Here is a 576716-nt window from a genome sequence, read left to right on the forward strand (position 1 = left end):
TCACCCTCAACCAGTCACCCTCAACCACTCACCCTCAACCAGTCACCCTCAACCAGTCACCCTCAACCAGTCACCCTCAACCACTCACCCTCAACATCTCACCCTCAACCACTCACCCTCAACCACTCACCCTCAACCACTCACCCTCAACCAGTCACCCTCAACCAGTCACCCTCAACCACTCACCCTCAACCACTCACCCTCAACCACTCACCCTCAACCACTCACCCTCAACCACTCACCCTCAACATCTCCCCCTCACTCACCCTCAACACCTCACCCTCAACCCCTCACCCCCAACCCTCACCCGCAACCCCTCACCTTCCACCCCTCACCCTCACTCACCCTCCATCACCCTCAACCCCTCACCTACATCCTCAACACTTCACCCTAAACACCTCACTCACCCTCAACACCTCCCACTCACCCTCACTCACCCTCACCCTCACTCACCCTCAACACCTCACCATCACTAACACTCAACCCCTCACCCTCACTAACTCTCAATTACTCAATCACCCTTACCCTCACTCGCATTCAATATCTCACCCATACTAACACTGAACGGCTCACTCACCCTCACTTTTACCCTCACTCACACTCAACACTTCAACCTCACCCTCACTCACATTCACCCTCTCCCTCAACACCTCATGCCATTTGTTAAGCGTAACTTGGATCAGACAGTTACAGTCAAATTACAGTAAGGTTGAAATTGGCGACTGTAAACTTTATTGTTTTTTATCAAAACTCCTCCACTCACCCTCAACCACTCACTCTCAACTACTCACCCTCAACTACTCACCCTCAACCACTCACCCTCAACCACTCACCCTCAACCACTCACCCTCAACCACTCACCCTCAACCACTCACCCTCAACCACTCACTCTCAACCACTCACCCTCAACCACTCACCCTCAACCACTCACCCTCAACCACTCACCCTCAACCACTCACCCTCAACCACTCACCCTCAACCACTCACCCTCAACCACTCACCCTCAACCACTCACCCTCAACCAGTCACCCTCAACCACTCACCCTCAACCACTCACCCTCAACCAGTCACCCTCAACCAGTCACCCTCAACCAGTCACCCTCAACCACTCACCCTCAACATCTCACCCTCAACCACTCACCCTCAACCACTCACCCTCAACCACTCACCCTCAACCACTCACCCTCAACCAGTCACCCTCAACCACTCACCCTCAACCACTCACCCTCAACCACTCACCCTCAACCACTCACCCTCAACCACTCACCCTCAACCCCTCACCCCCAACCCTCACCCGCAACCCCTCACCTTCCACCCCTCACCCTCACTCACCCTCCATCACCCTCAACCCCTCACCTACATCCTCAACACTTCACCCTAAACACCTCACTCACCCTCAACACCTCCCACTCACCCTCACTCACCCTCACCCTCACTCACCCTCAACACCTCACCATCACTAACACTCAACCCCTCACCCTCACTAACTCTCAATTACTCAATCACCCTTACCCTCACTCGCATTCAATATCTCACCCATACTAACACTGAACGGCTCACTCACCCTCACTTTTACCCTCACTCACACTCAACACTTCAACCTCACCCTCACTCACATTCACCCTCTCCCTCAACTCCTCATGCCATTTGTTAAGCGTAACTTGGATCAGACAGTTACAGTCAAATTACAGTAAGGTTGAAATTGGCGACTGTAAACTTTATTGTTTTTTATCAAAACTCCTCCACTCACCCTCAACCACTCACTCTCAACTACTCACCCTCAACTACTCACCCTCAACCACTCACCCTCAACCACTCACCCTCAACCACTCACCCTCAACCACTCACCCTCAACCACTCACCCTCAACCACTCACTCTCAACCACTCACCCTCAACCACTCACCCTCAACCACTCACCCTCAACCACTCACCCTCAACCACTCACCCTCAACCACTCACCCTCAACCAGTCACCCTCAACCACTCACCCTCAACCAGTCACCCTCAAACACTCACCCTCAAACACTCACCCTCAACCACTCACCCTCAACATCTCCCCCTCACTCACCCTCAACACCTCACCCTCAACCCCTCACCCCCAACCCTCACCCGCAACCCCTCACCTTCCACCCCTCACCCTCACTCACCCTCCATCACCCTCAACCCCTCACCTACATCCTCAACACTTCACCCTAAACACCTCACTCACCCTCAACCCCTCCCACTCACCCTCACTCACCCTCACCCTCACTCACCCTCAACACCTCAACATCACTAACACTCAACCCCTCACCCTCACTAACTCTCAATTACTCAATCACCCTTACCCTCACTCGCATTCAATATCTCACCCACACTAACACTGAACGCCTCACTCACCCTCACTTTTACCCTCACTCACACTCAACACTTCAACCTCACCCTCACTCACATTCACCCTCTCCCTCAACTCCTCATGCCATTTGTTAAGCGTAACTTGGATCAGACAGTTACAGTCAAATTACAGTAAGGTTGAAATTGGCGTCTGTAAACTTTATGGTTTTTTATCAAAACTCTTCCACTCACCCTCAACCACTCACCCTCAACCACTCACCCTCAACCACTCACCCTCAACCACTCACCCTCAACCACTCTCCCTCAACCACTCACCCTCAACCACTCACCTTCAACCACTCACCTTCAACCACTCACCTTCAACCACTCACCCTCAACCACTCACCCTCAACCACTCACCCTCAACCACTCACCCTCAACCACTCACCCTCAACCACTCACCCTCAACCACTCACCCTCACCCACTCCCCCTCAACCACTCACCCTCAACCACTCACCCTCACCCACTCACCCTCACCCACTCACCCTCACCCACTCACCCTCACCCACTCACCCTCACCTACTCACCCTCAACCACTCACCCTCAACCACTCACCCTCAACCACTCACTCTCAACCACTCACCCTCAACCACTCACCCTCAACCACTCACCCTCAACCACTCACCCTCAACCAATCACCCTCAACCACTCACCCTCAACCACTCACCCTCAACCACTCACCCTCAACAACTCACCCAACACATCACTCTCACTCACCATCAACATCTCACTCTCAAACATCTCACCCTCAACACCTCACCCTCAACGACTCACCCTCAACACCTCACCCTCAACACCTCACTCTCAACACCTCACCCTCAACAACTCACCCTCAACAACTCACCCTCAACAACTCACCCTCAACAACTCACCCTCAACAACTCACCCTCAACAACTCACCCTCAACAACTCACCCTCAACCACTCACCCTCAACCACTCACCCTCAACCACTCACCCTCAACCACTCACCCTCAACCACTCACCCTCAACCACTCACCCTCAACCACTCACCCTCACCCACTCACCCTCACCCACTCACCCTCACCCTCATCCACTCACCCTCAACCACTCACCCTCAACCACTCACCCTCAACCACTCACCCTCAACCACTCACCCTCAACCACTCACCCTCAACCACTCACCCTTAACAACTCACCCTCAACCACTCACCCTCAACCACTCACCCTCAACCACTCACCCTCAACCACTCACCCTCAACCACTCACCCTCAACCACTCACCCTCAACCACTCACCCTCAACCACTCACCCGCAACCACTCACCCTCAACCACTCACCCTCAACCACTCACCCACAACCACTCACCCTCAACCACTCACCCTCACCCTCAACCCTCACCTACCCTCACCCTCACCCTCAACACTCACCTACCCTCACCCACCCTCAACCCCTCACCCTCACTCAACACCTCAGCCTCGCCCTCACTCGCCCTCACCCTCAACCCCTCATGCTATTTGTAAGGGTAACTTTGCGCTGACAGTTCAAGTCGAATGACAGTAAGGTTGAAAAATTCTATAGTCACTCACCCTCAACGCCTCACCCAACATCTCACCTTGACTCACCATCAACATCTCACCCTCTCTCACCCTCAAAACATCAGCCTCAATTCCTCACCTCAACCCCTCACCCTCAAACATTCACCCTCACTCACCCTCCCTCACCCTCACTCACCCTCCCTCACCCTCAACCCCTCACCCACACCCTCAACACTTCACCCTACACACCTCACCCTCAGTAACTCTCAATCCCTCTATCACCCTTCTCCTCACTCACCCTCAATACCTCACCCTCACTAACACTCAACCCCTCACTCTTACTTTCACTTACACTCAAGACCTCAGCCTCACCCTCACTCATCCTCACCCTCAACCCCTCATGCCATTTTTAAGTGTAACTTTGAGTACACAGTTCAAGTCGATTTACATTAAAGGAGAAAATGGTGTCTGGAAACGTTAACAAAACTCCTCTAGTTTACATACCATGCCGTACACACACACCAACATAATTGCTAGCATTTAAAATTACCAACAGACACATTCAAGGGCCGCATCCTCAGCAATGCTCACGATTTTTATACAACAAATAACAACACAACTTTGATGGCAAATAAATCAGCTCAGAACATTTCGCCACACTTATCGCTACATTTATCTATTGGCAAACAAAATCATCGACCAACTTTCTCAGTCTCCTACTGTATTTCTATGCTGACACTCACACATATTAATGGAGGCATCTGCAGCAATGTCCTGTCTTTTCATACTAAACATAAACGCCACAACTTTGAGCCTGTATATTACAAGACTTACATTAAGGGACGCACCCGCAGCCAAATTCTGTATTTACAACACGTACACACACAGCCAAAATTATCCTAGCATTTAAAAATACCCACAGACACATCTTTCTCATTCGCCCACTGGACGGCTCCACAGCAATGTTCAGTATTTGCATACTAAACATAAACGCCACAACTTCTGCACATCTTTCAGGCTGTATATTACAAGATTTCTATGTTTAAAAATGAAACTTTGTATACTTTAAAATCTTTAGATATTCCATTTTTAAGGCTAACTTCGAGTAAACAGTTGAACTTCAATGACACAAACGTTAAATAAAACAAACGGAAAATAAAAAAAGTTTACTTTGTCAGTTCCGAGCTAACTCTTATGTGCGCTTAAGCGAGTTGGCCAGGGAAGTCTACTGGCGCGCCAATGTCGAAACTCCATTTGCATACACATTCAAACATTCACACTTCCAATTCGCGCACATCAGATAGTGTGACTTTTCCTTGGGGCAAGGGAAGGACTGCAAGCCGGGTGTTAGCTCGAGAACAACAACAGACATCCCACCCCCACCCCAAAATCCAGTAGAAACGTGAAGTTTTTTCGCTAAACTTAAACAATCCCACTGAACGTAAATACGAACATTAGAAACGTTATTTGTTTTAACAAAACTTATTTAGTTTACATAACCAGGCCTAGTTTTTCACAATTTTGAGGTACAACGTAGTATGTAACATCGGCCTATTTTACTTCGACGCTTGTACAGACTACAGATTTTCAATGTTGCCTTCAGTGAAAAAATTACGATGTTGCCTTCTTTTGGATAACAACCAAATTTCTTATCCACACACATTAAGGGACGCATCCGCAGCAGCCTCACTCTCACTCACCCTCAACCGCTTTTTATTTCTATTTAGTTAAGGGTAACATGCAGCCAACCTCTCTTGCTATTTTGTTAATGGTCACTTGCAGCACACATTTCAAGACGAATTACAGTAAGGCAGAAAATGGCGTATCGAAACGTTTTTTTTTTTACATCAAAACTCCTATACTTTAAATACAATCTACCACTCTATTTAAACATTTCGCCACACCTACTCACCATCAACCTCTCTTTCTATTTTCTTAAGGGTAACTTGCAGCCAACCTCGATTCCTACTTTGTTGACTATGGCGCTTTTACAGACTAAAGATTTTCTATGATGCCTTACTCAAACATTCCCTTATTTTGTATTCTTTTGGATAATCACCACTGTATTTTAACGTTACCACACACACATTAATGTAGGCATGCTATAACACAAAAACACACAACTTCGATGGCAAATACATCAGCTCAAAACATTTCGCCACACCTGTCTCTAGATTTATTTATGCCATAAAAAATTCTGTACCATCTTCTAAATCCCCCACTCTATTTTAACGTTCCCACACACACATCAACCACTCACCCTCAACCACTCACCCTCAACCACTCACCCTCCACACCTCACCCTCAACGCCTCACCCTCAACGCCTCACCCTCAGCCACTCACCCTCAACCACTCACCCTCAACCACTCACCCTCAACCACTCACCCTCCACACCTCACCCTCAACGCCTCACCCTCAACGCCTCACCCTCAGCCACTCACCCTCAACCACTCACCCTCAACCACTCACCCTCAACCACTCACCCTCAACCACTCACCCTCAACCACTCACCCTCAACCACTCACCCTCAACCACTCACCCTCAACCACTCACCCTCAACCACTCACCCTCAACCACTCCCCCTCAACCACTCTCCCTCAACCACTCTCCCTCAACCACTCACCCTCAACATCTCACCGTCAACATCTCACCCTCACTCACCCTCAACACCTCACCCTCAACCCCTCACCCCCAACCCTCACCCGCAACCCCTCACCTTCCACCCCTCACCCTCACTCACCCTCCATCACCCTCAACCCCTCACCTACATCCTCAACACTTCACCCTAAACACCTCACTCACCCTCAACCCCTCCCACTCACCCTCACTCACCCTCACCCTCACTCACCCTCAACACCTCACCATCACTAACACTCAACCCCTCACCCTCACTAACTCTCAATTACTCAGTCACCCTTACCCTCACTCGCATTCAATATCTCACCCACACTAACACTGAACGCCTCACTCACCCTCACTTTTACCCTCACTCACACTCAACACTTCAACCTCACCCTCACTCACATTCACCCTCTCCCTCAAATCCTCATGCCATTTGTTAAGCGTAACTTGGATCAGACAGTTACAGTCAAATTGCAGTAAGGTTGAAATTGGCATCTGTAAACTTTATGGTTTTTTATCAAAACTCCTCCACTCACCCTCAACCACTCACCCTCAACCACTCACCCTCAACCACTCACCCTCAACCACTCACCCTCAACCACTCACCCTCACCCACTCACCATCACCCACTCACCCTCACCCTCACCCACTCACCCTCACCCACTCACCCTCACCCACTCACCCTCAACCACTCACCCTCAACCACTCACCCTCAACCACTCACCCTCAACCACTCACCCTCAACCACTCACCCTCAACCACTCACCCTCAACCACTCACCCTCAACCACTCACCCTCAACCAATCACCCTCAACCAATCACCCTCAACCACTCACCCTCAAACACTCACCCTCAACAACTCACCCAACACATCACTCTCACTCACCATCAACATCTCACTCTCAAACATCTCACCCTCAACACCTCACCCTCAACGACTCACCCTCAACGACTCACCCTCAACACTTCACCCTCAACACCTCACTCTCAACACTTCACCCTCAACAACTCACCCTCAACCACTCACCCTCAACCACTCACCCTCAACAACTCACCCTCAACAACTCACCCTCAACAACTCACCCTCAACAACTCACCCTCAACAACTCACCCTCAACAACTCACCCTCAACAACTCACCCTCAACAACTCACCCTCAACCACTCACCCTCAACCACTCACCCTCAACCACTCACCCTCAACCACTCACCCTCAACAACTCACCCTCAACCACTCACCCTCAACCACTCACCCTCAACCACTCACCCTCAACCACTCACCCTCAACCACTCACCCTCAACCAATCACCCTCACCCTCAACCCTCACCTACCCTCACCCTCACCCTCAACACTCACCTACCCTCACCCACCCTCAACCCCTCACCCTCACTCAACACCTCAGCCTCGCCCTCACTCGCCCTCACCCTCAACGTCTCATGCTTTTTTTAAGGGTAACTTGGCGCTGACAGTTCAAGTCGAATGACAGTAAGGTAGAAAAATTCTATAGTCACTCACCCTCAACGCCTCACCCAACATCTCACCTTCACTCACCATCAACATCTCACCCTCACTAACTCTCAATACCACAATCACCCTTCCACTCACTCACCCTCAATACCTCACCCTCACTAACACTAAAACACTCAATGACCCTCACTCTTACTCTCACACACACTCTACACTTCAGCCTCACGCTCAATGACACACCCTCAACACCTCACCCTCACCCCCTCAACACCTCACCCCCTCAACATCAGTCGCCCTCACCCTCAAACACTCACCCTCAACACCTCACACCCTCACCCTCAAATCCGCACCCTCAACACCTCAACCTCACTCACTCACAACTACTCACCGACACTCACTCACCCTCAACACCTCACCCTCACTCACTCACACTCAATAACCCACAAAACTTCACCCTCAACACCTCACCCTCAACACCTCAACATCAACACATCACCCTCAACACCTCACACACAACACCTCACCCTCACTCACTATGACTCACCCTCACCCTCACTCACCCTCACTCATCCTCACTCACAATAACTCACACTCAGTCACCCTCACTCACCCTCACTCACCCTCGACCCCACACTCACCCTCACTCATCCTCACTCATCCTCAACACCTCACCCTCACCCTCATCCACCCTCAACCCCTCACCCTAAATCACAATAACACTCTCTCATCCTCACCCTCACTCACTCTCACTCACACTCACCCTCAACACCTCACTCACCCTCAAGACCTCACTCACACTCAACTCCTCACTCACCCCCACCCTCACTCACCCTCAATCCCTCACCCTCACACAGTGCTATAGGTCTCGCAGGATTTTTAGTTAAAGCTTTTACATTTGCTTATTGCTTTTTTGATTTGTAATTCTTTTGCATTGCCTAAAAAAAAAAAAATGCAAAAGATTTACAACAAAAAACCTATTAACAATTCTAAAAGCACTAACTCTAATGCTGCGAGACCTATTGCATTTCTAATGCTTGTTTCTTTGAAAGTTTTTGTTGCTGGCTTGTCTCCATGTTCACTTGGATCATCGGAAAAGTCATCAAAGTTGATAAAATAGCCAGATGCTTTTCTGTCAATTGGTGGGATTGCTTCCGGATTTCCATTGATCTTTGCAATTTCTTTTGTTACATTTGTACATTCTGATGCCACATCGTTATAGATTGGTGTATCATCACAAATTGTTGCAATTTGGGTTTCAAGAGGCACAAGTTCCATGGCTTTGTTGCATAGTCCCTTGTTATTCGCTGCAGGTTTATCGAATGTGATTAGTCTCTCAGTTTGAACCTCTTGGATTGTAGCAAAGTTTGGTCTTCTGCTATTTCTTGGTAGTCCACTGGGCCTGCTATTTATTATCAGCTACATGCTTGTGGTTTCACCAGATCGATGGAAACAATTCTGTTTTTCTTTTTACCAGCAAGTGGCGGTAGTACTACTGATCTTGTTCCGCTGACAGCTAAGACAGGTACTGCTTTTCTGTAAGAAGCCCAAATTCCTTCTTCACTGCAATCTTTTCTCTGACCAGATCCCCAATCTTTGGAATCCAGACAGGTCTTGCTGGGACAGGTGGTTCTTCAGTGGTTCTTGGCTTAAACTTTAGGTTACAATGACTCTTTCTTGTTTCATTCAAGTCCTGTAAAATAGCCAAACAATCTTTGATATCAAAGATTTTTTCTTCTACCACTGAAGTTTGACAATCTAGATCCTGGATAATCATTCTAGTACCAAACAAAAGTTCGTACGGACTGATACCTCCTAGAGAATTTCTTGGCATGTTATTAAGACTACGTTGGACAATTATTAAATGTTTGACCCACCCATCACCCGAACCTAATACCCTCGACGTTATAGATTGCTTTATGTCACGGTTTTTTCTTTCCACTACCGCATTTCCCTCAGGATGGAAGGGAGAAGAGTACCGCAATGCTATGCCCATGATGGTCATGGCCTCTTTGTAAGCTCGAGAGCTAAACGCAGGACCCTGGTCAGAATGTAGCATGCCAATTGCGTATGTGCCGATAAAGACTCGCAAATCTTTTATAACAGTTCTGGCGTCAGCCGAGCGCTGGTGGTCTACATTTTCAAGTTAATTTTGTCTTAATAATTATAGGGACGCATTTCTCTGGTTCGATTTCTGCGTTATAGATCGCCTGATGCTTTCTAATAAAGGTGTCCTGGCAATAGTCTGGTCCGGTTAACAACTGCGATCTCTGTTGCAGTCTGGACAATCCATTGTGAATTTGTAAATTTGCAAGCTCATCCCCGGCCACCAGTATTCTGATTGTAATTCTATTAGAGATTTCAAGATCTGTTGGTGCCTCGGACCCAATCCCATATGTGCGTCTTCAATCAAGAAAACTCTCCGGTTCGTGTTTGGAATTACTCTATCCCCCACTCAAGGGATTTGAGCAAAAGGAACGGAGTTTGCATCAATTATGTATGTATTACTGAGTGGATAGTTGAGCTGTAATGCTGCATAATCACCTTTTAGTGAGGCTTTTACTGCCAGCATGGTTTCTCCATCTATGTGTTTTTCTGAACACTTTTTTGTGGCTACGGAAGCCGGTTAAACCGCTTCCGCTGTGGCTGTGTTAGCCAATGAATTCCCTGCAACGTGAACGCCATCACGTTGATGACTCAGTGTATGTATCACGTGAGTCTTTTGTAGTTCTTTCTTTAAAAGAACTAATTGTTCCCAAAGCGTTTTATGCTTTATTGTGGCACGCGTGTCATCTTTGTAACCGTTTTTGCTCCATGTCTGCATGTCACTGTTGTATGACTTGACGCAGAAATGCGAATCGCACACTATTAGTGTGGGGAATTCGCGATCGGCATTTTCAAGCGCCATCTTCAAAGATCTTATTTCAGCTCATTCAGCTGAACAGTTTCTGAGTGATTCAGTTTTGGTAATCATAGGTCTGAATTTACCAAAGCGCCATCGACCTTTGACAATCGTGCACGCGGCATTGTAGGATTTTTTATCTACATCGTAGTGTTGTGTGAATCTGTCCATATAGATTACGCAGGTATATTGTTCTAGAGGCTGAATTTCGATTGACAGAGGATATTCTTGTTCATATTCTAGATCATCTAGTTTTTTCAATTTTGGGTCAAAATAGTATTTCAAGTCTTCTGTAGCAAGAGAATTTTCCCATTATATCCATTTTGGATCTAATGCCACTGTATTCAGATTGTGTGGACTTGATAATGCCTCAAGGGCTGATTCTGCTGTATAAACAGTTATTCTTTTGCCTTGGGCTAGGGCTCTTTCTTTTGCTACAGCAGTTTGAACCGCAGTCAGAATTTTTTCTGTAGAACTGAATTTCATTTCAGCTTGAGTGTACAAATGTGATTTGTAAGCTATAGGTACCGTTTCTCCCTCATTAGAGGTCAGGTATGTGAATCCGCATCTTCCTGGGATGACTTGGATTACAAGGTTGCGTACGTTTTTTGCGAGTTTGCAATTTTGTTTTAGCTAACATGTCTGTTTGTAGTGATCTTAAAATTTCTGTGTGTTTCTGAGTCCAATTTATTGGTTTGAAATCAAGTTTTATTAATTCATAGAGAGGTTTAACCCTCTCTGCATAATTTAGAATGCGTGTTCTACCGAAATTCAGGAAGCCTAGTATTGATTGTACATTTTTCAGCGTCTTTGGTGCTTGGAGTACTGCACACTTCTCTAGGAAGTTGTCTGCCAGGCTATAATTCATATCCTAAAAATAGGACTGCTAGATGGGCAATTCTTGACATTTTAAAGTTGAATTTGTAACCCACTGATGCGAACCCAAGTATTATGGTGTTCACTCTTTTTAAGTGAGTCTCCAGGTCATCGTCTGTAAGATAGATGTCATCGACATATAATAATGCCTCATCATCATATATTTGTAGTAACTCTGTTACCCTTGCTGAGAATAATCCTGGGCTATTCTTGAATCCCTGTGGGAGTCGGCAAAATTGTTTTTGCGCCCCTATTATTGAGAAAGCGGTCAAATACCTGCTTTCAGGTGCAATGTTCTGACAGAAGAATCCATTAGAGATATCTAATGTTGTTTTATATTTTTTGTGCACAATGGTATTCATTACTGCTGCACTGTGTGAGTTTTGTACTGCAAAAGTTTTGCAGCAGGAGTTTTAATGTCTGTTGTCCAAAACTAGGCAATATGAATTGTCTGGCTTGGAGACAGGAAACAAAGGATTGTTCATTTGTGAGGTGCATGTTTCATTCACCCCTTGATATTCAAGTTGATCTAAAATCTCCCTGACTTGTTTTTTAGATTCTTGTTTAACTGGGTACTGCCTTTGTGCAGTGGGTTGACATTTTAATTGGACTTTGTGGGGAGGAGAATCCTCATCCCATCCTACATGATTTTTGTATAAAGCAGGAGCTTGGGCCACTGCCCATTTTCTTGCCAATGTGTATTTTTTATGAATTGGAATATGATTTGAGAAGGCAGGCATAATCATTTCTTCGCCATGAGGGCACTCCCTGACAAACTCTGGTGGCCAATCATTTTCAGCTAACAGGATGTCATAGCCTTTAGAAAGTTTCTCCCAAAAGAGACCTTTTATTTTCCTAGTTTTATCTCCCTCTATACGTAATGTTATTTCATATAGTTTATGGGGAACACTAACTTGTGTGTCTGTAGTTTCCACCTGAATGTATTCATTCGTGTCCACTGTCTCCAGAAGATTCATCAGGATCTTGCGAGCTATTGTCACTTCTGCTGCGCTGTCTAGCATTGTCTGGGCCCACTCTCCGTTTTTCAGTTGTGTCCTCAGAATCCTCTGCATATTTAATTTTAATACTTGCTACCTTCTTTCTGGGAAATTCAGATTTTTTACTTTGATGAGCAGGTTCTTTGTCTTTGGACTTGACGTGCTCTTCCTTGTGTTCTGACTGTCCTCTTCTTTTCAATTTCTGTGAGGAAGTCTGAAAAGATCGAGAGGGACGTGTATCAATCTCTTGATATCTATCAGGTTTTCTCAAGTAATCCCTATCTCTAAGAGTGTATCTTTTCTCAGAGGGTTCCCTTTGGGGAGACTTGCCTCCTCGGCCTGGAGATCTTTCTCTCTGTTGAAGAGACCTTCCTCTGGACTGGAAATGTTTTTCCTTGGGAGTGGAATGTTTATTACCCTCCCAACCCTTTTTTGGAGTATTTAGATTATTTTAATAAATGTTTTTTCATGATTTTCAGTTAATTGGGGTTTTATTGGTTTCCCACCCAAACTGTCTCTTCCTAGCTCTTCATAGGATTTTTCTATGATTCTGGCAAGTTCAAATGGTTGGTCTCTTATATCTGTCTCCTTCAATTCTGGCGGATTGCCACACATGCTGCTTCTCCTTTTATGTTGGCCAATAATATAGCCGAGACCTGCTTAAAGTCTTTTAGTAATTTCATACCCAGAGTTAAAGCAGGTTCTGGACCGTATTAATTTTGAATTTGTCTTAGTACATCTGGTATGACTGCCATAGACGGAACACCATGTGTTTTTGTGTAGATGGAAGCAAAGACCGTGCCCCAAGTGTCACAGTCCTCTTCATGTGGTGCAACCCCAATTGAGAGGCAGATAGTCAGAATTCTGTGTTTCTCATGAGGTGTAGTATTGGGAAATACTGCCTCTATTTGAGTTATTTTCTGAGCTAACCAGAATGGAATTTGTTCCTGTTTTATGGGTGTTTTACCAAGACATGATTGTATGTTCCGTGGTGTAATTTTGTTTGTATTCCCCTGATGAGAGGTCAGTTGTGGGATGTTAATTGCTGGTTGGACTGTTGCAGTCCGCATGACATGTTGGTCTAATTGTCTATGTGTTTTAATTAATAGTCTTAGCTGAGCTAAAAGTTCCATGTCTGACATGTTATCAATGTCTGGATGTGGTGTGTAGCTGGCTAGAACCGGCCACGTGGCTCCTGGTCTACCTAGTGGACCGTGCCTGGTGATGTGATTTTGATGTTTTAGGGCGCCTTTAAACCAGAGCAGGTGCTCTTGGTAAGTTAGTGGTATTTCAACGTCCTCGAAAGGAGTATATATATCCGGAGGTTCCTCTATTTTGTAATAGTGGAGCTCTTTTGTCACAGCGTGTGCTGCTGGAAAATGTATCCATGTGTAGAACACCTCTGTCTGCCGAAACTCATGTGCCTCTATCACGAATATGACCGTACCACCTCTAGGTGATAGTCCATTTTCTATAAGTTTAAGAGTTATAGTTCTTCTTATGTTGACCGGAATGAGTATAGCATTCAGATCATTTTCTTGGATGGTTGTGTCATCCGCTATGAGTTGAGGTGTTATTCTAGCTTGTTCCCTTTTGTCTTCACTTTCTCCCATCTTACTGACAGAAAGTTTTGTTGCAGATCAAGTTTCAAGGAACCAAAGGTTAGGTGCACAATATTCTGGAACACTGTATCTTTCAACGTTGACTAAACCAAGAATTAATACATAGGATTCTCATCCTACTAAGTTCCGGCGGATATTAACCTTTCACCCACTCTAGACGTCTATTGGAGTTTTTACGGGAGAAAGGGGTCTGTGTGAAAAGCACGACTGAGTTACTCTAGTGTCTTGCGTTAGTTTTATCGCCTTACCAAACGTTGGGCGTCATGTAGTTCCTATGTTCCCAATAGGCTCTGCGCATTGCATTGGAATAACATAAACAGCAGTGTAGACATAGGACTGAGGTCATCTAGGTCTCTACTGACTATGTTAGACTTAATTAGTTTTGCCAGCTAGCTCAGAGGTCACTAGAAACTTTCTCGAATGTTCAGGAAAGGGTTAACCCTCCTGATTTAGACAAGAAGGGATTAGTTTCTGACAACCGCATAAACATGACAACTTTGCTCCCCCAGAATAAAGAGTGCATCTCCAGAGTCGTGTGAAAACAATAGACAACTATTTCACTCAGTCAGTCGTGCATGCTTAGTTCCACCAGATTTCAGAGAAATAGAAAGACAGGCGTTTTCAATAAAAGGTGTTATTTTATTGAGCAGTCTTCTTTCTCATGCAAGAGAAATGAATTGCCACAATTGCAATACTTATCATAAAGTAAAGTGCGTACAGTAAAAGTAGTATTATGAAATAATACTGTAAAAGCATTGATATGGTTTTTTAGCCATATGATACTTTAAAACGGATAAAATATATACATACATAAAAACATTGACTAACGAACTCAACTGGTGCTTCTAAATACGCCTACCCGGTGTACCTGACCTAAGCCTAATACGTAGTTAAGTTTTTGCCAAGTATCGGAATCAAGAATTCTCTCTAAGGTTTTAATCAGCTCCGTACCTTGGTTATAGAATGAAGGAGGCCTTGTATCTCGCTTCTCAGGACTCGATCTCCCAGCAACCCGCGAGGGTGACTTGGGAACACCGGAGCTGGATTTTCTCGGCTGGAGAAAAAGACAGCGTCTCTCTCAGTGCGTCAAAGGGAGGGGCGGTTTCCGTCGGCTCTCATAACAGCTGGGCTCCCGGGCAAGTAGAACGTCGCTCTGGTCCCAACCACCGTGTGTTTGCTTAAGGCAGCGTTGGTATATTTATACCTGAAATGTGCCGGGTTTGACGTAAAGTTGGGCATAAGACGTCACCGAGAACTAACAGTTCTTTCTGGACTCTAGGAGTTCTTGTGCAAATCAAAACAAAAGCAGGGTTTTTTTCTGGGCTGCTGGAGGCTTGGTTTGTTTAAAGAACGCGTTGTGCTTTCTAGGAGTCTATGGGAGTAGCCTTGCTGTGTTTTGGACTGCATGGGCTATTACTAAATATGGATATGATTCTTATGCCTTTATAAGGATATTATTTATTATAACCACATAAGGGCATGAATCTGGAATATCAAATTAGTGTCCTAGATAGGAATGTCGTAATTGGCCCGATCGGATTAGCGATTAGCTGAACCTACACGTTTCACTTCTAAACTTGGCTATATACGATAAACGCCATTTTGAATGTTGCAGCAGCCATCTTAGACCATGAGCGGCCTCGTGGCCGACGTGCCCTTTAGTCCTTTGTCCGTTCCACTGACCACTCTCATCTGCCCAGCAACAGGCTATTTTTAGTACTGGTCAAGCCACACATGCGCAGTTCTCACTGACCCGTAAACCTTCAGGAATGTGCCGCCAACTGACCAGTGGGTTTGAAACTCTCCAATGAGCTGGCAGTATTCCAAAACATGACCATATATGTCTCTAAAACTGTGTCTTAACTTGTGCCGCCTAAACTTTTATTGCCCCAAAACTGTATATAAACGGGGTCACACCGGTGTTCGGTGTGATACCTCTTGCATTACCGAAGGGTGCTGTTTGAGTGTACCACCACCCCATGGGGTCCTAATAAACTTGTTCTTTGCATTTTACAGTTTCCGTGCCAACAGTTCTTATAAAGTGGGTAATCTCTGGAGCGTGTAGGCCTTGGGAACCCCAGAATACTTCAATTGGCGACCACGAAGGGACTCATCGGCGACTCGGATGCCCGAAGGAGAGGTCGTGACGAAGGCTTGGAAATCCGCCATGGGCGCGCGCTGCCACGAGTGACCCGAGTCTTGGCTGCCACGGTGTTTTTTCCTTTCCTTCCGATCTGACCTTCCAGGTGGCGCCGGTCTCCGACTGAGTTTCCGAAGTGTCCGCATCACTGAGAGAGTGCCGTTTGGCTGATTTGGCTTACAAGACCTTGGCAGTTGGAACCTGGACAGTTGAGTATTTGGTAAGCTTTGTGTTCGGTAAGGTAGTCTTCGGACGCTTACTGAAGTTCTACGAATTGTGTTCGGTAAGGTAGTTTTCGGACGCTTACTGAAGTCCTACGAATTGTGTTCGGTAAGGTAGTCTTCGGACGCTTACTGAAAAATCTGTGCTTTGTGACCGGTGAGGACGCTTGCCGAATTCTATGAACTTTGACTTGAGTTAGCTAACATTGTGAATTTGTGATCTTTGAACTTATATGTGTAGTGCACTTCACATAGGCAGGCATGTAGAGATGTTTCTCTAACTTTGTTTTTTTCCCTTGAGCGGCACGATCGTGTGGAGAATTGTAAGTGCCATTTTTCCTGGTGTCACGCTTTCGTGATACTTTTCGAACATGCCTGTTTTTAGCACACTCCGAGGAATGTGTTGTTTTGGGGAAAATGCCTCAATTAGGTTAGCGGAATCACAGCCGGCTCCCCCAGAGGGGACTCCAAATAGGGAAATGTATATCAAGTTCGGCCTCCCCCCTATTATGTACAGTAAATTGTGGCATAAGTACACTAAGGCCGATCCCGAATTGCAATGGCCTCTACACGGGTCATACGATTTGGGTAAAATCCAATTTGTGGAGCAATGTATGTTTCAGCGCAGGTCTAGACAAAATATGTTTGATTGTGTGCGAATGTGGGAGAAAGCAGCGCGTGAACGAATGAAGCATGAGGTTGCCTTGGCGGACAAAGAGCAGCGCAAGGCTGCTCGGGATAAGGCTTTACAGCTTGAGGAAAAGGAGGCTCAGGAGAAGAAAGAAAGGGAGGAACGGGAACGTAATTTGCAAACTGCTGGTCAGTTTCCTATTCGCCGACCACTTTATCCTGTCCTTAATAATGAAGTTGATGATTTTTCTTTGTTAGATCGGTCACCGCCTCCGTATGTTACGCCGACGGCCCCAGCTGTGGACTTTGATGATGACGGACGGGATAAGTCGGGCAAGAAGGGGGTATCGGCTCTCAGGTTTACTGCGGAGAGGTCCGCTCATTTACGTAGTTGGGCTCGCAAAGTGAATAAGCATAGTGTTACTCAGGATCAATTGATATCAGAGAAAGCAGGGTGGACGGATCTTGAAGTGATGTATTTTTTGTCTTCCTTGGCTGATGAAGTTGTAAGTGCATATCGAGATCTTTCTGATACGTTAGAGCCAAAAGTGTTGTCGGTGTACCGTGAAAATTTAGCTAAAGGTGACTTTGATCTTTCAGATGTTGACGACCTGTTCAAGCACTTGATCAAGCTGCGGGACGAGACAACCCAGTTGAGGCAGGAACGAAAACGGAGGCAGAAAGAGTCCGAGCCGGGAAATGACGGGGCGGTTAAGGAGTGTTCTCTCCGTGGTTCAGATAAGAGTTCTGCGTTGCATGTTATGCCTATGCGTGAAGCCGCGCCTTTGTATGTTCCACCAAAAGGGGAAGGTACGGATGATGATAAGTTGTCGAAGGATGCGAAAGGGTATTTTGTGTATAATTGGGTATATACGCCATGGAATAGGGCAGATGTCATGGCACTGAAAAATTCTTTACCTGATCTCCGAAAGAACCCAGCGGCATTTTATGAGGGGGTGGAAGGGGCTATATCGTCTTGTGTGATGACTCTTGTAGATATAGATTTGTTTTTTGGGCTAATTTTACCACCTGATATGTGGAGGCAAATTCGTAAGACTAATGATGAAACGATTTTGGGGGGAACCTGGAAAGAAATAAACGCTGCAGATTTAGATAGGGAACCGGCATGTAAGCCTTGTCCGCTAATTTTAGATCTTCCGGCAGCTATTTTGCATAAATTAAAAACGCTTGTTCCCGCCAAAAAGATTGATTGGACTATGTTAACGTCGTGCAAGCAGAAACCCGATGAAACAGTCTCTGATTTCTTTACACGCTTCGAGGAGGCATTTCATGATTACAGTGGTCAATCTTTAACAGACGATACGGGTCGGCATCTGTTTGTAGATAAGTATGTAGCTAATCTCCTACCAGAGATTGCAAAGCGATTGAAGTCGAGTGAGAGTTCCTGGGCCACGGCGACCCCTGCGTCCTTGTTAACTATGGCTCAGTATTATGAGCGGCAGGAGGTGGAAGCTAAAGAAAGTGTAGAGAAAAAGACGAAGGAATTGAAAACGAAGGTGATGTTGGCACAGGTTCGGGGAACACAGGGTAGAGGGAATGATAGAGGTAGACGCGGTGGGGGAAATGCATCGTATGGTCGTACGGACATTGCAGAGGATCAGTGTACTTATTGTAAGGAGTTTGGGCATTGGGCCGAAGATTGTCCGGTACTTCGCGAACAGCGTAGTCAGCGTGGTCGAGGTAGTGGAAGGTCAAGAGGAGGTTATACTGGAACGAGAGGTGGCGGAGGTGATCGTAGACAGGTTGAGGAGAAGAGCCGTGGCCAGGACGAACGAAATACGTTTGATAGACGGAATCAATATCAGATTTCGGAAGGAGAGAATGTGGAACATCAGGATTACGTGCATGCATAGGATTGCGTAGGATGGGGTAAGGAATCAGTTGAAGTGCCAGTAGATCAGCAAGGTCCATATGTAACAGCGGGTATTTTGGGTTCTACTGATCAGTTTCTAGTCGACACAGGAGCTACTCGTAGCGCTCTATCGAAAAACTTGGTTCCGAGGGCTCCCCTGTCTGGCGAAATGATTACGTGTGTAGGGTTTGATGGCACACCCTCCCCCAGCCCATTGTCCAAGCCCCTTGCACTGTGCATTGACAAATACTTTAGCTTTGGCCAATTTTTGTTATCGCCCCATACCCCAGATAATATCTTGGGCATTGATTTGCTTAAATATTTTCGAGCAACAATACGCTGCGCTCCAGAGGGAGTGCGGGTTATTCTGAATGACAACTACCCTGACCCCGATGATTGCCCTGACCCTGACAGATTTTGTGTCATATTAGATATTCCCGCTCTGGCCTCTCTGCCGCACACGTTGTGGGCGACATCAGATACGGATGTGGGAGAGATGCGCATTCCACCAATACGCATTACTGTTAAGGAGGGGGCCCCCCTACCACGAGTGCCACAGTATAAGATCTCGAAGGAAGGTGAAATTGCACTGACGCATATTGTTCAGGATTTGATTTCCGCAGGGGTGGTGGAGGAGGTCCCTTATAATGTTTGTAATAGTCCTATTCTACCGATTCTTAAAAGAGATTCAGATGGCAAGATCTATCGATTTATTATTGATTTGCGTGAAATAAATAAAATTGTCATTCCCCAATACCCAGTGGTGTCTGATATCACGACTTTGCTTACTTTGGTTCCACCGACAGCCACCACTTTTAGCGTTATTGATCTAAAGAATGCGTTCTTTTCTATCCCTGTTCACCCAGATAGCAGATATCTGTTTGGTTTTACGCTCAATAATAAATCGTATAGATTTTGTCGTGTTCCCCAAGGTTACACTGAGAGCCCTAGCATCTACAGCCAGGCTTTGAAACGTCAACTAGATTCCTTTACATTGCAGTCTGGCGTGGCACTCATCCAGTATGTGGATGACCTTCTGCTCGCCGCCGACTCCTATGCACAATGTGAACAGAGTACGCTTGCATTGCTTTCCTTTTTGGCACACATCAATCACAAGGTTTCCAAGAAAAAGCTTCAATACTGTAGACCCCAGGTGACCTATCTCGGTCATCTGTTGTCTAAGGAGGGGCGGGCATTAACATCTGATCGAATTCAGGCAATTTTAGACACACCAGTCCCCCGCACACAGAGAGATGTGCGTGCCTTCATAGGGTTGACATCTTTTTGTAGACAATGGATCATGGGTTTTTCACATATCATAAAACCTTTGCTAGCATTGTTGTCCAAAACTACACCGATGCCTCTTGAGTGGACAGACGAATGTCAGAAAGCCTTTGAGCAGTTGAGACAGGCTCTTTGTTCTGCACCTGTGCTAGGAACACTAGATTACACGAAACTTTTCACATTGTACGTGCATGAGAATGATGGGTGCGCATTGTCAGTGTTAGTGCAGTTACACGGGGATAAGCAGAGACCATGTGCATACTTCTCTGCTATTTTGGATCCTGTAGCACGAGGGTTGCCTGGGTGTTTTCGAGCAGTAGCGGCAACAGCAGTAGCCATACGACAGAGTGAGGGCATAGTGTTATCACACAAATTATTGGTGTTAGTTCCCCACGCAGTAGATGCCCTGTTAAACCAAACAAAGACCCAATATCTTACGAGCGCACGACTTACAGGATATGAGCTGACGCTTTTAGCGCCTCACATAACATTGAAAAGATGTGCTACTTTGAACCCCGCGACTTTATTGCCCTATCCGGCCGAGGAAAGTCAGGAAGAAAAACATCATGACTGTGTTTTCCTGACTGAGGAACAGACAAAGGGTCGTGTTGACTTACAGGATGTGCCACTTCCTGATGTAGATGGGGAACTGTGGGTTGATGGATCGTGTTTGAGGCTGCCAGATGGTACGACTTCTGCAGCATATGCGATCACGACTCTTAAGACGGTGGTTGAAACAGCTAGAATACCACAAAAATCGGCTCAGGCAGCAGAGCTGATAGCCTTGACAAGAGCCTGCGAACTGAGTGCTGGCCTATGTGTGAACATATACTCGGACAGCCGGTACGCCTTTGGAGTGGCCCATGACTTCGGGCTCCTCTGGAGGGAACGTGGGTTTCTGACGTCACACGGGGAGCACATTATGCACGGAGAGTTAGTGCGTGATCTCCTAAATGCGTTGCTTTGCCCTAAGAAAGTAGCGATAGTGAAGTGTAGTGCCCATAAAAAGATCATGGATAAAGTGGGTCAAGGAAATGCCTTTGCAGACAGTATAGCAAGGCAGACGGCTATGTCCCGAACTAGCTCCCCTATGTATGTGGTACAATCACAGGCTGAGAGATGGAGTGATGCCAGAGCAGAGATACGGGACATTCAAAAATCAGCTACAGAATCTGAACTTGCGGCTTGGGCAGTAGATGGGGTACTAGATGACGAGGGTTGTTGGAGAAGCAAAGATATGGAGAAGTGGAAATTGCCTGCGGCTTACTTGCAGGCGATGGTCCAGATGACACATGGACTGGCCCATGTTGGAGCTCTTGCAATTACTCAGCTTTTACAACGAGTTTGGGAGCATCCCGAGATTGCGAATACTGCAAAGAGAGTAGTGGAGACCTGCCTGGTATGCTTGCAACACAATCCTGGAAAGGGGACCCATACTCCGAAAGGAGGGTTCGTTCCACCTTCTGCACCATTTGAAGTGCTTCAAATGGACTACATCCAACTCGAGCGCTGCAACAATCTGAAGTATGTCCTAGTGGTGGTGTGTGCTTTTAGTAAATGGGTTGAGGCCTACCCCACGAAAGACAATACGGCTTTGACAACAGCTAAGGTGTTGCTTAAGGAATTCTTTCCTCGCTTTGGAGTTTGCAAATTTTTGTGGAGCGATAATGGGCCCCATTTTGTTGGGAAGATTGTGGAATATGTACTAAAGGGGTTAGGGATTCAGCAAAAGTTCCACGCTGTATTCCACCCTCAGTCAGCAGGTTTGGTCGAGCGGTACAATGCCACCTTGAAGCTTAAGCTGGCCAAAATCGTGGCGTCTACATCGTTGAAGTGGCCAGACGCATTGCCGCTAGCACTGCTCTCTCTTAGATCAGTACCCCACTCACGAACAGGCCTTACGCCCTATGAGGTGGTGTTTGGCCGCCCCATGAATATCTGGGGGGTGCCCAAGCCGCGATTAATACATGATGTGCCTTGTGTTATGATGAATGATTATTTGGCACGATTAACAAATGATTTCCTCTCTATTCATCAACAGGTTCGAGAAGCGCTCCCTGATAACTCCACTGGAGAAGGCCACGATCTTCGTCCTGGGGATCATGTGATGATCCGCGCGTTTGAGAGAGCAAGCAGTTTGGAGCCCAGGTGGAAAGGCCCCGAGCAGGTCCTCTTGGCGACCCGCACCGCAGTACGAGTGACGAATAGAAAGCGGTGGGTGCATTCGACCCATTGTCGCCGTGTCTCTCCGGACCTGGTGACTCCTGCTGTGCTGACTGATTACAAAGAGATCTTGGAGAAAGAAAAGAGCCCAGCTGTGACGTTGGCCGAAGTGGAGGGAGTCTTCCCGGACCAATCTGCTACTGGAAGAGAGCGCTACAATCTACGACCGCGATAAAGAAGATTTTTGTTCCTTTTTAGACTGGTTGGTAACCGCTCCAGGTTTGTGAAACGGAAACCGGGAATTCCAAGGGGGGGGGATCAGTTCTGCCAGAGTAGCGACACCCGTCTTGGCCCGGAGAAGAAAACAACGGCTACCTCGGAGTTCAGCACCGCATTTTTCTTTTTTAGGGGATACACGTACGTGTATCAAAGACTATTTGTGAACAAAAAAAAACTGTGAACAATTTGTGTCGTTTGAGACTTTGTACAGATTTCCTTGAACTATGGCATCAATGGCATCGCGTGATAAGAAAATACTGGGTGCCTTTCTTTTTGTTTTCACGATTGTAGTGATAGCTGTTATTGCTTGGGTAGTTGAACTTGTGGTGCCTGTACGAGAACATTTGCTGCCGACTACCCCGGCACCGTCTGAACATTTCCATTTTACATTGCCATTCCATGAAGAACGCCATCGCCAAACGTATTTAAATAACAGCTTCATTCAGATTCTTCACCACACGCATAATATGACCAATACCTCTAACTGCTGGGTGTGTGGAATGTTGCCTGGGCACCAGAAGAGAGGGGGCACCCCACTTATTCCACTCCCGTTTTCGCACAATGGGTCATGCAACGCCTGGTACACCCTCCTCTTTACTTTGAGATGGCCAACAAAAGGGGGGGTGCTTTTCCGTTTGAATAAAGTATGCTCCCATGACAAGGATGGGTTTCCCCGGGCTGAGGGTACACGTTTTGAATGGGAAGAGTACAGGCCTGATAATGTATCTGCTCCACGAATATATAGCAATCAGCGAAATGCGAATGTATCCAGTGCTCATGTTATAAACGTCATTGCCACAAAGGCCGATTTATGTATCCGAAACAAGGGCACGATTGCAGTGGGGAAAAGCGAATGTAATATTACTCTCACGTTTGATAGCCCGAATGGCATTTCATTTGTTGCATCTCGAAACACCTACTTCATCTGTGGAACGAAGGGGTACCATCAGCTTCCAGTGGGGTGGTTGGGCACATGTTATGTATCGTTTGTGCTACCTCCTGTATTCATTGCCCCTCCGATGTACCACAACGACTATACTCTGTACCATGATTTTGTTTTGAACAGAGTTAAACGAACTGTTGCCCTAGAGGACATTGATCAAACGGACACTGCATTACAACAGTATGTGGATTTCAATCTGGGACTATTCTCCTTTGTGGGGGCTGCATTAAACAGCCGGAAAATCAGACGGCTGACTCGTGTTGTTGAGGCTGTTGCGAATGACACTGCTGTTGCCCTGGGGAATATTACCGAAGAGCTGCAGATTTCTAGAATTGTCACCCTCCAAAATCGGATGGTGCTGGATGTTATTTTGGCAGATCGTGGGGGGGCATGTAGAATCATCGGAAGCAGCTGTTGTGTCTATGTCCCTGATAATTCTCCATCTGTGTATGATGCGATTTCCAAGCTGCATAAAATTGCTGCCGAAATACACCCGGACAATGGAACTTGGACACTTTCTGGATGGTTCTGGTCCATGATTGCAACTTGGGGCTGGAAACTGTTGACAATTCTTTGTATACTTATGGGAGCAATGTTCTTTATATGCTTGTGTATTCAATGTGGCCCTGCCTTATGCTCAATATGTCTATCAGCTTGTTTACCATCGAGACGAGCTCTTGCTCAGGATAAAATGATGCTACACAAAGAGGTGACAAAAATTATGTTAATAGACATCGAGGACGAACATCCAGATTATGTTCATTATGAGGTAGATTCAGCTAAACGCTAAAAGGGTCGTCTGTCGTAATTGGCCCGATCGGATTAGCGATCTACACGTTTTACTTCTAAACTTGGCTATATACGATAAACGCCATTTTGAATGTTGCAGCAGCCATCTTAGACCATGAGCGGCCTCGTGGCCGACGTGCCCTTTAGTCCTTTGTCCGTTCCACTGACCACTCTCATCTGCCCAGCAACAGGCTATTTTTAGTACTGGTCAAGCCACACATGCGCAGTTCTCACTGACCCGTAAACCTTCAGGAATGTGCCGCCAACTGACCAGTGGGTTTGAAACTCTCCAATGAGCTGGCAGTATTCCAAAACATGACCATATATGTCTCTAAAACTGTGTCTTAACTTGTGCCGCCTAAACTTTTATTGCCCCAAAACTGTATATAAACGGGGTCACACCGGTGTTCGGTGTGATACCTCTTGCATTACCGAAGGGTGCTGTTTGAGTGTACCACCACCCCATGGGGTCCTAATAAACTTGTTCTTTGCATTTTACAGTTTCCGTGCCAACAGTTCTTATAAAGTGGGTAATCTCTGGAGCGTGTAGGCCTTGGGAACCCCAGAATACTTCAGGAATACAACAAGGTAAGTGAAACCCACCGTCCCAGGGATGATTCTTATCACCAGGTTGGTGTGATTATCACAAGTCAATAAGTATTTAGAAGCGAGCAGATGAGCATGCAAAGATTGCAGTATAGCCGAGTGCTCCGGCAGCCAGTTTGATTTTGTAAAATGTGGTTGTATCAAAGCATACAAAGGCTTGATACGCTGGGCATATTCAGGTATGTAAGCCCACCTGAAATTTAAAAACCCCAGCAAAGACTGTAATTTTTTCAGAGTTGTTGGAGCGCTCAATTGTGCGCATTTCTCCAAGAAGTGAGGAGCCAATCCTCGACCTTCATTGTTGAGCTCGTAGCCCAGGAACAATACTGTGTACTCCGCAATGTGCGATTTTGCAAAGTTGAATTTGTAACCGAAGTCCACAAAGCTACAAATCAAGCGGTCAACGCGACACAGATGCTCCCACAGTTCGTCATCCGTGAGATAAATGTCATCCACATATGAACAAGCATCTGGGTCAATCCTCTCTAAGAGAGAGACTATGCGGGCAGCAAACACTCCAGGATTATTCTTGTAGCCCATCGGTAAACATTTGAAATGTTTTTGGACACCGCGTAAGTCTAGTCTCATACTCTCCTTTTTTATAAAGGCAAACCATGGCAATTTCTCAGACCCAGGGAGTCCCAGTACCTCTTCCATTGCAAGTTTAAAATGTATTAATTCAGGGGTTATCCAAAGTCTGCGCCAATAAGTAACAGGGCATAGGGCGACTTCATCTTGTATTGGTCTGAAACCTAAATCCATTCTCATGGGGGTATGGGGGGTACTAGATGGCAAAGCCAGCAATGATCTTAAGAATTGATTTTCAGTCTTACTGATGCCATCAACCGGGCGATGGCCCCAAAGTTCTTCCCCATATAAAATTGCTCCCCTTGCTTGTGCTTTGTAAATTTCTATAATGGGAGCAACCGGCTTAAAAGTGGATTCTCGGTGCAATTTTAAAATACCACCCGAGATCTGGGCTAGTCTAAGTTTGGCCTTTGCAAGTTGAGGCCCCATATCCATTTTATCAGTAAGAGTGATACCTAGATATTCAAAAACTGTGACCCTGTCCAATGCTACGCCATTTAAAGAGGGATTGGTCCATCTGGTCTTAGATGGATTATAGACCATAAACTTGGTTTTATGATTATTAATCTCCGACCCCCTATATGGCAAAAATTTACAAAGCTGTCCAGGGCACGTTGAATACCCATGGGTGATTTTGACAATAGAAGAGTGTTGTCCCCAAACATCAATGCCACCACCTGTTCGTTTTCAGTTTAGGGGCGTCAATGTCTTTGACCCCCTTAAGGTGGGCAATCAATGCATTGACGAAAAGACAGAATAGGGTGGGTGCCAACACACACCCCTGTCTAACTCCTCTATTGACCTGGATTTTAGATGTAAGACTACCCCATTTACTACTCCTGACTTGAGCACAATTATCTGAGTGGAGTCTCTTGATGATGTGAAGGAGATATGCTGGTACCCCCATATCCTCCAAAACAGCCCAAAGGGTTTTATGGGGCACCAAATCAAAGGCCGTTTTGAGGTCAACAAAAATTAAGTAGAGGCTGCCACCCTCTACTCTCACAGTATTCCAGTAAAGAAGTTGGAGCCTTAGTAACTGGTCAACCGTGAAAGTCTTTCCCTAAAACCGGCCTGAAAAGGGCTGAGAATCTGATGTTCCTCCATCCAGATCTGAAGCTGACCGAGAATAATATGTGAGAATATTTTTTGGCTTACATCGATCAGACTGATCGGATGGTAATTAACCGGAAGAAGTGGAGAACCTTTTTTAATCGACGGTATGATCTCAGCTTCTACCCAGGTAGCAGGTAATTTAGAGCCCTGAAGTATAGCATTGAACAAGATACACAAATAAGGGACCCAGATCCCTGTTTGGTCTTTAAAAAGATCGCCGTGGATTTTGTCAAGGCCAGGTGCCTTGCCAGCTGGAAGCCTATTTATAGCAAGTTCAAGCTCCTTCATTGTGATTTTGGTCTCTATAGATCCGTTGTTAGAAGAAAGTATTGGTGGAAAGTCCAGATTGCTGTATAGCTCCAAGTCCTGTAATGGTAGCTGTTCCGGAGGACCTACTAGGAGACTTTCTTCAACCGGAGCGGAGTATAACTTCTGATAATGTTCAACCCATCTCTCCGGTGCGATATTAGAGACATCTTCCTTTTGACCATCCTTGCTACCAGAGCGAACTATAATCCAAAATTCCCTCATATCCCTACACCCAAGGGCATTTTTAATAGCAGACCATTTCGTATCCTCCCAGGTCTGTTTGGCCTCAGACTGCACTTTCTTATACTCAAGCCTCTTAGTTTTTATTAATGGTCTATTCATGGCTTTAATTGCAGCCAGGAGTGCCACCCTGGCTATCCTACAGTCGGAATCATACCATGAGCTGGCCTTCCTATTATTCCTTAATTTGCCCATAGGGGGATTAAGTATTTCCGTGAGAGTGGACACTACACCTGTATGTATATTATGGATTTGATTAGGAGGTGCTTCCTGCCCTTGTTCTAGTAAACCATTTAGATCATCGAGTGCCCGTAGAACGACTTGGTAGAGGGTACTCATTAATTCAGGGCATCTATTCACCATTGGCCATTTAAGCCTTCTCCTATTATTAGATAATAGATGAGTCCCACAATTGTCCACTCTTTCACCCAAGTTTAAGCCTATCTCGGGAAGGCCTAAGTCGAGTACCAGGGCATTATGGTCACTATCATGGCGTGAGAGAACCACAAAATAAATGACCTTAGACCAGGAACTAACCTCAACCAAAATGTAATCAATGCAGGAGGACTGTCCTGGGCGATTGAAAGTACTAAATCAGATTGAGTACGACCATTACAGGCTCTCAAAGAGTGGGCCAAGGTAATGGAATTATTTTGAAGGGCTATTGGTGTCCATGCCCCAATCAGGGGTACTTGCAAATCTGGAATGGACCATAGAGAATCCTCTGCGCTAGAAATGGGTTTGATCATGCCCGGGAGCGGTTCATATTGGCAATTAAAGACTCCGGCAACAATCAAAGTACTCTCCCCCTTAACCTTAGCAATAAGGTTATCTAAGCTATCCAGAGTATGAGATTCTTTTCCCAGCGTGATGAGTCGGGAATAAACATTGATAAGGATCACACTAAATTTGGCTGTAAAAGAAAGTCTAATGCATTGAAGATCTAACAAGGAGGAATTTAATTGCGTCACTGCACATCCCAGATGGGAGCCTACGAGGATGGTCATGCCCCCAAATGGTCTTTCCCCTCACACCAATCGAGGCCAGATTATTAACTGACAAAAATCCCAACCTATGGAAATTTTCCCTAGACCACGTCTCCTGAAGGAGACAAATATCAAACTTATCAATAAAAAGTCCCCAATCGCCCAGCCGAAAGATTAGCAGTATTTTCACTATCAACATTGATAGTTTCCATCTCTATATAACCCCTTGAACAAGGGACGAGCTGGTGGTGGCCTTCGGTTGTACCTAACTCTGGTTCAATCAAACTTACTAAAGGGTCCCCATTGGGAGAATTGGTACCAGACTCTAGGTTACTAGGGAACGGACCCTTGATGGATGGTACTTCAGGTGACCTGGGTGGGGATATAACAGAATTTAGAACGTCCCGCCCAGTCAGTCTGTCAACGTCCTCCAATGGGGCAAACCGATTTGATACGGGGACACTAAAAAGAGATAGATTTGGATACAGAGAAGTAAATGGGTTATAAAAATTCTTAGCCCATCTATCAAGATCTTTTAGGGGCTAGGGAAAACCCACCCTCCATGAACCTGGGTAGAAAAAATCTAGGGTAAGGGCTCTAATAGGCGAGAAATGATTAGTAGGTAATGAAGCATGTGACGCTACTCTTTGGGTGATTTCTGGATTCCTAAAGTTGATGACTACACAATCTCCACCAATAGACTTATGAGTGGGGCCCACCCATGCAACCCTCCTAACCATCAAGATCTCTCTTGCCTTGTCATACGGAAACTGCTTATTCTTCACCAGCCAAAACAGCATCTTGTTGCTGAGGTCTAGCTGGGATTCTTTGAGGCCTTCCTTAAGTTCCGGAATTCCTGCCAGAATAATTACGTAAGGAACAGCCTCAGGGGGGAGGTTAATTATAGGAAGAAGGGCTTGCTGAATCATACCACCACCACCCCCTGCATTCCCATCAGCATTTGGCAAAACACTTGAATCACCATCAGTTATATCTTTACCAGAGTGGGTTTTACGCCCAGTGGACGGCTTCTGCAGCTTTGAATGATTCTTCTGCAATCCTTGGGTTAACACTAATCGAGCGGGACCTTGCTCAGGGATTGGAGACCCTCCACTGCCTGTTGTATTGCTAACTACATGAGTTGAAGGAACCTGATTGTGGGACACTTTACCAGCTTTGGGTAGCTGAGATGGCTAACTCAAAAGTGATTCCTGGGATGTAAGAGGCCCGCGTTATATGGACTACCAGTCAAGTTAACGGTAGCTTCCTTATTAGGATGTATTTTCAATGGATGTTTAGAGGATGTAAGATTCTGCAGATGTTGAAGAATAGGCTTGATCTCTTCCCTTACCATCATTCTACACTGGGCCATAAAATCAACCATCATAACCTGGGCCCAGGGGGGGTAGGTCTCGTCTAGCGGGGATTTGCTAACATTCGACTAGGCAACACCACTTTGGTTGACTTCTCATGGCCTCTAACGGGCACCCCTTGATTTTTTCCCTTTGGGGCTCCGATTACTGCCTACATTCCTTTTCCTTGGTATATGGGCAGTAGGGGAAGAACCCTCAATCTAAGATCTAAGCTTGGTGTAATCATGGGTTCATTACTGACTGGAGCTGAATTTTGGCACACATTTTGTTCGGGTGAGCTCATTACATCAGTTAAAAGGGGTGAAGCCAGTGAAAAACAATCAGGTGTAATTGAAAGGCGTCTTTCAGTCGATTCAATTTCAGAGGTTACCACTCCTATCGCCTTTTGTAGCATTAGGTCAATTGCTGTAGGGACTGTTGGTGAAGGAGGATTGGCCTTTGGTATAGATCGCTTCATTGCACAAGCGCGTTTCCCTTGTGCACATAGAGGGGGAATCGGTGGGGCCATCACAGGAATAAAAGAATTAAATACGACAAAAGTCAGGACTACAAGAGATTTTAAAAGGGGTCACAGTACCTTATGTTCCGCAAGAATAGACAGGTCCCACGATTCCAAAATTAAGGGGTGTGGCCCAGCCCAGCCTCTTCCGGGTGATGACGCCGGTGCGTGTCCTGTGCTGGGAGAGGGCTGCGCCGGTTTTGAGGGCCTCCGGCGCCCTCCAACAGCGTCACAGGCTCTGCGCCTAAATATTAGCAATAAATGTTATATCTGCTGCATTTCCTGTTCTTTAACGGTATCAAAGGTTTCCTCCTTAATATTTACATCTCTCATAGATGGTTTTGTGATGTTTTGCTCACTGCTTTCCTACCACGGTGAAATTGAATACTTATGTAAGTAAGGGCCTATACAGAGCTTCATTTTTTAATATTATTTTCCAAGAATTTTCAAGTTCCTAGAAACATATGACTTGGTTCAGCAAAGAAAAAGTTATCACCCAGAAATTAAAAACATTCTTGTGTATGCTTTACCTCTGACTGGCTTTTAAATCCAGTTATTCACTACTATTATGCTGCACTGCTGGAAGACAAATCTCATTCCCATTTTCCACTGAGGTGACATCACAAGGTGAAGAGTCTTCCCACACCTTGCGTCTACTTTGAAATAATGAAAGATTATCTGATCCCCAACCAGGTTTAAAGAGACCAAAAGAGGCACTTGAAAGGTAGATGATGTAAGGAAGTCTCTACCACATTTACTCCTCTATCTTGAACCTCTGCAGATCAAAGAGGGGCACTGAAAGCATAGCACCTGCTTTCTCATTGAGAGTGGAGAGTATGGTCTTGGACTTGGAGTGGGAGGAAAGACCATGTAAAAATATCATGGCACGCACATACATAGCTAAAATATGGGGAGTACAACAAAGAAGCACTGAGACTTTATAGTCATGTTCAAGAAATTGAATCAGTATTGGCGAAGCTCACATAGATCAAGAACTGTTGTTGAATTTTAAAGATTATATGAGCCTAAGAAACAGTTGTGAATGCTGCATGAAAAGTGCTGCAGCTGTGAACATTGTTTTGAAACACATCAGTAGAGCGAGACCACTTGCGAAGAACATTCACCTAAGGCTGGAATTCAGATTTGGCAAAGAGAGTTTCTCGTAAATTATTAAGGAATACAAGCTTAGACAGTGGAACCCTACAAAGAACTAGCACCTGACCTGCTATCCCTATTTAATATGCATATATTGGGAAGTTCCGAGGGTTTGTGTGCACACAGTTAGCACACACACTGTCACGGTGCAATCGAATAGGATGTATGTCGTTACAATGCATACTTTTACAACGCATACCTTTACAACGCATTCTTTGCACCGCAACATCCATTACAACGCATTCCATTACAACGCATTCCATTACAACGAATTCTTTGAAACTACCTTTACAACGCATTCCACTACAAAGCATACTACATTTACAACGCATACCATTACAATGCATACCATTACATTGCATGTATGGCAAGTATTGGATAGTGTAGGGGTAAAAATTACTATTCTAACTCCAGGGGTTGCAACAGTCGGGTAAGTATTGGATAGTGTAGGTATGCGTTGTAATGGTATGCGTTGAAATGACTGTGTTGTAATGACATGCGTTGTAGTGGTATGCGTTGTAGTGACATGCGTTGTAATGGTTGTGTTGTAATGGCATGCGTTGTAATGGATGTTGCGTTGTAAAAGTTTTGTTGTAAAGGTAGTGCGTTGTAAAAGTTGCGTTGGAAGTGTTGTTTCCCAATCCAATACTGTAATTAACAATTTCTAGCAAAAGGTGCATCACTAAAAGATAAGCAACCACACATCAAATTATCAGATCCGTGTCCAGAGAGGTTTCTTCAAATTCTTCGTTTATTCGAAAACTTAAAACCGATCAAGTTGAAATGAACAGCCAACGCGTTTCGTTCAGAAAAATGGACTTCTTCAAGGCTTTAGGTTGACAGATACATATACATACATCAATATGATACAATACAAATTGACATTACAAAGAAAGGAAAAAAACATGACACTTTTACAATATGTCTCGAACAATGAAAACATAGCGACAAGACTGCTATATGCATAGGTTATCACACATTAATAACCACATATGCAGTAACTCACCAAGACATAACACACAACATTCATATATTTACCACACAAGTACATAGAAATACATATATGACTAAAACACAATATTTATATCACCCTTAAAAAAAGGGGTAATTATGAACAAGTGAGAAATGAAAGGGGTCAAGCAACAGATATCCCTGTGCAAAAAGCATTACTATAGGGATATAGATAAAGGGACAATCATGAGATTTTGAGAGAGAGAAGAGAAGGAAAAAGGCAAGCAACCAAAATAACCCACCGAAAAGGCAGCCGTGAACGATCATTACTAATATGGAGTCGAAAGTGTCAATAGCAAAGAAACTAAATGAAAAAAATCATGAATATGTAGTCAATATACCCACCATCAATGAGGCACTCCTAAATTATAACGTCAGAGTGTTTGTGATGGATGAGATCAGCACAGAAGGTGGCAAATCCTGTCCCCTATATCTATACAAGAAAAGAAATGAAATTATAAGGCTTAGTGACCCCCTGAGGTATGTAGATTATATAGATTATATAACTGGTAAGGATGGTGTTATTAATAAAGCATCTTAAGTGCTCGCTTATTATGAGAGCGAAATGCGCTTCACGTAAGTGAGAATAACCAGAACCAGGGTAAGTCCAGGTAAAAATATATTCAATCAGTTACACCAAAATAAGAGGGACCATATAATTAGGACAATCACTGGTTCCAACCTATAACGTAAAAAGATTGTTTGTATCATTAATAAGCAATTCACTCTTAGCAGATGGTGGTAAATCTGATTCTCTAGTAAAATAGAACAGTAATGTTAAGCAGCCATAACCATGAATGATAGCATGAACTTTAGTCTTATGCATAGGGCAATCTAAGACCATGCATAAGCATACATGTATAAGAGATTCCGCAAAAAATTATGGTCAAACAAACATAGATAGCCATGTAGTTGGGGGCGTGGCTTCGGCGCGAAGTGTGATGGCTGCCTGGTGAGGGAGCTCCGCTAGCCTATACATCCATCCTGTAGAAATATCCTGTTGTGGAGCCCCCACCGCACACAATTCGAGGAGTAAATATAGCCTGGTGTGTCAGGGTCCATACCGGAGCGGTTACAGCGGCAGAAGTGGGGTAAATAAGAGGAGATTGCGACCGGCAGCTTGGAACAGTCTCGGGAAGAAAATGGCGGCGGCGCGACGGTGACGGGCGAAATCGAAAGCGGAAAGTTCCAGGAGGAGCGCGAGCTGTCCGACATATCCAGATGCCCAGCTGGGATGGACCGAGAGAGGTGAAGGTGCTGCACTGAGTGACCGGCAGAAGACACAGCGGAGGGTGCCGGGGCTTCCGACATAACGTGAGCCTGGGCGGAGGTGGTGCAGAGAGCGGAGGCGAAGCAATGTCGGAGATTGTGCGTGGTGCCCCTGAGATACAGCAGCAGCTTAGAACACTATTGAGGAGGCAGAGCGGAACAGCAGCGATTCTGGAGGGCACAGCTGGAGGAGCCCAGACAGGGTGAGTGGGGTGACGGAGCGGGCTGGGCCTGGGCTGCCGAGTGGCGCAGTTGGTGCCGAGCGCCATCTTGTTTGGTGTACGGTGCAGTGCGAGCCGCTGGGCGGTGTGGGGCGCAGGTCCTTGGTCGCCTTCACGGTGACCCAGGAGGGGCCAAGGGTTGACTCCTAGAGGCTGGGGGGCTCTGACTGTGGTCATCGGGACCATCCCTGATCCGAGTTGGGGTTCGGGGGGGGGTCTAAGTGGTTGCGGGGAGTCCCCTGACTGAAAGGGAGAGACGCTGGCGTAGCCTGGTGTACCACTAAGTGTGCAGGTACAACGAGATATTTCTGGGTTCTGGGGCCGGCCCACCGGAGGGTCTGAGGCTGACTGAGCTCCTGTGTTGACAGATAGAAGTGGAATAAGCCAAGATCTATGACAGTGCGTTCCTAGCGGTGTTGAGGCTGGCATTGGGACAACACGTTACATAGTGGTGAAGCGAACTGAGCTGCTCTAGATCAAGTGCCGTGAGTGGTGTACACTTGGCTGCGATAGCTGGCAGTTGGCTGAGGACATACAAATAAAGGTACATTGGGGTGCGCGCCAGAAGCGGCACTCATCATGGGAAAATGGGACCCCAGGCAGGCTAAGTTACAGTTCGAAAACAAGCGCAACACACAAGCTGCAGATGGCATGGGCGAAAGTGGAGAGCAGGGAGGGGCACAGGGTTCGGAGGATAATACAGCTGATGATAACAGATCCATACTGTTGGAACTCCGAGCTGGTATGAAAACCATTGACAGTAAAATAGACGTGCTTGCAAGTGGGTTGGATATGGTAAAATAAAAGGTTGAAAAACACGAGCACAGACTGGATGTCCTCGAAAACCTGGTCTCGGACACCCATGATGAGCAGGCCGAATGCAGAACGCAGATTCTGCAGATGGAGAAGATCCTTACGGTCATTAGAGCAAAAAATGAGGATTTGGAAGTGCACTCTAGGCGCAACAACCTGCGCATTTTAGGCCTATCGGAAAAAAACCATATCCAAAATGAGACATTTGTGGAGGAGCTGCTGCGCGAACTGTTGGGCCCTGCACTCTCCGCAATAATGATAGTTGAACGGGCGCAGAGATCCCTGGGACCTAGGCCCAAGCTTGGCGCGCCGCCCCGCCCTATCATAGCGTGTCTCCTGAACTATGCCGACAGGGATGTAGTGCTGCGTGAGGCCAGGACTAAGGAATCGGTGATGTATAAGGGCGACAAGCTATCCTTCTTCCCTGACTACACACCAGGAGTTCAAGTGGCCAGGAAGGAGTTTGTACCGGTGAAAAAGCTGTTGCGTGAGGCCTCAGTACCATATGCCATGTTCTATCCCGCTAAACTGAAAATAACTCACGAAGAACAGGCGCACTTCTTTACCGATGCAAAATCGGCGCTCAAATTTACGAGGCATATTTGCAAGGTCAAGCCGGCGACTCGTATGAATGAAACAACTCCTGATGACTCTGGTCTGAATGATACGGACTAAATAGACGGTGGTATCTCACTATCAATCTGGAGCATCGTGAGGGTAGTGGAGTTACATGGGGGTGAATCGGAAGAGCTAGGAACGCTGCCCACGAGACTGAACTAAAGGACATGGTGCTTCGGGACTCACTGTCACTGTGCATTGACTGTTTGATTGATATGTGGCGTTTGCTCCTTTACGATGAGGTCTGATAGGAACTGGTGGGTGGTGGGGCACATAGTTGAAGATCGGCAACCACACTACGGTGTGGATACTCGCTGCTGACCCGCTTCCCCTAGCGGGAGCTCCCCGACTGATGGGTTCCCATGGAGTTCATTAACTATTGTTGGGAGGGTACTGGGATCGTATCTCAACCTGATTGGGAGGTTGGAGTGGGTGGTGAGTGGGTGGGACTGATGGGCGTTTTGATGCTAAGTTTGGGTTGTATTTATTATAATTTGTTTTTCCACATGATCACCATGGCACATGCGGCGAACAGTTGGTTGTCTAGAAGGCTGAACTGGCATGCGAGGCACCCTTCCAGAAATGGGCATTGTAGAATTGGATAGCATTGTTTCACAGGGTAGGTTATTGACCTGGAATGTTAGAGGCCTGAATTTGTCGAAAAAAGTCAGGCAGGTGTTGGCATATCTAGATAGGCACGCGATCCACATAGCGTTCTTGCAGGAGACACATCTCACCAAGTATACGGATGGCAGAGTGGCTAGCAGATGGGCTAGTTTCAGTCTGGCTGCGTCATACTCTTCCTATGCCAGGGAGGTCCTGATCCTCATTAAAAGAGGTGTGGATTTTCATCCTCTGCGAACATATACAGATGAAGAAGGTAGATGTGCTGTGGTCTGTGGTCCTGCGGAGAAGTGTGGCTCAGGGGTTAGAGGAGGCAGACCTGGAAGCTGAGATCGGTCCTGGACCAGGGTTCAATTCCCCGATGGGTCTTGAGCTCAAAAATTCCATGGACTCGCTAATTCTCGCTCCGGTGCCTTCTCGACTCACGGGATCACACTCTGCAGCTCTGGGCAATAGCTTGCTTAATCTCCACTACGGCCCCTCGCGGCGGGATGCCTGGCTTTCACCTTGCGGATGCCCTGTTGGGGTTATCTCACAGGGGAATACCAGGACGGGTTCCCTAAGCAAGCGCCGAGATGCCTACGGGTAGTCGTGCGCTATATAAGAGCCTCTACATTTACATTTACATTTACATTGAAGGGTCGAGTGGTTACCATTGTGAACATGTATGGTCCTATTGCGGATGATGCGACCTGTGTGGGGCGAGTGCGTTGGGTGCTGCGAGATTGCCCGGAGACCCCAGTGTTGATGGGTGGCGATATGAATACATTTTTGAATGTGGAATTGGATAAGTCTAATCCTCTATCTCACCGTACCCCTAAAGTGGCCCAGATGTTGAACAGCATGATGGAAGAGTTTGGGATGTTGGATGCATGGCGTGTTAGAAACCCACAGATGAAGGCGGGCACGCATGCGACGCCTGCGCACTGTAGCTGGTCGAGGCTGGACTACTGGCTAGTAGGAGAGGAGGTGATGAGCTGGGTACGAGAGATTGTTCCACTGGCTCGCACATTATCAGACCATAATTCCATTAAGCTGGAGGTGCTCTTCCCCTCGGTGAGGCGCCCCCCATTCACATGGCGCCTGCGATCCGAAACTTTGTTAGACCCAATATATGAGTCGACAGTCAGAGACGCCATTACACAGTACTTCGAGCTGAACGAGGGTTCAGTTGTGGAGGCTGCCACCCTGTGGGAGGACTTTAAGGTCACGATACTCGGAGTTTGCATAGGCACGCCGGCGGGCATATTGAAAGACATACGCACACAGCTGGGGAACACTGAGGGTGCACTCCGCAAACTGGAACGAAGGTATGAGGCGGACCCTAGAACGGACACGCTAGCTGCCATAGAAAACTTGCTCAAGGATTTTGAGGAACTGGCGGACACTGAAGTCAAATATTTATCGCACAGGCACACAGCCAGACATTACAGGGAAGGAGGCAGACCGGGGCGGGACTTGGCGTTTAGGATTAAAAAATTTATAGAGCAACCGAGAGTAGATAGGATAGTGGATGAGCTGGGGGATGAACATCTTGGGCAAAAAGACATACTGGAACAGTTTCGGAGGTTCTATGCAGACTTGTATAGGTCCCGCGGGAAGGTGCCGGAGGCGGATATTGACAACTATCTGGATGATGTGGCATGCGCTTGGTTATCCGATGTTCATAGAGAGTATTTGTGCCTGCCGATAGACGAACAGGATGTGAAAACTGCGATTGTGGCCTTGGCTAATGGGAAAGCGCCCGGTCCAGATGGACTGACAGTTGAATTTTATAAACAATATGCAGACCTTTTGACACCCATCTCCTCGAAAAGTACGCGGATGCCCATGAATCTGGGGAGCTACCTCCATCACTGCGTGAGGCGCTGATGATAATGCTACATAAAAGAGATAAACCAATGGACAGATGCGATTCCTATCACCCACTGTCTCTGCTTAATATAGATACTAACATTTTGGCCAAGATCATTGCGACTCGCCTACAGCCATTGATGCAGAAACTGGTTCTCCCAGATCAGTCGGGATTCATACCTGAGCGGTCTACGTCCTATGATCTGCGAACGGTCTTTTCCATGTTTCATGTTCTGGAGCCGGATCTACAGGCGGCGGCTGTGTTCTTGGACACAGCCAAGGTTTTTGACTCGGTTGAATGGCACTATCTGCGATATGAACTGCACCGTATGGGATTTCCGCCATTGTTCCTGCAGTGGATTTCGGTGTTGTATTCCAAGCCGAGTGCACGGGTGCGGGTAGGGGGTTTCACATCGGACTCTTTTCCCATTGCGAGAGGCACACGTCAGGGATGTTCCCTGTCGCCCCTAATCTTCTCTTTGATATTAGAACCACTGGCGTGTGTGATCAGACAACGACATAGAGAGGCAGCACTCAATTTTAACTTTCGACTGGTGGGTATATCACTCTACGCCGATGACATGGTTCTTTTAGTTCGGGAACCATCTAAAAATCTGGCACAACTGCTCAGAGAATATGTCCGGTTTGGCCGCTTGTCCGGGTTGGCTATAAACTGAGATAAGTCTTTTGTGATACCGCTGACCACTTCTACTACGTGCCCAGATTTGGAGTTCCCATTATTATGGACCGCGGATCCGGTTAAATACTTAGGAGTCTGGATACATAGGGACCCAAAGATAGTGGTTAGGGAGAATTATGGCAAGGCGTATGCAGCATTGGAAAGTCAGGTAGATGCTTGGACAGCGTTGCCGTTGTCGCTAGTGGACCGCATTGCTTTAATAAAGATGGTGGTGCTGCCGTGGTTCCTTTACCTGTTCCTTACCATTCCCATAGTACCCACACAGCAATTCTTCAAGACGTTAAGAAGTCAGCTGATTCGGCTAGCGTGGGGTGGTAAACATGCTCGTGTGCAGTGGGCGATATTAGTTAAAGGGTACGAGAGAGGCGGATTTGAGGCTCCAGACTTTTATGTGTGTTATTTGAGTGCGCAAGCTCACTATTTGTATTACTGGTACAGGCCGCACTGCTTCACACCACACGTTGCGGTGGAGGAAGGAGATGCGGCCAGATCCCGCTGCATAGTGTGATAACTCAGCGCAGGTGTGGCACCCCGAGGGCAGAAATTAACTTGGTGGACGCTACAATATCTGCCTGGTGGAACATTGGGCATTTGGCGCGGAAATTGCCGATCTATGCACCAGCTCTATATTTGGAGTGTCATGCTGCATTTTCTGTGACACAGGAGAAGCCGTCGCTCCGCTTGTTGACAGAGGCGGGACTCAGAACTATGGCAGATGTTTATGTGGATGGCTCCGCTCTGGCAGAGGAGGATCTGGCTTATATTTATAACCAATCGTTGTTGTTTTGGTTTGCAATACACCGTTTGAGGCAGGCACTCAGGGTTCACTATCCTACATACCCACAGAAGTCACCGGCACTGGCGTCATTCCAATACGTGCTCACCACCCCCAGAAATAAAAGTTTTGTCTCAAAACTGTATAAGATGATGAAGCTTGAAAGTGTGGAGGGCCAGGATTGCAGTTGGGAGCGTTGGTCTGCTTGTCTGCCTGAACCCGTTGCTGAGTCAGACTGGAAATATATCTGTGGCCTTACTGTAACGCTGAGTATGAATGGAAGTTTGAGGATAATCCATTTTAACTATATACACCAAGTATACTATACCCCACTAAGATTGCATGGATACGGGCTGCGTGCATCTGCAGAGTGTAAACGCCGTGATCGTGAAAATGCGGATTTTATGCATTTGGCCTAGGACTGTCAAACAGTATGGGAATTCTGGGAGAAAGTGGTGAATTGTTTGAACGATATGGTGAGTGTGGAGCTGCGCTGCGATCCGCTCGCCTGTTTATTAAGTTGTGTGCCAGACATCAAGGGAGTAACCGGAAAATGTGTGCGCCTTGCATTGCTGATGGCAGCTCGGAGAGTGGCCATGACGTGGGGGGGGGGGGCAGGAACAGGCCGAAAGCGGATTTATGGATCAAAGATCTGGTCTATTGCAGGGACAATTTGGTGACCTATGCAGAGGAGTTGCCAGAGATCTCGAGGCCTAGGGACAAATGGGAGCCGTTGAGGATGTATCTGCTTAATCAAGAAGAGTCTGCAGAGATTTAGTTTTAAATGGAGGGGTGTGTTTACTCGCTACGTTCGGTTCGCCTACAGCTGCTATGAGGTTACAGGACTAGACGCAGTGTGTGGGAGTTGATGTGGAAAGTTTATTTTCTTTTTCTTTCCTTTTTTTCAGTTGCTTTCCTCCTTTGATTGGGGGTTCCTCCTTGTTTTCTGAGGGAATATTATATATACGTCAGAAGTATTATATATGTTTTGTTAAGATGGTAGGATTCTGTGTTAAAGGATGTATAAGTTCTTCAGACATTTGAAATTGTGAGGACACCTATTGTACTAATGACGAAGAAGCAGTTTGATTTTGTAATTGACTTTATATTCATTTAATGAAATCTTTTAAAAAAATAGATAGCCATGTAGTAGTCATAATTACTGGATTGCAACAGAGAAAGGAAAAGAACATATACGCGTTCTGAGGTTCTGTAAATTACGAATTTGTTCGTGCTCAGCCTCCATTTTGTGATCGCCGCCATTTTGTGTTGCCCTCACTCAGGCAGCGCGGCGAACGCGATGTTTTTGTCGTTTCTGCTTTTGCGTGTCAGGTGGCTTCTTTGCTTATGTTTACTAACGAGTGTCAGGGTCTGGCCGAGTACACTAATTCCTGTCTGAGCTGATTAAACCCTCTCCGGACTACATGTTGGTTCACACCATTGTTTCCTTTTAGTTTTCTTATCTGCTGTCCTTCGCTACATGTCTCATGCATTCTCCTGTTTCACGACTGTCCTTCTACAACACGCAGCTGTGTTTTCTCTACTAGTAAACCGAATTGTGTGGTTCCATTTTTAATTTACTTATGGTGTCGAGTGACAATCAGAACCGGGAACTTGAGTTGCCTTAGTCTTAAAACATTGTCTATAACGTTTGCCTATAGCTCATGCTCTTGTGTGATTGCATTTTGCATTGTATTGTATTGTATATAAACATGTGCGCCACGGAGTTAAGTGGCAGTCTCTTTTGAACCTCCTTGTACTGACGACTTCTAAGACCACTGTACTAGCTGCAGCTAACAAATACCATCTTCTGCGCCAGACTAAGAGTCTGTGTCTCTGTTTTGACAAGGCAGGTGAATCCCGGGGATTTCAGGCATAGCCTGAGCCACCGGGCCATAAGGCTGCGGTTCTCCAACTGGCGCCCAACATGGGGCGACTTCAGCGGTAGCGGTTGAGCCTGAGGGTCGTGAGGAGCCCCGCAGGAAAATTCCGGAGGAAGCACACCACGTGATCGACCCCTGTATGTCCGAAGTGGACCGAAGGTCTTTGACAGCACGGCTACTCCTCTCCGACGGCTGCTGACGACTGCTGCCCTGACTGTTGCCCTGCCTTGGACCCTTCTGATGATGTTTGGAAGAGCGAGACGATAGACGGACCTTCGCTGGTGTAGAACGATTCTTAGTTAAGTATTTGGTGGGTCGCTCCCACAGACCTTTGTTTTTGTTTTTGGGTTTTTATTCAGGTATTGCAATATCTGAAGCCAAGGGGTAAGTACTATTGTTCTGTTTCACCGATCTTTACTCCTTGTTGTTTGTGATCAGTCTAGAGAAGTGACTATGCTTGGGCTGAGTAAGTTTAAGAGATTTTGTTGTTTAGATTGCACGAGGGATTCCCAGTTGGAGGAATCATGTCCGATCCCTCCAGTTGGAACTCCCACTTATGAGCTCTATTCGAAACACGGTATTGGTCCCATTACCTTTAACGAGACATGGGTCCGATACACGAAAAATAGTGGAGTTTTGAGATGGCCCCAGAATGGTAGCTTTGATCCCGCTATACTAGATAATTTAGAATCAATTTTGTTTAGAAGAAAAGCCCGGCCGGCTATGTTTGACTCCTTTTGCCTTTGGCGTAAAGAAGCCAAACAGAAAGAAATCAAACAAGCGAAAAAGGATAAGAAAGCATGAGACATGTTGATTTTACAGGCTGCCCAACAGTTCAAAGATAATGAAGTAGATGGTGCAAAGGAGGTATTAGAGAGACAACATCGTATGGCGATAGATAGATGCTATCCGGTGTTGCCTACTTCCTCTTCAAATAAAAGTAAGGAATTAGAAGAAGACTTCCTAATGTCTTGTTTATTGAATTCACCTTCGCCCTATGTCCTGAATGCTAATGCACCCCCGTTACCTCCTCCCGTTGCCCAACAAGTGGTTGCTCAAGTGCCTATTGTCCAACAACAGGCTCAGCCTTTTAGTGCTCCTTTGCCTGCTTCTGCTCCATCCTTGCAGTCTGTGATTCAGCCCCTACCTTCTCCCGCTCCTACTCTTCAGTCTGCTACGTTTCAATCTCCATTGCCTTCTTCATCTGAAATGCCTCCTGTTTTCTTAAGGGATTCTCCTACTTCACAAAGAAGTAGATGCTGTTTCGAGTTTCTTCTCTCCCTTTGTTAGGTCTTTAAATCTGTCCCCAGCCTTTTCTAAACGACAATCTCGTTGTCAACTTTCCCTTACGGACGGGAAAGTAGTGTTGGGTTCTCTCGCTCGTAAATGGATTGAGCACGGATTAGAATATAGTACCAAAGATATCATGAGTTGCTTCTATCAATGGGGAGAGCCCACGCAGAGATATGTCTTCAATGTTATGTGTCAAACTCTTATTAAAGGTTGGGAAGATATGGAGTTAGATACAGTTCCTTCGGAGCTACTGAAATTACAAACTGATTTTGATGAAGGTTTTATCATAGGACATCGCGTTGAAGAGGCAGTGAATAGACTCATTGCGATTCGAACAATGTTTTTGTCCCTGTCTTTTTCCGAGACTAATCTCACCAATAAACAAGGTAGTAAGAATTATCCGATGCGTGAAGTTCCTCCTGTATGGAGAGAAGAGGTGCTTGGTCCACCTCAAGTCCCTGCTCATTTCCAGCGTATATGGGTTCACGAACCCTGGAAAAGGTCTGAAGTATTGGCGCTGAAGCAAACTCTTCTGGACCCCCGTAAAAATCCTGCTGGATATTACAAAGAATTGTCCCAAACAGTTGACGCTTGTATTATGAATCTGGCTGACATTGATATGCTATTTGGAAATGTTGTTCCACAAGGTATATGGGCACGGATTCGTAGGGAAAATCATGTGGTTGAATTTGGTGGTGATTGGGCTTTTATTAGAGCCGCGGATGCGAATCAGGTGGGTGGTGCGAAACCTGAGAACTTGATTACGGCTCTTCCAGGTAGAATAATTTAATTGATGAAGACAATGATGCCTGCGGTGCGAGTAAATTGGGATAAGCTGGCCGCATGTAAGCAAAAGAAAGATGAAAGCATCGCGGATTTCTTCACTCGCTTCGAAGAGACGTTTATTGACCACAGTGGTCAGGATTTGAGTGTAGAGGGTGGTCAGCGATTGTTTGTGGATAAGTTCGTATATAATTTGCTTTCCGAGTTATCGAACAAGTTAAAGAGTTCCGAAAGTACATGGGCTGTCTCTTCCCCTGCTAAAATATTGGCTACTGCACAGTATTATGAGAAAAGGGATAAGGAGGAGAAGGAGAAACAAGAAAAGAAAAACAAAGATTTGAAAACAAAGGTTCTTCTACAGCAGGCGTATCCGCCTCGCTCGAACCAGCACCAGCAAAATTCCCAGTTTCAGCAACCTCCACAGTTTCCGAGATTGCTGCAGAAGCCAGAGTATTTTACGCCACGACCTTCGTTAGGTCCTAATCAATGTGCACATTGTAGGGAAGAAGGACATTTCAAGAATAGTTGCCAGGTTTTATTACAGCGTAATAATGGGATGTCCGCTCCGCGAGGCCGTGGTAATTTTCAGACAGGATCTAGAGGTAGAGGACGAGGTGCGTCCTCTCAGGAGCAGCGTTCTTTCCCTTCATCTACTTCGAATTACTTTGACCAACAGACAGTTCCGTCCACCCAATATTACAATGATGATTATCATGTTGAAGATAGGTTTGACAATTTTCAGACTGAATAGGACAGCCATGGACAAAGTAAGGGAGTTGTGTCGATTCCAGTAGATTAAAATGGGCCATATGTCATTGTCAATACTATGGGTGTTTCAGAACCGTTTCTTTTGGATACTGGTGCGATGAGAAGTTCTATCATTCATTCTAAACTACTTGGGGCACCTTTGTCTGGCTTAATGAATACCTCTGTGGGATTTTCTGGCACTCCAGTCCGTAATCCGGTTTCTTGCCCTTTGCCTGTCTCGATTGGTCCCTATGATTTGGATGCTCCACTTATTCTGACGACTGGTTGTGGTGAGAATTTACTGGGTTTGGATCTGTTGAAAAGACTACGTGCAACATTGTATTGTTCTCCTTCTGGTGTGCATCTTACGTTGGGAAAGAGATTGATGTCCCCCATGTATTTATCCCGAGACCAGTTTCCACCCGAGTTGCTTTCTCTCCCAGAAAGTCTTTGGGCCACGGGCCCGAATGACGTGGGTCGTCTTGCGATCCCACCATATGTCGTCACAGTTAAAGATAATGTTAGGATGCCACATATTCCTCAATATCGTATTTCTAGTGATGGAAAGAGAGCACTGTTGGCTATTGTTGATGATTTTATTCAGAAAGGTGTGGTCGAAGAGACCAGAGGCAATGTGTGTAATAGTCCTGTTCTTCCGATTCTTAAGAGGACGGTTCCTTCACAACCTCCTGTCTAACGATTTTCATTGACTTGAGGGAAGTCAATAAAATAGTGGTACCACAGTTCCCTGTTGTTCCGGATATTACAGCTTTATTGACAATGATTCCTACTTCGGCAGCTTGGTTTTCGGTGATAGACCTCAAGAACGCTTTCTTTAGTATTCCTATTGCTGAATAAAGTATGGACTTTTTTGGTCTCTCTCTGGGTGGCCGAAGTTTCCGATTTAAAAGAGTTCCTCAAGGCTATTGTGAAAGTCCCTTCATCTATAGCAAAGCTCTTAAATGTCAACTTGATACTTTTTCTTTGCCTCCAGGCGCTACGCTTGTTCAGTATGTGGATGATTTGTTGGTGGCTGCCGATATGGAAGATGTGTGTAGGAGTGTGACTGTCGCGTTGTTGCATCATTTGGCTGCTTTAAATCATAAAGTATCACCCTCCAAGTTGCAGTATGTCCGACAAGAAGTGACCTATTTAGGTCATCTCTTGTCGAAGGAGGGAAGGCGATTAACCCCAGAACGCATTCATGTTATTTCACAGATGTCTGTACCTACGACACAGAGAGAAGTGTGAGCCTTTTTGGGTATCACTTCCTACTGTAGACAATGGATCCCCAATTTTTCACTTCTGGCGAAACCATTGGTGGCACTAACGTTGAAGGATACGCCCCATCCACTCCCTTGGACGGATGAATGTCAGAAAAGTTTTGTTGATTTACGCAGTGCCCTATGTTCTGCTCCAGTGCTGGGTACCCCAGATTATAGCAAGTCCTTTACATTGTACGTTCACGAGAAAGAAGGTTGCGAGTTGTCAGTTTTGACACAGCAATTCGGAGATAAGCAGAGGCCATGTGCCTATTTCTCAGCTACATTAGACCCAGTAGCTAAAGCTTTGCCCAGTTGTCTCAGAGCTACTGCAGCTGCCGCAATTTCTATTAGACAGTCTGCCGGATTAGTGTTGGATAACACACTCATTGTTATGGTTCCACATGCAGTGGATACCTTGCTGAATAGAACTAAGACGCAGCATCTCACGAGTGCTCGTTTGTCTGGTTACGAGCTGACACTTCTAGCGAGTCATGTTCTTATTAAAAGATGTAACACGTTAAATCCAGCTACACTGTTGCCACTCCCAGATGAGAAAGACGATCAGGAAAAGCATGATTGTTTTCTCTGAACAGAAGAAGAAACGAAGGGCAGGATTGATTTAAAGGACACTCCGCTCAAGGACCCGGATGGGATCCTATGGGTAGACGGTTCTTGTTTTAAACTTACAAATGGAGAAACTACTTCTGCCTATGCTGTTACCACCTTATGTACAGTTGTTGAGACGGCATGTATTGGACATAATTCAGCCCAAGCAGCTGAGTTGAAAGCTTTGACTAGAGCATGTGTGCTGTCGAAGGGAAAGAGAGTGAATGTGTACACAGATAGTCAGTACGCTTTCAGCGTCGCACATAGTTTTGGCAAGTTGTGGAGGGGGAGAGGGTTCTTTACCTCCCACGCTACAAAGATTCAGCATGGTCAGTTAGTCACTGACCTTCTTGAGTCACTTACCTTACCTGCACAGATAGCGAATATAAAGTGCAGCGCACATAAGAAAGTTACAGATGATGTGGGTCGTGGAAATGCGTTTGCAGACGAGGTAGCGAAAAATACAGCTAGAAACGCCACTAGTCGAATGTATGTGTCAGGTCCTGCAAACTGGGTGAAGGAAATCGGAATGTGTGAAGACACGATTGAAAGTGTGAAAACAATTCAGGGAGAGGCTACTGAGAAGGAATTGAGTACGTGGAATGAAAGTACGGGAATGTTAGATTCGATGGGTTGTTGGACAGAGTTGTCGGAACATCAACGATGGTTGTTACCGGACGCTTATGTGTTGCCAGTGGTGACTATGGCTCATGGTCCAGCTCATATAGTGCAAAAGGAATATGCAAGCTTTTGGCTCCAGTATGGCAGAATGAAGGAATTCCGAAATGTGCAGAAAATGTGGTTAAGCATTGTATTGTTTGTTTAATGCATAACCCAGGAAAGGGTACCCCAACTCCGGTAGGTCATTTTTCTCCGCCGTCATATCCTTTTAAGGTGTTGCAGATTGATTACATTCACATGGATCGCTGCAACAATCTCAAGTATGTTCTGGTGGTGGTATGTGCCCTTTCCCGTTGGATAGAGGCCTACCCCTTGAAAGATAACACTGCTCTGTCAACTTCTAAAGTATTGATTAAGGAATTCTTCCCTAGATTTGGTTTGCCGCGCATTGTCTGGAGTGACAATGGAAGTGAATTTGTGGGCCAGAATATGCAGAAAGTATGTTCTGGTCTTGGTATTAGACAGAAATTCCATGCGGCAAACCATCCACAGTCAGCGGGTTTGGTTGAGTGTTACAATGGTACACTCAAGCTTAAGCTGGCCAAGATTCAAGCCAGTACAGGTCTTACTATGCCTGATGCGTTGCCCCTAGCTCTTTTGTCAACCAGAACTACTGTGCACTCTCGTATGGGACTTAGCCCATATGAAGTAGTATTTGGACGCCCAGCAAATGTTTGGGACGTCCCTCGCCCCAAAAGATACTCAGACATACCATACCCTCTGTTAATTCACTATTTGCATGATTTGACTACTAAATTTAGTGTTATTCGCCAACAGGTACAAAGTGCTTTGCCGGAGGCCTCCACAGACCCAGGTCACCCCATCTTGCCCGGTGACTGGGTCTGTATCAAAAATTTTCAACGGACAAAGAATTTGGAGCCCCGCTGGTCTACGCCTACGCAAGTTTTGCTCATCACCCGCACGGCTGTGAAAGTGGTCGCAAGCGTAACTGGGTACATGGAGTGCACTGTAAAAAGGTGCCACTACCATTGCCCTTCGACCAGTGGATTCGCAGTGGTGTAAGGGAATCGTACACTGCAGCGGTTCCTTGTTTTGTTCCTTTCAGTGACGCTCAAATTTATGAGACCCAGTCTGAAAAAGCAGATGATGATATTCTTCAAGCCGCTGTGCCTGTGCATCGTCGAATAGACACTACCAATCCAGAAACCTTGTTCAGAGATCAGACCGTGCCGAGCAAAACACGTTACAACTTAAGATCAGGAGCCAATAAACAGAACAGAATTTTTGTTGGAACACTCCTTTTCATTACTTAAAGACATTCCTTTTTGGGTTCTTTTTTTTGCTTCCTTTTTGTGTGATATTAGTATTAGATGTGCCATCTGTCTCCGTCACAGGGTCACGGTAGGAGACTCAGACTGTAACCTGAATTTTGTTCTTTTAGTGAGTGGCTAGTGCCTCAGGTATACAGAAGTGACTAGCTGAGTGATTAAGGAAGATTGCCATGAGCAACATTTTTTTTTAGATAAAGATGGATGGTACAAGGGAAAATAGGAATCAGGAAATGAGATCTAAGTATTGTAAATTATTGCGTAGTCGATTTGGCGTAACTTTGTGTGTTCTTATATTTTTATGTATTTTATTAGCTTGCACAGGATGGATCGTACATATTTTTCAATCAAGAAATGTTGCTAATTCTACAACTTCTTTGCCTTCTCGTCTTTCTGTCTTTTCACACAAAATGCATACTCTACCCCCTCGTGAACAGATAAGGAGAGCCGAGTATAGGAATAATACGTTTATTCAGTTGCTGCACCAACACCAGTTGGCCATTAATATGACTGATTGTTGGGTGTGCGGACTCATGCCACACAATACACAAAAGGGAATGCCCTATTTGGTTCTTCCTTTTTCATACGAAGGTTCAGCTTGGGCCTATTTAACAATGTTTTCAGCCACATACCACAACAGTCTTAGAAGCCCTGTGAGAACTTCTGGGAATGGACTAGATTTCAGTCACAGCTCTTTGATTAAAGGTACAGTGGTAATGGCCAAGATTATAGAGAAGAGTAAGATTCCATTAGATGAGAAGAGAGCTTATGATGGATGGAATTTTACCCTTGGTGACAAAAATAGAAAGGGTGAGTCTTCTCCAGTGTGGACAGTGCCCCATCAAGGTAATTTTTGTCTCCAAGTAAACAGCAAGAAAGCCGTTGTCAATCAGAAATGTTCGTACACATATATTTTCTCGTCCCCTGATTTCCCTCCTTTGGTTCCGTCTCAAGGAACATATTTTGTCTGCAACGACCGAGCTTATACTTGGCTACCTTCCAACTTTTCTGGAACCTGTTATATAGTTTTCTTCCTTCCCCCTACATATACGGCTCCGTCAGACCATCACACAGTTAGACATAGCAGAGGTGTATTTGATGCCAAAGACACGGCAGAACAAGAGGGAGGAGATTTCCTTAAAGGATTCCTTCCCTTTTGGGGCCCGATGGTCAACAGCAGACACATCAGGCAACTGGTTCGAGTGGTTGCGACCACTATCAACGTTACTGCAGGTGCGATAGTAACATTACAGCAGAACTTCAGGCTGACCGTCTTATGACGTTACAAAATCGAATTGCGCTAGATGTGATCTTGGCAGACCGAGGAGGTGTCTGTAGATTGATCGGATCTAGTTGCTGCATTTATATTCCAGATGACGCCCCGGCAGTATACCAAGCCATTTCCAAATTGCACACTGTCTCCGAGTCGATCCATCAGGACGAAGGAGATTGGTCTTTTATGGGATGGTTTTGGGGAATATTGTCAACTTGGGGATGGAAGATCTTAACGTTCCTTGGAGCAATTTTGGCAATCATATTCTCTTGTTGCCTATGCGTTCAATGTGGTCCTGCAGTCTGTGGCCTGTTGGCTACTTTATGTGTTCCACAATCTGCTACTCAGAAGACAGAGAATATTAGAATGATGGTACAGCAAAAGCTTGAGGATCTTATGAACATCAGTGTTGATTCCGACTCAGATTAACATGAGTTGGTTTGTTGTTGCCTGAGTAATAGCAAAAGGAGGGTCTGAGGTTCTGTAAATTACAAATTCGTTCGTGCTCAGCCTCCATTTTGTGGTCGCCGCCATTTTGTGTTGCCCTCACTCAGGCAGCACGGCGAACGCAATGTTTTTGTTGTTTCTGCCTTTGCGTGTCAGGTGGCTACTTTGCTTATGTTTACTAACGAGTGTCAGGGTCTGGCCGAGTACACTAATTCCTGTCTGAGCTGATTAATCCCCGTTCGGACTACATGTTGGTTCACACCATTGTTTCCTTTTAGTTATCTTATCTGCTGTCCTTCGCTACATGTCTCATGCATTCTCCTGTTTCACGACTCTCCTTCTACAACACGCAGCTGTGTTTTCTCTGCTTGTAAACCGAATTTAGTGGTTCCATTTTTAATTTACTTAAGGGGTCGAGTGACAATCAGAACCGGGAACTTGAGTTGCCTTAGTCTTAAAACATTGTCTATAATGTTTGCCTATAGCTCATGCTCTTGTGTGATTGCATTTTGCATTGTATTGTATTGTATATAAACCTGTGCGCCACGGAGTTAAGTGGCAGTCTCTTTTGAACCTCGTTGTACTGACGACTTCTAAGACCACTGTACTAGCTGCAGCTAATAAATACCATCTTCTGCGCCAGACGAAGAGTCCGTGTCTCTGTTTTGACAAGGCAGGTGAATCCCGGGGATTTCAGGCGTACCCTGCACCACCGGGCCTTAAGGTCAAAAGGGGAAAGGCAACATGTCCATCTGATATCCCAAGAATAGATATTTATATAATGCAATGGGGGGAGCAATTTCATAGCCCCGCCAAATGGCCAAGTATTTAAAAGAACACATATACCAAGAACACGTACGGGAACTATCACTGCAAGCGCAAAGTAAGGTATCTGAAGTGGGAAACACTGTAGATTCGAGCCATATTGTAAAAGTGTCATGTTTTTTTCCTTTTTTTGGAATATCAATTTGTATTGTATCATATTGATGTGTGTGTATATATATATATCTGTCAATCTACAGCCCTAAAGAAGTCCATTTGTCTGGAGGAAACGCTTCGGCTGATCATTTAAACTTGATCGATTTTAAGTTTTTGAATAAACTAAGAATTTGAATAAACATCTCTGGACACAGATTTGATACTTTGATGTGTGGTTGCTTATCTTTTAGTGGTGCACCTTTTGCTTTTGTTAGAGTTTCTTGTAAATTTCACCAAGGGATCAGGCTATACTCAAAGAATGTGTGTTAGATGTGTAAAGGTATGTGTGGAGCATCACTACGTCTAAGGAAATTATGTGGTAACTGTGCTTATACTACAGTCTGTAGTATATTTTGTGTCTAATATTACCATTAATTAGACACAATAAATAGAAGGTTTCCGCTTAAACAAATGCTTAAGTGAACCAGAAAACCAGAGTGAAGGAACTCAACAGTTCTGTTAAAGCTCATATGTTCCCTAAAATCCTTCTTCTCCCCTTCCCCGCGACGCTGTCTAGTACAGAGTGTTGATTTAGCTCACCCATAGGAGCACAGTTGGACATTGGAGACCAAGCTTCATTCATTGCTTCTGCTGGATCAGAGAATCCCAGGTTAGTCAATCTGTTCCTATGTCCAGAAGACAATCTGTGTATGACAGCTGTAGTGGCAATATACAACTAACAGAGTTTCTCACAGAGGGGTACACTGCATATGTAAAACGTGTTGCATTCTACTACCAACAGAGGACCTCAGAGAAGAGTGCAATGGAGATGGAGCTGGAAAGCTGCAGTTCCACTAAACTACCAACAGAGGTCGTCAAAGAAGATTGCAATGGAGATGGAAAGATGCAGTTGTGCTATATTATTAACCAATGTCATCACAGAAGAGTATAATAGAGATGGGAAGCTTGTTCTCTACTACCAATTGAGGTCCACACAGATGCAGAAGAGTACAACGGTGTCATATCCTTTCCTGGGTGTTTGCATACACTGTGGAAGATCGAGTTATGCAGAAGGCACACAACGTTAACATCTTGAGAAAATACATTCAGCACTGTTTTGTACCTATGTCCACATTTTCCTCAAAGAAAAACAATAAACAAACATATTAACTTCTGCAAGATCACCACATTTGACAGGTACTGACTTCAGCCATTAAACGTTTCCTTTTTTTAAAAAAGAATTTGGATGTGCACCCTAAAGGAGAATGACAACTGCACAACTATCCCAAAACGACTCAAATATCCTGGAATTTTTGCACCCAATGTTTACATGTAACTCCAACCCCAGTGTAACAGCACGAAGTGGAAGGGCTGCAAAGCTGCTGCAGTGTTTCAAGTCCTTGCTCTAGGTCTCTTTCAATTGGAGGCAAGATGGCCGCCGTGAGGCCGTAGGGGACGGTCGCTCTCAACCTCCTCTCCCGAGGAAATTAATGTGATCATTTCAGTTACTGAGTACTCCTGCTCATTCACTTGGAATAATGTACCTGTGATATTTAAAGACACCCGGCTAATTTAGACCCCCTGATGCGGGAAATGGAAGGTTGAAAGCAGGTTGAAAAGCAGCAAGTTGCATCAAAGCTATGGAGTGTTAGGAATGCTGGAAGCACTCTCTTCCTGGGTGGCCCGCACCTCATTCTTTTCACGGAGGTCGACTATTTTGCTGGGCGCTATAAAACACCGTTATTTGGGGTGGAGAAGCCTGAAACGAATCATGGCACCAAAATTCCAGAAGTCTCTTAAGGAACAAGGGGGTGCATGAGAGAAAGAGGATGAAGAAGAAGAAGCCTCCAGCGATGCCGGTGCCCCAGCAGCTAATCTCAGAGCAAAGTCCTGGCTGCGAGCGCAAAATCGTAAAGGAGCGCTCAGAGGTGTCGAGGGGGAGAAGGCGGCTAAAGTACCAAGTGTCCAGAAGGTGAAAGAGAAGGAAAAAGAGGTCGATAGGAAAAATACGGGCTCGAGTAAAAAGAAAAAAGATCTAATAATGGCTGCGGACATAGGAAGCGATGCGGGAAGAGAAGTGGTTCTTCGGCAGCCTACCTTGTTCGAATCTTTCCCTTTGATGCCTGTGAGCGCGCCGCCGAGGAGTGAGGCTACGGGGCAGATGCGGATTCAAATCTGTCCTCAGCTATCGGCACAGCCGCTCCCTCCGCCTTCCCCGCCCGAAGTTACAGAAGCAGCTGGTATGCCTGTGACTCATAGCGGAGCACGTAGCGGCAGGGAGAGCATCACGCAGACAGCTGAGACGCAGGTGATGGTGTCGGCTACAGAGCGCGAGATGCAGGACATGCGAGAGATGCACAGAGGGATTAGTGCAGCTACGCCGGAGGCTGAAAGAACGAGAAAGACGGTGAAAGGCCCATGTACCGTGACTAGTGGTGTTCCCAGTGCACCCCAGCAGACGCAGGCAGCAGGTGAAAACGATTCTTTGGATACTCGACCGGCTATCAATACACAGGTACAGGGGCACGGTGCAGAGCAATCTTTGACTAATATTGGGGCGCTGGCAATCATAGATGAAGCTACTATGCAAGACTGTGATATTGTGAGTAGAGAGATCAGTCACCCCTGCAATGGCATAAGCAGTGAAGTCAATGGCAACAAGGTAGCACAATCTGGTAACAATGGCATTATGTGCAGCGATACAACTGGTTTAAAGGCAACTGTTACAATTACCGGTTCTCCAAGGGGGGCTCTCGGCAACAAAGTGGAGGTACAAGTCAGCGATAGTGTTCTCGCTCCAGAGGCTAATTTTGATACTGATTTAAGTGTTATGAACGCGACACACTTGCAAATTAACCCTGGGGGTCAAACAGCGACAAAACCGGATACTATAAACACAGGGGTGATACAAGTTGATACTGGTTTGTCGGTAGGAGATCCAAACAACACTGCTTCATTAGCCATGGGCTCGCCTAGCGATGAATGTTTCTTCACTGGAAATGATGGTGAAGAAGATGAGGAGGAGGAGGAAGAATCAGAGTCAGCTTTAAGCGAGGGCCTGGACACAGACACGGACACGGAGCCTGATTTAATGTCATTATCCCCGGAGAGTCAGGAATCAGATTCAGAAGCCTCAAAAGTAGAGCAAGATACTGTACACAAGGGATGTGCAGGTCGAAGAATAGTTAAGTCAAAGCACAGGCTGCGTAGTAGAGCTAAGACCTCCTTGAGCCCTGTGCAATCGGGAGTTGCAAATAAACTCGATTGGGATTACTCTGCCACTTCGCAACAATACCTTGAGGGAACTAGCGGCTCACATCAACCACATCCAGAGACAATGGGATCAAGTCCTAAATCTAGTTCTAAATCCAACTCTAATTTTGATCTCTTGTTTACAACTTTAAAACAAATCCAGAGTGAAGCCAGAGCTGGGAGCCGCAGGGCAAGACAAGCTAATAAAAAGATACAGGGATCATTACGAAAAGTAAACAAACTCTATGCGGAAGTGGCAGGACGAGTCACAGAGGTGGAGGAAAGAACAGGCAAAATGGAAGACGAGGTGGTGAAATTGCAGGAAACTAGAATGGAACAAGAAAAGACTTCGTCAGACGTGCTTTGGAAGCTTGAAGATTTTGAAAACAGACAGAGACGCAATAATATAAGACTACTTGGGGTGGAGGAAGGAAAGGAAGGTCAAGATGCGCGTGCATTTGTGGTCGATTTACTTAAGGGTGCATTCCCGGAAATAGATACGTGGAATTGGGAAAATGAAATTCAGCGTGCCCACAGGTTCCCATTGATACAGAAAAAGGGGAGCACGTTTAGCAAAACACGGGCAATCTTGGTGTACGTGGGCAATTACTTGTTAAGAGAGGAAATAATGAGCAAGGCAAAGCCACAGTCCAAGCGTACGTATAAAGATATAAGCTTTTTTGCCCGGCCTGATTTTTGCCATGCCACCGTCGAAAGAAGGTGGCGCATGGGGCAACTAATCACTCCATTCCAAAATGCAGGTTGTGAGGTGTATCTAATGTTTCCATCACGTCTAAAAGTTGGTGTTAATGGTCAGTTCAGAGTATTCTACTCTGAGATCATTGCTCGAGAGTACCTTAACTTCCTCAGACAGAATAGGGGGGAGAATAGCCAGACGGTTGCCGTGAGGCAACCAGCTCGTAAGCTGTAGTTATAAGCTCGGAGCAAACATGTGGGGAAAAGGGGTCCCAAAAAAATAAAGAAAAGAAAAAAGGGGAGATACTTGGTGTGAATTTGGATCGTACTGTAAGGGATGTGAGAAGTAAGAAGGGAGAGGGGAAGGGGGGGTAACCCAGGGGCCCTGGCTGTCAGATATAGGTCAGGATTTACCTATTTGCCAGTATGGGGGAGGGCATCCAAGGGTGGGTTGTCAGGGGAGGGGGAGGGGGGGAAGGGGTACAGAGCACTGCATAACAAGAAAGTATAAGGACGGAACAGACAGATTTAGTGTACAGGGAAATGAACTGTTGAGACTAGGCAGAGACATGTGGTTTAAAATTAAGATTGTGAAAGGTGGTTCAGGCTCAAAATCATCACAGAAAGGCCTTATAGATCCTATAGTCAGGAAACTTATCGGAAAACAGGAATGGGTACTAGGTTAGTAACATGGAATGTCTGCAGACTGAATGATCGCCAGAAAAGGCAAAGGATCTCTATTGCACTAAAACAGATGAATGCAGATTTTATTTTTTGCAAGAAACACATATCATAGCTTCGCAAGAATATATGTTGGATCAATTGGGATTTCACGTATTAGTTTGCTCGAAGCAAGGTGCTAAAAATCGAGGGGGTCACTATATTAGCAAGAAATAAAAATGTGATTACTAGGAAAAAATTGCAAGATCAGTGGGGAAGGAGGGCACTTATTGAATGTCTATTGGAGGGTGAGTGGACCACTCTTGGGGTGGTATATGGTTCTACAGAAGATGACCCTGAGGTTTTTGATTTTTTAGATACGGAACCTGCTACATGGGCCCCCCGAGTGATTATTGCTGGCGATTTCAATATCAATGGGGCAGATGGGCTAGGGGTAGGCTCTTTTGGAAGAAATAAAGGTAGGAAAAAAAGGGTACACCAAGCGCTGCTTAGTATGGCAACGAATAATGTGAAAAATAAGACCAAATGAGAAGGGGTTTACATACTATTCAGCCCCAAATTGAATCTGCGTAAGGCTGGATTACTTCTATATATCAACTGCATTACTCTCTAAGTCAAGGATCGACAGGCTCCCACGTATATTTAGCGACCATAATCACCTTATTTTAACATTAATGTTGCCTACAGTGAGAAGAAAAGAGAGAATATGGACTTTTGAAAGAGTGTTCCTACAAGATGATAAATACATATGTCACATGAAAAAATGGATCAAAAGCTTTTTTGAAATAAATAGGGGTAGTGCAGCAGTAGGGATGGTCTGGGATGCCTTTAAGGCTGGGGCTCGTGGTGAGTCTCTGAGCTTCAACACCTTTAAACGTAAGCAAGAGCAACTCAGGAATAGAGAATTAACCAATGCAATCCTTGATGTTGAGGAAGAGCTGCATCAATGTGTACTATCAGGGGCTGCATTGGATCATTTGCTCACCAAGCTTTTAAAGGTCAAAACGGAGGCAGAAGAGGATATCGCAATCAAGGCAGCTAAGAGCTTTATTATAAAAAGGGAGAAATGTTATGAACTTAGCGAGAGGATCGGGCGCACATTGGCCATCCGCACTTGGCAAAGAGCGGCATCAGGAGTAGTAAGGGAAATCAGGGATACAACAGGTAATATACATTCAGATCCTGATGAGATACGGGAAGATTTTAGGAAATTTTATGAGACACTATATAATGACAGGCAGGATAGAGATTCAGGAGAAATAAGGGATTGCTTGAGTGAAATTCCAGTTGAAAGACTGACAGAGGAAGAGGCAGAGCAGTTAGAAGATCCGTTGGATTTGGAAGAGATCAAAAAAGCCATATCAAATCTTCCCTCAGGAAAAGCTGCTGGCCCGGACCAACTGCCAATTGAATTCTATAAGGTATTCTGGGACATACTGGCTGACGACATGGTTACAACAATGCAGTCGGCACAGGCAGGCGTATCCATACCAGGGACCTGGGGGGGAGCGGAAATTGTGATAATACTAAAAAAGGGAAAACCTGTTCCTGAGCCTGGGTCTTATAGGCCGATTACTTTAATGAATACGGATACGAAGATCTATTCTAAGGCGCTGGCCATAAGATTCGCCTGAATAATAGGAAACCTTATGACTGATAACCAACATGGTTTTATTCCAGGAAGGGGCACCACCCACCATACACGTAAAGTAATAACTTTGTTTGATGCAGCAGAAGTCGCAGGAGATCGGATGGCAGTTATGTTACTAGATGCCGAGAAGGCTTTTGATCGGGTCTCCTGGGACTGTCTGTGGCAGGTTTTAATTAGAGCAGAATTCTAAGAAGGATTTATTAAAGCAATTCAGGCGCTATATACTGCTCCAGCGGCTTCTATACGGGTCAATGCAGGATCTACATGCCCATTTCAAATAAGGCGAGGAACGAGGCAGGGGTGCCTGTGTTCCCCACTTTTATTTGCAATGTACATGGACCCACTGATTCGCAGAATAGAGCTCAGCAAAAGAATCACTCCATTGGATACACGCAAGGGTCAATGCAAGATACTTGCATATGCCGATGATGTGGCAGTGATTACACCGAACCCCACGGAGGCTACAAGGGAGGTAGAGTTTGAGGCCCAGAGATTTGGTAATATCTCAGGGTATGCGTTAAACTCCACCAAGACGCAGATAATTAAAAATCACCAGACAGATTGCTCTGATAACCGAGTGGCCCAGACAGGAATATATTTTGGAATGACTATCACCGCTGATCTCAATACTATAGTTGAAAAAAATATTACTCCCATAATAGCTAATGTAAGGAAGGAGTTAGATAGGCTCGACAACCTCCATCTAGCAATTGTGGGTCGCACTAATATTGTAAAAATGATGATACTACCTAAGTTTTTATATATCTTTAGAGCCATTCCACTTTTGTTTGAAGCCAAGTGGTTTAAAAGCTGTGAGCACATGATCAACAGGTTCATTTGGGCGAAGGGGAAAACAAGGAGAGCTCTTCGATTCATGTCACTTCCTCGGGAAAGGGGAGGGTGGTCCCTCCCAGATCTCAAACTTTATTATTGGGCAGCGGCCCTTCAGTATATGGTGGGTTTTTGGGGGGAGCGGAGGTAGAAGGGCTTGACGAACTGGGTACATTAGCCATTTACGGCCTGGTTATGGGGGCAGAAGCAGAAAATGTATTCCTGAAGTTTACTGATACGAGCTACTTTAAAAGGACCAGATTCAAGACAATTCAGGCTGCACATACTGTCTGGAAAGCATTTGCTAAAAGGTTTGGTCTGGGGAAATACAACGCCTACACAAGAATGAATGGTAACCCTACTTTCCCGAGTGAGGTATTTTCTGGCCCAGCTTTTGATGAATGGGGGAGAAAGGGAATAACCATGGTTGGTAATGTTGTTCGCCCGCAAGGACTGATGCAATTTTCAGAATTACAGGCTATATATGATTTAGACATGAGACATTTTTTTTAAGTATCTACAAGTTAGAAGTTTCCTTATCACGAAAAGGGGGGGGTCGGCTGGGTTTGGGAAAAATCCAATTATGGAAATCATCCAAAGGGGTGAGGACTGCACGATTAAGAGATTTTATTCTGAACTGATAAAACTAAAACAGGACGATATGGAAAAATGGGCAGACAAGTGGGCAAATAGCCTGGATATTGGGGGGGGAAACCTTTTTTCAGTCATTGGAGCTGGGGCAGAAAATATTGTGCTCAGCTTCACTCCAGGCACAACATTATAAAATCTTGTATCACTTATATTACACACCTGCAAAAATAGCCCAATGGGGAGGGGTATCGGGTATTACATGTTTTAGATGCGGGAGTTTAGAGGCAGATTTGGTGCACGTTTTTGCTACATGCCCCCACTTGCGAACAACAAAAAAAGATATTGAAACTTTTTTAAACATAATACTAGGAAATGAGATAGTATTAACTCCCGCGATAATACTTTTAGGAGTTAATAATGAGGACATGCAGATGCACGGTAATAGACTCATTTTCTTAGCCATGGCAGTCCTGAGATTATGTATAGCCTCGGCATGGTTAGATCCTTTGCCGCCGACATACTCCCAGTGGTTAGGTAAACTGTTGTCAATCTATATTCTCGAAACTGCAATATATGCACGAAAGGGGAAAAAGCTGGGAATACAAATCTGGGAACCTATTACACGATGGAAGAAGGGAAATATTAGTTAACCGGACATCTCTAACCTATCTTACCTAAATGGTCCTTTTTCTTTTTTTTTATGTTATATTTTTTTTCTACCTGCTTGATTGTCTTTTCCTGCCTGGTATTTAAATGTATGATTATTCAAGAATGTAATGAAGGTAATTACACTATATCAGATTGTACTAATTGTTGTTTAACATTATTTACAAGATAAGTGCTCTGTACATGTTTATAGGGGGAAAAATGCTTAATAAAAATATTCAAAACAAAAATCAATTCAGATACAATTGCTTGAAATGACCATCACAAAGCTGAGGAGGTGTGACTTCAACCTAGAAATTTGTATATACACATCTTCTGCTCAATGACTTTTGCTCATTTTTCTGAAGGATTAATACATCTATCATACTTGGTTGATACTGATAAGTCAATATTGCAACTCACAATAGGTGTCTTGAGTGTTAAAGAAAGAGTTGCTGATACCTTACTGTACACTAGGAAGTGCAAGTGTCAAAGATTTTCTTTTTTTGGTAAACAACATTTTTAGGTTTAGGTATACATGTGCTCACTCAAAGTGAAGACATGCAGTGGCTGAAGTGGGTTGGTCTTTTGAACTATACTTTGTGCTGTGGTGGAAGGGAGCATTATTTGAGTGATGTTTGCTGTTTTTAGGCCAGACCTAAAACGAATAAAGAATGCAAAGAAGAAAGCATTGGCAAAGTAATGTACGGGCCCACCAGCCCTGACACTGAAGTGCACTTCTTTTTAGGTTTATGGTATCAGGCAAAATGTCATTGCTGCAGTGCAAAAGAGCCAATGCCTGAAGTGGGCTGACCCATAGCCCAAGCTGCATGGTATGGTGGGAAGAGTCACCATGTGAATGACAGTTGAACAGACCAATAGATGAGGAGAGCTGACCAAAAGTCACTGAAAAAATAACCCACAAAGGTTTCAGGGGCGTTAAAGTTAGGTACACATTATACTCACACAAAACCATAGAAATGCAGCACTTATAGTTATACTTGTGTTAAGAAACTACAATTGGTGGCCTAAAGTTACTTAACAACATGAGTTATAGTTTTTTCAGGTAAATATACCTATAAATATAACTATAACTGCTGAATTTCTGTGGTTTAATGTGGTTAAAACATGAACCTAACTATATTGCCCCTGTGACCTTTGGTCTTTTTAAAGAATTTGTATGATTTGTTTAATGTAAAGTAATATATAACTAGATCTGTGGGTACCCACGGGTCTGCAGAGGATAGACATCCCTAGATATTCAAAGTTTTATTTCTTTAACAACTCCAAAACTAGTTAACAGATTTACACCAAATTACAAAAAGGATTCTTTCTGGACCAAGAGCTTGGTTTATGTCAAATTTTGTGTAAATCCTTTCAGCAGTTCGGCCTGTAGCCATGTCTATGAATTGCAAAGTCGCCATAGACACTGCATTGGGAAAAATCCTTTTCTCAGACCCCGCTTGGAGAATCACACCAAAACTTTACAAGCAGAACTAGGCAAAGTAGGCAACTTTTTTGGGAAAGGTTTGGGAAGATTCGTCAAACAGCGCCAAGGTTATTAGCAAAATTAAAAACACTTTGTCTAAGGAAAAGGTTGGTCTCAACTATAATTACCTACTGGCTATTGCTAATAGGTAATATATGTCTTTTTTATTTCATGAGCCTGGCAATGCATATAAATTTGTCCCTAGACTAACCCTGGGCGTAGGACTACGCTATGCTCACATAGCTTGCGTAGTTTGCACAACTCTGCGCTACGCGAATTGCAAGTAGCACAGTGCAAAAACGCATAGCGTAGGAGGCATTTTTTGCTTGCTCGCTGTCCTCAACGTCAAGTTTGCGACCGCGAGTGAGCAAAATGACATCCCAGCGAGACTTTTTTCTCATTCGCGATCAGCAACATCAAGTTGCGATCGCAAGCGTGGAAAATAAAAATCCCGGTGAGATTCTCAACGCGACAGGTCAGGTTTCTCATTGCGAGTGGTCGCGTCTGCTCGTGACCGCTCGTGATGAGAAACTTCCAGTCTGCGTTGAGAAAATTGCTGCTCGAGTACAAATCTACTCGAGCGGCAGAAAATGACCGCTTGCACTGTGCAAGATTCTGTTTGCAATGATTGCACAGTGCGGACAAGCATCCGGCACTGTGCAATCAGTGCGAACAGCATTTTCCCTACTGCACTACGCAGTTCACGTAGCTAAGCATAGCTTGCATAGTGCAAAGAGCACTTCGCGTAGCTACTCGTAGCACGACTACGCGAACTACGCCCAGGGTTACCCTAAACCAGACCAAAATTTATAAAGTAGTGCTCACCAAAAAGAGAAAAATTGAATTAACAGCCAAAAGGCTGTTAAAATAAATGTTTCTTTTATGAGTTATAAAATAAAACATGAAAAGCCTGTTCCTAATACTAATCATACATAGAACCCAAACACAAGATAACATTGTAGATGAGAAGCAGTCAATAATCAGAATGTTATTTCACTTTTGGCTTGTGAGTGACATCACAGACAACTCAAGCTTCGCTATGCTGTGTATGATGTCATTGGAAACACTCAGTGAAAAACAGCTACCCATCTACCTTTCTATGTATTCTGTCAGAAGTTTGCTGGCACAAGCATCAACATTTCAATTTGCAATTCCTTATTTGCAAAAAATAAGGAATCGCAAATAAAGAATCGCAAAATGAAATGCATCACATTTTTCTTCTTTTTTTTGCGAATCGGTAAAAATCGCAATTTTTACCGATTCGCACGATTTATGCGATTCCTTGTTTGCGAATACGCATTTTCCGATTTCGCAAATTGCGAATTCGAAATTGATGCATTCAAATGACATCTTACCCAGGAAGCCAGGAGACGAATTTCACACACCTGTACCCTTGCTTGAACTAGAGGAGTGGCAGTTGGCAGTTGGAGCTCTGCTAGGACCAACTAGAGCAGTGTGTTTGTCTGTAGCTGAAATGGCCTCAGAAAATGCTGGAGAAGACCTGCATGCTAGGAAAAAAATAATTAAATTTAGTGACCAGGAGCTGGAAATACTGATTGAGGAGGTCACTATGAGGTAGGGCCAGCTTTTTGGGAGGTCACTATGAGGCAGGACCAGCTTTTTGGGAAGCAATCTTTGAAGGTGCCTGAAGGAGTGAAGAGAAAACGGTGGCTTGCAATACAAGCCAAAGTGAATGCTGTGGGGGTTGCACACCGGGATATTAATAATTTACAAAAACGCTGGTATGACCTGCGCAGTCGTGCTAAGGAATGAATTGCAAACCGTATTAAGGCTGCAAAAAGGACTGGTGTCGGAGCACCCAGGGACAGGCCTAATACCCCCCTTGAGGACATGGTGGAAGGAACCCTTGCAACTGAAACAGTAATTGGAGACATAGAAATTGACACCTCAGAGCATGCTGGCTCATCACAAGGTAAAAATTCATACATGTGTTTGTCTTTAAAATGTGAGTGAAAGAGACCCCTAATGATGTCCTAGCTGCTTATTAATGGTCCCCCTCATGTACTATTTTGTTTGTTGTAAATAGCACTACATAATACCACTTTTAATGAAAGAAGCAATGCATCATGGGAGTTGTAGTCCATGTACCATCAGAAATTCAAATAGTTAGGCAATGAGTATTTCAATGAAATGTACACATCAACACTGTTTGAATAGGAGACTAGCCATGCAACATGTGATTTTTATTTCAAATTTACTTCAGTTCATGCTACAAAAAGTGCAAAATACAAAAGTAACATACTGTTTGCACTCTTTTAATCATAGATACAGAACAGGACACTAATACAAATGAATGGGCCGAGTTACATACTCGGGAATGTCAAAACACAGAAGAATTTAATTCAGCCACTTCTTCACCCACTATACAGCCAAGAAGTCAAAGAAACAGAGTGCGCCAACTGATGCACTCAGAGAGTGATGAAGAAACAAATGTCCATGTCCAAGAACCACAGACTGCTCAAACCCCAGCAACCCAACACACACAGCAGAGCAGGCGGAACAGGATACAACAATTTTATAGGCACAGGGCACGTCCATTACTACATAGACCAGCTGTAGAAGATGACAGCAACGTCAGTGTTGTGGAGTTAAAACTCCTGAAAGTCCAACGCCTACAAGGGAAAGGCATACGTGTAATGAAGGGCAAACCTATTCACATCAGTAATGATATTGGTGCTATACACAACAGTCTGACTCACATGACAAATGTAATAGAAATAGCTCATAGAGTGTCATCTGAGAAACTTGATCGTAGGGCAACAGCTATGGAAACAATGTGTACAGCTATACAGGCACAGCAAGTAGGAAGTGCCAGTAGGTATAGTAGGTCATTGACCAGCATGCAGGGTTACACCAGGGCAATGAATCGTCTGTCCAGCACTACTGCATAGTTAACCAAGCATACAATTGCCATGCAAAAGGAGATGACACAATGTTGTGGAGAGATTGCAAGAGGAATGATGACACTGAAGAATGTTGTAGATAAAATGCAAAATGATAAAGCAACTGCAAACATACTACCAGTTGGGTATAGTGATGGATGTGCAAAAGTCAGTAGCCAACTTGAACCTGCTGTTCCTGGTGGACGCCGTAGCTCCAGAAAGCAAGACTATGCAAGCAGCATAACCATGGGCGATGTGAGATTTGCAGGCAAGGCATTAGGGGTGTGAGGACGCAAAAAGTAGTATGTGACTTAGGAAAATACATGGCTGAGTTTTGCAGGACGTCTGAAGATAAAAGCATTTCTATGACTGAAAAAAGTAAATGCTATACAATTTACTATCAGAACAATGCATGAAGAAAGATATCCTGAGTACTATGAAACCTTGATGAACATTGAAAAATAAATTGATTAAAGTGTTGCACAAGATTGAGTTGTGTGGTGCTTACCTCTGTTAAAAGTAATGTTGAGTTATCTCTGCCCTTCTTCTTCTCCCATCTGCTGCGTCTGGTCCATGTAATCTTGGTTGAGGTTGTTGAGGCTGGTTGTCAATGTTAGGTAGTACATCCTCCACCTCCAGTTCTAGGCCTCTCCTAGTGGCTAAGTTGTTCAACATGGCACATGTTTCAACTATTTTACACCAAACATCTGGACGATATTGTAATGCTCCGCCTGTCTTATGTAATATGCGAAACCTAGGCTTCAGAACACCACAAGTTCTCTCTATTACATTGCGGGTTGATATGTGCGCATGGTTGTACTGCTGTTCTTTATGGATTGCTGGATTAAGATAGGGTGTGAGTATGATTGACCTCACAGCATATGCACTGTCACCTATGGAATGGGGGAATGAAGGATACAAATTATGAGTAAAATGGGACAGCTTGGTACAGAGAGTAGTAACAATTGAATGAAATATATTTACCAAGCAAATATCCATCTCCAAAATCTCCAGCAAGCAGTCGTGTGTGGATGGCACAATGTCTAAAAATATAAGAATCAAGGGCACTTCCTGGGTAACTTGCAACTAAGTCAGTGATGATAGTTTTTGAATTGCAAATTGCTTGAATGTTAAGAGAATGGTAGCATTTCCGGTTGCAGTAAATGTACTCATTTTCAGATGGGGGACAAATGGGAACATGTGTGCCATCTATGCAGCCAATAACATGGGGAAAATGTGCCATGTTGTAGAAATCTAACTTTGTTTGAAGCAATTCCTGTTGTGTGCTTGGAAATGTAATGTGATGCCTTATCCTTTGCAACATGGCATTGAGAAAATCATTAAAAAAACGTGAAAGGGAACTCTGGGACACACCACCAGCAATGGCTATGACACCCTGGAAGGACCCCGAGGCAAGGAGGTGTAGGGAACCCAATACCTGTACATGAGTAGGTATGGCTTGTGTCCTACGTGTATGTCTCTGCAAGATTGGGTCCAATTCATCTATCAAATCTAAAATTGAGTCAGCATTTAGCCTATACTTATCATAGATTTCTGCCTCTGTCTGGCCTAGTAAGGTGATGCACACTCTGAAAATTCTCTCATGAACCATCCTTCTCCTCCATTCTGCTGCTCTCAACCTCAACCTACGTGCCACGACAATGAGTGCTGCCATTGTGAAACAGTCTTTGATGCATTGTGGAGCCCCTTAAATGCACTCCAAATGAGTTTCACCTGCATTGGTTGTTTTTGTAAAATTTACCACCTTGTCTGACTTCTTCTAAAAATAAGAATTCCAAATTGCGATTTTTTAAGGAATCTCTAATTGCAATTTTTGATGCATGCACTTTTTTTTCCAAAATTCTGCCATTCCTTACATTTGCGATTTTTTTAAGGAATCGCAAAAAATGTGCGCTTCCTTAAATTGCGAAAACACAATTTCAACATGATGCATCCCAGAAGTTGAAATTGCATTCGCAAACGGGCGAATTTTGCGATTCGCACGCTTTGCGAATTCAATTTCTAATGATGCATGTTGCTGTTAGTTTGTAAGTGTAGTTTAGATGCTGTGGGAGAAACAAGATATACCGGTGCATGTCCATGGGGATTAGAATTGTATGAAATCCATACTTGCCCCAAACAGGAAACTAGATTTACTTCCATTCTGCACCAAAATTATGATCCAGTTTAAAGTATTAAAGGGTGACATTTTCCCCGAAAATAGACAAGCATTGGATACATGTATTTTTTGTGCATCGCAGCTAAGTTTAACAAGAAAACAACATTCTCTATATCTTGGGTTACAAACCTCAAGCAAATTATAAAAATGCGTAAGGCATGTTTTTTCTTAGATATCATCCAGGCTCCAATGCTGTACTTTAAAACAACAAACACGTAGGGCACATTTCAAAATGCTGGCTGGGTTAGCACGCTGGGTCACATGAGTAATAGGCAGATTAATCAGAACTGCATGCAGTGGCTAGCTCATATAATACACAATGACAGGTTCTTAATCCTTAAAATCCTAATTTATTTGGGATAAATGGCTTTTCCTGCAATTCATTGCCTTTATTATTTTCAAGATACTAAAGAAAACGATTGCTATCTGGTGTTGAACAAAGGTATGCCGTGTTGGTTGGTTTATAATTTATAGACTGACAGGATCTGCACCTTATTGAGATTCTAAGCACTCTTGAATTTCCCCTCTGGGATGAAAAGCACTGTAAAGGTAACCGCAGTCATGAGAAACCAGTACAGTTCAAGTTCGACTTGTGGCCTTCTGCCTCTAAAAGCTATTGCTCCCTTCTGATTGCTTAATTTTGAGAGCTGCTGAAGAAGGTGAGGGCTTGGCAGTCATTGTCTTTCAGTAGAGCCCTCCAATCTCCAACTGCAAAACAAATTTTAATCTACTATTACGAAAATAAATTTGTGTTGAAGTAGGGACCAAACATTAACTACCTTAATTGAGGTCTTTTAAACCAAAACCCTCTGTACATCTTGCAATTCCCGTCTGACAGAGAACAGCAGAAAAAGCTGTTTGCTTTGTGATTTGTGCTTTAACCCCATGTGTGCTCGAGACGGCCACCTGACGTCCTATGTCACGCTGGGCATGTGCTCCGGACGGTCGGGGGCCGTCCAAACGCAGCCGATTCCCCAGCGCGGCGCAAATTTTGCACCTTCGCTGGATAATTAATTAGTGGGTGGAGTTCCGACGGCCTGGGGCCATCCTGAGCACACGACCAGCGTGACATCAGACTGCCGTCCTGAGCACGCAAGGGGTTAAGCCCCCTAATTATATCCCCACACCGGGGCGAAATTCTCGCCGCAGGGAAGGGGTAAAACATTGTGGTGTTTGTGTTGTACTGAACCTACACAGCTGTGCATCGAATGGCATCAAGGCCATGACAGGGCCATGGTGGGCTCCACCCACCTGCCCTGATTGCACCACTCCATCAGTGGTTTTTGAGATGTCACAAGCACGCCCACAAGTGAAGGTGTGGCAAACCTTTCAATTAAGCTGGAAGTGTGGTCAGGACATTGTAAGCCCATGTGCACCTGTACTGAATGTATCCATCTTCATGAGTTTGAGAGCGTCATCACATGGGTAGAGATTGGTCCGCAGGGAAGGCTGACCTACACCTATGCCACTCTACCATGCACTGCGTTCTCACAAAAGATATGCTTTGCAATGTTATAACTATTATTATAAAGGATATTTTTTTAGATGGTATAACTTTTATAATATAAAAGGGTATAAGCAGTGCATGGAGAAGGCACACATTTTAATTAATGTAGTGCGGCTACAGAGTTATAATAATTTGAAGGTGTTGCGTAAACTTTAAATTAAAGGTATAAGTATAAGTTTAGAAATGCAACTATTGTGTACTTTAACTTTAGTTTGTAGCTAACGAATAGATAAAGTTATATAAATTCTAAGGTGGCCCACAAATGATAAATTTGAGGTAAAACTATAACTCAATAATTTCTAATGCATGTGTATTTTAAGTTTTGTTTGTATAGCGAATATAAATAACGTTTTCCTTCTATAACAAAAATGTAACCTTGGTGTTTTTCATTGAATTTCAATGGTTCTTTATTTTTACTAAAATGTTTTTAAAATCCTAGAGTTTACTGTCACCAAGCAGAGTGTTATTAAGTGCAGTGCAGTGGCGGCTCCTCCGGGGCAGGGCTGGCTCTGTGACGCCAGAGCAGGGGGTTGTGGTCTGGATGCCTCTAAATGCACATGACAGTTTGGCCGGCCCTAGGGCCGGCCAAACCGTCATGCACACTTGCCATGTTCTCGATTGGGCTGTGTTGCAGAGCCCCATGGAGAAAATTCCCATCCTCCCCAGGCACTGCCTGAGAAACCAAACAGGATGCTCAGACCAATCACGTCGCTGGTCCTGCAGTGTTGTGATTGTCTGGGAGAGTCTGGAAGCCTTGGTGCCTCTGGTGCTTCTAGCTGACAGAGGAGAGGCGTGCATCTGCGGGAGAGGCGTGCATCCGCGCGGTGGACAAGGTATATTCATTTTTGTAATTTTTTTAATCCCCCCCACCCCACCCCCCATTCAGAGCTAGCCGTCTCTGGTGGAGTGTGGTAAGGTACAGTAGAGTACAGTGTTGTAAAGTGTACTGTAGTAGAGTATAGTGTTATAGAGTGGAGTAGAGTGGAGTAGAGTGGAATATGGTACAGTAGAGTGGCCCACAGTGGAATAGCGTACAATGGCATGGTTTAGAGTGGAGTGTTGTACAGTGCTGTACAGTAAAGTGGTGTAGTGTATAGTGGAGTGGCATATAATGGAAAAGTGTAGAGTAGATTGTTGTAGCGCAGAGTAGTATAGAGTGGAGTGGTGTACAGTAGAATAGTGTATAGTAGAGTGGCAATGAGTGGAGTGGCATAGAGTGTAGTGTGGTAGAATGTAATAGCATACATGGGAGTAGCATAGATTGCAGTGGCATAATGTGGAGCAGAGTACAGTGGGGTGAGGTACAGTGTAGTGGCATACAGTATAATAGTGTAGATTGATGTGGTGTAGAGTTGAGTGGCATAGAGTGAAATTTCGTATAGGGGCGTGCTGTACAATGGAGTGTCGTAGAGTGCAGTGGCATAGAATGCAATAGTGTATAGTGGAGTGGAGTACAGAAGAGTGGCATAGAGAGGAGTAGTGCAGAGTGCAATAACGTAGAGTGTAGTGGCGAGAGTGGAGTTGATACAGTGGAATAGCGTAGAGTGGTGTAGCGTAGAGGGGACTAGCATAGAGTGTAGTGGCTTAGACTGGAGTGGCATAGAGTGGAGTAAAGTGGAGTGGCATAGAGTGGAGTAAAGTACAGTGGAGTGGGGTAGAGGAGAGTGGTGTAGAGTGCAGTGGAGTACAGCAGAGTGGTGCATAGTGGAATACAGTATATTAGAGTGGTGTACAGTGGAGTGGAGTATAGAGGAGTTGCATAGAGTGGAATAGCATAGAGTAGAATAGTGTACAATACATTTACGTGAAGTAGAGTGGTGCACTACAGTGCAGTGAAGTACAGTTGAGTGTGTTCGAGTGGATTGGCGTACAGTGGAATAGCATACAGTGGAGTGGTGTACAGTGGAGTGGCTGAGTGGAATGGCGGTGTGGTGCGCGGCCCCCTCCCTTTTGCATGAGGTTTTCTAAAAATGGGCCAGGCCCCAGGGGATGGGGTCCCCTGGGCCCAAAATGGCCCTGGGAACAGGGGCCACTCAGCCCCCCTTCCTAAAAACAATAGGCCAAAAAAAACAGCTGGTAAACCACAGAGGCCCCACCCCCCTTTCTCCACCACTCTGCAAACTATTCTTCTGGGGCGCTGCTGAGTGGTGAATTATGTCCCTTTGGCTGCTGAAGGTCCTTAGGGGCCAACTAGTCCACCTGTTACCTCCAGTAAGTCTCACACAGTGGGATTGCTGAGAGATGGTCAGAGGCCACACCCCTTTTTCACCACTCTACAAATGCGCCTTTCGGCGCACTGCTGGTGGGGGGATGAGGTCTCCTTGCCTCCCGAGGGCCTCAGGGCTAAAATGGACTTCATCCTCCAAGCAGCAGTGCACCAGGAGGTGCATTTGCAGAGTGGTGGAGAAAGGGGGAGTGGCCTCTGACCACCTCTCAGAAATCCAGCTGTGTGGGCCTTACTAAAAACAAAGGTTGCACGGACATTATAGTTAGGCTGACACTTCACTTATTCAAAACCATAGAAATTAAGTTGTTATAGTTACCTGAGTCAACTATAACTTGCGCCCCCGCAATGCACTGCTTATGACCTTATGAGGAAAGGGGCAGCTGATGGGCACACGAAAGCAATTGGAGATGCATGAAGAAGATACATATGTGGTTTGGACAATAGAGAAACTTCGAACCCATGTGGCTGGGGGTGGATTGGCTATAATCAAGACAAATCCAGAAGGGGAAACCTGAGACTGAACAGCAGAGACTGGGCATGTGGCTGAGACAGTGTAAAAAATAACCCTCAGTGTAGTATCTACCAATAATAACCTCCCATAGGATGCAGGTGGATGAGAAGTGGTAGAATACACAAGCTAATTCTGCCTTTCACAGCGACATTCACATGAGTGAGCCGCAAACTGCAAAAAGGGGCAGAGTCACATTGGTACGTATTACATGACAAACAACAGCAGAAACACATGACCTTGCTCAGTCGAAACAAGCAGGAAATGAAAAATGGTGGTCAAAAAGTAAGAGGAGATAAAAACAAAAGAAGATTTAGGTGTACAGTTACAAAACCTATAAAAGGAATGGCGGGCTGACCTGAAACAGAAACTCTATGAAAATTCTCAAAAGCTTGGCACACATTATCTTGGTATTATGTCAACATGAGGATCATGGAGGACAACGCCTAGTAGAACTAGATGGAAAACAGAAGAGATTTGTGTCATAAGTCACACAGTGCAAAACAAAACCCATGAAATGGACAAGCAGGTAGAACTGTTGCACTCAAAGTATGAAAACGTGTAAAGCCAGGAGAAACAATATCAGGATCAAACATGTTTTAGAGGAGTCAGAGGAGTCACAAGAAACCTCCATGGAAAGGTACATAACACGCCTCTTCACATAAAAACTGGAACTAATAGGTGAGGAAATGAGTACTGAAAGGGCACACACAGTATTCCTAAAAATAAAAGCTGAATGAGACGCCGCCTAGGGACCTAATAGCTAAACTGTCCTCAAAGAACTACTAAATAGAGAAGCCCGCTGTAAAGGACAGATAAACTTCAACGGGGATAAAGTGACATCTGGTGACAGACACTTTACCCAAAAGAAATTCCTTCTAATTTGTAGCTGAGGAATGAACAAATATCATGAACTTTCAACTAGAGGGGGTGCCCCTTCGGAGACTGTAAGGGATGAACAACGCTTATTGTGCCTCAAGAGAGAGCACGGATGGACAACATGTTATGCAGTGGTGGAGTGGTGTGGCTCACTGGTTAGAGGCGGCAGACCCAGAAGCAGAGAACGGCCCGGGACCAGGGTTCAATTCCCGACGCGGCAGGGTCGTGGACCAGGGTCAGCGGACTCGATAATTCTCGCCTCGGTGCCTACTCTAACCAGGGATCACACTCGGCAACTCTGGGCATTAGCTTGCCTCATCCCTACAACGGCCCCCCACATTCGCCGGGGATGCCTGGTTTCACCATGGAGATACCCAGTAGGGACCATCTCACAGGGATAGCCAGGATGGGTTCCCCAGCGGTCTACAGCGCCACAATGCCTCAGGGCAGCAGTGCGCTTTACAAGACACATTACATTACAGGTTACACAATTGGGCATCCCAAAAAGAAGAGTAATGATTTATGGAATCAAATGCAACGTGACGGTAGGAGACACCGATCACAAGACCATGAAAGGAGGAGAGATGATACACAGGTGCACCACTACAGTGATGCCAAACAATTTGAGTGCACACAAATGTTGCCATATGTAAGGTGCTAACTGAAGCTTTGCACAGCGGCTTAAAGCAGAGTCTGGTAAACAAAGGCGTTGTGTATTTCTGAACTGTAGGCTGAACAAAGAAATACTTACCATAGCTTTGATATACAGACTCCAAATCAGAGCCAAGATGCATTTCTCCAGAGCATATTGAGGAATCTGAGAGGGTTTGCAGAAAGACCATAATGGGGGACATCAACATACCAATGGATGATTAATTAGACAGATTTAGAAATGTGAGGAATCAAACAAGTCAATGTCTTCAGGCACTGACTTCCTGTATATAAGAGGGGCTCTGGTAGGCACCTGAAGGGGAAAAGGAATACACTTATTACTTGCACATACACGAGGGTAGATGCCACATTCCTATGCGGGGTTTAGCGTGACTAATAGTAGGCTTGTACATCCAAGCTTTTACTGTCTCTGATCATGCTGAGGGAAAGGTTACTTTAACCCCTTCACTGCGGCGGCTAATCCGCCGCAGTGCTAAGGGGGTGGGGCGGAAATGCGGCGGGCGCATGCTGGTGACGGAACCGCTCCGTCACCAGCGTCGGTTGCCCTGGGCTTATGACAGAGCGGTTCCGTCATGGCCCCGCCCGCTCAATAGAACGCTCAGCGCAGGCGCGGAATTCGCGCCGCGCAGGAGCGTCGGGCATGGCATTACGGAACAGCTCCGTCATCAGCACAGCGCCACCGCAGCTGATGACGGAGCGGTTCCGTCATCAGCAGGGGAGGGGTTAAAATGTATAGAAAACTACACCAGGGACAGGAGAACAAAAATGTGAAGGTACTTTCTGCAGGATGCTGTGAAATGGGCTCAAACAGCACAGACTACAAAAGGCTGACAATGAGAGGACTGATATTACCATGGACAAACTAATGGGAGGCACTTAAAACAGCAAGACTCTGTAAAATAATGGCATTCTTTGCAGCAGGAAGGAGAAATAGAAGACTGGTCCCAAGCAAAATGGAGGCAGAACTGTGGAGGATGAAAACTGAATCTACAGCAGACAGGAGGACACTTCTGGCTACATGGGGACAATTGAGGAACCTCCCACTAAAATGGTCACAAGGTGCTCTCCTGGCTCTTAAACATAAACACTATGAAATATAAACATACAGCGCACTGGCAAGAATTTGGAAAGCTAATCAGAATGGGGCAGAAAACTCTTTTGCACATTAATGGGGACATAGAGATAGAAGGGGCAAGGCGGAGCGGAAATAGAGATAAGTGAGGGGTTTGTGGTGCAAAGCTTCAAGAATATGACAAATATGGATAAGTCAAACTTTGCCTGCACACTGTCTCGGAAGAGAAAGAGCTACTTAAATATTTAACATCCTTTAGGATTAAAGGTATGTCCTTGAAATATCTGGGGGCTCAAAGAGTATATAAAATCCCAGACTTTACAGAAGCGTTATAGCAGCCCTTTTGCATCTGATATACTGAGGACCTACATAAATGGTACCCCTTGTATGTGTCCTGGCTCTGGAGATTAACAGTGATGACAATGCTCATAATACCAACATTTTTGTATGTCTTTCAGGCATTACCTATAAAAATAGAAAACCCAACATTCAAAATGCTGGAATTTGTATGGCTAAAAATCCTCAAGGATTTCCCAGAAAATCCTGAAACGTCTCTAAATGACATACTCAAGAGAGACTGTGGGTTACTGTTGAAATTTAGAAGAGGACAGAGACCTTTTAGTCATGTTGTCTTGTATTGTATGAATTTGATGGTTCTTGTCACCACTTGTCACATTAGTCACTATAAGTTTTTTGTGTTATTGTTATAATGTCATTATCTGTTGTAATGTGTTTGTCAGCCTGTTCAAATATTCAAAAATTCAAAAACTCTGTCTGATAAAAACAAAATGATTTATTTTATTAAAAGACAATAATAAGTGTTTAATCGTTTTTGATTTTTGTGTGCGGTCTAAAGTAATTGAACAACCGATATTTATTTTCTTTAAAAGTATTGCTTCACGGAAAAAAACTTTTTGGTGATAGTAACTTTGGAATTGCAGTTTGTTAATAGCAATGTGAATGCTCTTGTGTGAATGGGCTTTTTGATTTTTGAATGCCACTTTGCAACCCCCAAAGCGATACCAAAGGGGATGATGGACAGAGCGTTGGAACAAATCAAACAAATCAAACACTCACCCCCAGTCCACTGATCTGGGTTTAATCCATCATCATTCTTTAGCTCACTCCACCACCCCAGTTCAGACATGGCCATATGCAAATCAGTCTGACCCTGTGCCTCATGGGAGCAGTCCAGCCCGAACTGCCAAGCCATGACTTCTCTGGACCAAAAACAAGCATCCTGGGACCGGTTTCTGGCTAATCAGCCGTCATCAGCCATCATCAACCCCCAGCTTACATCTCTGTTAGACTTGTCATCATTAGGGTTGTCTTCCCCCAAACTTTTTACCTGCTTACCACCTCGACGGGGATGAACAGTCATAATATCGACTGGACAGAATATCAAGTTTTTTTACATAGAATGGACAAAATATCTAATTGCTAAAATATAGTGGTGCAGAATATCGAAATTCTGGTAAGAAATATCGATGTCCATAATAACTAAGTTAGTAATATCGACTGTCATAATATAGTTGTTAAAAATATTTAATTTTGTAATAGTGTTTTAAGTGTTAAAAGTATGTATTATTTTTGTGATGTATGTTTGAATTTTTTTAAAGTTATACATTTTATATTATTTAATTTTTGCGTAATTAAATTCCGTAGTGGGATGTGGATTTATAGGGGAATAGGTTGGGAAGTACTTTAATTATAGTAAATTAATATTAATTTTTTGTAATTATTAATTATATCTAATTTAATTTTGCGTTATAGTTCCATAGCAGGTTGTGGGTTTATAGTGGAATAGAGTGATAAGTAATTGAATAGTTATTAAGTAATTATTTAAAAATAAATAATTACTTAATAACTATTAAAATTACTTACCACCCTATTCCTCTATAAACCCACAACCTGCTACAGAACTAAAACGCAACAGACCAATCTTCTAAATACCCATTTAATACTCATGCAGTGTAGAAATCGTCCAGTTTGTCCCATGCACTTCTTTAATTACTTACTCCCTGCAGTGTTGTAAAACCATTCTTGCCCCGGTATTGCTTGAGGTGATTTCTCAAATTGGAAATACAGGATACATATCTGATTCATGGAACATGGCAAATATAGTTGTCTTCTTAAAGAAATGGAAACCCCCAGAGGAAAGGGATTCTTACCGCCCAATTTCATTAATTTATTCTGACGCAAAAATATTTGCTAAGATATTGGCCGCCCAGTTAGCTCCAATGATGCCTGCCTTAGTTTCTCCCCAGCAACATGCGTTTATGTATGGAAGAGATACCACTACTCATGTAAATATAGCAATAGCTGCTTTCGATGTTGCTGGGAAGCTGAAGAAGAGACTGGCCATGGTACTATTGGATGCTGAAAAAGCATTCAACTGGGTGGCCTGGGATTATCTTTGGTCAACTCTTACAGTATTTGGGATCAAAGAAAATTTCTGCAAACTGATAATGGCAATTTATCAGAATCCAGTAGCTACGTTACTGTATTCGAATGGCCAAACAACTCCTTTTCCTATCCGACCGGGGACGAGACAGGGATGTTCCCTCTCGCCTCTCCTATTTGCTCTTTATAGTGAGCCATTCATTCAAGCACTCTTGGATAATAATTTGATTTGTCTATTTGAAATAGAGCAGCGATCTCTAAAATTAATGGCATATGCTGATGATATAGCTATCTTCTCTGAAAATCCAAAGGAGGCTATAGAAGATAGAGATAGAGAGGCTAAATGGTTTGGAAGCTTCTCTGGCTACAAACTGACAAGGAATAAAACCCAAATCCTACTTAACTATCAACCAGAAGATGCGATAGATGGGGTGTGCTCTAGTGCTACATACTAAGGGGTACACATTTCTTCTAAAATTGAGCTTATATTTGCTTTGAATTATGATTTTTTATTAACTAAAGTTACCAAACAGTTAAAGATATGGCACAAACTCCCACTCAGCATTTTAGGAAGATGCAACGTCATCAAAATGAACATACTTCCTAAATTTCGATACCTCTTTAGGTCAATACTGCTACGTATTTCAAAATGCGTTTTTAAAGAAATTAGATGGAGTCCTCAGCAGTTACATATGGGGGTCTAAAAAAGCTTGACAGGCAATAGCAGCAATGAAACTTCCATATTATCAAATGGGCCTAGACATCCCCAATTTTAAACTTTACTTTTTGTCCGCTTTTGCTGGGTGTTTAAGGAGCCTTCTTATTCTTGAGCTAACCAACTTTTAGCATTGTCTGGCCCTGGGGGCAGACAGTCAGATGCTCCTCTATCGAATTAATGACCCTAACTATTTTAAACGAGTGTGATTCAAGACAATTTGGGATTGTGTATATATATATATATATATATATATATGGAAAGGCGTTGAGACTAGACTTTCCCTATCTTCAATGCATATGAGATTTCCGCTGTGGGGAACTCCAATGCTGCCTGGAATTTTTCAAGATAGTACCGCTTTGCGATGGGTTAGATATGGGATATATTCACTGGGGCAATTTTATGACTGCAATGGTATTAAGTCTTTTGAGAACCTCCGGGCAACATTAGATATTCCCCAACTCATGTTTTTTAAAAACCTACAGATTCGAGACCACTTGATTAGAAGTCTGGAACTCCGCAAGATAGTTGGCTTTGACATGTGGGATTTCATCTATACTCTAAAACAGGATGCCACTATCAGTAAGGCATACAGAATATTCTGTCAACAACAAACAGAAGGGTGCGAGAAGCTGGCACTTAGATGGAGTGAGACGCTGGGCGAAAATATTACAATTGATAATATGCGGATAACCTTAGTTACTATCACTCGATCAGTGCACTGGGTCAACTTATGGCTACAGCAATTTTGCACACTTTGCTTATTATATTATACACCCGAAAGGATTGTTAGGTGGTCTAATGGCCGAGACACATGGGGAGGGACTCAGTGTGGGACACGTCAGAAATGCCCTAAATGTGGGTTACATGCGGCAGGTATCGTCCATATGTTTGTCACATGCCCCTCGCTGGAGAAGTTTTGGGATAGGGTGCAAGGCGCAATTCAGAATAGATTAAATAAGGATATTATAATCACGGTGACTGAAAAGATGCTGGGATATAAATAAGATGGGGAGGTGAAAGGCCAATACTGACAATCATGCTAGTTGTTGCGCGCCTAGCAATAGCTAGAGCTTGCATTTCCCCAAAACCTCCTACTGAGATAGAATGGTGGCTAATTCTTAAGGAAACTGGCAAAAGGGCTTTGGTTAAAGTAAGAGGGGTCAAAAATATGCCTAAATATAGGTCTATTGGGGGAGCATTGGAAGTGCTCTGAAGCTACCCATAGCTGGTCAATTGTAACAACTGTTAGCTTCTATTAATAGCTCCGGAAATGGCTCAGAAGAAAATGTATTATTCGCTTATTATGAGCTGTGCTGCTTATGTTCTTCTACCGCTTTTCTTCTTTTTTTTTACTGCTGTAAGTTAATGTTAATTTGTATAATTTTGGAATTTCATGTATATTCTCCCTTTTTTGACAATAAAAATATATATTTTTGAAAAGGTAATTATTTATGTTCATTTATTGGTATTAATAATTAATTTATTGTTAATTATGTATTGGTAATTACTTGTTATTAATTGATAATTATTTTTAATAATTGGTAATTAATTTGTATTAATTGATAAATATATTAATTGTATTAATTAATTGTTTGGAGCGGGTTGCGAGTTTATAGGGGAATAAAGTGGGACGTAATTTAATTGTAAATAAGTAATTATTGAAATTATTTTTGTGTATTGATCATTTACTGTTAATGTATTATTAATTGGTAATTTCTTTATTACTTATTAATTTTCTGTGTTGAAAATTAATTGGTTGTTAATTATTAATAGGTAATTAATTTTTAATAAATAAAATCGATTGGTATTTAAAATTAAGTATTTATTAAATATTTTGTAATTGGTAATTAATTGTAATACATTTATTTTTTATTGGTATTGATAATTAATATATTTTTATTTCAATATTAAATCATTACTTTCCCTAATGTTGCACTCACTGGAGTGTGAATAGTAATTCTTACCCCTACGCTATCCAACACTTTCCCTACTGTTGCACTCACTGGAGTGGGAATAGTAATTTTTACCCCCACGCTATCCAACTCTTTCCCTACTGTTGCACTCTCTGGAGTGGGAATAGTAATTTTTACCCCTAACCTATCCAACGATTTCCCTACTGTTGCACTCACAGGAGTGGGAATAGTAATTTTTACCCCTACTGTATCCAACGCTTTCCCTACTGTTACACTCACTGGAGTGGGAATAGTAATTTTTACGCTCCTGCTATCCAACGCTTTCCCTAATGTTGCACTCACTAGAGTGGGAATAGTCATTTTTACCCCTACGCTATCCAACGCTTCCCCTACTGTGGCACTCACTGGAGTGGGAATAGTTATTTTTACCCCTACGCTATCCAACTCTTTCCCTACTGTTGCACTCTCTGGAGTGGGAATAGTCATTTTTACCCCTTCGCTATCCAACGTTTTCCGTACTGTTGCACTCACTGGAGTGGGAATAGTAATTTTTCTCCCCACGCTATCCAACGCTTTCCCTACTGTTGCACTCACTGGATTGGGAACAGTAATTTTCACCCCTACACTATCCAACACTTTCCCTACTGTTGCTCTCACTGGAGTGGGAATAGTAATTTTTACCCCTACGCTATCCAACGCTTTCCCTACTGTTGCACTCACTGGAGTGGGAATAGTAATTTTTACCCTCCCGCTATCCAACCCTTTCCCTACTGTTGCACTCACTGGAGTGGGAAAAGTAATTTTTAACCCTATGCTGTCCAACGCTTCCCCTTCTGTAGCACTCACTGGAGTGGGAATAGTAATTTTTACCCCTACGCTATCTAAAGCTTTCCCTACAGTTGCACTCACTGGAGTGGGAATAGTAATTTTTACCCCTATGCTATCCAGCGCTTCCCCTACTGTAGTACTCACTGGAGTGGGAATAGTAATTTTTACCCTCCCGCTATCCATCGCTTTCCCTACTGTTGCGCTTACTGGAGTGGGAATAGTAATTTTTACCCTCCCCCTATCCAATGTATTCTATACTGTTGCATGCACAGGACTGAGAATAGTAATTTTTACCCTCCCGCTATCCAACGCTTTCCCTACTGTTGCAGTCACAGGATTAGGAATAGTAATTTTTACCCATACGCTATCCAACTCTTTCCCTACTGTTGCACTCACTGGAGTGGGAATACTAATTTTTACCCTCCCACTATCCAATGTATTCCATACTGTTGCACTCACTGGAGTGGGAATAGTAATTGTTACCCTCCCGCTATCCAACGCTTTCCCTACTGTTGCAGTCACAGGATTGGGAATAGTAATTTTTACCCATACGCTATTCAACTCTTTCCCTACTGTTGCACTCACTGGAGTGGGCATAGTCATTTTTACCCTTCCGCTATTCAATGCTTTCCCTACTGTTGCACTCACTGGAGTGGGAATAGTAATTTTTCCCCTCCCACTATCCAATGCTTTCCCTACTGTTGCACTCACTGGAGTAGGAATAGTAATTTTTACTCCTCCGCTATCCAATGCTTTTCATACTGTTGCACTCACTGGAGTGGAAATAGTAAATTTTACCCTCCCCCAACCTATGCTAAAAATATTGAATATTTTTTAGTACTATTAAGTTAATATATATAATGATTAAATAATAAAAATGCATGTTTATTTTTTTACTTACATTAATAATTTATTCATTTTAAAGTTATTTAAGTATTTTTAAGTATGTATAAGTAAATTATATTTATTATTTCATTAATTTTACATTACTTTTAAGACATTTAAAAAATTCATTATTTTAACAAACTATATTATTTACAAAGATATTTTAGATTCGATATTTTTGTACTTACCTGTTTGTAGATAGGAATTCGATATTCCTCCATTCTATATTTTTTCCTCAATATTTTGGCATGTTGATATTTTGTTTCTCGATATTCTGTCAGTGATCCCTCCTCTGGACCTCCCAGGGACGAATCTCACAATCAACTATAGAAGAGTTAAATTTGTAGACTCATCAAGAGGAGCTTCCTGCAGACCGCAACACTCCTCTTTGAGTCACGGACAAGAACAAGTGAAACTGAGAAATGGGAGAATTTTACCACCACAATGGCAGAGTCTTTCACCGTCCCGATTAAATCATGGGCACCCCTCAGCCACAACAGTATGAATCGCATTCCAAAAGCGCAAAAAAAAATCAAGTTCACTAAAAAAATAATCTACCGTACGTTGAGATACCTTCAACACAATCCAACTGACAAAGTTCATTCGGCACTGCTCCGACAGCAGAAAGCTCAGCTAAAGAGATGAAAATGGACAGTCAATAGTGCTTTAGAGGAGGAGGTCTGGGCAAAACTGCACGCCGATATCAAGCAGAAAGACAGCGCAAGATTCTGGGGATCAATAAACTGCTTTATTCGCCCCACACACAATGGCATTTCAACCAACATCTCAGAAGAAGACTGGGAAATTATATGGAGACCACTTCCACCAACATAATAACCTACAGGCCACAGAATCAAAATCCATAATCAGGGATGTGGAATTCCTATAGCCCGAGGCCCGAGACCTATAGTTTGGGGTTAAGGGCAACATGTTTTTATGTGTATTTTGTCTTTTGGACAAGTAGGCCCAACCCCTGCAGCACAAACCCCTTTGACTGCCAGATGCAGTACCACATTATGGATCAGGGTAGGGCACTGTCTGCAGTTAAGGTAATATATGTGCCAGTATATTAATGCTGTTAAAACTTGTAATTATGGTTCATTCATTGAAAGCCTTTATTATTATGGTGCGTGCTCTAGGTAAATGTTGTAAGCTCTGACTGCACTACTGACAGTGGTTCCAGTATAAAAAAGTGTACACACTTTTTCAAAGTTTTGTAATATGAGGCTTTGTATAATGCTCCGAGAATGCTCTCTGATTTTATGCAATTATTTGCAGAAGCTTGAAAGCAAGATTGATTATTCTTTGCTTTCAAGATAAAATGTTCATAAAAAAATGAAATCAGGAAAACATTTTGCCAAACTACTGTAACATTTCCAGTACCATTTCCCTGCAGCTTCATTTAGTAACATGTGTTGATGCATGCTAGTGTTTCTAAAAAATGTTCATAATGGAAAATCAGTGTAACCAGTTTTATTAAGATTATGAGAAACACAAATAAACTAGCATTGGCAAAGCCAGTAGGTCTGAAATTGGTAGTCAGATTTTTATTTTTGTCAATGTGTGAATTTTTTTGGCATTGCTTTTGGGAAACCTTTTTGGTGTGGGAGCTGCCGGCCCTCGCCAATATAACAAACATTGGCAAAGGCAAAAATTGGTTTTGGTCTCAAAAAGCATACACTGTGACAGTAGTTCCTGGCACTGAACAAACCTACTTTGTGTGCCAATATGCTCCTTGTGAAAGAACACAAAGCTGTCTATCACAGTGAAGCCAGCTGATACAGAGAGGGACAGAATTTTTATAAACTCAAAAATTCATGGTCAACACCAGACCAAATTAGGGGTCCAATTATTGAAGAAAGTCTCAAAAGTGCACCCATGGTATATGTCTTGCATTAAGGCAGATATACAGCTTTTGTGAGTTCCCAAGAATTTACAGAAGTAGGACAAGAAATAGGACTCCTAGAAAATATTTGTGAACTGCATTTTAGCATGAACAAATATGCATGTGCAGATTTTCTCATGCGAAATCTGAGTGTTTGCAAGTTCACTTTCCCGCCAACCACTTTTTTCCCAGCTCTGAAAGAAGGTTTACATCTGCCATTGTCCGGAATACATTTTCAACCTTTGTCAGTATGGGAAAAGATTAGAGAAGAGTTGTTGAAAACCCTTAAAACATGCAAGTTAGTAGGTTTGCACACGCTCAAAAAGGCATTCTAACCCTTGAAATATTGCTTACCACTACCGTCAGTTCGGTATGTAGCTCTGCAGCAATATAAAGGGATTGCAAGTATTCAAACACTTCTATGGTATGAGTGCTGGCATAATCAGAGAGGCCATATAAGAGCTCTTATTTAATTAGATTGCTGTCATAATGTATTGCTGCACTACATGGCACCAAAGGGACTAGTGGATTTTGTTAAAGGACTAGTAGATTTATGAAGCAACCTGCCCCATGGACAAGTAGTTATTTTATTACATTCCACACCCCTGATAATACACACAGGGAGAGTGTTGTAATGAAGACTCTTGAGGCAGAAGAAAGTAAGAACTCATCTTTATTCTGTTACCCACTCTCCAAGACTGCCTGAGAGATGCCAACATTCTAAGGCAAGCTCTTGCAGGACATACCAACAGTAGAGGGGAGAACAGGGGGGGAGGAATGTACCACCAGAAAGAGTAATCAGGAAAAAAGATTACAACACATCTCCCTTCCCCAACCTAAGAAAAACAAGTTGATGCCTGGAGAAGATCGTCGAGGAGCCAGCAAACAACAAGGTCGTATCTGTAAAAAAACAGACAATGTGGAACAGAAAAGGAAAGAGGGCAACTCCACCATTGACAAGGACAGTGACGTATAAAACAACCATAGCTCAAAGGTAACATAAGAACAATAGGGTAGCAATAGATCATAGGTCACATAAGTGCAGATTTTAGTATCTAGATAGCTTCCTAAACAGTTGACCTGGAAATACACTAGGACATCACATTACCAAACTACGTGACCAAAGGTACTAGTATGCCTCTGGATATCTTGACAAGCTTGCCTTTCCTCCCACAGAATTACTTTCCCACTCTACCCTGTTTTGTTAAGGCAGATGTTTGATCGTGAATACTTCTACTCAGGCAAACTTGATCTTCATTTTTGGGGTCTAGTATTATTCCTAGCTCTCTTACATGGTGCCAGCCTAATAGGTTAGACCCATATTTTACAATATAGACCTTTCCACTGGTGGATCTTCCTCTGAAATCTATACACATCCTTACCATGCCCACCAGTGGTATGGGTTCCCCAGCATAACTAGTAGGAGATATATCAGGTTCTAACATATTTAACTTTGAAGCACTGAAAAGATCATCCATCACAAGTTGGTTAATCAACGTAAATTGAGAACAAGAATCTGCGTAAACAACCAAGGGTTTTTTGTTCAAGAAAATGGTACATTCAGGATACAGATGTTGTAAAGTATCACCCTTTGAAGTCTTCTCATCCTCATTTTTCTCTTGGAAAATGTACCGGGGAGAGTGTTCCTCACTGCTGCAAATTAGTTTTACCTAGTTATTCTCCCCCTCTCTGCACACTCTTGTAAAGTGCCCCTTCCTGTTGCATTTCATGCATGTCGCATTGCGGGCAGTGCTATGAACATTATTCGCAAGATGGTTACTGCTGCCACACCTAAAACACTGTAATCCTTCAGTTACACTCATAGGTTTTTCTGTTTTGACTTCTCTTGCTTTGACTTTAAGAATCTCACTGTCATTGTTGTCATCCTGATACTATTTTGTATTTACTACACTACAAACCGGTTTCTTGGGTGGGTTCATTTCTAAAATGCACTTAGCAGTATGTTCAATAGATTGTGCCATACTAATAGCTTCTCTCAAGGAAGTGTTTTTTGATAGAAGTTTCTCTCTAATGCGAGGATTGTGGGTACACCTAACTAACTAATCCCTGATAAGGGAGTCATTCAGTTCACCAAACTCACATAATTGAGTTTGGCCTCTGAGTTCTGCAATGTAATTGCTGACAAATTCTTGTTTGCCCTGAACTCGAGTAAAGACCTTGTGCCTCTCTAGCACGACGTTAACCTTGTCACCAAAGTGAATTTCCAATTTCAACAGTGTAACTTTGAAAACATCTATATCCACCTCATCATCTACTAATTCGGGATCAGGTAGGGTATCATATATTTTCCTACCCTGAACACCCAGGTTGTGTAATAGGACATGTTGTTTACGAACAGCAGAGAACTTTCCCCCCCCCAATGGCAATCAGGTAAGAATCAAACAGGTTAAGCCAATCCTGCCAAAGGATTTCAGGATCCCCGATATCATTTAGAAAAGAGGGTGGTTGACTCATGCACGAAGCAGCCATAGAGTAGGGAAAGGGGAGGGCAGGTTTCCCTAAAAGCTTTGGAAGATGGAGAGGTACTACGTAAGAGCTCACTATCAAAAATATACCAGACTTGTGGTGGCACCCAATAGAACAGGAGGTTCACCCAACAGTTAATACATAAACAACTACTGAGGTGGCAGAATCAAAATATAGGTGTAAGTGTAGAGAGGGAGGAACCCACCAAAAGTGAAATCACTATAGTGCTATATTAACGTGCTAGCAATTACAAGAACTGAAACTACAGAACCTTCTAGAGGACAATGTAATTCTTAACTGAATGGAATTTCACAGACTGTACAATAGCACTGCAATGTGAACTAGGATATACCAAATTAAATTAGTACAATCTAACATATGACGTAGGTACCATCAGAACATGTTATCCAGAATAATCCTGAGAAAAATAAAAACACGGCAGAGTTTTAATAGGTGATAACCCAGGATGCAGGAGCCCTTCTGTAAAGATAACACAGGTTAAAATGATCTAAATATGAATGTTTACGTGTCCAATAGATAAGGTAAGCATAAACAGGCGAATACCACAGTTGTAGAAGGATACAAAAATAAAAATGGTGTGTGAATCACAGTGATGAATGTTCACAAAGCACTCCCAAGGGTCAGAGCTATACTAGACCAGCACAGATTTCCACTATTTGTGACGCCTATCTAATATTTGATTCCTTGTGCGACAGAGTCAGTGATGTGACCCATATATACCCCCTAATCGTGCTTAAAAATCACTTGAACACTTGACAAAAAATTACCCGCACCAAGGTACATGTATGAACATTGTATTGACAAAATTCTATAAATCACAATATCAGTTGAAAATTCATTTGGAAACTTCCCAAAGATAAACAATTTCAAAGTCTTGATTGAAGGTTTCAAATTTTCTTTATTCAATATTTCATTAAAAGATTACAGAATTGCCTGTCGCCAACGCGTTTCGTCACATCCGTGACTTCTTCAGGGCTCAACTTGTAATTTTCTTGAAAAAATCGCATCAACCTTCATGCAGTGTCTGTATTGACAGTGTCTTATATTCTCAATAGGTAATCATGGTTTGTGCTACTCTATCCAATTGTGTGTGACACGGAAAGTGCATCCTGCGTTAAACCAGCCTCTAGTAGTCCTGTTATCCAGTAGCAAGCATTTGTACGTTTCGTCGTCGTCCAGTCCCGAGGTTGTGGTTTTGTCGACCGTGAAGAATGCAGTGACATGCTGGCGAGGGCAACAGTCCAATGGTGGAAGAGCGTAGCTTGAATAGACAATTTCAACAATGATGGATGGAAGGTGTGCATATCACCGTTAAGACACGCACTGCAAACGTAATAGGATGGGACAACTCCTTACTGGATAAAGTATGTGTGATGACCTGTCATCCTGTGTTTTCTGGTTCTATGTTGGAACCTAGAGTTTGGAACCACATGATACCAAGGTTCCCATATCTTGTAATTCCATGTTTGTCAGTTGTTAGCTGACTGTTGGTTGGTGCTGATTAAATATAACCTACTGAACTTAATCCTGTGTGAATCTCTGTGAATAAATTCAGGAAGTTTGTTTGGGGTTCCTCCTTTACCGTCAGGTCTGATCACAAACCGCTAAAGGAAGTGTTTGAAAAGAAGGGTTTAGACTCCATCTCGGATAATTTCTTTGCAGGAGTTTATGTTCAAGTTTGAATATATCCCAGGAAAAACTAATGTCTCGGCAGATTGTCTGTCTAGGTTGGTGGATGTTGTAGAAAATGTTGAGGAGGTTTTGGCTGACGATTTTGAGGCTGAATTAAAGGTGTGTGATGTTACCTTGGGGGCGGTGAAAGAAGATGCTTGGAGAGAGGAGCTGAGTAAGGATGAGGAATTGTTGGAGGTCATTAAATTGTTGGAAGATGGTAGGTCTCGTTCTTTAAAGAAGCCGTGGTCTTTGATTGCTGATGAGTTGGCAGTGGTAGATGGTTTACTCATGAGAGGTACTAGGTTAGTTCCTCCTATTAACCTCAGAAGTGTTCTGGTGGACATGTCTCATGAGGGTCACTTGGGTATTTCCAAGACGAAAGAACGCATACGAATGGACTTCTGGTGGCCAGGTATCGATTTGTTGGTGGAACGCGCTGTTAGGGATTGCTCTTCTTGTCAGGCAAGTGATAAAGTTTTGAGGACGAGGTCTTCTCCTATGGTTTGCAGGAGATTGCCCAGGTCCCCCTGGGATGAAGTTGCAGTTGATATTGTGGGGCCCTTACATGGCGAGCATCAAACTCCATTTATGTTGGTTTTATTGGATTTGTATTCTAGATGGGTTGAGGTCACTTTGGTAAGCGAGATTACAAGTGAGTCTGTCATCTCCTTTTTGGAGTCTATCTTTAAACGTGAGAGTTTTCCGAACTCAATTCTTTCTGACAATGGGCCTCAATTTTGTTCTGGGAAAGTCGAGGAGTATCTCAGTAAGTGTGGCATAGTTCACAAGAAGATTTCTTTGTATCACCCAGAAGCAAATGGTGCTTTGGAGAGACTCAACAAAACTTTGAAGGAAAGTATTCAGTTGGCGAGGGTTAACAATTTGGACTGGAGAAAAGAGTTACAGAACAGAATTTCAGCTTATCGATTCTCTCCTCACTCTACCACAGGAAAGACCCCGTTTGAACTTTTCAAGGGTAGAGCACCAAATACTTGTTTGTGTCCTGCCTGGATGGCTGCAGACAAGGGTGTAAAAAATAATGGGGTGGGTGCATGGAGAGAAAGGGAATTGGAACTTCAGAGAAAAAGGAAAATTTATGTGGATAGGAGAAATTCTGCTAAGGATTCCAAGTTCAAGGTGGGGGAGGTAGTAAAAATCAGGGCTCCTGTGGGCTGTCAAAACTGGTCGAAGTTTTCTGTTCCTAGAACCATTGTGAAAATTTTCAAAAATGCTGTAAAGACGGAGGATGGTCGTATCTGGAACAATAGTCGTGTTTCTCATTTTGGTGGAAAGGGGAAATGTGATGATGCTGTTGCTGTTCCTGATCTGCGTTCTAATTATTCTCGCAAGAGTGTGAGAGTATGTAGGCCTCCTGTTCACTTGCGTGATTATGTTTAGATAGTTTCTTCTTTGCTTTACCTTTTCTTTCCGTTGCCTACTTCATTGCTGGACATGTAAACCTGTTTAGTGTTTAAGAGGGAGAAGTGTGATGACCTGTCATCCTGGGTTTTCTGGTTCCATGTTGGAACCTAGAGTTTGGAACCACATGATACCAAGGTTCCCATATCTTGTAATTCCATGTTTGTCAGTTGTTAGCTGACTGTTGGTTGGGGCTGATTAAATATAACCTACTGAACTTAATCCTGTGTGAATCTCACTTTATTACAGTATGCGTAACCCTGTGGGGTTTCTTCAAAAATGTAATGTACCAATGTGAGATACAGACAGCAGGTGCTTCAGTACATCGGAAAAAAAAATACAATATGTCTTACTTGTGACCTAGTGAAGATGAAGCTTCATAAGAATTTTAGGCAGCTCTGCTCACAGCCGATAGAAGAAAACCCCAGAAGTGGTGGCCCTGAGGAGCTTGAGCGCCGGGTGTGCTTCACGCAGGTCCTTGTGATCCCAGTGAGGGACGAAAAAAAAACTCACTTATGAATGGTAGAGACTCTAATGGACGGCTTGGGGGGAGAACGCTCAGGCTGATGCGAAGGCTGGCACTAAGGTACCGTAGGAATGCTAAAAAGCGGCTGGGGCGTAGATGTCTGTGTCTACCACAGAAAACAACCGGGGCAACGACCAGTGCGCCTGAACCTCTCCAGAGGAAAGAAACCACGCCTCCCTCACTGATTGCTTGAAGGGAAATAGGCAATCGAAGAGGGCTACGGAAAAATCCTCTGAGAGGAAAAGAACCCCCTCGGCCCGCCAGGCACCCTAAAACAAAACAGGGAATGTTATGATACAGCGCAGCTGCACGCTAGTACAAAACCCGCGAAGCAGCTGACAGAACTTCAAGCAGGAGACACGCACACGTCACCGTGTACTCCCAATGTACTGTACCAGGCACATAAATCTCCTCAAGAACCAGCAGCAGGGCACAAGGCACTCAGTATTCTCATTCAGAACGACAGGATAGCTGACGACAAGACACTAGAGCCTCCTCAGGAACCGGCATCATGTGGCAGAACATAACCCCGAACTCCGGGTCAGGCCAAAAAGGGATGTCTTAATCAGGAAGCACACACAGAGGATGACGGTCCTTGGGGCTGATCCACAAGCAACAGCCGTACTCACGCCTCCCTGGACTCCTGGGCAGCTGATTTTAGATGCACTGAGTTCTCCACCAGGACCCTCACCATCGGCAGCAGTACCGTATGTCCATCACCAAAGGACCGGGCACCAAGGGCTGCGCAAATGCAAACTCTCCAACACCAGGAGGGAAATATTCACAGGAGAACTTCCAATAGAATCTCAAACTGAAGCAAATGGAGAGAGTACTGAAAGGGGAAGTGACAGCACAGCCCCCTGCGCCGGTTTCGTCGCCCGTGTTGTAATGAGGACTCTTGAGGCAGAAGAAAGTAAGAACTCATCTTTATTCTGTCACCCACTCTCCAAGACTGCCTGAGAGATGACAACATTCTAAGGCAAGCTCTGGCAGGACATACCAACATAGGAGGGGAGAACAGAGGGGAAGGAATGTACCACAAGAAAGAGTAATCAGTAAGCAAGATTACAACAGGGAGCCTCTCCAGAGATCCAACGGGAGGAAGGGAGCACTTCAGAACCTCCGAAGCAGACGGAAATACGCTAATTTCTGTATCCTCCAGTTGTAACATCATGGCAAGCAAACAGGAAAGGTAAGGAGAGGGGCCCTGTTCTTAGCAGTTCTTGTACCGATACTGAATGCCTGCAACTCACACGTTCCAAGATTAGGAGGTTTAGCATTACCATGTTTCTGGCATTCCAGTCATCTTCAGCCCGGCTTGCTTGAAACCAGTGGCAAAGTGAGCAAGGGACTCACGTCTGAGCATACCCTGCCACACTTATGGTGGCCAAAAGCGGTACAAAAGGGGGTGGTGATGGACGGAGCATCTGAATCAATCAAAGACTCACACCCAGTCAAAAGATCTGGGTTTAATCCATCACCGTTCTTTAGCCCACTCTGCCACCCCAGCTCAGACATGGCTATATGCAAATCAGTCTGACCCTGTGCCTCATGGGAACAGACAAGCCCGAACTGCCAAGCCATGACTTCCCTGGACCGGAAACAAGCTTCCGAGGACCGGTTACTGGCATTCCAGCCGTCTTCAGCCCGGCTTGCTTGAATCCAGTGGCAAAGTGAGCAAGGGACTCACATCTGAGCATACCCTGCCACACTTATGGCGGCCAAAAGCGGCACAAAATTGGGTGGTGATGGACGGAGCATCTGAATCAATCAAACACTCACACCCAGTCGAAAGATCTGGGTTTAATCCATCACCATTCTTTAGCCCACTCTGCCACCCCAGTTCAGACATGGCTATATGCAAATCAGTCTGACCCTGTGCCTCATGGGAACATTCCAGCCCGAACTGCCAAGCCATGTCTTCCCTGGACCGGAAACAAGCTTCCGAGGACCGGTTTCTGGCATTCCAGCCGTCTTCAGCCCGGCTTGTATGAATCCAGTGGCAAAGTGAGCAAGGGACCCACGTCTGAGCATAACCTGCCACACTTATGGCAGCCAAAAGCGGTACAAAAGGGGGTGGTGATGGACGGAGCATCTGAATCAATGAAACACTCACACCCAGTCAAAAGATCTGGGTTTAATCAATCACTGTTCTTTAGCCCACTCTGCCACCCCAGTTCAGACATGGCTGTATGCAAATCAGTCTGACCCTGTGCCTCATGGGAACAGTCCAGCCCGAACTGCCAAGCCATGTCTTCCCTGGACCGGAAACAAGCTTCTGAGGACCGGTTTCTGGCATTCCAGCCATCTTCAGCCCGGCTTGCTTGAATCCAGTGGCAAAGTGAGCAAGGGACTCACGTCTGAGTATGCCCTGCCACACTTATGGCGGCCAAAAGTGGTACAAAAGGGGGTGGTGATGGACAGAGCATCTGAATCAATCAAACACTCACACCCAGTCAAAAGATCTGGGTTTAATCCATCACTGTTCTTTAGACCACTCTGCCACCCCAGTTCAGACATGGCTATATGCAAATCAGTCTGACCCTGTGCCTCATGGGAACAGTTCAGCCCGAACTACCAAGCCATGTCTTCCCTGGACCAGAAACAAGCTTCCGAGGACCGGTTTCTGGCATTCCAGCCGTCTTCAGCCCGGCTTGCTTGAATCCAGTGGCAAAGTGAGCAAGGGACTCACTTCTGAGCATACCCTTCCACACTTATGGCGACCAGAAGCGGTACAAAAGGGGGTGGTGATGGACGGAGCATCTAAATCAATCAAACACTCACACCCAGTCAAAAGATCTGGGTTTAATCCATCACCGTTCTTTAGCCCACTCTGCCACCCCAGTTCAGACATGGCTATATGCAAATCAGTCTGACCCTGTGCCTCATGGGAACAGTCCAGCCCGAACTGCCAAGCCATGTCCTCCCTGGACCGGAAACAAGCTTCCGAGGACCGGTTTCTGGCATTCCAGCCGTCTTGCTTGAATCCAGTGGCAAAGTGAGCAAGGGACTCACGTCTGAGCATACCCTGCCACACTTATGGCGGCCAAAAACGGTACAAAAGGGGGTGGTGAAGGACGGAGCATCTGAATCAATCAAACACTCACAAGCAGTCAAAAGATCTGGGTTTAATCCATCACCATTCTTTAGCCCACTCTGCCACCCCAGTTCAGACATGGCTATATACAAATCAGTGTGACCCTGTGCCTCATGGGAACAGTCCAGCCCGAACTGCCAAGCCATGTCTTCCCTGGACCGGAAACAAGCTTCCGAAGACCGGTTTCTGGCATTTCAGCCGTCTTCAGCCAGGCTTGCTTGAATCCAGTGGCAAAGTGAGCAAGGGACTCACGTCTGAGCATACCCAGCCACACTTATGGCGGCCAAAAGCGGTACAAAAGGGGGTGGTGATGGACGGAGCATCTGAATCAATCAAACACCAGTCAAAAGATCTGGGTTTAATCCATCATTGTTCTTTAGCCCACTCTACCACCCCAGTTCAGACATGGCTATATGCAAATCAGTCTGACCCTGTGCCTCATGGGTCTGCAGCACTAGTCGTGCCACCCACTCAAGTAGCCTTTTAAGCCTGTCTCAGGTCTGTCATGGCAAGGCATGTTTGTGCAGGTTACTGCCATTTGAACTTGGCATTTATAACCACTTGACAAGCCTTCAACTCCATTTTATTACACATAAGTCACCCCTGAGGTAGGTCCTGGTTCGCCTTAACCACTTGGATGCTAGGCGTTTTCCCGCTGTGTGCTGGAAAATGCCATTTTAGTGGCACCATGACGAGCTCAGCTCGTCATCAGCACACGACCCCCGTGGGTGATGACGAGCTGAGCTCGTCATCAGCATCGAAGGGGTTAAGGGCACGGTGCTGTGCAAGTAAAAGTTAGGACCTGTGTGGGAAACTGGCTCTCTATATAGTGCACTAAAAAAAGTACACTGTGCAGAGAGTGCAGTGAGACCCAGATTGGCATACAGAAGCAAAAAGTAGATAATGCTAACACTTGTGCCACCTTTGAAATGCAACCCAGGCTGCTCCAGCTAGTGTAGGATTCCAACCCTCCTTTCCTGCTCAACATTTGGTGGAAGGACAGGCGGTAAAAAAAAATGTTTTCAATTCTTTTTATTAACCCCTTGGATACGTCGGATGGCCGGGGGCCGTCCGACGTTACGGTGGGAGTGTGCGGAGGACGGCCGGGGGCCGTCTGAACCACGCCCATTTTTTATTTCGCACGCACCGCGGCGGAACTTCCATCGCGGTTAAAGGGTTAAACAAAAGAACATACTTCAGAAACAAACCAAACCCCGACATACATATACAGTTTATATGACACAGCAGTTACATAGTTCCTCAGCACACAGCATGCAATTACCTGTTTCACAATTTAGCACAATACCAGATTGAATTATTCGTCTAGCTCCCACAAGATAGCATATACAACACACCTTATGGACCCCCTCACAGACCTCTATCAGTTTCAACGCCCCCCATATTTTCTCCCACTTGCAAGGGCATCCATGACTTTGATAAACCACCTGCTCCGCATTATGACTCCAGTCCATATCGCACAGCCATGCTGTCACTGTCGGGGGGCTCCTCTGCCCCCCTTGCACAGGCGATATTCCTCTTGGTGACCTCCCCTGCTAAAGCTAGCCATAGATTGGCTCACTGTGGCCATGTAATCTCTCCTGCGACGCCCAGGATGTGCCATCTGGACTCCATTGGTTGGAATCTGCTTGCCCACTTCGGCCTCCTTTATGGGGGTTGGGCCCCTCCAGTACTTTTGAATCCTGGGACAGGACCATAATATATGGAGGAAAGACCCCTTCTCACCACACCCCCTGGCACACAGCTCGGATCCACAACTACTAATACAGACCTGTACCATTCTCGAAAATCATGACCTGTGAAGGATGCGGAGTAGAACAAGCCTAAAGTGCGCTCTGATGGCGATGCCTCTAGGGCTATGAAGGGCATCCTTCCAGTCGTCATCCTCTAAAAGTCCCACATCAGATTCCCAGGCCTCCTTGAAGGAACCCAGGCAGTCCGGGGAGTTGTTTGCCAGTTTTTTATAAGTAAGAGACACCGTTTTCTCAATCATGGGATCTAAGAAGAGTTTATCCTCCAGGGGGGAGTATTCTGATATCAGAGTCCCTTCTTTCAAATAACAATGAAGTGCCAAATGCAGTTCTAAGGAATTCACTTCCTCCCATTTGAAAGCACTCCTTAGGATACCAAATGTCACCATTTTGTCTTCCTTCCAGACGTCCCCGAGCATGTCGATGCCAATTAGGCTCCACTTCCGGAAACCCTGAAGCTGTCGTACTTCTTTAAAAAAATCTCCCTCTCATAGTGGAGTCTGCTCTGTGAGTTTCAACTCCCAGCCCATCATTTTAGTTGCCTTATGCCAAATGCCAATTACCGTCTTTTTGTGTGTTGGAAGATGTACAGAACCCTTAGCCCTATAGTACAGTTCAGCCAGATGACTTCGATTGCCCAAAGCCAGTCTGTCCCTCCATTGACATTGATGAGGTGAGTGGCCTAGTAGTATTTCCTAATATCCAGAATTGCCAGCCCCCCTTTATACACACCATTCTGTAGCTTCTTGAGTGTAATTCTGGGGACTCCCCCTCCCTCTCCCCCGTAACAATTTGCGTAGCTCAGACTCGATCGCTTGAAAGAACGTTTCCCAGATCCGGTAAGGGGTGTCCTGGACGGCATACAGTAAGCGTGGAAGAGCCATCATCTTAAAGAGGACTGCCCTGCCCATAAGGGAGATCGGGAGCCCCCCCCAGTGTGCCTCATCGTCCCATAGTCTGTTAGGTTGCACCTGCAGATTCAATTGTGTGAACTCCTCCACAGACTTTGTTATCCAGTTGCCCAAGTACTTAAACTTATCTTGCAGTATCAACTACGAGCATGCCGAAGTCAAGACTGGAGGGTCACCCGTCAGTGAGAAAACCAAGGATTTGTCCCAGTTGATGCAGTTCCCAGAGTATGAACCAAAAGACCGTATTATGTGAATGAGCCTATTGAATGTTTGTTGGGCCTGTGCGCATAGAGAAGGATATCGTCCGTATACAAGGATATGGGCTCTTCCCAGCCCCTCCCTATGTCTATGGCCCTCACTACCGGGTATTTTCTGAGCCACGCTGCCAGTGGTTCCAGTGCCAGCACAAATAGTATCGGTGACAGTGGGTACCCTGGACGCATCCCCCTGTGTAAAGCAAAGCTCTGGAAACGACCCAGTTGACTCCGATGCGTGCCATATGAGCAGTGTATAACAGCAGGGTCCACTTTTGCAGATCTGGGCCAATGCCCACTATCTCCAACACAGCAAAGAGGTAGGAACAATCAATGCTGTCGAACGCCATCCTCGTCTCCAGTGATAGAAGGGCAGCCGGGATGTCTGGCTGCTTTTGGGTCATGTGCATGACTCCATATAAGTGCCTCAGATTGAGCCTGGTGCTCCTATGTGGCATAAAGCCAGAATTATCTGAATGGATCAGGGATTGCATGACAGGGCTCAAACAGTTCGCGATAATCTTGGCTAGAACCTTGGCCTCAAAACTGAAAAGGGAACTAGGTCTGTAGAACCTACAGAGGTCTTGCGGTTTGCCCTTCTTGAGGAGGAGCACTATAGTTGCCATTCTCGTGTCCTCAAGCAGTTAGACCTCGTCAAATGCCTCCAGAAACATGTCGAACATGTAAGTAGCTAGCTTGCCTGCCACACATTTAAACAACTCTGAGGGGAGCCCATTCGGACCTGTCGCTTTCTCTGATTTCAGGTCTCGCATGGCATTTTCTACTTCTTTCAAATGAAAGTCAAAATCCAGCACCTCCCTGTCCTCCGGCCCAAGGGTCGGTAGGGAGATTTCTCTTTGGAATTCAATACAATTTGACTCCCCCGCGTGGATTGTTACTGATAAATGTTTTCATAGTACTTGGCAAAGATTTCTGTCAGGGCCGACCCTGTACCACCCTGGATTCCCTCTACCGAACCTCGGAAACACAGTTGCAACTCCTGTCCCTCCTTTTCAGCCATGCTATCAGTTTGTTGGCCTTATCACCCTGATCATAAACCTTTCTTTGTGTGGCAATTGTGTGAGCCCGAGCCACATTTTCTGCTAAGTCTGGAAGGGATTTTTCCTTGAGTCTGAGAGTGTGCATGAGCCCGCCAATGCCCCCAGTGCCAGCTCTTAAGGTTTGCTCCTAATTTAGTATCTCCTGCTCAAGTTCATCACACTGAGCTTATTTTTCTTTACGTTGAGCACCGCTCGCCACCTTTACATAGCCCTTAGCCACCTCCTTGCATGCTTCCCAGAGAATGCGGGTGGAGATCACAGAGCCGGCATTTTCGGCAAAGTATTGTTCAGTGCACTCTTCAAAGCGCTCATGGAATTTGTGATCCTGAAACATGAAAGAAGATTCTTTTAATTTCCATTTCTTTTCTCTTCATACATCAGAATATTCTTCATTTCATAGTCTTCATCAAGTTCATACAGTATGTAGCCAATAGATCAAAAAAGACCAATGCCAACACGTGTTTCGTCAAAGGGTACAATCACCCAAATGACTTCTTCAGGGCAAAATGTTTTTTAATCCGTTGCGAAATCATACGGGCCAATTCCAGAAGACAGTTATTCCTCAAATATTAATTAGAACTCAATCCATTTTCCTATCTCAGAGTTCTTCTTGTAGGGTAATATATGATTTAGATCAAGGAGAGTGCTCCTCACGCCGTCAGAAAGGATTCCGTTTTTTTTTCATTGATGAAGACTATGAAATGAAGAATATTCTGATGTATGAAGAGAAAAGAAATGGAAATTAAAAGAATTTGACTTAATGGACTTTGAAAGAACATTGACTTAACTGTGGTTATCTTTTCTCTTCAGACAATATAAGAAGTTGCATATTTGTGCTCGGGACAACCTATATTCTGTCATTGAATTCTCTGTTTACAGAGGAGTCATTTTGGGGACGCAGGTGGACGCTTTCCCCTGTTCTCTTGAGCCATCTTATTAGGAGAATACTAAATTAGTTGTTGTTGCGCAAAAGTTACCCAGCCACTATCTGTTTTGTTCTGAAACATGAAAGGATCCAGTCTCGGAGGAAGAGACCAGTCGCAATCTGGCCCGTGCAGCTGTATCTCAACGAGTGAGAGATGTGATATTCCTTGCGCCATGTGGCACCTTCCCTGGAAGAGACCTGCCAATGTAGTGCGCATAAAAATATAGCCTAATCGTGCTCCAGTGCCATGTGCTGCAGAGATAGAAGTGTAATGTCTTAACCTGGGGTTGTGGCACCTCCAAAGGTTCACCAGTCCCAGTGCTCGCGCGCATGTGTACAGTGGTCAGGTCCTTGTACCGTGGGGGGGAGAACATCCCTATCCACTTCCGTTGTCATTGCATCATTCATGCCGCCCCCCATAAGCAAAGTTCCCTGTAGGAATTCCAGAATGAGTTTGCTAAGGTCCTAGAATGTAATCTTATGCAGTCGCAGGGAATATACACACTGCACAGATTCAAAACCTGCTCCTCCCAAGTTCCTGACAGGGCCACGTAATGTCCCAAGTGGTCACACAATGTGTGCTGTATCACCAAAGGTATCGCATTTTTAATGAGTATGGCAGTGCCTGGGAACCCTGACGTGAAACCAGCGTGTGCCTGTAGTGTATAACCATATCTATTAAGGGCTAAGTAGTTATTGCCTTTGTGGTGTGTCTCTTGAAGTAGGACAATGTCCAGTGAGTGCCTATGTAGATACTGTAAAACCATAGTGCGTTTAATTTTGCCCCCCCAGGCCGTTCATATTCAAAGAAAGGATTGTCAGTTTTCTAGTAAGTCGTGTGGCCATGTAACAAGCCGATGGAATCCCGGTCCCCCCAGCAATCATAGACACACACATTACGTGCCGCAGCACCCAACCCATGGACACAAATCTGAAGCTACAATTGTTGAAGCGCCTGTCCTAAAGCAAGAACCAACAAACAAAAAACATAAAGAATACAAAAACCCCAACAGTGCCCCCCGCCCCTGCAACCCTGCCTTGTTGATCTAGAACTTCCCACATCCCAAATAGCAGAGCGCCTGTCGCCCAATAGAACAAATACCTAGTGTAGGGCTGACTGGAACCACCACTTGGTAGCCCCTTCTCCCGGACCCCAGATTCCACCCCGCAACGTTTATTGCAGCTGGAGCACTCGTGACAGCATCTCCTCAGCAGTGTCCCAAACTTTATTGTCCCTCGAGCCTTTTCACTTCACATTATCAGTAAATTTAGGTCTGGACCTTAAGTCTCCCAGAGACCATGCAGCAGTTTACAGAAGAGAACCATGTCTCTTACTTTCCAGGATACATTGCTTTGCTCATGGGGCTTACAGAACGGGAGCTTCTGGATCTTGATTCTGACCTCTCTCCCTCTCTGTGTCGGGTCGGAGGCTCGAGCTTACGATAGTGTCTCACACACCAGTCCATTTCTGCACGACGCCAGTGTGTTCGGGGAAGCCCCACATCCAGCCATTGTTTGACCTCTGCCGGTGTAGCAAAGAACTAAGATTTATCATTGTCGAGGACTTTGAGCCCAGTCGGGAAGAGCATCATATATTTTATCCTCTTCTCTCTTAGAGCTCGTTTCACCCCATCGAATGTGCAACTCTCCTGCTGCACCTTTAGAGTGAAATTAGGGAAAAAGTACTGTCAGGTTATCATAGGGGAGATCGTCTCATGCTCCAGCCACCTGCAAAATGGCATTCTGATCTCTGAAGTTCATGATTTGAATAATGATCGGCATGGGGAGGGGCCCTGGTTTCGGCTTAGGGATTGGAGCCCTATGTGCTCTCTCAACCGTAAACAAGATGGACAGCCTCTAAGGCTTAGGATGGTTCAAAATAAGGTCTTCAATGACGAAGTCCATTCTGGGGCCCTCCACCCCCTCTGGCATTCCCACCACCCTGATGTTGTTGCAGCACCCCCTCCCCTCTTGATCATCCAACCTCAGGGCAATCAGCTTATGTTGGTGCGCCAACTTTTGCACGCGTTCGTCCAGTTTTCACATGACAGATTGGAGCTCCACTATGTTCTCCTCAGTCGGTGTGACCCACTCTGAGGTCTTGCGCATGTCCGCTCTCATCAGGTTCATTTCAATTGTGACCTTGTCAATATTTGTCTCAATCGCCGTACCCAAGTATTGAATCGCAAGCATAATCGATCCCAGGGATGGCTCCTCTCCGGCTGTTTTGTCGCCAAGCGCCCCATCCTCAGATGCAGGTGACGCAGGACAGCATATTTGTCCAGTTTATTAGATTGCACAGCAGCAGGGGCCCCCTTTGGTTTGGTCATGAATATGGGTTCATTCTGTTTGAGTTCAGAGATGCACTGCACCACCAGCCTGTCCCCTTCTTCCAAGTTATCGCAGAGTCAGTCACCGGCTATTTACCCGCTTGTGGGGGCACTTCCAGAAGAGACCAGGGCACCCCTGACCCACAGCGTGCAGCAGGGCTGGCCCACTCCATGCCACTGTCGTGGCCTGCTGATGACCTCGAGGTAGCGCAGGAGTGCACTTCAGTTGATATGCCTACCTTTCCTCAAGGAGTGCCAGACGCCCTGCCTTCAGTTCACGTGGGCCCCACAGAGTAGGAGGCACTGTAAAGAGATCTCAGGGCAGTCATAAATAGAGCCCCCGGCCCCTCACACTCCTGACCCACCTAGACCGCAGGTCAATCAACTTCCCAAATGTACCTCGACAGAGGGTCGTACAGGGGAAAGTGCAGATTGTCGCACCCAGGGATGCCTCACCGTATAGCGCCCCTGCCACCTACCATGACGGCTGAGTCCCCACTGAGGCCGCTTTTCACCTCCTGCTGATAGCACAGACCCGCACCAATCACTGGCCCATGTTAACGCTGTTAAAATAAAGGTCCCGTAAGTGCTCCTGCGCACTCCTCTAGTCGGGAGGGCCCTCCCACCGTTCGCTTCACTCTCAGCCTCTCCTCCCCAGGCCGCACCAGCATAGCACTGCAATTGCCAGCAGGCTCACCTCAGCAGATGGCAGGTTTCAGGGAGCTCTCCGCAAACAACACTCGATCTGCGTGGGCCCTGGGAGCAGCAACACAGGCACAGAGTCCAGCGCAGACCGCTGGCCTCACGCAATGGATCTCGATTTCAGGAGATCCCGAGCCGCACCCTCTGCATTCGGGTCATGGAAGTATGCTTCCATGACCTGACTGCATTGGGTCACGTCACTGCTCCCAAAACAGGCCCTTCTTTGCAGCACATGAGCAGCTGCAGAAACACATCCTCCGCTCCAGGACACTGCCAGAGTAGCAGTGCCGGCCATTTTGGACCTCTGTCAGATCAATAACGGATAATTCGGGCTTTATCAACGGCCCGATCGGAGCAGGCAAACTATGCTGCCATCTTGCCCTATGCCAGGCCACACCCCGACAGGCGGTATAATTAGGTAAATCATAAGGCGGTCCCCATTCAGCCAGCACCACACCTAAGGTGGGGCAGGTGGTGTGAAGCTAACTTTTCATTTCCCTCCATTTTTATTTATGAGGGAGTTAGCCATTTAGGGTCAGGGTGGTTCCCCTTCACACAGAATGTGGTCACTTAGAGGGAATAGGCACCCTAAAGGTAGGTACCCTATTGGCTACCACCTGTCACCCCCTTTAACACCCTTACATTTAGTATTTAGGAGGCATCCCTTGACCCTAACCTTTAGATTCAACAGACACAGAGAAGAAAAAGACAAAAAATAACTACTGCTGACCCAAGGACTGAAGCACTTCTGCAGAAAATTGGTGCCAAACCCTGCCTGCAGCCTTGAGGAAACGTGGTGTGCTGTCTCATCCTAAAACTGTGAGGCCTCCAAGAACCCCAGAGCTCCTCCAGCCTTGCACAAATCACCAAAGAACTTCCTTGAAGTAGAGATACTACTCCCCAGCAGAGCTCAGGCACCAAACCTGAAAAATCTGGTTTCCTGACTTGCTGCTCCTCTGCGACTTTGACTCAACACTCAAAATAAAAGTGGTACACAAGCGCCGGAGGGTCAGATCTGTCTCCCCACCAAGTTTGGAGACACCAGCACCTACCGGAGCTGTACCACATCAATAACTGTGGTACTGGACCCTCTTTAGCACTCACCAAGGCAAGTAGTCCTCTCCAGACTCCACTGCCTAGGAAGCAAGCACCTGTCGAGGAACATCAAGGGACCTGAGACCCACTTTGTGAGAGGCCCAGCTGTCCCTGAATCACCTCTATTAGCTGCCTGCTCCTGACTGCGAGGGCATCTTGATGTGCGCCGCCCAATTGACCTATCTGCTCTGCACCCAGTCCGCTGGGCACTGACAAGCCAGCTGTGCTCCGTTGGTCTTGAGGACCTTGTGACCTGCTACCTCTAGTGTAACCTCTTGGACTTACCTTTCATTCCACTTGTGCAGTGTGTTTTCATATGGCTCCCTTCTTTTAGCACCAGCAACCTCAGCACCCTGCTCCTGGACGAATCTGGGATGCTCCCGAGAAATGAATCCGCTGGTGGAACATTGGGCCTGTTCTTGCTACTTACCTAAATCCTGAAGGTGAGCCTCGAAATCCAACTGTATGATTTCACATGTATTTTTCTATTTTCTCCCATTGACTTCAATGGTGCGTAATTGCGCACAAAAGTAATCTATTATTCGAACTTGAAAAATTAATATCCTAAAAAGTACTTGGTCTGAAAAGTTACATAAAAATCAGTGTTATTTTTTATAAATTGGTCTCGGATTTATTTTTGCCTCTCTGAGTACAACAAATGCTTAGCACTACTCTCTGATAAGCCTAACTGCTTGCCCACACTACCAGCCGCTGTCCGTGCGTTACACAGCACCCTGCTCTTAGGACTAACTTTCGCCTACCTTAGGGGTAATGTATATGAAATAAAAGGGAGTTTAAGGCTTTGCAAGTGGTTTTAAATGCCAAGTCGAAATGGTAGTAAATTGCACACACATGACATTAAATGGCTGGCCTGAGACAGGTTTGAAAGACTGCATGTGTGGGTGGCACAATCAGTGCTGCAGGCCCACTAGTAGCATTTAGATTACAGACCCTGGTTATATGTGATACAACACTTCAAGGGACTTATAAGCAAACCAAATATGGCAATAATGTATACACCAATGTCACTGAATTTAGGGGAGAAACACATGCACTTTGGCACTGGTTAGCAGTAACAAAGTGCTCAGAGTCCCAAGGCCAACAAAAAGACACCGCAGAAAGAGGAGGTAAGCAGGCAAAACATTTGGGGAAGACCACCCTAAAGATTACAGGTCTAACACGTGTCCTCCCCAGCTGAAAGTGGGGAGATCTACCCAACCTTTAGTGGGTTCTCACCAATGAGGTGGAAGAACCTAATAGACGATCAGCATTGGCGTTGCCTACTCCTGGTATGTGTTGCACTCAAAGTCCATACCCTGTAGGGAAATGGACCACCTCAATAAGATTGAATTATATTCAGTCATTAGCATGAGCCACCTGAGGGGCCTGTGATCAGTCTGGATAAGGAAGTGAGAAGAAAAAACAGGTATGGCCTCAGCTTCATCCAGGCCCAGACCACAGCAAAAGTGTCTCTCTCTATAGCACTCCACCTCTATTCCCTGGGGAGTAACTTTCTGGCGATGAAGGTTACAGGTTGGTCCTGGTCCTCTTCATTTAGCTGTGATAACACTGCCCCTATGCCAATGTTCTAAGGCATCTATTTGAACGATAAACTACTGAGAGAAGTCAGGGGCCCTGAGCACAGGAGATGTGCCCAGATGTGGGTTCTGCACTCACTGTGCCACTGTAATCAAGCTAGTCTGGCTGGCAAGGGGTGACACCCCGAAACCGGTCCTTGGATTCTTGTTTCTGCTCCAGGGAGGACCTGGCTTGGTAGTTCGGGTTGTACTATATGGCTTGGTCCTAACTGGGGTGGCATGGTGAGCAAATGCATTTTTTCACACATTAACCAAACTGTCTTTTATTGCTTAAATAACGTTCTTTTTTTAATTAAGATTTTCATCAGTTATAAACCAGCATTAACAATACACAGTAGAGATCACATTATGTATATGTTCTCAGGGGAGAGCAGTTCAATCAACAATATTGGATAATAATACAGTGAAAGAGTAGTTACAGCACCATATTTGTCCACGTCACCACACATCCAGTGTTATAGTAAGTCCAAGAAAGTGAGAGAGATGGGCATAACCCAGACATTACAGTCCCAAGGGGAAGAAGATAGACAAAAAAGGAGGAAAAAGGTAAAAATATTTTTTTCCAAAACAGGACACAATGACATAATCAAGTCATATCCAAAAGGGCAAATATTGCCATGCAGGTCTGTGCCCTTTTACCATAAGCCCCAGAGGTTTGGGTGTTCAGCTCCACTCCTCGGCTCCACCCAAACCACCCTAATTCTGTCTCCTCTGGATGCAGTAGTAAGTAAGAACGGATTTTCTGCCAAATATTTTTGGTTCTGGACGAAGGGGGTTGCAATGTGGCATTTATAGTGGTACGACCCTGAGTGTTAGGGAGGAGACTTGTTTAGGCCAGTCAGAACTGCATTCCTTATTCCCAGGCGAGAGATAACCACCGCCTGTCCTGGCCCATTGTGCACAAACCTGTCACTGGAATAAGATGATTTGGTTTAGGAAAAATGTAATAAGTTAACAGCTTTGTCAATGCCCCGTTTGTAAGATTTCAATACCAGTCCTGCGTACGAAATGAAACCGAAATATTTTATCTGGATACACAAGATTAGAAAACCTCCACCACAGGCAGGCATCCGAACCAACAACGTTTGTATCTGTATGGCACACATTCACCTCTGGGGCATTAAATAACAGACGTTGATTTGTTACCAAACTCAATGGCCCACATTTCATCAAACTAGGAAGGATATAAGGCTGAATTGACACTCCTCGATTTGAATCTGTGACCATGAATTAAAACACATTTACCTGAAGTGGATGACTTATTCCACTGAACCAACACTCCAAGTACTGCAGCGGTAGTAACCAGGAGACACAGAGATGAAGAGAAGTAATGTCCTTGAGAGATGCTACTCGTAGAATCACTGGACCAATCATTTAGCATAACCTCAGGGCAGTGCCTCAGTTGTTGGGTAGCTCTAACTGATGGCACACCAAAATTTCTGTATATACTGAAAAAAAGCTAATACTGCGAGAATAGAGCCCTAGGGTGCCGTGTATGGGGAAGAATATAATAGTCAGACTCACCCATCTACAGAAATCAGGCAAGTAGGTTTTTTAATGGTATTTTAGGTATTGGAAATAGAGTAAACCTGGCTCTACTAGTGGATGGTTGCAGAGAGATTTTTAGTGCAGGAGGGGCATGTCACACATCAGATATTTTATGTAGAATGATATTGCCGGTGTGGTTAATTAAAACCGAATCACATAAATGAGACAGTGGGAAATTACACACCGTACAGTTTTATTATGTACCACGTTTTCTGTAGACCTTGCACCTATGTTACATTTTGGGGTAAATTGAGGAAAAAATATTCTCTACATACAGAACCATCTAACATTGTAACATCTGCACAGTGGACATTTCTTTGCTAAACTTTCCATGATGAAGGTGTCATTTTGGTCTGACAACTAGATGGCGCTCGTCCTCCGCCTTGCATGAGGTTTGGATGATTAAAAATGCACACCAACTGTACCGAGGAGTTGTCGATTTGTCTAAATGAAACATTTTACTTCTCCTTTAATGAAAGAGTAATAGATGAGCACAAAGATCAACACATTGCTTTATGCGGAGCAGTGTACAATTTATAAGCATGATATTTCTCATTGACATTAACGCTGTTGTAAATACTCACATTTAGAGTTAACGGCCACATGCATCAAGGTATTTAGGAATCGCAAACGGTGCGATTCGGTAAAATCGGCCGTTTGCGATTCCTAAATACCTTTTTAGTATGCATCAATCATTTTTGGAAAAATCGCTATTTTTAGCGATTTCCAAAAATGCGATTGCTTCTAAGGAATCGCAAATTTGCGATTCCTTAAAAGCAATGCATGATTGTTTTTAAAATTGCGAATTCGCAATTAGGGGGGGCAAATTACCACGAGGGTGAACCTCGTGGTAATTTGCGAAAAAGGTTTAAAATGCTCAAATTAGCATTTTAAACACTGTCATTTACAGACACACGTCCTTAGGACATGTGTGTGTGAAACATCCATTTTAAAATACATTTCAGGGGTGCGGGGGTGGTCCTTTGGACCCCCCCTGCACCCATGGAATGCATTAACATTTTGCGAATTCCAATTTGCGAATCCGCAATTCCCATAGGAATCAATGGGAATTGCGAAATCGCAAATTGGAATTCGCATAATATTTGCGATTCGGTAAAAATTGCGATTTTTACAGAATCGCAAATTTTATGCAATTTCAATCATGCATCCCATTTTTCGATTCCTTATTTGCGATTCCCAAAAAATTGCAAATAAGGAATCGCAAAAACGGACTTTGATGCATGTGGCCGTACGATTTTTGCAAAACTGCTTCTAAGAATTCACAGGGTTCAAACGAGAAAAAGACATTAATAAACCCTATGATATCCTCTATTAAGGGGCACTCTAAGTAAGTTTTGTTGACTTTTGGGATCCACTTAATATAAATTGTTTTAAAATATTCAGGCAAAATGATATGGCAATATCATATATGATATGGCAGAAAGAGGCTCGCGTGCCTGATCGGTTTTAGTCAGTGGATAAAATGAAAGCGGTGACACTATTGCCCACATGCATCAAGGTCAATTGCATTCGCAAACGGTGCAAATCGCAATTTTCGGCCGTTTGCGAATGCAATTGACTAATTTGGAATGCATCATGCATTTCGCAATTTTAGGAATCGCAACCATGTTGCGATTTTCTAAATTGCGATTGCATTTAAGAAATCGCAATTTGAGATTTCTTAAATGCAATGCATGATTATTTTTAAATTGCGAATTCGCTATTTGGAAGGGGTAAATTAGCATGAAGTTAAACTTCATGCTAATTTACCGAAAACTTTCAAACATGCACTAGTTTCATATTTGAAAGTTTTAATTTACACACACACATGTCCTTGGGTCATGTGTGTGTGTAAATTGCACTCAAAGTTAAATTTCAGGGGTGCAGGAAGGGGTTCTTTGGACCCCCCCTGCACCCTTGAAATTGCATTCACATTTTGCGATTCGCAAAATGAAATTCGCAAAATGTCAATGCCTTCCCATTCATTCCTATGGGCCTTTTGGCCCATAGGAATCAATGGGAAGGGTGTCCTTAATTGCGATTCACAAATTGTGAATCGCAATTAAGGAAAAATACCGAATCGCAATAATAAATGTGAATTTTTCATGCATTGCCGTTTGCGATTTCTAAATTGCGATTCCTTAATTTTCGCAATTTAGGAATCGCAAACGGCAACAATGATGCATTTGGCCGTTGCTTGAGGCAATGGAGAGTATTGCAATCCTTTCTTTGGTTGAAAGCTATAGGAGCTTGTTCTGTTCAAATAAAATGTTTGGTTTTAAGGTTGTAACTCATTCTAAATTTACAGGTGAATGATGTATTTTGTCTGCTAAAAATCCTTGACATCCTTTACTTTCCCTCTCATTTGTACAGGATTGTAGTGCTCTCGGCTAACATCTCATTGTGCCTGCATTATGGAAATTCTCTGCATTTTAGTACGCCATCCGTCTTGAGCAGATGCCTAAAGATGGTTGAAAAATGGCGCTACCGAGATGCTGTAAAGGAGCTAGCAATAGTATCACATACCCTCTGTGAATGCAGCCTTTTCCTTGCAGCCGCGGCCCATGCAGTTAAGAGCGGTGAGGTTGGGTGGTGTGGGGATTTCCAGACGATGACAAGGGAAAAGTAAATAAATAACGAATTTACCCTCGTTGTCGTGTGTCGAAATCTTCCTCTCACCTGGCACCACCGCCTCACCGCTCTTACCTGCACAGGCGCAGCTGTTTTCTTGGCTTTAATTTGGTAAGCACATTGTGTTTAAAACACTGTGAATTGCTTACTCAGTGGACTACGAGCAACCCCTTTCATTTCTGTTACATTTTCACATTATCTTCTGTACGAAATTGGGTTATTAGTTGAGTGGGTGGTAACCTTACACAAGCAACAACCACAATCCTTGTCAGGGTGAACACAAAAGTCACTAAATTGACCTGTGCTTAACCCTCTGGTAGCTTGGCACAAAAGCAGTCAGGCTTAACTTAAATGCAAAGTGTAAAGTATTTTTGGAGTATACAAACAGTAATAAATTGAAAACACAACTTAAGAATAATTCCAAACCACTTTAGAAAAATGGAGAAAATTGTAATCAATAAAATGAGACTAAAACATCAAAACCCCAATCAGTAGAACCGTAGATTTTAAATTACAAAGATGTAGGTAAGAATAGCGCCTAGAAGCACAAAGCGCCACTTGTAGTAATCTGGTCGTGCTAGACTGGGATAAAGTTCAGGCTGACTGCGATGGAGTGTAGGCTGGATGCAGGGACCAGGTTACTCCTACTAAACAAGCATTTGCAATGTAATAGGTCTCGCATTAGGGAAGTTTGAGCTATTGGTATTATAAAAGACAAATATTTTATTTATGTGTTGGTTTTGAAAATAGCGAAATTAATAGCTTTGTCAATTACAATGCCAATAGTTTTAACTTTCACAAATGTGACACCTATAGCATTTGTTATGCAATATGTGTTGTATTTACGTGACTTAGATGTATTGATATTTCAATTAACAATGGATTTTAATTTTTTAAATAATTAATACTTAAATAAAAGTTATTGTAATTTATGATGGCAATAGCTTTAACCTTTGTAAATAACTTGTGTGAAGATTATGTTCAGTGTATTTTATTGTGAGGAAAATTCAAGAACAGAAGTGAAATATTAACATCTTTTTGTGACATTTGTAATAAAGCTTGAAACATTGAGAGAACATATTTGAACCAGTTGTTGTTGAATGGTTGCACAGATTGATGCTGTGGTGGCGCTGAGTGATGTTGTGGTGGCGACGAGTGATGCTGTGGCATTCAGTGATGCTGTGGTAGCGCATAGTGATGTTGTGGTGCCCCTGAGTGATTCCGTGGTGGTGCTGAGTGATGCTGTGGTGATGCGATAGATAGAGTGATTGCCATAGATAGAGGGCGATAGATAGATAGAGTGAGGGCGATAGATAGAGTGAGGGCGATAGATAGATAGAGTGAGGGTGATAGATAGAGTGAGGGCGATAGATAGAGTGAGGGCGATTGATAGAGTGAGGGCGATAGAGTGAGGGCGATAGAGTGAGGGTGATAGAGTGAGGGCGATAGATAAATAGAGTGAGGGCGATAGAGTGAGGGGCGATAGTTAAATAGAGTGAGGGCAATAGAGTGAGGGCAATAGATAGATAGATAGATAGATAGATATAGTGAGGGCAATAGATAGAGTGAGGGCGATAGATAGATAGATAGATAGATAGATAGATAGATAGATAGATAGATAGATAGATAGATAGATAGATAGATAGATAGATAGATAGATAGAGTGAGGGCAATAGATAGAGTCAGGGGCGATAGAAAGAGTGAGGGCGATAGAGTGAGGGCGTTAGAGTGAGGGCAATAGATAAATAGAGTGAGGGCGATAGAGTGAGGGGCGGTAGATAAATAGAGTGAGGGCGATAGATAGATAGATAGATAGATAGATAGATAGATAGATAGATAGATAGATAGATAGATAGATAGAGTGAGCGCGAGAGATAGAGTGAGGGGGGATAGATAGAGTGAGGGTGATAGATAGATAAAGTGAGGGCGATAGATAGATAGAGTGAGAGCTATAGATAGATAGAGTGGGGGTGATATATAGAGTGAGGGCGATAGATATATAGATAGAATGAGGGCGATAGATAGAGTGAGGGCGATAGATAGAGTGAGGGGCGATAGATAGAGTGAGGGCAATATATAGATAGAGCGAGGGCGATAGATAGAGTGAGGACGATAGATAGATAGAGTGAGGGCGATAGATAGAGTGAGGGCGATAGATAGATAGACTGAAGGCGATAGATAGAGTGAGGGGCGATAGATAGATAGAGTGAGGGCGATAGATAGAGTGAGGGGCGATGGAGTGAGGGCGATAGATTGAGGGAGGACGATAACTAGATAGAGCGAATGTGAAAGGCAGGAAGGAATCTATTTTGAGGCGGCGAGTGGGGAGGGACCATCTTAACAAGTGGCAGAGGCATAGGAGTGGCCATTTCTCTAAAGGGAAAAAATACGTTTTAGTACAGAAACATTTATAAATGCATTTTACATCAAATTTTAGCAGAAGTGTATACAAGAACAGAGTGACACAAATGTGAGTATTTCTGGGAACGTCTGGCAGAAACCACTTCCAATGAATATGGCAAAAAATATTGTGAATTGCTGAAAAGTCAGCAATATATAAACTGTAGGTGAATTTTATGAACTGGCATTGTTAATATGAGCAATTTAACGTAGTGTGTGTTTCCCGCGAAATGACATCCATCGGGTTTGTGCTGTAAAAAACTGCAAACAAAGCAGAGCCTCACGTAGTGCCAGTGTTGATCTCTGCAACCTGAGATCTTTTTTGTTTCATCAGCGGGAACATCAGTGCTCTCGGCACTGGCATCTAATGGTCAACACCATACTTAGAACAGTCTACCATTTGGTGGCACTGCTCATCTAATTTAGAGATGAGCAGAACAGTTGTTTAGGAATAATGTATACATTAAAATTGCTAATACCTGCTGCCCCAGCCATTCCTTTAGCTTTGGGGACCTGGAATAATCTGAGCTGTCGCATTTACATGCAAGAGATGGTTAGTAGTTTTGGCAGCGATGAAAGGGGCGATAGGTGGTGGAAGCTGCAGTGGCCTCCTGGTCAGAGCCCTGGCGCTTAATATTTTACAAATTAAGCACTGGGAAACATGTAAGGTATTGTGGACTATTCACAACTCCACCCATCTGTAGAGCTTCCTCCTTATACAGTGGATAAAGTGACCTTCACGAAAATGCTGATCCCGTTATGACTGTGATTTGGGGGGGGGGGTTGATCAGGCAGAACTGGGCAATGAAGAGGCTCTGGCGTAATGGCGCATCCCTTCTGATTTGCAGGGATGCACCAGGAAACATGAATCTGCCCCCTTGTATCTATAACGATCATAAGCAGATACAAATCCTAAATGTTGTTTCCATACAATCCTTTTGGGTCCCTCTTTTCCATAAATATGAATGATTAATTGAAACACTAAATACATTCTTTAATATTCATTTTGTTTTCAGTCAGCCCACTTTTGACTATGTTTGGTGCTTTGCTTTTGAAATAGAGCAGGAAATGCTTCATAATTTTGATATGAGCCTCTAGGGACATTTTGTGAGAATTTGAATGTCTTAGGAGAGTCTGTACTTGCTATTTTCTAGCCTTAACTTCCACGTTATTGCCTTACCAAATTGTTTTTCAAAGGTCTTTTAATAGCATAAAGAAAAAGGAAACAAATTACAAGGGCAGTAACACAGAAAAGTGCAGATGCAATCTGATGCTGATTTCACAGGCAAACGGAATTGATAAGCATTCATACTTCTCTCTGAATAAATGCTGGCTATGCTCTAGAATGAGGCTGATATGTTGTTGTAAATGTAGATAACCATCAAAAGTAAGAGCACTCAGTGCCAACAATCATGCACACTTTTAATGACACAGAACAGGATGAAGCAAGCAATTCGAATCTGGGCCTTCACTAAAAATCAGCAATTAATGGTTAACTTTCTTATGTAAAGACAGTGCTGCATACCCCTCACGAAACTATGCACGAATAAAACTTGCAGCAGAAGCATCAGAAGTATGACCAGAGACGAGATCAGCAATGACACCACACCACCCCTCCCGGGTAGAGCTCTAGAAAAACTGCAATCAAAAGACAACTCCACAGATAAAGGCCACACCAGTGAGTGATGTGGAGAGGACACTAGCATGCCCTTCCAGCGGTTCCCAACAGAAGCACTATTACTCATCCGACTGAGAGGTGCACCAGGCGCTTAGAAAGTATTCTTGAGAGAAACGCTCATCAAAGGGTGGCATCGCAAAGATAGGGACTTGGCAACACACAGACACATTCCATCTCTAACTCCTGACAGTAGCTTGCGGCTCTCACTAGCTCTCAGTGCAAACTTCTTCAGGAAAATTGATCATTAGAACAGGAGCACAGCACACAGATACCAACTCCCGTTTATTGCATAGTCAAGCTCTAAACACCTTAAGGCTTCATAGCAGACTCAAAACAGGAATACACCTAGCGAAAACACCTCCTTTTCCATCAAGGCGAGCGGCTGCACATTCACAGTCTGAGCCGAGAGTTGCACTGTGCCATTGATAGCACTCTTCTATAGTGCCTTCCATTTCTACCTGCAGCCTGCCTGATTCAAAATGACTCACTCCTTCTGCCATCCATCATTACGTGTGGTATTGGGTTCCCAAGGCCTACATGCTCTGAAGATAACCCACTTACATCGAAAGAACTGTTGGCACGGAAACTGAAAAATTCAAAGAACAAGTTTATTAAGACCCCATGGGGTGGTGGTACATTCCTACAGCACCCTTCGGTAATGCAAGAAGTATCACACCGAACATCGGTGTGACTTGCTCTTTTATACAATTTGCAGGTAATAAAACAATGGGCAGTACAAAGTTACAAAGCGTTATGTACATATATGGTCATCTTTGGAACACAGCCAGCTCATTGGAGGGGTTACAACTCCGCTGGTCAGTTTAGGCGGCACATTCCAGAGGGGTGACTGGTCAGTGGGGACTGCGCATGTATGGGCTTGACCAGTACTAAAAATAGCCTGTTGCTGGGCAAACTCAAGTGGTCAATGGCACGGACAACGGACTAAAGGCCATACTGGCCACGAGGCCGCTCATGATCTAAGATGGCCGCCGTAACACACAAAATGGCGTTTCCGATTATGGCCAAGTTAAATGGGGAAACGTGTAGCACAGCTAAGCGCTAACTCGGCCATCGCCAAATTACGACAGACGACCCTTTTAGCGTTTAGCTGAAGCTACCTCATAGTGAACATAATCAGGGTGTTCATCTTCAATATCGATCAACATTATTTGGGTTACTTCTTTATGAAGCATCATTTTATCGTGAGCAAGAGCTCGTCTTGATGGTATACAAGCCGATAGGCACATAGAACACAAAGCAGGGCCACATTGAATGCATAAGCATACACCAAACAGTATCCCCACAATGATACATAGAATCGTTAGCAATTTCCAACCCCAAGTGGTAAGCATTGACCAGAACCACCCTGAAAGAGTCCAAGTTCCATTATCTGGGTGTATTTCAGCAGCTATCTTATGCAGTTTCGAAATGGCATCATAAAGAGATGGTGAATTGTCAGGTACATAGACACAACAGCTGCTTCCGATGATTCTACATGCCCCCCCACGGTCAGCTAGAACTATATCTAGAACCATTCGGTTCTGGAGCGTGACGATCCTAGAAATCTGAAGTTCCTCAGTAATATTCCCCAGTGCGATAGCAGTATCATTTGCTACAGCCTCAACTACACGGGTCAGTCGTCGTATCTTTCGACTATTCAAAGCAGCCCCAACAAAGGAAAACAGTCCCAAATTGAAATCCACATACTGTTGCAAAGCAGTGTCCGTCTGGTCAATGTCATCCAGAACAATAGCACGTTTAACACGATTCAGCAAGAAATCATGATACAAAATATAATCATTATGATACATTGGTGGGGCAATAAATACAGGAGGTAGTACAAAAGATACATAGCAAGTACCTAACCATCCCAACGGGAGCTGATGATAACCCTTCGTTCCACAAATAAAATACGTATTTCGAGATGCTACAAACGATATGCCATTCGGGCTGTCAAACGTGATTGTGGTATTGCATTCGCTTTTCCCAACCGAGATCGTACCTTTATTGCGTATACACAAATCAGCTTTGGTGGCAATAACATTTATAACATGTGAGCTGGAAACATTAATGTTACGTTGGTTGCTGTAAACACGTGGGGTAGATACATTATCGGGGCGATACTCCTCCCATTCAAATCGAGTACCCTCAGCTTGTGGATACCCATCCCGGTCATGATAACATATTTTATTCAAACGGAAAAGCACCCCCCCTTTTGTTGGCCATCTCAAAGTGAAGAGAAGAGTGTACCAGGCATTGCAGGATCCATTATGTGAGAACGGAAGTGGAATGAGTGGAGTGCCCCCTTTCTTCTGGTGCCCGGGCAACATCCCACACACCCAGCAATTAGACGTATTTGTCATGTTATGTGTATGATGCAGGATTTGAATAAAACTATTGTTCAAATAAGTCTGTCGGTGCCGTTCTTCATGGTAAGGCAAGGTGAAATGAAAATGTTCAGATGGAGCCGGGGTAGTCGGCAGCAAATGTTCACGTGCAGGCACCACAAGTTCAACTACCCAGGCTATTACTGCTATCACCACAATCGTTAGGGCAAAGAGGATGGCGCCAAGTATTCTTTTGTCCCGTGATGCAGAAGACGCCATAGTTCAATTATTGTTCAAAGTCTTAAAAGTTCAAAAAGTTCACAAGTTCTCAAATGTACATATGTGTGTATTACACCTAAAAAGGAAAAATACGGTGCTGAGCTCCGAGGTAGCCGTTGTTTTCTTCTCCGGGGTCAAGACGGGTGTCGCTACTCTTGGCAGAACTGATCCCCCCCCCTTGAGATTCCCGGCTTCCGTTTCACAAACCCCAGAGCGGTAACCAACCAGTCTCGAAAACCAAAAAAATCTTCCTATCGTGGCCGCATATTGTAGCGCTCTCGTCCAGAAACAGTGTGGTCCGGGAAGGCTCCCTCAGCTTCGGCCGATGTCACAGCTGGGCTCTTTTCTTTCTCCAAAATCTCTTGGAAGTCGGTCAACACAGCAGGATTCACCAGATCAGGAGAGACACGACAACAGTGTTTTGAATGTATCCACCGCTTCCTATTGGTCACTCGTACAGCTGTTCGAGTTGCCAGGAGGACCTGCTCGGGGCCTCTCCACCTCGGTTCCAAGCTGTTCGCCCTCTCAAACGACCGGATCATGACGTGGTCACCAGGGCAAAGATCATGGCCTTCTCCGGTTGAGTTGTCAGGGAGCGCTTCTCGAACCTGTTGATGAATGGAAAGCAAATCATTTGTTAATCGTGCCAAATAATCGTTCATCATTATACAAGGCACATCATGTATCAACCGCGGCTTAGGCACCCCCCAAATATTCATAGGCCTTCCAAACACCACTTCATATGGTGTGAGGCCTGTCCGAGAGTGTGGCACTGATCTGAGAGAGAGCAATGCTAGCGGTAAGGCATCCGGCCATTTCAATGACGTGGACGCCACGATCTTAGCCAGTTTTAGTTTCAACGTGGCATTATACCGCTCGACAAGACCTGCCGACTGAGGGTGGAACACAGCATGAAACTTCTGCTGGATCCCTAACCCCTTCAGCACATATTCCACAATTTTCCCGACAAAATGAGGCCCATTATCGCTCCATAAAAATTTGCAGACTCCAAAGCGAGGAAAATACTCCTTGAGCAACACCTTAGCTGTTGTTAAAGCTGTATTATCTTTCGTGGGGAAGGCCTCAACCCATTTGCTAAAAGCGCACACCACCACTAAGACATACTTAAGGTTATTGCAGCGTTCCAACTGGATGTAATCCATTTGAAGTACCTCGAATGGTGCAGAAGGTGGAACAAACCCTCCTTTCGGAGTATGGGTCCCCTTAGCAGGATTGTGCTGCAAACATATCAGACAGGTCTGCACTACTCTCTTGGCAGTATTAGCAATCTCGGGATGCTCCCAAACTCGTGTTAACAATCGAGTGATTGCAAGAGCCCCCACGTGCGCCAACCCATGTGTCATCTGGACCATTGCTTGCAAGTAAGCTGCAGGCAATTTCCATTTCTCCATGTCCTTGCTTCTCCAACACCCTTCATCGTCTAGCACCCCATCAGTTGCCCATGCCGCAAGTTCTGATTCAGTAGCTGATTTCTGAATGTCTAATATTTCCGCTCTAGCATCATTCCATCGCTCTGCTTGGGATTTTGTCACGTACATGGGGGAGTCAGTTCGAGACATAGCCGTTTGTCTCGCTATGCTGTCCGCAAAGGCATTTCCCTGACCCACTTCATCGGTGATCTTTTTATGGGCGCTACATTTTATTATCGCTACTTTCTTTGGACAAAGCAACGCATTTAGGAGATCACGAACCAATGCTCCGTGCATAATGTGTACTCCATGAGAAGTTAAAAACCCACGCTCTCTCCAGAGTAGACCGAAGTCATGTGCTACTCCGAAGGCGTACCGGCTGTCTGTGTATATGTTCACACATAGGCCAGCACTCAGTTCGCAGGCTCTTGTCAAGGCTATCAGCTCCGCTGCTTGAGCCGATTTCTGTGGTATTCTAGCTGTTTCCACCACTGTCTTAAGTGTCGTGATTGCATAGGCTGCGGAAGTCGTGCCATCTGGCAGCCTCAAACATGATCCGTCAACCCACAGTTCCCCATCCACATCTGGAAGTGGCATATCCTGTAAGTCAACCCGACCCTTTGTCTGTTCCTCGGCCAGGAAAACACAATCATGATGTTTTTCTTCCTGACCCTCCTCGACCGGATAGGGCAATAAAGTGGCAGGGTTCAGAGTAGCACATCTTTTTAGTGTGATATGTGGCGCCAACAGTGTAAGCTCATATCCTGTTAATCGTGCACTCGTGAGATATTGGGTCTTTGTTTGATTTAGCAGGGCATCTACTGCGTGGGGAACTAACACCAACAATTTGTGCAATAACACTATTCCCTCACTCTGCCGTATCGCTACTGCTGTTTCTGCAACGGCTCGAAAACACCCAGGTAACCCTCGCGCTACAGGATCAAGAATAGCAGAAAAATATGCACATGGCCTCTGCTTGTCCCCGTGTGTCTGCACTAGCACTGATAACGCGCACCCATCTTTCTCGTGTACGTACAATGTGAAAATCTTCGTATAATCTGGTGTACCTAATACGGGTGCAGAACAAAGGGCTTGTCTCAGTTGATCAAAAGCATTTTGGCATTCATCTGTCCATTCAAGGGGCATTGGTGTAGTTTTGGACAGTAACGCTAACAAAGGCTTTATAATGTGCGAAAACCCCATGATCCACTGCCTACAAAAGGACGTTAACCCTATGAAGGCGCGTACATCTCTCTGTGTGCGGGGGACTGGTGTATCTAAAATTGCCTGAATTCGATCTGATGTTAATGCACGCCCCTCCTTAGACAAAAGATGACCGAGGTAGGTCACCTTGGGTCTGCAGTATTGTAGCTTTTTCTTAGAAACCTTGTGATTATTCTGTGCCAGAAAAGAAAGCAGCGCAATCGTACTCTCCTCACATTGCGTGTAAGAGTCTGCAGCAAGCAGAAGGTCATCCACATATTGGATTAGAACAACCCCCGATTGCAACTCAAAGGAATCAAGCTGTCTTTTCAAAGCTTGGCTGTAGATACTCGGGCTCTCAGTGTAACCTTGAGGAACACGACAAAATCTATACGACTTATTATTTAAAGTGAAGCCAAACAGATATCTGCTATCGGGATGGACAGGGATGGAAAAGAAAGCGTTTTTCAAATCAATTACACTAAAGGTCGTTGCCGTTGGTGGTACCAGTGTGAGCAAGGTCGTAATGTCGGACACCACCGGGTATTGGGGAATGACAATTTTGTTTATTTCTCTCAAGTCAATAATAAAGCGATAGACTTTGTCGTCAGTATCTCTCTTAAGGATCGGAAGAATAGGGCTGTTACAGACATTATAAGGAACCTCTTCCACCACTCCTGCAGTTATCAAATCTTGAACAATGCGAGTCAGGGCAATTTCACCTTCCCTCGAAATCTTATATTGTGGCACCCGTGGCAGAGAGGCCCCCTCCTTAACAGTTATGTGAATAGGTGGAATACGCATCTCCCCCACATCCGTATCTGAGGTCGCCCATAACGTGTGTGGGAGAGAGGCCAAAGCTGGAATGTCTAGTATGGTATAAAACCTATGCGGGTCAGGGTAATTGTCATTCAGGATAACCCGCACTCCTTCAGGAGCGCACCGTATCGTTGCTCGAAAATATTTAAGAAAATCAATGCCCAGGATATTATCTGGTGTATAGGGCGATAACAAAAATTGACCAAAACTAAAAAATGTGTCAAGACAAAGTGCAAGGGGTTTGGACAATGGGCTAGGGGAGGGTGTGCCATCGAACCCTACACATGTTATCATTTCGCCAGACAGGGGAGCCCTCGGAACCAATTTCTTTGACAAAGCGCTACGAGTAGCTCCGGTGTCGACTAGGAATTGATCAGTAGAACCCAAAATGCCCGCTGTTACATATGGACCTTCCTGATCTACCGGCACTTCAATTGGTTCCGTACCCCATCCTACGCAGTCCTATGCATGCACATAATCCTGATGCTCCACATTCTCACCCTCTGATATCTGATATTGGTTTCGTCTATCAAATGTATTCCGTTCATCCTGGCCACGGCCCCTCTGCTCAGCCCTTCCACGATCACCTCCGCCACCTCTCGCCCCCGTATAACCGCCCCGTGACCTACCACCTCCTCGACCACGCTGACTACGTTGTTCACGAAGTACCGGACAATCCTCAGCCCAATGCCCAAACTCTTTACAATAAGCACATTGATCCTCCGCTATATCCGTACGACCATACGACGTATTTCCTCCACCTCGTCTACCTCTTTCATTCCCTCTACCCTGTGTTCCACGAACCTGTGCCAACATCACCTTCGTTTTCAATTCTTTCGCTTTTTTATCAACACTTTCTTTAGCCTCCAACTCCTGACGCTCATAATACTGAGCCATAGTCAACAAAGACGCAGGGGTCGCCGTGGCCCAGGAACTTTCACTCGATTTCAATCGTTTTGCAATCTCCGGCAGGAGATTAGCCACATACTTATCTACAAACAAATGCCGACCTGTATCGTCTGTTAAAGATTGACCACTGTAATCGTGAAACGCCTCTTCGAAGCGTGTAAAGAAATCTGAAACCGTTTCATCTGGCTTTTGTTTACACAAAGCTAACATGGTCCAATCGATCTTTTTAGAGGGTACGAGCGTTTTTAATTTAATCAAAATAGCCGCTGGGAGGTCTAGAATCAACTGGCAAGGCTTACATGCCGGTTTCCTTTCTAAATCAGCTTCATTTATCTCTTTCCATGTACCCCCGAGTATTGTTTCATCATTATTTTTACGAATTTGTCTCCACATGTCAGGCGGAGGGATTAACCCAAAAAACAGATCTATGTCAACAAGAGTCATCACACAAGACGAAATAGCCCCTTCCACCCCTTCATAGAACGCTGCCGGATTTTTACGAAGGTCAGGTAAAGAATTTTTCAACGCCATAACATCCGCTCTATTCCAAGGCGTATACACCCAGTTATATATAAAGTACCCCTTCGCATCCTTTGACATTTTATCATCATCTGTACCTTCCCCCTTTGGTGGAACATACAAAGGCGCGGCTTCCCGCATAGGCATAACATGCATTGCAGAACTCTTATCTGAACCCCGGAGAGAACACTCCTTAGATTGCCCATCAAATTCCGGCCCGGACTCCTTATTCTTTTTCCGCTCGTCCCGCAATTTGGCAGTCTCATCTCGCAGGTGGATCAGTTGCTTGTAAAGGGCATCGACATCTGCAAGAGCAAATATACCTTTATCCAGATTCTCACGATGAACTGACACAGCCTTAGGTTCTAACGTATCTGAAAATTGACGATATGCGGTAACAACTTCATCTGCCAAAGTAACCAAAAAATACAGTAATTCTTGGTCTGTCCAAGTACTCCTTTCAGCAACAACTTCAGACTGGGAAACATACTTCGTATTCACTTTACGAGCCCAACTACGCAAATGTGCGGATCTCTCCGCAGAAAACCTGAGACCAGATACACCCTTCTTTCCCGGCTTATCCTGTCCGTCCTCGTCCGATTCTGCAGTTGGAGCCGTAGGCGAAACGTACGGAGGCGGTGATCGATCTAGCAATGAAAAATCATCAATTTCATTATTAAGGACAGGATAAAGCGGTCGACGAATAGGGAATTGACCAATCGTTTGCAATTTCCGTTTCCGTTCCTCTCTCTCTTTCTTTTCCTGAGCCTCTTTTTCCTCAAGCTGTAAAGCCTTATCTCGAGCAGCCTTGCGCTGCTCTTTATCCGCCAAGGCAACTTCACGCTTCATTCGCTCACGCACCGCTTTCTCCCACATTCGTACACAATCAAACATATTCTGTCTAGACCTTCGTTGAAACAAACATTGCTCCACAAACTGTACTTTACGTAAATCGAATGACCCATTTAGAGGCCATTGCAATTCAGGATCCGATTTGGTATACTTATTCCATAATTTACTGTACATTATAGGTGGAAGGCCAAATTTTATATACATTTCCCTATTTGGTGTTCCTTCTGGGGGAGCCGGCTGTGCTTCCGCTAACCTAATTTTGGTACCATTTCCAAGACAGCACATCCCTCGGAGTGTGCTTAAAACAGGCATGTTCAAAAGGTATCACGAAAGCGTGATACCGTAAAAAATGGCACTTACAGTACCTCACATAAACGTGCCGCTCAAAGGAAAAAAAACAAAATTAGAGAAACATCTCTACATGCCTGCCTATGTGAAGTGCACTACACATATATATATATTCAAAGTTCACAAATTCACAAATGTTAGCTAACTCAAATCAAAGTCATAGGTCATAGGACTTCGGCAAGCGTCCGAGGACTACCTTACCGATCACAAATCATAGAACTTCAGTAAGCGTCCGTAGACTACCTTACCGATCACAAATCTTACCCAAAAGCCTCAAAAGGTCCAGTTTCCAACTGCCAAGGTCTTGTAATCGAATCAGCCAAACGGCACTTTATCCAGCAACACGGACGATCGAGGACTCAGTCGGAGACCGGCGCCACCTGGAAGGTCAGATCGGAAGGAAAGGAAAAACACTGTGGGTGCCAAGACTCGGGTCACTCAGTGGCAGCGCGCGTCCATGGCGAGTGTCCAGACCTTCGTCACGACCTCTCCTTTGGGCATCCGAGTCGCCGATGAGTCCCACCAGAGTCGCCAATTTGTGGTATTGGGTTCCCAAGGCCAACATGCTCCGAAGATAACCCACTTACATCGAAAGAACTGTTGGCACGGAAACTGAAAAATTCAAAGAACAAGTTTATTAAGACCCCATGGGGTGGTGGTACATTCCTACAGCACCCTTCGGTAATGCAAGAAGTATCACACCGAACATCGGTGTGACTTGCTCTTTTATACAATTTGCAGGTAATAAAACAATGGGCAGTACAAAGTTACAAAGCGTTATGTACATATATGGTCATCTTTGGAACACAGCCAGCTCATTGGAGGGGTTACAACTCCGCTGGTCAGTTTAGGCGGCACATTCCAGAGGGGTGACTGGTCAGTGGGGACTGCGCATGTACGGGCTTGACCAAAATAGCCTGTTGCTGGGCAAACTCAAGTGGTCAATGGCACGGACAACGGACTAAAGGCCATACTGGCCACGAGGCCGCTCATGATCTAAGATGGCCGCCGTAACACACAAAATGGCGTTTCCGATTATGGCCAAGTTAAACGGGGAAACGTGTAGCACAGCTAAGCGCTAACTCGGCCATCGCCAAATTACGACAGACGCATCTTATTGGCTCCCTCAGACATCTGAGCTATTTGAACTCAGAGCAGTGCACTGCTGTCTGCAATTGAGACATGAGTCAGCAGTACCATAGACACAGCCCTTTACGCATCCATGCACATCCTTATAGCCTTCACTCTCTCACACCAAGGTAAAGACAACCTGCCAGCTTCTAAACCCTGGCCCAGACATCTCTGCAGCCCACTAACCAGATACTGTTGTGCCTTGGCTCATATAATACCCGTCTCTAATCAGGACATAGTTGGAACACCGCTGTCTAAACCACGAGTGTTCGACTCTGCAAGCCCTACCATTCATGCCTTAACCACGCATGTGTGTTGTTAAGGCATATGCCCGGTCCTGCTGAACAGACAGACGGAAGCAGGGAGAGGTGAGGTAAGTGGGGTTGTTTTTTGGGAAGGGGTGGGTCAGGAATGTTTTGTGGGTTAGGGGTGCGTCGCAAATGTTTTGTGGGCTGGGTTTTTGTAAGCTGGGGTGGGTTGGGGTACTTTTGTGCGCTGGGGAATCTGGAGTTGTTATGTGGGCTGGGGGTGGGTTGGGGTTGTTTTGTGGGCTGGGGGTGGGTCGGGGGCGTTTTGTGGGCTGGAAATCTTTTGTGGGCTGCATTGGACGGAAGCAGGGAGAGATACGTAGTGAGGCAAGTGGGGCTGGGTGGGTGCATTGGGATACTTATGTGGGCTGGAGGGATCGTGGTAGTTTTGTGGGCAGGGCGTGGGTTGGGAATCTTTTGTGGGCTGGTTGGGTCGGGGTTGTTGTGGGCTGAGGGTGGGTCTAGGGCAGTTTTGTGGGCCTTTGGTAGTTTTGCGGGTTGGGTGTGCGTCGGAGGTAGTTGTGTGGGCTGGGGGTTGGGACAGGAGTTGTTTTGATGGCTGGGAGTTGGGTCGGGGTAGTTTTCTGGGCTGGGGGTTCGGGTAGTCTTCAGGTTTGGAGGTTGGAGGTAGGTTTCAGTACTGGGGAGTTTGGACTAGTTTTCAGGGCTGGGGGATGGTGCTAGTTTTCAGGGTGGGGGTGTGGTGCAAGTTTTCAGGGCTGGGGGTCAGGGGTAATTTTCAGTGCCGGGGGGGGGGTTGGTGTTGTTTTTAGGGCTGGGGGAGTGTTGTGGTTGTTTTTTAATTAGTTGTTAGGGTATTAGGCCTCCGGGAAGGGTAGGGGAAGGGGATTGGGTAGTCAGGATAGTTTTTAATGCTTATGGAGGGCGGGGCAGTTTTTAGGTCTGGGTCAGAGATGGGCATGGCCCGGTTAAGGGACAGGGTTTTAGGCATAAAGGCAGGTGAAGGCCACTGTGTGGGGGTTGGTAGGGGGTAGGGGTATTTGCTCCTCAGAGCAGGAGGGGGGAGTTTGCACCTTAGGGCGATGGGGAGGGTGGTGGCGACCTTAGCCACACATGCCCCTTTACCATATAGATAACATGTGAGGCTTAATGCCGGTAATGGGACATTACCCGTGTGGTAATTGTGCAGCTTGCGCAACCACATGTGTAGCCAAAACGTGTAGCTTGAATGGAAAGGAATGGAAACTATGACATCACTCGAATTGTTTGACAAAAAATGTCATCTATTTCAAACAATGTCCGTGTTCTCTGTTGTATATTGGTAAAACAAAGCAAGAGGTGAAGAAGCGCATTATGCAGCATCAATCGAGGATACGTTGTAAAGTAACAACGGCACCTTTGGTTGAGCATTATTTACAAAATTTGCATACTCCTTTTGTATGAAATGGTTTGTGCTGGAGATTGTTAAAAGTTCAAAGAGACGGCAGAATGTCGACCGGCTGCTCACACTCAAAGAGAACAAATGGATTTGGTCATGTGAAACTGTCGAAAAGGGATTGAATTCTTTTGTTGAATGGCACGCACTAGCCACTTTGTAGTTTTCAATGAATGTACCAATACTGAGTTCTCCCAGCAACCAGTTTTCCCCAAATGTACCACTGTTGAAGTTTTTTATTTGACATGGGTCATATTATGAAGCAGTCATGTAATGGAATTGTAGACACTTGGGTAAGGTTAACCGTTATGTTGTCATTTAGAGTGTGCTAATACATTACCTCCCCGTGGAGTGAGGTTTTAATGCTTACTATTTCCTGACTGTGCCCACCGTGTTCTGACCATGCTCTTTTGACTTGCTTATGGTAGTGTGATTCTTGTGTTCCACACACTTTAGATATGATGGAGTGGTTAATATAACTACTTGTGCAATGTAGACTGATGCTTTGATCTGGTGAAATAGGTTATTTTGATTACTGATTGGTTTGTTTATTTTATGATGTCCCTGAGGCACGGGGTAACTCATGTTAACCTGATTTCCTTGTTTTAACACCTTGCGTGTGGCCCCGATTTCCTCAGTGTGCTGGACATTCCATAACTGGGTGTGGTTGTGACGGAACCATTCCGTCATCGGCACAGCTCAACCGTGACTGATGATGGAATGGTTCTGTCACAAGCATCGAAGGGTTTAATGATCGTTCTGATTAAGGTGTTGTTAGAGTGACTAGCATCATGGTCAACTGATGCTCTTGCACTGGAGTTATATTGGAGGCAGTTAGAGTTGTTCTGTTTAGTTTTATTCTCATGACTGTGGTTATTGTTGTTTTGTTTTGGATCAGACTGCTTAATAAAAATCAGACCGCTTAATACACACGTGTTTGCGGCAGATACTCACTTAAGATGACTGCCACGTACGCGACGTTTTAGGCGTCTGCTTACGTTTTGAGGTTGAAGTTCCTTTCTATGTTGGCGCCGCACTCGTCCCTGGAGTCGAGTGGAGAACTGAGCACTGCCGGTTCCTAATTGAAGTAAGACCACACATCATTTTTGAGCTTTTGATTATGTGATTCTGTTCCATTTTGGAGTTAGACATCAGTTTTTAATAGATGACGGTGCTCTATTTTCAGGCCTTATTTCGATGTTTAACTCGTGCGGCTCAATTGTGAGTATTGTGTGTTTACTACGTTTGGAATTGATGGATGACTTGTGGTTAGATTTAGGCGTAATCTTCAGTGATACGATTTTATTTCCAGATTTGGAGACTTACTCTGAGGTAAGAGGAGGTTCTTGGGGTGCACTTAATGTATTAGGTGCAATGCAATTGCTTTGGAGTGATGTTTGGAATAGTTTTATGCCCACAAGAGGATATGATTTGTCCTATGAATAAATTCGATATTTTTTTATTTTTAATATTTTTATACTATGTAAGGTCATAGTAGCACTAGTTGGTGTGGTGCAGGGCACGTTGAGGGCCAAAAAGCATGTGTTTTTTTGGCCATTGGTGACACTTTGTATAGATTTGTGGCACTTTGTGGTACTTCACTTATACACTTAAACACATTAGAGACAAGATGTCTTCTTTGAGTGATGAGCAGATGATATCTTTGAACTAAGGTTTTCCTCCATACATGTTGTTTTATTTTTATATTTTTATTGTATTAGATTGAATGTGCAACTCTTCCGTCCTGAAGATGGTATCGGGGATCTTCTAGACCATTAGATAGACCGAAACGCGAAGCTTTGGCACCTTTTTGTCTGGATTTATGTTCTATGAGGCATAATAGAAGCAATATAAAAGGATCTGTTTAATTTTGACATATGGTGATTTTCGTCCATGTGTATGAAAAGCAAAAGGTGTTTTGTTACTACTGTGTAATTGATGGAGACTATCAGTAGTATTTTGGTTGCCGTACATGTCTAATTGAATATTTTGTCTAAAATTACATTAAACAAATATTTATGCAACATTATTTTATGAGAAATTCCCGAGTTTGTGATAAAGTATGCTCACATATGTCTCATGCTTTCAAGTAAGAAATAATATTTAAGTGATTCCTCTAGGGACATTTGTCGAGAAGTGTGGCTCAATGGTTAGAGCGGCAGACCCTGATGCAGAGGTCTGGTCCGGGACCAGGGTTCAATACCCACCTCAGCGGGTCTTGGGCTCAATTTCCTCAGACCTGGTAATTCTCGCCTCGGTGCCTATTCTAATCATGGGTCCCACTCTGCAACTCTGGGCAATAGCTTGCTTAATCTCCACAACGGCCCCAACAGCGCTGACATGCCTGGCTTCACCTTGGGGGTGCCCAGGAGTGGACATTTCACAAGGAAAAACCAGGAAGGTATACCTATATGGACAGCGCCGGGATACCTCGATTGGAGGTAGCTGTGTGCTTTAGAAATGGCATTTACATTTGCATACTGTGTCCTTTACCATATATGCCTTTACCACAACAGTTTGTGGTAACGACATGCATGATAAAGGAATGCATCGGCGTACAAATCACTGTGGCCAGAGCGCTGCTACAAATAATCACGGCCGGAGAGCTAAGGATTAATCATGGCACCCGGCTGTGACGCTCGCAGTGCTACCTGCTTTACCTCGCATCAGCCCTAGCCGTCGTGTGCTATTAACTACTGTTTATTTTACCGCCACCCAGCAGTCGAGGGAGATGAAGACTGGATGGCCCTGCCCGGGAGTCAGGACAGTACAGCGGCCTGGACTGCTTTCACTGGAGGCAAGAGTGGGGGCCAACTTGAATTGCCGAGGCCCGCGGTGACTCAGGCCTGAGCCTGCCTTTCACAGCCTGCTGTAGACCAGAGACCGTGGCCTGGACGGCTTTCACTGGAGGTGGGCCTGGGGGCCAACTTGGTTATTGCCATGGTGCTCAGGCCTGAGCCTGCCTTTCAGCCTGCTGTAGACCAGACTGCAATTATAGAGCGTGCAAGGCAGGAACTGGTTTAAGAAGTTGTAGGAGCCCGTAACCAATCTGCTGCTTCTGTAGATGTCCAGGGGACTCTTGAGCAGGCATTTGACATGCATACCTGGATGGTGGTAAGATAATTTTTTCTTACATTGATATTGTGACGTGGTTAGTGAGATGGTCTAACATCGAGCTTTGCGAGGGAAATGTTGGTGTTTTTGCTGAATAGAGGTCTCCAGTACAGTGACCATTTATTAAATTAGTTTAAAGCAAGATCTGTATTATATTTTATTAGCTCTTCTGCTTTTGCATTCACAATCCTGAAGCACTGTAAAACTGACAATTGTAACCTGCATTAGAGTTGTTTAGCAATATAATTTGAAAGGTAATCCTTCCACAAGAAACTATTTAAAACAGTGCACATTTTACTTTATCGCCCAGCATCAGTCCACAGACCCTCAAGTCCCCGAACTTACTGTCTCTCAAGTGCTGCTCTCCTCTCTCTCTCTCTCTCATTGTTGTTATGAATGACAGCTCTTACCTGTTTATGTGCTATGGTACATATATGATATGTTTCCCTCGACTTCATTGCTTGATTTTGCTCATGAGAAAGTGTCACTCATAGCCGTTGAAAAGTCACTCATAATTACACTGAAATTATGAAAATGCCACACATGCCAATCTGGAACATTGGCAGCTATGCTGGTGGCCCGTTGTGGCGGCCTTTATAATTTATTTGGGGACACTCACTGACAATACAGTAGTGTCAGTGTTCCCAAATAAAATATAATGGCCGCCGCAACGGGCCGTTAGTGCCGTGCGGCCGTGTTTCCGTTTGAAAGCGCACGCGCATCTGACCTGCTTGTTGTAAGCAGCACCCACTTCCTGCCTTGAATCCACCCTGGTTGGTCTCCCGTGGCTGCGCTTGGACTCTCCTGTCAGCTCTACCTTCCTTCTCAACTCTGCAATCTGCCATGCCCATCAGTACACCTGACGAAGTTTTGTTCTGTTTGGCATTTTATTTATAACTTGTAACTCCTTTACAGATGAGTGACTCGTTCAGTATACCCAGAAACATATGTACTTATTACCAAGCACAGAGATACCAAAATACTATGTATTTCTTTTATATATCAGTTTTCCGCCCCTATCTACAAATGAATAAAATAAAATAAAGTAAGGCACTGAGTTGGAGGACAAGGGGACAAGAAAATGAAGGAGCCGCACTGCAGTGCACTTTATTAGAGCACCAACAATTTTAAACCACCAGGATGGCATTTTTACACTTTATCAAACTTTGAGTCTGTGAATTTGGTTTGAAGAGAGTTAGATGAGTTAGATGAAACATCCAGGCTCTCCTTTCTTATCTGTGCTCCGTTCATGCTTTGATTGGAGTGCTGCTACTTCTCAGTTATCCATTGGTCCGTTTCTCTGACCTTTTCCCAGGCAGTGAGTTAGGATGATTGTTGGAAGTCTTGGAGTAAAGGGAAAAAAAGATTCTTCTCTCACCATTTATCCTGGTATTAAATGTTTACTTATCTTTCTCACCCTCTACATGAAGTGCTATTTTAACCGATTCATCATCATTCCTTCGTAGAGAGCAGAACTGCCTCCTTCATACTTATTTTTGTAATGACCTCCCCAAATTGCGTGACATTGTTCCTGCTGGCATTAATCGAACATCGCTGGAGTGATCACGCTATTGCAATGCTTAATATTTTCCTGGAAGTACCTATTGCACCCAGGGAAAGATGGGGGCAATGGAGAAAGAGTTTTGAAGTGTACCTGGTAGCAATAGATGGGGACTCAAATATAGTCCTGAATGCACAGCCGCTCTCTTATACAATTGTTTAGACACTGAAGGAAGATGAATCCGATAATCTGAATCCTGTTGGAAAACCTAGAGGAGAAGAAAATTGGAATTCCTATATTGAGGCTAAGAACATGAAAAATTACTTTGATACAACCCTCAGCATTATAATGGAAAAATTCAACTTTTATTATAGATATCAAGCTCAGTGTGAATCTATTGAGGCTTAAGCTGCTACCCTACTCATATTGGCATCTTAATAAATAATAATAATAAAACCATTTCTAAAGCGCCTGGTTACGCAAAAACAGTGCGTCCCGCGCTAAATACTGCAAATTAGCTCAAAGGAAAGAGTAAGGGGGAGCTGGAAAGGAGCGGGGAAAAGGAGAAGAGGTTATTCACGGGGAAAAAGAAAAGTTTTAAGTTTTCCCTGGAACCTATTTTCAGAGGGTTCCATCCGGAGCTCGAGCGGGAGTTCGTTCCAACACTTGGCAGCCAGGTATCTGAATGAACATCCTCCCATCCTAGCTCTAGTGATTTTGGGGAGTTTGAACATCATAGTTCCAGAAGATCTCAGGTTCCTGATGGTGCGGTGTATTGTGATCTTCATGTGCTTTACAGAATCCAGACAAAATGATTAGTCAGCGGCGTAGCTAGGTGGGGGTGGTCAACCCCAGGTGGCACTATTTTGGGAGCGCTCTGGTGGCCCCTTGCGGCAACCTTTATAATTTATTTGGGGCAACTCACTGACATGACAGTAGTGTCAGTGTTTGAAAGCACAAGCGCACCTGACCTGCTTGTTGTAACTGCTCACTGATGCCAAGTGCCGCTGCACCGTACTGCTTTAGTGGTTGCTTGTGGTCCGTTCCAGGGCCGTCAATCATGTAGCGCGTGAACGCTGACAATCACGGCCCTGGGCATCATTTTGGCCAGCCCTCGCGACGAGAACATAGTAGTGCGGCGTCACGCGCTTCACCACTACGCGCTTTAATGAGGAGTCGATTCTGGGGCAGTGGCAGGGCTGGGTCGATTTGCTTGCTGCTGCAGCAGAAGTGAACCAACCCTGCCATAGAGACCCTGGCAGGCTGGCTGCCACCACTGTGGAGTGCTGTGCTGCTGGACTCAGGCTGAGTGAGGTAAGAGTTTAGAGCTAAACTTTTCAGAGGGGATATTTAGTGAGTGGCCTAGTGGCAGCATAGCTGCCAAGAATTCAGATTGCTATGTGTGACATTTTCATAACTATGTAATTATGAGTGACATTTCAACGACTATGAGTGATACTTTCTCACAAGCAAAATCAAGCACTGAAGATGAGGGAAACATACAAATATCAGACATTACACCCATTTGTGAAACAACAAACTCTAAGACGTTCTTAAAACTGCAGAGCATCACAGCCACAGCGTGGACTCCACGGCCTCTCTGTCCCACGAGGGACCCAGCCCAAACAGTATTTGAGGCCCCAACAACATTCTTTTGTCAGCCTCCTAGTAGTGTTGCAGGTCAGACTGGCAGAACAACAATAACATTGATTCCTGCCTTTGCCTACTGGGCCACTGGATCCTCCTAGTGGCAATCAATCAAATCAGATGCTGCAGAGCATCACTCAGTGGACTCCAGGTCACTCTCTGTCCCAAGTGGGACGCAGCCCAGGATGTGAGCCCTCAACAGCACGGATCTCTCTGTCTTCACAGCTGCAGTGCCTAATTAAAACTACAAGTTAGTCAACACAGTAAGCTGACTAGTCAGGGCCAATGAGCATTGGGCAAGCCTCGGGGTAAGCCATACAGTCATGTCACATAGCTCACAGCCGGCAGCCAGGGGATATAGTGCTCTCAACCAAATTAACATGAAGTGGTTATGGTCGGTGTGCAAACTTCTGGCTCCAGTCCTGCAATCAGCAGCATAGATGAGCTCTCAGCCCAGCTGCCTAAGTATAGTAAATATTAAGAGTCTTGCTGTCAGCACACAGAGTCAGTACTACCCGCTGACTGACTCGACAGCAGCACCACCAGGCTGCATTGACTGGGCAAGTCTCAGGCTAAGGCACTACAACGCAGCAAGTGCTGTATTATTTCAAAAAGTACGTCTTCGCGTGGCTCGTCCCTGAACTATACAGTGTGTGACCTAAGTCCAGACAGAATGAGACTCTTGTTGTCTCACTGTGTGTGACTGCAGAGAACTTCAGGGTATCACAGAAGCGCAGGCAGCTGATGCAGACTGTGCACTAAATTTATGAAGCAGTTTTAATAACAATCAGTAATGTGAAGTAACAGAGGACCCCCTGATACGGATTGGTTTCCTGGGTCAGGGCATAAAACAAGTGTGGGAAAATTACCCAGGCAAATTTCCCGAACCAACTAACACATGAAAAAATAAATCAGTACATATTTAAAAAACGATACTACACCATTGCATGTACATATAAAGGTACAAATTTAATAACATGATATTTGATAAAATTGATGCATAATTATACAAAAAAGATAAAAAGATTAGTGGCATATAACTATGTGCATATTTTCAATCAAGCGAATAGTTCATCGGATATAAAAGATAGATGGTTTCCTGTTTTTTGTCAAAAAAAAAAATTATGCATCAATTTTATCAAATATCATGTTATTAAATTTGTACCTTTTTTTAATATGTACTGATTTATTTTTTCATGTGTTAGTTGGTTTGGGAAATTTGCCTGGGTAATTTTCTCACACTTAATAACAATCAGTGACATCATTAGTGCGCTCTCACACTCAGTCTTATTTACTTATATTTGCAGCAAGGTAAAGGGTGCGCCAGTACGGACATTTCGTTTTTTATCGGCCACCTACAGCCATGGCAGTGGAGTGGCCGCAACAAATCATCCAGCGGCAAACACGGTGCTTGGGCTTGCATGATCGAGGTAACTATTAGCGGCGATACTACGTGTCTCTCTGACCTCTTTCAAGTGCTCGCTGTCCTTTTTCCCCAGCACCCCTCACCCCCAGGGACGGCAATCTGAGGGATAGCCCCGGGCGCCACAAGCTCTAGCTACGCCTCTGAAGGAATGCATGGTTAAGACGCAGTCATTATTCAGACTGCGTTGTTTAGGCATGCAGGGTTGAGGAATTCATGGTTGCATCATACAACCCCTCTAATCTCATTTCCTGTTGAGGACGATAGCAACACTTTAAGATATACTTACAGTGGGCTTTGTGTTTGCCCCCTGCTCATGAGTGGTTCGCTTTCTTATTTATTTAAATTCCCTGCTGCTGATTCAATGGCTTTCCTTTATATTCAAATGTCTGTTCCACTTCTCAAGCATTTATATTTCCCCCTGCGTTTTGATTGCTTTTGTGAATCTTTACATTAATGAAGTCAGAACACTATTTTTTATGTTGCAGGTTTCCTTTTTATTGGTGTTGCAGCACTCCATTGAAGTGCTTGGCCTTCCTCGCTGTCTCCCCACTCTTCTTATTCCCCTGTAGATCTGTACCCCCCTGTAATCTCACTTCCTGCTCCCCTCCCACTCGGCCAATCCCCCCAGCTCTTTCCCTTCCCATCGTCCACTTTATTGTTTTCTTTTTAAATATTTGTTTTAATTATTTTTGCAAAGGCCTGGTAGATGCACACTGCTATTGGATTCCTCACTTCTATCTTTTTGTCTGTAATTAGCTAATTGAAAATTGAGTTCACCCAACTCAGTAAGGAAGATTAATTTTAAAGTAGAATAAAAAAATCCAAAACGTTCACCAGCATACTCCTGCAGACAAATGAGCATGCATTTGCATCCACTTTGAAATTACTTTTGTGTATGACAACATCATTCCAATGAGCATGTATAGACATGAGTGGCTATCTTGGAATGTTTATTTTTTAAGCAAAAGAAAAAAAGCAATTAAAGATGGCCACAAGTGTTTGCACATAAGTCCATGCTTTTGGCACAGAAGCAGACATTTTATTTTGAACTTTTTTCCTATGTCGTGCAATGCCAAAGCAAGCAAGGATTAGCAAACAAATACCCCTGCACCTGGTTATTACAGTTGGGACCAAGTGGCTTTGGAAAGGATTGTTTTATTGCAATTTGGTGCACACGTATCTTGTACTCTGGATCCAACAGGAGCTATTGATTCTTCCACCCCTTATCAGAACCAATACTGAAAAATACCACAAAGTGAGATGCGAGACAGATTGTAGAATCAGGGAAGTTGGAATATGTTAGACCCGACAGCCTCATCAAACGTTCTTTTTGTTGATCTTAGGACTGCACATTTTATCACTGATGAAAGTGCAAAAGTGTTTCTCCCCTAAACATGATTTTATTGGCTAATCCACAATTTGAGTATTTAATGTATCTGTAATTTCCTAATAGAGTGCACTACCTGAGCTCAGGGTCTGTAAATGAAATGCTCCTAGTGGGCCAGCAGCACTGATTGTGCCACCCACACAAATAGCACTTTACAAATGTCTCAGGCCTGCCACTGCAGAGCCTGTGTATGCCGTTTACACTGCCTTGTCAACTTGCCATTTAAAACCCTTTGCAAAGCTGTAAACCCCCTTTTACTAAATAGACCTCACCCCTAAGGTAGGCCCTAGGTAGCCCATTGGGCAGGGTGTTGTGTAACTAAAAGGTAGGACATGTTCCTACAAGTTTTGCATGTCCTAGTAGCAAAAACACCCAATCAATCAATCAAATAATTTGTAAACGCGCACTACATACCCACAAGGGTTTCAAGGCGCTGAGGGTGGGGAGAGGGGGGGGGGTGCTGTTGCTACTGGTCGAACAGCCAGGTCTTGAGTTGTCTCCTGAAGGTTAGAAGGTCTTTGGTTTGTCGTGGGATGAGGGGGGAGGGTGTTCCAGGTCTTGGTGGTGCGGTGGGAGAAGGATTTGCCTCCGGCTGTGGTTCTAAGAATGCGTGGGACGGTAGCCAGGGAGAGGTCTGCGGAGCGTAGTTTCCTGTTGGGTATGTAGAAGGAGAGTCGACTGTTGAGATGGGCTGGGCCGGTCTTGTGGAGTGCCTTGTGTGCATGGGTCAGGAGCTTGAAGGAGATACTTTTGTCGACAGGGAGCCAGTGCAGGATCCTCAGGTGGGGGGTGATGTAGTCGCGGCGCGGGACATCGAGGATCAGGCGTGCAGAGGCATTCTGGATTCTTTGCAGTCTGTTGATGAGCTTGGTCAGGGCTCCGGCATAGAGGGCATTTCTGTAGTCGAGTCTGCTGCTGACTAGGGCCTGGGTGACCGTTTTCCTTGTGTCTGTCGGGATCCATCTGTAGATCTTGCGGAGCATTTGGAGGGCATAGAAGCAGGTGGAGGAGACAGCGTTAACTTGTTTGGTCATGGTAAGTTTTGAGTCGAGAATGACTCCTAGGTTGCGTGCATGGTTGGTGGGTGCGGGGGTGTCCCCAGGGATGCAGGCCACCAGGAGTCGTCCCATGCTGAGGGGTTGGGCCCGAGGATGAGGATCTCCGTCTTGTCTGTGTTCAGCTTAAGGCGGCTATCCTCCATCCAGTCAGCGACGGCCTTCATTCCCTGATGGAGGTTGGATTTGGTGGTGAGGGGGTCCTTGGTGAGGGAGAGGATCAGTTGCATGTCATTGGAGATTATGTTGAGGTTGTGATGCCGGGTGATGCCTGCGAGAGGTGCCATGTAGAGGTTGAACAGCGTCGGGCTGAGGGAGGATCCTGGCGGAATGCCGCAGATGATCTCGGAGGCTTCGGATCAGAACGGGGGAGGCGGACTCTCTGGGTTCTGCTGGAAAGGAAGGAGGAGGTCCAGTCCAGGGCCTTGTCTCGGATCCCTGCATCGTGGAGTCGTGTGCGTAGTGTGCAATGGCAAATGGTGTCGAAGGCGGCGGAGAGGTCCAGAAGGATGAGGGCCGCCGTCTCGCCTAAATTCTTTTTTCATTACTGTGAGGCTTACCCTTCTTATAGGTTAACATTGGGAATTTCTTATTATACTTTTAAGCTGTAATTCCTGATTAAGACAGAGTAGCACTGTCATGTTTAATATCATTGGAATGGTAACGATAAATGCTCTGTGTGCGTGCAGTCTCCCTCCAATACACATCTGGGGTGGGTGACAGCTCGACTTTCTGCATTCCCTTTAGAGAGCCACACAAAAGAAAGGGTATGTGTGACTTAGTGTGCATCAGCATCCTGATGGCGCATCCTGGGCAGGATGGGAGGGAGGAGCTGACACAACTCAATGGGCAGTGCCCTGGCTCCACACAAAGGGTTGATTACCCCCATGTAGTGAGCCTGGGCTGGGAAGTGAGGACCCCTGCCCTGTGTACTTCAGAGCCCCTCTTTCAAGTCAGCTGCACTTCAAAGTCACAACTGGGTATAAGTGCTGGGTCTCTGACCCCACCAAATCAAACACTTCTGGACCTGTAAAGAAACTCTGCCAAGAAGAAGGACTGCAGTGCTGCTACCAAGCCTGTCACTCTGCTGGACTGCTGCTCGGGAAGAACTGCTTTTCTACTGCGCTGCCATTATGCCTGATACCCTCCGCCCCAGCTGAGGAAGAACTGGAATCTTACATGAACCCAGAGTTATCTCCAAGGGCATTCTGGCTTGCCTCCTGTTTTTAGACTCAGGAACATCAAAGTCTCACCTCCTGCTCCCTTGTCTGGTCCATTGGAAGTAGATCCTGGTGCAAGCTCGGTGGAACTGACGCATCCTCTGCTGTGTGAAGCAGAATTGACGCATCGCCGCTACTGCTGCAGTGTGAAAAGATCGGCACGTCCCCTTGACTGCATGGAAAAACCCATCACATCAGCATTGGAGCAAACACTTCTCGGCTTCGGCACTTTGTCTTTAGGACTGGCACATCACCATTGTTGTAAGGAGAAAAAGAAATTCTCCTCGACCTCATGGGTTGTCACAATCCATCAATGTATTCAGCCCACTCTCCATTACAGTGATCCTGAATTTTTGACTTTGCCCTGGTCCAGAGTGACCAGACACCCTCATAGGCGCTTACTGCTTCTACATACTATTTTTACATTTAAGGGCCGATTCCTATTTTGGGTGAAAATCGGACCAACCGACTCTGACTCGGAACGGAATCCAACCGACACCCACAGGCACCGTACGACCCGTGCAGTACGATGATAAGCCCGTGAACTACAACAGACCCGTCCGGAAAACAAGCCGTATGACCGAGCCATACAGAAATCAGCTATCTAGCCAGAAAATGGACACGAGCCGCACCGACCAACACAAACCCAGAATGAACCCGACCGAGACGTACTGCGACGTCCGACACGGCCAGTACGATGCAATGCGTCTGAAATCAGACTGACCCGCACAGAGCACAAGTCGCATGACCGACACACACAGACATCAGGTACCAGAAGCAAGAGAGAGCCCTGCTACCGACTCACATGCAACACTGAACAAGGCCCTGCTGGGAACTATGCACCAACCAACAGACAACAGGCCAACACTGTCAGCCACTGCTGACACACTCCCTCACAGGAAAGCAGAGTCAAATGTGAACAGGGATGACACTCCTTTGTCAGCCGCCTGATGGCCCTTGAGTACCAGTGACCATGTACATCTAAATACATACATAAGCTGGCCATGTACACACTCCAACATGCACATTGAAAGGCATCATGATGGCTGGACAATGTGCAACAACAATATCAATCTCTGTCTATGATGACTGAAGACTATGCAGTGAACATGCACGCTTCCTGTTGCAAATGCCATGTACATGAACCATTGATCCAAATATCGAGGCGGGTGGAATGGTTCACTTGTCCTGTGCAACCTGGGTCATAACATATTGTGTTGCCTCCATTGAAAACCTCACATACGTACACATGCGTAATGCGGAATATCTTGGTTTCCTGCATCAGTGTACTGCAGTAGTAGTTTCATTGGGTCACCATTTTAGAAAATATGCTGTGCCCCCACCTGGATGTAAACTGGCTGCTTTCTCAAGAGTGTCCAGAGATGATAATTAAGAGTGTGTGTCTGTGCCACGTGCTGTGAGTCAAAACCACTCACATCACCCAAAGTCAAAGGTAAAATGGTGAACTTTGTGATGTACAAAGTTACAAACAAAGCTGTTGCGTGTGTGGATCCTGCTACTGATACACCGCACCAGGGTTGTTCACTGTTGGACAACATGTAGCAGCCCCATGTGATCCTAGAGCCTTTTTCTTCTCTAGACAAGCTTGTGTAAGCAGCCAGTCCACCTCCAGGTGGAGGCAGAGCATATTTGCACAAATGGTGACCCAATGGAGATGCAGCTAGAGTACACTGAGGCGGTGAAGCGAGGTGTACCGCTCCATTCCTGTGTACGTATATCATGGTATTTAGTAAGGAATACGTAAATGCCCTTGTGGAGGACAAGCTCTCTGGTGTGGATCTGACTCTGTCCTCTTCAGATGACGAACAACAACCTGGCACCAACGGTGTTACTCGTCATGCAGCCCCAGCAGCAATGACATCAGCACCCACGCCAACAACAACTGGTAACAGACCGAGCCCCCCTTCCAACTCAGACAGACCTAGGACACCAAATCTAAACCGTACAGGGCCACTGGCCACCCAGGAAGCAAAGGACAATAACACCAGTAGCAACACCCAAGGTGTCCCAGGGTCACCTGTGAGTGCTACTGCAGGTCCTGCCTGTGTGGCTAGGGGTGGTTGGAGGGGTGTTAGGCAGAGGTCACGGCCTACAGAGGGGTCTGGCCTGTATGATGACCCACAACTGCCATGCATCATAGATGTGTACCATGATAGCACCGGAGGATTCAGCCTGGTAGTGGGGATCCTCAAGGACATGCAACAGGAGCAGGCTGGCCACCATGCACACATGGAGTCCAAGTGGGACAAAATTACTGCTGTGCACAGCAACATCTTTACTTGTCTCCGCCAGATCAGCAGAAATATGTCCACACCTCCCTGTGTGCCCACAACATCTGTTGCTGCAACATCTGAAAATGCCACAGGGAGGGAGTATGAATCTGGTGGGGAGTCTGATGCACTGCCAAGGTCTGCATTTGAGGATTCCCCCCAGAAGAAGAGCTTTGGGGTCTGCTCGACACCTCTGCCCCAGTCTTGGCATTCCTGACCGAGACCTGGTGGAACGACACCTCGGCGCCCGACATCGCAATAGCCATCCTGTACGGCTACAAGATCACCCGCAGGGATCACGCCAACAGAATCGGAGGAGGAATAGCCATCATCCACAAGTCAACCCTCAAAGTCGCCCCCTACGCAGACGACACCCTCAACACCGCCGAACACTTGCACTTCCGGATCCACACCGACCCCAACACCACCCTCAGAGGAACACTCATCTACAGACCCCCCGGACCCCGGGTAAAGTTCAGCGACTCCATCGCTGACTTTGCCAGCACCCACGCACTCGCCTCCATGGACTACATCCTCCTCTGGGACCTGAACTTCCACCTCGAGAACAACAACATCAACTCGGCCACCCTGATCGACAACCTTGCGAACCTCAGGCAACTCATCACCACACCCACCCACACCGCCAGCCACACGCTTGACCCCATCTTCTCCACAGGCTCCCACGTCGCCTTCGACCATACCACTGAACTCCACTGAACTGACCACCGCTACATCCACTTCACCTTCAAGTAACCAACCACACACCATCGCACCCAACAGCTGCCTCACCGCTGCTGGAGCAAAGTCAATGAAGACCAGCTGCTCTCCTCCCTTGCAGAGAACCCACCCATCGACCACACCAACTCTAACGTCGCAGCCCACAACCTCATACAGTAGATCAACAACTGCGCCAACACCCTTGCCCCGCTCAAGAAACCCTCCAACAGCCACACCAACAAGAGAGCCACATGGTTCACCAACAAGCTCCAGGCCTCCAAACGTGCATGCCGAAAACTGGAGAAGATATGGCTACACGAACGCACACCAGACAACCACGCAGCCCACAAGGACGCCAACCGCAGGCACCACCACCTCATCAGACTAGCCAAGAGATCCTCCTTCAAAGACCGCTTGGACAACAATGCGCACAACAGCAAAGAGCTCTTCAGCATCGTAAAGTAACTCTCCAACCCCAGCACCAACACCAACGACATCCCGCCCTCACAAGAACTGTGCGATTCACTAGCCATCTTCTTCCACCGCAAGATCGCTGACATCCACGACAGCTTCAACACCACAACCGCCGACTACGCCAGACTCCACCTCCCCTGTGAACACCACCAGCGCCAACCGCCTGACCTCCTGTTCCAACGTCATGGACGACAAGACACCCAAGGTCATGAACTCCATCCACTCAGGATCTCCGTCTGCCCAAACCACGTATTCAACAAAGCAGACGCAGCCATCGCACCCCAACTACGGAAGTTCAGCAACCTCTCCTTTGAAACAGCAACTTTTGCGGAAAGCTGGAAGCACGCCAAAATCAACGCCCTCCTCAAGAAGCCCTAAGAAGACCCCAAGGAACTCAAGAACTTCCGGCCCATCTCCCTGCTCCCGTTTCCAGCAAAGGTCATTGAGAAAATCGTCAACATGCAATTGACCCGCCACCTAGAAGACAACAAAATCTTGGACCCGTCCCAGTCCGGATTCAGACTAAACCACAGCACCCAGGCAGCCCTCATCGCAGCCACAGACGACATCAGGTGCAACTAGACAATGGTGAAACATCAGCCCTCATCCTCCTGGACCTGTCAGCCGCCTTCGACACGTTCTGCCATCGCACTCTAAAGACACCGAGTTGTGCCAGGGCATGAAGATAAATAAATAAGTGTTGTTTCTTTGGAGGAAATTCCAATAATTCACATCGGTTATGTTAGAAGTGTTTCACCCCTACATGGCCATCTGGCCTGGGGCTTCTTCAGGGCAGTAATACGTTGAAAAATAGTTCAGCTGTCAGCGTCCTGTAAATTTCGAATTCGATTTTTCAATCGCGGCGTAATGCCTGGTCTGTTTCTCTCAGGGCCATCAAGGACCTGAGAGAAGCAGACCAGGCTTTACGCCGCAATTGAAAGATTGAATTCGAAATTTACAGGATGCTGACAGCCGGAACTATTTTTCAACTTTTTACTGCCCTGAAGAAGCCCCAGGCAAGATGGCCATGTAGGGGTGAAACACGTGTTGGCTGTTCACTTGTTGCACCATCCATGACTTCCAGAAGTGCAAATAAATACTTCTAACATAACCGATGTGAATTATTGGAATTTCCTCCAAAGAAGCAACATTTATTTATTTATCTTCATGCCCGGGCACAACTCGGCTACTTTCTACTCAAACAAGGGGGTCAGGGGTGTCCCCCTGCTGAGGGCCGAAGTACAGAAAGATCGGAAGCTCATTGAATTGGCCAGTAAGGGATTGTGACCTCCTTACCCCTTCAACCCATGCAAGCACTCTAAAGACATGCCTCCTAGAAGCTGGAATCCAAGAGAAGGTCCTCGACTGGACCACGTCCTTCCTCACCTGCAGAACCCAGAGCGTCCGCCTCCCACCCTTCCGATCGGAAGCCACTGACATCATCTGTGGCGTCCCCCAAGGCTTATCACTCAGCCCAACGCTGTTCAACGTCTACATGGCCCCCCTCGCACTAGTGGCCCGCCATCACAACCTCAACATCATCTCCTACACCAACGACACCCAGCTCATCCTCTCCCTCACCAAGAACCCACAAACCGCCAAAACCAAACTCCACGAGGGAATGAACGCCATTGCCGACTGGATGAGGAGCAGCCGTCTGAAGCTGAACTCGGACAAGACGGAGGTCCTCATCCTCGGATCTACCCCCTCAGCCTGGGACGACTCCTGGTGGCTGACCGCACTAGGAATAGCACCAACACCCACCGACCATGCACGCAATCTAGGATTCATCCTCGACTTCTCCCTCTCCATGTCGAAACAGGTCAACGCCGTCTCCTCCACCTGCTACAACACCCTCTGCATGCTCTGCAGGATCTACAAGTGGATCCCGAACGAAACAAGAAGAATGGTGACACAGGCCCTCTTCAGCAGCATACTCGACTACGGAAACGCACTCTACACAGGAATCCCAGCCAAACACCTACGACGACTACAATGCATCCAAAACTCCTCCCCCCGACTGATCGTCAACGCCCCCGCCGCATCCACATCACCCCCCACCTGAGAGACCTACACTGGCTCCCCATCGACAAGAGGATCACCTTCAAGCTCCTCACTCATGCACACAAAGCACTTCACAACGCCGGACCTGCCTACCACAACAGGAGACTCAGCTTCCACACCCCCACCTGCCAGCTCTGCTCCGCCAGCCTCGCCGCTGTCCCCCGCATCCAACGAATGACCTCTGGCGGCAGATACTTTTCCTACCTCACCGCCAAGACCTGGAACACCCTCCCTACTCACATACGGCAGACCCAAGACCTACTCACCTTCAGAAGACACCTCAAGACCTTGCTCTTTGAGCGGTAGCAGCGCACCCCCCCTCAGTGCCTTGGGACCCTCACGGGTAAGTAGCGCTCTCTACAAATACTCTGATTGATTGATTGATTATGTCAGTGAGTTCACCAGGGCTAGGAAACCTGATGTATGAGTTAAGGAAATGCAACATCCCCTCCAAGACATCACGAAGCACATGGCTGAACATAGTTTGTGACATACCACCAGCACTAGCCACAGTGTGTTGAAAGGTACCGATGCCCTTCACCTTTGGTGTCAGTGCTGTCTGGTATGTCCGGCCAGGTAGCAGATTTGCCACCAACTGCTCCACCAACTCTTCGATCAGTCTCCTGGTGAAGCGGTACCGTCAGATTCTGTCGCGTTCCACCATGGTCTCAGGGTCCTGGAATGGTCTATGGACAGCTGGTGCCATGCAGTACAGAGATGGGTAAAGTAAGATTATACATTCATCTACCCATGTGGCACTCACCTTGAAAAAAATCACATGATACATCATAGCAATACACAATGAACTGAGGTGTGTGCTGTTGGTCATGGACACATATGTCACCTACATGCCCATCTTCTCACATATCAATGAGACATGTGTACATGATTTCCATGGAGTGCAATTGCAATGCATTGGGCTGTGGCACAGTACGTATGTACTGCTGTCATGTTCAAAACACACAACACAGTGACATGTGAGGGCTGATGTTTCACAGGCATCACAACTCCATGTTTAGGGAGATAGCAATGGTCCCTGTATTGCCCCATGTGCACTAGAATGACATGGTGTATCATGAACATCCCACAGCCAATCATGAGTCCCACAGGTAGTGGCCCCTATGATCCCTTCAGGCCATACATGGATATCCCTGAGCCACACACACACACAGCATAAATGTTGATGCACAAGGTACATGGTGGACACTGGCTCCCATTGGGCACATGGAACCACAAACATCACAGACACAACATGCACACAGACTGTGGGTGTACATCATGAATGTGTCCAAGGGTCTTGCTGTGACGTACATAATATGCAAATCTATACTCATGGTGTATGTGACTGGTCATACTCATCTCCAAACTGGTACTGTGTCCATGACTCATGCCTATAAGCGAACACTTGGACATAACATTTTTGAGGTGCACAACACAAAAAGTATTCTGTCCCCATAACCCTGTGCCCAGCCTGGGAGTGGCTGAACCTAAGTGCCACACACGAATAGAAATGTGTCCCCCCATACACACACAGGTGAAGCAGCCTTATATGCCATGGGATGTAGTGTGGGACACAGGCCTGCCAAGTGTCACATACCAAGCATGACCCAAACGCAATTCAGTGTGGTGTTCCCGCATCACCGCACTGAAATGCATTGTCACGCATTTCCCACTGACCAGCCGCAGGCACTCTGGTGACAGCTCTGGAACTGGCGCCTGATCACCTTGCTGTGACAGAAACTGAAAGCTGCAGTGGAAGCTATGCCATGGCATGTGCGCTTCACTCAGCAAGCTTTTGTGGGCTGGCTGAACGGATCTACAGTGCTACAATGTAACAATATGATTCCCAACATGACTTCAGAGCATTACATTCTCGTGCGATTGACGTCATGATAGGCATTTGACAGTGGCTATCGCTATATCACCACTCCTAACGCATACTTAAATAAGCTCCACATGCTCTGCAGGGCTCAGGCAGCAGTTCAACATCATGATAAAGTGTTAGGAGTCTGCGATTTAATCATCAAATCAATGCTGATCCTCCCCTCCGCCATGACCGGACCCAATCCCATGGACCGCGGCACGCGGCCTGGAGCCCACAGCACACCACTGAGCTGCTTTGCAGAGCTGAGTCTGATTTCCAGTTGGCACGACCTGTTGTTGCAGGAGTCAGTCTATGCGCTTCAGGGCATTAATGTAGTGTTAGAGTATAATGACTTACATCGGAGCGCCCTGGCTGCCGGCTGTGAGTGACCTATGTGACCGTGTGTGCCTCAGCCCGAGGCTTCTCAATGAATACCCGGTGCCTGTCAGTGTCTGCGAGTCAGCTGACTGTGTTGAGTAAGTGTTATCTTTTGCATTTTAACTGCTCATGTCTGCTAATGTGTACTAACATTTTCTAAAGTACTGCCTGCTTAACAGTACAATCAGGTTACAAGGGGACTAGGTTAGTACTCTTCTATTTCTGGTGCTTTGCAGCAGTTTATACATCATCTTAGAGTTTCTTGTAGCTCAAATGGGTGTTATATTTATTTATTGACATGTTGCATAGTCTTAATTGCTTGTTTTTGATTGTGAGAAACTGTCACTCATAGTCGTGCACATGTCAATCATAATTGCACTGAATTTCTGAAAATGTCACACAGCAATCTGCAACCTTGGAACCTATGGGGACATGCTGTGCTGTTGAAGGTGTGGCCATGGCAATTAAATCTGTGTGATTTCCGTATGCAAGTCACACCAATGTGAACAGATGCGGGTGACTAGTATGCAGATGCGCCGTACATGCATGGACAGAGTAGTGCGCACACCTTGTCCACTGACTGCACAATGCATATGCATTACAGTCACCTGCGTTGGGTCACATTGACTACAATGGGCTATGTGTGTGCAGGGCTCAGTTCATGCATGTACGACGCGTATGCAATGTGACCTGACGTGGGGGACTTCTACCGAGACACATCGTGCAGTTCTGGACCGAGCCGTGCGCACAGCTTAGCCATGGATTGTAATCTGAACCGACGCGGTTGACTTCTTAGCAGACGCGTCGTACAGGCATGGACCGAGATGTGCGCACACATAGCCCATAGAATCGTATTGCGATGGGTGCATTAAAAAAATACGCGTTGTATAGTCAGTGTACTGAGCCGTGTGCACTTATTGGCGATGGCAATGGGCTGTCATGGATACAGATGCAAATTCAAAAATCGTTCGAGTCGTGCACTGGAAAATCAGTTGGATGCCTACAACAATGTTGCAATCCTAGGGTGTCCTGAATGTGAAAGTTTTGAACCATGCGGAAGACATGTATGAGTTTTACATTTCCATGGATTGGACAGATTCATAGAATGCAACCGTGTCGGGCCTATCAGTAAGTGGCAATGTTACAGAATCTGCCTCTGCAACACTGACTTTAGGCTGGCAGGCCCCCAGGAAGCTCACTTGCCTGCACTGCATGCTACAGGACCACATATCTGATTCCACTGCTGCTGTCTATACTACCTCTGGATCCTGCAATGGCACGTACTCTGGAGAGGGCCCCAACGTTCACAGTGGGGGAGAACCAGGCCCTGCTGGACGGGATCCTCCCAGAGTACAGCAAGCTGTATGGGAAACCAGGGTAGCAGGTGAGTGTTCAGTCTACTGCCTACCATTTCCTGTAAGTTGTCTGACTAGCAGTAATAGAAGTGTGTATAGCAGTGGGAGGCATATGCATTTAGTACTATCAGCAACCAATTTATATGGGTACATGTGATGAACAGGTGTCCTGCTGCAGTAGTGCAGCAGTGCTAGCCTTTAATTCCTAGGCAATGTTACCATTTCAGACCGGCAGCACACATGCACATTTCTATGTGTGCACTACCTGTGTACCACATTTAGCTTTGTGATGACTACATGTATTTTAAACTCATGCAGCACAATTATGTGGTATGTGTTCTAATGTCCTCTTCACTTTGTCATCCTCACAGGTTGATATTCACCAGAAGAGATCTGTCTGACCATCGCCCGTTCAGTAAGATCTGTGGGGGTCTACAAGCGCCGGATCCGCAACTGCCAGAAGAGGTGGCAGGACATATTTGGCTGGACCCAGAGGATTGCAAGGGTCCTGCTGAAGCTGTCGCCTCCTCGCCGTAGGGGCGGACACCGGACCTTGACCCCCCACATGCTCCGGATTCTGGCGGTGGTCTTCCCGGACCTGGATGGGCAACTAAAGGCCAGACAGCAGCAAGGAGGGGGTAAGTCCACGTCTAATCTGTAAAGATGTCTGACATGCTATTTGCAGTCTTTTGGCCTGGCAATACTTCCATATTACTTTGGTCTTTGAGTCCTGGACTCATGTCCCTCAATTGTGTAAGTCACACTTCTCATCTGATCCACTGTTGTGGCCCCGACAGTCTGTGACTTTTTTTCACTTGGGCACTGTGTCCCGTCAGTCAGCTATGATGAGGGTCCTGCACAGCATATGTTACTGGGACTCTGATGTGTGCATCGTGGGTGGGTCTATTTTTTGCGCTATGCCTGGTCTCTGACATGTGTTCTGTGTGTGCCTTTCATATGTGTTCCAATTGCTGGTCTGGCTCACAACATGTGTGTGGGGTTTTTAAAACACACCCATGCAGCAGGTGAGTCCATATAGTGTACCCAGGAGTATGTATAAGAAGTATTTCACACTAGCCCAGACACCTGCCTACTGTCCAGGCCAATACACAGTTACAGGTTTACCTGGTCAGTCATGCCCACTCCACGGCATTGGGAGACCCTGTACTCAAACTCACCCACTCACGTGTATGGGCCTACTGATTATACTTCCTGAAATGTGCCATCAGGTGCTTGACACAATGTCATTGTGGTGTGGCTTCCTTTTTGTGATAACTGGTGTGTCGAGGATTTTAGGTTCAGCAGGACATCAGAGTTGTGACAATGGGGATGATACCTGTGCAACATATAGGGGTGTGGTCAGTTGACTGTACACAATGCTGTATGCAACAGTGACATTCACGCAGCCATGTGTCATTAGCAGCAGACTGTGAGGTGCTCATGTTCAGGTAGTTGTGTTTGCAGTCACTCATATGTCTGATTTTAGTGATGTGGGTTCATCATAGTCCAAGAACAGTGTGTGGCAGGAGACAGACAAGTGCACTTGTCAGCTGCAGAGTTTGGTATGGGAATGACCTATGATTGTGACACAGTGCAGACTGATGTTGTCCGGACGCATTGCCCCATGACATGTGGCAGTGAAGACTGACTTACCATGCATGTCTGTGCCAGGGCTTTGACTTGAGAAGAGGGATCCTGCATTGGAGTCAGAGGTGCTCCATGCACCTCATAGTGTCATTGACATTCCGGACGTGAGGACATCATTGTGTGTGGTGCTGTAGGCATAACAAGATTGTGAAATGTGACTGGTCATACATTCATCCTGACACCTGTGATTGGCATGTGATGTATGTTTATAGTAATGAATTTCTACATGGTCATTTGCATTACAACAACTGTGCATGTGTGCACTTTGGGGTATTATCAGTCAGCATGCAACAGACATATGGGTACAGGTCCAGGAGGTATATGGGTGCCATGGTTGATGTTCAGACTGGCTATTGCCCTATGTACACCTGTGTGGGCATTTTGATCAAGTGCATGCCCTGCAATGTGCTGCATTTACAGTGGTGTGTGCAGTCAGTGCAGGCGACTAATGTGGGCCTTGCTTTCCTCCTTACATGAAGATACATCCACGGGCACAGGAGACAGTGCCACAGAACTGGAGGAGGCACAGAGCCAGCCTGGGCCAATGACTGAGGAGTTGGAGGGACCCAGTGGCACAGAGGGTAAGGGGAGCCACACCGAGGAGTCCTCAGCTCCATCCACCTCAGCTGAGGACCACAGCAGCTCGGAGGATGGCTCCCTTGTGGCGGCGGGTGTCAGCAGCCAGCAAACCACAGATAGAGAGGCTGTTCCTGCCACCACCACCATCACCCCCTTCCCCTCAGCTCCCAACCCAGAGGTCCGTGGCAGCTACCGTGTTTGGGAGCATTTCTCCTTCCTGCCAGGCACCGCAACCACTGCCCTTGTGGTCCCTGCTGCCCTGAGTGTGGAGTCTGTGGACGTGCTTAAACAGATCCATGTAGGGCAGACATCAATGCTGATTGTCCTCCATGCATATACAAATATAAATAAATAAATCATACGTTCTTATGTAGCGCCTTTCACTGTAAGGTCTCAAGGCGCTTGCTTTGGGAACCCGTCCTGGCTTTTCCCTGCAAGATAACCCCTACTGGGCCTCCCCAAGGTGAAAGCCATGCTTCCCATCGTGGTGGGGCCGCAGTGGAGATTAAGCAAGCTATTGCCCAGAGTTGCAGAGTGTGAACCCATGATTCGAGTAGGCACCGAGGTGAGAATTATCGAGTCCGTGGACATTTTGAGCCCAAGACCCTGCCGCATCGGGGATTGAACCCTGGTCCCGGGTCTGACCTCTGCGTCCGGGTCTGCCTCCTCTAACCAGTGAGCCACACTTCTCCTGACACCAGTCTGCTGACACAACTGGTGTCGTTCATGAAGGGCATCTCATCGGGCATGTCTGCCCTACAGAGGACCAATCACAGCAGTATCCCTCCTCCAACAGTCCCTCACCTCTTCAGCCTCTGCCCCATCAACAACTCCTAGAATCCTACCTGTCCCCAGCATACACACAGCAGTACAGTCACCCAAACACACAGACACAGACAGCACACAATCACACAAACAAAAGTCAAAACGTGCACACAAGCAAAGTCAGCAGATCTAGACTACAGGGGAAGGGGAAGTCCACACACAGAGAGTAGAGTGCCCATCACACCTGGACACCCTCCCCCAGGTGCAGGCAGACTGAGGCCCCCACCCGCATGTCACCCCATACCCGGAAGAGCAAGACCCCACCCCCACCCCCAGCTCCACTGCACAGTTTCCTTCTTCCTTCCCCCAGGTCAGCACACCACAGGTTCCCCCGCCGCTCCCTGTCCCAGGTTCCCCCACCCACAGATACATCATCCCCAAAATGCTCGGGCGCTCCCAAACTCCCACTTGCTCTTCCACTGACACCACCACCAGCCAGTCTCTAAGTGCAACTAGTGCGGGGACCATGCCCCCCCCCCCAGCTGTGCTGCCAACCTCACCTGCACCCCTTTCCAATCCCATGGGGTTAGGCACTGCAGTGGAGTCCACGACTACCCAGTCTGACAAGGGCACTGCAGTGGAAATCATGTCCACTACACCTGACCTGCCCACTGCAGTGGTTCCAGCACCCACCCCATCAGAGTTGTGCCCCACAGTTGTGACTGCACAAACCATGTCAGACACCTCCACTGCAGTTCCCACTGACTCTCTTGTACACACCACCCCTTCACAGCCTCCTTCTGATGAGCCCTGATCTTGCCCCTGCGGTGCCTGGCCTGCTCCATGTAAGCCCCTCAGAGTGGATTTCCCCAGTCCTTAGCAGTGCAGGCAAGCAACGGGTGACACATGTCACTCACACCCTCATTGGACTTTGCATTTTGCGAGGACATTGGACTTAATTTTGTTTTGGATTTTTCCTTTCAGCTTTGAATTTGCTGAATAAAGCATTTTTTGTTATCCTTGTGCATTTGATTTAGCTGTACATTATGTTGATGCTGTTTACCCTGACCTTGCTGTGAGGATGCAGGGTTTAAAAATGTCTGATACCGAGGTGTTGATCTGATATACTCCATGTGGACCATGAGATATGTATCCTGTTCAGGTTGGTATCCAAGTCATCCTTTGCAGCTGACTGGGTGTGTCATGATTAACTAATTTAGCACAGGGATGTTAACATTTCATTAGCATGGCCACATCTGTGGCTTGCACCCATGCACAAATGATGAGCTTCACATTGTATAATTTGTCACTTTCCCTGACTGTTGGCCCATCTCCACTGTACATGCAGGTATGGGCATCATTGGTGTAAAGTCAACTGTGTCCTCTGTGCAACTTGCTAGCCATATGTATTGTGTATGTGCAGGTGACTTAAGGGGCACTACCGTACCCAGACGGATGTGACCAGTGCCTACATTGCGTGATAAATGATGGTCTGTGACGTGCTGTATGTAGCGACCCGTCCGGAACGTAGCAACTACGCATCGTACTTGACCGGCCGGAAGTAGCTGTGTTTTATGGAGCCCTTGCAACGTGAATTGTGTGTTTATGGGTCAGGCTCGGACGGAAAATGTGGATGGAGTTGGAGCATACGTGTCAGTCGGGAATTTGGCACTTTTCCGCATAGTACTTCATCGCCCAGACAGTCCCGCTCCTGGTAAGATTCGGCCATACAGTAAGGCTACTGACACGTCTCGGAGGGCTCACCGACCGACATAGGAATCAGCTACTTAGTCTTTAAAAATTCATATCTGGCCTTCTACTTATTGGATTGTCGTCGTTTTGGTCTTGGATTCATAAAATCATAATCTAGTTATCTATGCTGCTGTGGAGTATTCTTGTGATGTTTTCACTGTGTTACTGTTTGAGGTTTTGCAAAAATACTTTAAACATTTCCTCTTACACTAAGCCTGCCTACTCTGCGCCAAGCTACCACAGGGTGAGCACAGGTTAATTTAAAGTGGTTTCTGACTTACCCTGACTAGGATTGTGGTTCCTACTTAGACACAGTGCATACCTCTGCCAACCAGAAACCCAGTTTCTAGCACCATGTAATAAGAGAGAAAACAGAGACATCTGATATCGTTGTCACGCTACAGGTCAAGGACATCTGCGAATTGATATGCATATCTTTAGACAATCTCTGTGTCTTTATTATAATGCTGACTTTCATGATACTGGTATTTCATATGTATGCACCTTCATATGTTGAGTGGCTTCATTTCTGTCTTGTCTTTGGTGCAAATTCATAGAAATGTTATATACTCATACCATAAATATTGTGCTTTGATGTCAGAACTCTTCTTGTTCCTTCACAAAAATCCAAGTTAAAAAAAGACCAAAGTCTAAATCAAGAAACAATCCGAAAGGTTATCTTCCAAATGACTTATCTTCCGTAATTTCTCTCTGTAACATGGATGTCATCTCAGAAACCTTTCAATAGTATATTGTTTTCAAAAAAAATTACAAGTCAACGAAGCATGAGTCCAGTCTGCAACAATTAGTAACTCGATTGCCATGCAAGAACGCAATGAAACACAAGGGAAGTTGTATCCAACAATCCAAGATGGCTATTGCCATCCCTAAACCTCATGAGAGTTCAGCAAATCCTGGGAACTCTACTCTAGCACCTGTTCAGGAGGCGTCCTTTACATGAGCAAGAAGCCTTTCACCAGGCTACATCAACACTCGATTTACAATGCTAGTTTCTGTGTCCCCTGAAAGCATGCGGTTCAGGGAGATCTGAAGAACAGCATTCCCATCGCTCTCAAAATCTTGTTTTTTGACAATTTTTTAATCTCAAATTGTATGTACCTAATATTTATTCTCAACATTCACTAAATTAGCACAGGATTACATTAAGATGTGTCCTGGCAAGACTTGGTTTTAACAAACATATATGGAATACAGGATAAAGGATCATGGACTGGGTAGTTTCAATGATACAGCAAAGGCAATTTTGCAATCTGTTGAATAGAAAATGTATCCACAAATTTGGATTCAAGCTTTCTTCAAATATATATATATATATATATTCGCGAAGATTCCTCAAACGGCGCCATCAAAAAGCACTTTTCCTATGGAAAATAGGTTCTAACTATAACTACATCCTGGTGACCGCCAGTAGGTAATTTATATATATCCAAGCCACAGGAAATTGCACCGCCATCAAAATCAATGATGGATCTGCCGGGACTCGAACCAAATCGGGCCAATTGACAGCACTACAGCGTTTATGAAAATTGACAGCGCTCACATGCCTGGAGCCCACTGGAGGGCTAAAAACAGAAAAATTAAAGCTGCAGAGAAATCGGAATCCCACCAATGGGGAAGTCATGCTGTGAAAAGAAACCACAAGTCCCAACATGCTTAGTGACTCACCTGGGAGAAGAAAACGCCCATTGAAGGACCACACCCACTGAGAGTCACTGAAATAGGAGAAGCATGCTGCCTTTGGGTTTCACAGACGGAGATGGCCGATGGTGCTACGGACAAGCCTATGAGTAAGGAACAGGAGGCTCTGAAACTGGTCAGGCAAGAGACAATGAACACACGGGCATGAGAACGCTGTTTCCTCCAATAAAATGTCTTGAACAGACTCGCTGAGTGGAGTGCATTTCTAAGCAGTTGGACACCTTTGGTGAAATGTTTGTATGCAGCACGTCCAAGCCGCAGGAAATTGCACCGCCATCGAAATCAATGATGGATCTGCCGGGACTCGAACCAAGTCGGGCCAGTTGACAGCACTACAGCGTTTATGAAAATTGACAGCGCTCACATGCCTGGAGCCCACTGGAAGGCTAAAAACAGAAAAATTAAAGCTGCAGAGAAATCGGAATCCCACCAATGGGGAAGTCATGCCGTGAAAAGAAACCACAAGTCCCAACATGCTTAGCGACTCACCTGGGAGAAGAAAACGCCCATTGAAGGACCACACCCACTGAGAGTCACTGAAATAGGAGAAGCATGCTGCCTCTGGGTTTCACAGACGGAGATGGCCGATGGTGCTGCGGACAAGCCTATGAGTAAGGAGCAGGAGGCTCTGAAACCGGTCAGGCAAGAGACAATGAACACACGGGCATGAGAACGCTGTTTCCTCCAATAAAATGTCTTGAACAGACTCGCTGAGTGGAGTGCGTTTCTAAGCAGTTGGACACCTTTGGTGAAATATATATATATATATATATATATATATATTCACTGAAAAACCATAGGTTTTAGGCACGTCATAGTTAGAAACTAGTATTTAAAAAACCTTAGACATTGACTGAAAAAAACATAGGTTTCAGGGGTGTTATAGTTAGTTGTACATTTCACTTGTACAAAACCATATAAATGCCCCCATTATAGTTAGTTTAGCTGACTATAACTCGCACACCTGCAATGCACTGCTGATAATGTCACATATTACATTACTCATGACATGGTCAGTGACATCACTCATGACATCACTGATGACATCACCGATAACATCATCCTTGTGACAGAGTGGGAGACCTCATCTCACCCTAATATAACCTTTGATACACACACTCAAAAATAGAAATTAACATTTTCAAAACAATGGACATACCAATACTAGTTACAACAACCTATTCAGTAATTCTAAAATCTACACACACATCCACTCATTCACCAACAGTCATATACACTAACTCATACAAGTACTCACTCATCATATGCACTCATACATATACAGCCTATTACACACCGACACTCATCCATAGAGTTACTCACACCCATAGTCACACATATAAAGTATCAAACATCCATTTTACTTACATATACAGTTATACACACACCAACACACTTACTTCTACAGAAACTTACACATACTTACTCTCTTAAACAATCCCTTATAGAAATACATACTTATTTATACAGGAACTTTTCCAGACTGATACATGTATTTACATATTTAAACATCACTCACTAACCCATGTATTCACTAAGATACACTTAATCAGTCAGTTATACAATCAATTTTACAAAACAAATCATCCATTTAGACACCTATATACCCATTTAGTCTTCCATCGACCTTGAGATGTACATATATAAAACATATTTAATTTTCAGAAAAACACACATTCACTGGATGATGTCATCAGTAATGTCATTTGAGATGTCATCAGTGATGTCATCAGTGATGTCACTGACCATGTCATGAGTGATGTAATATGTGATGTCATCAGCAGTGCATTGTGGGCGCGTGAATTATAGTTAGCTGAACTAACTATAACGGGGGAATGACGATTCTCCAATTATTATGCAGAGAATCTTGATTTCATTAAAGACATACGGAGGCTACCATTATGCAAATACTTTTATTTGCGGCCCAACATGCAGCCTTTTAACGAATGTTATTACATCACAATAAATAGAACATTAGTATCATGACAAGTAGGCTGTGCAGGCTCTCATCTTCCTCGAGGGCTGCATTGACACAGGTGTACAACATGACGTTCCAGTAAGTCTGGTTAATCCTTAACATTGTTATCTGAGAAGGAATGAAGAGCACTGTATAGTAAAATGTATAAAGACAGACTAAAGCTGAAAATAAAAGCAGAATGTGCAATATAAGAATATTAAACATAAACATTACCGGACCTAAACCTCTCGGGGAGAGGAGGGTGGGATAATGTTAGCCTCCTTCCAATTTGGGTGACCGGTGAGGTTCCGTGACGATTTGAACCCGTGTTTTCAATATTGTCGGAAATACATAATATTGGTATCAGCGAACCGCAAATGATCCATTTAGCATGTCCTGGTGTTTTCGCTATGCTACGAGCAAGAGTACTCCTGTTACAAACACATTTCCAATCTACCCATGGCATCCATCTTAGATCATGGCAGCCATTTTGTGTTTCTTGCCCTCACATACGCAATAATCACTGATCACTTCATTTCAATTAAGGACACGTAGCCTTAGCCGGCGATTCACCTCTTTAGTGACACGTGCACCTTGGAACAGAACACGTGGTAGCTGCATGACTCGACAAAGGCTGCCTCCTCTGCCCGAGGCCAGTCCTGCTATACTGGTTCTTGGTGGTCGTTGGCCTGATCATGATTAGGTGGCCGAAGCCAGTAGCCTTGCCCATTTACAACCCACAAACATCCCTTATCCTGCTTCTCTATCTTCTGCACCTGGCTCTGCTCCTTTCCTTCTGGGCCTTTATTAGGGGGAGGTAACGAAATTTACGATGAGGCGGTCCGGGTCTTGAATGAAAAGTTGACATGAGATTATGATGGAAAAGTGGGAACCCCTCGTTCGTAATGTTTTGACATCAGATATTGTCAACGATTCCTGTGCAACGCCAAATATTTATTGTTTAGGACACAAAGGTTTGGGAATGTACTAACATGTAAAGAATTTGCCCGAAGCCTAATTTTTAATATATAAGGAGCAACCCACTTTGTACAAATCGAACAGGCTCCTAGATACTGCCCATGCGTAGTTTCTGTGACTTCTGTGTCCCTGCAGTAATAAACCTTTGGTCTTTGACGCCACCATCGAGAAGCCCGTGTTTCTGTTTATTTGTGCACCAAGGCAGGTGGAACTCCGGGGTCTTCGGGTGTTGTTCTCTGACACCTCTGGACGGAACCAAAAAGTCCAGAACTCCAATTGGCGCCCATCGTGGGGCGACGTCATTCGGTACCGGTCCAAAAGCCTGAAGAGTTCGAGAAGCTTCGTGTGAAGATTCCTGAGGGAGGCGCCCCACTTCATCGATCCCGGCATATCGCAAAAGTGGCCCGAAGTTCTCTTCCACGAGGGTTCCCGTTCAGGACGGCTGCAGTGGGCCGTTGCCTTGACCGTCGCCCTGTCTTGGACCCGAGGTGCAGTCCTTAGTACAGCGAAACGTGACGGGTTTCTCCTTGGTGACGTCTTCAGTACCTCAGTTAAGTATTTAGTGGTTGCTCGTTGGTTACTTCGTGAGGGTTGTTAAAATCCTTTTTGGTTCTTGGTTTGGTTTGGTTTCGTAAGATTATCACTGGTTGTCCCGGTTACGATAATCTATTGGTTTAGTTTGGGTATCGATACATCAGTTCGCTTTTGGTAGGCCTAAGTTCTTGGTTCAAGTGCACATATCTGTTTCTTGTTTTGTTTGTTCTGTGTTCCGGATTACAAAATGGTAAGTCGGAAAAATTGTATGTTGTCTTGTTTTGGTTGCAACAGTGATTCACGATTGGAGGACTCATGTCTGGTTCCTCCAATTGGGACTCCTCTATATGATTTATATTGTAAGTTTGGTGTGGGTCCTATATCTTATAATGAGGTGTGGGTCCGCTATACGAAAAAGGATGGTGTCCTTAGTTGGCCACTGCATGGTAGTTTTGAACCCGAAATCCTTGATAATTTAGAAGCGACATTGTTTAGGAAGAAAGTCCGGCCGGCAATGTTTGATTCTTTCCATTATTGGCGAAAGGAATCCAAACAGAGAGAAATTAAAAGGTTAAAGAAAGAACAAAAAGAGCAAGAGTTGACTCTAGAGCAGGCTGTTAAGCAGCTGCAAGTCAACGAGTCTGAGAAGGCCGTAGAGGTGGCCATTAGAGAGCATAATTTAGCGATCGACAAATGCTATCCTGCCTTGCCATCGAAAACAAGTAAGATACTGGAGGACCCCGAAAACGATCCTCTGTTGTCTTACTTGTTACAGTCACCTCCACCATATGCACAGGGTGCTACGGCTCCGCCCGTACCGAATGTTCAATTTCTGGTTGCTGGACAACCTGGTATTCCTGCTCCTGCCCCTCAGAATCAAGTTCCTGTACCTCCTATAATTAATGTGAATATTCCTTCGGCACCTCCGCTTCCTGGGTTGCCAACTTCTTTACCTGTACCTGTATCGCTTACACCTACTATTCCACAAGCTGTCTTACCTGATACTCCTACTGTCCCGCTATCTATTCCTACTGCCTCTGTGTTCTCTGCCTCTGCTAGTATTATGACTCCGCTTACTGTTCGTCGAAGAATCACTGATTCCGTCTCTAATATTCTGTCTCCTTTCTATAAAACCTTAATTAAGACTCCTGCCTCTGACTCTGTACAGAGACGCAGTCAGCTCCCAAGTACTGAGGAATGAGGAATCTTGGATTCCACGGCTCTTAGATTGATTTCGAAGAGTAGGAGATATAGTACGAGAGATGTACTAGATACTTTTATGCAGTGGAAGGAACCAACGCAACGATATGTTTTTGACGAAATGTGCTCTCTGTTGCGTGATGAATTAGAAGAAGATGATTCTGAATCGAACCTAGAAGAATTAATTAATGTTCAAAAAGAGTTTGCTGCAGGTATGATAGTGGGTCAAGATATAAAAGAAGCGATGGAACTGATCTTAAGTTTTAGAAATGATCCATCTCTTCGTTCACCGAGAGACTTAGAGAAAAGTAGTACGAAGCGGACTGGCCAATATCCAATGAGGGAGGTTCCTCCAATTTGGCGCGAAGCTGTGCAAGCTGATGCGGTCCATGGTATTGCAGCCGTTCCGGCGCAATTCCAGAGAGTGTGGATACACATTCCTTGGAAGCGAGCTGAAGTATTGGCAGTAAAACAGGCTTTGCCAGATCCGCGTAAGAATCCTGCCGGATACTATAAGGAGTTAGCACAAACAGTTGAGGCTTGTGTCATGAATCTAGCGGACATCGACATGTTATTTGGGAATGTAGTTCCGCAACCAATTTGGGCTAAAATTCGTAGAGAGAACCATCCAGTTGCCCTAGGTGGTGATTGGGCAGCTATTATTGCCGCAGACGGTCAGCAAACAGGTGGTTCCAAACCCGAACCTCTAGTTGCTAATCTTCCAGGTAGGATAATTGACTTAATGAAGACTCTGATGCCAGCATTGCGCGTTAACTGGGACAAGTTGTCCGCATGCAGGCAGAAGAAAGACGAAAGTGTCTCCGACTTCTTCACGAGGTTCGAAGAGACTTTTGTAGATCATAGTGGTCAGGATATGAGCACAGAAGGAGGACAGAGATTATTTGTCGATAAATTTGTACACAACTTGCTACCAGAGCTCTGCAACAAATTGAAAGATTCCGAGAGTGCGTGGGCTGTCTCTACAACTGCGCAAATACTTGCAACTGCACAGTATTATGAAAATAGGGATAAAGAGGAGAAAGAGAAATCAGATAAGAAAACGAAAGATTTAAAAACTAAGGTTCTTTTGCAACAGGCGTATCCGCCTCGCACGAATCAGACTAATACACAGCAAGGGTCATATCAAAGGATAGATTATAGTTCACCGAGGCCACAATATCAATGGAATCAGTGTGCATACTGTAAGAAAGAGGGTCACTATAAGAATGAGTGTCCAATCCTAGCGCAAAATAACGCAGCAGCAGCTCAGAGAGGTCGTGGTGGTTTTGTGCAGAATTCTAGAGGTCGAGGACGAGGTGCTATGCCTCCACAGACGAATGATCGCCCTTCCAATCACTTTGATCAACGTAATGGACAGTCTGCCCAGCAAAATAGATCTCAGCAGTATCATGTTGAAGACTATTGTGAAGTGGATGAGGGATTTCAGCAAAATGGGTACTAGGACAGCCATGGACAGAGAGAGGGAGTAGTATCAGTTCCAGTGGATCAGAGTGGGCCTTATGTCGCAGTAGCAACATCAGGTGTAATCGAACCGTTTCTGTTGGATACTGGTGCCGCAAAAAGTTCTATCATTCATGCGAAACTCCCTGGCGCACCTTTGTCCGGCTTAACGAATGTTTCTGTAGGTTTTTCAGGCGCCCCTGTTTACAACCCTGTATCTGGTCCTTTGTCCATTTCTGTTGGACCGTGTCAATTGAAAGCACCCTTGATTTTGACGACAGGCTGTAATGAAAATCTGCTTGGTTTAGACTTATTAAAACGCCTATATGCGACATTGCACTGTTCTCCGGAAGGAGTACAGCTTACGTTGGGTAAAAAAATAACCTCTCCGATGTACTTGTCAATGGATGCACTCCCGCCAGAGCTGTGTTCACTCCCTGATACTCTTTGGGCGACTGGTCCTAACGATGTAGGCCTTTTGGAAATACCACCGTATGTAATCACTTTGAAAGCAAATGTAAAATTTCCACGAATTCCCCAATACAAAATTTCCAGTGAAGGTGAACGTGCACTTTTATTGATCATACAAGATTTGATTAAGAAAGGTGTGGTTGAAGAAACTAGAGGAAATGTCTGTAACAGTCCTGTATTACCGATTTTGAAACGTACTGACCCGACAAAGCCTCCAGTATATAGGTTTGTCATTGATCTCAGAGAGGTTAATAAGATTGTGGTTCCACAGTTCCCTGTGGTTCCAGACATTACTGCCCTGTTAACATTGATTCCTGCAACAGCCACATGGTTTTCAGTCATCGACTTGAAAAATGCCTTTTTCAGCATTCCGATAGCCGAGGAGAGCAGGGATATTTTCGGCTTCTGTCTAGGAGGTCGAAGCTTCAGGTTCAAACGCGCTCCACAAGGCTATTGTGAGAGTCTGTCCATTTACAGCCAGGCATTAAAAAGTCAGTTAGATTCTTTTGTACTTCCTCAAGGTTCTGCCCTAGTGCAGTATGTAGATGATCTTCTAGTGGCTGCCGATGACAAGGAAACTTGCAAAGCAGCTACGATCTCGCTATTGCATCATTTGTCTAATCTGAATCACAAGGTGTCACCTTCGAAATTGCAATACTGCTGCCAAGAAGTGACCTATCTAGGTCATCTCTTGTCAAAGGAGGGAAGAAAGTTGACCCCAGAGAGAATAAAAGCAATTACGCAGATGAGTGTTCCCCGCACACAGAGAGAAGTACGTGCCTTTCTAGGTATTACCTCTTACTGTAGGCAATGGATCCCAAATTTTTCTCTTTTAGCGAAACCATTGGTAGCTTTGACTGGGAAAGGTGTTCCGAGTCCGGTGCCATGGTCTGATGAATGTCAGGAGAGTTTTTCTGAGTTACAAAAAGCATTATGTTCAGCTCCTGTATTGGGTACACCCGATTACAGCAAACCATTCACGCTTTACGTTCACGAGAGAGAAGGTTGCGGGTTGAGTGTTCTGACACAGAAATTCAGTGATAAACAACGCCCCTGTGCGTATTTTTCATCAACATTGGATCCGGTAGCTAGAGCGTTACCTAGTTGTTTGAGAGCTACAGCGGCAGCTGCGGCTTCCATTCGACAATCTGCTGGTTTGGTGATGAACAACATGCTGGTGGTTATGGTTCCTCATGCTGTGGATACACTCATGAACCGAACCAAGACACAACACCTTACCAGTGCGAGATTATCTGGTTACGAGCTGACATTACTAGCGAGTCATATTCAGATCAAAAGATGTAATGTATTGAATCCAGCAACATTGTTGCCGGCTAATCAAGAGTCGAGTGATTCCGAGCCCCATGATTGTTGTTTTAGAACAGAGGAAGAGACAAAAGGACGAATTGATTTAAAAGACACTCCGTTGTCAGATCCAGATGGCACGTTGTATGTGGATGGGTCATGTTTTAAATTGGAAAATGGTGATGTGACTGCTGCTTATGCGGTAACGACTTTGAGGACGATTGTGGAGACTGCAAGAGTGAGTCAGAATTCTGCCCAAGCTGCAGAATTAATAGCTCTAACAAGAGCGTGTGTTTTAGCTAAGGGAAAGAGAGTGAATGTGTTCACAGATAGTCAGTACGCGTTTGGCGTGGCCCATAGTTTTGGCCGGTTGTGGAAAGAAAGAGGTTTCATTACGTCCCATGGGACTAAGATTCAACATGGTCAGCTAGTTAACGACTTGTTGGAATCTCTAACCTTACCGACTGAAGTGGCAATTGTGAAATGCAGTGCTCATAAAGCAATCACGGATGATGTTGGTCGTGGGAATGCTTTTGCTGATGAAACTGCTAAACAGACAGCGAGAGATATGATGAGTAGAATGTATGTTGCTACGTCTGCAAGATGGATTTCTGAGTCTGGAATGTGTGAAGATACAGTGGAAAGTGTGAAAGAGATTCAGAAAGAGGCAACTGAGGAGGAAAAACGTGCATGGAAAGAAAGTACGGGCAAGTTGGATTCGAGTGGGTGTTGGATTGACTTGTCGGAACAACAGCGTTGGATGTTGCCTGATGCGTATGTGCTTGCAGTAGTGACGATGGCGCATGGAGTAGCGCATATAAGTTCTAAAGGAATCTGTAAAATGTTGGCTCCAGTCTGGAAGAATGATGGGATTAATAAATGTGCAGAGAGAGTGGTGAAAAATTGTATGGTATGCCTGATGCATAATCCTGGCAAGGGTACTCCAACTCCTGCTGGTCACTTCGCTCCACCTACTTGCCCCTTTGAAGTGATTCAGTTAGACTTCATTCACATGGACCGGTGCAATAATTTAAAATACGTCCTGGTGGTAGTCTGTGCTTTTTCCCGATGGATCGAAGCATATCCACTAAAGGACAATACTGCCCTATCAACTGCCAAAATTCTTCTCAAAGAATATTTCCCTAGGTATGGAATGCCACGGATTGTATGGTCAGATAACGGAAGTGAGTTTATAGGGAAAGTTATGCAGAGTGTGTGTGCCGGTTTGAACATTAAACAAAAGTTCCACAGTGCAAACCATCCCCAGTCGGCTGGTTTAGTCGAGGGCTACAATGGCACCCTCAAACTAAAATTAGCTAAAATACAGGCATCCACGGGTTTATCCTGGCCGGACGCACTACCCTTGGCTTTGTTATCCACAAGAGCAACTGTGCATTCTAGAGTAGGGCTTAGTCCATATGAGATTGTCTTTGGCCGCCCTGCAAATGTATGGGGTGTGCCAAGGCCAAAGGAGTTTTGTTCTCTAGAATATCCAATGTTAATTGATTACCTTTACGACTTGACTGCTAAATTGAGTCTTATTCACCAACAGGTTTTCGATGCATTGCCAAAGCCTCCGGAGAGTCCAGGGCATCAGCTGAAACCCGGCGACCACGTTGTGGTCAGAAACTTCGCGAGGACAAAGAACCTTCAACCGAAGTTTGTTGGCCCCTTCCAGGTGTTGCTTGCGACAAGAACCGCTGTTCGTGTAGCTGGTCGCAAGCACTGGGTACATGCGTCTCATGTCAAACGTGTACCTTTGCCACTTCCTTACGACGATTGGGTGAAGAAGGGAATTGGTGCCTCCGAATTTGAACAAACGCCAAAGTTCATCCCTTTCAGCGATGCCGAATTGATTACCGACACTCCGAACTCTGACTCTCCTCCTGAAAAGACTCCTCCGAACTCTGAACATTTGTCCTCTGCATCAGAAAAAACTCTGTCATCTGTGAACCTGAACACTGCAACAGCTACTAGTGATACGTTATTTGCCGATCAAACAGTTCCCGCAAAGCAAAGATATAACCTACGACCTCGTAACATGGACAAATAAAGCAGGAAACTGCCTATTGTGATATTTGAAATATTGAACTTTTGCCTTCAGCCAGGAAGTTTGCTATTGTTTTATTGTTTTTAAAATTGCCTTGCCGTCTGGGTAGCCGTAGGGTCGTGGCTGTGTGCCTAGTTGAATTTGCGGGGGTCTGACACAAGGTCGATCTTTCTGTTGGTTCTGGGAACTCCCAGGGCTGATAGAGGCATTTTCATCTACGTACACATCATCAGTGGTCGCGAGCGGATTGTAGAAGATGGAGCTTCCTGCGCTGCAACGAGAAAATGTGATTTATTTTCGCAGAAACAGACTTTACAGAATCCTTCATAGCAAATGCTTTTTGATGCAATGTGCCATTACATTTTTAATTGTTTTAATAACGTTGGTGGGTGGAATCGTCTTTGGTATAAATTTGATCTTTGTGCCAGTAACTACAGTCCCTCCCCTTGATCCTGCTACTTCTACTGTTTCTTCTATGCACTCTTTTCACTCGTTTCCGGAACATGAGCAAGCTCGACGCTCAGAATTTATCAATAACACTTTTGTACAGCTCTTGCACCAACACCAACTAGTAGTTAACACTACAGACTGCTGGGTGTGTGGCTTGATACCCCACACTATAGATAAAGGTATTCCCTATCTGGTTTTGCCTTTTAGCTATAATGGATCATTTCAGGCCTTTCAAACCATCTTTGCTTATGCCCTTGAAACCTATCCTCCACGTCCACCACGTTCCACTAAATATAACTCTGTCAACAAAGCTTTAGTCCAGGGTATTATTGATATGATCAAGGATGTCAATAACACTCCATCTTACCCTAGAGACGAATTACAAGTATATTTGAGTTGGAATTCTTCAGAGTATCGCCTTAGTTTGGGAGAAAGCAAGCGTCTGCTGTGTCTTTATTCCCAATAATGCTCCAACAGTCTATGAGGCGATCTCTAAGCTACACAAGATTTCCGACTCTATTCATGTAGACAAGGGAAACTGGTCCTTCATGGAGTGGTTTTGGACTCTGATATCAGCGTGGGGATGGAAGGTTCTAATGGTCGTTGGTGTCATCTTAGTATTCCTATTCTCATGTTGCCTGATTATCCAGTGTGGTCCAGCTTTGTGTAGTCTTTGTACTGCAACCTGTTTTAGAAAACCACCTGTGTTTGGAGAAAAGGCGCGAGAAAGGATGATGATACAACAACATGTAACTGACCTGATGAGCATAGAACTAGATTCTGATATAGACTGAGTAATTGCCTATGTAAGGGCAAAAGGAGGGTCTGAGGTTCTGTGACGATTTGAACCCGTGTTTTCAATATTGTCGGAAATACATAATATTGGTATCAGCGAACCGCAAATGATCCATTTAGCATGTCCTGGTGTTTTCGCTATGCTACGAGCAAGAGTACTCCTGTTACAAACACATTTCCAATCTACCCATGGCATCCATCTTAGATCATGGCAGCCATTTTGTGTTTCTTGCCCTCACATACGCAATAATCACTGATCACTTCATTTCAATTAAGGACACGTAGCCTTAGCCGGCGATTCACCTCTTTAGTGACACGTGCACCTTGGAACAGAACACGTGGTAGCTGCATGACTCGACAAAGGCTGCCTCCTCTGCCCGAGGCCAGTCCTGCTATACTGGTTCTTGGTGGTCGTTGGCCTGATCATGATTAGGTGGCCGAAGCCGGTAGCCTTGCCCATTTACAACCCACAAACATCCCTTATCCTGCTTCTCTATCTTCTGCACCTGTCTCTGCTCCTTTCCTTCTGGGCCTTTATTAGGGGGAGGTAACGAAATTTACGATGAGGCGGTCCGGGTCTTGAATGAAAAGTTGACATGAGATTATGATGGAAAAGTGGGAACCCCTCGTTCGTAATGTTTTGACATCAGATATTGTCAACGATTCCTGTGCAACGCCAAATATTTATTGTTTAGGACACAAAGGTTTGGGAATGTACTAACATGTAAAGAATTTGCCCGAAGCCTAATTTTTAGTATATAAGGAGCAACCCACTTTGTACAAATCGAACAGGCTCCTAGATACTGCCCATGCGTAGTTTCTGTGACTTCTGTGTCCCTGCAGTAATAAACCTTTGGTCTTTGACGCCACCATCGAGAAGCCCATGTTTCTGTTTATTTGTGCACCAAGGCAGGTGGAACTCCGGGGTCTTCGGGTGTTGTTCCCTGACACCTCTGGACGGAACCAAAAAGTCCAGAACTCCACCGGGACTCCTGAGCCAACCCCCGTGAAAGTTCCCAGGTGGAGAGGCAGCTGCAACAATATGTGGAGGACTCGAGGGGGCACCGGATTTTGAATTTGTCTTACCTCCCAACTTGCTTCACGACTGTGCCTGCTCTCGATTCCCAATCCGACAGTGTCATCCCGTCGAGCATTCCCTTACCTGGCATGCACCATACAGAGGCATTCTGGGACTTGAGGTCCAGTCTCACAGGACCACACAGGTGTGCTCAATGACAACAGGGGGCGGAGCAAGGTTCTTACATCTCCTTCGAGGCAGGGTTGCCTACGCCACAGCATACGAAGAGGTCGGAGAGGAGCGCTGACGAAGGCTCAATTGCCAGGCGCATTGAACAGCCAGCCCTCAACATCAACCAACAAGAGACGGACCTAGTGGTCAATTTAACCCCCACCCCACTTACTGACATCCAAACAGCAGTATTGAATAAAGGTTTAGGTTTTGTGCCTACCAATAGACCATACATATTTAAACTCAACATTGAAGTACAGGAGTTTATCAGGAAACTGAAATTACAAGTATTTTTCCAAGATAAAGAGGTGACTGATGTCGCCACTGACACTGGTCTGAGGCCCAGATCAACGTTCACTCCTCCAGACTCAATGTTACCAATCGAAGTATTGACTTTTGAAAAGGCAAACATGACCAAATTGCGTAAAATAGACCCTACACACACAAATTCCTTCCACAATACCAGCACAATTGAGCAACAAACAATCAGGGAATTGGCTGGCAACCATGATATCGTAATCAAGCCAGCGGACAAAGGGGGAGCCATAGTGCTACAGACTGCGGCAGCCTACGATGCTGAGTGTATTAGACTCCTGGCAGACAGACGGAATTATACTGTTTTATCGGAAGACCCTACGGAGTCTCTTCGCATTAAAATTGGGGGCATGATTGAGGAAGGATTAGCACACAATTGGTTGAGTAAAAAAGAGGCTGAGTTTCTGGTACAAAAGTCACCACAAATTTCATATTTCTATTGTATCCCCAAAATACATAAGAATATGGAAACACCACCCGGAAGACCCATTGTCTCGGGGATTGGCTCAATCCTTGAGCCTCTGTCTAAATTTGCCGATGCCTTTCTCCGTCCCCTTGTACAGGCCACAGACACCTACTTGAAGGATACAAAAGCAGTCCTCCAATTACTAAAAGATCTGCCTTTTGATCCTACTACACAACTACTGCTCAGTTTAGATGTAGAGAGTTTGTACACAAGTTTGCAACATGATGAGACTTTGTCCATCATTGAAGAGATACTATTTACCACCCCATGGCATAACCAAACACCCAGAGGATTGGTTTTGGAATGTATCTCCTTAGCTCTCCCAAAAAACTTTTTCCATTATAAATCTGCCATATACCTACAGAGCCATGGGACCAGCATGGGCAGTACTTTTGCCCCAACTTTAGCTGGCCTTTACGTGCACCACCTGGAGACCAACAAGATTTTGAATCTACACAATCCCTTCAGAGAAAACATAAGTGTCTGGAAAAGGTACATAGACGACATTTTTGTCGTCTGGCTAGGAGCCCTACAATCATTGACTGACTTTGTGAACTGGCTGAACGTCCAGAATGCTTTTCTAAAATTTACTAGTTCAATATCAAACGAGTCACTAGTGTTTTTGGATCTTAACATATACTCGGAGGATGGAGTGCTGAAAACCACCACTCATTTTAAACCGACAGCAAGGAACTGTCTGCTCAGGTTTGACAGCTTCCATCCGCTCCACATAAGGGAGAATCCACCATATGGACAATTTTTACGTCTCAGACGTAACTGCACGGAAGTAGCTGTGTATAAAACACAAGCCATTGACCTGAAAACCAAACTAAAAGCAAGACAATACCCTGAAAGGATAATCGACTTAGCCATGAAAAGGGCTAAAAACAACAACAGAGAGGCCCTACTTGAAGATAAGATACCACAGGATACTGGAAAAAGACGACCTATATGTGTCACAACATATAACACCATCTCCAATGACGTCTCCAAAATAGTAAATAGACACTGGAGCATTCTGACATGTGGCAACCTGGATTTGGATAAACCCATGTTTGCACACAGGCACAGCTGGAACTTGAAGGACATATTGGTCCACACACGCCCCCGTAAAACACAAGAAAACACGGTGTACATCACTGGGGTCCATGGCCATTTCCCTTGTGGAAATTGCGGCAGCTGCCATTTGACACGTAAGAGCAAAAAATTAACATTCAGCAATGGGACCTGTTGGGAACAGAGAAAAATGACCAGCTGCAACAGCAAAAATGTTATCTCATCACCTGTCCATGTGGCCTGGAATACGTGGGCATGACCACTAGGGCTGTCAAAACCCGCATGAATGAGCATAAAAGCAATGTGCGCTGCAACAAGACAACAACCAAGATGGCCACCCATTACCTGAATGCCCAACATTGTGTTAATGACCTACAATGGACAGTAATTGAACAATTACAAACAGAGGAAGACCTTTTCCAAAAAGAACAGCGCTGGGTGTTCTGCCTGTGGACGCATGTAAATTGCCTGAATGATGATATACCGTGGGGCCAACTAACATGAGAACCAGGAACTAATAAGATAAACTGTACATCCCTCAGCAATGGCCTCTTGCAATCATACTGTACAATGAACAATGTAAAAAAACTATCTCAATTACCAGCATAACAGACAACCTGCCAATTTGTCTTTTATTAATTCAATTTTTTTAATAAATCAGTTTCCCATTCCTCTCGGTAACTATACCAAAGACCTTTGGTGCAACACAAGCATAAGATTAGCAACATCTTCATACTCTGTCTAAATACGCTGCTTCCTCACTGTTTGACTAATAAGAAACCAACCATCTACAATGCAAAGGTCTTAGGCATGCGCTCCAACTAATCCGGCAACCAGTCTACTTAGACGCATGCGCGGAGAGCTTCACACCACACGCATGCTCCCGCAATGAACACTAATATGACAAACTGTCTACTTAGACGCATGTGCGGAGCGCTTGCACGCTACACACATGCTCCCGCAACAAACACTGCCTGCGGTTCCTTGAACCCCCCCCCCGAGATCCCAAGAAATACTTACATGGGCACTATGGCGACATCCGGGCAGCCTCTTAATTGATAATTAAATTACCACTTAAACACGATGAGTGAGTATAAATAAAGGACGCAAAGGCCTCCATCTCCATTCCAGCGGAGCCGCGGATGGGGCAACATGGATCAGAACTCCCACTGAGTTCATGAGTATGACACAGAGTGATTTAAGAGACTACCATCTGGAAGTAAGTAAACCGTGTTGTTTACTACTGCAATTATTTTTAGATTGCAGATTGGCAATCACCACCCCAGATGTTCAGGAGGCTCATGATGCTTAAAACATTATAAAAACAAGTATGCCTGATACCTACTTCTCTTTCCATTGCTTATTCCGCCACCGCAACAATAGAGTGTATGCTTTCTGTTTACTGTTTGTATGTCATGTATATGTCTCTTTTTTACAGGGTTAAACGTTCACATTCAGTTTGACCCCCCCCCACAACATTTTTTCTAGGTGATTGTACCAGATCAATAATGTTTTGCTGAGGTTTACCAAATGTTTTTTTCTCATATTTTTCCTCAGATATTGCAATTCGCATTTTCTTGAGCATTACCGCTGTAGGTACATTGTAACCTATAAATTATACACATATTATTGTTTTTCACTTTTTTGTAAATACACATCATTCTTTGTGTAATGAAACGTGAGTAAGGTGGGGAAGTTGTGCACCCTGTCCTGAAGAAGAAGCTCTGTCTCCGAAACATGTCGACGCACACATGAGGTGATGTACATAATCACTACATTAAACACCTCACACCATATTTCTTTTAACAGCACCAGCCCGGGGACCTAATAAAAACTTTTTAAGAGTCCAACGAGCCAGGTACTTTTTAAACTTTTCACTCATCCCACCACTCACTCACATAATACCCTCACATGCACCATATATAGTCGATTATCAGTGCTCCCGCTTAGTTGTAGGTCGTAGCATGCCGCATCCCGTAGAGGGATGCGAAGACTCCAATGATGAAGCATGACACCAAGGGTCCTTTTGGTGTGTGAGGGGTATTTTAAGAAACACTAAGTGCTCCCCACCAATGTGAGGAACACTTCCATACATTACTAGGTGGATTCTCTTTGGTTATGTAACTTCTTTAGGGAGTACAAATCCATCAGTGATACTCACCCTCCCTCTCTCTGCTTTTTCGATGACGTCACATACTACATCACTCATGACATGGTCAGTGACATCACTCATGACATTCCTGATGCCATCTCAAAGGACATCACTGATGACATCACTGATGACATCATCCAGTGAATGTGTGTCTTTCTGAAAAATAAATATTTTGTATATATGTATATCTCAAGGTTGATGGAAGAATAAATGGGTAAATAAGTGTCTAAATGTTTTTTTTTGTAAAATTGATTGTATAACTGACTTATTAAGTATATCTTAGTGAATACATGTATTAGCGAGTAATGTTTAAATATGTAAATATCTGTATCAGTGTGTCACTTTGTGTATAAGTGGCTGCATGGGTTAGTGAGTAGCTACATGAGTGTCTATATGGGTTATTAGTTGGTTTTTGTGTATCAGATTGAGTGTCTGTATGGTTTGGTGGGGGTATTACTTAGCGCACAGATGCATGAATGACTGACTCACTGTTTGTATGTGTTTTGAAGACAGCATGTGTGCAGGACTGTATGGGCGGATGGTTGTGTGTATGGGTGTGTTAGTGAGTAAATGACTGCCTCAATAGTGTCTTTATGAGTAAGTACATATGTTTTAAACAAGTATATGTGAGTATTGATGTTTATAAGTAAGGATATATGAAAGTTACAGATTGGTAGAGATCCTGTATAAATAAGTATGTGTTTCTATAACTGATTGTTTAAGAGAGTAAGTATATGTACATTTCTGTAGAAATAATTGTAGTGCTGTGTGTAGAGCTGTATATGCAAGTAAATGGATGTTTGATTGCATTAGTGAGTATATGTGTGAATAACTCTATGTATAAGTGTAGGTGCGTAATAGGATGTATAGGTGTATGAGTACATATGATGAGTGAGTACATGTATGAGTGACTATATAGAACTATTGGTGAATGAGTGGATGTGTATGTAGATTTTGGAATTACTGAATAGGTTGTTCTAACTGGTATTGGTATCTCCATTTTTTTGAAAATTTTAGGTTCTATTTTTAAATGTGTGTATCAAAGGTTATATTAGGGTGAGAGGAGGTCTGCCACTCTTTCACAAGGATGATGTCATCAGTGATGTCATTTGAGATGTCATCAGTGATGTCATGAGTGATGTCACTGACCATGTCATGAGTGATGTAGTATGTGACGTCATCAGCAGTGCATTGCGGGCGTGCGAGTTATAGTTAGCTGAACTAACTATAACAAGGGAATTTCAATGGTTTTGTATGAGTGAAATGTCCAGCTAACTATAACATGTGAGAAACCTATGTTTTTTTCAGTGAATTTCTAAGGTTTTTTAAATGCTAATTCCTAATTATAACGTGGTTGAAACCTATGGTTTTTTCAGTGAATTTCAAAGGATTTGTAAATGATAATTTTTATATGTATAAATTATTATATATATTTTTTTTACTAATTTCTTACATTTTTATTATACATATTTATATTTATTTTATTTTTTAAATTATATTTTATATTCTTAATGTAAAATAATAAAACTAAATCCCACATTTTTTTATATATGTCTTTTTTTTCAATGCATTACAATTAAATTCTGTATAACTCCTTTTTATTTTTTTTTGGGTAATCGCACCGTACATGTACAGTGATCGCACCACACTCTGTACGGTAAATCGTCCTCTGCGCGTAGCCACGCACTTGTTACGGAAACGCTTTGACCTTGCGCGTCGCATCAATGCTTCTGCGTGATGTCATGGACGGCGCCCCGTAAGCGCACAGCGCGAAAGTTTCTAATTGTTCAAAAACATATATTTATGTATTTAATGTACATATTAAGGGAAGACATTATCTGGGACAATCATGAAAATTGTTTTTTAAAACTTTTAATAAGCGAATATTACTTTGAAAAGCAATTACGCAAATCGCAGAGGTACGTCGTACATACTCGCATCTTAAGAGCACCGTAAGAGCACCGAAAGAGTACAGTAAGCGTATGCAAAGTCATGTGACCATAAAAGGAGAGTTTTGATTGGTTCATAATACAACTATTACGACTATTGAAAGACCCCTCTCATTTTGATCATCCTACTTGGACTTTCCCTGGAGAAACATCTATTCTGTGGAGATGTAGTCTTTTTAAGAATTGGCTTGGTAGTTTGGTCTGCCCTGTTCCCATGATGCACTGGGCCAGGGTCAGACTAATTTGCATATAGCCAAGTTCTGAGCTGGGATGGTGCAGTGAGCTGAAAAACGGTGATGGATCAAGCCCTGATCTTTGGACTGGGTAAGAGTGGTCTGCTTAATTCGGACACTCTGTTCATCACCACCCCCTTTTCTGAGTCTTTTGGTGCAAAAGATGTGCCATGGTGTCTGATATTTACAATGTGAGGCATATGGAAGGTGCATCACATTCTAAAGCCCTTCACCAGAAAGAGGCTTTCCTGCGCAGAGAGTGGGGGAGGGAGTGGAGGTGTTCTGGCATAGGAACGCCTCCTAAAAGTGACTGAGTGAAATCTATAAGATTTCATTCAGTCACTTTTAGGCCTATGCTATATCAAAACCAAGCACCTGCTTAAGGATTGACACAGCATTGTGAGCATAGAACCCCAAGAGCATTGCTGGAGCTGCGTTGCACTTGGAACGCAAGTCACACAATGCACCACCTTCACTACACAAATACATCACATATCTGTGCCGTTTTTGCTTTATAATACACCACATTGTAAATACGGTGCATCCATTGTGGTGATATCACAGTGCAAAATAACTGGCATTTCTCTGGGTATTTACCACTTATTGTACATCTGCTGAATACTGTTTGAATGTAGTAAATGGATTACTACACACTGATCAATGAGTCACTACAAAACTATAACAGGAATGACAGAGTGCTTGGTGGAAGTGTAAAGATAAAGACTGAGGAATTCAAAATATAAAAGGTAAATTTGCAGGTGCATAGAATAGTACATGCATAGTAAATAGGAGTTTGAAGCAGTCCATATTCTAAGGCCCACTTTGCTCCATAATTACTTGGGTACTGACTGCATGATTACAGTTCTGCAAAGAGAGTGCATGACTGAATTTATAAGAGCTTCAGTTTTACCACAGTATATATATAAGGAAATACTGCTGAATGGCTCACTACAATATTGAAACAGTAGAGTGAGAGTGATTGTGAAAGTCTAATGATACAGACTGGGGAATTGAATGTATAAAAAACAAATGTGCAGCTACATAGAAGACTGCATGCAAAGTCTATACAGGTTTAAAGCAGTACATGGCCTAAGGCCTACTTTGCACCATGATTTCTTAAGTACTTACTGGATAATTACAGTTTTCAGGAGAGTGTCTGTCTGAATTTAAACGAGCTTCATTTTTAGCACAGTGCATGCATAAGGGCATTCTGCTGAATAGCTCACTAAAATACTAAATCAGCAATCACAAAGAGTTTGCTGGAAGTGTAAGCATAAAGACTGGATAAAAAAGCTATAAAAGACAAGTTTGCCCGTGCATAGAAGAGTGCATGCATAGTGTATAGGAGTTTGAAGCAGTCCATGCCCTAAGGCCCACTTTGCACCATGACTACTTGGGTACTGGCTGAAATATTACAATTCTGCAAGGAGTGTGTCTGGCAGAATGTATAGCAGCTTCACTTTTAGAACAGTGTATACATAAAAACATACTGCTGAATGGCTCACTACAATACTAAAATAGCAGTACCAAAATGTTTGGAGGAAGTGTAAAGATACAGACTGGGCAATTGAAAGTTTAAAAGCCAAGTTTGCAGGTGCATAGAAAAGGGCATTTATTATTTATTAACCTTCCCAAAGCCCCAAGCGCCAGCACACCTTTCCGAGGGTAGGATTACGATTTACAAATGCTAGCATTTTTTAAATTAAGAACCATAAAAATACCAAATATTAAACCTTTTTTTCTTCTAATGATAACAATATTTTTTTATACGTCTTCTATTTAGATGCTTTTAATCATGAAAATGCAAAGAACACATTTTACTAAGTAACACTTTTTAAACTCTCCAACGTATGTAGATAATAATACCTTATACGTGTTACTATCGAAATCGAAACCTTTACAGCTTCACAGTTTGTAACTTTTCCGAACACGTGCAGAAGAAAAACAGTTAAAACGTGGGCACGTGCAAACTGCAAAACGTACCATCTAAATAGGCGGAGCCACATCTTCCTTTCATAGACTACTAAACAACCAAAAACAATATAAACGACACCTACTGTGCAATTAGTTTCGTTTTTGCGAGTTATTTATGAATCGCCAATCTTTGTCGCAGGTTCCGTTTTCTAGCATAGGATTCTCTTTTTGCGTCAACAAACATATTCCGGAGTTGTAAGTTGTTTCAATATGGCATAGGCATAGTACTTAGTTATACATTGTGGCTATTTGTCAATATTTAAACATTTATATGTAGAAAAAAATGTTATTGCATGTTTTTCGCTTTTTCTCTGTAACGTCAGTAGCTTGTTTTTAGAAACAGATAGATTATAACAAATATTGCTCCTTTTCTGGCTCCTTTCACCTTATATATAGTGACTTTTTATATTATAATATTGATACTATACTTCACTTGAGAGGTGTTGCTGACCCGTTGATGCAAACCCTAAAGATTTACAATCAACTTCACAATCTTACACTTGTTATTGTGTTTTCCCCTAGCGATCACATACTGTTAATATTATAACATTAACAGTCTTGGGGAACTTAGTGGAATTTACAATCCGTCGTCACAAACAGTAACGATAAGTAAGCAACGTTACCGTCTTGCGGCTTTCAGTTTATTTTCCCCTTGTGATCATATGCTGTGAGAATATATACATATTATTATTCTCACTGTCATGATCTCAGAGGAGTTTATGACCCATCGCCACGAAGATCAAACTTTTTCACCTCCCGGAGAAAAGAAGTTCAGTAAATAATTACCGCTCGACAGTATTTCATTATGGATGTTCTGTTAAATACATAACTTTATTTTCCTTTTCTTTTTACTGTAACAATGATATCAATTGTTATATTATAACAGATTGTCCTATTGCTACAGAAGAGGAATGGGAGATTTTTCAGCAGCATCTGTAATATAATTATCAAACATTAAGAAGTAGTTGATCAGATATTTTTATATATATTAAAATATAGCTATCATGCATACTTTGTTACTTTAAAGATTTAATAAACCCTACATTTCTGAATGTTATTTTCTAATTTCTATTCTTATTTGCAATTCCTATTCACCTTCTCCCTAAAGAATATATAGGGCCTGTACTATATATTATAGGAGTACCATTCTATATATTCTTTAGTAAGTATGTGATTTATTAGCGGAACAGTCTGCAACCTGTAAACACTACAACAGCACGTTTCTGAATTTGACAGAATACACATTTGAAAAATAATAATGCATGCATTTCTATGTAATATGAAATAATTTATATTTAACTGTTTTACTTGTTCTCTTGATTTGAGGTAATGTAGTGCGGGAGTGTTTGTTGTAGCACTTCTATTCTACTTTATCTAAAAGTAACTGATGCCCTCTTACATCAACAAGAATGTGGGTCAACACTTTTACAAACTGTAGCACAAAAAAGAAGTATATAGCCAAGCTTAACTGATATTTTATGAAATTCCATTTTTAATTGTCACCCCTTTCATATATACAGTGACAGTTTCTGAAGAAAGTTTATTTGTGTTTGCTGAATAAAAACTGTTTCAAACCTAGACTGAATTTTTTGCTGCTCAACCACACCTCCCCATCAGGAAAGTAAACACCACATTATAAGTAAATAGTACTCCTAAGAAGTATGGGCCCGATGTAGGTAAATCAGATTTACCGCTTCATAAATACCGAATTTTACCGATTCGGTATTCATGAATCAGTAAATCTGATGTAGGTATTCATTCGGTAAAAAATACCGAATCGGTATGATTCAGTATTTACCAATTCTGTAATTACAGAATCGGTATTTGCCATTGATTCCTATGGGCCTTGAAGCCCATAGGAATCAATGGCAAATACCGATTCGGTAATTACAGAATCGGTAAAAATACTGAATTGCCAAGGGGGACAGGGTGTCACTTTGACACCCTGTAGCACCCCTGTTTTTGGCTTGTGTGCAATGCGACACACATACATGCCCTTAGGGCATGTATGTGTGCCACATTGCACAGGTGTACATGCACCGATGTGCATGTAAGTCAAGTCAAGTCAAGTCAAAATTTGTATAGCGCACTACATACCCAGAGTGTCTCAAGGCGCCTGAGGAAGGGGGGAGGTTTACTTATCGAATATCCAGGTTTTAAGCTGTTTTCTGAAGGCTAGGTGGTTTTGGGTAAGGCGGAGGTGGATGGGAAGGGTATTCCAGGTTTTGGCCGCTAAGTAGGAGAAGGATCGTCCCCCCATGGTGGCTTTGTGGATGCGCGGAACAGCGGTGAGGGCTTGGTTGGTCGAACACAGTTGGCGGGTTGGAGTGTAAAAGGAAAGGCGCGTGTTAAGACAATCAGGTCCAAGTTCGTAGAGGGCTTTGTGTGCGTGAGTGAGGAGACGGAACTTTATTCTTTTGTTGACGGGGAGCCAGTGAAGGTCTTTCAGGTGAACGGAAATGTGGTCTGTGCGGGGGATGTCTAGTATGAGTGTAGCTGAGGCGTTTTGAATGCGTTGGAGTTTTTTCTGAAGTTTGGCGGTGGTGCCGGCGTAAAGGGTGTTTCCGTAGTCCAGACAGCTTGTGACCAGTGCGTGGTTGACCATTTTTCTTGTTTCGGTGGGGATCCAACTAAATGTTTTTTTGAGCATGCGTAGGATGTTGAAGCAGGATGATGAGACGGCGTTGACTTGTCTGGTCATCGAGAGTGAGGAGTCCAGAAGGATACCCAGGTTTCGTGCGTGGTCCGTCGGTATGGGAGCTTTTCCTAGGGCCGTTGGCCACCAAGAGTCGTCCCAGGCGGAAGGGGAAGTTCCTAAGATGAGGACTTCCGCTTTGTCCGAGTTCAGTTTCAGGCGGCTTTGCTTCATCCACTCGGCTACTTCTTTCATCCCTTCATGTAGGTTGGTTTTGGCGGTGTTTGGATCTTTGGTGAGTGAAAGAATCAGCTGAGTGTCATCAGCGTAGGAGATGATGTTGAGGTTGTGTTGACGTGCGATGGTTGCGAGTGGGCTCATGTATACGTTGAAGAGGGTAGGGCTGAGAGAAGATCCTTGTGGGACGCCGCAGATGACTTCGGTGGCCTCTGACTTAAAAGGGGGGAGGCGTACTCTCTGAGTTCTTCCAGAAAGGAACGAGATGATCCAGTCCAATGCTTTTCCTTGAATTCTGATGTTGCTGAGGTGTTGTATAAGGGTGCTATGACAGACTGTGTCGAAGGCTGCGGAGAGGTCGAGGAGGATGAGGGCGACTGTGTCTCCGTTGTCCAGTAGTGTTCGAATGTCGTCTGTTGCTGCGATGAGGGCGGTCTTTGTGCTGTGTTTGGCTCGCAAGCCAGATTGTGAGGAGTCGAGTGATTTGTTGGTTTTGAGGAAGGCGGTGAGCTGATTGTTGACGGCTTTCTCAATGACTTTGGCGGGGAATGGGAGGAGCGAGATGGGGCGATAGTTTTTGAGTTCGGTGGGGTCAGCTGTGGGTTTCTTCAAAAGGGCGCTGAGTTCGGCGTGTTTCCATCTTTCTGGGAATGTGGCGGAGTTGAGGGAGCAGTTGATGACGTCTCGAAGATGGGGTGCGATAATGGAGTCTGCTTTGTTGAAAATGTGGTGGGGACATGGGTCTGTAGGGGATCCTGAGTGAATGGAGTTCATTAGGCGAATGGTGTCTTCTGTGGTGATTGGGTTCCAGTCGAGGAGGTTATTTGGAGGAGGTGTAGGTTCGGAGGTGAGAGGGGTGGACTGGTTTACGGGTTGGTTGTCAAAGCTGTTATGAATGTTGGCGATTTTGTCATGGAAGAATGAGGCGAGGGCGTCGCAGAGGGCTTGGGAGGGGGTGATGTCGTTGGAGCTGGCGGTGGGGTTGGTGAAGTCTTTGATGATGTTGAAAAGTTCCTTGCTGTTGTGGGCGTTGTTGTCTAGTCGGTCTTTGAGTGCTGATTTCTTGGCTTTCCGGATTAGTTGGTGGTGTTTGCGGGTGGCGTTTTTGAAGGCGGCTTGGGTGATAGTGTTTGGGTCTTTTTTCCAAGTTTTCTCAAGGGAACGACAGAGCTTCTTGGATTTCTTAAGGTCATCGTTGAACCAGGGGGCGTTCTTACTTCCTTGCTTGATTTGATGGTTATTCAAGGGTGCTAGTTTATCGGCGGTTTGGGTTAACCATTGTGTGAGGTTGATGGCGGCTTGGTTAGGGTTCGTTGAATAGGCAGGGGGTTTCTAAAGAAGTGATGTGGAAATCTGGTCTATGGTGATTTTGTTCCAATTTCTTCGCAGAGTTGGTTGAGGGTGGTTGTGGATCGTGATCTTTTTGTAGTTGAAGTGAATGCAACTGTGGTCCGTCCAATGGAGAGCTGTGATGTGATTGAAGGAGATGTGCTTGCTGGAGGTGAAGATAGGGTCGAGTGTGTGTCCTGCGTAGTGGGTGGGGGTGTTAACAAGTTGTTTGAGTCCAAGATTGGCGAGATTGTGCAGGAAGGTGGAAGTGTTCCTGTCGTTGCTTTTTTCCAGATGGAAATTGAGGTCTCCCAGTAGAATGTATTCTTCTGAGGGGAGGGCGTGTGGGGGAGGAAGTCAGTGATGTCTTCCAGTATTACATGGTAAATAACAAATTTCTAAGAGCCTGTGGCACTGTAAACTGTGCCACCTACATTTGGAATAACAGAATCAGTATATTTACCGATTCGGTAATTTACCGAATCAGTAATTTTACCGAATCGGTAAATATACCGATTCTGTAATTTTCAGCCCCCTACATAGCAAAATCCAAATACTGGTCGGTAACGGCGGAAATCGGCCGTTACCGACTGGTATTTGGGCTCCTACATCTAGCCCTATGTCACCTACAAACTTGATAAAAGAAAACAGCGCAAAACACTGTCATTTTTCCGCCGTGATTTATACACCACACAGAAATTATATAAATGGTCCTTAAAACATATAAAAAAAATTGTTTCCTTCATAATTCCTCTCCACCACCTTATGGGCACTGTACAGAGTTAATAGTGTTCCTAACCTGTCCTCTACTACTTTCTTTCCCCATACTCCTTTGTAAAATGCATCACAATATCACTGACAACAGTGAACCGTTCCCACCCAATAAGGAGCAAACTTGTGCTCGGAACACTTTAGCCAATAAAATGTCTATGTTGTTCCACAGATGAGCAAGGAATGACTGCTAAACCTTCTACTTTTAATACTTCACTGCCAATGAACATTAAACTTCGTAAAGTCCCGCTTGGAGCACATTACCCTAATACTCCCCGAACAGGAAGGAATCTCTAACAAAACGTTTCCACTGACTTCTTCAATGAGTAACCGTTCCTATGAAAAAAATACATATAAATCTCCAGCACAGTAACAATTTGAATTAGCAACATATTGTGATGAACTTCTAACCTTTGTACTCACGCAAGTGATCCATGAACTGTTACTATGGTAACAGGCAGAAAGGTAGTGGCTGTACAAAAAAACGATATATTTACCCTAGATCCTCTACAAGACAGAAATGTAAGCAAAATACCACATTTACAACCCCTTTGCACAGTTCTTTTTAATAAAAAGAGGCCCCGGGGGGCTCGAGTGGGGAAGGAGGTGGTCCCCGGAACTCCGGGGGGCCATGAGCCCCCCGCATACATATAGTTAAAGATACGGGGGTAGCGATCCCCATGCAGGGGAGACCCTCTAGGCCCCCCATTATGAAAAAAAATTGCCACAGGGATTTGGCCCCCCCGGAAGGTAATTAACAATAAAGCGGGCTTCACGTTTTTTTTCTTTTTCGCCCAAAACGTGTACCCTGCATTTAAAAAATATAGATATATATCCCGTGTGACGTCATATACAACGCCCCGTACGCATACATCCGGAAAGATTCTAATTGTTCAAAAACATATATGTATGTATTTAATGTACATATTAAGGGAAGACATTATCTGGGATAATCATGAAAATTGTTTTTTAAAACTTTAAAAAAGCGTATATTACTTTTAAAATCAATTACTGAAATAGCGGCCGTATTTCGTAAGAATAAAGATCGTTTGAAGACTTCTACATTTTATAAAACAATATAGTACTGCACGCTAAAGGAGAAAAGTCAGCACAATTATTGAACCCTCTCCCAACATTTAAAAGCCCCTTGGGGAGGTGATAAATTAATCAAGACTGAATATGTTAGTACAGCCTACTGTGCTTACTCTACCAGGAAAACACAACAACAGTACAAAGCCCAGATTTCCATTGTAGTGATTTCTTAGTTGCAAGTCTAGTTGTCAGATCAACACACACTCTCTCATGGCTGGTATACACCCACACCACACCCATCCAGCACATCCGTCACTACACACGTGACCCTATGTATAAAAAAGACGGGGCACACATGTTCTACGCCATTTTAGAGTTTTTCCCAAACTACCATACAAGGGGGCCCACTACTTCATGCGTGGCCTCTTTGGTCACTGAGTTAGTGGTGCCCGAAACACTGAGCGAGTAAAGAACCTGCTATGATAGTCATGGGAGCACCAGTATGTCCTTAGCCATATACATTTACCACCCATGATAAAGGCATAAGCATGATATTGGTTTTCTGGTGACGGACACGGATTGCAATGGCTGTGGCTTACGTGCTTCAAATTAGTTTTTAGGTATGCGTGTGACCAAGTCTGATAACATCGGAGGCCAAGGACAAACACCGTGGTGTCTGTGGTTGGAAATCTGATCGATCACAGACAAGATAGGCGGAGGGTAAAATGAAAGTAACAGGTATAATAAAAATAACAGAAGAAAACTACTAAAATGGCGGAGGACGGAGTATGCAATCAACGTTTGGCGCCTCGGCAATATGATTATTTAATATGTTACAAAAGTATAGCAGCATATAACACACACGGCCCGGGAAAAGAAAGCAGCAAATTTAATACCTGAAATGAGGACAGCTTTGCTTGGGGAACTTAAAGAAAAAGAAAGAAACATGGGCTTGGAAACGAGGCTGCTCATGCATAGAGAGTACAACTGGTGCTCAAAAAAACTGGAAAGTTTCACATACTATCATAGAAATAAAGCTCTTTTTTTCACCAGTAAAGTTAGTTCTCAAAAAGAACTGTTTTTTTTATCCCCAATGCCCTCACGATCCTCCCTGCGTCCTTCGAGAGCCGGCATTGCTTTGTCAGAGAGAGCAGTTTACATGCTGCTCTCTCTAACAAAAAGCAATCTGCTTTCCTACTTGAAAGAGAGAGCAGATTAACTTGCTCTCTCTTTCAAATAGGAAAGCGGTTTGCTGTGTTAAAGTGGGACAGGGACGCTCCCGCCCTACCATAGCAAACAGCAGTGTCCCTGAGGTAGGTACCCCGAGACACTGCAGGAGCCGGCCCTGGGAGGTGGTGGTCACCATGGCCATCAAGGGTTCCCCTCCCTCCTCCCCTCCCAACATTAAAAAGCCCTGGGGTGAAGGTCCCCGAGGCTGAAAGGTCATTTTACATATTACTGCCCCAGGAAGGTGGCGGTCCCCGGGAAGTGTACGGGGGGAGGGGAAGCTGAAAACATATATATATATAAATATATATATTTTTTTAACCCTGAGGGGGCTGCAGTCACTGGGGTTGCGGGGGGCCTTACAAGCCGCCAATTATGGAAAAAAATTGCCCCCGAGATTTGGCCCCCCGGAGGCTAATTAAGAATAAAACGGACTTCTAGTTTTTTTTACCTATACGCATACCCCGCGATCTCTTATTTAAAAAAAAGGAAAAAATGGGGGCCTCAAGATTCATGTGGGACCCCCTGAGCAGGCCTAGAAGGTCAGGATGTTTCTACTCTGCCCCCTTTCCTTATTTTTCAACTTTGTTTTACTGTTTTCTTGTGACTCGGTTCTACTGAGGCACAAGATGGCTGCCAACACTTCCTGGTTTGGAGTGTTGACAGACAGTTGACATCCAAGCAGCATGCAGCTCGTGCTCGTACTTGTATGGATTTCTGTATGCGTGCAGTACTTCATCTCTAGATATCACTATGATTTTACTTTTGATTTTCTCAGGAACTACTGAACGGATTTACACCATTTAACAAAAAGCTCATTCTGCGAACCGAACTCTACCTCTCTGCCAAATCTGGTGTAATGCCGTTCAGCCGTTCGGGCTGTAGCCCTGGCTAAAGGTCCCTATGGAAAATTGCATGGGGAAAACATGTTTTGGGACCCCCCTTTTTTCTCGGCCCCCACTTGACGAATCACCCCCAAACTTTCAGGGAAGGACGGAGCAGAGCAGGCCATTTTCTTGGTAAAATTTGTGAAGATTCGTCCACCGGCGCCAAAGTTATTCCAAATAGAATGTTGTGGATTTCCTATGGAAAGTAGGTCCTAACTATAACTACCTACTGGCGATATATATATATATATATATATATATATATATATATATATATATATATATATATATATATATATATATATATAGGACTTGAATAAATCTATTGCCAATAAACGTAGATGCAATGCTGAACTACGTTATTCCTCACTCATGCGCAAGATAAAAGATCATGGTAATATCATTGTGAATAAGGCAGACAAAGGGGATAATATTGTTTTATGGCCTCGAGATATGTATATTTTGGAAGCAGAAAGACAATTGAATGATTTGTCATGCTATGGGAAAGCCTCATTTAATTAACTTAACAAGGTTAAGGAGCTTGTACACAAACAATTGGCTCAGTGGAAATGGGATGATCTTTTGTCTAAAAATGAGTATCTATTTTTGAAAAAGGACCACCCCATTACTCCCGCATTGTATTTATTACCTAAAATACACAAAGGAGTTTCCCCTATACCAGGGCGTCCTATCATTTCAGCACAAAACTACCATTTTATTGTAATGGATATTTGCTCTTTATATACCTCTATAAAACATGAGGATGGATTGCATACTATTCAACATTTTTTATCTAAACGTGACATTCATTTTTATGAACACAACAAAATGTTGGTGAAAATGATTACTCTTTGCCTTCAGAATAATTTTTACGTGGGCTGGTGGGAGGAGTGTGTCCTGGGTCACGCCTTGAATGTTGATGAGAGTCTAGAAACGGGGATGATTCATCTTTGGCGTTTCATAGATGATGTGTTCATAATCAGTTTGTGAATAATATTGGCAATAATGAGTTGAATTTAGAATTCACTGCCACTATTAGCAATGAGAAAGTAGAATTCTTAGATGAAGAGGTATATATTTTAAACAACAATATTCAAACTAGACTCCACAGAAAAAGCACCGCTCGAAATTCCATTCTCCATGCCTCCAGTGCTCATCCTCATCATTTGATTAAAAGCATCCCCTACGGGGAGTTTTTGAGGACCCAAAGTATTTGTAGCAATGAACAAGATTTGGATAAATGTCTTAATGAATCCTTTCAGAGATTCCTAATACGTGGTTACAAAGAGAATGATTTGAACAATGCACTTAAGAAAATGATTTCTACTACTCAAAAAGCCCCCGCTCGAATGTTAGAAGTGGAAAGTGTCCCTTCTAACATGGAAGTGACACCATTAAAAGAAGAGATGGAGGTTAGACTTATTACTACTTACAGTAGGCATCAACGTAAGATCCGGAATATTTTGAAATCTAACTGGCCAATTCTAAAAACTGATATAACTTTGGCATCTCTATTGGATGTAAATCCTGGTATCACTTTTAGGAGGGCTCCCTCCATGAGAGACATTTTAGTTAAGACTAGTCCAGAAGTGGCTTGTTCATCCAATTGACTATCCAACCATACAGGATTTTTTAAATGCAGTTCGTGCAGGGCCTGCAAGTTCGGATGTAACACTAGGGAATACAGAGATGCTTTCAAGCAAGAGGCTATTAAAATAAGAGGCATGTTTTCCTGCAAAACAGATTATGCTGTTTATGTTTTGCAATGTTCATGTCAATTACAGTATGTTGGAAGCACTAAGCTTCAAGTATATAATTGCATTCTGCAACATCTTCGGGCGATTGTCAACTCTGACCCTAGTTCCCCTGTGGCATGTCACTTCAAGCTGGTACACGGTAATAACTTGAAATATCTTAGTTATTTTGTCATAGATGCTGTGCCCAAATCTAAGAGGGGAGGTGACAGAGAATGCAAGCTCAGGCAATTGGAAAGCCAATACATTTTACTTCTCGACACAAAGATTCCTAATGGTCCGAACATGGGGGAGTATCTTTATGAATACAGGTGTGGTTTTAGATATTTATATATTTATTATATTATATTTAATACAGTAACCACTGAGATGTATATGGGGGGCAGGCTTGTCCCCTTGTATGAGATATTTATGGAAATGTGTAATTTATTTTTTCCCCCTGCCACATTGTTGACATTGCTGATACTGACATGGATACATGGCGGTGCTAATGAATTATTGGAATTTTAACTTGGGTTTTGTACTGATACATGAATTTTGGAGTGAATCATGCAATGTATTTGGGCTGAGAATTTGTAACTGTAATTTTTTGACTATAAGGACATATTATTTATGATTCTTGTAGTGTCAATGACTGTTATTTGTTAATTTTTCACTAGCACTTTATATAGAATAGGGTGTCGCTACAACAAACTTTTAAGTATAGATACACAAAATAAGGATTCTTTTCATAAATTTACACACAATAATTTCTTTTCACTGTGATACAGGAGTTCATATTATTGGCTCTGATATGGACTTGATAGTGACATTTGACCCTGTGTACGACCATTTGAAGATTTATGACTCTGGGCACTTGCCCTTGATTGTAAAAATCTTGTAAAAATCTTTTAAAATATTTTAGAATGTATGGTGTATATTTTATTATAGTATATTTGTTTGTATAATGTTTTGTACATCATTGGTAACTGCTTATTTAAAAGCTATAGGATGGTTGTTCTTAAGGGTAGTCTGATTTCTAGTCCATGACAATTGGGGCAGAGCAAAGACGTTCTACCTGTATTTAATCTCGCTGGTTTCTGGTCTCGTCATGTGATCAAGACCAGGTTGCTCTGGTCGAAACGCATCCTGCCACCAGATGGAGAAATAAAAGCACAATTTCACTTTAACGCTGGAGTGGTCTGTACCTGATTGCTGTGCTGCTTCGAATTTGCTTCACTTCAGGATCTTGGATTCATATATATATATATATATATATATATATATATATATATATATATATATATATATATATATATATATATATATATATATATATATATATATATATCCAACCAAACGAGTCGCTGTAGACCCCTGCCGCTTGTCAAAGGCGGGCCTCGGATGAGATAGCGAATCCCAATACATCCAACCAAAACCTTCTCCAGTCAAGAAAAAGAGATCCGGGCCACTTGGAAGTGCAAAGCGTGTTTTATTTAATGGCTTTCTTGACGCGTTTCGCAGTGAAATCTTTCATGAAAAAGCAGATTTCACTGCGAAACGCGTCGAGAAAGCCATTAAATAAAACACGCTTTGCACTTCCAAGTAGCCTGGATCTCTTTTTCTTGACTGGAGAAGGTTTTGGTTGGATATATATATATATATATCCACAATCCTGAGGTGCCAGCAACAGCGCACGGACACAGACCAGGTACAGACCACAAGACGAGGAGTTTAAAAGTGAATGAAGTGCTTTATTCCATCGATGGGGACGGCAACATGACGCGCTTCGTCCGGGAAACCCGGACTTGATCACATGACACACCCAGAGATACACGTGGTTAAATACTGGTTATAACGAGACTCCTCCCATACTTCAAACAACATAGAAGAAATATCCTATATAATCAACTATGGTCAACCAATATACAATTTTAAAACACAAAATATATATATATATATATATATATCCAAATAAGCTGCTACGATAAGCAAAGACACGCACTCAGAAAGGTGCAGCTAGTGGTAGTTTATTCACAAGGTAACGCTACGCGTTTCAGCACAAGGGTGCCTTGATCACACGTTAACCTTACACCAATCAGGAACAACTTATGTACAAACACAAATGACCACCATGTTTAGTAAACATAAGAGAAGGACACTTTACATTGTAAGAATTGCGTCGGCCATTAGTAACTAGTCATTTCATATTATATATCTATTACTTCATAGAAATATAAACATAGGAACGGTAATTGCACATAATATGCAGTGGGAGACTAGACTCCTTCCCAAGAAAAGGTCCAAAATCAATTGTAATGGAGCTTATTATGCCTGGTATAACATTATAATGGGTGTGCCATACGCATAAATTAGTCATATTTACATTCTATGCTCTAAACGTAATCATGAAGAGCATATCCAAAACATACAGGATCGTGGGAAATTTAAGGGTAATTAACCACTTGATCCCAACTTATTCACACATATATCCTGATTCCACAGTGAAAAACGGCATATGAATAACAGCGTATACGGAATAAATAAACGCTTGCTGCCACAACATACAAAGACTGTCTAAAACATTTCAATCATGTAATGCAGTCAGGGTCAACTATGCATATCATTGTTTTAATTTTTTATTGCATTTTTTTATTTGAGAATTGTCTAGTTAAATGAATTAATAGTATTATATAATTTTAGGTTTCTTTTTTGTTTTGGGTGTGTAATTTGTTAAATTATATATTTTAAATGTTTCAAATATGTTTGTGAATTGTACAATTAAGCATTTCATTTTTTATAATGTAATAATGTCATTTATTGTTTGGGTTTTGGCATTTTAAAGGGGTTTGGATGGGTACTGTATAACATTTTTTAATTTAAATGAGAACATTTTGTTTTGGGAATTTTCAGTTTTTGTAGGCTTAAATATGTTTTTTTTTACATGTTATGCATGTTATTTATTCTATGGGCCTTGAGTTTTAAACAGCTGTTGATGGGTATTGTTTTAATTGTATTCAAATAAATGTGAATTTCAATATTTATTTATTGTTGTTTATATAAATAGTATTTTCTATTTATTTGGGTTGTTTGACATTTTTAGGTTTTGGTGGGTAGTTTATAAAATTATGTTAATTTAACTTAAATTTTTACTTTGGAGGTTTCATTTGCATACTTTTATAATGTTATATATCAAGCTAGGTTGCTGAGTTTAAGATTGGTTTTTAAGTAGTGTTGAAGTGTACATTATTTAAAATTAACATATTTAAATGTTTTATGTTAGATAAAAAATATTTAATTTATTGTTCTGTTGTTTTTAGGTTTCATAAGGGTTGAATGGTGGTTGTTAATAATTCATTTTAGGGATCAGGGATGGGTATATCACTAGGTTGTTTAGTGCACCATGTTGCTAATTAGCTAATAGGGTGCAGGGGTGTTTATTTCACCAGGTTACTAATTAGTTTTTAGGGGGCAGGGAAGGGTGATGTACCATCATGCCAGTTCATTTTTAGGGTGCACAGATGTGTATTTAACTGGCTTACTAGTTAATATTTAGAGCGCAGGAATGGATGTTGCATCGGGTTACTAATTTGGGCCAAATTTGAGTCAGTTGTTGTTTGACTGCCAAACTCGCGGTGGCACAATGGTGGCGGTCCTGTGGCTGCCGTCTTTCCAATGTGGCCATTTGGACCGCCATCATTGGGCCGGCTGTGCTGGCTGCCCTATCTGTATTTGTATGTATTCAGTATTTGTAAAGCGCAGACTGTCGCTCCGAAAGGAGCATCCTGGTGCTGAGGAAAGTGTGCATCACATTTATGGGATCTAGATGGCGCCCATTACATAGACATCCGACAAATTAAAAATCCAGGATTTTAGTTGCTTCCTAAAGACATTTTCCCGATCAAGGAATTTGAGATCTTTGGGCATGGCATTCCAAACTTTGGAGGCCAAGACAGTAAGGGTCTTCCCACCATTGGTTTTATAATGGAATCTGGGTATGTTAATCAGGTTACCGCCTGATGACCTCAACACTCTAGAGGGATTGTAGCCGGTGTATCGTCTGGAAAGATACCTCGGTCCTGTGTTGTTAAGAGCTCGAAAGGTAGTCACCAGGATTTTGAACAAAATCCTCTTGTGCAGGGGTAACCAGTGCAAGGTCTTAAGGGCAGCTGATGCAGAAGATTTTCTCAGGAATTTATGTTCCAATCTAGCAGCGACGTGTTGTACGCTCTACAGTTTTTTTAACGTGGCCTTTTTTTCCCCGGCCATCAAGCCATTACAATAATCTAGACGGGAGAGTATGAGAGCCACCGTCACAGCCTTTCTTGAGTCATTGGGAAGGAAGTCAAAGAATTTCTTTAGGGATTTAATAATGCTAAAGCAACTTCCTTCCACATTCCTCACATGCTGATCAAAGGAAAGTGCGGAATCGAATATAACCCCCAAGTTTCTAGCTGTTTCCACTGAATGGGGCGGTGCAGGGGAGTCCTCTGGCCACCATTTATTAGGGCAGAAGTGGACATTTTTGCCTAAAGGCAAAATCTCTTATTAGCATTGCATTTCAAATTATTGTTTTCCATCCACAGGAAAACATCCGTCAGGCAGTTCTTTAAATTCTCAACAGCCAAAGGGTATTAAGTATACAGGAAAAATTGGCGCACAAACAAAAGTAAGCGTGTATATCAAATGCAACAGATAACAATCACTGGTGCTGGCAGGGAGGGGAGACCCCAAGAACCCCTCAATTTAAATGTGAAAAAATCACATCTAAGAGTTAAGAAACAAAATCCCGCGCACACAGATTAAGTGCAAGCAAGTAGAGTACTGCTTGATATGATTAACAGTAACAAAAGTCCCACGTAGATTCAATGAAGTATATCTCCTTTTATTTGGTCGTCACATAAGTAGAAATTCACGGCCAGCCGACACGTGTTTCGTTATAGGTCTATACAAGTCTAGACACTATAACTCTTCAGGGCTCAATGACTGGATCATTATCTGTGAGGGCCCTAATCCAGTGATAATTCCAACCGAGCAGGGTAACCTATTAGTAGGAGGATGACGGCGTAGTATTTCAAATGTAGAGGTTCAATTCACTATGTCTTGAAGGGGCGCCACACTGCAATGAGTCTGTACAAAAAACCAATCTACGGTTCCAAATCGCAAGGTGAAGAAACTATTTCAATGTGCAGCACACGGGTACGTGTGGAGTCCAGAATCTGGGTCGAATCACCCTCGGTAATGTTCGCGTCCCCGAACCGGAAGCAGCAGTGTGGCGCCCCTTCAAGACATAGTGAATTGAACCTCTACATTTGAAATACTACGCCGTCATCCTCCTACTAATAGGTTACCCTGCCGGGTTGGAATTATCACCGGATTAGGGCCCTCATAGATAAAAATCTCAAGAGTCTGATAGAAATTAGTCGCTTGTACATCAGTTTTAGATTCCAACTGTAGGTTGAAATCGCCCAAAAGTGTGAAGTGTGGGTAATGGAGAAGAAGCTGCCCTAGAGAATCCCCCAGAGAATCTAGAAACATAGTTGCACTGCCTGGGGGGCGATAAACCAGGCCTCCCGAGAATGAGGAGGACGCATTTAGCATGATGAAAAAGGCCATCCCATCCGCGCCTTTAAGGGAGCTCAAATTGAATGTGTGACACTTCAGGGAGCTTCTAAGAATTAAGGCCACCCCGCCTCCTCTTCCACTCAGCCTGTCCTGCCCAAAGATGGGGAAACCGGACGGAAGAGCAGTCCCCAAGTCTGGATTGCTAGTGTCATTTAACCATGTCTCGTTATAAAGAGAAAATCAAGATCAAGGTCAAGGATTAAATCCTTGATGTCTTGGCTATGGCAACACATAGAGCGTGCATTGATGAGCCCCCCTTTGATATTGGGAGGACAAGCAGAAGTAGTGTCTAAATAAGGCAAAGGCTCCGGTGAGGACCATGGTGTAGTCCATTTGCAGGCTCTACATGAAAAAGGGCCCCATATCCGTCCCATGGAAATGCAACACGGACACTTAATAGGAACATTGAGCCTAAGAAGGTCACTATCATGATAGGGTTGTCTTGACGAAATTTGTCCTGCCTGGTCTGCGCCTGTCGCGGCCTTGGCGGGAAGGGCGCAGACGGGCTTGCCTTTGGCGCGCCACCGGCACGCCCACTGCGCGGACGGAGATCGGTGCTCATTTTATAGTAGAGGAGGAGGGTGGGAGGCAGCCAACAGCTGGTTCGCTACCCTAGTTCTCCACCTAAGATGGCGGCTACCCCTCTCTCCTACCGCGTCAGCGCCTATTCGCCTGCGCGGGGAGCGGGGTTTGCGGTGCGGCGAGGGACAGGAGTGAGTTAAAAAGAGAACACAAAATGATAAATTTACAATGCACCAAAATAAAATTACAAGATTGTTAAAAGTTAATAGCAGCCTAGACCCCCGGCTTTCCGCCTCAGGGGAGAGTTGCACACTTAATCTGTGGGCGCGTGCTTCGGCGCGATTTAAGTATCAGGGAGGGCGGGAGGCAGCCAACAGCTGGTGCGCTACCCTAGATCTCCACCTAAGATGGCTGCTACCCCTCTCTCCTACCGCGTCAGCGCCTATTCGTCTGCACGGGGAGCAGAGTTTGCGGTGCGGCGAGGGACAGGAGTGAGTTAAAAAGAGAACACAAAATGATAAATTTACAATGCACCAAAATAAAATGACAAGATTGTTAAAAGTTAATAGCAGCCTAGACCCCCGGCTTTCCGCCTCAGGGGAGAGTTGCACACTTAATCTGCACCAGGGAATTCTTGTTCCCTGGCAGTGGCACAGGGATAGCCACGGTCCGCCCAGCATATTTTGAGTTTCCCCACCTCCAGCCTTTTCATGGCAGTGAGCCTGCCATCAAAAGGTTGGCAGTAGGGACACAACCCTATTGCCATGGAGATGCATTCAGACTAATGTATTGGTCACTTGCTGGTTCACCTCTGCCCTGAAGCAGCGGCGTAAGGAAACCTTGGGGGCCCTTCCTTTATTCATAGAAGGCTGGGGGGCATTCTGCAGGGGTTGTGGGGTGTCCGTTACGCCCCTGCAGCTCATCAGTCACTTAATAATAATGCAATATAATTACAAAAGGCTGCTCATTTCCTCCAGGATTCCAGGGAGAGATGGAAGCGAACCTTTACACTGGGATCTACCTCACAGTTATTCACATTCAGTGCTATTGGAAAGCCCTTTGTTCAAAAATTTGGTCATCACACAATTTTATTGCAAGGGGTTCACTGATAGAATATCAATGGTAAAAATATTGAGAAAAAATATAAATAGTAAAAATAACAACTCCTTATACTTAAACAGGTACAAAAATATCAAATCAAAAATATCGAAGTTAAAAGTATAGATGCAATACATATCGATTTAAAAATATAAATAAAAGAACATAATATATATTAAATATATAAAATATTAACATCGTTAACAAAATAACTAAAATGTAATATACATTTTAACTAAATATAACAATGTAACTTAATTTAGAAAAATATAAACACGTAAACATAATTTATACATATATTTATTTTAAAATATTGTATTAACTATTATCTTTATTTAATTTTTAAACTTTTAAATTATATAAAAATAAAATATATACATATATCAGTAATAAAAAAATGCTATCATTTATTAAAACATTCAACTATTAAAACAAAATTAAAACATACATTGCGCAATACAATAAATACAACAGTAGGGAAAATGTTGGATAGCAAAATAATGAAATTTACTATTCCGACTGCAATGAGTGCAACAGTGCGGAAAGTGTTGGATAGCTGAGGGGTAAAAATAACTATTCCCTCTTCCCACTTTAAAGAGTGCAACAGTAGGTAAAGTGTTGGATAGCGAAAGGGTAGAAATTACTATTCCCACTCCAGTGAGTGCAACAGTAGGGAAAGTAATGGATAGCGGAAGGGTAAAAATGACTATTCCCACTCCAGTGAGTGCAACAGTAGGGGAAGTATTGGATAGCAAAGGGATAACAGTTACTATTCCCACTCCAGTGAGTGCAACAGTAGGGAAACTATTGGATAGCAGAGAAACAAAAATTACTATTAATATTTAAACAATTAAAAAAATATATTCTTAAAAATAAACAATATTTTAAAAATATACAATTAAATATATTAAACATAAAAAGAACACATATTATAATGCTAATTACATGCAAATATTGACAAACAAAAAATGTTTTAAAACATAAGTATTTATGTTATTTACAACCCTATAACACCACACCAATAAAAAATCTAAGTTTTATTTAAAACTATTTCCATAATTAACAAAATTATTGAATTTAAAATATATTATTAATAAAAAGAAGATAATAATAATTCATTAATTTCAAATTCTTTAACACTATAATATCCACAACACACCTAAAATTAATTACACAATTACCATTTTAATAACTAATTATTTACATTTAATAATAAATAATTAATAAGTCATCAATAAAAAATACATTACTTCTCACCCTTCACATCATTTACATATATAAGCACAACAATAGACACCTAAAATTAAGTCTACAATTACTCATAATTAATTACTACTACATTTAAATTAATTAACAAATAATTAGTCATTCATCAATAAAAAATCAATTTCTTCCCACCCTTCACACCATTTACACATATAAACACCACAACACACCTAAAATTAATTACACAATTACCATAATCAATTACTAATTTAAATTAATTTACAGCTAATTATTAAACAATTATTAATAAATTAATTTACACATCTAACACTTAGGTGTCGATTCCGAATTGGGAAACATATCCGTACGACAATTCGAATTCGTAGCCGTTTCCGTATGAGTCGTACAAATCCGTCCGAATCGCGTAATACGATCCGTAGGAAAAAAATACTTCCGAATCTTTGCGAACCGTATGAAAAGCAACGGAAAATCCGTACGATACGGACCCTGAAAGTGAACCGTACGAATCGTAAACATGCTGTACGACCTGACAAGAAAGATACAGACCGGGGAATCAGAATGTGATTCGTATGGAAAACGTCGCGTATGAGCTGCGATTTGTATGGTAAACTTCGCGTATGAGCGACCCACAAAATCAAATGCGAGACAAACCCACACTGAACGAAGCGAACGCGAACCCCGTAAAAACGTCGTGTATGAGCGAGCCACAAAATCTAATACGAGACGAACCCACACTGAACGAAGCGCACGCGAACCCCGTAAAAACGTCGCGTATGAGCGAGCCACAAAATCGAATACGAGACGAACCCACACTGAACGAAGCGCACGCGAACCCCGTAAAATAGCACAAGGAGGTAGAAAACGACCCGTACCACGATAACGTCGCGTTGGACACACAAATAAATAGAAGCAAATACAAGTAAACGAGCCGTACTGAACCACGCAGACACTGTAAAACAGCACAAGGAGGGTGAAAACGACTCACACAACACCACAAACTACGTCTCCAATAAACAAACCATGGAAATGAATGTCCTGAGCAGATCCAAACAGGCAAACAGAGGGGCTAACTCAGAACCACCCCTTATAACACACCCACCAAAAATTCAAACTAAGCCCCACCCACAAATGGACCAATAAAAAGGGCCCACACACACAACACAAGATCCTTTGCAACAGACCCAATTTGCAAGAGACACTGACAACACACTACCAACTGCACACATCCACCTCCACACATACCCCCAATCACATTCAGACCCACACACCCCCATTCACATTCAGACCCACACACCCACATCCATACACACCGTCACCCCACACTACATCCGCACAGAAAAATCCAAAGTGCACAAAGGAGGAGATGGAGATCCTTGTAAATGAAGTCATCAGAGTCGAGCCACAGCCATTTGACGCATTGGTCGGAACGACCAGCATAGCTGAGAAAACACACCTGTGCGAGAGGATAGTCAATAGGGTAAAAGCTGTTGCACCCATCAGACACACAAGGATGGAGTGCCAGGCCAGGTGGTATGATCTGCGGAGGATGATCAAGCAGAAAATGGACAAAGAGTACCTACAGAGCCAGCACACTGGAGGTGGTGGTCCCTGCAGACCATTACAGTACCAGCCCTCGGAGAAGAAGGTGATGACCCTGCTACCACCGGTGGGAGTACATGGAATTGAAACAGTCATAGAGCCTGGTGAGTAAACAACTCATTTAACATGGGGGTAATGGCATCCACACCCCAAGTACAAAAAAATGCTCGCACCAATCCCCAAGCGCCCACTGCCCACAACTACATCCAAAAACAACTCTAATGCCACTGACATGTGTATGCCCCATTGAGAAAGCAAGGCCATGCTATGTCTCATGCTACAGGAAGCACAGACCCAAAAATGGACGTCCGGTATGCTGGGAGGGTGGGTGTCACAAACTGCATTGTGGGACTCCAAATCTGACCCAATTGCATAGGCTCCCGCAGGGGAGGGCAAGGGGGGCTATTGCCCCTCCTGGATCACCAGTGCGTCTGGTGTGGGCCCTGCCAGGGCCGGACCTAGTCCATCATGCTTTTGAAATGGTGACATTGTTCCAGGTGGCAGCCCCCTCCATGGTGTGGAAAGTCTGCAAGGGGGTGTCCGAAAAGGGTGCAAGGCAGATGGCGAGAAGAGTACAAGGGGGAGCGGAGAAGTGTGCAAGGCAGAGGGGAGAAGGGTGCAAGGTAGAAAAGGGTAAAAGGCGGAGGTAGAGCAGGGTACAAGAGGGAGAGGGAGAAGGGTGCAAGGGGGAGGGCGAGAAGGGTGCAAGGGGGAGGGCGAGAAGGGGCACAAGGGGGAGGGCGAGAATGGTGCAAGGCAGTGGGGAGAAAGAAGTGTGCAAGGGGGATGGTGATGAAGTAAAAAATGTGCCCACCCCTATAAACATATCTGTGGATGCCCATGCCCAATTTCCCTTATCCCATATGGCCCAGGTACACACCCATGCACCATGCTCAATGCACAGGGAGTGGGAAAGTACTGACAAGATAGCTGACACTGGGCCCTGGTGTAGGCAGCACAAGACCCTCCTGTGACCAATGCAAACACAAACACCAGGACAACAAGGTTAGATATCTTTGACAGGCACTCACAACCAATGTCATGGCAGCATGCTCCATGCGGGGACAGCCACACCACAAGGGGCCAGTTCAAAATCAGACTCCAACTACCAGCACAGCCTTTCACACACACACACACCTTACACAAGCATAGCCTCCTGGGACAGGCAATGGAGTGCCCCACTGTCACAATGGCCATGTAACACAACAAAACTAATACAGATCTGCTGAAGCATCCAAGCAAAAAATGCACGGCACAGATTCACAAGCCCCTTGCACTTCTTTCACGCCCCGTTGCATCACCTTTGTGATGCAGCGGCCGCACAAAAGTGGCGCCATGGTGCTGAGTATTTACAAGGTGATCCATCTGGGAGATGTGTCACGTTCTAAAGCCCTGCGCCAGAGGTAGGTGTTCTGGTGTGGGTGGGCGTTCTGGTGCAACAATGCCTCCCAAAAGTGGCTGAGTGAAATCTACAAGATTTCACTCAGTCACTTTTAAGCACATGCTGCATCAAAACCCTGTGCATGCTTGAAGCAGGCATAAGGATTGACGCAGCATTGTGCACATAGGGCCTCACAGAGCATTGTTGGAGCTCCGTTGCGCAACTCCAGCAATGCGCCAATTCTACGGCACAGATGCGTAACGCAGCTGGGCCATCTTTCCTCCATGGTGCTCCGCATTATAAATGTGTTGCATCCATGCTGGCATAGCTGTGGTGCACAATGACTGGCAAATCCCTGCTGATATGCAGGGCTGTGCCAGTGATTGTAAATGTGCCCCAACATGTCAATGACTCCTGAGCACAGATGAATCTGACCCTACAACATACCCATCCACAAGTGAACATTGAGGACAATCCAAAGCATAGACAGCTACCAGGTGGAACAGTGCCAACTACAATGTGTATGAAAAATGGATGTTGCATTATATGACATTAACATTGTCTGTCTCTCACACCCACAGGGCAACGTGCAGAATCCACCCCCAACAATGGGGGAGATGAATCACAGTCCCAGGCTACGCAGGACCCTGATCCCACTGAAAGCGACGCCTCTCACCACTCCACGGATGACCCAGACCAACCTGGCACCTCTGGTTCCCAAACCCATGCAGCATCTGGATCAGGATCATCTGTGCCAACCACCATGACCATTCCTGCCACATCCCAGCAGATATCTCGGAGCCCTGCCTACAGTCAACAACTGAGCCAGTCTGACAATGAGGGACAAGGTTTGACGGGCACCCAGGAGGTGGCAGACAACACCACCACTGCCATCCCTCAGGGGTCCCGTCCACACAATGTGCCCCCAACAGCAGGCCAGGCTCGTGTGGGCAGGGGTGGTGGGAGTGGCGCCAGGCGGCGTCGAGAACCTGGACAGCCAGCTGTAGGGCGCGGTATGTCTCACCTACGCAACATCATGGAGGCATACCGGTGGGACACCAGGGAAATCAGCCAGGTAGTGGGGACCCTTACAGAGATCAAAAACCTGCAGGCCGAGCAACACGCCAGTCAACAAGAACACCAAGGACGGATGGAGGCAAGACTGGCTGAGCTCCTGGTGGTGCAAAGGGACATAAGCCATTCACTCCGTCGGATCGCAGACAACATGGATCACCCTCCCTGTGTCACCAGGCAAGACACTCCTAGGCGAAGACCGCCACCAGGAACAGGGAGGGGGGAGGAGAAGGAATCGTCCGACGGAGCATCCCATGCATCGTCAAGGCCTGCATATGAGGGTCCCCCAAGGAAGGTGGGTCATCCACGGAAAAGATAGTGAGAGGCAGCGGGCCATGCGCATCTCCCAGGTCACCTGGTCTGGCACCTGAACTTTGTGTGCAACAGCATCACCTCATTGACTGTCCTACTCTGCCACATGGACTTGCTGGTTGCAGTCTGAACAATGATGCCAAGCACTGTGGTCTGGACTCTGGTGACTCCAACTGCAAGGCATCACATCTCCCTCTGTGAACTTTGGATTCCCGGCATTTTTGTACAGCACCTATCACTTACTCACGATTCACGCACTTGACAGATAAATAAACAAAACAATCACAATGAAAATTGATGTTGCAGTCATTTTGCATGAGTCAACAACAAACATGTGGGGACATGTCAAAGTATGCCTGAGTATGGAACAAACTCAACCCATCCACACACTGGGATCTGAGTCCGGTCATGGATGCACATAGATCACATTGCATCATCAAATACATACATGGAGCGCAAAACCCACCCATGATGGTTTCAAGCTGCTGAGGGGGGGCTTGCCATACTGCTCGGACAGACAGGTTTTGAAGAGTATCATGAAGGCGAAGAGGTCATGGGTCATGTGGAGGTGCCCGGGGAGGGAGTCCCAGGTCTGTTTGGTGAGGTGGGAGAACTATCTCCCGCATGCAGTTGTTCTGTGGATGTGATGAATGGTGTCCAGGGCAAAGTTGGCTGGACGGAGTTGGGGCAATAGGGTGTGGGATGAGAGACGTCCATGGTCGTTTTTGGGTCTGGGGTTGTGGAGTGCCTCCTGAGTGTGGCTGAGGAGTCTGAAGGTGATCCTGCCATTGACAGTGACCCTATTTTAAGTATCTCAGGTGGACGGTCATGTGGCTGTGGCAGGGGATGTTGAGGATGAGGTGTGCTGATGCACCCTGGATGTGTACAAGTCCTCCTGGAGTCCTGCTGTTGGTACTGCGTAGAGGGCGCTGCCGTTGTTGACCCGGCTTGTGTCGTGGACCTGGGTGACTGTCTGTCTTGCCTAGAAGTGGATCTATCTGAGGATCATTTGTAGCATGCGGAGGTTGTTGCAGCATGAGGTAGAGTTGCATTGTAATTTTGAGCGAGGAATCTACGATGAACACCAGCTTGCATGCGTGTCCACTGGATGCTGGTGCACTGCCTTGGCCAGTGGGACACAAGGAGTTGTCCAAGCCACAAGGGGACAATCCTCAGATGATGACCTCAGTCTTGTCCAAGTCCAGCCTCAGGTGGCTGATGTTCATCTATTCGTCAACGGACCTCATGCCTACTTGAAGGTTCTGGGAGTGGCTGGGTCTTTGCTGAGGGTGAGGAGCAGCTGGGTGTGAATGGCATAGGACATGATGATGCGGTTGTGTGCGCATGTGATGGTGGAGAGGGGGGTCATGGAGACACTGAATATCATCACGCTGAGAGATGAGCCCTGCGGCATGGGCTAGATGACCCCAGTGTACTACGTGCTGAAGGGGGGAGGCAGACTCCCTGGGCCTTGCTGGTGAGGTACTTGGTGATTTAATCCTGGGCCGACCTCTGGATCCCAGTGTTGGAGATGTGTGATTTGATAGTGTGGTAGCACATGGTGTAGAATGCCATTGAGAGGTCGAGGGGGTGAGGGTGGTGTTCTCACCATTGTTGAGCAGGGTCCAAAATGTTGTTGGTGGTGGCAATGAGGCCAGTTGCAGTGGTATGATTACTGTTAAGATGGACTGGGGCGGGTTGCCTGGAGGTGTTTGCTTGGAGGGAGTTGGTCAGTTTCTCGTTGACTGTCTTCGAGATGACATTTGCCGGGTAGGGAAACAGGGTGATGTTCCAGGAGATCCTGCGGCATTGCCGTCCGTTGTTTAAGATGGGCCTGGGTCTCTGCATGCCTCCAGCTACCATGGAATGTGGCGTACTCAAAGGAGACATTTATGACGTGCCGGAGGTGGGCTTCAAGGATGGGGTATGCTGTGATTGCGATGTTGTGTGGGATGGGTCCTGCTGGAGACCCGGAGTGGATGGTGTACATGAGCCGGGTGGTGTCTTTGCTGCTGACGGGAGTCCAAGACCTGAGGGGGGTATGTCCCATGGATAATAGCGCTGTCTGCCTCTGTGTGGCGAGGCTGTCGTGAATATCCACAAGCTTGCAGTGGTAGAATGTTGCAAGGGATTCCCCTGGCCTTGCAAGGGTGGGATGTCTTTTGGATGGAGAGCTGGGGTTAGATAGTTCACTCACGATGCTGATGAGCTCCTTGATGTTGTGTGTGTTGGTGCCCATGCCCTACCTGAAGGATGTCCTCTTGTCCATGCTGATGATATGGTGATGTCTGTGTGTGGCGGGTTTCAGGGCTGAAAGGTAACTGATGATTGTTTTGCAAGGTATGTCCGCCAATGTGGTAAGAGTGTAGGATCAGTCACTGATCCAGTGTGTGAGGTTGTAGAGAGTGGCAGTGGTGTTGGTTGGAGTGTCCTGGGTGAGGGAGCCACACAGCTCCTATGTGGTGACTTAGATCAAGCATCTTTGGGGGATCTGTAGCGGAGTGTGGGGCAGTGTGTTGCTTATAGGAGAACTGGATGCAAATGTTGATGTACCAATAAAGGATGGTGGTGTGGTTGTCCTCTAGCCAGAAGTTGCTGTCCCACAGCCACATGTAGTCTGCAGGTGTGAGGACCTGCGTGCTGATGTATTTGTTGATGGCTTAGCGGAATTGTGGGTGGAGGCCTGGAGATCTGTAGATGACTGTTAGTCCGACGGTGGTCAGGGTGTTGGTGTGAAACCTGAAGTGCAGGTGCTTGACAATGCTGAGTGTGTCCTTGGTGTTGTATGTGACTCTGAGGGTGTACTTCTGAATGAATTGCAATTCATCCTCTGGGATTTATGGCGCGGTACCTGCAGGTGATCTTGTGTCTGTGATGGCAATGTTGAAGTTGTGTGCCGAGGATGTGTTCAACCAGGTTACTGTAATGAAGGCGATGTGTGGAGCTATTGTGTCGAGGAGGTAACAGAGCCCAATGGTGTGCTGGTGGACGGAGCGGGTGTGGAGTAGTAGGCACATGACCTGGTTGTACGGACAAGGTCTGGTAGGCGGTGCAGCGTTGTGTAGGCAGTAGGAGTTGCACACCCAGCATGCAAAGCTTTTGTGTGTGCACTTAGGGGTTGCCTGATAGCAGGTGGTTGATTATCAGTAGGCAGCAGCAGGAATGCATGAACACCAAAAACTAGCACACAAAGACAAGGAGGTTAGAAAGCCACAGTGTAACAGGTGTATGGAAAGGAAGGAGCGTCTGGTTACTCATGGGTCACTCAAAAAAAAGGATGAACAATAACCAAAAATGACAGGCACAGGATCAGGCTCCAAAAGGCCAAGCTGCGCACAGGACACATAGCATCAGCAGATGTGGCCTGCCCGTTGTGGGTCGCAAGCAGCACAAATACATACACAACCAAGTACTTCATACACAATAGGGATCATTAGACTCGAAGAACTGCATGCATGTTGCCAAAGTACACATACTCCCATATGCACTATCTTTAACAGTTATGCCACAGATGACGCATGCAAAGTGGCAAGAGATCTGCGGTGACAGAGATGAGGCACATTGTACTGTGGTGAACATATTTACTACACCAACGGATCAAGTATGTGTTTTTGGCCATGCTGCATGAGCCAATGTCCATGGCCAGTGCCATTGGTCTGCGGAAATTAACAGTAATGTAATGAGTCTACCTGTACTGCTGGTGATCCAATGTGCACAGGACTGCCTGTGACTGTCAGGGCCTTGAATCGTCGGAAACGTGCAATACTCAAAGGGGTCCATCTCCCGATAACCCCTCAGTCTGAGTAGAAATGATTCAAAAGGGTGATCAGGCGAGGGAAGGAAAGGAAGGGAACAGCAGGGAGGGAGATCTGAAACAAGGGTAAACAAGCATAAGGATTCTACACTTCTTGTCACTGAATCACAGAATACCTCAGGACCTATACTGTAACAGTAATACCTGTAAAGAAAAACAACAGCCACTGTATCCTAGTTGGGATCACAGTAATGAAAGTGCTAGTGGATCTGAGGATCGAACAAGGACATTACTACACACTTACAAAGAAGGCAGTTCCATACGTTTCCATGTATTTATCCAGCAGTTAGCAACATACCCAAAAAAGTCTTAAGAGCCACGTACCTGGGGAATTGGAGCTTTCTTCCGGACAAGCTCTACAAGCCTCTGCTGTGAAAACAGAGATGAACAATCCACATGAATTCATAGCACATGTAAAGTTGATGAAACACCATAACACACCAAAGATAATGTTGTACGAGATGCAAAATAAATGACAAATATTATGGTCCTGTTCCAATGATTGTGCAACTAGCACAGGGATCACAGTAGAAACATAAAAGATAGCAGAGTATTGCAGCGATATGAGGGGGTATAACGCTCTGCAGGCTGCTTCAACAAAATTAAAGGCATGCAGTAATCCAGAAATTCACAGTGTATGAATAAAGTCCAATAAACAGAAATTCAAATGCACTGCTGCGCGTCTCACACAAAGCCAACAATCTGTAGTTCCCCCAGGGAATCAGTGAGGGTCAAGAATGGAAATTACACAGCCCCCGCAAGAGCCTTAAGAAGCTTGTCCAACGAGGGAGGCAATTAGGTAAACACAAGGAAGCCCCACAAGAGCCAATCATCGACTCGTCCAACTGGGCTTTGAAATGCCAAACATAACAAGGTGCTGGGTCGGATCTCAACAGAGAGTAATGAGGACTGATGGCGCAAATGCACCCCTACCGTGACCTACCGTGACCAGGATATGCAGCACGCCACAAGAGAATCCTGGAATTAACGGCACCCAACTGGTGCCACGGAAGCGTTTACATTCGCTTCCGTGCAACGTTGTGATGTCATCAGCGCCAAGATCTTGGCTTCATGGGAAATGAAATTTCTCATCCACTTACCGAGAAGGCTTGCCCCGCAGTGTTCTCCACCGACCATGAGGAAGCGACGTGACAGTGGCATGACATACTGGCACAAAGGGCAATGCATCCATACGAACAGATTCACAGGACAGTTGACAGAACATGTGGGACATACGCTGGCCCCCACCTTCACAACATGGATGTTGGAAATCCAATTGTACTTGCACACAAGATTAAGTGGATGAGCCAAACACATCCTGCTGCACACAGAGAGGCTGCAATTCCCCATAGAGCCTGTTGTTGTAATGTCCCACACAATGCCAACCCGTGGCATCCGCAATGTGTCAGTGGCAAGGTTTTCACACATTGATGCCTTCACCAGAGTCCACACTCCAATACAGATGACTGTCACGAATGGTGATTGTCATGTCATGAGAGTGGTGCAACATGTAATTTGATCCATGGTGATGAGACATGTATGCATGGTACTACAACATGCACAGAAACAGTTTCCACACATTCCCAAAGCGTACCAACACAAAAAAGCCTGTTCGGATCTCTTACCCGAACTGACATTTACACATGTCCGTGCATGGAACGCTGATTCAGCCTACATTGCAATCATCATGAGGAATAGTAGGAGGACAAAGATGACAGGAGCAGACAACAGGCACAGCAACCTGGGAATGTCAGGCACACAAGAGGTCACCGGTAAAAATCTTTGCAATAGACATGGTCAGTTATGAAACATGAACAATGTAGGACACATGCAAATTTCAAAGAAAGTCATTGCGCATTACTGTGTGGCCTGACATCAGCACTCGAGTGACACATCAGAACACACATCAAAATCACTTTGCATACAGTGAGCTGGACACACACATTGCTTTTTGGAAACAACAAGGGAACCCAAAGAAGTCGGCAAGGGACCTTGGGAGCCAATATTATTAAGGCACCCGCGATGGAGCAGCACTGCATCCTGACTATCGGTTACTGTACTATCTTGAATGTCCCTATATTCCAGATTGTGGCCTGCCTGACGTTCTTTGACTGGCCAAACCTTGGCCTTTCTTCAGTCTTACATAAGCACATTGCTAACTGGGATCCAATCCAAGTTGACCCCAACAGGTCACAGCAACAGCCCGCCCGGAAATTCCTGTGATCGGGTACACAATAAGCCTTGAACCCCTTGGCTTCCCCCTTGGGAAATGAGGCTGCTTTACTATTAGGCATACATTAAATGTCCTGATGAGATCCGTAGAATGTGTTAAACGGATCGAAACGCCGTCGACAACTATGAGCACCTTACACACATAGAATTATTTATTTGCCCTTTAAAAGTGTGAAGGTGTTAAGATTGTTCTGTTTTATAATCAAAACTGTGCAATTAACAAGTTTACAGAACGTTAAGCTCTTGCCTAAGCCCCTTTGTTTTTTCCCTTTAATTGTTCCCTGTCCTGATATTTCTTGTGTGATTGACTGGGTACAGGCTTGTGCCCTGTCCTGTATATTGTGTGTTATTCATGTTTTATATTGACTGAAAAGTAAATACCAAGACCTCTGCCTGCCTGGGCATATCGTTTTCAAATATAGCAACCACTTTGTCTATATTTATTGATTAAGCATTATTATTTGTAATGGACACACACATTGCAACACATGCCACTCAATGCTACAAGCTTGCTCACTCATACCCAGTGACTCACAATTATGAGAAGAAGTTGCGTATGAGCTGACTCCGGATATCACCCTCCTCCTCCTCATCACTTGCATCGTGACCAAGCCCTTGATCCTCAACGGGTGGATGTTTCTGCTCCTCAGGATCCAGGATGAGTGGCACTGCCTTCTCAACTGCCATGCTGTGCAGCATGCAGCACACAATGAAGATCTTACAGACCTTGTTCGGTGCATATGGGAGGTATCCGCCGGTCTTATAGAGTCACCGGAATCGGCTCTTCAGGAGGCCAAACGTCCTCTCAATCACTCGCCTGGTCTGCCCGTGTGCATTATTGAACCGCTGATCTGAAGCTATTCTTGGGTTGCGAAAAGGTGTCATTAGCCATGACATGTTGGGATATCCTGAGTCCCCTACATAGATACATCATGTAAATAAGTGGGTCAGGAGATGCTGTTAGAGCAAAAGATACTGAAACACACAGGACAAATAGAGTTTACTCACCAATAAGACATGCCCTCTCATTGTGCAGCTGCAGCATTATTTGTGGCAGCCTGCTACACCTCGTAATGAATGGATCATGTGCCGATCCTGGAAAACGTGCACAAACGTGGGAAATCAGCATGTTAGCAAGACACACCACAAGGGCATTTATTGAATGGTAATGTTTACGGTTGCGGTAAGCCTGCTCCTGTGCCTCTGGGGCACCAAAGCCATATATGTCCCATCAATGGACCCAATGACATGTGGCATCCATCCCGGGGCATATAAATCACCCTTGACATCTCTTAACACTTCAGGAGTCGGAAATCTGATGAATTCATCAATGTGCTCTAATATGGCTGCAAAAATGTCACGCAGGACTCCGCTGAACATCGTCTGTGACATTCCACCAACATCAGCTATGGTTAATTGAAACGTACCTGTTGCACAAAAATGTAGGGCTGCCATCACCTTTATCTTGGGGGTCAGCACAGTAGGATACCTGTGTTGGGTTTGGAGATGTGGTGCCAGCTTGTTTGTCAACTCCTGAATCAACTGTTGAGTGAATCTGTAACGTCGGTTGCAGGCACGTTTCCTGCATTTGCAACAGCGTGTGAAATGCACCGTACTGCTGCATTCTCAACAGCGTGTGAAATGCACCGTACCCCTGTATTCACATCAGGGTGTGAAACACACCGTACCCCTGCATTCGTATCAGTGTGTGAAACGCACGGTGCCCCTGCATTCTCAACAGCGTCTGAAACACACCATACCCCTGCATTCGCATGAGCGTGTGAAATGCACCATGTGAAACGCACCATACCCCTGCACTCGCATCAGCTTGTGAAACGCACCATACCCTGCATTTGCATCAGCGTTTGAAACGCACCGTACCCCTGTATTGGTATCAGCGTGTGAAACGCACCATGTGAAACGCACCATACCCCTGCATTTGCATCAGCATGTGAAACGCACTGTTCCCCTGCATTCGCATCAGTGTGTGAAATGCACTGTATCCCTGCATTCGCATCAGCGTGTGAAACGCACCGTACCCCTGCATTTTGCATCTGAGTGTGAAACGCACAGTACCCCTGCATTCGCAACAGCGTGTGAAACGCACCATGTGAAACGCACCATACCCCTGCATTTGCCTCAGCATGTGAAACACACTGTTCCCCTGCATTCATATCAGTGTGTGAAATGCACTGTATCCCTGCATTCGCATAAGCGTGTGAAAAACACCATACCCCTGCATTTGCATCAGAGTTTGAAATGCACCGTAGCCCTGCATTGGCATCAGCGTGAGAAGCGCACCATGTGAAACGCACCATACCCCTGCATTTGCATCAGCATGTGAAATGCACTGTTCCCCTGCATTCGCATCAGTGTGTGAAATGCACCATATCCCTGCATTAGCATCAGCGTGTGAAACGCACCATACCCCTGCGTTTTGCATCTGAGTGTGAAACGCACAGTACCCCTGCATTCGCAACAGTGTGTGAAACGTACCGTACGCCTCATTCACATCAGCGTGTGAAACGCACCATGTGAAATGCACCGTACCCCTGCATTCGCATCAGAGTGTGAAACGCACCGTGCCCCTGCATTGACATCAGCGTGTGAAACGCACCATGTGAAACGCACCGTACTCCTGCATTCGCAGCAGCGTGTGAAACGCATCATACCCCTGCATTCGCATCAGCATGAGAAACACACCCTACCCCTGCATTCGCATCAGCATGAGAAACGCACCATACCCCTGCATTCGCATCAGCGTGTGAAACGCACCATACCCCTGCATTGGCATCAGCGTGTGAAACGCACCGTACCCCTGCAATCGCAACAGCGTGTGAAACACACCGCACCCCTGCATTCGCATCAGCATGTGAAATGCACTATGTGAAACACACCGTACCCCTGCATTCGCATCAGCGTGTGAAACGCACCGTACCCCTGCAATTGCAACAGCGTGTGAAACACACCGCACCCCTCCATTCGCATCAGCGTGTGAAATGCACTATGTGAAACACACCGTACCCCTGCTTTCGCATCAGCGTGTGAAACGCACCGTGCCCCTACTTTCCGGGCATGTGTGCGCTTCATATCACTACTGTAATGGCGCCATACGCGAGCACGCGAAACGCAACATACATATGTGTGGATCTCAAAATTACTTAGGGGAGCCATAGTGGAAGAGTCGTAGGCCCTGAATGCATCCTGGGTGTCATCGATACTGAGTTTTGAGTAGCTATGTGTCCAACAGGTGTCCTGCAAAAGTCAGTTGGCCCAAAAAATACAATGTTGCAAAATGATTGTTGAGCTGAAGCTCAAATTTTAAACGATGCGAATGCATGTCAGAGCCGTATGTCTAAACGGATTGGAGGAAACGTACGATGCCAACGAATCTGACCTATCACTCTGTACTCCTCAAACTGAAAGCCCTTCTGCAGCACTGATTTAAGGCAGCATGAACCCCTGAGAGGGGACTTGCCTGCACAACATTGGAGTGGATCACACTGCTGCTGTCTCTGCATCCTCTGGCATATCATGGCACGTACTATGGAGAGGGCCCCAGCCTTCACAGAGGAGGAGAACCAGGCCCTGCTGGACAGCCTCCTACCACAGTACAGCAAGCTGTATGGGAGACCAGAGGAGCAGGTGAGTGCTGACTCCACTACCTTTGACTGTGCACCTGATGTGTGAGTGTCACAACAGTCATTGTGTACTGATGGGACAGACTTGCAATGTGGTTTGGAGTGAGTCCCAGGGGGTGTACATGGTGGTGTCCCTCATGCAGAGCATGATGTAGTGCATAGAGGTGGAACAGTGGTCCCCCCGTGTGTTAGGTGACTGTACTCACAGATGTTTATGACTTGAGGGGACCTGTGGTGAGATTGTCCAAATGATGTGTTCAACCTCATGGACATTGATGTGTGTGAATGTGCCTTGTCATGTGGGTGAGTGTGTATGTGATGTGTTGCACCACTGCTGCATGGTGTATGCAGTAGCTCTACCCATCTGATGTGACAAGTAAGCAGTGCTGTGTGCCTGACTTGCAAAGCTGGCACGACACCTATGACACCCCAGTGGCAAGTGACACATGTGCAAAGTGAGGGTTTTATCCGCTGCTGTCAGTGACAGACGAGTGATCTGTGCCAAGGTGTGTCTGTCTGGTCTGCTGAGGGTTCTTCAGTGGAGTGGGATATGTGACTGCTTGGCACGCGCCGTCCCACACCCTGCTGTTGCATGTGTTGCCCAGTGTGTGCCATGATCAGTGAGTGTGTTGCACCCATTACGCCATCTATTGGCTTTCAATGCCATGTAGTGCACTGGGGCTTGCACACAGGCCAAATTCTCATGGACAAAGATGCAAGTCCTGTCAGCATCCTATGCCCTGTTCAGATTATCAAAGATGTGCAAGTGTGTTTCTCTGGGACATGGAGCAGGTGTAGTGATGTTGTTTCACTGTGTCTTCCTGACAGGTAACTGCCTACGAGAAGGGGGAAATCTGGCGGGACATCGCCAGGGCCGTCAGGTCAGCGGGGGGCTCTTGCCGGCGCCTGAGGAATGTGCAGAAGAGGTGGCAGGACAACCGGTGCTTTACCCGGCGTATCGCCCGGGTACAGCTGAAGTTGTCACCTCCACGCCGGCAGGATGGATGCCGTCACCTGATCCCCCACATGCTCCGTGTCCTGGCGGTGGTGTTCCCAGACATCGATGGGCAGTTGCAGGAGAGACAGCAGCAAGGAGGGGGTAGATACATGGCTGTTTGTTGTTTTGTGTGTCACCTGCTTTTTTAAGTCCTCTGAAGCCAGGCTACACTCCCACAGTTGGTGTATCAGCTCAGACAGGTTATATGTGCAGTGCCTTTTCACCTCCCCATAGTCACCTGGTGCTCATTTTCATCCCTTCCCCTCCTTAAAACGTGTCCCCTAGTCTGTGTGTAATCACATTTGCACATGTTCATCTAGGGTGCTGGAAAATCAGACTGCACATTGATTTCCGCATAATGTGGGGGGGTGGTCTGTGACATGTGTTGGGACCTTGCCTGTGCCATGACCTGTGCACTGTGTTGGGGCTCCATATTTGTTGGCACTGATGATGACTCTCAACATAGGAGTGCAAGGTTTCAACTGTACACCCTTGCAGCAAGCATAACCTATGTAGTGTCCTCAGACATGATGTACGTCAGTGGGAGATATGCATAGTGCCATGACGGTTGCCCATGGTACAGTCAGCTCATTCCAGACCCACGGATCAGTGTGCCCACTACAGTCCCCTAAGACACCCTGGCCTCCTAATCATGCATGTCATCCAACACTGTGCCCATTCTATGTGGGTTCAGCATGGGTCTGCCTCTGTGGCATTGGTCCCTGCCATAGTTTGTATTTTTCCTGTGTCTGCTACATGTGTCCACTGGACAGGGATACAACATTTGGCTTGTGCATACTCACACTGGGCAGTGCCTGTGTGCCTATTCACAACAATCTGTTGATGGTTCTTTGTCACAAATAGGTATTGCTCCACAAGGTGATGTTGGGTTACTTTTGGAATTGTTGCTGCACATTTTTTGTAACCCTGATTCAGAGGTCTCACTTCTTGAGCTGTATCAATCACATTGACTGAGGTATGGGGGTGTTGTGCGTGAGAGGTCTACATGGGCCCGCCTGATTTTGCCTTGTCAGGTCTGACCTGTGGGTGAGAATTGGCTGAACAATGATTCACCATGCACTGCCCCTGTGATGGTGGCCAGGGATTTCATTCGGAGCTTTGCAGCCTATGTTGTTTTGTTCCAGACATGATTCAGACTCATACATTTTTGCCACATGTATGTAGTTCAGATGCAATGCTGTTTTGTCTTTGTGTGCAGACATCTGTGTCGACATTTTGCCTGGGGATAAGGGTGTGTTCACAATGCAGCAATGATTTTGTTCATCACAATTGCATGCCCATTAGCTTAAGCATTGTCCTGAGTTGGGACATGTGTGCTACTCCACATGACAGCCAGTATATTCTATGTGCAAGCAACTGTGTCATCAGGGAATGGATGCCCATGTGAGGACTGACATATTTGAAGTTGTGTCACATAAATGATAGTAACTTGGCACTCACAACACTTGTTAAAAGTTGTTCATGTTTAGTATGTGTTAATATGACGAATTGTGTAAATCACACTTATGTGCCTGCATGATAGATGTCTCACAAGGTAGTGCATGCAAAATGACATTTCCACTTTCATGTAAGACGCTGGCACCTTTTCAAAGAGGCCAGTGTTAGCGATAAATGGTGTGCCTTGATCTCCATATATATGTTCCCACAGTGGTCTTGGGGTTTTTAAAGTCCTTTGTTGTCAATTATACAAACTAAGGAGTGTCAAGACATTAGGACCTCTGTTGGCCCATATATATGGACAATCTGCAACGCCATTTGTTTCTAACAGTTTTTTATTTTGAAGGGTGCCAGCTTTTTCAATGAATGTGGAAATGTTTTTTAGTGTGCATTTCCTTGTGAGACATCTTTCATGCAGGCACATAAGTGTTATTTTCTCAGAATGGCGAATTACCACATTCAATACATGTCGATTGTGTAAAGTTTTTTTATTTAAATTTAATTTTTGACCAATGTACTTACAGGGCTCTGAGTGTGGTGACACCTTGGGGAGTGAGGTCGTTTAGTTTGCCCTGAGGGGCACCACTACTGTTTCTTTCTTGGTGAACAAGAGGTGGCATCACTTCATTGAATTGATCTGCTCTCCTGTAAACAAACACTAGCTTCTCTGTGTATTTCTCATTCAAGTTGTGGTCTGGTGTGTTCTTTGGATCATTGTATCCAAGTAGTATTGTGTCTATACCAACTGGGCAGTACAAGGCTCAAATATGTGCAGAGTTATCAGGCTGTAACTCATGATGCATGGCATGATTTGCAGTGTGACCTATTGATTTTGTGATCATGTGTCAGATGTGTACAGGTTACTGGTGCATTTCTGTTTCTTCTCCTTGCTCACAGCATCATCACCCGAAACTGGAGGAGACAGCTGCACAGATCAGGAGGAGGGACCCAGCCACTGTGCCACCAGCGTGGAGGAGTCAGAGGGAGCCTGTAGCACGGAGGGTGAGGGGAGTCAGTCTGCGGACCTGTTGGAAGGCGACACATCTTACCAAGCGGATGGATCCAATTCTGATTCCCCGGAGGAGGAGGAATTTTCAGCAACACCGGGCAGCAGCACTGAGTCTGTCCCTGCCCCCTCCAGCACCATCTCCACCCTCCCAGTTGCTCCAGTCCCGTCTGTCCATGAAGTCCCCCATGTCTCCTTCAGCCCCGGCACCGCAGCCCCTGCCCCTGTCACCCCTGTTGCCCTCAGTGCGGAGTCTTTGGACTTACTCCACCAGTTACAGGTTGGTCAGACATTGATGCTGAATGTCCTCCATGCTAACACACAAAACCTGACACAGTTGTTGTCTTTCATGGAGGGCATGTCAGCAATGATGTCTGACCAACATCGGATCATGCAGTCCATAGACTCATCACTGACGGCAGCAGTTTCCCTCCGGAAGCGGTCCGTCCCCCCCTCCTTCGGACCCATCCACACTCCCCTCTCCCATATCTGTGCTACGCACACGCAGGAAGACACCATCACGCACCACAACAGACACAGGCAGCACACCCCCACAAAAGGCGAAGCGCACACCTCCTGGCACACACACTCAGGGGGCTGCAGGCACAATCACAGGGACTGGGGTTAGACCACATACACTCAGCCAGAGTCAAACTCCACAACCCTCACAGCCTTCTCCCTCCACTCCCATAGTGTCCTCAGGTGCAGGGGTTGGTCTGGACGAACTGGCAGCAGTGTGCAGTGCAGAGTATCTGTCCACCTTTGGCGCTGCACAAGCCACTGAGGAGGATACGTCCACCCCTGCACCCACCACACTTACCCTTCCTACTCCTGTCTCTATGGTGCCAGGTCCTGCCCCCGATGATGCCCCCAAGGGTCAACATCCCATTACCTACTCCATGTGCAGGCAAGTTAGGGGTAGACGGCCTAATCAACGTCCCCCTACAAGGACATTTGTGTGGACTGGCTATTCGCCTTATTTGAGCACGGACTCATTTTTGCACATCTTATTTTTTTCCAGCTGAATAAAGCCTTTTATTTTACGTTCAACACTATTGCATTTCAGGTACTTAATGTTGGTGATGAGGGGCCTGGAGTTGGTGTCAGTGGAATGTTTAGGGGTTCTGAAAGATGTTTTTTATTGATGGTAATGAGTGGACCATGGTATCTGTGTTCCATCACAATGTCTCTGCAATTAATCATTGGCTAGAGACATTGTCCCAAGGAGTGTTCTTTCCTCTGTGGCACCTGACATCTTCACTGCAGACAGTTGCAAAATTGTTGTGCTGTCATGTGTGCACATTTCCTTTTTTTGGTGAAGTTTTACAGCCTAACCTATGTTGGGAATTGTTATGCAGGGTATTTGGGCACATGACTCACAATGTTGTGCATTGTATCTAAGGGGCTTCAACCCTATTCCTTCCATAATAGGCTACATCTTGGTGGTCTGACCACCACGTGGACATTCATATCAGTCCTGGGATGTGCGTGACAGTGTGTGTTCCCTTTTGCTGTCTTTGTTTGGTAGGGTGTTACATCACTATACACTATTGTGTCATGATGGTAGGGTGTGTATTTCGCTTGCAGCCTCCATGGGTGGGTATGCATGTGGAATTTGACATCACACCAACATGTGGTCTGTCACACAGTGTGTGAACGTAATCCATCCTCCATAGAGTGGGACACTGCTGTAAGTGATGTGTTGCTTTGACACTATCATTATAGTCAAGTTAGGGATGTGCACATACCCCATGTAGTTGTGGTATGCTGATGATGATGTACACCCTTATATCTGAGCACTGGTGGTTGTCATATCCACCCAACCTCATATGTCTGGGCACTGCTGGTAGTCATATCCACCCACCCCTCATATGTCTGGGAACTGCTGGGAGTCATATCCATCCACCCCTCATATGTCTGGGCACTGCTGGGAGTCATATTAACCCACTGCCATACTGTTGGCCTCTGCTGGGAATCCTCTGCACCCACCCCCATACTGTTGGCCTCTGTTGGGAGTCCTCTGTATCCACCCCATACTGTTGGCCACTGCTGGTAGTCATATTCACCTATCCCTCATATGTCTGGCCTCTGCTGGGAGTCATATCCACCCACCCCTCATATGTCTGGCCTCTGCTGGGAGTCATATCCACCCAACCCTCATATGTCTGGCCTCTGCTGGGAGCCCTCTGCACCCACCCCCATACGGCTGGCCACTGCTGGTAGTCATATCCTTCCATCCCTCAATATGGCTGGCATCTGCTAGGAGTACTCTGCACCCACCCCTCATATGTCTGGGCACTTCCGGGAGTCATATCCACCCACCCCTCATATGTCTGGGAACTGCTGGGAGTCATATCTACCCACCCCTCATACGTCTGGGCACTGCTGAGAGTCATATCCAACCAACCCTCATATGTCTGGCCTCTGCTGGTAGTCATATCCACCCACTCCTCATATGTCTGGGCACGGCTGTGAGTCCTCTGCACCAACCCCCATCCTGTTGGCCACTGCTGGTAGTCATATCCACCCACCCCTCACATGTCTGGCCTCTGCTGGGAGACCTCTGCACCCACCCCTTGTATGTCTGGGCACTGCTGGGAGTCATATCCACCAACCCCTCATTTGTCTGGGCACTGCTTGGAGTCATATCCACCCACTCCTCATATGTCTGGGCACTGCTGGGAGTCATATCCACCCACCCCATACTGTTGGCCTCTGCTGGGAGTCCTCTGCACCCACCCCTCATATGTTCGGGCACTGCTGGTAGTCATATCCACCCACCCCTCATATGTCTGGCCTCTGCTGGGAGACCTCTGCACCCACCCCTTGTATGTCTGGGCACTGCTGGAAGTCATATCCACCTACCACTTATATGTCTGGGCACTGCTAGGAGTCATATCCACCCACCCCTCATATGTCTGGGCACTGCTGGGAGTCATATCCACCCACCCCTCATATGTCTGAGCACTGCTGGGAGTCATTTCCACCCACCCCCATACTGTTGGCCTCTGCTGGGAGTCCTCTGCACCCACCCCTCATATGTCTGGGCACTGCTGGTAGTCCTCTGCACCCACCACCATACCGTTGGACACTGCTGGTAGTCATATCCACCCAACCCTCATATGTCTGGCCTCTGCTGGAAGTCAAATCCACCCACCCCTCATATGTCTGGCCTTTGCTGGGAGTCCTCTGCACCTACCCCCATACTGTTGGCCACTGCTGGTAGTCATATCCACCCACCCCTCATATGTCTGGCCTCTGCTAGGAGTCATATCCACCCACCCCGCATATGTCTGGGCACTGCTGGGAGTCATATCCACCCACCCCTCATATGTCTTGCCTCTGCTGTTAGTCATATCCACCCACGTCTCATATGTCTGGGCACTGCTGGGAGTCATATCCACCCACCCCTCATATGACTGGGCACTGCTGGGAGTCATATCCACCCACTACATATATGTCTGGGCACTGATGGGAGTCATATCCGCCCACCCCTCATATGTCTGGCCTCTGCTGGGAGTCATATTCACCCACCCCCATACTGTTAACCTCTGCTGGGAGTCCTCTGCACCTACCCCCATACTGTTGGCCTCTGCTGGGAGTCCTCTGCACCCACCCCCATACTGTTGGCCACTGCTGGTAGTCATATCCACCCAACCCTCATTTATCTAGACTCCGTTGGCAGTCATATCCACCCACCCCTCATATGTCTGGGAACTGCTGGGAGTCATATCTACCCACCCCTCATATGTCTGGGCACTGCTGGGAGTCATATCCACCCAACCCTCATATGTATGGCCTCTGCTGGTAGTCATATACACTCATACCTCATACGTCTGGGCACGGCTGGGAGTCCTCTGCACTGACCCCCATACTGCCGGCCACTGCTGGTAGTCATATACACCCACCCCTCAAATATCTAGCCTCCGCTAGTAGTCATATTCACCTACCGCTCATATGTTTGGGAACTGCTGGGAGTCATTTCTACCCACCCCTAATATGTCTGGGCACTGCTGGGAGTCATATCCACCCACCCCTCATATGTCTGGCTTCTGCTGGTAGTTATATCCCCCCACCCCTCATATCTCTGGGCACGGCTGGGAGTCCTCTGCACCGACCCCCATACTGTTGGCCACTGCTGGTAGTCATATCCACCCACCCCTCATATATCTAGGCACGGCTGGGAGTCCTCTGCACCGACCCCCATACCGTTGGCCACTGCTGGTAGTCATATCCACCCACCCATCATATGTCTAGTCCATGCTAGGAGACCTCTGCACCAACCCCTCGAAAGTCTGGGCACTGCTGGGAGTCATATCCTGCCACCCCTCATATGTCTGGGCACTGCTGGGAGTCATATCCACCCACCCCCATACTGTTGGCCTATGCTTGGATTTCCTCTGCACCCACCCCTCATCTGTCTGGGCACTGCCGGTAGTCATATCCACCCACCACTCATATGTCTGGGCACTGCTGGGAGTCATATCCACCCACCCCTCATATGTCTGGGCACTGCTGGGAGTCATATCCACCCACCCCTCATATGCCTGAGCACTGCTGGGAGTCATATCCACCCACCCTATACTGTTGGCCTCTTCTGGGAGTCCTCTGCACCCACCCCTCACATGTCTGGCCTCTGTTGGGAGTCCTCTGCACCCACCACTCATATGTCTGGTCACTGCTGGGAGTCATATCCACTACCCCTCATATGTCTGGGTACTGCTGGGAGTCATATCCACCCACTACTCATATGTCTGGTCACTGCTGGGAGTCATATCTGCCCACCCCTCATATGTCTGGCCTCTGCTGGGAGTCATGTTCACCCACCTCCATACTGTTAACCTCTGCAGGGAGTCCTCTGCACCCACCCCTCATATGTCTGGCCTCTGCTGGGAGTCCTCAGCACCCCCCCCTCATATGTCTGGGCACTGCTGGGAGTCATATCCACCCACCCCTCATATGTCTGGACACAGCTGGGAGTCATATCCACCCAGTACTCATATGTCTGGCCTCTGCTGGGAGTCATATTCACCCACCCCCATACTGTTAACCTCTGCTGGGAGTCCTCTGCACCCACCCCATACTCTTGGCCTCTGCTGGGAGTCCTCTGCACCCATCTCCATACTGTTGGCCACTGCTGGTAGTCATATCCACCCACCCCTCATATGTCTGGGCACCTCTGGGAGCCCTCTGCACCCACCCCTATACTGTTGGCCACTGCTGGTAGTCATATCCACCCACCACTCATATATCTAGCCTCCGCTGGTAGTCATATCCACCCACCCCTCATATGTCTGAGAACTGCTGGGAGTCATATCTACCCACCCCTCATATGTCTGGGCACTGCTGGGAGTCATATCCACCCACCCCTCATATGTCTGGCCTCAGCTGGTAGTCAATTCCTCCCACCCCTCATATGTCTAGGCACGACTGGGAGTCCTCTGCACCGACCCCCATACTGTTGGCCACTGCTGGTAGTCATATCTACCCACCCCTCATATGTCTGCGCACTGCTGGGAGTCATATCCACACACCCCTCATATGTCTGGCCTCGGCTGGTAGTCATATCCTCCCAACCCTAATATGTCTGGGCACGACTGGGAGTCCTCTGCACCGACCCCCATACTGTTGGCCACTGCTGGTAGTCATATCCACCCACCCTTATATGTCTGGCCTCTGCTGGTAGACCTCTGAACCCACCCCTCATATGTCAGGGTACTGCTGGGAGTCATATCCACCCACCCCTCATATGTCTGAGCACTGCTGGGAGTCATATCCACCCAACCCTCATATGTCTGGCCTCTGCTGGAAGTCAAATCCACCCACCCCTCATATGTCTGGCCTCTGCTGGGAGTCCTCTGCACCTACCCCCATACTGTTGGCCACTGCTGGTAGTCATATCCACCCACCCCTCATATGTCTGGCCTCTGCTAGGAGTCATATCCACCCACCCCGCATATGTCTGGGCACTGCTGGGAGTCATATCCACCCACCCCTCATATGTCTTGCCTCTGCTGTTAGTCATATCCACCCACGTCTCATATGTCTGGGCACTGCTGGGAGTCATATCCACCCACCCCTCATATGACTGGGCACTGCTGGGAGTCATATCCACCCACTACATATATGTCTGGGCACTGATGGGAGTCATATCCGCCCACTCCTCATATGTCTGGCCTCTGCTGGGAGTCATATTCACCCACCCCCATACTGTTAACCTCTGCTGGGAGTCCTCTGCACCTACCCCCATACTGTTGGCCTCTGCTGGGAGTCCTCTGCACCCACCCCCATACTGTTGGCCACTGCTGGTAGTCATATCCACCCAACCCTCATTTATCTAGACTCCGTTGGCAGTCATATCCACCCACCCCTCATATGTCTGGGAACTGCTGGGAGTCATATCTACCCACCCCTCATATGTCTGGGCACTGCTGGGAGTCATATCCACCCAACCCTCATATGTATGGCCTCTGCTGGTAGTCATATACACTCATACCTCATACGTCTGGGCACGGCTGGGAGTCCTCTGCACTGACCCCCATACTGCCGGCCACTGCTGGTAGTCATATACACCCACCCCTCAAATATCTAGCCTCCGCTAGTAGTCATATTCACCTACCGCTCATATGTTTGGGAACTGCTGGGAGTCATTTCTACCCACCCCTAATATGTCTGGGCACTGCTGGGAGTCATATCCACCCACCCCTCATATGTCTGGCTTCTGCTGGTAGTTATATCCCCCCACCCCTCATATCTCTGGGCACGGCTGGGAGTCCTCTGCACCGACCCCCATACTGTTGGCCACTGCTGGTAGTCATATCCACCCACCCCTCATATATCTAGGCACGGCTGGGAGTCCTCTGCACCGACCCCCATACCGTTGGCCACTGCTGGTAGTCATATCCACCCACCCATCATATGTCTAGTCCATGCTAGGAGACCTCTGCACCAACCCCTCGAAAGTCTGGGCACTGCTGGGAGTCATATCCTGCCACCCCTCATATGTCTGGGCACTGCTGGGAGTCATATCCACCCACCCCCATACTGTTGGCCTATGCTTGGATTTCCTCTGCACCCACCCCTCATCTGTCTGGGCACTGCCGGTAGTCATATCCACCCACCACTCATATGTCTGGGCACTGCTGGGAGTCATATCCACCCACCCCTCATATGTCTGGGCACTGCTGGGAGTCATATCCACCCACCCCTCATATGCCTGAGCACTGCTGGGAGTCATATCCACCCACCCTATACTGTTGGCCTCTTCTGGGAGTCCTCTGCACCCACCCCTCACATGTCTGGCCTCTGTTGGGAGTCCTCTGCACCCACCACTCATATGTCTGGTCACTGCTGGGAGTCATATCCACTACCCCTCATATGTCTGGGTACTGCTGGGAGTCATATCCACCCACTACTCATATGTCTGGTCACTGCTGGGAGTCATATCTGCCCACCCCTCATATGTCTGGCCTCTGCTGGGAGTCATGTTCACCCACCTCCATACTGTTAACCTCTGCAGGGAGTCCTCTGCACCCACCCCTCATATGTCTGGCCTCTGCTGGGAGTCCTCAGCACCCACCCCTCATATGTCTGGGCACTGCTGGGAGTCATATCCACCCACCCCTCATATGTCTGGACACAGCTGGGAGTCATATCCACCCAGTACTCATATGTCTGGCCTCTGCTGGGAGTCATATTCACCCACCACCATACTGTTAACCTCTGCTGGGAGTCCTCTGCACCCACCCCATACTCTTGGCCTCTGCTGGGAGTCCTCTGCACCCACCTCCATACTGTTGGCCACTGCTGGTAGTCATATCCACCCACCCCTCATATGTCTGGGCACCTCTGGGAGCCCTCTGCACCCACCCCTATACTGTTGGCCACTGCTGGTAGTCATATCCACCCACCACTCATATATCTAGCCTCCGCTGGTAGTCATATCCACCCACCCCTGATATGTCTGGGAACTGCTGGGAGTCATATCTACCCACCCCTCATATGTCTGGGCACTGCTGGGAGTCATATCCACCCACCCCTCATATGTCTGGCCTCAGCTGGTAGTCAATTCCTCCCACCCCTCATATGTCTAGGCACGACTGGGAGTCCTCTGCACCGACCCCCATACTGTTGGCCACTGCTGGTAGTCATATCCACCCACCCTTATATATCTGGCCTCTGCTGGGAGACCTCTGAACCCACCCCTCATGTCTGGCCTCTGCTGGGAGTCATATTCACCCACCCCCCATACTGTTAACCTCTGCTGGGAGTCCTCTGCACCCACCCCCATACTCTTGGCCTCTGCTGGGAGTCCTCTGCACCCACCTCCATACTGTTGGCCACTGATGGTAGTCATATCCACCCACCCCTCATATGTCTGGGCACTGCTGGGAGCCCTCTGCACCCACCCCTATACTGTTGGCCACTGCTGGTAGTCATATCCACCCACCACTCATATATCTAGCCTCGGCTGGTAGTCATATCCACCCACCCCTCATATGTCTGGGAACTGCTGTGAGTCCTATCTACCCACCCCTCATATGTCTGGGCACTGCTGGGAGTCATATCCACACACCCCTCATATGTCTGGCCTCGGCTGGTAGTCATATCCTCCCAACCCTAATATGTCTGGGCACGACTGGGAGTCCTCTGCACCGACCCCCATACTGTTGGCCACTGCTGGTAGTCATATCCACCCACCCTTATATGTCTGGCCTCTGCTGGTAGACCTCTGAACCCACCCCTCATATGTCTGGGCACTGCTGGGAGTCATATCCACCCACCCCTCATATGTCTGAGCACTGCTGGGAGTCATATCCACCCACCTCTCATATGTCGGGGCACTGCTGGGAGTCATATCCACCCACCCCCATACTGTTGGCCTATGCTTGGATTTCCTCTGCACCCACCCCTCATCTGTCTGGGCACTGCCGGTAGTCATATCCACCCACCACTCATATGTCTGGGCACTGCTGGGAGTCATATCCACCCACCCCTCATATGTCTGGGCACTGCTGGGAGTCATATCCACCCACCCCTCATATGCCTGAGCACTGCTGGGAGTCATATCCACCCACCCTATACTGTTGGCCTCTTCTGGGAGTCCTCTGCACCCACCCCTCACATGTCTGGCCTCTGTTGGGAGTCCTCTGCACCCACCACTCATATGTCTGGTCACTGCTGGGAGTCATATCCACTACCCCTCATATGTCTGGGTACTGCTGGGAGTCATATCCACCCACTACTCATATGTCTGGTCACTGCTGGGAGTCATATCTGCCCACCCCTCATATGTCTGGCCTCTGCTGGGAGTCATGTTCACCCACCTCCATACTGTTAACCTCTGCAGGGAGTCCTCTGCACCCACCCCTCATATGTCTGGCCTCTGCTGGGAGTCCTCAGCACCCACCCTTCATATGTCTGGGCACTGCTGGGAGTCATATCCACCCACCCCTCATATGTCTGGACACAGCTGGGAGTCATATCCACCCAGTACTCATATGTCTGGCCTCTGCTGGGAGTCATATTCACCCACCCCCATACTGTTAACCTCTGCTGGGAGTCCTCTGCACCCACCCCATACTCTTGGCCTCTGCTGGGAGTCCTCTGCACCCATCTCCATACTGTTGGCCACTGCTGGTAGTCATATCCACCCACCCCTCATATGTCTGGGCACCTCTGGGAGCCCTCTGCACCCACCCCTATACTGTTGGCCACTGCTGGTAGTCATATCCACCCACCACTCATATATCTAGCCTCCGCTGGTAGTCATATCCACCCACCCCTCATATGTCTGAGAACTGCTGGGAGTCATATCTACCCACCCCTCATATGTCTGGGCACTGCTGGGAGTCATATCCACCCACCCCTCATATGTCTGGCCTCAGCTGGTAGTCAATTCCTCCCACCCCTCATATGTCTAGGCACGACTGGGAGTCCTCTGCACCGACCCCCATACTGTTGGCCACTGCTGGTAGTCATATCTACCCACCCCTCATATGTCTGCGCACTGCTGGGAGTCATATCCACACACCCCTCATATGTCTGGCCTCGGCTGGTAGTCATATCCTCCCAACCCTAATATGTCTGGGCACGACTGGGAGTCCTCTGCACCGACCCCCATACTGTTGGCCACTGCTGGTAGTCATATCCACCCACCCCTCATATGTCTGGCCTCTGCTAGGAGTCATATCCACCCACCCCGCATATGTCTGGGCACTGCTGGGAGTCATATCCACCCACCCCTCATATGTCTTGCCTCTGCTGTTTGTCATATCCACCCACGTCTCATATGTCTGGGCACTGCTGGGAGTCATATCCACCCACCCCTCATATGACTGGGCACTGCTGGGAGTCATATCCACCCACCCCTCATATGTCTGAGCACTGCTGGGAGTCATATCCACCCAACCCTCATATGTCTGGCCTCTGCTGGAAGTCAAATCCACCCACCCCTCATATGTCTGGCCTCTGCTGGGAGTCCTCTGCACCTACCCCCATACTGTTGGCCACTGCTGGTAGTCATATCCACCCACCCCTCATATGTCTGGCCTCTGCTAGGAGTCATATCCACCCACCCCGCATATGTCTGGGCACTGCTGGGAGTCATATCCACCCACCCCTCATATGTCTTGCCTCTGCTGTTTGTCATATCCACCCACGTCTCATATGTCTGGGCACTGCTGGGAGTCATATCCACCCACCCCTCATATGACTGGGCACTGCTGGGAGTCATATCCACCCACTACATATATGTCTGGGCACTGATGGGAGTCATATCCGCCCACCCCTCATATGTCTGGCCTCTGCTGGGAGTCATATTCACCCACCCCCATACTGTTAACCTCTGCTGGGAGTCCTCTGCACCTACCCCCATACTGTTGGCCTCTGCTGGGAGTCCTCTGCACCCACCCCCATACTGTTGGCCACTGCTGGTAGTCATATCCACCCAACCCTCATTTATCTAGACTCCGTTGGCAGTCATATCCACCCACCCCTCATATGTCTGGGAACTGCTGGGAGTCATATCTACCCACCCCTCATATGTCTGGGCACTGCTGGGAGTCATATCCACCCAACCCTCATATGTATGGCCTCTGCTGGTAGTCATATACACTCATACCTCATACGTCTGGGCACGGCTGGGAGTCCTCTGCACTGACCCCCATACTGCCGGCCACTGCTGGTAGTCATATACACCCACCCCTCAAATATCTAGCCTCCGCTAGTAGTCATATTCACCTACCGCTCATATGTTTGGGAACTGCTGGGAGTCATTTCTACCCACCCCTAATATGTCTGGGCACTGCTGGGAGTCATATCCACTCACCCCTCATATGTCTGGCTTCTGCTGGTAGTTATATCCCCCCACCCCTCATATCTCTGGGCACGGCTGGGAGTCCTCTGCACCGACCCCCATACTGTTGGCCACTGCTGGTAGTCATATCCACCCACCCCTCATATATCTAGGCACGGCTGGGAGTCCTCTGCACCGACCCCCATACCGTTGGCCACTGCTGGTAGTCATATCCACCCACCCATCATATGTCTAGTCCATGCTAGGAGACCTCTGCACCAACCCCTCGAAAGTCTGGGCACTGCTGGGAGTCATATCCTGCCACCCCTCATATGTCTGGGCACTGCTGGGAGTCATATCCACCCACCCCCATACTGTTGGCCTATGCTTGGATTTCCTCTGCACCCACCCCTCATCTGTCTGGGCACTGCCGGTAGTCATATCCACCCACCACTCATATGTCTGGGCACTGCTGGGAGTCATATCCACCTACCCCTCATATGTCTGGGCACTGCTGGGAGTCATATCCACCCACCCCTCATATGCCTGAGCACTGCTGGGAGTCATATCCACCCACCCTATACTGTTGGCCTCTTCTGGGAGTCCTCTGCACCCACCCCTCACATGTCTGGCCTCTGTTGGGAGTCCTCTGCACCCACCACTCATATGTCTGGTCACTGCTGGGAGTCATATCCACTACCCCTCATATGTCTGGGTACTGCTGGGAGTCATATCCACCCACTACTCATATGTCTGGTCACTGCTGGGAGTCATATCTGCCCACCCCTCATATGTCTGGCCTCTGCTGGGAGTCATGTTCACCCACCTCCATACTGTTAACCTCTGCAGGGAGTCCTCTGCACCCACCCCTCATATGTCTGGCCTCTGCTGGGAGTCCTCAGCACCCACCCCTCATATGTCTGGGCACTGCTGGGAGTCATATCCACCCACCCCTCATATGTCTGGACACAGCTGGGAGTCATATCCACCCAGTACTCATATGTCTGGCCTCTGCTGGGAGTCATATTCACCCACCCCCATACTGTTAACCTCTGCTGGGAGTCCTCTGCACCCACCCCATACTCTTGGCCTCTGCTGGGAGTCCTCTGCACCCACCTCCATACTGTTGGCCACTGCTGGTAGTCATATCCACCCACCACTCATATGTCTGGGCACCTCTGGGAGCCCTCTGCACCCACCCCTATACTGTTGGCCACTGCTGGTAGTCATATCCACCCACCACTCATATATCTAGCCTCCGCTGGTAGTCATATCCACCCACCCCTGATATGTCTGGGAACTGCTGGGAGTCATATCTACCCACCCCTCATATGTCTGGGCACTGCTGGGAGTCATATCCACCCACCCCTCATATGTCTGGCCTCAGCTGGTAGTCAATTCCTCCCACCCCTCATATGTCTAGGCACGACTGGGAGTCCTCTGCACCGACCCCCATACTGTTGGCCACTGCTGGTAGTCATATCCACCCACCCTTATATATCTGGCCTCTGCTGGGAGACCTCTGAACCCACCCCTCATGTCTGGCCTCTGCTGGGAGTCATATTCACCCACCCCCCATACTGTTAACCTCTGCTGGGAGTCCTCTGCACCCACCCCCATACTCTTGGCCTCTGCTGGGAGTCCTCTGCACCCACCTCCATACTGTTGGCCACTGATGGTAGTCATATCCACCCACCCCTCATATGTCTGGGCACTGCTGGGAGCCCTCTGCACCCACCCCTATACTGTTGGCCACTGCTGGTAGTCATATCCACCCACCACTCATATATCTAGCCTCGGCTGGTAGTCATATCCACCCACCCCTCATATGTCTGGGAACTGCTGTGAGTCCTATCTACCCACCCCTCATATGTCTGGGCACTGCTGGGAGTCATATCCACACACCCCTCATATGTCTGGCCTCGGCTGGTAGTCATATCCTCCCAACCCTAATATGTCTGGGCACGACTGGGAGTCCTCTGCACCGACCCCCATACTGTTGGCCACTGCTGGTAGTCATATCCACCCACCCTTATGTCTGGCCTCTGCTGGTAGACCTCTGAACCCACCCCTCATATGTCTGGGCACTGCTGGGAGTCATATCCACCCACCCCTCATATGTCTGAGCACTGCTGGGAGTCATATCCACCCACCTCTCATATGTCGGGGCACTGCTGGGAGTAATATCCACCCACCCCTCATATGTCTGGGCACTGCTGGGAGTCATATCCCCCCACCCCTCATACTGTTGGCCTCTGCTGGGAGTCCTCTGCACCCACCCCTCATATGTCTGGCCTCTGCTGGGAGTCCTCTGCCCCCACACCATACTGTTGGGCACTGCTGGTAGTCATATCCACCCACCCCTCATATGTCTGGGCTCTGTTGGGAGTCATATCCATCAACCCCCCCTATGTTTGGCCTCTGCTGGGAGTCCTCTGCACCCACCCCCATACTGTTGGCCACTGCTGGTAGTCATATCCACCCACCCCTCATATGTCTGGCCTCTGCTGGGAGTCATATGCACCCACCCCGCACATGTCTGGGCACTGCTGGGAGTCATATCCACCCACCCCTCATATGTCTGGCCTCTGATGGTAGTTTTATCCACCCACCCCTCATATGTCTGGGCACTGCTGGGAGTCCTCTGCACCCGCCCCTATACTGTTGGCCACTGCTGGTAGTCATATCCACCCACCCCTCATATGTCTGGCCTATGCTGGGAGTCCTCTGCACCCAACCCCTAATATGTCTGAGCACCGCTGGGAGTCATATCCACCCACCCCTCATATGTCTGGGCACTGCTGGGAGTCATATCCACCCACTACTCATATGTCTGGGCACTGCTGGGAGTCATATCCACCCATCCCTCATATGTCTGGCCTCTGCTGGGAGTCATATTCACCCACCCCCATACTGTTAACCTCTGCTGGGAGTCCTCTGCACCCACCCCCATTCTGTTGGCCTCTGCTGTGAGTCCTCTGCACCCACCCACATACTGTTGGCTACTGCTGGTAGTTAAATCCACCCACCATCATATGTCTGGGCACTCCTCGGAGCCCTCTGCACCCACCCCCATACTGTTGGCCACTGCTGGTAGTCATATCCACCCACCCCTCATATATCTAGCCCCCGCTGGTAGTCATATCCACCCACACCTCATATGTCTGGGCACTGCTGGGAGTCCTCTGCACCCACCCCCATACTGTTGGCCACTGCTGGTAGTCATATCCACCCACCCCTCATATGTCTGGCCTCTGCTGGGAGTCATATCCACCCACCCCGCATATGTCTGGGCCCTGCTGGGAGTCATATCCACCCACCCCTCATATGTCTTGCCTCTGCTGTTAGTCATATCCACTCACGTCTCATATGTCTGGGCACTGCTGGGAGTCATATCCACCCACTACTCATATGTCTGGGCACTGATGGGAGTCATATCCGCCCACCCCTCATATGTCTGGCTTCTGCTGGGAGTCATATTCACCCACCCCCATACTGTTAACCTCTGCTGGGAGTCCTCTGCACACATTCCCATACTGTTGGCCTCTGCTGGGAGCCCTCTGCACCCACCCCCATAGTGTTGGCCACTGCTGGTAGTCATATCCACCCAACCCTCATTTATCTAGCCTCCGCTGGCAGTCATATCCACCCACCCCTCATATGTCTGGGAACTGCTGGGAGTCATATCTACCCATCCCTCATATGTCTGGGCACTGCTGGGAGTCATATCCACTCATACCTCATACGTCTGGGCACGGCTGGGAGTCCTCTGCACCCACCCCCATACTGTTGGCCACTGCTGGTAGTCATATCCACCCAACCCTCATTTATCTAGCCTCCGCTGGCAGTCATATCCACCCACCCCTCATATGTCTGGGAACTGCTGGGAGTCATATCTACCCAACCCTCATATGTCTGGCCTCTGCTGGTAGTCATATCCACTCATACCTCATACGTCTGGGCACGGCTGGGAGTCCTGTGCACCGACCCCCATACTGCTGGCCACTGCTGGCAGTCATATCCACCCACCCCTCAAATATCTAGCCTCCGCTAGTAGTCATATTCACCTACCGCTCATATGTCTGGGAACTGCTGGGAGTCATTTCTACCCACCCCTCATATGTCTGGGCACCGCTGGGAGTCATATCCACCCACCCCTCATATGTCTGGCTTCTGCTGGTAGTTATATCCCCCCGCCCCTCATATCTCTGGGCAAGGCTGGGAGTCCTCTGCACCAACCCCCATAGTGTTGGCCACGGCTGGTGGTCATATCCACCCACCCCTCATATATCTAGGCACGGCTGGGAGTCCTCTGCACCGACCCCCATACTGTTGGCCCCTGCTGGTAGTCATATCCACCCACCCCTCATATGTCTGGTCCATGCTAGGAGACCTCTGCACCAACCCCTCGAAAGTCTGGGCACTGCTGGGAGTCATATCCTCCCACCCCTCATAAGTCTGGGCACTGCTGGGAGTCTTATCCACCCACCCCCATACTGTTGGCCTATGCTGGGATTTCCTCTGCACCCACCCCTCATCTGTCTGGGCACTGCCGGTAGTCATATCCACCCACCACTCATATGTCTGGGCACTGCTGGGAGTCATATCCACCCACCCCTCATATGTCTGGGCACTGCTGGGAGTCAGATCCACCCACCTCTCATATGCCTGAGCACTGCTGGGAGTCATATCCACCCACCCCATACTGTTGGCCTCTTCTGGGAGTCCTCTGCACCCACCCCTCATATGTCTGGGCACTGCTGGGAGTCATATCCACCCACCCCATATATGTCTGGGTACTGCTGGGAGTCATATCCACCCACTACTCATATGTCTGGTCACTGCTGGGAGTCATATCTGCTCACCCCTCATATGTCTGGCCTCTGCTGGGAGTCATATTCACCCACCCCATACTGTTAACCTCTGCTGGGAGTCCTCTGCACCCACCCCTCATATGTCTGGCCTCTGCTGGGAGTCCTCAGCACCCACCCCTCATATGTCTGGGCACTGCTGGGAGTCATATCCATCCACCCCTCATATGTCTGGACACTGCTGGGAGTCATATCCACCCACTACTCATATGTCTGGCCTCTGCTGGGAGTCATATTCACCCACCCCCATACTGTTAACCTCTGCTGGGAGTCCTCTGCACCCACCCCCATACTCTTGGCCTCTGCTGGGAGTCCTCTGCACCCACCTCCATACTGTTGGCCACTGCTGGTAGTCATATCCACCCACCCCTCATATGTCTGGCCTATGCTGGGAGTCCTCTGCACCCAACCCCTAATATGTCTGAGCACCGCTGGGAGTCATATCCACCCACCCCTCATATGTCTGGGCACTGCTGGGAGTCATATCCACCCACTACTCATATGTCTGGGCACTGCTGGGAGTCATATCCACCCATCCCTCTTATGTCTGGCCTCTGCTGGGAGTCATATTCACCCACCCCCATACTGTTAACCTCTGCTGGGAGTCCTCTGCACCCACCCACATACTGTTGGCTACTGCTGGTAGTTAAATCCACCCACCATCATATGTCTGGGCACTCCTCGGAGCCCTCTGCACCCACCCCCATACTGTTGGCCACTGCTGGTAGTCATATCCACCCACCCCTCATATATCTAGCCCCCGCTGGTAGTCATATCCACCCACACCTCATATGTCTGGGCACTGCTGGGAGTCCTCTGCACCCACCCCCATACTGTTGGCCACTGCTGGTAGTCATATCCACCCACCCCTCATATGTCTGGCCTCTGCTGGGAGTCATATCCACCCACCCCGCATATGTCTGGGCCCTGCTGGGAGTCATATCCACCCACCCCTCATATGTCTTGCCTCTGCTGTTAGTCATATCCACTCACGTCTCATATGTCTGGGCACTGCTGGGAGTCATATCCACCCACTACTCATATGTCTGGGCACTGATGGGAGTCATATCCGCCCACCCCTCATATGTCTGGCTTCTGCTGGGAGTCATATTCACCCACCCCCATACTGTTAACCTCTGCTGGGAGTCCTCTGCACACATTCCCATACTGTTGGCCTCTGCTGGGAGCCCTCTGCACCCACCCCCATAGTGTTGGCCACTGCTGGTAGTCATATCCACCCAACCCTCATTTATCTAGCCTCCGCTGGCAGTCATATCCACCCACCCCTCATATGTCTGGGAACTGCTGGGAGTCATATCTACCCATCCCTCATATGTCTGGGCACTGCTGGGAGTCATATCCACTCATACCTCATACGTCTGGGCACGGCTGGGAGTCCTCTGCACCCACCCCCATACTGCTGGCCACTGCTGGTAGTCATATCCACCCAACCCTCATTTATCTAGCCTCCGCTGGCAGTCATATCCACCCACCCCTCATATGTCTGGGAACTGCTGGGAGTCATATCTACCCAACCCTCATATGTCTGGCCTCTGCTGGTAGTCATATCCACTCATACCTCATACGTCTGGGCACGGCTGGGAGTCCTGTGCACCGACCCCCATACTGCTGGCCACTGCTGGCAGTCATATCCACCCACCCCTCAAATATCTAGCCTCCGCTAGTAGCCATATTCACCTACCGCTCATATGTCTGGGAACTGCTGGGAGTCATTTCTACCCACCCCTCATATGTCTGGGCACCGCTGGGAGTCATATCCACCCACCCCTCATATGTCTGGCTTCTGCTGGTAGTTATATCCCCCCGCCCCTCATATCTCTGGGCAAGGCTGGGAGTCCTCTGCACCAACCCCCATAGTGTTGGCCACGGCTGGTGGTCATATCCACCCACCCCTCATATATCTAGGCACGGCTGGGAGTCCTCTGCACCGACCCCCATACTGTTGGCCCCTGCTGGTAGTCATATCCACCCACCCCTCATATGTCTGGTCCATGCTAGGAGACCTCTGCACCAACCCCTCGAAAGTCTGGGCACTGCTGGGAGACATATCCTCCCACCCCTCATAAGTCTGGGCACTGCTGGGAGTCTTATCCACCCACCCCCATACTGTTGGCCTATGCTGGGATTTCCTCTGCACCCACCCCTCATCTGTCTGGGCACTGCCGGTAGTCATATCCACCCACCACTCATATGTCTGGGCACTGCTGGGAGTCATATCCACCCACCCCTCATATGTCTGGGCACTGCTGGGAGTCAGATCCACCCACCTCTCACATGCCTGAGCACTGCTGGGAGTCATATCCACCCACCCCATACTGCTGGCCTCTTCTGGGAGTCCTCTGCACCCACCCCTCATATGTCTGGGCACTGCTGGGAGTCATATCCACCCACCCCATATATGTCTGGGTACTGCTGGGAGTCATATCCACCCACTACTCATATGTCTGGTCACTGCTGGGAGTCATATCTGCTCACCCCTCATATGTCTGGCCTCTGCTGGGAGTCATATTCACCCACCCCATACTGTTAACCTCTGCTGGGAGTCCTCTGCACCCACCCCTCATATGTCTGGCCTCTGCTGGGAGTCCTCAGCACCCACCCCTCATATGTCTGGGCACTGCTGGGAGTCATATCCATCCACCCCTCATATGTCTGGACACTGCTGGGAGTCATATCCACCCACTACTCATATGTCTGGCCTCTGCTGGGAGTCATATTCACCCACCCCCATACTGTTAACCTCTGCTGGGAGTCCTCTGCACCCACCCCCATACTCTTGGCCTCTGCTGGGAGTCCTCTGCACCCACCTCCATACTGTTGGCCACTGCTGGTAGTCATATCCACCCACCCCTCATATGTCTGGGCACCACTGGGAGCCCTCTGCACCCACCCCTATACTGTTGGCCACTGCTGGTAGTCATATCCACCCACCACTCATATATCTAGCCTCCGCTGGTAGTCATATCCACCCACCCCTCATATGCCTGGGAACTGCTGGGAGTCATATCTACCCACCCCTCATATGTCCGGGCACTGCTGGGAGTCATATCCACCCACCCCTCATATGTCTGGCCTCAGCTGGTAGTCAATTCCTCCCACCCCTCATATGTCTGGGCACGACTGGGAGTCCTCTGCACCGACCCCCATACTGTTGGCCACTGCTGGTAGTCATATCCACCCACCCGTATATGTCTGGCCTCTGCTGGGAGACCTCTGAACCCACTCCTCATGTCTGGGCACTGCTGGGAGTCATATTCACCCACTACTCACATGTCTGGCCTCTGCTGGGAGTCATATTCACCCACCCCCATACTGTTAATCTCTGCTGGGAGTCCTCTGCACCCACCCCCATACTCTTGGCCTCTGCTGGGAGTCCTCTGCACCCACCTCCATACTGTTGGCCACTGCTGGTAGTCATATCCACCCACCCCTCATATGTCTGGGCACTGCTGGGAGCCCTCTGCACCCACCCCTATACTGTTGACCACTGCTGGTAGTCATATCCACCCACCACTCATATATCTAGCCTCGGCTGGTAGTCATATCCACCCACCCCTCATATGTCTGGGAACTGCTGTGAGTCATATCTACCCACCCCTCATATGTCTGGGCACTGCTGGGAGTCATATCCACCCACGCCTCATATGTCTGGCCTCGGCTGGTAGTCATATCCTCCCACCCCTCATATGTCTGGGCACGACTGGGAGTCCTCTGCACCGACCCCCATACTGTTGGCCACTGCTGGTAGTCATATCCACCCACCCTTATATGTCTGGCCTCTGCTGGGAGACCTCTGAACCCACCCCTCATATGTCTGGGCACTGCTGGGAGTCATATCCACCCACCCCTCATATGTCTGAGCAGTGCTGGGAGTCATATCCACCCACCTCTCATATGTCGGGGCACTGCTGGGAGTCATATCCACCCACCCCTCATATGTCTGGGCACTGCTGGGAGTCATTTCCACCCACCCCTCATATGTCGGGGCACTGCTGGGAGTCATATCCCCCCACCCCCCATACTGTTGGGCACTGCTGGTAGTCATATCCACCCACCCCTCATATGTCTGGGCTCTGTTGGGAGTCATATCCATCAACCCATCCTATGTTTGGCCTCTGCTGGGAGTCCTCTGCACCCACCCCCATACTGTTGGCCACTGCTGGTAGTCATATCCACCCACCCCTCATATGTCTGGCCTCTGCTGGGAGTCATATGCACCCACCCCGCACATGTCTGGACACTGCTGGGAGTCATATCCACCCACCCCTCATATGTCTGGCCTCTGCTGGTAGTCATATCCACCCACCCCTCATATGTCTGGACACTGCTGGGAGTCCTCTGCACCCGCCCCCATACTGTTGGCCACTGCTGATAGTCATATCCACCCACCCCTCATATGTCTGGCCTATGCTGGGAGTCCTCTGCACCCAACCCCTAATATGTCTGGGCACTGCTGGGAGTCATATCCACCCACCCCTCATATGTCTGGGCACGGCTGGGAGTCATATCCACCCACTACTCATATGTCTGGGCACTGCTGGGAGTCATATCCACCCATCCCTCATATGTCTGGCCTCTGCTGGGAGTCATATTCACCCACCCCCATACTGTTAACCTCTGCTGTGAGTCCTCTGCACCCACCCCCATTCTGTTGGCCTCTGCTGTGAGTCCTCTGCACCCACCCCCATACTGTTGGCTACTGCAGGTAGTCAAATCCACCCACCATCATATGTCTGGGCACTCCTCTGAGCCCTCTGCACCCACCCCCATACTGTTGGCCACTGCTGATAGTCATATCCACCCACCCCTCATACATCTAGCCCCCGCTGGTAGTCATATCCACCCACACCTCATATGTCTGGGCACTGCTGGGAGTCATATCTACCCACCCCTCATATGTCTGGTCACTGCTGGGAGTCATATCCACCCACCCCTCATATATCTAGCCCCCGCTGTTAGTCATATCCACCCACACCTCATATGTCTGGCCTCTGCTGGTAGTCATATCCACCCACCCCTCATATTTCTGATCTCTGCTGGGAGTTCTCTGCACCCACCCCTCATATGTCTGGGCACTGCTGGGAGTCATATCCACCTACCCCGCACATGTCTGGGCACTGCTGGGAGTCATATCCACCCACCCCTCATATGTCTGAGCACTGCTGGGAGTCATATCCACCCACCTCTCATATGTCGGGGCACTGCTGGGAGTCATATCCACCCACCTCTCATATGTCTGGACACTGCTGGGAGTCATATCCACCCACCCCTCATATGTCGGGGCACTGCTGGGAGTCATATCCCCCATCCCCATACTGTTGGCCTCTGCTGGGAGTCCTCTGCATCCACCCCTCATATGTCTGGCCTCTGCTGGGAGTCCTCTGCGCCCACCCCCATACTGTTGGGCACTGCTGGTAGTCATATCCACCCACCCCTCATATGTCTGGCCTCTGTTGGGAATCATATCCATCAACCCCTCCTATGTTTGGCCTCTGCTGGGAGTCCTCTGCACCCACCCCCATACTGTTGGCCACTGCCGGTAGTCATATCCACCCACCCCTTATATGTCTGGCCTATGTTTGGAGTCCTCTGCACCCAACCCCTCATATGTCTGGGCACCGCTGGGAGTCATATCCACCCACCCCTCATATGTCTGGGCACTGCTGGAAGTCAATCAATCAATCAATGCATTCATTTATATATAGCGTGCTACTCACCCGGAGGGTCTCAAGGCGCTTGGGGAGGGGGGGGGGGGGGGTCCGCTACTGCTCGAACAGCCTGGTCTTGAGCTGCTTCCTGAAGGCGAGGTGGTCTTGGGTCAGGCGGAGGTGGGTCGGGAGGGATTTCCAGGTCTTGGCGGCCAGGTAGGAGAAGGACCTTCCTCCTATGGTGGCTCTTTGGATACGGGGACGGCGGCGAGGGCGTGGCTGGTTGATCGAAGCTGGCGTGTGGGCGTGTAGAAGTTGAGGCGGCTGTTGAGGTATCTTGGGCCTTGGTTGTGTAGGGCTTTGTGTGCGTGGGTGAGGAGACAGAAGGTGATTCTCTTGTTAACCGGGAGCCAGTGCAGGTCTCTCAGGTGTCCGGAGATGTGGCTGTGTCGGGGGATGTCGAGGATGAGTCTTGCTCAGGCGTTCTGGATCCGCTGGAGTCCCTCTGGAGTTTGGCGGTGGTTCCGGCGTAGAGGGAGTTGCCGTAGTCCAGTCGGCTGGTGACGAGGGCCTGGATGACCGTCTTCCTGGTCTCGGTGGGGATCCACCGGAAGATCTTACGTAGCATGCGCAGGATGTTGAAGCACGACGAGGAGACGGCGTTGACTTGTCTGGTCATGGAGAGGGAGGAGTCCAGGATGATGCCCAGGTTGCGTGCGTGGTCTGTAGGTTTGGGTGCGCTGCCCAGGGTGGTGGGCCACCAGGAGTAGTCCCAGGCAGAGGGTGAAGAGCCCAGGATGAGGACTTCCATCTTGTCTGAGTTCAGTTTCAGGCGGCTGTTCATCATCCACTCGGCTACATCTGTCATCCCTTCGTGTAGGTTGGCTCTGGCGGTGGCGGGGTCGTTGGTGAGAGAGAGGATCAGCTGGGTGTCGTCGGCATAGGAGATGATGTTGAGGTTGTGTTGGCGTGCGATGGCCGCGAGGGGGCTCATGTAGACATTGAAGAGGGTGGGGCTGAGTTATGAACCTTGTGGTATGCCGCAGATGACTTCGGTGGCTTTGGATCTGAACAGGGGGAGGCGGACTCTCTGTGTCCTTCCGGCGAGGAAGGAGATGATCCATTCTAGTGCCTTCTCTTGGATTCCAACGTTGCTGAGGTGCTGCACTAGGGTGTGGTGGCAGACAGTGTCGAATGCCGTGGAGAGGTCCAGGAGGATGAGGGCCACAGTTTCCCCGTTGTTGAGCATGGCTTGGATGTCATCGGTGGCTGCGATGAGGGCGGTCTCGGTGCTGTGGTTGGCCCGGAAGCCAGACTGCGAGAGGTCGAGGGATCCGTTCGTCTCGAGGAAGGCTGCCAGCTGCTTGTTGACGGTCTTCATGATGACTTTGGCCGGAAACGGGAGGAGCGAGATGGGGCGGTAGTTTTTGAGTTCGGTGGGGTCTGCTGATGGTTTCTTCAGTAGAGCGCTGAGTTCGGCGTGCTTCCAGTTCTCCGGGAAGGTAGCGGTGTCGAAGGAGGTGTTGATGATGTCCCGCAGGTGGGGTGCGATGACAGCATCGGCCTTCTTGAAGACGTGGTGAGGGCAGGGGTCGGTTGGGGATCCGGAATGGATGGAGTTCATCGTGCGTCAGGTTTCATCGGAGTTGATCAGAGTCCAGGCACGGAGGGTGGTGGTGGGGGGTGCAGGTGCATCGTGGGGTGCGTTGGCTGTGTGATGAAGCTGTTGTGTATGTCTGCGATCTTGTTGTGGAAGTAGGAGGCGAGGGAGTTGCAGAGGTCTTGTGATGGGGTGATGTTGTTGTTTCCGGCGTTGGAGAGCTCTTTGACGATGTTGAAGAGTTCCTTGCTGTTGTGTGCGTTGTTGTCCAGTCGTTCCTTGAAAGCGGTTTTCTTGGTGGTGTGGATCAGTTGGTGGTGTTTTCGAGTTGCGAGCTTGAGGGTGGTCATGTTGTCTGGTGTTGGGTCTCTGCGCCAGGCTCGCTCGAGGGCTCGGCAGTTCTTCTTGGAGCTCTTGAGTTCGTCGGTGAACCAAGGTGCTTTCTTGCTGCCGGGTCTGCGTGTCTGGCATAGTGGGTGGGGGTGGTCACCAGCTGCTTGAGTCCGAGGTTAGCGAGGTTGTCCAGCAGGGTGGTGGTGTTGCGGTCGTTGTTGTTCTACAGGTGAAAGTTGAGGTCCCCGAGGAGGATGTAGTCAGCGGAGGGGAGGGCGTGCGGGCTGATGAAGTCGGCGATGTCTTCACTGAATTGTGTGCGTGGTCCCGGAGGTCTGTAGATGAGGGTGCCTCTGAGGGTGGTCTTGGGGCCGGTGTGGATCTGGAAGTGCAGGTGTTCGGCGGCTTTGAGGGTGTCGTCGGTGTAGGTCGTGATGCGGATGGTGTTTTTGTGGACAATGGCGATGCCTCCTAGGGTTTGGTTGATGCGATCCCTCCGGGTGATCTTGTATCCGTCCGGGATGGCGGGCACTGAGGAGGCGTTCATCCAGGTTTCCGTGAGGAAGGCGACGTCTGGAGATGTGGTGTCGATCAGGTTCCAGAGTTGGACGGCGTGTCTGTGGACGGAGCGAGTGTTGAGCAGGATGCACTTCAGGTGGTTGCTGCTGGTGCTCGGTTTGGTGGGTGCTGGTGCAGTGTAGCTCCGGTTGCAGGTGAACTTGCAGGAGTGGCAGCTGAAGGGTCCATGGGTGCGTCTCAGGGTGGCTCGGTAGCATCCAGGGATCCGGCCGGTGTTGAGTGCGTTGAGTTCGGTGGCGTCGTAAGTCCGGCGGGTGGGGTGGCCTCTGCGGGGGCCAGGGGGTCTGGTGCTGGGCGCGGTCCAGGCGCGGACGGGCACAGACGGGCTTACCTTTGGCGCACCTTCGGCGCTCAATCGGTGCTCCCGCTGCACGCGTCCGCTGCGCGGTCGATCAGGGGGCGTCATAAGTAAGGAGCCGGGAGGGCGGGTCAGCTGGGTGGCGGGAGCGGGGCGGCGAATGGGCAGGAGGGGGGCGGAGTCGCCGGTAGTCCGCAGCGGGAAAGGGAGGTCCGAGGGCGGCTCAGCGGCGGCTGGGTCGTCCGGGGAGAGATCGGCTGAAGGAGGGGCAGAGCAGGAACAGAGCACAAGGCAGGGGGAAGGAAGCAAAATGGGGGGAAAAGCTGAGTCAACAGAACACAGGCAATGGGGTACAGACGAAGGTTACAGCACACCAGGCAGGGGGACACAAAAACGAAGGCAGCACAAGCAGAAAACTCTGGCAGCAGGGCACAGGCAGTCAGCGGGCAGGAGCAGCGGTGTATGGGGGCGACCTCGCCTGGATCAGGGGGTCATATCCACCCACTATGACTCCCCGACCTCGCCTGGATCAGGGAGTCATATCCACCAACTTCTCATATGTCTAGGCACTGCGTGGAGTCATATCCACCCATCCCTCATATGTCTGGCCTCTGCTGGGAGTCATATTCACCCACCCCTCATATGTCTGGGCACTGCTGGGAGTCCTCTGCACCCACCCCCATACTGTTGGCCACTGCTGGTAGATATATCCACCCACCCCTCATATGTCTGGCCTATGCTGGGATTCAGAAAAGGGGGTGGTGATGAACAGAGTGTCTGAATTAAGCAGACCACTCTTACCCAGTCCAAAGATCAGGGCTTGATCCATCACTGTTATTTATCTCACTGCACCATCCCAGCTCAGAACCTGGCTATATGCAAATCAGTCTGTCCCTGGCCCAGTGCATCGTGGGAACAGGGCAGACTAAACTACCAAGCCAATTCTTCACCAGAAAGGAGACAAGCTACCGGGGACCGGTTTCTGGCATTTCAGCCTTTTCGGCCCGGCTTGCTTGAATCCTGATGATGCAGTGAGAAAGGGACTCATGTCTGAGTATACCCTGCCACACCTATAGTGGCCATAAACGATTCAGAAAAGGGGGTGGTGATGAACAGAGTGTCTGAATTAAGCAGACCACTCTTACCCAGTCCAAAGATCAGGGCTTGATCCATCACCGTTATTTATCTCACTGCACCATCCCAGCTCAGAACCTGGCTATATGCAAATCAGTCTGTCCCTGGCCCAGTGCATCGTGGGAACAGGGCAGACTAAACTACCAAGCCAATTCTTCACGAGAAAGGAGACAAGCTACCGGGGACCGGTTTCTGGCATTTCAGCCTTCTTCGGCCCGGCTTGCTTGAATCCTGATGGTGCAGTGAGAAAGGGACTCATGTCTGAGTATACCCTGCCACACCTATAGTGGCCATAAACGATTCAGAAAAGGGGGTGGTGATGAACAGAGTGTCTGAATTAAGCAGACCACTCTTACCCAGTCCAAAGATCAGGGCTTGATCCATCACCGTTATTTATCTCACTGCACCATCCCAGCTCAGAACCTGGCTATATGCAAATCAGTCTGTCCCTGGCCCAGTGAATCGTGGGAACAGGGCAGACTAAACTACCAAGCCAATTCTTCACCAGAAAGGAGACAAGCTACCGGGGACCGATTTCTGGCATTTCAGCCTTCTTCGGCCCGGCTTGCTTGAATCCTGATGGTGCAGTGAGAAAGGGACTCATGTCTGAGTATACCCTGCCACACCTATAGTGGCCATACACGATTCAGAAAAGGGGGTGGTGATGAACAGAGTGTCTGAATTAAGCAGACCACTCTTACCCAGTCCAAAGATCAGGGCTTGATCCATCACCGTTATTTATCTCACTGCACCATCCCAGCTCAGAACCTGGCTATATGCAAATCAGTCTGTCCCTGGCCCAGTGCATCGTGGGAACAGGGCAGACTAAACTACCAAGCCAATTCTTCACCAGAAAGGAGACAAGCTACCGGGGACCGGTTTCTGGCATTTCAGCCTTCTTCGGCCCGGCTTGCTTGAATCCTGATGGTGCAGTGAGAAAGGGACTCATGTCTGAGTATACCCTGCCACACCTATAGTGGCCATAAACGATTCAGAAAAGGGGGTGGTGATGAACAGAGTGTCTGAATTAAGCAGACCACTCTTACCCAGTCCAAAGATCAGGGCTTGATCCATCACCGTTATTTATCTCACTGCACCATCCCAGCTCAGAACCTGGCTATATGCAAATCAGTCTGTCCCTGGCCCAGTGCATCGTGGGAACAGGGCAGACTAAACTACCAAGCCAATTCTTCACCAGAAAGGACACAAGCTACCGGGGACCGGTTTCTGGCATTTCAGCCTTCTTCGGCCCGGCTTGCTTGAATCCTGATGGTGCAGTGAGAAAGGGACTCATGTCTGAGTATACCCTGCCACACCTATAGTGGCCATAAACGATTCAGAAAAGGGGGTGGTGATGAACAGAGTGTCTGAATTAAGCAGACCACTCTTACCCAGTCCAAAGATCAGGGCTTGATCCATCACCGTTATTTATCTCACTGCACCATCCCAGCTCAGAACCTGGCTGTATGCAAATCAGTCTGTCCCTGGCCCAGTGCATCGTGGGAATAGGGCAGACTAAACTACCAAGCCAATTCTTCACCAGAAAGGAGACAAGCTACCGGGGACCGGTTTCTGGCATTTCAGCCTTCTTCGGCCTGGCTTGCTTGAATCCTGATGGTGCAGTGAGAAAGGGACTCATGTCTGAGTATACCCTGCCACACCTATAGTGGCCATAAACGATTCAGAAAAGGGGGTGGTGATGAACAGAGTGTCTGAAGTAAGCAGACCACTCTTACCCAATCCAAAGATCAGGGCTTGATCCATCACCGTTATTTATCTCACTGCACCATCCCAGCTCAGAACCTGGCTATATGCAAATCAGTCTGTCCCTGGCCCAGTGCATCGTGGGAACAGGGCAGACTAAACTACCAAGCCAATTTTTCACCAGAAAGGAGACAAGCTACCGATGACCGGTTTCTGGCATTTCAGCCTTCTTCGGCCCGGCTTGCTTGAATCCTGATGGTGCAGTGAGAAAGGGACTCATGTCTGAGTATACCCTGTCACACCTATAGTGGCCATAAACGATTCAGAAAAGGGGGTGGTGATGAACAGAGTGTCTGAATTAAGCAGACCACTCTTACCCAGTCCAAAGATCAGGGCTTGATCCATCACCGTTATTTATCTCACTGCACCATCCCAGCTCAGAACCTGGCTATATGCAAATCAGTCTGTCCCTGGCCCAGTGCATCGTGGGAACAGAGCAGACTAAACTACCAAGCCAATTCTTCACCAGAAAGGAGACAAGCTACCGGGGACCGGTTTCTGGCATTTCAGCCTTCTTCGGCCCGGCTTGCTTGAATCCTGATGGTGCAGTGAGAAAGGGACTCATGTCTGAGTATACCCTGCCACACCTATAGTGGCCATAAACGATTCAGAAAAGGGGGTGGTGATGAACAGAGTGTCTGAATTAAGCAGACCACTCTTACCCAGTCCAAAGATCAGGGCTTGATCCATCACCGTTATTTATCTCACTGCACCATCCCAGCTCAGAACCTGGCTATATGCAAATCAGTCTGTCCCTGGCCCAGTGCATCGTGGGAACAGGGCAGACTAAACTACCAAGCCAATTCTTCACCAGGAAGGAGACAAGCTACCGGGGACCGGTTTCTGGCATTTCAGCCTTCTTCGGCCCGGCTTGCTTGAATCCTGATGGTGCAGTGAGAAAGGGACTCATGTCTGAGTATACCCTGCCACACCTATAGTGGCCATAAACGATTCAGAAAAGGGGGTGGTGATGAACAGAGTGTCTGAATTAAGCAGACCACTCTTACCCAGTCCAAAGATCAGGGCTTGATCCATCACCGTTATTTATCTCACTGCACCATCCCAGCTCAGAACCTGGCTATATGCAAATCAGTCTGTCCCTGGCCCAGTGCATCGTGGGAACAGGGCAGACTAAACTACCAAGCCAATTCTTCACCAGAAAGGAGACAAGCTACCGGGGACCGGTTTCTGGCATTTCAGCCTTCTTCGGCCCGGCTTGCTTGAATCCTGATGGTGCAGTGAGAAAGGGACTCATGTCTGAGTATACCCTGCCACACCTATAGTGGCCATAAACGATTCAGAAAAGGGGGTGGTGATGAACAGAGTGTCTGAATTAAGCAGACCACTCTTATCCAGTCCAAAGATCAGGGCTTGATCCATCACCGTTATTTATCTCACTGCACCATCCCAGCTCAGAACCTGGCTATATGCAAATCAGTCTGTCCCTGGCCCAGTGCATCGTGGGAACAGGGCAGACTAAACTACCAAGCCAATTCTTCACCAGAAAGGAGACAAGCTACCGGGGACCGGTTTCTGGCATTTCAGCCTTCTTCGGCCCGGCTTGCTTGAATCCTGATGGTGCAGTGAGAAAGGGACTCATGTCTGAGTATACCCTGCCACACCTATAGTGGCGATAAACGATTCAGAAAAGGGGGTGGTGATGAACAGAGTGTCTGAATTAAGCAGACCACTCTTACCCAGTCCAAAGATCAGGGCTTGATCCATCACCGATATTTATCTCACTGCACCATCCCAGCTCAGAACCTGGCTATATGCAAATCAGTCTGTCCCTGGCCCAGTGCATCGTGGGAACAGGGCAGACTAAACTACCAAGCCAATTCTTCACCAGAAAGGAGACAAGCTACCGGGGACCGGTTTCTGGCATTTCAGCCTTCTTCGGCCCGGCTTGCTTGAATCCTGATGGTGCAGTGAGAAAGGGACTCATGTCTGAGTATACCCTGCCACACCTATAGTGGCCATAAACGATTCAGAAAAGGGGGTGGTGATGAACAGAGTGTCTGAATTAAGCAGACCACTCTTACCCAGTCCAAAGATCAGGGCTTGATCCATCACCGTTATTTATCTCACTGCACCATCCCAGCTCAGAACCTGGCTATATGCAAATCAGTCTGTCCCTGGCCCAGTGCATCGTGGGAACAGGGCAGACTAAACTACCAAGCCAATTCTTCACCAGAAAGGAGACAAGCTACCGGGGACCGGTTTCTGGCATTTCAGGTTGCTGGGAGTCCTCTGCACCCAACCCCTCATATGTGTGGGCACCGCTGGGAGTCATATCCACCCACCCCTCATATGTCTGGGCACTGCTGGGAGTCATCCACCCACTACTCATATGTCTGGGCAATGCTGGGAGTCATATCCACCCATCCCTCAAACGTCTGGCCTCGGCTGGGAGTCATATTCACCCACCCCCATACTGTTCACCTCTGCTGGGAGTCCTCTGCACCTACCCCCATTCTGTTGGCCTCTGCTGTGAGTCCTCTGCACCCACCCCCATAATGTTGGCTACTGCTGGTAGTCAAATCCACCCACCCTTATATGTCTGGGCTCTCCTCGGAGCCCTCTGCACCCACCCCCATACTGTTGGCCACTGCTGGTAGTCATATCCACCCACACCTCATATGTCCGGGCACTGCTGGGAGTCATATCTACCCACCCCTCATATGTCTGGGCACTGCTGGGAGTCATATCCACCCCCCTCATATGTCTGGCCTCTGCTGGTAGCCATATCCACCCACCCCTCATATGTCTGATCTCTGCTGGGAGTTCTCTGCAACCACCCCTCATATGTCTGGGCACTGCTGGGAGTCATATCCACCCACCCCTCAAATGTCTGGGCGCTGCTGGGAGTCAGAACCACTTACCCCTTATATGTCTGGCCTCTGCTGGGAGTCATATCCACCCACCCCCATACTGTTGGCCTCTGCTGGGAGTCCTCTGCACCCACCCCCATACTGTTGGCCACTGCTGGTAGTCATATCCACCTACCCCTCATATGTCTGGGCTCTGCTGGGAGTCATATCCACCCACCCCTCATATGTCTGGGCACTGCTGGGAGTCATACCCACCCACCCCCATACTGTTGGCCTCGGCTGGAAGTCCTCTGCGCCCACCCCTCAGATGTCTGGCCTCTGCTGGGAGTCCTCTGCACCCACCCCCATACTGTTGGCCACACCTGGTAGTCATATCCACCCACCCCTTGTATGTATGGCCTCTGCTGGGAGTCATATCCACCCACCCATCATATGTCAGGCCTCTGCTGGGAGTCATATGCACCCACCCCGCATATGTCTGGTCACTGCTGGGAGTCATATCCACCAACCCCTCATATGTCTGGCCTCTGCTGATAGTCATATCCACCCACCCCTCAAATGTCTGGGCACTGCTGGGAGTCCTCTGCACCCACCCATACTGTTGGCCACTGCTGGTAGTCATATCCATCCACCCCTCATATGTCTGGCCTCTGCTGGGAGTCCTCTGCACCCACCCCTCATATGTCTGGGCACCGCTGGGAGCCATATCCACCCACCCCTCATATGTCTGGGGACGGCTGGGAGTCATATCCACCCACCCCTCATATGTCTGGCCTCTGCTGGTAGTCATATCCACCCACCCCTCATATATCTGATCTCTGCTGGGAGTTCTCTGCACACACCCCTCATATGTCTGGGCACTGCTGGGAGTCATATCCACCCACCCTCACATGTCTGGGCGCTGCTTGGAGTCATAACCACCTACCTTTTATATGTCTGGCCTCTGCTGGGAGTCATATCCACCCACCCACATACTGTTGGCATCTGCTGGGAGTCCTCTGCACCCACCCCCATACTGTTGGCCACTGCTGGTAGTCATATCCACCTTCCCTCATATGTCTTGCCTCTGCTGGGAGTCATATCCACCCACCCCTCATATGTCTGTGCACTGCTGGGAGTCATATCCACCCACCCCCATACAGTTGGCCTCTGCTGGAAGTCCTCGGCACCCACCCCTCAGATGTCTGGCCTCTGCTGGGAGTCCTCTGCACCCACTCCCATACTGTTGGCTACTGCTGGTAGTCATATCCACCCACCCCTCATATGTATGGCCTCTGCTGGGAGTCATATCCACCCACCCCTCATATGTCAGGCCTCTGCTGGGAATCCTCTGCATCCACCCCCATACTGTTGGCCACTGCTGGTAGTCATATCCACCCACCCCTCATATGTCTGGCCTCTGGTGGGTGTCATCTCCACCCACCCCTCATATGTCTGGCCTCTGCTGTCAGACATATCCAGCCACCCCTCACATGTCTGGGCACTGCTGGGAGTCCTTTGCACCCACCTCCATACTGTTGGCTACTGCTGGTAGTCATATCCACCCACCCCTCATATGCCTGGCCTCTGCTGGGAGTCCTCTGCACCCACCCCTCATATGTCTGGGCACTACTTGGAGTCATATCCACCCACACCACATATGTATGGGCACTGCTGTGCGTCATATCCACCCACCCCTCATATGTCTGGGCACTGCTGGGAGTCATATCAACCCACCACTCATATGTCTGGGCACTGCTGGGAGTCATATCCACCCACGCCATACTATTAACCTCTTCTGGGAGTCCTCTACACCCACCCCAAACTGTTGGCCCCTGCAGGGAGTCCTCTGCACCCAACCCCATACTGTTGGCCACTGCTGGTAGTCATATCCACCCACCACTCATATGTCTGGGCACTGCTGGGAGTCCTCTGAACCCACCCCCATGCTGTTGGCCACTGCTGGTAGTCATATTCACCCACCCCTCATATGTCTGGGCACTGCTGGGAGTCATATCCACCCACCCCTCATATGTCTTGGCACTGCTGGGAGTCATATCCACCCACCCCTCATATGTCTGGCCTCTGCTGGGAGTCATATGTCCGGGCACTGCTGGGAGTCATATCCACCCATCCCTCATATGTCTGTCGTCTGCTGGTAGTCATATCCACCCAACCCTCATATGTCTGGGCACTGATGGGAGTCCTCTGCACCCACCCCCATACTGTTGGCCACTGCTGGTGGTCATATCCCCCCACCTCTCACATGTCTGGACTCTGCTGGGAGTCCTCTGCACCCACCCCTCATATGTCTGGGCACTGCTGGGAGTCATATCCACCCACCTCTCATATGTCTGGGCACTGCTGGGAGTCATATCCACCCACCCCTCATATGTCTTGGCACTGCTGGGAGTCATATCCACCCACCCCTCATATGTCTGGCCTCTGCTGGGATTCATATCCACCCACCCCTATACCGTTGGCTTCTGCTGGGAGTCCTCTGCACCCACCCCCATACTGTTGGCCACTCATGGTTGTCATATCCACCCACCCCTCATATGTCTGGCCTCTGCTGGGAGTCATGTCCACCCACCCCTTATATTTTGGGCACTGCTGGGAGTCATATCCACCCACCCACATAATGTTGGCCTCTGCTTGGAGTCCTCTGCACCCATCCCCATACTGTTGGCCACATGGGGTTGATGGCGTGTGTGTGCCTCGTATCACTATTGTGATGGTCCATACTCGAGCTCGTGAAATGCACCGCTCCCCAACATTCATGGTGTATGTGTGCGCCTCGTATCACTATTGTGATGGTGTCGTACGCGAGTGCGTGAAACACACTGTACCCCAACAATAATGGTGTGTGTGTGCGTCTCGTATTACTATTGCAATGGTGTTATACTTGAGCCGGTAAGACGCACCATACAAGTACACTTCCGTTGTTATGGTACGGTGTTCTCACCGTATGTGCCGTCGTCTGTTTCTGTGCACCAGGTCTTAGGCCTACAGGACTGGGATGACACGGACGATGGGGTTCATGGCGTGTATGTCGTGTACCGGGGATGCGGTTCGGCTTGGACTCTGGTTTTACGGACGTTTTCGGATCCCGTAGAAAAAGGGTCATATGGAGTGTCGCAGGGATGAATCGTACTTGCTGGGCCGGAAACTGCTGCTTGATTACGTACGGACTTAGTGTAATGCGTGTTTCAGATACAATTCACACAGATTTTTTTGTCGTACGGTGTTTGGTACGATTCGTACGGAGACCTGCTTTGGATACGAATTGTACTTCATCGTACGTATGGTAAAGTTTACGAGTACGCTTTGTATGGGAAATATGCTCCGTACGGCTATTTGTAAGGGATTTTACCGAATCGGAATCGGTCTCTAAATCACCATTAAACAAATAATAATAAATAAAAATTATTTCTATCATCAAATTACTTCCCACCCTATTCCGCTATAAACCCACAGCCTGCTGCGGAACTAAAAATGCAATTTTCAACTAATGTTTTTTTTAATAACTACTTTAAATGATCAATAACTTGTATATAATTAAATTACTATAAATATTAAATACATTTTATGTAATTAAATAACTTCCCACCCTATTCCTTATAAACCCAAAACCCCCTACGGAAATAAAAACGCAAATTTCAAATATATTTTTTTATAACTACTATAAATGATCAATAACTTGTATATAATTAAATTACTTCCCACCCTATGCCTTATTAACCCATAACCCGCTACGGAACTAAAAACACAAAATCCAATATATTTGTTTCAAACTACTAAAATATTAACACATATAATCAAAATACAAACAATTCCTATTAAAAAAAATCACACACACATAAAATATACACTGAAATACATGACCTTAATTAAAAAAATCGATATTTTTAACAACTATGGGGCCGGATATGATGGCGGGCGGACTTGACTTCGCTCATCATCCTTGTGAGGATTGGGACTGCCTGCCAGTTATGCGGCGGTCGTGCACTCCAAATTATGATGCGACTGCCACCATGGGAGCCGCATCTTGCACTTTAACATTGCGGCAGGTGCTACTGACTCCAGCTCCCGACGCAATGCCAAAAATGCAAGGTGTGCATTTAACTGCACCACATGGCAGGAACCATGCTGTATCTGCCACTTGGTGCAGTGAAATGTATAGGGAGTAGCATGGTTACCCCCCCAGTGCACAAACAAAACCCCCCAACACAAGGGGGGCCCACAATGGGCCCCCGAAACTAATCCAGACAGCTTTTTCATGGTGGTTTCGCCGCGATGGAAAGACTGGCTACAGCCAGCATTGTAATGTGGCGGACGGTGTCTGCTAGGCACCGCCATCATTTTAGCCATCCTGACCGCTCCGACAATCAATCGAAATAATTGCCTGTGGGGGAAGCGTGTTAGGCGGTCTTTGCGACCGCCGCAGTACTAAAGCGATTCCCCTCGCCATTGTAATTGGTGAGGGAAAATTATCGTCAGATGGTGGAGGGTCCGCCACCACACGGCTAGCGGTGGCGGGCCTTCAGCCATCGTAATCAGCCCCTATATTTTTACAAACAATATTAAACACTTCGATATTTTTTACATCAATATTACTTACCAAAAATTGATATTCTTAACAAAGATATTTTGGGACCAGCCGCCAGTGGTGCAGCGGTCCCGCACCGTCAATTAGGATGCCACCGCCATGGTGGCATCCCCCAGCCACATCATTGTAGCGGGCGGTGCACACAGCATCGCCCGCCACAATGTTGTGGCTGCACACTGAGCATTTACGTGCACGGTTTGCATGTGGCTCCTCCACCCCCCAACATCCTGGGGTCCCGCAATGGGCCCCCAACTGCGAAACCCGCATGCCTTTCCGTGTCAGCAACTCTGCCACGAAAAGGCTGCTTCCCGCTGCCATGTCTAGCAGACACCGCCATCATATCAGGCCCCTCATCCGCCCTCTCAGCTGTGTGACCGGCAGAAAACCGGCGGACAGTCTTTCCGTCCGCCGGGTTCCCCCGTCATACTAATATGGAGGGGGAATTGGCATGCGGGCGGAGGACAATGTCGGGCAGATCGCCACCACCATGTGTGCGGTGGCGATCCGCCTGACATTCTATTAGACCCCTTTGTCTGATGATATTTCTGACCCACGATATTTTTACCTCGATATTTGTGCAAGTCAATATTTTTACATTGATATTCTTACTCTGCACCCCTGGTATACAGCTAGAGAGTTTTCACCCTTCATTAATCACGTTCCGTGTCAGCTTTTCTTCATAACTTCAGTTTTTCCTACACCCTTGTGTTTGTCATCGCCAGTGTAATTTTTCCACTCCAGCTGTTACTTAGCACCTCATCTCTTGGAGTGTTTCTCAATAATATAATAAGAAAAAACATGCATAGTTACCTTTCTACAGGCATCATCTTTCTTCAGCTTAGTGAACTCTACAATCATGCTGTCCATAGGAGGATCGGAAATCATGAGCAAAATTCCCTGGAAGCCCTTTGCTTTCTCTTGGTCCACTGCCAAAACATGCTGTTTACCCCTTGATGGGCTGTGTATTTCATCCTATAGGAAAGGAGTTCAGGGGGCTCTGCTTGCCAAGTGTTTATTACCCATGCTATTGAAAACCTGTTACAAATTATTCTATGCTAAAGACCAACTCTGCTGCTATGACCCTGTTAGACGGAGACCCGGAGGGTTGGCGGAGCAAGGGGGAGAGGCCTCCTGGCGAGGGCCCTCTCCTTAGATCGTACGGACAAGCAACTACCCCCCCACAGATGGACGCCACACCAAGATAGGTTCTGTACACTTTTATAGGTATTCTTAGGCAGGGTAAACTTGACGATACAGCAAGACAAGGATACGATGATCTCACCAATTCTAGTCTCTGGGGGAAAGGGGGTAGCGGGACAGTCTCAGTACCGGTCCGGTACAGGGGGTAGCTGGTGTATAGCTCTCAATCCTCGAGCTGGAGTGTTCGCAAGTAGGGGCCGCGGCAGCGCCAGCAGGCTTTCGAAGATGGTTCACAAGGATGGGCCGCGGCAGCGCCAGCAGGCCTACGAAGATGGTTCACGAGGATGAGCCGCGGCAGCGCCAGCAGGCTTTCGAAGATGGTTCACGAAGAGGATGAGCCGCGGCAGCGCCAACAGGCCTTCGAAGATGGTTCACGAAGAGGATGAGCCATGGCAGCACCAGCAGGCCTTCAAGGACAGTTCACAAAGAGGGGCCGCGGCAGCGCCAGCAGGCCTCCCAGGATAAGTTCGTCTCGGTGTCTCTCGACTCCAGGATACAACTGCCTTCCTGCTCTGGAGCTGCCCCAGTTATAGGTCTGGCACCCTTTGATGTCCGGACCCTCGCACTTGGAGGTCGGGTGGTCCGCGCTGAGGGAGTCCAGACACCCAGCAGGGGGGTGGAGCCAGCGCCCAGGGAGGCTGGGGGGTGATTGAAACCTGGCGGAGGGGAGCCATCGACACTCCTTCTTCCATTGACTCGCCAAGTGGTCTCTTTACCCCCTGGGTGGATGGTGGTGCCTCAATCTCGGGGCTTGGCTGGGCCTGAGGTTGAGGTCGACCCGTGGCCCGAGGCCTGGTTGAGGCGGCTCCAAGATGGCGGCTGGGCAGGGGACGGTGGTTCGGGAAGGAACCCGGGCCAGCCGAGAATGTTGTTGTGATGGGCCGGGGCCCCGTCGGGGAAGAGCTGGGGGTTGACCCGGCGGCTGCAGGGGTGGTCCTTGTCCGGGGAACCGGGGTAGCAGTGATCCGTGACCCGCCATGCGGGGAGGGGTCGGGCCTACCACGAGGCCTATCCAACATGCGTCCCCCCCAGCTGAAGGCAGGGAGAGTCAACCATCCTCTTGGGTCGTTGCCGGGGCGATGCTCCACAGTGAAGTCCATCCCCTGCAGGGAGATGGACCAACGCAACAGCTTTGGGTTCTCTCCCCGCATCTGCATCAGCCATTGCAGAGGTCGGTGGTCTGTTTGCACCCGAAAATGGGTACCGAAGAGATAGGGCCGGAGCTTCTTGAGGGCCCACACCACGGCGAAGGCCTCTCACTCTATGGTGCTCCAGCGTTGTTCTCGGGCCAGCAGGCGTCGGCTGATGAAGGCCACTGGCTGGTCAACTCCCTCGGTGTTGATTTGGGAGAGGACGGCCCCAACGCCGTGATCGGAGGCATCTGTTTGTACTACAAATTCCCGGCTGTAGTCGGGGGCTTGGAGCACGGGGGCCGTGCACATGGCTGATTTGAGGTTCTCAAAGGCGGCCTGACACTCAGGAGTCCAGTGTACTTTCGGGGGGTTCTTCTTGGACGTGAGTTCTGTGAGGGGCCCCACAATGCTGCCTTAGTCTTTTATGAAGCGCCGGTAGTATCCGGTGAGCCCCAGGAAGGCTCGGACCTCTGTTTGGGTGACCGGACGCTCCCAAGCCTGAATGGCAGCGATCTTGAGTTGGAGAGGGGCCACCTGGCCACTTCCCACCTGGTGCCCCAGGTAGGTCACGGACCCTTGGCCGATTTGGCACTTGCTGGCCTTGATTGTTAGTCCTGCTTGCCGGAGGGCGGTCAGGACCTCCCGGAGGTGTTGGAGGTGTTCTGCCCAGTGGTGACTGTACACGGCAATATCGTCCAGATAGGCGGCGCTGAACTCCTCCAGCCCCGCCAACACTTTGTTTACGAGTCTTCGGAAGGTGGCGGGGGCGTTTTTCATTCCGAAGGGCATCACTTTGAAGTGGTAGAGGCCATCCGGAGTGGAGAAGGCGGATCGCTCCTGGGCACCCGGAGTGAGGCCGATCTGCCAGTGGCCTGCGGTCAAGTCAAAGATGCTCAGGTAGCGGCCGGCCCCCATTCGGTCGATCAGTTCATCCGCTCGTGGGATGGGGTGAGCGTCTGTTTGGGTTACGGCGTTTAAGCCCCGGTAGTCTGTGCAAAACCTGAGTTCTGGGGCGACGCCAGGGGCGGCGGCCTTGGGGACCAGCACGACTGGGCTGGCCCAGGGACTGTCGGAGGGCTCGATTACTCCCAGGGCCAGCATCTTGGGTACTTCTGACTGGATGCAGGCGCGTACCCGATCAGGTACTCTGTAGGCTCTGTGCCGGATAGGGGGGCTATCCCCGGTGTCGACATTGTGGAGGCACCAGGGGGTGACCCCAGGGATGAGGGAGAACAGGTCGGCAAATTGCTGTAGCAAGTCTCGGCAGTCTTGGCGTTGTGCTGGAGACAGGGCAGCGGAGAGGTGGACTCCTTCCACTGAGCCGTCTTTCTCGCGGGTCCTCAGGAGGTCAGGAAGGGGCTCGGAATCCTCTTCAGCCCCACTGTCGGTAGCCATCAGAAGGCTGAGTTCAGAGCGCACAAAGTGAGGCTTAAGTCTGTTGGCATGGAGGACCCGGAGAGGGTTCCGGGGGGACTCCAGGTCTACCAGGTAGGTGACGGGGCCCTTTCGCTCCACCACCTTGAAGGGTCCTGCCCATTTGTCCTGGAGGGCGCAAGGTTCGACCGGGGACATGACCCAGACCTGTTGTCCCTGCTCGAACTCGATGGATGAGGCATTTTGATCGTACCATCGTTTCATGTCTTCTTGGCTGGCTTCGAGGTTGGCTTTGGCGAGTTCCCTGAACCGCCGAGTCTGGTTCCGGAGGGTCAGGAGGTACTTGTACACATCAGGGGGAGTCTTCTGGGGCGTCACCTCCCACCCTTCCTTGACCAGGCTGAGGGGACCCCGGACAGGGTTGCCCATACAGGAGCTCGAAGGGGCTGAATCCCAGGGACTTCTGTGGGACCTCTCCAGTAGGCAAACAGGAGGCATGGGAGCAGCACGTCCCATTGGCGGCGTAGGGGCTCTTCCAGGCCCATGATCATACCCTTGAGGGTGCGATTGAATCGTTCCACTAGTCCGTTTCCTTGCGGGTGGTAAGGGGTCGTAAATTTGTAGGTGACCCCACACTGTTGCCATAGGGACTTCATGTATCTGGAGATAAAGTTCGTGCCTCGATCACTGATGACCTCTCGGGGGAAGCCCACCCGCGAGAAGATCTCCATCAGGGCTCGGCCCACCACGGGCGCTGTCACGGTTCGGAGAGGGATGGCCTCGGGATAGCGGGTGGCATGGTCCACCAGGACGAGTATGAACCGGTGACCTTGCGCTGTCCGGGGCTCCAGGGGCCCCACAATGTCGATCCCCACCCTCTCAAAGGGAGTGGTGACGATGGGAAAGGGTTGTAGGGGACTTTTATTTTCCGGCCGCTCTTCCAGCTGGCCTGGCAGGTGGGGCAGGCCCGGCAGTGGTTTACTACATCGTTCCGCATTTTAGGCCAGTAGAAATGGGTCACCAGGCCGCTGTAAGTCTTGTCCTGCCCCAGGTGCCTGGCGAGCGGCACATCGTGTGCCAGGTTCAAGAGGAAGTCTCGGAATTGGAGGGGGACCACCAGCACCCGGCAAGCCCCCAGTTCAACAATCTTTTGCTCACTGTAGAGGAGCCCATTGTCCCAATAGATCCAGTGGGCCCCGAGGCATCCCCTGCGCTCTGGGCTATGGCTTGCTGTCGGAGCCCCTCGAGGGAGGGACACACTCTTTGTTCCCGGCGGAACTGTTCCTGAGTGGGGCCACCTTCTTGGCGCCACTGGGCCCGCTCCGGGAGGTCTTGCCGTGGGTCCGGGTCTTCGTTGCCGGGCCCCAGTGGACCCGGTTCAGGGGTGGTCTCTTCTGTGACGACCGGCGGTGGAGGTTCGGGCCACTCGGGTTCTTCGGTGGATGGGATGGCGCGGGCGGCCATGGATCGGGTCGTGGCGCAGACCCATTCAGGGAGACCAAGCATCCCCAGGTGGTCTCTTCGCTCCACGGCTGCCCAGGGGGAGCTCTCGAGATCGTTCCCCAGGAGGCAGTCCACGGGGGCGTCATCTCGGACGGTCGCTTTCAGCATGCCCGATACTCCCCCCCACTCGAAGGGGACGCAGGCCATCTGGCACAGGCTCTCGGAATTGTCCGCAGATCGTACTGGACAAAGTACTTGGGCAGGATTTGATCGGGGGTCACCAGATGGCAACGGACTGCGGTCACACTGGCCCCTGTGTCGCGGAGGGCTTCAGCCCGGTGTCCATTAATGGTGACCCACTGGCTGTACTTCTGCGTGTTGGCGGGGAGGGGGGCCCGCGGAACCATGTCCCTGTCTCCTAGACATACCAGGGACATGGCTGCGGGTTCCCACTCGGTCGGGTAGTGCTCACACTCTTCGGCTTCTTCTTCACCTTGCTCCTCTCCGAGGGCTATGGCGGTGATCTGGTGGCTCACTGGACCCGGGGCCTGGACTGACTGGTTTCTCGGACAGTTTGGATCATTGGCGTAAGGCCGGGCTGCTGGCATTTGTGGCAGACAACGTTGGAGCGGAATCCCGGTCGCGTTGGAGGGCTTCCTCTTCCGGCCGGGGACGGGGGGTTGTTAGTGGGGGGCACCGTAGCGGTGTCCCTGCCCCGACCCTGGCCTCCTCCTCCTCCTCCTCCTCCTCCTCCTCCTCACGGACGGTGGGACCCCTGGGAGGCTCGGTTTTGTTCGCCCGGCCAACTCCGGGGGACCGGGGTGCTCTCCCATCGATCCGCTTCGATGGCGAGTTCCCAGGGTTGCTATCGAGGAGATGTTGCCTTAGTTCAACAAAACAATTATTGGAGAGGTGCTCCCACACGATGAGATCGAATAATTGTTCGTAAGTGGTGACCTGGCTGCCTTTGATCCATCCCTCTAAGGCTCGGCTAAAAAAGTTCACGTATTCTACCCAGGTGGTCCCGGGGATTCTTTTACAGTCTCGAAATCGCTGCCGGTACATCTCGGGGTGAGCCCTTAGCGAGTGAGCAGGGCGGCTTTCATGTGGTCGTAGGAGGTCATCTCTGCGTCGGGGAGTTGTAGCAGGGCATCTCTTCCTTCGTTGACGAATCTCCCCCACAACCCGGCTCCCCAGTCTTTCCGTGGAATTCGGTGGGAGATCATGGCTACTTCGTAGGCCCTGAACCATTGCTGGATATCGTCGTTCCGGTAGTACTCCCGGACGTCTTTGGGAATGTGGACCTTGGTGTCCGTAGGGGGAGCGGAGTTCTGGTTCTCAGGGACGCCGAGGTCCTTGTTTTGTCGTCGAATTTCTAGCTCTTTTAAATTGCGCTCGTGTTCGTACGCTAGTTTCTTCTCTTCCAGCTCCCTCTGGCTTTTTTTCTCTTCTTGTTCTTCCCGTAGCCGTAAGTGTTCGAGGGCTATCTTTTTCTCTGCTAGTTTTAGTTCTCCATCTAAGCGGAGTCGAGCCAGTTCCAACTCGTGGAGCTGGCTCCTCTCCCGTTCTTGGGCCTCCTCGGAAGAGAGGCCCGTTCTTCTTTCTTCTTCGGGGGTTGCCGTTGTTTCGGTGGTCTCGATGCTTTCGTTTTGGGGTGGGGCGCTCCCGTCTCCACCCAAGACTCCAAGGCGTGCTTGAGGTCATCTTTGGTGCTCAGTCCCGTGGTAGCGATGCCCAAGTCTATGCAGAATTGTTTCAATTCCTTGTGGCTGTATTCTTCCAGCCGTTCCATCTGGAATTTTGCAGTTTTTCCAATCTCTTTCGTCGACATTGTTGATGTGCGTCGTGGGGCGAGTTACTCTCCGTACGATTATGCGTCGGCTCGGATCGCGCCGCTGGCCACCAATGTTAGACGGAGACCCGGAGGGTCGGCCGAGCAAGGGGGAGAGGCCTCCTGGTGAGGGCCCTCTCCTTAGATCGTACGGACAAGCAACTACCCCCCCACAGATGGACGCCACACCAAGATAGGTTCTGTACACTTTTATAGGTATTCTTAGGCAGGGTAAACTTGACGATACAGCAAGACAAGGATACGATGATCTCGCCAATTCTAGTCTCTGGGGGAAAGGGGGTAGCGGGACAGTCTCAGTACCGGTCCGGTACAGGGGGTAGCTGGTGTATAGCTCTCAATCCTCGAGCTGGAGTGTTCGCAAGTAGGGGCCGCGGCAGCGCCAGCAGGCTTTCGAAGATGGTTCACGAAGAGGATGAGCCGCGGCAGCGCCAGCAGGCCTTCAAGGACAGTTCACAAAGAGGGGCCGCGGCAGCGCCAGCAGGCCTCCCAGGATGAGTTCGTCTCGGTGCCTCTCGACTCCAGGATACAACTGCCTTCCTGCTCTGGAGCTGCCCCAGTTATAGGTCTGGCGCCCTTTGATGTCCGGACCCTCGCACTTGGAGGTCGGGGGGTCCGGGATGATGGAGTCCAGACACCCAGCAGGGGGGTGGAGCCAGCGCCCTCGATGTCAGGGCTTGGCTGGGCCTGAGGTTGAGGTCGACCCGTTGCCACGAGGCCTGGTCGAGGCAGCTCCAAGATGGCGGTTGGGCTGGGGACGGTGGTTCGGGAAGGAACCCGGGCCAGCCGAGAATGTTGTTGTGATGGGCCGGGGCCCCGTCGGGGAAGAGCTGGGGGTTGACCCGGCGGCTGCATGGGTGGTCCTTGTCCGGGGAACAGGGGTAGCAGTGATCCGTGACCCGCCATGCGGGGAGGGGTCGGGCCTACCACGAGGCCTGTCCAACAGACCCGAAGAAAAGTTAGAATGACCGTATCTGGGGGTTGATAGGAGCTTTGGAAGGTAGTCAAATGTACGGAATTAGGGGACAAATTGATGACGAATTCCACTAGGAAGAGATGACACTACATTGTGACTCAGTTACTTTATAATGCTGCAGATGAGAAATAAGCTGAATGTTCTGCTAAGAGGAAAATCAGAAAACAAAGTAAAGCTCCAGCCTAACATTGTTTAGTCAGTTATTTGGAATAAATGTGTAGGTGACAAAGAACACCTAAGTATTTGGATCTTTCTGGAAGGCATTAAGGGCCTTATTTAGAGTTTTTCAGACAGGATTCTCACAAAAGTAGCGAATATACTATCAGTATTACAGCGGACAGGATAGCTGTCAAGTTTTAATGGAGTATCCCATCCGCCAAACTATGCACAAGGGCTTTAATTTGATGTGGGCCTCAGTCTTGATTGAATGCACTCAACAAGCTTGGCTTCAAATCTCCAAATATACCACCTTCCTGTTCTATCGATTCGAAGACTCATTGGCTAGTGAGAGCAGCTGTTGATTAGTGCATCATTGTAATGGGCACATATGCTCTCATTACCATTGGTTCATTAAATTGTAGTCTGAGGGGTAACTCCTGTTACTACAAATAGAATAATTATGATTCTTACGTCCAATGCTGCACACTTGAAAGTTTCCCCAAGCCTAGGGAAAATGCCAGGTAATTACCAGAACATGTGGATTTTGGTGCAGTAATTATAGCATCCCGATAAAGGGTCCCTTATAACGAGGGTGTTAGATTTGGGGGTTTCTAGTTGGCACAGGTAGGTACTTGTGACAAATAAGGACCCTTGCCTCTAGTCAGGGTAAGGGGGCACACTCCTAAAATAACCCCTACTCACCCCCTTGGTAGCTTGGGACAAGCAGACATTCTTATCTCAGAGGCAGTGTGAAAAGCATTTGTGACCACATACAGTAACCCAGTGACAACACTACAGATGGACAACACACAGTTGTATATTAAAAATAAGTATTCTTCATATAGACTTAACACAAGACCACAAACAACAAAAATCCACAAAACTATACTTAAAATGGTCGTTTTAGATTAGTTCTGTTCAGTTCTTAAAATGTACCTTGCGATGCGTGACGCTTCCACAACAAACAGTGTTGCAGTGATGGAAATGCAGCAAAGTTACGGTGCAAAGAAATAAAGACCTGAAGATCTTCCAGATGTGGCACGCTTCTCCGATGATGCGAGATGTCTTGATTTGATGCATCAGCTGCAGCTGTGACACCCTGGTTCAGCGATGCGACGGCAACAGCCTCGGCTGCGACACTCTTCTCCGACGTTGCGAGAGGCTTCCGCACAATGCGACAACTACAGCGGCGTCATCCATGATGCGACGCAGCAGCTCCAAAGGCGGCGCACTTCTCTGTGGATGCGAGGCGCTTTTCTTGATGCGGTGCAATACGACAGGTGCAATGGCGATATCCACCATGCGATGGCAGCAGCAGCGACGGCGACACGCTTCTTCCTTGTTGCGAGACGCTTCTCCCGATGTGGTGCAAAATGACAGCTACAGCAGCGACATCCAATATGCGACAGCAGCAGCAGTGATGGCGACACGCTTCTTCCGCTTGAGTCGCGCTTCCAGCTCCTTGCGACACACATTCCCTCAGAAGGCCTAAAACAGCAGCAGGCACTTACCAAGGCACTCTGGGGAGCTGAGGGTTGAAGTCTGTTGTCCCTGAGACTTCAGCAGGAGACAAGCTCAGTTCCAAGCCCTTGGAGATCCTTACAAGTTAAAAAATAACGTACACAAAGTTCCTTTCTTCTCCCTTTGGCAGTCAGGCAACCACTGCAGGCCAATCCCCCAAGCAGCACTTCAGCTTAGGGATAGTCTATCCTCAGTTTCTTCAGGTTCCTCTCCTCAGTAAAGGTTTCTTCTTGTTTGTCCCAAAAATGATCTAAATTCTTGGGATAAGGGTCCCAATATTTATACCCCAAAAGCCTTTGTTCTCTGAGGGTAGAGGGGCCTTTGCCTAGTCCAAACAAGTTCTGGAGCACTCTGTTGACAAGACTCCTTCTTTCCTTTCACATTGCAGAAACATCAGACGCCCCACAGGAGGTGGAGCCAGCATTGTGGAGGAAAAGTAAAAACTTGGAGCACTTTGTTGACCAGATTCCTTCTTTCCTGTCACAGTGCAGAGACATCGGCCGCACCACAGGAGGTGGAGCCAGCATTGTGGGAGGCAGGCACAGCCCTATTCAGGTCCCAGGTGCAACTCCTCCCACCCATCTAGATGCAGATCTCTCTATTCACCACTGGGCTGACTCATTGACTCATTCTGCCTCTTGGAATCTCCCAGCTCTGTCACTCAAAAACACCAGACACTGAATACACAACCTAGCAGAGGCAGGCTTTGGATAGTTAGACATGAAAATACCTACTTTCTAAAAGTGGTATTTTCAAACACAAAATGTTAAAACCAACTTCACTAAAAGATGTATTTTACCATTCTGAGTTCAGGCATACTAAACTTGAATTTCTACTGTGTTCCCTGAGTCAGTTAGGATTATAAAATGTAATATTCTAACTGCCAATTCTGGCCCATGGAGAACAGATAGCCTTGCAATAGAGAAAAACGAAAATGGCTGTAATTCACTATCAGGACATTCCACACACATCAGGGCTTGTCCTACCTTATACTAACAATGCACCCTGCCCTTGGGCTTACCATACAGGTGTCTGATATGAAGAAAAGGGAAGGTTTAGGGACTGGCTATTGGGTGCACTTGCCCAGTCAGTATGACCGTACCGGACTGCACACAGGCTCTGCAACGGCAGACCTTAGATACGTTTTACAAGGCTGCTTCTGTGGGTGGCACAACCAGTGCTGCAAGCCCACCAGCAGCATTTGGATTTAAAAGCCCAGGGCACACTCAGTGCACTATACTAGGGTCTGACAAGTAAACCAAATCAGTCAATTATGGAATCACCAATTCATACATCAATTTACAATAGGGAGCACTTGCACTGTGGCAGTGGACAGCAGTGGCACAGTGCCAAAAGCATCTAACACCAGCAAAAAAACATGAAGCAACAGCAGAAAAATTTAAGGGAGACCCATGCCAATGGTGCCAGGTCTAATAGAGGGCCTAACTAGGAGGCTGGAGTCTTAAGGCTTTATGAGCCATTTCCCCATAAGGCCATTTACAGAGTGCAGAGGACTTTGAAATTGATCCTCATAGTATAGCCAATGCACTGCTTCCAGTGCTGGCTCAATGTAACTTCAGGTTCGCAAAGTTTGACGTGATTTGTTTGTCCGAGTTTGAAGTATTTGAAGGCTGTCTATGAGTTTTTGGTGGAGCGAGGTGTTAACAATGTTGCAGCAGTTTGAGGGCCTGATTACAACTTTAATGGTGTGGTAGTGGGCTTCCACGACGCCGCCCCATATTGGCAAATCTTGCCACTTGCTGGATTACAAGTATTTTTGTAGTTTGGCGGGTGGTCCTTTGGTGTTCCCACTGCAGTGCCTTTCAAAAAGGCACCACAATGGGAATGTCAAAGGCCGCACCTGCACAGCAACATCGACATAAACGTGCAGGAACAAGGGGTGCATGCACACTGGGGGGCACAACATGTGCCTCCCTGTATGTATCCCCTGAGGCACGATGGACCCTGTAGGGCACCCCGTGTTCCCTCCCCGCCTCACTTTCATGGTGGTCGCACCGCTGTGAAAAGTGAGGTGGGGAGGAGACCCGAAATATGTTTGGCAGTACCGCAGCGGCACCGCCAAGAATATTACGGCCTCAGTACCAGGGATTCCCCCGGTGGATGCATCAGTTTCCTCACTCTTTGACCACCTCACTCGTAATGGGGTGGTCAAACCACATGTGCATCTTTCCATAACTTCCACTACACCTCCACCACGGGTTCAGTAGTCCCATGGACTGCCACATTTGTAATCAGGCCCTGAGTATGTCATAACCGAGGCTCTTTCTAACTCCACTTGGGTCCATAATATGTGTCTCTGTTTGGATAATGGTGCACTTTCAAACAGGTGCACAGTGTGCAAACAGGGACAATGTGCACTTTAACAATCAATCCACTGCCTTCATGGTACCGTACAACTGGCACTGCCCATGAAAAATGGAGCAGCTGCTTGTCTGCCTGCACTTCAAAAGGGGACAGAAGTGTCCCTGAATCTGAGAGCAGTGAGAGACTGCACTCACCTGCAAGGACTTGTTTGGGATTTCATTGGACCCCCTTTTACCCTTCCTGAGGGGTGCCTTCGGAGGGCATACTGACAGTGCACCACCTCTCTGATGTGCACAGTCAGTGCTTTATGCCTGCACCCATTATACAGAAAAGGGGGTGGTGATGAACAGAGTGTCTGAATTAAGCAGACCACTGTCCCTCACCACCCCTTGTTGTAAATATTTTTGTCCACCCTAAGCGTGGAAGGGTATACTCAGACATGAGTCCCTTGCTCTTTGCACCATCAGGATTCAAGCAAACCGGGCCGAAGACGGCTGTAATGCCAGAAACCGGTCCCCGGGAGCTTGTTTCCTTCCCAGTGTAAGAATTGGCTTTTGTAGTTTGGTTTGCCCTGTTCTCATCAGGCACTGGGACAGGAACAGACTAATTTGCATACAGCCAGGTTCTGAAACTGGGATGGTGCAGTGAGCTAAAAAACGGTGTTGGATCTAGCCCTGATCTCTTGACTGGGTGAGAGTTTTCTGCTTAATTCAGAGACTCTGTCCCTCACCACCCCTTGTTGTAAATATGCACCCATTATACAGCACAAGCACAGAGGTAATGTATTTACCTCATTTCCATGTGGCCATGCAAGTGAGTGAGAACCACTTTGAAATAGCGCAGGCGGTATATGTGCACCACTGCTATCTGTATTACTGAAGTGGCACACAAGCATCTGCGGCCCCTTCTGTAATACAACAGTGCCCCTTGGGCAGAAAAAAATCGAGCCTATATGGCTGTTGCTCCCGAGCCCCCACCCGGACATTACATTGGCCCTGGTATTTGGGGAGAGAATGTAGGCTCACAGCTAGAGGGGTTGACTACGAAGCTGGGGAACCGGGTTTGAGTCTCGGCAAGACGCTCAACACATCCTGTGATTCTGGGCATATCACTTAATCTCCCCTTGCCTAACAAAAATGAATGTGTCGATCAGTAACGGAACTGGTGCTCATGTAAAGCACTCTGATACCTGATATCTTCGGGTCTAGTTCACGTTAAAGGAAACTCTAAAAAAAAAATGTTTTCAATGGAGTAGGATTGTCCTCCAACCCCTAAGCTGTAATTACTTGCCCTTGAATAGTGCCTTTAAAAATAAAGATTTACCTGCCACCAGAAGCCAAAGTGTGACCAGTGGTTGATACAAATGGGTGCTCTGCTGTTGGAATTAAAACTGTTTTATTTAAATATTAGTTAACAGAGAATTGTGCTACATTTACTTCATTAACGCTTGTTAAGTTATATACTGTTCTTTGGGAACAGAGAGCACGTAGAAAAAAACATCATTGCATAAGAATGTAAAAATTAAGATAAACGACTGAAGTACAAAACCTTACATTGCCAAAAGTCATTTCCGGAATGCATCCTAACTTTCATTTTCTATAATTGCTTTCAAATTGTAGTTTAAACGGGTTGCTCTATATGGACGTCATCATGCTTTAAGTATTCCTTTGCTAGTTTGAAGAGTTTTCTCTGATTGTTTGAGATGTTTTGCTTTCTTTTATTCTCCCTCTTTTATTGTGTTTGCCGAATTACTTCAGAAAGGAGAAACATACTGTGTCGCTTTAATACAATTTTCTAGCTATATTGTTGTAATAATTTGTGTCCTTTGGGAGAAGGTATTTGTTAAAGCTGTTTGGAAGCCTGTAGTTGTATTTCATTCCTGCAGCGTAGTCCATTTTCTAAATGAAAATTTAACAAGCCGAAAAAGATAAATCTTTGACGCCAGCGGCAGACACAGATAATAAAAGATATTGTCTGATGCTGAATACACAGTTAACTCAACTGCCCTTGAAGGTGTCTCGCTGATTGGCTAACAATTTCACTGTAATGTAACTCTGCGATTCATCAATGCCCTTATTTCACACCATCGAAATAGTTCCTTCTAATCAGAAATACTTTGATGATGTTCCACTAATCATTACATCTATTATCGTGGCAATTCACCAGCAATCAGTCAGTGCTTCCACAGTTAAAGGGCCAGTAACAATTGGGGTTAGCGTTCATTGCTTGCTTATTGCACTAGTAATCATTACCAAGCAATTGCGCTCCTAAATTTTTCCATCTGCAGTTCTGTCTGTAATCACTTCCTACTGTTATGTTTCCAGTAATCAGAGTTGCTATTAGTGTGCATATAACCTTTACCAATTGAATTGGTAAGGAACCATTAACCAGTGCCACCATGTATGTGACATGAAATGGTGCAAATTATGAAAACTCATTACATCTGAGGGATACCCATCCTCTGCAAGGAACTTTCTTTAAACAGCCCGGTGAAGGGAACTTAATATGTTTTCTGCCTTCATCTCTGTGCATGCAATAACTTAAGAAGAGAAGGCAGTGTTATGCACTTTTGGCAGTACCTCCCTGCCTCTTGCTTCTTTGGAGTCAGTGTGGGCTTCTGAGCCTATCGTGTAACTGAACATATTTATGTTCAGTTACACGATAGGCTCAGAAGCCCACACTGCCTTCTGTTCTAGTGGCAGTAGTAGTGGAGGGATGTCCCATGCCCCTGTGTATCCTTATTCTACTAAAAATTCAAATTGAAATGGGAAGATGCATGCACACGACTTCAAACTGCTCCTAAATCAACCACAGTAAATACTATATATAACATTTCCATAAAAAATTACGTGTACATTTCATTATATAAAAATTCTTAGGTTCAGTGGCTGGCGAAGAGTGGATACAGGCAATGTCACTGATAGTAGTGAGCCGCTCAAAGATGATTCATGAGTGGCTTATAAAGTGTCTGGTGGCTCCTCTCTGGGCTTTTACAGGTGTTATTGGAGAGATGAGAAGGAGGCAACCGCACCCCTAGAGATAGTGAAATGCATGTGCCGTAGTAACGCACATCTCTAAGCACTAACCAGAGGAACTCTACTAATGAATAATGGACTTATAGGAAAGATCTAAAATCTGAAGAGTTAATGAGGAATCCAGAGAGTTCGCTATGAGAATTCAATGTGGATCTTTCCACATTTATCTTTTTCTCTCATTTGTATGAATTGGGAATCAAATAATTGACTAACAGTTGGTGGGCTTAAACACAGGTGTATGGATTTGAAGGTTTGGGCGGCACAACTCCACAAGCCATGTGGAATAGCATGAGTAAAGACTCTTGAAAAACAAGTCTCATAAGAATTGTAAAGATGGGAAACACAGAGAGGGAGACACCACTTTCAGTCTGCTTAGAAAGAGAGAGGAAGTGGTTTTGGAAGACAGGTAAAAAGAAGTTAAGAAATTAATTAAGATTGAGATTGAATGGGGTAACAGATGAGAATGAGACCAAAGTAGAGAAAAGTAAACAAAGAAGGTTAAGAAGTGTCTGAAAAGCTCAGTGTCCAGGCTCACCCTGAACCTTCCAATGCACACTCGCATGACCCAGAACCTCAAAAAGCTCCACAGACTCCCAATCCACAGACAAGCACTTTTCAAACTCCTCATCCACATACAAAGCCTTACAGAACATTGGTCCCACGCACTGCAACGATCGCATTAACGTCCACAGACGTACCAGGCATCTCCCCTCCGAAGGACTCATCCTCACACACACACACCACTACATATGCAAAACGAAGAATGGTGGTCATGACATCTCCTACCTCATTCCTAAAGCCTGGAATGACCTGCTACTGCCGCCTCCTCAAATCCTTGAATTCCACAAGAAATTGAAGACCTGGCTCTTCACCTAGCACTAACCCTGGCTCAGACCATACAGCTCCTGCTCAGCGCCAGGATACCCTCCTGGGTGTATTGTGCTCTTTACAAATTAACATACCATAACCTAACAACATTTGAGGCAGAATAGCATAGATGGAGAGGTGTAGAAGTGAAATTTTCTATTTAACTTATTTGTACGTCATATTTTCATTTTTTTCATAATAAACATATAATCGACCCAATTGTAAAAAATGCCCTAGGTCTCGACATAACAACCTTAAAACTGAGCTACCGCTCTACGCATACACTGCTCAACAAAGCAGACCACAGAGGTGAACAGGTTTCAGTAAGGGTAATCTAGGCTCACACTTTGTGACAGTAGTCGGATCTGTAAATTAATTGTAAGAGAAATTAATGCAGGTGCTGTGTATTATCAAAAGACAGGAAGAAGGAGAGAGAAGCAGAGATTCATTCAGCTTCCCAAGCCAGTACTTGAATACTTAAATATTAAAAAATAATGAATCACATAGGTCGCTTTCCAGAGTCTCTTGGAAAATTTCCGATGAGGACCCTCAGCCACACCCTCAACATGTGAGACGGCTGGTTCCTATGGCCCTGAAGAAAGCCATCTGACCCTTTTGGGTGACACAGGCGGAAACATGTTGACCGACCACTCTCCAGGTGCTTTGGACCTATAATTATCCAACGATGCACTGCACTGTGAAAATAAAAACAAACTGCACACGAGAGAAGATATTTTTAATAATTGTTTATTACTCCAACACTCTTTCCACTCATGACTGTCGCAGACCAGACAGTCTCCCTCCTGTTGGAGGACGATGAACACCTGGAGGACGGGACACTCAGGTGCCAAGACCCTATGAGGATTCATCCCTCTGAATCAAATTAGCGGAGACCCAAGATATACTGCTGCTGGGGCAGTGTGACTGAGGGTCCTCATCAGAAATTTTCCAAGAGACTCTGGAAAATGACCTAAGTGATTCGTTCTTTTCGATTATTTAGGTGTGTATTACCAAATAGCAACTACAGTTAAAGATAAATGACTGTTAAGAGCCATTGTAAACAAGCAAAATGAATAACATTTTATCCGAAAGACAAATAAGTAACTTGAATATTGTTTCAAGAGACCAGAAGTTACAGTCTGATTTAAACAACAATCCTAGGGAAATAAGAGTGGATGTTTTAACGAAAGCAACAATCCAGACAAGGTTCTTTCAAAAATATCCTCCTTTGGCTGTCAGAGCAGTAGAAATATTTATCATGGCAACTTGTGCCAATAGTGTTCCCAGAGGTAGGAAAGTCTGGCGATTTTAGTAAAGCAACCTCTCCATGTTGATTCACTGACGTTCTGATGTGTAGACTATCAAACCAGTGGTCAGCAATTTCTAAACAGTTATTTTTACTTGTTCTCCTAAACTAGTCTTAAGTGAATCAATCCTCTTGCAATCCATAATGGAGGTGATTCACCTCAACCTATGCAAGACTCCATAGTTCTCAAAGGAGCAAACTCCTTAATTGAGATTCTGCTTCATGAGAAGCAGTCTCCTTGGGCTCTGCAGCTTTACAATCTCACAAAATTTTTAGCTTCTTCAGTAGTAAAGGCTCACCAAGCGGCAGTTCTCTCCATAGCAGATGTAGGCTTAAATGTCACTCTACGTGTGCTCTGTAAACAGCCTTCCAGCAACATTTTGTTCCAGTGCGTGGGGCAGAGGCTCAAATAAGATGTAATAACACTTCATACGATGTTTTTCTAACAGGTAACAGGCAAGCTCACTACAGAAGGCAGGTAACACGTCCTTCTTCTGGTTCCTGTCAGATTCTTAGGACCTAGGCCCTTCCAAGTTCTAAGGCTATGGTGGTGTAAAAATTACACTCACGTGATCACCATTATCATGCAGTAACACCCTACAAGTACCATTCAATTATGAGTGAAAGCCATTGGAATGGGAAATAATTGTGTGGACATAGAATTCGTCATGGTATTCCCTATTCTCCGAGGTTCAACGCATACTTTTACTGTCTACACTAAGAATATAGTGAATGAGTAAGGTGACTTACTAGTGCAATGGAGGTTGAAGGAGAGGAGTTGGAAAGTTAGGAAAGGGAAATAGAAGAATTATTCCTGCAGGGGAAGCATTGCATGCTCCCCTGTTGACAGAAAAAAAGGTTGCACTCGACCGGCTTCTGATGCCTGCCTCTTTTCCTCAGGAAAGAGGCAGAGAAAGTGTGAATGAGGGATTGAAGAGCTTGGGCAAATGGAGCGGGGAATGAGAATGGGCAGTATTAGTTCAAGAGTGCAGCGAAGAAATGCAGGAGCCAGAAAAAGAGAGACCGAAATGAAATGTAAAGTAACAAAAAAGTGGGCTGGATGGGAAGGAGTATGATAGTCAGTATTCAGAAGAGTGAAAAAAAGAGTGGGGCAAGATAGAAGAAAGACTACTACAAAAGAGAATAAAGGAGAGAAAAAGAGGGGCAGAACGCAAATTAATATCAACAATGAAGATGTATACACTGCAGTAATGCTAGTGCACCTGGGGCCATATTATGCATTGTGATTGTTTGCGCCCGGCGCATCTTTTAAAAGGTGCGTCGGGAGCACCCAATCACAATGCGTCCTAATATGATGTATGCGCTGTCCACAGGGCAGAAGCAAACTTGTGCTGCCCCCAGGGCAGCGCATTCATGTGATAACATGGAGCAGCTGCTCCGTGTTTTCACAGTGCAGGCGGCACCCACCTGCACTTTTACAGGGTAAAAGAGATACCCTTGCAGGTGGGTGCAGTCAGTGACTGCACCCACCTGCAAGGGGTTGTCTGGGCAGTCCATGGGACCCCTTTTATCCCCTGCAGATGGCTGTTCTCAGGAGGCGCACTGACAGTGTGCCACCTTTTAAATGGTGCACATCAGTGGGCTTCCTGAGGGCTCCTTTGACTCTGCGCCCGCTTCTGTAATATGGTGCGGGCCCAGAGTCAAAGGAATTCCCTCATTTGCATAGGGCACGCCCTCTGAAGGTAGCGCTGGCGCTTCAGGTGCGTCAACGCTATTGGTATTATAGAAGGGGATGCACAAGCTTCTGCGTTCCCTTCTATAATACCAAAGTGCCCCAGGGGTGCGCATAGCGGGCGCAAACGCCCGTTGTGCCCTGAGGCACTTATTGTAATACGGCCCCTGGAATCCTAAAAATAGGACCGCTACAAAAATATTTAAAGACTCTTTCAGTAAAAGTAATGAGAATGGGAGTGAGAGCAATGGCACTGCCCAATTGGAACAATGTGTTGCCAACCGCCAATGCGTGTAATGCGGCCTGGTTAGGCGCCTCACACGTGTGAGTTTAAATAAACACATGGAGCGGGTGTTTTTACTTTTAGCCTCCAGCACGTAACTACTGAGCAGCCATTCCTTCAGCCTTTTATTGGCTGCTTTACACGACCCATAGGGGAAGACCAAGTGACCCACTTCAGTGCTGGTTTCACTCAGTCCCCCTTTTCAATCTTTAGTAGCGAACGACACTTCAGCCCTCCATACCTTTAACTGAAAATATAAATATTCAAAAAAGAGAACTTCAGAACTAGTTGCCTTCATGACGTGAATGCACCAAACTAAAAAGTTCAGAATGGATCATATGTAAAGACCAAACAGTCTGAGTCCGTTGGACTGTGCTCGATTGTGTTGCAGCTGATAGATACCTAGTGCAGTCGCTCCTGCCGCCAGAGTCTTGCTGACAGGTGATGGGCTCGTGAGCACTGTTGGGGGATCTAGTGAGTGTATCTGTATCAGAGTCTGCAGTGCTAGGACCCTTATAAATGAGCTTATTTGTTGGTTGCAATTGGCAAAGAGGCCATTGTAGTATTACAGCAAGATGTGTGGTCGTTTTCAGGTAGGTCTTGGTTCTCATCACAGTCTCTTCTTACAGGTTTAAAGAAGGAGTAATTACAAGGGATTTCTTCATCATTTCGCCAGGCAGTGATCATTGCACCCCAGCATTGCATTATAACCCATGGGTGGCATTCAAAAGGCAACCTTAATTTGCCGCCTGGGTGTCTCTCTTTTATGAATACTGTGTCGCCTGGGAGAATGACTGATTTTCAAGCCCCACGATAAACACTCATCCTGTGGTTGGAATATTTTCTGCTTTGGAGAGCTCTCGCATAATCAATGGGGGCGGTGTCCATGTTGGGTGCTGTGGAATGTTGTCTGTTACGACCCATCCCATGCTAGCATGTCCTGAGGCCTGTCCAGTGGATGATTGTGGAGTTTGAGATCAAGATAATTTAGGAACATAGAAAATAATATTGCGGACCTGAAAAGCATACACAAAATAGCATACATGCACCATTTATTACAAAAATATATATTTTTTTATTTTTCTTATTTTCTAAACTGGTCATATTTTTCTATAGTTTAGAAGCAAAAGAAATTACATGAAAGAAATACATTGGAGGTAATGATGACCTCTATGTTATACAGTGCAAAAATGTTTACACAGATAAATACTTCAATCGTTCTGCAACACAGGATACAATAATTTGTATTCTTTTCTGAAGTTCATTAAACATTAGCAAAATCATATACAAAATGTGAATTAATATTGAGATGAAAACAAATTGATCTTGGGCATGGCTCTTGTACAATTTAAATCCTATGCGCGTTTCGGATTGGAGCCTTCATCAGGACGCCATGCACATATATCAATTGAAACGTAGAGGAGGTACATATAGACAAAAACATATATCAGTGTTGCAATTTGGTCCTATTTACAAAGTTTCACCCCAAACTAGGGTATTGTTAGATCTGGGGGTCTCTAATTGGCAATGGTATTCACCTTTGTCCAAATAAGGACCCTTACTTCTAAGTCAGTATAAGGGGATTACACTCCTAAATATCCCCTGCTCACCCCCTTGGTAGCTTGGCACAAGCAGACAGGCTTATCTCAGAGGTAGTGTGTTAAGCATTTGTGAATATACACAGTAATACATTGAAAACACTACAGAAGGAAAACCACAGGTTTTAAAAAATAAGTATTTTTTACAGCGACTTAACACAAGACCACCAACGACAGAATCCACAATACTATACTTAAAGTTGACTTAAAGATGATAAACGTTGCTTAGTGCAAGTTGATGATAAATGCGAGAAAGTTCTCAACAAAGTACCCGGATGCGTAATGCAAAGTGAACAAAAGGCTTGCAAAAGGGGAGATGCGTTGGTTCCGTGATCCAGGGAAAATGATGCGTCGTGCCTCAATGCTTGCGCAGAGTAGGGGATGCATTGTGACCCTTACCGGTGCGGGGTTGATGCGTTGATTCTCAGCCTGCGGCCCATTGCGACGTGCAAGATGGCACCTTGATGCGATGATCTGGTTGCGATGTGAGAAGATGGCGCCCTTGACGCGGCGATGCTATGCCTATGCGTAGACGCCCTGGCAGCCTTGCAATGACTCTGTACTTTGGAGCCACGTCAGGCCCTGCGACACGCTTCTCCGGTGATGCGATGGCCACTCTCTTAATGGCATCACATTTCTCTGGTGATGCAACAGCAAGGAAATTCACAGGGGGGGCTGGTGGTGAAGTCTTTTTTCCCTGAGACTTCAGCAGGAGGCAAGCACACGTTCAAGCCCTTGGAGAATATTCTGTAGATGATGAAAGTCCTTAAAACGTTCCTTCTCCTTTCCCTTGGCAATAAAGAAACCACTGCAGGCCAACCCAGCAAACAGCACACTGGCAGAGGGGCAGTCCAACTCCTGCAGCTTCCTTGGTTCTTCCCTTGGCAAAAGGTTTCTTGTTCCAGAAGTGATCTAAAATTCTTGGGACTGGGTCACAATATTTATACCCCAAAATCCTTTGTTCTCTGAAGGCAGAGAGGCCTCTGCCTAGTCCAAACCAGTTCCTGAGCACTTTGTTTACACGACTACTTCCTTCCTTTCACAGTGCAGGGCAGAGGCATCAGACGCCCCACAGGAGGTGGAGCCAGCATAGGGGAGGGAAGGCACAGCTCTGGAGCACTTTGTTAACAAGATTCCTTCTCTCCTTTCACAGTGCAGGGCAGAGACATCAGACAAGCCACAGGAGGTGGAGCCAGCATTGTAGAGGGAAGGCCCAGTCCTATTCAGGTCCCAGGTGCAACTCCTCCCTCCCATCTAAATGCAGATCTCTCAATTCACCACTGGGCTGCCTCAGCCTGTATCCTGGAATCCCCCAGCCCTGTCACTCACAAACTCCAGACAAGGAATACACAACCTAGCAGAGGCAGGCCTGGACAGTTAGGCAAGAAAATACCTACTTAACAGAATATTAAAACCAACTTTACTAAAATATGTATTTTATTATTCTGAGTTCAGGCATACTAAATTCTAATTTCTACCATGTTCCCTGAGTCAGTTAGGATTATAAGAATGTTATAATTTAACTGCCCATTCTAGTCTATGGAGAACAGGTAGCCTTCAAATAGTGAAAAACGAAAATGGCTGTAGTTCACTATTAGGACATGCTACACACACCAGAGCATGTCCTACCTTATACTTACAATGCAGCCTGACCTTGGGCCTAACACAGGGGTGTATAATATGAAGCAAAGGGAAGGTGTAGGGATTGGCAAGTGGATGCACTTACCAAGTCGACATGGCAGTCACAGACTGCACACAGGCCTTGCAGTGGCAGGTCTGAGACACAATTTACAAGCTGCATCTGTGGGTGGCACAACAAGTGCTGCAAGCCCACCAGCAGCATTTGATTTACAAGCCCTGGGCACACATGGTGCACTGTACTAGGGGCTGATGAGTAAATCAAATAACCCAATCATGGAAACACTAATCGGTACATCAACTTAACATAGGGAGCATTTGCACTATGGCACTGAATAGCCGTGGCACAGTGCCTAAAGCTTATAACCGTCAAAAACATATCAAAACAGAGGAGGAAATCAGTAAAAATTAAAGGGAGACTCACACCAATGATGCCAGGTCTAGCAGGTATTCACGAAAGTTTTTCATTAACTTAAAACTCATTTTTTTTAAAAGAAAGAACACTAGTCACTAGAAGGTGTTGCAGGCAAAGAAAAGGGAAACTGTGATTTTGTGCAGACTAACAATGTTTTTCTGTGACATAAAGCACCTCTTAACCATCACCAATAAAGAGTGTCAATCACAAAACACGTGAGAAAAGGAGAAAGATGTGACAAAAGATGGGTGATGTGGCCTCATACTTATGAACCCACTTTGTTTTGTCGATACCAGAATGTGGAATTCGACTCAACTAAAACAGATAAGTACCTGTATTTCTCATAAAAGGCACTTGCACTTCTAGGGTACTTCAACAGCAAGCAATTTTATCGATCTTCAATTCTTATGTGTCATTCTGTGGATTATTAAACAATATGGAATAATATTAAACCTATCCTAATGCATTTAACCGAAACTTAAATATATGAACTTGAATATCCTGTTGTTATCTTAGAAGTATGCGTAGTGAATCAAACGAAGTTATAATATTAACCGTAGTGATAACCAAAGCTTTCTATCTGTTTATCTTATCGGCAAACCCAATCTATACACTATAAAGACAGAAGCATAAGTGGATTACCTAGAGTTTAACACACGAAGTAGGAGTTGAGGGAACATGTACTGAACTTTGGGTATGGAGAGACTATCATCTGTTTGCTCTATCTATGCATTATGAGCAAAAACAGTGTCTAGATGACTATTAATCACCAACAACGGAAAGAGCTGGTAGGTTCACCCCAGTTAAGCTATTTTTAATGAAACTTGGTCCATACTCTCTTGTTTTAAAACAAACCTGTGCTGTCAGTATTTTGTGGTAGGCTTAACATGTCTACGTAATATTCCATTTGCAAGATTTCCTATTCAAAACTAAAGCTTTTAAGATTTATAATATCGTATGAGGATGCCATGCAAAAAATTACTGAAATGATCAAGAGCTACCTGTATCTGGTTACTTTGGTCTCAAAAAACGCCACTGTCTGTTACGGCAATAAAAACGAAAGATAAAGGCCCCATCTACAGCAGTAGCTGCGAAAAAATGGCAAACAGACGTACTATAAGACCAAGGTAATTCTGAAAGAGGGTATGGTCGGTGTCCATTAGCATGCTAGTGTTTACCTGTTGAGCAGTTATAACAAAGAAAAGTTGTTTATTGTGTAGATTCCGACAATTTCATAACAGAATTCTGATATATTTGAAGATGGAAACAACCTCTTTTTATGGAAACCTGCGATTATTCAAAAAAAAAAAAGGAAGAGTATAGTGATCGAATTACTCTACGTCGCCCCCAAAGACACAAACAACAGATTTAAGTTAATGAAAAACTTTTGTGAATACCCCACTTTGGGGTGAAACTTTGTAAATAGGACTAAATTGCAACACTGATATATGTTCTTGTCTATATGTACCTTCTCTAGGTTTCAATTGATATATGTACATGGCGTCCTGATGAAGGCTCCAAGCCGAACCGTGCGTAGGATTAAAATTTTACAAGAGCCATGCCCAAAAACAAATTTGTTTTCATCTCAATATTAATTCACATTTTATATATGATTTTGCTAATGTTTAATGAACTTCAGAAAATAATATAAATTATTGCATCTTCTGTTGCAGAACAATTGAAATATTTATCTGTGTAAACATTTTTGCACTTTCTAAGATAAAGGTCATCATTACCTCCAATGTATTTTTTTCATGTTATTTCTTTTGCTTCTAAATTATAGAAAAATATGACCAGTTTATAAAATAGGAAAAATAAAAAATATATATTTTTGTAATAAATGGTGCATGTATGCTATTTTGTGAATGCTTCTCATGTACGCATTATTATTTTCTATGTTCCTAAATTATCTTGATCTCAAATATTTGATGCACCCTGATTTAGTAACTACCATCAGGGGTACCCTTATCTTTACAATCATGATTGTGGAGTTTGGCAATGTTCCTACAGGAATACACTTTCCAGCGATTGGTGGTTGGAATGTGCAATGCGCATCACTTTGTTAAGGCTACACATACAGCACTCAACCTCTCCATTGACTTGTGGCCAAGGGAGCTGCACTTTCCTGTTCCAGATACTCCAGGATTGTAAATAGGCCACATAGTCCTGGCTCTGACACTGTGGTCCATTGTCAGTTAAAAGCTCTTATTTTTACGAGCTTGGAGGTGATCTCAGTTGCAGCATGTGATGTTACCAGCTCTAATTCAGAGTATTTGAAAACTCATCAGTTAGAACGAGGATGTAACATCGGTCAGGTAGATACCTGAATTCCAGGCTGGTGCATACCCAGGGATGCTGGGGGCCTTGCTGTGCAAGTATTGGGTGAGGTGCATCTTAGGGGCCTCTAACTTGCCACAATTATCAGGACCGCATTGTGGCCTAAACTATTGCATCAGTCAGTGGGAACCAGACTTTTCTCCAGAGGCGATTCTTGGTTTTCACAATGCCTTGGTGACCATGGTGGGCGAGCTGCACTGCCTGTACCCCAAGATTGGCAAGGATTACTAAGTGGACCCTCTTAGTAAACATCCACTCGCTTTGGACACAAGTTCATGGTGTACATGATACAGCAATTCCAGGGTTCTCTTCACTTCAGGGGGTCTGGTAGGACTGATGTTCCTTGAGTGAGTTCCACCTTCCTGACTCGATTGAGGCTATAGCCAGCTGCATGCACTCATATCTTTCTGTCACAAAGCGGATGGTGTTTATAGTAAGTGGTCTGGATCTCTCTATGACATAACTTACATATTCTTATGTCTCTTCCGCATCTTCTGTCTCTCTCTGGGGGACAGCACACGGGTGCCGGAACAGGTAGACTGCTAGATTGTTGGCACCTGGCCGATATTCAACCTGGCAGTCATACTCCTTCAGCTGAAGCGTCCAATTGTCGATGCGATGTGGAGATTTGGATTAAGGGCCTTCAAATAGGAGTATGAGGGGCTTATGTTCTGTTGTCACTACAGACATGCCACAAAGGGTGGCCATACATTTACAAATGAAAGTGTTGGCATGCCCAGTGGATGGCTGTGGCCTCCCTCTCTATCTGTAAATACCTATGTTCTGAAGCAGTGAGTGACCAACTGGTATAGGCTACTGGACCCCAGGCTCCATTATTTTCTTGTTGCGTAAGGATGACTTAGAGTCATTTCAGAATCACACCATCGACTTTGGTGGATGGGTTGGAAGGGTCAAAGTAAGACAGACTCGTGTCAGCTGAAAGGGCCTCTATGGTCACCTAAAATGCTTGGGCCGCACTCCACATCCACATCCACGGGTTTGCAGCTTTTGTGAGATCCCTGAAGCGCTGTGTAAGGCTTGTTAGGTCTAGCATAAATCGTCCACAGTAGTTCACCATGCCTAAGAATTTCTTCTGAAACGTTGGTTGGCGCAGGGGCTTCCTGGACATCTCCACTCTACTCTTCTCAGGGCTAAACAACTTGCTGAGAACATGGACTCGAAGAACTTGATCTGTGGCTTCATGAACTCACACTTCTACAGGTGAAGTACAAGTCCTGAATCTTTGATCCTTCTGAGTACCCCACGAAGGGATGCATGATGTTCTCCCACAGACTTGGCAAATATAAGCCATCACTGATTTTGACGATGCCCTGCTTATGGATGGTAATTTGGAATACATTGACAGCACTTGATATTCCGAAGGTAAGCCGACAGCAGCACTAGAGAGCCACATGGGTAGAGAAGGTAGTGATATACCTCAAGTCCAGGGGCAGCTGGAGGTACCATGACAGCTGTTCTGCCTTATTGAACACTGTGCTCCATTGAGTTCTCCTACACTGTTGTCAACATTGGGGCTCAGGTGAAGTTACCATTTCATTGCGATATTTGGGAGCTGCATGTCCATGCAAATGCACACCCCTCCCTCCCTGCTTCAGTACTACTATGAGTGGCACTCACATCTTGGGACCCGTGACTTTCTCAATGATTCCTGCATGTTCCACTTTGTCAAGTTCCTTCTCCACTTTGTGTCTGAGGTGGAATGCAAGGCGACAATGTAGTAGGGTCACTGGCTGTATTGACTTGTCAATGCGCAACCACACAACTGTGGCCTTCAAGCTGCTGATTCCTTTGACAATACCCTCAAACTTAGCCAGGATATGCAATGGTTCCTGGACTTATGCCCAAAATGCAAATAAGACTAGGCCCAGAGTTTCGGCAGTAGGGCAGCTGACGAGCATACCCTGACATCCATCTGCCACGCAGATGGTGGTATCAACTCTCATGTCCCCAAAGGAGACTAATGATATGAATCTCCCGAGCATGGGCAGTGGCTGTGTTTGCCCATAAGCAAAGACTTTGACTTTGGTCTTGGTGAGGGCTGGGGTATTCAACATTGTCTGATATGTGCCTGCTGACATAAGGTCTACGGACACTTCACTGTCAATGGTCACGGTGTGTTGACCCATGCAGAGTTGACTTTGGGGACGTAATCTGTGGGTGAAAGCAAAGATGGTGTGCACTGTATATATCAGTATAGTGGCCAGTGATATGCAACGACATGGGTCCCTTGCACGCTGTGCCACTGGATTGAAGCTAGCCTGACTGATGAGGGGTGCTACCCCGAAACTGGTCCAAGGATGCTCAAAGGGCTGGGACTGTGCCCTGGTAATAAGGGAACAGTGCAAGAATGTTGTGAACCGCTTCCTCAATTGAATATGCACTGCCATCACTGCCCCAGACTACAGAGGTTGATCCTGACCCCAACGCAAAAGCCAATTCTCACTTCAACCTCGGACATGGTTCACAACATTCTTACAGTTTTCCCTTATTACCAGGTCACACACCCAGCCCATTGAGGTTACCGTGATCTATTGCCTGCTCAAATACCCTGCGTAACTTCCGCCCACCACTACGGGCATCACCGTACTCAGTGCCTAGCACTGATTACAGGGCGCACCCCAAAACCCATTGAGACTCTACATGTTGCTTTGCCCTCCCAGGAATAATTCCCGCAAATACAGACATCACTGTTCCTTGCACTTATTACAGGCAATTTTATTCAGGCATGTAAATGTAAATGTCCTGATGATGATCTAATAATGCTCTAAGGGGATCAAAACATCTTTGACCTAATGTACACCTTATACACTTTTTCACTGAATATTATTTATGTGTATTAGTGTCTTAAAACACATTCTTGTTTGTTTCATTTCACTGTGCAACAAACAAACAAACAAGATACTCTACCTGAGCCCTGTATGTTCAGTAGGATGCAGGCTTGTGTCCCACTTTATTGGTTCTGTTTAAATCATTGAATCTTATTGAAATAAATTAATTCTGTCCGGCTGGACAGCTCAAAATATAGAACTGACTCAGAGTCTATATTCATCTGCCTTTTTCCCATTGCCCCGGTCTAGGGACCACTGTGTTAAAAACTAGCAATTACCCAAGGTCCTTGCCCAATTCTTATTGGGTTCCCTTGTCTCTAAAAATATTAGGCAGGGAAGTTGGCAAGCCTGTGGGATTTCCTTCTGCAGTATCTACACGTTCTTTGGCATCAGGTGATCCCTTTGGGGGCTCCACGCTGCTTTGCAGTTGGACTGCTTTGACTGGTTCTGCTTAGTTTGCTCGTGGATTGCGGTTTCCATATGTGACGCACAATATAGCTCTTTTGAGCCTCCAAGTGCAAGGATGTCTCTTAAGGATGTTCCTAATTTTTGCAGTGTGGCTTTCCTTAGTTTGGATGAGGCACATCTTTGAATGATTTGGCCTCCAATATCCTCTTATTCCTCATTAAGCCCACTGGTGCTCACAAGTTCTTTGAGTCTGCCATCGGACCCGTCTAGCAATTCTTCTGATTCTTGGCGGGCTTGTCTAAAGAATACAGGCTCATAGTCCCTGTTGCCATTGCCTCAAAGTGCACATTCAGGACTGTGATGTGCATGGTGTATGTTTTAGGCGTTGCCTCCGTGAGAGTTTTAGACAATTTATGGGATGACCTTGCCCCCTAAGTGCAGCAGAAAGACGTGGTGACGGTGCGCTGCAATTTCAGTGCCCTGAAAGTAAAACTCAAGGTGCTCCACCCAGTCTCTCCACTTGGGTGCTTGGGAGGGCGGCACATGTTCACTGAGGAATGGTTCAATGGTAGGGACGGTGGGCATTCTGGTGTGGTCTGAGTGTCATACAGATGTGCAGTTGTCCCTGGGGAACTGACGTTCGGAGAACACTTCTTGTGGCACAAACACTGCCTGCGCTAGGAGCACAAACAACCAACTTGTCAAGGGTTAAGAGTTCAGGTAATAAGTCTCTCAGACCACTCCTACCCTCTGTCACTGGTTCTGTTTGTGTGTAGTACTAGTGGGGTGCAGTGGGACACCAATATGGGGGTTTTACCAGCCTGAGACAAGTCTCAAACTGAATAGGCATCTAGGGGGGGAGTCACCTGCTAGGCTAGTGGTGGACTGGGCCTGGATTGATGCACTGGGGCGTGTCATTGGTGCCCGGTGATCAGAGTAGTCACCTCAAAACCAACATCGGACGAAGGCAGGCCTAGACAAGCGAGGTAGGGTCCAGCGTGTTCTCCCTTATCAGTGTGGCATGAGCATCACTGATGTAACTCCCGTGAGGTGGTAGCAGCTTTGGAGGATGTGAGGCTGATGAGGCCGGCGTGACACTGCAAGGCATGAGCTGATCACCAGCCTCATCACCAATGTGATGTTGGCCTACAGGGTTGCTGACTGCCAACAAGCATAATGCAGCCTGGTTATACGCTGCACACACAATTTTGTTTTTGATTTTTTTTTAAATCATATTATATCTTGGGTTGGTGGCAGCTCCTAAGCTTGGCTGGGGGGGTCCCTGTGTCAGTGAGAGCCAGCGATTTTCACCTGAGAGCTCGCTCTTTTAGGAAACAGCAGCTTGTTCTTATTTTGAGGGCACTGGAAGCACAGGCATGATGTAGATGTCTGGCGCTTTTTTCAACTTTTGAAATTCATCATTAGTTACTGTGTTGTGTATTGTTTTAACTGTTTGAAATTTCACAGCATTCTGCTCCATCTTGGCTCCTCCTGCGGCCTACCTCGACCCATTCCACCTCGGCTGACAGTGCCGTGAGAGGGGAGGGTGAGGCGCCATCTTGGGGGGTGTAATCTTGCGAGTCTGACCGGAGTTAGCGGTCTAGGGCTTGGTGGAGGCAGGACATAAGAAGCGATGTGCTTCCGGGAGCGTAGCGGACAGGCGCAGCGGGCGTGCCGGTGGCACGCCGAAGGTACGCCTAAGGTAAGCCCGTCTGTGCCCGTCCGCGCTCCGGCTGCACACAGGGCCAGGGATGCTGCTGGGGTTGGAGGATATGCCTCTGCCAGCACCATTGCTTACAGTCGGGAGTCCCTTCTGGCCCTTAATATGCATAGACGCAGCAACTGTGAAGCATGGAACGCTCTTGACTCCATGTCACAAACTTGCCCTTCTTGTAAATTTCATTTTAGCTGTGTGAGGTCTACCTCTATTTCCTCAATTCTCAACCCTCCCGGCACCAAAATCCGAGCTGCCATCATAAATGTGCGCTCTTTCTCTAAACACGCTGAAGAAGTCTACGAGCTAATTATTTATAACTCACTTGACATGCTGTTCATAACGGAGACATGGATGACAACTAGCAGTGCCCCGGTAATTGAATTAGCAGTTCCTAGAGGATTTAAGATAGTGAGGATGGATCGCAGTTCAGGTAGAGGGGGGGGGTTAGCTGTGATTTTCAGAGACAAATGGTCCGCAGTGAAGTACTGCGCAGGAGGAATAGAGAAGGGTGAAGCTTTGGAGTTCTCGATCTCTCTTTCCCCGCATTTCACTTTGGGTGGGCTGTTAATCTATCATCCCCCAGGCCCCCTGGGCTCTTTCACCAAATCTCTGGAGGAGGTTGCGGTCCAGGGAGCGTTGAGACCTCCCAACCTTCTCATGCTGTGTGACCTGAACATTCACATGGACGACCCTCTGGCATTAGGGGTTAGAGATCTGGAGGAGGTTTGTGACTTGGCCCACCTTGAGCGTCGGGTCTTTGACTCCACACATTTGGGGGGCCATTGTCTTGATCTCGTCTATTCCAATTTTAATGTACAAACTGACTTCCCTTGTCCAGTCACATGGTCCGACCATTCTCTGGTTTGTTTCTCCTGGGATATAAATGGCAACCGCATTGCGGCTAGATCGCAGGATGATTGGCGCCCTAAGAAAATTAGTATCCCAACCCTGGCAGCGGCATTGACTGATACTGCTCCTGTTAAGGCCCAGAATTTGGAGGAAGCAGTTGAAAATTTTTCAGCATGGATACGCTCCACGGTTAGTTCACTGCCTGAGAAGAAAGGAAAAAAGTGCCCTAGAACCATCCTTCATCCCCTTGGTACACTGATCATCTTAAAATACAAAAAATTGGATGTAAGGAACGTGAAAGAACCTGGAGACGGGGGTATTCCCCTGCGGCAAAAGCAGAGCTCAGGATCGCACAAAAATACTACTATGCAGCAGTTATGGCTGCTAAAGGGGACTATTATGCAGCCAGGATTATTTTTAATTTTTTGAAAACCTTTATTGTGCACGAAATAAAGAACAAATACGGGCCCACAACCATCCGGCCGGCCACGAACTCTCATGTAGCACTAGAGCATGCAATACGGTGACATAGTAATACAGCAGCACATCGGTTATTAAGCAGAAATCAGACTGGAGGACGCCGCAAGACCATGACACAGGAGTAATTAAGGTTAAGTTTTTAAGTTTTTTGTGCAACTATTAAGTTCAGGTCGTATTGTTCCGTACTCATAAAATAATAAAATAAGAGCAAGGACCATGCAGGTGGGACATGACAGTAGCTACAGTTTCGGTTCAATCCACATCTCGACAAGCAAGTCCCGACCAGGCAGGATGGCCACACAATATCCACGCTACAGGGTAGCAATCTCAACATCCCACTCGTGTCTCCGCCGCCACCCCTCGCCCAGTATGCCTGAACACGGGCCAAGAGAAAGGAAAAATTATAAAAGAAGCAAAAATAGGTCCCATAGAAACTAACAAAAATGAAATATAACCCCCCACCCTACACACATGCAGAGGCTATGGCCTACCCCCCCCTAGCAGAGTGTCTGTCGCCCCATAAACCCGAAATACAGCAAGAGAAGAGAAGAAGAAGAAAAAAGGCGAGAGAAAGCAAGAAAAATGTAGAAAGAAGGAGAAAGAAAATGATAATAAACGAAGAATTTCAACACTTGAATATAGGGAGGAAGAAAAGAACAAGCTGATCTACCACTCCCAAAAAGAAGGAGGTGGGGAGGAGCCCTCACAATAACAGAGCTCCCGGACTCCCAGCCATCTACAACCCCTACGCCGTTTTAGTGTTCCGTTCCGGATCCCCCCCCGGCTAATCAAATACAAGGTCCGCAGCCATCAACCGCAACATCCGTCCCTGAACCACCAGCCCGCAAAACACACGGTCGCCCCACAAAGAAGAAACGAAAATGGTAAAACACAATAATTGCGGCTTGAAATGGGGAAGAGGCCAGCGCGCAGAGCAGGGAATACAATCTGAAATGGGTGATAGTCGCACATAATGCGTAATCAATGCATCAACAAGTGTTTCAGTCCGGGGTCACAACCAGGCAGACAGTCAGTGCCAGCGAGGGAAGAATCATCAGCCCTGTCCCGAACGTCGGAATCCCACTAGGCATAGCCACAGCAAAACAAAGAGACAATATGGCCGCAGAAAGAGTGAGAGTGTCTTAGGAACACAAAATGGCCGTCGAGAGTCACCAGTAAATCCACCGACTGTAATAGTGAGATCCTCAGAGACCTGCAGAATGTATGAGTTCTTCGAGAACAAAGTCGGAGGGCATAACCCAGGAGCCGGTGATAAGGTCGGCAATGTCGTGGATAGGTCCCAGGGCACTCGCGATAAGAAATCCAACAATGTTGCACTCTCCGGTGAAAGGGTAAACAAAGTATCCCAGATAGAGGGATCAGGCGGACGGTCTCGGGCGCCAATAGATTTGGAAGCGGGCACTTCTGTCCAGCGGGCAGAAGGAAGCACTGTATCCCCATGGATCGCAGGCGGAGATGAGTGTAGGCTTTGCGGGGTCAGAACGTTGCATCCCTGCCGCAGCGCCGACGCCATGTCGTCCAGCTTCCTTCGCAGTACTTGGTAGCCCTGGTGCATATCAGCACGGAAGTCGCGCAGGGCAGTCAGGATGATATCGAGAGAAAGTGCAGGCTGAAGCCCCTGCCCCTCACTTCCCAAGGAAGGTGCTTGAAAATCGGACCCCATCTCAGGCGGGGCAACACAGGCCACTGGCAGGGACGGGCGCTCTCCCCCACACCACGGAGCACCAAACAAAGCCATTATGGCGAAATTCCGGGGCAATCGCCAGGATAAGTGTGGCACAGGAGAGCGTTCTTGCAGGGCTGCAATATCACCAAGTACAGCGCCAGTGAGGCATACATCACGGAGAGGCGCCCCGTAACAGAGCAGGGTAGTGAGGCGCGGGGCCAGGCGAACGTAGGCAAGCAAACATGGCCGAGCGACACTCTCGGCATAGCATCTGCCCCAAACAAAAGGATCCGTTTCGGTAGGGTGCCGCAGCGCAGCAAGCGCTCACTTCTCGCCGCCAGCTTCAAGTCCTCGCAAGCGGCGCAGCACGGACAGCGCTTCGCGAGGTCCCCACCGGTGCTCGGGTCTTCAGCGCCGATCAAGTATTCTGGCCGCCATCAGGTCTCCGGGGCACGGCAGAGAGCGAATGTGCAGGCGGGGTCCAGGGCTGCAAGCAGTACCGCAGCTATCTCCGGCCGCCGGGCAGGTCGAGAGACCGGAAACACACCGCTGGAATCAGCGCCGCGCCGCACTCAATCCGATATTAAATTACACCAGGATATATGCCAGGATATCGGTGCGGCGGAGAAAGGCTGGAGGAGCCGGGAGCCTACAGGTCCGCTCCGGTCGCCATCTTGGCTCCTCCCCGCAGCCAGGATTATTAAGGCCAACAATAACAGCAAAGAAATGTTCTCCATTGTTAAAAGTTTTACGGCCCCAGTGGCAGAAGTAATGTCAGTTCCAACGTCTGCAGGATGGTGTGAGAAACTTTCAACCTATTTTATAGACAAGATCCAAAAAATTCAAGCGAGTCTCAAATCCCCTGATATAAATGATACTTTTGTACCTCAGGGCACTCTGAACTCCCACCCACCCCTCCCTTTGTTTAAAATGACCTGTAGCACTGAGAGGACCGCTGTGATGTCCAGTTTTTCTATCATAGAGGGATCGGATGTGCTGGCTATTTTAAAAACACTGAAGTCAAGATCTCCAGTGGATCCGTGCCCCGCAAGGGTCTTGAGTGGCATGGCGGAGGTTGTATCTCCGATGGTGACTGACTTAGTCAATGAGTCCCTACAATCAGGCTTGGTCCCCCGACAGTGGAAGGAAGCTAAACCTCTCCCGCTGATCAAGAAACCTTCGGCGGACCCGCTACTTCCCTCAAACTATCGCCCTATCTCCTTACTCCCTGCCTTAGCCAAGGTCTGAAAGAAGGCTGCTTTTCGGCAGCTGGAGAGGTTTGTGGAAACATCTGAGGCTCTCCATTCTGCCCAGTCTGGTTTCCGCTCCTCCTTTAGCACCGAGACCGCGCTCGTGGAGGTCACCGAAGCCATTAGGGAATGTCTGGACGGAGGCGGCAGAGCGGCTCTAATTTTATTGAACCTCTCTGCCGCGTTCGACACGGTTCCCCATGTCCAGCTTCTCTCTAGGCTAGAGGAGATTGGCATAACGGGCGTGGCTCTCGGATGGTTAAGATCATTCCTCACAGACAGATGCCAACAAGTTTGTCTTCCCCCCAAACCACTCCTCAAACAGCAGGGTTGAGACAGGCGTGCCTCAGGGGTCTACTTTAAGTCCTCTCCTTTTTAATGTCTATCTGACCCCCTTAATCCATCTGCAAGAAAGGTTGGGTGCGAAAATAATGGCCTACGCCGACGACACCCAGCTTCTCTTCACATGGAATAAGGATAACCTTAGCCCAGTGGGTGTTCGCCAATGTTTGTCCTCTGTATTTGCCTGGCTTGCTCAGGCAGGCCTCAAATGCAATGAGAACAAATCACAAATTTTATTGTATGGCCAATTCCCAGGAGACTTTAGGGAATCCATCTTGCCCATTGGATCATCGTGCCCTAATGGTGACTGTGGGGTGGCAAAGAACTTGGGTGTTTGGTTCGGAACAGACTTGTGCTTCCGCGATCAAATCTCGAGACTGGCGGGTACTTGTTTTGGCACCCTATCCATTCTCCAGAAGTTCTTCCCCCTTCTTCCCCAAGTGGCTAAGGAAGCGGTAGCCAGAGCACTTGTGCTCTCTCGACTGGACTACGCAAATGCCCTCTACACCGGCATTCCGGATTTTTTGATCCGGAAATTACAGGTAGTCCAGAACGCGACGGTGAGGCTCCTGTTTAATATCCCTAGGAGACTCAGCGTTCGCAAACAACTTAGAGAGCTCCACTGGCTACCAGTGGCCCAAAGAGTGCGCTTTAAGGCCCTGGTCCTTGTGTTTAAAGCCCTACATGGCCCTTGCCCCTCCTATCTTAAGCACAGATTTGCTTTCTACCAGCCGACCCGCCAGCTGCGATCTGCCTCCCTCAGACATGTGGTTATTCCCAGATTCAAGAAAGTTCGACTGGGGGGGCAGTCTCTGACGGTTCGTGCAGCTCAGCTGCGGAACAACCTACCTGAGGCCTTAAGACACTCGTCAAATCTTGCTAGCTTTAAAAAATTGCTAAAAACTCACTTATTTATGCAGACTATGTAAGCTTTCCCTTGCTCTTGCTGACACCATGACCTTTTCATCGCGCCAGGACAGTTTCTACTAACAGCGCGCGCTACAAATAAACATATAACATATATAACATACCATAATTTAATAAATACATAAACATATAAGTGCAAGGACAAATATTTGGGTTTATGTTGAGGCCATAAAAAATGGAATTAATGGAAGGTTGGAAGAGGGAGGTAAGGAAAGAAGGGATCACAAAAGAAATCGATAAGTGAAAAATGTACAAATATGAAGCATAATACAATATAAGTATGTTCCAAGGAGAAAAAGACACTCTAGAAAAGCAATGCGACTGGATAAAAGGTGAAAATAAGGGTTAAGTAATTTAATTTGATGTACATAAATATAAATGTATGAGAGGACATTCTAAAAGATAGATAAGATAAGGTAAGATAATATACGATATATACTTACCATAACATAAATAAATTATGCTGATTCAAAGAAAAAAGAAAGTAATATTCTGCGACATAAACAAAATGTAATAAACTTCTTTATATTACAGGTATATGAATATATTGTTATGGACCAAGGGAGATGAAGTAGGAAAAGGAAATATGAGCTAAGGATCGAAAAAGAGAGTGAAATGGATAACATAGAGAAATGCACAAACAATAAATAAAAACAATAGGCATATTGTGGAGAATGTAAGTGTAAGCAGAGAAACACACATGTATAAATATGTATATTAAAAGATACAGAATTACATGTAAAAGTTCTGGTGAATAGCTATTAAAAACAACAACAAATAGTAGATAACTTCTTACATGCTCAGGACAGCATAAATACAAGATGTGTTAAGATTTATAATGAATAATGAATGAGAATAAGAGGAAATAGAAAGAAATTAAATTACTGCGTAGATGGGTCATTAACGTTAGCATCAGTATTTGGAGCTAGAAAAGGTGACCATATTCGAAGAAAGAGATAAGATTGATCCTTAATGTTGTATATAATACGTTTGTAGGAAGCTGTTTGGATCATGGCCACCATCCAAGTTTCTTATGATGGTGGTTGAGGCGATTTCTATTGCCGTAATATACAAATGTTGGCGGTAGAGAAGGCTGTGTGTAAAAGTCAGGCTTGTGGCTTAGAAAGTGATTGTGATGGACATGTATCATGAAGAAGAATGGTAGCATGCAAAAGTGGAATTTGTAGAGGCATCGTGGAACATAAGGTTTTACCTACATAATTCCAAAAGGGTTGGATCACAGGACATCCACAAATGATATGAGAAAGGTTACAAGACGTACTATCACATCTCCAGCCATTAGAATGGGGAAGCAATCAATCTTTATGCAGTTTTGTTGGTGACCAGTGCCAATCAAGTAACATCTTAAATAAGCAAAATTTCAGTTGTACTTCACGAGCACCCTTATTGAGATTCCTAAGAATGTCAGACCATTCATCATCGGTATAAGAAACCAATAATAAGGTTTGTCATTTAGTACGTAAAGTTTGTGATAAAGATTGAGAAAAAAGATGTGAAGTGAGAGTTTGGTAGAAGCCAGATGTAGCTCCTTTCATCTTACCCCAAGTGTGGAGGTATGTCACAATTGGTAGTCGGGAAAGAGCCATGGTGGAGGTCCCAGGCTTCTTCGTAAAGATTGTCGTCACAGGTTATATTTTGAAAGTTGAATATCAGGCAAATGAAATTCTTCCTGCAGTTGGAGAAATGATTTAATATCACTGTTTTAGAAAAGTTGATCTAGGGTGGAAAAACCTGCTGCTTCCCAAATAGGCCAACAAATTGATTTTCTATTTATACGAATTGTAGAATTATTCCATAATGGTGCTTTCCTATGGAGACAAGGATGTGAACCCAGCAAGCAGTGTTCCCTTTGCCAAGGGAGGGCATAGCCGACAAAATAGGATTAGTGGAGTCTCGGGGACGAGATTCAGAGCCACATAAAACAGAAAGACCTGCTTTTGGTAATTAATGGTAGTGTTCAAGATGTACCCACTGTGGCGTATCCGATGAATGTGGAAGCATATAAGACATTTGAGAAACCAATTGAACGTAACATAGTTAAAGGGACCTGAATAGGGAGCATGCAAAGGACATAAAGAAAATGAGAAAGAGTAACCATTTTCACGGCTTGAACCCTGCCCCACATTGAGAGGCCAAATGCCTTCCATTTTTCAAAATCACGTTGCATTTGAGCAATGTGGGGATTGAGATTATCCATAACCATGTCCTCTAGACCTTTTTTCACTAGTATGCCCAAATATTTGAGATGAGATAAATTTCTATTGAAAGGGAAAACCTTGAATGGCCCCTATTGTGGTCCCATTCGAGATGGGTAGCGCTTTGCTTTTGTTCCAATTAATTTTGTACCCAGAAAGGGTGGATAAGTCATCTATTATTTTTAACACAGATGGTAAAGAGGTGGGGAGATCTGTGAGTGTAAGAAGAATATAATCTGCATAGAGATACATTTTTAATTCACCTGTCGGAAGAGAAATGCCCTTAATATAAGAAGATTGTCCTAAGGAGCCAGCTATCGGTTCCATGGCTAGAAGAAAGAGTAATGGGGAGAGGGGGCAACCCTGATGAGAACCTTGGTTGATAGAGAATGGATCTGAGATAAAGCCCCCACAATTTACCTGTGCAGAGGGAACAAGCGTATTTTGTTTATGAACTGATCTTCCAGGCCGAATTTTTGTAACACCCTTAATAGATAATCCCATTCAATCCGTTCAAACGCCTTTTCCGCATCAAGCGACAAGGCCAAAGCATCATCAGGAAGATTCTTGGCATACCATAGTGTGTGGGCAAGCATGCGAAGATAGTTCCTGGAGGAACGCCCCAGAACTAATCATACTTGGGTACAGTGTATGAGAGATGGGATAACCGTACACAAGCGAGAGGCTAGAATGCTAGCTAGAATTTTGATGTAGTAAATTCAATAAAGATATGGGACGATAGCTGCTACATAGTAGAGGATCCTTACCAGGTTTAGGTAACACATCAATAATAGCTTTATTAGATATGAGGCCCAAAGAGGCCTCACGCTCTGCCTCTTGGAATGCGAGTAAAAGAGAGTCAAGCACATCCACTCCTGCCCAACGATAAAACTCTATTAATAAGCTAAACAGTTTGCCAGTACTGTGCAATACTTCACAATAAATTGCAATTGAAGAGCTATTGATTGCTCTATCAAACTGACCACTTTTTCAGTCAAAGAGGTTTTTGAACAGTCTCAATTTATTAAATTGTTTTTGACTTTCTATTTTAATTTTGTTTTCTTATTTTTTATATATAATATTTTCACAAAATTACATTGGCTATATACAACAATATACAACAAATCTGGAGGAGAAACAAGTGAATGGGCAGGGGAACAGAGATCAATAAAGCATTTCAGACAACATTTAAACTCTAGACAAACAACAGACACTAGACTACAGTCAACATTAAATAGTACAAGACAAAATGAGGTCGGTGGAAGTTGTTGGCGTTGTTTTAAACTATATGTCAGTCAACAGTAGTAATCATCATCCTTTCTCCAATGATAGATTTGACCTAGTTAGAAACAGATACATAGACTCAATCTATGTATGTTTTTCTCTTTGCCAAACAGTGAGACAATCGGTTATTTAGAATAAAGTTTTACAACATTCAACTAGATTACCACTAGCGTTTGGCAACCGCTTTTAAAGAAGAAACAACCACCATTTTGGTGCCAGCCCTCAACTACCACCTCAATAGGTCGACGCGTTTCGAATCCTAAATTGTTGGGTAGGATTCTCTTCAGGACCATACAAAATAAATCTGTGGAAAACAATAATAAAATGCTCTGTCAGTGGAAACAGAAGAAAGACTCTCAACTATCACTTCGCATCCATTTACACTCAGTTTTTACCTGTCGACAATGTTGCTTTGACTTGGGCGTGACAGTAAACTGAAAAGAAGTTAAAAATAATCTGTGTCAGCATAAGTCAACAAGATTATCACTGTTGCAGCGATTTTTTACAAAGGTGTGCCTTACTCACAGTGGAGATTCGTCTTGTGGTCTCTATTACAGCTAGCCCCGGCGGGGCAATGATTCATCAGTCCCAAAGGTTGTTTTTAAAGGGGCAGACTTGCCTCGTGAATACATCTGAAAATAAGACGACAACGGGAGTGAGTAGTCCGTTGTGGGCTCCTCCGAGCTTACAGAAGAAGCGAAAGGGAGCAGGCAAGTTGTCTATACCGCTCGCGGTATCAATTGATTTAGCGGGAGCTGCTCACCTGAGGCTTGGCGTCTTTTCTCCTCCGTACTGGGTCGCTGTCGGTAGAACGCGATACCAGTGGAGCGGAAACGCCTCCTATTTAATCTGGGTCACTTCCGGGTTCAGGCGGGGGGAGTCATGGGAATTGTAGTTTTGGAGGAGCAATCATGCAACTTCCGGGTTCTGTTCAAAATCGTGTAATCCACACGGCAATGAAAAAAAGGGGGGGATGCAACACTGTGCAAGCTATGTGAAACCAGCAATCCAGAACTAGATATTGTGATGTTTTACAGACTATATAATTCGGACATTTCATTTAAGCCTTGCGTAGTTGTATTGAATTTTAGAATTAGCATGGCTTCGCGTTGACGCAATTTGGCCTCTAGATCTCCGCCTCTTGGGTCAGGGTTGATTTTAGAAATCACAGTCCATTTTAAATCATGCTCCTCATGGAGCTGGTCAATCCAATGTTGGACTAATGGGGCAGTGACTACTTTTCTCTTTATTCGCGATTTATGTTGGGACATCCTTTGTCGCACTTCCTGGGATGTTTTTCCTATATACAATTTGTCGCATGGACAAAGGATCCCGTATACCACATTTTTTGATTTACAATTAGTAAATTCTTCATGTTTCCAGGATATTCCTACATGTTGGAATAAATTCCCTTGTTGAGTCGACGCACAGCAAAGGCATGTGCCACATTTGTGATGGCCTTCTATTGGTGGCAGGTTGACATAGTCTCGAATGGTCAGTGCCTTCGGTTTAGGGATTGCTGCCCTAACAATGTAGTTCGCGATACTTTTATCTTTCAACGATAAAACTCAGCAGGAAAGCCATCTTCTCCTGTGGCCTTATGGTATGGCAAGACAGCAACTGCATGCAATATTTCTTCCCTGGTAATTTCACCTTCCTTTTTTTTAATTGAAATTTATGGCAGCAGCAAAAGAAGAACCAACAATGTTACAGAAAAGTAAAATACATGAATGAGAGACAAAACAATAGCAGAAAGATGGACATCCAAACTGATTACTAGGGGCCCGATGTAGGTAATTCTAAATTACCACTTCTAAAATACCGAATCATACCGATTCGGTATTTAAGAAGTGGTAAATTAGAAGGGGGGAAATGTAGGTATTTCAGATTCGGTAAATACCGAATCGTTAAGATTCAGTATTTACCGATTCTGTAAATACTGAATCGGTAAAGCCCATTGACTCCTATGGGCATTGCAGCCCATAGGAATCAATGGTCATTACCGAATCGGTATTTACCGAATCGGTAAATACCGATTTTTGCAAGGGTGCAGAGGGTGTCACTTTAATACCCTCTAGCACCCTGAATTCAGGCCCGTGTGCCATGTGGCACACAGACATGCCCTAAGGGCATGTCTGTGTGTCACATGGCACTGGTGTGCATGTACACATGTGCATGCACACCTGTATTCGGTATTTTACCACCCAATAGGATTGGGTGGTAAAATACCGATTCTTAAAGCCCTGTGGCACTCTGACATGTGCCAGCTACATCTGCATTTACAGAATCGGTATTTTACCGAGTCTGTATTTACCGATTCAGTAATTTTATCGAATCGGTAAATACAAAACGGTAAAATACCAATTCTGTAAATGCATGCCCTACATCTGGAAACCGTAATACCGGTCGGAAACGGCCGAATTCGGCCGTTTCCGACCGGTATTAGGGCACCTACATCGGGCCCTAAGTATCTTAACAATTCCAATATTAGCATTAATTTCCTATCCAATTGGCGATTGAGGACCATAAATTATATCCCAAAATTTTCTTTCTAATGCCCTTCTTTTTATATAGTGCTCTTTCAAAATGATACATAGACAAGAGCTTAGTTTGCCACATAATAAAATCAGGTGGTTCCTCATCAAGCCAGCAAGAGGTAATACATGAACGATATGCGGACATGCAAATAAAGATAAATCCTTCCTCTGCATCAGGGCCTTGATTATCTATATACTCTTCACAACCAAAAATAACCAGTGGTGCTGTTAATTTAATTAAAATGCGTAAACTTTCAGAAAATAAGCGCTCTACATCGGCAATGAATTGACCCAATTTCGGGCACAGAAAGAACATGTGGGCAGCATCCGCTGCATGATAACTACATCGATTACAGTTTGTCCCCCGCCCTGTGCTCCATTTGGCCAATTTCCCTGGTGTATAATATAACTCAAAAACTGACATAAAATGCTGGCTTATCAAGGGCCCATTCAACAAAACTTTACCAGCAAACGCAATGCTTCTCTTCAAGTTAACATATTGAACATTCAGTTTACTCTGCCATTTAGCAGCTCTAACCTCTAAATCATCTTCTATATTTTCCAAAAATAACTGATATAAGGGCACTATTTTATACCGATGTTTAATCGCTTCAAAGAGCGAAATTTTTCCAAAAACAATCATAGATTTTGATCATTTCTGTTCACAAAAACGTCGTATCTGAAGGTATTTAAAAAAAATCAGAGCGAGGTATATATATGCATTCATTAAATATTCAAATGAAACAAAGTAATTCCCCTGGAATAAGTCCCCAACCTTATTTATCCCTAAGTTAGACCACCTGAGCATCAAACCAACATGAAATGTCTCTGGAAGAAGAGAGCAGTTCTGCAAGGGCGTGTATGTATTTAAGTTAGCACCTAGACGGAGTCTCTTTTTTATAGTTCTCCATATAACATAAGCCGTATCGAAGATCTTAAATTTAGTTTTTTTATAATAGCTAGGCTCGATGATCCGATTTAAACATTGTTTAGCCTCAGCGCCTAAGAGCATTTCATAGATGGATGGCATCAGGAAGTCCTCCGTGGAGTCTTCTGGCAATATTAAAACACCCATATGCTGCAATATCGCCATCCAATGAAAGAACTGAAAATTCGGGATACCCCATCCCCCTCTCTCTCGAGGCAACACACATCTTTTTAGTGCTCTCCTGGCCCGATGGTATCCCCAGAGAAATCTAGAGCACATTCTCTCTATACAAACAAAATACCCAGAAGGTATCAGAAAAGGAATACACGAAATAAATACAAAAACTTTGGGAAAATAAGCATTTTTATCACGTTACTACGCCCTAAAAGTGAAAGCTTCAAATTGTTTATTCTTTCTAATAATTTGTTAGAGGATGCTATGACAGGGTCCAGATTAATAAGGATCATTTCTTCAATATTAGCTGTAATATTTATTCCCAAATAGGTGGCCTCCTTTTCTAGCTTTATATTCTCTGGACGGCCTGCCACTGAATGGATAAGCTGTGTTTTGTCAACATTAAGTTTGTATCCGGATAGTAGACCAAATTCCTCCGCAGATTCCACAATAATAGGTAATGCCGTATTAATCTCAGCTGTCACTACTGCGATATCATCTGCATAAGCGCAGACTGTAAAATCCCAGTTATTTAACTTCACAGGTTTGATTGCAGAGTTTCTCTCTAGATTTCTGATAAATGGGTCAATATAGAGTGCGAATAGCAAGGGCGAGCAGGGACAACCCTGTCTCGTTCCCCTTGCTATCCGCACTACCCCCGACGTCGTCCCGGAGACACGGATAGCAGCGGTCGGCTGAGAGTACAACGTCCGTATTGCTTTAACAAATTCCATAGGGATCCCCTTTTTCCCTAAAACAGATCACAAGAAGGCCCATGTGACCCTGTCGAACGCTTTTTCGGCGTCCAACAGGGCCACACTAACCGGAGAGCAAGTCCCCTGCGACCAATCTAGCAAGATATTATCCGTCTAATATGATCTGTGGTACCTTTTCCCTGTATAAATCCGTGTTGTCTTATATAGACGAGCCCCGGCATCAGATCGTTTAACCGATTGGCAATAAGCTTCGAATAAATTTTGCTGTCCGAATTCAGTAATGAAATGGGCCTATACGACCCCAATTCTTACGCTTTTTTGCCTTTTTTTTAAAGACAACGATTATAGCTTCCGCCCATGAGCGCGGGCCTTTCCCAAAAATGCTTGCTGACAAACATCCACTAGTTCCTTTTTTAACTGGTTTCTAAATATTCTATAGAACACCAGAGGGATGTTATCTGGCCCATAGCCTTACCCTGAGCCAACCCTAAAATTGCAATCTCAATTTCTACCCAGTCTGGGGGTGCCAGTAGGATCGATCGCTGAGCTTCAGATAAAGTTAACGGCGTCACATCCTCTAGATATTCGCCCGGCTCAGTCGAATCCCCCTCCTCACTCTAGAGTTGTTGATAAAACTCTTGAAAAGCGGTTATTACCCCCCCTCTTTAGTCTCCTGCATAACCCCCTGCAGATCCTTGATTTTAGGGATATCATTATACGCCTGTTTCTCTTTTGCCCTTTTTGCAAGCATTCTAACTGTTTTTTCCCCAAACTCATATGCCACTTCCTTATGTTGAATGTAATTGGTGGTAATTTGATCAGCAATATTAGTGTAAACATTAGCTCTTTTGATAGAAAGATCTTTTTGAGCCAGGTAATTTCACCTTCCAATAAGATTCTACCTTCATCTGACAAACAGGGTAAGGTTACATTTGTAAGGAAAGAATCCAATTTGTCAGTGTCAAGTTGGGTTTCAGCAGTGTAAAGAGACTGATAATACTGTGCAAATTTGTTAACAATATCTTGGGGTTTAGTTAGGGTAACACCATTCATTGACTTAATGGCCGCTATAGCCATAGCTGCTTGCTGCTGACGTTGTGATGCTAATAATCTTCCCGCTTTTTCCCCCTGATCATAATGTCTCCTTTTCATTTTATGTAGGGCGTATCCTGCCTTAGAGGTAAAAAGGTTGTTTAAAGCCATACAAGCTTTTTTCAATGACTTACGATGTGATATAATTGGATTAAGTGTATATAAGTGAGTGTAAGACACAATATCTTGCTCCAATTCTTTATGCTTTTTAGCATTTTGTTTATTGAACTGAGCTGCATCTCTCATAAGCTGCCCATGGATAGTGGCTTTTGCCGCCACCGCCCGGAGAGTACTGTTGGAGTAAACGGACCCTTGATTGTCTGACATAAAGTCTTGAAAATGGGATTATAATAAAATGTTGTTTTTGGGTGCCCTGTAACGTTGAATGTTTAAATGCCAGGGTTTGTGACCTGGCTTAGATAAACCAGTTTGTAAGGAAAGTAGAACTGGAGAATGATCAGAGATCGCTGCCTCCAGTATCTGACAGTCCTGTGTTATTTGAACTACATTTTGGGAGATTAAAAAATAGTCCAAACAAGAGAGCGTGCCATGTGTAGGGGAAGTGAAGGTATAGTCCTTATCCATCGGGTGAGAAAGTCGCCAATAGTCTACCAAACCATTATCTGCCACCACATCATCCATTAGAGGCCTATCTGCCGCATTTGCTTATCTAGAGGGCCTGTTTTGTCTAGGACAGGATCACGCACTAGTTTCCAGTCTCCACCGATAAGAAACTGGGAAGCACCTATTTCAGTTAAAAGGGGGTTTAGTTGAAGGAGGAATGATCGTTTTGCTACTGTGGGAGCGTAAATGGAGCCAACGCATATGTGTTTTTCACGGATGTGAAGTTTGGCAAAGACATATTGGCCATTTGGGTCTATCCAGGATTTCAAGACTGTCACTGAAAAGGATTTACGGATAAGAATCGCAACTCCACATTTGCGGGTTGGTGTCGCTTCTGGGTCCATTCTCTTTTGTATGCTCCTGTGTATAACCCGACTCAACCCAGTCTCTACATCATTTTTCAGACTCTTTAGCGTCAAGGTGGGTTTCTTGTAGGAGAGCTATATCCACATGCTTGGACTGTAAATAGGAGAGTGTTTTTTTTCTTTTAATATAATGTGCACATCCATGAACATTCCAGATTATTACTCGAAGCACACACAATTTTAAATAATTTCATGGAAGCACTGTTTCACTGTTAGGCTGTAGCATCCAACTGCAGAGCAACCACTCACTCAGCCTTTTATTGGCTACAGTACAGAGCACATAGGGAAGGACCAAGCTTCCCACGTCTGTGGGGGTTTCACGCAGTCACCCTTTTCAAAGAGTTGTAGTGGACGACAGTACAGAGGGGGCAGAGAGAGGAGGCAATTGCAGCAGAGAAAGAAACTAATGATGAGGTGTCATACAGTTAGAGTCGAGCATGTCTCAGAGAGGGATGTAAAGACTATAACTATAGGTAGAAAAATAAAAATAATGGAAGGAGATTGAAAGGATGAAGATAGGAAAGGATAATGATGGTGTAAAAGGTAAAAAAAAACAGGTGTCTCTCTATGCGTATCACATTTGCCATACATGTTGAGCTGGGGGTTTCAATAGCTGGGGCTGATTGGTGCTGATTGTACAGAACAGGAAGATAATCCTGGAAAAGGCAGATCTACGTATATGATCTGTGGGCACTGGGCAGAAAGATTTTCATTTCTTCCATGCCTAAATACCACATTGGCAGAGCGCGGCAACATTACTATTGTGTAAGGGGTATTACCAGTCATTTAATACAAAAATGTAAGAGACCTACTTAATTGTGGAAACATTTATGCCATTTCCTAGCCAATTTGATGTATGCTTCTCTAATGATGGTAATTGAATGGTAGTTCTAAATTTGTAACTGGCTCCAAAGCATATGATAATATGAAACAACACTACTTCCAAGCTGTAGAACAGAGTTTTCACATAAGGGGAAGTAAGCAAGAGGGATAACTCAATGCAGAGCAGAATTCATTTATGGCACCACATTAAGGGTAGCCTTGTAGCCCTTGATGTAAATGCAAAACTGGCACTTGTCATCGCATGAAATTCTATCTCTGTCTGTACTCTCACATGCCTCAAGCAACTCCAATTTTTAAAAGCTTTCAAAATGGAAACGACATGCCCAATTCAGTATTTTAGAAGATTTACAGGCCCCTCGGATCCTACCTTATTTGTAGTGCGTCCACAGAGTAATTGTAGCCACCAGCCAAATTTTGAATGCAGCAGAAAGGGCTGTCTGTGGAAAATACAACTCACTTACAACATGCCTTGCAGTTACTGTGACAGCCATGCTTGTCTCAAGTGGCAGAACCAGAGGTGAGTCATGCCTGTGAACAGTGAGCAACATATTGTGCTCTTAAAAAAAGCAAGCACTGCTCAGTCTAACTTGTTTACACCAAAGGTCATTTCCCCATTGCTTCACTTGGTGATGATTGTTTCAATACTTTTGTTCGCCTGTCTTCACAGGTAACTGGCATTTTATGGATTCTCATAGTATTTTGTATGTGACGGAATGTTTTTACTTTAAATTTAAGAAACCTTTCCTAGCTATTCAGTTTTTCTTTTATTTCTTTTCTTCTCAGCGTCACCAAAAAAGCTAAAACTGGGGTACCAACAACTTACGTTACCATAAAATCACAATAATAGCAGTATCGCGAAAAATGCACAAAGCCAGAGGCCCTTTCTAGAAACATTATTTTTAAATGTTGTCTTATAATATGATTCATCATAAATGAAACTAATAATTTTGAACAAAGGAAAATCAAACACACGGGCAATAAAGAAGATTCCAGAATAAACCTCGTATCAACGGTTGTTTGCTTGCCTTATGTCAGTTAAGTTCCCGCGGCCACCTTGATTCTATGCACTAGAAAATACATATACCATTACAAAGGGAAGCAATAATGATGGACATGAACTAAAAATAAAAAAAACAAGCATTGGCCGTGGCAATAGGTCTGTCTTATAAATACAAGCACCTCTTCTGTCATTGATGCGTTTAGGCACTCATTAAGCGATTATTCATGCACTTATTCTCACTCGTGCATCCATTCATCCACTGGCAGGCTCCCTCTTGCGTTCACCAACTTATACAACCACACTCCAACACACACACAAACTCTACAAAATATGCAAGATAACTTAGAATAATAAAAGTAGAAAAATGAAAACTCTCAGTAGTCTCAATATGGCTGGCAGATAGCCATCTTCCAAATGTACATAGTGTGTCACTGTTTTACAGTTCCTGCATGGTCACCACAAGCAACCAGTAGGCACAAGCAAGTTTGAGAAATGCAGAGGAAATGAGTGGCAAGCATGCTGCTACATAACTGCAATTTGCTCAATAAATGAAGATGAAAACAAGAGAATAGAATAAGTGAAAGCCTTATCGTGAATATGGAGTCCAATACACATGCAGTGACGGCAAGAGTCACACTGATCAAGAGATCAAAATATTCAAAAAAGTGACGATAGTTCAATGAGCCAATCAATGGTATCAATTTCGGGGGAAAGGGATTCAATCATCCAATCACCTCTTCTGTGAAATATTTCTATTCGGCAAGATATGAGCTGCAGGCAGTCAGGACATCGCAAATGACGAACGTCACTGCATGTGGATTGGACTCCATATTCACGATAAGGCTTTATCATCAAATTATTGATTTTATAAGGGTCATACAGATATGCAATGTCTACTGTCCTGAAGATGGTCCAACGGATTGATGCCACCGAGACCGAAATGTCGACTTTAACATCTATTTCTGAGATATTTGTTGATCTTTAGTGACCATTATTTTTCTAGGAAATATGTCATTATAAAGTTCATTGGACTAGATGTTCTTCATGATTTGTGGGGTTAATTGGTTTTGAGCTCTTTTCATGATTTGTTGCTGATTTAATTTTCAATTTTGTACTCCTTTTTAATGAATAACTGATATATAAACAAACTGATTTTTCTAAACTAATAAGATACTCCCGTGTTTTTGTGCTCTTGAATTGAATTCATTGTTGTTGTCATATGACACTTGGGTGGATGTTCTTATGAGACTCACCTTTCAGAAAGAATTTTTTGAGAACAGTTACTCATTGAATTCTACTGAAATAAAATCCCTTATAGGCGCTTTTGACCTAAAGTACATAGGAGGCAGCGCCAAAATTAAGACCAGGAAAAACCTGGTCTTAAGTTAGCGAAACAAGGTGAAATACATTATTTCTCCTTGTTTTTGCTTTTGCCTTGTGCAGCACACATGGAAATAGCAAAATGCCATGAATTGGTTATGTACAGGAAGGTGTCCCTTCCTGTACAGAAACAATCCTGTAGCGAATTGCCATTTTGTGACTTTCATGAGTGCTGCATGTAGCAGCACACATGACAGTGACAGAATGGTATTTTAGGATTGTTTATGTGCAGGAAGGGACACCTCCCTACACATAAACAATCCTCCCCTGCACGCAGACACCCCTGCACTGTGGTGCAAGGGTTCCTGTGTTGGAGCTAAGCTGCTAAACTTAGCTCCATTGCAGGGGGAAAAGCAAAGTTGCACCATATCCTTGTAAATATGGTGCAGCCTTACCTTTCAGAAGTGGCGGAGAGAGGCGTTACTTCCTTGTACATATACCCCTCAGTGGCTAAAGAGGACCGACCATTGCCCCAGCTGTGTGCTCTTGGATAAAACCGGAGTGTAAATGACACTATATAGACCAATTGCATAAGATGGCTGACTCACACTCCTCTATGCATGTGCGTATTTATTTATGTGTATGAACACACATGCATTTTTTATTAATTTAATTCTATTATACTCTCCTGGCACAGAATTACCACTTAGGGTGGATATTCTGATATGCTTTTTTCTTTCTTGTTTGGTATTGCAAAGAAAAGCCTTCTGGTCCTGAACAGAAAAAAAATAAAACAAATAACAGGCCGTGGGAGAAAACTCCCAGGGTGAAGGGGACTTTTTGATTGTATTTCAAAAACAAACTTCAACTTTGAGACTTTGTTTTTGAAAAACAAAAAAGTTTGCTGAAAGGCCACATGGAGCATAGCGGCCTCTCAATACACGAGTCATAGATATCACAGCACATCTATGACTCATATTTTAAATAAGTCTAACATGCTGAGCTAGAGACAGTAATGGCGGGCAGAGGTTGTGAAGTTGCCATGTCTTTCGGGAGAGGAGCATGTTGTGTTTCCAGCATTGCAGTGATTGTAATACCGGGTAGGCGCTTCAACAGACAATAGAAACTACAAAATAGAGACACTGTGAATCATTCTCACACTTTCTATTGTGTCCTCACACATTCCTCCTTCTCTGACCCATCTTGCAGGGCCTGCAACACACATACGACTTGTAGCATCTCTCACTGTTTCTTTTGCTACCTCGTCTGCAAAAGCGGTACAAAAGGGGGTGGTGATGGACGGAGCATCAGAATCAATCAAACACTCACACCCAGTCAAAAGATCTGGGTTGAATCCATCACCCTTCTTTAGCCCACTCTGCCACCCCAGTTCAGACATGGCTAAATACAAATCAGTCTGACCCTGTGCCTCATGGGAACAGTCCAGCCCGAACTGCCAAGGCATGTCTTCCCTGGACCGGAAACAAGCTTCCGAGGACCGGTTTCTGGCATTCCAGCCGTCTTCAGCCCGGCTTGCTTGAATCCAGTGGCAAAGTGAGCAAGGGACTCACGTCTGAGCATTCCCTGCCACACGTATGGCGGCCAAAAGCGTTACAAAAGGGTGTGGAAGACATGGCTTGGCAGTTCAGGCTGGACTGTTCCCAAGAGGCACAGGGTCAGACTGATTTGCATATAGTCATGTTTGAACTGGGGTGGCAGAGTGGGCTAAAGAACGGTGATGGATTAAACCCAGATCTTTTGACTGGGTGTGAGTGTTTGATTGATTCAGATGCTCGGTCCATCAGCACCCCCTTTTGTACCACCTCGTCTGCAAAAGCATTCCCGCTCACACATAATCAGTGATCTTTTTATGTGCACTACACTTCACTATTGCTATTTGGGTAGACAAAGCAAGTGATTCGAGAAGGTCAGTTACCAACTGACCATGCTGTATCTTAGTCCCATGGAAAGTAAAGAATCCTCTTTCCTTCCACAAACGACCAAAACTATGAGCCACACCAAAGGCATATTGGCTATCCGTGTAAACATTCACTCTCTTTCCCTTAGCCAACACCCACGCTCTCGTCAGGGCAATCTGTTCAGCTGCTTGGGCTGAATTCTGTGTAATGCGTGCTGTCTCAACTACAGTATACAAGGTGGTAACAGCATAGGCCGCAGTCGTCTTGCCATTAGGAAGCTTGAAACAAGACCCATCCACCCATAGGATCCCATCCGGGTCCAAAAGTGGTGTGTCTTTTAAGTCTATTCTGCCTTTCGTTTCCTCCTCTGTACGGAGAAAACAATCATGCTGTTCTTGAGTGTCTTTCTCTTCTGGAATGGGTAACAGTGTTGCTGGATTCAAAGTATTACACCGCTTGATGTGTATATGACTAGCCAAGAGCGTCAGCTCATACCCAGACAAGCGGGCACTCGTGAGATGTTGTGTTTTTGTTCTGTTCAAAAGAGTATCCACTGCATGTGGTACCATAACAACAAGAGTGTTATCCAGTGCCAATCAAGCGGATTGACGAATGGAAGTCGCTGCTGCTGCTGTAGCTCTGAGACAACTAGGCAATGCCTTGGCTACTGGATCCAATGTAGCCAAAAAATAGGCACATGGCCGCTGTTTGTCTCCAAATTGTTGCGGTAAATCTGACAACGCACAACCTTCTCTTTCATGAACGTAGAGTGTGAAAGGCTTACTGTAATCTGCAGTACATAACACTGTGGCAGAACACAAGGCCTTACGTAAGTAAGAAAAACTCTTCTGACATTCGTCAGTCCAAGGAAGAAGTTGGGGTGTGTCTTTCAGAGTATGTGCCAGCAGAGGTTTAGCCAACAAAGAAAAATTTTGAACCCACTGTCTACAGTAAGAGGTAATACCCAGAAAGGCACGCACCTCCCTTTGTGTGGATGGTACAGACATTTGTACGATTGCTTGAATACGTTCTGGGGTCAATCACATTCCCTCCTTCGACAAGAGATGACCTAAGTAGGTAACCTCTTGGCGGCAATATTGCAATTTAGAGGGTGACACCTTGTGATGTAGGTCAGACAAATGACGCAACAGTGAAACCATCACATCCTTACAAACATCCTCTGAATCAGCAGCAACTAACAAATCGTCCACATACTGAATAAGAGTAGCACCTGGGGGCAAAGTGAAAGCATCGAGCTGAGAATTCAAAGCCTGACTATAAATGGAAGGACTCTCACAGTAGCCTTGAGGTGCACGTTTGAATCGGAAACTTCGGCCTCCGAGAGAGAAGCCAAAAATATCCCTACTCTCCTCAGCAATAGAAATGCTGAAAAAGCATTTTTGAGGTCAATAACCGAGAACCAGGCAGCTGAAGCAGGTATCATTGTGAGCAAGGCAGTGATATCTGGGACGACAGGAAACGGGGGGACAACAATTTTGTTGACCTCCCGAAGATCAATCACAAAACGATAAACAGGAGGCTGAGAAGGATCAGTGCGTTTAAGGATGGGTAAAACAGGACCATTGCAAACATTTCCTCTTGTTTCTTCGACCACACCCTTCTGAACCAGATCCTCACAGTAGATCTGTTTTATGGGGAGACAGAAGATTTCTTGTTTCAGCCCCCAAACTTTGGAATACTTTGCCTCCCTCGATCAAATCAAGCCGCTCACTCTGGTCTTTCCGTAAACAACTCAAGACCTGGCTTTTTAATCAGTAGACCTACTCTTCCCCAACCGGTTAAATTCTGCAGATATTCTAGCGCCGAGACGCCCATGGGCCATTGTTCGCGCTCTAAAAATTGTATTAATAAATAATAATAAATAAATAGATGATAGCCAACAAAGCTCGTTCACCATCATTGGAAATTTTATACTGAGGAATGCGTGGTAATTTAACATTAGGCTTGGCAGTAACCACGTAAGGCGGAATCTGGAGCAGACCATCATTCGGACCCGTAGCCCAAAGCATAGCAGGAAGAGAATGCAATTCGGGTGGGAGTTGGTCCTTAGACAAATACATAGCAGAAACCAACTTCTCACCTAGAGTAAGATGTCCACCAGCGGGGGAACAAAACAATGGTGCATGAAGTCATTTCAATAAGTCCAAACCCAGCTAATTCTCGCCGCAACCAGTCGTTAAAATGAGCGGGGCCTTCAAATCATAAGGACCAATCGAGATAGGCAAAGGGCAAGAAACCGGGTTACCAACTGCGGCGCCAGAGAATCCTACAGAAACGTTTGTTAAGCCAGACAAAGGTGCCCCAGGGAGTTTGGAGTGAATGATAGAACTTCTCATTGCAACAGTATCCAAAAGAAATGGCTCTGAAACACCCAATGCAACAATTTCAACATTAAGCCCATTCTGATCCACTGGAACTGATACGACTCCCTTGCTTTGTCCATGGCTGTACTAACTAGTGTGAAAATCCTGAGTCTCACTTTCAGCACAATATTCGTCATTATAATATTGCGCAGACTGAGTATTCTGCTGGTCAAAATAATTAATAGAATTCTGAGGGGGAAAGGAACGCTGTCCTTGAGACAACGCACTTCGCCCTCTATCTCTGGGTACTGATTGAAAACCACCACGGCCTCGCGGCCCTGGGAATCCACCATTACGCTGCAATAAAACCGGACAGCTATTCTTAAAATGACCTTCCTCTTTACAATAGGCACATTGATTAGGACCTAGCAAAGGTCGCGGAACAAAGGGTTCAGGCTTTTGTAACAACCTCTGAAGCTGGGGAGGCTGTTGAAATTGGCACTGAGCGGAACGAGGGGGATAAGCCTGTTGCAAAAGAACCTTCGTTTTTAATTCTTTAGTCTTCTTATCGATCTTATCCTTTTCCTCCTTATCCCTATTCTCGTAATACTGAGCAGAAGCTAATATCTGGGCAGACGAAGAAACAGCCCACAAACTTTTGGAGTCTTTCAATTTATGCAATAATTCTGGAAGTAAATTAAATACAAATGTATCCACAAATAATTGCTGTCCACCCTCAGTACTCATATCTTGACCACTGTGGTCGATGAACGTCTCCCCAAAACGAGTAAAGAAATCTGAGACACTCTCCTCTTTCTTCTGTTTACACGCAGCTAACTTATCCCACTTAACACGTAAAGCAGGAATCATAGTTTTCATTAAAATGATGATTCTACTGGGCAATTGTGCAATCAAATCATCTGGCTTAGCACCACCTACTTGTGCTGCATCCGTGGCAGTTATAGCAGCCCAATTACCACCTAAAGCTTGGTCGTGGTCCTCCCTACGAATCCGAGCCCATAACGCTTGTGGGACTACATTTCCCATCAGCATATCAATATCGGCCAGATTCATATTACACGCATCAACAGTCTGGGACAGCTCTTTATAATACCCAGCGGGATTTTTACGAGGGTCCGGTAAAGTCTGTTTGAGCGCCAAAACTTTAGATCATTTCCAGGGGACATGTACCCATATACGCTGAAAATGAGCAGGGACACGCGGAAAACGCCTGCCTGTGGAACCTCTTCTCTCCATACTGGAGGAACTTCTCTCATAGGATAATGTTTCATTTTCTGTCTAACGGCAGAATCAGGTTCAAGAACAGTCTGAGAAGAAAATAAAGACCTGAAAGTGACAAGTGTCCTAACGGTATCCTCACCTTCAGAATCCACAATAAGTCCTTTATCAAATTTAGCCTGTACGTCTAACAGACCCTGGGGAGCTAAACCCAAATCCATATCCTCCCATCCTTTGACAAGATTGTCACACATAACATTAAAAACATATCTCTGCGTGGGCGCATTCCACTGTTGAAAGGTGCTCATGATATCATGCACACTATACTGTGGACCACTCATGATCCATTTGTGAGCAAGAGAGTCCAACGCAATTCGCTAGTCGAAACCTGGGAGTTGACTACAGGATTGCCTTCAGGACAGAGCAGGAGTCATGTTAAAAGACCCAAAGAAGGGGGAGAAAAGGCCAGAAACGGTATCGACCAACCGTTTACGAGCTGTGGGAGAATCCAATAGTAAAACGGGAGACAAGGTATTAAGCAAAGGAGGAGAAGAGCTGACTGTTACAAGAGGAACCGAGGGTGAAGGAGACTGAGGTACAGAAGTTGGTGCCAAAGGAGGCGGGGGTGGCAATACTGGAAGGGGCAATTGTGGAAGAGCTGGATCAATTGACTGAACAACAGGTTGCTGAACAAGTGGTAACAATGGGGGTGTGTTAGCACCTGGTACATAAGGTGGAGGCAACCTCAACAAATGGGACATAAAGGGATCTTCGTCAAGATCCCTACTCTGTGGAGAAGTAGGCAACACAGGGTAACATCTATCTATTGCCATACGATGCTGTCTTTCTGAGACTTCAATCGCCCGATCAATCTCATCTTCTTTAAACTGCTGGGCAGCCTGTATAATCGTCATACCTTTCGCTTTCTTATCTCTTTTTGCCTGCTTAATTTCTCTCTGTTTGGCTTCTTTACGCCAGAGACGGAAGGAGTCAAACATCGCCAGCCAGGCTTTTCTTTTGAACAAAATTGCTTCTAGATTGTCTAATATATCAGGCTCAAAGCTACCATTTTATGGCCACTGCAAAACACCATCTTTCTTTGTGTATCGGATCCATGCCTCGTTAAAGGCAATGGGGCCAATACCATGTTTGGAATAGAGCTCATAAGTGGGAGTTCCAACCGGAGGAATCGGACAAGAGTCCTCTAGCCGGGAATCCCTATTGCAACCAAGACAAAAAAACTTCCTAAACTTGCTAAAACCAGGCATCTTTAATTCACTGGTCCATTTACAAACTTCAAGGGGTTAAAGCAAATAACACAGCACAAACGTACTCACCCCTTGGCTTCGGCTATTGCAATGGTTGAATAACAAACCCAAAAACAAAACAAAGAAGTGGGCGCTTCCCACGAATACTTAACTAAGTGTTCTCTCACGCCAACAGAGGTCCGTCTAACATCTCGCAATACCAGTCATCACCAAATGGACCAAGGCAGGGTGGCAGTCAGGGCAGCAGTCGTCAGCAGCCGTCGGAAAGGAGATGCAGCGCTGCAAAAGACCTTCGGTCCACTTCGACATACAGGGGTCACTTGACGTGGTTCGCGAATTCTCCGGAATTTTCTTGCAAGGCTCCTCACGACCCTCGAGCTGAACCGCTACCACTGAAGCCACCCCACGTTGGGCGCCAGTTGGAGAACCGGGCCTTATGGGCCTGGCGGTGCAGGGTACGCCTTAAATCCCTGAGTTCACCTGCCTTGTCGGACAGAGACACAAGACACTCTGTTGGGCGTAGAAAACCAGGTTTATTAGCTGCAGCTAAGCACAGTTGTCCCAGAAGTACAGAGAAGGTTCTCAGGAGACTGCCACTTTATTCCGTGGTGCACAATCTTTTATAGCACACATATTTACAACGTATACTCCCAATACATACAAAATTAGCCAATAGGAAAAGTTGGAAAACAAACTATCAGGTGTCCCAAATACGCCCTTCTTTCAGACCATGTGTGTCACCCCTCCCCACAAGTTAATCAGTGCTAGTGCCTACAATCAAATTTGCAGGTGGCAGGATGTATTTGTGTACCTCAAAGGATGGTTATGTAATAAGAGAATACAAGGAGAGAATAGCGAAGAGATAAGATAAAGTAAGGAAAAAATAGGGGAAGCCAAATAGTCAGTCGAGACAGGGATCAATCAACCCAGACATGGATTAGTGAACTCGGCCAGAGCCTGACATCGATTTCGTAAACAAGGGCAGGGGGTACTTTTTAACAGAAGAGACACGTAGCAGCTCGAAAAGGTAAAAACACTCCGTTCGCCCTGCTGCCTGAGTGAGGGCAACACAAAATGGAGAAAGGACACAAAATGGCGACTGAATACGGGACAAAGTCGGAAATCGAAGAACCTCAGACATAGAGGGAAAATAAAGAGTCTCTTTTGGGAGAAGCTGACTTATGGCTATGAGATCCTTTTAGCTGAACAAGATTGGCCGCCAGCATTTGTTATGGATTGCCCGAGGGGAGAAAGCGTAATTTTACCAGCTTTTTCCGTCCTCGTTCCAATTTATTAAAACACACATTTGCACAGAAGTGGGCTGTAGTTCTGGCTCCAGCACTTTATCGCAACCATGTTGGGTGGGATGGTGAATCACCTGACCACTAATCCCAGTAAAAACTACTCCAGTCCCACAAAGACCGTATCCAAAAAGGAAGCAAAAAAACAGGTCACTGAGATCTTAGACCAACCTGAATACCAGGGTATGATAGAAAGTTGCACATCATTTATAAATAATCCTTTGTTTCCCGTATCTAAACCCGATAATTCATATCATCTAGTTTTAGATTACAGACATTTTAACTCATGCAAAAAAAATTGCAATACGAAATGCACATAGTGCAGCATTAATGAATAACAATGTGCAGAAAAAAACTATAAAACAACTCTAGATATCTCAAATGGATTCATCTGCCAAAATATAGCGCCTGAAAGCAAGTATTTGACTACATTTTCAGTGTTAAGCCCTCAGGGTTAATTTTGTCGACTCCCACAGAGGTATAAGAACAGCCCTGGGTTGTTTTCGGCTATGGTAATTGAGTTACTTAACATTCGCATGAAGAGGCATTGTCCTATATAGATGATATTTATCTGACTGATGATGATTTAAAGGAACACTTGAACAGGGTGAGCACCATCATTTTGGGATTCGCTTCTGAGGGCTACAAATTCAACTTTAAAAAATAAAGGATGGCCCACCTCACTGTCCTATTTTTAGAATATGAGCTCTCAAGTGAAGGGAAAAGCTTGGCAGCTAACTTTTTAGAAAAGTGTGCACTGATTTAACCTGTAGAATAATTGAAAAATGTACAATCCATACCGTGATTCCTAAATTTTGGTAGAACATACAATTTGGATTACGCAGAAACGGTTAAACCTTTCTATGACCTAATAAGACCTGATTTTTCAGTTAGGTAATGGACACAGGGGCACACATGTATTCTTCGTTCCCTACAAGCTGACATGATAGCATCCAAACACTTACAAACACCTGTGAATGTCCACAACCTAGCAATCAGTATAGCTGTGGATCAATCAGGGTACACCTACCTACCATACAATGAAGGCGAAACAGTACCCATAGCATACAAATCACGCTTATATACAAACGCTGAGATGCATTTTGCATTGACTGAATAATTTATTTCGGAATTACAGACTGCTGTAGTGAGAGAAAGAGTACTAGCTAAAGGAAAGCGAATAATAGTCGTCGACTCCAGTACCAGCCTTAGAGGCTGCTACAAAAGCTAGCATTCCGAATGCGTAAAGTTTTACATCCGAGATGGATACAAAGAACAAATTCTCTCACTGCATCAGATATAGAATATACATATGACCCAAGTCTAAAAACACAAGCATTTATTTAATATGAACAATAATATCCTATCCCGAAGGAAATAATGCCTCTAGATCAGTATGAATACGTAATTTACACTGACGGATCTGCTCAGCCTCCCGTTAGAAGTAAACAGCAATACAGCGGCGCATGTGTGATTGTAAAAGGTCGCAGGCTGGACAGAAAGTTCCATCCAAGCTGTACAAAAAGACAGTTTCTGCATGTTAGACCTGGCCTCCTTGGCGTGGTTTTCCCTAACTTTTTACCTCTACCTCCTGTGTTTTTGATGCTGTGCTGGATTTTGCTTTTGCTGGCTTAGATGCTTTGAGCACTTTGCCACTGCTGATCAGTGTCAAAGTGCAAGTGCTCCCTGTGTAAATTGTTATTGTGTTTCGTTCTCCCTGATTGGCATATTTGATTTATCAGTAGGCCCCCTAGTAATGTGCACTAAGTGTGCCAGGGCGGGTACATCAAATACTACTAGTGGGCTTGCAGCACTGATTATGGCACCCACATGAGTGGCCCTGAAAAGAGGTCTCAGGCCTGTCACCACAGTACCTGCGTGTAGTTTAACTGCCATGTCGACTTGGCAAGTGCACCCAATTGCCATGCCTTACCCTTACCCTTCCCTTACACGTAGGCCTAAGGTACCCCCCTGGGCAGGGTGCAGTGTATGTGAAAGGTAGGACATGTACTGGGGTAGTGCTTGTAATTTTGACACAATAGGACACACCTGGACCCTGCACTTCCGAGAGGAGGCAAATGCACTACTGTACATTTAAACAACACGTTAAACAGCACTCCCAAAAGACAAGGCGATAAAACAAAACCCAGCACTCTCTTAAGGCGAGGCAAGAAGACAATTTCAGGTGCATTTAAAGTGACATACACATGTTTATTAATTCAATATTTTAGAAAGGAAGGCAAAATATATCAGTTAATGCAGACTCCCAAATATCAAATGATTCAAGTGCAAAACCAGAATAACATGTAGTATATATACATGTAGCAAAGAACCTTAGAAATGATGTACATAAAGTAAGGAACACCTCACCGATCAATCATGCAACATCCTTGCCAACTCAAGCTGGAGAAGTCCTTTGACAGCCCAGGAAGGAGTTCGATCGGGACCCGTCAGTTTCACAGTAGTACGTCTACACTGTGATGAGCTTCTACTAGCCCTCCGAAGATCTCCAACTTTAATACTTTTACTCAACGTGAGGCGAAGATCCTAAAAACCTCCCCCCCTTCTGTTGGAAAAGACCAAGCTGGCCGTACTGGTCTGTGTCAAGGTCAAGGCAGAAGCTGTCCAGGCTCCGGTATTTTGACTCTGAGACGGAGCTGTACATTCCGCACATTCCCTGAAAGTTACCAAGCACTCATCCCGCACAACATTTCCAGTTCACTCTGATCGATGAGGAGCGAAAAACAAGTGAAGAACAAAAACATGCCCTCCCCACTTTGCAGCCACGTGCGAGCACAGAAAATGGAGTCTGTTGCACAAGATGGAATCAGCACAAAAAAAGGGAGTCAATTATGCCAAATGGAGCCCATGGTCAATACATCTTAATATCAGTGCAACTGGTGTGGGTAGCATGTCCTGATAGTGAAAGACTGCCAGTTTTGTTTTTCACTATTGAAGGGCTATCTTGCCATAGGACAGAATGGGGAATGTTTTGTAACATTTTACAAGCATATATTCCCATAGGGATACAATGAAAAAAATGAGTTTAGTGCCCCTGAACTCATCATTTAATAACACATTTTTTAGTAAAGATTGTTTTTAAATTATGTGTTTTAAAATAGCACTTTTAGAAAGTGGATATTTTCTGGTTCAGCCTTCCTGTGTGCCGCTGTATGTTTGTGGATTGACTGGCAGGCTTTGGAGTGACAAGGGATGGGGATGTGCAGTGGCTCCAGGAGTCTGGATGAGTCAGCACTAGGCTGACTAGGTCTGGTCTGCATTTGGAGTGGTGGGAGGAGTAGCACCTGTACCTGAATAGGGCTGTGCCTACCTTCCACAATACTGGCTCTGCCACCCTGTGATGTGTCTGGGACCAAGCCCACACTGACAAAGGATGTTGTTGTGCACTGGCAGAGTGCCCCCAGAACTGGTTTGAACTGGTCTCAGAGCCCCTTGCACAAAGAGAACAAAGACATTTTGGGGTTTAAGTATTCAACCTAAAACCCCTGAACTATAGATAATTCCTGGAATTCCAGAGGAACCTTTGCAAAGGAGAAGAGCTGGAGAGACTGAGGAGAAGTACTGCCCTTGCTGTGTGTCTGGGGCTGGCCTGCAGTTGCTGTTTCTGCCAAGGAAACGAGAAGTACTATGCTGTGTACTGTGTTTTCTGCTTGAAGGGGATCTCCAAGGGCTTGAAGTGAGCTGGCCTCCTCTTCAGAAGTCTCAGGGACACAAAGACTTCACCCTCAGCTCCCCTTTACTCTGCTGTTGTGAGTGGTGACCTGCCTTGAGGTGCCTGTGCCAGTTTTGGGCCTCTGGAGGTCGTTGCTGCTGTTTGGGAGCTGAAGAGAGAAGAATTCAAAGAAGTACAGAAACCGACACATCGCTCTTCTTGCGGTTGTTTTTCCGACGCATCTTCACAGCACAAGAAGAATTTCCACGCATCGCTGAGCCACTGCGAAAACCTTTGCAGCACCTGTCATCGTTGTAAGAATCGACGCATTGAGGGATTGCAGCTGAAGAGGATCGACAAAGTGCTTCTCAATGCCGCTGCATCAATCGCCGACACATCGTACCTGTGCAACACGCTTTCCCGACTCGTCACCTGTGGCCCAGAACCGGCAGGAAGAATCAACACATCACTCCCCATACAAACCAGAATTGACGCAACCCTTCCTCTGCGTGCAGCGGAACTATCGCATCGCCTCCTCAGGGTCTCAGGAGTGTGACATCTCTTCGTTTTACGATGCTGCAGCTGTTTGGCTTGGTGAACTTTGACGCAACTACAGGTACTTTGGTGAAAAGGCACGCATCCATCGTTTTCTATTATACAAATTCATATTTTTAAATATGTATGTTGAATTTTTGGCGTTTTGGTCTTGTTTAGTTTAGATAAAGATATTTTATTTTTCTAAACTGGTGTGGTGTCCTTTTGTGGTGTTTTCACTGTGTTATTGTAAGGGTTGGTACAAATACTTTACACATTACCTTTGGGATAAGCCTGTCTGCTCATGCCAAGCTTCCGAGGGGGTGAGCAGGGGTTATCTAAAGGGTTTATCCCCTTACCCTGACTAGACGCAAGGGTCCCAATTTGGACAAAGGTAACTACCTTTGCCAACTAGAGACGCCCATTTCTAACACTAGAAGACTGCAGGGCACAACTGGCAGAATTAAAAGCTCTATTACTGGCACTGATAAATGTGGATCGAGAATTCCCCATACTAATAATGGGCTATTCTTTTTAATGTGTACAGTCATACAATGAATATCTTCACCATTGGGGACAAAATGGGTTTAAAGTTGCAAAAGGTGGCACAATTAAGCCTAAAATGCTGTGGGAACAGATAGTTGATTTGAAAAACGAACTACCAAGAGGTCACCTGATACACAAATTGAGTCACGCTGAAGGGAATTCATTGGCTGACGAAGCCGCGAAAGGAGCTGTACGTACAGCTTCCATAGCTGCAATCACTCGTTCAATAACGAGAATCGAGGGACAGATAATGGTAGCTGTCATTGCTTCATTCCCAGACAATAAGGCATTGCCGAAAGGTTTTCAATTCAAGTACTGCTACAAGCTAGATGCAAACAACGTTCCATTTGATTAGGTTCCTGGAGTGGGGGCTAGAGTAATACCAAACATGGATCACAGATTAGGCTTAATATTAGCTGCACATGAGGGTGTAGGTTCTGTAAATACTGGGGTTACGGTGCCTGTTTCTTTACTGAAACAACGCTATTGATGGCCTCGACTTACAAAGCAGACCAAAGATTATGTATTAAAATATGACATCTGTCAACAGATGAAGGGCTCCACCATAACACGTCCAGCGCAGACACCATTACTAATATCGGACAGACCACTTGCGTGTGTTTATTTGGATCACTGCAGCCCCTTACAATCAGATGGGGCTTACAAGTACCTCATGGTTACAGTGTATTCCTGCTTGAGATTCCTATGGTTATAGCCTCAGGGCTCAGCTGACCTTCAAACTGTTATCAAAGATAAGCGAGTCTTTATAGGGACTTTTGCAGTTAGCACATTACATTCTGACCGTGGCCCCGCATTTAGTTCTAGGGCTTAAATGGAAGCCATTGGAAGTTTGGTTGTTGCACTGCGGTACTCCTCTCCGTACCATCCCGGGGGAAATTTGTTTGTAGAAAGGAAAAACCGGGACTTAAAACAATCATTAATGGCTAGAGTATTAGGCGCGGGGGGCAATTTGGTCATTGGTCAATCATTTATATAGGGTACAGCAGGCCTTGAATAACATACCAAAAAGTTCTCTAGGGGGTGTCACTCCTTAGAGGTCTTTTTTGGGATGAGAATGTGGGTACTTGACCTCGATTGTGAAGGCACAGTGGCGGATGAAAGACCTTTTGACCTCAATAAACGTTTGGCTGTTTTACAGGATCTAAATGAATCCAGGGCACTACAAAGCAATGTGCAGGTAAAGCGGACCGCCACTGGGGAAGTCGACTCATTCACGGCAAGACCTGTCTGGGTCCCTAAAGTCGGGTATCCGGTCAGAGAAAAGATAGTGGACAAAAGAAATGTGGGCCATCATATATAAAGCCTGTACCGGTCCTGGCAATCGGAGGAACAAGAACTGTTCTCCTGCCACATCTTGCATGAAAGAAGGAGAAGAGATTCGTCTCTATTGATCTGATCAAACCACACTATGTGGCCGATACTGAATAGTAGGCCTTGCGGACTCCGGAGTAGCCGACGCCCTTCTCTTGCTACTAAACAGGAAGTCCAAACAGAAAGACTCATCATGATTGAAGAGTCTCTGAGATGGAATGGTGGATTGTGCAACAATGCCATGGAATTTGTTCCTCTTGAAACTAAAATTCAAAATGAAAAACAAATTTCAATTCGACCTCACACTGATGTCTACATCAATATGCCTCAACAAGAGCCATCTAAAAGTTCAACAAAACCTGCTGAGCTACCCAAAATAGATTGAACTGCATCTGGCTATTTCAGTGACTTTAATACCTTTTCGTTGGATCCAAGGGAACCTGAAACAACGCCAGCCCCATTATCTCGTCAACAACAAATCAAAGACTTCTTCATTTTTCTTAAAAAGACATACCTGGTGTCACATTGGCTAGAACTTTGGATAATCACTGGTATACTGTTCTTTCTTTTCTGCATAGGTTTAGTACCTGTTTTCTGTTTACTTATTAATAGAACTTACCTTTGCCAAAGCTCTTTAGAATCAAAAGTGAATTTGATTCTGAAACTTCATGTTTCATCACATCGTGAAGAAAGAGACTTGTCATCAGTGAACATTACAGCAGTTCCTATACCTGATGGTATAGTGTGGGGCAAGGTTGATTATGATATATTTGGTCTGACCGAACTTTTAAAAATACTACATTTATTTAAAATCTCATTAAATGATTTCATTACCTCCAGAACATTTTCCGATGATTGGGATTATAAAACTGTAAATAATATGTTGTCTGATTTAGAACAATCTGCTGCATGTTCTAATAATGAAATGTTAGAAGACCCATCAGATTTTCACACCATGTATTATCAACATTATGGTCATCGTTTTCTACACAAATCCAGTAACCCTAGAAGTGTATTCACATATAACCAATGGGAACATTGCCCCACACCACGGAAAAGTTGTTCGAAACTTTCATTTTTTCCAGGGTTCAATATTTCTGACCCAGCTTCATCCTACTATAAGTTTGCACCGACATCTGCACAGAAAAGTATGCTGATCAACACCAAACAGATTTATTCTACATCTTTCATTGCCCAACTGTCTGAACAGAGTTCCTACTTATGGAAATACACTATAGACTTAAAATCAATAAGGGGTTCTAGAGATTGGCTAGTCCAGGGGATATAAGCATTATTTAGAGCATGCCTTATTCCTCAGCAGATGATATTTCTAAACGATACTGTGCAACAGACTTCCTGTCTTGGAATAGCTAAGAATAAGTATTTGAACTCACCTCGGATTCCAACACCATCACAAACCGAGGGTAACTTTACATCACAAGAAGGGATTACTTTAGATTACATTATACAATACAAAAGATCAGACCCCAATTGGAAGGGATGGTTGGTTTGGCCCACAGACAAGAATAGATGTCAGGAAAGATTCAGGGGTACAACCGAAGAGCTCCGTATCCATAGGCCAGACACACGCTACGAACAGAGAGAACATCCAGGGGTGGTGACATCATATAATGTTGGGAAGTTGTACCTCGATTGGCTAAAAACCTCAACGCTAACACAGGTGAAACAACACGTATCCTTACACAGAATGTGGACCTATGGAATTTTTTTATTAGGTCCCAGAAAGCCACGTCGAAAACGTTTCTATTATGCTGTCTATAATGATATTTGGAAAATCTCCTAACAAGAAGCAGCAGAGAGACTACGAGAAATAGATAGGATCAATTTAGAAAAGGCGTTAACCGTAGTTGACAATGGTATGGCTATGTTAACATCCAGGATTTATTCACTGGGCGACATTGTATCTTATGCTATTGAAGTACTTGAACAAGATTTGTCCATACTACAATTCCGTTCTATTATGTTATTGATCTGGATGCTGCAATCTTTGCGCAAAGGTTATGCGCCTTGGCGTTTTATCAACAATAGGTCACTGTTTTCTGCATACAATCTAACGGAAAAACAGATGAAAATGGCACAAAGGGGAGCAAAATATACAATGTTGCATATTGAAAAACTGGATAGACCACCCTTTACTGTGGCAGAATCATCGCCCACAGAATGGTTGATCCATGGCCATATAACATTACCGGTAACAACTTTCCAGTTTCAGTATTGCCCCCCCCCCCCTTTTGTACCGCGTAGAACAGCAACAGGCTGGCAGATATGAAGAAATGGGTAGGCAAATCATTGAGGAATCTTGGTAATTACCATAAAGATTTCTATCCAGGAGTAAGGATCTAGAAGTGTTTCTAAGCAGTACAAACTGCGAGAAGGTTTTAAGTGGATCTCTCATATGCCAGGATATTATGCAGCACGGGGCCTGCAATGGTTCAGTAGCGAATCTATCCTGTCACTTGAGGGGCACCCTTGAAGCCATGATTACCCTGACAGCCATGATTCAGGCAACTTTCAAATGGGAGTTACTTGATGCTGAACGATCATCGAAGGTTGTTGTGGGATGCTTTCGGGCATTGCATATCTCATCACAGTGAGCACCAGGGTTACTTGCTGTATGCAAGCATTGTTTCCAACAACACACACAGTCAGGGAGGCACCGTTTTGGTCTTTATTGAATGTTTTGTTAATACAGTTTAAAACTCTAAGCAGAATAATGAGAGCCATGCTTCTACAGAAAACTGTGACCTTAACCTCCGCCCGGAGACTTTTGATGTCCAGATCGCAAGGTCCACGGTGGAGATACAAGCACTCATATGTATGATCTGGCCCTTCCATTTCACAGATATGGTAAATCGTATCTTTAATATGTCTGATACAACGGGTATAGTCCACCTATTTAAGACCATGGGTTTGGGACTAATAAGCACCTTTCAGACGGTCCTTGGAGTTATACCAAACTTCATACACTCCGTATTCAGAAGCATTTTTGGAGGACTTCCGCTAATCCTGTTTCTAATAGCAGGTATCCTGATTGTAATTTTTCTGCTACCTAATGGACCTCCCAGTCAACTCGGCGATGGAAAAAGCACTCCTGGAGAGTAAATACCGTGATCGCATGGTACAACATCTGGGATGTTCTTGCCTACGAGAACTGAGCGCCTCTTGGCTCTTGTCATTTAGACCAGTCTGGATGGACTGCATCCTACCTGTTCTCCAAGCCTGTTTTGCGGAGAAGAATGCTTGTTGGATCTCTGCCTCACACTTCTATCAGTTGCGCAACTGGACGTTGATGCTTTATTGGACCCGATACTGGCCCATGTTCTGCACTGTCCCCAGCGTATTCCTATGTTGATGGTGGCATTCTTAGAGCCTCCACAGGAAGGCTAGTCTCCTGTTGGAATGGATATCAGCTCCTTCATTGACACCCAGGCCTTGGATGAAGCACAGGCTGACCCAGCATCGGCTGCAGGCAGTACGGAAGATCATCTGTGGTCAATTGACATGATTTGTGAGGTGTTATAATGGTCGCTGTCTGCGAAGGCAGGTAACAGCGATGTTGTGTCTACCAGCCATGACATATTAAGATTTGGCTCATTGTGTGCTGGGAAAAATTCGCCCATTTTTAAACAAATAAAAATTTGAACTCCAAACAAATTGACACTTTTTTTAACTTGCATGGCTTTCTGATGCTTGTAGTAGTTTGAACTATACATACGGACACATTCAAGCTATTGCTTGAGTGACAATTTTTACTTTTTCATAGTTTAGAGTTTTAATTTTTTTTAGCAAAACTATTGTTTTACTGTAGTTGTTTGCATACCAATGCCTTGACAGCCTTGTGGTATGTTAGAATTTAATTATGTCGTCCAGTCGGATGAGGAGTGGGTGTTATATTCCATATAGGTACCCCAATATAAGCTCAGGTAACATTGTAACCTTTCATCTATACTCTCCCCTTCATTACACACATAACTATGCTTGGGGACTGATATGTAGAAAAAAACCCTCAATGTTTAGCTTTGGCAAAAGGTTTATTTTCTCAGGTTTAAATGACAGTTTAAACATGTATTACAAGCTGGAGTAGCAGGCCTGGGATAGCGTTTAAATAGCTAGTTCAGTGGGTGGCACAACAAGTTCTGCAGGCCCACTAGTAACATTTATTGTACGAGCCTTGGATACAATCTAGTATCACATAGTAGGGACCCTTAAGTAAATGATGTGTGCCAATCAGGTGTAGGATAATCTTTCCATGTTTTAGAGACAAAGCACACACACATTACCACTGGTTAGCAGTGGTAAAATGCAGCCAGAATGAATTTAGCAAAGCAGAAGTGGTGAAGGCATAGGGTATGGAGGTGACCCCAAAGGTAGGGCCAGGTCCAACGTGATTCACCTTCAGCCTAAGGTCAGTGTAAGCTAGCCAGTACCATGATGGGCTTCCCTGCTTTGGGACAGTCCTCTTCTGCCAAAGAACTTGTCAGTTCAATGTTGTTCTGAGCCATTTGGATCCCTCTATCAACAATCTCCTGAGCCACTGGACTGACCCATGGGAAATCCTTCTCCTCACTAGTGGACTCCATCTTTGAAACTCCTAACCTTAATTTTCTTACAGATACATCCCAGTAGGCAGACAGTACCACCATGGCCAATAAATTGATGTGATCCATTTCGCCTCTTATGTACCCAACCCAATGAAAGGTCTGTCCATAAGGACAACAGCCACCAGAGGCCACAGACAGCTGTCGGTGTCAACAGCCAGACCCCAGGTCATCCACTGACAGGTAGAGGTTCCAAGTATGGGACCTGGGTAGGCCTACATTCCCTACCTGTTCATGTGGTTTCCCAGACCTTTGAGGTTTTTCAGAGTGGGGGGTTCCGCCCCAGGTGATAGGCACCCTACTTCCACTCTCCTTCCCACCAGTCATTTCTTGTATCCAGAGACTGTTGTCTCTGCCCAGGGTCTGTACTCTGATCCTGAATAATCACCTTACAAGCCAGGTCTTATACAGGGGAACTGCCAATCCCCTCAAGGGTGACACACTATGTTTGTGTCATGCAAGGATATGCCTGGTGCAGGTCTCTCATCCTATTGAACCTGAACAGAGCAAGGAGAATCTCTAGGTTAAAAGTAGCCTCACCAGAATCCGTCTTGGGTTACTTTGCTCTCAGAGCTGGCAAACCATGATCCAAGGGTTCTCCAACCGTAGACTGTCTCTAACCCCTGACCCTCCATCGGGGTCTCTCTACTCTCCTTTTGGTAGAAGCACCCTAGAAACCTGAGGTTTAAGAGCACCTTCTGTGGCCACCCCTCCCCGGTCTTCTAACACCATTGGTAACTCTTTTTCCCAAAATGCAGTCAAAGTGCCTCCGGGGATTGACTATGACCCGCCTCAGGGCCACTTTCCCACCCCATTCCAGGAGTACCAAATCCATAGGGAAGACAAAGCCCTGCCCAAGTACCTGCTTAGTCTACACACCTGTCCTGGCAGGTACTGATCTGGAGAAACCAGCCATTCTGCTACCATGGTCCAGCTGGCTCTGGTATCTCTCAGAGCAGTGATAGGGATCCAATTAACTGTGATCTGATGGTTGTAGTGACTCCCACCTTTGGTGAGCACAAGCCTATCCTCTGAGTCTATCTCCTAACTAAAAGAGACTAGGGCATGTTCTACCCTTTGCTCTAGGGGCCTCCTTCCTCCTAGGGTCACATTATCCACCCCTGTAGAATTTCCCCCAGTGAGTGGTTTCTTGGGATAGGCTGAGATCCCCTGCTTGTTTTCGATCTAGGAACATTAAAGAAATGGAGTTGGAAATAGGGTGCCCTGGGCCAACACCCACCAGAACCTCCGCTCTCTATGTAAGTAGAGACATGAGGACCCTTTCCCCTACCTTACTCTGTGAATTGTCTGTGTTACCCTGGAATTCCCCCTCATTCTGCTGGGAGGGACCTGAACCACCATTCTTGGAGTCACTCCCAGGTACCTTCTTGTGGACAATGGATCTTAGCCAGTAATACACCTCCTTGGCAAGCTCTCTAGGAACAGTTAGCCTGATATCTATTAGGTGTTGGCAAAGCTCTGGAATTACAGAACATGTGCTCTTTGGCAATCAGATTAAACAGAGCCTTGCAATCACTCACATCCCTGCCCTCCGGCCAATCATCCAGTGCCTGGCACACGTAATCCCAAAAATATCACAGAACTGGCAGGAAGCTCTGACTATCCTTTAACATCTGCCTAGACTTCTCAGAAGTGCAACCATATTTCCAGACAAGACAATGCTTCATGAGGGGATACCTCATCTTGACTACTTTACCTAAAGCCAGTCTTCAGCCATTCCTCACTAAGAATGTTGCCCCATAGACACACACTCCAATCCTCATTCATCTCTAAGGCAACCTCATAAGCCTCAAGCCACTTGTCAATGTCATCCCCGCAACAAAGTTAGGCACCAGATTTTATGTATGTACCTTACTTTTTCCACTGGGCACTGGAATATTGATGCTGGACCTTGCACACACTTGGCTTTGATGTCTTGCTTCCTTTTTTCAAACTCATGAGCCAACAAAGGTTCCTTCTCCAAGGCCCTGATTGCAGCAGCCTCCTCTGCAGCTAATTTCAGTTTTACCACCTGTCTCTAAAACTCTATTTCAGCCTTCCTGTACTTCAGCTGAAGTACCCCTCCACTTACAGCAGTTCATGGCATGTGGCCAGTACATTTTCCTCTTCTTCCTCCTCCTCTTTCTCCTCCTCTTCCTGAGGGCTATCTTCCATTTGCTCCTCTAGTGTAGCTTGTATTCTCCATACCTCCTCAAATACTCTGAGGGGGACCCAATTCATCTCTAAGGCAACCTCATAAGCCTCAAGCCACTTGTCAATGTCATCCCCCACAATAAAATTACTCACCAGATTTGTGAGTGTATGTACCTTCCTTTTTTTTCACTGTCATATCACTACCACCATTGATGCTGGACATTGCTCACTGCTTCTCTTTGGCTAGCTCCTTCTGACTCCACTCATGAGCCAAACAAGGTTTCTTCTCCAAGACCCTGTCTGCAGCAGCCTCCTCTGCAGCCAATTTCAGTGTTACCATCTGCCTTTGAAACTCTCTTTCAGCTTTCCTGTCCTCAGGCACCTTGGGGGATAGGTTGTGGGAAGACACATTGCTCCCTGGCCTAGCTGGTGAACCTCACTCCTGCAGTCAAGTGCCCCTCCACCCAAGCCTACTGCAGTTCATGGCATGTGGACAGTACATTTTCTTCCTCCTCCTCCTCCTCCTCCTCCTCCTCCTCCTCCTGAGGGCTACCCTCCTTTTGCTCCTCTGGTGTAGCTTGTGTCCTCCAGACCTCCTTAAATGCTCTGAGAGGTAGCTGGTGATCCACTTTGGTAGTTCTAATTCCCACATTCAGCCCTCTCTCATTGCAAAGACTCTGCAGCTCCACCTTACTGAGCCTGTCAACATTAATCAGATCCAACTCTTTTGTAGTACAAAGGATATGAGGTAAAACATAAATTTGGTAAAGGGAAAAAAATAACCACATCGAAAACTAAGGAGAATAAAATAAAAAAAGGTGAATTTGATGCCAGATTATTTTAGAGACTTTAGGGCCAGATGTAGCAAGCCAAATTGTGATTGCAAACACTGAAATTCACAGACATTCAGCGTTTGCGATCGCAATTCAGATGTGGAATGATGCAATGCAGGAAGGCAAATGCCTACTCCCAAAATAAAGAATCGCAAAAATTGTTTTCCCTTATTTTGTGCAAGCATTTAGGGCCAGAAGTAGCAAGCCAAATTGCGATCGCATAAGCTGAAATTCACAGAATTTCAGCATTTGCGATTGCATTTCAGCTGTGTGCAATGTAGGAAGGCCAATACATACTCGCAAAGCATTTAGAGAATCGCTATTTGCGATTCCCTAAATGCTATGCTAGTCGGCATCGCACATATTGCCTTAAAGATTCACAAATTACCACCAACTTCAAGTTGGTGGTAATTTGCGATTTCCTTTAAAAAAGCACTTTTTTGCTTTTTTCAAAATGCCATGTGACACACATACATGCCCTTAGTGCATGTATGTGCGCCACATGTGCACACATGCACATTTCAGGGGTGCAACAGGGTGTCCTTTTGGAACCCTTGCACCCTTGAAATTACGTTGAAATTATGCATGCAATTTGCGAGTACCTATTGGGTACTCTCAAATTGGGTGCGCAATTCCCATTCATTCTTATGGGCCTCTAAGCCCATAGGAATGAAAGGGAAGGTATTCCTTGATTGCGAATTGCAATTTGCAATTAAGGAATACTAAAGAATTACAATTATTATTGCGATTCCTACATGCATTCCATTTTGCGAGTCCATAATAGTGATTTGCTAAAAATCGCTATAAAGGACTCGCAAAACTGATTTTACCAACATCTGGCCCTAAGTGATACTACACAAATATAAGTACTGGATTTCCCCACTACAAGCTAATATGAGAAATCTGGTTATATGTTGAGTGGGATAGAACACTCACTCAAGCAACAACCACAGTCCTTGTCAGGGTGAACCACAAAAGTCACTAAATTAACCTTTGTTTAACCCTCTGTTAGCTTGGCACAGAAGCAGTCAAGCTTAACTTGGAGGCAATGCATAATGCATTTTTGCAGCACATAACGCAAGAAGAATTTCAAACAAATTTGGAAAAATAGAGTACATTTTAATGAATAAAATGATACTAAAATGAATTAAATCCAAACAATATCACCACAGCTAGGTTTTAAAAAAAAAGATTTTAGTGCAAATTAGCTAATAAAATATCAAAGTGCCAACCACGGTTTTCTGGTTGCGTGAGGTCTGCAGAACGTCAAAAGTAAAATGTATAAGCAGTATGAGGCAACATCAGTAGCATGTCAAGTTCATGCACTTCACTGAAGACAGCCCGAATGAAATGACCAACATCCAGGTCCCCAACAAACTGTTCAACTTCATCCTCCGTTTCATTCAAAAGTGATGAATAATGGGGGTCTACAGGGAAGAGTTCAAAAACAAGTGCCTGCACATTCAAATCACCATGGGAAATTACTGCACCTACTTCAATACTGGACAGTGGAGCATTGCTATACTACATCAGTGCAGAGGGATACAACAAAATGAAACCAAGGCCATGGTTACTCCTTTTCAAGGTGCAAGTATACACATGAATGTCAAAGGAATCATTAACATGCCTAGAAAAATGTATGACAATGCTCACATTAAAGGATTAAACCTCAGAGGTGGAAATACATGTAATGGATGGCTCAGGACCATCAGAATGTCTACTCAGCCCACACTGCAAAAGAACATAAACTAATTGTAGTCCTATACACGATGGATGATATTCCACTAACAGTTAGCCAACACCCAAAACTGTTTACTGGACTAAGGAATATGAAAGACTTCACTGTGCTGCTACACATCAAGCCTCTAGCTCAGCACCACAGAAGGATACAATTCCATCTCTCGAAGGCAAGTAGAAGTGAAACTACAAGAGCTTCTCAAAGCTGACATAATTGAGAGAACAGAAGGACCAACGCCTTGGGTGTTCCACTAGTAATAGGTCCCAAGCATAACTCAGAAGGACAAATTTGTCTGTGTAAAGACATTAGAACATCCAACACCACAATCCTGGGGAGTGACATCTAGGCTCACACCTCTTAGACATGATCCTACTCCGAAACAGGGCTTGCATATTCTCAAAACTAGACATTAACCATCGGAAATCTCTCAAAGACCCAACAAGGTTCATCACGCACATAGGTCTATTTTGATAAAAATGGCTCAGCAGGTGAGATTTTCCAAGAGCTCATCAGACACATAACCTGTCCTGTAATTAATGCCCTGAACTACAGTGATGACATCCTAATATTCCGAACAATGGTAGAAGGGCATGACTGAGCTTTAGAACAACTATGTTGAGCACTTCAAAAAGCCAAACTGATATGGCCAAGTCCAAGGCCAGGGGATTCAGTCATACTTGATTCAGACGCAAAGTTGTTATTCTCACATGCTACTTACACGGTTTCATGGGGGGACCTTTTTTAGACTGGTTACATTCCCTGAAGTAAACTCCTGGTCTAAAAATTTGATATTATGTCCATGTGATGATACTTCTGTTCAGTCAACGTTACTTTGCATACTTTTTTGTAAATTTTATACCCTGCCGAGGAGAAGATTTTTAATTCCCATGTTGGAAAAATGGGGATTGAGACAATGTAGAACAGCACTATTGAGATTACAAATGCTGGCGGATGAACTGACCATGTTCCTTTTGTCGTCCTTCTTAAAAATTATAATCAGATACAGGATCACAATGAACTGATTTATAACAATCCTCCAAGTCACTGTAAATTCTTTTAATGTATTTTATTCTATTGTACTTATATGAATTAAGACAATGTTTTTATGGAAAATAATCTTTTTATAACATGATCTGTTTTTTATTGTGCTTTTATGGTTTTTAAAATCAAAATCGAATAAAGCAGTTTTTGACTTGACTTGACTTGACATCTAGGCTCACACCTCTTAGACATGATCCTACTCCGAAACGGGGCTTGCATATTCCCAAAACTAGACATTAACCATCGGAAATCTCTCAAAGACTCAACAACGTTCATAACCCACCTAGGTCTATTTTGATAAAAATGGCTCAGCAGGCGAGATTTTCCAAGAGCTCATCAGACACATAACCTGTCCTGTAATTAATGCCCTGAACTACAGGGATGACATCCTAATATTCCGAACAATGGTAAAAGGGCATGACTGAGCTTTAGAACAACTATGTTGAGCACTTCAAAAAGCCAAACTGATATGTCCACGTTACGCTGCTTGAGCCCTTCATCGTGTTTCCCTGGAGGTTTGGGGAGAATAAAGAACCTTGCTGCCTTACTCATGTGGCCCCTAATGCTGGGGTGATACTTGTGACTGACCCACGGTACTACCGGAGAGACGCGGCTGTAGGGGACTGCGAGGACCAGCATTCCCTGTTGCTGCCAGCTGGTGCCTATTCCCATAATCAGCCCGCCTACCGGCCCCTATTTAACCAGGCTCCTCCCGTGCATCGCGGGAAGAGCCCAGGTGAAGCCCGGGACAAGGGCGGGACCGTCTGAGGCCGTCCGAGGACGTTTGAGGCCGGGCTGGACGCCCCCCCCCCCAAAATTCTTGGTTTGCTGAGTCTAATATAACTTCTATTGTGGTATTCCATCTTGCGTTAAAGTTTCTAGACCTTGCCATTATGTCACTGAGATCTGGGAAGGGCAGAAATGTCACCCTTACAACCACGGGCGGGGCGGTTACTGGCACTATGGATCAATTTCTCAAAAGAGCTACTGTTATATTAAAAAAAGAAATAGCTCTTACAGAGAAAAGACTGTCCCTCGACCTTGTGACGGGGAAGCGTTCGTCTCTAGGTTCAATTGGGTTAGCAGCTTCTCCAGGTATTCCAAGATTACTAGATCCTTTGGCCACTCGGAGTTCTAGTCCCAGCAATGTGCTGGTCATCCTAGACAATGTAGTGGCCTGCCCAACTTTAAACTCTACCATAAGTAGTACGGACTCTAGTGACTTGGGGCCCGATGTAGGTAAATTCATTTTACCACTTCTTAAATACCGAATCATACCGATTCGGTATTTAAGAAGTGGTAAAATGGAGGGGGGGGATGTAGGTATTTCAGATTCGGTAAATACCGAATCGTTAAGATTCAGTATTTACCGATTCTGTAAATACCGAACCGGTAAAGCCCATTGATTCCTATGGGCATTGAAGCCCATAGGAAGCAATGGTCATTACCGAATCGGTATTTACCGATTCGGTAATTATCGATTTTTGCAAGGGTGCAGGTGGTGTCACTTTGACACCCTCTAGCACCCCAATTCCGGACATGTGTGCCATGTGGCACACGGACATGCCCTAAGGGCATGTCTGTGTGTCACATTGCACAGGTGTGCATGCACAGATGTGCATGCACACCTGTATTCGGTATTTTACCACCCAATTGGATTGGGTGGTAAAATACTGAATCTTAAAGCCCTGTGGCACTCTGACATGTGCCAGCTACATCTGCATTTACAGAATCGGTATTTTACTGAGTCTGTATTTACCGATTCAGTAATTTTACCGAATCGGTAAATACAGAATCGGTAAAATACCGATTCTGTAAATGCATGCCCTACATCTGAAAACCATAATACCGGTCGGAAACGTCCGAATTCGGCCGTTTCCGACCGGTATTAGGGCACCTACATCGGGCCCTTAGTTTGTAGAGTTCATAGACCCAGCCCGCCACTCGGCCCCGTCCCAATAGTACAAATTCAGGGACATTTATAAAGTAAAAACCACATATCTAATAAGAAATCTAATAAAAGGAAAAGAGGGGGGGGCGCAGAAGGGCGGCTCCGCTAAATTCCCCAAGAAAAATATTCAGATCCAGACACCACATAGTTTAGCTCATTCTCCCAGTACGCTTAACGCTATCCCAGTCCCCACTGAACCATCTCCAAATTGCATGGCAAATGAGGAGTTTTGGGGGAAAATAGAGATTTTAGTCACATCACTGATGTTACCCTTATTGGAGAGAACTAGAATGATTAATTCTAAATTAGACCAGTTGGAGCAGCTAGTTGTTGCAAACTCTAGTACCCTGGTCACAATAGTTAAAGGTATGGAGAATCCAAAAGGCCCAGTAATTGTCTCTCAAGTCTCTGGGACTGGTAGTGGTATAGGGGTGGACAAAACGGCCCCCAATGATAAGCGTAATATTCAGCCTGATCGATCATGTGTGGATAAGCGCCCTGTAGGTAGAAACCCCCCAAGTGTCTCCAGGGGTGGGGGCTTGGAGGCAGGCGGGGTGCCCGGATCACAGTCTGCTCCATGTGCACCAACGTCTGGTACCAAGCCAAATGGGCGCTCTCTTTCAGGGAAGGAGGCTAGCAAACAACGGCTCCCCTGTGTAAATCTCCCCCCCCGAGTCTGCACGTTATATGACAATTCTAGTTGGAGTCCCAGGAATCGGGGTGGAGAAACTAGAATCCCACAGGGAGTTGAAAAATAAAGTTATTTACTGGCTTAACAAGAACAGGCCCCTCCCTCCCTCAAGTAACACCGAGATTTTAACTGTCAGAAAAGTGAGTTGGGTGGGACACAGCCCTAAGGACCTGGAGGGTGACTGCATCATTGTGAATTTTAGAGACCCCTGGGTGGTGGATTTTATTTGCAGAGAACCAAGGTTCGGTAGAGCTGGTGATATTCAGTCCCTGGGTCTTGATTACTTTTGTTTCCGCATAGGGCGGGGGTCGTTCATTCTCTCACATAACCCTCGTAGAGGAAGATTATACGTGGGAAACCACATTGATAGGGCGGTGTATCATCTCCCCCTGTCGAATCGGTTTGAGCCTTTTGTAGGCTTGGAGGGGGTGGATTGACCCATGAGCGATTCTGGAGGTAATATGGGATTGCAGCTTGTTAGCAGGGACTCTCTGGGGACGACTGCGCAGGTTGATAGCGTTGCTGTTGTTGACAGGGATGTGACACCCTGTGAACCCCTAGGGGTGGAGACAGCACGCTATGAGGCGAGAACCTCGGGTATAGACTGGATGGGAGGGGAGGCTACCAAGGGCATAGGAGGTTTACCTTGGGACTCCACAGTTAGGGAGCCCTTTCTTGGTGAACCATTGTTGGAGGGGGGCAGTCTCCAGGATCAAACCCACGGGTGGCAGTTCAACCCAAGCCAATCACTCAAGCTTTTCCGCTCAAAATAGTATTGTGGAATACTGCAGGGGTGAATAGTAAACTAGCCATTGAAGAGTGGATCGATTTTGTGGACGACCATGACATTTTTATATTCCAAAAAAGCTGGGCCTCCGACCCTATCTACCGACTGGGGTATCTTAACTTTTATAAACCTGCCATCAGGGGTAAAAAAGGTAGAGCGTCAGGTGGCTTAACCATTTGGGTGAGGCAGTCACTTAACTATAAGCCCACAGAAGTAATAGTGCAGAACCCAGATATTCTTGGGATTAAGCTGACTAGGCCCAATTATTTGGAGATTTTTATTGTTAATATTTATGTCCGAGGCCTTCCAGGTGGGGGAAGTCCTGGGATCATTAACGAATTAGACCATTTTCTTAATTCTATTGGGAGGGACATGTTTGTAGTTGTGGCAGGGGACTTCAACTGTACTTTCAAACCCCTTTTATGTGAGGGAGTGGACATCTATGCAGAAGAAGACTCGCTATGGAATGTCCCGCAGCTCGAATTAAAACCTATTAAAAAGGGGACCGAGGCTGCATTACATTGGCTGGGTTTGTGCCTTGAGTGGGGACTGAGAGCAGCAAATGGGCGTTCACTCTCAGACAAAATAGGCCAGGTAACATTTGACAATGGAACCAGCTCAAGTCGAATTGATTATATCCTGATTAAAGCTGGGTTCTGGTCGCTACTGAAGGATATGTTAATTACGGCCTGACCTGAGAGTGATCATAATTCGTTGGTTCTTAGTCTGAATCTTGAGGGTAGTCAGGGGGGCTTTAGAGGTTCTGAGTGTGCCACAGCTGAAGCCATCTTAACAAACGATAGGCGTAGGGTCCGGTGGTGTAGAGTAGTCGATGACCCTAAAATTTTAGATGTGATCTCCAAGGAAGTCTCTTCTACCCTGTGCGTGTTTCGAGCTTTGGCCGATCCTATGGACCACTTAGTATATATAAGTGAACTTCATGAGCAACTTTTTAGTGCCCTGAAAGCCACATTCTCCAAAAGCTGTAAACCTGGGAAAATACCTGCCCTTAAAACAGGGAACAATTGGTACAATAAATCATGTCGGCAGGCCCACAGCTCCTTGGTTAAAGCCATAAAATCACGGATTATTATTGATATTAGGGCAGCCAGGCTAGAGTATAAAAAAGCCCAAAAAGTGGCCAAGCAAGAATCGGATGAACAACACTGGTTGGACCTGTTAGAGGCTAGCAGATCCAGAAACCAGAATAAGTTCTGGCAGATTATTAAATGGGGCAGCACCTCGGAATCTCAAATCCCGGCGAACCACGTGTCTGTGGATGCTTGGGTTGATCATTTTGAATCCCAATTCAGGTGTCTCGATCTTACATCTGCCTGTGTTTCTGTATTTTCCCCTCCCATACTACAGAGGTCGCACTCGACTTTTGTGTTTGTCAATAAAGATGCAGAGATTTCCCTGGGATCGGTCAAAGCAGGCAAAGCTCCTGGTATGGACTGTATCCCAGCCGACTTATTTAAACATGATCCCGCGAACTGGGTGCCTTATCTCACAATACTAGCTAACGCAATCGTGAATGGGGCACCTATCCTGGACTCTTGGCGGGGGGGGCGAAATCCTACCCATATTCAAAAAGGGGGATCGGACCGACCCGGGGAACTACCGCCCCATTAGCTTAATAGATGCAATCCAGAAAATTATTGCTAGGATGGTGTTAGCTAAAATCTAGGGTTGGATGGATCTTGAGCATATTTTATCTCCTATGCAGGCAGGCTTTAGATCCTGTGTCAGTACTATCGACCAGGTGTTTAGATTCATCCTAATTTACTGGAAGGTGGTGACCTTGGGTGGAGGAGCTATTTACGCGGCATTCGTAGATCTCAAGTCTGCGTTCTACCTCGTTCCGAGACACAAGTTATGGGACGCCTTGGGATCTATAGGAATGCCGTGCAAATTGCTGGATATTGGAATACGCCTCCACGAGGCTAACTTTGCACAAGTAAGATGGGGTAAGCAGGGGAAGGTTACTAAGAAATTCCCTGTAACTCGTGGGGTACGCCAAGGGTGTGTACTTGCACCGACCCTGTTCTTGTTATTCATTAACAGGGTCGTCCAGTATTTTGCGGATACACCAACAGACGCCCCTGCCTTAGGTGGTACTAAATTCCCACTTCTTATCTTTGCAGATGATACTCTTATTCTTTCCAAAACCCAGAAGGGTCTCCAAACCGCATTAAATAAGTTCGAGGAATTCTGCAAACATAATGACCTCCAGGTTAATGTTTCCAAAACTAAATTCATGGTGCTAACCAAAAATAGGCCAGTGAGGGGTAAGGTTAGTATGAATGGCCATGTGCTAGAGCAGGTGGAGGTTATGACCTGTCTTGGGGTCGTTCTGGAAAACAGGCTCAGATGGAAAGCGCAGCTCGATGTACTTTCCCTGAAGTTTGCCCAACTGACTGGGTGCTTAATTAAGGAGCAGAGGTCATCATTTACAAAAAGATTAGGTCCAGCATTAAAAGTATATAATGCCAAAATAAGTTCAGCTATCCTGTAGGGTTTGGACCTATGGGGCTTCTCGGACCTCTCCGCGCTGGTCAGGATACAATATAAATTCTTGCGTAACCTGGTTGGCCTTCCACAATCCAGTCCTATGAAGCCTTTGTTAATCGACCTAGGTTGTCGTTCTATAGATGATGTTGCCCGATTTAGGACTGTCTCATTGTGGAGGAGGATATGGTCAACTCCGGAACTAGCACCCTTTGCTAATGAAATTGTAGAATTAAGATCTATAGTGGGTTCAGGCAACCTCCCCTGGTTCAAAAATGTAAGAACAATTCTGGAAAACATGGGCCTTAGTCAATTATGGTCGGCCCCTGGTATTAATACTTTTCCTTCTAAAAAGGAATTTAAAGCACTCTATTGGGCGGCCCAAAGACACCAACTTGTAACTCTGTCTGTTTCCTCATCCCTGACTGGTAGATTTTTGTCTCATAAAGTAGATCCCTTGTTGGAGGATTATTGGGATATTATTACTAAGAGCAGTGATAGGAAGTTATACCACCAATTTAGGATTGGGTCGCCGCCACTAAGATCCTTCACAATCAAATGGTGGGGTCAATCTAAAGAGTTTTGCCCTTGGTGCAGGGACCAAAAGGAATCCATAGGCCATGTCTTTTTTGTCTGTCGTGCTTATATAGCGCCCCGGAGAAAATGGTTAAAACCAATCTGCAATAACTTGCGAACCCGGGTGGCGCAGGAGGCTTTATGGCTGCTGAGGACTCACACATCAGATCCAGTGGCCATAGCCGTAGCAACATTTTTGGGGTGGACTTGGATCATTAGAGATAGGCACCCACATGTCAACTGATTAAACTAATTGTTTTTATTGTATTATTTTCCTAGTACGTCTTTAATCATAATTTAATAATGTTTTCTTCAATGTTGTTGAACTATTTTGCATGTATTGCCTACGTCATTTTGGACGATAATCGTGTTTAGGAACTAATCTTTGCACCAAATATTTTATAAATTAGACCTCAAAGTCTCTCTTTTATGTATGGGGCATATGTTGTATATAACTAGAGTAGAATGTTTTATGGATGTCTTTTATGATGAAATATTTCGAAATAGAGAAGTAAGAAATGAAATGATATGGCCACGTTCAAGTTCCACAAGACTCAACTGAAATTTTATGGACACATTTTATCCAGCCATGGCATGAAGCCAGATCTAGAAAAAATTGAAGCACTGAATCCGACATCACCATCCAAAGAAGTAGGTGATATGAGATCTTCCCTAGAGATGACAAGAGCTATGTGACAATCAACACTGTTCTACGGGAATTAACCAAATGACCCATTAGTTGAGTTGGACCCCAGAAAGTGAAAAGGCATTCCCAATTCAAAAGAAGAATCAGCAGTGCCACCAAAATGAAATACTCGACACAACATGGCTCACAGAGCTCAGAGTGGACGCAAGTCTGGTAGGCATAGTAGCATTCTTAGCCCAAAATCGACTCAATAAGGAAAGACTCATGGTGTCATGCTCAAGTTGCAGATTGTCTGGTATTGAACAATCATAATCCCAAGCAGAGAAGGAAAGCTTAGCTGTACCATGGGCATGCAAGCATTATCACATCTTTGTGTTAGGAACACATTTCAATATAAAAACAAACTACCAAGCACTAGTGATGATCTTTGGAAATCCCAGAACAAGGATGCCACTCGAGAATAGAATGCTGGGGAGTAAAAGTACACTGATTTCGTCTGACATCGACCTGGGAAAGACAGCAACCAGTTAAATTAGGTCTCATCACTTTCTGATGAATGATGCAGTGTGCCTGTTGCTATCGCTCAATATGATTGTAGAAGCTACTCGAGCAGATCAGACTCTGAGAGAAGTATGCTGATTCAACAAGGACACTGGAGACATCTAGAAGGGAAGTCAACAGACGAATGAACACACATGAAAGGTCTGTGTAGTATACTGTACTAGGGTCTTTGTTGTAGTCACACCCAGGGGTGGTGGGTGACATTTCAAAGTGGTGGGGCGCAAAGTGATTTGCATACAGCACCGAACCCCAAAGGGGGGTTTGGGCGGATTAACCCCCCCAAGAAAATTTTGAAAAAAAAGAAGAAAAATCGTGCATTTTCAAGCAAATTTGAGAAAGCAGAAAGGTTAATAAAGCAATTGTGAAAGTGCAGTTATTACATTAATAGATGGCATAACATAGGTAGCTGCTTATTCAGTATAACCACAGAGCTTCATACATTTCGTCCTATTACGCTTAGGTGCTGAATTCAGACTATAAGACTTTCATGAAAATCTCAGCTCTAAGAGTAGAAGAAGTTGCACAGCAGTTGGGAAACAGCCTTCACAAAGCATTAGGAAAATGAGAGGCAATTACTTGAAAGTAAACTGAAAGCAATGCATCAAGTAGTAACTTAAAGCAATGCATCCAGCAAAACAGTGCATGCAGTCAACCATACAAAAGTAAACTAAAGCAAGTGTGAACCTGTGAACCTTCACTTTGAAAGCAGGGTGCTAGTCAACAGGCCAGTCACATACATTTAAACTGAAGAAGAGTACACTTCAGCATGCAGGCACCAACATAAAAGCACCAAGCAAGTCAAACAGTTTAATGAAAGAAAAATTAAAGCAATACATCCAGCAAACTAGACAGTGACTCATTCATTTCATTCATTTCATTTCAAAACTTTATTCGATTCATAAAATGGATCATAAAAGTACTGAACATACAAACCATCGTACCTCATATAAAAGAAAATTTTAAGTACACAATTTACACAAATTTATAAAAGACATAATAAAAGGACCATTATAAACATATATGCAGATTTTTGGCCAGAGAACATTATATACATTTTGGTACTAGCCATAGCCCTTCCTAATCTTTAGCGAAACTCTGATAAAATTTAACATGGCACAGCAGGTTTCAACAGAGGATAGTGAAGACAGGTAATCATACCCTTCCTTATAAGTACAAGGTTGCGGCCCCTTCAGAATTGGTTTAATAAACCGGATTCTTGGCTCTTGGTATAAGGAGCAAAAGAGGACCACATGTATGGTGCTTTGGCTAACCCTGTTATTACATGGACAAGGGGGCAGCCTCTCACACCAGCCCCCTTGTTTCGGAAAAGCAAAAAGAAAATGCAGAATATCCAATCTAAACCTTGTTAGTAAGAATCACCATTGCACATTGAGAGTAAATGTTAAATAAAACTGAGGTTGGGGCTTACGAACATGAACATTAACATCGTCCAAAGATGGTGAATTCAATGGTTTCCAATACATTGTCTTTATGTCCGCCTTTTGGTTTCCCTCTGTTTTTTCTGGATTGTCATAAAAGGAACCCAAGCCAATCTTATTTAACATATTGCAAACGTAGGACAACCAAGGGATCTGTTTTGAATTTTCTGAGGCCATGCAATCCATGATGATGTCTTTAGTAAGTTGCAAGTCTTCAGATCGCCATATTTTGCCCCATAACAATAAAGGGGACAAACGAATCATATCAGATACGCTGACCATTCCCATTTCTTTGTGGCAAAAGATGTTTGAGGAGCCTTTGGGGACTGATAAAACCCTTTTTATGAAATTATTTTCCACCACCTGTATCACAGTTGGTGTTTCAGTCCCCCAAACCCCTGCCCCGTAGGTGGCCACCGATAAACATTTAGATGTATAGAGGGTTTTGAGGTGCGTAACATGTTTTTGGCCCAATTTGCTACAAAAACGGAAGATGCCCTCTATTGCCCGGGTCGCACTCTGGGCTCGAACCTTCATAATTGGAGTCCAGCTTAGTTTGCTATTAAATTACCTAGATAGTTAAAATTTTCCACCTTTCCAATTGTGCGATTATTTACCACAAACTTCCTGATGTTTGACCCTTTAGGACCACAACACATTACAAAAGATTTGTCGAAGTTTACCTTTAAGTCAAGGTCCAGCATGAAAGTATTAAAGGCATCTAAACATACTTGCATGCTATTTCCAGTTAAGGTCATTAAGACAGTATCGTCTGCATAGGAAAGCATGGGAATACTTTTGCCATTAATTTTTGGAAAGTCACAACCCTGGTCTAATAAGTACTTTTCTAACCCGTTTGTGTATACCAAAAAAAGAAAAGGCGCCAAAATGCATCCTTGACGCACACCCTCAGTTGATGGAATTGATTTTGTCATTTCGCCTCCAGGGCCAAATCTAATTGCTACAGTTGTTGCTGCATGTAACCTACGAAGCAATGTGACCAATGGTTCCTCGAAGCCCATGTCATCCATCATCTGCCACAACTTATGTCTACAAACAGTGTCGAATGTACTTGACAAGTCCATGAAGGCAAGATGTATTGCGGACTTTTTTGCCTTGATTGATTGATTGGGGGATTTTATATAGCGCTCTATCGCTCCAAGGAGCATCTTGGCGCTAGGTGTAATTTGTGTAGTTCATAAGCAGAGGGGAGATGTAATAGCCCCTAGAGATGAATTTAGACCAGGGTTTTGCCTTCATGTACTTGCCTATAATTAGTGCCAGATTCAGGCACTGCTCGTCAGTTTCCCTATTCCTCGCCTAAATCCATATTGGGAATCAACTATAAGACCTGTTGAATCTGCCCAGCTTTCTAATCTGGCTCGGATAACCCTGCCCAAGATTTTGCATGAGGCATCTATTAGGGATATAGGACGATAGCAACATGGGTCGCACCTATCACCCTTCTTGAAGATCGGCACTACAATTGCCTCTTTCCAGGAACCAGGGATGCGACAGACCACAACAGCCTTAAATACATTCAATATTAAGGGTTCCCACAAACTAACATTATGTTTAAAAAGGTCCAAGGGGACAGCATCTGGGCCTGGAGCTTTTAGTGATAAACCCTTCCCTAAAGCTTCCTCAATCTCTGTCAGTGTAAGTGAAGAGCTGAGGGTCAAAGCCGAGGAAGATGTCGCCAGTTCCCCTGTACTATCCGAACTTTCCATTATTGGAATAGAATTAGGATTAAAAATCTTAGTAAAATGTAGTACCCACTGTTCAGCGGTGACCTGCATAACTATAGTTTCTTTATTGTCATTTTTAAAAAGGGGCCGGTTTAGGACCTCCCAAAAGAGTCTACTATCTTTTAGTTCTGCAGCCTTTTCTAGGTCTTCCCAAGCAATGTTTTTTAGGTCCTGCTTTCTTTTTACAATGGCCTCCCTATAAGCCTTTCTGCTAGTTCTTACAAGTTCTCTATTTCTTGGTTTTTGGCGCAAGGCTAGTTTTAGGGATTGATGTATGGCAGAACACACGGAGTCAAACCATCTAAAGGCCTTTTGGCTTCCTAAGGTGCTTTGCTACATGCCCACACAATTTCTCAAAACTCTCAATAACCTTGTGAGGGTCAGGTGCTGGGAATAGACATGATTCCATTTCCGTTTTGCAACTAACAAAAATATCTTCCTCCAATTTTATCGTATTTACCTTCCCCCATTTTAAACTAACACCCTGATTCTTGCTGTACTTGATTGACTGGTCCCAAGTCTTTGATGATTCTTGTGCTGGCAAGCACAATGACAACATTAGGGGATTATGGTCACTTGCGGGATTGGCCACCACCTCGAGCTTGTCAACATATTTAAGAGAGCTACTGGACACCAGGACAAAATCAATGGTGCGCATCTCTCCCCTTGTACCCTGGAAAGTTGGTATTTGCGTTATGTTGGGGACTGACCAGGGTTCCACCACACACAAGTCATTCAGGATAATAATATTGTTCAAAGCGTCCCCCTGGGGTGTGTGTTTGAAGTGGATCAAGGGCTGTGTGTTTAAGTCCTCCAGACCACACACATTCGAACCTCCAAAACTGCACAACAAACAGTTAAAATCGCCAACCCAAATGACAGACGATAATGGATGCTCGCTTTGTGCTTTGCCCACTGCGTCCTCCAGACTTTGAATTATCGATGTGTCACTTCCATTAAAGATATTGTGATACCAGTTGACTAACAACACAGGTTCTGGAAAAAGATGCTCTAATAACAACAATTGATACCAATTTGTTTCCACCAGTTTCGAAGTTGTCAACTTCTGTAGTTTTATGGACAACGCTGTCATTATACCACCCTTTGCCCTCCCAGATGTCGATGGAACGGCCAAAACATTGAATGATTGAAAGCCCTCAATGTCACAGGCAGTCCTAGTCTAAGTCTCCTGTAGACACAGGATCCCCTGGGCTCCTACATAATCCAACCACGCATCATCCTCCAATCTGCCTATAAGTCCAGCAATATTCCAAGATATTAGAGACAGCCCCGGTTTCCCATGAGTGCTTCCCAAAATGTCTCTTGTACTTGAGGGGTCTTGCCCAGACAGTAGTGTGTAATTCTCACAAACCAAGATGGTATCTCCTCCACAAATAACATCATTCTCTACATATGGGGGGCCAATACTCACAATATCACAATCACCAGTCGCCAAAAATAGGTTATCATTGCGGGCTATCCCTATGTTTTTCCTCTTTCCCAAGTCTAGCGCGGGAGGCGCATTGCCCTCAGACCTAGCTGATGGTCAATCTACACCGTCCATACCCATTAATGGGTCAAAGTGGTTTCTCAGTGGGATATTATTATTTGAGATCCATCCTGGGTGCTCCTCACCTTGATACCTTGGTCTTCGTGGGTTATACGGGGCTTGTGTAAAATGACCCATACTCAGTGGTCCCATAAAGGGGCCATTTATCTCATGCCAAGGGCCACAATAATTTTGTGTGCCTTGGTTCATGGTCAAGTTATGTACCCAACCCGAATGATTACTGCCGTGTGTTCTTTGCCCGCGGTGGTTGGGGTTTGAGATGGTATGATAAAGATTTGGGTAAAAATATTCAAGTCCCACACACTGGATGTCCCCCATCCTACCGAACCTTGCGTTGCTGCAGATCATATCCTTAACCCACATGTCTCTAAAATTAATCAGAATACAATCTCCCTCCAGATCTTTCTTGCTTGGCCCAACCCAGGGGACCCTCCGCACACTTAACATTTTTGTAGCAGTGTCTTGGGAAAGGGGCCTGTTATTATTTAGCCAGAATTTTGTTTTATTTAAAAGGTCCTCCATTTTCTCATATTTGTTCTCTGCGATTAATGGAACACCTGTCAAAATTGCCATGTAGGGGGCAGCATCAGGGGGTATGTTTACATAGATCTGTTTACCAGGCAGGGGTGTTTTACTAGGGGCTAAGGGTTTGCTAACTGGAGTTTCTCTCCCCTCAGCATTTAGCAGGGCAGGGGCAACTGTGTTTACTGGTGATGCTACCGCCAAAGAGTTCTTTAGCTGAGATCCCACAGTAGTCGGCAGCGTAGTTTTAGACAAAGTAGCTGGCACTATACGAGGGGTATTACCATTTGGATCTGCAGATACTGCAGTTTTCGGTTGCTGAGATTGTGGCTGGCTTTTCTTAGCCCCCTTTTTTACTGTAGTAATATTATTACCCCCAGTAGCAGCAGGTTGTTTGCTATTGTCTACAAGACTCTCCAGTAAAACTGTATTTTTGGATGTTAAGAACTCTAGTTGATCTAGTTTTAAGTTCATGATTTGGGTTCTTTCCACCAGGGGAGTCAACAGGCTTTTTACCAGCTTCTCTAGACTGGCCATGAGATCCTTATCTTGTGTGTAGGTTGGTTTTTTGTCTAGGTTCGAAATAATTTTTTCCATCTCCAGGAGCTGGGATCCTATACGTGAAAGTCTCACTTCAAGGGGAGTTAGCAGTTTTCTGAGTGTTTCCCACACAACAGTCAAAAATTCCACATCTTTCCCTTTTATGATGCAAAGTGGAACCCCACTAGTTTCGCTCTCTATTACGAGATTATTATTTTCATGAGTCACTGCCAGTAATTCAGGGCTGGGTTCTGGTCTTAGTTCAGGTGGCTGTGTGTTACTCACTGGGAATGGATCTAGGGGTAGCAAAGATGGTGCCTTGGTGGATAGCTGAGCCTTCGCAATCTTGGCTTTTTTCCTTGCGTATGCTGTTATATTATTACGCTTCCTTTTATTGGATGGCCCATGTTGTAGGGTACAAGAATTCCCCCCGCCCAATTCCATGGATTTGGGTGTTGGTGCCGTTCCCAAGGGGCCGCCCTCACCCTCCTTCTCTTCCCCAACTGCCCGACCATTGAAGATTTTAAAGAATTAATGGATACTAGTGGCGACCCCCCCTTTGGTATAGATGTAGTGAGTACTAGTGGCTGGTGATTATCTGCCTAAGATCAGGGTAGGAGCAGTACCAATTGGACGATCAGGTGTTTTAGCGAAGGCTATAGACCCTAGGGAAGATTTTTTGGCCACTGCTAACTCCTGTGATAATCTTCTTGCAGCGTCTAATTCGATGGACACTCTCTGCTGCATTTTGGCAATCTCCGTGTCAATGGCTGTGTGGGTCCTGGTGATAAAGTCATCTAGTGTACCATTTTTCAGTTTGGTCTTAGCTGCCCTATCTTTGTACTCACAGGTTGACATGGTGGCTGGTCAGATATTGAAACTGGCAGTGCAAATATCACCGAGGGATAGGGCCAAAGAAATTGGCCCAGTCCAGTCTCTCCCAGCCTCTAACGGCCTCAAACGGCCCGCTCTTTGCCCGGTCTTCGCCCGAGCTGCGTCCCGCGCTGCGGGAGTCTGAGGCTATGATATAGGGGGCGTGTTAGGCGGGTGGGCGGGCCAGCAGGGAGAGCGGACCGGATGCTGGCTATCGGTCTCGCAGGGACTCCTGGTTGTTGGAGTCCCCGCACGCTCACAGCCCCGCTGAAGCCTCACGCCCAGAACCGCCTTACCGCTCCTCTCCTGTAGATGACGCTGCCCCAAACGCTACCGGGCGATGCGGCACCCGCAAAGCGGGTGCGGCGAGGAGTTGGCTTGGTAAAGTCCAAGACGCTGCCTTCACAATGGTGCCTCCGTGTACAAACGACTGGTGTCCCAGCAAGGGAAGGTGAGGGATGCTTTTTCAATCGTCAGGTGGGCGGGCCAGCAGGGAGAGCGGACCGGATGCTGGCTATCGGTCTCGCAGGGACTCCTGGTTGTTGGAGTCCCCGCACGCTCGCAGCCCCGCTGAAGCCTCATGCCCAGAACCGCCTTACCGCTCCTCTCCTGTAGATGACGCTGCCCCACACGCTACCGGGCGATGCGGCACCCGCGAAGCGGTTGCGGCGAGGTGTTGGCTTGGTAAAGTCCAAGACGCTGCCTTCACAATGGTGCCTCTGTGTACAAACGCCTGGTGTCCCAGCAAGGGAAGGTGAGAGATGCTTTTTCAATCGTCAGGTGGGCGGGGGGCGGGCCAGCAGGGAGAGCGGACCGGATGCTGGCTATCGGTCTCGCAGGGACTCCTGGTTGTTGGAGTCCCCGCACGCTCGCAGCCCCGCTGAAGCCACACGCCCAGAACCGCCTTACTGGTCCTCTCCTGTAGATGACGCTGCCCCACACGCTACCGGGCGATGCGGAACCCGCGAAGCGGGTGCGGCTAGGTGTTGGCTTGGTAAAGTCCAAGACGCTGCCTTCACAATGGTGCCTCCGTGTACAAACGACTGGTGGGAAAAACTTGAGCCAATGCACCCAGAAAACCAGACCAGCACACCAAAGCATCCCACCCCTGATTGGATGGCAGCAGTGCTCTTAGGGTCACCCCTCAGTTTTTTGGCACGGTTGAGCACCCCCCAGTTTTATGCCCTCTGTGTCTGAAGGGGAGACAGGCAAAAGGGGTCATAATGGGACATCTGGCACAGCCACTTTGTAATCGAGGTCACCCACCCAGCTCAAGACTGAGTTACAGACTGATCTTAAATCTTTAAACAACCACAAGGGTCTCCAGCTAGTTGGTTCTTGAGCCAAAAGAGTCCTCAGCTCACTGGGAGTCTTTACATCGCGCCTGAGATGACATGACAATGTCCCTTAATCCGGAGCAACTGTGGGGACTGGTCTGGGTCTGGATCTGACTTGGTACGAGCAGGATACAAAAAGTAACGGGTAGGTGGTAACCCACTTCAAGTGAAGGAGCTGTAAGGAACCTAAGCGCACTGGTGTGGATACCACTAACAGGGCAGCTCTGGCTTTCTCAGGGTGGGTGTCAGCTGTGTGATGAAACCAGCATGTGAAGCAGTTACCTCAAACAAACTAAAACCAATGCACTCATCAAGACAAGGAGTTACATGAAATCAAATAGAAAACAACCATCAAGCCAGGTAGCCACCTAAAGGCAAATTGAAGTGACTGCACACTATGGGAAGTGCACTTCACCAGACAGTCTATTACACTAAAGGAAAATAAAAGCAATGCTCCCAGTAAACAAGACAACATAAATTGAAAATGTTTCCCCGCAGGACCAACAGTCACAAAAAGTAAAGAAACAGAACTAAGTCAGAGGCACTCCAGGAATCCAGGAGAGTGGTCTGGTGGACTGTTCATGAAGGCTGAACCTGGTTCCCCAGAACGAAATTCGGCAGCTCTGGCGTAGTGCCACATCCCCCAATGAACACCATACTATCCCAGTGAGACACCCACACTGCTTTCAGCTACAACCCAGTTGTGCCCTGTTACATATACCTGGATGCGGCTCAATTGGAAAAAAGTACCTTCCAGGAAAAAGCAAACCCTCATATGGATGCAAGATTAAGTAAAGCATATGAAATGTAAGTAGAGCAACATGGCTACCTTAACACTTTTATACTTATTGTTCAGAAATCAAGAGTGTTTTTTACTGAAACTTTAAGCACAACTACAGATCCCTGGGGGGACTAGTATCACGGTGACCATGGTGTATTGCTTATATCCTGTGAACCGTGAGCAGTATGGTTTAAAAAGATTACATTACTCAACACAGAGCCACTGCTTGTTTTTTTTTTCCTGTTTCATTATTTTTCATCCTTCCACTCCCTTATTGTTTCGAGGTCTCAGTTACTTTTCTTTTGTCCTCCACATGATAAATGCGCCTTCCTTAAAGACGGATGTGTCCACTAAAGTATTAGCGTAGCTTTAGTTTAAACTATTCTGTCAGGGCTAGGTATGCTACCCAGTCTGGCCGTTGCACTGTCAAGCCAGAGTTAAAAATGTATGTAGATTCATTGCTACCCTACTCCCATCCGGGCTGAACAGGCTGAACACTCTTTTGAAGTCCAAAAGTGTATTTTGCTTAACTCATAGCAGAAGGCTGCTGAAACTACCAACATATTTTCAGCATCGAAGTTAGTGTACTATATGACCTTAAACAACCACCAAGAAAGCTGATACTTGGGTGAACGGTTGTATGACGATCCATCGGCCATCGGCCATGGAGCATGTGAAGCAGTTGTGGATCCCCTTGAGATGGTGCTTCTCCCCTCTGTTAAGGGGACTTAAAAGGCCACTGTAGATGGAGTGACCTGTGTGGAGCTGGGAGAAGAGTGACGTCCTATGGAATGATAGTGTCTGACGCTGTTATATGTGCTGAGAGAGCGCTTGGGAGAAGTCTCTGGAAATTTAATGGCGCACCCCAGCTGTCGCCAGACAATTAAGTTAGAATCACTAGGAGAGGGACCTTGGCTCCACTCACATGTTGGGAGTCAGGAGTAAATGTTTTGATTGGTCAGAAGTTGTGTGCTTCCCCCAAAAAGTGCTTGCCTTCCTCACAGCTGTGAGCATTTTGATCATTTATCCAGCTGCCTGAGCTTGAAATCTCAGGGGCGCACATAACATTGTAATACTATTCAAGTTTCTAACATAACTAGATAATTTATGTTGTTTTTTTTCTCTGGCAGCAGCCCGGATGAGAGTAGGGTAGCAATGAATCTACATATATTTTTAACTCTGGTTTGACAGTGCAACGGCCAGACTGGGTAGCATACCTAGCCCTGACAGAATAGTTTAAACTAAAGCTACGCTAATACTTTAGTGGACACATCCGTCTTTAAGGAAGGCGCATTTATCATGTGGAGGACAAAAGAAAAGTAACTGAGACCTCGAAAGAATAAGGGAGTGGAAGGATGAAAAATAATGAAACAGGAAAAAAAAAAACAAGCAGTGGCTCTGTGTTGAGTAATGTAGTCTTTTTAAACCATACTGCTCACGGTTCACAGGATATAAGCAATACACCGTGGTCACTGTGATACTAGTCCCCCCAGGGATCTGTAGTGGTGCTTAAAGTTTCAGTAAAAAACACTCTTGATTTCTGAATAATAAGTATAAAAGTGTTAAGGTAGCCATGTTGTTCTACTTACATTTCATATGCTTTACTTAATCTTGCCTCCATATGTGGGTTTGCTTTTTCCAGGAAGGTACTTTTTTTCCAGGCAGCATATCACTCTTGTGCATAATTTGAATTGAGCCACATCCAGGTATATGTAACAGGGCACAACTGGGTTGTAGCTGAAGGCAGTGTGTGTGTGTCAGTGGGATAGTATGGTGTTCATTGGGGGATGTGGCACTACGCCAGAGCTGCCGAATTTCGTTCTGGGGAACCAGGTTCAGCCTTCATGAACAGTCCACCAGACCACTCTCCTAGATTCCTGGAGTGCCTCTGACTTCATTCTGTTTCTTTACTTTTTGTGACTGTTGGTCCTGCGGGGAAACATTTTCAATTTATGTTGTCTTGTTTACTGGGAGCATTGCTTTTATTTTCCTTTAGTGTAAGAGGCTGGCTGGTGAAGTGCACTTCCCATAGTGTGCAGTCACTTCAATTTGCCTTTAGGTGACTACCTGGCTTGATGGTGGTTTTCTGTTTGATTTCATGTAACTCCTTGTCTTGATGAGTGCATTGGTTTTAGTTTGTTTGAGGTAACTGCTTCACATGCTGGTTTCATCACACAGCTGACACCCACCCTGAGAAAGCCAGAGCTGCCCTGTTAGTGGTATCCACACCAGTGCGCTTAGGTTCCTTACAGCTCCTTCACTTGAAGTGGGTTACCACCTACCCGTTACTTTTTGTATCCTGCTCGTACCAAGTCAGATCCAGACCCAGACCAGTCCCCACAGTTGCTCCGGATTAAGGGACATTTTCATGTCATCTCAGGCGTTGTAAAGACTCCCAGTGAGCTGAGTACTCTTTTGGCTCAAGAACCAACTAGCTGGAGACCCTTGTGGTTGTTTAAAGATTTAAGATCAGCCTGTAACTCAGTCTTGAGCTGGGTGAGGGACCTCGATTACAAAGTGGCTGTGCCAGATGTCCCATTATGACCCCTTTTGCCTGTCTCCCCTTCAGACGCAGGAGGCATAAAACTGGGGGGTGCTCAACTGTGCAAAAAAACTGAGGGGTGACCCTAAGAGCACTGCTGCCATCCAATCAGGGGTGGAATGCTTTGGTGTGCTGGTCTGGTTTTCTGGGTGCATTGGCTCAAGTTTTTCCCATGTAATTGATTGGGTGTCTTGGTAAGTTGCTTTTATGTGAATGTCTGACTTATGACTGCGCATTCCTTTCAGTGTGCACTTGCTTCAGTTTACTTTTTGAGTCACTGTCTAGTTTGCTGGATGTATTGCTTTCATTTTTCTTTCATTAAACTGTTTGACTTGCTTGGTGCTTTTATGTTGGTGCCTGCATGCTGAAGTGTACTCTTCTTCAGTTTAGAATGTATGTGACTGGCCTGTTGACTAGCACCCTGCTTTTAAAGTGAAGGTTCACAGGTTCACACTTGCTTTAGTTTACTTTTGCATGGTTGACTGCATGCACTGTTTTGCTGGATGCATTGCTTTAAGTTACTACTTGATGCATTGCTTTCAGTTTGCTTTCAAGTAATTGCCTCTCATTTTCCTAATGCTTTGTGAAGGCTGTTGCCCAACTGCTGTGCAACTTCTTCAACTCTTAGAGCTGAGATTTTCATGAAAGTCTTATAGTCTGAATTTAGCACCTAAGCGTAATAGGACGAAATGTATGAAGCTCTGTGGTTATACTGAATAAGCAGCTACCTATGTTATGCCATCTATTAATGTAATAACTGCACTTTCACAATTGCTTTATTAACCTTTCTGCTTTCTCAAATTTGCTTGATAATGCACGATTTTTCTTCTTTTTTTTCAAAATTTTCTTTGGAGGGGTAACCACCCCCAAAACCCCCTTTGGGGTTCGGGCTCGCTAGCTGTGCTCGCTCGCTACGTGCTGTATGCAAATCACTTTGGGCCTCACCACTTTGAAATGTTACCCACCCCCCCTGACTCCAAAATAACTGACTAACATCCACCACTGAGATTACTTTCATATTTCACCATACTAATTCACCACTAATCCTTTATGGGCTTCCTGAGTAGTGTGTTTCAACACCCATCAGGGGTAACAAGCGCTATATAAATACAAACCTTTTTCCCTCCTCTATCCTTCTGCTATCATTCCCAATCCAAATAACTGACTAACGTATCTACCACTTAAAATGTACTTGCATGTTTCACTATACTAATTCAACACTAATCCTCTATGGGTCCCGGAGTAGTGTGCTACTCGCCAAAAAAGTGCTTTGACGCCTCGTCAGGGGTAGTAAGCGCTATATAAATGCAATTACAATACAATACAATACAATATGGCGCGGTTGTGTCTTTGGGGTTGGAAGAGAAGGGCATGAAGCAGGGAAAAAGGGGTAGAAGGGGGAGCCCAGTGAGAGTATGGGGGGTATGGGTTGGCTTCAGTGCAAGGCCTGCCATCGTCAGGCCTGGCCAGTGGGCTTGAATGGAGTGAGGAAGAAGAAGGGAGGTTTAGTGATAGTGGGATGGGCGACTTGATCAAGGTGGGCAGAGAGCAGGAGGGAGGAAGAAGAGAAGACAGGAGCTAGGAGAGGGGTCACATAGGCCCAGCACACCAGACCAGTTATTTATGTTTCAGGTGGCAGAGAGATAGAGTTAGAGTCGGCAGAGCTGAGGGGGGCTTGCTGGTGCTGAGGAGAAGGCAGGGCGGAGCCTCGAGTGGCATGCCCATTACCATCAGGGAATCCCGTCACGGCCGGCATGAGTAGGCCCGAGGAATCTCTCTGCCTCAACACCCGACAGACCTTGGCTGTCCGCAGGGTTGGAGGAGTACACAGATAATTGGTCAGTAGGACCGGTGGAATACTGGAGGGTGCATTTGGCACCTCCTGAAGCATGAAGAAGGGGGCCCAGTGGGGCCACCATGTGGAGTCACAGAGAGAATGGTGGTAGGAGCTTGACTTTTACAAGGAGAGCCTTGAGTAGGGCGAGTTGCCAGATGTCTCTCAGTGTTTTGCAGGTATCACAGAGGGCGGCGGGTCTGCTGGGAGGCCGACAAGTCACTATCGACCACAGGGCGACTGGCGAGGCAGACTGCAGTAACACAGGCAGCCTCCTTGGCACCAAGTAAGGCAAAAGGGCGAACAGGGAAGCCAGTAATGGTGTCAATTGGAATAGGGTGGGGGAAGGTCTAGGGGGGAGGAGGGGAAGATGCAGAAGGGTAAGTATGTATCAGATGTAGGTGTAGGTACTGAAGAAGGAGGTAAGTCAGAGGGGACCAAAGGGGTGGATAGCAAGGACGCGCAGAAAGACAAAAAAGGGGAAAAAGAGGTTGAAGAGAAAAAAGACAAATTAGAAGGTAAAGAGTTGAAGATTAAGAAACTCCCCTTTAAGGGGGTAACTAAACCACTGGGTGTTCATTTGATGCTGGCAACCAACGAATGCATTTGGAAGGGAGAGTAGGTCGAAATGCTCAAGATTTTAGACAGGGAGGGGCGAGCAAACGAAGGGTCCAAAGAGGAGGGGTATGAACTGGCCAAGTGGCTGAGGGTCCCATTGACCATAGAGAATTGGATGGCTGCATGTTTGATTTACACAAACGTTTACTGTGAAAAGGACAGTGAGCATTGGTTAGCGCTATTCAAATACATGGACGTTATTCGGAAAGCCCAGATTACATGGGGAGATTACGTGTGGGCACAATATGATGAGGAGTTTAGAGCACACATGGCATGAGACCCCGAAGCGAAATAGGGTGAGCTGGACACAGACTTGTGGCAGCACACGATGGGGGCGTCAAGAGTGGGTAAGACCATTTTCACAGCCAGTGGGCTTCCGATCATTTACTGGCCCTTTCAGGAGAAACCCACCGGGGAGTGGTAGGAAGTACTAGAAGGGGGCCGACAGGGTCAGGGGGTCCAGCTGGTATTTTAAAAGGAATTATTCACTCAGGTGTTTTATAAATTCCACCACGAGTGCTCAAAGTGTGGGGGCTGACATGCACTGGTCAACTGCTTCGCAACAGGGGTTGGCTACCAGCAAGGGAGCCAGCACTGGCAACAAGGAGGAGCCATTACAGGGGGGCAGCAGCACTTTTCAGGGGCAAGCGGGACTAGGGTGGCAAAGGGGTCTGGGCCAAAGGGGCTCATACTCTGGTTAGGCATGCGGAGTTGGAGGCAGTGCTCCAGGGGTATGAAGACCAAAGGGCTGCAGGAATTTTGAAGGAAGGGTTCAGATGGAGTTTTCGTTTGGGGTACAGGGGACCAAGGCACTGAAGGTGGGCGAAGAACCTTCAGTCAGCGAAAGAGCATAAGCAAATAGTGCAAGACAAGCTCTATAAAGGAGTGAAGGAGGGTAGAATGGCTGGGCCTTTGATGAATTGGCCCTTGGGATAGTGCCAAAAAAGGAACCGGGGCAGTTTCACCTGATTCAGCATTTATCATGGACGGAGTGCCAGGAGTGCCAGGAAGCCTTGGAAAGCTCCAAAGAGCTGACGGGGGGATGAGGGGTGCCGTTTGGCACCTAAAAAGACAATGGGCCCAGCACGGCACTGTCTTTTCTAGGAATTGAAATTGATTTGTGTACAATGCAGGCATGCTTGCCAGAGGATAAGAGGCTAACAATGTTGGAATTGCTAAGTGGCATGCTATCTTGGGAAAAGGTTACAGTGAAAGAGATACAGGTCCTGTTGGGCCATCTCAACTTTGCATGTAGGGTGGTGAGAGTAGGAAGGACTTTCTACAGGAGATTGGGATGCACATTGGCGAGCAACGTCCACCTCAGCATCCTGTACGGCTTTCAGCAGGCATGAGAGAGGATTTGAGAATGTGGTTGGTGTTTTTACAGTTCTTTAATGGGATACCGCTGGCAAGGAAGGCAGATTTGGTGTGGGATGTCAAAATATATTTAGACGCAGCAGGTAGCAATGGTTTTGGCTTGTTTTAGCAAGGGAAATGGTGCACAGAACAGTGGCCCACTCACTTAATGGAGATAAGGGGGTAGAAGCATTGCCTTTCTGCAGTTTGTTTTGTAGTAGTGGCAGTGACGCTGTGGGGTGAGCAGCTGGCGTACAAGAATGTAGCATTCAGAGTAGACAATATTGAATTGGTTGAGATAGTGAACCGACAGTCAGCGAGGGATGAACAAGTTCTGAAGTTGTTGAGAGTGTTTGTGTTAGGTTGTCTGCACCATGACATAGCTTAAAGGGCGCTGCACGTAGTGGGTGTGGACAATGACTGAGCGGATGCTTTGTCTCGTTCACAGATGGGAGGATGTGGTTCCTCGAAGCTTGGGCATTCATATATGGTTGAAAGAGTCTCAAACAGATCAGAAAGACATAGGGAAATGGGTTTTGCTTCAAGCATCAATGCCTTCGCTCACTTGTCCATGTGGGCGGGAGGCACATGGGGTGCGCAGTGTCCAAAGCGATTGGGGGCCAGTTTTCAAACATGCTAATGGTTGTAGTGTGACAGCCTACCAGCTACTAGGAGTCTTAAGAAGGCATTATGTGAACTGGGAATCAACTGTGCAGAATTTGGTACGCATTCCTTCCAGATTGGGGCAACATCAGAAGCGAATAATAGAGGGTGGGAGCAGGGAGACATAATGCTGCTGGGAGGTTGGTCTTCAGAGTGTTACGAGCGTTACCTACGTAAGGAATGACAGGGGTATGGCACGGTTGTCCACAATGCTTAATTTCACGCAGATTTTTCTTGTTTCAGTTTCGGTGTCTGGCCCTCTTTCAGCTGAGGTGACAATTTGGGTAGTGGGGCATTCTTTAATGAAGTCGGCTCACCAACAGGCCCACAAGAGTTACTTCAGACAAAACTTAGGATTTAATGAGCTACTTTTTGAGGTGTTGTGGAAAGGAAAAGGGGGCAAGTGTTATAGGGAGTTGATTCAGTGCCTGAATAGCATGTTAATCGGAGGCAGGCGCCCGATGTCTTGGTTGTAAACCTGAGCCAAAATTATTTGTGTAAAGAAAAGGGCATTGTGTTGATGAGAAGTATGAAGAGGGATTTAGCGATGATTAGGCAGCAGTGAGCAGGCTACTTTGTAGTTTGGACTGAGTTTGTGCCATTGAGAGTTTGGCGTGGGGCACTGAACCCAGGAGCAGAAGAAAACTTAACACTGAGATGGCACGTTTTGGCACAGAAGTAGGGTTTGGTAGTATTTGTCACAGTTGAGTTTTTCAGGGGGATGGTGTCCACCTTTCTATGATGAGCATATATATGTATCTTTTGAAAATCTGTGAGGTTTTGGCAAGGACCCTAAATGTTCAAAGCCAGGCAAGAAGCTAAGGGGCCGAGGAAGGAGAGGGCAGAAAAAAAGGGGTAGGCGGGGGACCCGCACTCACCAATATTCCTGGGTTGCGGGGTTTTGAAAAGTTGGCCAGGGTTGGCAGATGTTTTTGGTTAAGTGTTGGAAGTTGTGAGCAGGAAAAGGGTAGGCAGGTAGTTTAAGTTTCAGTGCTAGATGTTTCATTAGTTCCAGTTTCATAAAGGCAGGTATGGGAGGTTAGTTTTATTGTAAGGCATAATTTTTAACTGCAATAATTTGTAATATTGTTGTTATGTTAATGGCAGGGTGGGGGAAGGTTTGAGAGGATCGCAGGGGTGGGGGAATCAGGAGCCAGTCATTCAATGTATAGCGAGGTTTAGTTTTGTAAGGCCATTGCCAGGTTTGGTATTTGTAATGTGCACCTGTTTCAATAAAGCAGCCTTTTTCACACACAAATTGGTCTCAGTTTGGCTTGTCCCCTCCCTCCCAAGCAGTTTATGGAATGTGGTGTCTGCGCTGGGGCAGAGCTGTGCTTCATCGCACTTGGCATTCGGGAACATGTTTGATGATGATTAGACACATGTTGCAACGTTTCGTAAGCAGCCATGTTGGTTTGTTGGAGCTGAGCACATGGAGGTTTGTCCCCCGGGCAGATTGGGAGTGGCAGGGCTGACCATGGCCGGCCATTTTGGAGATTTTGGCCTGGTTTAAATGTAGCCCAAATAGTGTCCAATTCTAAGGGTCCTCGTGGGAAGCTCACAGCCACTATTTTAGGTTTGGTGATCTGGTGGCTAGGAGCAGTGGTAGCGTAGGTAGAAATTAATTTTCCCTCCCTCCCATCCCTTAAGATTGGTTGTTTCTGGGGGCATTTTTGGGGTTGTTTCTTATTGTTCTGAGCTAGCTTGGTTGAAGACAGGTGCGCAAAGGGTGGTCATGTGTAATGTCGCTTGGAACATGTGCCGGCGGGGTTTTGAACATTTTTCCAAGGTTGGCAGAGATTGTTGGTTAAGTGTTGGAAGTTGTGAGCAGGGGCAGGAAAAGGGTAGGCAGGTAGTTTAAGTTTCAGTGCTAGACATTTTGTTAGTTACAGTTTCAGAAAGTCAGGCATGGGAGGTTGGTTAATTCTAAGGCGTAAATTGTAACTGCAATAATTTGTAATGTTGTTGTTATGTTAATATTATTATACAAAACAAGGGAAACCCAGAAGGTATGCCATAGGGACCTTGGGCAGTAACATGTTTTAGAGAAAAGTAGTCCCTATTTTAGAAGGAAAAATGGACAAGCACAATAATCATACGCTTAAATAGATCGTATGTCTTTCGTCCACCCACAGAACACAAGACAAACCAATGAAAAACAGAATGGCCAAAGGCAGGGTATAAGATGTGTCTGTTTGTTTGTATCTTTTTCCCCCCCTTTTTTATTCCCTTGTAAATGTTGATACAGTAATGCGATATAGGCAAAATATGTGATTAAGCTTAAGACAACAATGAACTATCCCTTGTCCTGAAGATGATGCTTTATATTGTTGTGAATAGCATCGAAACGTCGTTGACACTAAAAGCACCATATGCAATATGATTTTATAATATTGTAATGATCAATGGTGTGAAAATGGATATTTAAGTCTGTCATAGTGATTACAAACAAACAGACACATCTTATACCCTACCTTTGGCCATTCTGTTTTTCGTTGGTTTGTCTTGTGTTCTGTGGGTCATAGCTGTGCCCACTTGTCATTTAATGTTTTGAATCACAATCAACTGAACTTATATAAAAATAAATGTTTGTCCGGCTGGACGAAAGACATACGATCTATTTAAGCGTATGATTATTGTGCTTGTCCATTTTTCCTTCCAAAATAGGAACGTTATTATGTTAATGGCAGGGTGGAGGAAGGTTTAAAGGGATAGTAGGAGCGGTGGTGGGATCAGGGGTCAGTCATTCGATGTATAGTGTGGTTTAGTTTTAAAAGGCTGTTGCCAGTTTTGGTATTTGTACTGTGCACCTGTTTCAATAAAGCTGCCTTTTTCACACACAAATTGGTCTCAGTTTGGCTTGCCCCCTCCCTCCCAAGCAGTTTATGGAATGTGGTGTCTGCGCAGGGGCAGAGCTGTGCTTCATCGCACTTAGCATTCGGGAACATGTTTGATGATGATTAGACACATGTTGCAACGCTTCGTAAGCAGCCATGTTGGTTTGGGTTTGATGCTTTTCGTTTTATCTGAAACTTGGCACGCATAGTAATAAGGCACTCTTTCTTTCTTCATAGTTTGATGCTTTTCTTTTCATCTATAACTCGGCGCACATCACCTCCAGCGGAGGAGCGTAGGGCATACAAGAAAAGCATTTTGTTACTGTTGGAATTTTTTTAGTGGTACTGTTGCCATTTTATTTTTTTATTTCTTAATTGTTCATCTTTGCCTCATATTATTAACCATCATTTGGATTTTGGAATACTTTCTTTTCAAAGGATTCAAGTACCTCTTCTGGTACTGGTGATCCAAACAATGGAATTCAAGTGTTGCAAGTAACTTGAGTACCTAGTTTTGTACTGGTGAGAAAACTTTGAGACACCTCTGTATTTGCATGCTTGTGTGTGAATGCATTTTCTTCTTTGCTAAAGCAACCATATTCAGGGTGACTCTACATATTAATGTACCACTTTGCAAAATTCCGGTTCTATTTAGAGCATACAAGCATACACTTATTGGTGTTCCTCCTGTTAGTTGCATTCACTGATATAATTTTGAAGAATGTCACAGCTCTACTTTTCTTTCTTTCATCTCTGGGAAAACCAATAATTCTTTGGTGTAGATGTAAGAAGGTTTTCATGCACCATGCCAGGGTGTGTGGTACCTCTTTGGGGACAGAGAGGAAAATTGTATTGTTTAGGCACTTCTTGAGCCCAGAAGGCCAGGAAGTGTTTGAGCATTTACCCGATTTGTCCTCAGAAGTTGCTAAAATGTTTTAGATGTGGCAAAGTTGGACATGTGGTGAATTTCAAGGAATGTCCATGATGGAAGACCACCTGCAAAACATGTCATAAAAAGTGTAACTTTACATCCTGTTGCAGTTTGGATTAAAGCATGAAGAAAGTGAGTGAAGTGATATGATTCAGTTCCAGAGTGTGAGCAAATAGTTCTGCAGATAAGAGATTGAGAATGTCGAGGACCAATTGAAAAAGTCTGGGTGAATAACTCTCCAGTATAGGTGCCTTTTTAATTCTGGAGCAAAAATAACAATAATTCTCAGAAACTTCTGTGAGGAATGTCTAAAACATTCTGTAGGTCTAATGAAGCTGGATATAAAGCCCAAAAATTCAGTAGACAGCCCATTAAGCTGATGGGTTATTTTTAGGGGATTATTAAGGTGTCTGAAAAAATAATTTCCACTAAAATATATGTATCATGTAAGGTTGATTATTTTATTAGTTGGCTTCACCAGAGAGATTTGTCTGTGTTTTTAGATCCCAATGAAACACTGTCAGTGAAACTGAGAGATGACTGGTCTGCAAGAGAGGTAGGCAGGGTGTCAGAGGTAGGGAGTTCATGCAAATGCACCAAGGATGAAGCATGTTTCAATTAAGTATTTTTAAAGGATTTAGGTCATCTCGAGAACGATGTGCACTGCAAAAACTGTAAACCGGGAATGATTCACAAGTCACGGAAGGTGAGGAGTGTTCCACTAATGATTAGGTAAGTAATGAAGAAAGAATTGGACAAAATGCGAAGAGTGGAGTGATTCAAGAGGTGGAGGCAACATAATTGGTGTCTCCAGTGGTCGTGGCTAGAAAGGCAAATGGAGAAGTCAGACTTTCTGTGGATATGAGAGAGTTAATCAAGTTAGTGGTGGCAGATCGCTATCCCTTACCCAATATCACAAAGATATTGTGCTGCCTGGGGAGTGCCAATTTCTTCTCCTCATTGGACCTCACATTAACATACCATCAGATATCTTTGCATCCCCAATCCCAAGAATTGACCTTCTGTACTATACCTTTTGGGACTCACAGGGGCCAATTCACAGAACTTATATAAGATAAATCCTAAACGTACTACTTTTGGTATTCAAAGAAGGCATTTAGTAGTAGTAAAGTTGGACTCCTAACTTTACTAGATGCCGTTTGGCTTGATTTCTGCTTCAGCCATTTTTCAGATAGTTCTTAAGGGTTTTGATGGAGTAAAATTCAATTAGGATGATATATTAGCATATGACAGAACTCAGGCAGAGCATGATGGCAGAGAATGTGAGGTGTTGGGAAAACTGAATACCAGTGGTTTGACCCTGAAGCTAGAGAAGTATAGCTTTGTGGTGACGGAGATAGATACCTTGGACACCTTATCACTGCTGATGGGATTCATCCCAAGGAAAGCCTTGTGAGTGTGATAAAAGGGATGCCAAGCCTTACTTCTAAGGAAGACTTAGTCAGATTTTTGGGAACAGCAGCATTTTACTGCAAGTTTATTCTTAGTTTTGCTGAAGGATGTAGTAGCATGGGGGCGTGGCTTAGCCGGCTGCAAAATCTGTTCTAAATCCTGCAGGCTTGCGTGGTCTCAGCAAATCCGCACAGTGATCCTGGTTCCCGGCATCCATGGGCACCTTCAGATCCCACTGTGGTCCCACTCCAACGCCCCTACGAGGGTGGATTCGAATTGACCAGTTTGATCTCCAGCGGGTGAACGCTCGGCCAGTTGGCTGGCGTGGTGTGGGGGGAGTCACCCTGTGGGATCGGAGCAATCCCTTTGCCTTTTTTGGAACCTTGCTGTGCCAGCTGCCGGCATGCTGTAACTGTGGAGCCTACCACCTAACTGGAGACCGGGTGAGTGCTTTCCTGCACCGGTGATTACTGGTGGTGTGGTGGAGGCATGCGTGTCGCACCGCGGGTCTGGGCCCGGGAGGCTTTATATAGAGTGCTCACTTTCGCTCTTACCGGGTCCGGAATCCTGAAGGCCCTGCGGCAAGGATGGCATGCCCCCTACGGATCCCCGCTGCCATCGGCCCCAGCCGCCCTACACCCATTGTGACTCTTCTCTCCCTGCTCCCTGGTGCCAGAGTGCACACCGCAGGGAAACTGTATCTCCGTGAGCCTCCTGGGGCCTCCTCGCATTCGGGCACGCCGGGCCTTAAAGTCACTTTGGCCCACTACCAGATTCAGGCCACCACTCCTCAACTGCTGCTGCTGCTCCCCTTGCCTTTTATGGGCCTACCAGCTGGAGTATTGCCTACATCCTAGGGTCATCTTCGCCGCTCTCTGGTGTCCTGCCACCAGTGCATCAGCGTTTTTATCCTGTGTAGTTGGGGCCTGGCAACACTTACGCATTTACTCCTACCAGGTCGGCCCTAACCCCCAACCGTCAACCTGCAACTGTCTTCCCAGCTGCCTACTCCTCTCCACCCTCAGAGCTACACTGGTTGTTCTCAGGCACCATCCCTTCTGCTGTCCCTGAGCTCCCTGCGGCCTTACATTTCAGACAACAGCTGCCTCCTGGTTTCTGGGCATGCAGGCGACAAGTGGTGCGCTCGTCCTGGCCCAACCATGGGAAAGATGGACCCCAAGCAGCCCGAGATTGCGTCCGAGCAGCGCAGACAGACCAGGCAGGAAGGGGCGACACAGGAGACGGGAGAGCTCAACACCCAGACTGAATACGGGGTGGCGCTGGAGGATGACGTGAAGACGATCATGTTAGACGTCAAGGCCAGTGTCAGCAGCATTGCTACTCAGTTGGACAAGCTATCTGCCAGTTTGGACACAGTAAAAGCCAGGGTAGACGCACATGATGCACGGATTGCGCAGCTGGAGTGGAGTCCCGGGTCTCGGATGCCGAGGACACCCTAACTGGAGTCCGCCAAAAACTACACCAAATGGACAGAGTGCTGGATATAGTTAAAAGCAAGAATGAGGAGTTAGAAGCACGCTCCGGTTGTAGCAACATCCAGATCACTGGGGTGCCCGAGTCTTCCAACATCACGAGAATGGAGGATTTCATTGAACAATTCTTGCGCGCCCTCTTTGGTGAGGTCCTATCTCCAGTCTCCATTGTTGAGAGGGCCTATCGCTCGTTGGGACCGCAGCCCCCCCGGGTGTGCCTGCCCATCTGATCATTGTCAAGCTATTAAACGATTGTCACCGTAACGCGGTCTTGAAAGTTTCCAGCAAGAAGGGAGAGGTGTGCCACCTCTTCACGGTACAGGCCACCCAAAGGGAATTACTCCCGGTCAAGCGGTTGCTCCAGAAGCATGATGTCTCCTACTCCCTGGTATACTCTGCCAAACTGCGCGTCAAGAATGGGTCTCAAACCCAAATCTTTAATGGCCCTAAAGCTGCCATGACCTTTGCAAAAAAGCTAGACAGGCAACTCCTTCACACTCTCTCCGATTCGCAGCAGGTTGATGGAGATGGCGTAAGTAACAATGATTAGTGGAGTGCACTGCTGCTATGGACTTCCCTTTTCACCCTGTTCACTCTGGCCACCTTCCCCAGTTATTATGCTGTGGCAATATTTCTGTGCTGCTCCGCCTGATGTCTCCCTTGTTTACCACTTTCTACTTCCCTGAGAGATAATTCATGCCCTTGCCTCTCAGCCTGACCATGGCATCATAATAAGCAGCCTTCGGATAATCTGGCCTTCTCCACGCGCTACTCTTATTTTTGCCTGACGCTGGGGACATTTGAACACAGCGCCTGACCCGCCTATAGGCCTACAGCTGCATCCTCCTGGACGTGGTGGGGCCTTTGTGTGTCTCATGGAAATGTTCAAATGATGTCCGTACACCATTTCGGCTTGGCCACCCTGTCCTTGTGGTGGGGCATATGCCAGGTGAAGCCAGACCTTCTTGGAATGACTCCCTTCTCAATTTACTCTTCTCCCCTTCCAAGTTGGGGTGCCCTGGGTGGAATGGGTTTGGTTGCTGAACCTAATTGTGGGGTTGGAGTGGGTGGTGTGTTGTGGGGAAGCTACTCATGGGCTTGTTGCCTCCCAATAGAGGCTTGTTTCTTTGACTGCTTAATTTTGTATTTTGCTACACATTGTGCACTGCACCTTACTATTTGTCATGCACCATAACACCTGCAGCAGTCACCGATTCAGTACAGCTGTCACCATCCACCATGAAATATCACTGCACCCCGAATGACAGACACTACGCTCTGGACATGGAACATTGGGGGTCTAAATGACCACCACAAGGCACTCCTTATGCAAACTCATCTCACAAGACACAAAACGGACATTTGCTTTCTTCAGGAAACTCACCTTCTTCCTGCCACCTCCTTCAGGCTACACTTGAGGCACTGGGGCGAGACCCACTCAGCCTTCTATTCTAAATAATCCGGTGGGATGTCCATTCTCCTTCATAACAGGGTGTCCCTGGTGCACTACCCAGACCATCACTGAGCCCGAGGGTCGATATGTAATCCTTTCTGGCACCCTTCTTACTCAACCCTTGATCTGGGTGTCAATTTACTGACCTGACTCAGATAACCCTGAATCCTGAAGTCTGGCAGCTCATCTCCTCTTTGGGACCTAGCCCTCTCCTCTGGGGAGGTGATTTTAACATTACGCCCTCACCATTGCTCGACCGCTCGGGACAGCATGCCCCGCACCCATACACCACCTCACTCTTACACTCCATTATGTCCAACAACTCCCTGGATTGCCACCCACGATGCCTCTGCATGGGTCACCACTGTCAATCACATGGCCCGCACACTCGCAGACCACGCACCCTTGCAATTGCGTTTGCACATTCCATATGCTCCGCTGCGCATGTTTGCCTGGTGCCTGCCCCCCAATAGGCTCTGTAACACAGCTTTCTGTGAAGAGATCGGCAGTGCCATTGTAAACTATCACAATGTCGGTACGATTGATTTGCCCTCAATACTCTGGGAGTGCTTCAAGGTGGTGATCCGGGGAGAGTGCATCTAAGCAATCCGGGTGCTGCGATCTATCCGGGGCACCTTGGAACATCTGGAGAAGGAAATCAAGACCCTAGACTTCCAGCTGTCTCAGGACCCAGACCCTGACACCTTATCACAGAAAGAGGCAAACTCACTGATTTCCACGATGAGGCAGACAGAGAGCTTGCGTTCTTGGGCAAGGAGGCAAACGCCCATTGTTATGGCGAGGGCGACAGCCCCTGCAAAACTCTAGCCAACCTCCTCCAGCAGCCACACGCTGCCTCGTATATCACCACCTTGCAAGATGGGGCTTCCGACAGGACAACCTCCCCCACTGAGGTTATCACCCGATTCTCCACCTTTCACTCGCAGCTATATTCCACTGGTGAGGGCCCCCCTCGAGAGGTCCTCGATCAATAATTCAAGACTATCGAACTCCTCTTGCTGTGCAATGGTCACCGGTAATACCTGGATTAACCCTTTACTCAGGAAGAGATCTCTCCCGTCATAGCCGGCTCCCTGGGAAAAAAGCTCATGGTTCTGACTGCCTCTTTTCGGCCTTCTACAAGCAACTTGCACCCCTCCTGGTCCCGCAACTGGCAGCTGTGCATAATAAATCTCTTGAGCTGGGGTGTTTCTCCCGTCTATCCATGAGGCCCTTCTTACACTTCTTTTAAAGCCCGGCAAATCCCCTGTACTCTGTGATTCCTACCGCACTTTGTCCCTCATTAATACTGACAACAAAATGTATGCTAAACTGCTGGCTACACACTTTCTTCCCCTCATGCTCCTGATCGCACGCCCGTACCAATCAGGTATCATTCCTGGGAATCTTTGGACCATTTTTGCTGTCCTCCACCAGATTAAACCGTCCCTCCCAGACATGGCAGCACTCTTAGACGCCACCAAAGCCTTTGATACCCTTGAGTGGCCATTCCTTTTTTCTCTCCTCCCACGCCTGGGCTTCAGCTCAGATTTTGTGCGCAAAATACAGCTCTTTCACACACTTCCTACTGCTTGCATTAGAAATAATGGGCAGATTACTGAGCATATTTCCATCACAAGAGGGACCAGGCAGGGATGTTCTCTCTCTCCCATGCTGTTTGCCATCACCATGGAACCCCTTGCAGCCCGCGCTTTGGTAGTCTCCATGTATGCGGACAACGTCACCCTCTACATACGTAATCCACAGGACAACCTTGCCCTCAGTTCAGGGAAGTGGTGCGATTCAGATGCCTGTCCAGAGTCCAAATAAATTGGAGCAAGTCCATTATTTTCCCCCTTACAGATGCCACTATGCCCTTCACCCCAGATTATCCCTTTGTCTGGGCAACCGGACCCACGAGATACCTCGACATCTGGCCGAGAAGGGACGTAGATGAACTCTGGAGAGCCAACTTTGGCCGTGCGATGCACTGGCTTGAAACTAAAACCCAAGTGTGGCAAAATCCCCCGCTGTCGCTGATGGGGTGCATCATCATTGCAGAAATGGTGGTGCTCCCGAAATTCTTATCTCTTCTTGACGTCCCTTTCCCACTTACATCGCATTTTTTCTATAAAATACGCTCTCTCGTCATCACTCTGGTTTGGGCAGGGCGGAAACCTAGAATAGCATACAATATTATTACCCTTCCCCTTTCCTGTGGTGGCATGGGCGCCCCAGATTTCAAGTTATATGTGCTGTGCACCCAAGCCAGCTTCCTCCACTTTTGGCTGCATCCCATGCCCTTTCAACCTCACGTTGTAGTTGAGGCCGACCTTGCCGCACCATGGCCTCTTCAGACCGCACTTTTCATTCCACTGAAGTCCCCGCACAGTAAGATAGACACAGTTGAGTGCCGGCGTTGGGCCTGGGACGGGCTCCGGAGGTATACCAGTGCCAGCATGCTCTCCGCCCCCTCCATGCCCCTGGTACGCAACTCAGCGTTCCCTCTATTGCAAACCGCTGGCATGGCCAGTCGCGCTGCGCTTTCGGGTCTTGTCACCATGGCAGACGTTTATCCCAATAACACCTTTTATCACCCTCTCTGGAGACGTGGGCCTAATGGATCAGCTGCTAAATTATCAAATCAGAGTGACTTGTCGGGAGGCCTACCCCACATTCCCTCGGGTGCCTCCAGCGCATGCGACCCTCGAACATGTTCATGCCTCTGACTCCCCACACAAACTTGTCACCAGGCTCTATGCTCCTTCACTTGCTGCATCCCCCACGAACACAGACAGCGCCCCCACCTGCGAGGAGTGAGGATTTGGGCAGAGGCCTCCCCCAGGATGTTTGGCTATATTGCTGTAACCAGATCAAACGCCTATCCCCCAACTATCGATTGTGGCTCATTCGTTTTAAATATCCACACAGGTTCTATTGCTCACCTGCCACTCTGCACAGAATGGGGTTAATCACAAGTTATAGATGTGCAAGGTGCTCCGCTCCTTCAGCTGACTTCACCCAACTTACCTGGCTGTGTCCGAGGGTCTCCACCTTCTGGCTAGACATGTGCGCAGCCCCCAGCGACATCACATCTGAACGCGTAGTTCCTGATCCCCTGGTGTGCCTGTTGGGCTATATGAAACATATATCTGATGTGAACCGCAAACTCACCGACATTCTTCTGGTGCTTGCTAAGCGCAGGGTATCAATCCACTGGGGGCAAAACTGGCGCCCAAGGTTAAAAACTGTCTGGAGGACTCTGCCCACTGTCAGACGGTGTTGGAAGAAGTTCGGGACTTGATGCCGGCTGCCAGCAGACCACCTGATATCTGGGCTCCCCTCCTTTTCTACCTACAACACCAAGGTACCACATCCAGTCCATTACCAGGCTCCCCCAATAGGGCCTCTTTGGTCATCAGAGGCAGGGCTGCCGATAAGCCCCCATCGCTGCACCCGCTTTTGCATTCCCCCAATGACCCACTCTAAAGTTCACATGGTCATTTTGGGCCATGCAATGTGCCTTGCTGGATATACTTCTTTTCATCTTTAATCATGACTACATATGTACCACAATGAAAGCTTGTAATGTGACATGCTGTTTCTCCTTAGGTTTTGGAAAAAGCAAAAAAAAAAAAAGGATGTTGTAGCATGAGGAAGTTTTTTAAAAGAAGTGTGGAGTTAGCGTTGAAGGAAGAGTGCAAGAAGGAGTTTGAAAGGGTGAAAGGAAATGTGTCTAAGGAGTCTGAGTTATGTGGTTTTGAACCAGGTGCAAAATCAATTTTGAGAACAGATGCCAGCATGAAAGAGTTGAGAGCAGTGTTTGAGCAAGTATTCTGGCAAGGTTAATACTATCTTTTTTATGTCTGGGTCACTGTGGGGTTCTGAGACAAACTATTCTGTCATACAAAAAGAGGCTTTGGCAGTATACTAGCCAGTGACAAAGCTTGAACAGTTTTTGTGGGGCAGCCCTTTCAAGGTGAAAATGGACCATAAACCTTTGAACGAAGGTTTTTGCAAAGAAGGATTGACAGTGTCTCAAGCAGGAATAGAAGGTGGGAGGTGGTACTGCAAGAATGGGATTGTGTGTTAACCTATGTACCTGGAATTGTAAACAATATTGACGTTTGTTGCTCAAGATTATGTGCACATGAATCTAGTGGGGAGGAAGACATGACTTTTGAGGATGAATTTGGTGCTGAAATGGTATTGGTCTTTGCAATATCAGGTGGTATCAATCAAGAAGATGAGTGGAAAAGGGAGCAAATGAATGATATGCAGTTGCAGGAAATACTTCACAGGCTGGGAAAAGGTTGGGCTGATGGAGTTAAAATGTGCGACGGTATGAAAGGTTTTTTGCATATGAAGGATGGCCTTTCTTTGGAAAATGACCTAAATATGAGGGGGCAGGGAATTATTTTCACCTGAGGAATTAAAGATGAGGCTTATTGAAAATGCCCAGGAGAACCATCCATGGGTTTTCAAAACAAAGGAGAGAGTGGGAATCAATTACTAGTGGCCATGCATGGATTTGCTAATTGAGAGAGTGGGACATGACTGCATGGAGTGTAGTAAAAGTGACAAGATCCTGAAATGGAGAACTTAACCTACGATGATCATAGAGGCTACATTTGGACCTTGGCTTGAGGTTGCTTTAGACATAGTAGACCCAATTAAGGTCCCAGGTGAAGATACGTTCATCATTATTTGCATGGACATGCTCTGTCTTTTGCCTGATCTCAAAGTGGTGAATGTTGTAGAAACGCAGGATGCAATTTTGATTCTGAACAAAGTGTTTGGAAGAGAAGGACTTCCAGTGTCTTTGCTAACTGTTAACGGTGTACAGTTGACATCAAGGATGATGGAGGAGTTTTTTAATGAGAGGGGCATCAATTACAAAACCACGTCTTTATATCATCTAGCTGCCAATGGCATGATTGAGCATTTCAACAAGGTGATTAAGGAGTGCATTCAGCACCCTCAGCTTCTCCAAATTCAAACGTAGGAATGCCTTGAGGAAGCATCAACAAGATTTTGTACGGGTTACCATTGCTGAATGTAATTTAGCTGACACAGTACGCCTTGGTTTGGAGTCAGCTCTAGTCCAAAAGGCCCAACAGGATTTTACTATCGTTAGATCGTTTGCATATTCTAACATTGCTGATCAGATTGCCGAAAAATTTACAAAGCACAAAGAAGAGGCGTACGAATTTGTTGAAAACACCAGCAGATTATTGGCAAAGAGGCTAAGGGAGAGGGCAGTTTATAATGACATCCCAAAAATTATGGATTTACAAGGGACTTTGCAGGAAACTAAGGTGGGTGTTCTTGAGGCGTTTCAAGGATTTTACCAAACATTATATAGTAATCTGGGGTCCGGTACGGGGCTTGGAATAGGTGCTGGGGAAGAAAAGGAGTATTTCTGTGAGTTGACTTCTGAGACACTGCCAGATCAACTGCAAAACAACATTATCTATCCCTTTGGACTCCACTGAGGTGGAATTAGCACTTTTAGGCCTGGCACAGGGTAAGGCAATGGACCCTGATAGCATCCCTTTAGACTTTTACCGTAGGTTTTGGAACATATTAAAGATTGAATTGGTGGAAGTATGTCAACAGGCTTTTCTAGGTAAGGTACCAGATTCATAGTCTAGAGCAACGATTGTAGTTTTTAAAAAGAAAGGGAAAAAAAGAAACTGAATTGGGCTCATATAGGCCAATTTCGTTACTGAATACAGACAGTTAGATTTAGTCTAAAACTTTGGCGAACAGGATGTGTGACCTGATTCCTGGGCTAGCCTCATTAAGGCAGCATGGGTTCATTCAACGCAGAGATACCACTGACCATATTAAAAGGATTGTCTCTATACTGGACTGGTCACAGAGTATAAAATCTCCCGTTGGCGTGGCCCTGTTGGATGCCGAAAAGGCATTTGACAGGGTCTTGTGGCGGTTCCTGTGGGCAGTCTTGGTCTGGAAGAGATTTCCGACAGAGTTTATTACAGCTATACAAACTCTGTATAATCATCCATCAGCTGTAATTCGCGTTAGTGGGGAAGTTTCTGGTGAAGTGGCGATTGCAAGGGGGACGAGATAAGGCTGTCCCTGCTCCCCCTTGCTATTCGCTTTATATATTAACCCTTTTATAGCTACATTAGAGAAAGATAGAATAATGAAACCTGTGCAGATAAACACAGGATCTTTCAAAGTATTTGCGTACGCAGACGATATCGCTGTGATAACAGCAAATATTGCAGAGGCTTTACCCTGTATAATTGAGGATGCCGAAGTCTTTGGGAAGTTCTCTGGTTACAAAGTAAATTTTACTAAAACTCAAATGATTCACGCACAAACTGGCTGCCCTGAAAATATGACCTTCGAGACTGAGGCAATTTATCTTGGTATTAAGATCACATCGAAGGTAGAGGATATTATCTCTATAAATCTTGATCCCATTATTGCCTCATCCAATAAAACATTAGAAAGGATTAATAACCTACATCTTTCACTGTTTGGCGGCAGTAACATTCTAAAAATGCTGATTTTCCCTAAATTTTTGTATGTATTCCGCGCCATCCCATTTTTAATTCCTGCGTTTTTTTTGCTTGAATTGAGAGAATGTGCTCAAGGTTTCTCTGGGGCTATCACCGTGCCAGATGAGCTTTGAAAAGGTGTATTTTACCTAGAGAGAGAGGAGGCTGGGCGGTCCCTGATTTTCAACTTTATCATTGGATTGCCATACTGCAACATATGGGGGTGTTAATCTAGCCTGAAGATCCAACACCAGATTTTGCTGCCCCCTCAATCTATGAGATGCTTTTGGGATCAGAAGCAAAGCAGTGCATAAATCGCATAATTGAGCTAAGTTATTTTAAAAAAACTAAATTTAAGGCTGTTATTGCAGCTTATGCAATATGGAGGAAAACAAAAAAGAAACTAGGGATAGGCCCTAATTTGAGTGTCTATACCCCCCTTCAAAACTCCTCCTTACTACCTGAGATTTTTTGTGATTATGTAATGGTAAGATGGCACAATCTGGGTATTTGTTACCTTGGGGATTTATTTCAGGGGACTCATTTTGTTTCATTTGAATTCTTACAGAAGAATTATAATTTAGACCAAAGGGATTTTTTTAAATACCTTCAGGTCTGTAGCTTTTGTGAACAAAAATTAAATAGGAACGCGATTATATTAAATAAAATTGAGATTTTGGAAACACTTAGAATAAGGGCTAAAATGGGTTTCCTTTACCAATTATTCATGGCTAAACTGGAGGATGATTTAGAAGTATGTGAAAGAAAATGGATTAATAAAGGGATGGAGGGGGTTAACCTCATAAGAAGCATCAAGCTTGCAACTAATGTTCTTTTTAATGGACCCTTAAAGTCTCAGCATTTTATGTCAATTTTTAGATTATATTACACACCTGTGAAATTGGCCAAATGGAATTCGGGTAGGGGGACTAGCTGTAATCGGTGTGGTCTGTATGCGGCTGACGCCTCCTGCATGTTTTTTTCCTGTCTTAAGCTCTCTAAATTTATTAAAGATGTAGAGGTTTTTATTACGGTTAATTTGGGCATACCAATACAAATATCACCAACATTGGTGATATTTGGGTGTCAAGAAAATGTGTTGAATGATTGGTCGCCCGCTGAGCAGGGATTTGTATTTATCTGCATGGCCATCTTCCGTTTATGTATCACCTCTCAATGGCTGGACGAGGCATCGCCAACTTTAATTAATTGGCAAACTAGACTGCTTTCCACATATCATCTTGAGATGGCACAATACAGAACTAAGGGTATCAGAAGGAAAGAACAGGGGAGTAAATTGTGGCATTCTATTGCAATGTGGATAGGCTCGTAATCTGAAGGAAACTATGGAAATAAATGATTGTACTTTATGATCTTTCCACCTATAGGTACAAAATGCTATGTAGTAATGTAATAGCGATGATTGCTTGTAAGTTGCATTCAATTTGTACAATTGTTTTGTAAGCCAATTACACCTTGAAGATGTATTCTGTTTTTATGATTGAGCTTTCATGTGTCTGTCTGCTGACATAAATTCCAATAAAAAAAAAAGGAGTGCATTCAGCTTGTGCTAATGAACGGGATGAATTGAATGGATTAACTAAAAAGGAAGTTTGCATGTACAGGTTGACTTCAATGGGAATTCAACCTTTCTTACAATTTAAGAAGAGTTCTCCTTATGATTTGGTTGATCCAGTGTGGATAAAGAAAGCGAGGAGGTCTGGAACCAAGTTGATCTTTGGAAGTGAAGAGTTGTGTGAAGAATCAGGAGTAAACAAGGAGAAATAGATTATGAGAAAGAAAAAGCAGTATTATGATAAAGGGATGGCTGTGAAGAGCACTAAGGTAAAAGATGGTGATCAGGTGAAATAAAAAACCCAAGGAAGGGTGGGTTGATCAATACGTTTTCTCAACCTGTGAGAGTTACTAAACTTTTCAGAAATATGATTGAGACTGAAGATCATCATATTTAGAATTTAAGTAGAGTTGCATTGTGAACAGATACAGGGCATAATGGTTCTTCTGCTAATTCGGTGAATGGACTTGAATCTGACTGTGGTCTTAAAGATCCTGCTTCCAAGGAGTAGCAAGGGCTTCACTCCTTGGATTCCAGTGTTGCTGATGGTTCTCAAAGCGGCAAAAGTAAACAAAGTCCCTATAGTCTAATATCAGAAGGGGAATGCTCACAATATGTCAACAAAGTGTCTACATAAGTATCCTATTTTATCTTGCACAAGTGAGCACCACACCTGATCTAGCGTGAGGTACAGAATAAACAATGAGAAATAATTAAAAAAATGACTCAGGACAATTTATTGACAACAGAAATATATTAAAAACATACAATCTAAGCTACTTACAGCTTTGATGAACACAGTAACACGCCACCCCCTAGAGGTTACAATCCAAAAATGCATCACATAAATCAGTTAAAAAACTTTTGGTTAAAAAAACAGTTGACACAGCGTTTCGGAGATCCCATGATGTTTTCACCTTCTAAGGGCAAACATAGTTTTCTAAAAATATGCATGGCAAAAGAATACTTAGTTTAGATGGCATACTCGTCTGCAGACTAGTCATTTCACACAATACAATTTTTAACTCACATTGTTTTCAATCTATTATCTCCTAGTGCTGACACTTGTTCTAAGTAAGCCTTACGCAACACTGCCTTTTTCAGCAAACAACTCATTTCTGACACTTGGTCCCCGTTATCCCATCAAAAATCTGTGTCATGGACATGTATCACAGCTTATCACATACATAATCGTTAACTTTTTCGGTGATGTTCTAACTTGTACGGGATTGTCACAAGAACTAAATCAAATCTACTGATGATAACATGACTCAGCTCCTCTCATGTTTAACTCTGGTGTATTCTCCATTTATAAATATAAGTTTATACATTTCGCTACTTATTTCCTAAAATTCACATGGACTTACTAGCTCTGTTGCTAAATCTATTCTATAACATTACCCCCTGAATTGTTCCCGGTATATATATATATATATCGAGGTAAGAGCGGCAGATGCACCCACCTTTTTGACTCTTAATGATTTATGCCAAGCTACTGATTCACCGCCTATGTGTCAGGACAATGATGATAACACCCAAACTAGACTTGCCAGAATCAACATCACTCAAAAAGGAGCAGGTATTACACCATTTAAGAAGAAGTCCAAATTTACTCCTCTAATGGTAAAAGACGCCATAGATACTTTCCAGGAGTGTATAGTAAATGAGATGAAGCAGTTATATACCAAATCATGTAACCGCAAACGAAAACATTATAATCATAAACAAGCTGAATATATCGATCTTGTCAAAAAGCTCAGCACCAATCCTGATATAGTGATAAAAACAGCAGACAAGGGTGGTAATTTGGTAATTTGGGCCAAAAAAGACTATATAACAGAAGCCCTCAGGCAACTGCATGATATTTCTTGCTATATCAAAAGCAATGATAAAAAGTACACTAAGGCTAAAGTCACCTTGGAAAAACTTTTGGGTAAATACCGGCGAGAAGGGCTAATTTCTAGAGAAGAATTTAAATTTATGAATAAAGAATTTCCAGTGCTGCCGGTTCTCTACCTGATTCTCAAAGTACATAAGGGAACTTTTCCCACCCCAGGAAGACCGATCATTTCGGCGATAGACAGTGCTGGTGAGAATGTAGGTCGCTACATAGACTATTTTCTTCAGGACCTGGTCACCGTATTAACCAGCTATGTACGGGACACTAGTGACTTTTTATTGAAAATTAAGGATTTAGAATGGCAAGAAGACATGCTACTCATGACATTGGACGTTGAGTCCCTGTATACGAGTATCGGACATGAAGAGGGATTGGGGGCTACTAAACACTTTTTAGGCAAAAGATCTGCGGAATTATACTCCCACAACAATGTTATTCTTGATTTGATGAACTGGTGTCTTAATAATAACCATTTTGCTTTTGGTAAGGACTTGTGGAGACAACTTTGCGGCGTGGCGATGGGATCCTGCTTCTCCCCCAGCTATGCGGGCTTGCACGTAGGCTGGTGGGAGGAGCAGGTTCTCTCCGTCACGCACGAAGTGTGGGTAAGAGAAAAAATTGTTAAATATCTCAGATACATTGATGATATTTTTATTCTTTGGCAGGGCAGTGCAGAGGAGGCTCAATTATTTGTGGATGAAATTAATGTCAACTCACTCAATCTGCACTTTACTTCGCATATCAGTCCCACCCAAATAGAATTCTTGGATGTCAAGTTATACATCAATGCTAACAGAATAGAGTTCACCCTATTTCGTAAACCCACTTCAGGCAATACCACACTACATGCCTCTAGTCTCCACCCACAGCATACCATATCTAGTATTCCTTATGGAGAAATCCTAAGGATTAAACAAATCTGTAGCTCTACCACAGATTTTGAAAGTTGTATTACTGAACTAAAGGCCCGTCTAAAAGACAGAGGCTACTCTGATCGCACTTTTAAACAAGCTTTGGCGAAAGCAAGGTTAAGAAGCAGGGAGAGCATATTGCCGAAAACGGATTCTGATTCTGGTGACACTGATTCCATTGCTGATACAGCTTTGAAAAGCACCACTTGTCCTAGATTTATCACAGCTTATAGCAGTGAAGAAAAGGCCATCCAAAAGATTATTCGGAATAATTGGCCGATAGCCTTAACAGACAATATTCTCAACTCCACTTTGCCCCGTACACCTACTGTCACCTTTCGACGGGCTAGAAATATGGGAGCCTCTTTAGATATCAGCAGTCCTGAGCTGAAATCAAAGGGCACATGGCTAAAAACTAAAGCTGGATTTCATAAATGCACACACTGTAGGGCATGCAAATTTGGTGTAAACAAGACTCATTACCGCTTACCTTTTAGCATGATGGAGACTCCTATGGAGGGCAACCATGATTGCAAAACTGACTTTGCAGTCTATGTTCTGACGTGCACCTGTGGACTAAAGTACATTGGTAGTACCAAAGCCCAGGTGCACGTCAGAATTCTTCAACACCTCAGAGCAATACTTCATAACGATCCGGCCTACCCAGTGGCGTGCCACTTTGCGCTAAAACACAATCAAGATCTGCAGTGTTTAAGGTACTTTGTGGTGGGATCGGTACCTCCCTCGCGCAGAGGAGGCAACAGAGAGTTGCTACTGAGACAGTTAGAAACACGTTTCATTCTTCAGTTCGATAGTAAGTGGCCCAATGGGCTCAATAATACTGAAGATATACACAACTTTTTATAGAGCTTGCTGTTGCTGGTGTTATCTTGAGTCTTGTTTCTATTTATGGCTGGTCCATTCATGTGTGCCTTACATGGGCTTTGGTGCCTTACATGATATCAGCATGAAATTCATTCAGTACAGTCACTAAATGTCTGATTCATCATGATGTATTTCAAGTTGGGCGGGTAGTCAGGTTCCCTGTTGCCCACCCATACTTCTTTGGATATACAAGAAGGGATAAACCATTACTATTTATGATGCACAATAGATAGTCAGGTTCCCTGTTATCTATTGGATTTTAGTATCCCCCCTTCCCTAGTGTGTTTCTGTCCTTCGGCCATTGTACATCTGTGGCCTCCCTTCCCTCTCACACTTCTATTTTTATCACTGTATATTTAATCACTACATGTATTTTTCACTTGTAAAATCATGATGAATTAATGTTTTTAGAATAGCATTTTATACTTACCTTTTATTATATAATATGGCTTCGCACATATTTTTATTACTGGTAACGTTTTTACATGCATTCTTTATAAACATTAACATATATATCATGAATTTTATCACTTTTGTGATGTGAATATTTGCACTTTAGATTTAGCCTCTTTGCACACTAGACAAGGTTGTCTTAGCTTTAGGTGTTTGACACTATAGCACTTTTTTTGCTCATTTGCACATCTAGCCGCCCAATACTCTATGCAAGTGTACAGAGATCTGTTTGAAATTATTAGAAAGGACACCATTCCAGTTATTAATATTGTTCATCCATATCCATGGTGATAAAACGGATTTATCCGGTTATTTCTCTTTCACTTGATGGCTTGAACTCCATGCTAAATTATACAAAATGGTGTCTATATCTCACAAATGTATTCATGCAGAGTATGTACTTATATGTACCTTAATTTCTAATAATTTCTACTGTGGTTGGTGCATATTTTTGAAATTACCATCAGCAAATATGCACAGTTTTACTAAATCATGTTGTTTAATTATGAACTCAGGCGCATCAAGTCTGTTGTTTATGTTAGTAGGCCACATGACCCTGAGGGAGGCGACTAGAGGGCGGAGCAAATTGCACTTTAAATATCACCAAATGTAGCTACTCCTTGCATGTGAACAAGGGCTGCATAGCCCGAAATACGTCATGGTTGTTTGCACCAGAAAAATCTGCAAATAAAATCAGTTACCTGAAGCTTGTGGTCTGTCTCCTGCTTCGCCGGTTCTATGAGATTGGAGGTGGCAACTTGGAGTTTCAGCACATATATATATATATATATATATATATATATATATATATATATATATATATATATATATATCACAATCCAGCCGGTAGCCGCGCCAAAGACCCAAGCGCAGAATCCAGCGCGTGGACACCAAAAAATACGCCCAAGTCAGTCTTGCGTTGTTTGTTGCTTTTTATTTAATCATAAAGTGCAGGGTGCAGAATGCCGAACAGACGCGTTTCGGACAGAGCGTCCTTGCTCACTGTTAACGGGAGTGTGGGCCACAATACATATATATAGTGTTCCTTACACATTCACGCGCCCAAAATTCAAAATTAATTGCATGGAAATGGACATAGGACTCACACATTGTCTAAGCCTATATTTTAGAATGAAGAATGGGCGCCATCTTGGAACAGTACATGCACACTATTACCATAATGAGAAATGTTTACAGATAATTGTTAAACATTGAAATGCTATAAAAATGTGCTTAAGTAATGATACCATTGTTCATATCGAATCAAATTGCTCATGATGCAAATGTCAATCGATTAATAACCATGACTGTACAAATACATGAATAATTAATGCTTCACACAAATGTATTTCATAATTAAAAGGCTGGTCACCCATACGATAAGTGAAATAGCACTGCCCAAGGGAAATATATATAACAAACATAATTTAAAACAAAACATTGCATTGTGTTAAATCGTATTTCAACATTCATTGATTAATTGGGATCCAATTTGTAGGAGACATGATTGAATAATAAAGTGCATAGTGCGATGTGTAGACATCCATATGTGCAAACATTCTGCATGATAAAGTGCAAAGTGCAAACGTGCTTATATATCATACTGTGCAAATACGCATTGGCGTCTCCGTATGCTGTCTATTGTTAACAGCATAAAGTTGTGATCGGTATCTATGCTGAAATATTTTATTGTCATTAAAACACATTTTCCTTAGGATGTATCTCGTATATGTTACATTAAAGGTGACACAAATGGAATCAGAATCCTTTTTCTAGTTAAAGCACAAGCTAGGTAAAGTATATCTCATAATGTATGTGGTCGCTATTTGGTCTGCTTGAACCAAAAATAATAATAATAATAATATGTGAAGAGGAAAACGTGACAACTGAAAAATATTTTTAAAAATGTTACATAGGGTATTTATCCCAAAACTTTTGTTTGAATTAATTAATTAAACCCTGTGATATTATATGGAAAAAGTGAAAAAAAATAATAAAAAGAGAAAATATCAAACATCTACAACAAACAGGACCTGTGGTACATATGGCAATTTGTTTTTATCATCAAAAAGATGTCAATATCTTTAGGTAAAACATTTTCCTGAGAAAACTAAATCTGTAAAAGTTTAAAGATTTTAAAGATTCCTGAAACTGAGACAATCAAAGAAAGATCCAGAGTTCTTGAGGAAAATTGCTAAGATCTTCCCCCATGTTTAACCCCCCCGGTGTCTTGCTGTTAATTTGCACAATATATCGTGATTCGAGCTGTCTAAGTTTGGTTTCATAATCACCACCTTTTTTAGAGGTGGTTACAGCATCAATCACATAATATTTTAAATGTGCCAAGTTCTTTTTGTGGAATTGCTGGAAATGTCTAGCTACCGGGTAGCTTTGATCCGCATTCACAATGGCCCTTAGATGTTGTAGAATACGTTGGTTCACTGGTAATTTGGTGCTTCCAATGTATTTCAGGTTGCAACTGCAAGTAAGCACATATACTGCCAGTTCTGTTCTACATGTATAATGTGCATTCAAAAGGACCGGTTTTGTACTGAAGGGGGTTATATATGACCTGGTATTAATTCCGAAATTGCATGCCCTGCAGGAGCTGCATCGGAAAAAGCCTTTTCGTGGGGATAGCCAGTTCTCACTTTTGGACAGCTCTGGACTGTTGGTAACCAGTTCGTTACGCATTCCAAATGCTCGCCTATAGGTGATGGTTGGTGTATTGGGCAGAATATCCCTGAGTATGGGATCAGTGAGGATAACCGGCCATTGTGACTTGACCATGGAAACAATCTGTTTAGCTTGACGGCTAAATCCAGTAATAAGTCTGATGGTATTAGCTGGTTGGCCCTCACTAGTTTGTGGCTTGGGTACCCTAAGGGGATCTAACAATTCAAGGCGATTCAGGCTATTGGCTTTTTGTCTCGCTATATCCAAAGATTGGGAATTATAGCCCCTCGCCATCAGTCTAGCTCTTGCTTCTAGCTGATGGTAATCGCGAAGTTCAATTGCACTGCATGCCCTGTGTATCCTCAAAAACTCACCATAAGGAATGGCTCGAATAGTGTGCTGTGGGTGGAAACTGTCCGCATGTAATATTGAGTTACCTGCGGTGTTATTTCTAAATAGACTAGCGGTCACAACATTGTCTATTACCTGCACTTCCACATCTAAAAAGCTAGCTTCCTTAGCACTGATATCCGCGGTGAAGGTCAAGTTAAGATTGTTAATGTTGATGTTATGAACAAATTGATGTGCCAGTTCACTGGTACCTTTCCAGATGATAAATACATCATCGATGTATCTCCAGTATTTGACTACATTGTTCAGCCAAAATGCAGAGTGGGAAACCTTGAGGACATGTTCCTCCCACCAGCCAACGTGAAGCCCCGCGTAGCTGGGAGAGAAACATGCCCCCATGGCCACTCCTCTCAATTGTTTATAAACCTGGTTTTCAAATAAGAAGACATTATTATTCAAGCATTTGTCTATCATAGAAACAAGCATGTTGTTATGATTATACTGTTCTATAGGTCTTTTACCCAGGTAAAACTTGATTGCATTTATACCGTCTGTGTGGGAGATAATAGTGTATAAAGTGGCTATGTCCATGGTTATAAGTAGATAATCAGCCGACCACCTACACTGATTTAAGGAATGCAAAAATTCGTTAGTATCCTTGATATAAGCTGGAAGGGAGGTCACAAATTCCTGTAAATGAAAGTCAATATACTTTGAAGTATTTTCAAATAGGCTATTTATCGATGAAACAATGGGTCTTACAGGTACCGGATTTACTCCCTTGCGCACTTTAGGGATAAAGTAGATGTTTGGTAACACCGGATGTTCTTTATACAGAAATTTTAATTCGTCTCTTGATAGTAGTCCCTCTCGCTTCCAGCGATTCAAGTCATTGTAAAAAGATTGTTGAATGTCTCTGATGTTCTTCATGTTAGTCAAAGTATGGCACAATTGATCATCAAGATGTCTGTGGGCTTCTTCTATATTCGCTTTTTTCCCCTAAAGTTCTATATTGCCTCCTTTATCGGATTGATTGATAATTATTTTGTCATTTGTTTTCAGTTTTTTCATTAAGTTGTTATATGGTCTCATTTTTGTGTTAGTTAGACTTTGTGTTTTCATGACTTTAATTTGTAATTTTTTCAGACCATCGGTAATCAATTCCGCATAGCGTCTTTGGGCATACTTGGAATAAACGTTGAGGGAGCTTTGAAGGGACTGTCTGTTGTATCATTGAGACTGATGCCTTCCTCAATTGCAATATCCTGTGTGTTCATTGAATCATCCCCATCTCTATCAAGTTGATGCATTGTTTTCATGAGGACGGTATCTCTGGCTTGCAGTCCACTGGGAGATGCTCTTGCCTGGGTTGTTTTTTTAGTTGCCAGAGTAGTTTTTACTGCAAAGTATTTTTTAAATTTTATCTTCCGAATGAACTTGAACACATCAATTCGTGTATTGCAATAATTAAAATTACTCTCTGGGCAATATGAGAGTCCCAAGGTCAATAATTGTTTTTCAGCCTCATTCAATTCTGTGTCAGTCAAATTGATGGTCGTTTTTTCATTTACTGATTTTTGTTCTGCCAATACTTTTTCTTTTGTTGTCTTCCGCTTCCTCTTGGCGCATTTGCGGCGCTCACGGCGCCTTTTGTTCCTGCTCTGTTTGTTGATATGTTTGTGTTCCTCAGAGTCATTTTGCATTGCACTCGCATGTATTCGAGTTCCTCCGCCAATGTAAGTTGGCCCATATCCCCTTCTTTTGCACAAGGGGGTCCGGCATCGGAATCTACGCTGCTAGGTACCAGACTGTCCGTGGAGCCCGATGCATTTGATTCGTTGTCATCGGCCTCCCTTATTTGTGTTTGCTGCTGTGCTGGTGCCTGTTTTTTCGTTCCTGGACCCCGTTGTTTTCTCAAATGATCGTACTTGCGAGCAAATGTATATATTTGTCCGAGTCTATAGTCTTGTTCATTGCGGGCAAATTTATATACTTTTCGTGTCTTTATTGTCTCCTCATGTTTTCTGAGTCGTTCTTTAATATCTTTTCTTGTTTGCTCAATCAGTACTTTATCCTTGGCAAACTGTTCTTTGGTTAACTCCTCATTTATTCGAACGATCTCTTGCAAGTTTTTTTCTCGGTCGATCTTGGAATACTTTACTAGAAGGCACAGTAATCTTATTGATGCCTCCAGGTTGCTTTCTGCCCAATCTTTTAAAAGTAAGGGGTTAGGGTTCTCAAAGCTGGGAAATAACATGATGCATAGTCCACGTGGTACTCTGCCCACCTCATGATATTTTTCTAACGAGCGGATCTCCCACCACTTGGTAAGCTCACTTCTGGAGTTTTTTTCTAATTCTTTCAATAATTTCTTGGTTTCATTGATTTTCTCAGTTTCTGGAGGTTTATTTTTAGGCGCGTTACCATTTTGTCCTATTTCAGGTAGATTCAAAAACAGCTGATCGAACGCCTCCTCCCGTTCCCGCTCTTCCGACATTGCACCCTGCAAACTTTGTTTCCTTTCGGTATTGTGCAAGTTAAGGTTTGAGTAAGTAATCTAGTATCAAAACATTTTCTGCTGACTTATAGGGCACCTCCTTAACCTAGGCAAATGCTATTATGCGACATTCCCCAGCTCACCGTTTTCGTTGCTGCCGTCTGAAATCGCCGTCCGACTGATTCCGTAGCAGCTACTCTCAGGTGACTCGTAGTTCGCTCGTTCTCTGCAATTTGCGTAGGGGGCTGTAACCGTTGCTCGACGGAGCAATAAATCCCACTTAGTCCGTATTTAGAAGAGCCTGCTTTATAAAGGAGGAGTCAACGCCTTCAGGTACAGACTTTGTCCCGATGAATATCACAATCCAGCCGGTAGCCGCGCCAAAGTCCCAAGCGCAGAATCCAGCACGTGGACACCAAAAAATACGCCCAAGTCAGTCTTGCGTTGTTTTTATTTAATCATAAAGTGCAGGGTGCAGAATGCCGAACAGACGCGTTTCGGACAGAGCGTCCTTGCTCACTGTTAACAGGAGTGTGGACCACAATACATATATATAGTGTTCGTTACACATTCACGCGCCCAAAATTCAAAATTAATTGCATGGAAATGGACATAGGACTCACATATTGCCTAAGCCTATATTTTAGAATGAAGAATGGGCGCCATCTTGAAATAGTACATGCACACTATTACCATAATGAGAAATGTTTACAGATAATTGTTAAACATTGAAATGCTATAAAAATGTGCTTAAGTAATGATACCATTGTTCATATCGAATCAAATTACTCATGACGCAAATGTCAATCGATTAATAACCATGACTGTACAAATACATGAATAATTAATGCTTCACACAAATGTATTTCATAATTAAAAGGCTGGTCACCCATACAATAAGTGAAATAGCACTGCCCAAGGGAAGTATACATAACAAACATAATTTAAAACAAAACATTTCATTGTGTTAAATCGTATTTCAACATTCATTGATTAATTGGGATCCAATTTGTAGGAGACATGATTGAATAATAAAGTGCATAGTGCGATGTGTAGACATCCATATGTGCAAACATTCTGCATGATAAAGTGCAAAGTGCAAAAGTGCTTATATATCATACTATATATATATATCCCAAACAAAACCGCTTCTGCTGCAATGCTGTGACCCATAGGAAAGTGGCGTACTCTCCGGTGAAGCACGCCGGTAAGCATTAATTCCGAAGCAATTACGATATCTGCACGCTCTCAGGAACCACACAACAATCCAAAGGTGCTATTTCTTCGGAAATAGCACCTTTGGATTGTTGTGTGGTTCCTGAGAGCGTACAGATATCGTAATTGCTTTGGAATATATATATATATATATATATATATATATATATATATATATTACCTACTGGCGATAGCCAGTAGGTATATATAGTTAGGATTTTTTTCCTATGGGACTTTTGAAAATTCTATGTCTAATAACTTTGGCGTTTGTGGACGGAATCGGCTGAAATTTTCAGGAAAATGGCACATTTTGTTTCTGAGCAGCTCCTGAAAATTTGGGGGGGGTTCGTCAAGGGGGGGCCGAGAAAAAAGGGGGGTCCCAAAACGCGTTTTTCCCATGTTAATTTCCATAGGGCGGTTGGACTCACTTTTAGCCCGAACGGCTGAATGGATTTCCACGAAACTTGGCAAAATTGTAGGGACTGTTAGCCCGATGTGCCTTTGCTAGGTCTCAATATATGTGCTTCAGTGGATTTTGAGAAATTAACGTTTAAATCAAGATATATATCTGTAACAGCGCTCCGGGCAGCGCTCCGGTTCGCGAACTTTTCGCGTATCGGAACTTTGCGAAGCGAAGCTGATTGGCTCTCCGGTGTCTGTCAACATTCTAAACAGTCCGGTGCGGCCGCCATCTTGTCTCTCGGTAGGATCGAGAGACAAGAGGAGGCCAAAACAAAGGGGGAAATGAAGGAAAGGGGGCAAGGTAGACCCCTTCTGACCCCCTAGGATTGATGAGGGGGATATTATAGAGCCACGCCGGGCCCAAAAAAAAAAAGAAAAAATCCGATTTTTTCGCCGTAGAGACGCGTCTTGGTTCGCGAACCGGGCAGCTAACCGGGCAGCTAACCGGGAAGCTAACCGTCAGTGTAACCCAAAAAAAAAAAAAAAAAAAATCCGATTTTTTCGCCGTAGAGACGCGTCTTGGTTCGCGAACCGGGCAGCTAACCGGGCAGCTAACCGGGAAGCTAACCGTCAGTGTAACCCAAAAAAAAAAAAAAAAAAAATCCGATTTTTTCGCCGTAGAGACGCGTCTTGGTTCGCGAACCGGGCAGCTAACCGGGAAGCTAACCGGCAGTGTAACCCAAAAAAAAAAAAAAATCCGATTTTTTCGCCGTAGAGACGCGTCTTGGTACGCGAACCGGGCAGCTAACCGGGCAGCTAACCGGCAGTGTAAAGGGAGTCTGAGGAGTAGCTGATTGGCTGTCAATATTGTAAACAGTCCGGAGCGGCCGCCATCTTGTCTCTCGGTAGGATCGAGAGACAAGAGGAGGCCAAAACAAAGGGGGAAATGAAGGAAAGAGGGCAAGGTAGACCCCTTCTGACCCCCTAGGATTTATGAGGGGGATATTATAAAGCCACGTGGGGCCAAAAAAAAACAAACAAAAAAATCCGATTTTTTCGCCGTAGAGACGCGTCTTGGTACGCGAACTGGGCAGCTAACCGGGCAGCTACCGGGAAGCTAATCGGCAGTGTAACGGGAGTCTGAGGAGAAGCTGATTGGCTGTTATCATTGTAAACAGTCTGGAGCGGCCGCCATCTTGTCTCTCTGTGGGATCGAGAGACAAGAGGTGGAAAAAAAAAAGGTGTAAATGAATGAAAGGGGTAAGGCAGACCCCTCCTGAACCCCTAGGATTGATGAGGGGGCTATTAAAGTTCCCTGGGGGGTGAAAAAAAAAAAATTGTGATTTTTCGCGGTAAAGGTGCTTCCTGGTACGTTAACCGGGCAGCTAACCGGCAGCGTAACGGGAGTCCGACATATTGTGTTTTTTGAACGTTTGTGATATGTGCACGTGTGGATTTTGTCTAATTAAGGTTAAAAAAATATATATATATCTTTAAGCGTGTTCTGGCGCGCTTACGTTTTGGGTTTGGTTTGCGCTGCAGAGACGATACGTCACGGTTATGTGATGCATCATGAGGCGTCTCACGGGCTACGTGATACGTCACTTAATAAAGAATATATTTTACAGCTATAGATATTAGCTTTTAAAAAACCAATGAAATTCACAGAAAAAACCATAGGTTATAGACCATATATAGTTAGGAATTTGCATTTACAAAACCTTGAAAATTCACTGAAAAAACCATAGGTTATAGACCATATAAAGTTAGGGATTAGCATTTAAAAAACCTTATTTTATTTGCACAAAACCATTGAAATTCCATATATAGTTAGTTGCACTAACTATATATCGCGGACCCGCAATCCACTGCTAATGATGTCACATATTACATCATTCATGACATGGTCAGTGACATCACTGATGACATCACTGATGACATCTCAAATGACATCACTGATGACATCACTGATGACAACACCCAGTGACTGTATGTTTCTGTAAAGTTAAAATATGTCTTACATATTGAAGAATGAGTGGATGTATAAGTGTCTGGATGAAGGATTTAGTAGGTGCATGACTGACTGTATGAGAGAATGATTAAATGTGTCTCACTGAGTGCATGGGTTAGTGATTAAAGTGTCTTAATTTGGCAATCAATATTTATGTTCTTCTGTAAACTGCTGCATGTTTAAATCAGTAGCTATATCAGTAACTATATGGGTTATTGAATGGTTGCCCAAGTATTTGTATGGGAGACTGAGTGTGTGTGTGGGTGGCTGGGAGGTGTATAACTCTGTGCATAGATGTGTGAGCGGTTGATTCCCTAGGTGTATGGGTTCAAAAGTGCATGTAGAAACAGCTGTATGGACAGTTGACTGTGTGCATGAGTATATTGGTGAGTGAATGGATATCTCAGTTCTACATGTCAAAGTAAGTACATATGTAAAACACACTCCATGTGAGAGTTGACATATATAAATAACTGAACATAAGAGTCAGTGAATGTGAGAGTGGCTGTATGAATCATTGTGAACTTGTATCAAGGATTGTATAAGAGAGTAAATATGTGTTAGTATATGTTTGAATAAGTAAGGTGTGTATAACTGTATAGTTAAGGAAATGGAGATGTGATTGATTCTTTGCATGACTGAATAGGTGTGTGAGTAACTCCATGGATGTGTGACAGTCTGTGAGTGCCTGTTTACACTGAGTGTATCAAAGGTTATATTAGAGTCTGAAGATGTATTATCACATAAATGATATCATCAGTGATGTAATCAGTAATGTCAAATGAGATGTCAGTGATGTCATCAGTGATGTCATTTGAGATGTCATCAGTGATGTCATCAGTGATGTCATTTGAGATGTCATCAGTGATGTCATCAGTGATGTCACTGACCATGTCATGAATGATGTAATATGTGACATCATTAGCAGTGGATTGCGGGTCCGCGATATATAGTTAGTGCAACTAACTATATATGGAATTTCAATGGTTTTGTGCAAATAAAATAAGGTTTTTTAAATGCTAATCCCTAACTTTATATGGTCTATAACCTATGGTTTTTTCAGTGAATTTTCAAGGTTTTGTAAATGCAAATTCCTAACTATATATGGTCTATAACCTATGGTTTTTTCTGTGAATATATATATATATATATATATATATATATATATATATATATATGTGTGCAGTACCTTATTTTATGTAAGATTATGCTTTGATGCCATAATATGTGGTATTATATGTCCACCAAGAGGCCACAGGTAGCAAAGCCTATCAATAAGAAGAATTTATTATTTATAAAAAATCCCTTGTATCAGAAAAACGTAGGGGCATATTATCAAGAACAGGCGATAAAATTATCGCCGCTTTGTCGGCAGGAAACTGCCTCTAAAGTGGCGATAATGGGCTTGATATTATGCCCTTGTGAATTCCCATAGCAGCTCAGGTTAACACCAGAACCTGGGCTGCTATGGGAATTCACAAGGGCATATTATGAAGCCCATTATCGCATCTTTAGCGGCAGTTTCCTGCCGATAAAGCGGCGATAATTTTATCGCCTGTTCTTGATAATATGGCTCGTTTTCTCTTAATTAAAAAATTATGATACCATTGGCGCTAGTCCTATTTCATACCTTTAAAACTAGCCGAATTGTTCTGCTGTCTTTGGGGCATAATACCAAGATTAAGCGACAATTATCGCTTAACACGGTTAGCAGCAATATTATTATCGCCGTGCTCCGCTGATTTTCATCGCAGATAAACCTTGCTATTATCAAGGTTTATCTCAAAAGCGATGAAAATCGCCCCAAATGTATGAATATCGCTGAAAAGTCAGTGATATTCATGCATTACCGAGCTAATGCTCTTAGCCATGTTATCCACCTACCATTGGATAACATGGCAAAGAACTGCTCTGGGCAGGCGTTAGCTTTTGGAGATATTCGCTAACATCTTGGCACACCCACTTTGCATGTCATTAGCGATAAATATCGCTGCTATGCAAAGCGGGCCTCAAGATGAGCGCTATCTCCTACTAGCTGTTGCTAACTGGTGTTAGCGACAGCTAGGTAATAGGGCGATAATATTATCGCCGCTTTAGAGGGGAAAAATTCCTGCTAAAGCGGCAATAAGGCCCTTGGTAATATGCCCCTTTGTCCGTTAGAACCACTGTGTTATATAAAAGTTTTAAGTTATCGTATAAATGCGATAAGATTGCAGCTATGATTAAAGCTTCTGCAGAAAGAAAAACACAGTAGAACCCAAATCACTTAATTTCCCATGTTGTTCTTTGTTTTCCATGCTTTGCTATTGAAGTAAAAATGGGTCAAAACACGGCCACAGCCAGCCTGTTGCAGCTTACCCCTTTAGATCAGGATATGGGCCGTGTTATATTAATCACGGGAGGCATATTATCAAGGGCCTTATCGCCGCTTTAGCAGGAATTCCCGCTAAAGCGGCGATAATTTTATCGCCCTATTACCTAGCTGTCGCTAACACGTTAGCGACAGTTAGTAGGAGATAGCGATCATCTTGGGGCCCACTTTGCATGTCAGTGATGTTTATCGCTAATGACATGCAAAGTGGGTGTGCCAAGATGTTAGTGACTGGAAACAGTCGCTAACATCGCTATCTCCTATTACCTACTTTTGGAAATATTCGCGCTAACGCGAATATCTCCAAAAGCTAACGCCTGCCCAGAGCAGTTCTTAGCCATGTTATCCAATGGTAGGTGGATAACATGGCTAAGAGCATTAGCTCGGTGATGCATGAATATCGCTGACTTCAGCGATATTCGTGCATTTCGGTCGATTTTTATCGCTTTTGAGATAAACCTTGATAATAGCAAGGTTAATCTGCGATAAAAATCGGCGGAGCTCGGCAATAATAATATTGCCGCAAAGCCAACATAGCGATAATTATCGCTAGTTGTTGGTAATACGCCCCGCTGTTTTCAAATGACCTGGCAGCGACACTTTTATGTTGGCGGCTCATTGCTCTCGGTTTGGGTCATTTTGCATTTGGCCAATAATATAGTAATGTGGAAGAAAAGGACGAAGATCACATCCAAATCAGAGGCAAACAAATTCCTGAAATATATCACAATTCAGACCATATCACAACCTAATGATGACGAAATGACAAAAAGGGACTCCTTGTGGAAGAGTGAGCTCGAGCTCATCTACCAGACACAGAGCACCACTGACTTTCTCCAAGATACCAACTCAAAGGAATCAATCAAGTCACCCAAAAAGTCTTTGAGGAAATTGAAAAACATTTTTAAGTGGTAGTGAAGGGGGGAGGGAACAAATGAGAAAGAGAAAAATGAATTCACTTTTTCTAAATGGGTGGAGATGAAATATCAGTTCACTTCAGAAAACTTTATTCGGTTGCCTGTAGCAGCCATAGAAGCGAATCACAAAAGTAATCATATAACAATTCATAATATATCTAGTAAAATATGCTGAAATATGAATATAAATACATAAAAATACAGTTCAAGATAGCAGTAGCATATATTGCCAAAACAAAGATCTACTTGCTTGTGTAGCAGCCTTTAAAAAAGAACCAAGATTAAAAATCACTTTATCATTATTTAAAAGTGATAAGAGTCTAAATGCAGGTCTACATTGTCTAAAGTCATGACAGAACTTCTTTCAAATTGGGATTATAAAGAGCCCAGTGTATCAAATATAACATTTACAAAAAAGGTAAAATAGAGCATAGTCTGTTTAGCTATTATCATCACTCAGGCAAGATAAAAGTTCTAGGTGCTGAGTATAGCTATAACGGATACTTAGCAGCATCTAATCTAAAACTAAGTAGCTGGGAACGATCCCGTCTGATATAGGTAATCTATATGTAATTAGTAGTGTGATTTGTTTCCCATATGCCCTCAAACCTAATTACAAGTGATTGCCCTGAGGGTCTCCTTAGCCGCTGGAATTCCTCAAGCTGGCAAAAAGCATCAGCCACTCTGTTTTTACTTAGAGATATGCATGTAGGAGGGTCAGAAAAATAGCATTTCAACCCTTTGCGACAATATACAGATTTTGCATAACTGATCCAGGGAATTGGACATTCCTTATCAAGGGAGTGACAGTCCAGTATTATCTCCTTGATTAGAACAATCTTGGGATTGTTCCAGATTGACAGCCAGGGCATAGCGGGTGATGCCCGGATCAGATCTTCAAGATAGGGTAGCCTAAGTTCCAAATGGCTTATATAAATAGCAGCGGAAATTGAGGTGGTAAGCACCCTCCTGAGGAATCTATTTTCCTCTTTTTTAATAGCCTTACAGTTTGAGATCTCCCACATCTCTGCGCCGTACATATCGATAGGGAAGCACTGGGATTTATATATGTGTAGCAATGAGATTACAAAACCACCAGCTGGGGGTTCTGGAAGGCAAAATACAATTAAACAAAAGAGAGAGTGAGGGATTAGATTCACAAAGGTAAACGGAGAGTACTCCTAGTCCCCTGGGTATCAGTATTAAACAAACAAAAGAGGAGTACCAACAGAGACTGCTTAGATAAAGCGGTCTGACTGAAAAAAGAAGAGAGTCCTTCCTTTATTAATAAACCCCTCACTCACCGACCTGGTCGGTGACATGCTTCATCATCGGGGTCCACCCTGATAGCCGAATGCCATCAGGGTGTGCTGCGACACCTGGACTACAGTGGAACTGGTATTTGTGTGTGTGTGAGGTGAACAAAAAATGTTAAAAATTGCCCTGGTATACTTGTGTGAAAAATGTATTAGCAAGTTACTGGACAATATTAAAATTAAGTGTGTGGATACAATAAGGTATATTATGTGGACCCCGATGATGAAGCATGTCACCGACCAGGTCGGTGAGTGAGGTTGTGGAAGGCTACATAAAATACCCATTAGCCACAAAAAAGGTTGTGTGATAGGAGATATAAGGGGACAAGGGTCCTTGGGCAGAAAAACTGGTTCCTAAATAGGAAAGAGTACTGGTGCTGGTGAAGGAATTAGGGCCAACAGATAGGGTTGACATGGCCCTGCACTTGGAGCCACAAGACATAACCTGAGACTTGGGGACATTTATCCGGAGATCAAGAGAAGCCATAAAGTTGATAAAGGCGTCTACTATTAGACGCAGTGCTCTCGGGAGTGTGGGCTATGAGAACTGTGGCATCCGCGTACAGAAGGGCTGGTAGTGGTTTGCCCCTAATTATTGGCACATCTTGTGTAACACCTAAAAGTGAAGGATGGAGATCATCAACATATGAAAAAAAATAGCAGAAGGGCCCCCACAAAGTCCTGTGAGACACCACGATGACTCTTTATGTCTCCTGAAACCGCCCTTGTTGGCTGATGCATACCCTAGCCTTCAATCCCACGTGTAGGTGGACCTAAAAAAGTACAAAAGCAATATCAAGTCCCCGTGCAATAAGAATATGCCATAATATCGGCCTAATGACACAGTTGAACGCAGATGCCAAGTCCATCAATGCTATGTAAGGTGGAGATTTATTTTAGATACTGTATATTTACCTAGCACCAAATTGAGATGAAGGCATTGTTCAGTGGTGCCTAATTTGCACCTTAGCCCGTACGGACAACTATACAATACGGATTCTGTGTCCACCCACCCCATGAATATATTGTATATGACTGGGCCCAGTATTTTTACAGCACTGTCTATAAGGGAGATCAGATAATGACAATGAACAGTCGAATTTTTGAATATGGGAACGATAATGGACAAGCTCAATGTGTAGGCAGGGCCGAATGTGCAAGACCATTTAAGATATTCAAAAGGAGTGGTGCCCAAAATAGCGCATTATATTTAATCAGATAGATGGGTACCCAGTCAGGGCCAGGTGCCTTCTAGCCAATATTTTGATGGATGGCATGATCAACCTCTGGCAGGGTTGTATGGAAAAGTAAACCTAGCGACAGGTCAACTTGGAAGTTATCTGCTAAATGTGGTGCAGCATAGATTTCCTTCCTGAAGTACTCCTCCCATATACTACTGGTAATATGACAGGTTATGGAAGTAGAGGCCCTGAAACTGGTTTTAACTTTAGAGATGGTAGACCAGAATGTATTACTGTTTCCCTGCTGAGATGCCTGTAGGAGTGTTTTTCAAATTGCAGTTACGATATCCTGACGTCTATTAATAACTTGTTCATAAAGCCTATATAGACTGCTCACTAGATTTGGCCTCTGGGTTTAGCTGTTAGTGCAGTACGGAGGGCCCTAGTTGCTTCGGAACACTCTGTATTAAAACATCTTGGGGTGCCTAGGGCTGACTGAGCTGGTATAAGTAAGCCTCCGGTAATTCTGTGGCGTATTTCACAGAAGGCCTCCACCACCTGAGAACCAAGGGCCTCCCCAGACGAACACACAAACACCAGCTCAAGATTTTCCCCAAATAATGAATTAAAAAACTGATCGGGCGCTGAATTCTCCACACCAACCTCAGATTGCCAGTAGTGGGTAGGAGATCGCAAGCACCTACATCCATCCTGACTTTCCCCCTAAGAGGGAGTGGCAATTTGATCTCAATTGGGTTATGGTCGCTGAAAGACATAGGGACTACCATGCCTTTTTGAAGCTGGTCATTTAGGTTATTAGTAATAAAAACATAATCAATAACTGAGGGGCTCCCTCTGTCTTTAAATATGGGAACAATGCCACAACTCTGTGGCATATTACCAACAACTAGTGATATTTATCGCTAAATAGGCTTAGCGACAATTTTTCTATCGCCAAGCATCGCCGGACTTTATCGCTGAGATAATGTGCTATTAGCAACGTTTATCTCAAAAGCGATAAAATTTCCGGCGATAGCGGCGATATCCGTGAATATCGCTGAGAATACAGTGATATTCACGCATTATCGCTAACAGGGTCTAAGCCATTATATCCACCTCCTATTGGATATAATGGCTAAGAACTGGTCTGAGCAGGCGTTAGTTTTTGAGAGATATTCGCACTTAGCGCAAATATTTTCATCGCTACGCCTGCATTGCTAATAGGCCATAGCGATGTTAGCGACTGTTTTCAGTCGTGAACAGTTTGGGTACGCCCACTTTGCATGTCATTAGCGATAAATATCGCTGACATGCAACGCGGGCCCCAAACCGGTCGCTATTGCCTCAAAGCTGTCGCTAACATCAGTTAGCGACAGCTTGCTAATAGGGCGATGTAATTATCGCCGCTTAGTGGCCGAAAACGGCCACTGTCATTTCGTCAGGCTTGGTAATATTTTACCATGGCCAGTGCGTTAATAATTCCAAGTGGAGCACGAAAAGCGAGCAAGCCACTACCACGAGGATCATTGCAGGTATTAGCAGCCATAAAAGATCATTTGGAATGAGTCCCTAAGGTGTTTGGAATATGCACAATAAACTCTCCAGCCAAACAAACCTAAAGTGAACGTCTGTGTTATGAGGTTATAGATAAAATTAATTAGAGGTGGGAATTTTGAGTTAGGAATATTAAGACAATATGGAGGCTAAAAGTAGACCAAATAACCATGGCTTGAAAACTATCCTTATGTGTCTCAATGGCTTTGGCAATATCCCCAATATTAGTTCTTAGCCATATAGACACGACCCCAGGCACGTCCTCTGTTTGAGGGTCTAGCTGAGTGGAAAAAACAATGATACCCATTAAAGTGAGGAGGCGATATCTCCCATGATGAAAAGTCGCCTATGATCAAGAGGGTGGGGCGGTCAGCGGTCTAGCTGCTGCATGTGAAGGGCAAGACAACAGGAAGAAGGGACGGAGCAAGGAACGAGCGAAAACGCAGGACGTGAGGAGATGTTCTCCTCGCGGCTATGCTCATCATATAACATGGACAATACTGAATAATTGCGTTTATATAGCTCGTGCTACCCTTGACGTGTCGTTGATTTAAGAGAATAGGCCAGACCGTCCTAATTATTCTGGGACAATGTACTGAGGTACCCAGCCATCTTTTATGAAATGGCAAGTGTCCAAATACAATCGTCACGGATATAAGTTGTTCACCGTTGAACGCCACGCAAAATCTCTCATATTTCAGATTTGTCACTTCTTTTCCTGAAAGTAATGAATCGTCGCTTTAATGATGAGTGGCGATGTTCAACGAAGCGGGTCTGTTGTAAAGAAAAACTTGCATTATTTGTCATTTTCGTGGGTAAAAAAGTTCTCCCTTACATTTTTTTCACGTGGTAATTTTGGGAAATAGACAGCAGATGGCAGTGTTGGTCAATATATAATCCATTAAAACTATTATTACTTTGAGATAAAATCTCGGCAGTGTTTCTCGTATGAACTTTCCGTTCTGTTTTCAAATCAGTTTTGCATTTAATTAATCTTTATAACCTCGTGTTGGCAAAAAAAACATAGCTCATAGCTGAAATGGATGGCTTAGATGTTGCTGGCAGCGAGGGTGACACTTCATTTCTGCTTTAGTGGAATGGGGTCCTTTTGCATTATAAAGAAGAAACTAAAAAGAAACAGGCAAAACATTATTTTGTGAACGTTTAAGTGGCACTATGCAAAGTACAACTTTAAAAACAAGTGTCATGTAGCCTCTAAGATTCGTGATCAAGTTAGGTTTACCGAGGGCTTTGAAGCCTTGTCTGATTGCCAGAGTGCTATATGTTTGGACTGTGAGGCCTGCCATTGGCATAAAATCCTCTATACGGATATGTAAAACATAAGATAATGTCGCAAATCAACTACTGCAATAAATATAATTACTGATATAAACACAGAAAGAACATGTAGAGGCCATTACACCTTCTAAAAAGCACATCTATCCCTGTCCCATGTAGAGTGATAATGGATCGAAGGAGTCCCTGAAAGTGAAAACATTTCAAATCAAATTGGAAGTTACCTTAGGGAGCACATTTAAAATATGCCTGCTTCTTTAACGAAGAGTAAACTGCAGGATTTGCCCTAATGTTGATACAGTATAAAACCTTTTAGAAGATATTTACCAAAAAATCACGAAGCTCAGCAATGTACCTTTCTGCGTTGCACTGCACTGCGTGACAGGGAAAGAGCCAGAATGTGCCATATCTAAGATAATAAGGCCAGTGCTTAATTTGATCTGGTGGTTTCCGGTGCTGGACCTATGACATTCTGCCACATGGTGGCGCTGCTCATCTAAATTATAACGACTGTGTTGTTAGTATGCAAAACCTTTACATCGCAAGTCATTACATTGACTTGCTGTAGGGATTGTAAAGGTATTGGATATAACATCCAACACCTTCCCTGCTGTTGCACAAGCTGGAGAAGGAATAGTAAATAATACTATTTCCAAGTCCAGCATGCTCCTTACAGCAAGTCGTTAAAATGACTTGCGATGTAAAGGTATTGCATACTAACAACGTGGTCATTGTAACAACCGTGTTGTAATAGTACGCGCTGTTTTAGCATGCAATGTAACATGCTGTGTTCAAATTAGACATAAGCAGAATGACGGTTATTTATGAATACAATATACATTAAAAATGACTAATACCTGCCTCCCAGCCATTCCTTTAGCTTTAGGGATCTGAAATAATCTCAACTGTTGCACTTGCAAGCGAGAGAGATAGTAGTTGATTTTGTACTGTCTGGCAGCAACAACAGGGGCTATGGGTGGTGCAAGCAGCAGTGGCCTTCTGATTAGGGCCCTAGCATTTATTTTTACAAAGAAGGCACTGAATATAACACATGCATGTCTTTTTGCACCAATAGCCACAATGTGCTGCCAAGCACCAACGTGTCTGCGTAAAATGCAAGATAGTTTATTTGCAGGAAGGGACAGCTTCCTTCACAAAAGAATCCCCTGAGGTATTTTCCTCTTAATATGTGTGCTGCACTCACAGAAAGAGAAAGTAACAAGGAGAAATAAATATATTTTCCCTCAATATGTCTCCTCTGGGAAGGTGCAGTATTCTGACGCATTCCCAGTTCTTCCAGTATTGGTGAATCTGGGAATACTTCAGAATCCATGGGTGGATGCGTGGGAACACCAACACTTCACCCGTTGACCGCCTTCCCATGACATGATATTGCAATTTAGTGATTTGCGCTGCGTTGTCTAGATTTATCTAACCACTCAGGCTTGATAAATCAAACGTATAAGTTGCGTCAGCTTTGCAACCCATTGCATGGCACTAAAGCGATGCAAACCCATTATAAGTATGCCCCTAAATGTATACTTTTGAAAAGAGGTACCCTAGCAATAGTAGAAAATGTGCACACTTGCTGCCTTTCTTGGCTAGGGTTATCAATTATTCTTTATTATAATATTCTGATTCAAAGTCAAGGCCCTTTATTAAGCCTTTTTGTTGTAGAAGTTTCCACATTTGCAGCCTTTCTTCGCTAGGGTTATCAATTATTCTTCTTGAAATTGAAATTCAAACTGCAGGTCCTTCATTGACCCTTCTGGGTAACTACTACCCATGAATAGCAGTGGTTAATTTGCACACTTGCGTCCTTTCTTGCGTCCTTTCTACCGCACAGTGTGTGTACTTTGTGCACTAGCTTGCCTCCTTATATGTGGTACCCATTTCTCAGGCTCCCACTGCAGAATCCCACACCCTGTCGTTGTAATGGACTGGAAAACCAAACACCTATTTCCCTTACAAGGAAATGGGTAGCTTGCACATCTTTAGCATTTCTTATTTTTCACCATATTCATTTTCCACTCAATCAACATATCATCCACACATACACAAACCTACTTGCTGCCTTTCCTCGCTGTGGTTATCACTATTCTTCAATTTCATATTCTGATTCAAACACAAGGCCCTTTATCGAGCCTTTTTAGGTCTCGCCGAGAGACCTATTGGGGTGAAACCAGAAAGTTAAACCAGGCGGATTGCGAGTGCGGATTTCCAACAGTTCACATGAAATCACGTGACCACAAGCACGCGCATTTCTCCACCTCAAAGCCATCAGCCTCCCTCCCACAGGCTTGCCCAGCATTCGCAGTGCGCACTGGCCTCCCTTCTCCTCCCCCCTAATTGCTTGTTTTCACAGCCACCAGGCCTTGAGATACATCAAAGGGTTCGGCTTCCCGCCCCCTGCTTCACGGCTTTCTTCCTCTAATATTTTGGCCTCAGTAATGTTTTATGCTAATAATAACAATAAACGTTCTGCTTTACCCGCGCACACATGGAAACTCATATTTCCCCTCGCACTTAGCCCATAAATAATATTCCTTATAGAAAGGTGAACTCGCGCTCTACCTAAGTGAAACCATCCTGCAAATATGGTGCCAATTAAGATGCCGAAAACAGCAGATTTCCAGGAGCCCCCATAGATAAAGCTGACCATTAAATCTCAATTTAACATCCGCAGGCAGCAGTGGCTGCTGACAGCCTTTAAAGCTTGTAATCTCATTTAACCCCCTCCTGTCAGGAGCAGGCCGACCCCTTTGGGATAATGCGGGCCGAATTAGACCTGACATGCCAAGAAGAGGCATACAAACCTCTTGAGCTTATAAGTCATCACACAGTGGGTGACCCTCACCTTCTGCCCTCCCCCTCACACCCCACTCTTTACACCAGGGACCCCGTGAACATTTAAGTTGAGAGAAGAGACAGCCAGACAGACAAGAGGGGATGGATAAACAGACCCACCCACTCAGACACACAGGTACACACAACTTGGCTTCAAGGCAGTTGGGGGTCCCTCGGGGCAAATTACAGTGAATTTTCCGAGACAATGGAGAACAATTTCGCCTGTTTTTTTTTCTGGAATCGTTCTTGGGTAATAAAAGATGAACCCCGGGCGCACTGCTCAAACCACGCTGGCTCAATATTTCCCTTGGCATGCTGCGCTCTCTGGCTTGGAAGCCAGGGGACAGCGCTGCTGGAGAGCCCCGCGCCCCGGCCCAAGCCTCAGACACCTTGCTTTTTATTAAATTAGGTCATCTTAGCTGGTGGCTGGAGCCTTCAAAGCCTTCTCCTGCCACTGGCCTTTCCTTGGGCGCTGTTCTCAGAAAGAACAACAAAATTCTAAGATTCCTAAAAGCAGACAGGCACCGACTTACGCTCCAGCGAGGCACCCCCTCTCTTTCCCGCATAATTTATACCCATGGTCACCAGACACATTTTGAGCTCCTTTTCTCCCTCAACATATTTGAATAAAATGCTTTCAGCGCCGGTGTCTCCTTTCCAAAATCGAAGTGCACCATTTAACATCATTAATTACAGCGAGCACGCGGAAAAACACGTTTGAATTTCCATGTCTAATCGAGTTCATGGGTTTTATTCGCTTACATTGTGTAGCTCTGAGACAGCCACTGCGTGCATTTCTACTGGGGGGCGAGGGGGGGAGCCTTGTTTGTATTGTTTGTCCTCTGAGACATTCCTGCAGCTGTTACTTCTCCAGTGAGACAAAGTCACTTCTCCTTTCCTGTCCTCCCTGTTTCTTTCTCTGTGTCCACCCTCTATTGTGCTCCCTTCCTCCGCCCTCTCTTTCTTTCAATCCTTCCCTAATCTAATACCTCTCTTTTCATTCCCTCCATTCTCTCTTCCATTCTACTCTTCCCTCCAATGTCTCTTTCCTCTATATATCAATGTATTTCATCCATAGCTGTGTTCTCTTTTCCCCTTTCCCTCTTTATTCCCTGCACTGGTCTTCATTTAAATCCTTTCTTTTCCAGATTCCTCACTCCCTCCCTCACACTTCTCATCTCCCTCTAAGAATGCCCTGATATACACCACCCTCCCTGCCCTGCTTCTCTCATTGCATCCCTCCATCCCCCCTGCCCTCCCTCTCTCTCCTCCTCTCATACTGCCAGACTCCTGGCCACTGGTGCACTAGGATGCTCCCAGCCAAGCACTGGACCCAGTGGAGCCAGGCACAGCCCATCCATCACTCTTATCAGTGGCCATGTGGCAGCTCGGTGGGCCCTGACACCAAGGGGAGGGGTACCTGTGGGGGAGGGTGGGCAGGAGGGGGCTGGTGGAGACAGGGAAAGTTATTAAGGTGATAAGCAGCCATTACAAACAACAACAACTGTCCAGACTGGTAACTTCAAAGAAACGTTGCATAATGTATGTAGGCCAGGAATATAAACAGTCAACGATACAATGCAACACTATGCAATAATGCTGTATTGGCATTACTGAAGGTCCAATGATTGCCAAAGCTATACATTACGGTATGTGTGCGCACGAGCGGCATCCTCATCACACGCCTTGTGTCCGTTATTAATGGCTTCGCGCCAGCATTGCTTGGGGGCTGGAAACTCAACCTGGAGCTTTGCATCACTTCTCGAGGTCCTTATTTGGAGCACAGTCTCCTGTTCCGGGGGGCACCTCTATGAGGGAAGCGCTTTCAGTCTGGAGCAACACACACACAACCTCACACACACACACATACCCACACACAGACAACCACACCCCCCCCCACAAACACACAACCCACTCACACACTGCCCACTCACACACCGCCCACTCACACAGACTACTCACACACTGCCTACTCACACACTGCCCACTCACACACTGCCCACTCACACAGACCACTCACACACTGCCCCTTAAACACACTACCCACTCACACACTGCCCACTCACACATGCCCACTCACACACAGCCCACTCACACAGACCACTCACACGCTGCCCCCTCACACACTGCCCACTCACACACTGCCCACTCACACACTGCCCACTCACACAGACCACTCACACACTGCCCCCTCACACACTGCCCCCTCACACATTGCCCCCTCACAACCCCACACACACAACCCTGCCCACACACAAACACACAACCCCACACACACAACCCCACACACACACAACCCCACACACACAACCCCACACACACAACCACACACACAACCACACAACCACACACACAACCACACACACACACATCAGGATAGCAAAACATAGCATAGCAAAGCAAAACATAGCATAGCATAACAAAGCATAGCATATCATAACAAAACATAGTATAGCATAACAAAACACAAAAAACATAGCATAACAAAACACAACAAAACATAGCATAGCACAACAAAACATAGCATAGCATAGCATACATAGCAAAACAAAACATAGCATACTATAAAAAATAGCATAGCATAACAAAAGACAACAAAACATAGCATAACAAAAAATTGCATAACATAACAAAACATAGCATAGCATACCAAAACACAACAAAACATAGCATAGCATAACACAAAATAGCGTAACAAAACAAAACAAAGCATAGCATAACATAACAAAGCATAGCAAAACAAAACATAGCATAGTATAACAAAACATAGATTAGCATAATAAAAGACAACAAAACATAGCATAACAAAACATAGCATAAAACAACAAAACATAGCATAATAAAACATAGCAAAACAAAACAAAGCATAGCATGACATAACAAAGCATAGCAAAACATAGCATAGTATAACAAAACATAGCATAGCATAAACAAACATAACAAAACATAGCATAAGAAAGCATAGCATAGCATAACAAAACATAGCAAAACACAACAAAACATAGCACGGCATAACAAAATACAACAAAACATAGCAAAGCATTACAAAACATAGCATAGCAAAGCATAGTATAACACAACAAAATATATCATAGCATAGCAAAACATAGCATAGCATAACAAAACACAACAAAATACAGCATAACAAAACAAAGCTTAGCATAGCATAGCATAACAAAACATAGCACAACAAAGCATAACAAAACATAGCATAACAAAACAGCATAGCAAAACAAAGCATAGCATAATAAAACACAACAATACATAGCATAGCATAGCAAAACACAACAAAACATAGCATAGCATAACAAAGCATAGCATAACAAAACACAACAAACCATAGCATAGCATAACAAATTAAAGCATAGGATAGCAAAACTAAACATAGCGTAGCATAACAAAACAAAGCATAGGGCAGCAAAACAAATCATAGAATAGCATAACAAAACAAAGCAAAACATAACAAAACATAGCATAACAAAACACAACAAAACATAGCATAGCTTAAAAAAACACAACAAAATATAGCATAGCAAAACAAAACATATCATAGCATAGCAAAACATAGCATAGCATACCAAACACAACAAAGCATAGCATAACATAACATAGCATAGCAAAACAAAGCATAGCATAGCAAAACATAGCATAGCATAACAAAACATAGCATAGGATAGCAAAAAATAGCATAGCATAACAAAACAAAACATAGGATTGCAAAACAAAACATAGCATAGCATACAGCATCACTCAGCACCACCACAGCATCACTCAGGGGTACCACAACATCACAATGCACTACCACAGCATCACTGCACGCCACAGCATCACTCGTTCCCCACCACAACATCACTCAGCACCACCACAGCATCAATCTGTGCAACCATTCAACAACAACTGGTTCAAATATGTTCTCTCAATGTTTCAAGCTTTATTATAAATGTCACAAAAAGATGTTAATATTTCACTTTTGTTCTTGGATTTATGTCACAATAAAATACTCTGAACATAATCTTCACAACAGTTATTTACAAAAGTTTAAGCTATTGCCAATATAAATTACAATAACTTTTATTTAAGTATTAATTATTAACAAAAAATAAAAGCCATTGTTATTTGTAATGTCAATACATCTAAGTCACGTAAATATAACACATATCGCATTACAAATGCTATAGGTGTCACATTCGCGAAAGTTAAAACTATTGGCATTGTAAATGACAAAGCTAATAATTTAGCTATTTCAAAACCAACACATAAATACAAAATTTGTCAGTTACACTACCAACATCTCAAACTTTCCTAATGCGAGACCTATTGCATTGCAAATGCTTGTTGATGTAGCTACTACGCCGCCCAAACGCAGTTACAAATGTACACACTTGCAAGTCCAAAAGAACACTGAATGACAGTCTACACTACAGACAACACAGGTCACAATTTGAACTATTATGTCTCTGAAACATACATATTTTGACAATGCAAGTCAAGTCATAAAGCTTTATTAGGAACATTTAAAAAACATGTCCATAAAAGCACATACAGTTACAAATACAAACATTTCAATAAACATTACATATTTCATTAAAGAAAGCACATAATACATAATATCCAGAGGGGGATGGAATAAATATTTAAAATATTTAAAATATTTAAAAACATACTTTTCCTGGCGCTAATAGCTTTAAGCAAGAATGTAGCAGTAAAAAAGCAAATGTCCGGATGATTCAAATTAAAAAGCAGTCTCATAGCATCCGTAGTTGTTCTCACTCCAAATCTATTTAACATAGGCTTCAGGTAAAATTTCGGTAATTCCCTATACAATTTGCATGTCAATAAAAAGTGCTTAGTGCTCTGTTCCGTTTTGTTATCACATTCACATGGGCCAATAGGGCGCATTTTAATGTTAGGGCACGCAACAAGATAATGTACTATTCCCATCCTCATTCTGGTTAGTACAAACTGGTGCGAAACTCTAGTTACCTGTGACAAATACGGGCTAAATCCAATAAAATCATTCATGCTATTGTACAGTACACATGTGGATAATTTAGAATCCTCCAAAAAATGCCTTTCGTTACAGTAATTCAGGAAAATTGTTTTCATATTTGATTTGGAGATATCCGAGACACTGTAAGGATCATTAATCACATTGGTCCCGAAAATCTTTTGGGAACATTCGATAATGTATTTAATCCAAGGGATCTTTAAGTGCTGGTCTAATGAGAGACAGTCCTCAATAATTGCTCTATTCAATGAGGTACCCTCGCTAAGCCAAATTGAGCGCCACAGTAATAGGGGCCTTAACATGATCATATCACTTAGGGCTTGAATCCCTGTTTCCTTATGGACCAAGGAGTTGGAGGTAGACTTGGGTAAACACAGGAGCTTTTTCAGGAAGATATACTCCTCTACCTGAAGGCTCCTCGCTGGTGACACACCCCAAACGCCAGCCCCGTAAAGGGCCGCAGAAAGACATCTAGATTGGTAAATTTTTAACATGTCTTTAATACGTCTATTTCCCAGCTTCTTGGCAAATAAAAAGACCCCGTTAGCACTCCTAATCATCTTTGTTCTGACAACATTATGTTCAGTGACCCAGCTCCCATTATTGGAAAAAGTAATTCCCAAATAGCAAAAATGTTCAACTTTTTTGACCAATTCACCAGCAATAAAATAATGGGTTTTACCTTTTATTTTAGCTATTCCGGGCCCACACTCCATTAAATATGTTTTTGATTTATTGATCACCAGTTTCCTACTTTTGATGAATCGTACAAAACGGTCCATCAAACGTTGAAGACCCAAGGGAGTCCTTGACAGTAACACTGCGTCATCCGCATAAAGTAATACAGGTATGTTAAGATTATTAACTCTAGGGGCATCCACTGTGACTGTCTGCAGGACAGAATCAACCTCATTTATGAAGAGGGTAAAAAGCAGGGGTGCTAGAACGCACCCCTGTCTAATACCTCTTCCAATCCCAAACTTGGTCGTACATTCCCCATTAGGTCCATAACGGACACTGGTGCGGAGCTTTTCGTACAGGCGGGCAAGGAAGTATATTATGCCTTCAGGTGCCCCCATTTCTAATAATTTGACCCATAATATAGTGTGGTCTACCAAATCAAAAGCGCTGCTTAGGTCAGCGAAACATAAATAAAGCGACCCTTTTTTGGCCTGGGTATATTTCCCTACCAAGAGCTCTAAATTCAGGCACTGTTCAATGGTGCCACGGCCTTTTCTAAAACCAAACTGGCAATTACTTAAGATCTCATTGGTTTCTGCCCACTCCTCTATTCTTACTAGAAGGACCCTACTCATGATTTTAACAGATGAGTCCAGTAAGGATATTGGTCGGTAATTTTTAGCATCCCCCCGGTCACCTTTCTTGTAAATGGGGACGATTATTGACTCTTCCCAAGTAGACGGTATTTTACAACAAATGGCTGCATTAAAGATTTTGGTCAACAATGGACCCCAAATCTCCGGTGCAGTCTTGTACACGTCTATGGGGACACCATCCGGACCCTGGGCCTTTTCTCCTTTACTGGTTCTTATACTAGCCATGACTTCATCTGTAGTAATATCTAAGGCTATGATGGGCCAGCCTTCTCCATGAGAAACTGTTATATTACTTGAATCAAAGATAATGGAGAAATGTTGGATCCAAGATTCCATGCTCACATTTGATGTGAGTTCTGGCGCCTTATCATCTTTTAGGAATGGACTATTCACCGTGGACCAAAACAGGGTACAGTTCTTCGTATCCGCTGCTTGACTAAGGTTGTCCCACGCTTCCTGCTGTAACTCAGCTTTTCTACGTTTAAGGGTCAAATTATAACCCTGCCTAAGTTGAATCACCAGATTGTTATCCCTTGGTTTAGCAATGCATTCCGTACATGTTCTATCTTTTATTTCAATAGTGATTACAGATGATACAGTCCACCATTAAATGTACACTGAGGATACCCTGATTCACAATTTCAATTCAGCTTTCCATCTACATTAAGGACATCATTGGATCTACCCTTGCTTTCCTTAACATAGAGACAATTGTACTCTGTCCTCAGATTCTGTTAACTGTACAAAATAGCATTCATCAATGTTTGTATCAATTAGTACCTTCGATCTACATTACAGACAGCGGGGTTCACAACTTTTATTCAGCTTTCAATGTTAATTTCTCTTCACTATGTGTCCTGAGACGTGCTTTCAATCAATTCTCAGTACCGTTCACAACTAGATAACAAGAACGCTAGCACTACAGAAAACTTTCAATACAATCTTGATTTACTTAAAACACAGACAATTGGTGTAGAAATTGTACAGGATGAACATTTAGTTATTCTTGTCAATGGCGTTCGTTTCTACTAAGAGTAAGAACATCTGGCAAGAATTAGTGGATATTAGGAAAGTGAAAACGGCAACGTTCTATCTGCTATAAAAAAATTACAAAAATATGTATATGGGAAAAGAATAAATAACTGTAGAAGATACTGACTTCCTATCTAGACAAATTAGAAACTGGATGTTTCCATAACTGAGGAAATCTGCGAAAACATTACAGTATTCATCCACTTCATTCTAAAGAAGTGATGGGGAATACTATAGAGTTATTCCAAATGAAAGAAGCAAAGGGAAGTCCCATTACTGTATGGGAAAAAAGCTTGGAAGATCGTTGTTTCCCTCAGTTCCATCCCACACGAAAAAGAGGACGATATGATGACCGACCGGTGCAGATTCCTGCATCTGAATACCGGACATCAATATTATATGCAGAAAATCCAAGATTTCAACAATGTAGTCCATATTTGTTCCATCTTTTGTTTGAGAGTGATTTGTCTGGACTTCCATGCAGAAAACCATATATTGAAAACAGGTGTACATCTGCAAAATGTTTCAGCAAACAAATGAATGCATAAAGTACAGCAGAAAGATAATATTTTGGAATCTTACCTCATTAATCTCATGGCATGTCAGCGTTGTAGTAATGAGTACTGGTACCGTAGTCACGGAGAACTAAAATGTATGCTAAGGAACTTAGAAACTCCCACATAGTTCCTTACTCTAAGCTCTGCTGACTATGCTTGGGATGATTTACTTAATTTCTTGATTACACAAATTCATATGATCATACTCGATGTCATCTAATGCATCCACTAAATCAGCATCTAAAGTTTAGTGTAGAAAATCACAGCTGATATTTACAGCATTTATATCTTCCTCTTCATTCTCCCTACTTATAAAAATTATGTTTAGCTCTTCCATGACACTGTTACTAATGCCGAAACCGTCTTTCAAATTTTGTTGATTTTCCGTACTGAATTTTTAAGTTGTAGGTCCTTGTACAAAAACATAAACACTTAATTTTATCTTCACTGTAATATCAGCACTTGTGGTGATTCATATGAAATATCTTAAAAATATATCTTACAATTAAAGCAACAATATTTTCTACATGAGAGTGTATTATTTTCAAAATATTCAAAAATGTAAAACAATAAATACAGTGTCACTCTGCATTGTGTCAAGTGCTTTATTTATTTATTTATGCTACCTACTGTTTTGCAAACTTAAAACAATGACGACAGCACTGCCTTAGTTTGACTCACCCCATTACATTCTCAATTAGGGTTGAGGGAGGCAAAGGAAAGGTGTAAACTACATGTCTACAGATGAACTCCTATATTTAGAACACTGGATGAAGCACTGAATAAATAAAGTTAGATACAAAAGAACATGCACAAAAAAAGGCTGCATAAAAGATACACAAAGGAAAGCAACACAAATAGGTCACCGAATCTTGAACACAAACTGGTAAGTCACCAAAAGAACAAAAAGGCTAAGAAGTTAGAACACTGCAATGGACGCTAGGCTGAGGAACTCATTGTGAAGAAAGGTAGAAACATACTGTAAATAAAGCGGAATTCAAATAAAGAAAAAGTAAAAGAGATACATGGATGACAAAGTCTCTGGAGTAATACTCTGTTCCCCAACACAAAAAAAGATTTTACAGAAGTTATATGTACAAATGTTTAAGGAGCTGCAAAGGGACCCCATCCCCCGGGACTCAAAAAACTACATTGGGGACCGTGGAGAGAACGCCAATGCCGGCTGCCTGCATCCTTCGAGAGGCGGCATTGCTTTCTCAGAGAGAACAGCTTACATGCTGCTTTCTCTAACGAAAAGCAATCTGCTTTCCTACTTGAAAGAGACAGCAGATTAACTTGCTCTCTCTTTCAAATAGTAAACCGGTTTGCTGTGCTAAAGTGGGAGCCACGGCGCTCCCGCCCTACAATAGCAAACAGCAGTGTCCCGGGGATAGGCAACCCAAGACACTGCAAGAGCCAGCCCTGGGAAATGATGGTCCCCAGGGCCATCAAGGGTTCCAGTAAGGAGGCCGCGCGTCCTCCTCCCAACATTAAAAAGTTCAGAGAAGTGGAAGTCCCCGGAGCTGGGAAATCCGTGCCATCACAGACCCCCCTATTTTAAATATTACTGCCCCAGGAAGGTGGCGGTCCCTGAAGATTGTAGGAGAGCCGTTAGCCCCCCGCATACTTCAAAATAAACGATGGCTGCCAACACTTCCTGGTTTGGAGTGCTGACAGACAGTTTATAACCAATCAGCATGGCGCTCGTGCACAGAATTGTACGGATTTCCATACGCGTACGCAGTGATTTTTCTTTAAAAAAAATGTATATATATATATATATAGCCTAAACATCAATGTACGTCCCCCTGAGCAAGTCTATAGGGTCAGAATGTTTCTATCCTGCCCCCTTTCCTTATTTCTCAACTTTGTTTTACTCTTTTCTTGTGACTCGGTTCTAGCGACAAACAAGATGGCTGTCAACACTTCCTGGTTTGGAGTGCTGGCAGACAGTTGACAGCCAATAAGCATGCAGCTCGTGCTCGGAATTGTACAGATTTCTGTACGCGTACGCTGCGATTTTTCTTTAGAAAAAATAAAAAAGAAATAGAGCCTAAACATCCATGTACGACCCCCTGAGCAAGCCTAGAGGGTCAGAATGTTTGTAGCCTGCCCCCTTCCCTTACTTCTCAACTTTGTTTTACAGTTTTCTTGTGACTCGGTTCTACTGAGGCACAAGATGGCAGCCAACACTTCCTGGTTTCGAGTGTTGACAGACAATTGACAGCCAATCAGCATGCAGCTTGCGCTCGTAATTGAATGGATTTCCGTACGCATGCTGAACTCCGTCTCTAGATGTCGCTATGATTTTACTTGCAATTTTCTCAGAAACTACTGAACAGATTTGCACCATTTAACAGAAAGCACAATCTGCGAACCGAACTCTACCTCTCTGCCAAATTTCGTGTAATTCCGTTCAGCCGTTCCGGCTAAAGGTCCCTATGGAAAATTGCATGGGGAAACACGTTTTGGGACCCCCCTTTTTTCTCGGCCCCCACTTGACGAATCACCCCCAAACTTTCAGGGAAGGGGCGGAACCGAGCAGGCCATTTTCTTGGACAAATTCACGAAGATTTGTCCACCGGCGCCAAAGTTATCCCAAAGAGAATGTTGTGGATTTCCTATGGAAACTAGGTCCTAACTATATATATATATATATGACCAGGTCTCTGCTTGAATCGGTTCTGACCACAGGAATCACGGACCTCCACGCAGCATTACGAGTGTCACAGGTAAGTTTATTATCCTTTTTACAGGTTTTCTTTGGCCCGACGCGTTTCGGGCAGGAACTGATCACATATATATATATATATATATATGCAAACTTGATTTGGGGAAAAAAACTGTTTTTGTCCGAAACATAACAAACTCACAATTAAAGTAATTTATTAACTGTCTTTTTTGTTTGTAATTAAGTTTTCGTATTTACACGGATAGAAATGAGACAGTGAACTTGACTTTTACAAATGTATTTATACAGAAAGTATTTTGTCTATTTCCATTTGGACATGTGATGCCCTTGCATTTTAAAAGGGGCTGAGCATATTGCATTGTCATGTGACCAAGGCCGCAGGGACGGTCGAATCGCGGCAGGACTAGCTGTTTATTGGGCAAATAGACTGTATGCTGCAACGAAGTGGTCCATGCCTTTTTTTTCACCCGAGTGGTGGAGCGCTGCGAGGTATTGCATATAATTACCGGCATTTGACTGTTGCCGGTGTTGGACCCCCTCCTTAGCAAGAAGGCTTCATGGCAAGCAGTCTATCGTGCCTCCAGTCTCCGTTATTTTCTGCCGGCTGGTGGAACTTTGGCGGGGACCCCAGGAGCACCTTTTGAGTCCCATCAAAGGGAAGGAGTGAGGCCATCCAATCAGCCGCAAGCGAGTGGAGTAACACCCGGAAGAAGCCAGCGACTAGTGGTTTGCAGGATCGGAGCGTGAGGAAAAAGGAACCTGTGGTGCCGTTTCGAGGAAGCAGGCGAAGGGACCAAGAACGCGCCAAAACAAACTCTGCAGCTGCGGTAAGAGTGCTACATGCGTATATGTGTGGCTGATTGGAGAGGGGAGGTGTGAACACGAAGCTGAGAGAGGTCGATCGAGGTTGGCAACACGCCGCCGAAGACCGGAGCATCAAGTCGGCTTTCGTGTGTCAAGCAAGCACAAAATAGTAACGCCCAATAAGCAGTCATTTCAGGCGATGCACGAAGAGCCCGTGAGCTCGCCGCACAGGAAATGTTCTCTGATGAGATAGAGAACAAAACCAATGTGAACAAGGGAACCGGAGGGGAGTCAAGCGTGGCAGAGCCAAGCACCATCGGAACAGCCTATAAAGAGTTGGAAAAACTCAAACGAAATGAACAATCTAAATGGTGGGAGGCACGTTCGTTAAAAAGATACCTGAATGTTGGGAGAGTTCCTAGAGGACTACGCATAATGCTGGCGCCCAATTATGAGTCGCTAAATCGCCTTATGATGGTGGCATGGGGTGAGTGTAATCTAGACTTGTCCCGTCGATTAATGCAGATTTTGGTCCAGTATGCGGAGATAGACGGGGAAGAGTTACAGAAGAAAATAGATGCACTTGAGGAGACAATAAAGGCACAAATAGGTGGTAAAGAGACCCCAGAGACCACCAAATTAAGGGATGACATGGGAACAAGATTGGCGAAGGAGGAGGAAAAAATTAAGGCCAGAAAAATTCATAAATTCAAGAGGGACAGAGATGATTATGGCAACGGGCAAATATTCACATATGCGCGCCGCTATGATAATTTAAGAGCGGCCACAGCAAGTAAACGTGGCACAAAAATACTAAGACAGCCCAACCAACAGAGGACGATTCGGTGGTATACAGCTCCGCTGTGGAAAGTGGTTCAGATAATGAGGGACCAAGAGAAAAAACAGCATTGCCCTGACTTTGGGGTAAGAATTGGAAATTTTAAAAGACAGCAGAAAGGATACCCTGAGGTCACGATTCAATGGTAAAATTGCGCAACAAAATCCCAACGCAGGAGGGGCGGGCGCATTGCCGCTAAACAAAGGAGAACAAAGCAACCGTGGTCGGGGACGGGGAGCCACCCGGAAACCACGGCAGTAAATCCCGCTGAAGAGCCAGAAATAGATACTGGCAAAAATGCTCAGGTAGTGTATGCAACAAAACCAACTAAACCAAGATCCATAATTAACCTAAGCTCCATAGTATTAACTAGAGCGGAGGAACAACTCCTTAGTTTAGGCTTAAGCTTTTGCCCGGAATCTAACTTTTGCTATACAAGAACAAGGGCAGATGTGTACCAATATATACGGAAGTTGAAATTAAAAAAACAGTTTCTGCATAAATCATCAAATACAGCTACAGAACAACCTAGGTCTGGATTGGGCAATGAAGAACTAACAGTGAGGGATATTGCCCTTTTTCATGACATGTGCCAATTGGGAAGTGAGGACAGCTTGGGGACACAAAAAAGAGTGGCATTGAGTAGACAAAAGAAACCCACTACCCCATTTAAACCCAAATCAAAGTATATCCCCCTGGCAGCTCGTGATAGACTAGATGCCTTCAGTGAGGCAGCGGTGACGCCTATAAAAAGGTTGGCCCAAGTAAATAATGAAAAAGAGAAAAAATATACAAGCCAAGAAAGGAAATTGAATCAATTGGTAAAGAAGTTACAAGAGGCAGAATTGGTAATCCGTAATTCGGACAAAGGCAGGAACATCGTCTTATGAACAATCAAAGATTATCTTCAAGAAGCATACAGCCAGTTGGATGATATCCATTGTTACAGAAGAAGCAATCTGCAACAATATAGGATGATACAGGAAAACCTGTGTAAAAATGTCGTGGCCTGGAAGGGGTTAGGTATGCTGAGTGGGGATGAGTTCAAGTACATCAAAAAGGATCACCCACTAACCCCATATATATACTTTATACCAAAGGTCCATAGAAATCTTACCAAACGGCCAGGAAGACCAATAATTGCGGCATGCGGTGGGCCTTTAGAAAATGTATCGAAATACATCGATTATTTTTTACAGGCACATATGAAATATTTGAACTCATATGTCCAAGACACTAGTGATTTCCTGCGGAAAATTGAAGAGATTGAGTGGAAATCAGACTTCCTCTTAGTAACATTAGATGTAAGTTCCCTATATACCTGTATTAAACATAGGGATGGCCTAGGAGCATGCAAATATTATCTAAGCAGCAGGCCAATGGAATTAACTCACCACACTAAAATGCTTCTTGAAATGTTATCCTTCTGTCTAGAGAACAATTATTTTATGTTCAACGGCCAATTGTTCCAACAGATTCAGGGTGTAGCCATTGGGGCCAGTTTCTCCCCAAGTTATGCCTGCCTCTTTATGGGGTGGTGGGAGGAACTGGTCATCAGGTGCAAATATATGCATTACTGTACATCCAATATAATATCTTGGCTTCGTTTTATTGATGACCTTTTTATAGTATGGCATGGATCTGAAGAAAGTGTTTTAAAATGTATACAGGAAATTAATGTGAATGATCTTAATTTGAATTTTACTTCTAGTATCAGTAAGGAATCTGTGACATTTTTCAGATGTGCAGGTTTTTTTATCCAACAATGTTCTTAGTACTACCCTTTTTAGAAAACCGACGGCGGGTAACACTCTGTTACATGCAACAAGTGCCCATCCACAACACTTGATCAAATCAATACCATACGGAGAGATGCTCCGCATCCACCATATTTGCAGTAATGATGAGGATATGATCGTGAAGCAACAAGAAAGTCTATCTAGGTTTGTGGACAGAGGATATAGTGCTAGAATAGTAGAAACCGCCATTAGAAAGTCACGACAGAAAGTTAGTAGTGATCTCCTAAAATTCAACCCGAAAAGGAATCCAACTCAGAGTGTAGATATTAATGCAGTTCGGTTAGTGCTGACATACTCCAAACAAGAAAAGGAGTTAAGGAGTATAGTGAGACGCAACTGGCATTTTGTACAGGATGACCAAGCATTGGAGAATTGATGCCCGCCAATCCATCAATAACTTATCTTAAAGATATGAGTCTAGGAACAATTCCAACCAAGAAGAGTCAGGAATGTCTCAGTAAAGAACCCTGGCGGCCCACTAGCAAGGGGTTCTATAAATGTTTTACATGTAAAGCATGTCAATATGGTGTAAACACTAAAAAATACACCACGGTCATCCCAAAGGCAACCAGGGAGATCAAGCAACACCTTACATGTAAAACGGAATATTGTGTATACATCCTGGAATGCGATTGTCATCTGAAATATGTAGGCAGCACGAAGCTGCCGGTTCATAAGAGAATCCTGCAGCACTTGCGTGCTATAACCAATAAAGATCAGAGTTATCCAGTTGTGAGGCATTTTGAGGCATGTCACAATAGTAAACCTCAATGCCTTAAATATTACGCAATTGAGTCCATCCCAGTAACCAAAAGAGGAGGGGAGAGGGAGGCCTGCATGCGAAAAACTGAAACAAACTACATTCTGGAATTCGATTCGAAGTGGCCCGGGGGATTGAACACTACAGAAGACCTTCACACATATTTATAAACGATCAATAAATAATTCAAATGTGAGGTCTTTCATGGGAATGTAGGATAGGAAGTTAAGGTATATATCATCCAATATTGTGAATAAAAAAGAAAATATGGATAATTGGGATACCAACCTGCTAGATTTGCACAATTTTTGTACTAAAACATATTTATTTCTTTTAAACTATTATAGTTTTTAGATACATTACAGATGCAAAAGGTTCGTATTCATTGACCCATGATTAATTCTAGCTGTCTTTTAGATATTAGGGTAGTTTTTATCCGGGTGTCTTTTAGATAGTTGGTTTTAATTATGTCACCGATATCCTTTTATAAATAGGTTGCTTTTACAATGTTGTTTTAATTCAACTATTTTACCATTGATTATGGTGTTGTAATAAAAGCAGCAAATTTGATATATTGTTAATCACATGAAGTACTGTATAAATTAATTTTCCCTCTAAGATCATTAGATACATGAATTTCCCTCCAAATATATCTGATGTAACATTGAACAATGAAATGAACCATTACAATTATGAATTGATAATTGATAGTTATTTATGGTTTTATTATTTTTATAAGCATGAGTCACTTTAGCTGTATTGCACTATTGCACGAGATCACTTTAGTACTTTCATTGGAGGGGATCCTCCTTTGAATGTTAAATAATATACAAGCATGAGTTAGACATAGTATGTACTTAGGTTCCACCTAGGAATATCTATGCTACTGAGAATGACTCGTCCATAATGTCTAGTGACTCATTTTACACTTATATATGTATTTCTTGTGCAGTTTTTCCTTAATACATAAGGTTTTTTGTAACAATAGGATTTTATTAAGTTTTCTTCATTATGATTTATAGTTAATACACGTTAGGGTGAGCACGTGTTAAAATTAACAGACATGGCAAATGGTTATGGTCTTTGTGAATTATGTTTTGGAATAAGGAATAAGCATTCATGCTGTCATTGCAAACTTGATATGGGGAAAAAAACTGTTTTTGTCCGAAACATAACGAACTCACAATTGAAGTAATTTATTAACTGTCTTTTTTGTTTGTAATTAAGTTTTCGTATTTACACGGATAGAAATGAGACAGTGAACTTGACTTTTACAAATGTATTTATACATAAAGTATTTTGTCTATTTCCATTTGGACATGTGATGCACTTGCATTTTAAAAGGGGCTGAGCATATTGTATTGTCATGTGACCAAGGCCGCAGGGACGGTCGAAACGCGTCAGGACTAGCTGTTTATTGGGCAAATAAACTGTATGCTGCAACGAAGTGGTCCATGCCTTGTTTTTCACCCGAGTGGTGGAGCGATGCGAGGTATTGCAGATATATATATATATATATATATATATATATATATATATATATATATATATATATATATATATATATATATATATATATATATATATATATATATATATATATATATATATCATTCACCCAGACCAACAAACACGCATATATGTATGTACACACATGACACGGATCAAAGATCGGTGTATAAGATCCATATTAACTACTTACTTACAGTTCCCTGTATTTTAACATATGGAGAGAACCACCATTTCGGCAGAGGACGAACAGAGAGAGGGTTTACATGCACAGGATCAGCATCTTTTAAATGACCAGGTATGCTGTCATTGCCAGGTAACACTTCTCACCTGAAGTGACTCTTAGCATGGTTGCAGACTGAAAATAAGAGCAACCCAGGCTATCCATGCCCATGTCAAAATACTGGCTGCACTTAATTTCATAGCCACTGGGTTTTTCCAGAGGGTCAGATCGGACAACGTTGGCATCTCAAAAGCATGAGGTACTAAGATGCATGAACAGAAGAATGCATCTGTTTATTACCATGCCACACAGATTTGCAAAAAGGCAAATTGTGGCGAGTGAATGATATTCCTTTGCACAATTTCCTTGTCTGGTAGGTGCAATTAACTCCACCCATATGGCACTTCAGCCACCTGACCACACAGCACTCCTTTCCTGCAACAGACACAGCTGGGACTGCATCAAAGTGCACACTGTCTGCAATGCTAGGGTCTGCTTCACGTATGTGTATTGCTGCCTTTCCCTGAAGTACACAACAGCTACAGCTTCTGACAGTCACCTCTTGCTTGCCACTTGGTTGCTGGGCATTTAAGTTACATGAGGTTTATTGGCAAGCAATGTCACCTCACACTGGAGCTACATGTGCATCTCAGGGTGCCCCTGTAACATACCCAATCATTACAGAAAGAAACCCTTACACAGATTAGCCTTACATGTAGTGCTTGTATATAGGCATAGTGTAGGCAAAAAGTAGGCATATTTTATGAATAGCAACTAAAAGCACGAAGCAGCACTTACAGTCATCTGGTCGTACTGGACTGGGGGAAAGCCACAAGTTTAGGCCCACCACAATGAAGTGTGAGTCAGATACAGGGACCAGGTTAGTCCAGCTGAAACAGGCCTATTGTGGTTGCGCAGAGCCCAAACATCAGGATATTCATCTGTTTTTTGGTGGAGCTTTCACTGAAGCCTTCTAAGGGCCCAGGACCTGGAGGACACCTAGTAGGGATAGGTTCTCACTTCAGCAGAGGCCAGTAGCAATGCTCAGGTAGATCTAGGCATACCCAGTTGCAGCTGGCTAGTGGAGCAGTTTCAAGGTAGCCTCTGAAGCTTGTGTCGCTGTAGCTCACACAGTTCAACCAACTGACCCTTGGATTCACTCTGGGTGGCATGGGAGAATGGCAAGCATGTTCAGTGTTCTCTCTTCAGACAGCAAGGTAGTCCCTCAAGCAGTAGGTCAGTTCTCTGGCAGCAAGGCGGTTTTTCTTCTGAATCTCTCCCAGGTCCAGAAGTGTTCTGAGGAGTGGCTCTGGATGTCCAATATTTATACCTTGTGCCGTAATCTGAGTATGGGACTTCATATTGTACCCCCAGTACTGGTTCTGGAAAGTTCTTCCCCTTCCCCTGATCAAGGTTCCGAACTGTTAGGTTTGACAAGTTAAGCCTGAATGCTCTGTGCCAAGCTACTAAAGGGTGAACAGAGGACAATTTAGGGTGTGTTGTGACTTACCCTGACTAGGATTGTGGGGCCTGCTTGGACAGGGTGCATACCACTGCCAACCAGAAACCCAGGGCCCGATTCACAGAGTGAGACAAATGTCTAACTTTACGACTTTCAGTATTCACAAAGGGCATTTACGAGTTGTAAAGTTAGACTTTTGGTCTAGGTTCAGACCAAAAGTCTAACTTAGACCAAAAGTCTAACTTTACTAGTACTGAAGTTAGACTTTGGTCTAAGTTTAGACCAAAAGTCTAACTTAGACCAAAAGACTAACTTTAGTAGTAGTAAACTTAGACTTTTGGTCTAAACTTAGACCAAAAGTCTAACTTTACTACTGGTAAATGCCTTTATGAATACCAAACGTTGTAAAGTTAGACTTTCGTCTCAGATTACTTCTGTGAATGGGGCCCCCAGTTTCTAACACTTGTGTGTATATATGTCTCTAGGCAACCGAGGGACAAGGTAGATACCTTCAAGTATTTCCATGGGTTTTCTCTGCTCAAGGAAAGTTAAAAAGAAAAGACGTTCATGATGTGGGGACTTTTAAAAACACAGAAGTCAGGTTTGGTGATAACGACAAGAATGCTGTGCTAAGAGAGATCATTGTGGGCTTCTGAAATATGAGAAGGAAATCTGGACTCAACAAGGGAAAAATGTGGTGCAACTGTAATGAAAATATAAGAGATACAAGGAGCAGCATCTACCAGTTACCTGGAGGTAGGTAAAATATGATACATGATTGAGGGTAGGAACAACAAGGTACTGCCCTTTGAGGGAGGTTCACCGCGGGGAGGATTAATAATAAACAGAGGCACTAAGCATCACGCAAATAAAAGGATCTGTTAAAAGTCTGACAAGTGACCTTGTTCATGGTACTATAATGCCGGTATTAACAGCAATTAAATAGATTTGAGAGAGGTGCCAATAGTATCAAGCACCTGCCACCACACCTAACAAATTATTGTGGAGTGGAATTTGTTTAGAAAGAGACAGAATGTGATAACCCTCTCCCTTCCTCCTCAAAGAAGGAAACAGAGAGAAATACACCATCAAGATATTGAGGCACTCACAGAAGAGAGGACCAGGGAATTTCTTACAAGAGGATTTGTTCAATGAATTGGAACTTGCAATGTAGGTCTATGACCAGACTATGTGGAGCTGTTGCTTTAGGGGTTTCGGATTTTGTTTTTTGGAAAATATACCTGGGACTTTTGTATATCTACATAGATACACTCGTGAGATGCTGGACCAACTGTGGTAGGATGCTGGTTTCCTTAAATCCTCCTGTCTGAATATATGGGTTACACCTGCAACAAGAATGACTGAATTTAGTGGTTTAGTTAAGAATAAGCCTCTGCCTCTCATTACCAGACAGTAAAGAAAATGAGACCACATTTAGAAGTGAGTTGTGACATCTCATATGCTGCCTTTTCAGAGGTTTGGCACATCCACCCGGTGGGTTTACAACAACATATCTGAGTTACTTTGGAAACCCATTCATAATTGCCTGTAGTTTGTGCTCATTAAAGTATTTTCAAGCATGTATGTGTTATCAGGCCTGTATTTAGGAGTAAGTGTTTAAGTGTCATAACCCCTCGCAAAGGAAATAACCTAGAAGTGTGGCATCGAGGGTGAATTATCTTACTGTAACTTGTAAGGAAAAATAGCATGATATGTTGGGTTTTTAAAACAAGGAACACATTTTAGTGTTTTGGAAATATCAGTATTCTTTCTACTCGAATTAATAGAGTGTAAACATACAGCAACAATTTTGTGCACAACATGATGGGACTTAAACCAGCTTCAAGGGGGCTAGTACAGTATCCACTAGGGCAGTTGTGGAAAGTCATAGGCAATTAGTGTTATTCAAGCACATTTAGGTTATGATTACATGTACCCCAATACCACTGTGATATTTAACATACCCGTTAAATATTGCTAAAATATTGATATTGTAGGTTTCTGTATTTAACGGTGCGCTAAGTTGTCCCTGTTATGAGTTTTCTTCTTCAAAATGGGTAACAACATGTGGATTTTCCATGTTTTACACACCAAAATCTGCATGCACTAGTTTTCACTGTGCCTTTTTACCAAGTAAATATAGGTGGGTTTAATTTGCCATCATTTACCTTGAGAAAACTTTGTGATGTGCCGGAAACTCCAACCCACTCCAAATTGTGATTCTCATTCAAATAGGTTTTTACATGGATGCTGCAGTGTACCACAACATTGGGACTAAGGGCCTTATTATGACTTGGTGGTCCTGTAGCGGTGCCGTCACATCACAGTCCACTGGAGGACTGCCAAGGCCATGGTACGCTCACCTACCATATTATGATTCTAATCCATGGCAGGTGATGCAGCAACGGTCTGATGGCGGTGGTCTGTTAGGCTCGCAGTAGAACCTAACACACAGACCTTTGCAGAGAAAGTGCCTACTGCACTTTCTTGCACTGCGTGGCATGCATGGCACACGGTGCAGGAACTGGTGGTGCAAATCCAGGGGGGCACAAAATGGGCCCCCTGCATACACCCCCAGGCCCACGTGCGTCACTTGCCTCTCCACCAGTCTTTTCATGGCAGGCTCACCATCATGGAAGGGAGTGGAAAGCCACAATAATATGCTTAGAAGTGCTGCTGAGCACCACCAGTATATTGTTGCTCGTGACCGCTGCACGACTGCTGCAGGATCCTGAATCTCCAGCGGCACTCAGTGTGGTGGTGGTTGGACCGCCACCACGAGTATGCTGGCCATATTGACCACTGTATGCATAATGAGCATCTAAATCTGCCACATTGATGAGAACTAAATATAATTGTATGCAGTTTCACAGAAGAAAGAGGAGAGACTTCTGAGATCCCTCAACAAATTCTGAATAAAAGTGTAGACATGGGTGTGCTCTAGTTCCATGTGCAGTCATAAAAGCAGAAGAAAAGTAGGCAAAAGGCAGGTCCCAAGGATTGCCACTGACCAATCATTTCATAGGCTGGGCCCAGGATCCTGCTCTATGCTAGTCTCTCAACCTAAATTACTTTTTGAATAGTGCATCCCATTTAGGTGAGGATGAAGTCACAATGGTCCAGAAAATAAACAGACTGCCTCCACTTGTCCACATGCAGCAGTCCTTGTTAATGGACCCCTTAAGTTGACACCCTTCACGCAAGCAGAGGCATACGCATGCAGGGGATGTCTGCAGCCCCCTTGTCTTCACTGCCTTCACACCAGTTTGTTTTTAAGCACTCCCAAAAGCTTTCTGAGCCTACTACACCAATCATATAAAGAAAGGGGTACCACACTACGTACACATACATTTCTCACATAGATGCACACATTTTTCTGTATTTATTTCAAAATAAATACAGTTAATTTAACTTCTCTGTTTCACCAGCAGCTCTGCCGGTTTCCAAAGTTCTTTGGTAAGACCAAACCTCAACATGGGCTGGCCCTACCCCATAGATATGGCCCTGGGTATATTCTCAGTTGTGGACGGTGCAGGTAAGCATGGCCGGCCGGTGTAGCGGGGGAGGAGTCAACAGACAATGGAATAGGTTTTATTTATTTATTTAATTTTACCTATTCCATTTTCTGTCGACTTCCCCCCTCCCACCCCAGCACACTTACCTGCGCTGGCTGCTGCTGCACAATCCTCTTGGCTGCATTACTTTGGCATTGTGCATCCTGCCTAGAAACTGAAGAATTCTTAGTCAGATGGCAATGAGGATTCTGAACTGAGTAATGCAACGTCAACTATTGCTTCAGTGTTTTAATTCCCCACAAACATTACTTGAAAATAGAACAACAGATCACATTATCCAGCAGTTGCTTCATGGAACCCTCTGTTTTTAGGTTTGGCAATAGCTTACACCCAGCACTCTTCATCCATTGGCATGTTGTGGTGTCACTCATACTTTTACTTCCACCCGCTACACCATACAGCATAGGCCAAGATGTCAGACCACTTTGGTCATTGTCAAACTTCACTATACTGTGACAGTATTCTGCCCTTTCACGAGGAGCACATCCACACACAAAGTAGTTCCCTTATGTGCCATTGGTACTATGGAAATTGTATTTTTCGACAACAAATAATATTTTTGCTTTCAGCTACTCTTTTTTTAGATTGACAAGGTCCCATCAGCTTTTCCAACAATAACGTTTGCTAAAAATTCTTTCAGAACAAAACAGGCATTGACAAAGCAAAAAGGCTGGCATACTGCAGACCTTTTGGCTTTGCCAATGTATGTTATTGTTATGCAGTATTAGAAGAGTCTTTAAACTGCATTGCTGTTACACCTTTTGAGTCTCTTTAAAGCTGTGATGCATGTATTTGCAGCACAAAACACTACATCGTATTAATAGAGGTGTGCGAGCGAGAAGACTGGCTTTGACTCAGCTTGAGGTTATCTTGGACTCTCAAGCCCAAAATATGTAGAACTTTCATATGGCTTCAGTTTGCCTCCATACTCTTATTTCATGCAGCACAACATGAAGACAAAGCATTAACCTTTGATGTACATTGGGAGACAGAAAAAGATACCATCTTGTGGTTTTACTGCACAGTGTGGACCAGAAAACGTGTGATTAATCCTAGCTGCCATGTTCGCAAAGTGTGATCATAGGCAAATATTTAATTTAAAAAAGCCTCCTTACTGTTCATTATCACACGAGAGGAACTTGAAATACATGATTTCAGGATGTACATAGGTCAAAAACCTGACTTGCATCCTAGTTCTGATGTAGCTCAAAAATCAGATTTTCATTGTAGGGGTGCATTCTAATCACACATGTAGAATGCATCCACATATAATCTTTTGTCGTATTAACCTTAGTGTTTGAATTTTGTAATGTGATAACATCAACGTGATGTGTTTAGGCCAAAATGTAGAATACATGAAGAAAATAATGTGGATAATGAAAGTAACTAACAGAGAATATTAATTTAAAACACAACTTGTGCCATAGACAATTATTTCATTATTGAATGTACTTTCTAATCGTGTCATTCTATATATGTAGGTGGAATAACTAGCAATACATAATTCAATTTCTATGTAACTTCATAAAGCTCATGTCTCACTTCTATTATGGTAGCTGAATTCTGTAGGCCTGAAATGCATTTTTCCTGAAAGCTCTTGCATTAGAATTAATAATCTGATTTCATGTTTTCGCTGGATTCTGTTTTTTCCCCACATGTCTGTTGCAGTTTAAAGAATCATCTTTGTTAGTTAGAATTATGTCTTTGTTTTAGGAGTTAGGCAAGACGAGAAGGGGTTATATTGAGCATTGATACTGATAATGGAGAACTGTTGTATTTTTACACTAGTGAGAGTCTTGAAATTAAGGTAATCTCAGCACCGCTCTGGAGCATTGCTGCCCAATGGCAAAGAACCCATGAGGACATGGCCTGATCCTATGGCGCGACCCATGAAGGACCCTGAGAAGCCACCTTACTTACTTACTTTATTATACAGTTAATAAAAACCGTAATGTACAAACATAACAATACATGATAGAATAAAATTTTAAAATGTATAAAATCATGGTCAGATTCTTAGTGCTGAGCATTATGCAGTGCGGTTAAAATAATATTGACAAACTTCCCAGCTCTTGCTAGGGCCTGGGGTAAATTGTTGCTAAAACACAAGGCCGATGCTTCCCTACAATGTTTCAGTGACTGTTCCCGGAAGACAGGAATCAGTAAGCGGCGTCGGTCGGTAGCAAAGAATGGGCAGCAGCATAAAAGGTGGAGCCAGGACTCGTGTATGTAATTGCAAAGCCTGCAAGTTGGCTGCTCGTTCCACCAGGCCCACTGCGGATTGAAGTCAAAAATTGGTAGGACTAGCAGTCTCATGTATAGTATTTTGTTGCAAGTCTGGGAATTAAGGGAATAGTTAAAATATGGTTGAGGTTTCCCCTTGATGTATGATTCGTTCAGGGCTGTGAAAAGAACATTTTTAGAGAGCCCGGCAGTGTCTGTCTGGAATGAAACTGAAATGATTTGATTTGTTATTGTTTTTTTCCACATTGACAGGGGGATAGTTGAGTTAGTGAGGGAGGTGGCTTCAATCTTTAGTGTGGAAGTGGCAAGGGGCAACTGTTTGTGCCAAGGGGAATGTTCATCTTTGAACACAGCTTGTAATTGTTCTTTCAGAGATTGTCCTGGAGCTCGTAAAGTGTGAATATAAAATGTAATTAAGTCTCCCAGGCAATAGAGGTTTACGCATGTCAGGCCCAGCTCAAGTCTCAACCTTGACCTCCTTACGTGTTGCGGGACAGAGAAGATTTTCTTGTTGGTTTTTATTTGTAAGTTTCCCAGAAATGCATCCATTTTTCCGGGGAAGGCCAGGTGGCCGTAGGTCACTGCAGGTAGTAGTTTGGCGCATAGCACCCTTAGGATTGGTTTGGCTGAAAGGCTGTGCAGGTGATGGTTCAAACACCTCAGGCTGTGGATGATCCCCATGCCCTTAGGCCTTAAGTGTCTAAGGTGTGCTGCTTGGTTTGCCCTAACATTAAACAAGACTCCTAAGTAGTTGTAGCTGGTGCAGGTCGCTATTTGTAATCCCCCTGCTCTCCAAGTAAGATTTTTCTTTTTTTTTGTAGTTCCCAAAGATCAAGGTTTTGGTTTTGGATTCATTCATCAAAAGATGATTCTTTGTATTGTACTTATTAAGAGCGGTGAGCGATCTTTGCAGTCCGATTTTCGTGTGGTCCATGATAATAATATCATCAGCATATTGCATTGTCTGTAGACGTATCCCGCTCAGTTTTGGGGAGGCCAGGGCTGCGCCTGCCAGTTCTTTAGGTAAGTGTAGAGATTGAATAGTAGCGGGGCTAGTATGCAGCCTTGTTTTAGGCCGTTTTTAGTTGCAATTTTTTGGGATAATGTTTGTGCACTTGTTTTGATCCTAACCCAAGTTTTATGATGCAAGGATATCAAAGCTGAGAGAAGAGGAGATGGTATCCCCCAGGAATTTAATTTGTGCCATAGCGTCCCGCGATTGACTCTGTCGAAAGCTGCGCTATAGTCCACGAAGCAGCAGAATAAAGGTAGCTGGTTGGCCAAGGTGGCTCTCCACGACAGGTAGGACAGTGCTATTATATTGTCCATCGTGGAGCAGCCCGCTCTAAAGCCTGACTGGGAGTGAGGCAAGATGTTGTTTTCGCTGGCCCAATTTTCTAGTTCCGTCAGTAAAACACGGGCGTAGGCTTTGGCTTCAATGTCCAACAAAGCTATTAATCTATAATTGGCCGGGTTTGAGTGAATGCCCTTTTTATAAATTGGGTGTAGTATTGAGCCCTGCCAAGAAGGTGGAATTGAGGCTGTGAGGAAAGCATGTTGAAAGAGGGGTGTAAGGAGTTCTGCCAAGAACTGCTGAAATATTTTAAAGACTTCTGCAGGTATTCCGTTTGGCCCTGGTGCCCCATCGTTCTTCATGCGGCTGATGATCTTTCTGCGATTTCAGATGTGGCCAGGCCCAGGGTGTTTCCATTGAGTGGAGCTTGGGGCGGGGAGGGGGGTGACAGCTCCCCTATACCGCCGTTATAGAGCTGGTTGATGTGCTCCACCCATACGTTCTCAGGGATACCCGTTTTCTTTAGTCTGTCCATTGTTACTGAGCTGGTTAATGTGTCTCTAAAATCGGGCCGAATTTTTTTTCTTTTAAGAGGTAGATAATTTTTATCCAGGCTTCCTCAATGCGTTTGATCCGTTGGGCCCATGCGCGTTTCTTGCTGACTGCTCGATGTGGCCCTTTTGTGGCTCACTGGGCTGCTCTTTCTCCTTTTTTCCTTCTATTTAGGCCATTTTGCCTCTTTCGTTTGTTTTCAGGTGTTTCCTGGTTTGAAGCTTGGTTGAGAGCATTTGGCGTCCGTTTTTTTTTGATCGGCAGATGAGCCCCCCAGAGCCTGATGCAAATCTCTCAAGAGAATTGGCCAATGATTTAGGAGGGCTTGTGGGCCAATAGTGATTTTTATTACTTGAGTGTTTTTCGTTACCCAGTCAGCCAGTTTGGAGTCTAAATTGATGGACCCTTTATTCCTACGTGAAAGTTGCTCGTTTTCCTCGCCCGTGGATTCGCCCAATCCCACAGGTGGAGAAGCCACCTATGGGATTGATGTATCGTAACTAGGGAAAGAGCCAGTTGCACTTCTTCTCTGCCTTGAGAGAGAGAGCACCTTAGAACAAGCTCCGTAGCTTCATGCTACCTGACCCAATTGATGCAGGGAGACTTCTAAATAAGACCTTACACGCTGACACCTTAACTGATCCTGCCCCGCACAATGCTTACTTAGGGATGTCACTTTAGTGTTAGTGTAGGGACAGATTACTGCTTTATTCCCATGAACCTTCGATGCAGGGGAACTAGGATGTTTGTTCCCTAGTCTTTTGTATCTGGATTCTTGAACTAATTATCTTGTGCATGTTGCACTGCCTTAATTTCATTCATAGATTTGGCTTTGTATTAGTCCCAATGTATTTCTACAACCTCATCTTAAGGTCCCTGCACGTTCAGTTATTTCTGGCTTTGTAATAAACCAACTAACCCTGTATGGTAGTCTGTGATTCTTAAGAGTCATAGTGAATTGTAATTTAAATGATTCACCCGCTAACGATTTCTCCCTCCCCCCTCACGCTTTCATGCTGTGAAAAAGTACCATAGACTCGACATTGTAGAGTGGATCTAGAACGTGAAAACTCGGCTCCTTCAGTTCTCTAATGCCATTGTCCTCTGGTCAGGGCAGGATTGTTTCTAAGTCTCTGGTTAAAGGCTATTACTTTTTTAATAAATACCTCTTAATTCAATTATATTCTCTGATTTACTAAGGTGAAACGCCTGTTGAGTATATATACATTTTGAATATTGAAAATACTTTATCATAGTTGTACACGGTTTATTGCATGATTGATTTACATGCCTGTTGTGTCGGGTAATGGGGACAGGTTTGCCCTAGGGAGATCAATCTGGGACCTGCACTCAGGGGCATCTAACCCTCGCTAGGCCTGACACGTGGCCCTAGAATAAACTCAGTCAGACACTGGGAATAAGTTTGCTTGCTCGGTCTGTGCGTCTCTCTCTGAACGCCCGCGCACGTGCTAGACCTCTTTTTATTATAGGGAGTCACATGACCAACGCGTCCAGCCCTCGGGGCGCCGGGGGCGGACCTTCGGGAACATAACATTCCTCCTAAAAATAAGGAAAAACCAACAAAATGCAAACAATGAACACAATCAATCCTGTACCATTTCTTGCTCATAAACTGCTTGGACCGATACCTTCAGCGTCCTTTAAATGCCAACGCATTCAGTTCAAAACAGCACACGTATATGTGTAAATGGGAACAGTCTTACGTAAAGTAGTCTCTCAGCCAGCCAGAGGGGGTAGGATTATCACGTAGCTGACGGTGGGACCCCCGATGAGTCATCAGTTCCGTTCCAACCTCCAACTCGTGTCTTGGCGCCTCTCTGTCTGCCCCCTCCGGATCTGGGGCCTCGTCCAGGGCCTCCGCGTCACCTCCCACTTCTTCGCTGGAAGCCTGTTGCTCGCTACTTTGCCTGACCTCGTGACGAGGTGTTAACTCAACGGCCGGCACAGTGGTTGCAGTTTCGGTTTGTTCACCGCCTTGCTGGCGCCCTGACTCAAGGCTTGACGGATGATACAGTTTGAAATGAGACACGTTGCGAGTCACCTTGTCTCGTCCTCGAATGACCGTGAGGCGTGTGCCTTTCACTCCAATGACTCGCCATGGTCGCCTCTCGTAGTTAAGTTTGAACTTGCCACCAGTTACACGATTTCGGATGAGCACCACATCGCCTCTTTTGAAGTGCGGGGCCACAGCCCTGCGTTTCTTGCTGATCTTTTCAAATGCAGAGTTTCTTTTCTTTTCCACTGCACGTTCATCTATCATTGCAGGGGCCCACTGGGGGTGATGAGGAATGGAGTCAGTTATCACCCTTCCTAGAAGGAGGTGTGCGGGGGCCACCCCAGTTGTGGAGTGTGGGGTCTGGCGATAACTTCGGAGAAATGTGAAAATGGCCATTTCCACTGACTGCCCCTTGTCATGGGCAATTCGGATAACCTTGTTCAAAGTCCTCATGAACCTCTCGGCCTCCCCATTGGCTTGAGGCCACCGAGGTGTTATGCGCCTGTGACGTGTTCCCAGAGACGAGAGGTATTCCGCAAAATCTTGACCCTGGAATGGCGGTCCATTGTCTGTTCTGAGTTCTCTCATGGCTCCATGAGTGGCAATGATTTTTTCTATTTTGGGGATAACACAGTCTGCACTGGTACTTGTGACAATTTCGACTTCAGGATATTTTGAGTGGTCGTCTATCATTACCAGTGTGTGTCTTCCGTCCGGAAGGCTGCCAAAATCCATACTGACTCTCTCCCAGGGTCCTCGTGGCCTGGGTTCCACAATGATGGGGGCCTCACGGGGGCTGTCGCCCGTGACTTGACAGGCCTCGCACGATCGCACCACACTCTCCACCATGTCATCCATGAGCGGGAACCATACCTTCGTCCGCAGCCGGGCCTTCGTCTTGACCATCCCCTGGTGGCCTATGTGGGCCAGTTGGACTACTCGTCCTGTCAGAGCCGTCGGGATTACCAGGCGATGCCCCCGCAGGAGGCATCCCGCCTCGTCTTCATTTAGTTCCGCCCTCACGTGGTACAAGCTGTCCATTATCTTCTGAGCCTCCGGTGTGAGTACTTTCCAGCCCTCCTTGGCCTTCTGCCAGTTGGCCGTTCGGAGCAGATCCTTGGCCCGCTGAATGCAAGCATCCTGAGCCGTGGTGCTCACGATCTCTTCCAATGATATGGGACGCGGGCATGATCTGGCCACGGCCCACTGCACATAAGCTTCCGTCTCTTCTGCTTCATCCCTCTCCTCAGGGGTTGCGGGCCTAGGGTGCCGTGATAGGTAATCCGCAGGATTCTTTGCCCCTGGCTGGTACTCGATATTGCAATTATATTCTTGCAGTTGCAAAATCCACTTCTCAATTCGAGGGGGTGGCTTGGAGGAGGTGCCTGAAAACAGAGCCAGCAACGGTTTGTGGTCCGTCACCACTGTGAAGGGCTTGCCATAGACGTACAAGTGGAAGTGACGACATCCCCAATGTATTGCGATGGCCTCCTTCTCTATTTGGGAATATCTTTGTTCCGTGTCCGTAAGGGACCGGCTGGCGAAAGCAACAGGGGCCCAGTCTATCTCATCTCGGGCTCTCTGCATCAGAACGGCTCCCAGTCCTGCCGGTCCAGCATCTACGGCAATGAGAGTGGAGTGTCGTGGGTCAAAGAACGCCAACGTGGTGCTGCTGGAGAGTGCGCTCTTAATGTCTTGAAATGCCCTTTCCTGTTCAGGTCCCCAGCTCCATGGGGTGGAGTCTTTGGTTAGTTCACGCAGAGGGAGAGTCAGGTTGGCTAAGTCCCTTATGAAACGGCCACAGTAGTTTACCATCCCGAGAAAACTCCGGACCTCCGTGACCGTTGTGGGCGGTGGTGCATCCTTGATGTCTTTGACCTTGTCAGGATCAGGGTTGACGCCATCGGCTGAGAACACGTATCCGAAAAATCCCAGTTTGTTCTGAAGGAATTCGCACTTGTCTCGGTGCAAGGTGAGCCCGGCACTTCGGAGCCTGCGGAACACCTGCGCCAAACGTTGGTTGTGTTCCGGGATTGTTCTTGCGTGCACCATGATGTCATCACTGACATTGATTACTCCCGGTATGCCGGCAATCAGTTCCTGGATGACATTCTGGAAGACTTCGGCAGCACTGGAGATTCCGAAGCTCAACCTGGTGTACATGCGCAGTCCAATGTGGGTGGAGAACGTCGTGATGTTCCGGGAGTCCTTGTCTAGTACGAGTTGATGGTACCCCGCCCGGAGGTCCAATTTGGAGAACCACCGGGCTCCGGCCATCTCTCCAATCAGGTCATCTATCGTGGGGGTGATGTGGTGCTCCCTCTTGATGGCAGCATTGGGTAGGCGCATGTCCACGCATATCCGGACCGCTCCAGGCTGTTTTGGCTTCCTCGTGACCACGATGGGCGACACCCAGGGGGTGGGACCGGACACCTTCTCAATTATCCCTGCTGCCTCCAGCTTCTGCAGCTCTTCCTCAACCAGTGGTCTCAAATGGAATGCAACGCGACGGTGTCGCAGGGCCACCGGTTGAACAGTGGGGTCCACGTGCAGATGTATCTCCCGGCCCTTGAAACAGCCAATTCCTTCAAATAGGTCAGAAAAGTCTACAATCAGTTGCTGTACCGATTCTTCATGCACGCCAAATGCGAAAGTGACCACCCCCAGGTCCTCCGCCGTCCGGCAACTCAGGAGCATGCCTTGACCCTCTTCCAACACAAAGATGTTGGCTCGCGTGATTTTGTCCCCGTGTCGGACCGCTGCCTTGAATTTGCCCCGGATGCGGAGGGGAACGTCCTGGCCGTAGGCAAAAACGGTGATCGGAGTGGGGCGGAGGCTTGGAGGAGCAGGCATGTCTCCGTAGAGAGAGGCACTCATGAGATTTATCGAGGCTCCCGTGTCGACTGTCGCCATGATGTCCTGATCAGCTACCTGTATGGCGCACTGTGGCAGCGTCCTGGTGCGTCTGGTGGCGGTGCCGATCATGTGCACCTTGTGTACGGATCGCTCCTCCTCGTCATCGTCCATATCACTGTTGCTGGGTTCTCCTTCAGCGCCTTCGGGCTCGGCCACCGTGTGTATTGTCTGGCGAGGCTTGCCGAACTTCTTGGACCGGCACACTTTTTCAAAGTGATTCATTTTTCCGCAACCTGAGCATCTCTTGCCCCGTGCTGGGCATTCTGGCGCCGGATGTTTCGGGCCGCCACAGTAGCCGCATGACTGCGCTGAAGCTCCGCCCTGAGGAGTTGTTGTTCGCTTTGCCCATTTGGGCTGTGGGCGGACTTGTAGTTTGTTAACCGGCTCCATTTTCATGTTGGCTTGTAGGGCCGCTTCCATGTGGGCTGCCCTGGCCTTGGACAGCTCCTTTGTGCGACCCAGCGTGAGGATGTCTGGTAGAGGCTTCCCCGACTCCTCCAGTATTCTCTCGCGCAGCTTAGCAGAGGCGCATCCTTGGATTATCTGGCCCCTGATCTCTTCCGTGACGTCCTGGAATCCACATGTTAGTGCTAGTTTCTTTAGCCTGGAGTGGTAGGCATCCAGCGACTCATCTGGCAGTTGCCGTGCTTGCCGAAAAATGAATCGTTCATAATCTTGGTTGGCCATTGGTTCAAAGTGCGCGTTGAGTGCATTGATCAGGGTGTGATGGGTTTTGGGAGTCGCCTCCGTGAGGGTCCGGGCGATGGAGTGGATTTCCTTGCCACCAAGATGGAGGATCATAGCGCGCTTCTGTTCCTTGTGTACCTTGGTGGCTTCGAAGAATATTAGGAGCCTGTCCACCCACTCCTTCCACTTCGGTGCGAGAGTGGAGGGCGCACCCTCCACCACAAACGGTTCAATGGGCGGAATGGTAGCCATCGCCCTGAACGCTCTGGAGTAGGTCCGTGGGTGGCCGGGGGATGATCCGAAGGGGCACCCCGATCAGTGCGGAGGGAGCGGCGACTGCGCTCCGGCGAGGCAAGTTCCACGGGCCGAGTCACTGATGGTCCTGGCACTCCCGAGTCGGGTAGTAGGGTGAAGGTCCGGGACGGGTCAGCACCACGTCCCCTCGAACAGCTGGGTAGGACCGGGCGCCGACCGGAGCGCCTCGCCAGGCGGGCCGAAGTGCGACTCACGCACGTGCAGCCAAGCACGGTGCGGCACCGGACGTGGAGTGTCCACCGAGGGAGGGCCTCGCGCGACCAATCGAGCTCCTGTGCGCAGCAGGAAGGTGCAAGCCAGCGCCGCTCACCTGTCGAGGGCCAGGGATCAGAGTCGTTCCTCCAGGCGAGCAGTGCGGGGGAGTGTGTGGTAGCAAGGCACGAGCACCGCAGGCAATTGGGAGCGCCCGCGGCCGCCTCACCCCAGGAGGGGCACACACACACCCCGAGCGAGGGATCGATCCCACCCTCGTCGCCAATTGTTGTGTCGGGTAATGGGGACAGGTTTGCCCTAGGGAGATCAATCTGGGACCTGCACTCAGGGGCATCTAACCCTCGCTAGGCCTGACACGTGGCCCTAGAATAAACTCAGTCAGACACTGGGAATAAGTTTGCTTCCTCGGTCTGTGCGTCTCTCTCTGAACGCCCGCGCACGTGCTAGACCTCTTTTTATTATAGGGAGTCACATGACCAACGCGTCCAGCCCTCGGGGCGCCGGGGGCGGACCTTCGGGAACATAACAATGCCAAATACGTTCAAGGCTCGGCTCGCGCACAGGCACTTAGAGCCAAGTCAAACCCTTGCCTCTGCTCTCCCTCTGAATTTTGTGCATGGCCCATCTCTAGCTTTTAACTTGAACTTAAACAATGTATTCTTTTTAATGTATGTTTTAACTCGTCTACCAGGATAGCTAAAAGCGTAACGTTTGATTAATCAATAATTGAATAATGCGGTGGCAAGTGGTATTTAGCTTACTCACATAACGGCATGTTAGATCCATGGAAATATGCGTCATCCCCAGCGCTCAGCTTGAAAAGTGTCTACAGAAACTCAATTGAAAGAATGAGTTAAAAGCCAGCCAAAGGTAGCACATCGGACACCAGCAGCGGCTGAGTGCAATGATTTCCAGTCAGGACAAGCTTCCTACTTACTCGCCTCTGAGAGGTGAAAGCTAGTGAGGTAAATTGGAGGACGGGGATATGAAAAGGCGGAAACAACTGCCATGGCTCCGGCTGACAGGCAAGACCTGTAATTTTAGAAATGCCGCGAGCTGCTTTGTTTCCCGTATCCCTTTCAGCTCAGAGACAGGGGATTTGGAATGAAATAGGAACCTTACAAATCTCTATCATTTTAGCCCCGTGCTTTCTTTCCCTGTGCAGTTTCTAAACGCGACTCCTCTGTAGAGATGTCCCTCATACAGAATCCGCTTTGAATGTTGTGGCATGGCAGTCGGATGCTCACGCGCAGCACAGCAGGGGATAAATTACCCACATTGCAGGGAATTTGGGGCCTTGCATAGTTGCCTTTGAAAAGAACGCTTTCAGCCTTCAAAGGCTCAGCCGGATCTGCAATTTTCGTAACAGCAGTTGCTATAGTATTCTAGCTTTATTTTTTTGTCGTTGAGAAAAACTTTCTTTTTCTTCTGGCTAAATAAACCATGCAGCAAATGTTTGACGGGCAGAGTGCAATTTGTGGATTACACGGCATTTAGAAATGATGTTTTGAGATAGAGAAAGTTCAAACGTTCATACTGTAAAAAAAAAAAACGCACAGTACATGTTTTTCTGGAGTGGGTTGAGACCATAATAAGCGCTCATTTCTATTGCTCGTCAGCCAATTCTAGTTGTGCATAATGACACAAAAAGCCTTAAGTAATGTTGTTATCTTCAGCACAACGTGTGAAGGGAAAGAGACAGGCGGATACGGACAGCTAGTGAATGAGAGAGAAAGAGGCAGAAAAATAGAGACTGGAAAAAGAGGAGAGAGAGCAGGTAAAAAGACAGAAAAAAAGGGAGCAAAATGAAGATAGTCACTCTGTGAGAAGGCATTACTATCTCACACTCATTCGCAAAGTCTCCCTGAAATACTGGAAATGTATGCTTTGTGGAAGAGCGTGCAGGCATTACGTGCATAAGTCCGACTGTCCGAGATTTCAACGTGGACACCTTTATATAGGTTAGGTTTATTAGGAGAGAAGATATTCAGTCGAATTTTAATCCAATAACATTCCAAATGCACATGTGAATCTATAGGCCAGGCATTATAAATGTGACCCATTTTGTGGGAGAGTGAAAGAGTTGGTCAATTGATAAGCTTTGCGTCTGAAATCCCCACGCCTTGCTTATCACAGGCAAGGATGTCAAAGTGCCCCTTTCGTTTTCAACTCCCTTCAGATGTATATCAATAGCGGTAAAACTATGTTGACTCAGCTCATTTTCTTGTTGGTGAAACTGGCAACTGATAGCATGAAATGCGATAAAAACACTGGCATTGTAAGCAGGGCCCGAGCTACAGGATAGAAATGAGGTGGCTGCGAGGGCCAGGGCAGTCCCTATTGAGGTTTCCCCTCCCCTCCCAAATAACCTTGTAGTCCAGCATACCTTCTGGCCAGACAGAGTTAATAAACGAACTAGTTACATTTATTTTGAAATAAATATGGGAAAAAAACAAGCTCTGCAGAGCACTCATTTATTTAAGTGGGAAATGAATGTGGAATTGTTGTGCCCCCTTGTCCCCATCTATCTGAAGCAGAGGTCGAAGTGCATTAACAAAAGTTAGGAAACTATGATGCTGTAAGCAAATGAGGAGGGGTGAGTGAGCGTGGAGGCATGGGAGCGTGGTCGAAGGCGTGGCTAAACTGCCAAAGAATTCTGCAACTTTTCAGTCTTTCACCCTTTAGGTAAGTATCTATAAAACAGCACACAGCCTAAATGAAAATTAAATGCAAGTAAGTAAGGAAATGCGCTATAGTACATTACCTCCCGTCCCTCCCTCGCCTTCCTTCCATACAAATGAGGCTCCGCCTCCCACCCAGACCCACCCCCAGCATAAAAACTCTGCCCGCCCCCTCCTCCACCTGTTTTTTTTTTGTCTCCCTAGTGGGACTTACCTTCGGTTCCTCCCTGTGGCGGTGCCGGGGAGTCTTCGTGCTGGTTCTCTGCGGCGACGGTGTCCTCTGCAGCGTTCTCCTGGCTGTGTCTCCTCTCCTCGTCTCCCTCGTGGTTTGGGGGCGGAGCGGTGACTCGGGAAGCCGCAGCGTTGTTGGGCGGTCCTCCTGTGGCTGGGGCTGTGTTTCCGGGTCGGGCTGTCATGGATGCCTCCTCCCGGACTACACTCTTCTGGAAGACCTGGTAGGACGGGTTTCTGCCCGTTTTTTGTTTTTCTTTTTCTCATTTACAGGTTGTAATGAGGGTAGGGCCCGTTTTTGGCGGGTTTTCTGGCCGGGGCTGTCATTGGCTCCCGGTTGTGATTTTTTCCTTCATTTAGCAGCGTGGGGGTTTCTGCTCCTTTGTGCCTCTGCCATGGGTCGCAAGCGGGCGTTTAAGCGGAACCATGTGGTGTCTTCTTCCTCTTCCTCCTCGCCTGAGGTTTCTCCTGTTCCCTCCAAGCGCCCTCGGTGTCGGGGCCTTTCTGGGGGTGATGTGCCTCTCATGTCCAAGGAGGAGGTGCAGGGCATGATTGAGGCTGCTGCGTCTAAGGCTCTCCAGGCTCGTCCGGTGCCTGCGGCTTCTTCTCGTCCACGCTCACTGGATCCCGCGAGGGAGGTTTCCTTGTCGGATGATGATGGTCCTTCTACCTCCTCGGGTGGGAAGTTTATCTCCAGGGAGGAGAGATGGGATATTCTGGCTCATGTGCGGGACAATTTGGGGTTCCCTCCTTTCCAGCTAGAGGCGGATGGGAATCTCTTTCCTCAGTATGCTTCTCCCTCCAGGTTGGGCATGCCTTTTCAGGGTCCGGTCAAGGACATGGTGCTGAGGGAGTGGCGTGAGGTTGATATGTTGCAGGTCCCTCGCTTCCTTCAGAAACTTTACCTTTTGGAGGGGGAGGACCCCTTGCCTCACAATTTGAAGCTGGACTCTATCCTGGCCACTCTGATTGGCAAGACTGCTATTCAACCTGAGGACTGTACCCCGGCGGATGCTACTGTTAAGAAGGTGGATTCTGGCCTTAAACGCTCCTTTGCTGCTGGGAACCTGGCGCTGAGGGCTAGCCTTTTCTCTGCCTACTCTGCGCAGTCTTTGGTTCAGGATTTCGAGAAATTGGCTGCGGCGGTTCAGGAGGGCTCTGAGTGCTCTGACCTCCTGGCTGCTATGGAACAGCAGGCTAGGCTGTTGGCGGACATTTCGTCGGATGTTATTAAGTCTTCGGCTATGTCCACTGGGGCTTTGGTGGCGGCTCGTCGTTCCCTCTGGCTCCGGTCCTGGAAGGCTGATCCTGGGGTGAAGGCGGCTCTGTTGAAATTGCCTTTTGATGGACTGGCTCTGTTTGGGGACCAATTGCCTGCCATGCTTTCGAAGGCTTTCAAGGAGCGGAAGCATGCCTTGCCGTATAAGGGCGGGGCGGCTCCATCTGGTAAGCCTTGGAGTAGGGCCCCTCGGTCTTCCCCGAAGCGTGATTCTCGTCAGTCTTTCCGCAGGCGGCGTTTTCAGCCCCGTTTTTCTCCCAGGCACGCTGCCTCCGCTGCTAAGGGCACTGCCAAGAAGGGTCCCTGACAACTACTGTCTGGCCGGTTCCCTGCCGGTGGGGGGTCGTCTTCGGCAGTTTCTTCCTCGTTGGCAGCAGGACGTTTCGGATGGCTGGGTCCTGGACACTGTGGGTCGTGGGTACGTGATAGACTTCCTGCAGGTTCCGCCGGATTCTGGGGTTCGGCTGACTCCTCTGCCTGTCTCCGGTCCCCGCAGGGTGGCTCTGCTGGACGGGGTGTCCTGTTTGCTTGCCAAGGCTGCCATCTGCCGGGTTCCTGTAGAGGAGGTGGGGACGGGGACCTACTCCATTCTGTTTCTGGTTCGGAAGGTGACCGGGGGCTTTCGGCCTGTCCTCAATCTCAAGTGGGTCAACGCCTGGGTTCGGCCCGTACACTTCCGTATGTTGACCCTTCAGGCCATCATTCCTTTGGTTCAGCCTGGCGACTTCCTGGCATCCATGGATCTCGAGGACGCTTATCTCCACGTCCCGGTTGCCGCTGCTTCTCAGCGTTTCCTGAGGTTCGCTGTGGGGGACGCCCATTTTCAGTTTTGCGTACTTCCCTTCGGCCTCAGGTCTGCGCCCAGGGTTTTCACGAAGGTCCTGGCGCCTCTCGTGGCTCTCCTTCATGCAGAAGGGGTTTTCATTCATCCATATCTCGACGACCTCTTGCTGCATGCTGCGGGGGAGTCTCTTTTGCTCTCTCACATTGGGAGGGCCTTGGAGGTTCTTCAGGGACACGGATTTTTGGTGAACTGGGGAAAGTCTTCTTTGGTCCCGTCTCAGGACTTGGTGTTCATCGGGGCTCGTTTTCAGACTTTGCTCGGCCATGTTACCTTGTCCGACAAGCGCCTGGTGTCTCTTCAGTCGCATGTTCGGGCCTTGATGTCCCGGGAGGCTTCTCCGGCGGTCCAGTGGCTGCGGGTGCAGGGTCACATGGCTTCAGTGGTGTTTTTGGTTCCATGGGCTCGTTTTCATCTCCTCCGCCTGGCCAATTGGATCCTGTTGGGTTGGTCTCCTGGGTCTCAGAGTCTGTTGTCCCTGCTGCCCATGACGGACCGGATCCGGAAGGAGCTTTCCTGGTGGCTCTGCCGCCATCACCTCCTGGCGGGGGTTTCTCTGTCTCCCCCGGTTCCGCTTGTGGTGACTACGGACGCCAGCCTGTCCGGGTGGGGTGCTTGGCTGGGGTCGGAGCAGGTTCGGGGGTTCTGGTCTCTGCTGGATTCCCGGAGGTCCTCGAACTGGCGGGAGCTGAGGGCGATTGTGCTTGCCCTGGTGCACTTTCAGGACTCTTTGAGGGGGCATTGGGTGTTGGTTCAGACGGACAATCTGGTGGCGAAGTCCTATGTCAACCGTCAAGGGGGGACCCGGTCCAGGTCCTTGAACTTGATTGCCAGCGTCCTCTTTCGGTGGGCTCAGGTCTGGGTGCTGGGTCTGTCGGCTCTCTACATTCGGGGGGTGGACAATGTGAGGGCGGATCTGTTGAGCAGGGCCATTCCGTCATCTCGGGATTTCTCTCTCCTTCCCGGTGTGTTCCTCCAGTTGGTGGGTCGTTGGGGCCTCCCTGTGGTGGACCTGTTTGCGGATCTGGGGAATGCCAAGGTGGTGCAGTTCTGCTCTCTGGGCAGGTGTCCCGGTTCTCTGGGGGTCGACGGCTTGACCTGTCCTTGGCCTCGGGGTCTGCTGTATGCCTTCCCTCCCTTTCCGCTGCTTCGGTCCTTTCTGGTGCGGGTCCGGAGGGATTGTGCTCGGGTGTTGTTGGTGGCTCCCTATTGGCCTCGGGCGAATTGGTTTCCTCTCCTGACCGAGTTGTGTTGCGACCGGGAGTGGGTCCTTCCGGTGGTTCCGTCCCCGTTGGAGTTTCCGGCCCTTCCCCTGGATTCTCTCCGGAGGCTGCACCTGACGGCCTGGCAGTTGAGCGGCAGGGCTTAGCTGGGTTGGGGGTTCCTGCCCAGTTGGCGGTTACTTTGCAGGCGTCGCGTAGGTCCTCCACTCTGCTGTCCTATGCCAGGCATTGGCGGGTCTTTTCGGTCTGGTGTGCTGGTAAGGGTGTTGACCCCACGCTTGCTGACCTCTTTTTGGTGATGCAGTTCCTTCAGGATGGGGCTCTTCTGGGGCTGTCGGTGGCTTCTCTGCGGGTGCAGTGGGCGGCTATTCAGGCGTTTAGGGGCTCCTGGCGTAATTTGCAGGATGAGGGGGCTCTGATGCCTCGTTTTTTTCGGGGTCTGTTGAACTTGTTTCCCCGCCCTGTTCGGTCCTTCCCTTCGTGGGATTTGCATCTGGTGTTGGATGTCCTGTCTGGTCCTCCCTTTGAGCCCCTTGAGGGTCTCGAGTTGCGTCTCTTGACTTTTAAAACTTGCTTTTTGGTCGCTATCACCTCTGCGAGGCGCTTGGGGGAGTTGGGGGCCTTGTCTTGCAAGTTTCCTTTTTGTAAAGTCTTTTCGGATCGGGTGGTTCTGGTTCCCGTTCCGTCCTTTGTCCCTAAGGTCAATTCGGCTTTTCACCTCAGTCAGGAGGTGATTTTGCCTGAGTTCTGTCCTGCTCCTTCCTCGGCTGAGGATTCTCGCTTGCATTGTTTGGATGTCCGACGGGCCTTGCTGTGGTACCTCCATGTTGTTGAGTCCTTCCGGGTGGGGGACTCTTTGTTTGTTAACTTTGGTCCGGCTCGGAAAGGGGTTAAGCCTTCCACGGCCTCTTTGAGTCGTTGGATTAGGTCCACGGTCTTGCTGGCTTACCATCTTAAGGGTGTGGTTCCTCCTGTGGGGGTTCAGGGGCGTTCCACTCGCAGTATGGCTGCTACGGTAGCTGAGTTGCATGGGGCTTCTGTGGTGGAGATTTGTAGGGCGGCGACTTGGTCTTCTCCATCTACTTTTGTCCGCCACTATCGAATTGCGAGTCTGGAACGTTTGGATAATGTTCTGGGCCACAGGGTCTTGTCCTCTATGCAGGGCCAGGGATGTTGATCTGCTGTGTTTTGGGCACTGTATTAAATTTGGTGTTCTTTATCACTCAGTTGTCCGTCTCTGTTTTATTCTGCTTGCTATGTCCTCATTTGTATGGAAGGAAGGCGAGGGAGGGACGGGAGGTAATGCTTCCATTTCTAACGATAATGGCATTACTCCTAGTCCTACTCCCTCGCCTTCCTTCGAGGACCCTCCCTCCCTCCCGGTGCGGTTCAACTGAGTGCTAGCTCGGCTTGTTTACGTACAGGTGGAGGAGGGGGCGGGCAGAGTTTTTATGCTGGGGGTGGGTCTGGGTGGGAGGCGGAGCCTCATTTGTATGGAAGGAAGGCGAGGGAGTAGGACTAGGAGTAATGCCATTATCGTTAGAAATGGAAGCATTATGAAACCTCTATTAGTTAAGGCACTGCATCAGAGAGCCACAGAATTGAATCTTTGTTGGCATAGTGAAGAATAGTGACTTGTGCTTGTTTAGTGTTACAAGGTACAGTCTTTTTAAAATGAATTTTATTTGCTTAAAAAGAGAGTACCAAGATAACAATAAGTATAGGGAAGAAAAATAATGTAATAAAAACACACAACTAAAAGATGTTACAATAAGAGATATGATACTGTCATGGTGAAAAAAGACTGTAAAATGCAATCTTCTGCTATAATATAAGTAAAAAGAGAATAGAGTACCTATCAAGCATTAGATATTTTTATATTTTAAGACAGAGAAAAAGAAAAGAAAGACGGGAAAGGAATAGAAGAAGAGAAGGGAGAAGAAAGGAATAGGCAAATAAGAGTTTATTGTATAGATGAGTCTGAAGTTGGGAAAATAGTAAAGGGTAAACAGAGTATATTAGACTTAATTTTTTGAGATAACATTGAAGCTGAAAAAGTAAAAATTCTATGCTAATCACAAGTATGATTACACCATGTTAACGTACATACTTTAGAATTATCTTTCCAGCAAGTAAAAATAACTTTAAATGCAAGAGAAATAAAAAGGTCAAATAATCTCAATTTTGAGGAGGAGCCATGAAAATCAACAGACATGGAACCAAGGACAACATTTTGAAATGATAATGGAATACAACGTTGAAATATCTTAGAACCTTTACACTAAATGGATTTCCAAAATGTAAAAACATAAGGGCAGTAATGTATTAGATAAAGCAATGTGCCCTTAGATGAAAGACATGATCAGCAAAGGGGAGACGCAGAGGGATTAATTTTATGGATAAAAAAGGGTACATGAACCACTCTATTGTAAAAGAAAAATAGGGATTGAGTAATATTGGCATCTCTGGAGGTGGTAGAAATTCTGTGCCATAATTTATCCCATTGTTGAGCCGAAAGGGACATCGAAAGGTCTTTTTCCCAGGCTGTTTCAAATTAGAATTTTGGTCTTTCAGAGATAGGAGCAGATAAAAGTTTATATATGAAAGAAGCGTTAGGGTACAAGGTGAGAGTCTGACAGAAAGCACTGTGAACATGTAAGTCGTTATTTTAAACTTGCAATACAGACAGTACAAGGAAGGATAAAAAAAGTGGTTCCAAAAATAAATATTTAGGTAATACCCAGACTGTAGAGGCGCAAATTGTTTTAGAACTGTTTTTTATAAGGACACACTTCACAGATTAACCGGAAGCTTCCTTAGAATACTTCTGTGTCATCAGAAAAAATCCAGTGATTTTATCAATTAAAGCCAATACCAGCTTCCAAGCTCCCTTTACATTTGCAGATTGACCAGTTGCCCACATTGCCACAGGCACCCTGGCTAGAAGGCTTGTTTAGCTGGCAGCCCCTCCCTCATTTTAACAGCACTGGAGGCTCCCTGAATGAAAATTCAGTTGAAGCATTTCAACTCTCAGAATTAACCCTCCTAGGACGGTTGTCTTTTTGCAAAAAATAGCGGAGCTGTATTTTTGAAATAAAAAAAAGTATGGGCATGTCGTGCCACTCAGACCCCACCCCCCCCACTTCGACCACTGATCTGCAGTGAGTTGTAGGCTCAGAAAACATTTGGCAGTGCTTAGAAACAGGCTGATATTGGGTGCCAAAATGACATGTACATTCTTAACTCATTAGCAGTCTCAGATAGTGAGCACATCATTTGTATGGTTGTGATTTTTCCAACTGACACACCTTTAACTTTTGTGAACAGTTGTAAAACACACTGATGAGCAGCGGGGAAGCTAACAGCACTTCTCAGCAGGGCTGCTATATAGTTTAACAAGGACATTATAGGATTCAAACTTTCCAGATGTCCTGTTGAAATTTTAATGGGACACAAACAGGACTTCCAAGCATGTTTGCTATACTTATAATTAACAGTAGCTGTGTTTCTCAACACAGCCAGTAACACCTTTTCTCTGCACACATCTTTCTTTTATGGATGTCATTTCTTTTATTAGCACTTTTGAAAAGGTGTGCTATACTTTTAATAAATCAATCAATCAATCAGGGCACTTATAAAGCGCACTAAATACCCGTGAGGGTCTAAAGGCGCTGGAGGGGGTGCTGTTACTGATCGAAGAGCCAGGTCTTGAGAAGTCTTCTGAAGGCCAGTAGGTCTTGGGCCTGCCGTAGGTTGGTGGGGAGGGTGTTCCAGGTCTTGGCGGTGAGGTGGGAGAAGGATCTGCCGCCGGTGGTTGTTCTTCGGATGCGGGGGACTCTGGCGAGGGCGGTGACGGCGGATCAGAGATGGCGAGTGGGGGTGTAGAATTCGAGTCGTCTGTTGAGGTATGCTGGGCCTGTGTTGTGGAGAGCTTTGTGTGTGCTTGGATGAGGAGCTTGAAGGTTATCCTCTTGTTGATGGGGAGCCAGTGTAGGTTTCTCAGTTGGGGTGTTATGTGGCTGCGATGGGGGATGTTGAGGATTAGACGTGCCGAGGCGTTCTGGATGCGTTGCAGTCGTCTCAGGAGATTGGCCGGCGTTCCTGTGTAGAGGGCGTTTCCGTAGTCCAATCTGCTGGTGATGAGGGCCTGGGTGACTGTTCTTCTAGATTCGATGGGGTTCCATTTGAAGATCCTGCGGAGCATTCAGAGAGTGCTTAAGCAGGATAAGGAGACAGCGTTGACCTGTTTAGTCATGGAGAGGGTGGAGTCGAGGATGACCCCTAGGTTGCGTGCGTGGTCGGTGGGTGTTGTGGCTGTTCACAGTGGAGTCGGCCACCAGGAGTCGTCCCAGGCCAAAGGACGGGGGCCGAGGATGAGGACTTCCATTTTGTCTGAGTTCAGCTTCAGCCGGCTGTTCTTCATCCATTCGGTGACGGCCTTCATTCCTTCGTGGAGGTTGGTCTTTGCGGTGTGAGGGTCTGATGATGAGGAGATGATGTTGAGGTCATGCTGCCAGGCGACATGGGCAAGGGGTGCCATGTAGATGTTGAACAATGTCAGGCTGAGGGAAGAGCCCTGGGGTACACCGCAGATGATCTTGGTGGCATGGGAGCGGAAGGGGGGAGGCGGATGCTTCGTGTTCTGCCGGATAGGAAGGAGGTGGTCCAGTCCAGGGCCTTCTCTTTGATACTGGCGTCGTGTAGGCGTGTTCATAGTGTGCGGTAGCAGAAGATGTCGTAGGCGGCTGACAGGTCCAGGAGTATGAGGGCCGCTGTTTCTCCGTTGTCAAGCAGGGTCCTGATGTCATCGGTGGCAGCAATGAGGGTGGGTTCGGTGCTGTGATTGCTGCGGAAGCCAGACTGGGACGGGTCCAGAATGCTGTTCTCCTCGTGGTAGCAGGTCAGTTGTTTGTTAACGATTTTCTCAGTGACCTTCGCAGGGAACGAAAGCAGGGAGATGGGTCAGACGGTTTTTGGTCCTTGGGGTCCGCCATGGGTTTCGTGAGTAACGCGTTGATCTTGGCGTGCTTCCAGCTTTCCGGAAAGGTTGCTGTCTCGAAGGAGATATTGGTTATTTTCCGGAGATGAGGTGCGATGGCTTTGCAGGCTTTGTTGAAGATGTGGTGAGGGCATGGGTCGGCGATCCGGAGTGGATAGTGTTAATGATCTCGCTGGTGTCTTCGTCGCTGATGTTGGTCAAGGAAAGCAGGCGGTTGGTGTGGGTGGTGGTCGTGGGGGTGGTAGGTGTCAGGGGGGGTCGCGGTGTTAAAGCTGTTGTGGATGTCGGCGATCTTGAGGTGGAAGTAGGTGGCCAGTGAGTTGCATAGGTCTTGTGAAGGCAGGATGTCATTGTTGTTTGAGCTGGGGTCGAAGAGCTCCTTCACGATGCTGAAGAGTTCTTTGCTATTCTGTGCATTGTTATCTAGGCGGTCTTTAGATGAATCCCTCTTGGCTGCTCTGATGAGTTGATGGTGTCTGTAAGTGGTGTTCTTGTGGGCTGCATGGCTGTCTGGAGTTCGTTCGCGGAGCCAGTTCTTCTCCAGTTTTCGGCATGTTCGTTTGGAGGCTTGGAGGTCTTCGGTGAACCAGGTAGCCTTCTTGCTGGTGTGGCTGTTAGAGGGTGTCTTGAGCGGGGCGAGGGTGTTGGCGCAGTTGTCGATCCATTGTCTGAAGATGCGGATGGCGGTGTCTGGGTCGGTGGGGTCGGCGGGCGGGCTCTGGGTGAGGGTGGTGGTTAGCTGGTCTTCAGTGACCTTGCTCCAGCGGCGTCAAGGAAACTGCAGGGTGCGGTGGTGCGTGGTGGGCTTCCTGAAGGTGAAGTGGATGCAGCGGTGGTCGGTCCAGTGGGGTTCGGTGGTGTGGTTGAAGGTGACGTGGGGGCTTGCTGGGAAGATGGGGTCAAGCGTGTGGCCGGCGGATTGGGTGCGTCTTGTCACAAGCTGTCTGAGTCCGAGGTTGGCTAGGTTGTCTATCAGGGTGGTGGAGTTGGTGTCGTTTTTGTTCTCGAGGTGGAAGTTCAGGTCCCTAAGGAGGATGTAGTCTGTGGAGGCGAAGGCGTGTGTGCTGACAAAGTCGGCGATGGAGTCGGTGAAGTGTGGTCGTGGTCCCGGGGGTCTGTAGACAAGGGTTTCTCTGAGGGTGGTGTTCGAGTCAGTGTGAATCTGGAAGTGCATGTGTTCAGCACTGCTGAGGGTGTCGTCGGTGTTGGTCGAGACTCTGAGAGTGTTCCTGTGGACAATGGTGATTCGTCCTCCAGCGCCGTTGGTGCGGTCCTTGCGGGTGATCTTGTAACCTTCAGGGATGGCTATGGCGATGTCAGGTGCAGAGGAGGAGTTCAGCCAGGTCTCCGTCAGGAAGGCGACGTCTGGGGAGGTAGAGTCGAGAAGGTCCCAGAGTTTAACGGTGTGTTTGCGGGCGGAGCGAGTGTTGAGGAGGATGCATCTGAGGTAGTTGGCTTCTTTTGTTGGTGATTTGGTTGCCCGGATGCTGGTGAAGCTGCAGATCCGGTGGGTGAAGGGCCCTTGGGTGCACTTCGGGGTGGCCGGGTAGCAGGTGTGTTTTCGCCCGGGGTTGAGTGCGTGGAGGGTGCTGGCATCGTGGTGGAGTCGGGCAGCGTGGCGTTCGTGGGGACCAGGGGTTCTGGCGCTGGGTGTGGTCCAGGTGTGGACGGGCGCAGACGGGTTTGCCTTAAGCGCGGCTTTGGCGCGCAAGCGGCGTGCCCGCACAGCGGCTGCCATATATGGGGAGGTGGGATGGAGGTTTAGCTGGGAGGTGGGAGTGGGGAGGCCAATGGAGGGTGAGGGGCCTGGGGCCACAGGGGAGGCAGCGGCGGGAACCGGGGATGGGTGGAGGGGGCGAGGAAGTACAGAAGGCAAAAGGGGGGAACAGTGGGGGCCAGAGAGTAACGCTACAACGGGGTCAACTAAGAGGCAAGACACAGCACACTTAAACACTTGGGATCACAATAGCACAATAAGTGGAGAAGTGTGGCTCAATGGTTAGAGCGGCAGTCCCTCATGCACAGGTCTGGCACGGGACCAGGGTTCAATTCTCGACGCGGCAGGGTCTTGGGCTCATTGTCTGCGGACTCGATAATTCTCGCCTCGGCGCCTACTCTAATCATGGGGTCCCAAGCTGCAACTCTGGGCAATAGCTTGCTTAATCTCCACAACGGCCCCTACAACACTGAGATGCCTGGCTTCACCTTGGGGGTGCCCAGGAGGGGCATCTCACAGGGAGAGCCAGGAAGGGTTCCACAGCGTTATACAGCGCCGGGACGCCCTGGTGATGGGCAGATGTGCGCTTTACAAGTATCCTACATTTACATTTACAATAACGAAATGAAAGAAGAACAAATGACAAGCACAGCACAATTTAAACAGTTGGAGTCACAAAGGAAAAATAGAAAAAAATGAGAAAGACCAAATACCTACAGCGGGCCTCGAACCCTGGGCACAGCGGCAGAAGCTGGCTGGGAGCACTGGCGCAGGACAGGTGGAGCTGTGCGGTGAGTGGAGCGCCCTGCCTGAAGGCAAGGTTAGGGTCCCTCTTACTGCCGCGCAGCGGCTGCCATTTATGGGGAGGTGGGAGGGAAGTGCAGCTAGGAGGCGAAGTGGGGAGGCCAATGGAGGGCAAGGGGGGCGGGGCCACAGGGGAAGCAGCGGTAGCAACCGGGGATGGGTGGAGGCGGGCGAGGGAGCACAGAAGGCAAAAGGGAGGAACAGCGGGGGCCAGAGAGTAACGCTACGACTGGGTCAACTGAGAGGCTAGACACAGCACAGTTAAACACTCTGAATCACAATAGCAAAATAACGAAATGAGGGAAAAACAAATGACGAGCAAAGCACAATTTAAACAGTTGGAGTCACAAAGGAAAAATACCAAAAAATGAGAAAGACTAAAAGCCGACAGCGGGCCTTGAACCCGGGGCACAGCGGTAGAACCTGGCTGGGAGCACTGGCGCAGGACAGGTGGAGCTGCGTGGTGAGTGGAGCGACCTACCTGGAGGCAAGGTTACTTTTAATAACACAGTACCAGCGGTACTTGGTAGGCGCAACTTAAAGGCCACATTTAAATTGGCTTCCTTCTTGCCACCAAGATCAGATGAGAAATTGCATGCTTTATTTTGCATTGTCAAAAGTTTGCACTGCTGTGTAGGCTATCTACTAATACTCTCAAACGAGTACTGTTAATGGTTCATCTTTACAATGCCTGATGAGTAATTGACTGACACTCTCTGTGAGAATTTGGATTTCTGGTTGGCTAAAGTTTGCACCAAAGCCAGGCAGAAACCACCACTCTAGTCAGGATAAGAGAGTTATACTCCTAAAATAACCCCTGCTCACCCCCTTGGTGGCTTGGCACGAGCAGTCAGGCTTATCTTAGAGGCAGTGTGTGAAGCATTTGCACATAACCAACAGTAATACAGTATAAGCACTACAAACGGACACCGCACCAGTTTAGAAAAATATCCAATATTTTTATAAACTTAAACAAGACCAAATATGATAAAAATCCACAGTACAGTACTTTAAAAATAGTTGCGTTGCAAAATGTCTTTAAATTGCCAAGTTACATTGAAAACAAAGTTCCTACGAGTAGGTAGCTCAGTCCGAGCCTACCGTGATGCTGAAAACAACAGAGTCTCGCAATTCCTACTGACCACATCGATACAGGCCAGCAACAGCGGGACAGGTTCGTTCACAGTACCTTTCTTAGTGCGGCTCACATGGAGGTGCGATTCGGTCTTGGCATTCGCCGTGGTTGCAATGCAAACTGGAATCGGTGCATGATGCGGTGCCTCTCGATGTGGTGCGAGCAGTGGCTCGGTGATGATCATCCAGACGGCGTCGGTGAGACCAAGGCTTGCGGTGCAGGGCGAGACGGTGCTCGGTGCGGTGCTGGCAGGTCATGGTTCAGGTTACAGAGCCGGTCGTGGCGTCCATCGGGGTTACTGTACAAAGTGGAAGCGGTGCACGGTGCGGTGTCCCTCAATGCGTTGCAGGCAGCGGCTCGGTGACGGTGGTGCAGACGGTGTCGGTGAGACCAAGGCATGCGGTGCAGGGTGAGAAGGTACTCGATGCGGTGCTGGCAAGGCCAGTGACAGAGCCGGTTAGCAGGAATTGGTGTTGGCCGATCCGGACAGCTGTGCGTGACGAGGCAGTCATGGGTGTCAAGCCAGCGGCGACTGTGGTGGTGATACCAGGCCAGCGAAGTGAAGCGAGGCAATGCGGGTTGCGATGCCTCTCGATGCTGTGTAAGCAGCGGCTCGGTGACGATCGTGCAAACACCGTCGGTGAGACCAAGGCGTGCGGTTCAGGGCGAAACTGTGCGGCCTGCGGTGCCTTCAGGACATAAGGCCAGCGACGGAGTCGGTTGACAGAGTTGGTCGCAGTTCCCTCTTCTCTGTGGCAACTGAAACCACAGTTCCAGGAGCGGTACTCAGAGGTTGGTGAAGTCTTTGAAGTCCCTGAGACTTCTTCACAAGAGGCCAGCTGGGTTGCAGGCCCTTGGAGATACTCAGCACAAGTAGAGAAAGTTCAGTCCAGTCTCCCCCAGCCCCTGTCACTCACAAACCAGACAGCTATTACACACGCTACCAGAGGCGGGCTGGATGGTTAGGTCAGAAAATATCTACTTTCTGAAAGTGGTATTTTCAAACACAGAATGTTAAAACCAACTTCACTAAAAGATATATTTTATCACTCTGAGTTCAGGCCTACTTAACTTAAATTTCTACCATGTTCTCTGAGTTAGTTAGGATCATAGGATGTAATGATAAAACTGCCCATTCTGGCCTAAGGAGAACAGTTAACCTTGCAATAGTGAAAAACGAAGTAGGCTGTAATTCACTATCAGTACGTGCCACACACACCAGGGCATGTCCTACCTTTTCCTTACAATGCACCCTGCCCATGGGGGTACCTTGGGCCTACCTTAGGGGCGACTCACATGTAGAAAAAGAAAGGTTTAGGGACTTGCAAGTGTTTGCACTTGCCAAGTGGACATGGCAGCCTCAGGCTGTGCACAGGCTCTGCAATGGCAGGCCAGAGTTACACTTTATGGGTTGTTTGCGTGGGTAACACAATCCAGTGATGCAGCCCACCAACAGCATTTGCTTTATAGGCCCTGGCACTTGCAGTGCACTTTACTAGAGACTGACACATACATCAAATATGCCAATCATGGCAACACCAATCCATAACACACTTTATACAGGAGCACTTGCACTTTACCACTGGACGACAGTGAGAAAAGTGCGCAGAATTGCTATACCAGCAAAAACAGAGTCAAAACCAGGAGGTCAGAAAGCAAAAAGTCAGGGGAAACATGCCAAAAGATGCCAAATCTAACACATGTCCCCTCCAGCTGAAAGTAGGGAGATCTACCCACCCTCCTGGGAGCTCTCATCACTAAGGCGGAAGGACCTGGACAGACCATCTACGTTGGCGTGTTCTGTACCAGGGCGGTGTCCCACCATAAAGTCCATCCCCTGTAGGGAAATGGACCACCTCAGAAGTTTGGGATTCTCACCCCTCATTTGCATTACCCACCTGAGGGGCTTGTGGTTTGTCTGAACCCAGAAGTGAGTCCCAAACAGGTATGGTCTCAGCTTCTTCAGCGCCCAGACCACAGCAAAAGCTTCCCTTTCTATGACACTCCACCTCTGTTCCGTGCGGTGTAGTCTCCTGCTAAGGAAAACTACAGGCTGACCCATGCCCTCTTTGTTCAGTTGTGAGAGCACCGCTCCCACACCATGCTCTGAAGCGTCAGTCTGCACAACAAATTCCTTGGAGAAGTCAGGTGCCTTGAGCACAGGCGCAGTGCACATGGCTGCCTTCAGGGCATCAAAAGCTTTCTGGCAAGACTTAGTCCAGATCACCTTCCTGGGCTGCTTCTTCGAAGTCAGCTCTGTAAAGAGCAACAATGGTGCCATAGTCCTTAACAAATCTCCTATAGTAGCCAGTGAGGCCTAAGAAGGCCCTTACCTTGGTCTGGGTCTTTGGGGCTCCCAAGCCAGAATGGTGTCAATCTTGGGTTGTAGGGGCGCCTCCTGGCTGCTTCCTACCTGGTGACCCAAGTATACCACCGAACCCTGCCCGATCTGGCACTTTCTAGCCTTGATCGTGAGGTCTGCACCTTGCAGAGCCCTCAACACTTTCTCAAGGTGCTGTACATGTTCTTCCCAGCTGGAACTGACCACAGCAATGTCATCCAGGTAGGCAGCACTGAAATTCTCCAGTCCAGCCAACACCTGATTGACCGACCTCTGAAAGGTGGAAGGGACATTTTTCAACCCAAAGGGCATCACCCGAAACTAGGATTTACCTTCTGGGGTTGAGAACGCTGATCTCTCCTTGCCCCCATCGGTTATAGCAATCTGCCAGTACCCAGACGTCAAATCAAATGTGTTGAGGAACCGATCAGCTCCCAACCGATCAATGATCTCATCAGCTCTGGGGATGGGGTGCCCGCTAGTCCTGGTGATGGCATTGAGCTCACGGTAGTCCACACAAAAACTCAGTTCTGGAGTGGCACTGGGTGCAGCAGCCTTTAGGACCAAGACCACTGGGCTGGCCCAAGGACTGTGCGAGGGCTCAATCACCCCTAGCACCAACATCTTAGAGATCTCCTCCTTGATGCTGGCCCTGACCCAGTCAATCAACCTGTAAATGTTGTGCTTTACAAGAGGGCTGTCACCAGTGTCCACGTCATGGGTACACCAGTGAGTAACACAAGGGGTCAGAGAGAACTGTGGTGCGAACTGTCCCAACAACTGGCGACAGTTCCCCTGCTGCTCTTGAGTCAGTGTAGGGGCGAGGGCCATAGCCTCCACTGACCCATCATGCCCCTTGGTGGACAGGAGGTCATGGAGAGGCTCACTCTCTTTTTCCACCCCATCATCTGTCGCCAATGGCATACTCACTTCGGACCTCTTGAAGTGGGGCTTGAGGAAGTTCATGTGAAGGACCCTCAGAGGGTTTCTTGGTGTCTGCAAATTCACCAGGTAGGGGACGTCACTTTTGCGCTCCACCACCTCATATGTCCCAGTCCACTTGTCCTGCAAAGCACAAGGTTCCACTGGGGCAATGACCCACACTTTTTGGCCAGGTTGAAATTTGACTAGAGTGGCATTCTGGTCATACCACTTCTTTATTTCTTCCTGGCTTGCTTCTAGGTTCGCCTGAGCGAGTTTCCTGAAGTGGGCAGTCTGGTTTCGGAAGGCCAGCATGTAACTAAACACATCCTGGGGAGTTTTCTTGGGAGCTTCCTCCCAGCCCTCCTTCACCAAACTTAGAGGTTCTCTGACAGGGTGGCCGTACAGGAGCTCAAAGGGGCTGGACCCAAGAGACTTCTGAGGCACCTGTATGCGAAGAGCAGGCATGGCAAGAGGATGTCCCACTTACGCCTCATGGGTTCTGTTAGACCCTTGATCATGCCCTTAATCGTTTGGTTGAATCTCTCCACCAGACCGTTTCCTTGGGGGTGGTAAGGAGTGGTGAACTTGTAAGTTACACCGCACTACTTCCACATGGATGTCATATACTTGGATATGAAATTGGTTCCCCTGTCAGAAACCACCTCTCTGTGGAAACCCATGATGGAAAAGATCCCCATTAACTCCCGGCCCACCACTGGCGCCACCGTTGTCCTGAGAGGGATTGCTTCCGGGTACCAGGTGACATGGTGCACCAAGACCAGGATGTACCTGTTGCCCATGGCTGTCTTGGGATCCAGTGGTCCAACAATATCCATCCCTACCCTTTCAAAGGGTGTTCCAACAACAGGAAAAGGTTGGAGAGGAGCTTTTACCTTCCTCCTACTCTTACCACTTGCCTGGCAAGTTTGGCAAGACCTACAATGTGCATCTGACTGCCTTCACATTTGGGGCCAATAGAAGTGGGTGACATGCCGGTCAAAGGTCTTGTCCTGCCCCAATTGTCCTGCCAAAGGTACGTCATGAGCCAGACCCAGTAAAAAGGCCCTGAAGCACTGGGGTACCACCAGCACATAGTCTGACCCAGGCTCAGCGACCATAGGCTCACTGTATAGGAGACCATTCTCCCAGTAGATCAGATGTGACCCGGACTGATTACTAGCTGCCTGGTCTGCAGCCTGCCGCCGCAGACCCTCCAGAGTAGGGCACTCATTCTGCTCCCAGCAGAACTCCTTCCTGGTGGGACCCCTTTCTTTCTGCCAATGAGTCAGCTCAGAGATGTCTCCCAGTTCGGCAACCTGCTCTCCTGTAGGCACAGGGGCGCCCCCCTCGAGGTCCGCCTCTTCCCGGTTCATGGGAACTTTGGGGGCCAATTTCCCACGTCCCCTGCCCTTTCGCTTGGTAGGGACTTGAGCCACTGTTTCAGACTCCAAGTCCTCTCAATCACCATTTCTGTCTGCCATTGACTGAGTAGACACGCATGCCCACTCTGGCACCCCAAGCATCTCCAAGTGAGACCTGAACTCAACATCCTTCCATAAGGACTGCTCAAGGTCATTACCTAGCAGACAATCTACAGGCATGGTAGGGCTCACAACCACCCTCTAGGGACCTGAGACCCCCCATTAAAAAGGAAACCTGTGCCACCTTACACTGGTGCTCCGAGTTGTCTACAGCAACTACTTGGTGGAATGCCCCTGGGACTACCTGCTTCTCAGAGACCAGGTGACATCGGACTGAGGTCACACTGGCTCCAGTATCTCTGAGAGCCTCTACCCTTTTCCCATTAATGGTCACCCAGGTGCTATATTTCTTTCTGTTAGGGGGCATCTGGTCTCCTGGGACAATCTCATTGTCCCCTAGTGAGAAAAGGATAATTTCTGCTGGATCCCCACCCTCCAGTGGGTACCCCCTCCTCCCCAAGCGCTACACTAGCAAACACCTTGGTCTGTCCACCGGTGGATGGCTGTGTCCCCTTAGGGCACCCTGGGTCCCCCTTCATGTAACCCACCTGGTCACAGGCCTAACACTTGCAGGGGCTGGTCTCAGCAGGCTTCCCTGTAGAGACCCCTTTCTTCTTATCACCTGGGGGCTGGGAACCTTTACCCTGGGTACTAGTTTGGGGCCCTTTAGAGAACTCCTGACTTTTACCTTTGTCCCCCACACTTTTCTGCTTTGGCTGAGTCTCCCCCAAACGCTTTCTTGTGGACCCTGGTACTCACCTAGCGGTCCACCACCATAGCAATATTTCTGGAGTCAGTTAGCTTACTGTCACCTAGGTGCTGGCGCAGATCTGCAAAACATAGACTAGACAAGTGATCCCATGCAATCAAATTGTAGAGCCCCTGAAAATCAATTACGTTACTGCCCTTAACCCCCGCCATCCAGCGACCTACAGAATATATCCTTATATTCCAACCAAGTGTTTTGGGCTCAGACTTTTTACTGGACCTAAACTGATCCCTTTACTTTTAAGGAGTGAGCCCATACCTAGTGAGGAGAGCATCTTTCATGTCAGCATAGGTGAGTTTCTCCAAATCAAACTTCCTTGCTTCACGCCTGTCCTCCAGCTCCTCTGGGGACAAGCTACTGCTGCCTGGCCTGAAGGGCCCCCTTCCTCCCAAAAGCACATACCCCCTAGGAAGAGGCTCACCCACCTCTCCACTGAGATTGCCAGATTGCCCACTGGCATGTCTGGCTGCTATCCCGGCCCTCAGCACCTTTTTGTAGCTCATCCTTCCTGGTGAGGCCTCTGACCTGGACTTTCAGGTTCATGCAAATTGATTTTAACTCCTTGACATTGTAGGCTTCCAATCGATCCTCCTCAAAGGCAATTTCTACTCATGCAATAGATGATGCAATGGTTTCAGGCATGTTGAAGTAGCAAGTTCAAACTGGCAAGATCAAAAATAGGCCAAAAAGAAAAGGAACCTGTACGTGGTATGTAATGGTCTGCGATATGGTTGTAGTACACTCAATCCCTGTAAGTCAAGTGCAAACACAAGTCCTATCCTCACCGCTGACAAGCAATGTTAGAAATGGGATTTCTGGTTGGCTAAGGTTTGCACCAAAGCCAGGCAGAAACCACCACTCTAGTCAGGATAAGGGAGTTACACTCATAAAATAACCCCTGCTCACCCCCTTGGTAGCTTGGCACGAGCAGTCAGGTTTATCTCAGAGGCAGTGTGTGAAGCATTTGCCTATAACCAACAGTAATACAGTGTAAGCACTACAAACGGACACCACACCAGTTTAGAAAAATATCCAATATTTTTATATACTTAAGCAAGACCAAATATGATAAAAATAAACAGTACGGTACTTTAAAAATAGTTGCGTTGCAAAATGTCTTTAAATTGCCAAGTTACCTTGAAAACACAGTTCGTAGTCCGGTCCGAGCCTACCGTGATGCTGAAAACAAAAGAGTCTCGCAATTCCAACTGACCGCGCATCGGTACGGGCCAGCAAACGCGGGACAGGATAGTTCACAGTACATTTCTTAGTGCGGCTCACACGGAGTGCAAGTCGGTCTTGGCTTCTGTTGCAGTTGCGATGCGAAGTGGAAGCGGTGCACAGTGCGGTGCCTCTCGATGCGCTGTGAGCAGCAGCTCGGTGACAATTGCCCAGACGGCGTCGGTAAGACCAAGGCTTGAGGTGCAGGGCGAGACGGTGCTCGGTGCGGTGCGGGCAGGTCGTGGTGTAGGTGACAGAGCTGGTCGTAGCCTCTGTCGCAGTTATGGTGCAAAGTGGAAGCGGTGCACGGTGCGGTCTCCCTCGATGCGGTGCAGGCAGCTGCTCGGTGACGGTCGTGCAGAGGGTGTCAGTGAGACCAAGGTGTGCTGAGCAGGGTGAGACAGTGCTTGATGCAGTGCTGGCAAGTTTCGAGGACAGCGACAGAGCCAGTTGCTGGGAATTGGTGCTGGTCAATCCGGACAGCTGTGCGTGACAAGGTGGTCACAGGATTCGAGCCAGCGGCGACCGTGTCGGTGCTACCAGGCCAGCGAAATGAAGCGAGGGGATGCAGGTTGCGGTACCTCTCAATGTGGTGCAATCGGCGGCTCGGTGACCATCGTGCAAACGGCGTCGGTGAGACCAAGACATGTGGTGCAGGGCAAGACAATGCAGCCTGCTGTTCCTTTCAGGCAACAAGACCAGCGACGGAGTCGGATGACAGAGTTGGTCGCGGTTCCCTCTTCTCTATGGCAACTGAAACCACAGTTCCAGGAGCAGTACCCAGAGGTTGGTGAAGTCTTTGCAGTCCCTGAGACTTCTTAACTGGAGGCCAGCTCGGTTTCAGGCCCTTGGAGATACTCAGCACAAGTAGAGAAAGTTCAGCCCAGTCCTTTCACTGCCCAAGGCAGAAGCAGCAGCTGCAGGCCAACCCAAAAAAGAAACAACACAGCAAAGGGGCAGTACTCTTCCTGGCAGCTCTTCCAGCTCTTCTTCTTGGCAGGTTTCTTCATTCCAGCGCGTTCTAAAGTCTTGGGGTCTGGGACCCAATATGAAACCAGCAAATCCTTTGTACTCTGAAGGCAGAGGGGCCTGGACCTAGTTCAAACCAGTTTGGGGTGCATTCTGCTAGGGTGCACCTTCTTCCTTTGTCAGTGTGGGCCAGAGTCTTTAGACGCACCACAGGAGGTGGAGCCAGCATTGTGGAAGGTAAGCCCAGCCCTATTCAGACCCAGGTGCTACTCCTCCCACCCATCTAGTTGTGTAGATGTGCCTATTCAGCCCTGCTGACTCACCCTGCCTCCTGGAGTCTCCCCCAGTCCCTATCAATCACAAACCAGACAACTTTTACACACTCTAGCAGAGGCAGGCTGGATGGTTAGGTCAGAAAATATTTACTTTCGAAAAGTGGTATTTCCAAACACAGAATGTTAAAACCAACTTCACTAAAATATGTCTTTTATCATTCTGAGTTCAGGCATACGAAACTTGAATTTCCACCATGTTCTCTGAGTCAGTTAGGATCATAGGATGTAATGACAGACAGCCCATTCTGGCCTATGGAGAACTTGTAGCCTTGCAATAGTGAAAAACGAAGTAGGCTGTAATTCACTACCAGTGCATGCCACACACACCAGGGCATGTCCTACTTTTTATATACAATGCACCTACCTTTTATATACAATGCACCCTTCCCATGGGGGTACCTTGGGTCTACCTTAGGGGCGACTCACATGTAGAAAAGGGAAGGTTTAGGGACTTGCAAGTGTGTGAACTTGCCAAGTCGACATGACAGCCCCAGGCTTCGCACAGTCTCTGCAATGGCAGGCCAATTTTACACTTTACGGGCTGTTTGCGTGGGTGGCACAATCCAGTGCTGCAGCCCACCAACAGCATTTGATTTATTTGCCCGGGCACTTGCAGTGCACTTTAATAGGGACTGACACATAAATCAAATATACCAATCAATGAAACACTAATCTATAACACACTTTATACAGGAGCATTTGCACTTTACCATTGGACAGCCGTGAGGAAAGTGCTCAGAATCATCACACCAGCAAAACAGAGTCAAAACCGGGAGGTCAGAAAGCAAAAAGTCAGGGAAAGATGCCGAAAGATGGCAAGTCTAACAATCTCCAAACCCTACCAGCCATAGTAGGGTGACGTCCTATTGGGAACTCTCTAATGTTCTTTATAGGATCTTTCTTGGATTATCCAGCAGGGCAGACCCAAGTCCATGTCTGGTGCACCTTACATTTTATCCACTCTGCTTTAGTTCTTTTGAGTACCACCGGCTTGTTGTTTTTGCGTTAAAGTTTCTGTTGCACACAAGACATCTTCATTTAACTATCATAACCCAGGTTCATAGCTTGGTGGTGAGATAATTGGGCAGATTAAAGTGTCTGCTGCTGAGACATGCAAGCGGCCTGACCTTCTGAATCTCAAATAAAGTGACATGCCACAGTTACTATTTCTCAGAAAGGCTGCTCTAGAGGAGTTACTAATGTTAAAAATGTAATTTGAAAATAACCCTTGAAGGAACTGCACAAACAATTTTTCTGCTACTGGAGCTGAATTTTGTCATCAAGACAAGTGAATGTCTAATAATGGGTGAAAATGTATATACACTGCTAAGATGTAACATACCTGTTTTTTAAGTTACCTGCATTATGCCCCCATTGACTTTTCCCCTCCTTTTACTGATTCTGAGGGGTGATTTTCTGCGTTCCTTTCAATGAAGCTTAATGATGTACATATACTCTTGTACTATTTATTATTCATGGTTTACTTTCAGTTGGGGGTGTGGTCTGGCGCAGAAGAAGATTGCAGCTGGTTAGCGCATTTCTGCGCAGGACTCCGAGGAGGGCCGTTTTTCTGCCTGTTGGCAGCGTCCCTGCACCTAACCCAAGACAAAGGTTTTATTTGCAAAGACACTCTGCTTAACACGCTGCCTTTCTTGTTTTTTACAGCGGTAAGAATCTGACACCGCGTTGTCAGTTTGGAAGCGGCAACACATCTCCCTGACTGGATTCGCACCTGCCATTTTGTTGTTGTATAACTACCTGACGCTCACATCTTCATGGCTTCCTGCACTTTTTCAAATAAAAAATATGCTTCTGGATTATTCCTCTACACTTGAGTGTATGCCAGCCAGCAAGTGTTTGTAGCCCTGGGCGTAGTTCGTGCAGTAGCACTACGCGTAGCTAAGCAAAGTGCACTTCGCACTACACGAGCTACGAGAACTGCGTAATTCACTGTGCAAAATGCTGTTCACACTGATTGCACGGTGCCGGATGCTTGTCCACACTGTGCAATCAATGCAAACCACATCTTGCACAGTGCAAGTGGTCGTTTTCTGCCGCTCGAGTAGATTTCGACTCGAGCAGCAGCTTTCTCAACGCGAACTGGTAGTTTCTCATTATGAGCAGCCGCGAGCATACGGGACCACTCGCAATGAGAAACCTGACCTCCCCGCATTGAGAATCTCGTCGGGAGGTTTATTTTCCAGGCTCACGATCGGCAACTTGAGGTTGCTGATTGCGAATGAGGAATCATTCTCGCCGGGATGTCATTTTTCTCACACGTGGTCACCAACTTGAAGTTGAGGACCGCAAGCAAGCAAAAAATGACCGCTGCACTATGCTACACGAGTTTGCACTGTGCTACGTGCAATCCACGTAGTGCGAAGTAGGGCAAACTCCGCAAACTTTGCGAGTGTCACTTGGTGCTTTGCCCAGGGTTAGTGTTTGACTTTCTTCTATTAGACATGCAGACTGCCTCTTAATAACACTTGTGTCAGCCAGTATTACTGTGTTCTTGTGACTCTTCAAGTAGCCTTAAGCATATAGCTATTTCTAGGGATTTCAATATTTTCAACTGAATATAACATTTAAACTCTACTTCCTAACATTGCAGTTTTGCACAATTTGTCTAACTTTTCTCAAAAGACTGTTCCTTTGTTGTTGTGATATCCATGTCTATGGGGAGAACCAAGTCTATTAGTGGTGCTGCTTCTAATACTACTCTGTGCCCTAAATCCTCTGTACTGGCAATTTCAAATCCTTTTTCTGTACCACAGAGCGACATGGAAGACCGGAAACAAGCTTTATCGCCTCCCCTTACAAGGACTTTGACACCTACACCTGCATTTACTTCTACTCCTGCTTCACATCCCTCTCTTCCAAATGCAAAAACATGCATCTAAGTTAACACCTTCTTCATTGTTGTCGTCTACTGAGCGGCTTAAAAAAGATCCTCCTTTGCCGGCTAATTCTCCACCACCAATATCTTTAGAGTTACTCTTAGATAAGATAAGACTCTTAAGCCCTATATGGAGGAAACTAATATACGTTTGCAAAGCTTAGATGATAAGTGGTCTACTCTTGACAGCAAAATCAATTTAATGAAGCAACAAGTGGAATCGCTATAAACATCCTCTCAGCTGATTCATCCTAGGAAGGCAGAAATCTCTCAACTTCTAAAACAAGTGGAGAACCTTGAAAATCGCAGCAGACTTAACAATTGCGAATTTACAGTAAAGCTGAGGGATTGGAGAGTACAAACCTAGTACTTTCTTTCATACTTTTCTTCCACTGAACCTGCTTGATTTTCCTGAATCCCCACAATTGAATATACAAAGAGAACATAGACTTGGTCATATCCCTCATGCTTTATCTTCTTTGCGCAAACCAAGAGGTGTAATATTATACCTTCTAGACTATACGGACTAGTTGAAAGTTTTGCAGGCAGTTAAATTTAAACGTTGTATCTCTTGGCAAGGTTCCCAGTTATTTTTCTCACAAGATTGTGCTGAATCCATGGCAGATAGGAGGAAAAGTTTCCTAGCCACGCACCTAGCACTACAATAATTAAATGTCAGATTTGGTTTAATCGATCCTTGCCTCTTCAAAGTGACTTATAGAAACAAAATCATTACTTTTGTTGCTCCAGCAATTCCTCGACATCTGTAAAGAAGAAACCATGGAATTTGCAAGATCGCCTTCTACTTGATAAAAATTTTCTATTATGCTTAACGTTGTTTATGCTGTTTTTACTTGTTTATAAGATATGTTTTGAATAGCTGTCGATTCTTCCCTTATGTTTCTTCTTACTAGGTGCTGTTTCTCTGTTCCATCCATCATTGTTAGGTTTGTCTGGATAGTTTCCCTCCTCGTTGCTTGTCCTGGAGCTTTGACTAGTTGTTCCGTCTTCTCTTTGTGGTCTCAACACCCGCCACTCATGTTTGAGTCTTTGGTGTGTTTCATTGTTTATTTTATCTATTGTCTATCCACTTCTTTACCTATTCCTCTTTCTTTCTTTTTCTTTCTTTCCCGTCTTCCTCTTTCCTTCTTTTATTGCATCTGCTCTCATTTCTTACCTCACTTTATTTCTACTTGAGAGCTTTACTTTCTGTAATCCTATCTATTTCAAGTTTTCTAATGGTCATGGTGTAGTTTCTTTAATTTCTCTTTTACTTTTGCTAAATGATGTTACATGTTGTCTCTTGAAATGTAAAAGGTTTGGGTACGCCCATTAACAGGCAAAGAGTTCTTACCCATTTATCTCATCTTAAATCAGATATTGTGTTTTTACAAGAATCTCATATAGTTGCTTCAGAAGTCTTAAAGCTTAAACTCCAATGGGTAGGGAATGTTTTTTCCTCTCCAGGTACGGGCAAAAGAAATGAGGTGATGGTTCTTTGTCACAAAAAAGTAATGTTTCCCTACTTTCTCAGAATTCAGATGATGAAGGTCGTTGTTTGATTGTTCATCTTAACATTAATAATGTACCTATTTCTTTGCTTAATTTCTATGCACCTACTAAAACTGACAATAATTTTTGGCCAACTATATCTACTCTATTCATGTCCATTTCTACAGAATGTTATTTTTGGTGGCGATTGTAACTAAGTCAATGATTTTTATATAGAACGCATATCCAAAAAACCTTTTATCCCTTCTCTAATGCACCAATAATTTGCCATGCTAATTACTCATAGATCTCTTGTCTTTTTCTGGAGATTATGTAATCTGCAATTACGAGAATATACTTTTTTCTCACCTACTCACTTTTCTCAATCCCATATCGATTACTTATTTGTCTCCAAATCATTAACACAACACATATTACAGGCAGATATTGGTTCTATATTAATTTCTGACCATGCTTCAGTAATTTTAGATTTAGAATTGCTCCCCATTACTATGACCAATAAAAGATAACTTTTTTAACGCTTCTTTATCAATTGATCAGACTTTTACCTCTACTTTCGAATTTCTTATTTTTGAATTCTTTAATTGTAATAGTTCCTCAGTTTTATCTATCCCTGTTGTATGGGATGCTTTTAAAGCCTCAGCTAGAGACTTTACTATATCTTATGTTGCAAAAAGAACAGATGTAAGTCCCAAAAGGCACTTGAAATTCTTAAACATATCAACCTATTAGAAACACTCTATATTAACACTAATTCTAAAACCAACATAATATTCTTATTATAGAAAAATTGTAATATAATGAGTTATCTACAGAAAATGCTAACTCCTACCTTCTTAGAGGTAGTGCCCATTATTATGGAGGCCAAAATAAAGCAGGTAAACTTCTTGCCCCATACCTTAAAATCAGGAAAGAAGGTACGAATATTGATTATGTTTTCAGTTTTGACTCAGTGGTCAAAAACTCAGATATTCTAGAGGAATTCAAAAAGTATTATACTACTCTATATACCCCTGAAATAATTACAGACTCTGCTGATATACAAAACAATTTTTCTTTGATACAAAAAAACTGCTTCCTACTGATCTTGACTTTTGATCACTGGAGAGATATATTTGTGTAAAAGACATCTCCCATGCATTAAAGCTCATCAAAATAGGGAATGCTCCTGGACGGATGGATTCCCTGTTGAATTTTACTCCCATTTTTCTAAATCTCCATTCTTTATTTACACATTTTATTTAATCTAAAGTTTCAAGTGGTACTTTTTCAGGAGGCTCTTATCTGTCCAACCCCTAAAGAGAGAAGGGACCCTCCTTTTTGTAAAAATGTAAGACCCATCACTTTATTTAATTCTGACTATAAATTATTTGCTAAAATCCTTGCACGTTGACCAGAGCCAGTCTTACCTTCTATTATTTGCAAAGAACAATCCGGTTTTATTAAGGGCAGAAATATCTCTGACAATACTAGAGTTTTCTTTAACATATTGCACTAATCTAATAAATATTCCCATTCACTTGCGGCTATTTCTTTTGATGCAGAAAAGGCATTTGACAGTATGGATTGGTCTTTAATTTTTCATACGCTTCTCATTCAGACAGTGACCAATTTGGCATGACCATCCTATAAAAAATCATCAATAAACCTATTTTTTGGAAGACTTGGCGGTATAAGTGTTTACTTTGGGTTCATCAACTTTACTCAAAAGAATACTTTTCTCACTTTTCCTGAGGTGGAATTACTTTACAATTTACCAAAATCATACTCTAAAAAATGTAATATTTTGATTCAAATCATATCCTCTTCCTTGTCTTCATTATCTTTGACTTCTCCTTCTTTACTGTCTCAAAGTAATATTCTTCCTATATTAAGTGCCCATTTAAGTACTTCAGCTTTTTGCAAGTTCCTCATTGAACTTCCAGATAATAGGAATAAGACCAATATTGAATTAAAAGGGGAACAGGACTTTCATACCTCGTGGTCCATTGCATTTTGGGATAAATTGTGGTAAAAAATTCATAAGCCCTCAAGATCGGCTAGTACAACTCAACCACTTTTCTTTCTATTTAACCAACCTCTGATTACTCCAACTACTGCACATACATTTAAACCTACAGTCCCCCCAAATTGTTAGTCATGTAATATTTTGCCTGCTGATTTATTTTCTATGTTTTTTTCTTGTCCTTGTGCTCATTAATTCTGGTTGAAGGTATGGTCTCAAATTAATATAATGTTTCACACCCATTTTCCCTTTTCTCCTTTGAATATTTTTCTAGGCACACTTTCTGAACATTGGCAATCTCTTACATGTAGCACTGCCATTGTAGACTTACTAACTCCAGTTGCATTCCAGCAAATAACAAAAAATTGGAAACAATCCGCACAACTTTCTTTTCAAGCTTGGTGGTACAGTGTTTGCTACAATCATCGTCTTGATAGTTTATACGTTTCCCCTTATTATCTTCTCCTTAAAAGAGAACATATGTAGTCCCCTATAGCTATTTTCTCAGATGCTTCTGCTCAAAAGTTTACCCACCATCGCCCTTTGTTGGAAGTAGTCACCAAACCACCATGAACTGTCTTAATTGTTACATTTTTTGTTTCTATTTATCCTTTCTAATCCTTTATTACAGCCATTATTTATCACCTTGTTGAACATTTTCAATATACATTATGCTCTCCTGTTCTTTTTATTATTATAGCCATATTGTTGCATCATTACTTCACTTTTTTTTCTCTTTAGATTTGTTGTATTTATTTTATTTTTATTTTAGGAGTTTTGTATAGCGCTGGCCAGACCCGCGGGTATCAGAGCGCTTCACAACATATTTTAGAGTAGAAGACACATATAGAGGGACAACAGAGAGAAAAAAAAAAAGCAAAAGGTATGTGTAAAAGTTCGACGGACTCCTTGAGTTTTGTGTCCTTGAGGTAGGGAGGTCCTGAAATCACCTTGATGAGTGCACAATGTCCTGAGTACAACCTCTTTCATTGAGTTTTGCGTTCTTGAGGTGGGGAGGTCCTGAGACAGCATTGATGAGTGCACAATGTCCTGGGATCAACCTCTTTCCATGGGGAGGGTACGAGGAGGGGGTAGAGGCAGTGGATTTAAAGTGCAGTAGGAGGTAGGATTGTGGTGGAACCTTGTCAGGTGCCACCGGACTTCCGGTTTGTGCCTTTCCTCTGCAATTCTTGTTTCGGGAAGGCACGGTTGAGGTAGAGGTCTTTTAGGAGACTTTTGAATTTTATAAGGGAAAGGATAGTCCTGATATTGACTGGGATGGAGTTCCAGGTTTTGGGTGCGTTTCCAGAGAAGGATCGTGCAGCGGATTTTTGTTTGTGTGTTTTCATCGGGATGAGTAGGAGGGTGTCGAAACTCCTAAGGTTTCTTGTCTGGCCGGCTTTCTTGAGTTTGGAGGCCAGGTATTCTGGTTTCCCTGTGTGTAGGGCTTTGTGCATGAGGCAGGCAGTTCTGAAGCTGGCACGCATTTCAACTGGGAGCCATTTTAGTTCTCTGAGGGCGGGAGATAGGTGGTCGTATTTCTTAACCCCGGAGACCATTCGAGCAGCTGCATTGAGGGTTGTTTTGAGTGGCGCTAGGTGGGATTGAGCTGTGCCGGTGAGGGCTACGTTCCCGTAGGCGAGTCTAGATAGCACTAGTGATTGCGTGGCTTGTTTGAGGTCCTTGGGCGGTATGAAGGGCTTAATTTTGTTGAGAAGCTTTAGATTGAGGAAGGCACTCTTTGCAGAGATCTTGATGTGGTCGGTCACGTTCAGTTTTGTATCGAGTGTGCATCCTAGAGATTTTACCGAGTTGGCTAGGGTGAGATTGCAGTTGAGAGCATCGATTGATTTCAGCCATTCAATGATTTGGGGGCTCTCTTCGTTGTTGGAGATAAGGAGATTTCGGTTTTGTCTTGATTGAGTTTAAGGTGGTTTATTGCTAGCCACTGTTGAATTTCTTTGAGAGCGTTGTTGAGCTTTGAATGTCTTTGAAGGGGGAGGTTTCCAAATAGATCTGGGTGTCGTCTGCATATAGGTGAAAAGGGATGTTGGCTTCTTTGAGGAGGGTGGTGAGAGGTTCCATGTAAATGTTGAACAATTGAGGGGAGAGCACCGACCCTTGGGGGACACCTCTGTTGATGGGGTGTAGGTCAGACGTGAAGGATTTGATTTTTATTCTTTGTGCGCGGTTGTGTAAGAAGGAGGTGAACCATTCTAGCACCACGCCATCTGCACCTACTCTGCCTTGAAGAGCCTTGATGAGTAGGTTGTGATCCACCGTGTCAAAGTCTGCCGATAAGTCTAGGAAAATAAGTAGGCAGCATTTGTTAGCATCAAGGGATTTGTGGATGTCGTCCATGATGTTGAGGATCGCAGTTTCAGTGCTACAGCCTTTTCTGACGCCTGATTGGTGGCAATATAGTAGGTTGATGTTGTCTATGTGCTGCGTCAGTTGTTTGAGAACACACTTTTCCATAATTTTGGATAGGAAGGGGAGGTTAGAAAGAGGTCTGAAGTTGTTCAGGTCGGTGTGGTCTAGGCCTGGCTTTTTCAATAGAGGCGTGACTTGGCCTACTTTCAGGCATTCTGGAATGCTGCCTGTTTTCAGGGAGCTGTTTATGATTTCGCTCCAGAGTGGGGTGAGTGAGAATTTCAACTTTTTGGATAGTTGGGCGGGTAGAGGGTCGAGGATGTGAGATGCAGGCTTAGAGGAGGAGATTAGTTTAAGAATCTTTACTTCGGGTACAAGGTCAAAGGATTTCCAGGCTTTCGAGGGGGCTTTTTTGTGGAAGTTTCAGTTGTTGGGGTTGGGTTTTTGCAGGCGTGGTAGAGGTTTGTGTCAAGAGATAGTTACATTTTGGTGATTTTGTCGTTTAAAAATTTGGCGAAGTTAATAATAATAATAATACAGCATTTTCTAAAGCGCGAACAGCTACCTCACACGGAGGTGTCCCGGCGCTAGAAGAGCAGGCATGGCCACAAGGACCAGAATTCAGCGCCTAGTTGTTGCACCGATCTTTGGAGGCCTGGATTGGGGTTGCAGAGGTCTTGGAGGTCTATTGCCTGATGATGTTAAAGAGTTCTTTGGGCCTGTTTTTCGCATTGTTAAGGGCGGAGCAGAAAAATGTTGCTTGTTTCCTTGTTGATATGTTTTTTGTAGTTCCTTCGAGTTGCTTTGAGTTGCTCGCAGAGGCTTGAAGAAGGATTGTTTCTCCATAAACGTTCAGTAGCTCTGAGTTGTCTCCTTTTAGCATTGATGTCCTTGTTAAATCAGGATCTTGAAGGAATATTCCTAGCTTTTTTCAGTTTCAGGGGGGCAAGTTGGTCAAAAATGGATGCCATGGTTGTGTTGTAGTGTGATGTGAGTTCAGTCGTGGAGCGACCGTCAGGGGAAATGGGCAGGAGCGTGCTTTTTTTTTCTTCTAGGTCGCTGATGTTGATCTGTGATAAGTTTCTCGTCCACGTGGGGGGATTTTGGATGGGGGGTTGATGCATGATCGGTTGTGTGATATGGAGTAGGATTAAGTGATGATCTGACCAGTCCACTGGTAGGATGTGATCAATTCTGATTGTGACGTGTTGGGCGATGATGGCATCCAGGATAGCCCCTTTGTTGTGTGTACCTTCTGAGCAGTGTTGGGTAAGGTTGTTGGATTGTAGTAGCTCGTTCAGGTTGTGTATAGTTGGGCTGTTTTTGTCATTCCAATGCAAGTTGAGGTCACCCAGAATTAGGTTGTTATTGTCTCGGAGTGCGCAGTGTGCAATCAGGTCTGACAGGTGTTCAGTGAAAGTGGGGGTGTTGCCTGGGGGATGGTATAGGAGATGGCATTGCAGTACTTTGTTGTTACTGGTGTTGAAGGTGGCGGTTAGACATTCAAAGGTGTTGTAGTTGAAGGTGTTTTTTTGGGTCACAGACAGGTTGTTGTTGTGAAAGATTGCTACACCTCCCCCGCTTTGGTCTTTTCGGTCCTTGTTGATGATTGAGAAGCCTGGTGGTACGAGGGTGTCCAGAATAGGAGGCGAGCAGTCATTAAACCCTGTCTCTGTGACGAAGGCTATGTCTATGTCATGGGTGAGAATGGATTCAGCAAGCTTTGTGGCGTGTTTGGTGGCTGATCTGCAGTTTATGAGCATGCAGTTAGTAGAAGGTGGCTCTATTATTGTTTTTATCTTTGAAGGTACAGTGGGGATGTTGATGAAGAGGCTGGGGGTCTACAGAGTTTCAGAGTGGAGTGGTCTTTTCTAAATCCAGTGATTACCTGAATCGTGGATTGGGGATTGTATCCTTTCCCAAATATGCAACTATTTTGATTTTCCTGATTTGTATTGTATTACTAGTTAATCTATTATCAATAAGTGTATTTAAGCCTTAAATGATTGTATATATTCTGTTGCATTCTTTCTTCAATAAAGTTTTCCTTTCAAACTTAAAAAAGGTTTACTCACAGTCTTACTTGTTACTGTAGTAGAGTGGTGTGGCGGACTGGTTAGAGGCGGCAGACCCGGAAGCAGAGAATGGCCCGGGACCAGGGTTCAATTCCCGACGCGGCAGGGTCGTGGACCAGGGCCTGCGGACTCGATAATTCTCGTCTCGGTGCCTACTCTAACCAGGGATCACACTCGGCAACCATGGGCATTAGCTTGCCTCATCTCTACATCGGCCCCCCACATTCACCGGGGATGCCTGGTTTCACCTTGGAGATACCCAGTAGGGACCATCTCACAGGGATAGCCAGGACGGGTTCCCCTGAGGTCTACAGCGCCACAACGCCTCAGGGCAGAAGTGCGCTTTACAAGACACATACATTTACATTTTCTTCTAGTAGAGCCTACCTCTAACATCCTTACCCTGCACTGTTGTACTCTACATAGCACCCTTTTCCTTTTGGGTCGTTTTTATGATAAGGGCAGAAAGAGGTGCCCAAAGTCCGAGTTGCGTTTTCCAGGATCCTAGCTACCTTTGACTGTAAAATATCACTACACAGCACCTTCCTCCTTCACAGAGACATTCCTTTCCCACTTGTTGAAGATACTCCAGCCTTCTACCTGCTGCGACATGAAACTAAGACTATAAAATAACTGAGGTATTTCCTTGAGTCCAGCTGTGAATATCTTTCTCTTGATGAATGTTTTGTTTGAAATCTTCTTTATTTGGGGCTACTTTATTTTCATTTTCAGGATTTCCTGAAATGCAGATTTGTATGTCTTTGATTATTTTAAATGTTGTCATCCTTGTCAATGTTTTTAGATGTATGTTCATGCTGTTAATGATTGAAATGCTATCAGCTGTAGTATTTTGTTTGGCTGTGAGAGCCATTGGTTTGCTTTGTCATTCCAGACTAGCTCAATCAATGGTCATGTAAGCAATCTATCTTAATCTATGTATAATTTATGGTCGTCCTGATCAGATGTTTTTGGCTGTTTGTTCTTCCTTCCACGTCAATGTTGGAAAGTCTTTGGACTGCCAGTTAGCATGTGCTGTCTTCATATTTCTCTTTATTCTACAGTCTTGGTCAGGCTGTTTACATTGTTCCTGTGTGATTTTACTACATGTTTTCCTAAAGGCTTGTAATAATGCATCATGGTGAAATAGCAGAATTTCTCATAATAAGCATAAAGCAAAATTATGCAACAGTATGCTGGTATAATGGAAATTCTGCCTGGGGCTACCAAGTCTGCTACCAAATAAAAAAAATGTAATTTCCTTAAAATGTCATTAGGAAGTAATTCTCTTGCACAGTGGTCTTTACGATTCTATCGAAGACTAACCAGGGTTACTGCTGACACATTCCTTGCTAGGTGATCTTTTAACAATAGCACTCCCTCCTCATCTCATTACTAGGTAAGATAATCCCTTACTGAGAAGTGTGGATATTGTTTCACTAAAAATATGTCACAGACCCAGAAATGCTGTTTCTTTTATGGAAATTACAGCAAATATATTGAACAAAACTGATTTTGTCATGTTGGCGATAGATTGGATGCCCAATATATATTTCCATTTGGAAGTTTGTCTCATACCATGTAGCCTGAGGTTCATCTGTGTCACTGGAAAACCAGAATATTCTGCCTACAAAAAGGACGGACAATAAAGAAATTGAGGACACATATTTTATGTAGGCAGAATATCATGAGGCATATATTGATACTATATCAGAACTTAGCCAAAATGAGTGACCACGGCACATTACTGTAATGAAAATTGCTTAAATCTATTTTAAGCATAATCTATTTCACGTTGCATTTACAGAAATGATATCAAAATGTAAACATGGAGATAAACTACGTATCCCAGAATGCATCTTAACAGTAGAATGGGATAAAAAGTAGAAACAAAAGACAGCTCACTTACCGTGACCAAAGCCTAGTTAGGCTGAAACGTGTCAGTTTGAGCATAGAGATTGAATAAATCGAGTTAAAGTATACCCAATCCTGAGTGCCGCGTCCTTGGTGTGTGGAAAGATTGAATTTGGGCTAGGATCCAGCCCCCACGCTGAGCACCCGTAGGAGTGCGCACAGGTTTGAAGGATCACAATGGTGGCAAAAAAAGAAAAAAATAATATATATATATATATATATACATCACAGGTAGCCCCAAAGGAGTAAGGTCTCAAGCAGAAGATTAATTTGCATGAGTTTATTGGGCAAACTTGCAAGCAGGCAAATCCACAGGAAACTGACATCTAATAAGTTCGCATGCCAGACGCGTTTCGGGAACGTCTTTCCCTTCATCAATGGCTCCCAAACTGCCGATTTGCAAAACAGTATCGCTGCACACTTTTTAAACTCCAGGGTCCCGGCCCAGTGGGCGCTGCCTTCATGGCATTCTGGTTCCTGTAGTGCAGAGTGTGCTCCCCAGTGGGTCCGTCCTGCAAGGCAGTGAAAATTAAAGAGTTATTACCCAAGTAGGTTGAGGCAGAATTCCAACGACAGCCTGCCCCACTTTACAGCAGCCCAAGCGAACATCATCCTAGCTCCATCCTGCTACGGAGCGAGCATGCCTGCTTCTCGTTGTTGCCAGCTCCTCATGGGGACAGCACGGCCCCGCAGACCCGTGGTGGACCTCACTCCACGGCTGGGCAACAGCCGTTTTACATCCAACATCACAGGTAGCCCCAAAAGAGTAAGGTCTCAAGCAGAAGATTAATTTGCATAAATTTATTGGACAAACTTGCAAGCAGTCAAATCTGCAGGAAACTGACATCTAATAAGTTTGTATGCCAGACGCATTTCGGGAACGTCTTTCCCTTCATCAATGGCTCCCAAACTGCCGATTTGCAAAACAGTATCGCTGCACAGTTTTTAAACTCCAGGGCCCCGCCCCAGTGGGCGCTGCCTTCATGGCATTCTGGTTCCTGTAGTGCAGAGAGTGCGCCCCAGTGGGTCCGTCCTACAAGGCAGTAAAAATTAAACAGTTATTACCCAAATGTTTTGAGGCAGAATTCCAACGACAGCCTGCCCCGCTTTACAGCAGCCCAAATGAACATCATCCTAGCTCCATCCTGCTACGGAGCCAGCATGCCTGATTCCTGTAGTTGCCAGCTCCTCATGGGGACAGCACGGTCCTACAGACCCGCGGTGGACCTCACTCCGCGGCTGGGCAACAGCCGATTTACATCCAACATCACAGGTAGCCCCAAAGGAGTAAGGTCTCATGCAGAAGATTAATTCGCAAAAGTTTATTGGGCAATTAAGGAATTGCAGTAGTGATGAATGTTTCCTTCTTGAGCAAGAGAAAATGTTGGTAAGATTTAGAGAATGTAGATATCATGAATGGGTTCTGAAAAAAGCTGTTAATAAGGCTGCAGAAATCCAGAGGTCCGAAACATTGACATTGAATGCTAATAAGGATAAGGAAGAAGGGACTCTTAGAGTCATCACTACCTTTAATCAAGAATCACACAATATCCACAAGATTCTGGCCGATAATTGGAAAATCTTAAAATCAGATATCATCTTGGGCCCTAAATTTAGTGACAGACCGCAGGTAACATATAGAAGAGGCAAAAGTCTCAGGGATATCTTAGTGAGAGGGGATATCACTGATACACGCAATCACCATATACATGGCCTTAAAGGATTTTACCCTTGTGGACATTGCAGGGCGTGTAAATCAAGCTATATGGTGAAGGACATTGAAATACCTGGGAGAATCAATGCAGGACCATCAAACAATTTCTTACATGTAATACCAATTACATGATTTATGTACTTGAATGTCCATGTAAACTGAGGTATGTAGGAAGTATTAGTTGTTTGGCTAAAAAACGTATCCAGGAACATTTAAGATAACCAATGTTGACCTGCATTATCTCATTGCTCGTCATTTCCAGGAAATGCATCAGTCTGATAACCTCCTCCTCAGATTCTTTGCTGTAGAGCAGGTTAATTTGGGAAGGAGGGGGGCAACCGGGAGCTGGCACTCAGAAAGAAAGAATCTAAGTGGATTATGGAACTTGAGACCAGATTCCCTGGAGAGCACTATTTAGACGAAGAATTAGCAACACACATGAAGATTGAAAGCATTAATGTATATACCTGCACTTTTTTTCTTGATTCCTTTAGTAGTAGAAAGATTTTTTGAAGAATACATGCATATGTAAAAAAATGCTTTTTCTTGATGATTTAGACTGTGATAAAGTACTGTATATGTATAACAAAACGTTTTTTTATTCACTTTTGGTTTTAATATTGTCTCTTTTATTTTTTTCCACAGGAGGAAAGGAAGGGGCCCTTCATTTGTTTGAGCACTTCACTGGTTCCCTACCCTTTTCTTCGTTTGGATGGAATGCACTGTTTCACTTTAAGATAAGAGACAACACTTATGCACTTTTTCATCATGTGGTGGTTTTTATATGAATAGTATGGATATTTGAATTGAGGTTTCCATTATATTTTACCACCTGGCATATTAAGATATTCCCACATCAGTCTGCTGATTTTGTCGAGACATCATGGCTATTGACCATTAATCATAGCTTTTTGTTCTATCTGTCAAGCCCATACATTGTTCGGCACTAGACCGCAAACATATATTTAGCAGGATTAGCCCATTGTAACTGTGTCACTTGACTGCAGATTTAGCTCTGCAGAGAGTTGCAATGATTTAATACGAGTAGCTGATTTTGTTAAATAATCTTTTTGCACTCTTTTGCACGGAGTATGAAATATTTTTTTTTAAAAAGCATGGCACTAGACCGCGTATAGGGAGAATGCTTGAATGAATTTCGTGACGATAATTACGTACATTTTGGTATTTTATCGTTGTTCTCTGTATTTAATTTAATACGGTATGAGGAGCATGAACAATGAGCTACACAAGTAGATATACTTATATTTGTGATGTATATGCTTACTATTTTGAACAACAACTTTAGTCCCCTTTTTGACCATCAAAGATGTATGCCAATGTTGGTGTCATGTGGGTTTCTACAATGGTGCCTCGTTTATGTTCATTATTTAAGCATGTCCATGTAGAAAGTTGGAAATTGTGTGATTAAGACACAGGCTTGTGTTGACACGCGGAGCGGTTCTAAAGAATAAACCTCGTTTTGCAGCAATTGTAAACCTCTGAGTGTGCGTTTGCTTTCGCGCAACTTCTTGGATTTGAAAATTTTAGACCGGCTTTGGGTTCGCCGGTACACGCACCACCTGACTTTGGGAGCCAATCAGGAAGGGCCCTTGCTGTTTGGTTATATATATATATATGTTTATATATATGCCATGGTGTATTGAAGAATGAGTGGGTGAATACGTGTCTGAATGGATGATTTAGTAGGTGCGTGACTGACTGTATAAGTGAGTGATTAAACGTGTCTTAGTGAAGACCTGGCTTGGCAGTCAGACTGGACTGTTCCAATGACATACAGGGTCAAGACTGATTTGCAAATAGCTGGGTCTGACCTGAGGTGGCGAAGTGAGCTGAAGAATGATGATGGATTCAACCCAGATCTGTGACTGAGGGTAAGTGAAAAGTTTCATCGTTTCGTCCATCATCTCCTTGTGTTTGCTTTGTTTGCCCTAAGTTGACAGGGTATGACAAGGGTCTCTTGCTCACTTTTCCACTGGATTCAAGCGAGCCTGGCTGATGAAGGGTGTTATTCAGAAACCGGTCCCATGATGCTTGTTTTCGGTCCAGTGAAGACATGGCTTGGCAGTTCGGCATGGACTGTTCCCATGAGGCACAGGGTCAAGACTCATTTGCATATAGCTGTGTCAGAACTGGGGTGGCAAAGTGAGCTAAAGAATGATGATGGATTCAACCCACATCTGTGACTGGGGGTGAGTGTCTGAAAAGTTTCAGCACTCCGTCCATCATCTACTTTTGTTTGCTTTGTTCGCCCTATGTTGGCAGGGGATGCCCAGAACTGGATCCCTTGCTCCCTTTGCCACTCGATTCAAGGTAGCCTGACTGAAGAAGGGTGGTACCCTGAAACCAGTCCCAGGATGCTTGTTTCCGGTCCATTAAGACATCAATCAATCAATCATAGTATTTATAAAGTGCACTACTTCCTCGTGAGGGTCTCAAGGCGCTGGGGGGTGGGGGGTGGGGGAATACTGCTACTGCTCGAAAAGCCAGGTCTTGAGGAGTCTTCTGAAGGTCAGCAGGTCTTGGGTCTGTGGTTGGTAGATGGGGAGGGTGTTCCAGGTATTGGTGGTGAGGTGGGAGAACGATCTGCCACCGGAGGTTGCTCTTTGGATGTGGGGGACTGTGGCGAGGGCGAGGTTGGCGGAGCAGAGCTGTTGGGTGGGGGTGTAGAAGCTTAGTTCTGTGTTGAGGTACGCTGGTCCGGTGTTGTGGAGTGCCTTTTGCGCGTGGGTGAGGAGCTTGAAGGTTATCCTCTTGTTGACGTGGAACCAGTGCAGGTCTCTCAGGTGGGGTGTGATGTGGCTTTACAGTTTGGGCTGGACTGTTCCCATAAGGCACAGGTTCAAGACTGATTTGCATATAGCTGTGGCTAAACTGGGTGGCAAAGTGAGCTAATGAATGATGATGGATTCAACCCAGATCTGTGTTTGAGGGTGAGTGTCTGAAAACTTTCAGCACTCATCCATCATTTCCTTTTGTTTCCTTTGTTCGCCCTAAGTTTGCAGGGTATGGCCAGACGTGGGTCCCTTGCTCACTTTGCCACTAGATTCAAGCTAGCATGGCTGTCGAAGGGTGTTACCCGGAAACAGGTCCCAGGATGCTTGTTTCCGGTCCAGTGAAGATATGGCTTTGCAGTTCAGGCTGGACTGTTCCCATGAGGCACAGGGTCAAGACTGATTTGCATATAGCTGTGTCTGAACTGGGGTGGCAAAGTGAGCTAAAGAATGATGATGGATTCAACCCAGATCTGTGACTGGGGGTGAGTGTCTGAAACGTTTCAGCACTCGTCCATCATTTCCTTTTGTTTCCTTTGTTCGCCCTTAGTTGGCAGGGTATGCCCAGACGTGGGTCCCTTGCTCACTTTGCCACTAGATTCAAGCTAGCATGGCTGTCGAAGGGTGTTACCCAGAAACAGGTCCCAGGATGCTTGTTTCCGGTCCAGTGAAGATATGGCTTTACAGTTCGGGCTGGACTGTTCCCATGAGGCACAGGGTCAAGACTGATTTGCATATAGCTGTGTCTGAACTGGGGTGGCAAAGTGAGCTAAAGAATGATGATGGATTTAACTCAGATCTGTGACTGGGGTGAGTGTCTGAAAAGTTTCAGCACTCTGTCCATCATCTCCTTTAGTTTTCTTGGTTGCAGCAAGTATGTCACATTTCCCAAAAACAGAGGACCTGGTGTCATTAGTGGCACTGGCAACAGGGTTCTTTTTCTCCTCACTGGCCAATTTCCTGGTAAGAACCTCCTCCTTATGGGCCATATTCTTTACTTTTTATATGACTTAGCACTTAGTAGAAGCAAAAACACTTAGCAGAGCACTCTAGTATCACTGTCAGCTAATTTGCAGACTTCTCTTTATCTCATTGCTGTGTGTGATGTGGTGTCTTGTTCACTTACTGGCAATACAAATTAAGCAGGAAGTCAATGAGATTTGGGTAATTTAGCCCGTGTAATACAAGTTATCAAAATCAAAATCATCTTTACTAATGATTAATGATGCATTAACTAACTTAGTTTACTAGAAAAGCTAACCTGGTGTCCCTTCATGGTTGTGGGAATATGAGAGGTGAGCTGCAAGCAAAACAACAAATAAATATACTAAATTATTGTTGGTGCCCCTCCAAAGCCCAATATGACCCTATGGGAGGCAGATATGACCTTTCGCCCTCCCAGTTGGCAGAAGAGGCCATGGGGAATGCGCTTGTGAAATGCTTCCTCCATGCGGACGGTCTAACCTTGTGATGGTGCCTGTTGTAACTGGCGTTTTCTAGTTGGCTGAGGCGGTGCCCTAGCCAGGCAGAACCTACCACTCCTGTCAGGGTTAGGTGATTACATTCACTGTATAACCTGCGCTCACTCTTGGGTCGCTTGGCAATGAGTAGCCAGGCTTATCACAGAGGCAAAGTGTAAAGCATTGGCTCAGCACTTCCACACATAAATACACTGAGCGTCACAAAAGAGACTTCTAACTTGGTGTATGTAAATAAAGTTTGCATTTAACAAACATTAACTAACACACCATGAACATCATGCATTTGTGGACATAAATACAATTTTGAAATATTAGTAGCAGTAATAGACCCAACTATGTTAAATGACATCAGTAGTGTGCACACTTGAGAAAGATCCCACTTGACCCCTGAGCACACTTATGCGGTGCGAGCTTTTGTCGGAACTAGTCGCACCCTGGCAATTATTTCAACACAATACCGCACAGTTATAGGGTGCACCCCACATCACAATGATATCAGAAATGTGTACACACAGATAATTACAACACTTTTAAATGGCACTGTGGGCCAAGGCCGCACTTGTTCAAACCAATGTCAAAATTAATATTCTTTTGGCAAGATATTACCATGTAAAGCAACACTGCTGTGCTGTGTAATTCATAACAGGTGGTCCTCATGCAGTAACTCTCACACACTCACTCAGCACGGATAGATGGTGCCGTGGATATCAGTCAGGTCTGTATGGAGTTCAATCGCACATACACTCACACAGAACCGTAATGCAGTGCAACTGATATCCAGCAGGTCTGTTGAAACAAATAATGCAGATCCCATGGCCCAAGCCCTCCTCCACCTTTCAGCTAACCCTGACTTCCCTATGCCCATGGTTTGTAGATAAACAACCATCCCCCTGATGTTAGGCTGATTTTCGCTGAGTCACATTTAGTCAGGGTCCCCAGGGAGAAGCTAGGAGTAGGTACCAAGGCTAATTATGAGGCAGTCAACAAATGGGGGTTTGGCCACCACTCAGGAAGTACACCCACAGGATGTGGTGTAGAAATGGGCTGAGGGTGATACTCGTTCAATCAAAGAATTACACAAATGGCCTTTCAGCACCAACTTAGTTCTTTGAAGCACAGGAGGCATCAAGAAGTCTCTTGACCCGCTTCTGATCACTCTCTGAAGCGTTTCTAAGCCCACTCAATTACTCTCACCACCCAGGCATGATCCGGGCAATACTACCTGGCAACACAAAGTAATTGGGACCAGGTGAAGAGAATGGAGTTGCTCCGTCACACTGAGGGCACAAAAGAAACTTTCAATGAATGGAGGTTATGCAGGAAAGATTCTCAGAAGAAGGAGGCACCCCGTTAGACACACAATCAAAGTAGCACCCAGGCAATCCAGGTACAATGGAACATGAATCTGCTTCTCTGCACCTCCCTGGCAATGAGGTGAAATTTCTGGTGCATGGGTATTGATACGAGTTGCACCAGACAGTTCCCGTCACAAACACTGAAGAGTTGCAAACTCAGTACCTCACTGGAAATGAGACAATGTCTGGTGAGCGTTGATCCAAGTTGCACCAGACAGTTCAGGTCACAGACAACAAAGAGCTGCAAATTCCGTACCTCCTTGGCAATGAAGTACAACATCTGGTGCACCATGATACAGGTTGCAACAGATAATACCAGTCACACACAACAAAGAGTTGCAAATTCCATACCTTCCTGGAATTGAGGCACAGCACCTGGTGTGCATTGATACGGGTTTCAGCACACAATTCAGCTCACCATGCAGTTGCAAGTTTAGCAGTGCTGCAAGAGGTAGAATGAGGCACTCCTACTGCAACGTCCACCCTCCCAAGGGTTGGAACTTGTGAATCAGACACCACACGCAATGAGCATGCAGTTGGCATAGCCCACGAGTGAGATCCAGCACAATCGATGAAGTGTGCCATGCTGGTTCCTGAAACCGGTGAATACACTCACCTCCAAGTTGCTTATGCGTGTGGAGGCCCCCATTTTGCAGGTGCCACACTCCTTAGATGCCGGCAGTACTTTTGGGACTCCACAGAAGGCACTCCTGTCTCCAGGCACAATACTTATTCCGTGCTCATGCTGTGCTATCAGTTGGGGGCCAGCAGACGATGTGGGCACTTAAGAGGACACCGCTCTCTAGGTGTCACATAGACAGGATGGGTCCCTTACAGGAGGTCTTTGATGTCCCAGAGAGCTCCACAAGTGAACAGGGGGCAAGCCAACAAGCCCTTGGAGAGCACACTTCAGGGTGCCACACAGCAGTAGGTTGTCAGCCCAGGCCAGCTACTATTTAGGAAAGGTGCACAGTCCCTTCCAATAGCAGTAACTCTGCCTGTGCACAGCAAGTTCCTCTGGCAGTGTGCACACTGTAAGTCCTGGATGTGCAGTCCCACTTACCCCACAACAACAAATGTGTGCTACAATCAGCCGCAAGCACAAATAAATATGTCAGGAAATAACAAACAAGGTATAAAAATGTCATGGGTTTCTTCTATCAATGTTCCTAGAATACAACTTTTAAAAGCTTCAAAACACACACTGGCTGTATAAAACGGTGGTAGCTTATTTATGCACTACATGGCCAGTGAAGAAGAAAGCATAGCAAACAAATATAAATAGTCTACCACAGACACTCACTGGCTCTGCAAAATGGAGGTTGCTGCATGGCCTGCAAAGCAGGAGGCATAGAGAGAAAAGTCAAATTGACTAACACAAATACACACACTGACACACACCCCCCCACACACACACACTCACAAACATACCCACCAGCTGCACAAAATGGACACCGGTGCATGGTCAGCAAAGAATGAGGCATGGAAAACAACTGAACAATGGAGGTCGACGGCAAACACACAAACTAGCTACAAAAAATGCCCCCGTCACATGGCAAAGAAGGAAACATAGAGAACATAGAACATTGTTATGCTTTCCTGCATGCAGCACCTCCTGCCACCTGCAAAATGTCTGCAGGGAAAGGATTGCACTGATTTATATTATTTCTTTTCAAAATAGCTCTTTATTATGGTTTCATACAGAGGGAACACAGAGCAGACATTCAAGGGCACTAGTAATGAACAATCCATACAAACTAAATATTACAGGATCATAGGATACCAACCCTTGAGGGGAACAAAGCATGGCTTATGTTCCACATACAGAAAGATACCCAGTGATATAGCCCATGGTCCATAACCCACCCAGTCCCCAAACAGGACTTGGGGTGAAGCGTCTATATATAATGTCTCTGTTAAAACCCTATAGAGAGTGAAGTGTACAGGAAGAGGATCAAAAACATGGTGACAAGTTCCAGTTTGGGAAAGCTGAAAATATCTGTGGAATGAAGACCACCTGTTGACACCTCGCAGGGAATTCCATGACTGTCTGTGGTCCACTCATCAGGGGAAGGAGAAGAAGCATCGAGGACCAGCCCAGCAAGGATGTCCAGGGTGAAAGAGCCCCACGTGTTCCATCAGCGAGAGCGTGTGATAAGCAGTGGGGAGGGCAGGCAACCCCATCAGCGTAAACTGGGTTAGCAGCCATATAAAGAAATCTTGTCAGGGATCAATGGTGCGGCTGGGAGTCTCGATCAGTGAAGACCCAATTTCAGGGGGGTCTCTCATCCGTCCGAACAGACAACTTGCCAAGGTAGGTATCACAGGCATCCAGCGATGGCACCACTCCACATTGCAAGGGGAGCTAACGCTATGTTGTTGTCTCAGTAGATACCCATTTAAGAAGGTTGTTCAACCAGAGTGGCAGCCAAAGTGCAACTGCAGCCTTCCAGGCTATGGCAATGTGGCACTTCAGAAGGATATACGCCAAATCAACAAACCTAACAATTTATTTGCTTCTGTGCATATGAGCGTTCAGACACAATGGAGGGGATCAAAGTGTAAGGGGCGGCCAATAATGACAGACATGTTCTTAATGACCCCCCTCTAGTAAAGTTCAATCTCCAGGCAGGCTCACATCATATGATAAAATTCGGCATCAAGGCAGGGACATCACTGGCATTTTGGCATTCCACCTGGGAAGATGGGATGATGTCTCAGAGGGGTCAGACACATCTGATGCACATAGTTGAACTGTGTGTATTTTAGATGGGAGCTCCTAGAAACACCCTGCACCTGCTCCAATGCACGGGTCCATAGTCTCCACACAAGATCATTTCTAAGAGACAGAGCCCACTTATCCCTCAAAACATGGAGGGTCAGAATGCGAGGTTCTATGAGTCCGCTATATATTAGTGTTACGGCATGTCAACCCATACCATGCCCCAACAATACCTGTAACACTGGGCATATGACGGGCTTAGCATGCTCCAGCCCTAATAACTGCCACCAGAGCATTGTAAGACAAAAACTGGCCCTCATTATTGTCGTAGCTCCCCCAGAGATCCTGGAAGAGCATTAGGACTTTATGCTCATAGTGTTCTACCACCATGAGAAGCCATTCAAGGGACAGTGTTATGAAACACCAACATCACCAACAGTGGCAGAGTGGTTGTGGGTTGCACCACGGGATCACATATTTGTCGCAACAATGCCTAGCCACTCTGGCGAGGCATCCAACCCTCAAGTTGCCACTTCATGGGTCCATGAGCCAGTCCAGGATGCTCCGACCCTCGATGTCCCAGATGACACAGGCCCACTCTGGACTGGCGGCCGTTGCCAGCCACCACATGGCCCACTGCAACTGCGTAGCAGCGTAATACAGCTAATTGTGAGGTACCTTCAGGCCACCCTTTTTCAGCGGGTGCAAACAACTTGTCTAAGGTCACCCTTTTCCCACCAGCACCCTAAATCATATCAGAGACAAATTAGCTTAATTCTAGGACAAAACACTGGTGGAGGAGGACCAGCAAGGCTGAAATATGTCAAAGCAATCAGGCCATACAAGCATTTTTGCAATGGATCATCTGCCCACTGGGGAGAGGGGGAAGGAGTTCCAGAACATAAGGGAGTGATGCAAGCCAGACAATGCCCCACCCAGATTACCATCAATCAGGTCTCGCTTAGCATGGTAAACATTCAATCTGAGGAAAAGGAAGGTGCTCTAGTGCCAGAGCAGCCTTCAGTGGTGTGGTCCCTCCCTCTCCAACTTTGAGAGTCTGCATAGGGGGAAAGGCAAGACTTAGTTTAGTTCATCCTCAAGCCAGACGCCACACAAAATCATTCAGCTCCTCCATCACCCTGGAGAAGTCCCTACGGAGATATATTGAAGCATTATCTGCATAAAGTGAGATCAGCTTTCAGGAGATACTGCTCAGTATGCCCCATTGCAGGCCCTCCTGATGTAACAGACCCACCAGAGGTCCCAGGGCCAGGGCGAATATGAGCGGGGAGAGCATACATCCCTGTGTGGTACCCCTACGCAACCAAAACAGTGCTAACATTTCCTTGCCAGTGCATACCCAAGTGACCAGTTCAAAACATCGGAGAATGATCCACTGCAATCACTCTAGAACCATACCCATACATCATAGCACTCCCCACAGTTAAGGCCAGCCAAGAGTATCAAAGGCCTTCTCTGTATCTAACAAAAGTGCCACACTTGGAGGTGACTCAGGGGGATGCACAAAAACTAGGTGAAACAGACGATGAAGATTGAGGAACATGTTCCGTGCAGGGATAAAGGTATTCTGTTCCTGATGATCCAATGTACCAACATATGGCAACAGCTGATTAGTTATGACCTTCCCAAAGACCTTATAGTTTGTATTGAGCAGAGAGAGTGGCCCATAGGAGCTCACTTCTATGGGTCTCTCCATTTTGAGACAGTCCTACAATCAAGGCCTCTCTCAAGGAAGAAGTCTGACCTGACCCATACAGCTGCGGTAGCTTTGGCTTCAGCATAGCCCGAAATGCCGAATAAAATTTCACAGAAAGCCAATTTGTCCATAGAGTCTAATGGTCCATGCTGCCTCTGCAGGTGAAGTCCAACAAAGATGCCTTTCTCATTCTGCAAATTTGTATGAAATTCTTCAGACAATGTATTTGGTCCCTAAAATTCTTTAAAAAGAAAAAGCCAGAAGTCCAACATAAGACAAATGTAAACAAACAGGAGATAGCCACATTTTGGAATCGATGATATTCTGAAGTTGTCTATAATTCCATTTGTCTTGTTGGTTGATTGCTATTTCATCTTAGAGGGTACCAGCTGCAGAGACCTTTTATAATAACTTCTGAAGACAACAGAGGTCCTGATTGTGAGATAAAGAAAAGTGATTCAAGAGAATTGGTTATGGTTCTGCTCAATTATGTCATCCATATTCCTGCACCCTGATTTTTCAGTTGAAAGAAAACCAAAGCTTAGGCTGCAATTGCAGTCCAACCCTTGCTCACATCCGGCCTCTTCTAAAACACAGGGGAGCATAAAAGGCTCCCCCTCCTGTGAGACAACATCCTCCTCTTCCCCATAAAAATCTTCTTGCTCCTGCCAGCCTCTGCCTTACATTTACCACTTGCTCATAGCAAGTGGTGAACGTGAGTGTCAATCCACCTGGCTTTAGGAATTCCATGCAGAGTTCTACCTGAAAAAACAGGTACGCACTGGTAATCCCCATTCTGTGGAGATTCATTCAGAATTGGTGACTTTATGTGTGAGAATACCATCCTGAAACATAAATTCTGGCCACTTAACATTTTTGCGCCTATGTTTAGCCTCCTTGTAATCTGGGTGGATTGCTGAATTACACCACTGCTAATTAGTTTGGGCCACTGTCTTGTCAATCATGGGTCCTGCATTCACTGTGCTCTAGGACTCAAAATGTAACCTAATGGAAAGGCCCAAATAGGATGACACCAGTCTGGGGTTGAAGGTATTCCTGTTTCGAGGGGACCTGGCCTGACAGTTCAGGCTGGATTGCCCCTATTGAGGGCCAAGGCTGATATACATTTGGATGATTGCTGTCTGAGGAAGCATGGTAGACACAAAACAGTGGACTGGATTGCAGTTCAGAGAAATTACTAGTAGCTATTAATTCAAGCAACTCACTCTTCACATTTTGTTTACCTCAGTGAGACATCCTACTTATATTTAGGCACAAAACATGTTGGCTCAAGGAACCAAGTACATGTGACACACCTTTAGAGAATCATATATTCTTAAGGTGATGCTTTGTACAGATTTTCCTACATTTATACATTAACTTCATATTCAAAAGATGTGTTGCTCCAAATATCATTAAATATTCTTCAACAAACGTTGAGGAGTAGTTTTGGGACAAAAGACCCTTCTTCAGGAAGTATAAAATTAGTTTGAAGAGGGGGCGCTAGAGGGCGCACTGCAGAATGGCCGCACTGCCGTGAGGCTCCTGCTGCCCGGAGCTATTATCCGCCTAGGGATCCTGCTTACCATCACTGCGCCCTGATCTGACCCTGTAGATCTGCTGGGATACCGACTGGCCACCCACAGTCCAACTCCTGTTCCATTCGGAGGTTGCTGGCCGAAGTTACGAGGGCTCCAAGTTTCCCCGACTTGCGCTCTGGAGTTCGGGTGTTCCGTAGCCCGGCGTCATCATTCACGCTAGCCCGCGGCTTCGCACGTGGGGTGTAGGCCCTGCTCTACCTCTCTCCACCGGGCCTGCTTGCTGGCCGGGCATGCTGCTGAAGGCTCCCCTGTCCTTGAACTGATTTCTCGGCTCCTACATCTGCCTGCCCAGGAACTATTGCTTACGGTGACACAGCGGATCATCGTCTGGTCGCCTGGAGAGCAACCCCATTGACCTGGGAGCGGAGACGGCCATTTTTCTTCGCTGGGAGTGGCGGGGCGTACATGCCTGCTCGTGCCCCCGTGAACTTGGGCCGGCCTGCAGCCTAACTCTTCTTGACTTTGGTGCCCCGCTGTGCTGCTAGCGCTTTATTATGGGGAAGCCGGACACTAAACAATCTAAGTTGTCCTTTGACTCTGGAGTGGCTAGGAGGGGAACGCGACTGCTCCAGGATGCTGGGACTTCGCGGTCTCCCCCCCCGCCTGTCGCTGATACTGTGCCGCAGCCACCAACTCCGGACTTTCACCAGATGATGCAGGAGATGAGGCAGGGGTTTGCCACGATAGTGGACAAGGTGGACAAACTATCGTCGCGCATGGATGCGGTGGTCCAGAAGCTAGACGTGCACGAGGAACGCCTGACAACGGCGGAACAGCGTATCTCGGACCACGACGATACGGCTGCCACCCATACCACCCAGCTGGCGAGAATGGATAATATATTGCGGGTGATTGCCGCTAAGAATGAGGAGTTGGAGGCGAGGAGTAGGCGCAATAATGTTCGTATTGTAGGTGTGCCGGAGTCAACGAATGTTGGAAAGATGGAAACTTATGTGGAGAGACTCCTGGTGGGCGCCATTGGTGCGGATTCTTTCTCGTCCCAGTTCATCGTCGAGAGAGCGCACCGGTCACTGGGGCCTCGGCCGGCCTCTGGAGCCGCACCGCGCCCCATCATTGCGCGTCTTTTAAACTATCGTGACCGGGACGCTGCCCTCCAGGCTGCCCGCACCAATCGGGCCCTCTCCTTTGATGGGGTGTCTTTCACCATGTACCCCGATTTCACGCCGATGGTGCAGGACCAGCGTCGTAAGTTCCTGGGGGTGAAAAAGAAACTTCGGGAACTGCAGGTAGACTATGCTTTGCTTTACCCTGCCAAGCTTAGAGTGACGCATCAGGCTAAGCAACACTTTTTCACTAACCCACAGCATGCTGAGGATTTTGCAAAGCGCCTCAAGCGCGATCGAGCGGCTGCAGATCGAGGAGGCGATCGAGACCCTGAGGGTGAACATTCGGCGGCTGAGGAGGAGGTCGCCTGATTGGGGCGACCTTGTTCTTTTTTTGTATTAAGACATTATAGACGTATGTCTTTTGCATTGACTTCCTTAACCGCATTGGAGGCCTAGCTGCCATCCGCTTTTGTGGCGGGGGCCTTACCTTGCCTGTTTGCAATTGTATGTATGGGTGGCGTTTCTTGGGGTCGGTATGGAACCGCAGGTTGGTGCTATTTGGTTTCGCGCTCTGGGCGCCCACCCCCCCCGCGCTGCGCCTGGGGCCATTTGGGACTCGTTGGCTCGGACACTGGCGTGGTGTGTGGGAGTGGTGCCGGAGGGTGTACCCCACTTGTACCTTTGGTTTGGACTCTAGTCCTTTGTTGGTTGACTGGATGTGTGTTGGGGAATGGGGGGGGGGGTGGGGGTTTGCATGGCCTGATAGTTGGGGTGTCATCAGGTGGGTGGGTGGGGTGGGGATGATGCTGATGACATGTGCTCGCCCAGGCCTCATGGGTCGTTGCGTTGATTGCTATTGCTGGCTGTGTGTACAGGGGCGGCTCTGAGCCAGCTGCTTCGGCTGGTCCATTTTTATTTTGGGCGGCATTGGTCCTGGGGCCCTTGCCTTCGTCCGTTGTGAGCCTGAGAGAAACGGCCGCCGTCTCTGGCGACCGCGTGGTGGTGAGCACGCTACACGAGGAACGCATGTGCGAGTTGTGGGCCGGATGAGCTGTGTTTGTTGCGTGCTGTGCGATGTGTTTCCTGGGTGCCTGTTGCACGGATGGTGCTGCTGGGGGGGAATTGTTGAGGTTCTGGTTGTTTGGTTTGGAGATGGCTGGGATGTGTGTGGAGTGTATGTGGTGGGACGACTGCGTCCTGGGTTGGTGTCCTGCTGCTGGCTGCTGCTGGGTGTCGAACGTACCGCCCTTGCCCGTTGGGTCCTGTGGGGCCCTGAATATGGCTAATGTCGACTGTCATTATAGACAAGATATCAATTTTGTCCTGGAATGTACGGGGGCTTAATGATGCCAGGAAATGTCGTAATGTGATCCAGTATTTGGACAGGCATGCTATTCATGTTGCCCTCCTCCAGGAGACGCATCTGCGACCTGGACCTTCCCCCAGCTTTGGTGGGAGGTGGGCTGCGGCCAGGATGTTTGCTTCATACTCCTCTTATGCTCGCGGGGTTGTTATCCTTGTTAAAAGATCGCTTGCATTTCAAGAACTGAGATCTATGGGAGACCCTGAGGGGCGCTATGTGCTACTGTGGGGGCGGCTTGGGCAGATCACTGTGCTGTTTGTTAATTGCTATGCTCCCAATGTTGATACGCCAACTTTTTTCATTACATTGTGGGGCCATGTGCTTGCTGTAGATGCCACTTACATTGTGTGGGGGGGGATTTCAATTTTGCACTTCATGCTCAGTTGGATAGATCGGACGGGAGTCCTCAGTATAATGTGCAAGCTAGAGAAGTTCTGCGTGGGGTTGTAGAGGAGGCTGGGCTGATTGACAGCTGGAGGTACTCTCACCCTGCCACTAAGGAGGGCACTCATTACACTGCACATGCGCGCTCATGGGCGAGGCTGGACTATGTGTTTCTCTCTAGAGGGTTGGTGGCTGGCCTGCGGGAGGCTGTGCATCTTGCTCGTACGTATTCTGATCACTGCCCGGTGAAGGTTGTTCTATCTGTTCCCGGGCTGCAATGGCCGCGCCCACCCTGGCGCCTTTTTCCGACTGCCTTGCTTGACCCTGTGTTCAGGGAGGAGCTTGGCGAGGAGGTGGAGGCGTTCTTCCCCAGAAACAAGGGTTCTGTCGACAGTGTCGAGGTTATATGGTAGGCGTTCAAGGTTACGATCCGGGGAGTCACTATCTCTAAAAGTTGTGGAATGCTTAAACTGATTGTTCGGACCCTCGGGGGCTTGGAGGGTGACTTGCGTGACTTAGAACGCAGGATGCAGGCTGACTCGGATCCCGATCTTTTGAGCCAGTTCCGTACCAAGCTCTCCGAGTATGAGGAGGAGGCCGCCAGGGAGGCCAAACATAGGGGGAAGTATTGGACGGCGAGGAGGTACTGTGAGGGGGAGCGGCCCGGTAAGGTCCTTGCTGCCCTTACTAGACATCCAAGGCATGGGTCGGACGTGCTGGAATTGGTTTTGCCGGATGGCACTCGCTGTCGGGACACTGCGGAGATTCAGCGTACCTTTATTGACCATTACGCACACCTTTACACGACACAGCAGGCTGGTGAGACACGATATGGCGGATTTCTTGATGAGTTGGCACTTTGTTGGTTGTCGGATAATCATCGGGCGTTCTTAGGTAGGCCCCTGGAGGTGGAGGAGGTCAGGAATGCCATCATGTCTTTGAATAATGGGAAGGCCACTGGTCTGGATGGCCTTCCTGCTGAATTCTATAAGTGTTATGTGGACATTATGGCCCCCGTTCTCCGCAAGGTTTTTGAGGAGTCCCTGGAGGAGGGGCGGCTGCCGTGTTCCATGCGGGAGGTCGCTATTACGTCGCTGCTCAAGCCGGGAAAGGATCCGTTGGATGTGGGTTCCTATAGGCCCCTCTCATTGCTCAATTGCGATGTCAAAATACTCGCGAAGGTCCTGGCGGTGAGACTCGCTGAGCTCATGCCTGTTATTGTTCTGCCCGATCAGTCTGGGTTTGTGCCTGGTCGTGCTACCTCCCACAATCTTCGTACCTTGTTTTCCCTTATTTCGACCATTGCTCCAGATATCCCGGTCGCCGCCATCTTCCTTGATGCCACTAAGGCATTCGACTCCGTTGAGTGGGGCTATCTTATTGATGTACTTTGTCGGATGGGCTTTCCTCGGATCTTTATTTCATGGGTTAAGCTCTTATATACTGATCCGATGGCGAGGGTGGTGGTGAATGGGGTGCTATCCCCCCCGTTCCCTCTTACAAGGGGGACTCGTCAGGGATGCCCCCTCTCGCCCCTCCTATTTGCCATTGCCATTGAGCCTCTGGCCTGCAGGATTCGTCAGTTGCACCAGCAGAGCGCCTTCAATTGTCTTCAGCGTCAGGTCGGGATCTCTTTGTACGCGGACGATGTCACGCTCTATGTGAAAGATCCTGAAAGCAACCTTAATGCGCTCTTGCGAGAGTTGGTTGCTTTTGGGGGTGTCTCCGGTGTCCATATCAACTGGCGGAAATCCCAACTCTTCCCCCTTACTGCGGCTGTGAGTAGGTTTCCTCTTGATTACCCTTTGGAATGGTGCGATTCGGAGTTGCGGTACCTCGGCATTGTTGTGTCATTGGACAGAGAAGAAACGATCAGGCTTAATTATGGTGTGGCTATTTCTAAACTGGCGGATGACGTCACTAGATGGATGTCCTTGCCTCTCTCCATGGCCGGTCGGGCGTCCCTTATCAAGATGGTAGTTTTGCCCCGCTTTCTGTACCTCTTTCAAAACCTTCCATATAATCCTGGTGCTTATTTTTTTCGCAGACTTCGCTGTGAGCTCATACGATTGTTTTGGGGGGGCAAACAGCCGCGGGTGGCTTGGGCTACCCTTACACTACCCTATTCTGATGGAGGATTTGACGTCCCTGAATTTGAGCTTTACTATCTTAGCGCTCAAACGCATTACGCTTATCACTGGATGCGCCCCACGCCGTTTATGCCCCAGATAGCGGCTGAACATTGGGTTGCCCATCCGCTCCCACTGGAGGGGTTAGTATTGGGCAGGGTGTCAGATGTGGATACGCCTCAAACGACGGTGACATGCACGGTGGATGCCTGGAAATGGGTAGCACGACTGCTGGGCGTCTCCTTTCTTTATTCGCCGGCCCTGCCTCTATCCTATCATCCTGATTTGTCTCTGTTGCTGGAAACGGGGTTTCAGCGATTGTGTAGGCGGCTCGGTATTCTTACGTGGGGTGACGTGTTTCATGAAGGTGCCTTCGGTACCCAGGCTCATTTCTTTGGAGCTGCTGCCTGCTCCCCTTTGGAGCTGTTTTACTATGTTCGTCTGAGGCAGGGCATGCGTGCCTTGCTACCGGATTTTCCTTCGGAGCCGGAGGTCACCCTCCCCCTCCATGTGCTCTTGGTTTCCGATGGGCGTCACCTGGTGTCGAAATTATACGGTGCTATTCGCCGACAGCGCTCTGTCCCGTCCAATCGGGTGCGTGAGCAGTGGGTTGCTGAGCTGGGAGCCCCAATTACTGACGAGCAATGGAAGTATTGCTGTGGACTTACGGCCAATGTTTCTTCCAGTTGTCGCCTGAAAATCATCCATTACAAATTTGTCCAGAGGTACTATTAAACCCTGGCGAAGAAACTTCGGTTTCATTTAGCGGAGGATGACAGATGCGCTAGGTGTCGAGCAGAAGGTGCTGACTTTCTGCATTTGGCTTGGAGTTGTGCGGGGGTACTGGAATACTGGACTCAGGTCCATGTGGCCCTGCAGGTTATGGCGGAGGATGGAGTGGCGTTTGACCCCTTGGTGATGTTGCTGGGTTATTCTAAGGACGTGCCTGCCTCTCATCGTAGATTTGTTGACGTGGCCCTGCTTCTGGCTAAGCGTAGGGTTGCTTGCTGCTGGGGTCGTGGCAGGGTACCGCGCTTCCAGGATTGGTTGAACGACCTCATATACTGTCAGGACCAATATAATGTCTATTCCGAACTGATGCCCGTGAGGTGCAGACCCAAAGACTTTTGGAGCCCGCTTCAGGTGTACCTCCTAACTAGAGCTGTGCAGGACTCTGATTCTGAACATGAGGACCGAGTAGGGGTCGGTTAACTTCTGCACGGTGGGTTGAGATATCATTCTACATTTGCTGGTCCTCAGGTATTGGGGGGGGGGCTGAGCTGCATCCTCTTTCTGCGAGATCAAGGGGGCTGTATTTCCTTGTATGTCACTCAGATGGTAGAGATGGAGATCGAACTCCTGTCAGGTTTTAGCCCTTTTTTCTGTTTCTCCTTTGTTTTATTTTGCGCTAACAGAACATGACCATACTGTATCATCTCATCAGTTTACCTGTGCGTCCTGGATCATCACTCTCCTACATGCTCTGTGAATTTAACTATTGCTATATATACTGATTGCTATGCCACTCTGTACTCGGGACTCTTTTGAGTATTTCGTTCTACTGTAATAGCCATTTATAACTGTATGTATCATGTATGCACTTCCTTTTTCCTTGCTTATCTCCAAATAAAGGTTTAAAAAAAAAAAAAAATTAGTTTGAAAAGATATAGGGCCAGATGAACGACCATTCACTTTAGCAAGTCCCAAATTGCACCAAATTACGGCTCGCAATTCGCGACTCACCAAAGCAAATGTACAAGAGTGTCTCAGGCACTGTTTGCGATTCCCAATGGGGGCGCAAATTTCATGCCTCATCAATATTCATGAGGCAAGCGCAATTTGCGACCCCATTGGGAATGGGTAGTACTTACAGGGATGGTGGCTTGCAGGGGTCAGCAGCCCACCATATCTGTGACTGCTTTTTAAATAAAGCAGTGTTTTTTTAAATGCAGTCCATTTTCCTTAAAGGAAAACATGATGCATTTAAAAAATAAAAATTCAACTTTTCAGGTTCTTTTTTTAAGTGCAGGCTAAAACCATTTTCTCATATACTCACAAAGGGGAAGTAGGTGGTAAAATGAGAGTGTTTTGCAGCCGCAAATGTGATCGCAAAACAATTATACATGGCATGGTGACTTGCTATTAGGAAGGTCCCCCTGGCTATTTTGTGAGCCAGTGACTCGCAAAATAGCATTTCTACATGCCATCACACTTTTTTGTGGTCGCAAATGGGAGGGTCTCCTGTTTGCAGCTGCAAAAAAGGGTGGTACATCTGGCCCCTCATTTAGAACCTTATTATGATGTCGGGCGGACGCAACTATCGTGGAAACGGGACTGCTTGACCTCTGTTTGGTGGTTCTGACCGCCTAATTACAATGGACCAAACACTGTTCAGTCGCATACTCCCATTTCTTGATGGGAGCTCGTGCTACAGCCGTAAACTGGCCGTAACACAAGCTCCAATTGAGAAATGTGAGTCTGTGTTCATCCCTGCACCCCGTGGCAGACCCCTTAGTGGGCCTGTCGCAAGATGCAGAATTCAACAGGGAGGGCACTATAGGTGCCCCCTCGGCCCTCAACTGGAGGCCAAATAAAGAGGGGCCCTGTTAGGGTCCCCCAGACATGCTTTCCGACAGGGTTTCCATGTCGGAAAGGTTCGCATTAAAACCCGGCTGCAGACCGTGCATCATAATCCAGAAGGCAGAAATGCCGTCCATTTGAATCATGGGCCGATCTCCGACTGGTAGTCGGGCTCAAGCAGCTCACCGGAAGCGAGTCGGAATGACTGTCTGGTTTCCATTCAGACCTACTGCATCATAATCAGCCGGTCTGAATTGAAACTGATGATTTCCATCGTAATCGGTCCATAATGTCTTAGGAAAACGTATGAAATGCAGAATTACCATATAATTGTATTAATCTATGCTATGAATTTTATGACTGCATGGTATGAGTTACTGTGCTGCCTCCGGTCACCATACATTTTCGCAAAAAGCACCAGCACATTGCAATTGATTATATACCTCACACTTTCCCAAAACAGACAGGTTTTCCTAAAACGCAAGGGTATAACTTAAATAATGGCAGGTTAAAGTCAAGCTAAGAGAGCGTCTACTTTGGACATTGTTTTTAGCTCTGCTTGGCTGTTCTAGGTTTTTAACTTTTTGTTAATATTACATTGGATATTTTCTTTTATTATGTTTTAAATGCACCCTGCTTTTGATGTTGTAGTGACCAAATGACATTCGCCAAGTGTGCATGTTAGAAATTAGTAAACTAACCTCTAGAAACTGTTTAAAATTGCCTAACTGCCTTTTATATTTGCTTCTTCTTCTGCATAGTCAGTATACATTTTCTAGTTATGGCAAGCGTTTAAAAAATTCACATATCCTGTGGTGTTCCTTTTTCTGGCTGAAGAGCTGGATATTTCTTTTGTATTGACAAACTAGATACTCATTTCATAGTTACGTTTTTTGATATGTTCATTGAAATGTTACATACAAACCAATTTGTTCTTCAAATGTCTTTATGTGAAAGAATATGTTTACAGTGTGTCGCCGACAAAGGATAGCCTACTCACAAGTAAATTAAATGTTACAGACGTCGATGTTTTCAGTTTATGTTTTTGGTATACATTTTTTGAACAGCTGTCTCTTTGTGTACAATTACATTTATATAATGTAAGCTGAGTTGGAGGGTATTAAAAGTGGAATGGAAAACTTACAGTGTTGGGTATTTTTTTTAGAAATGTGTATTTGTCAGATATCCAATGCCGATTTATTTTCAGCATAGCTGAGATATCATTACGATGTCATCAGGAAAGCATTCCCACCAAATCAGTTCTGGAATGCATTCCTAACGACTCGGATCGGGGGAGTCCGACCGAGCGATTTGGATGCATCAGGATGCATTCGGATACAATTCGGTCGGATTCCCATTGACTTCAATGGGAGCCTGTGTTCCGAAAGTAAACACAGACTTCCATTGAAAAAAAGGGTTGCGGAAAGTCATGCACCCTACACTGTGCATGCATGGGTAGTGGAGACCAATGGGTAGCCCACAGGCCCAATTCGGAGGGCCCCAGGTGAAGGGGGTCCTACAGGTCCCTGAATTCTGATTCCCACAGCCATTTTGTCTCAACCAAACCGATTTGTAATAGCTGTCCGAATCAGTCATCATACTCGCTCATTCAGAAACCATCTCCATTGGGCTGTACGATTCAGCTCCAAAGGACTCGGGCTGCCTGAATGCCATTGGGAACCGAATTGGACAGTCCGGACGGCTTCTTTGCATCGTACTCAGACATCCAGAAAAGTGACCGATTTGGTCAGAAAAAAGGCTTCTGAATCTGATTAGAACAAATCAAATGCCATTCAGCGCCTTTCCTGACGACATCGTAATCGGACCCTGTAGCTGCATTAATACACTGGCTGCAGGGCATGACAGACAGTTGACTGCAAGCCATCTTAGTGATGCCCATTACTTTGCCAACAGTATGGCATTACCCATGTGCCCTGCATCATTCTCCTCCACTAGCCGCATTATTTTTACTGGCATGTGTTTAGTTTCTAAAGTTTTTGAAGAACACACATATGGAAAAGTATAGATGGGAAAGCTGCGGTGACTGGCCTAACTGAGGGGAGCAAAGAAACTGAACCTGTAATCTTACTGTCACAAGCACTACAAATCTACTGCTTTCTCTGCAGAGATGAAGTTGTAACATTTTGATCACACTACCATTGTACCTATATGCTGTAGCCTGATTTGAGATGTATTGGGTAAAGGATCCTTGCCATGGGCTCAGATAAGTTACCAGGGCGTCTCAAAGAACCAGGTACTTGGGCTAAGAGGGCCCAACCATTGTTCTGAATGGTCCTTCTTAAAGCAGAACAGCACCATTTAGAAAATGTAGTGCTCCAACGTGTCAGTATTGTTTACCCAATGATTCACAATGTTTGTTCCGTCTATTACCGTATCTTAATAATACATTTGAAATGGTTTTTAACATCTGTATGTTATTTTGTCTATTCCAGCAAACCTGCGTGTATTTCAATTTCCATATCCCTTTGCACTGCTCATTACATTTTTGCTATAGTCATCGAGTGTTACCTCTTCCAAAAACACTTTTTTAAGATGAAAAACTGAATACAGACTATTGAGGGTTAAATATTCCAAGGAACTGTGACTGTGTCCATGGCGTCGGTGTGAACGATGGGAATGTTTGTCAACCATGTACATTATATTGCATTGTATTGTAACATATATATAGTTCTTACTACCCATATGTGGGGCACTAAAGTGCTCATCCACAGAGGTAGCATGCTTTGCTATGTATGTGGTGTGGGTGGAAGTGTTTTGTCCTTGTTCTGACCCCATCTGGGAAGGGTTTCCATACCATGCATGATGATCATTGAGGTGGGGCTAATGTGTTTTTGGCCACAGCATTTAGAGATATGATGAATAAGGAATGTGAGTGATAGACACACTTTTAATGATTGGTAGTATGCTGACAGCGTTGTTCAGTTCTACTGATCCATATATTGTGTTCTTTTATGTAACAGTCCTCCTGGATGGTTAAGCCCTTCACTGCTCATGATGGAACCATGCCGTCATAAGCCACGGGCGGCGTGTGCTCATTACGGTGTGGTTCCATCATGCTGCGGCCGCTCCGCCCATGCGACACAGATTCCCCGCCGGTGCGGGCGAATTAGTGAGTGGGCAGGGTTGTGACGGAACCACTCTGTCATAAGCACAGCTCGCCCATGACTCATGACGGCGTGGTTCTGTCACGAGCATGGTGGCGCCGCGCACACCCCACACATCCCCAGCGCCGCAGCAGAATTAGCGCCACGGCCAAGGGGTTAAAGTGTAGGGGTGCCCATTTTTAGGTCAAATGGGAAGGTGTGGCTTGGAGGGGAGAGGGTCAGAAACCTGCCAGGACATATTCATTTAGGGGGGAACAGTCGGAACACCGTGGTCTAAACCACAAGTGTTATGACTCCGCATGCCTTAACCATGCATATGCCTTACCACATATGTGCGTGGTTAAGGCAATGCGCTGTAGGGCTGGTAGATGGACAAATGCAGGAAGGAAGGTGAAATCTGCTGTGGGGTAAGTGGGGCTGGGGGACGGGTCGGGGTACCTTTGTGGGATGGGTTTTTTTTTGTGGGCTGGGGGGTGAGTCGGGGTATTTTTGTGGGCTGGGGGTAGGGTTGTTTTGTGGGCTGGAGGTGAGTCAGGAATGTTTTGTGTGCTGGGGGTGGGTTGGGGTAGTCTGGCTTTGTACGGACGGAAGCAGGCAGGGTGCTAAGACTGAATATCGAGTTGGAAAGGTTGACTTACACAAATATCGAGTTGGAAATATCGTGATTCAGAAATATCGACTACAAGAATATCGTGGTCAAGAATATCGAATTTAAGGTAAGAAATATTGTTAAAAAAATTATAGAAGTCATTAATCTTGTTTGCGAAAATACAGATGTTTAAAATATCGATTTTTTTATTAGTGTTATATATTTTAGCTTATATTATAAATGTATGTGATGCATGTTTTTTTGTATAAGTATTGTTTCTGTTTTTTAATATATGTGTTACATTTTTAGTAGTTATGGATATTATTTTTATTCAATTTTGCATTTTTCAGTCCTGTAGCGGGTTTCGGGTTTGTAGAGGAATAGGGTGGGAAGTAATTTAATTATAATATTAATGATTATTTTTTATTTATTTAATTTAGAGTTTATAGCATTCATTGTGAGAAGCAATTTATTTGTAATTAATTATTTATTAGTTGTTAATTAATATTAATTAATTAATTGATAATTAATTGTGGTAATTGTGTAATTTCTTTTAGTTGCGGGTTGTGGTGTTTATAGGGGTAAATTGTGGGAAGTATTTTATTTTTGGTTAATTAATAATTAGTTGTTAAATTATATTAATTGATTGACAATTAATTATGGATATTGTGTTATGAATGTTAGGTGTGGGTCTTGGGTTTTATAGAGGTAAAGGGTGGGTAGTAATTTATGTTAATTAATTAATAATTAGTTGGTATTTTATTTAAACTACTTAACTGATAATTATGGTACTTGTGTGATTTTGGTAGGTGTGGGTTGAGCCGTTTATGGGGTAAAGTGTGGGAAGTAATTCATTTTAATTAATTCATATTAGTTGTTAATTAATATCAATTAATTGAAAACTAAATATGGAATCTGTGTAATTAATTTAAGGTGTGGGTTGTTGGGTTTGTATATTGGTAAAGGTTGGGAAGTAATTTTTGTTTCATTAATAAAAAATTAGTTGATCATGAATAATAATTAATTATTCTATATTTAATTAGAGTATTTGTTTATAGTTTTTGTTTTGTGTGTGGCTTTTATTGTTATAGTGGTACAGGGTGGGGAGTAAATTAATTTTACTTACTTTACAATTAGTTGTTAAATACTATTAGTTTTTTAATTTAAAATAAGTTTTGTGTTATGAATTTTTCTATAGTTTAATTTTAACTGTAGGTTGTGGGGATTATAGGGGTAAAGTGTGGGAAGTTAAATCATTTTTATGTTTTTGTAAATACTTTTTATGTTTAAAAAAAAATTAATAATACTTCTTGAATTGGTAATTAATGATGTTGTTTGAGAAGTATATCGTATTTTGTCTTGTTAGGCTGTATATATCGTACTTTGTCTTGTTAGGCAGAGATAGGCATGGTAGCCAAAAGGAGAATCATGTGTCATAGGTAGACCAGCATCTGATGCGATACGATATATACAGCACAACCTGAATAAGCACAATATATACAGTTGTTCTTTGTGAAAGCCATTCAATTACATTTCTTCATGAACTAGAGCCCTGAAGAAGTCTCAGTGTTTGAGACGAAACGCATTGGCTAAGAAGGGAAATCCACAGATGTTCTTGGATTTTTGCCTGTCTTGGATTATCACAATAAATAATTTGAATCAGAAAACTTAACAACAGTCCGGACTTATTTATTACAAGATCTTGAACTTGTATTGAGAACAACAGAGACAGTCAATTAACATTTCTTAGATGGGTGCTGATTCCATATTGTTCATTATAAATATTGAGTTTGGAGTGGTGTTAGAACTATGGGTTCAGATAACTAGAATCGTGAACAACAATGTTACCTATTGAAGAGTTATAAACTGTATGAATCCAATAGTATATGAATTGTGCAGAACACCAACCCACAGCAGTTGGTGGCAAAGTCTGTTGCCTCACAGTGAGAATATTTTGAATATTTTAAATGTTTTTGTTTGTTTTGTTATGAATTTTTTTAGTGATATGACATAAACAATGTTTTTTGTTCAGACCACAGGTTTGAATGAATAGAAAGAAGTTTAGAAAATATGAAGCTAATTCCTTACATTGAGGACCAGCAGAGCCTGCATACAATTATTTGAGATAAAGTGCAACAGATACATCTAGTTGGTAGATAAAACTTCAGCCTGGATTTCTTCAACAAGAGAATTGTAGATACAGAAAGCCCACTTGGGCTTTATAGCACATTTATATTTGATTTATTTAAATGTATGACCTTTGTTTATGTACCATTAGCGTTATGCTTTATTTCAATTTCGAAAATTGAATTATATGTTTTAAAAAAATATATATTTTCGTGGAAAATTATGGTCAGTAATAAAATATGTAATGATTGATTGTTATATTCAAGCCCACATGGAAATAAATAGTTCAGGAATGAAAGCTTCCAATTTAATCACTGAATAGGTGAAGCTTAACCTAGATACAGTGAGTGTGAATAACGTTTTTTTGAACAAACACTCACATTTAAAACTGATTTAACTAGATACCATTTTTGTGTGGTACTGACAAAATTATAGTGTCATTTTTGTTATCTTCACTGTATATAATTCTAAATCACTTTAGAAAACAGATGAATAGAGTGCTGTAACTCTTTGTAGTCTTTTTACTATGTTTTGTTCATCATGTGAATGTTTATTTAATGTACAAAAACAGAGACACCTTTACTCGTGATTAAGGGGTTGTCCCCGAAACGCGTTGGGTCTTGACGAAAGCCGAAAATAAATACCGCTTTGCAACAGTTGTGTCTACGGCGTGCTATTTGAAAAGAAAGGAGCAGCATTATGTCGAAACATAAATATATATATATATATATATATATAGATATATGTATGTATGTATGTATATATATATATATATATTGTGATCAAGGTCCAGGTCGGACCGAAACGCGTCATGGCGGCATACGGATGCGTGGCGAAATAATTCTGAATAAATAATGAAGCACGAAAAAATGGGTCCGCGTTTGTCTATCCGAGTCCTTGCTGGTGATTGGATTCTGTGAGATAGAGCACTGGAATATATATATATATATATATATATATATGACCTACTGCCGGTCGTCAGTAGGTAGTTATAGTTAGGACCTATTTTCTATAGGAAATCCGTAACATTCTATTTGGAATAACTTTGGTGCCGGTTGACAAATCTTCACAAAATTCAAAATTTTCAAAACTAATGGCCAGGTATGCTCTGCTCCTATCTTGAAAGTCTCGGGATGATTCATGAAGCTGGGTCCGAGACAAAAGGGGGTCCCAAAGCGTGTTTACCCTATGCAATTTTTCATAGGAACCGTTCATCGTGGCTACAGCCCGAACTGCTGAATGCAATTACACCAAATTTGGCAAAGAGGTAGTCCTTAGTTCAGACTCATGCCTTTTGCTTAAATGGTGTAAATCTGTTCAGTAGTTTTTTAGATATTAAAGGAAAAAAGTACATATATATCTGGGCAGCCTAACAACACATCTCATCGTGTGATCTGATTGGCTGTAGGCACTTCATCCAAGAAGTGTTGGCAGCCATCTTGGGACCAATATACATGATAGCACCTCATTAAAAAGCATTGCAGTTAATAGAGGTTTTAAGACTGTAGTTACATTATAAATCATTTGTTGATGGTACCATACTCATTTTAGGAATTGTGGTGTGTTCTAAGGAGATTTTACCATGTGAAAAAGCCTTCTGCTGGGATATCATGAATCATGTTTGAGAGAAAACTATTTTATCATGCTTGTCCCCTAGAGGTTTGGAAGGTGCTTTAGAAGCTAAAATAAGAGAATATTTTCTGTAAATTCACATTATCTTTCTCAGTCATGTGATAATGAAGTCTGACATTCTCGGTAAAACATGTACATCCAACAAGAGCAGAGACTGTAAGTTGATTCCTTTGTATTCTACTGCAGCTTCCCAGATTGTTCTAAAGAACAACTAGAGCACTAACAGCCCTAATAATGACAAAAGTATGGCACACCTGAAGCCATCTTGATTGGAATAAACTGGTAAAACTTAAAACCTTTAATTTAAAAAGGAATAAAATGAGGGGGTTCATTTTGTCTTAGGAATTATGGTTAGTGCTGTAGAATGAAAAATTAGGATGTGTTTTAAGTGAGATCTTAAATATCTTCCTGTTATATTTCAACAGAGGCAGCCTGGCAGTTGAATCCTTTGTGTTATACTGCTGCTACCCAAAGTGTTTTAAAGAACAACTAGAGCGCTAACCGTCTAACTTATGACAAAATTATGGCACACCTGAAGCCATCTTGATTGGAATAAACTGGTAACATTTTATTTAAAAAGGAACAAAATAAGGGGGTTTATTTTTTCATAGAAATTATGGTTAGTGCTGTAGAAAGAAAAATTAGGACATGTTTTAAGTGAGAACTCAAATATCTTTTCAACAGGAGCAGCCTGTCAGTTGATTGCTTTGTGTACTACTGCAGATTCCTTGAGTGTTCTAAAGAACAACTAGAGCGCTAACAGCCTCACTAATGACAAAAGTATTGCACACCTGAAGCCATCTTGAATGGAATAAACTGGTAACACTTAAAACATTTAATTTAAAAAGGAATAAAATGAGGGGGTTCATTTTGTCCTAGGAATTATGGTTAGTGCTGTAGAAAGAAAAATGATGACGTTTTACGTGAGATCTCAGATATCTTCCTGTTATATTCCAACAGGAGCAGCCTGGCAGTTGATTCCTTTGTGTTCTACTGCAGCTACCCGGAGTGTTCTAAAAAACAACTAGAGTGCTAACAGTGTTACTTATAACAAAATTATGGCATACCTGAAGCCATCTTTATTGGAATAATCTGGTAACACTTAAACATTTTATTTAAAAAGGAAAAAATGAGGGGGTTCATTTTGTCATGGAAATTATGGTTAGTGTTGTAGAAAGAGAAATTAGGTCATGTTTTAAGAGAGATCTCAAATCCTCTTCTATTTAATTTGAAAATTCTGACATGAAGACTGAACAATCACTTTCAATACCAGCAGTAGACTTCCAGTTACTTCCCTGGTGAGCACTACCCCCTACACTACTCAAACACCACTGCACTACCATAAACCCTAAAACACTACCCCCAGCACGACCCCCTACACTACACAAACACCACTGCACTACCCTAAACCCAAAAACACTACCCCCTACAGTACACAAACACCACTGCGCTACCTTAAACAGTAAAATACTACCCCTGCACGACTCCTATGCTACCCAAACACATCTGTACTACCCTAAACCCTAATACACTAGGTAGAAAAATAATATTTAGCATTTCATAAATAACCACAAACTCAGTGGAGGTTTAAGTTCTTTTATCTAGGAAAAATCTTTGGAAAGTTTTTTCAAACCATAAATTCAATTATTTCCTATTCTATTTAGTATGATAAAGATTTAAATATAAACATATGCAAATGATGTGGAGAGGAAATATCGTTAAGCATTTAGACAAAAGGTGGGTAAAGTAAGGGAAACTGTCCAATGACAAACCCACACTTTATACTTACCTAGAATGGTGTGGTGACCAACCCTGTCCACGGGCTGAGTCAAAGAATAAGAATTCCCAAAGTACAGGTGCCAGCAGGAAAGAACAGGTGCAGGTCAGAATCAGAACAGGTTAAGGGCCAATTTGAATCATGACAGCACCACCACAGGGTAAGACCAGCACCACAGCTAAAGTTCAAAACGACAGCGTTGTAAACCCTCTCTGCAGCTAACAGTAGAACCCCGATTGGGTTATCGAATATTCTGACAGAGTGCTCCACCAGCAACTCTGCTCCTGATCACCTATTGAGTGCGTTGGGTCAGTGACAGGTCAGCTATTCGGACAAGTCGGACGAACTAACTAGCTAAGCCTACCCTAGTTATACTATTTTCCAGGTCAGTGTACCACCCCCAAATGTTGCAAATGTGTGAATCCCACAATTTTATTGGACAAACAACGAGAAGTAGACATCACACCATATTCTTATGAGGTAACTTGTCAATCATGTATTCAAATTGTTCCCTCCCATAACTTTATCTTCCCATGTACTTTTATTCCGCCTGGTAGTGAAATGCAACAATAAGATATAAAAAAACATTTTATTCAATTCAGCTTCCTCTGGCAGGGTAAGGAGTTCACTCTTCCCATAGTTCTGGCCATCCATGTCTGATTGGCTTGAGTTCAATGCCACAGCGTCAGTGGCTTAGGGCTTCTGTCACACAAGCGCAGTTTCTCCAAAGATGGAGTTCAGCAGTGTATTTCGGCCCAGAATACGTAACATGTAAAAATTGAAAAGAACCTGTTTTAGAGACACGGAATAAATGAATGCAGTGTATACCACTTCTTTATACTCTATTCCCATTTATTTTATTTAAACTATTGCATTAGATAATAAGCAATGATAAACAGCTTAGCAAAGCAGCGATGCAAGCTTCTTGCACGTTAGGACACAGAACAGCCATCTTAGTTCTATTGCACAGAAGCAAAAGTTTTCCCACCAAGCATGTCATGTGAGCATGACATGCACATGCGCAGTAGAAAATCCCGCGCAGTAGCATCCATTTTCATGCAAGCGAGTTATAGTTAGTAAAACCACATGGACAAGCTTCCTCCAGATGCTTAATATGTTGTGTAATACAATATTAATATGACAAAACATGTTAGTTAGTACATTAATATTATTTTTGAGAGGGTTGAGTACAAGCAAGTCACTTTACGTGTACAACCTTGCTCCATCAGTGTGTAAGCATTATGAGTATATATGTGTGGGTCTCAATGCACATAATTTGCCTTTCCTGTTGATTGGCACCAGTCCAGAATAACACACAGCACTACAGCAACCTGGACCTCTCAGCAGTTCCTGTCAGTGATATGGAGTGCTAGCATTGGAATTTTTCTAAAATAAAACTGTCTTAGTGTTCAAATACTCAAGCAACTATGGGCCTCATTTATGAAAAGTGACGCATGGCGCAAGGAGTTACAGATAGATACGTCAGTATTTCTCACGTATCTGTATGGCACAAAAATTACACATTGCTGGAGTGTGTCACAAAAGTGACCCAACTCCAGCAATGTGTCTTTTAACATGGGGCAAGCCCCATGTGAAAGGGCCTACGTCAGTCTTACGCCTGCTGTGAGGCAGGCGTAAGAAATTGACGCATTTGTATCCTAGAAGTGGCGCGATGAAATCTTATAGATTTCAATGCGTCACTTCTATGACCCTTTCTTGCGTCAGAACGCCCCCCGCATACATTATACCTGGCGTAGGTATAATATAGCGCAGAGGTTTACAAAGTGACGCATCTACCTAGATGCGTCACTTTGTAAATATGATCAACAAGGCACATTTTTTACGCTGCTGGTGCGTCACAAAAAGTGATGCACCGGCAGCATTAAAGTGACGCACGGCCTCATAAATGAGGCCCCATAAGTTTTCATCCAACATTGTTTGGTCAGTAGCTGTTAGTCAGTAGCTCCCTAGCAGTGTGGCCTTCTATCAACAGAATATATGAAGTAAAAATCTTTTGTAAAAGGGTCTTCTACGTGAATTTAAATTTATTGTGCTTCAGTGCTGTCACCATTAATTTATATCCTACAGACTGCCATTTGCACAGGATAATTTAACAATGCCTTTCGTTTACCCACACAGAATGGATTCCCTGGCGGCACATGTTTTGGGAGTGGCGGCCTCCCCACTCCCACCTACACCCATCGCGGGAAATCGCCAGCACACATTGCTCTTAAATTCAGCTGACACAGGCAGGGGACCCCACTGGCGGCAAAAGGCCTAGTGAGGCCTAGCTATGCAACTGATTAAATGACATCCACTACTCTCATGTAACATGTGTAAAAAGAGAGCATTTTATTCTCTAGAAGCAAAAGTCTTCAACATCTGTTTGATGGCCTTCCCTTCCTGACCTTCATAAGCCATCAGCTGGTTTTCAAATTCATTCAGACATCCTGGGCCTCATGTCATATCAACTAGCCCTCACAAACGCTGAGCTACACAATCTTATTGCCCTGAGATCCTGGTTTCTGATTCTATGCCAGCACCAAAAACGCCATGATATATGTTCTATTGCCTGCATGGCCATATAACTGAGCCCAGTATAACACTGCACACACATATGTCCTTGTTTCTTTGCATGCAATTTGTTAGGACAGACTTATAGTTTAGTAGCAATGTTGGTGTTTCTTCTGCAAAGCACTGCGTGCATTTTCCAGGTCACAGATTCAAATCCTAGCAGGGCAGTACCGTAGGGCCTTGCATTAGGTGCAGAGATATTTGGATTAACTGAAAGTAACAAGTTCTTATCCTGAAAAATAGTTCAGTGAGTTATACAACTGCTGTAAACATCAACATGTGACCTGCCTGGAACAAATATGAATACCTTCAGGGCTAACCCAAATGTTCATTCCTCAGACATTGAAATACTAAGGGGCATATTACCAAGGGCATTATCGCCGCTTTGCCAGGAATTTTTCCCGCTAAAGCGGCAATAATTGTATCGCCCTATTACCTAGCTGTCGCTAACACCAGTTAGCGACAGCTAGTAGGAGATAGCGGGCATTTAGGTCCCACTTTGCATGTCAGCGATAATTATCACTAATGACATGCAAAGTGGGCGTGCCAAGATATTAGCGACTGGAAACAGTCCCTAACATCGCTATCTCCTATTACAAACCTTTGGAAATAATTGCGCTAAGCACGATTATCTCCAAAAGCTAACGCCTGCCCAGAGCTGTTCTTAGTAATGTCATCCAATGGTAGGTGGATAACATGGCTAAGAGCATTTGTTCGGTAATGCATGAATATTGCTGACTTTACAGCGATATTCATGCATTTCGGCCGATTTTTATCGCTTAGGAGATAAACCTTGATAATAGCAAGGCTCCTAAGTGATAAAAATCTGAAGAGTTCGGCGATATTAATATTGCCGCTAAACCAACATAGTGATAATCATCGCTAGTTGTTGGTAATATGCCCCTAAATGCCATTTAGCTGGGGCATAGTGTTACCTAGAGCAAACACGATTTGATTTGTATTGTGTATCATATAAAGGGCAATTATTAGTTTAATTATAATATGCAACCACAGTATATAAATAAATGCAAATGCTCATTTCAATGCTGAATAAGAAAGATAGGATGCAGCATATCAGCGCTACCTTGACTTGTTTTCTGCTACCATTTTCCATTTAATAAGGCTTGAAAAATAGAAACCTTTTATATCTAAATTAATCTATTGGCTAGCTTTCATGGCACAACACACATTGGTCTGCTTGGTATGCTCACATGGAATAAAGCCCTCATTCTGCTGTCGGTCGGACTGCAACCGACAGCTTGTTGGTTGCGGTCCATCCAACATCTGCTGCTGCGTTGTGACCGCAGCATTACAATTTGTGCGGTCAAAGGCAGCAGGCCATCGGAAGGACAGTAATCCCTACAGTAGCGGTGGTGCCTGCTCAGGCACTGCCATAGGGATTGCCATGTCCGTTTCAGCCTGCCCTTCAATAGCGGTTTGCCTGCCATGAACTACCAGGTGGCAAGTGACTTTTGGGGGCCCCTAGCAGGACCCCCTTGCTCTCTGGCCTTCCGCTATTGGGCCATGCCAATCCCATGTGGTAGGGATGTTTTAAAACTCTATATTTTCTATTGCAGCTTGTGCTCCAGCTCGCAGCACAAGCCAAAATAGAAAATATACACTTTGTGACCGCCATGAAGGCAGTCGTATTGTAATTATGGCATAGGGGCCGCCGACTCCTTGTTGGCGGTTCCGTTTCCACAATGATTTCGCAATGACCCCCATATGTCCAACTGAGCTTCCTTTGACTGCTGACCCATGTTCCAGACAAAACTCCTGGGGCCTCATTTATGAGGCCGTGTGTCACTTTTACGCCGCCGGTGCATCACTTTTTGTGACACACCAGCAGCGTAAAAAATTTGCCTTGTTGCACCATATTTACAAATGTATGCATCTAGGTAGATGCGTGACTTTGTAAACCCCTGCGCCACATTATACCTGCGCCAGGTATAATGTATGCAGGGGGGCGTTCCAGCGCAAGAAAGGTCGCAGAAGTGACGCAGTGAAATCTATAAGATTTCACTGCGCCACTTCTAGGACACAAATGCGTCAATATCTTACGCCTGCCTCACAGCAGGCGTAAGACTGATGCAGGCCCTTTCACATGGGGCTTGCCCCATGTGAAAGGACACATTGCTAGAGTTGCGTCAGTTTTGTGACACACTCCAGCAATGCGTCACTTTTTCGCCATACAGATACGTCAGAAATACTGACGTATCTGGGACTCCTTGCGACATGATGCGTCATACAATAAATTTGACGCATCAATCATGTCACAAGGAGGGCGCACTGAAATGAGGCCCATAGACTGCAGTCTAAGAGAGGCCTTTTCTCTTTCCTATCACTCATCTCTGCTAGTTTACAGCATTTACAGAGTTGATAATGCACTGTGCATTGCTTATTTGGAGCGGGTGGTTTCTGGTGCTCAGCACAGGCACTTAATTGTCAACACTGGCACATGGTGGCAGTGTGTCTAATTTAGCATTGAGCACAAGAGTTACTTATTAAATCAATATACATTAAAAAGGAATAACACCTGCTGTTCAAGCTTTTCTTATGGCTTTGGAGACCTAGAATAGTCTGACATGTCACACTTTTTGAAAGAAAGTGGTGGTTAGTAGCTGTGTTGGTGTTGCCATTGACAACGCTGACAGGGGCGAAAGGTAGTGCTGGGCCAGTGGCCTCCTGACGAGGGCCCTGTTACACTATTTTTTCGAAATTAAGTACTTGCACAATGACTGAGGTAACCGGAGCTGCAGCTTACACAGAGTGGTCTTTAATGCTATGGGTGATGCCCCGGCTTAGCAAGGAGCCATGGGAAGGGCTCCACTGTTAGAACACCACACATTTTCGATCGTTGAGCTGGTCGACATTCCCTACAAATAATTGGCTGTGAGGCTAATGCAGTACCTTTCTACCACTCACTCAATCCTTCTCTCGAACCAACACACGCGTGCAGTCTCTCATATATTACAAGGCTTCTCACTCATTTTTAATGTCTATTTGTATTAACAGCTGTCTTATTGTACCTTGACATGCCTCACAGTGGCATGTGGCGCAACAATAATCTAGAAATAAATAAAATAAGGAGTCAACCTGCTTACCACCCATAACGTTTAGCATTTTCCAGGGATCTGAAATCTTAAGAACACTGAATTCATAGAGTTTCAATTTTCCTGGGGACGTTTGCCAAAAGGATGCAAAGAGTTAAGATTTGAAATAGAGAGAAATTGATTATTTTACAAATTAAGTGATCTCTTTCCTCTATCCTTCTCTCTGGTATCTCTTCTCTGTATTGCTTTCAATGGCTCTCTCTTTATACCTCTATCTCGACCTCCCTCTTTCTCTTTCCGTCTCTATAACTTGCTAAATCAATCTATCTATCTATCTATCTATCTATCCATCCATCCATCCATCCATCCATCCATCCATCCATCCATCCATCCATCCATCCATCCATCCATCCATCCATCCATCCATCCATCCATCCATCCATCCATCCTTCCATCCATCCATCCATCCATCCATCCATCCATCCATCCATCCATCTATCTATCTATCTATCTATCTATCTATCTATCTATCTATCTATCTATCTATCTATCTATCTATCTATCTATCTATCTAGCTATCTAGCTATCTATCTATCGTTCTATCTTTTTACATGTACTAATTCACACAGAGCCACTGCACGATGTGGAAAAGGCGGTGATGAAATGCAAAGTATGTGAAGAGACCAGTCGACATAAATCTTTTAGTGTTCGCAAGTAAATAATGAATTATTTAGAGTCTATTAATAAAACTCAAGAATGTGCTCATGAATAATCCAGCATCCAGTCACAGTCAATAAGAGCTAGTGAAATGAAACATTTTTAGAACAGAAAAAGGATCAGCGAGACATCACTATAATTACTTTTGAATATATGCAACTCTATTAATATACATTTTCGTGTCTTTTTCTTGTAAGGAAATTTTGGATCATTCCTCCTTCTGCAATACTTTCAACTTCTGTACCTTAGCTAGGTTTGTAAATATTTAAAAAACATGGAAGGGTCAAACAGGGGATGCGACAAGACTGACGACGTTGGCGTGCAGACAGAGAGCAGTTGGCGGTAGCACACTACTTTGTCCCATAAGGTCCGAGGGATGGCGCGTGTCGAACCGATGGAGTGTGTGGCCTCGCTGTTACCCACCGTGGGTGCCAGACATGGCAAAAAGATACCTTTTTTAAGGAAAGGCAGATATCACACTGCTAAAAATAAAATTCACACGGACAATGGGGCAACACAAGAAATATTTTCATAGCCAATGGAGGGAATCGGAGTCGGGAACGCAGATACTTCGGAAAGGAGGGGTAGAGGAGCCTGGCTTTGCTGCTACATGCCAATGGCAACATCTCACTTTATGACTGGAAGCAGCTTTTAGTTAACCACACTCTTTAAGCAGACATTTTTGGTTTCATATCTAGGATGCTAAAACTTACAGTTCCAGAATCGACTTTCTAAAAACGAATGGAAAGACTGTAGATGTCAAACATTAGCACTTAGCAGCTGTGACCAAGGAGCTGTAAAAGTAAGGATGAAATTTGGTGGTTCACTGACATAATATCGGCACCACATTTACCGAGTTACAGAATTATTGAAACCTAAATATCATTAACAAAAATATCAAGACAATATACTTATAAAAAAGAAATGCACTAATATCGTACAAAAAACTATTGGACATCAAAAATATCTAAATTAACAAATATCGAAAACAAAAATACTGTTACTTATAACTAAGCATAGACTATGTCAAAAATATTAATACTATTATTTAAAAAATAACGTAAATTATTTATGACATAAAAAACAAAGTAACAAGCTACCAACACAAAATTTGAAAGTACATCCCATAGTTTCCACAAAACAACATAACAAATATGTCAACATTACATAATTATAAATATATAACATTTCCCACCAACAGTAAAGTAATAAAATTAACTTACGATTTTGTTGCTGCAGGTCTCTGTCCAAATCTGCATAGTTCCAAAAAGTAGTTCCTCAAAAAGTTGTTTAAACATCAGTAAAAAGCATAACACTGGGTGGGTAACTCCGACCCACCAGCGGACTTTGCAGAGGTTTGCATACTCCCTGCTCCGCGGTGAAAGCGTAGGTAGGCAAAACTCCACCTCTGTGGCAGAGCGGGGTTAGCTGCTCCCTTCCCCTTCCAAATGCTTTAAAAATGATAAAAAGAAGGCACTTGTCTGCATTTCTGCCGCCTCCCCTGCCTGGTCGCTCACCTTCTTGCTCCTCTTGCGTCCTTCTTCATTAAAAAAAACACTACATTGTACATCTTGCACGTGCGCATGTGCAAGACGTACAACATAACGTTTTTTTCAATGAAGAAGGACACGTGGCGACAAAAAGCAGGAAGGAGAGCGGTCAGGCAGGGGAGGTGGCAGAAACACAGTTAAGTGCCTCATTTGAATATTTTTATCATTTTTAAAGCATTTGAGAGAGGGAGGGAGCAGGAGGGGAGTGGAGCGATACTAGCTCCACAGAGTTTTTTTCAAACTCTGTGGAGCTATGTATAGAGGCACCACGCCAGCTCCGCCCACCCCTGTAAAAAGCCCCACAAAAAAAATGCACAAATATAGTTAAAAAATCCAATCCCTCCAGACAATCCAAAGACTGCTCCAGGAAACCCGAAAAAAAAGGAAATCGATTTTAAATAAATTAGTTTATAAACAACAAATTCAGATTTCCTTAAAAAAAAAAAAGCGAGACATCCGATTTCCCTTCGAAGCAGCCAGGAAAATGAAAATTGTAAAAAATAGATAAAATGCTATCCTGCATGACTAAAGTCCCAAATATATACACATGGAATATTACTGTACACAGAACTAGTCAGCAGTACATGCACTATACATAACGTACATTAAAAAACACTTCAATTCTTACAACACATAATAAAAGTATGCAACACCCAATAGCATCCCAAAAAACTATAAATACACAATAAACTTACCAATCACAAAACACACACATCATCAAGTTAACTTCGCCTCTTCATCCAGCTTCTTCTTACTTAAGGTAATCAAGAAAATCTTACCTTTTATCCCAATGGACAGCAAGAAAACTGTAGTTACATCACTAGTCCTTGCCAAACTAGTCTATTATAATTGGCTCTATCTTGGTATGGCTTGGAAACAGTTATGTAAGTTACAATTGATTCAGAAAGCTGCTGCTAGGCTTTTGTTAGGAATTTCCAAGTTTCAATCAGTCAGAAAACATCTTCAAAAGCTGCGTTGGCTCCTGGTTAGGAGCTGTATTATCTTTAAGGCCCTTTGCATTACCTATAGGGCACTTCATGGCACTGGTTCTCAGTTCCTTAGACGCTCGCTAAATTGGTTCGTCCTAAAAAGGCTTCTCCGCTCAGAAGGAGCAAAACTGATATCCACTCCCAGATTTTACAGAGCTAACTGGGGTGCCATGTGCTTCATGAAAGCAGCCACTAGGCTCTGGAACAGTCTCCCCATTCCCATCAGAACACTTCCCACCCTGTCTATTTTTAGGAAGGCCCTGAAAACTTGGCTGTTTAATAAATGGAGATCCTTGCTCACTCCGGACTACCAGCGCTAAGACACTTTGGTATTTGTGCACTTAACAAATTCATTAACATTAAGATATACACAACTTTGGCGCTCTGACCACCCAGACGCCCACACCTGGATCCCCTCGGACCCAGGACGCCTCTATGGGTGGTGGGGGGGGGGGGAGGGGATTTTCGAGACTGGGTGGGATCAGGGAGGGGGGGGTGGGGATCGATGGGGACGGACAGTAGGGGTAGTCTGGAAAGTATCAATTACTTTGGTAGGGATAAAAGAAGGACACCACATGTTGAAATGCTATATACTGAGGAAAAGCTCTTTGCTGGCTAAAATGATTGAACTAACCGGGAAAACTATGCCTAAGACTAAACTATGTCTTCACTAAAAATTTTATCTGCAAATATATGTGGCTTGAATGAAATAAACAAACGTCAAAATGTAGCCATCTGGCTTCAATCAACAGGGGCAAGCATAATATGCTTACAAGAAACCCATATTGAGGCTTCTCAAACCCACCTTTTAAAATCACTTGGGTTTAGGCTTGTATTATTATTATTATTATAGAGGCTTTTGTAGCGCGCTCTGTTACTAAAAAGTATAGTATCCTGGCGCGAGAGAAAAGGGAGACAGATCATATTACAAGCGGAGTTAGAGAGACATCCATTAGGCAGTGATGTTAAAAAGGTGGGTTTTTAGGCCTTTCCTGAACGTCATGATGGATGGGGATGTTCTCAAGTGAAGCGGAAGGGTATTCCAAGCTCTCGCTGCTCTGACAGAGATGGATTGACCGCCGAGCCTGCTATATTTAAACTTTGGCACAGTCATTTGGTGGAGGTTGCTTGATCTAAGAGGGCGATTGGGAACATAAAGGGAAAATCTTTTTCTCAGATATGCTGGACCCGTTTGATGAAGTGCTCGGTATGCTAGACCGAGGATCTTAAATAAGATCCTATGAGCAACTGGGAGCCAGTGAAGATCTCTGAGGGGTTGACGGACACTAGATCTTCTGGGTATGTTGAACAGCGGCCTAACCGCGTCATTTTGAATAACCTGGAGGCGGTGGATCAAATAGGCTGGGAGTCCGCAGTAGAGGGCATTCGCATAATCCAATCTGGATAGTATGAGAGCACGAATGACCGTCTCCTTGGCCTCTCTCGGGAGCAGAGGGAGAAATCTGCGCAGGGTTTTGAGGGTGGAAAAGCAGATTCCAGTAAGTTTTTTCAGGTGGTCCTCAAATGGAGAAATCTGCGCAGGGTTTTGAGGGTGGAAAAGCAGATTCCAGTAAGTTTTTTCAGGTGGTCCTCAAATCTGAGATTGTTAGGACAAAGGGGGTGGTTATTTTGGTCAAGGGCCAGAGGCATACATTACTGAAAAGCAAAGTTGATAAAAATGGGCGGTGGGCAATCACAGTGCAAAAAGATACTGAAGGGAGGAAAATGACGATCTGCACTCTTTATGGTAGCAACGAAGATGATCCTTCCAGTATCAATAAAATCCCCAATGAACTTGCACATTGGCCATTACCTGTTGTATTGAGTGGTGATTTTAATTTAAATTTGCCTTCTGATTGGTGGTCTAAAGACGCCTAGGTATATAAGGGTCTCAAACCAAAGGTTTTCAAGGCAGTAAAAGATCTTTGCTCTATGCATGGATTGGTAGATGGATGGCAACCCACCACACAACATCCTCACGACACTGACTATACATTCTACTCATATTCACATCACACATATGCCGGAATAGATTTTTTTTTCTTTCCAACTCTTTAAAAACAATAAGTAAAATTAACAAACTTACAAAAATACTTTCCGATCACAACCCTTTAATATGTGCGGTGAATATAGGTCCAATCGAAAAGGGGGTAAGAGCTTGGACCTTTGAAAAAACTTTTTTACATGACCCAAACTATTGCTCACACATGCGAGATTGGATCCCTAACTTTATACAGGATAACATGGGTAGTACAGGAATAGATGTGGTCTGGGATGCATTAAAGGCAGGGATTCGGGGGGAAACATTACAATACTCCGTAAGATCAAACAGTTTAAGTCAAATTAAGTCTCAGATTCAACAAGAAGAACTCCGACAGGCAGGAGAAGGTTTAATTCAGGCTATCAAAGCGCATGTCGGGACAGAAATAATCGAAAGAAACCAAACTCAGGTTGCAATAGCCAGGGCAGCAATTATTGATGATATTACAGCTAACGCAGTAAAAAGAGCCACAGCTTATCGGCAGATGGTATATGAGGTAAATGAACTTTTTGGGCATCAAATTGCTGTTCGTATGCGTCAACTAGAGACTACCAATACTATTCAGGAGATATCAGATCCAATAAAAGGTGTAGTTACTGACCTCAAAGACATTAAGGAAGCCTTCTTTCAATTTTATAGCTCATTATATACTTAGGGAAGTGAAGATAATATGGAAGAAATGACAAAGGATTATCTAGATCTGCTAAACCCTTATAGTTTTTGTGAATCAGATCAATCGGTACTAAAGGAAGATCCGAATTTGGAGGAAATTCAACAAATAATTAAAAATTTACCAAATGGTAAGGCGACAGGCTTAGATAGCCTACCATCTGAATTTTTTCTAACTTTCCTAACTGAACTTCAACATATAATGGTGACTTTATTTGGTTATATTTTCAGAGGGGGGACTCCCTCTAAAACATGGTCCAGTGCAAAAATCATAATATTTCTAAAAAAAAAAAACTTCCTGAACAACTAGGCTCATATAGACCAATTACCTTGATTAATGCGGATTCTAAAATACATTCCAAATTATTAGCAAATCGCTTGGCCCCAATCATTCATAAAGTTATAGCCAATTACCAACAAGGCTTTGTCCCAGGAAGATCTACTACTGATCACGTCCATAGATCTACTACTGATCACGTCACGAATTACAGGAGACCCTATGGCCCTCATACTTTTAGATGCGGAAAAGGCATTTGATAGGGTCTCCTGGAAGTTCCTTTGGGCAGCTTTGAAAAAGGTTGGGATTCCCCCAAGCTTCAATAAGGCCATACAACAACTATATGTCAACCCGGCCGCTATGGTTTCTGTCAATGGCAGTCTTACTAAACCGTTCAAGATATCAAGAGGAACAAGACAAGGTTGCCCCTGCTCGCCTCTGTTATTTGCCCTCTATCTAGATCCCTTTATACAAAGACTGGAAAAGAATAGGGAGATAGAGCCTATTATATCACGCGATCTCTCTACTAAAATTTTAGCCTATGCTGATGACATAGCAATGTCACTAGGAATCCAGCATCAACTATGCTTGCTATCATTGATGAGGCCACCAAATTTGGATCTATTTCCGGATACACCCTTAATCAAGGAAAAATACCAAATTGTGATTAATGATAATGTGGTTTTTGTTGATTCTAGAGCTGCACCAAACGCAACTTATTTGGGGATTTCTATCACCGCCAAACTAGAAGATCTGGTTGATAGTAAAGTTAGGACTCCTAACTTTAGGACTCCTAAATGCCTTCTGTGAATACCGAAAGTCTTAAAGTTACGATTTTTCTCAGTTTAGGAGTAGTAAAGTTAGGACTCCTAACTTTATTACTCCTAAACTGAGAAAAATCTTCACTTTAAGGCTTTCAGTATTAACAGAATGCATTTAGGAGTCCTAAAGTTAGGACTCCTAACTTCTGTGAATACCGAAATGAGTAAGTTCTTTCTGTGAATACCAAAATGGTAGTAAGTTTAGGATTTTGTCTTAAGTTAGTTCTGTGAATCGGGCCATATCTCCCCCATAAGAATGAATAAGAAAAAATGCAGAGATATTAACAAAATGTTTGGTCGCCCACATGCACTTTTCTATTGCAGCTTGTGCTGCAACCCAGAAAAGGGTTGCACCACAATCCACAGTAGATAAAGGTATGTTTGCAAACATCCATGCTCCGTGTGCCAGGCACCATGTGGTGTCTGGCAAAAGGGTGCACAGATGTTTGGGGGGCACCACATGTGCCCGTGACCACATAGCAATGGCCCATGGGCGACGGGGGCCCGGCTTGTCCCTTTTTGACAGTCTTTCCATAGTGGTGGGACAACCATGAAAAGGTCGGAAATGGACATTGTAATCCCTATGGTGGTGCCTGCATAAGCACTGCATTTATTGTAGGGATTACTGTCTTAACACCACACGACTAGCTCCTTGAGTCTGTTGGAGGTGCCGGTCTTTTTCCCACCCTCTGCGCTCCGACTGCCTGTATTGTAATCCGACAGTTGGACCATTGCCCTGGAGGTCAGGCAGACCCCCACTGACAGCCTGTTGGTGACGGTCCACCCAACATCATAATGGGCCTAAATCTATATTGTGCTTTTCTAATTCTTCTGGGGCCGGATTCAAAGAACTAACTTACTATCATTTTGGTTTTCACAGAAGGCACTCACTGATTTTGGTATTCACAGAAGGCACTTACTCATTTTGGTATTCACAGAAGTTAGGAGTCCGAACTTGAGGACTCCGAAATGCCTCTGTGAATACCGAACGTCTTAAAGTTAGGATTTTTCTCAGTTTAGGAGTAGTAAAGTTAGGACTCCTAACTTTAGGCCTCCTAAATGCCTTCTGTGAATAACGAAAGTCTTAAAGTTAGGATTTTTCTCAGTTTAGGAGTAGTAAAGTTAGGACTCCCACTAAATTCTAACTTAGCTTAGTTAAAGGGCTGGACACTAAAGAAGCAGCATTGTCCATTCCTACTGCAATATAAAATCTAAGGGAAGATATTGGACACTGAAAAGGTTAAGTATAATATTCCCACGCCAAGTTAAAATAAGTCAGGAAAGGGGTTGGACACCTAAGGGGCAAAATATACTATTCCAACTCCAATGTAACAACTCAGGGAAGACGCTGGACACAAACAATGGAACATTGTCCACTCCCACTTCAATAAACTGTTATCTCAGGGAAGGTTTTAGACACTAAAAGGGTCAGTTATACTATTCCCATTTCAAGATCAAAATAAGTCAGGGAAGGGGATGGACACCAAAGGGGCAATATTTACGATTTCCACTCCAATCTGACTTAACTCAGGGAAGGTGCTGAATACTAAAGAGGCAACATTGTCTATCCCCACTACAACATAACATAACATAACATAACATAACATAACATAACATAACATAACATAACATAACATAACATAACATAACATAACATAACATAACATAACATAACATAACATAACATAACAATAAAGTAGTTGGACACTTTGGGGAAGATTCGGATGTCAAATGGACCGAAGTCCATTTGACATCGGTTGGGAACTGGAACCGAACAACCTCTTGTCGTCGGTTCCATCCCAGAAAGTAGGATGCAACCGAACCCTGTTCAGTCATAATCCTATACTTTACAAATGGAGCATGTATTCTGAACGGAATTCATGCTCTCATTGTAAAGAGCAGAGGTGCAGTTCATCCCTTTACCCAGTGGCAGGCACCTCAGTGCCAAAAAAACGACGGGGTATATACGCTTTAGGAATCATTTTAACATAACATAACAAGGTGCCTGCCACCGGGTGCAGGGATCAGTGCCCCCTGGACAGCCATTTGGCAGCCTTGCACCCATGGGAGCCTTGCTTGGGGCCCCCAAAGACAGATTCCAAAAGCGTTTCTGTGTCAGAAAAGCCAGCACAGAAAGGCTGTGGGAATCTGCCATCGTAATCCCTTGGCAGGAAAGAGCCAGTCACGGGATTACTGAAGGCTTTCCGATTGGCGGATGGGCTCTTTGAACCCGTCGGGGGCCATTCGGAAATCTGATACGGATGCCATTCCGAGGACCCTATCAACATTGGTCGGTCGGAAAGGAATCCAGGCTGAAGGGCTCTAATCAACTGTCAGAACCATTTCACCCGCATCGTAATCAGTCCACGGATTGCCAGACTCAGATTTTTCCTCTGCTGGCAGTCCAGCCACTGCTGCACTTGTGGTCCAACCACTCCATTACAAGTTGGGCGGTTGGACCCCCATGACACCAATGCAACTGCCAGGAATCAGACATCCTTGGCAGTGGTGTAGCAGTCTTAATGCCGCCATGAGCTTGGCAGGACCACTGTGGTCCCATCAAGCATATTACGAGTTTGCTCTCCACCATGATTTTCATGGCAGTTTCTACTCCATGAAATCTATGGTGGAGAAGAAAGAAAGGTGGCCCTACAGGGCCCCTCGTTGCTTCTTGGCTATAGGGTGCATGAAGGGGGGCCCATGTTGTGGCCCCCTTGTGTGCATGCACCACAGTACCTGCTAGCACAGAGTGCATCAGTCCATGCCTTGCGGGTATGGCCTTTGACGTTCCCACTGCGGTGCCTAGTGGCTAAAAAAGTATTCGGGATTGATTATGAGTTTTGTGGTCCATGGACCACCAAACTCATGGTGGCATGGCGGTCCAGTCACTGCCGCACAGGTGGTCCAACTGGCCCATTACAAGTCGGGTGGTCGGTCCGCCTTTGCACCACTGTGACCACCAGGGATCCACCATCCCTGGCGGTGGCATGGCAGTGTGAGGCTGCAATATGCTTGGCTGTGCTGATGCGGTCTATGCAAGCATATTACGAGTTTGCTCACGGCCAGCTATCTCATGCTGGAGAGGAAAGTAAGGGGGCCATCCAGGACCCTCTGGTGCAATGCTGCATGAGTGTGCCTGCTGGGGGCACATGGTTCCCCCTGTCTGTGTGTACCCCCAGTTCCAGTTCGGCATGGACCTTATAGCTTATAGTGCATGCAATGCTGGAACACACTGTGGCTGACCCATTGCACTGCCTTTCTTAGGCTCTCCTATGAGCCTTAGGAAGGCAGCACCGTGGTCCAGCCACCGCCCAACCGCCCGAATTATACCTTGTATTCCAGTGGGTGGTTGGTACTGGAGTTTGGCGGGGTGAGCCGGGTGATGGTGTGCTGTTCTGCTCCCACACTGCCAAACTCCCATATAACCAGGCCCATAATCTGGCCGATGGTGCGTCCATAGGTTTAGCTGTGTGGAAGTGGGGCACTGGCATAGCGCTCTTGCTCCCACACAGTTTGTTGGTCTTTGGATTGGCAAACTCACAATGGCACTTTGGGGGCAGTGTGGCCACTGCTGGAATGTTGGTCCGACTGCCCTATATCAACTTTGACAGTGGGACTGCTTTAACCAACAGGGAACCACGTTCCTTGGCAGCGGTGCAGCAATCAGGGGCACACAATATGTTGGAAGTACCACTGCGGCACCGCCATGTGTATTACGAGGTTCTCGACTGCCAGCGGTCTCATGAAGGTTCTTACTCTATGGAAATGTTGGCAGTCATTAAATATACAGAGCCCTCCTTGCCCCATGAATGTTAGTGCATGCAGCGGGGCATATGTTGTGCTCCCCCTGTGGGCAGGCATCCCCAGTTTCAGCAAGGCATGGACTTCAGAGTCCATGCTGTGCTCAAATTTCCTTTGGCGTCCAATTATAGTGCTAATTTTTAGAGGCACTACCATGGAACCGCCAAAGAATCCCCTTCCAGACACAAAAACGTGTAATCTAAAGGGCTGGGCTCACATGGCTTTGGGGGTGTGGAAGCATGGCGGAGGCATGGCCAACTGAATGCATTGGGCTTGATAAATAAAACATGACATGGAACCCACCTCATGCTTCCGAGTTTACGCTGAACAGTGTTGTTGAACATGTATTGAGTAAAATGAATTGAACCAAAGAAAAGACAGGATGAAAAGTAAAGGAGAAAAAAGAAAAAAAGAAAACAAACGTTTAAAATAGATGAATTTAATTCATTGGATTCAGGCTGTGACGTGGCAGTGCATGCTTGATGGAACCAAAATGGATTCCTTCGTCGTTGACTTTTGTAGTGTTTACAGCGCAATGGGATGATGCGCGAAGCAAGCTTTGCACGCCGAAAATGTTTGAAAGCACACATTGGTTTAAATATGGATTAATGTTGGATTACCTGGAGTGCATCTCACCCTCCTTTATTTCATTTAACCAACAGGGAACCACGTTCCTTGGCAGCGGTGCAGCAATCAGGGGCACACAATATGTTGGAAGTACCACTGCGGCACCGCCATGTGTATTACGAGGTTCTCGACTGCCAGCGGTCTCATGAAGGTTCTTACTCTATGGAAATGTTGGCAGTCATTAAATATACAGAGCCCTCCTTGCCCCATGAATGTTAGTGCATGCAGCGGGGCATATGTTGTGCTCCCCCTGTGGGCAGGCATCCCCAGTTTCAGCAAGGCATGGACTTCAGAGTCCATGCTGTGCTCAAATTTCCTTTGGCGTCCAATTGTAGTGCTAATTTTTAGAGGCACTACCATGGAACCGCCAAAGGATCCCCTTCCAGACACAAAAACGTGTAATCTAAACGGCTGGGCTCACATGGCTTTGGGGGTGTGGAAGCATGGCGGAGGCATGGCCAACTGGTTCCCACACTGCTAAAGACGTAATGGGGCCCTAAATGAACAAAAGTTACAATACCCACACTACTAAAAGGAGAAACCCAAAATGTAGCACACTATAATGGTAACATTTACTATATCTATATATAAATATCTAAAAAAAAATATTTATTTGAAATTAAACAAACCTCATAATTGAAATATTTATATCTGAACATATTGAAAATGTACTTGAAATTATATTCATAATCACAAATAATATAGTTTAAAGAACTTTTTGTAAATATTTAGCATATTTGTAAGCAATTAAATGTACATAAAAAGCAGCCTTAATATTCATTTTAATATTTTTGATATTGATAAAAATAAAATATTAAAATATTTGCAATTTTTATTTTCTACCTAAATAGAATTTGTTTAAATGTACTTAATATTAGATTTTTTTATATTTGTTTCCATTTTTACAACATTCCAAATACGTTTTATTTACATTTTTAAAGCATTTTCATTTTTTTAAAGAATATTTTTTTAGAAAAGAATATGAATAATTTCTCATCAAATATCATATGCAATCATTTCTTTAAAAAAAAGTAAAATGTTTTACAATTAACAATAATTTATTGATTTTTAGAATTTTTTTAATGTACATTTATTTCTTAAATAATGTACATTACTTTAAATAATACCCCAAAAATATCCACACCTTATCCAAAAATAAACACTAGTACATATTGTTTTAAGTTGTCTTCTAAATTCTTTCAATTTAAATTAACATAATAAAATGCACAATAATACTGAATTTGGTCAATTACCCATATCCCCTATAAACTCAACATCCCACTCCTAATTTATTTTTAATATAGCAAAAAAAACATTAAAATGTATATACATTATTTTTGAAATACTTCCCACCCATTATCCCCAAATAAACAGAACACACCTCTCCTTAATAATATAATATAGCTTAATAAAAAAATAAAGCAAATTACATTTATAAAAAGATTCTTATAAAATAATTCCCCCAAAAAATATAAAAAATTACTATAAATAAAAAACATATTAAAAAAATACAGTATAGTCCACACTATCTATCACTAACACTATATTATAAGTAATGATACTAAATACATCATTATCAAATACATTGATAATAAATACAACACTTAAAATCAATATTTTTGACAGCGATATTAAATACAATGATAATTGTACCACAATATTCTTGACACAATAATTATTTTACAAAATATATTTTTTACCTATTTTGGCAGAACACCCTCAGAGACCTTGTGAAGGAACTTTGTAATAAAGTGCATGAAATCCTCATTTTCTTCATAATTACCTCAGTTTCCTTTCCTTCATGATCATCTCTGATTTTCACCTTTTTCAGGACCCTGTTTTTGGGTGGTACCAGGACTTTGTAAACTGTGACACTGCATTCAGTGGCACACTGCGTTTGTTTTGGCTCTGAAATGCTACTGGACATTAAATAAGTTTGAACAAATTGGTTTGACCCACAGTAGATTGAGAAAATATTGAACATCTGGCAGGGTAGTGAAATGTCAAATGTGGGCTGCAGTGTATGTTTACACAATCGACCAAATATGACAAAAGTGTATGCTTGCCATGAGCACCACCGTGCTCTGCCTGAGCTTCCGTTTAAAAGTACTGCTGTAAATCATGGCAAGGTAAAGTGCATTGGCCACGTAAGAAAACCTGAATCATGAATACGGCACTCCCAAAGTGTGCCTTCGATGCCTGTAGGGTAGTGTGTCCAATATATAAAAGTACATACTATCGGCCCGATTCTGATGCGGGTTGGAAAGCTTCCTGACTGAATCGGTTTGGAAATGGTTTCCGACCCACTCGGATCGGGAGAATCGGACGGAGTACGATGCATCCGGATACTTCCCGATACAATTTGGTTGGACTCCTATTGACTTCAATGGCAGCATATGTTCCTAACCTCATCATAATTGGGCCCTCGGTTGGGAAGACACGTTCCCGATCCGATTTGGATGGAGCAAATGCTGTTAAGAGGCCTTCCTAACCCGCATCAGAATCAGGCTCTAGGTAGGAATGCTTTCCTAACCGCATCAGAAACAGACCCTATGTATTTAAAAAGTGTTGCCTTATAGTGATTGCATGCCTAAAAGCTGTTTTGATTGTGTAGGTTCAGCTACAGTTTCTATAAGAGTGTTAAAACAAGGATTTCACATATATGCTTGGAAAATGCTAGAAATAATTCAAAACTATTTCCCACATATTTTTCTAAATCAGATTTACTGGTGAAATCAGATTTATAAAAAATGTAGGGGAAACTTTATCAAATGCACATTGGGCTACCTGAGCCATAGCTTGCTTAAAATCAGTTTAGCTACTTAAGAGTCTTCCAGAAGCCAACATATATTCTTGTCTGCAGTTATTGATTCTGTCTTTCAGAGTGTAATGACATGGCCTCTGGATCCAGAAAGGCACTGGTGTTGTTGAAAAATGCAATTTAGCATGGATTAGCCTTAAGTCTTCCTCTTTTAGCTTCCTGATCCAGAATGGGCTGAAAGTTCACTCTCCCGGCGATTCTTGAAGTGAGGCAAGATGGCGCGTGCACAACGGCGTACGTGTGAGGAGCTCCGTTTGGGATAATCCGAATGAGTGCCTTGTCAGGGGACCCAGCGGCTGTTTTTCGGGCTTCCTGTGCCTCGGGTGGATGTGCGGGACCGTTGTGCTGCTGTGAGGGGCTGCGACAGAGCTGGTGCCCGGTCGCGGCAAGATTGTGGTCGCACGTCTCTGTCCTTGCTTGCCGGTCCGGGGAGGAGCTGCGGCTGCGGCTGGAAGGCTGGGAGGAGGCGAACGAGCGAGCGAGGCGAGGCGGGGCAGCTGAACGGCTGTAACAACGGCATTTGAGACAGCGTCTCGAGCCAAGCTGATAAACAAAATCCAAGAAACGCCGAAGATATACAGGAATGCAGAGACTCTGAGACGCTACTAGTGACTGGACACTTGAAAGGGAGCTTTACCACGATAAGATACGTTACGGTGAGGTGAGGTGGAAACGAAAAGGGCCGGTGGCCTTTTTCCCTTCTTGTTTTTTTGTTTTTTAAAGTGCTACAAACTGCTACAAAGTGGTGGATAACACTGACATTGACACTATCTGAAGGCAAGATAATTGGAACTGGGAAACTTTGCTATACTTTTGTTCATTTACATTTTGGCTATTTTTGGCTATCCGCCTTAGACTGAAAGACTGTAAGTTTTCCAGTTTATTATGGGTCCAAAAACAGCCCGTGGTGGAAAAACAAGACCTAGCAGTGAGAATCAGATCGGGACACGAGCCGCCCTCGTGGCAAAGTCAAAACAAAATGGGAGCAATAATGATTTGGATGTCACTCAAACAGGCACCCCTAAAATACCGCAAATGTTTAACATTAAAGCGAAAAATCCAGTGGTTAAAACGTTGACAGTCGGAGGTGGGGGTGATAAAATCATTGATGATTTGGAGGTTTTGGAGGCTGATACTGATACTGATCAAGATACGACCTTGGTGGAAGCACTCGAACAGCTAGTAGTTTCTCCAGTAGCTTTTCCAGTAGCATCACCTGTGCCTTCTGTACCACAAACTACTCTGGTTCATGATTTTATTACTGATGCTGGCGCTGATGCTGATATTGACACGGGGTGTGCTGGGGAAAAAAGGGGAAAAATTCAGTCAAAGCCATAGAATGTCAAGCCTAATTGCTCTATTCCTTTTTCTTTTTTGGTGCAATTGTGTAATGAGCCAACTTAGCAGTGATGGCTAGTTATAATTTGCGTATGTGTTCATTTAATGTATGCGGCCTTAATAATATTCATAAACGAAAACGTGTAATGCAGGAGATCCGCCTGATTCAACCTGATATAATATATCTCCAGGAGACGCATATTCTATGGACAAATAGAAAAGCTCTGAATGATCTTGGGTATATAGTACTGGCGGCCTCACAACAATCTACTATGAATCGGGGAGTGGCTATATTGGGGCGACAGTCCATAGTAGCAACAGGGAAAACCAAAGCTGACAGTCTAGGACGATGGGCAATTGCTGAATGTGTTATAGGGAATGTTGTTGCGATGATATTTACGGTATATGGATATAAAACTGATGACACTGCTGTGATAGAGTTTTTGAATGTAGAGCTGGCTCTCTGGTGCACTCCACTATTTCTACTCGGTGATTTTAATATTCATGGGGAGGTGAATACCTGGGATCTGAGGTTTAGTGGATATTTAGGTAGGAAGCCCAAGGTATTTAAAGCACTACAGCAGCTACTACGTCAACATGGGCTGATCGATGGTTACTGTGTAGGGTTTGGTGTGACAGACTAATGGCGCTCAAACAGGTAGCTAATAAGGGTAACTAGGTAAAGTATGACGTATAAGGCATGGTGCTGCCAGGAAAGGGGAAAACAAAAACCCCTAAAACAATCAGGAGCAAGGCCCTGATCTATGCAAAGAGAAACAAAACCTAGGCACACATATGATTATTGACAGTACATAAGGTCAGAAGTAAATGTAGTCGACACCGGATGTATATCTTGCAGATTTTATATACGTGTGGATGATCTTAACATGGACAAACGCCAGCGACACGTGTTTCGTCAAAGGTCAATGCCTATAACTCTTCAGGGCTTATAGGGTGTCATACTGGTATCGGAGGCCCGGTGATAATTCCAACCCGGAAGCGAGTAAAATCTATGTCGAAGGCTGGGTGAGGGAAGTGGTCTGAAGGGCGGGTGCATCCAGGACCACGGAGGATCCGTAAAAGTAGAACTCCTCCTGTCAACGTCTCGTCGGTAAGGGTAAAGCCGAGAGCTCTTCAGACCACTTCCCTCACCCAGCCTTCTACATAGATTTTACCCGCTTCCGGGTTGGAATTATCACCGGACCTCCGATACCAGTATGACACCCTATAAGCCCTGAAGAGTCATAGGCATTGACCTTTGACGAAACACGTGTCGGCTGGCGTTTGTCCATGTTAAGATCATCCACACGTATATAAAATCTGCAAGATATACATCCGGTGTCGACTACATTTACTTCTGACCTTATGTACTGTCAATAATCATATGTGTGTCCAGGTTTTGTTTCTCTATGGGCTGATCGATGGTTGGCCCTTGGCAAATCCGAGGGATCCAGGTTTTAGTTTCTTTTCTTCACCTCGAAAGAAATTTGTGCATCTAGATTATATTTTTGTACCTAAGCATATGGCAGAAGGATCTCAAATGCCTGTAATGCCACTTATTACATCTGACCATGCTCCGATTGCTATAGACATGCCCCTGCTTAAAATCCAGCGTATACAAAGGTCTTTCACATTCAATAAGAAACTTCTCTCAGCAAATTTTAGATTGGGCTCAACAGTTTTTTTAACTTAATAGAGGCTCTCTATCCTATCCTATGCAATGGGTTGGGATTGCTTTAAGGCAGGCTTACGTGGTGAAACATATAGCTATGGCTGGAGTCTTCAACAGAAAGGTAAAAACATAATGGCGCAACTTCTATAGGATTTAACGAATGCAGAACGTGATTTAACACACAATATAAGTTTACAACAAGATAGTAATGTCACACAAGATAAAGTTGCAAAATGTAAGGCTTAGATTAATGGGGTGTGGAGCCAAGATATAGCACGCCAATATAAAATCCATCGCGCTGAAAGATATGAATACGGGGAGAACGTGGGAAGAAGTCTAGCTCAAAGAATGCAAGGGCGTCAGACAGCACAGCGCATAACCTCTATAGAACATAGCCAAGGTATACTAGTAGAGTCATCAGATGGTATTCTTCAGGTTTTTCATGACTATTATACAGATCTCTATACCCAAGATAATCTTTCTTTTGATTTAATTGGTCAGTATGTAGATAGACTGGATTTAACTCAATTAGACCCTGTGCATAAAGAATAGCTAGAGTCACCAATTACAATGCAAGAACTCGAGATCGCCCTTAAAGAACTGGCTCTGGGGAAAGCTAGCGGTCCCGATAAACTATCTCTAGAGATATATCATGTGCTATTCCCTATTATTAAAGATGGTATGTTGGCGACTTTTTTAAATGCTCAAAATGGAAACCCCCCTCCTTCGTGGGATGATGCAAGTATAATAGTATTTTTAAAAAAAGATAAGCCTTCGCATCTTCCTGGGTCTTATCGACCTATCTCACTTATTGATGTAGATGCAAAACTATATTCTAAAATACTTGTGAATCGGCTGATTCAAGTTGTACCAGAACTTGTCTCTGAACAGCAGCACAGCTTTCTTCTAGGCCGTGGCACGATCAATCACATACATCGTGTTATTGCAACTCTAGATTATGCTACTGCAAATCACATGAACGTTGGTTTGGTGTCTTTAGACGCCGAAAAAGCGTTTGATCGCGCTGCATGGGCATTTTTATGGGCAATCTTGTGGAAAAATGGGGTTTGGACCACGATTTATATATGCTTTACAAATTATGTATAGACATCCCAGGGCCAAGATATGTTTGTCAGGCCAAGAATCAGCAGCCGTTAACATCACTCGGGGCACACGGCAGGGATGCCCATGCTCACCACTATTATTTGCCATGTACATAGAACCACTTTTAAAGATGATGCTGTCATCTCAACATATACAATCTATGATTTTACCGGGGGGTAATATACGTGTATTAGCCTACGCCAACGACATCGCTGTCATAACATCTGTTCCAGAATCTGCATTATGTGAAATTGAAAACCTGACTCGCGAATTTGGTAATGTGTCAGGGTATAAGCTTAATATTCAGAAAACACAGGTTATTTGCTCAGTAGGACTCTGCCCTAACGATAGTCGCGTCACCCCGGAGGCCAAATACCTGGGCATTAAAATTAGAATATCAATACAAGAGTTGATTACGGTGAACTGGTCAGATATATTGCAAACTGTTAGAAATCAACTTGAGAAACTCGAATGCTTACACCTGTCGCTGGTTGGGAGACGCAATTTTTTAAAAATGTCCATTTTGCCAAAAGTTTTATATTATTTTCGGTCGGTACCACTGGAGATACCTGTATTACAACTGAGGAAATTACAATCTATAGTTGATAGATTCTTATGGGGCTGGAAATCTGCACGAAGGGCTTCCAAATTTACGACACTACCAATTCTACGTGGGGGATGGGGTGTTCCAAATATTGCACTATATTATTTGCTGTGTCTTATACAGAATAATAAATATTTAGCGATTGGAGGAACTCCGCCTATATTTGAGAGCCCGGATATTTTCTCTCTTTTACTTGGCCCACAATCTCGACAAATGTTGCTTTGCTTTTTAGTACCTAGCTACTATAAAAGAACCAGATTTAAACTAGTATTGTCTGCCTTTAAAGGATGGCAATCAATTCGGAAGCTTATTTCCCTTGGACGTATTAATTTCTATACTCCATGTAACTCTACAGAATTGTTTCCGCCAATGTTTTGGGCCCATACTATGTCTACATGGGGGAAAAAGGCATGATATCTATAGGCACTATGGTTAAGGATGGTACAATCGCTTCATTTCAGGAGTTAAAAGATATATACAGTCTCTCTCAACATGATTTTTTTTAAGTATTTACAAATACGCGACTTTATTCTAAGGCATCCAAATGTTCTACCGCTTTGTCCAAACGACTTTATTGAAATACTTAGAAAATCATCACGTACAGGGACTCTATATAACCATCTGTTGAATACACAACTTTACGATATGGGATTGCAGGAGTCTAAATGGTGTATTAGATTGGGTACAGTGGCAGTACCCTTTCAAGAGTCAATTTATACTGCTGCTAACATTATTTTGTCTGCCAATTTATAATCACAGCATTATAAAACTTTATTTAATCTTTATTATACACCGTTTAAAATGTTGAAATGGGGTAAAGCTTATAATGGGAAATGCTATAGGTGTCAATCTGACCAGGCAGATATTGTGCATATATTTTCAGATTGCCCAGTGTTAAAACTTTTGTTTATATCTATAGAAAAATTCCTGGCTCATATTACAAAATGTGACGTGGCAATTTCAAGAGAGATGATTATTTTTGGTTTATCTAATGACACCAATCCGTTTCTGGGGTATCAAAAAAACAGATATGTTTTATTTATGGCTATGGCGGTAGCTCGCTTATGTATATCTTCAATGTAGTTGATGCCAAATGCACCGGTATATGAAATGTGGCGAGCAAAGTTCTATAATGTTTTTTATTTAGAATTTAATCTTTATCAGATCAAATCACTTAGGAAAATGCAAAAGGGGTGTAAAATTTGACAGGCAATGAAAGACCATTTGGGTCCGCAAGAATGACATTTCTCTTGGTTATATATGGCGATACCGTTGTTTATATTGTGTTTTCGATATTGCTCTTATTTTTTGCTTCCTTCTTGTTTTTGATTATTTTTGACTGTGTACCTGCACCATAAGTTTATCTGTGTATACGACCTTTGGCTATGTTACAATTGTTTTGTTTTTGTTTAGTGGCTTTGAACTGAACCAATAAAAAAAATAAAAAAAAGAAAGTTCACTCTCCCATTCATTCCCACACGCTCACAGACCTTTTGATTCCAATCCCAGCAGGGGTGATAACTCTGATAGCAGGGAGGTGCCCTTGTTTAAATAGGAGACTGGTAAGGGGCCTTTCCTGAGCTCGTCCAGGGGGAAGAAGGATTCAGCCCTCTTACAGGTTGGGCTTCTGGGGGATTTTACAGTGAAGCTAAGAGAAAGTGCTGTAAAAGGAGGTGGGGATAGGGTGAGAAAGTAGACAGGACTGGGAGGAAAACAATTCTCCAAACCCCGCTAGTGAAAAGGACAAGGTTGACACCTAATCACCAGCTCCTCAGAACATTCCAGTGTCTGGGTAGGCAATATCTGAAGGAAGAAGACTCTGCTTGAAGAAATGAACTCAATGACACCTTACGTCTATTGGAAGAGAAGGACTCAAGATCGCCTGACTCCTTCTGGCACCCCTGGACTGAAAATGATCTGCAAGGGTAAAGTGGTTGACCTCGTATTTGCCTTTTTAAGGGACACAAATAGCAGAAGCACTCTAGAGGTCCCAGATGACCACAGAGGACTAGGCCTAGTTGGAGTCCTGGTGCCTAGAAGCCTGTACTGATGATTTAGGAGCTGCAGGAGTAGCCAGAAGTAACCTGTCTCTCAGTTGGAAAAAAAAGTCTGTTTGGGTTACTGGTTGACTGGGGTATGGTCACTTCTTGTACATATGGAAGCCTTTCTGTAAATATTCCTCACTGTATGAAATCACTAATGGTTCCATGTTTCACTTGGGGATATACTTCACAAAGTAAACTGCTTTTTGAACTGTTTTTGCGAATTCTATGAAAAGTGATTTATAACTATTTATGTGCATATTACTATAAAAATTATACAAAACGTGCAGAGAGTTCTCCTTGTTTTCAGACATTACTCTATCCCTGATAAACGTATAGTCATTGTGCATGTGTATTATTGATATTTTTTTGTTCTATTGCTCCACTGGAGCCGTTGTTTCTCTGTATAAAATGATTACCCGGTACCTTGTGAGTAGGGTTCCCCTGTAATTGACAGTGACTTTTAAAAAGTTGGCATTTTCTTACTTAGGTCATTTTAGTGCCTGCTGCCTGTCTCTGATCACATGTCTGGATGGGTGACATGTTAGCTTTGTATCTTCCTACTAGACAGCCACACACAATGGGAGCTTAGGTGGGTATGACTTGATGGGCCATCATGGCAGGATGAGAGGAAGGAGCTGGATCCAGCCTCACTTTCGTCTGAATAGGCTGTGCCCCGTCCCCACACAAACGGTTGCATACCTCCTGGAGTGAGTCTGAAGCCAGGACTGGAAGGGAAGGACATCTGTGTACTTCAAAGGCTTGTCTTTGAAGTCTAGCCCACTTCGAAGGCCCTACTGGTTATAAGTACTGGACCTCATGTTATGTTATGTTAAAACAGGTCTTTTATAGCGCACGGCTACTCCTGGGAGTGTCCCGGCGCTTTGCCAAAAACCCGAGCAAGAAGAGACCGGGGCAGATGTAGGGCCAACAGGAATGTTAATGGGTAAAAAGCCATGTCTTCAGCTCCTTCCTAAAGACCAGTAAGTTACTGAATTTCCTGAGGGAGACGGGCAAAGAATTCCAAAACCGAGGCGCAAGGCATCGGAAAGATCGTCCTCCAATTCTAGCCCGCCTGATGGAAGGAACAGAAGCCATAGCCAAAGAGGCCAATCTCAAGGTTCTAGAAGGTTCGTAAAAAGTAAGGCGCCTCCTAATATATCTGGCCCCTTCATGGTGTAGCACCTTAAAGGCAAGAGTCAATGCTTTAAAAGTAATCCGTCTTGAGACAGGAAGCCAGTGGAGCTTTTTGAGCAACTCCGATGCACTCACTCTTTGCTGAAGGCCATAAATGGCCCTTGCGGCAGAGTTTTGTAACCCCTGAAGGTGCGCCAGAAGAAATTTTGGCAATCCCAGGTAGAGCACATTCGCATAGTCCAAGCGTGAGCCTATCAGGGCCTGCACAGTAATCTTTCTATGCTCAAAAGACAAGATTGGGAGAAATTTCCTTAACATCTTCAAAATGCCAAAGCATTTTCCTGTGAGTTCCCGAATCTGAGGCCCAAAAGAAAGGCCATCATCAATCTTAAACCCAAGGTTCTTTGCTTTGGAGGAGGCGTCTGCCGGAGGACACATGTCCGGAGGCCACCCGGCCTTCCATCTAGGATCAGGAGAGCAGCCAAAGAAAAGCAGCTCCGATTTATCGGAATTGCATTTCAGACTGTGCTGTTTAAAACAGTCAAAGACCACCCCCAAACAGCTTCTGATCTGCATACCGTCAAAGTCAGAGCCCTTTGAGCAGGTGAAAAGGAGCTGGGTGTCATCAGCGTGGGATACGATCTGGGCACCAAATGACTCCGCCACTGCCGCCAGAGGGGACATATAGATGTTGAAAAGGGTGGGGCTTAAGATAGAGCCCTGAGGCACCCCCACCTCCAATGGTGGCATATCGGCGAAGAAAGGTGGTGCCCAGACCGTTTGCCAGCGGGAGGCCAGAAATGACTCAAACCACTTCAACACCGTTCCGCGTAATCCAATCTCCCAGAGTCTTAAAAGGTGACCGTCGTGGGGAACGGTGTCGAAGGCCGCCGACAAATCCAGCATAACTAATATGGCCTTTCCTCCAGTGTCTAATACTTCCCTGATGGCATCGGTAACTTCAAGAAGAGCGGTCTCCGTACTCATATTGGCACGAAACCCGACTGAGTGTCGTGTAGAATATCATTACTTTCAATGAAGTTAGATAGGGAGATGTGTACATGCTTCTCCACCACCTTAGCCAAGGCTGGGAGAAGGGAGATCGGCCTATAGTTAGCATGGACCAAAGGGTCCAAATTGGGCTTCTTGATAAGCGGCAGGATCAAGGCATGTTTCCAGGCCTGGGGAACCCCTCCCGTGCTTAAGGACATATTGAGCACCGGGTTGAGCAAGGAGTTTATGGCAGGGGCTACTCTTCCAAGACATTTTGCGGGACAATCCTGCGGAGATCCAGACTTAAGCTGGATGAAAAGGTCAAGTGAGGCAGGAAGAGACAGAGGTGGAAACTCAGAGAGAGAGGGCCCTTCTACAACCAAAGAGGGACACAGAGAAAGCCTAATCTCAGGTACAGATACTAAACTCGGGGAGGTAAAAGTGTCTTGAATAGCTTTAATTTTTGTGGCAAAAAAGAGGGCAAGTTGACAAACCCAGTCTTCAGTATGGGAGTGAGCTGGCAAAATCGAGGTGGGGGAAATAAAATCTTTTACAATACGGAATATTTCTTTACTCATATTCGCCACATCCTCTATTCTCTTGTCAAAATAGGCTTTCTTTCCAGCCATAATATGGCGGGGATAGAGCCTAGTTAATTCCCTATCTTTGTCACTGGAATCATACAGGCGACGCCAGGCCCTTTCAGCTTTTTTACACTCTCTACGCAGCTCACCAAGAGAGGGGGTGAACCACGGGGCGGAAGCGCGCCTGCTAGTTTTACTGGGTATTACCATGGGGGCTAGCTCCTCAAATCTGTCAACAAGTCACCTATGTAGCAAATCCAAATCCTCCTCTAAACTACCAGACAGTAGACAGGGGTGTGAGGAGAGTGCTGATACCAACATTACAGAGGACACCCGGTGAAATGCCCATGCAGTCCCTCTAGAGCCTTCCAACGGTCTTAAAGAGGTAGTGGCGACTGGGGGGATAAAAAAATGTATTAAATAATGGTCAGACCATAGGACAGGAACGGGGGGGGGACGTGCTGATCAGAACTGCAGATAAAACTTGATCGAGAGTGTGCCATCAGTATCACTCTCTACATCCATGTGTAAGTTAAAATCTCCCAGCAGTATAAAGTGTTCTGATTTTAGACACAATGCCGAAAGAACAGCCTGCAGTTCCTCAAAAAAGAGGCCTATGGGTCCCGGAGGCCTATATATTAAAAGCCCCACACACGCTTGCTGGGGACACAGAGAAAGGATAAAACCCAGGGACTCTCATCCTGAGATATTATCAGTGGAAAGAATGACGCAGGAAAAGCGCTTGTCGGCTACCAGAGCGACCCCACCACCTCTGCCTATGGCCCTATCCTTCCTGACGATCACATAGTCAGTGGGACTGGCAGTCGCTAAATCAGGGCCTGAGCTTTCCCCCAACCAGGTCTCAGTTAAAAAAAGGCAAAGCGGCTTAAACTCCGTCAGCAGATTGTAAATATCCAATGAATGCCTACTGAGAGATCTGGTATTGAGTAGAAAGCAAGGATTGTAAGCTGGCAGAGTTGTGGGGGGTGCAACATGGAAGCCGACCAAACGCCAGCCGCAGCCAGGGCAGCCCTTTTTCAAAACCCGACTACCCGGAAAAACTCAGCGGCAAGTCGCCCCCTTGCCCCGAAAAGAACGGAGCTCAGCAGAAGTGTAAGAGCGCATGGTGTCAAGAAGATGGAAAAAACAGCCAAAGGAAAAGAGTTCACGTCCGCATCCATTCGTATCCGGGAAGCTGACGGGCCAGACGGGCTTACCTTAGGTGCTCCTTTGGCGCGGGACAGGTGTGTCCGCTGCGCGGAGGGAAACGCCTCTAAACTTATGGTCACGCAGGGGGGGAGTGGAAGGAGAGCCACACTGCTGGTCCGCCGACCGGCGTGAAAAATTCCTCCCAAGATGGCCACTGCTCCTATCCCACAGTACCCAGCGGCACCTCGTATGCCGAACTACAATTACAATGATAGCAAAGACAGGTCCCCCTCCCCACGGTGCTGTTGCCACCCAACACAAGCGGGGAAGACTGGAAACAAAGTATAAAGGAATAGCATAAAAGGATACACCCGGCTTTCCGCCTCAGGTGCAGAAACGGAAAAGGTACCAGTAGAAAATAAAGGGTCAGGGAGGCAAAAGACACAGCCTGTCCAAAATTGTGAGAACACTCAGCAATCAGCGGAGCTAGCGCTTAAAGTCAGCGCGATGGTTCAGGGAGCAGCACTCGGGCAAACGGTGAACACGCGCTAGCACTCAGCGCAAGCAAATAATTAAAATATACACAGCTCGATAGCAATCAGCAACTCAGACACCCCCACTTGAGTACAAGTCTGAACCTGTGGATACTCCGCCAGGAAGACTGACTGATGTACTTCTGAAGGACTGCCACTCAGCTGATCTGAAAGAACTGCTGCCCTGCTGTGCTGACCCCCTTGACTGGGTAATAAGGACTGAATCTGTATTACTTGAACCCAGATCCCAGAATGCCTCTATGGGCTGGTTGACTGGCCTCATGATTTGCAGTCTCTGGGATATAACACGTTTCGAACTACCTTGCAACTGCACCTTAAATCTGCCATTTGTGAGTCTACCCAGCCAATTGATTCCGCCTCAGTCCTGGATCCTTGAAAGTGAGCCTGAAGTGCTTAGGAGCAGAACCGATGAGCGGCTGCTCTCCTTGCTGAACTGCCAAATCACTGTTGTTGTGTTGATTGGGTTCAGCACAGAAGATCAACATCTCCCTCTTCGGTATACTATACGACAATGCAATAGGACCTCATACTGCAATCTCACTGCATCTCTGAACCGATACTCCACTTTGGCTGTGTGACACTCCTTTGTTCAAATCTGTGCAACACTCCACAACCAGGATTTAAGGCATAACCTGGTCTTAGTAGCCGGCTCATGCTCCATTGCAGTTGGCCTCAACTTTTGACTTTGTCCCGGTCCGGCATGACAAGATATCCTTGTTGGCCCTAAGACAGCTCTGGGCCATGCCTTCCAATTCAACTCTGGTCAATAGACCGTTTTAGTAGCCTGAGAGGAAAAGGGGTTAACAATAATTTAAAACTTAAGGTACAATGTGATCATTAGGACCACACAATAAAAGTCTTAAACAGTAAATTGAAGTTAAAAGGTTTATTATAAACTCAAAGACAGACTAATAGAAAATAATCACAAGAACATACTAAAGAATCAAATTTGATGACTAGACAAATGGTTTTGATCCTTCACCCCATACATGGAATAGATTCACAACATTTAATAAACCCGACACTAAACTAAGGGTAGGGGAAACCTATAAAGAAAGCAAGAAAACTGTCAACATCAGAACCTCTGAAGAAGTTCTATATGTAAGGAGTCATGTATAGCATGAAGCCACACAATCAGCGACGGCAAGAGAGGTCTGTACCTCTCTAAGGGCCTTATTATGATTACACTGGGCCATCAGATGTCTGTAGCCATGGTGGCGGTGCGAGCACTGTCCCACCGACAGTCCGACGACCCCATTACGACTTGGGGAGTAGGACTGCATTGGTACCGCCAACCACCAGATATCAGAGATCCCTGGTGGTATTGTGGCAGTCTTGAGGCCGCAATATGCTTGATGGGGTTGCTGTGGCTGCATAAAGCATTTTACGAGTTTCCTCTCCACCTGGTTTTCATGGTGGTGAGCCCACCATAAAAAATGCGTCAGAAAGTAAATGTTGCCTCTGCGCTAGCGGATGCCTGCAGGCGGGAACATGGTGTGCCCCCCTGTCTGTATGCACCCCCAGTTCCTGAAGGTCATGGACTCATCAGTCCCAGCTCTGCAGGAACCTGCAATGCATTCCCATTGCTGTCCCTGTTACAGCTCTCCTATGAGCCTTTGAACAGGACAGGCACTGCTGTGGGCCAGATGCAGAAGTACCGCCCAACCTGGATGCCAGTTGGAATCTAGCAGGCAGTCTAATTATGGCTTTGGAGGTGCAGGAGTGGGGCACTGGTGTGGCACCCCTCTCCCGTACTGCCAAAGTCATAATAAGGCCGTATGTCTAAAGGGAATCTGGCCAAACCCAAAGTGGGTTTCCTAACTAAAATGTACAAAGACATTTTAAAAATTATGATCTCATATGCATCCTAGCATTTTCCAGTTACTAAGAAAGAACTTGATGCCTTGAACACCACTCCCATATTCCAGTTTCTGCCTCTAACGCATCTTTGGCTTTCTCCCTTCATCTGATAATACCAACCGGTAATACTCCCTTTGTCATTAATTAAAATGATTTGACCTTGCCAGTTCTTCCTTGTCTCACTATCTTTGAAATACAGTGTGCTATTTACTAACTATTGAATGTCTTTGGTTTGCACCTGCAGAGCAGTAAATATGCATAAAAACAATTTTCACATTAATATTAAATGTCTCGACTGTATCTTTAAGGCCCACAATCATGCTAACCTAACAGTTTTCTTTAAATGCATATTAATTCTACAACCTACATATATTCCACTAAATGAAATCTTTAATAAAGGAATCAAGCAATTTTATACTGTACAAATAAATGTGGCACAGTAAACTATTACATTTGTTTATTAAAAAACAACGCAACTGGTTAAAATTTATAAAGAAAAGATTGAAATCACATATGATCAATTCTCACTAATGTCTGGCAAATGCACTGCATTTCAAAATTAAATATCTCCAGTTTCCCTGGTTGAATTATTGTTGATTTTATCTTGTTCTATTTATTACAATATCTACTATTTTTCTAACCTGGTGTGGGAAACAATTTGTATGGTATTTTCACAGTTTTTACTGTTCGAAGTGTTGCACAAATACTTTACACATTGCCTCTATGTCAATTTCCACCTCCAGAGAACCAAGACAAGGTACTGAGTCTTGCCCATGACGGATGCAACCAAGGCAGGAAATAAAACAGGTTTGCCCCTCATAAAGTCTTTTGACCTATCTGACTTTAGAGAACCGAGACCTGCCTCACTTTTTGGACCTTCTTCTCCTGAAGGATTTCCTCTTCTATTAAAGAGATGGGGTGCCTTATTTAGAGTTAGCCGGATGGATTGCTCCTTCACAAACATGATGAATGTTTTACTACATGTACCATAGGTTTGAATGTACTTATAGTAACATGGATGGGAAATCCATCATGTTCGCGATGGAGTAACCCATTCGCCCAAATCAGGCCATATGTCCTAGGTAAAAACTTTAACTGGAATGACCTGCTGATGGCCTGACATCACACTTACATCCTGGTCAACCACAAACTGTTACTCTAATCTTTTCTACATGCTTTTGCCTTAAATCTTTATTTGTGTTGTCTCCTTAAATTTAAAATGGTCCACCTTGAACCCAACATGCAATTCTCTTAGGATTGCTTACACTTTCACCATAGCTACACGGAGCTGAGCAGAGTCACTCTGAGGCTTTTATTGAGATCTAATGAGGATGTTCTTATTAAGTAGGTAAGGCTCCCCCTCTTCCCAAATGAATAACCAACATTATGAAAACCCAATCTGTTTTATCAGGCAACTATATGCTCAAGTACCTTTCCAGTAACTAAATATATCACAGATTGGCAGTCTCAGCATAAGTATTCATAAATAGTCAGGCAAATAGGTTTGACACCAACATTATCAACTATATTTCCAGGCATAGTTCTAATAAATGTCTCATAGTGTTACAAAACACTATTGTTATCTATGTTTACCCTTACTGACAATCGTCAACCATTATAACCTCTGAAATGCAATACAATTTATTATTTGTTCCATAATTTGGGCTAAACCTCTGAAATCCTGCTTTCTTCAGATTTACTTTTGTTTTGTAAAACTATAAGAAGTTGGCTGTCCATGGAATTTAGAACCCAAATGCCTCATGCAGGGTGAAGTTGTGCTTGAAGTATGTTAGTATAATGACAAACAGAGAGCACCTGTAAATAATTAGGGAGAGAGGAACCAGGGGAATAAACACACAGGGAATAATACAAACACCTCAAAACTCCCTCTGATATACAGTAGGGTATGACTCCTATTATAAAAAGGTAACTTTTAAGGGATCTGAAATCCTTAGAACAAGAGATTATCTGTTGATTTTTTTTATTGTTTATTTCATCATAGATACAACCATATAGACTTAAAATACACATAATATCATTAATTGCAATATGGTATACTTCTAAGTTTACTTACATTACATAAAATGTACAAATACAAACATCCAACCATCAGACATAATAACATAACAAATACATACCAATCAAACATACTCTATTCTCTCTCATAAATTACACAACACCAATACAATTATCAAGAAGTTTGCTAAGATTGATTCAAATATATTTTCATAGATATCTTAACAACAATGAAACAAATATTAAACGGTAATATACAGTCATAAACATAGTAATACAGACAGGGAGCCCCACTAGTCAAACACTTTACTAGTTTGAACCATTCTGAGAAAGATCTCTCTTGGTTCATTCTAGAAAAAGTTAGAACTGGATTTTCTCTTTAGATACTTGTAGAAATGGGTCAAATGAAACGATCCCCTGTGATAATGCTATCTATTAAAGTATGATTTTGCTTCCAGCTCTATCTTGATTGATTGGCCACTGAACAGCCTTTGTTCCTTCATTTTTTTCTGAGTTTCCTTCCCCACTTGATGGAGTCTCATCCTATTTTTCATTGAAAATTTTTCCTCTATTTCATGGGTAATTTCTCTATTTGGGAACCTGCATTTTTTGTTCTTCAATATTTTATGGTCATATCATTGTTTCTGATGAGGGTGCTCATTATATCAGTATTGTTTGCCCCCTTCTCTAGTCTTTATTTATTTATCTGTTAGCTTTTAAATCTTTTTTCTTTTTTTATCTTTTATTTTCTGTCTTTTAATTACCAATATGAAATGGGGATTATCTCCCATAAATGCCCCTTTACATGCTTATCTCTTATCTCTACTTTGGTACTCTCACATCCAAAAATGACTTTCGACCGCTTGACTGTCTTTCATTCTTATCCTTGGTGGTGATCCTTGTAATTGCTTGCTTTCGTTGGGGCCCGCGACTTTTAAAATGTAACGTAATTCACTCCTTCCATGGTCTTTCCGGATCCCAGGAGATGGTGACGGACACGTCAAACGCCGGAACGATCTATCTTGAAATCATTTTATGCAAAATCAGAGGCAAGTAAATGACTGTATATTATCGTGCTCAGTGTTTTAAACTTAACATTGCCATACCCCTCGCCCCCTTGTCATCTGTAAATTGTATATGGAACTTAAACGCTTATGGACACTTTCTTTGTTTTTTTTTCTCCCCTGGTGTTTCCATACAGTGGCTTCACTCCCCACCCCTTGGACATAGGGGGCCTCATTTATGAAAAGTGTTTTATCGCTGAGTGAAAACAGCGATGAATCACTTTTCATTGTGCCCTCCTTCCGATACCAATGATGCGTCATACTGTAAGTATGACGCATCATTGCGCAAGGAGTTACAGATACGTCAGTGACGCAACTCCAGCAATGCATCCTTTCACATGGGGCAAGCCCCATGTGGAAGGGCCTACGTCAGTCTTACGCCTGCTGTGAGGCAGGCGTAAGATATTGACGCATTTGCATCCTAGAAGTGGTGCAGTGAAATCTATAAGATTTCACTGTATCACTTCTACGACCCTTTCTTGAGTCCATACGCCCCCATTGTATACATTATACCAGGCGCAGGTATAATGTGGTGCAGGGGTTTACAAAGTGACGCATCTACCTAGATGCTTCACTTTGTAAATATGGCGCAACTAGGCGCATTTTTACGCCACTGGTGCGTCACAAAAAGTGACGCACGGGTGGCATAAAAGTGACACACAGCCTCATAAATGAGGCCCAAGGTTTCTTTCTATCTACTATTGTGGATGCCACACTTACTTAGCTCGAAGTAGTTATTGGGCTAGTTTTTTTTACTCTCACTGAGCTGTGATGTCCCTGTGTTTTAATGGTTCTTATGCATTCTCTCTGGTAACCTGGAGTATTTGGACCTTTTCTTTGTCCCTTGTGTAGGCCTATTCATTATTTTTACTTCATTTTCCTTTATCTTATGTTCTGGTTTCAGATTCTTCTGTTGTTTTCCAAAGGGACTTTATTCTCTCTTCCCTCTCATCTCGTACCTATATATTCTATGTTTATTTCAGCTACATTTTGGAAACCTGGAATTTCTATCTACATCATCGCTTACAAAATGTGAAGCTATTTCTAAGGAACATGTCTCCTAAATTGATGTATAAAATACATTGTAGATGTCCATTTCATCTCCTTTAGGTCACACCATAGGTAAGCCCCCTAGTTTAGTTATATAAACTTCTTTTGGTCTAAACTTTTTTTGGCATGCCCTTTTGTATTTACTCCTTAATTTTCACTCTCCTACCCAGTGCTTTAAGATCTTCTTCGGGGATGTGGCTGCATACCTCACCCAGTGTATATGTGGATATCTATCCTATCGTTACCTACAACGGAGGCCAGGTTAACAGATAAGGTATGCATATCCTGTTGGTTAGGAATTATTCTCTATTATGGAACGAAAAATGGGTGAGAAATCTATATTATGGAATGTTCTTGCCTATCTTGTTCTAAATTCAAGGGACTTATGAGCTTATTTTTATCTTTAATTTGGGTTTATTTTTCTGCACTTGTCACATAATTTTCTTTTCTTAGTATTCTGATTCATGCACCGCTTATTTATTGTCACCCTTCAGTGACACACGCATGGTGTATTGTGGTGGTTGTTTATATTCCTTATCTACAGACAAATGTACTGTTATAATTGGAGCCTTTATATCCTTAGTTTTCCAATGGATTGGTATCTCAACGATCCTGTTTTTTATTTTGGTGGTATGTCCAACCTCACCCTGAGGAAGGTGTCACCTTCTCTTTGGTGTTACACTGAAACATGCATCAGCGTTTCCTCTCTTCTACTAATGGAATAAGAAAAGAACATAAATCAATATGTTTATGACTGTATATTACAGCCTAATATTTGTTTAATTGTTGTTAAGAATTATATTAAAATGTATTTGAACTACTATATTAACTTTGTATTTGGTACGATCAATCTTGGCAAAGCTCTTGCTTAATTTTATTGGTGTTGTGATACATATGAGTGAGAATTGAGTATTTTTTATTGTTGTGTATTTGGTATGTCATTATGTCTGATAGTTGAGTGGTTGTATGTGTACATTTTTATGTCATTTAAGTAAACTTAGAAGTATACCATTTTGCTATTAATGAGATAAATCGAATTCTAAGTCTATGTGGTTCTTTGTATGTCTTATCTATGATAAAATAAACAATAACAAGTATCAACAAAAAATCTCTTGTTCTAAGGATTTTGACTCACCTAAAAATGACATTTTTACAATACGAGTTATAGCCTAATTTAAATCAGAGGGAGATTGGAGGTGTTTGTATTATTTCCTTGAAAAAGGTTAGGCCATTTCAGTGCAAACACTTAAACTCTAATGTCAGAATTTCAAAGTGCACTCTTACTTCTACTGGAAGCCAGTGAGTAGACCTATGTATCTGTATATCAGGAAGACCACCAAATATCAGCAGTGTAGCTAGGAATACATGGACCCCAAACCAAGCAAGAAAATTGGTCTCCCCAGCCTCCGGTTTGTTTGGATAATCAGTTAGAAGTCGGGAAAATTGGGCCTCTCACTCTCATGGCCCCCTGATCCACTGCATTTGCTCCACTGTTAATATCTACACTCCTGTCAAGTAGGACATTCCCATACTCCAGATTGAAAATAATAAGCCCTTCCACTATGAGTGTGTGTGTTGTTCCAGGTAGGAAGCAGAGTATCCAAATCTTCTACAAGCGTTCTTTCAATTATAATTGGCAATACAGGGTTAACAGTTCATGCTTCCTTCCTATATATGTGTTTCGGACATCACCTATCTTAGGTGATTTCCCGAAAATGTTTTGGTTTTCTCCTGGTTTTTGCTGATTCTCTTTTCATGACCTTATGACTCTGGGCACTTCCTCACTATAATGCAATGTGAAAGCACGCTCACCCTTCCTACCCATGCTAGGAAGTGGTGCTTACTTAGGTGTTGTACCTGTGAGTGCCCTGTAAAAAGGTTTGCCACATACCCAGGGTAGGTACTGTACTGGCCAATGGTAGAACACAGCCCTGATTGTGCCACACACTAGAATATACTTTCAAACATGTATCAAGCCTGCCATTGCAGGTCTGTGGATACAAAGTTGCACCTATGCGAAGGTTGGCCTTTCTAGCTTATTAGCCAACTCTGAGTGGGCCTTCCACTACCGCTAGATTACCCCTCAAGTAAGCCCTGAGTGTTGGAGCAAGTGTTAGGGAAAAGCAGGGCAGTTACACATGGGTGTTCCCTGCCCATGTAGTGAAGAACCCCACATAAGGAGTTTCCTTCCATAGGGGATAACCAGAGTTTTGCTGATTCTCTTTCAGTGGTCTTAGGGCTCTAGGTACTATCTTACTGTGTACTAAGTATGTAGATCGCGCACCCTTCCTACACATGTTACGAAGGGGTGCTTACCTGGTGTTTCCAAACATGGCTCAAACCTGTCATTGCAGGCCTGTGAGTGCCCACCAGCACCTATGAGGATTTTCCTTCCCTAGGAGGTCCGCTCATCCCATAGGGGAAAACCGGAGTTTTGCTGATTCTTTTTTAGTGGCCTTATGGCTTTTGGTACTTTCTTACTGTAGACTGAGTATGTAGAGTGCACACCCTTCCTACACACGTTACAAAGGGGTGCTTACCTGGTGTTTCCAAACAGGGCTCAAGCCTGGCATTGCACGCCTGTGTGAGCGCAATTACATTTATGCTCAGTTTGGCATTTCTAAACCACTGACCAATCCTGACGGGATCTTTCACTACCACTAGCCACAACTGGGATAAGTCTTAAGGGGTGAAGCAAGTGGTAGGTGAACGGCAGGGCAGGCACACATGTGCTTTCCTTGCCCAGGTAGTGAGGAATACCCATGTGTGTTTTCACTGCCTATGAGGTTTTCTTTTCCCGTAGGTTAACATGGGGGAATGGCTTAAATGTCTTCAAGCTGCAGTAGTGGCTTACAGTGGAGCAGTCTCAAAATGTTTCCTATCACTGGATTCACAAGGACAACCCTCTCCTGTGGTGAAGAGGTATTTGTCATTAAAAGCTTAGCAATTCCACTTCTAGAAAATGGGCATTTCTCTGGGCTACTCTTTGTGTGCCTTTTAGTTTGACTCCAGCCCACGGAGGCTGGAAGAGCACATCTGTGCATTCCCGAGAGATAGCTATAAATATTGGCCATGCACAGTAAAGACAGACCTCTGCCATTTGAGATAGACTGGAGGAAAAGGTTGTGACACTTGGACTTTGGGAAGCCAGATCATGGATGATTTAAAAATGGGGGTTACGGTTCCCGATGAGACACTTAGAAGTCGAGAGGAAAGAAACTGCTAGGCACAGCACCAATTTATAGGGGACAGTCAACAAGAATGTGTCGTGTTGCCCTCACACATCCCTAGGGATGTCATGCTTCATCTTCGGGCAAGTGCTCCTTGTTGGGCCATCGAACTGTAAAAACAAAATATAATTATAGAAAGGAAGCATTATACTGGGGAACTATTTAAAAATGAACGGAACACTCTTGGATCGCGTTGACCACTATGATTACCTAGGAGTAAGGTTGACTCCAAGTTTGGCTGCTCCAACCAACTACTTAAGGGTTAGGCGACATTGGATCAATATACTGGTGGGGTACTTGTTTTTGGCAGAAGCCAGAGGAGTAGACTCATTGCCCCCACCTGGTAGAATGCAAGCTCTAGCTGCAGGTTTGTACAGGGCAGAGATATGAGGCTGTAAAAATGTGAAAGGGTTTGCTAAGGCTGAGAACCGCTTCCAACATCAGCTTCCTTTGCTTGGTCCCGGGACTCCCAGTGGGTGTATTAAGGCACAAGCTGGGTATTTAATTTATTGAACTGAAGGCAGCACTACATCCCATCCAATAGGGGAAAGAATATGGACCAAACAGGAGTAGGAACCCTTGTTGGATATGATGCAGGAGCGCTGGATCCAAGCCAAACAAGTCATATTACCCTGGTTTAGTCATGTAGCTAACTTTCTGCAAACCATAGGCTATGCTGACTGCTCGTCTGAACTGGGAAGAAAGACAAAAGTCAATGACCAAGATATGACGGAAAGGTTTTGGAAATATAAGACTATAAATCTGTTTGGACGAACGTTAGAGCAGCTTCTGTCACTGAAGCCCTTTCCTATCTTTGAACCATATTTGGATATGTTGAACCTTCCTTTTAAAAGATCATTGTACATTAATTTTAGACTAGGTACTTTGCCAGTGAAGAATTACACTAGATCATGGCAAAAGTGTCAGACTAGTTCACCTAATTTGGATGTGAATTTGGAGCTGCAGAGTCCATAATGCACTTTAAGCTGCTTTGTACTTTTATGATGGAAGCCAGAAGAAAATATCTCCTCCCACTTTTAATGGCCCACACCACAAGAAATTGTAAGGATTCTACTGGAGTTGCAGGCTCGTCAACACGAGCAGCTCATTTCTCAAAGTGAGCGGTTGCAATGTGCTGAGACCGCCCACGTTGAGAAATCTCACTGGGAGGAGGTCTAGCATGCGATTGTTTTCTGTGGAATGCTTGGCAACTTATCAAGAGAAAAAAGCTTCGCTCTGCGTCACTGCTCAGAGTTTTGCGGAGCTACGGGTGGGATTTGGAGAGGTCAAAACTCTGTGAACTACGGTCAGCGGAATACAAGTCTTCACCCATCGCTATTCAAGGACCGATTAAGGTTTAGGCACCACCACTTTTTGGTTACGTTGTAGGGCCATTCTGTGAAGCATTTTAACTCTGTATATATATCTATGCACATGTCTGTGACATTTTAACTAAACATTGTTCTTGTTAGCTGTAATAAAATGAATATTATCATGGTCAATGATACTCCGATTTCTCAAATTTGCCAGTAAGTCATGTTACCTTATGAGATATCTTCTGTACCTGCCACCCCTAATAACCTCTTAATGGCCAAGCTTGTGTAACTGTCACACGGCTTCTTGTTTAAAAGCAGGAACCTTCAAAAGAACAATGTTCCCCCTTAATCAAAGCGCTTGATTATAATGAAAGTGTCACTAGTGAGGGACTGAATTGCTGCCTGTTGTTCTTTCACTAAAGTTTTTGGTGTTCTCCTTTGCTAGCTCTTAATCTTCTTATCATGTAAAAGTTCCTCCAATGGCATCAAATAGTCAATATCACTTATGCATGGTATTCACATTGGGCTTGCTCGGTTTACCCATCTTTTTATTGTTTTCTGATAATTTATGTGCCTTCATCAATTATAATTTTTGTAATGGATAAAAAAACACACAAATCCTAGTTTCTGCATAATTAAGTTTTGGTGTGACCATATAATAAACCCAATTTTTTAAAACAGATTGATTCCAAATATGCAATTTGTGATTAGAAAAGTTTGTTACCATGAGGCGGTCTTTCTTCATTTTTAATTCCTTTTCTTCTGTCACCTTCTGTTCCCTAGGACTGGGCAGAGTTTGAGGAGTTTTAATCTGTGGAACTCCACAAAGTGACAAATAAACTCTGCTCTGTGGAGTTCCAGCAGCGCCGAGTATGTTAAGTTGCGCTGCTGGCACTGATTTTAAGCACCAGGAGTTTGTACAACACTGTAAAATTAGTGCAAACTGCACTCTGCATCACACTGGAGGGCACTTCTGGTTTCTGCCACTCGAGTACATATTCTACTCAAATGACAGCTTCCACAACACAAGAGGCGGATTTCTCAATGCAAGTGTGACCGCCTGCATTGCGCACAATTTTTCTCTCGCTAGTTCTCGCCATCTTACTGTTGGTGAGCCACACAAGAGAAAAAACTCTGCGTTGCTTCACAGAGTTTTGTGGAACTTCGCGCTCTGCACAGAGTGTAAAGTGGGCAAAACTCTGCAAACTCCTCTGACCCCTTCTCTTCCCATGTGGCATCTTGTCTCTTTTGTTTCTTGTCAGTCCTCTTCTTTTTTGTAATTTCTTTGTTTCTGCCCTTTCCTTGTGGTCTGTTCATTTTGGTGTTTTGATTTGCATCATCAGTCGACACTTGTGTAAAAAAGTGATTTTACGAGGAATCGCCAAAATGTTGCCCTGTGATGTCACAGGTGTTTCATTCATGTCTGAGCTGAGGTCAGAGTTTAACTTGCTTTTATTAATTCCTGAAATCTTGGACTGCCTTCCAGTCTCATTTCTTTTCTGTAAAAGTCAATTTATTTTTAGAAAGGTTAAAATTCTACCCTCAGCATAGTCTCTGCGATCTCCTTGAAATTTTTGTAGATTTATAGTTTGATCTCTTCTTATTATTTTTCATGTTACTATTAATATTGACACGCATGTTTTTGATATGTTTGATATGCATTATTAAAGACCTCACATGTTATAGTTAGGGGCACAGTTCACTAGTACAAAACCAGTGAAATTCAGCAGTTATATATACCTGAGCTAACCATAACTTATACCCATGCAATGCACTGCTTATGACCTCAAATATTACAACCCTCATGACATGCTCTGTGAAATCACTGATGACATCTCAATTGACTTCACTGATGACATTAACTTAAACATCTGTGTAACCTTTGTTTTTTTACAGTGATATTCTAAGGTTTTATTTTATTCTATTTCCTAACTATAACGTCACTGTAACCTCTGTTATTTGAGTGAATTTCTAAGGATTTTTTAATTCTATTTCCTAACTATAACATCCTTGTAACCTTTGTTTTTTTTAAAGAATTTGTAAGGCTTTTTAATTTTATTTCCTAAAGTGTAACCTGTATTATTTTAGAGTGAGTGTGTAAGTGAGTGCATGAGTGTCTCAGTGAGTGTGTGAATGTCTCAATGAGTGTGTGAGTGTCTGAATGGGTCTGGAAGTAGCTGCATTAGTGTCTCACTGGGTGTGTGAGTGGGTGAATGAGTGTCTGAGTATGTCTGTGAGTGGGTGAATGAGTGTCTGAGTGGATCTGTGAGTGGGTGCGAGAGTGTCTGAGTGCCTACATGTGTGTGAATGCAAAAACAACAAGTGATGGACTGAATGTGGATCAATGTCACACACTCCCCCAGTCAAAAGATCTGGGCCCAAATCCATCGTTTTTTTGCACTCCACACCACCCTGGGTTAGACAATGGCGATATGCAAATCAGCTCTGACCCTGTTGCTCCATGGGAACAGTCCAGTCCGAACTACAAAAGCCATGTCCTTCCCAGAACGGAATCAAGCATCCGAGGACCGGACCGGTTTCGAGGTAACACCTCTCATCGGCTAGCTTGACTCCAAGTGGTGTGGAGTGCCTGGGACCCACGTCTGGGCATCCCCAGCGCACTTAGGGCGGCAATTGCAAAAACAACAAGTGATGGACTGAATGTGGATCAATGTCACACACTCCCCCAGTCAAAAGATCTGGGCCCAAATCCATCGTTTTTTTGCACTCCACACCACCCTGGGTTAGACAATGGCGATATGCAAATCAGCTCTGACCCTGTTGCCCCATGGGAACAGTCCAGTCCGAACTACAAAAGCCATGTCCTTCCCAGAACGGAATCAAGCATCCGAGGACCGGACCGGTTTCGAGGTAACACCTCTCATCAGCCCGGCTAGCTTGACTCCAAGTGGTGTGGAGTGCCTGGGACCCACGTCTGGGCATCCCCAGCGCACTTAGGGCGGCAATTGCAAAAACAACAAGTGATGGACTGAATGTGAATCAATGTCACACACTCCCCCAGTCAAAAGATCTGGGCCCAAATCCATCGTTTTTTTGCACTCCACACCACCCTGGGTTAGACAATGGCGATATGCAAATCAGCTCTGACCCTGTTGTCCCATGGGAACAGTCCAGTCCGAACTACAAAAGCCATGTCCTTCCCACACCACTGGAGTCAAGCTAGCTGGGCTGATGAGAGGTGTTACCTCGAAACCGGTCCGGTCCTCGGATGCTTGATTCCGTTCTGGGAAGGACATGGCTTTTGTAGTTCGGACTGGACTGTTCCCATTGGACACAGGGTCAGAGCTGATTTGCATATCGCCATTGTCTAACCCAGGGTGGTGTGGAGTGCAAAAAAACGATGTATTTGGGCCCAGATCTTTTGACTGGGATGAATGTGTGACATTGATCCACATTCGGTCCATCACCTGTTTTGTTTGCAATTGCCGCCATAAGTGCGCTGGGGATGCTCAGACGTGGGTCCCAGGCACTCCACACCACTGGAGTCAAGCTAGCCGGGCTGATGAGAGGTGTTACCTCGAAACCGGTCCGGTCCTTGGATGCTTGATTCCGTTCTGGGAAGGACATGGCTTTTGTAGTTCGGACTGGACTGTTCCCATGGGACACAGGGTCAGAGTTGATTTGCATATCACCATTGTCTAACCCAGGGTGGTGTGGAGTGCAAAAAAACGATGGATTTGGGCCCAGATCTTTTAACTGGGATGAATGTGTGACATTGATCCACATTCGGTCCATCACCTGTTTTGTTTGCAATTGCCGCCGTAAGTGCGCTGGGGATGCTCAGACGTGGGTCCCAGGCACTCCACACCACTGGAGTCAAGCTAACCGGGCTGATGAGAGGTGTTACCTCGAAACCGGTCCGGTCCTCGGATGCTTGATTCCGTTCTGGGAAGGACATGGCTTTTGTAGTTCGGACTGGACTGTTCCCATGGGGCACAGGGTCAGAGCTGATTTGCATATCGCCATTGTCTAACCCAGGGTGGTGTGGAGTGCAAAAAAACGATGGATTTGGGCCCAGATCTTTTGACTGGGATGAATGTGTGACATTGATCCACATTCGGTCCATCACCTGTTTTGTTTGCAATTGCCGCCGTAAGTGCGCTGGGGATGCTCAGACGTGGGTCCCAGGCACTCCACACCACTGGAGTCAAGCTAGCCGGGCTGATGAGAGGTGTTACCTCGAAACCGGTCCGGTCCTCGGATGCTTGATTCCGTTCTGGGAAGGACATGGCTTTTGTAGTTCGGACTGGACTGTTCCCATGGGACACAGGGTCAGAGCTGATTTGCATATCGCCATTGTCTAACCCAGGGTGGTGTGGAGTGCAAAAAAACGATGGATTTGGGCCCAGATCTTTTGACTGGGATGAATGTGTGACATTGATCCACATTCGGTCCATCACCTGTTTTGTTTGCAATTGCCGCCGTAAGTGCGCTGGGGATGCTCAGACGTGGGTCCCAGGCACTCCACACCACTGGAGTCAAGCTAGCCGGGCTGATGAGAGGTGTTACCTCGAAACCGGTCCGGTCCTCGGATGCTTGATTCCGTTCTGGGAAGGACATGGCTTTTGTAGTTCGGACTGGACTGTTCCCATGGGACACAGGGTCAGAGCTGATTTGCATATCGCCATTGTCTAACCCAGGGTGGTGTGGAGTGCAAAAAAACGATGGATTTGGGCCCAGATCTTTTGACTGGGATGAATGTGTGACATTGATCCACATTCGGTCCATCACCTGTTTTGTTTGCAATTGCCGCCGTAAGTGCGCTGGGGATGCTCAGACGTGGGTCCCAGGCACTCCACACCACTGGAGTCAAGCTAGCCGGGCTGATGAGAGGTGTTACCTCGAAACCGGTCCGGTCCTCGGATGCTTGATTCCGTTCTGGGAAGGACATGGCTTTTGTAGTTCGGACTGGACTGTTCCCATGGGACACAGGGTCAGAGCTGATTTGCATATTGCCATTGTCTAACCCAGGGTGGTGTGGAGTGCAAAAAAACGATGGATTTGGGCCCAGATCTTTTGACTGGGATGAATGTGTGACATTGATCCACATTCGGTCCATCACCTGTTTTGTTTGCAATTGCCGCCGTAAGTGCGCTGGGGATGCTCAGACGTGGGTCCCAGGCACTCCACACCACTGGAGTCAAGCTAGCCGGGCTGATGAGAGGTGTTACCTCGAAACCGGTCCGGTCCTCGGATGCTTGATTCCGTTCTGGGAAGGACATGGCTTTTGTAGTTCGGACTGGACTGTCCCCATGGGACACAGGGTCAGAGCTGATTTGCATATCGCCATTGTCTAACCCAGGGTGGTGTGGAGTGCAAAAAAACGATGGATTTGGGCCCAGATCTTTTGACTGGGCTGAATGTGTGACATTGATCCACATTCGGTCCATCACCTGTTTTGTCTACATGTGTGTGTGAGTCAATCTGTGAGTTAGTGCATGAGTTTCTCAGTGAGTCTGCGAGTCAGTGTGTGAGTCTCAGAGTGGATCTGTGAGTGGGTACATCAGTATCAGAGTGGCTGTCTGAGTAGGTGTTAGAGTGGGTGTGAGATTGCCTGAGTGGGTGTCAGAATGTAGTGGGAGGGAAACCTCATGTCACCCCTCCCCATTCTGATTTCATCCCCAACGGCCCAATCCCCAGGGCCAGGCTCACTCAATGGGAGGTGAGCAGTCCATTTTCAGCCCCGGGGACTCCATTCCTGGAGCCAAGCCTCAATTAAATGGGGAGGGGCCATATGGCCCTGCTCACTTGGCTGATTTTGACCCTGGGGACTCCATCCCCTTGGGCCCATCCCACAGGAGAGGGGGCCATGCAGCCAACCCCCAAGTCAATTTTGATCCCAGGGACCTCATCCCTCAGGCACTGGCCATGTGTCCTCTGTGCCCCCAGGGCACCCAGTGTGCAATAGGACCACAGGGGAAGCCTCAATGTCCCCAGGGTCGTTGCTGGCTCCCTGTGTCCTATGGGAGCCTGCATTGCTCCTGCATGGAGGGAGCTGCTGAAAGGAAGTTCCCTCGGTGCCACAGCAATCCTTTCTTCTGTTTCCCTGCCTGCCTAACAGTGGGCAGGGATAGAGACAAAACCTCCACTTCGAGCAAGCAAAAGCATTTGTATGCTCTCGCTTGCTGGTAGCAGAGTGTTTGCTGTGCCAGCTCCCGCCAAAGAGCTATGTCAAGGGGTTGGGCACCCTGAGACATAGCCGGAGCTGGCCCTAAGGGGGTGACGGTCCCCAGACCCATTTATGGCTCTAGGAGGACGGCCATGTGGCCCTCTCCTTTTTAGCTAACAGGCGCAGCCCTGGGTAACTGGTGGTTCCCTCCGAAGGCCGTATATGGCTTGGGAGGGGGGGTTCTGCGGCTCCCTCCCCTTTCAAAATGGTAATTTGAGAAAGATAAGCCCTAGGGAGGTGGTGGTCCTCAGGGTATAAAAATGCCAAAGAAGGGGGGCCCAGTGTCCCTAGTACCTGGACGACCCGTGGGCTATTTCCAAAACAAGCAAGAGCCTGCACTATATACTTTTGTCTAATGGCAGGGTCCCAGGGGGACTCCAAGACCAATGCTTGGGGGTCAGTGTATCCATAACCTGCCCCCTTTTCTTTTTTTTCATGTTTTTTTGGGGACTCGGCTGAAGTTGAATCCCAAGATGCCTGACAACACTTCCTGGCTGAAGTATTGTAAGCCAATCAGAGCTCTGTTTTTCCCTGCAGGAGCTCATCATTTTTCATGATTATTCTTGAAGGACCTGAGGCCCTACATACACATTTGGATTTCCTTTAATTTCTCACAAAACTACTGAATGGATTTACACCAAATAACTTAAAGCGTGATCTGTGTAAGGAAATCTACCCTTTTGCCAAATTTGCTGTCAACAGCACTTCGATGTAGTCATAAAGAAAGCTCGTATTCTGGGATGTAGCTTCTCAAAAACAATGTTCAATTGGCTCACGCCGATTGACCATGTGGTCTTTGTCAAAGCCACATAACAGTTAGAACCGTGCTCAATCCCCCTTAGAAAGACAGCATGGACACAGTAAAAATACTGCACTGCATTCTATGATAACATTGGTCACAGTCTTGCTACCGTCCAGCAATAGTTTCACAAAATGAAATATGCAAATGCTCTCAATGTAGATCTTTAGGAGAAAATGGCAACATAAATTAAATAAATTTCACAAACCCCAGTTAATCGTATTATCTTGCACGTGTACAGAAGGGTCACATGGCCTGCTGCAGCTAAAGTGCCCAACAGTGAAATTAAATAACAATATACATCAAGTGGCAAATCAAACAATTGATAAAAGATGCCTGCAGTCTTTTCAGTGCCAGGAATAGCTGATTATAAAACAATCTTGTCAAATACAGTAAACATCAAGGTAATGAATTGCTAAATACATCACATCTTCCCCCTCATAATAAATAATGGCAATTAAAATTTCCACTGAGACCAATGAGACTGATGATGTAAGGGCATAAGAAGTAATCTAAGTATATGGTATTGTTTCCAGGAGACTGTTGTTGGCTGAAATGATGGGCCTTCCCTGATGGTTAACACTATTCTTGTGTATCCTAGTTGCATAAAAAAAGCATGGTGAACTGGCTTTATTTACTAATAAGAATTGGTACTTTTCTACATCTAACAGTCTCTCCCGGTAAGCGTGTGTGAAAATGTTTGATGGTATGTTTATATGCAATTTCAGATGACCTCTCATAACTACCCCATAGTTCAAATTGTCTCTTGGCTTCCTGTTTATATTTGGCCACATCCCATTGTATCACTTTACCACCCTTGTCAGCAGGTTTAACCTCAAATGAGACATCTTTGTTAAAGAGGCTAAGGCTATTCTCTGTTCCACGGTAAAATTCTTTGCAGAATTGTTGCTACTATTCCTCCACAATTTCATGAGTTCAAAACTTATAACCTTGTGGAAACTGTCTATATTGTCATGCGGAGTGACAAGATTACAACAAGATTTAGGGCTGAAATCTTTCAGATAGTCCTATAGATTTTTTTGACTAAATACATAACAGATCTCTTTCAGACAAGCAATCTTTACCACCATATTCCAATTCTCTCAATGACACCAGACCCTCAATGTCCCTAATGCACAAACTGTCAAAAGCACGTTCATTTTCAATGACAGCCACAGACTCACCCCCAAATTTGTATTTGTTTTTCTGTTGCATCAAAACCTTCACCAATTTCAGTCTCCTAATGAAAAGTAAAAAATCAATGCAAGTTTTAGAATAGTAAAAATTTGCTATAGGACAAATGATAAATCATTTGTCCAATAGCAAACTGTGACTACAGCTCTAATAGTGATTGTTCATCAACACTAAGTTCATGAGTAGATAAGTTAATAAATGTAAGATTGTCCTCACCCATTATTTATTCCTTCTGTTCAGCCATGTCTTTCTACCATGTGGCAAAGTGTCTCATTTTGCTGTGATCATTCCTTCTGATCTTGCCTCTCCGTCATTGCTTCCTCCTCTTCCCCTGTGGGGCACTGATTTGACTGTAAAAATGGTCTTCCTTTAAAGTTGTAAATGGCACAGCACTGGAATTAGACGCACCCTCTTGTACCTCCAAATTGGAATTGTTTTCAGACCTGGATTCTGAGGTCACCAGTTCCTGTAGTCTCAGGGACCTCAATTGCTGAACTATTTACATACTGCATCATATTTTCTGCCAAAAGTTCTTATCCTGCATGGATATCCTTTTCATGATGTCATGAGTGATATCACTGACCATGTCATGAGTGATGTAATATGTGAAGTCATAAGCAGCGCATTGTGAGGGCACGAGTTGCTGAATTTCTCTGGTTTTGTACTAAGGAAACCTGAGCCCAACTATGACGTCCCTGTAACCTTTGGATTTTTCAGTAAATTCTATTTCCTAACTATAATGTCCCCGTAACCTATGAATATTTTATTGAATTTCTAAGGTTTATAAATTGTATTTGCTGTGTATATCGGCTCTATAATGTATATTTGCATAACCCTGTATTTTCATCAGTGGACTAATAAATGTAGTTTCTTTGTTTCTTTAAACTTTTTATATTCACAACAACATTGCGATACCCCCGGTGGCGTGACAAAAGGTGCATCTTTTTTAAGGAAGTCTTAAACATATATTGATATATTTTACTTAATAGCAGACACTAGTTGTTTAGCAATGTAAAGTTTATATTTGAGTTTGTGCAATGGTTTTTTGAAAGAAACCATCAATGTGGTGTTTTATGTGTTTGCGTTGACTCTATAGACCGAGGTGCCTGCTGTATTCACGAAGCAGCCATTTTTTAAAACTCAGGAACACATACTTACAGATATTTTAATTAACATTTGACACAAGTTGTTTACTGATACTGTCTTTTAACTTAACGTTTGTAAGAATTTGTCAACTTTCCAAGCTCTTCACCTCATGATTGTGCACTGTGGTTGCAATGACCTAGGCACATTGATTGGGGAAGGGCTGGAATTCCTAATGTAGGGTCCTTGTGCAGAACTGATGTTGCGTCTCCCTCACACTGTCTTGGTGTACTCTAATATATGCCAAAGACAGAAATGGAAGTGGTTAAATCAATTCTGTACACAGGTTGACAAAGCCAGGAAACATGTTAATAAAACAGTTTCTGCTTTACTCATAGACCACAACATGTGCTCTATATACAACTACAACTTGCATATGGGCATGCATATGATCTGGAAGTGATTGAGTTCACTCTTACAGACGAAGGAACAGGGTGTTTCTAAGCAAGTAGCTGTCTTTAATACACTCTTAACACAAAGGCTCATGTCAGAGCCACCTAATTTTCTTGTTAAATTATTTTTTGCTTCGATTTTTTTGCAATTCTCGACAACAACCCGATGATCGCGATCACATAGCAAAATCACAAAACAAAAGCAGACATTCAATGACCAACGCCGGTTTCAATAATTGTAACTTAAAATATTCATTCTAAGTGGTAGAACGCGTACATTGCAAACTACATCTCTGCTTTATTAAGTTTTTTAAGAAACTTTGTTTCAACCCTACATTCCCTTTTTGTGATTACTCTGATGGTCGCTATGCATTTGGTAACTGTGTCAATCACACTTTTTTATTAAGTGCACAATGCATGTAGGCACACATTTTACCATATTTTAGATACTAGTGGTTTATTAGTGCACTGTTTCAAATCATATTTTTTAAGGTAGTTTGTATAAAATTCATCTTTAGAAACTTTTTTTCAGTTTTCGCGGTGACGCCGAGCATCACAATAATGTCAGTAGCCAAGATCACTGCAAATACATCACAAAATGGCAAACAAATGCAGAAATTCAACCGCCACCACCACATTAAAAACATTTAACTGTAAAATGGATTATAATCAACACACTAAACACATTACTATCTAATATAACTCTAGAGTAGCATGTACAACTCTAATAATATCTCTATAACGCAGTGCATAACTTTTTCAGTTTACCCTGTAACTGCTTGTATCACTGTATCAGTAAGTCAATCATTCACTGTATAAGTATTTGAGTGGATCTGTGAGACTGTGCATCAGTCTATCAATGCTTCGGTAATGAACTGCGTGACATTCTCAGTGCATCTAAGAGTGGGTGCATCAGTGTCACAGTAGGTCTGTGACTGGTTGAATAAGCCTCTTAGTTGATCTGTAAGTAGGTGCATGAGTGCCTTTGTGCATCTGTCGACTGGATCTGTGAGTGGATAAATGAGTGTTAGAATGGGTCTGTAAGTAAGTGCATGAGTCTCTCAGTGGATCTATGACTGGCATCATGAGTGTCTTAGTGGTTCTGTCAGTAGGTGTGTGGGTTTCTGAGTGCCACTGTCAGTGGGTGCATGAGTCTCAGAGTGTATAAGTGACAGGGAGCATAAGTCTCTGAGTGGGTCTGTGGGTGGGTGTGTGGGCAGTATTTGCGTAGTCGCGCTAATCAAAGCTCAGCGAAATGGTAAAAAATCTTTGTGAGCATGCAAAGGTTCTGCGAACACGCGGAATTGCTTGTTCTGCCCATTTGCGATGCTTTTTTCGTGGTCCCGAATGCTGTTTGCAGGCTCGTGGAGAAATATCTTGCAAACACGTATTTTGAAAGAGCGAACAAGCAAAAAATTCCGCAAAGCCATAGATCGCGAAATTTGTGTCAATTCCACGTTCTCTGCGGAATGCAAAATTGCCCAAATTCCGCGAGCGGAATGTAATTTACCGCCCAGGCCTAGGTGTGTGAGTTTCTGAGTGGGTCTGTGAGTAGGTGTATGAATGTGTGAGTGGATTTGTGAGTGGGTGTATGAGTATCTCAATGGGTCCGTGAGTGTAAGCATAAGTCACTGAGTGAATGGGTGCATACATGAGTGTCTGAGTGGGTCTGTAACTGAGAGTTTCTGGGTAGGTCAGGGAGTGAATGAGTGATTCTTTGAGTGTGTGTATATCTGGCTAAGTCCGTGAGTGGATATGTGAGTCTCTGAGTGTATGAGTGAGCGAATCAGTGCATACATCTCTGAGAAGGTCTGTGACTGAGTGTGTGAGTGACTGTATAGATGTGTAAATAAGTGTATGAGTGGATCTGTGAGTATATGTATGAGTGTCTCAGTTGGTGTGTGAGCATCTCAGTGGGTCTGTGAGTACATATGTGAGTTTGTGAGTCGAACCGGTAGTGGGTGCATAAGTCTGAGTGGGTCTATACATTGGTCTGTGACTCTCCGAGTGAATCTGTAAGTTGGTGCATGAGTACATGAGTGGATCTGTGAGTGGGTACATACGTGCATAGGGGAGTCTCTAAGTGGGTAAGAGACTGTGCGAATGAGCCAATTTGTGGCTCTCTAGTAGGTGCATGAGTCTGAGTGGGTCTGTACATGGTTGAATCACTCAGAGTGGGCGCATGAGTACCTAAATGGGTATATAGTGGGTGCATCAGTATCTAAGTGGATATGTGACTGTATGTATAAGTGTGTGAGTGGGTATGTTGAATGGGTATATTAACTTACATGAGTCTGAGACAGTGACCTGCAAGTGTGTACAAATATTTTTTTTATTTTATATTTTCATCTATATTTGTGATGACGTTGTGATGTCCCCGCAATAGTATATTGGGGGCCATACTAGTGATCACAGCGTTATTGCAAATATAGTGCGCTATCAAAAAAATCAATTTTGAACATATATCTTTTGTAACTAACACCTCCATTTCTCAAACAAGGGGTCAGAGTACCTTCACCCTAAACCCTTATGCTAGTTTTCACACACATTTGCAGCCCCAGGAACCGTTCCCAATTAATAAAATGGCCACCACAACTTTTTGTTCAGGTTAAGTCTAGCCAATCAGAGCATTGCTGTTGGTGCACGCATTCATGATTAATCACATAATCATCGTGAAATATCCGCAGCCAGGTTCAGGTTGTAAGTTCGACAACGTGTTCCTATTGGACATAACATTAAAAACGCACACTTATTTTGTGCCCGTGTCGCCAGTAGGTAGTTATAGTTAGGACCTAGTTTCCTTAGGAAAAGCATTTTTTGATTTGCCAATAACGTTGGTCCCGTTTGATGAATCTTTGCGGAATTTTCAAAACTAATGGCCCGCTCCGGTCAGCTCCTGTCTTGAATGTTTTGGGGTGATTCGTCAAGTGGGGGCCGAGAAAAAAGGGGGGGTCCCAAAACATGTTTTCTCCATGTTAATTTCCATAGGAACTTTTGTTGTGGCTACAGCCTGAACTGCTGAACGGAATGACCCCACATTTGGCAGAGAGGTTGTAATGATATTAAGAACGATATATTGACCACTGGCTTCATTTGGCATAATTGACTCCATTTTCTGTGCTGACTCCATCTTGTGTAACAGATTCCATTTTCTGTGCTCAACCATAGCTGCAAAGTGGGGAGGGCATGTTTTCGCTCTTTACTTGTTTTCGCTATTCACTGATCAGAGTGAACTGGAACATGTTTGTGTGGGATGCATGCTCGATGCCTTTCAGGGAATGTGCGGCATGGACAGCTCTGTCTCGAAGTCAAAATACAGGAGCCTGGCCAGCTTCTGCCTTGACCTTGACACAGACCAGTACGGCTAGCTCAGTTTTTAGCAACAATAGAAAGGGGTTGAGGTTTCTGGAAGGTATTGTCGTAAGACAAACTGAACCTGAGTCCCGGTCGAGAGTCCACGTCCAGCTGTCAATGGGCTCCCCATCTAGAGTTGACAAGGATGTCGAGTGAACGATCGGTGAGGTGTTACTTACTTTGGGTATACAATTTTTAAGTCTCTTTGCTCTTTGCTACATGAATATATGCTACATGGTATTCTAGTTTTGTGCTTGAGTTTCTTGATATTTGGGAGTCTGCATCAACCGATATATTTTGCTGTCTTTTCGAAAATATTGAATTAATAAACATGTTTGTGTCACTATAAATGCACCTGAATTTGTTTTCTTGCCTCGCCTGAAGAGAGTGCTGGGTCTTGTTTTATCGCCTTGTCTTTTGGAGTGCTGTATAACGTGTGTTATTTAATGGTGCAGTAGTGCATTTGCCTCCTCTTGGGAGTGCAAGGTTTAGGTGTGTCCTATTGTGTCAAATTATAAGCATTACAGAGGTAGCTCTTGGTCCAGAGTGCACTATTTGCTTTAAATGGTATACATTCCTTCAGTAGTTCCTAAGAAATTCGAAATCTGTGACAGCGGTGAATCCGCGAACCTTCCCGAGCATGAGCTTCCTTTTTATTGGCTGCCGACAAACCAAGAAGTGTTTGCAGCCATCTTGTGGATTGGTAAAACCGAGTCGCAAGAAAAAAGGTCAAAAAGAAGAAAAGGGGGCAGAGTAGGAATACCTGTCCCTGACCTCCTAGGCGTGCTCAGGAGTCATGCAGGGTGCATAAAGAAGGGCAAAAATGTAAACAAAAAAGCAAAGCACAGGCCTCCTCACTACGTTTTCTTTAAGCCTCCGGGTGGGCCAGGTCCCAGGGGCAATAGCTGATTATGTAGCCGGGGCCTGCGGGAGCCACCACCTTCCTGGGGCTTTACTTAATTGTGCGCGCAGGCACGAGACCCTGCAGCCCGTGCACTGGCCCCTCCCTGGGGCTTGAAAAAAAAAATTGTGGGGGGCTTCTCCCTCTCTCTCACGCTACCCCCCGTCATGGGGTGGTGCCCTTGTGGGCCCCCCAATCCCGGGGACCACCACCTCTCTGGGGCACTAATTATTTAAATACGGGACCCCCGGAGACCACCACCTCCCCGAGGCAATTTAAATGTTGGGAGGGGGGCCGCGGGGTCCCCCACCTGGAGCCCTCCCTGGCCCTGGGGAACACCACCCCAAAGAGTCGGCTCCAGCAATGTCCCGGGTGCCTACTCTGGGACATTGCAGTTTGCTATAACAGGGTGGGAGCACAGCTCCCACCTGTCATAGCAAACCTTGGTTTGGTTCATGGAAACTGCAAACCAGATTGCTTTTGGACAAGGAGAGCTGCATGTCAGCAGCTCCCCTTGTTCAAAAGCAATGCAAGCTCTTGCAGGAGGAGGGGAGCCGGCTGGGACCGGGGGGGCATTGGGGCTCCCACGTGAACCGGAACGTGCGTGCCGGCCTGGGGATGGGGTCTCCGGGGCCACAAGTGGCCCTGAGGAGGTGGGCCAAATTGCCCCCTCCGGAGAAAAATATATATATTTTTTATTTTTAAAAAGGAGGCAATGCCCCGGGGGATGGGGTCCCCAGGGCAGTAAAAGCTCTTAGGGGAGGCGGGGTAGTTGCGTTTTTTTTGTTTGAATATTATGTAATGGCTGGGCCTCAAGGGCTGGGGTCCCCAAGGCAGAATTTGAATTATAAGGATGGGGGCATTTTTTTTCTTCTCGCATGCTTGGAGTCGCGACTCCATTGCCGCTTTCAGCGCGAGCCCCTGTGTAACTGCGATGGGTGCGACTCTAAGCAAAATTTAAAAAAGAGCATGTATTTTTTTTTTAATTAGACTAACTGTTGGGTTATTGAGTGGCTCTAAAAGAGCCCTTCTTTTCATTATGAGTTTGTTGTAACTATGTGTAAGTGTGGATGCACAGCTTTAGGGTGTTGAGGAAGACTCTCTTTCCTTGATCTGTGAAGTGCACTCCCTCACTTCTGAAGATGTTATCCATATGAAAACATAGATTGTTTTTGTAGATGGACCCCATTTTATGATCTCTGAGTTATGCAGAAACAGCTTTATTGACATTCTTCCTAGCTTTCTCAAACTGTGGACAGAATTGATTTGACCAGTTTAATTTCTGTCTTTGGCATATGTTGGAGTATACAAAGACAGTTTGAGGCAAAAGCAACATCAACTGTGTAAAGGTATCCTTCATTAACATTTCCAGACCTACCCCAGTCAATGTGCCTAGGTCATTGCCACCACAGTGCACAATCATGAGGTCAGGGGATTGGAGGTGAAAAAAAGTTTTAACAAAAGGCAACAATTGTTGTATTTTAACCCACTCTGTGCAATCCATTTAATGTCCACATTTGCTAAACTTAGGTCTTTGGCAATACCTCTGTGTTCAGCATACCTTTTGCACCAGAAAACATAGCTGTGCCATAGAATCCACACTATGAGCATCTTGAAGGGATGTGTGAAAGTAATCAAAAGATGTCTGTAGCTCAAGTGGTCTGTTGGTAGAGTGAGAGGTATCTAAAATGGTGGAGAACATGCTGTTTTTTTAAAAATTGTTAAGTGATTGGCTTTTCATTAAGATTGTGCACTCGAAAATATGATGCATGTTACTTTGATGAGGTATCATGTTTGGGATTTGTTTTTAGGAAATGTTTGAAAGGTACAGTTGATATCACAAGGTAATATTTTGCAAAAGTTAACCACACCTGTTGTATGCATTAGTAAGCTTGTGTGCTGAACTTGAAACTTCGGTGAACTTGTGACCTGCCAGTACAGTTGAATGTTCCATGAACTGTTACTATGGAAACTGGCATTAAGTAAAATGTGAAATGGATACTTAAATATAAGTGAAAAGATAATAATATAAGGTTTTCTAAGATAGTAGTATGTGGAGAAGTAGTGTGTTGCTGAAAATCTATACTAATATTATTAAAAATAGGTTTTGGACTCCTGTGTGAAGTCGCGGCTCCAGCGCAGTGGAGTAGCAACTTCAAAAGATTACAGAAGCAGTTTCGGCACCATTTGAAGAGAGTTTGAAAGGGTTAATATGTTTAACCAATGGAAAGGTCTTTTACAATTTGAAATAATGTTGGAAGCAATGTGGTTTGATACTTTCATTTATTTGAGTGATAAAAGAGAGGGAAAGTTTGCCATTTCTGGTTTCACATTTCTCAGAGAGGTGCATTACATTTCTTGTGTGGAAAAGAAAATCTGTTAAGAGTTTCAGATTTTTGGTATTCTGCAATACTACCTCAAACATGAGTAACCAATTTGTAAGGTGCATTATATCATATTCAGTACGGCTTTATTGTTTCTAGTGATAGTTTTATTTTTTTTTAAAATGCAAGTGTTGAAATTGTAAGACAAATGTGATGTATGAAATATGTTATGAAATGTTCAGTTAGTGTTTGTTTTTGGGAATTATATGTCTAGACGCATGCACTAGGTATGCAGTAATGAAAATATGCACAAGTCAGTCCTGGAGTTATGTATTCAGATGTGTGCTCTTATTTAGTTATGCAATCTAGGAAACATTCTCTATATAAAGTTATATTCCCTCAGACTTTTACCATAGATCTGTGCAATCACTAAGGCACTACAATCCCACTACCCATGCTGTCATCTACTCATGCAGGGACTACTGATGTACTCATAGAATGGCCCAAGAATTACCCTTACACTCATATTTTCTCTCAGGTACTTCCTACACAGCCATATAATCATCTAGTTACTTCCAGTGCAGTAATACTCAGGCAGTACTCATGTATTTTTTGTTATTCTTTGAAGGACTACTTATACGCTTTTGTCTTCAACCATGTGTTAGCCTTGCACTCATGGTTTGTCAAATCTATTTCCCCTGCACTGATCTTCACTGATCTAATCACCCATTCAGTACTGCTTCTCTCATGCAATCACCCAGGCAGCACTCTTGCAATAAACGTTTCACTGAGGCACTACCCATCCAGTCATCTATTCTGAGGCACTACCCACTACTTATCTATTTGTATGTTTCTTTGATACATGATGCCTTTTTTAAAAGGTACAGACACATGCATGCATGCTTTCTAGAATACAAGGAGACTTTTACCAGATACATTAAAAAAGTTACTGCTTTGTTTTTGGCTAGGCCCAACACTCTAAGTACTTGCTGAATAGTGGAGCTGCAGCTCAAAAGAAAGGCTTAAGCCTTGTTGGTAGAATGATTAGTGATTAGGTTAGTTTGTATTGTCTGAGGATATGTCCACCTTAAGTATGCTGCATAATTTTGGGTGTCTCTTTAAAATTCGAAGTGGGGTCTGTCAAGTTTATGGGAGTTTTTAGTCTTATAACTGAGGTATGTATCTGCTTGCACATGTATTCTCTCAGGTGTTATGACTAAACAGATAGTAGAGGTATAAAACTCTGGTATACGTGTATCTGTAAGTTTCTTTTATATATGATTCCACTAGGAAAAGACTCAGACACATGCATTCCATGTAATCCATCACACATTAACCAAAGATTCAGTCAGGCAATACCCATGCTCTCATATACTCCATTTGGTACTACTGGTGCAATCATAGAACAGCCCAAGCATTACCTTTACACTCATATTTTCTCTGAGGTACTTCCCATACACTCATACAATCATCTAGTTACTACCACTACAGTCACAGAATCACTCAGACAGTCCCATGCACTTTTTTATTCTTTGAAGCGCTACACATACACTCATGTCTTTAACCATACGTTAGCCTTGTACTTATGGTTTGTCTAAGGTATTTTCCCTGCAATAATCTAATCACCCATTCAGTACTGCTGCTCTCATGCAATCACTGAGGCAGTACTCTTGTACTGAATTTTTCACTGAGGCACTGTTCATCCATTCATGCATTCTCTCAGGTGCTACGCACTACCATGTATTTCCATGTTTCTTTGATATATGATCCCACTTTTAAAAGGTACAGACACATGCATGCATGCTCTCTGGAATATGATGAGACATGAAGTTGAAGTTGAAAATATTTGTAAAGCGCTCTGTAACCAAGCGGTTTCCTGGCGCTGGAGGATTGATAGTGTCAGATGGAAGAGGCAGCCAGGGAATTACAGGTTTGTGAAGGCTTGGGCATACAGATGGGTTTTGAGCGCCTTACGGAAATGCAAGTAGTCAGTGATGGACCTGATGGTGGGTGGGCGACTGTTCCAGAAGAGGGGGCGAGAATGGAAAATCAGGTACCACCGGTTCTGGATTTACGGAAGCGGGGGACACAGAGGAGAGCCTGGCTGGAGGAGCGAAGATTGTGACTTGGGTGATAGTGGGTAATCATGGAATTGATGAAAGCGGGAGCAGTGCGGTCAAGGGCCATGAAAACTAGGCATCCCATCTTGAAGAGAGTTCTCTGCAGGATGGGAAGCCAGTGAAGGGATTTGAGGAGAGGGGTGGTATGGTGGGACTTGGGAAGGCGATGGATAAGGCGGGCGGCCTGATTCTGGATGGTCTGAAGGCGCCGGAGCTCATAGGTAGGGATGCCCACGTACAGGCAGTTCCTGTAGTCCAAACATGAGAGAATCATGGCCAGAACAATTATTTTAAGGGCATCAGTGTAAAAGAAACGGGAGATCTTGCGAATAATCCTGAGGGAAAGAAAACAGGATGATACAACAGAGCTAACCTGGGGACGCGTGGAGAGGTCCTGACTGATTTTGATGCCGAGGGTTCTAACTGTCCCCGAAGGAACCGGAGGGGGGCCGAAGATGGAAGGCCAAAAGGCGGGCGTCCAAGGGCTGATGGCACCACCAGTCAGGACCTACTCCGTTTTGTCCGGGTTAAGCTTGAGGGAATTTTGATCCATCCAGTCAGGAATAAAAATGAGGACAAATTGAAATTTGAGAAGAGAATCAGGGGCAGGGGAGAGGTCAAAAACAAGCTGAAGGTCGTCTGTGTAGTTATACACAGAGACCTCCATGTTGAGCAGGGAAATGATGAGGCGATAGATATAAAGATTAAAAAGAAGAGGGAAAAGGGAGGAGCCTTGGGGACCCCACAAGGCACAGACCGGGGGGTGGCAGAGAAACCGGAGAGACGGACGGCCTGCGTCCTGCCCTGGAGGAATGAGGAGAGCCAAGGAAGGGCGGTGCCCTGGATGCCCGCTGCCCTGACACGGCCGAGGAGGATGGAATGGTCGACCGTGTCAAAGGCAGCAGATAAATCAAGGAGCACCAAAGCCTGGGGAGAGTTGGAATCCGCCTTGCTCTTCAGATCGTCAAGAACAGAAATGACCACAGATTCGGTCGAATGGACCGGGCGAAAGCCAGCTTTCTGGGAGGCTAAAAGATGATTTTCCTCTATGTAGGTCGACAGGCACGAAGTAATGTGGCTCTCCAGGATCTTACTTTGGTAGGGGAGCAAGGAAATGGGTCTGAAATTACCAGTAAGGGTGGGGTCAGAACCTGGTTTTTTAAAATGGGGATGACTGCAGCTGATTTAAACAGAGAAGGACCTATACCTTGGGAGATAGATGCATTAAGGAGGAATAGAGGGGGGTCAGTGCAGCCAGAAAACAGCTCCCTTAATATACGAGCCGGACCACAGTCAGCAGGGGAGCCTGACTTGACCTTCCCGAGAAGGGAGAGGAAGGATTCCCTCGAGATGAGAGGAAAATGGTCAAGGGAGGAAAGCAGAGGGGGAAGGGGAGCAGCGGGAAGGAGAGAAGATGGAGGGGGAATGTTTTGTTTGATATTAGCAATCTTCTCAAGAAAAAAGTCATTCAAGGAAAGGCAAAGAGATTGGGAGGGGATGGGATTGAGATTAGCTGTGTCTGATGCGGCCAGGTTATAAACAATGGAGAAAATCTCCTTAGATTTGTTAGCTGCTGACAGAATTTTACCCGAAAAATATTCCAGTTTGGCTGAGAGAATAGCTCTCTTGTACTTTTTAAGAAGAGACCTGTATCGGTCCCTCAGAAGGGGGCAGTAATTGCGCCTCCACTGGCGCTCTGACTGACGGAGGGCCAGTTTGAATACTTTAAGGTCACTGGAAAACCATTTGTTAGCTTCATGGAGGTGACAAGCCTTGACCCTTCTGAGGGGGGCGACCAGGTCGCAGGAGGAGGACAACCCGGTTCCAGTTCCGTGCTAAGATGTTCTTGGGCAGGGGGATCCTGTCGGTGACTTATAGGTCAATAGAAAAAGAGATGATCGAATGATCCGACCAGGTGCAGGGGAGAATGATAGTGGGAGATATGTTCGACCAGCCGACCATATCTGATCAAGAATATGGCCATGGACATGGGTCGGGGCATGAATGTGGGAAGGGAAATTAAAGCAGCAGAGAGTGTCAGAGAAATCTTTGGAGGTCTGATCTTCCCTGGGGTCACCAGGCCAATAGTTGAAGTCACCCAGTAAGAGAACAGACAAATTGTTTATAGCAAGAGTGGCCAACAAATCTTGAAGAGCGGGCAAAAAGTGAGGCATGGTTTGGGGGATCGTTATAGAAGAACAATGGTAAGGGGAGCTAGAAGGTTCATTGAGCGGGCGACTAGGAAGTCCACATTAGGTGTACGAGGGTAGGTCAAGGGTTGGAATTGGAGGTGAGACCGAATAATCATGGCCACACCTCCACCAGTTTTCCCATCAGGGCGATCTGCCCGAAGGGCATAATAGGAAGTGTAACATAATAGGAGACATGTAACAGATACATTGAAAAAGTGGATGCTTTGTATTTGGCTAGGCCCAATACTCTGAGTACTTGCTGAATAGTGAAGCTGCAGCCCAAAAGAGAGGTTTAATAGTTGTTGGTAAAAGGATTAGTGATTAGGTTAGTTTGTATTGGTCTGTGGAGATGTACACTTCAAGTATGCTGCATAATTTTAGGTGTCTCTTTAAAATCAGAAGTGCAGTCCGTCAAGTTTAAGGGAGTTTTCAGTCTTATGCCTGTGGTATTTGTCTGTGTGCACATGTATTCTGTCACATGTTATAGCTATAGAGATGGCAGAAGTATAACACTCTGTATACATGTATCTGTATGTTTCTTTTATATATGATGCCACTGGGAAAAGACACAGACACATGCATTCCATGTAATTTCTCAAACATTAACCATAGATTTGTGCAATCACCCAGGCACTACTATCCCACTCAAAGATTCAGTCGGGCACTACCCATGCTCTCATCTACTCAGTCAGGTACTACTGATGCACTCATAGAATAGCTCATACTTTATACTCATATTTTTTCTGAGGTACTTCCCATACAATCATACAGTCATCTAGTTACTACAACTGCAATCATAGATTCACTCAGGCACAACTCATGCACTTTTTAAAATCTTTCAAGCACTACTCATACACTCATGTCTTCAACTATATGTTAGCCTTGTACTCATGGTTTGTATTTTCCCTGCACTAATCTAATCACCCATTCAGTACTGCTGCTCTCATGAAACCAATGAGGCAGTACTCTTGCACTGATTTTTCCCTCGAGGCACTATTCATCCACTCATGCATTCTCTTTGGTAATACCCACTACCCATGTATTTCTATGTTTCCTTGATATATGTTGCCACTTTTAAACGGTACACACACATGCATGCATGGGTTTTGGATTATGGTGAGACTTTTAACAGACATATTGAAAAAGTTGGTGCTCTGTATTTGGGTAGGCTCAACCCTGTGAGTAGTTTCTGAATAGTGAAGCTGCATATCAAAAGTGAGGTTTAAAACTTGTTGTGTAGAAGGATTAGTGATTAGGTTAGTTAGTATTGGTCTGTAGAGATGTACACTTCTAGTATGTGGCATAATTTTAGGTGTCTCTTTAAAATGAAAAGTGCAGTCTGTCAAGTTTAAGACAGTTTTTAGTCTAAAGACTGAGGTATTTGTTTGCGTGCACCTTTATTCTGTTATGTGATATGGCTAAACATATGCTGGAGGTATAAAACTCTGGTATACATGTTTCTGTATGTTTCTTTTATATATGGTCTGAAAGGATGAGTTGTGTATTTAACTTTAGATTTTCAGAAAAATATTGAAACTGTTGCGATAGAGAGAAAGTGAGCCTGTAATTATTTTAGGTAATGGTGTACCAACAAAGAGTCGGAAAAAATGGCAACAGTTAGTAGACCTCACCAAACTTCAAAAGGCTACAGTATTTCTTGTACAGAACAGTATTTAATATAAAACTGTAAATCTAGAAGAGCAGGAAATATGTTTAGTAGAAGATACATACATTTCAACTGGCCAAATAGAAAAAGTAGACAAGGACATGAGTGAAGAGATTTGCGAACATTACATTATACTCCTCTACTTTCAAAAGAAGTGATTGGAAACAGTATTGAATTATTTTAAATGAAGAAAACAAAGGAAACTCTTATGAGTGTATGAGAAAAAGTTTAGAAGCTTGTTGTTTTCTGACCTCTTTGACTCCGTGTGAAGAGGTCGCTCCCCCACGCTCTCTGCCTGGACTTCGCAGCGCTTGGGTCTAACTGCTTGCCTTTCCACATATTGCTGCTTGGGTATCGTAGCTCCGACTGTTTAGCTCTATAATTAGTGATAGCTCTTGTAAACATTATTCGCTAAGTTCCTGTGCCTGCTATTGTCCGCTTTGGCTCTGACTGTGCTCGCATGTAAATTCAGGCGCTCGCATTGCTAGAATTTAAAATAAGTATTACTGACTGATTGTGCTGGTACCTCTGCCCATAGCGCCATTCATCTGTGTGCCCCAATCTCGTCCTGCTTCAGGTTTGTTTTCGCTGCCATTTTGTTTGTTGTGCCTTGTGGCCAGCCTCCCCGCCCCGCTAACGCCTCCCAGCTGCCCATCCCTCGCCCCCACCCCCTCCACCATCCATATATGACAGATGCTTTCCTGCCAGCGTTCACGTGCAGCGGTCGAGCCCTAAGCGCGCTGAATGTGCGCCAAAGGTAAGCCCGTCCACCCCCGTCCGCGCCTGGATCGCGCCCAGCACCAGACCCCCTGGTCCTCGCAATACCCTCTCCACTCACTTAACGTATGACGCCGCAACTCTCCTTGCCCTTAACGCCGGACTCACCCCACAATGCTGTGTAACTACCCCAGGACACACCCACAGACCATTCGCATGCCACTCATGCAAGTTTGCCTGCATCAGGACCCACACCAAATCCTCCTCCTCCAAACACAGCTCCGACCCTAACCACCTGAAGTGCATCCTGCTGAACACCCGCTCGGTCCACAAACACGCCACTGAACTCTGGGACCTACTCGACACCACATCACCGGACGTCTCCTTCCTTACAGAAACATGGATGAACGCATCATCAGCGCCCGACATCGCCATAGCCATCCCGAGCGCTTACAAGATCATCCGAAAAGACCGCTCCAACCAAACAGGAGGAGGCATCACCATCGCCCACAAGAACACCATCCGAATCACGACCAGTTCCGACGATAAACTCGCGACGCCGAACATCTTCACTTCCAGATCCACACCGACCCCAGGACCACACTTAGAGGCACCCTCATCTACAGACCACCAGGAACCCGCACACAATTTAATGAAGACATCACTGACTTCATCAGCCCACATGCCCTCACCTCCGAGAACTACATTCTACTAGGAGACCTCAACTTCCACCTGGAAAAGAATAACAACAACAACACCACCACCCTTCTGGACAACCTGGCCAATCTCGGACTCAAACAATTTGTTGACACCCCCACCCACTTAGCCGGACACACGCTCGACCCTATCTTCACCTCCAGCAAACACATCTCCTTCGATCACACCACAGCTCTCCACTGGACGGACAACAGCTGCGTTCACTTCAGCTACAAAAAGACCATGACCCACATCCCACAACAACCAATTCCTCGAAGAAACTGGAACAAAATCACCACCGACCAACTCTTCACATCGCTTAACCAAAATCCCCCCGCCACATCATCGGACCCAAACCAAGCTGCCACCAAACTCACACAATGGATCACCCACAGCGCTGACAAATTAGCGCCCTTGAAAAACCACCACATCAAACAAGGTAGCAAAAAGGCCCCTTGGTTCAATGATGACCTTAAGAAATCCAAGAAGTTATGTCGTACCCTCGAGAAAACTTGGAGAAAAAAACCCAACCACTAACAACCTCACCACCTTCAAGGACGCCACCCGCAAACACCACCAATTGATCTGATCCACCAAGAAATCAGCATTCAAGGATCGACTCGACAACAACACCCACAACAGTAAAGAATTATTCAACATCGTCAGAGAATTTACTAACCCCACCGCCGGCACCAACGACATCACTCCCTCACAAGACCTCTGCGACTCTCTATCCTCTTTCTTCCACAACAAAATCGCCGACATTCATAACAGCTTTGGAAACCTGTCCGAAGAACAACCCATTCCACCCACCTCCGAACCAAAACAGCACTCTCACAACCTCGGCACCTGGAACCCAATCTCGACTGAAGACACCATCCGCCTGATGAACTCCATCCACTCAGGATCGCCAACTGACCCATGTCCCCACCACATTTTCAACAAAGCAGACTCCATCATCGCACCCCATCTTCGCGATGTCATCAACTTCTCCTTCAACTCCGCTACCTTCCCAGAAAGCTGGAAACATGCGGAACTCACCGCCCTTCTGAAGAAACCCACAGCGGACCCATCTCAACTTAAGACCTACCGCCCCATCTCACTCCTCCCCTTCCTGGCCAAAGTCATCGAGAAAGCTGCCAATAGTCAGCTCGCCACCTTCCTTGAATCCAACAATTCACTTGACCCCTCACAGTCCGGCTTCCAAGCCAAACACAGCACCGAAACCACCCTCATCGCTGCTACAGACGACATCCGAACACTACTGGACAACGGAGAAACAGTTGCCCTCATCTTACTTGACCTCTCCGCCGCCTTCGACACCGTCTGTCATAAAACCTTCATACAACGCCTCAGCAACGTCGGAATACAAGGAAAAGCGTTGGACTGGATCATCTCGTTCCTCGCCGGAAGAACCCAGAGAGTCCGCCTCCCCCCATTTAAATCAGAGGCAACCGAAGTCATCTGCGGCGTACCACAAGGATCATCACTCAGTCCCACCCTCTTCAACATTTACATGAGTCCCCTCGCATCCATCGCGTGACAACACAACCTCAACATCATCTCCTAATCTGGCGACACCCAGCTGATCCTCTCCCTCACCAAAGACCCAAACACCGCCAAAACCAATCTACACGAAGGAATAAAAGAAGTAGCCGAATGGAGGAAGAACAGTCGTGTAAAACTTAACTCGGACAAAACGGAAGTCCTCATCTTAGGATCATCCCCCTCTGCATGGGACAACTCATGGTGGCCACCGGCTCTGGGCACAGCACCCATACCCACAGATCACGCACTTAACCTGGGCTTCATCCGAGACTCCTCCCTATCGATGACTAGACAAGTCAACACCATTTCATCATCTTGCTTCAACATCCTACGCATGCTCAAAAAAATCTTCCGCTGGATCCCCCCGTTACAAGAAAGACAGTCACCCACACACTAGTTACTAGCCGACTAGATTATGGAAACACCCTCTACGCCGGAACCACAGCCAAACGACAGAAAAAACTCTAACGCATCCAAAACGCCTCAGCCAGACTCATACTGGACATCCCCCGTCAAGCTCACATTTCCGATCACCTGAAAGATCTCCACTGGCTTCCCATCAACAAAAGAATAACGTTCCGTCTCCTAACACATGCACACAAGGCCCTCTACGACCTAGGACCCGAATGCCTTAGCAAACGACTGTCCTTCTACACACCCACTCGCTAACTACGCTCATCCAATCAAGCCCTCGCCACAATCCCGTGCATCATTAGATCCACCATGGGAGGCAGATCTTTCTCCTACTTAGCGGCCAAAACCTGGAATTCTCTCCCCACTCACCTCCGCCTCACACAGAACCACCTCTCCTTCAGAAAACAGCTAAAAACCTGGCTATTCGATAAATAATGCACCCACCCTCACTCAAGAGCCTTGAGACCCTCTGGGTGAGTAGTGCACTATACAAATTACTGAACTTGAACTTGAACTACAGCTGTTCCCCACTGGAGAAGGTGGATAATATGATGAACGAGCAGTACAGATTCCAGCTTCAGAATACCGGACAACAAGATTGTACTCAGAAGATCCAAGATTTCGACAGTGTATTCCATATATATTTCATCTTCTATTTGAAAGTGACTTGTCTGGATTTTCATATGCTGTGAATCACATAATAAAAACAGGAGTTCATTTTACACATGTTTCTGCAAAGAAATGTATGGACAAAGTTCAACAAAGAGACAATCATTTAGAATCTCCGATAATTAATTTGATGGCATGTCAATGTGGTACTAATGAGTATTGTTATCGTTGTCACAGAGAACTTAAATGTATGTTAAGAAACTTAGGTACCCCTACGTGGTTTGTTACGCTTAGCTGTGCTGAATACGCATGGGATGATTTACTTGAATTTATATGACAAGCAAATTCAAATGTAAAAAACATTGAATTTAAGACAGCTGGCGAACTGTGGGCCTCATTTATGAAAAGTGATGAATCGCTGCGTGAAAACAGCGATGCATTACTTTTCATTGCGCCCTCCTGACGAGATGCTCGATACGTCATATTTACAGCATGACGCATCATGTCGCAAGGAGTTACAGGCATGATGTATTTATGATGTATCTGTAGGTGCAAAAATGACGCATTGCTGGAGTGTGTCACAAAAGTGACGCAACTTCATCAATGGATCATTTCACATGGGCAAGTCCCATTTCAAATGTGCCTGCATCAGTTTTACTCCGGCACGTGAGGCAGGCGTGAAATATTGACATATTTGTGTCCTAGAAGTGACACAGTGAAATCTCTTAGATTTCACTGCTTCACTTCTACGAGGCTTACTTGCATCAGAATATTCACCCTGCATACATTATACCTGGCGCAGGTATAATGTGGTACAGGGGTTTACAAAGTGATGCATCTACCTTGATTCGTCACTTTGCAAATATGAAGTAACATGGCACATTTTTTACCCTGCCGGTGCATCACAAAAAGTGACGTACCAGCGGCACAAAAGTTAATCAATCATTCACTCAATCAGAACATTCTTAAAGCGCAATACTCACCCATGATGGTCTCAGATGCTGGGGGGGGATGCTGCTACTGCTCGAATAGTCAGGTCTTGAGTAGTCTCCTGAAGGTGAGCAGGTCCTGGGTCTGCCGTAAGAGGATGGGAGGTTTTTCCAGGTCTTGGCGGCGAGGTGGGAAAATGATCTGCCACCTGAGGTTGCTCTTTGGATGCGGGGGACGGTGGCAAGGGTGAGGTCAGCTGAGCGGAGCTGGTGGTTCGGGGTGTAGAAGGTAAGTCATCTGTTGAGATATGCTGGTCCGGTGCTGTGGAGTGCCTTGTGTGCCTGGGTGAGGAACTTGAAGGTGATCATCTTATTGACGGGAAGCCAGTGCAGGTCTCTCAGGTGGGGTGCGATGTGGCTGGGGTGAGGGATGTCGAGGATCAGGCGAGCAGAGGCATTCTGTATGCGTTGTAGTCATTTCAGGAGTTTGACTGAGGCTCCTGCGTAGAGGGCATTACCGTAGTCCAACCTGTTGCTGACAAGGGCCTGGGTGACCATTCTTCTTGTTTTGTTGGGGATCCATCTGTAGATCTTGCAGAGCATGCAGAGGGTGTTGAAGCAGGAGGACGTGAGGGCGTTGACCTGTTTTGTCATGGAGAAAGTCGAGTCGAGGATGAACCCCAGGTTGCAAGCGTGGGCAGTGGGTGTTGGTGCTTTTCCCAGTGTGGTTGGTCGCCAGGAGTTGTCGCAGGCAGAGGGGGTGGGGCCTAGGATGAGGACTTCTGTCTTGTCTGAGTTCAGCTTCGGGCGGATGTTCTTCATTCACTCGGCAACTGCTTTCATTCCTTCATGGAGGTTGGTTTTGGCAGTGAGGGGGTCCTTGGTGAGGGACAGGATCAGCTGGGTGTCATCGGTGTAGGAGATGATGTTAAGGTCGTGTAGTCTGGCGATTTTGGCGAGCAGTGCCATGTAGATGTTGAACAATGTCGGGCTGAGGGATGAGCCTTGGGGTACGCCGCAGATGATCTCGGTGGCTTCGGAGCGGAAAGGTGGGGAGGCGGACGCTCTGGGTTCTGCTGTAGAGGAAGGAGGTAGTCCATTCCAGAGCCTTGTCTCAGATCCCAGCGTCGTGGAGGTACGTGCGTAGGGTGCAGTGGCAGACGGAATCAAAGGCGGCTGACAGGTCCAGGAGAATGAGGGCTGCGGTTTTGCCCGTGTTCAGCAGGGTCCTGATGTCATCGGTGGCACCGATGAGGGCCGTTTCGGTGCTGTGATTGCTAAAGAACCCGGCCTGGGACGGGTACAGGGTGCTGTTCTCCTTGAGGTAGTGGGTCAGTTGTCTTTTGACAGCATTCTCGATGACCTTCGCCGGGAACGGTTGCAGGGAGATGGGTAGGAATTTCTTGAGGTCCTTAGGGTCAGCCTTGGGTTTTTTGAGTAAGCTGTTGATCTCGGCGTGCTTCCAGCTCTCCAAGAAGGGCGCTGTCTCAAAGGAGATGTTGATGGCTTTGCGGAGATGGGGTGCGATGTTGGAGCTGGCTTTGTTGAAGATGTGGTGTGGGCATTCTTCTGACGGAGAGCCGGAGTGGATGGTATTCATGATTTTGATGGTGTAGTCATCGTTTATGTTGGTCCAGGTGAGCAGGGGATTTGTGACGGGGGTCTTGGCCATGGGACTAGAGCTCTCAGTGGCTGTCTGGGCGGTCATGGTGTTGAAGCTGTCATGGATGTCTGCGGTCATGCGATTGAAGAAGGTGGCAAGAGAGTCGCACCGGTCTTGCGAAGATGGGATTTTGTTGGTGTTGCAGCTTGGGTTGGAGAGTTCCTTCACGATGTTGAAGATCTCTTTGCTGTTGTGTGCATTGTTGTCTAGACAGTCTTTGCAGGAGGCCCTCTTAGCGGATCTGATGAGGTGATGGTGTCTGCGGGTGCCGTTTTTGTGGGCTGCGTAACTGTCCGATGTCTGTTCATGGTGCCATTTCCTCTCTAGTTTTCGGCAAGCTTGCTTGGAGGCCTGGAGGTCCTCGGTGAACCAGCTGGCTATCTGTTGGAGGGTGTTGGCCCAGTCATCCATCCACTGTCTGAGGTTGTGGGCGGCGGTGTCCGGGTCAGTTTGTGGGCTCTGGGCGAGGGTGGTGGTTAGCTGGTCTTCGGTGACTTTGCTCCAGCAGCGGTGAGGGATCTGTTGGGTGCGGTGGTGCGTGGTGGGTATCCGGAAGGTGAAGGGGATGCAGCGATGGTCAGTCCAGTGGAGTTCAATGGTGTGGCTGAAGGAGACGTGGGAGCTAGCGGAGAAGATGGGGTTAAGCGTATCACCGGCAGAGTGGGTGGGTGTTGTGATGAGCTGTCTGAGTCTGAGATTGTCAATCAAGGTGGTGGAATTCGTGTCTTTGTTGTTCTCGAGGTGGAAGTTCAGGTCCCCGAGTAGGATGTAGTCTGTGGACGCGAGGGCGTGTGTACTGACGAAGTCGGCAATGGAGTAGCTGAACTGTGGCTGGTTGCCAGGGGGTCTATAGATGAGGGTTCTTCTCAGTGTGGTTTGGGGATCGGTGTGGATCTGAAAGTGCAGGTGTTCTGCGGTGCTGAGGGTGTCGTCGTTGCTGAGAGTGTTCCTGGGGTCGGTGGCGATTCCTTTCCCCGTTCCGTTAGTGCAGTCTCTGCGGTAATCTTGAAGCCGTCAGGGATGACTATGGCGATGTCGGATGCCGAGAGGTGTTCATCCATATCTCTGTCAGGAAGGCAATGTCTGGGGAGGTGGAGTCGAGTAGGTCCCACAGTTCGATGGCGTGTTTGCAGGCGGAGAGGGTGCTGAGTAGAATGTATCTGAGGTGGTTGCGACCTTCCTCGGTGGGTAAATTGATGGGTTTGATGCTGGTGAAACTGCACCTCCTGCAAGAGAAGGGTCCTTGGGTGTGCTTCGGGGAGTCCAGGAAACAGTTGTGAGATCGCCCAGTGTTAATTGTGAGGAGGGTGCTGGCATCATAGCAGAGACGGGCATCATGGCGTTTACGGGGATGAGGTGTCCTGGTGCTGGCCGCGATCCAGGCATGGACAGGCGCAGACTTTGGCGCGCCAGCGGCACAGCCCCACAGTGGCCTCCATATAAGGGGAGGTGGGAAGGAGGAGCAGCTGGGAGGCGGGAGAGGCGGCAAATGGGTGTGCAGGGGGCAGGGCCGCAGGGGAGGCAGCGGTTAGAAAACGAGCAGGAAAACTAGCGGGCGATGCGGAGGCAAGGGGACAATGAAAAATAGTGCAAAACAGAAATAAGGCGAAAAAAACAGCTGAACAGTAAATCAAGTACAAAAACAATATACAGGGCACAGAATACAATAAGGCTGACAAAGGAGGCAGCTGACTTACAGCAGCGGTGAACTAACAGCAGCAGCGGGCTGGAGGCACGAACACACAGGTGGTGCTGTGCGGCGAGGAGAGCGGCCTAGCCTGTAAACAGGGTCAAAAGTCGCTCTCCTCATCGCGCAGCGGCCGCCATATAAGGGGAGGTGGGAGGGAGGAGCAGCTTAGAGGTAGGAGCGGGCGGCGAATGGGCATGCAGGGGGGGTGGGGTAGCAGGGGAGGTAGCGGCTGGAAAATGAGCGGGAAAACTAGCAGGCAATTCAGAGGCACAGGGACAGAAAAAATAGTGCAAAACAGAAGTAAGGTGGTAAAAAACAGCTAAACAGTAAATCAAGTACAAAAAACAATATACAGGGCAGAAGCGGTGCTGTGTGGTATGGGGAGCGGTCTAGCCTGAATACAGGGTCAAGTGACGCAAGGGCTCATAAATAAGCCCCTGTGTTCCTTGGATCCTGTTAATGTGTGCAGTTATTTTAATCATAAGTTTCAAGCTATGATGTCTTTTATCTACAATGAATATAATCCACCTGTTGGAGAAGTTACTGATTTCTTTTGGAGAAAGGAATACCAAGCTAGAGGTGCTCCTCAAATTCACATGCTATTATGGATCAAGGATGCACCTAAATTTGGAACCGATTCTAATGAAACTGTTTTGTCTTTTCAACAAGAATAATGGAAATGGAAGGGGCGTCAATATTCAAAATCAATAAATCAAATGTTAAAGTCTATATAAGTTTCTTTCTTCTTTATTCTTCATTTTTTTTCTTTTTTTTCTTTAATTGATCCAATACAAAAGAGTTTCAGCAAGTCAAAGTTCAAATTCCAACAAAAATGTTCTCTGATGCTTGAATCCAATCAATGTAACAGTTATTCCATTCGGTTCATTTGTTCCACAAAAACTACTTTTGTTATATGCAGCCAAAGCGTTTCATCCTTCTTAGGACTTCACCAGGGAATTATCAAATCCTATGGTTCCAAAACAAGATATTTCTCTGCCCAAATTCCATGTATTATAATCCTGAGCACCAAGGCTCAATATTTATCTTCAAATCTCAATCTATCTACTTTCTCGAATTTCAGCCGTCTCTGTCAGCGGGTCCTGATCAATGTTCCCTCTAATTTTTTTCCTCTGTGTGCGGCAGTGGGGGTTCTCTGTGCGCTGCAGCCATGGCTATGTGCGCCAGGAACTAAACCGCGCGTTTCTGCGGCGCCAAATGGCACTCAAAACTTATTCTTTAAAAAGTGAAAAGAGGGTGCATTTTCACACATACAGGGCAACAATAAGGGTCTAAAGGGCAGTTTGCAAATTTATTGTATTGCCTGTATTTTCATTGTTGTGCCTGTGACTGCTGTTGTCTGTCTTCCCCGCTGCCTGTACATGGTACGTGCCCCTTTTTCTTCCCTCTGTTCCCCTCGCTGTCCCTGGGCTCTCTCTGCCCGGTCTTTCCTTCTGTACCCCTCGCTGCCCGTGTCTCTGCCCATTTTTCCCTTCTGGTACCCTGGCTGCCCCCGTGCCTCTCTGCCCGCTCTGCTTTCTGTTCTTAGATGCCCCAATATTTCTGTATTTTGCCTCCGTGCCATTAGTTTTTTGTGCCCATCTGCCCTCTGTGCCACTCGTTTTTGTGCCCCTTTTGCCTTCTGTTCCACTCGTTTTTTGTACCCGTCTGCCCTCTGTCCCACTCGTCTTTGTTGCCTTTATGCCCTCTGTCTCTGTCCCACTCGTTTTTTTTGCCTTTCTGCCCTTTGTCTCTGTTCCACTCATTTTTTTGGGCCTTTATGCTCTCTGTCTCACTCGTTTTTTGTGCCTTTCTGCCCTCTGTTCCAATCGTTTTTGTGCCCGTCTGCCCTCTGCCCCACTCGTGTTTGTGCCTTTCTGCCCTCTGTCTCTGTCCCACTCGTTTTTGTGCCTTTCTGCCCTCGGTCTCTGTCCCACTCGTTTTTGTGCCTTTATGCCCCATTCGTTTTTGTGCCTTTATGGCCTCTGTCTCTGTCCCACTCGTTTTTGTGCATTTATGCCCTCTGTCTCTGTCCCACTCATTGTTTTGCCTTTCTGCCCTCTGTCTCTGTCCCACACGTTTTTATTGTGCCTTTCTCCCCTCTGTCTCTGTCCTACTCATTTTTGTGCATTTCTGCCCTCTGTCTCTGTCCCACTTGTTTTTTTGCCTTTCTGCCCTCTGTCTCTGTCCCACTCGTTTTTGTGCCTTTCTCCCCTCTGTCTCTGTCCCACGCGTTTTTTTGTGCCTTTCTGCCCTCTGTCTCTGTCCCACATGTTTTTTTGTGCCTTTATGCCCTCTGTCTCAGTCCCACACGTTTTTGTGCCTTTCTCCCCTCTGTCTCAGTCCCACGCGTTTTTTTGTGCCTTTCTGCCCTCTTGCCTTCTGTTCCGCTCGTTTTCCCAGCTGCTATGGCCTTTTGTTTAAATATTGTTGTTAATCAGAGCCCCTTCACAGGCTCCAATAAACAGCAATATTTAAACAAAAGGCCACAGTCTGCCCCGCGCTTTACTAACAAAAGCGTAGAGACAGTTTCAAAACAGAGTGCGTTCTTTAGCACACAATATTTAAACAAAAGGCCACAGTCTGCCCGCTCCCACATAGCCGCAAGTGCCACAATCCCCACCAGCCCCCTGCCCCGCCTCCTTACCTGCACTCCTCACGCCCGCTCATTCATGATCGTGCTGCTAGCTTCTGTAAAGAGGCCGGCAGCGCGACTCCTTCCAGTGACGTCCTGTGTGTGCGCTCCACGCGAGGTGGTGCGCGCTGACGTCAGGGGAGGTGCGCGCGCCCTAGAGGGAACGATGGTCCTGATAGATCTGCTGCTGATTGAGCCTTGGTGCTCAGGATTATTATACATAGAATTTGGGCAGAGAAGCATCTCACCAGTGATGCGGAGGTACCACACTGGCAATTAGGATGCCACTGCCACCGTGGCGGTGGCATCCCCCATCCACATCATTGTGGCAATGCTGTGGATGCACCTTGTGCATTTGCATGCACAACGTGGCAAATTATCTGAATGGAATAACTGTTACATTGTTACATTGATTAGATTCAAGCATCAGAGAACATTTTTGTTGGAATTTGAACTTTTACTTCCTGAAATTCTTTTGTATTGGATCAATGATAGAAAAAAAAATTGAAGAAAAAAACTTCTATGGACTTGATTTATTAATTTTGAATATTGACGCTTCTTCCATTTCCATTTTTCTTGTTGTTATGTCATTGGTCTTAACGGTGGACCATAGGAAGTGGAGCTCCACAACTAAGAATTATTCTGTTGAACTACCATCAAATATCTCACCAGTGCATACTGAGTATTTCCCTCATTGTTGTTGACTTGTATACTGTTTTGTCTTTTACCGAAGAATATATTACCTGTGTCATTCCAAAAAAGGAGGCGAAGAGAGTTTAAGAGAACAAGTTTTACATTTTCAAAGTCATTGATGTGGAAAATATTGTCGATGAAAATACAAGTCAAAGTCAAGATTTTTATACAAAATGTTCTTTTTTGATTCCCACATCCAATAATTTCGAAAGGAAGAATCAATAGATTTATGTCAGCAGTGAGACACACTATAACATGAAAATCTCCGATGAATACAGACAACATAAGAAGAACTGAAGATTCAAAGTATATTAATTACTGCAATCCAGTGATTTTGACAATGTGGAATATTAACATGGATGTCCAGCATGTTGTAGATAATTCAATTGCTGTTGCTTTCTATGTTGTCAAATAAATGAATTTGTGCACAACCAATTTGCAAAAATGTTCAACGTTGTAGCGTGCGACTTGAGGTATCACTCTCTAGACCATAGAGTGTGTACCAAACATCAGCATATGGCGTCCTTGATCCTCAAGGGCGGCCCTCAAGGCACTGCAAGACTACAAGCAAGCGCTTAAATCATTGAAAACAAAATGTTCTTGGATAGTTTGCAAAGCTTTCCTTCAGCTTTATTTCTCAAATTTCTCAAATATCCAAGAACATTTGGTTTTCAATGATTTAAGCGCTTGCGCGCAGTCTTGCAGTGCCTTGAGGGCAGCCCTTGAGGATCAAGGACGCCATATGCTGATACTTTCTATGTTGTGTCATATATAACGAAATCTGAAAAGACAGATTTGAAGGAAATGTGGGAAGAAATTTCACAAGCGAAGAGTCTTAGTAACAAACTGTACAGCTTTAGTTTGAAATGCTTTCTCATTGAGAGATTGAATCCTACAAATGTTTGGATCAATTGAGTTCTGCAAGTTTATATTCAAAGTCAAGAGGAATCATTTGGATAAGTCTAGGTCTTACACGAAATAGAGTTATGAAATCTTTACAAGAAATGGAATACTTAGGGGTCTATTAGGATGTCGGTTAGAGTTTAGTCCGCCCGCCACCCTAGCAGTGCTGGGACCGGCCACCAGTGGTGCAGTAGTTCCACACCGGCAATAAGAATGCCACCGCCACCATGGCGGTAGCATCCCTCATCCACATCATTGTGGTGGGCGATGCTTCCAGCACCGGCCGCCACAATGCTGTGGATGCACCTTGTGCATTTGCATGCACAAAGTGGTAGGCACTGCATGGTGCCTGCCACGTTGTGCATGCAAATGCAGCCCCCATGTGCACCCCCCACTCCCCCAAAACCTTGGGGGCCTGCAACTGGCCCCCACATTCAGGGACCGCTTGCCTTTCCATGGCGGTGTTGCCGCCATGGAAAGGCACATCTCCGCCTAAATTGTAATATGGATGGTGGTGTCTTGCAGACACCTCATGAATCAAATTGGGGGGGGGATCACTTGTCCTGCTAACCTGGATTTCAAGGTAAGTGGGATGTCCCTCGGTAAAAAAACATCATGCACATGAGTAGGTGTTGTCTGGTAGCGGTATATCTTGGTTCTATATTACTCTAGTGTATGCACTAGTTGGTATGCAGCCTCCACCTGGATGTAGTAACCCAAGGTTAAAAGCAGGAGTGTCCAGTGAAAACTGGTGATGGTGAGATTAAAATAACTCGGACAGCCAGATTGCTGTATTTATTGTTCTGGGTTCGAGTTAACAATGAAAATACACTAGATATGCGTTGCGAGAATTGTTAAGATTCTCACGCTATCAATTTTCGTGAGGTTAAAAGGTTGACATGTTTCCGCCCTAGTCGCCTCTGTAGGTCAGTGGGCTTTCTTCAGGACCGTGCGGTGTTTGAATTATAAAACGACGTATTAGTCCTTTAACTCCTTGGAGGTCAATATTGTGCCTGTAAATACAAATGGTGTAGGTAACCTTAGGGGGGGGGGGGTTTGGACATGTATATACATTGATATGCAACAGTAAGACAGTGTAAAAAAAATCAGTACTCTGTCGATCACTACTAATGCAGTAGAAACCACATACTTAAATAATTGGCTAGGACCATGCTCAGTATTTGTTAAATATGTTCTCTTGGTTAATTTCTGTTAAGAAGGTGCAACTGGGACATAGTTTTACATAATGAAACTGCTACATTTTCTCATGCTCTCTCATTTTCTTCAAATTACAGTCAGAGCCACATATTCAAATGCCTGGTTTGTTTTTTTGAATATTGCTCATTGTCTTATATCTGATGGAGAGGGGTATTCTTAATGGTGAAATCACTCTGAGTGCTACTGGCTGTGGGGTATTCGCATAAAAATCATTCTACGCGTGTGATTATGTTGGTCAACTCTTTGGTTGGAGCTTTTTTTTTATTGTCTATGCGTTCTTTGTAAATTATCCAGTCTCGGGTTATTTGGAGACTCTGTTATGTCTCAACAAACTTCACAGTGTTTAGCGGTAATAATCGCTGTCTTCTTGCCTTTTAGGTAAGCTAGCTCAGTGATGTAAGAATGCTCAAATATTTGACAAATCGGAGCAGGTTTTATAAAACTTATGGGGAAATAGGCTTCACATTGTGCATTCCGCTATAAGCACGGGAAAATGAATTATCCCGTTTGCATACACTTTCACGCATGTCATTAATTGCCCAAAGTTGTACATTTTCTACTACGTACCTCCGTACATTGATTAAGTGCTTCCTCAGGTACCAGGGAGTCTGTAGGAGGGGGGCCCTTTACTACAAATAAGGGTAAGATATTAATAATATGGTACTTATCCGTGTAAATGCCGGAAAAACGCTCTGTCTTCGCGTGTACCTGTGGCTCGGCGCCTCCTGCGCTGCTTGTGCTGACTCTGCCGTCCTAGACCAGGTTGGTTTAGCGGGCTGCAGAGCTTAGTTATAATACTTCCCTGATGTGGGAAGTGTAAAAAGACTATGGCTTTAAGAGGTAATAAGTATCGGAAGGGGGCTGTTCTATGTACCATGATAAAGTTTTATGCCTTAAATAGAGTTTTATTAGCGCTGTGACCTCTTTTTCGATTTTACTTAATTATCACATGCCTTTGTTTTTTATTCTTGTCAGAGAAAAGAGCGTTTTTTGTTTTCTAAGTCTGTTCAAGAATCGTCACGTGATGGGCTAGGCAATAAACCTTGCTAAGGCGATATTCTTATACATAGACTGTATGTTAATTAAACGATTGTGTGCGTGCCAGTCACCTGTATGTAAATCTGATCGTGATTCATCATATAACCACATAATTTAGGGTGGCTGTAATTAGGGGTTTGGATGTACATCAGGATTCGCTTGACTGTTGTGTGGTTGTTGGGAACCTAAATTGTTACACAGCTTGTCGCCCGCAGTCTGTATGGAGGCAGTTGAGATTATTATAATCAACTGTTCAAACTGACCCAAGGAATGCTGTCATTGAGACCTCGTATATCGGTGCCCAGTCTATGTACCCACATCTGTTCTTTTTCAAAGAGGATGCGATCTGAGTTGTAGTCCTTAGTTTGCAAAGTTTCCAGAATTACCCATTGAAGGTTGTCCAATGTGTGGCCTTTTTCCAGGTAGTGCGTCGCCATTTTGGTTGTTCCTTTTTTACATTTGACATTGCTGCGATGCTCAATGATTCTCTGTTTTGCTTTTCTGCACGTCATGCCTATATAAACCAAGTTACATGGGCATGTAATCATGTATATTACATGACTTGTGTTGCAATTAGTATGATTCCGAAGAGTCCATCTCTGATTCGGTAGGAGCTGTAATTCTTTTGTGGGTCTAGTTAACGGGCAAACTGAGCAGGATCCACATGGAAAATGCCCCTTAATAGTTGGAAGATTCCACAGGGTAAGTTGGTTCTGTGGTGCAGTAGGTTTGGGTCTCGTGTGGACCAGTAGATCTTTCAGATTTCTTGTTCGCTTATTGGCAAAACGTGGTTTCGGCCATGAGAGGTTTGCAGAGGTAAGGATCCTCCAGTGTTTATTTATGATTTTCTTGACTTTGCTTGAGGCAGGGCTGTATGTTGTTACGCATGTGAGCAGGTCTTCTTGAGGGGCTCTGATGGTTGTTTCCAATAAGCCTTCTCGGTTTTGATTCCTTGCTCTTTTTTTGCATGTGTTGATCACTCTTTTAGGGTAATTTCGAGCTTCTAGCTTTTTACAGAGGTCGTTGGCTTGAGACTTATAGTCTTCGGTCTTACTACAATTCCTCCGTAGTCGGAGGAACTGGCTGTAGGGGAGATTTTCCCGCAATGGACGGGGATGATAGCTGTTAAAGGACAATAAACTATTTTTCGCAGTGGGTTTGAAAAAAGTCCCCCTAAAAAAGGAATCCGTTGATTGTAATTTGCTCCTAGTTGGGGTTGGTATGATGAGTCATAGGTGGTGGTCCTTGAAAGTATGGGTTCATCTACCCTTGAAAGTGGGGATTGAAAGGTTGAAATGGGATGTTTGGGGGGCCATTTGATAATGTGGCCACATGTTGCGTCCTCTTCGATTGCCTCTTTGATTCGGATAAACTCGTCTATTGAAGGTGGGATATTCTTCTTCACTGGAGTCACTTCCATCTCCTGATGAGCCATTATTTGAGCCATAATTGGAGGCATTGTCATTACTCTTGTAGTCCTTACTACTGTACGGATGGATCCGTTCAATAGAGAATTTTTTCAATTCTTTAGCTAATTTTTGTAATTTAGTCTGTGTCAGGAATTCCTGTGTGTCACTCATCTCTTTGTTGATTTCATCCAGCTTGGTCTTATAAACTGTAATGTGTACCATGTTGTTAAGTTGGGTCTCGATCAGTTGAATTTGGATGGTCAATTCATCAGTTAGTCTGGTCGCTGTCTTAATGATCAGGACCAGATAGTCTCTGGTACATTTCCACGATATTGCGGACCAGTCTTTACGAAATGCTAGGTCTTTCAAGAAGATATGTGGCGTATTTGTCACCCAAAGTGGTAGAAAAAATGAACATTCTTCACATTTATGATCCCATCCGTAACTTAGTCCGAATACTTTTTCAATTTCTATTCATTCATCTTCCAATACTCCAAACATAAACATAAGAAAATGTTGTGCATCTTGTTGTATATTTAATGTAAATTGCAAAGAACAAGTACATATATCCAAAGTATGCCGAATGCCAGAAGCAGTATGGATTTTACTTCTATCAGTTACCAACTTTTCAAAAATATAATGGAGGAGTAAAGGACAGAATCTTTTTTCTCGATTTTCTATAATTTCATGATGAAGATCTTCTAAATAAAACACAATATTCACAGTTACATTAGCATAGCAGCTGATCCCTGAACTACGTACTAAATGGTATCCTACAATACCACCAAGTGTCCATTTTCATTTTCTTTGCACCTTCATGATTCTCTTGAATTGTTTTCTTTTTTTGAATCTCAGTAGAATGTTGTTCATATTTCCGCTTTGGACACACTACACTTTTCTCATATACAGGATATTCTCATAAGTTAGAAGCATAAAGTATTCTTAACCAATTGTATTCTCTTACACAATTTCCATCAGCACTAATCTTTTCCTCATCAAAATCAATCAAATACAAACCACATAATGTTCTTACTCATGACAATGCAACATATGCCATGCTCTCTTTAAACACTGTACTTCTAATATTTACTAAAGCACTGTCTGCACTTAAACCTTGAAATTTATAAATGGTTACTGCATATGCTAAAGAAAGAGGAAACTGTTTTCTATGAACATACAAGTCTTTTACAAACAAAAAACAAACAGCACAAAGTCCAATCTGTTTTACCTCTTTAATCTGATCAAATTTAATTTTTAAAAATTCCATTCAATCTCTGTTCTGAAAATGAATAAAATCAACGCCTTTTCCCATTGCTCCACTTACGAAAACTTTTTCTACATCTAAAATGTGCTGTATAATTACCAGACAGTTTACACATACATATAAAGTATTTTCTAAACCTGCAGTCTTAGACACAGACTTTTCCAAAGAATTCCTTTGCGTTCCATTTTCTCAGTATCTTCCATTTTCATGATTGGTTGTTTTTCCAATTTCAAATGTTCTTGATTGAAGGTAGAACACTCTTGTAGTGTAGGCATTAGACAAACGATAGACTTATTTTCCTCAATTTGTATGTACATTATTTCAGGTGCTAAGTTTTCCTTTGTAAACAAGTTATTTAGTAGCCGACTTGTTTTGTCAAAACACCAATTCTTATATCTTGAAGAATATTTCTATAATCTTCATCAGTTGCATGTTGCTTATTCTTTATAAGTTCTTTATATTCAAAATGAGACCAAATGTTCACATTTCCAATACTTCCCAAAGATTTCTTAGTGTCTTCATGGAGAAGTGTTTTAAAAACTGGTTGCCCTTTTACAGGAGTAAGTTGTAGTAGATCGCTGAATAAAATGACATGTTTTCCTCCAAACAGAACATCATGATCTGTTTTTAAAATCTGTTGCATTCTTAAATGGAACAAAAGCAAGCATTAAGTTTAAGACCATGCTCACCTCATCAATGATTAGATGTTTCATTGTCTTCAGTACTCTTGACACTTCATAACAAGTGTTTCCAGATAGCTAGTAATATTCCAGTGAATTTTCATGTTCAACTGGTAGCATGAGTAATCAAATAATTGTAAACCCTTTATAGTTGTGTGCTACTAATCCAGTTGTAGCTGTTACAACACAAGATTAATGGCATCCAGTAGTTTTGTGTAGATAACTGGTGAAAACTTTAATTAAGGAACTATTTACTGTTCCAGCTTGACCACTGATGTACATTTGAATAGGTTTACATGATGTGCATTGGCATTCTTTTTATTATGTAGCAAACCGTGCTGTATCTGTAGTGTCACTTGCTAATATATTTTTCTTTCTTCAATATTTAGTTATTTTTCCAACTTTGTCAAATCAATAATATCCTGTTGTGCTTGTTGCATTGTCATTTTTACTTCATTTATGCTATTGCTGCTTCAATTTCAATAATTGGTTGTCCTAGTGGATCTTGACTTAGTGGAGCAGAACTCTGACTATCTTGAGAACTGCCTTTAGCTATTACAGCCTCAATTTCAGTTTCTTGTTCAATCTCTTCATTTAACATTTGTAGATTAGTAGGGAAAAGTGTGCATTGAATGTTTTCTTTACATGAATGAAAAAGAATCTTCATAAAAGTCGAAATCTCCAAGTAATTCCGCTTCACTACGCCAAGGCTTGAAGAGCTGCAGTAGTGCGAAATAGAAAACGTTCCTTTTTTCAGGAGTTTCACAACTCAGTTTTCTGTGTTTAATAAGATTCCCTTTGGCATGTTTTAGCAAGCATCCATCACATCCAATTACTGTATATTTTTCTTCATTTATGTTTTCTGTAACATTTCTCTTGGAGAAGTGTGGCTCACTGGTTAGAGCAGGCAGACCCTGAAGCAGAGGTCAGACCCGGGACTAGGGTTCAATTCCCGACGCGGCAGGGTCTTGAGCTCAAATGTCCATGGACTCGATAATTCTCGCTTCGGTGCCTGACCTAATCATGCGTTCACACTCTGCAACTCTGGGCATTAAGCTTGCTTAATCACCACAACGCCCCCCCCCGCGGCGGGATGCCTAGCTTTCACCTTGGGGATGACCCGAAGGGGCTATCTCACAGGGAAAAGCCAGGACGGGTTCCCAAGGCAAGCGCGGAGATACCCCTTCGGGGGTCGATTCTGGCGCTATATAAGAAACATAATAATAATAATAATAATAATAAAGCTGTAATGTTGCAGTACTTCATAGAGACATACGTTTTCCAGATATGGACTCCTTTTGCGATAGTACATATCCAACATATTCGTTTTAACAATATCTGTGCTTTCTGGTTCATTCAATGCTAAGGGGTCTATTATAATAGCGGGTGGATCGCCACCTCCCGTATGGCAGTGGTGATCTCCCCGCCATTATCTACCGCCCGCCCTCCCATTTCCCACTGCAAAATTACGATTACGGGGGGGACCCTGGCGGAAGGAAAGATCATTCGCTGGTTTTCCACCCATCGACGAGTTGACCCGGTGGAAAAGGGGCTCAATATGGTGGTGGTGTCTGCAAGACTCTCCTCAATCATTGAAGAGGGAGAAGGGAAAGAGATGTGATCCATCCAGTTTCCTTGAAATGTAATCTCATGAATCAATTTGGGGGGGAAGGATCACTTGTCCTGCTAACCTGGATTTCAAGGTAAGTGGGATGTCCCTCGGTAAAAAACCCTCATGCACGTGAGTAGGTGTTGTCTGGTAGTTGTATATCTTGGTTCTCCGCGTGTCTGCATAATCACGGGGTTAGTTGGTATGCAGCCTCCACCTGGAGGTAGTAACCCACGGTTAAAAGCAGTAGTGTCCACTGAAAAGTGGTGATGGTGAGATTAAAATACCTCGGACAGCCGTATTTATTGTTCTGGATTTGAGTTAACAATGAAAATACACTAGATATGCCTTGCAAGAATTGTTAAGATTCTCACGCTATCAATTTTTGTGAGGTTAAAAGGTCGACATGTTTCAGCCCTAGTCGCCTCTGTAGGTCAGTGGGCTTTCTTCAGGACAGTGTGGTGTGTGAATTATAAAGCGACGTATTAGTCCTTTAACTCCTTGGTGGTCAATATTGTGCCTGAAAATACAAACGGTGTAGGTAACCTTAGGGGGGGGTTGGACATTGATATGCAACAATAAGACAGTGCAACAAAAAGCAGTACTCTGTCGATCACTACTAATGCAGTAGAAACCACAAACTTAAATAATTGGCTAGGACGTCATCAAACACGCATTAGTGTGTAACGAAGTGTTATTCACAGCACGAGACAGCTTTTGAGGCTTGTCCGGTAAGCAGGGGCTTTGTTGATGTTTATTAATCCTCTCGTTTGAACACGGCAGAAGCGTAAATTAACTGCTTTGCTTTGATATCAGCAGCATGCGTAACAAATTCAGATATGCACTCACTTTGCTTAATGGATTATTATCATTGATAGGCGTTCAGATGTTTTTTATTTTCTAAGCATTAGATATCACGAATTACTTAAATTGTGCAGTACCGCTTTATTTTGATGAGTTTCAACACACGTATTATGTTTTTTTAAAGGTCACTTTAGTTTTAAATCACTGATGTTTGATACACACGTCATGTTCACAAATATCGACATGTTCGCATAGATTGAAATGAAGGATTGATTTTCACCTTTAGATACGCAGGATTGTAACATTTTTTGCCATATGTTTGATCTGAGTGTGGTTTCTCATTATACATATTGACTTTCAGATTCCCCTGATGGAGTGCCCTACGGCACGAAATGCATTGGGACCTGGTGATTCATGAATTATTGATGAATTGAATGTGATATAAACCATCTCGATTGAAAATTGAATGACATGAAATACATACAAGAATATGTTCAATGGAAATTGAATAATGATACTTTATTGAAAAACAAACGTTGGATTGTAAAGTACTGCACCTGATTAATATCGCAGTAGCCATTTCAATTGAAAGCAGCGCCCAGAGGGTCGCCCTTTAATTGGAAAGGGCGCATTGGTGATAGTTTTTCTTTAACACCTCTAGGACGACGAGGTGATACCTTTGAGGCACGCTACACCTTGGTTAATTTGCACATATGCCTGTGCACAGTTGACAAGCCTTTTTTTGAATTGCTCACTGTAAATCACAAATGTTGTCAACATTATATAAACACAACGTTTTAGAAAATATGTCATTTTAATGCTACAATGTTGTAGAGCAAATGGAAGAAAATTGGAAACCAAAATTAAAATCTTTGTAGCAAGTCAAGTACCAATTTCAGGAAGAACTTTTAAAGCAGTGGCTAATATGATCCATGATAAACCTACAATAACATCTGCACACTATACAGTGTATTTAAAGTGCAATAAAGGATGGACACATTGCAATGATGACCATTTGGAATTCAAATGTAGGTTACCTTATGAATTACCAAATTTATATCTGATATTTTTGATGCCAAAGTTTTGAAAACATCATTCGGCTTATTGGGAAGATGTGAACAAGAATTAACAAGTTTCTTTTGGATATTTTCTATGCAGAAGTTTCAGAAACATTATTCGGCCTATTGGGAAGATGTGCCCAATTAGTGTATGGATTATTTTTTTGAGCTAATTCATACTGCATTTTGAAAATTGTACTTAGAAACAAGTAGTTTATATATTTGTTCTCTATATTATACGAGATGTAAATTAGAGTATATTTTACTAAATGTACTTGAGAGAAATAAAAGACTTGATTTAGTTGAAGAATGTAATTAAGAAACTGTAGATAGTTAAACATGTATATACATGTTCTAAATAATTCTCAACGCTGATTTGTTCTTTTTTACAATCTTGTTTATTGTTTCCCCCCCCGCTGTTGTATGAGGATCTACATTAAAATGACTGTGTATGGTGAAATTCAGTAGAATCTGAAAACAGCAAAAAAAGGAAACTGAAAATGTTATGTTATTCAAAAATCATGTTGTGTTTTTAAAAGTATAATATAATATTCAATACCAGTTTTTCTTCTTTTTTACAGAAGGTAACGGTGATGTTTGAAAATATTTAAAATTCAGTTTACAGCAAAACTACTGTAAAATAATTCCACTGAGTGTTGTATCTACATTAGTAAAAAGGGTAAGCAGAAACAATGTATAAGCATGAAAATGTGAAATAATGTTGAGAGCCACTTTTATTGCATTCATCGATTCCTTCAAACACTACCTATGCACTCATCTTTGCAGTCAGGCTCTATTCCCACTCTATGTCAATTTACCCAGGCACTACCCATATACTGGTACAATCACTAAGGCACTGCCTATGGACTTATGCAATCACTCACATACTATGCATATAGTTATCCATGGACTGAGGTACTACCTCTGCACTCATACAATCAGACAGGCACTCCCTATGCACTCATATAAGCCATGCACTATCCATGGACTCCTCCAATCACCCAGGCACTACCCATGCACTTGTAAAATCACTAAGGCATTACTCATGCACTCCTTCAATCACTCAGACAGTACCCATGCACTCCTCCAATCATCAAGACATTACCCCTGCACTGATGCAATCACCCAGGCATTATGAATGCACTCCTTCAATCACTCACGTAGTACCCATACACTCGTCCAATCATCCAGACATTACCCCTGCACTCATGCAATCACCTAGGAAATATCCAGGCATTCTTCTATTACCCAACCACTAGTCATGCACTTATAACATCCTTCAGGCACTACCCTTGCACTCCTCCAATCACCAGGCTCTACCTCTCCAGTCATGCAACCACCGAGGCACTACCTATGCACTCATGGAATAACACAGGCACTACCTTGCCACTACTCCAAACAGCCAGGCACTATCCTTGCACTCATGCAATCACCCAGGCACTACCCATGCACTCCTTCAATCACTCAGGCAGTACCCATCCACTTGTCTAATCACCCAGACATTACCCTACCCTTATGCAATCACCTAGGCATTACCCATCCACTCCTTCTATCACCCAGCCACTACTCTTGCACTTATAAAATCACCCAGTCACTATCCTTGCACTCGTCCAAAACCTGAACCTCGCATCTGCTTTAACCACGTATATGCATGGTTAAAGCAGATAGTGGTCTAGTGTCCAGATGGGTTGGGAGAGGAACAGGAAGCATCAGAACAGCAAGCTCTGAACGCAGGCATGTAAGTAGGATTCGGGCCGGATTTGGGAGGTTAGTTATTACAAGTGGGGTTTGGTCTTAGGGCTTAGGTGGGCGTGGGGTAGCTTTTTGAAGGGGGCAGGGTTTTAGGGCTCATGGTGGGGAATGGGGGTCAGGGTAGTTTTAAAGGCAGAGCAAGGGTACGTTTTAGGTTCAGAGTGGGGGGCTTGGGTTGGGGTCGTTTTTGTTGGGGGCAGGGTTTTAGGCTCGGGCTGGGGAGGCGAGGTAGAGGGATAGGATTTTAGGGCTTAGGGCTGGAAGGGGGGTCAGGGTAGTGGTAATTTACCATGCATGCCCCTTTAGCAAACATGCCTTTAGAAAGAAATCTGTTATAAATGCATGTATGTTAAAGGCATGCGTGGTTTAGACACAATTGTTGTTGCGACCACATTGTAGAGGCACGCGTGGTTCAGACATGCATGCTTCTGTCATACAACCAAATGTGACTGATCTAGTGTTTTGTTGATGGATTGCCAGTGCTGCGTCACTGGAGGCCTTAACTACCAACCTCTAGTGAATGAATGGGGCTATACTTTGAGATTTATGCTTGCCTCATGTGAACCTCTATGCTGAAAGTGCATCCACTGATGTGGCATATCCGCTTTTTGCAGAGCTGAATAGTGAAAGGGACCCGTGTTTTATTTATTCACTTGAATTATTTATTTGTTTACAAAAAAACTCCCACAATGGCAGTTTAAGCTGTTTATAAGAAAACAAAACAAAATCAGTGACCTTGCCATGCATGGAGTTTTCCTCCAGAGCTTAAGGGCCATTATTTATTTCCCCTGCCTCGGACATATCTCCATGAAACAGACCAGTATCTCTACAGACGAAAGGTATCAACCATGTGGTGAACAGGTCACCCTCACTGTCTCCACGGGCAGTGAATTAGCAGTTCCCTCACTTCAAATAAAAAAAAACCCTCTATGTACACATGTTATTGTGTAATGTCCTGATGAAGTGACTTTGTCATTCTCCTGTCTGTAAAAATTCTTAATCATAAACCCACTCTGTTGCACCGAGAACAGTATTCAGCACATTTATTGATGTGTAACAGCGCTCGTAAGTCTGAATACACTTGTAGGCCCTCTTTTCCTTTATCCACCTCCACTGACGGCTGTAATCATATTTTGTTGTTGCTGCACCACTCTAGTTTTGATTGCAACTAGGTCTATTCTACTATTTTTGGTTTATGATATGAGATGTACTTGGTGCAATCAATATCCCTATTAAAACAGACCGTGTTCTTTCTAGGCAGTAGTTAGAAGCAAGAGCTTACATAGAGTAAAAGAGGTGAGTAATGTTCACTTTGAGGTCCAAATTCAGTTGTATGAAATAATATTTTGGTCCTAAATATTGGCTGACATAAAAATCGAGCCCTAAATATAATTAAAAAACAATTTCATCCGTTTGGGTGTAGGCTATTATTACTTGATATTTTCGTAATCAATATTCAATACTCTATATTTATGTCAAACAGTATTCTGGGGATTTTATTCTGGTATCATACACGAACAGATATGATTTGCGTTGGGTAGAAGGTGGTGAGGGCGTGGCTCAGGATAAATCTACTAAGGTTCTGCACTGTGTGGGCCATGACCACTGTAAACATGCTTTCCAACTCAGAAAATTGTACCAACATCATCAGAATGAAAAAAAGATGCACAAAGATGCATGTTTATCAAACACAAACGAGGCAGGATTGGGCTTCCATAAGCTAATAATAGGCATCAGCCTGAATGTACCACCTAGTGCTGATGGCAATTTAGTGCAAAAAGCGTTCAATCACCCTTTTACAATGTACAGGGATTACTCTGGTGGGTAAATTGCGATTTGTCTGCAGTACTGAAGATCCCTGGCTCCTTACTGAAAATGGAGAGCCTGTTATGAAAGTCCATAGGGCAAATGGCCCTGGGAAGTCCTCAGCTTTTTAGAGCTGTGTATTTTAATATTCATAATTTTATTTCACTCTTTAGCTTTCTTTTGTCCCTTCCTGTCTTTCTCTTGACATTTTGTTTCTTACTTTACAAGCGAATCGTGTACACTCGATGCAAGTTTCAAAGCTAGGACAAATTAATGACAGCAGGTTAAGGTGACATGCTGAGATACATGGCAGTGCGAGCTAGCTCTCAATTCTGAGCAGTAAACCAGCTTTTGCCATTTCTCTGTAGGGGGTAATGCAGTGTCATCCACTTTTCCAATTCCAACTAGATTGCTGCCATTATGAAATCACATCTCAAGGTCAAAACTTCACCCAAGAACAGGTCCCTTATTTCTCTTTTCCAACTGAGTGAGACAGACAAGGCAGAGTGCCTACGAAGTGCAGTGACGCACACAATGCCAGTAATCTCTCTTACTGCACTGAACAGAACGGATATTGCAATAAGGTGATGGGCTTACATGACGATGCAAAAGTTCATAAATCCTCGACGGAAATGCTGATAATTATTGGAGCTTTGTTTTTGTGAAGTGATTTTTACTTGTGTGTATTTGTTTAGTTTAAACAGGAAAATGACACTATTCCTTAGTTGTGTTTAACATCTCAAGCTTCACTGAATACAGTCCCCCCTTTCCAGTATTCTAAAAACATATTAACAAAGTAAATCAGACTTTTCCCTGACCCCTCTTTCAATGTACTTTTTAATGAAAGAAACGAAATATAAGACACAAAATTTCCAATTTCTCTCCTGTGTCTTTATCAAGTGTGGAACAATGCAAATGCTGACAAAATAAGGCAATACACAGAAGGCACGATTGAATCCACAGTTGATCCACTTTAGCCTATCCTTCATCAGAATATATAAATTGCACTAGAGCAGGGAAATTTGCCCTTACGTTTGCACTGACTAAATGGTGCAAATTGTTTTTTACAAACTCGACCACATCTATGTCCGTCATCTTTGCAACATGTACGTAATCTTGACCTCTGTGGAACAATCCTAGACTTGCAATCGGTAATGCCCTGGTGCAGATTTACGAAAGGGTGTCTTGGCACCCTTGCGACATTTCGCAATTTAGTTGACTTAACAATAAGTAAACATTATGGGGCAGATTTACAATAAGTGGCGCATCCCTGCATATCAGCAGGCATGCGCCACTTATTGTGCGCCATGCCTCCGCCACCATTGATGCGCCGCATTTACAATGCGACGCACCAATGGACAAAAACGGCACAGATGCGTCACCTATCTGTGCCGTAAAAATGGCGCATTGCTGGAGTTGCGTCGCAAGCACGACGCAGCTCCAGCAAGGCTTTGGGGGGCCCTATCTTGTTAATGCTGCGTCAATCCTTACGCCTGCTTCAAGCAGTCGCAGGGTTTTGACGCAGCATGGGCCCCAAAGTGACTGAGTGAAATCCTGTAGATTTCAATCAGCCACTTTTAGGAGGCGTTCCTGCACCGGAATGCCCCCCCACGCAGGAACGCCTCCTTCTGGCGCAGGGCTTTACAACGTGACGCATCTCCCGGATGCGTCACGTTGTAAGTACCCCGAACCATGGTGCTTCTTTTGCGCCGTCGCTGCGCCACAAAAGTGATGCAACGGCGGCGTAAACGGGGCGCAAGTGGCTTGTAAATCTGCCCCTGTGTAAAGTGACACTATCGTTTGCGCTGGTTTGGTGAGGAGTGGTGGGGAGAACCATGGCACTTAGACGCACATTTACTATTATTTCATGCAACACAACGCAGCAAGGGAACTTGCTGCGCTGTGTGAGAGGGAGAGAGCAGAAATGCACTATATTTACGAAGATATGGGAGATATCCGATCTCTCTTTGCACTGGTGAACTATGTGCTGCCTAGCGCCAACACAGGCCACAAAGCATGTGGGCCAATGTTACGAACAGGATTGTTTTTGTGCGTGAAACATACCTTCCTAAACAAAAGTAATCCTTACTGGCATATTTCTCTTTCTGTGTGTGCTGCAGAATCCAGAACACATGGAAAGAAGAAGAGGAGAGGTACACATATTTCTCCTTGTTACACCTCTGTGTGGTAGGAGCACCATTTTGGTGCAAACCCAGTTTTACAAGTCTGTAAATCTGGGCTTGTGTCCAAAGACATAGGTGGATGCAGAGGGGCAGCCATGTTTCACCCAAGTAGCGCCTACGCGACGCAAAGTAATGCAAGACAGAGCCGCGATTCATTCCTTTGTATTTACTAAACCAGGCAAAGCCAGAAAAAGGCTTTGAGTAGCTTAGTAAATGCCAAAAATAATTTTCCGTTAGGGCTGTGCCACAAAAGCGATGCAATCCAGACACAAAATTATAGTAAATCTGTCACCTTGGTGTTGCATTGATTTCACTTTTTACATCTGCAGCCCGCATACTCATCAGTGAATAACATCATTTAAAAAATGAACCTCAGTTCATTAAATCATTACCTGCTGTTAAGTTCATAGGTTTGGAGCATTGAAGTCCCCTTAATCCTGCTTTGGTTTAGCACAGTCATTCAACTAATACTGAGCTGTCGCACACAGGTATTAAAGACCTTACCACAGCAGAGGACAGGCAGCGCAGTGCTGGATGCTGAAATGGAGAATGCAAGTTTAAACACCTAGGAAAATCCTGCTGAGTCATTAAACACAAGTTGCGGACTGCTCTACGGATTAGTAATGCAGTCCAGCAACTAAAATGGGCAGCCTCATCACGTCTATGTACTACTAAAAATTATTTGATTATAATATCAAATTCAAAAGATGAATTTTCTGCCCCTTTTTCTGTATATCTTGGAAACATGTGAAGAAATCTCAAAGAAAGCCATTCCCGTTTCTATTGGTATCACCATTGTCAGTGTCTTCTGTTGTTGTGGGACCCTGCTGCAGTGTCTCCTCGCTCCTTGAGGCACAGTGTTACCTGCAGTGTGGATTAGAAGGATACTGGTTAGTAAAATCTATGGGGCTGAGTCACACGGATAAATAAACACATGTGTGTTTACACTTTTGTGCTGTTCACCATGTTCAACTATACAGTTATAGCTAGGTGTAGATTTTCATGTTTTCAGGAGGGGTTGGAGCATCCTGCAACAGAATTATTTATCAGTACAGGAGACAAGTCTTATGCTTTACTTTCTTTGCTTTATTCAGATAGCAGTCATTTAAGAAATATGTAGAAAAACTTAAAATCCCATGAACCAAAGGAAACAGTAAACCATTTTTCCATTCAATAAGCATGCAGAGGTCCCTTCATAGCCTCTTGCTTACTCTCCTGCCACCTCTTTTTTAACTGCTCCAGCAGCCTACAGATAAGTACTGGTGGGCATTTCCTTATGTGTTGTCTTATATGTTGGGTTTTATATGTGATAACCCTTTCTTTATTACAGTGCGACGGCAGGAACGCTGTGACTCCTTATGTCATTGCTTAGCCTCTTCTGGGGATGGTGGTTTGTCTGAGGCAGGACAGGGCTGATTCGGTGTGGCACCCGCACACCTCACCCTGTGAGACCTCTCTCTTGGGCTGTTCGACTGGCGCGCTGGCTCTGTGTGTCTCTTCTTGAGACTCTGTAGCAATGTGACTGACCGTGCCATCCCTACCACCTTGCTCCTCTGGAGTAATACGCCCTGATATAGAGGTGAGTAACATGGTCTGTGACTGCATCCTGCATTATCCAAGCTCTCTATATATGTATATATATATACATATATATATTCACTGAAAAAACCATAGGTTTCAGCCACGTTATAGTTAGGAATTAACATTTAAAAAACCTTAGAAATTCACTGAAAAAAACATAGGTTTCACACACGTTATAGTTAGGAATTAGCATTTAAAAAACCTTAGAAATTCACTAAAAACCATAGGTTTCACACATGTAATAGTTAGCTGGACATTTCACTCATACAAAACCATTGAAATTCCCCAGTTATAGTTAATTCAGCTAACTATAACTCACGCGCCCGCGATGCACTGCTGATGACATCACATATTACATCACTCATGACATCACTGATGACATCACTGATGACATCATCCTTGTGAAAGAGTGGCAGACCTCCTCTCACCCTAATATAACCTTTGATACACACATTCAAAAATAGTACCTAAAATTTTCAAACAAATGGAGATACCAATACCAGTTCGAACAACCTATTCAGTAATTCCAAAATGTACATACACATCCACTGATTCACCAATAGTTCTATATGGTCACTCATACATGTACTCACTCATCAAATGTACTCATACACCTATACATCCTGTTACACACCTACACTTATACATAGAGTTATTCGCACATATACTCACACATGCAAACAAACATCCATTTACTTGCATATACAGCTCTACACACACCACAACACTTATTGTTTTTTTCAGTGAATATATATATATATGTATATATATATATATATATATATATATATATATATATATATATATATATAAATAAATAAATAAATGAGAAAAAAATAGATATTTATATATGCATACATATGCCACTTTGATCCTTCCCTCTCACATGGTAGTCAAAAAAAGACACACACTTTGATGGATGCTGACCAGTTTGTCTACCTCCCTGTGACATATTGGGAGAGTGGTGGACTCCCTCTCTTCGTCAATCCAGGCTAATTTTCCCAGACCCCCTTCATTATCAAGCCCGCCAAAGTCTGAAGATTTCTCACCTCCGGAAGGTCCTCACATGCTCTCAGAGTGTTCCAGTCACCAACAATGCGGTGGAAATTTGGGAATTTGCTGGTGGCTGGCTCACATGGAGGCTTGAAATAGCCAAGTCATTTTTGGGTCCCAACCAGACTTGGTGATTGAATACAACAACAGCGGCAAAGGTTGGGGGGTATGGTGTGGATAATTTTTCACTGGTGGCAAATGATCCAAACACACATGTGCTGTTCACATCAACTGCCTGGAACTACTCCTCCTTCACAGTGAAATGCTGGACTAAAGACAGAATTCAATGATGCATCCTCCTCAAAATGGACAATGTGTCCACAGTCCACTAAATCAACCATTTAGTGGGCACAATGTCCAAACCCCTTTCAGATCTGGCCCAGAGTTTCTGGGATTACAGCCTCAAGAATCAGTGCTCAGTACCGGTGAAGCACCTCACTGGTTCTGCCAACAAAGTGGTGGATTTGCAGTCACAGTAGCTACAGGATCTCAGCCTTATTTCAACAGGAAGTCAGATCCCAATGCAACTGATGCCTTCCTTCGGGACTGGGCAACAGAGGCAGGATATGTGTTTAGCTCATTCTCCATGATAATGAGATCCAGTTCTGATAGACTTTCTTGGGATTTTGCAATCCATCTACCCCTGTCCCCTCAGGGAATCCCCACCATCTGGTTCTGGAGAGTTAACTGTGGCGTATGGCATGGAGGATTACCGGGGATGATGGAAAGTTCCAGGACTTTTGAGGCAGGCTGCACACTTACTCTTGAAGGCATAAGCTGACAGTACCGTCAAACGCTAGTGATTGGCCCGGTCTGTATGGGTGGGTTGGTGTCATCAGGGGTGCCTGGATCCTGTGTGGACAGGAATTGTCCAGATCCTGAATTTCCTGGCTTCCAACAGTTTAACTTACAGGTCAGTCAATACCTTCCGTTCAGCTCTCTCAGCAAGTCATGCCTCGATTAAAGGACATTCAGTGGTCTAACATCCGCTGGTCAGAAAATTACTCATAGGCATCCAACTATCATTGTCTCAACACAGAGCTGTCTGCCAAATTGTCAACTTTGCTATGTTTGATCTCTGGTAAACAGGTATCAGATGTCTAAGTCATGGACATCACAGGTAATATTTACCCCAGACGGGTCAGTTTTCATGTAAACAAACAAACAAAGACAAAGTTTCGGATTGTAACATAAGCATCCTTTATGGAATCTCCCAAATTGTGTGGTCAGATGTAGAAATACGTATGAGGCCATAACAGAAGAAATCCATCCCTCAGGGGCAACTCCTCATAGCTATCAGAAAGCCCCGTAAGGGGGGTTTCCTCCCATACCCTTGCAAGATGGGTCCGATAGGTCATGTAGGAAGATGGCATTGACACAAAGGTGGCTGGGGCTCATTCTACCAGAGGAGCAATGGCATCCAAAGCATTCACAAGATGGGTGCATTGAGAGGACATCCAGAATGCAGCTGATTGATCCTCAGGCTCAATCTTCAAACATTTTTATTTCAAACTACTTCCCAGTGTTGCAGCCTTGGTTGTAGATACGCTTTGAACTAGCATAATCCTTGCCTCCAGTCCTGAAATAGAATGTAAATTATCTAGCTTTTGTAACAGTAAGATGTAATACTATTAAGGACACTGAGGTGAAGATTATGCCATCCAGGGTTGAGTAACGACTGTCCCACCCTTCACAAATACCACTGTTCATGGAGAAATGGAAATGAAAAGTTCCAGAGTAAGTAGCCAATCTTTACTAAAGATCAAGAAAATTGGTGTGTGTACTCATGAACGAGATAACATGGAAAGTTGTTGACGATAATTAATTGGTAACTATTGCCTTCAATGTTTAAGCATCTTGACTCAATTATCCCCATTGTTCCATAGGAGCTGAATCGACAAAGCAGGAATAAAGCGAAAGGATTCTGGCTGATGTCGCATGAAGAAATAGGTGGAAGGAGAGTCAGCAAGGGGTTTTGAAGGGACCTCTGCATGCTGATTGGATGTACTGATGGTTCACTGTTCCCTATGATTTTTGGGATTTGAAGATTTTCTACAAATGTTTTAAATGACTGCTGTCAGAATAAAGTGAAGAAAGTAAAGCATAATCCGTGCCTCCGTGTTCTTAATAGAATTGAAACTTTCTGTTACAAAAGCTAGAAAAAGTTTACATTCATGACTACAAATTTACTATATTACAGTTCTACTACTTGGTGAAAATATTCGCCATTTGGACGGAGGCCTCCGCCATGTAGGTGGTGACTAACACCAAGGAGATGGAGACATCCAAACTACGCAACTACTAACAACATGACCAAAATCCTACTCATCTGGCATCACATAAAAACTTTAAACACCCTAGTATTTACCTTTTTCCCTTTGGAATATGTGACCCGCTAGCAAACAGGAACCACATTCAGCCTTGAGGATGCAGACAACACTAAAGAGGAAGAATAATTTTTCTGAGGAGGAGAGAGCCTGTGTAGTAAAGTTTGTGGTAAAACACTACACACAACTACCTATTTGCCTCCATTTATCCTCAATGGAGCACAGAAGGCAGGGTTCTGGCAGGAGGTCACAAACTCTGTCAATGCATTGGGTGAAGAGGTATGGAGTATAGAGGATATATAAAGAAGAAATTATAAACGGCAGGTGAAAGAGAAATTCTCCTGTATTCAGTTGGCAGAATCTATTTCTATTTACACATCTGAATCCCATCTCTCTCTCTCTGTCTCTCTCTCTCGCTATATATCTCTGTCTCTCAATTTCTCTCTCTTACCCTCATTGAGTAATCTGTCATTTCCACACTGCACTGTCCCCTGCTTTATGTGTTGTCTGTTGTAGAAAATCCTACCGTACGGCGAGCCTACAACTGAGTTAGGTCCCCATACCTAAACGTTACTGTCCAATTCTCAAAGGAACTCCCCACTCTTGGAGAAAGGCCCGCAGTTCTGGGAAGGCTGGCCGGCAATCATGGTGGTACCTCCGCATTGCAGTTTCTCATTGCGTATGCCCAGAGTGCAGGCACCCCACTAATGACTGCAGGGCCACAGCCACAAGTGTGGAGACATCTTTCCGAATCAGGCCCACAGTGGCCAACCACTCTTACAACTCTGTCCTTCACCCAATCCTCTACTAAGATGCAAACATCCCATACATATTACTTGAAAGCCTCATCTAAAACACGCAATATTTAAATAAATTGCCATTTATGTTAATTTCCTTTTATTCTTCTCTCCTCTTGAATAGTCACCATGACTAATATAGCTGGGGCAAGAGTACTTTCTATTCACCTATGCAAAACTTGGAGCATGTCTCTAAATGTAATTGTGAGACACACACATGTGTATCATTATGCTACCAGTGTTACAACCATATCATAAGAAAGTTCTATAGTTATGCTTGTTGCACCCTAACAGTTTTATCTATTGGTGTTATATTTTTATGAATTACTTTACTCAACTGTAACTTATATTTTCATGTTATTGCCACTAATATTCTCCTACACTTTTATTCAATCTAATTTTACTGGCCTGTCTTGCTTTCTGATCCACCACATGCCACCATATTTATTTCTGCTCCTAGCATGGCATTAAAATCAAGAGTGGGTACACAGAAGAAGGTCTTCTAGGTTTTGGTCAAGCATAGCTTTCTCTTTGTAAGTAATAGGAACGTTGTATTTCTACTGTCCCACATCCCTAGATCCACCAATGGGACCATTTTATTCCATTGTTGACATTGGTTTTCTTCATAAATGTTCTACATCCTTAGACTTGACAAAGGTAGCAAAATAATATTTTCTTTAGCCCTTGTGTTAACTGTCTGTTTGTTTTACTATATATCCAACATATCACTATATTATCAACATAACTTTCTTTGGATGTCTTATTCGTCTATATTAACCTCTCTTGTCAGCTATAATGAATCAGTATCCCCCGGAGTCCACTGTGTGAACAACACCATAGGTGATATCAGAGGATATCCTGGCAGTAGCAATTTGGCTCTCCACTTGCGTTGATCAGGTAAATCTGTGAATATATGATATCTGATACTACAGTTTATAATTTCTACTTCTCAAATTCTTTTGAATATTATTCTAAATGCCATTTATATATAATTTTATTATATAGTTATGTTTGAATTTTTTTCTTTCATTTATATATCACACTGTATTGAGACCTTTATGTCAAATTCATAACTCTTTATTTCACATTATTCTTTTATCCTGGTGCTAACATAAAGTGTGACTAATTTATAAAAAGTTTGGTGAAGCTAGTCTGTAGAAGTATTTATTAACACTTTATTTTATGTATTCCCACTTTAACTTCTCCCTCATGCACGTAGTGGGGGCACTGAGCTTGACAATAGAGTTGTAGGTGGAGAATGGTGTGCAATCAAACAATTCAGTACTTTTAGACCTTCACCAAGCAGCTCTCTTGTATGCATCAGAACAAGAGGAGGAGGAGATACTGGTGCTTGAGGAGGAAGAGCTTGAGAAAAAGGATAATGAAGAGGACCTTGGTGCCCCAAACAGAAAAACCAATAAAGACCTCCCCTTGTCCGGCCAGCAGTCATCTTCGAGTTTCGCTTCTGAGTGTTGTCATTCCACAACCACAGCTGACCAACCATGGTTGCTTGTTCCACCTATGCAACTCACCTCTAGATAGCCCTCAATCTACAAGTACCTCTTTAGAATCTGCAACACACTACACCCATGAAGGTGCATGTCCATTCTTGTCTCAATCATTCAAAGAACAGATACCCCTTGGTGAGGAACAGCACTTCCCCTTTATTTGATTCCCTCCCACAAACTCCTGGAATTCAACACTTGCTATGATGGACACCCTACTAAGCATGGGCTAAAAAAATTCGTTCTGCTCGCGGAATTTGCGGATTTCTGCGATTTGCGATCCGCGAATCTCGTGAAATCGCGGTAAAATCCGCGAAACAGCGGGGACGAATTTTCAGTCAAGCACTTACAGGGTTACAGCCGCAGGTGCAAAAGTTGAAGATAATTTTTTGTAACCTTTAACCTTTTACAAAAGGTTTACAAACAAATTAACTTCAACTTGGGCACCTTCTGCTGTAAGCCTGTAAGTGCTTCCTGGCGCCTCGTTGCCTACTTGCAACTATTCTCTGACCCTGGCCTGACCCTTGAAGCAGGGTCAGAGAATAGTTACAAGTAGGCAATGAGGCGCCTGTCACGAAAATTAAACCTCAACAGGAAGCACTGACAGATATAAAAACAAGCATTCGCAATGCAATAGGTCTCGCATTAGGAAAGTTTGAGCTATTGGTCTTTTTATTTTTTTATTTATGTGTTGGTTTTGAAAATAGCTAAATTAATAGCTTTGTCATTTACAATGCCAATAGTTATAACTTTCGCAAATGTGACACCTATAGCATTTGTAATGCAACATGTTTTGTATTTATGTGACTTAGATGTATTGATATTACAAATTACAATGGCTTTTAATTTTTTAAAATAATTAATACTTAAATAAAATTGATTTTAATTTATAATACGTTTGTAAATAACTTTTGTGAAGATTATGTTCAGTGTATTTTATTGTGACGAAAATCCAAGAACAGAAGTGAAATATTAACATCTTTTTGTGACATTTGTAATAAAGATTGAAACATTGAGAGAATATATTTGAACCAGTTGTTGTTGAAAGGTTGCGCAGATTGATACTGGGGTGGCGCTGAGTGGTGCTGTGGTGGTGCTGAGTGGTGCTTTGGTGGTGCTGAGTGATAATTTGGTGGTGCTGAGGGATGCTGTGGTGGTGCTGAGTGATGCTGTGGTGGCACTGAGTGGTGCTCTGGTGGTGCTGAGTGGTGCTGAGTGATAATGTGGTGGTGCTGAGTGATGCTGTGGTGGCGCTGAGTGGTGCTGTGGTGGCGCTGAGTGGCGCTTTAGTGGTGCTGAGTGATGCAGTGGTGGTGCTGAGTGGTGCTGTGGTGGTGCTGAGTGGTGCTTTAGAGGTGCTGAGTGATGCAGTGGTGGTGCTGAGTGGTGCTGTGGTGGTGCTGAGTGGTGCTTTAGTGGTGCTGAGTGATGCTGTGGTGGTGCTGAGTGATGCTGTGGTGGCACTGAGTGGTGCTGTGGTGGTGCTGAGTGGTGCTGTGGTGGTGCTGAGTGATGCTGTGGTGGTGCTGAGTGGTGCTGTGGTGGTGCTGAGTGGTGCTGTGGTGGTGCTGAGTGATAATGTGGTGGTGCTGAGTGACAATGTGGTGGTGCTGAGTGATGCTGGGGTAGCGCTGAGTGATGATGTGGTGATGCAGAGGGCAGAAAGGCACAAAAAGCAGTCTAACAAAGGGCAGAAGGGCAGAAAAACAAGGGAAAAACGAGTTAACAGAGGGCAGAAGGGCACAAAAACCAGTCTAACAGAGGACAGAAGGGCAGAAAAACAAGGGAAAAACGAGTTTAACAGAGGGCAGAAGGGCACAAGAAACGAGTCTAACAGAGGGGAGAAGGGCACAAAAACAAGGTAATAACAGAGGGCAGAAGGGCACAAAAAACAAGTCTAACAGAGGGCAGAATGGCAGAAGAACAAGGGAAAAAAGAGTCTAACAGAGGGCAGAAGGGCACAAAAAACAAGTCTAACAGGGGGCAGAATGAATCCCGCCCTGCGTGTTTGTCCACAAAGATGCCACCTTTTTGTGTAATACCTCTACTCAACTGGAGTACTTTCTAATGTCTAATCAGTAAGTGTTCCCTCGTTGGCTAAATGTATAGGGGTAGATTTACAATAACTGGCGCATCCCCAGGGATGCGCCAGTTATGTTGCACCGCAGCTCCGCCACCCATGGTGCGCCGCATTTACAATGCTGCGCACCATGTGGCAAAAACGGCACAGATGCGTCACGCATCTGTGCCGTCAAAGAAGCGCATTGCTGGAGCTGCGTAGCAAGCGTGACACAGCTCCAGCAATGCTCTGGGGGGCCCTATCTCCCCAATGCTGCGTCAAGCCTTGCGCCTGCTTGAAGCAGGCGCAGGGTTTTGGCGCAGCATTGGCCTAAATGTGACTGAGTGAAATCTTGTAGATTTCACTCAGCCACTTTTAGGAGGCGTTCCTGCGCAGGAACGCCCTCCCCTGCGCCGGAATGCCTCCTGATGGCTCAGGGCTTTACAACGTGGCGCATTCCTCAGATGCGTCACATTGTTAATACCCAGCACCATGGCACATCTTTTGTGCTGCCGCTGCGTCACAAAAGTGACGCAACTGCGGCGCAAAAGAGGCGCAAGCGGCTTGTAAATCTGCCCCATAGTGCTTTTACTACACTGTAGCTGCGTAAAGGGCCAGAAGATGTGTCTCCAGTGACCATGTGTGCCTGTGTTACAGGCACACATGGTCACTGGCGACACATCTTCTGGCCCTTTACGCAGCTGCAGTGTAGTAAAAGCAAAATACATTTACCCAATGAGGGAGCACTTACTGGATTAGCCAGTAGAAAGTACTCAAGGGCAAATCGCAAAAAAATCTGCGATTTTGCGGGAATATTCGCGAATTCGCAGATTTTGTTGCGATTTTGCAAATTTCGCCCATGCTTACACCTTACTAGTAATGTCTTATTGCTATGCATGGGGGTACGTTAGCTTGGCCAAATCTTCTCATCTGGGAGGATTCATTTTTCCAACAGCAGTCCATTGTGCCGGTGAATACTTGTGACGTGGGAGTATATCTCCATGAGATTGCAGACCCCTTTAAAGGACTCCCTTGCATGGTTGACAAGAAGACTCCTGCCTTGGATAACATATTGAAATGTTGACAAGACATGGAAAAGATGCACCATGAAAATCTTCATAGGTTGAGGGAAGAGAATGCAAGACAACACCCCTGCCCTGAAGGTGCTATAGGCAGTAACAATGAAGTACAAATGCCAGTCTGCAGGGACAAAATGTTGAAAGGATGCTACAGAGGCTTCACAACCAATGAGGCTCACATTACTCTTGTCTTGCAACAGCCGCAAACCTACCACCTCTAAAACCACTAGCTGATCCCTCATCCACTCAACCACCACAACAAGCACTATCACAACCAGTAGCAGAGTTATAGGGCCTGATTCACAAAGATAATTATCATTTTGAGTAAGTTTACAATTTTGAGTAAGTTGACTACTTTTGGTATTTACAAACTCCACGTGCACTACACGTGGCTAATCACTAGTCCTACAACCGGCTAATAAAAACATCCTTTTAAGCACGAGCAAGTGAGACCAAAAAAAGTGCTCCCAAACGGACTCCTTGGTTTA

This window comes from Lissotriton vulgaris, chromosome 2_1 (genome assembly GCF_964263255.1).
Source record: "Lissotriton vulgaris chromosome 2_1, aLisVul1.2, whole genome shotgun sequence".
Lineage (NCBI taxonomy): Eukaryota > Metazoa > Chordata > Amphibia > Caudata > Salamandridae > Lissotriton > Lissotriton vulgaris.